The sequence below is a fragment of the Pristiophorus japonicus genome, chromosome 5 (assembly GCF_044704955.1).
Source record: "Pristiophorus japonicus isolate sPriJap1 chromosome 5, sPriJap1.hap1, whole genome shotgun sequence".
Lineage (NCBI taxonomy): Eukaryota > Metazoa > Chordata > Chondrichthyes > Pristiophoridae > Pristiophorus > Pristiophorus japonicus.
The window spans coordinates 168,999,080-169,575,795 of NC_091981.1; the positions used below are offsets into that span (position 1 = coordinate 168,999,080).

At 46.7% G+C, this 576,716-nt stretch overlaps 2 protein-coding genes across 4 annotated transcripts in view; one reads left to right on the forward strand and one right to left on the reverse strand.

The window, feature by feature from the left end:
* Positions 1-22,479: 22,479 nt before the first annotated feature.
* On the reverse strand, positions 22,480-339,859 carry hepacam2 (HEPACAM family member 2). The gene is made up of 9 exons (XM_070880003.1): positions 339,781-339,859; positions 332,008-332,358; positions 322,284-322,568; positions 110,129-110,425; positions 80,198-80,323; positions 61,232-61,256; positions 49,072-49,109; positions 31,580-31,656; positions 22,480-22,581 (listed from the first exon to the last, which is right to left on the reverse strand). Exons 1-9 carry the CDS (start codon positions 339,857-339,859, stop codon positions 22,480-22,482), a joined length of 1,380 nt encoding a protein of 459 aa, XP_070736104.1.
* Positions 339,860-499,128: 159,269 nt separating this feature from the next.
* The window catches only part of elp2 (elongator acetyltransferase complex subunit 2), a 197,779-nt gene continuing 120,191 nt past the window's right edge, over positions 499,129-576,716 (forward strand). For 2 of the 3 annotated variants that reach the window (XM_070881084.1, XM_070881085.1), the window contains exons 1-9: positions 499,129-499,275; positions 512,716-512,794; positions 514,902-514,972; positions 528,082-528,238; positions 552,663-552,740; positions 560,412-560,476; positions 560,626-560,692; positions 560,957-561,100; positions 564,173-564,268. In XM_070881084.1, the coding sequence (XP_070737185.1) occupies positions 499,141-499,275; positions 512,716-512,794; positions 514,902-514,972; positions 528,082-528,238; positions 552,663-552,740; positions 560,412-560,476; positions 560,626-560,692; positions 560,957-561,100; positions 564,173-564,268 (892 nt within the window). In that variant the 5' untranslated portion in view covers positions 499,129-499,140. Of the gene's footprint in view, positions 499,276-512,715; positions 512,795-514,901; positions 514,973-528,081; positions 528,239-552,662; positions 552,741-560,411; positions 560,477-560,625; positions 560,693-560,956; positions 561,101-564,172; positions 564,269-576,716 lie in introns of those variants that run through there. The other variant, XM_070881086.1, reaches the window with a different exon arrangement.

Here is a 576,716-nt window from a genome sequence, read left to right on the forward strand (position 1 = left end):
AAACAGGGTCATTTACATCAATACATCGCGCCCTCGCATTCCTGACATGGTCGTCATATTGTGACTGGTGCCTGCTCTCGACAATTTCTTTCATGGTGGGGTGTATAAGGGATAACCGGGTTTTGAGCGTCCTTTTCATTAGCAGCTCTGCGGGTGGAACCTCTGTGAGTGAGTGTGGTCGGGATCTGTAGGCCAACAGGAGGCGTGATAAGCGGCAATATAGGGAAACCCTTGGATTCTGAGCATCCCCTGTTTGATTATCTGCACTGCTTGTTCTGCCTGGCCATTTGAGGCCGGCTTGAACGGTGCCGTTCTGACATGGTTAATTCCATTGCCTGCCATGAAGTCCTGGAATTCAGTGCTTGTGAAGCACGGGCCATTGTCGCTGACCAAGATGTCCGGTAGACCGTGGGCGGCGAACATTCCCCGTAGATTTTCTACCATGGCAGAGGATGTGCTTCATTTTAAAATGTCACATTCGATCCATTTGGAGTAGGCGTCTACTACAACCAAAAACATTTTTCCCATGAAAGGACCTGCATAGTCCACATAGATGCGTGACCAAGGCTTGGCGGGCCATGGCCAGGGGCTAAGGGGGGCTTCCCTGGTCGCATTGTCCAGCTGGACACACGTGTTGCACCTGCGAACACGAAGTTCCAGATCTGCATCTATCTCTGGCCACCAAACGTGTGACCTGGCAATTGCCTTCATCGTGACAATGCCCGAGTGCTCATTGTGGAGTTCTCTGATTAATACCTCTCTGCCCATCTTGGGCATGACTACGCGGTTTCCCCACAGTAGGCAATCAGCCTGAATTGAGAGCTCATCCCTGCGCCTGTGACATGGTTTAAATTCCTCAGGGCATGCCCTATACATGGCTGCCCAGTCCCCATTCAGGACACATTTCTTGAATAGAGACAATAGCGGGTCTCTATTTGTCCAGACTTTAATCTGACGGGCTGTCACCGGTAAGCCTTCGCTTCCGAAAGCTTCAACAGCCATGACCATCTCAGCAGCATGCTCGGTAGCCCCCTCAGTGGTGGCTAGTGGGAGCCTGCTGAGTGCATCGGCGCAGTTTCCGGTGCCCGGTCTGTGCCGAATTGTGTAGTCATAGGCGGCTAACATGAGTGCCCACCTCTGTATGTGGGCAAGATGCGTTTGCAGTTATGGCCTTGTTGTCGGCCAAAAGGGACGTTAAGGGTTTGTGATCTGTCTCCAGCTCAAATTTCCTGCCAAACAGGTACTGGTGCATTTTCTTTACCGCACATACACATGCGAGCGCCTCCTTTTAGAAAATAGGTAGAAACATAGAAAATAGGTGCAGGAGTAGGCCATTCGGCCCTTCTAGCCTGCACCGCCATTCAATGAGTTCATGGCTGAACATTCAACTTCAGTACCCCATTCCTGCTTTCTACCATCCCGTAGCCCCTTTCTGCCTGGGACAGACTTCTGGAGGCATAAGCTACCTGCTGTAACTGACCCTTGGCATTGACATGCTGCAACACACACCCGAAACCATAGGACGATGCATCGCACGTTAACACAAGTTTCTTACAAGGGTCATATAGCGTTAACAGATTGTTGGAACATAACAAATTGCGTACTCTATTAAAAGCCCTTTCCTGGCTGTCCCCCCAGACCCATTCGCGATCTTTGCGGAGGAGCACGTGTAGCGGTTCTAGCAGCGTGCTCAATTTGGGAAGAAAGTTACCAAAATAGTTCAGGAGCCCCAGGAATGAACGCAGCTCCATCGTGTTACGGGGTCTGGGTGCTCTCTGGATTGCTTCCGTCTTGGACGCAGTAGGGCTGATCCCGTCTGCTGCTCCCCTCATCCCCAGGAATTCTACCTCTGGAGCTAGGAAGACGCACTTCGCCTTTTTCAGTCGCAGCCCTACCTGGTCCAGTCTGCGTAGCACCTCCTCCAAGTTGTGGAGGTGTTCTTCAGTATCGTAACCCGTGATGAGGATGTCGTCCTGAAAAACCACCGTCCCTGGAATCGACTTGAGGAGGCTTTCCATATTTCGTTGGAAGATCGCGCCGGCCGAGCAAATCCCGAACGGACATCTGTTGTACTCAAACAACCCCTTGTGTGTCGTGTGTCGTGATGGTGGTCAGCTTCTTCGACTCACTCGCCAGCTCCTGGGTCATGTCAGCTGAGGTCAGGTCCAATTGTGAAAAAAGTTTTCCACCGGATAGCGTCGCAAAGAGGTCCACCGCTCTCGGTAGCGGGTACTGGTCTTGGAGTGACACCCGATTGATGGTGGCCTTGTAATCGCCACATATCCTGACCGACCCATCCGCCTTGAGCACCGGCACAATCGGGCTCGCCCAGTCACTGAATTCGACTGGCGAGACGATGGCTTCCCTCAGCAGGCAGTCCAATTCGCCTTCTATCTTTTCCCGCATCACATACAGCACCGCTCTGGCCTTGTGGTGTACTGGCCTGGCGTCCGGGTTTATGTAAATCATTACCTTGGCCCCCATGATAGTGCCAATACCGGGTTGTATATGAGTCAAATTTGTCCAGGATCTGTGAGCATGATACTCGCTCCACAGAGGAAATTGCATTGACATCGCCCCATTTCCAGTTCATGACAGCAAGCCAACTCCTCCCCAGTAGTGCGGGACCATCCCCCAGGACAACCCCAGAGTGGCACCCTGTTCTCCGAATCTTTGTGGGTCACGACTACCGTGGCGCTGCCTAGCACCGGAATGATCTCCTTTGTGTATGTCCATAGCTGTGCGTCAATCGGCGATAATTTTGGCCTCCTGCCTTGGACGCCCACAACTTTTTGAAATGTTTGATACCCATCAGGGACTGGCTGGCCCCCGTGTCTAGCTCCATTGATACTGGGATGCCATTGAGGAGCACTTTCATCATTATCAGTGGCGTCCTGGTGTATGAACTATATATGTGCTCCACATGAACTCGCTGAACTTCAGCTTCCAGCGACTTCCCCCAGTGTTCATTTCTGCAATTTCTGCAGGTATTTTGCTCATCTCTGCAAACTCCGGCTGAGTGTGTGCCTCCACGCCTCCAACATGAGCTGTTGTTGGAAACAAAAGGTCCCTTGCCAGTCGATCGTCCCTGACTGCCCCTGTCCTTGAGTGTGCCATTAACAGGTGTTGATGGCCCCATTACTGATCGCATTGTCCCTTGCAATGACGTGAATCGCCGTTCAGCTTGCCATTGTCTCTGTCGAACTCCCCCTCTGGGTTCAACTACATGTTGGGGCATGCCCGATTGCCCTTGTCTGCCTGGAGAACTGTGTACTGCTTTAACAATGTTGAATCTCTGTCCCAACCATTCCTTAACACAGTACTTCTTGTCTGTTCTGCTCGTGGCCATGCTCGTGTGGTTTAAATCCCAGTTTCTCGTTGCCATTGATACGTCCTTACTATACAGTATAAATGCACACGAGCCCCATGCTTGAGAGGTCAGTCTGTGACCTGTCCTTTATTCCACAGCACTCAAGTGATGGAAGTGGGTGGAGCTTCCCCTTTTATATCTGAAGGTCCAGGTTAGGAGTGTCTCCCACAAGTTCACCACCTAGTGGTCATTGCTCTCACAGTGTACAACTTAGGTCAGATTATACATGGGTTACAATGCTGGTTGAATACATGACATCAATGACCCTCAGTTGACCCTCAATGCCCCACAAACATCCCCGAAAAATGCGATAAATCTCTCTTGGAATGCAACTGGTCTTTCCGCAATTTCAATGAAGAATGACGGGATCCATCCCTTCTCCACAATCTAGTGCTCCTGGAGCGTGGCAACGGATGGAATTTAAGCAACCTCAGGAAGGATTTCCCTGGGCTGCGTGACCATTCCTGGAGCAAGATCGAGACACCATTGAATCATCAGGCTCCAAGTCTCCACTTTAATAAAACCCTATCGCCAAGTTTCTCCGCAATAATCAGCAGCCTGTCCTCAAACGCTACATTGCACAACACCCGCTCCCTGATACATCTGCAGGAGGCAAAAGGCGTAGGGCAGTTCATTGCTCAGGACTTCATCCCTGGCACTAGGTGCTTTTAATTAAACATCACGCTGCTGTGGATAGCTTCTAATCGTCGTCCACTTTCCAGTGACCTCATTATACTGCATGAGCACTGTTGGCCCGTGTCAATTTGAGCAAAAAAATTTATTAATTTTGCCTACATGTTGGTGGATCCCTTGAAATCTTCTCGTGGACCCCAAGGGAGCCGCGGACCTCCCGGTTGAGAATCCTTGCTCTAGGTCATCTGTGGCACAGAGGCAGGTACGATAGGCTCACTATCATGTTACAAGCTCACTGTCACAACTGTCCCAGATGACATGGAGGAAGTAAAAGTAGTTGAGTCTGTGGTGTCCTTACACCTTACTCGAGAATCACTTGAGGCATGTACTGCAAACAAGGTCACTACGTGATCTGAACCTTTATTCTCAGGACCAAGAAGTTCTGACCCTGTGTGGGACCTCCCTTTATATATCTGGATGACCAGGTGGGGAGGGTCTCTCGCAAGTTTACCTCCTGTGGTCAAGGTGTGCATTTCTCAGGTGTATACAGTGTAGTGTTGTTGCATAAAGGTTACAGTTATGTGAAGGTTACAAACATGACATCACCTTCCCCCAACGTCTTTGGGTCAAAGATTGAGTCTTTTAGACGGTCGACGCTCTCTCGTGGAGCGCCGCATTTGGGGCTCTGGTGGTTGGGCCTTGGCATGTGTCTCTGTCGCCTGAGGTAACTCCAGCCTGTCTGGGCTGGCCGCAGGGACTGTGCATGCTGTTGAATGTCATTGTTGCTCGTTCACTGGCAGTGGTGTGGGTAACAGCTCATGATCTTCCTCAGGTTCCTCCGTGTCCATGCTGAACCTTTTCTTTACTTGGTCCAGATGTTTGCGGCATATCTCTCCATTGTTAAGTCTGACCACTATGACCCTATTCCCCTCTTTGCCTATTACAGTACTCTCAAGCCACTTGGGTCCCAAGGCATGATTGAGAACGAATACAGGGTCATCGATTTCTATGCATCTCCCCACTGAGTTGCGATCATGGCACTCAATTTGGGACTGGCGCTTGCCCTCAACAATGTCTGACAGGGCTGGATGAATGAGGGACAGCCGCGTTTTAAATGTACGTTTCATGAGTAGCTCCGCGGGTGGGACTCCTGTGAGCGAATGCGGGCGGGACCTATAGGTCAGCAGGAGGCGCGATAGGCGGTACTGAAGGGAGGGTCCTTGAATCCGGAGCATGCCCTGTTTTATGATTTGGACCGCACGTTCCGCCTGGCCATTGGAAGCCGGCTTGAACGGTGCTGTCCTGACGCGTTTGATACCATTACCCGACATAAACTCCTGGAATTCATGGCTAGTGAAACACGGGCCATTGTCACTAATCAGGATGTCCGGCAAGCCGTGGGTCGCAAAGACCGTACGCAGACTCTCCACAGTGGTGGATGTTGTGCACAAATTCAGGATGATGCACTCGATTCATTTCGAGCATGCATCGACAACAATCAGGAACATTTTTCCCATGAACGGGCCCGCGTAGTCTACGTGAATACGTGACCATGGCTTGGTGGGCCAGGGCTACGGGCTGAGTGGGGCCTCCCTGGGGGCATTACCCAGCTGGGCACACGTTGTGCATCTGCGAACACAGTGTTCCAGGTCTGAGTCAATTCTCGGCCACCATACATGTGACCGGGCAATGGCCTTCATTAGCACGATGCCTGGGTGCTCGCTGTGGAGTTCCCTGATGAATGCTTCCCTTCCTTTCTGGGGCATGACTATCCGGCTGCCCCATAGCAGGCAGTTGGCTTGGATGGAGAGCTCGTCCATCCGTCTGTGAAATGGTCTGACCTCCTCGGGGCATGCTCCGTGTGCGGGCGCCCAATCCTCAGTCAGGACACATTTCTTTATCAGGGATAGGAGGGGATCTCTGTTGGTCCAGATTTTGATCTGGCGGGCTGTGATGGAAGAGCCTGCGGTGTCGAAAGCCTCAACGGCCATGACCATCTCCGCGCTTTGTTCCGACGCCCCCTCGGTGGTCGCCAGTTGGAGCCTGCTGAGCGCATCAGCGCAATTTTCAGTGCCTGGCCGGTGCCGTATGGTGTAGTCATACACAGCCAACGTGAGGGCCCACTGCTGTATGCGAGCTGACACATTGACATTGACAGCCTTGCTGTCGGACAAAGGTATGTTAACGGCTTGTGATCCGTTTCTAACTCGAACCTTCTGCCGAAAAAGTACTGGTGCATCTTTTTCACCCCATAGACACATGTGAGTGCTTCCTTTTCAACCATTCCATATCCCCATTCTGCCTGGGAGAGCGACCTGGAGGCATAAGCCACAGGTTGGGGTTGGCCCTCATCATTACTCTGCTGCAACACACACCAAATCCCATAGGATGATGCATCACACGTTAAAACCAGTTTCTTACAGGGGTTGTACAAGGTCAACAGCTTGTTAGAACAAAGCAGGTTCCGCGCCCGATTGAAAGCCCATTCTTGATAGTCCCCCCAAAACCATTCGCAACCCTTATGCAGGAGCATGTGTAGCGGCTCCAACAATGTGCTTAAGTTTGGCAGAAAGTTCCCGAAGTAGTTCAAGCGTCCCAGGAATGACCACAACTCCGATGTGTTGCCGGGCCTGGGCGCATGACGGATTGCCTCCGTTTTGGATTCGGTAGGCCGGATCCCGTCTGCAGCAACCCTCCTGTCCAAAAACTCGACCTCTGGGGCCAAAAACACACACTTGGACTTCTTTAGTCGCAAGCCTACCCGGGGTCCAGTCGGCGTAGCACCTCCTCCAGGTTGTGGAGGTGTTCTTCGGTGTCTCGACCCATGCTTAGGATGTCATCTTGGAATACGATTGTTCCAGGAATGGATTTAAGCAAGCTTTCCATGTTCCTCTGGAAGATAGCGGCCGCTGAACAAATGCCAAACGGACACCTGTTGTAAACAAATAGCCCCTTGTGCGTAATGATGGTGGTCAGAAGCTTGGATTCTTCAGCCAATTCCTGAGTCATGTAGGCTGAAGTGAGGTCCAACTTCGTGAACAGCTTGCCGCCTGCCAGCGTGGCAAAAAGATCCTCCGCTCTCGGAAGCGGGTATTGGTCCTGTAGTGACACTCGGTTGATGGTGGCCTTGTAGTCGCCACAAATCCTGACCGAGCCATCCGCTTTAAGGACAGGAACGATGGGACTTGCCCAGTCACTGAATTCAACGGGCGAAATTATGCCCTCTCTTAGCAGCCTGTCGAACTCTCTCACGCATCACATACGGCACGGCTCTGGCTTTGTGGTGCACTGGTCTGGCGTCCGGGGTGATGTGTATCACTACTTTGGTGCTCTTAAAAGTCCCGACACCTGGTTGAAAAAGTGACTCGAATTTCTGTAGGACCTGTGAGCATGAACTTAGTTCCACAGATGAAATGGCATGCACATCCCCCCCATTTCCAGTTCATCTCGGCTAACCAGCTCCTCCCCAAGAGCGCGGGACCATTACCCGGGACAATCCAGAGTGGCAGCCAGTTCTCCGATCCGTTGTGTGTGACCACCAAGTTTGCACTGCCTCGCACTGGTTGCATGTATACAGTTCTGATTATCAGTTACACACTTTACATAATCCGTTACACCTTTAGTCTCTAACTTACAATTCTTGTTACATTGCTTAAATGTGTGGAACTGTCCCTTTTAATTGTAGTGGTTTGCAGGCCTCTTTTAAGAGAGCCTTGCTTGCTTTATCCTAATCCGCTTCTCCGTTTGGTGCCACATGTTGCTCCATCAGCGCTGAACCTCGTGGTCTGGCTGCAGCCATCTTTGTCTTCAGCGCATCACCTCATGGTTCGGGCACCATCTTTTCTTCGTCCACGATGTCGACTGCAGTGATCCTCTTCTCCCTGGGTTCTGCTTCCGTAGTTGGGAAGTCGCTGCTGGATCCGATTTTCTCTCTCCTGAGTCCTGCCACTGGAGCCTGGAAGGTGTGTTTGGGTTGTCTCAGCTGGATCATCTCCTAGCAGTCATGCTGAGTGGTCTGTGTCTCGGGTGCCGTGCTGGTCTGCTCTCTGGTGCCGGGTCCACCCTCAGGTGAGGGCTTGCTTTTCCTCTGAGCGCAGAGGGCTTCGATCGCTGGAGGGGTGAAATCTTCCCATTTCCAATGGATCTTCTCCATCCACCTTCTGCTGAGCAGCGTTGGTCCATCACCTGCAACAATCCACAGAGGTAACTTGCGCACCGCACCATCATGGAGTACCTTTACATTCACACTACCAATGACTAGGATGATTTCATTGGTGTAAGTGCGCAGCTTTGCCTGAACCGGGGCCAACTCGGGTCGTTCAGCCGGATTGTCCCATAGCCTCTCAAAGGCTCCTTGATTCATCACTGACTGGCTCGCCCCCGTGTCCACTTCCATGAAGACTGGACTTCCCTCTATCTCAACTTCCATCTTCAGCGGGGAGCACTCGGTGGTGCAGGTAAACATGTTGTGTCCCTTCCCGTGGAATTGGGCTGCCTCTCTGTCTAACAATTCATAATCCATGCTGGATTCATGGCCATCTGCGGACTCCTCATCGACACAGTGAGTTCTATTTCTCTTACACATTCGCTGGAGGTGGCCCTTTGTGCTGCAGCCTTTGCAAACATTGGGCCCAAGTTTCCACATGATTTGCGCCTGATTTTTAGGAGCAACTGATGGAGAACGGACTATCTTAGAAATCGCAATTCTCCACATTTTTCTTTCTGCAGTTCTAGTCAGGCAGAACAGTTCTACTTTGGAACAGAATTTTTTCTTCAAAAGGGGGCGTGTCCGGCCACTGACGCCTGATTTGAAAGTTTCCACAGTGAAAACGTACTCCAAACTAAAGTAGAATGGAGCAAGTGAAGATTTTTGTAGAACTGAAAAAACCTGTTCTACACATTAAAAAATCAGGCGCAGGTTACAAATTAGGCGTCCAGAACGAGGTGGGGGGGGGTGGGGGGGGGGAAGGGAAGTCATTAAATTCTATAATAAATCCTTATTTATACTTATACAAATAGTATACAAATAAATCCAACCTGAATAAACATTTATAAGCAAAGAAAAGATTAAATAAACCATCTTCCTACCTGTGTGAAAGTGCTTCAGGCAGGCCTTTCGGGACCGAAGGCTGAACGGGCAGGCGCGAGATTTCGGGCAGGGCCCGTCCCCAGCACCAGATTTACAGGTAGGTGGCGTTGGGTTGGGTTGGGTTGGGTCGGGTCGGGGAGGTTCGGGTCGGGTCTGGTCGGGTCGGGGAGGTTCGGTTCGGGTCGGGTCGGATCGGGGTGGGGGGGAGGGAGAGAGGTGGGGGAGGGAGAGAGAAAGGGAGAGGAGGGGAGAGGGGGGAGAGGGGGGAGGTCAGGTTGGATCCAGTCCGGGAGCGGGAGTCGGGTCGGGTCCAGTGGGGGGGGGGTCGGGTCGGGGGGGCGGGAGCGCGGGTCGGGTTGGGTCCAGTCGGGGGGGGGGGGCGGGGAGCGGGAACAGGAGCGCGGGTCGGGTCGGGTCAAGTCGGGGAGGCGGGGAGCGGGAACAGGAGCGCGAGTCGGGTTGGGTCGGGTCGGGTCAGTCGGGGGTGGGGGGGGGGGCGCGGGTGTCGGGTCTGGTCCGGAGGCAGGTGGATGCGGGGAGCGGGTGTCGGGTCTGGTCTGGTCCGGAGGCAGGGCGGGGGGGGGAGCGGGTGTCGGGTCTTGTCCGGAGGCGGGGGGGGGGGCGGGGAGCGAGTGTTGGGTCTGGTCTGGTCCGGAGGCGGGGGGGGGAGCGGGTGTCGGGTCTTGTCCGGAGGCGGGGGGGGGGCGGGGAGCGAGTGTTGGGTCTGGTCGGGGGGGGGGCGGGAGCAGGAGCTGGCCGTGGGAGGAGCCTTATTCACGCAGCCCCAGTGAGGCCATTTGGCCAGGGCTAGGGGCTGTGTGCTTCGGGCCCCTCCCACACAGCTCGGGGCCTGGAGCTACTGCACTTGCGTGCCGACTGTAGCGCGCATGTGCAGAGGTCCCGGCACTGTTTTCAGCGCAGGGACCTGGCTCCGCCCCCTAACAGCTCGTGCTGGCTGCGCCGAGGGCCAGAGGACCTGCAAGTAGGTGGAGAATACCGAGGATTTTTTTAGGCGCACTTTGTGGCGCGAAAAACGGGCGTCCAGGTCGGGACTGCGCCGTTCTAGGCGCGTGTGGAAACTTGGGCCCATAGTCTTTAAAATGGCACTGGTGAGCCCTGTGATTCCCTCTGCAATGCCAGTATGGTGCTACTTGATTAGCCCCCCTTCGGCGGACTCTGAGTTAAGGGACTCAGGGGCCTGTTCTCTCTTCCCTGAGAGGATTCGCACTCTACAGTCCAGCTCCTGAACGGCGCCACTCTCTGCACAGTACCTGCCGGGTTTGGGTCCTGAGGGTGAGACATCTGCCTAGAGTCGCAGGTCGAGGTCATGAATGGTCTTCTGCAGTGTGACTGTGGTATCCGCTGACAGTAGCTTGTGAAGAAGGCCCTCATGGCCAATTCCAATGACAAAAATGTCCCACAGCACTTCGTTGAGGTGGGTGCCAAAATCGCACGGTGCCGCCAGCCGCCTGAGGTCTGCAGCGTACTTCGCGACTTCCTGGCCTTCGGGTGGGTATAGAACCAGTGTCTGGCTGTGAGGATGCTCTCCTTGGACTTGAGTTGCTCCTGAATCAGGGTTACGAGCTCCTTGTATGACTTGATCGTTGTCTTTGCTGGTGCCAGCAAGTCCCTGACAAGGCCATAGACGTTGGGCCCACAACTGGTTAGCAGGATATCACGGCGCTTATCAGCCAGTGAGGCCGGGTCGTCTCCTGCCAGGTCATTTGCTGTGAAAAAATGTTCTAGCCTCTCCACAAAGGCATCCCAATCATCACCATCGGCGAACTGCTGCAACGTATCAAGGGTAGCCATTTCCACGTGAAAGTTCGTAATCTCGTCGCCAGTTGTTGTGTCCTTAGATGCTTTAACAATGACTCCATGAGGCAATGTGTTGTACTTGAACTGTAGTGACCTTCGTCCTTTATTAGTTAACTCCAGAGTGAGGATCACACCTGGTGGCCTACTTTTTTGCTTTTTATACTAGGCCAGGCACATCTGTACAGGTAAGCTACAAGTCTCTCACTGCTATACCTTCTGGTGGCACACATTGATATAGTTCCAACAGTGGCCATGTAAGATACATGACACTTTTGCCAATCACCTTAAATCTGTGTCCTGTGGTTCTTGACCCTTCTGCCAATGGGAACAGTTTCTCTCTATCTATCCTGTACAGACCCCTCATTATTCCTTCAAAGGATACAGTTCTTTGCACTGCATCGATTGATTGAATATTTCTCTTTTCTCTTGGTGACCAAAATTGGACACAATACTAAAGGTATTGTCTGACCACAGCACTGGACAATTTCAGCACAAACATCTTCTGACTTATAAGAGCTGCCCACCATTTCCTGAAATGCACTCCTTGCAAGTGCCATTTTCTGTTAGAAGCAGCAGATCATGGAATCACCCCCATATTGATTTAACAATATTGTTTATTCATTCTATTCACTTTGTTGATTTTTGTTCCAGTCACATGACATATTAAGTATCCAGGCTATTACCATCTCAAAATCTCTTTCAATCTCACCTTTAAGTAGTTCTGTAACTATTCATTGAATATTGTATGTTGCCCATTTTTTCTTCTAATATGCAGTACATTACACTTATATACACCCGTATTAAATTTCTTCTGCCATAGTTTTGCCAATTGACAGATTTTATCTAACTCTTTCTGTAGGTCTCTGACAGATTCCTATGACTCAGATTCTCTCCTCTCTTTTCCAAACTCTGCAGTTTGGTTTCATCTGCAAACTTAACCAATTTGAATTGAGTTGTGACGTAAATAAGAAACAGTGGTGCTCCCAACACTAATCATGTGGGCATTGTATTCAGCACTTCCCTCCACCTCCACCCACCATGAAATCAATCCTCCCACTCAACAAATATTCCTGGTGTCTTTTCCTTCAGAAAGATGCGTATTTATTTCTTATCTATGACTCAAATTAATCAGTTTGTAACTTCACTGTTCATTGGAAGTTCAGCCAGTTTCACTCCTAATAAAATGATCACAAACCACTACTGGGAATTTTTGATTTTTTATATCATGTACTTTCAGGAAAAAATAGTATTAAAACTGTCAGTGATAATATTATAGTATAAGTACTGAGTATAATTAGACCCTTCATATATAAGTCACATGCTTAATTGTTAAGTACCACCAATCAGTCAGAATAATGTCTGTTCAATCTTACCCACTGAGTGCATAAGTACTATTTATTTTCAGCTTCCCAAATAGGCACTTATTTTCCACATAAAATTTACAAAAATGACTTTATCTAAACTCTTAGTATTAAACATTATAAAACTGAATGAGAGATTTTCAGAGAATTAATCAAGATGTTTTTGTTTCACAAACATTTCCCGCTAAAAAACACAGGGTAGAGAGACCAAAAGCGCCCTCACATGTTTTTATGAGTCCTTAAGACAGACTTAAAGATAGATTTATGTATTACTGTTGCCCCCAAAGGGATTAAAGCAACTTGTAATAACTTTTCTTCAGCTAGAATAATAAATGATTAGTTAGAAATGAAAAAAAAACTAACATTTGACCATTCATAGCTGCGACAGTGAAATTCTGACAAGAATCGTACAGAGACTTAGACATATTTGGTCATACCTGAATTTCTAGAATGTTAGAAGAATTTCCCGAAATTGAACAGGTATTTGTTTTGGAAGTATCTAAAATATTTCAAGCTATTTTTCAATTATGTACCTTTAATGCTTTGAAGTTTAAAATCCTCTGTTGGATAATGTGCACACCTTTACATACTTTTCCTGATTCAGATAAATGCACATGTCACACCAAACAATACAAAAAACATATATGTTGTGATTAAGTATTCGGTTTACACATCAATATCTTTGGTAGTCTGGAATAAAATACATTGTACCAATTCAGAATAGAGATTTTGAATTTGGTTTTTTGTGTTTATCAAAGTGAGGGCTATCAGTGCTGGGGAATGGAACACGTTTCTACTTTATTGTCAGTATTGAGGTCAAGTCTATTATAATCATATGCAAGATAAAATTCTGTCAACAATGTGCCTCAACCGCAATAGCAGAGGACCATCTCTACAGTACTAATGATATTTTCAGTTGCTAAACTAGCTATGTTTATGGTTTCTCTGAGTTAGATTATCAATTTAATGCCAATAACTGTTAAATAATCCAGAGTTTGCACTGTGATATTGTAGCAACTAGGAACAACATTGAAACTCTCCAAACTAATTGAGGTTAGGATCCTTATTGTTAACAAAGAGGGGAGACTTTCATCCCTCCAATCTGGGCTGGATTCAGATTTAGATTGGTCTTTTTTAATTTCTTTCTATATAAATGTATACTGCATATCATACAATTAAAAATCTCATTGAAAATGTAAACCAATGCCTACACAGATTGACAAAGGAAGTTTAAGAGTAAACACAATCAATGGGTAATGCTTAAAAATGAAATGTAGTCATCAAACATATTCTCAGTTATATATTACATTTTCTGCTGAACCTTGAAAGTTAAATGCAATACATTGATAGAACTTTATAGATAAATAAATGTTTACAAACTGCATCAATATTTTTTTCTTTCTTGGGAACAAATCCTTCTTTTTGATTCACCAAAATGCTGGACTGTAAAAAGTTCTGTTTTTTGGTGTCTGACCTTGGCTGTCAGAACAGTTTGTTGTCAAAACACACACTCATTGCGTAACTGTCTCAATTTTCTTGCATGTGACAAAATACAGCATCCAACTGGTAAAAAAGAGAAAATGTAAGTTTACTGCACTTTGAAATACGTGTGTTCACAACAGTTTGCCTGTATTATTTACAATATACACAGAACACATTTAGCTTGTACTTGTGAATACTTAAGAAAGTATAAATGGTATGATCTGATCATAAGCACACTCTGAACAATCAGACTACAATGTGTGATTTCTGTCATTTTTGGGTCTATTGATACATTGAATTGGCAATACACCTACCTTTGTAAAAGAGGAATAATATCACTTGCAGCACCAGGTTACTTTACCAGTGAGTTCAGATTAATGGTGTTCATTTCTTTTATTACAATAGAAGATTGACAAGTTAGTTAAAATTATTGTAATCAGAGGTCCTGTCCTGTGATCCAATATATATAGGCACAGATAAGCTGTGCTTTATTTAAAATGGCAGAGATTTGTACTTTTAGGCTGGTGTTGAGCCATCCCATAATACTCTGCTATGAATTATTATGTGGAAATTGTGATTTTGCCAGGTTATTTGAGATTGACGTCTAATTGCTTAATATTGGTAGAGTAAAACCTTGTGTCGCACCGTAAAATATTTATCATTAAACATGATCAGGAAACTTTCACTTCAAAGAATGAAAGTCTGCCACCACAGCAAAAAAAAAACAATTTGAAATGAAAGTCTACTACATCTTTATTAAGCAAACATTTTGAATCCACAGTGAACGCCGAGTCTTAGTGCCTACCATGAACAACTCTATTCTATATGTGTAGCAATTTTCTTGATCATTATTGGTTAAAATTCAATCTTCCTCATTGGTTAAGTCTCTGTTTTTTATTTCTAATTCGTTATTATTTACTTTTGATATTCACCGATTATAATTTTCCTCCTCAAAATAACTCCCAATCACATTGTAGCCCCACAACAATTCCCGATCTACAGCACCAGATATCCCTAAAAGCAACATTTATGACATGATAGGCACATAAAAATTTGATAATTTACATTCTAATTGATTATCTTTTACCTTGGTTATTCACCAATAATATTGCACAAAACTTTTCCCTCCTATTGCAAATTCCTCTCCCAATAGTATTTTATCAATACAGTTCACTTTCCAATTGGGTTACAACAAAAAAGTCATGTCTGACTGTATTGTAACAGAAATGTTTTCGGAGATACCAAAACCATGACAGTTCCTCACCTCCCCTACTATACAACCTTAAAATTAAAATTTAATAAAACAAAAAATTCAACAATTACCAAAAACATCACAAACTTACCTGTAAAAGTAACTATACAGGTTGAACATCCGAAATCCGGAGTTCCAAAATTCGGAATGTTCTGGAATCTGTACACCGGGCCGATCCATGGTGGTGCCGTCTGGAAACCGGAAAATGTTACGAAATCTGGACATCCCCGCCTTGGTGGCCCGACTTTGCCCCAGCCCTTGGCAACCTGACCTCGCCCCGGCCCGACCTCGCCCCGGTCCTCGGCGGCCCGATTACACCTCCCCCCCCTTATCTCGGTGGCCTGATTTCGCCCCAGCCCTCGGCAGCCCCACCTTGCCCCGGTCCTCGATGACCCGACCTCGCCCACTTACCTCGGCGGACCGACCTCGCCCCGGTCCGACCTCGCCCCGGCTCTCGGCGGCCCAAGTTCACCCTTTACCTCGGCTGCCCGACCCTGCCCGACCCCACCTACCTCGGCCCAGGCAAAGACGTTCTGAAATCTGGAAATACCCAGAAGCCGGAACGGCCTCGGTCCCAAGGTTCCCGGATTTCGGACGTCATACTGTATTATCTTCCAATTGCTCCAATAAATGTCTCAATACAGCCCAATGTGCCCTGCTGGGGCCCATGAACATCTCCAAAATTGTATGCATGCTCCTCTTCTTCTTCTTCTGAGGCAGTCCCTCGGAGTCGAGGATGACTTGCTTCCACATTAATATGAGTTCTCAGGTGAATGATGAGTCCAATGCAGGACCTACATGCTCTGCCACAGGTGGGCAGACGGTGGTTGATGGGACGGGTGGGTGGGGTGCTTGGGTTGTCGTGCACTCCTTCCACTGTTTGCACTTAGCTTCCGTGTGCTCCCAGCGAAGAGACTCGAGGTGTTTGGCGTCTTCCCGGTCTTGGGCCAGGGATTCCCAGGTGATGATGCGGATGTTGCTCTTTTTCAAGGAGGCTGTGAGGATGTCCTTGATGCATTTCCTCTGCTCACCTGGGGCTCGCTTGCCGTGTAGAGCGCTTGTTTTGGGAGTCTAGCATCGGGCATGCGGACGATGTGGTCTGTCCATCGTAGCTGATTGAGCGAAGTCAATGCTTCGATGCTGGGAATGTTGGCCTGAGCGAGAACACTGACATCGGTGCGCTTATCCTGCCAATTGATTTGCAAGATTTTGCAGGAAACTAGTACTTCTCTCCGGTGCTTTGAGGTGCCTGCTGTACATAGTATATGTCTCTGAAGCATATAGGAAGGTGGGTATCACTACTGCTCTGTAGACCATGAGCTTGGTGCCGGGTTTGAGGTCCTGGTCTTCAAACACCTCCTTCCTCAGGCAACCGAGAGCTGCTCTCCTTCATGGCCCAGCCCATTAATCTGAGCTCTGATTAGAGCTACATGTGAGAAAGCACATGCACAATGAGTCATTATTGTTTCCTCTCTTGACCACCAGACATTATGAGCGTTAACAGCAGCTTCCATAACTTCAGAAATACTGATGTTCTGCAATAGTAAACTTCCTAAGTGCTGCATTTGCACATTCTAAAACCTGCCTGCAAATCCTGGATGGGAACATAGAAAATAGGTGCAGGAGTAGGCCATTCAGCCCTTCGAACCTGCACCACCATTCAATATGATCATGGCTGATCATTTATTTCAGTACCCCATTCCTGCTTTCTCTACATACCCCTTGATCCCTTTAGCCGTGAGGGCCACATCTAATTCCCTTTTGAATATATCTAACGAACTGGCCCCAACAACTTTCTGTGGTAGAGAATTACACAGGTTCACAATTCGCTGAGTGAAGAAGTTTCTCCTCATCTCGGTCATAAATGGCTTATCCCTTATCCTTAGACTGTGACCCCTGGTTCTGGACTTCCCCAACATCGGGAACATTCTTCCTGCAGATAATCTGAACAATCCTGTCAGAATTTTATATCTTTCTATGAGATCCCCTCTCATTCTTCTAAATTCCATTGAATACAAGCCTAGTCGATCCAGTCTTTCTTCATATGTCAGTCCTGTCTTCCCGGGAATCAGTCTGGTGAACCTTTGCTGCACTCCCTTAATAGCAAGAATGTCCTTCCTCAGATTAGGAGACCAAAACTGTACACAATATTCAAGGTGTGGCCTTACCAAGGCCCTGTTCAACTGTAGTAAGACCTCCCTGCTCCTATAGTCGAATCCTCTCGCTATGAAGGCCAACATGCCATTTGCCTTCTTCACTGCCTGATGCACCTGTATACCAACCTTCAATGACTGATGTACCATGACACCCAGGTCTTGTTGCACCTCCCCTTTACCAATCTGTCACCATTCAGATAATAATCAGCCCTCCTGTTTTTACCACTAAAATGGATAACTTCACATTTATCCACATTATACTGCATCTGCCATGTATTTGCCCACTCACCTAACCTGTACAAGTAACCCTGCAGCCTCTTAGCATCCTCCTCACAGCTCACACTGCCACCCAACTTAGTGTCATCTGCAAACTTGGAGATATTACATTCAATTCCTTCGTCTACATCATTAATGGATATTGTAAATAACTGAATCTTGCGGTATCCCACTAGTCATTGCCTGCCATCTGAAAAGGACCCGTTTATTCCTACTCTCTGCTTCCTGTCTGCCAACCAGTTCTCTATCCACATCAGTACATTACCCCAATACCATGTGCTTTAATTTTGCACACTAATCTCTTATGTGGGACTTTGTGAAAAGCCTTTTGAAAGTCTAAATACACCTCATCCACTGGCTCCCACTTGTTCACTTTACTAGTTACATCCTCAAAAAATTCTAGAAGATTTGTCAAGCATGATTTCCCTTTCATAAATCCATGCTGACTTGGACCGATCCTGTCACTGCTTTCCAAATGCGCTGCTATTACATCTTTAATAATTGATTCCAACATTTTCACCACCACCGATGTCAGGCTGACCAGTTTATAATTCCCTGTTTTCTCCCTCTCTCCTTTTTTAAAAAGTGGGGTTACAAAAGTGGGGTAGCTACCCTCCAGTCCATAGGAACTGATCCAGTGTCGATAGAATGTTGGAAAATGACCACCAATGCATCCACTATTTCTAGGGCTGCTTCCTTAAGTACTCTGGGATGCAGACTATCAGGCCCTGGGGATTTATTGGCCTTCAATCCCATCAATTTCCCTCACACAATTTTCTGACTAATAAGGATTTCCTTTAGTTCCTCCTTCTCATGGGACCCTCGTTCCCCTAGTATTTTCGAGAGGTTAGTTGTGTCTTCCTTAGTGAAGACAGAACCAAAATATTTGTTCAATTGGTCTGCCATTTCTTTGTTCCCCATTATGATTTCACCTGATTCTGACTGTAAGGGACCTATATTTGTCTTCAATAATCTTTTTCTCTTCACGTATCTGTAGAAGCTTTTGCAGTCAGCTTTTATGTTTCCTGCAAGCTTACTCTCATATTCTATTTTCCCCCTCCTAATTAAACCTTTTGTCCTCCTCTGTTGAATTCTATATTTCTCCCAGTCCTCAGATTTGCTGCTTTTTTTGGCCAATTTATATGCCTCTTCCTTGGATTTAACACTATCCCTAATTTCCCTTGTTAGCCACGGTTGAGCCACCCTCCCCATTTTATTTTTACTCCAGACAAGGATGTACAATTGTTGAAGTTCATCCATGTGATCTTTAAATGTCTGCCATTGCCTATCCACCGTCAACTCTTTAAGTATCATTCGCCAGTCTATCCTCGCCAATTCACGTCTCATACCATCGAAGTTACCTTTTTTTAAGTTCAGGACCCTAGTCTCGGAATTAACTTTGTCACTCTCCATCTTAATGAAGAATTCCAGCATATTATGGTCACTCTTCCCCAAGGGGCCTCGCACAACCAGATTGCTAATTAATCCTCTCTCATTACACAACACCCAGTCGAGGATGGCCAGCTCTCTAGTTCGTTCCTCAACATATTGGTCTAGAAAACCATCCCTTATATGCTCCAGGAAATCCTCCTCCACCGTATTGCCACCAGTTTGGTTAGCCTAATCTATATGTAGATTAAAGGCATCCATGATAACTGCTGTACCTTTATTGAATGCATCCCTAATTTCCTGTTTGCTGCCATCCCCAACCTCACTACCACTGTTAAGTGGTCTGTACATAACTCCCACTAGCGCTTTCTGCCCTTTGGTGTTCCGCAGCTCCACCCATACCGATTCCACCTCATCCACGCTAATGTCCTTCCTTAATATTGCGTTAATCTCCTCTTTAACCAGCAACGCGACCCCACCTCCTTTTCCTTTCTGTCTATCTTTCCTGAATATTGAATACCGTTGGATGTTGAGTTCCCAGCCTTGGTCATCCTGGAGGCATGTCTCCGAAATCCCAATGACATCATATCCGTTTACCGCTATCTGCGCAGTTAATTCATCTATCTTATTACGTATGCTCCTCGCATTGAGACACAGAGCCTTCAGGCTTGTTTTTTAAAACTCTTTATCCTTTTAGAATGTGGCCCTTTTTGATCTTTGTTTTTGATTTTTCTGCCCTCCACTTTTACTTTTCTCCTTTCTACCTTTTGCTTCTGACCTCATTTTACTTCCCTCTGTCTCCCTGCATAGATTCCCATCCCCCTGTCCTATTAGTTTAAATCCACAGCACTAGCAAATATTCCCCCTCCCCCCATCCTGCCCAGGTGCAGACCGTCCGGTTTGTACTGGTCCCACCTCCCCCAGAACCGGTTCCAATGTCCCAGGAATTTGAATCCCTCCCTCTTGCACCATTCCTCAAGCCTTGTATTTGTCTTAGCTATCCTGCTATTTCTACTCTGACTAGCACGTAGCACTGGTACCAATCCTGAGATTACTACCTTTGAGGTCCTACTCTTTAATTTAACTCCTAGCTCCCTAAATTCAGCTTGTAGGACCTCATCGCACTTTTTACCTATGTTGTTGGTACCTATATGCACCACGACAACTGGCTGTTTGCCCTCCCCCTCCAGAATGCCCTGCAGCTGCTCCGAGACATCCTTGACCCTTGCACCAGGGAAGCAACATACCATCCTGGAGTCTCATTTGTGGCCGCAGAAATGCCTATCTATTCCCCTTACAATAAAGTCCCCGACCACTATAACTCTCCCACTCTTTTTCCTGCCCTCCTGCGCAGCAGATCCACCCATGGTGCCATGAACTTGGCTGCTGCTGCCTTCCCCTGATGAGCCATCTCCCCCAACAATATCCAAAGTGGTATATCTGTTTTGGAGGGAGATGACCGCAGTGGACCTCTGCACTACCTTCCTACTACTGCTCTTCCTGATGGTCACCCATTCCCTATCTGCCTGTGTAATCTTTATCTGCGGTGTGACCAACTCACGAAACGTGCTATCCACGACATCCTCAACATCACGGAACAGTTGCATCAGTGTTATTTAAAAGGATCCTCAACTTCGATCTTATCGAAACCTATAAGATAATGAGGGGGCTCGACATGGTGGATGCAAGAGAGGATATTTCTACTCATTGAGAAAACTTAAACGAGGGGACATAGGGGCCGAAATTCATCAACTCACTGCCCGTTGCCGCCGACATTGCTCTTGCAGATCTGCCCAGTGCCACTTTGGAGGTGGCCTGGAGCAGGCGGGAGGGCAGAGCCGCCAGGAACCACTCGCTGATGTCAGTGGATGACTGAGTGGCACAACTGACTTCCTGCCCGCTGAGCTCCCAGATTGATGCGGACGGGAGCTGGCGCCAGAACGGGGGTGAACCGCTGCGAGGAGGCTGGTCTGTCCCTGACAGTAAGTATGAAGAACCTGAAAAAAGATTAGTGAACATTTTATATATTTTGTTCCACGGCGACATATCTGGATGGGATCCCCTGAAGGTCTTCCAATAGTTTTTTATTTTTTACTGATCATTTTTTTTTCAGCTGTTCGACCCTCTGTGGGCTGAGAATGAGACCTCCCACCTGCTGCTGCCCAGATTGGTGGCGTACGTCGCCCATTTGCCGCCAGCCGACCTTCAAGGGACTTGGGCGATGAATATCCCGCCCAAAGTTGGCGGCCATCAGCGGCACTTTGGGCGGCACTTGAGCAGGCGGAGGCCTTGATCAAAATCGGCCCCATAGTCTCAAAATAAGGGGCCGCCTATTTAAAACTGAGATGAGGAGGATTTTCTTCTCTCAGAGGGTTGTAAATCTATGGAATTGTCTGCCCCAGAGAGCTGTGGAGGCTGGCCCATTGAATATATAAAGGCTTCCACTGAATGTGAAGCTGGTTTGCAACACCTGGTAACACATCATGCAGGTCTTTGGCCAGTTTCCTGTCATTGTCATGATGCCTTTAACCTGTGTCCATCTTCAATCCCCCCTTTCCTCCACCCAGACCATGGGTTCTTAGGTTGGCTGCTGGGGGGGCCAAGGGATATTCCCATATGGCTCATGACATTGAACCTGAACACACATGAAGAGGAGCATGACAATCAGAACCATGCCTCAGCCAGAGCTCTGATTGAGCAAACTATCGGCATTCTGAAACAAAGGTTCCACTGCTTCAATAGGTTGGTAAGCATCCTGCAATCTAGAGCCTTAGAGCCTAAAGGTTCACTGTAACTTGCTGCATGCTTCAAAACTCTGCCCTGTAAAGCGGGCAACTCTTAGTGCCCACTAGCAGGAAGCTATAGAGGTGCAGGAGCAGGAAGAGCTGCAGATCACATCACTACGCACAGTCTATAAACCAAAGAAATCCAAAGAAATGTTACTCAAGGGTTCAGTGCAAAATGGTGTTTTAAAATGCCATGAAAATATTTCAAAACTAAAGGTGCTATCCTTGGCTACTACACTGGAGGTGGAAGAGTGATGATCATGTACTGAGTGCACGTGAGATGCCCATGAAGGGTGACCTCAAGGAGCTCTCACCTGAATTCTTGTCCCCTCCAATGAGTGAGCTACCAATAACCAGCATGTGTAATGCTGACAGCTTACTCATCATATGGAAATGAGGCACAAAACGAATATGGTTCATACCTCTTGCCCACATCATCAGGTGAGTACCGGGGAAGCCCTGCCCATTTCGCACCCATTGTGGGTGTAGGTTGAAAATCTCCCCATAGTCAAAAGCTCCAGCTACACTGTTTAAGTCAATGTGACTTAACCTCAGCCCCAGGAGAACATCTTACTGTAGTAATGGGATATTTCCACATTTCTTGCCAACCATTCTCGCTAAAAGCGACTACTAATTTAGAACCAATTTTTGTTTCACTCCAGCCGCTTTGTGCTATTTTCTCACAATAGGAACTGAGCTGTGTGGCCCAAATGAAACTCGACAGACATCGGAAATAAAAGACTTTCATCTCAACAATATAACTGAGCATGCATCCAGTCTCTGCTATACATTTTTTTAAAAAGGAACTGCAATATAACATAATTAGCAAATTCAAAATCAAAATACCTGTTGTGATAGATCATGGCATCAGGATGTTTTTGGTGAATGGCAAATGACCTCATAAACTGTGGTGCAAACATCTGGTACTCGAATAATATCATATACTGTACTTAATTTATCCGGTGGAACCTGGAATATATTAAACATGCAAAATATATTTTTTAAATCGGCTTAAAATTAATTCCCATTCACTAAAGAAAAACGTTATATCAAATCACACTTGATTTGGAATGGCCGCAGTATTTTAACATAATGAAAAAAGACATCTTCCATGTTATGCACTCTATATGATAAATCCAACATAGTGGAATGCATAAGATACACATCCAACAACAATAAGAGGCATTTAATGAGTTTTTAAGTACATCTATGAAAAAGGGTTTGTATTATAAAAGTGGCCCCATAAACTATTAAGCATAATAGTACTGAAAGTATTTAGGACCTGTCAATAAACCATAGCAACAGTGTATAGCCGACTGTATCAACCACCACTGTAACTTACTGCTATGCCTCTGCCAAACTAAGTAACCACATCATTAAAATAATTTAAAACATTAAAATAAATGTGTGTATTGAGCTGAGGGATTGCAGCAGTGCTGAATTGGAACCCTTTGCTACTTTGATGACCCAGTGCCAACATTGGGTGTTCCCAAGTCTAGGGCAGCCTAAAGCTCTATCCACTCTTTCTCAACAATAGGTTTTATTGTCAAACTGAAAAGAGCATTCCTCCAGTAGTAGTGCGACATTTTTGATCACGAACTAGTCAATCTCTGATGGCAGCACACAGGGGTCCAAACCAAGTGTAGTCTTCAGCTAAAGCAGGGTTAGAGGCTGGAGGATGACGAACCAGGATGCACAGATGTAATTCAGTCACCATTTTAAAGTTGTACATTTAGTCCTTATATTCAGACAATGGGTTGGAATTTGTGGTGGGTAATAATGTGAACGTACAGCGCTCGTTGTTATGACCCCTTTGAAAGTGACCGCAACTTCAGGATGTAGCGCATGCGCATCCTAATGCGGAAATCCTGAAGTTGTGGACAGTCATTCACTGCTCTGACACCAGCTGTGCTCCGCCAGCACCCCACCCCCCCCACACACACTATAGCCGGCAATCAGTGTAATCAGGGAAATCAGGGAAACTGATGAAAACTTCGGCCTTACCACAGGAATATCGCCACTAAATACCCCATTAAAGGTTAGACCCTTTGAATTAGGTGTGTGGGGTTTTAACAGTGTATTGACTGCTAAACAAAGGTTGTGGCCCTAAAAAACTAATTTTAATTTTGTGGAGTGTCCAATTTATCCATTTTAATAAAAATTAACATTTTTTAAAAACTTTAAAGAAATATATATTTTTTAAGTTTGTTCATCTTTATTTCAGGTTCAGCATGTGAGAGCCCCAATCTTTGTTTTGCTCTTGCTAACATTTTTTTTAAAATTATAACCAAAGGAGCTTTTTACTTCCTGGTTCCCAGTCTGTGAGAATTCTGCATTGTGATTAGCTGCTGAGACAGCTTGTTGACGTCACAGCAGCTCGCGTTAGGGATTTCCCATTAACTTATACTGAGTTCAACTGCACGTCAGAAAAGCTGAATTTGTCACCACAGAGATCGCGAGATCTTTATGGGAAGCTTACTTCGGGGCCAGTGGCGAACATCTATGCTTCGCTTTGAATGCAAATTATGGGCCAATACTTTGATTTGAGTTTACATTATAATTTATAATTAAATAGTAAAATCTAGAGCAATTTGGGAAGCAGATAGGGAGGGCTGATTGGAAGAGAGGAGTTTCTCTGCATTACAGGCCGAGGAGATGAGAAACACACAACTGAAGCAGTACAGTGTCAACATGAGTAATTACAGTATAACAAGTTCATGTAGATAGTTTCCATTAGAAAAGTGGAGATGGGAATTTTTAACAGAAAATCTGACAGGAAGTATATACAGATGTAATATTTTTAATATGCCACCAATTGATTTCCTGTATCATGGCACATGGGGAATCAAGACCAATTGTAACTTCATGTGAAGCAGGGTCAGGGGATAATTGGACCAGGATGTACAGATGTAATTCATTCCCCATTTTAAAGTCACACATTATTTTTATATTTCTTTACATAAATTTATATGTCCACATTTATGATGGAAACCAATTCTATAGACCTGCTGCAATTAAAAGCTCGTTCCCGGGCGATGCCTGCACTGGGAGAGATATAATTACAGTGTGAGAAGTTTACATAGGCAGTTTCTATTTTAAGCATGAATACAGAAACTTTTAATGGAAAAATGTTGACAGGAAGTCTCTGTAGGTGCCATATATTTAATATAAATATACTTTATATATAAGTAGATATCTTTTGTAAAACAGGACTTTGAATGGAATAGAAATTCAACTTCAAAATGGTTGTTTTGTGCTAATGCCGAAGTTGAAAAGAAGTATGTAGGAATTCATCTGGTCAACTATATTAATAAATAGGCAGAAATTAAACAAACCATTTACCAGGGAAATTACAAATGTGGTACAATGTGTTAGTGCACCAATATGTTGCATAATATATCGGCAGGATATGAATGAGGCACAGAAAATCAGAGGATGAATCAACTCAGCCCAACCTGGCACTCCTCCAGGTGCTACATAGTGACATTGCCAGAAGTCAAAGAATAGGTCACTTTCCTGCCTTCTTGCACTCAAGGAATACTGTCTGGCATAAGGATACATAATGGAGATGATTTTCTTTCACATTATGCCCTTGTCAACATCTATTTCTGGGGTATAACAAAAAGAAAAAAGAGTAAAGATCCATAAGGCACGTCAGTTCTCTGTCCCCTTTGGGCTTTACATATATTTTCATTTTCTGTGTCATTTTCTTGGATTTCTGCCTGGTGGAAGTTAGTTCAGTGGCAATTGGCTTTAAAGACTGCAGGCAGCCCCTTCGGATGGAGACTGTGAAAAGGGGCTGCCAGAAGCCTCCAACTAGATCTTATACTAGGTAAGTTCAGATCTTCAGATCCAGCAAAAGGGAACAACAGGACTGAAGCACATCTAGTTATTATTTTTGACCAGCAACCAGAAGTCCCCAAAGCCAGCAGACACCTGCAGCATCATCCAGGTGTCACCACCCCCGATATGGGTACCCTGAAATCCCTTGGGGTGTTTCGATGCCGGGGTGAAGGCTGAGCCATGCAAATTATCCCAAGTCAGAAAGTCACCTGAGTTCAGCTGCACCTCCAGATATGTGCAGTACAGAAACAACCATCTGACTAACATTGGGGCAGGGGAAGGGGAGGGGGAGGGGGAGGAAATTCAGCCCCAGTATGTACAAACTTTTAATCAATTGTTATTTCAAACGTTTCCAACATTAACAGTGACTACACTCCAAAAGTACTTCATTGGCTGTAAAGCGCTTTGAGATGTCCCGTAGTCATGAAAGGCGCTATATAAATGCAAGTCTTTCTTTCTTTCTTTCTTTCTTTCTTATACATTGTCAAAGTTCAAGTGATGTAGCATAATTTAACTCTTACCCAAGGGAATAAAGAAATATTCTGGACAGTGACTGATGCTTCAGTTTCTTCTCAGATCTGCATTGTCCAATTTAGCTACTTTGGAAAAATGAGTTATGTCGCCATTTCTCAGGTCAAACACTTGGAGAATTTGTTTTCCCCTGAGGGCAAGTTGCAATAAAAATCCATAAAAGCTATTATAGTTTTTTTCATTACATGTGCTCCTCTGTAATTTTATCACTCCATCAAAGTACATATAAAATGGTATCTGGATTTATGGTTCCTAAATCACAAGATTAGCATTGCTACATCATTCAATTAGATATTGTTACAATCTTTCGGGACAGTAATATTGCTTATTAATACACCAGAAGATTTGTTAAACATGAGTTGAGTATAGTCTGCTGAGAGCTGCTCATATATAGAGTATAAAAGCCCCACCTAGAAGTAATGCCGCCCAGAGCATCCTCTGCCATGTTTAAATGGGGAGTGGGGGGGCATTGGGCGTGTAGCCAATAATTCTGTTCCATTTTACCTCACTTCCATCCTGGTCATGACTCAAATTAAAACTGTCACTCATAAATGGCAGCATGAGTACACAGTGATTTCCCTGAGATAGATGTCACCCAATCACAGTCCTTCCCTTTTGTTCTTTCCTCCCCTCCCCCTTACCCTGCCCCTGCACTTGCTTAAAAACTGGTACATCTCTAACTTTTTCCAGTTCTGATGAAAGGTCAGCGACATGAAACTTAAACTCTGCTTCTCTTTCCACAGATGCTGCCTGACTGCTGAGTATTTCCAGTTTTTTCTCTTTTCATGTCATATTGAAGAGGCCTTTTTGTTTGCTGGAACAGAAGGTTGATGTTGCTTTGGCTGTGTAATGATTTTAGACGTTTGTCGCTCTGGAGGTTCTGTCAATACTTTTTCAGTCATATTTAGTTAGCTCTGCCGAAAGCACAGTTTGAACTGGGGGTTTGGATTTTGTTCAATGGGAATCCCTATATTCTTATGCTTTGAAGAGGATGATGATGATATGGAAAAGCTAGTTTGGAGGCAATTCGAGGCTGAACAAAGATATTTGTTTTCTGCATTGCCTCGGACAGTTGTACCTCCTCATGGAGGCAAAGACGAATTATGTCAGCTGCTGCTTGAAGATTTACGGCCAACTTTAACCAGAAGAAGAGAAATGTCTGTACCAGTCACAGTTAGCACTGTCTTGAACTTGTTTGAAACTGGATCCTTCCAGGCAATATCTGGTGATCTTTGTCAGAAAGCAGCTTACCAGTGTATAACAAAGGTCATTGATGCTCTCTTCAGACACACCACTCGAGTTAATTTTGTTATCAATGGAAAGAGAGAGAGAGATACAGAGATAGATATCAAATTCTACCGGCTGGCAGGTTGCCCACAGTTTCAAGGAGCAATTGATGGAATGGATGTTACACTAAAAGCCCGAAATGAAAATCTTCTCAATTTTCTCGAAAAGGAAAGAATTTCAATCAATTAAAGTGAAGAGTGTGTGTGGTAACAATCACTTTATCCTGCATGTGAATGCCAGGATAAAGCCAGGAAGCTGTCATGATGCTTCCAACAGTGGCAATCACCATACCAGCCCTGATAACTCAAACCTATGCATCAGCATTGTTAATTGCTGATCAGGGTTATAGAAACATAGAAACATAGAAAATAGGTGCAGGATTAGGCCATTCGGCCCTTCGAGCCTGCACCGCCATTCAATAAGATCATGGCTGATCATTCCCTCAGTACCCCTTTCCTGCTTTCTCTCCATACCCCTTGATCCTCTTAGCCGTAAGGGCCATATCTAACTCCCTCTTGAATATATCCAATGAACTGGCATCAACAACTCTCTGTGGCAGGGAATTCTATAGGTTAACAACTCTCTGAGTGAAGAAGTTTCTCCTCATCTCAGTCCTAAATGGCCTACCCCTTATCCTAAGACTATGTCCCCTGGTTCTGGACTTTCCCAACATCGGGAACATTCTTCCCACATCTAACCTGTCCAGCCCCGTCAGAATCTTATACGTTTCTATGAGATCCCCTTTCATCCTTCTAAACTCCAATGAATAAAGGACCAGTTGATTCAGTCTCTCCTCATATGACAGTCCAGCCATCCCTGGAATCAGTCTAGTGAACCTTCGCTGCACTCCCTCAATAGCAAGAACGTCCTTCCTCAGATTAGGAGACCAAAACTGAACACAATATTTCAGGTGAGGCCTCACCAAGGCCCTGTACAATTGGAGTAAGACCTCCCTGCTCCAATACTCAAATCCCCCAGCTATGAAGGCCAACATACCATTTGCCTTCTTCACCGCCTGCTGTAACTGCATGCCAACTTTGAATGACTGATGAACCATGACACCCAGGTCTCGTTGCACCTCCCTTTTTCCTAATCTGCCGCCATTCAGATAATATTCTGCCTTTGTGTTTTTGCCCCCAAAATGGATAACCTCACATTTATCCACATTATACTGCATCTGCCATGCATTTGCCCACTCACCTAACCTGTCTAAGTCACCCTGCAGCCTCTTAGCGTCCGCCTCACAGCTCACACCGCCACCCAGTTTAGTGTCATCCACAAACTTTGAAATATTACACTCAATTCCTTCATCTAAATCATTAATATATATTGTAAAGAGCTGGGGTCCCAGCACTGAGCCCTGCAGCACTCCACTAGTCACTGCCTGCCATTCTGAAAAGGACCCGTTTATCCCGACTCTCTGCTTCCTGTCTGCCAACCAGTTCTCTATCCACATCAGTACATTACCCCCAATACCATGTGCTTTCATTTTGCACACCAATCTCTTGTGCGGGACCTTGTCAAAAGCCTTTTGAAAGTCCAAATATACCACATCCACTGGTTCTCCCTTGTCCACTCTGCTAGTTACAGCCTCAAAAAATTCCAGAAGATTCGTCAAGCATGATTTCCCTTTCATAAATCCATGCTGACTTGATCCGATCCTGTCATTGCTTTCCAAATGCGCTGCTATTTCATCCTTCATGATTGATTCCAACATTTTCCCCACTACTGATGTCAGGCTAACCGGTGTATAATTACCCGTTTTCTCTCTCCTTCCTTTTTTAAAAAGTGGTGTTACATTAGCTACCCTCCAGTCCATAGGAACTGATCCAGAGTCGATAGACTGTTGGAAAATGATCACCAATGCATCCACTATTTCTAGGGGCACTTCCTTAAGTACTCTGGGATGCAGACTATCAAGTCCCAGGGATTAATCGGCCTTCAATCCCATCAATTCCCCTAACACAATATCCCGCCTAATAAGGATATCGTTCACTTCCTCCTTCTCACTAGACCCTCTGTCCCCTAGTACATTCCGTAGGTTATTTGTGTCTTTGTTCAATTGGTCTGCCATTTCTTTGTTCCCCATTATAAATTCACCTGAATCCGACTGCAAGGGACCTACGTTTGTCTTCACCAATCTTTTTATCTTCACATATTTATAGAAGCTTTTGCAGTCAGTTTTTATGTTCCCTGCAAGCTTCCTGTCATACTCTAATTTCCCCCTCTTAATTAAACCCTTAGTCTTCCTCTGTTGAATTCTAAATTTCTCCCAGTCCTCAGGATTGTTGCTTTTTTCTAGCTAAATTATATGCCTCTTCCTTGGATTTAACACTATCCTTAATTTCCCTTGTTAGCCATGATTGAGCCACCTTCCCTGTTTTATTTTTAGAAACATAGAAACATAGAAAATAGGTGCAGGAGTAGGCCATTCAGCCCTTCTAGCCTGCACCGCCATTCAATGAGTTCATGGCTGGACATGCAACTTCAGTACCCCATTCCTGCTTTCTCGCCATACCCCTTGATCCCCCTAGTAGTAAGGACTTCATCTAACTCCTTTTTGAATATATTTAGTGAACTGGCCTCAACAACTTTCTGTGGTAGAGAATTCCACAGGTTCACCACTCTCTGGGTGAAGAAGTTTCTCCTCATCTCGGTCCTAAATGGCTTACCCCTTATCCTTAGACTGTGACCAGACAGGGATGTACAATTGCTGAAGTTTATCCATGTGATCTTTAAATGTTTGCCATTTCCTAACCTTTAAGTATCCTTTGCCAGTCTATTCTAGCCAATTCATGCCTCATACCGTCGAAGTTACCTTTCCTTAAGTTCAGGACTCTAGTTTCCGAATTAACTGTGTCACTCTCCATCTTAATAAAGAATTCCACCATATTATGGTCACCCTTTCCCAAGGGGCCTCGCACAACAAGTTTGCTAATTAGTTCCTTCTCATTACACATCTCCTGTACTCATGGCATATGACTCTGGTAAGGCTTCTGGAGACAGAGGAGGAGAACAAATATAACGAGGTCCACGAGGCTAGAAGAAATGTGGCAGAGCAGACTTGAGACATTCTTAAATATTGTTTTAGATGTCTGTATAAATCTGGTGGAGTCCTGTAATGCAGCCCAGCAAGGGTCTGCAGAATTACAGTAACTTGCTGCATCCTACATAATATCATTCTGAATAAATAGTTGCAGCTTCCGGAAGCTGAAGAAGATGATGAAGAAGACATTAAGGAAGGACCTCCATCCAAGCAGTGTTAAAAGGGTGCATTGGAGGAAGAGGATGTAGAACTGGGGAGTCATCAGCTAGAGAAAGGAGGAGGCAACTTATAGCCCAGTGCTTTCAAAGAACAAATGCTGACACATCAAATAAAAGTAGATTCACATCAGCCTGTTCTTCCACTTGCCTCACTCTCAGAAAGTTCTTCAAAAACATCTGTCTACTTCCTTGTGTCATCTGTGGCTGAGTTGATGGTGCTCTTGCCTCTGAGTCAGAAGGTTGTGGGTTCAAGTTAACCTCCAGAAACTTGAACACCGATCTAGGCTGACACTCCAGTGCAGTACTGTTGGAGGTGCTGTCCTTCAGATGAGATGTTAAACCGAGGCTCCATCTGCCCTCTCAGGTGAATATAAAAGATCTCATGGCACCATTCTGAAGAAGAGCAGGGAAGTTATCCCCGGTGTTCTGGCCAATATTTATCCCTCAACCAACATCACTAAAATGGATTATCTGGTCATTGTCACATTGCTGTTTGTGGGACCTTGCTGTGTGCAAATTGGCTGCCGTGTTTCCTACATTGCATCAGTGACTACACTTCAAAAATACTTAATGGATTGCAAAGTGCTTTGGGATGTTCTGCAGACATGAAAAACGTTATATGAATGCAAGTCCAACTCCAAAAAGTTGCAAACATTCATAGAAATGAACTCTGAAGTCTATGTGGTCTAACCATGTTTACTTTCCAGAAGAACATTCACCAAAAGATAGCAACAAATCTATATATCCTAATTATAATGAATTCTTACTACCATGCCTAACCTTTGTGACAGCTACTTTAACTGCTCTGGCTCCTAATGTACTACTTCTACAAGGTGCTCCCGAGTGAGATGAGGTTGAGTGGTGGGAGACCTGTGATGATTTCAGAAGCAAATTTCAGTTGCACAATCTCTACATTTACATTTGGATTATTCAGCAAAATGAAAGCAAATTGTTAAAGAACTGCATGTAGGAGATTTTGTTAAGCATCAAACAAATGTTATGTTTGTATAACCAGTCTTGCTCAGCTGACTGATACACCTACCTGTTGAAAGTCTGCTGGCTCTGGCATGGCAACAAATTCATATATTCCATAATCATCCATAGGAGGCTCTTGTTCCTCTGAAAACAAACAAAAAATGATTGACATGTATGGGAAAGTCTGAATTATTGAATTATTGAAAAATAGCCCAAAATTTGCAAATATGGGATATGCATGCATGACAGTGAATTTTTTTGACCGAACATTATTCTTTTTAAGGTACAGTATAATGTTTTGAAAACATGAAAATCAAAGATTTGTGGGATAATGTTAAACTTATTGCATGCAACAGTGAATTTCTGTCGGCATTCCTCATCGGTAATTGGTGGCTGGATCTTAGATGAAGTTATGTTTAATCTGACCTGTCCTCTTAAGGCAACTGTTAAAATATTTTTTGTGGGAAAATGGTCAAAATAGCCAAATACAGGTAACTATAGCTGCTTGTAAATTCCTGTGATGTCTTACAGACTAATTGTACCTGCTTGTAAATTTCTGGCTCCGGTTTAGAAGAAACATTGAGATTATGGTGTATTGACTTAAATCTTGTTTTAAGATTGTTTTGCACAGCATGACACTTTGAAGTGCGATATCTGAAGTGTGATGAACGCAACACTTCCATCTATACTAGAGGACATCGATACTAGTGGGTGATTTGGAGGATCTTGTGTTTATAATATCAGAGTTATTACAGTACACAGATGACACTTGTGTCTCCGCAACTGCAAGCCATCGTCAACACCTTCACCAAAGCGTATAAGAGATGGGCCTTACACCTATAAGACAAAGGTCCTCTACCAAGCTGACCCTGCCACACAGCACTGCCCCCCCCCCACCACCCCCGATTATCAAAATCCACGATGAGGCCTTGGATAATGTGGATCCTTTTCCATACCTCAGGAGCCTACTGTCAACAAGGGCAGATGTTGTTGACGAAGTCCAACACTGCCTTCAGTGTGCCAGTGCAGCCTTTGGTCACCTGAGGAAGAGAATGTTTGAAGACCAGGATCTCAAACCCGGCACCAAGCTCATGGGCTACAGAGCAGTAGTGATACCTGCCTTCCTATATGGTTCAGAGGCATGGACTATGTACAGCAGGTGCCTCAAAGCACTGGAGAAGTACGACCAATGCTGCTTCCACAAGATCCTGCAAATCCATTGGACCGATAGGCGCAACAATGTCAATGTTTTCGCTCAGGCCAACATCCCCAGCATCGAAACATTGACCACACTTGATCAGCTCCATTGGATGGGCTACGTTACCCGCATGCCCAATACGAGACTCCCAAAACAAACGTCTAACTGGAGCTTCGACATGGCAAGTGAGCCCCAGGTGGGCAGAGGAAATGCTTCAAGGACACCCTCAAAGCCTTGAAAAAGTGCAACAACCCCAGACACCTGGATATCCCTGGCTCAAGACCACTCAAAGTAGAGGAAAAGCATCTGGGAAGGTGCTGAAAACCTTGAGTCTCTTTGACCGGAACAAGCTGAAGCCAAGCATAAACAGTGGAAGGAACGTGCAGAAACCAAGCACTCCATCCACCCATTTCTTCAACCACCACCTGCCCCATGTGTGATAGAAACTGTAGGTCCCGCATCGGACTCATCAGTCATCTGAGAACTCACTTTTAGTGTGGAAGCAAGTCATCCTCGACTCTGAGAGACTGTCTAAGAGAGAGAGAGTTATGCCATGTAACAAAATATTATCGATTCATAGTGACTGAACAGGCTAAATTTTGCTAGGCTTCAATGGTGCTGCAGGGGTTGCTGGACGAGAGAACATTGGACATCAAGGTTCACATGTCCAGTGAATACATTTGCAGTTTTTTGGAGGACACATTTCTGACTTCACAACTACATTTGGACCACCACTACTGATCCACCAAAGGCTGCATGTGGGGAGCGGGAGAAGGAAACAGGGATGGGGAGTGGGGATAGGGGGAAGACACGAGAGGGAAAAAACAGGGAAGACAAGAGGGAAGAGGGAAAGGGAAAGAGAGTGGGAGGAGAGGTGACAGGGAAAGAAGAGGGGAGGGGGAGTGCTGGGTAAGGTAAATTCAGATCAGTGGAGTAGGGGGTTTGCACATGAAGTATCCAGCCATTGGGGAAGGGCCAGTGGGAGGATGCCGTGGATTGGATGGGGAGGAGATGTTGCTGTAACAATGCAACACTCCCTCTGTACTGCACTGTCGTGTCAACCTAGATTATGTTTTCAAGTTTTGGAATGAGACTTGACCCCACAACTTTCTAACTCAGGCAAGAATGCTACAACTGAGCCAAGGTTCCAAAGTGGTGGACTCTAAACAAAGCATGTTACTGTGAAAGGATGCTGAAATTACACCAGTGCTATTCTTGCGCTGGGGACCTCCCTAATGTGTCTATATGTCTCTTGGAAAACTGTAATCTCTTTAAGATTCTCCAAGCTTGTTAGAGCAGCGATAATTCCTTGATTCGGTGCTGACAGTACCCCATTGGCACAAGTGAAGAGGTTTCAGACACAGAAGTGGAATCAAAGATGCCTTAGGAATCCATTAAACTGCACAACCACATGGTGCTGGCTGTAGGTTCTGTGCAGGCCGGTCACCAGCTTTTCTACGGGACATTTCACACATGCGCAAAATTTTGAATCGGGCGGTGCAGTGCGTTAAAGGGACTGTGCACCCTCCAAAAATTAGGGAGAACATTGCTTAGGAACAATTAAATTTCCTAAGAAGCCAAGAGTAGCCTAAGGAATTGGGGGTACCTCTTTAAGCTCTTGGCTGAGCATAAAGTGGAGTCAATGAAGATGATCAGGGCAAGTGTGGTCAATGAAGGAAAGATATCTGTGCCATGTTATGATTTGTCATAAACTACTGCCAAAGAAAATACATGCTTTAAACGGTGACTGGCTGTGTTTTCATTGGAGATTCATTCTGCCAAATTTAGAATTCTGAAGCAAATTTTAATAAAAGAGATGCTACTACTATATCTAACCAAAACAATAAACTCTGGAGCTATTATAAAACATGAGAGATCAAGAGGGCTAATAGGTGTGGGGGCATGTGGAATATTTTATCTGAAGCTGGGAAAAAAATAAACCAAATGTAAAGCCCAGGCTTGCCTCATATAGGCCGTGAGAAAGGGCAGGATATTACAAGCCTCTTAAAAAGGATGTTTTGTGATTTATTTTCCAAGAACATGGACTATGTTGGCTCACTCTGGTGGTCTGGACACTGTGGGATGAAAAAGAAAGTTGATTGCAAAGAAAATAAAGGTTGACAGGTGCAGCGTGTGAACACATTGAAGTGGGGAACAGAATTCCCTCAAGAATTTGCTTAAGTCTAATTTACATACAGTATAGGGTGGAGATGACTATATTGTGTTGGTGGCTGTGAACTGTTACCATCAACTTGTTTTACTGGTTTGCCCTCTTGTTCAGTTGTGGGATTAAATTACTGTGATCAGAATGTGATTACTTACTTGTGAAATGAGAGAAGAGATTAAACTGGAACCAGCAGGAATACATTTTATTTTCATAAATGTTGTCAACGGTTTTATTAAGCGAGATATAATTCTCACGAAGTTTTGGCTTGCAAGAAAATAGTACTCTATCCATTCTAAAGCATTTACTGTCATTTAGGTAATAGTTTTTTAGCACAGAACTTTTCATCCAGAAGCACCCTCAGGAAGATCACAGTTTCTGCTTTGGGTGCAATCTGGCACAAACTGCACTCAAAAGTGTGCTAAATTTTGGAATTGAATATTTTGCTCATATTTCTACTCAAACTCATTTGCCTGTTGCCGAATGTAAAATCTTCCATGAACCAGCGCAATTGGGCTGCATTCTAGAACATGATTATTTTTGTGTTAAAAAGTATTCCTTGATATATTTAAGAATGGTAACCTGGTGCAGTTTGATTAATACAACTGAAAATGGGTTTAGCACAAAAAAAATAAACATTTTAAGCAGACTGTCCAGTCCACCACCTGTGAGTAACCAGATTTTAAATAATTGAAAATGACCTTGAAGAACTATACAGAACCATTTAGTTGTTACATTGGTGTACAGTAGTCAGTTTCTCGTAAATTAAATATTTTTTAAATAATGGTGTCTATTGGTGTCCTTATGCCTAAAACAATGTTAAGAGCCTTAATTTTAAGGAGCATAAATGAACGCAATTATTGGAAACTTGGAATGGTGGACATGCCCAGTTTTGTGAGCGGGGCCAGCATCTAGTGCAATGGTTTTAAACCAGTGCAAAAGATCTGGAAAACTCGATTTGCACTGAATGTAATTTGCACTTCAAATTCCTCAATCTTTTTCGCTGGCTCAAGTCCTACCTGACTCAACATAATCGCTCTGTGCCAAAACTCCATGGTCCAGTCTATAACCACTGACCATAGGTCTGCCAGAGAAGTCAGGAATTGGCTGCTTCCCAGTGTTTTTGGCCATTTCTGCCAGTTTCCGCAGCCGGTCCTCTGTCCACTCCAAACAAGATCACCTTGTGATAGAAGGCAGAGAGGAGGGTGGCCGAGGGAGGAGTCTCCCAATCTGAAAGCTTCCTCATCCCCAGCATTGCAGTACAACAGTATCTAGTCTGCCCAACAAAAGGAGACATTTCTGGATGCTGCCAGGTCCTGGTCTGAACCCCCAAAGAATGTTTTACTATGGGGAATGTTTTCAGCCTGGCTATAAAGGGGAGTACTGGGCAGTCCTGTGGCATGTTTTTAGAATGAGACCTGGCAGCTTTCCACCCTGGACACCCTCTGCTGCATCTTGCAGTCTTCTTTGTCCGGCAGACACCAGGATTATTTAATCGTGAGAATTTCCCCTGACTGTTGAAAGTCTGGTGGAGTCAGCAGGCTCCTGGTGAACCAAAAATTAAAGCCCCACAGATTTTCAGCTCCTATATCTCCAAAAGCTTCTCCTTCCATGGCCAGAAGGTCATGTTTGGTGTGCCCAAGAGCTCCAGTTTTGGCCCTGTCGTTTTTATGATCGACATGATACCACTTGGCATTGTCATCTGCAAGCTGACAGGGCCCGAACCCAAATTCTTTCATTTCTGCTCAGTCTCTACTTCCCCTCTCTGAGATGGTCATCTGCATGAGAAGCACTATATAATTTTAAGCTGTTGCTATTTTCTTAGATGAACTTTATTCACTGAAGAGAATATTAGAATTATGTTGTACATATGTTATAGAAATTGAATAATATCAAAACATTTTGAAGTCAGTGTGAGAATGGTACTGGACAAGTTAAAGGAACTGAACACAAGTAAATCCTTTGGATCTGATGACATTGATCTAAAAAAATGACTTGCATTTTTATAGCACTTTTCATGAACACCGGACGTTCCAAAGCAGTTTACAGTAAATGAAATACTTTTTGCATTGTAGTCACTATTGCCATGTTGGAAACGGGGCAGCCAATTTGTGCACAGCAAACTCCCACAAAGAGCAATGTGATAATGATTAGATAACCTTTTTTAGTATGTTGATTGAGGGATAAATATTGGCCAGAAAATAGTGCAATATTCCATCCTCCTGAGAGCGCAGACAGGGCCTCAGTTTAACATCTCATCTGAAAGACAGCACCTCTGACAGTGCAGCAGTCCCTCAGTACTGCACTGGAGTGTCAGCCGAGCTTTTTGTGCTCAAGTCTTTCGGGTGGGACTTGAACCTCCAACTTTCTGACTCAAAGTGCTACCAACTGAGCCACAGCTGACACTTTATCGAGTAGTAGATTTGTGGAGCACTAACTAGCCACATGAGAGAATCACTGAACTCCAGTGAGATAGGGTTGAAAGCTGGAACTGATCAGTGGGGAACTGATGAAACTGTTTCCTGACTGATTTTCTGCTCCCACCCATCTGCTAAAATCAGGCAGATTGGAAGCATAAATTCCTAATCATTGGATTTGGGAACAATAACGATAGCAGTCCCATTTAATATGGGAGAAATATTTTTAACCACAGGAGATCAAAGTCAAGTGATTGAAGACCAGTATATCAGCTAGGGTTCCCAATTCTCCTGATTGTTCAGAGTCTCCCAGAATGAAAGATTAACCTCACTGGCACTGCTGCGAGCAACCTGGTAAAAAATTATAGGGAAGTAGAGTTTGCATTTTGGCATTTGGACTATCTTTCCAGAATGTTTTGTCACTGCATGTGGTCTCCCTGCATGGGGTACTGCTCCATACTTGTCTATGTGAAATGAGCAAGTGGGCCACCGTCACTTTCAGTGGTTTTCCAACATCAACTTGCATTTATATAGCACCTTTTGCATATAAAAGCATCCCAAGCCTCAGAGGGAAAATCCAAAAAAAATTTATGCCAAGCGAGAGGAGGAGACATTAGGATAGGTTATCAAAAACTTGGTTAAAGAGGTAGTTTTTAAGGAGCGTCTTAAAAGAGGAGAGAGAGGTGGGGAGGTTTAGGAGTGAATTCCAGAGCTTTGACCTAGACAACTGAATGCACGGCAACCAATGGTGGAGCAAAGAAAATCGGCGATACGCATGAGGTCAAAATTGGAGGAGAGCAGAGATCTCAAAGGGTTGTAAGGATGGAGGAGATTACAGAGATAGGGAGGGGCGAGGCCATGGAGGGATTTGAAACCTGGATGAGAATTTTAAAATCAAGTCATTGCTGGTCCGGGAGCCAATGGATGTCAGTTATTATTTAAATGGAGCAAGATTGCAAAGTGCTGCAGTACAGCGGCACCTGCGGGTACTTGTGCATGAAACACAAAAGGTTAGTATGCAGGTACAGCAAGTGATCAGGAAGGCCAATGATATCTTGGCTTTTATTGCAAAGGGGATGGATTATAAAAGCAGGGAAGTCTTGCTACAGCTATACAGGGTATTGGTGAGGCCACACCTGGAATACTGCATGCAGTTTTGAACATAAGAACATAAGAACATAAGAATTAGGAACAGGAGTAGGCCATCTAGCCCCTCGAGCCTGCTCCGCCATTCAACAAGATCATGGCTGATCTGGCCGTGGTCTCAGCTCCACTTCCCCGCCCACTCCCCATAACCCTTAATTCCCTTATTGGTTAAAAATCTATCTATCTGTGATTTGAATACATTCAATGAGCTAGCCTCAATTGCTTCCTTGGGCAGAGAATTCCACAGATTCACAACCCTCTGGGAGAAGAAATTCCTTCTCAACTCGGTTTTAAATTGGCTCCCCTGTATTTTGAGGCTGTGCCCCCTAGTTCTAGTCTCCCCGACCAGTGGAAACAACCTCTCTGCCTCTATCTTGTCTATCCCTTTCATTATTTTAAGTGTTTCTATAAGATCACCCCTCATCCTTCTGAACTCCAACGAGTAAAGACCCAGTCCACTCAATCTATCATCATAAGGTAACCCCCTCATCTCCGGAATCAGCCTAGTGAATCGTCTCTGTACCCCCTCCAAAGCTAGTATATTCTTTCTTAAGTAAGGTGACCAAAACTGCACGCAGTACTCCAGGTGCAGCCTCACCAGTACCCTGTACAGTTGCAGCAGGACCTCCCTGCTTTTGTACTCCATCCCTCTCGCAATGAAGGCCAACATTCCATTCGCCTTCCTGAATACCTGCTGCACCTGCAAACTAACTTTTTGGGATTCATGCACAAGGACCCTCAGGTCCCTCTGCAGCACAGCATGTTGTAATTTCTCCCCATTCAAATAATATTCCCTTTTACTGTGTTTTTTTTCCAAGGTGGATGACCTCACATTTTCCGAAATTGTATTCCATCTGCCAAACCTTAGCCCATTCACTTAACCTATCTAAATCTCTTTGCAGCCTCTCTGTGTGCTCTACACAACCCGCTTTCCCACTAATCTTTGTGTCATCTGCAAATTTTGTTACACTACATTCTGTCCCCTCTTCCAGGTCATCTCTGTATATTGTAAACAGTTGTGGTCCCAGCACCGATCCCTGTGGCACACCATTAACCACCGATTGCCAACCTGAAAAGTACCCATTTATCCCGACTCTCTGCTTTCTGTTAGTTAGCCAATTCTCTATCCATGATTTCCATATTTACAAAAGGATATACTTACTTTGGAGGCAGTTCAGAGAAGGTTCACTAGGTTGATTCCAGAGATGAGGTGGTTGACTTATGAGGAAAGGTTGAGTAGGTTGGGCCTCTACTCAATGGAATTCAGAAGAATAAGAATTGAAACGTATAAGATTATGAGAGGGCTTAACAAGGTGGATGCAGAGATGTTGTTTTCACTGAGAGGGGAGACTGGAACTAGAGGGCATGATCTTAGAATAAGGGGCCGCCCATTTAAAGCTGAGATGAGGAGAAATTTCTTCTCTCAGAGTGTTGTGAATCTGTGGAACTCGCTGCCTCAGAGAGCTGTGGAAGCTGGGACACTGAATAAATTTAAGACAGAAATAGACAGTTTCTTAAATGATAAGAGGATAAGGGGTTATGGGGAGCGGGCGGGGAAGTGGAGCTGAGTCCATGATTGGATCAACCATGATCGTATTAAATGGCAGAGCAGGCTTGAGAGGCCGTATGGCCTACTCCTGCTCTTATTTCTTATGTTCTTATGAGCACAGGGGTAATGGATGAATGAGACTTGGTGCTAGTTAGGATATGAGCAGCAGAGTTTTGGATGAGCTCAAGTTTATGGAGGGTGCAAGGTGGGAGGCCAGTCAGGAGAGCATTGGAATAGTCGAGTCTAGACGTATCAAAAGCATGGATGAGTATTTCAGTAGCAGATGAGCTGAGGTAGGGGTGGAGATGGGGCGATGTTATGGAGGTGGAAGTAGGCAGTCTTGGTGTTGAGAGGATATGTGGTCAGAAGCTCATCTCAGGGTCAAATAGAATGCCAAGGTTACAGAAAATTTGGTTCAGCCTTAGACAGTGGCCAGGGAGAGGGAAAGAGTCAGTGGGTAGGGAAAGGAGATTGTGACAGGGACCAAAGACAATGGCTTCAGTCTTCGCAATATTTAATTGGAGGCAATTTCTGCTCATCTAGTACTGATGTCGGATAAGCAGCGTGACAAATCAGAGGCAGTGGGGGTGTTGAGATAGGTGGTGGTGATGTAGAGTTGGTTGTCATCAGTGACATGTGGAAACTGTGCTGTGCTTTCGGATGACGGCGCCAAGCGGCAACATGTAGATGAGAAATAGGAAGGGGGCAAGGATAGTTCCTTGAGGGACTCCAGAGGTAACGTTGCGGGAGTGGGAAGAGGAGCCATTTCAGGGGAAAAAACAAGTAAGAAGAAATAAATTGCATTTTCTGATCTGCTCTGAATGGAATAAAGTAATACATCGGAGAACATTTCAAACAAGCTCCAATCAACAGAAATGATCAGTTTCAGAAATGTTCAAAGTAATCAATTCTTCAAACTACTTCTATTTATAACACCAAAAATAATGCACTTTCAGTCCAATTCACAAGGAATTTCAGTGGTTTCTAGACAAAGATTAATGCATATATATGATTATCTAGTTGCAGCATTACTTTAATTGATGCCAGAACCACAATTCAGCTTTAATTGTATAAAACCACAATAGTAATTAGGCATTAATAATGTCTTCAAAAGAAAATAATTTACTTGCTTTAATATTTAAGTGTAAAACTGAAACCAGGCCTTTGAGACTGTTTTTCATTCAAACACTAATCATTTGAGTCATTACATAACAGCAGAAATGCAGTCACTGCTGGAGTGATGACATGAGTATTGTTGCTTTCTCACCTCTCAGGCTGCAGTGTGGTTGCTTCAGTCTAATACTAGAAAGTATTGTAACAAAGGGTTACCTTATTGCCATTACAAGGAGAAAAACAGTTCAATCCTATAAATTATTTGCACTGTAAGTGGCAGATAAATCGAGTCAAGGAACATAGGAAAAAAACAATAAAATAATAAAGAGCTAGAAACAGACACGCTGATATAAATATGACAAATCGGAGACTGAATTACCTAAGAAAGTGTCTCTGTTAACACTGGAAGGCAGAGGGAGTAAACAATTGGAGTCATGGAGAGCCCAAAAATAAAGAGAGTGAGAGTGTGTGCATAACAGATTGGTATATATTTACCTGGAGTGAACATGCAACTAGTTTGGATTGGAAATTAGAACAGAAAGTATAAGAGGGAAATTGGAAAGTTGAAGAATAAGAAGAAGGTGAAATGAATTTCAGTGAAAACAATGGATGAGCCGGAGTATGTCTTCTTGGAGATAGGAGGTTAGATTCGTGACAATGGCCCGTATTTTACGGTCAGCGGTGAAGGAACGGCGCTCACCATTCACCTCGCTGACAGCTGTCCATAAATTTTTGCAAGCTTTAGAGCGGAGATTTGCTCAAATCCAGCATCTGATTCAGTGCAGCACCCTCTACAGAGGATCTGTGGCATCTATGAGCACATCAAGTAACAGCGAAGCTCTTCAACCAATCAGATTGAAGAGTCCTCACTGAACCAGAATCTAAACCAGGAAGTATAAAGCAGAAAATATAAATTAGATTTAAATCATGTACACAAAGCAAAATAAAGATTGGGTAAGGCTGCTGGAATTAAGAGAGAGAAAGAGATAAAAGAGACAGACAGAAAACATTTAAAAAAATGTATTTTAAATTTTATTTATTTTTAAAATCTCCAATACTAATTAACTTCTGAAGGAATGGGACTCCACACTTGTAAAATTACAATTCTATACCTTCAAAGATTTGTGTACACACACTCCCAGATCTCTCAGTTCCTGCACCCACTTTAAAATTGTACTATTTAGTTTATAGCACCTCTCTTCAATCTTCCGACGATACTGCATCATTCCACAATTCTCTGCGTTAAACTGCATCTGTCATGTGTCTGCATATTTCCTCCTGAAGTCTGTATTTATCCTCTTCACTGTTTATATGCATAATTATTCAAAGATGAAGAAGGGATTTGAAGGAATACATTAATTACAAAGTACACTCCAATATATCTAATTAAATATAAAACAGTAAGGTATATCTGACCTGGTGTACCCAATACCCAGCTGGTGCTAATTTTTTGCAGCTCTGGATTTTTCAGAGAGAGGCTCCCTTTAAAGTGTTAATTTCCACTTTATTGAATGGCACTCTTGGTAGGAGATATAGTACTTGGTTTGAAAACATGGTAGTTGTGAGATGCTATTTTATACTCAAAACATACCCCCAGGATTTCCTTTTCCTTCAATATTCATCACCATATTTACCAGAGAGATTGATGTTTTTAGTTAACTGATGTTAAACAATTTTGTGGTCAGCGGTGAAGGAACGGTGCTCACCGTTTGCTATGCTTACAGCTGTCCACATAGTTTTTGCGGGCAACGTGTTGTCATCAGGTGTCTGATCCAGTGCAACGCTCTCTACAGGGGATCTGTTCTTGTTTGGCAGGTCAAGCAACAGTGTGGCTCTTCAACCAATCAGATTGGAGAAGCCTCACTGAGCCATGTAGAGTCTAATCCAGGAAGTATAAATTTAAACATTTAAATTATTGTAAAATCATGTACAGTAAGTAAAATAGATTGGGAAAGAAAGATGGGATTAAGAGAGAGAGATAAAAGAGACAGAAAGAAAAAGTTAAAAAAATTGTAATGTTTTATTAAAAAAAATCTCCAACAATAATTACATTCTGAAGGAATGAGATTCCACACTTGTAAAATTAAACTTTTAGTGCCAGAGAGGTCGGTTGGCAGGAATTAAGATTTAACAATGTTCCCTTTAAGCTGAGCAGCCAAGCAGCTCTTTGGACCTCCCGCACGGCCGCTTGCTGGCTTTTCAATGGGAAAAACCACGCATGTGTTGTATTTTGAATGGGCTGCGTAGCCCCTTAAAGGGGCTGCACACCCCAAAAGATTCACAGGAACATTGGTTAACACAGCATTAAAAATTCACTTACACCTGAATGCGCCAACCCTAACTTTTTCTGGCATGTTTAGTGGGTAGCTAGTGGGTAAGTACAGCAACTTCACGCCTTTACATTGATTTTAATGTTGAGTGTATTGGCGAGGTACCAGTTCAGCGAAGCTTGTGGAGGAGATGGACAAATTGAACAGCAACTTCTGGATTTCCACGTTTAACTGCGCATGTGCGGACTCTAGAAGTTGCTGTCCGATTTACTCCATAATAACAGCGAATGTTGTTAGCTTCACTTTTATTATTACCGCTAAATCTGGGCCATTATGTTGTTACTTTTGCACTGGACTATGCAGGGTGGCAGTAATGCCACTAAAAGTATGCTCAGCAATTTGAATGCAATTTGCCATTCAATTGGACAGTAAAATTGCTAACTTGTCAAATATTTGCCAATAATTTTAATTACAATTATCAAGTCCCTCACATTACTATGAATTGAAAATATTTTGATCTTCCTAACTTCTCTCTCTTAGATTTTTTTAATTGATAGCACAATCTACAGCATACATTTAGAATGCAGACATCATTTACAAAGTTGTTCCATTCAACAGATCGGAAGAAAAAAATTCTGATTCATTGTTCAGTTCAATTTGAAATTCAACAATATAAAAAACTGAGAGAAATAACTTATTTTTAAAATAGTATAAACAAGATGAGAAGATACCTGAAGTGCTTTCTACTGTAGTTAATCTAGAAATATAGAGGTTTATAGCACAGAAGAAGGACATTCAGTTCATTGTGTCTCTGGTAGCTCTTTGCTAAAATGAATCCCACTGTCCTGTTCTCTCCTCACATCTTTATTGGTTTCTGTCTTCCAAATGATTATCTACTCTTCCCTTAAAATATTTAATGGTCTCTGTCACAACTATTCCTTGTGGCAAAGCAGCTCATGCTCTAACTGTTACTTGCATAAAATTATTTTCCAAACCTGTCTCCTCAATCTCTAAATGATAGACCTCTGGAGAGGTGTGATTGGCAGAGAGCGGGTAGGGAAAATCAAATCCAGCGGTATGCTGCTCCTGATAAAATGCCTAGAACATGACTTTGTCATCACCAACACCTTATTCTATAAGAGGGACAAGTATAAAGCATCATGGCAACACCCTCGCTCCAAGCACTGGCACCTGCTCGACTATGTCATCGTCCAAGCGAGGGACCGCAAGGACGTACGCATCACCCGTGCCATGACATGAGCCGATGACTGATTGATGGACCATCGCCTAATCCGCTCCATCATTAACATCAATATAGCCTCAAAGCAGCAACGGCAACAGAAACAATGCCGCAGGAAAATCAACGCTGGGGCACTCAAAGACCCAGTTAAGAAAGCCCTATACAGCTAACGCCTCACTACCAACCTGGCAACTCTCGATGACCCCCGAGACACAGAGTGCCCACAGCGCCTGGCCTGCCATCAAGGCCTCCATAACCAGTGCCTGCGAAGAGACGCTCGGTCACTCAACCAGGAAACACCAAGATTGGTTTGACGAAAACGACCAGGAGATCCAGGAGCCAATAAGCCACAAGCACAAGGCATTTCTGAACTTAAAGCAGCAGCTTCGGAGCAGCAAAACAGCTCTACAGGCGGCTGAAGGCTGAGGTCTAACAAAAACCCATGACCTAAAGAATAGATGGTGGGTGGAGAAAACACAGGAGTTCCAGCAGCTGGCCAACAACCACCAATGGCCCAAGCACCCAAGGCCCTACCCCACTGCTGGCCAAGAATGGAGAGGCATTCATTAAGGACACTGAGGCAGTCAGAGCCCGCTGGATAGAACACTTCAAAGATCTCCTCAACCTTCGACATGAGTGTCCTCGACTCTATCCCGCAGCATGCTACCCACCATCATCTCAGCAAAACCCCAGCCCTGCATAAGGTAGAAAAGGTCATCCGTCAGCTCAAGAACAACAAGCCATCAGGAGCAGATGGAATCCCCACTTAGGTACTAAAGTATGGCGGAGAAGCACTATTGGCATGGATGCATGACCTCATCTCTTTTATCTGGAAGGAGGAGAGCATGCCAGGAGATCTCAGAGATGTCGTAATAATGACCATCTTCAAAAAAGGGGACAAGCCTTGATATGTCCTTACTATATAGTATAAATGCACACGAGGCCCATAATTGAGAGAAGGTCACTCTGTGACCAGTTACCTTTATTACCAAGACCTCAAGTGATGAAGGTGGATGGAGCTCCATTAATACTGGGATGCCATTGAGGAGCACTTTCATCATTATCGGTGGCGTCCTGGTGTATGAACTGTAAATGTGCTCCACATGAACTCGCTGAACTTCAGCTTCCAGCGATTTCCCCCAGTATTCATTTGGCCTCGTAGGGCTTACATCGGGCCCGTCCTCCTCGTACATCAACCTGGCTGCAGGCTTCCTGCACATACGCGCTAAGTGACCGCTGACGTTGCAGTTTCTGCAGGTATATTGCTGATACCTGCAAGCTCTGGCTGGGAGTTTGCCTCCACACCTCCAGCATGAGCTGGAGGCCCCGTTGTTGGAAACAAAAGGTCCATTACCAGTTGATCGTCTCTGATTGTCTCTTTAACTCTACTTAAGCGCACCATTAACAGGTGTTGATGGCCCCATTACCGGCCGCATTGTCCATTGCGATGGCATGAATCGCCGTTCAGCTAGCCATTGTCTCTGTTGAATTCCCCCTTTGGGTTCGACTGCATGCTGGGGCATGTCCAATTGCCCTTGTCTGCCTAGAAAACTGTGTGCCGCATTAACAATGTTGATTTCCTGGTCGTTTGCTGCATTTGAGCCAAGATTTTTGTCATACATCATTCTGGTCTCTTCCTCCCCTGAGATAAATGTCTGGGCTATCAGAGCTGTCGCTTCCAAGGTCAAGTCTTTGGTCTCAATCAGTTTCCTGAAAACCCCAGCGTGCCCGATGCCCTCAATAAAAAAGTCTCGCAGCATCTCCGCTCTGCATGCATCTGGGAACTTACATAGACTCGCCAGTCGCCGGAGATCTGCCACGAAGTTTGGAACGCTTTGCCCTTCTCGCCGCCGGTGCGTGTAAAACCAGTGTCTCGCCACGTGCATGATGATCGCCGGTTTAAGGTGTTACTTGATCAACTTACTGAGCTCTTCGAACGTCTTGTCCGCCGGCTTCTCTGGCGCGAGAAGGTCCTTCATCAGGGAGTACGTTCTGGATCTACAAACCGTCAAGAGATGAGCCCTGCGTTTGTCGGCCGAATCCTGTCCCAACCATTCCTTGGTGGCAAAACTTTGTTGTAGTCTCTCAATAAAGTCGTCCCAATCATCACCAACATAGTACCTCTCTTCTGTGCTGCTCGTGGCCATGCTCGCGTGGTTTAAATCCCAGTTTCTCTTCGCCAATGATATGTCCTTACTATACAGTATAAATGCACACGAGGCCCATATTGGGAGAAGGTCACTCTGTGACCAATTACCTTTATTATCAAGACCCCTCAAGTGATGAAGGTGGGTGGAGCTTCCCCTTTTATACCTGAAAATCCAGGTTAGGAGTGTCTCCTACAAGTTCACCCCCTTGTGGTCAATATTCTCAAGGTGTACAACTTAGGTCAGCTTATATATGGGTTACAATGATAGTTGAATACATGACAAGTCTGACTGCGGCAACTACAGAGGAATCTCCCTGCTGTTTGCCACTGGGAAAATCATCGCAAGAATCCTCCTCAACTGTCTTCTCCCTGTGTCTGAAGAGCTCCTCCCAGAGTCACAATGTGGATTCCGTCCACTAAGGTTACAACAGACATAGAAACATAGAAAATAGGTGCAGGAGTAGGCCATTCGGCCCTTCTAGCCTGCACCGCCATTCAATGAGTTCATGGCTGAACATGATCTTCATCGCGTGGCAACTACAAGAGAAATGCAGGGAACAGCACCAATTCTTGTACCTAGCCTTCTTTGACCTCACAAAGGCCTTTGACACTCAACCGTGAGGGACTATGCAGCGTCCTCCTCCGTTTCGGTTGCCCACAAAAGTTTGTCACCATCCTCCGCCTGCTCCCCGATGACATGCAAGCCGTGATCCTGACCAACGGATCCACCACAGACCCAATCCACATCTGGACCGGGGTCAAGCAGAGCTGCGTCATCGCACCAATGCTCTTTTCGAACTTCCTTGCTGCAATGCTCAATCTCACTCTCAACAAGCTCCCCGCTGGAGTGAAACTAAACTATAGAACCAATGGGAACCTGATCAATCTACATCGCCTCCAGTCTAGATCCAAGGTCGTCCCATCCTCTGTCATCGAACTACAGTACACGGACGGCGCTTGCGTCTGTGCACACTCAGAGGCCGAACTCCAAGCCATCACCGAGGTGTACGAAAGCATGGGCCTTACACTAAACAACGGTAAGACAAAGTTCCTCCATCAACCTGACCCTGCCACACAGCACTGCCCCCTAGTCATCAAAATCCACGGCTCGGCCTTGGACAATGTGGACCATTTTCCATACCTCAGGAGTCTACTATCAGCAAGGGCAGACATCGATGATGAGGTCCACCACCGCCGCCAGTGTGCCAGCACAGCCTTCGGTTGCCTGAGGAAGAGTGTTTGAAGACCAGGACCTCAAATCTGGCACCAAGCTTATGGTCTACAGGGCAGAAGTGATACCCACCCTCCTATGTGGCTCAGAGATGTGGACTATATACAGCAGACACCTCAAAACGCTGGAGAAGTACCACCAATGCTGCCTCCGCAAGATCCTGCAAATCCACTGGGAGGATAAATGCACCAACGTCAGTGTTCTCGCTCAGGCCAACATCCCCAGCATCGAAGCACTGATCACACTTGATCAGCTCCATTGGGCGGGCCACATCATCAGTATGTCCGACACGAGACTCCCTAAGCAAGTGATCTACTCGGAACTCCTACACGGCAAGCGAACCTCAGGTGGACAGAGGAAATGCTTCAAGGACACCCTCAAAGCCTCCTTGATAAAGTGTAACATCCCCACCGGCACCTGGGAATCCCTGGCCCAAGACCACCCAAAGTGGAGGAAGAGCATCCGGGAGGATGCTGATCACCTCGAGTCTCGTCGCGGAGAGCGTGCAGAAACCAAGCGCAGACAGCGGAAGCGGAAGGAGCGTGCTGCAAACCAGGGTCCCCACCCACCCGTTCCTTCAACCACTGTCTGCCCCACCTGTTACAGAGACTGTAATTCCCGCATTGGACTGTACAGCCACCTGAGAACTCACTTTTAGAGGGACTGCCTATGATGATGATACGATGATGATAGTTCTAATTGATGACCCTTCATTACTAACTCTGCAATCAGAAGATAAGGTCTTTCCCTAGTCAATTCTTCAAAATTAAAAAAAACACTATTAAACCTTTTATTTTCCTGCTCTGCTCTCGTAAAATTAGTCCCAGTATCTCAAGACTCTTCTCGCTGTCACAATCTTGTCCTTTGCTGTATGTTTCACTGTTTAGTGATGGGATGGTGATAACCAAGTTTGCCAAAAAGATTATTTGCAGTCCCCAAAAGTATAGTAATATAATCAGGTGCATGTTTGATATTAGATAATCGACTGTTAGATTTGTATGCACAAAAATAAGATGTTCTGAGTTGCTTTCATTTACATAATCATATCCAAATTTTAAATTCCACATTATTTTGAGTATTACCTGACACTTGGTGTGCTTGGATATAATCTGTTGGTGACCTACAACATATTAAAAACAAGTTTAGTACAGTGAATTAAGATTGGAATTGATTACATACTTTTACCAGGAGCTTTACCCGGCTAGCTGGTCAACATCTATTAACTCTTGCACAGCAGTCTCCCCATGAGCAATCTAATTATGTTGAATATATTTCTGATTAATTCTGGTTTTCTGTTGCTTTAGAAAAAACTTTTATGTTGACAATGACTGCTGATAATATAAATAAAAGAACCAATATGGAGGAGTCATCCTTGGCCAAAAGCAACATAAAAGAGCAGAGAACTCTTCAATTGGTACAGATACCTATGTACTTATTAATACTGCTAATTTTCATTTGTTACTGTGTTTGAGAGAGGTGCTGGATTGTCATCGGCTGTATGTCATCGGCATACCTCTAGAAGCTGACTTAGCATCTGCATTTGATATTAGCATAATGCATGTCGACAAGGAAGGAGAGGTGGCCAAAGATTGACCCTTGGGGGATTCCCAAGGTGACAGTGTCGTGGTAGCAGGAAAAGCTATTGTGAAAGAAGCTTGGGCTGTGATCAGATAGGGAATACTGGAACCAAAGATGGGCAGTCCATTCAAGCTGATCAACAGAGGAGAGGCATGGTTGACCATAATAAAGACTGCAGAAAGATTGAGTACGACCACGATATCATAGAAACATAGAAACATAGAAAATAGGTGCAGGAGCAGGCCATTCAGCCCTTCTAGCCTGCACCGCCATTCAATGAGTTCATGGCTGAACATGCAACTTCAGTACCCCCTTCCTGCTTTCACGCCATACCAATTGATCCCCCGAGTAGTAAGGACTTCATCTAACTCCCTTTTGAATATATTTAGTGAATTGGCCTCAACTACTTTCTGTGGTAGAGAATTCCACAGATTCACCACTCTCTGGGTGAAGAAGTTTCTCCTTATCTCGGTCCTAAATGGCTTACCCCTTATCCTTAGACTGTGACCTCTGGTTCTGGACTTCCCCAACATTGGGAACATTCTTCCTGCATCCAACCTGTCCAAACCCGTCAGAATTTTAAACGTTTCTATGAGGTCCCCTCTCACTCTTCTGAACTCCAGTGAATACAAGCCCAGTTGATCCAGTCTTTCTTGATAGGTCAGTCCCACCATCCCGGGAATCAGTCTGGTGAATCTTCGCTGCACTCCCTCAATAGCAAGAATGTCCTTCCTCAAATTAGGAGACCAAAACTGTACACAATACTCCAGGTGTGGCCTCACCAAGGCCCTGTACATCTGTAGCAACACCTCCCTGCCCCTGTACTCAAATCCCCTCGCTATGAAGGCCAACATGCCATTTGCTTTCTTAACCGCCTGCTGTACCTGCATGCCAACCTTCAATGACTGATGTACCATGACACCCAGGTCTCATTGCACCTTCCCTTTTCCTAATCTGTCACCATTCAGATAATAGTCTGTCTCTCTGTTTTTACCACCAAAGTGGATAACCTCACATTTATCCACATTATACTTCATCTGCCACGCATTTGCCCACTCACCTAACCTATCCAAGTCACTCTGCAGCCTCATAGCATCCTCCTCGCAGCTCACACTGCCACCCAACTTAGTGTCATCCGCAAATTTGGAGATACTACATTTAATCCCCTCGTCTAAATCATTAATGTACAATGTAAACAACTGGGGCCCCAGCACAGAACCCTGCGGTACCCCACTAGTCACTGCCTGCCATTCCGAAAAGTACCCATTTACTCCTACTCTTTGCTTCCTGTCTGACAACCAGTTCTCAATCCACGTCAGCACACTACCCCCAATCCCATGTGCTTTAACTTTGCACATTAATCTCCTGTGTGGGACCTTGTCGAAAGCCTTCTGAAAGTCCAAATATACCACATCAACTGGTACTCCTTTGTCCACTTTATTGGAAACATCCTCAAAAAATTCCAGAAGATTTGTCAAGCATGATCTCCCTTTCACAAATCCATGCTGACTTGGACCTATCATGTCACCATTTTCCAAATGCGCTGCTATGACATCCTTAATAATTGATTCCATCATTTTACCCACTACTGAGGTCAGGCTGACCGGTCTATAATTCCCTGCTTTCTCTCTCCCTCCTTTTTTAAAAAGTGGGGTTACATTGGCTACCCTCCACTCGATAGGAACTGATCCAGAGTCAATGGAATGTTGGAAAATGACTGTCAATGCATCCGCTATTTCCAAGGCCACCTCCTTAAGTACTCTGGGATGCAGTCCATCTGGCCCTGGGGATTTATCGGCCTTCAATCCTATCAATTTCCCCAACACAATTTCCCGACTAATAAAGATTTCCCTCAGTTCCTCCTCCTTACTAGACCCTCTGACCACTTTTATAGCCGGAAGGTTGTTTGTGTCCTCCTTAGTGAATACTGAACCAAAGTACTTGTTCAATTGGTCTGCCATTTCTTTGTTCCCCGTTATGACTTCCCCTGATTCTGACTGCAGGGGACTTACGTTTGTCTTTACTAACCTTTTTCTCTTTACATACCTATAGAAACTTTTGCAATCCGCCTTAATGTTCCCTGCAAGCTTCTTCTCGTACTCCATTTTCCCTGCCCTAATCAAACCCTTTGTCCTCCTCTGCTGAGTTCTAAATTTCTCCCAGTCCCCAGGTTCGCTGCTATTTCTGGCCAATTTGTATGCCATTTCCTTGGCTTTAATACTATCCCTGATTTCCCTAGATAGCCACGGTTGAGCCACCTTCCCTTTTTTATTTTTACGCCAGACAGGAATGTACAATTGTTGTAATTCATCCATGCGGTCTCTAAATGTCTGCCATTGCCCATCCACAGTCAACCCCTTAAGTATCATTAGCCAATCTATCTTAGCCAATTCATGCCTCATACCTTCAAAGTTACCCTTCTTTAAGTTCTGGACCATGGTCTCTGAATGAACTGTTTCATTCTCCATCCTAATGCAGAATTCCACCATATTATGGTCACTCTTCCCCAAGGGGCCTCGCACAATGAGATTGCTAATTAATCCTCTCTCATTACACAACACCCAGTCTAAGATGGCCTCCCCCCTAGTTGGTTCCTCGACATATTGGTCTAGAAAACCATCCCTTATGCACTCCAGGAAATCCTCCTCCATCGTATTGCTTCCAGTTTGGCTGGCCCAATCTATGTGCATATTAAAGTCACCCATTATAACTGCTGTACCTTTATTGCATGCACTCCTAATTTCCTGTTTGATGCCCTCCCCAACATCACTACTACTGTTAGGAGGTCTGTACACAACTCCCACTAACGATTTTTGCCCTTTAGTGTTCTGCAGCTCTACCCATATAGATTCCACATCATCCAAGCTAATGTCTTTCCTAACTATTGCATTAATCTCCTCTTTAACCAGCAATGCTACACCACCTCCTTTTCCTTTTATTCTATCCTTCCTGAATGTTGAATACCCCTGGATGTTGAGTTCCCAGCCCTGATCATCCTGGAGCCACGTCTCCGTAATCCCAATCACATCATATTTGTTAACATCTATTTGCACAGTTAATTCATCCACCTTATTGCGGATACTCCTTGCATTAAGACACAAAGCCTTCAGGCTTGCTTTTTTAACACCCTTTGTCCTTTTAGAATTTTGCTGTACAGTGGCCCTTTTTGTTCTTTGCCTTGGGTTTCTCTGCCCTCCACTTTTCCTCATCTCCTTTCTGTCTTTTGCTTTTGCCTCATTTTTGTCTCCCTCTGTCTCCCTGCATAGGTTCCCAACCCCCTGCAATATTAGTTTAACTCCTCCCCAACAGCACTAGCAAACACTCCCCCTAGGACATTGGTTCCGGTCCTGCCCAGGTGCAGACTGTCCGGTTTGTACTGGTCCCACCTCCCCCAGAACCGGTTCCAATGCCCCAAGAATTTGAATCCCTCCCTGCTGCACCACTGCTCAAGCCATGTATTCATCTGTGCTATCCTGCGATTCCTACTCTGACTAGCACGTGGCACTGGTAGCAATCCCGAGATTACTACTTTTGAGGTCCTACTTTTTAATTTAGCTCCTAGCTCCTTAAATTCTTTTCGTAGGACCTCATCCCTTTTTTTACCTATGTCGTTGGTACCAATGTGCACCACGACAACTGGCTGTTCTCCCTCCCATTTCAGAATGTCCTGCACCCGCTCCGAGACATCCTTGACCCTTGCACCAGGGAGGCAACATACCATCCTGGAGTCTCGGTTGCGTCCGCAGAAACGCCTATCTATTCCCCTCACCATCGAATCCCCTATCACTATCGCTCTCCCACTCTTTTTCCTGCCCTCCTGTGCAGCAGAGCCACCTACGGTGCCATGAACTTGGCTGCTGCTGCCCTCCCCTGATGAGTCATCCTCCCCAACAGTACCCAAAGCGGTGTATCTGTTTTGCAGGGGGATGACCACAGGGGACCCCTGCACTATCTTTCTTGCACTGCTCTTCCTGCTGGTCTTCCATTCCCTATCTGGCTGTGGACCCTTCTCCTGCGGTAAGACCAACTCACTACACGTGATACTCACGTCATTCTCAGCATCGTGGATGCTCCAGAGTGAATCCACCCTCAGCTCCAATTCCGCAACGCGGACCGTCAAGAGCTCGAGGCGGATACACTTCCCACACACGCAGCGCCCAGGGACACCGGAAGTGTCCCCGAGTTCCCACATGGTACAGGAGGAGCATATCACATGTTTTGCTTAGAGGTGTTTCAATGCTGTGGGAGAGATAGAAACTAAACTGATGGAATTTAAACAGGGAATTGTGGGAGTGATGGGCATTCAACTGGGAGGTGACAACATGTTCAACAACTTTGGAGAGGAAAGAAAGTTGGAGATGTTGGTAGTTAATGAGGAATCAAGGGTGGTTTCTTCGGGTGGGGGAGTGGGAAGTTGATGATGGCAGTTTTGAAAGGGAGGGAGACAGTGACTGATGAGAGGGAACCTCTTACAATGTTAGCCAGCATGTGGCCAGGAAAGTGAGTGAGTGATCAGGAGTTTAGTGGAAATGGGATCGAGGGAGCAGGACATGAGTTTCATGGATAGGATGAGCGTGGAGAGATGGAAGGGAGATAGGAGAAAAACAGAGAAACATAGAAAATAGGTGCAGGAGTAGGCCATTCGGACCTTCGAGCCTACACCACCATTCAATAAGATCATAGCTGAGCATTCACCTCAGTACCACTTTCCTGCTTTCTCTCCATATCCCTTGATCCCTTTAGCCATAAGGGCCATATCTAACTCCCTCTTGAACATATCCAATGAACTGGCATCAACAACTCTCTGCGGTAGAGAATTCCACAGGTTAACAACTCTCTGAGTGAAGAAGTTTCTCCTCATCTCAGTATTAAATGGCTTACCCCTTATCCTTAGACTGTGTCCCCTGGTTCTGAACATCCCCAAATCATGAACATTCAGCCTGCATCTAACCTGTCCAGTCCCGTCAGAATTTTATACGTTTCTATGAGATCCCCTCTCATCCTTCTAAACTCCAATGAATACAGGCCCAGTCAATCCAGTCTCTCCTCATATGTCAGTCCTGCCATCCCGGGAATCAGTGTGGTGAACCTTCGCTGCACTCCCTCAATAGCAAGAACGTCCTTCCTTAGATTAGGAGACCAAAACTGAACACAATATTCAAGGTGAGGCCTCACCAATTCCCTGTAGAACTGCAGTAAGACCTCCCTGCTCCTATACTCAAATCCCCTTGCTATGAAGGCCAACATACCATTTGCCTTCTTCACCGCCTGCTGTACCTGCATGCCAACTTTCAATGACTGATGTACCATGACACCCAGGTCTTGTTGCACCTCCCCTTTTCCTAATCTGCCACCATTCAGATAATACTCTGCCTTCGTGTTTTTGCCACCAAAGTGGATAACCTCACATTTATCCACATTATACTGCATCTGCCATGCATTTGCCCACTCACCGAACCTGTGCAATTCACCCTGCAGCCTCTTAACATCCTCCTCACAACTCACACCGCCACCCAGCTTAGTGTCATCTGCAAACTTGGAGAAATTACACTCAATTCCTTCATCTAAATCATTGATATATATTGTAAATAGCTAGGGTCCCAGCACTGAGCCCTGCGGCACCCCACTAGTCACTGCCTGCCATTCTGAAAAGGACCCGATTATCCCGACTCTCTGCTTCCTGTCTGCCAACCAGTTCTCTATCCATGTCAGTACATTACCCCCAATACCATGTGCTTTAATTTTGCACACTGATCTCTTGTGTGGGACCTTGTCAAAAGCCTTTTAAAAGTCCAAATACACCACATCCACTGGTTCTCCCTTGTCCACTTTACTAGTTACATCCTCAAAAAATTCTAGAAGATTTGTCAAGCATGATTTCCCTTTCATAAATCCATTCTGACTGGGACCGATCCTGTCACTGCTTTCCAAATGTGCTGCTATTTCATCTTTAATAATTGATTCCAACATTTTCCCCACTACAGATGTCAGGCTAACCGGTCTATAATTACCCGTTTTCTCGCTCCCTCCTTTTTTAAAAAGTGGTTTTACATTAGCTACCCTCCAGTCCATAGGAACTGATCCAGAGTCAATAGACTGTTGGAAAATGATCACCAATGCATCCACTATTTCTAGGGTCACCTCCTTAAGTACTCTGGGATGCAGACTATCAGGCCCTGGGGATTTATCGGCCTTCAATCCCCTCAATTTTCTGAAAACAATTTCCCGACTAATAAGGATTTCCTTCAGTACCTCCTTCTCACTAGACTTTCGGTCCCCAATATTTCTGGAAGGTTATTTGTGTCTTCCTTCGTGAAGACAAAACCAAAGTATTTGTTCAACTGGTCGGCCATTTCGTTGTTCCCCATTATAAATTCACCTGATTCTGACTGCAAGGCATCTATGTTTGTCTTCACTAATCTTTTTCTCTTCACATATCTATAGAAACTTTTGCAGTCAGTTTTTATGTTCCCGGCAAGCTTCCTCTCATACTCTATTTCCTCCCTCCTAATTAAACTGTTTGTCCTCCTCTGCTGAATTCTAAATTTCTCCCAGTCCTCAGGTTTACTGCTTTTTCTGGCCAATTTATATGCCTCTTCCTTGGATTTAACACTATCCTTAATTTCCCTTGTTAGCCACGGTTGAGCCACCTTCCCTGTTCTATTTTTACTCCAGACAGGGATGTACAATTGTTGAAGTTCATCCATGCGATCTTTAAATGTTTGCCATTGCCTATCCACTGTCAACCCTTTAAGTATCATTCGTCAATCTATCCTAGCCAATTTACATCTCATACCATCGAAGTTACCTTTCCTTAAGTTCAGGACCCTAGTCCCTGAATAAATAATTCTACCATATTATGGTCACTCTTCCCCAAGGGGCCTCGCACAACAAGATTGCTAATTAGTTCTTTCTCATTACACATCATCCAGTCTAGGATGGCCAGCCCTCTAGTTGGATCCTCAACATATTGGTCTAGAAACCATCCATAATACACTCCAGTAGAAAGACTGGAGGTCAAGGTTGGAGTATATGAGGAACTGGGGATTGGCTTAGCTTAGGGCTTTAAGGGTAAGGATGAAGCAGCAGAGGAGGCCAAAATATGGTCTTGATCTTTGTAATGAAGAAATGCTGTAGCTCCTTGTACTTGCCATTAGAGGTGAGAGGGCAGGGGAGGGGAGTTGAAGCGGGTGATTGGTAGTAGAGGAAAGGAGCCTGAGGTTATCTTTGCCCTTGAGGAAAGTTCTAGAATAGTAGATAGTTTTGACAATGGAGAGGGAAGCTAAATGAGAGTTATTCAATGGATGGTTAAGCGATCTGTGTGACATATTTGCTTTACTTTATGCCCCTGTGATTGACGGAGAGCAGATAGGGGCCATACCTGGGGAACTAGAGGGATGGAAGACAGTGAAGTTTTCCTGGGGTTGAAAGCATTGAAAGTAGAGATGAGGAGGGTGGTTGAAGAGGTAACATGGGCAAATTGAAGACAAAAGGTTAGGCAGTTGGGAATTAGTAAGTACAGTTTTCAGAAAATTAGGGGATTAATTTTCCATGGGCAAATGCTGAAGGAAATGGGGTTGAAGGAAAGTGTGTGTGTGTGTGGGCTGGGCGGGGGGGAGGCGGGGGCGTTAGGTGAGGGGGCAGGTTGCTGTAGGTGGTGAGCAATCAAGGAGTTGGCTATGAATATGGTCAATAGACTTTATATTGAGGAAGCGGTTTAGACAGGACAGGAGCATGGTGAATTCAGAGGAAAGAGGGCAAGGGAATTTATGGTGAAGATTGAAATCACCAATGTTAGGAGTCACTCATTACAGAGATAAAGGGAAGAAAGAAGGGAGGATACCTCATGGAGGAACTTAGGGCTGGATTTTCGGCTCATTTACACCTTGGTTAACACGCTGGCAGGGCAATAAATGCTGTTTAAGTGAAAGATTCGGCTATTGGTTTGTACCGTCGCAAAAACTTACCACCCGCCCTCTGTTTTTAGCGTGATGATGACGTCAATCATCGTGCATCGCTGCACTAGCGACCCGGATGGAACATTTGGCCTTAATACCTCATTTAATGCCCGCCCGAGGAAATGCCTGAAAAAAACAGGCAGTCCCAGGGTGCGTCAGGTGGTATTGGCAGCATTTTTAAATGGAGGGATGAGGATCTTACATCGCAGGTCATATTGACTGTAATGCTTGCACATATAATGCTGTGTGAAGCTCCAACTTGCAAACTTTACTTTTATCTGCCATTACAGTGCCCTTGCAACTTCAGTGAGAGAATTTAATAGGGGCATTACTAATTCGCCAGCATATCATGCTCTGTGCTATTGCTAGGCAGTGTCAAGCTAGAGGAACGACTCTTGGCCATGTTGGCCCACGGATGATGAGAAGCCGAAGACGTCTGGGGAGGAGGGCTTACCCCCTACGGGTTTACAGGCACCAACACTCAGACCTCCAGCTCTCTGAGGAGCAGTATGTGAGAAGGCTGCATTTCCAAAAGGATGTGCTGTCAAAGATGTGCCCTCTCCTGCAGGCAGACCCATGCCTGCATCGCTCTGGAGGCAGCCTTCAATACTCCCCTCAACAGGTTTCCGAACTCATTGTGGTATACTGCATGTTGCACAGCTTGGCTAGGCATTGCCAGTGGGGATTGCATGCCCACCTCAAAGAGGAGCCTGGCGAGGCCCCCATTGGATAGCCGCACCATCCACTGGGGATGCAGCATGGAGATGCTGCCGGACCAACACTCGCACGTCGCCAGCTCGTAATGGACCAGCTCTCCTAGATGGAGGAAACTGAGGGATGGAGCGACTATTGGACACGCTATGTGCCCCCATAAAGGCACAACTCCGGTGAACGTTGGAATGATGCACAAGACATCAATGGCAAATGATGAGTCATAAATTTTACTGCAACAACCCCCACCAAAATAAAACCATACAATATACAATGTTATGTTGCAGGGTACTAAACAACAATGAAACTTCTTTACTGCCGCAAGTTTTGGCTCGGGCGCACAAAGTCCGTTGTGTAATTCCTGACTTAACGCCAACGCTCCTCCAACTAACATTTTTGCTGAAACTTGCTGTTGGAAACACAAACTATTTTCAGATGCTAACTTTAACGTCCCACCGTGAATAACGCCCCGAAATCCAATAAGCCCAAAATCCGGTCCTTAGAATGTACTGAGGTGGAGTTATAGATTGAGGTTTTTGAAGGAAAGGCGAGACAAATGCAAGAATGTGAGGAGAGGCCAAGATAAAAGTGCCACACAATTGTTTTGGAGCAGTTTGGGTTGGAACAATACTGAGTAACCAAATGGGACAGTTTCAGTGAAAGGGCAAAGTATCACCACCCATGAGCCACGTTTTAGTCAATGCCAGAATGTTGATACAATCATCAACAAAAGGTCACAGGCGGCAAGGGCTTTGTTTGCAACTTCCATACATTTTGGAGAGAAATGTGGTGATTGTGGATTCCCTGGCAGAGGTTGGCTGGGAGGGGTAAAGTGGGGGTGGATAGTAGGTTGGGTGAGTGGAACTGAAAGATGTTTATTGAGGTTAGCCCCAGTGGGCTAGAAGGTTGGTAGGGGAGGGGACAATTAGGTTGCTGCTTATAGCGAGTAAGTGGCAATTACCACAATGAGCTTATAGAAACATAGAAACATAGAAAATAGGTGCAGGAGTAGGCCATTCGGCCCTTCGAGCCTGCACCGCCATTCAATGAGTTCACGGCTGAAATTGTAACTTCAGTACCCCATTCTTGCATTCTCGCCATACCCCTTGATCCCCCTAGTAGTAAGGACTACATCTAACTCCTTTTTGAATATATTTAGTGAATTGGCCTCAACAACTTTCTGTGGTAGAGAATTCCACAGGTTCACCACTCTCTGGGTGAAGAAGTTTCTCCTCATCTCGGTCTTAAATGGCTTACCCCTTATCCTTAGACTGTGACCCTTGGTTCTGGACTTCCCCAACATTGGGAACATTCTTCCTGCATCGAACCTGTCTAAATCCGTCAGAATTTTAAACATTTCGATGAGATCCCCTCTCATTCTTCTGAGAATACAAGCCCAGTTGATCCAGTCTTTCTTGATATGTCAGTCCCGCCATCCCGGGAATCAGTCTGGTGAACCTTCGCTGCACTCCCTCAATAGCAAGAATGTCCTTCCTCAAGTTAGGAGACCAAAACTGTACACATTACTCCAGGTGTGGCCTCACCAAGGCCCTGTACAACTGTCGTAACACCTCCCTGCCCCTGTACTCAAATCCCCTCGCTATGAAGGCCAACATGCCATTTGCTTTCTTAACCGCCTGCTGTACCTGCATGCCAATCTTCAATGACTGATGTACCATGACACCCAGGTCTCGTTGCACCTCCCCTTTTCCTAATCTGTCACCATTCAGATTATAGTCTGTCTCTCTGTTTTTACCACCAAAGTGGATAACCTCACATTTATCCACATTATACTTCATCTGTCATGCATTAGCCCACTCAGCTAACCTATCCAAGTCACTCTGCAGCCTCATAGCATCCTCCTCGCAGCTCACACTGCCACCCAACTTAGTGTCATGTGCAAATTTGGAGATACTACATTTAATCCCCTCGTCTAAATCATTAATGTGTAATGTAAAGAGCTGGGGCCCCAGCACAGAACCTTGCGGTACCCCCACTAGTCACTGCCTGCCATTCTGAAAAGTACCCATTTACTCCTACTCTTTGCTTCCTGTCTGACAACCAGTTCTCAATCCACGTCAGCACACTACCCCCAATCCCATGTGCTTTAACTTTGCACATCAACTGGTTCTCCCTTGTCCACTCTACTGGAAACATCCTCAAAAAATTCCAGAAGATTTGTCAAGCATGAGTTCCCTTTCACAAATCCATGCTGACTTGGACCTATCATGTCACCTCTTTCCAAATGCACTGCTATGACATCCTTAATAATTGATTCCATCATTTTACCCACTACCGATGTCAGGCGGTTAAGAAAGCAAATGGCATGTTGGTCTTCATAGCGAGGGGATTTGACAAAGGTTGTTGAGGAAGGCAGAGCGGGAAGCTATGGGTGGGGTGAAGACTGGGACAGCAGAAGGAGAGAAGGGAAATGGCATAGTAATGGATGGAGAAGATAGGGATATGGAATAAAAACAGAAAACGCTGGAAATCTCAGTGGGTCAGGCAGCATCTGTGGAGAGAAACAGAGTCAACGTTTCAGGTCCGTGACTCTTCGACAGAACTGGAAAAGTTCGAAATGTAACAGATTATTTCAGATTCCAGCATCTGCAGTATTTTGCTTTTGTATTAGAGGATAGGGAAAGTTTGATATTGGTGAAGGGGGAAGATGAAAAGTGAGAATAATGCAAAGTTGAAGGAGAGCTGAAGAAGAAAATAGTATTGAGGCCTCTGGCTCACAGTGGCAAGCAAAGTGAGTATGCAAAAAGGACTCAAAAGCATATTAAAATTAGTTGGTATGTTACAGCAGGAGCATTGAAAGGAGAATGACAATATGCGATGGGATATTTTTAGCAAATCTTCTCTATACATCAAAACAACTGGGGGAAAAAATCACTGACTCAGCTTGAAATTCCAAGTTTTCAGTTTTGAAGTATCAAGTGCAAAAGTATCATGTTAAAAGATTAGATAACAAAAACTTGTCAGATAGTTTTACCTGTGGCACAGCTCCTCCTTAATAACTGTAAGGAAAAAAAGCACACATTTAGATATTTTTAATCAATCCATACTACAAATATAAATACACTGAAAACCAAACATTCACACACAACAAATGCCAGATATGTACTGGAATTTGCAGTGAAGGAAGCTAATGGCAATAAAGCTGTGCTAGCACCAGTATTTGTGGCAATGGTAACAAGTCAATGCTGGCACTGACATGCAGGATAGCTGTTACAACACAGTATTCGCTCTGGTGCACTGAATAATTATTACAAGCTAAGTATAAGTAAGTAATGATAACACGCTTGTGAAACACTGCAATTGGAGATACTGGTAACCATCAGTATTGGAGCGACAGGAGCAATTCTCGATCAGCCCAAGACAATTGACTATCACAGGCAATAGTTCCCTCCTGACACTACTGTTGGAGAGTATTGTTAACAGTCCATCAGAGCAGCTGTGGTGTACTGGCAATAGATCCATACTGATAATGCTTTTAGAGAGTCCTGTTGATAGTCTTTCACTAGCACTGCTGCTGTGAAATACTGACAACAGGCCCAAAACTCAAACCACTTGAACTGTAACATTGAGAATTATGAACATAGAACCTAAAAACCAGGGACAAGTGGTTAGAAACAAGAATGTCTTATTTTAGGGTGTCTGTGCCATGAATATTGAAATATTGTAGTATTTTCACTTTTTGCACTATTGTTAGCCATTCTTATGCTGTCACTTGGTTAGGTTAGATTCTGAGAGACAAATGCTTGTAAGCTATTCCTGCAGTGTGGCTTGAAGTCTTCCTGGAGGAAAACACGTACCTACTGCTCTAACCACCTGCTGAACCTCAGCCTCCAAAGACACCGCTCCTTGGTAAGGTCGAGATACATTCCGCAGGGCGATAAATCCAGGACAGGGTAACAGCAGGTAGGTACCCTCCTCCACCTGTGATGTCTCATCTCTCTGGCACCCAGAAAAAGAGAAATCCTTCCCAGAAACCAGATATAAAGGAAATCTGAAATAGGACATCCATTCTGAAGACGGGGCAGTGGACTCTTAACCTACTCCAGTTCCTGCACCATAATATGGAAAGCAGTATAGCCTTAGGTCTGCCAAAAACTTCACAAAAGAACTGCTAAACTCCAATTGCATAGATCTTGCTGACTGTGCCTTAAAATGCTGTGTCATTCAGAAGCAGATTTTGCTACCTCAATGCTCACTTTGGACAGAGGCAGCCTACGCTTCTCCTGCAATTAAAAGATCGAGCGGATCACTGATTTCAGGGAATTGTGATGTCATTTGTCCCCTATTTGTCGACTATCAGCAAAGGCTGACATCGATGATGAGGTCCAACACCGCCTCCAGTGTGCCAGCGTAGCCTTCAGTCGCCTGAGGAAGAAAATGTTTGAAGACCAGGACCTCAAATCTGGCACCAAGCTCATGGTCTACAGCGCAGTAGTGATACCTGTCCTCCAATATGGCTCAGTGACATGGACTATATACAGCAGACACTTCAAAGCGCTGGAGAGGTACCACCAGCGCTGCCTCCGCAAGATCCTGCAAATCCGCTGGGAAGATAGACGCACCAACGTCAGTGTTCTCGTTTAGGCCAACGACCCCAGCATCGAAGCACTGACCACACTCAACCAGCTCCGTTGGGTGGGCCACATCGTCCGCATGCCCGACACGAGACTCCCAAAGCAAACACTCTACTTGGAACTCCTACACGGCAAGTGAGCCTCAGGTGGGCAGAGGAAACACTTCAAGGACACCCTCAAAGCCTCCTTGATAAAGTGTAACATTCCCACTGGCACCTGGGAATTCCTGGCCCAAGATAGCCCAAAGTGGAGGAAGAGCATCTGGGAGGGCGCTGAGCACCTCGAGTCTCGTCACCGAGAGCATGCAGAAACCAAGCGCAGACGGCAGAAGGAGCGTGCGGCAAACCAGACTCCCCACCCACCCTTTCCTTCAACCACTGTCTGCCCAACCTGTTACAGAGACTGTAATTCCCGCATTGGACTGTACAGCCACCTGAGAACTCACTTTTAGAGTGGAAACAAGTCTTCCTTGATTCCGAGGGGCTGCCTATGATGATGATTTAAATTTCACTCTAATAAGATTGCCTTGTTGAGCAGTTGTGTAATATGCCAGAAGTGAAGCGCATAGGCAGCATGGGGGCAGCACAATTTTATCTCTGCTTTTCACTCCAAAAGTAAAGATACAGTAAGTAAGCATAGGAAAATTAGCCTCCTGACGTCTTGTATCCAAGAACAAAGGTATTGTGTCTGTAAGCACTCTAGTAATGATTCCATGAGGTAAGGTATTGCACTTAAAGTGTTGTGACCTTAGTCCATTTATAGCAGCTCCTGAGTGAGGGTACAGTAAGATGAGCTCCCTTTTATACCTGGTTACCTGCGGTGTGCAGATGACCTCTAGGTCTCCACCAGTTGCACCCTCTGGTGGAACAGGCATATTGTATACAGTGTGAAGATACATTCAATGGTCTTTTGTAACTCTACATTGAGTGTACAGGGTATATACATATATTATACATACACAACATCACTCCCCCCTAAATCTTGTGCCACTGGCCTTTGCACTATGTGCTCTGGCCCTCGTCTCGAGTGCCCAAAGCCCTTGCACTTTGTCTGTCCTTGGGACTGGTTCTCTCCCTGTGGACCCCCAAGTCCTTATTGCCACGACATTGGGATATGGTGAGCAGTGGACGGTTGGAGGTTGCAGTGGGGTTTGAGTGGGTTCTGGGTGTGATCCATGTGTGTCCATGGCTACATACATCCATTTCCCCCCCTCCCCCCCCCCCATACATAGACCATGTGTGTGGCTCGACATCTGCATTTACATACATGTACAGAGAATGGAAAAAAGAATTAGGATTGGTTACATCACTGTTTGGGTTTTGCAGAAGTGGAACGAGTACATATGACAGGTAAGGTACATACATGGTATTACAGTCTTGCCCCTGGGGTGTAGGTGCAGGTGGGTGAGGACGCTAGTTCCAGAGTAACTGGACTGTGTTCAGGTTGTGTGATGGCGGCGCTGTGTCCCTGCCAGCTGGGTGGGCTCGGATCGCTCACCTGGCTGGGTCTCGGGGCCTTTGCCTCGTGGTGGGCAGAGCCACGTGAATGTGTGGCCTCCCTGCCCTCCTTTGAGGGCTGCAGGATCTCCCTGCTGCCCTTCAGTGGTAGTGGGAGCCTGGTCATCCCAGGTCCTGTTGGGAGGGCTAGCCTCTTGCTCCCGGTACTGGCCCTGGTGGCCAGAGATATAGGGCCGATCTGGGGCAGGGTGCCAGTAGTGGTGCCTGTGCCATCCGCTGATCGCTGGCCCTGCAGTGGGTATGCTCCCACTGTGTGTGGCCACACCCCCTGGGGCATCCCATTGGTCCTGGAGGTGCAGGCTACATGATCGGGTAGCCTGCTGGACCTGGGTGCTTCAAACGGGAGATTGCCTTTGGTTTTTTCGGCGTGCATCTTGAACCCGACATCACACATTATTCCATCATTTACATTCATGATACATTGCTCTGATCGCACTCAGGTACTAATTCACATTTGTCAATTACATCTTTTCCCTCAATTACATCTTTTCCCTGTATATTACCGACATCGCTGTACAATATTACATTTAGATACTTGTATTCATCAATTACATCTTTTCCACGTATCCTACCGGCATCGTTGTTCAACGGTACACTCAGATACTTGCATTTGTTAATTACATCTCTTACATTAGTATCACCGGCATCGCTGTACAAAAAGTGGAACTGTTCCTTTAATTGTTCTGGGTTGCCGGTTACCTTTCAGTGGGCCTTGCAATCTTTACCCCAATCTGGTTCGCTGCTCGGCATCACATGTTGCTCCCTCAACACTACCCCTCATGGTCTGGTCACGGCCATCTTGATTTCAGGCGCTTCACCTTGTGGTGTGGGCGCCATCTTTTCTCTCTCCACGAGGTAGGCTGCGGTGATCCTTCTCTCCCCAGGTTCTGCCACTGAAGCCGGGAATTTACCTTCTGTGCCGATCTTCTTCCTTCGGAGTCCTGCTACTGGAGCCCAGAAGGTGAGGTCTGGTCGTTTGGGTTGGATCATCTCGCCGATGGGTAGTGTGGTCTGTGTCATCGCCGCGCAGTCGAGTTGGACGGTAGGATCTTCAGGTGCTGTGATGGATCCAAATTTGGGGCCGCATAAGACATCGATCGCCGGGGCCTGGAGGCTTTCCCAGCTCCAATAGATTTGGATTTGTTTCATCCATCTTCTTCCTAGCAGCGTTGGACCTTCACCAGCAATGATCCACAAAGGTAGCTTGTGCATTGCGCTGCCATGGGACACCTGAACATCTACGCTGCCAACGATTGGGATGGTATCGTTTGTGTAGGTGAGCAGCTTCGCCTGATTGGTAGCATTTTGGGTTCTTCGATAGGATTGTCCTAGAGTTTTTCAAAGGCCGCCTGGTTCATCAGTGATTGGCTCGCCCCTGCGTTGATCTCCATCGAGATTGGAACACCGTTGATTTCGACTTCTATTTTCAACGGGGAACTCTCGGTGGAGCAGGTAAACACTCCATATACCTCTCTCTTCCTGGGGCTGAGCTGTCTCCTGGACTCTCTTCGTCTTCATCAATGCTGGAGCCCGGGGTGATCGGCCAACTCTTTAACGACTTGGTGAGTAAAATTTCTTTTATACATTCGCTGGAGATGGCCTTTAGTGTTACAGTCTTTGTAAGTATAGTCTCGGTCTCGGCACTGGTGGGCCCTGTGATTTCCTCCACAGCGCCAGCATGGGGTTGGCCAGTTAGCCCCCTGCGACGGACTCAGGTTTGTGGGGCTCAGGGTCGCAATACTGTCTCTGAAAGGCGCCATTTGGTTCACTGTACTTGCCGGGTTAGAATCCTGGGGTTGAGTCATCAACCTTCTGGAATCGCAGGCCGAGGCTTGGCTCACGTTAATTGCCTTCTGCAGAGTGACCATGGTGTCTGCAGAAAGCAGCCTGTGGGGGAGGCCCTCATGGCCGATTCCAATAACAAAGATGTCCCTCAGTGCTTCGGTGAGGTGGTCGCCAAAATCACACGGTGCAGCCAATCGTCTCAGGTCTGCGGCATATTTTGCGATTTCTTGGCCTTCTTGCCGCCGGTGTGTGTAGAACCGGCGTCTGGCTGTGAGGATGCTCTCATTAGGCTTGAGCTGTTCCTATATCAATGTTATGAGCTCCGCGAATGTTTTGGTTGGGGCTAGCAAGTCCCTGACAAGGCCATGAATGGTGGGCCCACAACTGCTGAGCAGGATAGCTCGGCGCTTATCAGCCAGCGAGGTCGATATGTTTCCAGCCAGGTTGTTTGCGATGAAGTAGTGTTCTAACCTTTCCACAAAGGCATCCCAATCTTCCCCATCAGTGAATTGTTGAAAGTTGCCAAAGTTAGCCATTTTTCACGTGGAAATTCGTAATCTCGTCGGCAATTATTGTGTCTGTAAGGACTCTAGTAATGACTCCACAAGGTAAGGTATTGCACTTGAACTGTTGTGACCTTAGTCCATTTATTGCAGCTCCTGAATGAGGTTACAGTAAGGTGAGCGCTCTTTTATCCTTGGTTACCTGCAGTGTGCACGTGACCTCTAGTTCTTGAGTGGTACAGGCATATTGTACACAGTGTGAAGATACATTCAATGGTCTTATGTAACTGTACATTGAGTGTACAGGATATATACATACACAACAAAAGGGAAATCGTTCCTCCAAATTAATATTTAAATGGAGCGGTCAGCAGAAAATGCAGCAGGGTGCAAAATGGACACAGTTCCAATGGGACAGGACTTCCACCCATTTCTTGGTTTCTGGCCATCCATATGGCTGACTTGGAGCTAAGTCTAAGCTTTATTCTAAGACTTTAGCTGCTTTTGTGTTGCTCTAGATGGATACTTTCACTGCAGATCCCAATGTAAACTTGTCGGATTCACTCAGGCAAACTGCTGCAAAGACCTGGTAAAAAAGCAATTCTTCCCGGTGACCATTGTCTATCTTTCAGGGTATGAACATATTTCTCTGACATTCTCAAACAGTTTATTTGCTTTCCTTGGGATTTTCAAACCATTCCTCTTGTGGAATTTTCTATCCGCCAACTGCTCATTTCAAGAGGTTGTTCCTAACTGCTCCATGAGTGACCAGGCTTGCTCCTTTTTATATACCAGCAAAGAATTACCAGAAAGTCATGAATTATGAAAAATTGTCACTAAAACTTAAAAGGAATTGTCAGCCAAATACAATCTGAACCAATCACAAAGTCTGTAAGAATAATTTGTTACACTTCTTTACAAGCCTGTTAGTAAGGACACTAACATAGTAAAGGTTGTATCATTCAATCAGGACAACTTGGTTACAAAGTTTTGGCTTAACTGGCTATTAAATTCCTTAAGGATAATGACTGAGTGAAACAGTCGTTAAATCAGAATTTAGACAAAACTATTAGACATGGGGCTAGAACTTCCACTTTTTTTGCATGCTTAACACCCGCTTAACACCCATTTTACCGCTGAAATGAAATATTGCCCATTTTGGCACAAAATGGAAATTGACAGACATTTTGAGGAAACTTATCGCCGAGCGTTACTTTCACCATGGGCTTAACGCTAGGAAAAAATATTACCACCCGCCCACTTTCTTGGGGCGGTATCAGCAGAATGGGCGGAATCAATGCCCATAATATCGCCCAGCGTTAATTCCCGCACTGATTTAACGCCGAGATTCAATAATACAGCCTGCCCACTTTATTTTGTCATAAAGAGCATATTTAACGAAACTAGCAGCCATGAGATCGCCCAGCGTCAATTTCACCACCTCGCACACACATATTGCCCACAATATCGCTCTCCCAAAAAAACACCCCAAAAAAGTGGAACTAACCGGAACTAATCACAGCATTATGGACGCCATGTTCTAGATCACATGTCGCATCCTTTAAAAGGCTGCTGTGCTTCAACCTCGGGGGAATTTGGATGTACTCTGCAGGTCGTTGCAGTTGCTGTGAACATCTCTACAAACATCTTGACCGATTGGAATTGAATAGGTGACTTCGTCGGGACAGTCCTTGTTTGTGACCAATCGGTGGAAAACAGAGAGCTACTGCAATGGGGCCTTTCCTTTCTCACCCTCTCTTGGTGACCAATTATATGCTGCAGACTCGAGATCGCCAAAGATACGCTCTACTGCATTATGTGCCCAATGTAAGACATGACAGACTGATGAGGTGGACCAGACATTACCCCCCTGCAAGTACAAGGAGAAGCATTCTTACCTCGACTTTCCCGACACCACCTGCCTTCGGAGACTGCGCTTCCACAAAGAGGTTATCACTGGCATATGCCAGCTGATAAGGGCAGATCTGCAGCCTGCCAGCACCATCAGTACCGCACTGTCCATCGAGGTCAAAGTCACCACGGCACTGTCGTTCTACGCTCGGGTTCTTTTCAGGCCATAGCTGGAGACATTTGCAGACTTTCTCAGCATGCCACACATCGCTGCATTAGACAGGTCACTGAAGCCCTGTACGCACGCAGGAGGGACTTGATCAGCTTCCCTATGACCAGGGAGGCACAGAGTGAGAGGGCTCGAGGATTCTCCAGAAATGCAAACTTCCCCAAGATGCAGGGAGCAACAGACTGAACGCACATCGCAATGCGGGCACCTTTTCAGGATGCAGAGGTTTTCATGAACTGCAAGGGATTCCATTCCCTGACTGTCCAACTGGTTGTCGACCACCAGCAAATTTTACTGGTAGTGAATGCTCAATTTCCGGGCAGCATTCATGATGCTCACATCCTGCATGAGAGCACTGTATCTGACTTGTTTAACAATGAGCCATAAGGTCAATGCTGGATGCTTGGTGACAAAGGATATGGCCTCTCCACCTGGCTGATGACCCCGCTGTGTGAAACCCACACCGAAACCGAGAGGCGATACAACGAGAGCCACAGAGCAACTCGCCATATCATGGAGAAAACCATTGGAGTGCTGAAGCAGCGCTTTAGATGTCTGGATCACTCAGGAGGTGAGCTCCAATACCACCCTGAGCAGGTAGCTCAATTCGTGATGGTGTGCTCCATGCTGTACAACTTGGCTGTCAGGAGGGGACAAGAACTGCCTGATGAGTCTGACAGTCCACCTCACCAGAGAGAGGAATAGGAGGATGAGGAGGCGGACGCTGACAACGGCCCAGACAATCAGGCTAATGCTGAAGCCATGCCCCCGCCCCCCTGTAGACCAGATGAAAGGGCTCATGGTGACATGATAGCTGCAAGAGCCTTACGTCAGGAGCTCATCAATGATCGTTTTGCTTGAAAGAATGCTGGTGTTATTTACAAGGCTGAAACACTGCTGGGTGTGCAGGTGATACATCAATGGTGGACATCACCGACTGCTGGATGGAGCACCGCCTAATCCAATCCATCATCGAAATCAACATAGCTCCAAAGCAGAGGGGGCAGCAGTGCGGCAAAAAAGTCAATGCCGGAGCACTTAAGGACCCATCTAAGAGAGCCCTATACAGGCAGCGCATCACAGCTAACCTGGCGTGCCTTGATGACCCCAAGGCGCAGAATGCCCACAGCGCTTGGTCTGCCCTCCAGGCCTCCACAACCAGTGCCTACAAAGAGATACTCAGTTACTCAACCAGGAAACACTAGGACTGGTTTGAGAAGAATGATCAGGAGATCCAAGAGCTAAAAGATTGCAAGCGCACGGCATTTTTGAGCCTTAAACAACAACCCAATGCGGGAGCAGCAAAGCAGCATTACAGACGCCTCGAGGCTGAGGTCCAACAAAAAACCCGGGACCTAAAGAACAGGTGTGGATGGAGAAAACACAGGAGATACAGCAGCTGGCTGACAACCATGATGTGCGAGGATTCTTCATCGCAGTCAAGGCCACCTATGGGCCAAACACCCAAGGCCCCATCCCACTGCTGGCCAAGAACGGGAAATGCTCATCAAGGACACCGAAGCAGTCAGGCCCTGCTGGAAGGAGCACTTCGAAGATCTCCTCAATCGAGTCTCCATCCCGCAGCACGCTACCCGCCACCACCTCAGTGAGACCCCAACACTGCACGAGGTAGAAAAAGTCATAAGACAGCTTAAAAACAACAAGGCCACGGGTGCGGATGAAATCCCTGCTGAGGGGTTGAAGTCTGGCAGAGAGGCACTGCTGGCGCGAAAACACGACCTCATCTCTCTCATCTCGAGGGAGGAGAGCATGCCGGGGGATCTCAGAGATGCAGTAATTGTGACCATCTTCAAAAAAGGGAACAAGTCCGACTGCGGCAACGACAGAGGAATCTCCCTGCTATCAGTCACTGGGAAAGTCGTCGCTAGAGTCCTCTTCAATCGTCTTCTTCCCATGGCTGAGGAGCTCCTCCTGGAAGTCGCAGTGCGGATTTCGTCCCCTCCGGGGCACAACGTACATGATTTTTGCAGCGCGACAGCTACAGGAAAAATGCAGGGAGCAGCGCCAGCCCTTATGTTGGCCTTCATAGCGAGGGGATTTGAGTACAGGGGCAGGGAGGTGTTGCTACAGTTGTACAGGACCTTGGTGAGGCCACACCTGGAGTATTGTGTACAGTTTTGGTCTCCTAACTTGAGGAAGGACATTCTTGCTATTGAGGGAGTGCAGCGAAGGTTCACCAGACTGATTCCCGACTGACTGACATATCAAGAAAGATTGGATTATCTGGGCTTGTATTCACTGGAGTTCAGAAGAATGAGAGGGGATCTCATAGAAACGTTTAAAATTCTGACGGGTTTAGACAGGTTAGATGCAGGAAGAATGTTCCCAATGTTGGGGAAGTCCAGAACCAGGGGTCACAGTCTAAGGATAAGGGGTAAGCCATTTAGGACCGAGATGAGGAGAAACTTCTTCACCCAGAGAGTGGTGAACCTGTGGAATTCTCTACCACAGAAAGTTGTTGAGGCCAATTCATTAAATATATTCAAAAAGGAGTTAGATGTAGTCCTTACTACTAGGGGGATCAAGGGGTATGGCGAGAAAGCAGGAATGGGGTACTGAAGTTGCATGTTCAGCCATGAACGTATTGAGTGGCGGTGCAGGCTAGAAGGGCCGAATGGCCTACTCCTGCACCTAGTTTCTATGTTTCTATGTTTATACATGGCCTTCTTCGACTTTAAAAAGGCCTTTGACACTGTCAACTGCGAGGGTCTATGGAGCATCCTCCTCCGTTTCGGATGCCGCCAAAAGTTCGTCACCATCCTCCGCTCTGTGTAGCACTGGAAAATTCCCGCGGTTAGCGCCCCAGTCCCGCTCCCGAGAGGAAGTGGAGCGTGCGACATTGCGCTCTACTTTCCCTTGGGAACGGTAACCCCAATTTCTCTGCCAGGGCGGGACTTCTGTGCCAGGTGCAGGAAGTCCCACCTTGCAGCGGTTACCGGCCACAGTACCGAATTTCAGACCCATAGTGTTAAGTGCCATGTTAGTGATGCTGACTTCCAACACGTGGGTTCTGCACAGCTAGCAGTAAACCTGAATAAAAATCTTGGATCTGGTAAGGCTGACTGTGAGACAAGCTGTTAAAAAATGAACCTGGCAAGTTTACCTTGGATTGCTGCTAGCTGTGTGAGACCTGCATTTTTGGAACCAGTGGCACTGGCATGGGTCTCACCCAATATAAAAGCAGATTTCGGGCACGGCTTGTGGGGGTGGTGGCACTGGCTGCCTCCCTCTCTTCCATGGCTTTGTCCGTGCCCAGGTGTCCCTGGGGAAGGAGGATGCGGTGTTCGCGGTATGCTTGAGACCTTCTGCGACCAGTGGGCACCGCAGGGACTGGATACAGGAAATAATATTATTTAATTCAGTAAGTTTCCTTTGTCTTTTGTATAATTTGTGTGTTTATTGTTGTGTCCCTCTAAGAAGGTGGCACTTTTGATGGATTTCTTTTGTTTAGGTAGATGAGAATGGGACAACCCAGTGTTTCTAAAGGGTTTTTTTTTAAAAAGGAAAGCAGCTTTAGGAACAGTAATGTTAAGCTGGGGTGGCTGTGGTGCAGTGGGTAGCACTCTTGCTTCTAAATCAGAAGGTTGTGTGTTCAAGTCCCACTCCAGAGACTTGGGCACAAAAATCTAGGCTGACACTCCAGTGCAATGCTGAGGGAGTGCTGCACTGTTGGAGGTGATGTCGATTGGATGAGGCATTAAACCAAGACCCATCTGTCTCTCTCAGGTGTATGTAAAAGATCACATGGCACTATTTTGAAAGAGAGCAGAGGTGATCTACCTGACACCAGCTAATATTTATTCTTCAACCAACACTAAAAAAACAGATGATCTGGTCATTATCACATTGTTGTTTATGGAAGCTTGCTTTGTGCAAATTGGCTGCCGCGTTTCCTGCATTACAGCAGTGACTACACTTCAAAAGTACTTCATTGGCTGTAAAGTGCTTTGGGACATCATGATGTTGTGAAAGGTGCTATATAAATGTAAGTCTTTCTTATTTATTTTAAGTTTTGGGAGCGCCACTCTGAAGTTGCAGTCGTGAAATAGATTTGAAATTCAGCTGTATATAAGAACATTACAATTAAAACAAAACAGTGAGGAGTGAAAGGATTAATATCTGGCAGTATGTTATAATTCTGATTCATTATATGATTCAAGGAATGTGAACACTTCACTTACAAGAGGTTTTGATGGTTGAATCACTGCTTTTTGATTTGATTATTTCTTCCTAATTTACTCACTGCTTTCATGGTTGGTGCTACATACACTGACATGCCGAAGTACAGATAATTGCTTAGCTTTCACACTACAGGGCTGTGTTCTAAGAGTCCGTAGACTGGAAATTGCTGCTGCTACATTACTCAGGGATTTATTGGCTGACTAAAAGTTCCTGGATGAATTTACTTTTGCTCATTAACCCCTGGTATTATTAGTTTCAGTACAACATCAACAACAATAACTTGCATTTATATAGCGCCTTTAACATAGTAAAACATCCCAAAGTACTTATCGGATTAATAGGACTAAATCATGCCCTAGGATATTTCCATAGCAGACTGGAGCAACAGAAGTCATAAGAAGGATTAGTGTTTGCAGATGCAGAACTGCATTAAGGAAATATTTAAATCTCTGCACTTGTGCAAGAGACAGCAGATTAACTCAGAGAAATTGCTAGAAAATGTAGGCAGTCAGGGTTTTTGAGAGCCCATTTAACATGCTGGAATCTTAAAGAGTCTTCACAAGTGTTATGTATGCAACACCTTGTAACCAGCCTTCTACCGCCACCAGAGGGCACATCTGTTGGAGTCCCAAGGGATCTAAGCATCTCTTGGGTGCACTGCCTATAAGCAGGCCTCCCATGCTGTGCCAACACTCTGGAGTCAGAATAACGAGACTAAGGTCACACTTACTCAAGTCTACAGTACTCAGTCACATTGCTTTATTTGAGACATAACAACAAGGATTTCTTGTGAGCCAACGTAGCTGCATGATGCATGCTCATTTAATGTCAGAGAGGTTACAGAGATAAGATCGGGTGGGACTTGGAGGGATGAGAATTTTAAATTTGAGGTATTGGGAGACCAGGCGCTAATGTAGGCCAGCAAGAACAGGGGTGATGAATGAGCAGGACACGTTGTGAGATAGGATATGGGCAGCATACTTTTGAGTGAGTGAAAGTTTTCAGTGGATCGGCCAGGAGAGCATTGGAAACGTTGCGTTTGGAGGTCACAAAAATATAGATGAGGATTTCAATGGGAGAGGGACTAAGACTAAAGCAGAGGTGCTGGTGTTATGGAAATGAAAGTAAGTGGTCTTTGTGATGGAGAGGTTATGAAATTGGAAGCTTAGTTTGGAGTTGAATCGGAGGTCACGGTTTCAAACACTGGTGTTGCCTGAGACAGTGGTTGGGGAGGGGGTTGGAGTCCGTGGCATGGGTACAAAGTTTGTGGAGGGGCCAAAAACAATGGCTTCAGTCTGCCCAATGTTTAACTTGAAGAAATTATGACTTATTAAAAACTGGATGTTGGGCAAGTAGTCTGACAGCATAGAAGTAGTGCAAGGGTTGACAAAGGAGATGGCGAGGTAAAGTTGGATGTCAACAGTGTACGAGAGCTGTTTGAAAAATAGCCTTGACAAGAATGATACTCATGTGAGCTATTGCATTTTGGATAAGGGCCTGGATGGCTACCTGAATGCTTATAATCTTGTAAAGCCAACAGTCCAATTGAATTAATCAGCCCTGTCATACTGCTGTTACTGATAATGGGAAAGGAAATGAAGATTTTTTTTACTTGTGAATAAAGCATTAGTCCACTCTTTGATGCAGCTATGGACAGCAGACTGGCTAATATTGTTGATGTTCCCTGCTCAGGTCTAGAAGGAGCTGAAGGCATACATATTGAAAGCCACAGTCATCTTGACAGCCACTCGCAGGTGCCACCCCTTTGTGTGAGATTGTCTGAAGGTCTTCCTGAAGCAAATGGCACAGCTCTGTAAATGCCTCCCTGCTATACCTCAGCCTCTGGAGTCATTGCTTTTCAGTCATTGCCAGGTTCCGTACCTAGGCCCGCAAATTTAATGAGTGTTGTAGCGATGATTCTAAATGACAAAACTCAGGCACCATCTAACATCTCTGCTCCTGTTTATCCCTTTCCAATAAATCAAGTGCCAGTTGAGCACTCAAAGCAATCCCCATTGCAATGAACTTTCTGTCAGCAGAATCTCAATGAAACAACAATTCCCTTCAGAATCCTGACAGGCAAAAACCTCACACAGCTGCAATGCCTAGTTCATACGTGTGATGCATGAGACTGAAATTTGCTGTAATTCTCCCTCAATGATAATTATGTGTGGAAACAAGTCTAATGCTGCCTTAAGTACAGAAGTACACAACATCATAATTTAAGATTTACACCAGCAGCAGTTTCTGTGTGCTCATCTAAGATAACTGCAATTGCTTCACCATACCAATTCACCTTGCTATAGACAACACAGATAAAAGTTCTGTACTAACATTGATACTTGGGAGTACTATTTACAATCTTTCACTAGCAAAGGTGTTAGGGATTACTGGTAACATCTTATATTGGTAGTGGTTTTGTATTCAGTTTAAAGTCTAATATCAGAGTAATTGAACTGTGCTGGAACACCGAGAATGTGTATTTATTGAGGTTTACAAGTGAAAGATTGTAAATAGTACTCCCAAGTATCAATGTTAGTACAGAACTTTTATCTGTGTTGTCTATAGCAAGATGAATTGGTATGGTGAAGCAATTGCAGTTATCTTAGATGAGCACACAGAAACTGCTGCTGGTGTAAATCTTAAATGATGATGTTGTGTACTTCTGTACTTCAGGCTTGATTAGTCTCTGCCATCACTGTTAGTTTAGCTAGATTGGTAATACTCTTGCCTCTAAAACAGAAGGCTGTGGGTTCTAGCCTTTACTCCTAGACTTGCGCACAAAATCTAGGTTGACACTGCAGCTGGCACAGTACTGAAGCAGTTTTGTATTGTTGGAAGTGTTGCCTTTTGGATCTGATGTTAAACCAAGGCACCATTCAGGTGGACATTAAGGGGCCAAAATTGTCCCCTTTTTAAGGCCCGTTACCACCTCTAAGAGGATGGATACCGCCCCGCTCCTGATGCAAACCCGCCTCTACACTGCTTCAAACAGCATCCCAAAGCACTGGGAGACGGTGACAAAGTTAAAGATCTGAATTTCTCGCCTCTTCCCTCCCACTCCCACCGGGCGGTCATAATTCGAACAATTCGAATTATCCACCCCAAAGGGGGTGGAGGGCAATTTCCAGCCCTAAGGATCATATTGTATTATTGGAAAAAGAGTAGGAACTATTCTTCCCTGGCTAAGATTCTTCCCTCAACCAACATCAAAAAACAGATCAACTGATTATTTATCTTGTTTGCTGTTTGGGCACTTTGTTATGTGTAAATTGAATGCTGCCTTTGTATACAAAATAGTGACTACAACTCAAAAAAGGAATTCATTGGATGTGAACTATTTTGAGACATCCCAACAGCATGATAAAGTGCTTTATAATATAAAAACTATTTGGGGTAGAAATTGGACCCTCTTGCATAAATGGGTGTAAGGAGGGCTAACTTCAGTGACCGACGTCCTGCATCCAAAGGATACCCAAAATATTTTTCAGACAACCCTGGTGACCACCCAAAACACCCCTTGTGTATGTGCATGGCCCCAAAATGGCCCTAAAGCAATTTCACACCCCCTTTACTTTGTAATAAAATACTTAGCCTACTGGTCATGCTTCATTAACTGCAAATTATCCAAAAAACTCCAACACTCGAATTCTATCCCAAACTACATACCATCCCATCACCGTGATCTGGCCGACGTTCCTTGGCTACCAGCCCCAATGTATCAAATAAAAAATGATTTATTCTCATCCATCAGTCCCTCCACAGCCCAGTCGCTCTCTATATCTGCGACCTCCTCCAACCCTACATGTCAACTCCTGCTCTTCCAACTCCAGTTTCTTTTGCATCATTTCCCTTGCTCCACCTTTGGTTCTATATCAGGTCAACACTCTGAAATTCTAACACTAAATTGCTCCACCATTTTTACTCCTCTGCCACCTTCAAAATCCTTCTCCAAATGACCTATTTGCCCGTGCCTTCAATCATCTCCCCTAATATTTGTCCCATCACTGTCCAGTGGTAATCTCTGTAAAGTGCTTTGGAACATTTTATTTCATTAAAGGTGCTATAACAATGAAAGTTATTGTTATGGTAACAGAATTATACTTGACTAATCACAATCTGTGGACCAAAGATGATCTGGGGGAATAATAATATTCCTGAAGCTTAGTGCCAGGAACTGCCAAATTGCTTTGGAACAGTTTTCTTGAAGCTGGGCAATAGTATTCTGTTTGAGGCACCCATACCTTCAGTGTTCCAGAATGCAATTGTAGTTTTTATCTACAAGAAGGGGGATCCTAGTGAGACAAAAAAGTAACAAGGCATTTTGTAGATACCTGTAGCTCTTAAGGCAGTTGTGTGGATTGTCACATATTTGATATAATGGAGCCACAAAAAAACAAGCTAGATTTCTTTCTTGTGAAGAATGCATCGAGCAGATTGGTTCTTTTTCAGAGATCATGGAATGCCATTACATTTTATGATGACTTGTGCTTCTCACATGCTGCTTGGGAAATGAGCGAGGGCTCAAAGCTACACATGCCAGTTGTCTATACGTCTTGTGGCGAGGTAAGTTGTCACTTTGGGGTCTAGATGGCTTCATGATAAAATGTCTGATGATAGAGATTGGAATAAAGTCGATTCTCTGTGGTAGACTGGATAATCCTGAACTAGGTAAATTCACAATAGTTCAGAGTCATAAAATTTGAGAGTGCATCGTCACACAGCCCAGCAAAGGACATACACCATAACCAACAAACGATGATTCCAGTAGTTGGAGGTGATGCGATTAGCAAACATTTGCCTTACTGTAACCACCAAGGTAGTCACCAAACCCTAAATATATGAACGCTAATGATGACTGGCCAACAAGTTTGGCTATGTCACTGACAGCTTGGAATCTTGCCACTCAATTTCAAATAACCCTGCAAGCCAATTTCTTAATGGGTAGGGTAGTCCTAGTTTACCAGTATTCTGTGCAGTTTTTTTTAGGTTAACTCCAACAGTATCTCTAAGCATTTTTGAGGGTCCCTAAATCTTGATCTTTGCAAATCTTTACCTAAGTTCTTCAGGATAAAGTAAGTGAGGATTGTCTTTATGTAATAGTTTGTGCACTCTACATCAGTGATACTGAAACAGTACTTGTGTGAAATTCTCAGTAGTTTGGTTTGGTTACTTCAGCATGGTGATGGGTTTCTGAGCATATCAGACACTTGGTTGAACAAAACAAAGAAAAATGCAAAATAGAAACACAAAAGCTCCATGGACCTCAGAAGGAGGAACAGCGACGCAATACAATATTACTTCGTCAATGAAAGATCAGCACTTAATCTGTATTCCACAGACAGGAAAATACTATGTCAGCACTGTTCAAGACAATAGGCAGGCTAATCAACTGTATAAACTCAAAGTATTCAGTGTAACTACTATAAAATATAATTTCTGCTCACAACTTAGATGGACTGGCCAATTGCCAAACAAGAAAGTTATGGTAGCATGGTGGTTATGTTACTCTATTGGTAATCTATAGGCTTGGACTAATGATCCGAAGACATGGGTCTGGATCTTATGGGGCTTATGATGGCATGTGCATAGTGTACGCCATTGTAAATGCCCCACAAGTTCTCTATTTCCACATGCGATGCGCATACACTAAAACCCGGAACTTGTGATCTGTCAAGTTTCTGCTTGACAGATTGTACGTATCCACTGGATATTGACTTTTGCTGCCACAGGGTTGGGCTATTTGCCCAACTACTGCCCAGCGAATACCCACCAAACCCTTATGCCTCGTAAAAGCAGGCATAAGGCCTTCTTTTACCAGCATAATGGTTTAAATAAGTGTTAAAATAAAATTTTTAAATGATTTAAACATTCACTTACATTTAAAATTAGATAAGGCCAATTTTGTCCCGGTTAAAAATGTTTAATTAAATGGTAGTTTACTTAATTTTGAACCTGTGATTATTTATTTTTATTTCAGTGTTGTGAAATTGTCTTTTTTTTTTAGGTGATTTCTATTATGCTTATGGAAATTCTGTGCATAAATGGAATCCCCATAAGCATAATAAGAACCCCCTTTGTCATTGGTTGGCCTGGCTCACATGGTCCTAGGGACGCTTACCAACCACTTGCACTCCTGGGATACGTGGGCCTTTATGCAGGTATACGCCTGCAGGCCCAGGACTGCAAGAGTCCGAAGCTCCGGAGGCAGCAGGTAAGTATGTACCTTTCTTGCAGTTCGGAATCGTACGCGGACAGCAAGCCTCCAACCACAATTTCCAGGCCAGCTGGTTAATTTAAATTTAATTAAATAAATCTCGAATAAAAAAACTAGTATCAGTAATGGCGACCATGAAACTACTGGATTGTTGTAAAAACCCATCTGGTTCACTGATGTCCTTTCGGGAAGGAAACATGCCGCCCTTACTTGGTCTGGCCTATATGTGACTCCAGACCCACAGAAATGTGGTTGGCTCTTAACTGCCCTTTGAATTGGCCAAGCAAGCCTTCTCAAGGGCAGTTAGGGATGGGCAATAAATGCTGACCTTGCCAGTGATGCCAACACCCCATGAATGATTTAAAAAAAAATGACAACCATCCTTACAAATGGAAATAACAACATATTGTACAGAAAACCTTTGAACATCTGGTTGGAATGCCCACTTTATTTTTATTGAGTTTACAATTTACAAGAAAATGTCTCCCCTCCTGTCTTGAAGCCACTGCCTCGTGCCAGAGTGCTGTCCACAGTGCACCAGCTGTCCTTCAGTACCTCATCCAATTTCCCCTTCTTTATATTTGAGTCGAGACAATTAGTATCAGCAAGCCATTTGACTGTGGAGTGCATCATAGCCAAGTCTGATCGTGCTCTGACCCAACATACACTTTCCAGCAAGAATCATTGAAACCTGGTTGATTTGTTTTTTCTCCTACTTGACCCCAAGGTACTAAGGTTAATTGCAATGCCCAACCACCATTCTAGGTGAGATCAGCGAAGGTATCACGGACACAGGCTTCTTCTTGGCCGGTATACCTCAGTACCACACCAGGCAATGCATTTACCCACTAAACCAGCTCTCAAAGTAAAAATGTTTTACATCTTTTTTTAAGTAGAGGAAACGCATTGCAAAACTTTAGCGAATATTGCTAAGTAAATGAGACAATAACAACTATGGTAATTTGCAAAATTATTTGCATTGTTTGCAGGTCTCAAGTGGGTGGCAAAGTTCAGAACAAATCCCACAAAACAAAATTTGATTTTAGTTGATAGCAACGTACCTTTTCGAGGAAAGTATCTTCTCAGAAGGAAGTAAAGAAGCATACAGACAATTAGAGTCAACGATAGTCCAACAATGATTGACAATGAGTGAAGAGAACTTCCTTTTTGTTTCTGTCTTTCTTGACCTATTGAGGGAAGTTGATCATACAATCAGAAGACATTCAGCAAAATATACTATTGCCATTGCAGTGCACAGTAATTACAGACAGGGTTCAGTGGAAATGAATAACTGTATTGGTGCAATTGACTGGGAAGGATGGTAGAGAGTGAGGCAGAGAGAACATTTTTTTCATCCAAGCTGGATTCATATCGATAAAGTCGTTGTTTGCTTTAGAGTTGTGGCAAATGTTAGATGTAAATTCAGAAATGGCTGAGAACTGCTATTTTCTGGCCACAATAAGTTTTATTTTCTTTCTTTTGTTAATCTTAGTGAAAAAGTAGGTGCAAGTATAAGGCCATGTTCCCAATTTACACTCACATCTACTTTTATTTTTCTAAAATTAACTTATGGAGGAAAGCATAATCCAATAGGCTGAAACTTCTCTTTTAATAACAAATAGGAAGATGCCTCTTTCGATATAATTAATAAAATCCCATAAAATTGCATTTTCAAAAATTGCATGTTCCCACAATCTGATTAGCAGATCAGTAATTGCAAAGAAATCCCGACGTGCCTCCATTTTCTTTAAAATGGGAATTTCCCCCATGTATTTATCCACAACTCCAGTCTTTTTTAATAAACTCTCATGAGACATTAATAAAGATGAGTATTTTTACATAGTTATATGAATTTGGAGATTTAGCAGATAGAGCTGGAGTATATTCATCAATTTCAACACAGGTGCTATGGGCGGAATGGCCTTGTTTGGTGGTTCTATAATTCTTTGCAATTAATTAGTTAACAAAACAGTAGCAGTTGAAGCTGTGATGCCTGTACTTCAGCTGTGTGTATGATGTGACAGAACTGGAAATTTCCTATTTAATGGCAAATGATTATTGCACAGTTCTGATTCTAGTTGTCTTCAGCCAAACAGTCAATTGCTGTGTCCCAATTTTCCCTGGCTGAAAACTGTATTGTCATTGAGCCAATCGGTTACTGGACTGACCCAGGATTCACTGCAGAAGTCAGTATAGGTAATATCTACCCAAAATACAGTTTGACAATTAGCAAACCTACTTAAATTATTTGCGTTCGGACTTTACAATAAATAGTAATGTTGCTAAAGATTAGGGAGCTGAAAATCATGGGGCCATTTATCCTGCAGTACCACCGGTGGGACAGTGGTGAAGGGGCAGGTGAAATGAAGGGCCCATTCCACCCAGCCAGAAATTTCATCAAACTGAAAACAAAATGTAAATCTAGTGTAAACAGGTGTCGCCCTAAACTTTGACCCTCAAAATTGAAACGTGTCACATTTAATCCATCTAATCAACAATAATGTGAATGTTCAATGCCTTTCGCAATAAATAAACTATACTGAGTAAATCTCTATTGGACGCTAACCATTTTTATTCGTACCTTATGATTATAACAGTAAATATCCCAAGACAGTTTTAATGAGTTGTGGGTAAACAGTTAAGATTCACGGCAGTCACTGTTGTTTGCACATTATCTTCCTCTGGATTCAATAATATTGTACCATTTAATACATCAGAGAGAGGGTTTTAACTGCAATCTAAGGTGTTTAGATACAAAAAAATGACATAAATTTTGGCAGACATGTGCTTATTCCATTACCATGTCAAGTGATACTAAATTTGAAAACCAATTGGACAGTAACAATTAGATCTATTTTATTTTCATTTACCTAACAGTCACAATTATCATTTTGTACAGAATGTTTTGGTTCAATTTTAAGCTGTGTGGCTGCAGCATTATTGAGTAAAGCAGATATCACCATGGTGATCTTGTCTGCACTGATTACAGTGAAACATTACCAACAATGAGCACCTGCTGTCTCTATTTACTTTTACAATACACCTGTCCTGCAATACGAAACCTTAATGAAAGCATAATGTAAAAGTATGAAAATAGTAGGCCATTCATCGGTGTCAGTCAGTTTATATATTACAACTTTGTTGAAAACTGGAACAATAAGAGAACCCAATGAGTCTTTAATATTGTTTCTGACAATTATTTCACAAACACATTTTCAGTTGAGGACTTTGATCAAACTGAAATAACAACCAGCCAGTGAATCCAGTGAATCTGCTAAAAGAATTCAAAATAAGGTCATTTTCATTGTCATAACCAGTAGATGCACAATTTGGAATGCTCCTCGGTTACCAGGAAATAAACCATATCTCAATGTTTCCTATTTTTTATTTTGCCTACAATATATATAAGAAGCTCCTCCAATGGCTGAATGAGTTTGCACAATGAGTGACTGAGTCATAAAATGAATGAAAATTTCAGGTCTAAGCCCTCATCTTAGCCAGAGTGATGGTAGGGATGTTATATTTAACCTTAGACCCTGGATGAAAGAGGAGAAAATCTCTCAGGTGAGCACTATTCAATGGCCACTATTGGAAGCTTTTGGGTGAGGACAAGATCAGGCACAGCTGTGATATAGTTGTTAACATCTTGGTATGAATCATGTGCTATCATAACACTTCATTAACTATGTTACAATACAGAATATACAACTCCATCCCCATAGTGTCATACTTAGACTGCCAGCACTCAATATGCATCCAGCCAGATTTTCTGCACTAGTAAGTTCAAGATTTCACATTTCCCTGCTGTTCCCCTGTATCATTTTATATTGACCCTTTTGAAATATTTATCCAGTTTATTTTTAGATAATATTACAGTTTCTGCTTCAATTGCTATTTGTGATATAGCATGACCTGTATGAAAAAATTATTTCAACTTCTTCCTTTGTTCTTCTGGCGACAATTATCTTTCTGATTAGCCAAATAGCAGCAAGAACCTTTCATTATTTACCCTTTCAAAACCTTTCATAATGTTTAAAGCCTCTCAATCTTGGTATAATTCTAGTTAATATTAAGTGTACTCTATCCATAACCAATATTCTTTCTATAATTGGGTGCCTAGAAATCCACGCAGTCATCAACTACAGCCTAACTAATATCTTGTACAAATTCAACATAATTTCCTTCCTTTTCCATTCAATACCCAATGTATAAAACTCAGAATCCATTTGTCTTTTTATGGTTTTCTACCTACCTACCACCTTTAAAGATGTATGTATCCTCTGTTCCTGCACTCTTGTTAAGAATCTTGATTAAAGTATACTTCATTCCAATGTTCTTTTTCTCAAAATGCACAATTTAATATTTCTCTGCACTGAACTGAATCTTTCACCGATTTTCCCACTCCATTAGTCTTTTTATGTCCTCCTGCACCCTTTCTCAAAACTTGCAATACTTCCTAATTTGGTGCCATCAGCAAATTTAATGTCATTCCTCTTTTCCCTATACTCAAATAATTTATATAAATGGAAAATAAGAGGTCCCAGCATAGACTCCTGGGGTACATCACAACCTTCATCCCTCCTATCCTTATCAAATATCCTCTGACGATCCACTTATACAACATTCACCACATTTCCTTTATCTGTACACTTTTGACTTCCTAAAAAAAGGTAGATTGGCAAAGCATAATATGCCTTTTAGAAACTAATTTTTACTGTCCCTGTGTAGCCTATGCCTGAGTGTTTGCTAATTTTAACCTGTATTATGGATTAGTTTACCCACATCCAAAGTAAGAAAACTGGCCTATAATTTTCCGGCTTATCCTTTTTCCTTTTCTGAAGGTACTAGTGCCATCTTTGAATCTTTTAGCACTATACCTGTTTCTAAAGAATTTTGGAAAATTATGTTGATTACCTCTGCTATTTCCTCCTCATCCTTCTTCAATGTTCTGGAATGAATACCATCTGGACTTGCTCAATTTTTGGTCACATTAATTTTTTTTACCAAGATATCCACTTGAATATTTATCTCAAGCAGTGGCTCTTCGACATCCTCCTCAGTTACCCCTACAGTTCTACTTTCACCATATTCTATAAATACTGAAAATACTTATGAAGGATCTCCACAATTTGCTACTCTCAAGGACAAAATTACCCCTTCATCCTCATGGGATTATTCCATTCTTTGATTAATCCTATGTGCTTAGAAAAACCTTCTATTTCCCTGTGTGGACTGCCAGTCTTTAATACTCCCTCTTAGCCTTACTAGTTGCTTTTTGCTTCCCTTTTATAGCTTTTATATACTGTATTATTCCCTCATATTTAAATGTGCATCTTTTTAAACTCATTTTTCCTCTAACTTCCCGATATAGCCACAGACCCCAACACACATCTTTATTATTCGTCAGAATATATTTAATTAGTACTTTATCCATCTTGTGTTTAATTATTTCCACTGCTGCTTCATCCACCGTACAAATGTGCCCACATTGCAGGAAAGATGTGATTGCACAAGAGAGGATACAGAGGAGATTTACGAGGATGTTGCCAGGACTGGAGAATTTTAGCTATGAGGAAAGATTGGATAGGCTGGGGTCGTTTTCTTTGGAACAGAGGAGGCTGAGGGGAGACTTAATTGAAATATATAAGATTATGAGGGTCCTAGATAGAGTGACCTATTTCCCTTAGCAGAGAGCTCAATAACCAGGGGGCGTAAATTTAAAGTAATTGGTAGCAGGATTAGAGGGGGGCTGAGGAGAACTTTTTTCACCCAAAGGGTGGTAGGGGTCTGGAACTCTCTGCCTCAAAGGGTGCTGGAGACAGAAACCGTCATCACATTTAAATCTATTTGAATATGCACTTGAAGTGCCGTAACCTACAGGGATATGGGCCAAGAGTTGGATAGTATGATTAGACTGGATAGCACTTTTATGGCCGGCACAGACATGATAGTCCAAATGGCCTCCTTCTGTACCATAAATTTTTATGATTCTATGATTCTATGATTGTTTGAGCTGCTAATTTTTCCAATCAATTAACTGCGCTATGTAACTTTTCACCCCTTGAAAATGATCTAAGGCCTAGAAATTCTGTATCGCCCCATTTAGGGGCGGTAACATCCAGAAGGTGTGAAGCTTTGCGCCGGTGTAGAAGTCCCACCCCGCTTGATAAATTTGGGTTCCTGCCCCCGGAAGCAAGTTCCTTCCTGGGGCGTTAACGGGGCGGACACCTCAGCAGCGCTGCGCACTGGGCCGTGTAGCGCTGCCGCATCCGAGGGGCTCTTCCCTCAATTAAAGGGAAGGGCCCACGCTGCATACTTTGCCAAAGAAGAGGGTACCTACCTGGACCACTCAAGCAGAGTGCCAGGCTGAGCGATCACGACCCCGACCTTGCGAAGAAACCGCATCCGGAGTGGCAACGAAAAGGTGAGATTTTTTTCAGCAGTCGGCCAACTCCCCTTTAATTTTCACCCCGGTAGTGGCCGGCCAACCAATACACATCCCCTGAAGCTGTCGCTGTTATTGCTAGGCGCAGTTTCAGGGGGTGAAACCCAATTTAGGGGCCGGGATGCAATGTAGCACGCCAATTATGTCACAATCTCCGGATGCAGGAGATCGTGGAGCAACGCTGTAGCACCGCCACTAAACTCCCACGCAATATGGTGGGAGTCGTTACAGTGCTGCCGGTCGCAAACATATTTGCGTTTCATTGTTTGCGACCGGGTGCGGCGCTGTAACGACTCCCACCATATGGCGTGGGAGTTTAGTGCCGATGCTACAGCATTGCGCCACGATCTCCTGCTTCCGGAGATTGTGATGTAATTGGCGTGAGGCTAACAGGGGGCGCAAAGTAGCCCAATTTCTCCCCCTTAATATCCAATACACCTTTATCATTAACTCCTTGTTTGATTTGACAATTTGCTGTATGAACCTAATTAGGTTATGGTCACGATTTTCCAAATGTTCTTCTACTTCTAGTTTGTTTACTTCTCCTGCTTCATTACATTTAAAGATACCAGGGGTTATGTTTGAGGTTCAAGTCAAACTAAAATTGAAGAAGGCGGCACATGGGCCCTATAGGTATGATAAAAAATAAGAGAGAATTTAAAAAAACAAGGATAGAGGTTAAAAGAGGGATAAGGGAACCAAGGAGGGTGTGTGAGGTGAGAATCCCCCAAAATATTAAAAATAATGAATTATTCTACAAATATATCAGAAAAATGGGAATTGATAAATGTGAGCTAGTGGAGGATAAATGGGAAATGGTTGGAATACCTAACAAGTACTTATCTCCAGTATTTACAAAATAGAAAAGATACTGGAGAATATTGGAGGGGAGGTAAATACTAAACTGATTAAGAGCAACACTCATTCATCTCTCTGTGTTTCAATTGATCCAGGAATTTCAGAGGATGGCTGCCAGGGAACAAGAAATAATCCCCTCCACACCTGGCTGCTGACACCCCACTACCACACTATGCCTGAGTGAATAGATACAATGGGAGCCATGGGATCACTAGGAACCTCACTGCCATATTGAAGCAAATGTTCAGGTACCTTGCTAGTACTGGGCATTCCCTACAATATGGTCCAGACAAAGTGGCCTGCATTATTGTAGTTAATTGCATTCTGCGCAACATGGCAGTGCAAAGAGAATTGGAGTTGGAGGAGGCACAACAACAAGATGAAGCATCATCAGGCAAGGAAGAACCACAAGAAGGAGGATCATCAGAATGCACTGCGACTGGTTACCAGTGAGCAATTGATAGAGGAATGCTTTTGGTGACCTCCTCAATCCTCTTACTTGAAAAGTCACAAAAAAACTCTTAACATCGACAATCCTTTTTACCCCTTTACTAGTTCCTTGATTCTGCATTTAAGAGCATTGAAACCTTTCAGCCAACTTCAATGTCAATAACTTTCTGACAATGCAGACTAAGAAGCTGTAATGAGAAGAAATTATGAACTAAATTTTAAGCCCTACCGCCTGCGGAAATGGGACGTTTACAGCTCGGAAGTGATGGGCAATGCTCTCCTGGGGTCGGCTGAACAAAGACACAAATAACCTTCCAAATGTACTAGGGGACAGAGGAGGAGGAAGTGAACGATATCCTTATTAGGCGGGGAATTGTGTTACGGAAATTGATGGGATTGAAGGCCGATAAATCCCCGGGGCTTGACAGTCTGCATCCCAGAGTACTTAAGAAAGTGGCCCTAGAAATAGTGGATGCATTGGTGATCATTTTCCAACAGACTATCGACTCGGGATCAGATCCTATGGACTGGAGGGTAGCTAATGTAACACCACTTTTTAAAAAGTGTGGGAGAGAGAAAGCGGGTAATTATAGTCTGGTTAGCCTGACATCAGTGGTGGGGTAAATGTTGGAATCAATTATTAAGGATGAAATAACAGCGCATTTGGAAAGCAGTGACAGGATTGGTCAAAGTCAGCATGGATTTATGAAGGGGAAATCATGCTTGACAAATCTTCTGGAATTTTTTGAGGATGTAACTAATAGAGTGGACAAGGGAGAACCAGTGGATGTGGTGTATTTGGACTTTCAAAAGGCTTTTGACAAGGTCCCACACAAGAGATTGGTATGCAAAATCAAAGCACATGGTATTGGGGGTAATATACTGACGTGATAGAGAACTGGTTGGCAGACAGGAAGCAGAGAGTTGAGATAAACGGGTCCTTTTCAGAATGGCAGGCACTGACTAGTGGGGTGCCGCAGGGTTCAGTGCTGGGACCCCAGCTCTTTACAATATACATCAATGATTTGGATGAAGGAATTGAGTGTAATATCTCCAGGTTTGCAGATGACACTAAACTGGGTGGCGGTGTGAGCTGTGAGGAGGATGTTAAGAGGCTGCAGGGTGACTTGGACAGATTAGGTGAGTGGGCAAATGCATGGCAGATGCAGTATAATGTGGATAAATGTGAGGTTATCCACTTTGGTGGCAAAAACACGAAGGCAGAGTATTATCTGAATGGTGGCAGATTAGGAAAGGGGGAGGTGCAACGAGACTTGGTTGTCATGGTTCATCAGTCATTGAAAGTTGGCATACAGGTACAGCAGGCGGTAAAGAAGGCAAATGGTATGTTGGCCTTTATAGCTAGGGATTTTGAGTATAGGAGCAGGGAGGGCATACTGCAGTTGTACAGGGCCTTGGTGAGGCCTCACCTGGAATATTGTGTTCAGGTTTGGTCTCCTAATCTGAGGAAGGACGTTCTTGCTATTGAGGGAGTGCAGCAAAGGTTTACCAGACTGATTCCCGGGATGGCGGGACTGACATATGAGGAGAGACTGGATCAACTGGGCCTTTATACATTGGAGTTTAGAAGGATGAGAGGGGATCTCATAGAAACATCTAAGATTCTGATGGGATGGGACAGGTTAGATGCGGGCACATTGTCCCCGATGTTGGGGAAGTCCAGAATCAGGGGACACAGTCTTAGGATAAGAGGTAGGCCATTTAGGACTGAGATGAGGAGATACTTCTTCACTCAGAGAGTTGTTAACCTGTGGAATTCCCTGCTGTTGCTGCCAGTTCATTGGATATATTCAAGAGGGAGTTAGATATGGCCCTTACGGCTAAGGGGATCAAGGGGTATGGAGAGAAAGCAGGAAAGGGGTACTGACGGAATTGCCATGATCTTATCGAATGGTGGTGCAGGCTCGAAGGGCCGAATGGCCTACTCCTGCACCTATTTTCTATGTTTCTAAGAGCAGGAGTACGAGGAGGAGGAGGAGAAGGATGAAAAGGAGGACGTGGAAGAGGAGGATGCAGAAGAGGAGAATGATAAAGGAATGCTGCATCCTAGACAGCCCCTTTCTGCCTGGGCTGTGCGTAAAGAACTAATTCAAATATGATACTCGTAAACTCAACCGCAATTCCCCAGTCTCTAACAGTCCCACACTCTTTACACTCTCTTTGTCACTGACCATCACGTCATCCTGTTGCCACAATGCAAAAATAAAAGCCAACATAATATAAACATTCCAAACAAAATTTACAAATGAAATCGTGCATTATTGCATACAAAATTTAAATTAGTCATCCCTGTGTGTTCCCTTAGTGCCTATCTTCTGTATGGCTTTGAATGTCTTAGTGCTCCTACGCAATGCTATCCCAGTGGCTGCAGCATGGCTGGTGGAAGGTTGCTGACTTTTAGTGGGGGAGACTGCAGGTGGCCTTGGAGAAAGATCTCATGCATCTCTGGGCCCAAAAGATCCGGCTTCAGACTGCACCATCTCAGCATAGGTGGCAGCGGTCTAGGCTAGCTGGCTGACAGACATAGAAACATAGAAATATAGAAAATAGATGCAGGAGTAGGCCATTCGGCCCTTCGAGCCTGCACCACCATTCAATGTGATCATGGCTGATCATGCAACTTCAGTACCCCACTCTTGCCTTCTTTCCATACCCCTGATCCCTTTAGCCGTAAGGGCCACATCTAACTCCATTTTGAATATATCCAATGAACTGGCCTCAACAACTTTCTGTGGTAGAGAATTCCACAGGTTCACAATTTCCTGAGTGAAAGTTTCTCCTTGTCTTTGTCCTAAATGGCTTACCCCTTATCCTTAGACTGTGACCCCTGGTTCTAGACTTCCCCAACATCGGGAACATTCTTCCTGCATCTAACCTGTCCAATCCTGTCAGAATTTTATATGCTTCTATGAGATCCCCTCTCACTCTTCTAAATTCCAGTGAATATAAGCCTAGTCGATCCAGTCTTCCTTCATATGCCAGTCCCGCTATCCCAGGAATCAGTCTGGTGAATCTTCGCTGCACATCCTCAAGAGCAAGAATGTCCTTCCTCAGATTAGGAGAGCAAAACTGCACACAATAATCAAGGTGTGGTCACACCAAGGCCCTGTACAACTGCAGTAAGACCTCCCTGCTCCGATACTCAAACCCTCTCGCTATGAAGGCCAACATGCCATTTGCTTTCTTAACTGCCTGGTGTACCTGCATGCCTAGTTTCAATGACTGATGTACCATAACACCCAGGTCTCGTTGCTCCTCCCATTTTACTAATCTGTCACCATTCAGATAATAATCTGCCTTCCTGTTTTTGCCACCAAAGTGGATAACCTCACATCTATCCACATTATATTGCATCTGCCATGCATTTGCCCACTCACCTAACCTGTCCAAGTCACCCTGCAGCCTCTTAGCATCCTCTTCACAGCTCACATTGCCACCCAGCTTAGTGTCATCTGCAAACTTGGAGATATTACATTCAATTCCTTCGTCTAAATCATTAATGTATATTGTAAATAGCTGGGGTCCCAGCACTGAACCTTGCGGTACCCCACTAGTCACTGCCTGCCATTCTGAAAAGGACCCGTTTATTCCTACTCTTTGCTTTCTGTCTGCCAACCAGTTCTCTATCCATGTCAAACTTTACCCCCAATACCATGTGCCTTAATTTTGCACCCTAATCTCTTGCGTGGGAGCTTGTCAAAAGCCTTTTGAAAGTCCAAATACACCACATCCACTGGTTCTCCCTTATCCACACTACTAGTTACATCCTCAAAAAATTCTAGAAGATTTGTCAAGCATGATTTCCCTTTCATAAATCCATTCTGACTTGGACAGATCCTGTCACTGCTTTCCAAATGCGCTGCTTTTACATCTTTAATAATTGCTTCCAGCATTTTCCTCACTACCGATGTCAGGCTAACCGGTCTATAATTCCCTGTTTTCTCTCCCTTCCTTTTTAAAAAGTGGGGTTGCATTAGCTCCCCTCCAATCCATAGGAACTGATCCAGAGTCCATGGAATGTTGGAAAATGACCACCAATGCATCCACTATTTCCAGGGCCACTTCCTTAAGTACTCTGGGATGCAGACTACCAGGCCCTGGGGATTGATCGGCCTTCAATCCCATCAATTTCCCTAAAACCATTTGCTGACTAATAAGGATTTCCCTCAGTCCCCTCAGTTCCTCCTTCTTGCTAGATCCTTGGTCTGCTAGTATTTTCAGGAGGTTATTTGTGTCTTCCTTAGTGAAGACAGAACCAAAGTATTTGTTCAATTGGTCTGCCATTTTCTTGTTCCCCATTATGAATTCCCCTGATTCTGACTGCAAGGGACCTACATTAGTCTTCACTAAACTTTTTCTCTTCACATATCTATAGAAACTTTTGCAGTCAGTTTTTATGTTCCCTGCAAGCTTACTCTCATACTCTATTTTCCCCCTCCTAATTAAACCCTTAGTCCTCCTCTGCTGAATTCTAAATTTCTCCCAGTCCTTAGGTTTGCTGTTTTTTCTGGCCAATTTATATGCCTCTTCCTTGGATTTAACACAGCAAGGGCACTGGTGGAGTGGCAGGGGTGGGAGAATGAATGCTGTCATCCTGAGAGAGGACAGCAGGCTCGCACTTCATGGAGCCACTGCCAATCCCCTGGGAGGGCACCTCGGCAATCCTAGTAATGTGTTGGAGGACAAATTGCTGGACAGCAATGGCACCCTTTCAAGCCCCTTTGAACACTGGTATCCACAAACATAATGGCATCATTCTGAGCTTCCACTGCAGCACTCAGGGGGAGAAATTCGATAGCGCCCGTTTGGGGTGTTAACTTTTAAAAGTTTGAAAAATGAGCACCAGGCACTAGTGGTTTCAAACTTTAAAAAATTCAGCAGTTGTGCTTCAGGAAGGAAGTGGAGTGCTAAATCAGGCACCCCACTTCCTTCCTGGAGTGTAATCGGTAGCAGGCGGTGCGGTGAGTGGAGCAGCGCTGCTCACTGGGCCGTGCAGCACTGCTGCGTTGAAAGTCACCTTCCCTCCAACAGCAGCCGCGATCCCGCCCAATCAGCTCGGCACTCAAGGCAGAGGGTCAGGCTGATTGATCACAGGCAGGAACCCGCGTAAAACCTGCAAGAGAGAAGGTAAGCTTCTTTTTACTCACCTCCGCCACCTTGTCTTTAACCATCTCCCCGAAGTGCCCGGCCTCCCGATGGACGCCTCCTGCAGCTGCCGGTGTTTTCGCCCGGCGCTGCTGCAGGGGGCGGAATACAATTTCGGATCTGAGGCGCTGCTGGGGCGATGCACACGGTGATGACATTATGTTCTCCAGGCAAAGGATATCAGGACACAACGACGTAGCGCCGCTGTAGGACTCCCGCCGAATATAGCGGGAGTTGCTGATCTCGCCACGCCCGGTCACAAAACCATTTGCGACTGTTATCGCCCCCCCCCCAGATGTACTAATGGGAGGTGCAAAGGAGCCCAATTTCGCCCCCTCAGACTTTTGGCGGAAGCTGTTTGTGCTGCAATGGAAGCTGAGATGTCAGCCATCAGACGCTGCATCATGTTTGGGTCCACAAGTGTGTTGATGAAGTTGGCCATCAGTTCCATGCTAGAAAAGATGGCCTGCAAGCTCTGCATAAAGCCCTGTGCCAAGTTGGTGCCAGACTCCTCCATGCTCCTTGACATTGACCACAGGCTTTCCAATGTGACAAGCATTTTGTTGTGTATGCCCATCAGCCTTCTTCTGTTGCCTGGCCCAATGAAATCCTTAGCTGAATCTTCTGCAGAAGAACTCATGTGCACCTCGCCCTCCAGCGAGCTGGCACCTGCACTATCCTTTCCCCCTGCCCTGGCTGTCGCGCACTTGTGCCTGGTGTCTCACCATGTGCAGATCTTGCCTCTATGGTATTCTCTAATATATGCGCAGTGTCCGTATCTGAGCTGGTGGCTGCAAGTGTGATGGTGTGTCGTTATCATCACTCTCGTCCTGGTCTTACTCCACTGCCTGGCCAGATTGCAGGTTATTGGGTATATGAAAGGAAAAATCACAACGGTAAGGTTGTGGTGAGTGGAGGGGGGATAGTAAGAGGTGCATGCTTACACCATCTGCAGTTTGTAAGTCAGAAGAGATTGTGGAATGAGGGGGAAGGGGGATTCGGTGTGAGAATACCATAATCTTCAATGGATTCAGCCCCGCTGCTGGCCACTAACTCAGCCATGGCCTGGCCGATAATGGCCAGCACCGTTTCCTCCATGGGGTTACATATTGTAAGCACGCCTCTCAGCCTCTGGTTGATTCCTGCTGCCTCCGGTTGTGCACCACCTTGTCCTGCAAGAGAGAGGGAAGTGTGTCAGTGCATGTGGTGCAATATGTTTGGGTGATGTGGCTGTCATCGTTGCATAGCTGGCATTGTGTGCAAACTGTGAGATGTGGGTGTGAGGATTACAGCACTGGTAAGTGTGTGAGGGTGACGTTAAGCACGTGATTGTTAGGTATGAGTCCTGATTGATAGAGATTGTTCGTAGATGAGTGATGGCAGTGTGATGATTTGAGCAGTGGCTGAGGTTACACTCCAAAAGTACTTCTTTGGCTGTAAAGCACTTTGAGATGTCCGGTGGTCAAGAAAGGCGCCATATAAAATATGGACGCGCTTATTTGTACTGCAAAAATGGCCAGCAGGCTTCACCCCTTATTTCTGATTGGTCCCCTTGGAGGATAAGCCACACCCTGAAGTTTCACTGGAATGTGTCACTGGATCCACCCATCCCAAGGTCTCACTGACTTTGCAATTTGTAACTCGATCCACTTTGACTTTCTGAAGTGACAGAGGACAGAGCTCTCCAACTGACAGCAAGAGGCAGCCAAAGTCCCGTACCCCAGTCCAAGTACATCCATCCCCCAACCAAAGTGCCTTACCCCAATCCAAGTGCATGTCTCCCCCAGATAAAGTGCCTTACCCAAGCACGTGCATCCTCCCCCCCCCGCACCCCCCCCGCCCCACCCCCGCCCATAGATGGAGCATTGTGTACGGATTGTTAACACATTTATTGGGTATGAAGTGAATAGTGACAGTGTCGTGACTTCTGGATATCATCCACTCCAACGATGTCCCTTAAAGGGGTTTGGAAGAACGTGATCCGTGTTTCCTGAGTTCCCTCTCTCCCCTCCGACTCTCCGCCTCCTCCCCACTCCTCCGTGTCTCTCTCTCCCCACCAGCCTCTCTCTCTCTCTTCCCAGCCCCTCTCTTACCCCCCCAGCCTCTCTCACTCTCCCCCCAGCCTCACTCCACCCAGTCTCTCTCTCTCCACCCAGTCTCTCTCTCTCCACCCAGCCTCTCTCACTCTCCAGCCCCAAGGCCCTCCAACTTGTGGCCCAAAGGCCCTCCTCTCTTGGCCCAAGGCCGACCGGGGGGTGGTTGGGGGGCGGAGCGCGGGGGGTGGGGTGGTAGGGAGAGTCAAAGCCTCAGGTCCTGCTTCTGGCACCACATGGAGGGAATGATTTGGACGGGGGGGGGGGGGGTGCGGTGAGCTTGACAGGGGGCGGGGCTTGATGCATGTCTGTCAAACAAAGTGCAGTACAAATAGTTAGTCCCATAAAATATAAGGCTGGTAAATTGTGTAGTGCCCTGTTTGCGGGTGCTAACATCCATGAGGCTACTCTTCCTGTGCCAGGCGCGGAAGTCCCGTCCCGCTCGTGAACTAGGGGTTACCACCCCCAACAGAAAGGGGAGTGCAAAAAAAGCACTCCACTTCCTCTTCTGGGGTGCTCAGGGGGCAGAAGCAGAGGGAGCGGGGCGCAGTGCTATGAACTCAGACATGTAGCGCTGCCGCATAGAAGGGGCCCTCCCCTTCATTAAAGAGGAAGGCCAAGCTGCAGACTCTGTGTGGCCCTACCTGGACCACCTGGGAGCAGGGTGCCATGTCATCAGCCCGGCACTGAAGCGGAGTGCTGGACTGCCAGATCTCGGCACGGACTCCGCATTCAAGGAGGCAACGGGCTGCAACAAGTCGGACGATGTTTTATTTACGTGCATACCACATCTCCTTTAACTAGCACTGCACGAGTGGCTGGCTGCCTTTTACGCGCCCCCTGAAGCTGTTGCTGTCATCGCCCGTTGCAGCTTTAGGAGGCGATACCGAAATTTTCCTCTGGGGCGAAAACGGGTCGCTGTGTATGGTGATGACGTCATCATCGCCAGCACAGTGTAGCGGGGCGCTACTGGTTACCACCGCCGTTAATCTCCCGTGGAATTTAGCGGGAGTCGTTAGCGCCGCCGTGCCCTGGCGAAAAGTCGCTTGTGCCCTGTTACCCCGCCCCCCGCAGGGGCTCTAATGGGAGATGCATGTGATCCAAATTTCTCCCCCTAACTCTTTCTTTCTTTCTGGTGATGCAGTTGGTAGGATATGTCATTTGAAGATGCATTCACTGACCTTGACCACTTGTGTGCAGTAAATAAACTTTTTGCGGCCCTGCATCCAGGTCCTTGGAGCTACACTCCTGGCATTTACCTTCATGGCTATGTGCTCCAACTTCCTTTTCACCATGTGCCTGGAGGGCCTCCAGGGTGTATATCCTCCTTTTCACCTCCTCCACCAAGATTTCCAGTGCAGCATTGGAAAACCTGGTTGCCCGCTCTCTCCCATGTTCAGCCATTCTTTTCTCTTTCCCAGGTCAGATTCAGCTCATATAGGACTACCAGTACCTGCTTCTGCTGCAATCCACCTCCCATTTAAGAGGTGCAGCCTAGCTTTAAGAGGTGCAGCCTAGCTTTAAACAGTGCAGGCTAGCTTTCAGTAATGCGAGCAAGTTATGATTTTGGATCCTGGCTGATACGTGCGCTAGCTCCACACAGAAAACATGATAATGAACAGACAGCACAAAGCTGCCATGCTGCTTGCATTACGTCCAACGGGTACGGGGTAATTGCGCATCACGATCACGGGTCAGTTTTCAGGGGCTATCAAATATAGGCCCCATGTATTTTCAAAAGGCTTTAGATAAGGTATTGCATAGTAGACTCATCATTACTATAGTCAGAACACGTGGAGTCAGGGGACAAGTAACAGAATGGAAAGCAAGCTGGTTGCAAAACAGAAAACAGAGAGTCGGGGTTACAGGTAATTGCGCAGACTGGCAGAAGGTGGGAAGTGGTGTTCCATAAGGATCAGTGTTGTGTTAACAAAGCCATAAAATGTTTGTATAAAGCACTGAGTTTCATTTCTAGAGGAATAGAATTCAAAAGCAGAGAATTTATGTTAAACTTATATCGAACCTTGGGTCATCATCACCATAGGCAGTCCCTCGGAATCGAGGAAGACTTGCTTCCACTCCTGAAGTGAGTTCTTAGGTGGCTGAACAGTCCAATATGAGAGCAACAGACTTTGTCACAGGTGGGACAGATAGTCGTTGGTGGAAGGGGTGGGTGGGACTGATTTGCCACACGCTCTTTCCGATGCCTGCGCTTGATTTCTGCGTGCTCTTGACATTGAGACTCGAGGTCCTCAATGCCCTCCTGGATGCACTTTCTCCACTTAGGGCAGTCTTTGGCCAGGGACTCCCAGGTGTCAGTGGGGATGTCGCACTTTATCAGGGAGGCTTTAAGGGTGTCCTTGTAGCGTTTCTGCTACCCACCTTTGGCTCGTTTGCCGTGAAGGAGCTCCAAGTAGAGCACTTGCTTTGAGAATCTCGTATCTGGCATGCAAACTATGTGGCCTGCCTAGCGGAGCTGATCGAGTGTGGTCAGTGCTTCAATGCTGGGGATGTTAGCCTGGATGAGGACGCTGATGTTGGTGCGCCTGTCCTCCCAGGGGATTTGTAGGATCTTGCGGAGACATCGTTGATGATATTTCTCCAGTGACTTGAGGTGTCTACTGTACATGGTCCATGTCTCTGATCCATACAGGAGGGAGGGTATTACTACAGACCATAGACCATGAGCTTGGTGGCAGTTTTGAGGGGCTAGTCTTCAAACACTCTTGGGTAGACCACACTTAAGAGTACTCGGCACAGTTCTGGTCTCCATATTACAAAAAGGATGTAGAAGCACTGGGGAAGTGCAAAATAGATTTACAAGGATCATACCAGAACAGAGGGTGTACAACTATCAGAAAAGACTGAACAAGCTGGGGCACTTTTCTCTTGAAAAGAGGCTGTGTGGTGACCTAAAAGAGATCTTTAAAATTATGAAGGGGTTCAATAACTTTTATTAATATAGCGCCTTTAACGTAGTAAAACATTCCAAGGTGTTTCACAGCAGCGTTATAAGACAAAACAAATAAATTTGACACCCAGCCATATAAGAAGAAATTACAGCAGATGACCAAAAGCTTGGTCAAAGAGGTAGGTTTTAAGGAGCGTCTTAAAGGAGGAAAGAGAGGTCGAGAGGCAGAGAGGTTTTGGGAGTGTGCTCCAGAACTTAGGACCTAGAGAGCTGAAGGCATGGTTGAGCAGTTATAATCAGGGATGCTCTATGTTATGTCTGCAAATCTCACCAATGTGTAAGATTTGCCACCAGGGGGCGCACCTGTGGGAGTCCTAAGGGTCACCTGTGCACCCTGGGCAAGCAGGTATAAAAGGCAATCCACCACGCTGCTTCCTCACTTTGGAGTTACATTAAAGAGACCAACGTCACAACGGTTTGAGCTTACAACACAGTCTTGTGGAGTTATTCTGAACATAATAATTGGCGACGAGTTACAGATCACGAACTTTCACGTGGTAATGGCTGCCGTTGGTTTTCTTGAGAGATTTGTTGAGGGTGATGATTGGGAAGCCTTTGTTGAGGTCTCAACCAGTACTTCGTGGCCAACGAGCTGGACATGGCAGAGACGGCGGTCAAGCGCAGGGCCATTCTCCTCACCGTATGTGGGTCTTCGATATATGGCCTCGTCAAAAATCTTCTGGCACTGGTCAAACCAATGGACAAGACTTACACAGAGCCGTGCATACTGATTCGGGAACACCTCAAGCCGAAGGAGAGCATCTTAATGGCCAGGTATCGCTTTTACAAGTACCATCGCTCCGAGGGCCAGAACGTGGCGAGCTTTGTTGCTGACCTAAGATGCCTTGCGGGACAGTGCGAATTTGCCGGATCTTTGGGGGAAATGTTGCAGGACTTTTTCATGCTTGGAATCGGCCACGAGGTCAATCTTTGCAAACTGCTGTCTGCCGAATCCCTAGATTTGAGCAAGGTCATCACGATAGCCTTCATATCCACGAGCGACAACACAAAACAGATATCTTCACAGCATCGAAGCTCACCGGCAAGTACTGTGCATAAAATAATGTCTTCAGAAAGCAGAACTGTACATGGCAGGGCCTGCACGACCACAGAGGCCAGGCCTAGGGTGACTCAGAGAATGTTGTGGGGTGTGAATGCATATCCATTAACACCATTGTTGGCACAGCGGGGGCAGTCATAGAGCCCATCAATGTTGATTCAAGCACTATGTGTGCAAGGGCTGTGGAACAATGGGGCACCTCCAGTGAATGTGCAAATGATCTCTGACCCACCACATGGCAAAGTCAGCAGAGGACGACCGATCCAGCGCAGATCACGCTGAACGAGCAGGAGAGGCAACTCAACCTGAGGATGAAGAGGAAGTGTATGGGGTACACACGTTCACCACCAAAAACCCTCCGATTATGTTAAAAATTAAACTTAACGGCATTCCAGTCTCCATGGAATTGGACACGGGGGCGAGTCAATCAATCATGAGCCAGAAGGTTTTTGAGAAACTGTGGGGCAACAAGGCACAAAGGCCAAAACTGAGCCCGATTCACTCAACGCTGTGCACTTACACCAAAGAACTCATACCTGTTATTGGCAGTGCGGCAGTGAAAGTATCATACGACGGAATGGTGCATGATTTCCCACTATAGATTTTACCAGGCGATGGCCCAATGCTGTTCGGCAGAAGCTGGTTAGGAAAGATCCGATGGAAATGGGACGACATCAAAACACTGCCTTCGGTGGATGACTCCTCGTGCGCCCAGGTGCTAAACAAATTCCTGGTGTTTTTTGAGCCAGGCATCGGCAACTTCACAGGCGCCAAGGTGCAGATCCATCTTCTTCCTGGGGCACGGCCCATTTATCACAAGGCCCGAGCAGTCCCATATATGACGCGAGAGAAAGTCGAGATCGAGCTGGACAGACTTCAACGAGAGGGAATCATATCGCCAGTCGAGTTCAACGAGTGTGCCAGTCCAATCGTGCTGGTGCTAAAGGGCGATGGGACGGTCAGAATCTGTGGGCACTACAAGGAAACGATCAACCGAGTCTTGTTACAGGACCAGTACCCACTACCTAAAGCGGAGGACCTATTCGCAACGCTAGCAGGGGGAAAGTGATTCACCAAGCTAGATCTAACCTCTGCTTACATGACACAGGAGCTGGCTGAACCATCAAAGAAACTGACGTGCATCAACAGGCACAAAGGACTGTTCATGTACCACAGATGCTCGGCTGCGGCTATCTTCCAGAGGAACATGGAGAGTCTCCTGAAATCGGTTCCATGCACCATGGTGTTCCAAGACGACATTTTGATCACTGGTCGTGACACCATCGAACACTTGCACAACCTGGAAGAGGTTCTCAAGTGACTGGACAGAGTGGGACTCAGGCTGAAATGCTTCAAGTATGTTTTCCTGACGCCAGAGGTCGAATTTCTGGGGAGAAAGATTGCAGTGGATGGCATCAGACCCACGGACTCCAAGATGGAGGCCATCAAGAATGCACCCAGACCACAGAATGTGACGGAGCTGCCTTCGTTCCTGGAACTCCTCAACTATTTTGGTAACTTTCTACCAGGGTAGAGCACTTTGCTGGAACCCTTGCATTTATTGCTACGCAAGGGTGGTGAGTGGGTTTGGAGTAAATCTCAAGAGACAGCCTTTAATAAGGCCAGAAACCTTGCTATGTTCTAACAAGTTACTTGTATTGTATGACCCATGTAAACGTTTAGTACTAGCTTGTGATGTGTCACTGTACGGGGTCGTTTGTGTGTTACAGCAAGCAAATGTGTCAGGCAAACTGCAACTGGTTGCATATGCATCCAGAAGTTTATCCAAAGCTGAAAGAGGCTACAGTATGGTTGAGAAAGAAGCATTAGCATGTGTATACGGGGTTAAGAAAATGCACCAATACCTATTTGGTCTTCGGTTCGAGCTCGAAGCCGACCACAAACCGCTTACTTCGCTGCTCTCAAAAAGCAAAGGTATCAACACCAATGCTTCATCCCACATCCAAAGATGGGCACTAACATTGTCTGCATATGATTATGTAATCCGTCACAGACCAGGCACTGAGAACTGCGCTGACACACTCAGTCGGCTACCATTGCCCACCACTGGGGTAGAAATGGCGCAACCTGCAGACTTGCTTCTTGTAATGGATGCTTTTGAGAGCGAGGGGTCACCAGTCATGGCTCGCCAGATCAGGACCTGGTCTAGGCAAGACCTGTGCTATCACTAGTAAAAAGCTGCATCCTTAATGGAAACTGGTCGGCGATTCCTGGGGAAATACAAAATGAAATTAAGCTGTTCCACTCACGTAAGGATGAATTATCCATCCAATCAGAATGTCCCCTATGGGGGAATTGCGTGGTTTTGCCAAAGAAAGGCAGGGAAACATTTATATGCGACCTACACAGTACCTACCCAGGCATAGTCATGATGAAGGCTATCGCCAGGTCGCATGTTTAGTGGCCCGGCATTGACTTCGAATTGGAGTCATGCGTACACCAATGTAACACTTGCTCACAGTTGAGCAACACACCCTGGGAGGCCCCACTGAACCTGTGGTCATGGTCCTGCAAACCAGGGTCCAAGTAGATTTTGCTGGCCCTTTTCAAGGAAAGACATTTCTGGAAGCAGTGGACGCCTACTCTAGGTAGATTGAATGTATAATAATGTCATCATGAACGTCCACTGCCACCCTTGAAAGCCTCCGGGCCATGTTCGCCACCCATGGTTTGCCCGACGTCCTTGTTAGTGACAATGGACCGTGTTTCACCAGCTCAGAATTCAACGAGTTCATGACCTGCATTGGCATTAAGCATGTCAGGTCTGCCCCATTTAAGCCCGCATCCAATGGTCAAGCGGAACGGGCAGTCCAAACCATCAAGCAGAGCTTGAAACGCGTAACGGATGGCTCTCTGCAGACCTGGTTATCTCGGGTCCTGCTCAGCAAACGGACGCGCCCCCACTCGCTCAGCGGGGTTCCCCCTGCAGAATTGTTAATGAAGAGAACACTCAAAACCAGGCTCTCCTTAGTCCACCCGGATCTCAATGATCACGTAGAAACCCGGCGTCACCGGCATAACTTGTACGGCGATCGAGCGGCTGTATCACGTGACATTGAGGTTAATGATCCTGTGTTTGTTTCAATTACGGTCATGGTTCCAAATGGATTGCTGGCACTGCTTTAGCCAAGGAGGGGAATAGAGTGTTTGTTATTAAACTGTCGAATGGGCAAATGTGCAGAAAGCACTTGGATCAGACCAAACAGCGATTCGCTGACAACCAAGAACAGTTTGAAGAAGACTTTACCATCTATCATCCACCAACACACACCCAACCAGCAATCGACCTCGCTGTCAATTATAAGGATGAACCCACCGTGTCCAACACTCCGATCAGACCAGCCGCGCTGCCGTGCAGCACTGAGCTGACCAACTCACCCATGCCAGGACTTCAACTCAGGCGATCAACCCGGGAACGCAGAGCGCCAGATCGCCTCAACCTGTAAATAACTTGTACATATGGGGGAGAGTGATGTTATGTATGCAAACCTCACCAATGTGTAAGATTTGTCACCAGGGGGCACACCTGTTGGAGACCTAAGGGTCACCTGTGCACCTTGGGCAAGCAGGAATAAAAGGCAATCCACCAGGCTGCTTCCTCACTTTGGAGTTACATTAAAGAGACCAAGGTCACAATGGTTTGAGCTTACAACACAGTCTTTGGAGTTATTCTGAACATAATACTCAAGAGGGCAAAATTTGAGGAGCGCAGACATCGCACTGGGTTGTGAGGCTGAAAGAGATTACAGAGATAGGGAGGGGTGAGGCCATGGAGGGATTTGTAAACAAGGATGAGAATTTTGAAATCGAGGCATTGCTTAACCGGGAACCAACGTAGGTCAGCGAGCACAGGGGTGATGGGTGATCGGGACTTGGTACTAGGTAGGACGCGAGCTGCCGAGTTTTGGATGAACTCAAGTTTACATAGGGCAGAATGTGGGAGGCCAGCCTAGTCTTGACTTGAAGTAGTCAAGTCTAGAGGTAACAAAGGCATGGATGAGGATTTCAGCAGCTGATGAGCTGAGGCAGGGGCGGAGGCGGGCAATGTTATGGAGGTGGAAATAAGCTGTTTTAATTATGCCACGGATATGTGGCCGGAAACTCATTTCAGGTTCAAATATGACGCCTAGGTGCGAAGAGTCTGGTTTAGCCTCAGGTAGATGTGGGGGAGTCAGTGGTTAGGGAATGCAATTCGTGGTGGGGACCAATGACAATGGCTTCAGTCTTCCCAATTGGAGAACATTTCTGCTCATAATACTCAAGCTCATAATACTCATCAGTCTGACAATTTAGAGACCATCAAGGGGTCAAGAGAAGTGGTGGCGAGGTCGGGCTGGGTGTCGTCAGTGTACATATAGAAACTGACGCCGTGTTTTCAGATGATGTCGCCAAGGGACAGCATATAGATGAGAAATAGGAGGGGGCCAAGAATAGATCCTTGGGGAAACTAGAGGTAACGATGTGGGATTGGGAAGAGAAGCCACTGCAGGAGATTTTCTGGCAACGAGTAGATAGATAGGAATGGAACCAGGCGAGTGCAGTCCCACCCAGCTGGACAATGATGGAGAGGCGTTGGAGGAGGATGAAGTGGTCAACCATGTCAAAGGCTGCAGACAGGTCCAGGAAGATGAGGAGGGATAGTTTACCCTTGTTACAGTCACAAAGGATTTAATTTGTGACTTTGATGAGAGCCGTTTCGGTACTGTGGCAGGGGCGAAAACCAGATTGAAGGGAATCAAAGATCAAGTTCCAGGAAAGATGGTCACAAATTTGGGAGGCAACAACACGTCAAGTAATTTGGAGAGGAAAGGGAGGTTGGAGATGGGGCAGTAGCTATTAAGCACAGTGGGGTCAAGGGTTAGTTTTTTGAGGAGAGGGGTGATGATGGCAGATTTGAAGGAGCGGGGACAGTGACCGAGGAGAGAGAACCGTTAACAATGTCGGCTAACATGGAAGCCAGAAAAGGAAGTTGGGTGGTCAGCAGTTTAGTGGGAATAGGGTCAAGGCAGCAGCAAGTACGTTTCATGGACAAGATGAGCTTGGAGAGATCAAGAGGGGAGATCAGAGAGAAACTAGGGAAAGAAGCGAGTTTAGAACTAGGGCAAGGGGGAACCTCAGAGGAACTTTGCCCCTGTGGGCTAGGGGAAGGAAGGGAACTGGAAGAGGCAGATGATTGAATGGTCTCAATCTTTGAGACAAAGAAGTCCATGAGCTCCTCACACTTGTTGTTGGAGGGGAGTGGTGACAGGGGCGAGGGGTTTAAAAAGAAAGTTAGCAGTAGAGAGTAGTAGCCGGGGGTTATCTTTGCATTTCAGAATGATTCTGGAATAGTGAGCAGTTTGGCAGACAGGAGTAGGAACCGATAATGCTTTATGTGGTCCAACCAGATCTGGCGGTGAATGGCTAAACCAGTTGTCCGCCACATCCGTTCAAGTCTGCGCCTCTTGGACTTGAGGGAGCGAAGATGAGGGCTGTACCAGGGCGAACGGCCAGGGTGAGAGAGAGAAATGGTTTTAATACAGACTAGGGCATCAAAGGTGGTGGTGAGGGTGTGGCTGAGCAGATCGGTGGCTGCAGAAATGTCATGGTGAAAGGAGGGACAAAGCTTGGACAGTTTGGAGTTGATAAGTGCAGTTGTAAGAGAGTTGGGAGAGAGTTTTTTCCAGGGGCGAATGCAGAAGGAAATAGGGTTGGGTGGGGGAAGGAGGATGTAGGTGGAGAGCGATACAAGGAAATGGTCAGAGATGACCTTATCTGTAATTAACACGGTAGGAATAGCGAGGCCACGAGAGATTGCAAGGGGGTGGCCGTGAATATGAGTTGAGGAATTCACATGGAGGGAGAGATTAAGGGCTCAATTTTCCTCAAGCCGGTTTTCTGGCACATTGCCAGAGTTACGCTGAGTTTTCTAGGCCAGAAATGCGCCAGAAATATTTTGCCAAACTTTCCCCGATGTATAATTCAAATTTGGCACCGCGCAGTGTGTCCAGTCACCTCGGGGGTGGAGCCTGCTGTCTGCACCAAAAAACAATACCGCACCATCTGCACATGCGCGGAAACAAAATTACGCTTTTGACGTCGTTCCAATGGACGCGCATGCTCAGTACAGCTCGGATTTGGAAAACGGCCATTTTTCAAGAGCTAGTTGTGTGTGTGTGAGAAGGAGTGCTGTGTGAGAGCATTGGAAAAATTGCAGCTGCAACAATACAAGATGCAACGTGGACCAAGGACCAAGAATTTCTTGTTAGAAGAAGTGGAGGCACTAGTTACTGTGATTGAGAACAGATGGCAGGAGCTGGATACCAGCATAAAAGTTCCACCAAAAGAAATGAAGAAATGCTGGAACCAAGTTGCAGAAGATTACTGTGCAATGGTGACCACCACGAGATCTGGAAGCCAGTGTAAAAAGAAATGGCAGGACCTTGGCCAAGTAGTTAGTGTAAGTAATATTTTCATTTATTCAGTGCAATTGTAAATGTGACCAGCTATATATGTCCCACCCAGCAGAAAGACACCCTCTCTAAAAAGTTGCATTTTCATCTTTGCAGAGGAAAGTGCCACATAACAAAAGGGAAAGAATTCGAACAGGAGGCGGCCCGGCAAATCTGCACCCACTGACACCCTTGGAAGAGAGGGTTGCTGCTTTGATGGGCCCTGCCTGGAGAAAAACAATCAGTACTGCACAAGCTGGGCCCACACTCGAGGGAGAGGGTAAGTCCTGCAAATTCATTGTGGTCCTCTAAATCAACCTGCTGCCTGGCCTGCGATGTGTGAGCATACTCATGCCACCCATCCTGCCCCCTCCTCTGCTGCTAACCATTTATCTGTTCTGTTATATTTTGCAGAACTGGAGGCCAACCCTGACGATGCAGAAGAAGACTCAGACGAGGATGAGCCTGAACAGGAGAACATCTTACAATCCAACCTTCCAGACCAAGAACATGGGGGGAGGGGGAGTGGACTGAGCTGGATGAAGCTCCCACTGTTGTACTGAATATTGAAGACGTGCCGCTCATGGAGGTGCCAGCCCCTTCTGTGACTAGTGGTTTGAGTGTTGGTGGGACATTCCATGGTTTCACACCTTCCGAGGTTGCGGGTCCCAGTAGTGGGGTACAGTGAGACACACCCAGGGTGAGGAGGGGAAGGAGAGCTCGACCACGCTCTCCTGAGATGCAGGATGTAACAGATGTGGTTCAGATGATGTCATTGAGTGCATCAGTGGGGTGAGTGATGAGGTAACAGGACTGTTGGGAGAAGCAACAACAGTCGCTGGGACCGTTGGGAAACCAGCAATCCTTGAGAAGCCCACAGCCCTGTCATGGATCACTTGGGCGGTCATGGGGAATTTGATGAAGTCATTCCTCCACGCATACAGTGCAGCCGTGACCTGGCGAATGGAGATATGTGTTACTTGCTGAGAGATGGCACACACATCCCAGTTGTAGCTTGAAACGATCCGGAGGCATAGAATGAAAGTGCAGCTGTAACCTTCACTTCAACTGACAAAGCAGTCGTCCTGACGCTTCTCGGCTGCAGGTCTGGTTTCACCAACTCACAGATTTCACTGACAAATTCTTTGCTGAAACACAGCCTTCTAACACCGTCTGCATCACTCAGGTGCAGGTACGAACGCCTGTCTCGTATACCCGAGGTGGGTAAGGCCTCCTGCCAAGCATCCTACAGGCTCTAATGTTCCTGATGTGATGAGCTCTAATCAATTGTCTCCTATGTCGCACCATGATGCAGAAGGCTCGCACGTGGTATGGCATTGTCAGTATTGCCCCCATTCTTAAAGTTAAACTTTCAAAGAAGCTCAAAACGGCAGGAGAGCAGGCAGCGCAGGATCGCAGTTCTCTCTCTCCTTAAGGTCAGTATGGATGGACCACACACAAAGATCTTGTGACCTCTCCTCTCTCTCCTCCCTTGAGTTTTGTGACCTCTCACTCCCACCCTCTCCCCGGGCTACAAGCCCTGCTATCTCTCCCCCTCCCCGGGCTACAAGCCGTAAGATCGGCTATAGAAACATAGAAACATATAAAATAGGTGCAGGAGTAGGACATTTGGCCCTTCGAGCCTGCACCATCATTCAATATGATCATGGCTGATCATGCAACTTTAGTACCCCATTCCTGCTTTCTCTCCATCCCCCTTGATCCCTTTAGCCGTAAGGGCTCCCTTCTGAATATCTCTAATGTACTGGCCTCAACAACTCACTGTGGTAGAGAATTCCACAGATTCACAATTCTCTGAGTGAAGAAGTTTCTCCTCATCTTGGTCCGAATTGGCTTACCCTTTATCCTTAGACTGTGATCCCTGGTTCTGGACTTCCCCAACATCAGGAACATTCTTCCTGCATCTAACCTGTCCAATCCCATCAGAATTTTATATGTTTCTATGAGATCCCCTCTCATTCTTCTATATTCCATTGAATATAAGCCTAGTCAATCAAATCTTTCTTCATATGTCAGTCCTGCCATCCCAGGAATCAGTCTCGTGAACCTTCGCTGCACTCCCTCAATAGCAAGAATGTCCTTCCTCAGATTAGGAGACCAAAACTGTACACAATATTCAAGGTGTGGCCTCATCAAGGCCCTGTACAACTGCAGTAAGACCTCCCTGCTCCTATACTCAAATCCTCTCGCTATGAAGGCCAACATGCCATTTGCCTTCTTCACCGCCTGCTGTACCTGCTTGCCAACTTTCAATGACTGATGTACCATGACACCCAGGTCTCGTTACAGCTCCCATTTTCCTAATCTGTCACCATTCAGATAATATTCTGCCTTCCTGTTTTTGTCACCAAAGTGGATAACCTCACATTTATCTACATTATACTGCATCTGCCATGCATTTGCCCACTCACCTAACCTGTCCAAGTCACCCTGCAGCCTCTTAGCATCCTCCTCACAGCTCACACTGCCACCCAGCTTAGTGTCATCTGCAAACTTGGAGATATTACATTCAATTCCTTTGTCTAAATCATTAATGTATATTGTAAATAGCTGGGGTCCCAGCACTGAGCCCTGCGATACCCAACTAGTCACTGCCTGCCATTCTGAAAAGGACCCATTTATTCCTACTCTTTGCTTCCTGTCTGCCAACCAGTTCTCTATCCATGTCAGTACATTACCCCCCAATACCATGTGCTTTAATTTTGCACACTAATCTCTTGTGTGGGACCTTGTCAAAAGCCTTTTGAAAGTCCAAATACACCACATCCACTGGTTCTCTCTCCATCCCCAGGCTACAAGCCGTAAGATCGGCTATCTCTCTCCCTCTCCCTCCCTGAGCTACAAGCTGTAAGATCGGCTATCTCGCTCCTTCTCCGGGTTACAAGCCGTAAAATCGGCTATCTCTCTCCCTCTCCCTCCCTGAGCTACAAGCCGTAAGATCGGCTATCTCTCTCCCTCTCCCTCCCTGAGCTACAAGCCGTAAGATCGGCTACCTCGCTCCTTCTCCGGATTACAAGCCGTAAGATCGGCTGTCTCTCTCCCTCTCCCTCCCTGAGCTACAAGCCGTAAGATCGGTTACCTCGCTCCTTCTCCGGGCTACAAGCCGTAAGATCGGCTATCTCTCTCCCTCTCCCTCCCTGAGCTACAAGCCGTAAGATCGGCTATCTCTCTCCCTCCACGGGCTACAAGCCGTAAGATCGTCTATCTCTCTCCCTCTCGCTCCCTGAGCTACAAGCCGTAAGATCGGCTATCTCTCTCCCTCCACGGGCTACAAGCCGTAAGATCGTCTCTCTCTCTCTCCCTCCCCGGGCTACAAGCCGTAAGATCGGTTATCTCTCCCTCCTCTCCTCTCTTGCCCCCCATCCGCCCCCCCGCCCCCCACGGCTTGTTTTGTAGCCGAACCCCGAGCCGTTGTGTCCAGGTGTGAGGCAGATTCTGCCGGCCAAACCTACAACTCTCCAGGCCTTCTTCAAGATGTTTGGTGGTGGCGTGTGAGTGAGTTAAAACATAAGAAAACTTGTGAAATCCAACCAATTTACACTTCTATGTTGACAAGTAAAAAAAAGTTGAACTTTATTATTGATTTTGACAGTGTTCTTGACTCCCTCCAAAATCTTCGATTTAAAAACAATAGCGTCTTTTCAGCGCAGATTTGTGAATGTGCGCTGGTTTCTTAACTCACCAGAAGGTTTTTTGGGAGCGGCCAGATACACCAACATAATGGAGAAAAATGTTGGCCAAACTGCGAACAATTGAAAAAACGGGCGCAGACATGAGGGAACACCCACCCCCCGTGAGGTGAAAAAAAACTGGCCTAGAAAAATTGTAACTAAGTCCGTTACGCGGCGCAGAGCGCAGGGAGAAAGTTTGAAAAGAAAATGTCAAAAATGTAACTCAATACACCAAAAAAAGCAGCCTACTCCAAAAAAATGGCGCAAATCACTGGGGAATATTGAGCCCTATGGGAGGACAGGAGAGTAGTGAACTCAGAGGAGAGAGAGCATGATGAATTGAGATGGAGTTTGAAATCACCGAGGATGAGAAGTCACTCAGTGCAGAGGCTGAGGGGGGAAAACAGTGAAGATATCTCCGTGGTAACATTTTTATCATACTTGAGTGGGCGGTAGAGAACGAGAATTTTAAATGAGAGGTGAGAGTGGTGGAATAAGGCGAGATGTTCAAAGCAGGAGAAAGTGCTGGAGGAGTAGGGGGCAGACCAAGGTGTGATTTGATGATGAGAGCCACACCGCCACCACGGTGGTCTGGGCGGGGCAAGTGATGGTAGGTAAAGCCAGGCGGGGAGGTTTTGTTTAAAGGTAAGGTGTCATCACCCCTCAGCCAAATTTCCGCCAGTGCCATGATGTTAAAGCAATCATCCATGATAAGCTGATGGATGGCAAGGGCCTTGTTCACAAGTGAACGGACATTCTGCAAGGAGATCTGAAGGGAATCGGTGATAGCTGATCCACTGCCAGCATACACAGGGTCAGCACTTGGAGGGGTGAGTTGAACGGGGAGGAGATTGGCAAGGTTAGCTCCCCGCGGGCAAGCTGGGCGGCAAGGTCAGTGAGAGAGCAGGATGGGACGAAGTAGGGAAGATATTTCTACTTGCAGGGGACTCCAAAACTAGGAGCCATAAATATAAGATAGACACTAATAAATCCAATAAGAAATTCAAGAGAAACGTCTTTACACAGAGGAGTGGAATGTGGAACTCACTACCACATGGAATGGTTGAGGTGATTAGCATAGGTGCATTTAAATGGAAGCTAGATAAGTACATGAGGGAGAAAGGAGTTGAAGGATACATTGGTAGAGTGAATGGGAGGAGGATGGTGTGAAGCATAACACCGGCATTGACCAGTTAGGCTGAATGATCTGTTTCTGTGGTGTAAAATGTTACATAATTCTCTGTAAAGTCCATATTCCTGTAAAGTAAATACAGGAGGCTTGCTGGACAAGTTTAAGAATCCTAGATGTAACAGTAATGCAATTCACACATAACATAGAAACGACATCTTAATATGGTGCAATACAAATTAATAATCAGAAACATGGTGCTCGGTCCACAGTTGTTCAATGTAGCTACTATTTCAACAAATAAGTTGACTCACTCAATAAGGGAGGGCTATTTCCTGTTTGTACCTGGGCTGTGAGGTCACGGTCCCTTGCCACACAATCAGTTCACTTATTTGCCAATAGTCTTGAGTTAACATTCCATAAGGCAACGTTACAATGATTCTCAGTCGATGCCTCATTCACATAATGGAATAAATCCATTGTGTGTTTGAAAATGATCACTTATTCAATGTACGATCAACAATATAATCAATTTAATCCACTTCAAGCTTCATTTACATCCAATTAATCTGCCATTCAAGTGATGACTATATAAATCGGTTTCAAAAACAATCATTATCACATTATCTGTAAAAACCTGCTTTTAATGAGTTGATATCAACAAGCTCATACATACCAGTAGCAGAGAGTATGAGTGTGAATTGAGTTTCATCCCGTTTGCCAGTAATATTGTTGTAGACGCAACACATGTAGTCGGCTTTCTCAGGAACAGTTTCGGACTTGATATTTAACACCGGCCCCCACTGGATGGGTGTTGTCTTGTTGTTGGCTTTTTGGAACCATGAATAGACATTTGGTGGGTTGGAATTTGCTGAACATTTAAACCAGACTGGCTCTCCTTGTCCAACAGCAAACACCCCTTCACTAACTTTGAATCGAGGTTCAGACTTCACCGTCAAATCATAGGGACCATCTGAAAAAGTTTAAGTGAAGGAATGATTACTGGAACAATAAGAAATCTTAAATCATCGTGTGAAATGCTTGAGATGTTTGGACTATGTAATAAGACTCTGGGGTAAATTATAATTTTCAGGGCATGGGTGGTAATCTGGTGGAGCAGATTGCCTGGCTGTTACAGAACCCATCCACTCTTCATTCCATTGAAATCACTGGAATGAAATTCGGGGGGGAGTTCTATAATGGGCAGGCGATCTGCAGTCCCAGATTGCCACCTATGACATGAAGCTGAAAATGGCCACTATATAAATGTAAGTATATTCATTTTATTTGTATTTTAATTCCAGCAACTAAGGGCTTGACTCAGTATCACATGTGAGTGTCAATTCACACTTCATCCCATTTGTTAGGAATGCCGCTGGAGCTGTGCAACCCATGGTCTTGTGCGGATCCAGTCCCTGTAACCAATCGCCGCTGGCAGCGTTGGTCAGCCTGGGCTCTCAGCCTACCGCACTCTGTTTCTGCACGGCTGGTCTGTCTGAATCTTCCCCATTATTGGTGAAGTCAGGGGTGGTGCTCCAAATCAAACCTTTCACGGGGTGCCCGGAAGGCAAATGCCATCCCTGCCATTTGTTTCAGGACAGTAGAAATAATTTACACTGATCACACTTTTATTTTCTTGTGCATTCATGAACTTGAAGATATCAGGAAGTTCACTATGCGTAAAGTGTCTGAAAAAATAGAGGTTTTTTGCTTTAAATAGATTGGTTAAATTTTGCTGGTGATTGAGAATAAAATGTTCATATTTTTATTACTTAGTATCAGCATAAACCGTGTACTTTAAGCCAACACTTTGCTGCAACATCCATGCTTATGACCTCTCTGTCAGGGTTCAATTTTTCCCAGTGATTTGCGTCATTTTTTTGGAGCAGGCTGCTTTTTTTGGCCTAAGTTAAAAAAACAATTTGCCCAATCAATTGGCACCAGTTTGTTACGATTTTTTTAGGTAAGTTCTTTTTTAGCCAAAGGGGGCATAACCTGCCACCCGCGCCAATTCTGGCCATTTAGACAAGTTTGGCCAGCTGAGAGTTACTCCAGTTCTTCTTCAGCCAGCATATGTGACCTCTGCAGAAAAACCTTCTGGAGTGTTAAAGAAATTGGCGCAGGTAAGTGCAGCAGATGCCCGGACAGCAGTAACAGGAAAGGTAAGTGAGAGGGGGAGAGAGCGGAGGAGGGAAAAGAGAAGGGGGGGGAGAGAGAGAGGGTGAGTGGGGGAGAGAGAGGGGAGGGTGGGGGAGGAGAGAGAGGGTGGGAAGCCTTTCGGGTGTAGTTAGGTGCAGGGATCGGGAGGCCGGAGGCCATTTGGCCTGGAATATGGGCGGGGGAGCGGTCCGGCAAGGCACTCGGGGCTCAGGGCGGGCGGGGAAGCTGGACTGGTACCGGCAAGGAGCTCGGGGCTCGCGGTAGGCTAGGGAAGCAGACCAGCAAGCCCTTTGGCCTGGGATAGGGGCGGGGACTGGCACCGACATCGGCGGGGGGGGGGGGGGGGCGGGGTGTGGGGGGGACTTTAATAATTGAAGGTATGTTGCTGCAGCATATTTTAATGTGTTTTTAAATTGACGCAATGTGTTTTACTGTGTTGTGAGCTAGCTATATGTTTCACTTTGCAGCCTCAGCTCGCATTGTGTCACTGGTTGCCGTGGCAACCTGATCTTTTTGGCGCAGATCAAGGCTCCACCCCCAAAACTAAAGGACAGGTTAGGCTGCACCAAAATGAAGAAATCCAACGAGGAAACTTAGAACATTTTTATTTGGCGTACTTGGGCCCCCAAAAAACGGGCGCAACTCTTCAAGTACGCCAAAAAAAAGCTTTGAGGAAAATTGAGCCCTGTATGAGGCTTTTAATTATTGTCAAATTATGGACAGCTTACTGCTATGGGATCACACCATCAGCAACTCCTTGAGCGCTGGCCTGGAATTACTGGTAGCACTCTCACCTTTAAGTTTGTATGGTTGTAGGTTCAAGCTCCATTCCAGAGATTTGATCATATAATCCAGGTTGACATTTCAATGCAGTGTTGAAGGAATCTTACAAAGGTGTTAACTGCTAGATGAGACATGAAAATGAGGCCCTGTCTGCCCTCTCAGGTGGACGTAATAGATTCCATGACATTATACCTCGACCAAAACAGACTCCAAATCTCATTATTGATCTCATTGCTGTTTGTGGAACATTAATGTTTGCAAATTGGCTGCTGTATTTTCCTACATTATAACAGTGACTACTTCAAAAGCACTTAATTGGTTGTGATGCACTTTGGAACATCCTGAGGTTATAAAAGGTACCATATCCTTTGGTGAATGACCACAAACTTTCCCACATTGAACTTCATCTGCCATAGTTTTGCCCACTCACTTAATCTAATTAATATGGTGAAAAGCTAAGGCCCCTGTGCAGAACCCTGGGAAACACCTCTTATTAAACCCCGCCATGCAGAAAACAAACACTTTGGCTAATCGCACCTGTTTCAACTATCTAGGGTTAGTCCTCTACGCCTGCCCTTATTCCATTCCCTTTTACGTTTTTCTTTTTCAAGTATTTATCCACTTTCTTTTTAAAAGCTATTATGGATTCTGTTTTCAGCACTGTTTCTTGTAAGGCATTCCACATTCTAAATTTTAAGTGCACTAAAATATATATTTCTAATGTTCCTCTGCATAGCAACCAGAATAATTCTACTCCCTCCTATCACAGTGTAAATAATGTAAACAGGTTGAGTACGTACTGCTTGTGACACTGCACCTTACTTGAGAATGACTGCACAATATCAGAAAATGTAAAAATAAAAATCATTGTATACAGTGAAACATCATGACTGAGACTGATGTCCCACTGTGGACTATTTTCCTTCATGAAACTAACCCAACTTCAACTTCTATCCCCAGTGATATGTAACTGCTACTTCATTACCTGAGCTCACCGTTCCCTGACTGGTGTACTCTTTCAGAGGTCACTCCTTTACACAAAAGACTATTTTCGGCACACAATGCGCATGGGCTGAAAACCGGCTTTTCGATCTGTCAACTTCTGGTTTGACAGATCCAACACATCTCAGCAGCAAGAACATTCGCATTGGTGAGATTGCGCTATTTGTCCATCTCTTGCCCAGCGAATGTCCTTAAAGCTCTTGCGTCTGGTAAAAGCAGGCGCATAGCATACTTTTACCAGCATAAGAGTTGTAAAATGTATAAAAAACATATAAAATAAAAATTAAAAACACATTTTTATGTGAAAAATCCTGCCCACTAAGGTAAGTTTATTTTAAACTCTAATTACAAAACTTTTTAAAAAAAAAATATTTTTTCTAACACATTTATTAACTTTAATTTAAATTAATGTTAAATATGTGGGGTGTTTTTTTTGTAAATTTGTGTTTAGGTGTTTGGGGGGGGTTCTCATTCATAATAATCCTACTTACGGAGTTCCCATTATTATGAATGAGAAAATACTTTACCTTGATTGGGTGTCCAGGCCCACGTGACTCCAGCTCCAGCTCTATGTCCGTTCAAACGTGCACATGCTCCGATGCGCATGCAGAAGTCACCTAAAACTGCAATCGCTGATGGGCGCCCGAGCTAAAGCTAAGTGCACATCTTTTCTCTTCTTTTCAGGTGACGCTGCCGGAAAGCCCAGAACCGGGATTTCAGGGCCAACATTTGTTGTGAATTTAATATTTTAGTGCTGTATGAGTTCAAATGATAGAATTTGAACCCTTAAAGTGATACCAGAATCAATCGAAATCAGCTGAACACTTTAGCAAGATCGACAGAGAATTATGAATGAAAGCCATGTTGTTCCAACTATCATTTTAAGAAACCGGGAAACAAACTTTTCCTATAAGAATGAGGGTCAAAGAAGCAAAATATATTCTTCCGGGGCTCACATTAATTTGCCATTGGTCTAATTTTGACCAGACTATATGATTATTCAAATTTTTATGAATTTATTGACTGAAGAGTCCAAACTATGGAGCAAAATGGGGAGTAAGGGTATAATTGTTAAATTTAAGACTATTTTTAAGCTGGCTCCTTTGAATGATATGGCATTTATTGGGCTCAGTGAGTTGCTAATTCTTTTTGCATGTGGCAACTGCCATTTTAAAAATGTAATCTGGATGGCAGTGAGGTACAAAAGGAAACATATATTTTCTTTTGTATGCAAAGATAAAAAAGACATCTTTCGTGAAATTTATCCTGATAGGTTAATAAAGGATGTTTTGTTTAACCTTACACACAAAGGAAATTGTAGCCCATAATATGTCAAAGCTCACCACATCATTAGTTCCTAATTTCAACTGCTGTCATTGAGAAGTATTTCCTCACAAGGAAGGAGAAAAAAATTGGAGTGCAAGACACTTCTGGCATAATTTTCCGAGTTTGTGCTGTCAGTGGGGGTCCTTGTCCTCTGGTTGCAAATATCAAGAAATCACTGGTATGCTGCCAATAAATTTCCATCCATAGGGACAGAAAATCACAATGCCACTGTGTCAGTGGTTGAAACAGTTAACACGAGGCACTTAACGGGAGGCTTGATGTATACATGAGGGAGAAGGGAATGGAAGATTATGGGGGCAGGGTGCAAAGAGATAATCAGAGTGGGAGGAGGCTCATGTGGAGTACAAACCTTAGCTTCAGCCGAATGGCTGTACCTTCTATATAATTATGTGATTTCCCGATAAGCAAGTGTGGTAAGCAAGTGCAGTGCAAGAAGTTTAATGACCTCACATGAATAGCCAAGGTCAGTGAATTCATATTCAAATGCCATATCCCACAAACTGCATCACTAGCTTCACAGACTGCTCAATTCACCACACCCCATTACTCACCTGTCAACAATCTCTATCTATCACGACTCATAGCTCATATTCATATGCTCCATCTCCCCCTCACACATGTACCACTGCTGCAAGCCCACATCCAAATCTCACAGCTTGCACACACTGTTAGCTATTCAACCATGAAAGGCACATCAAACACATTGCACCACATTCAATGAGAGACTTCCCTTTCTTTTTCATAAGAACATAAGAAATAGGAGCAGGAGTAGGTCATTTGGCCCCTCGAGCCTGCTCCGCCATTCAATAAGATCATGGATGATCTGATCCTAGTCTCAACTCCCCGCCCATTCCCTGCAATCCTTGACTCCCTTGTCTATCTCCAGCTTAAATATATTCAATGACCCAGCCTCCACAGCTCTCTGAGGTTGAGAATTCCAAAAATTCCTCCTCATTTTCATTTTAAATGGGCAACACCTAATTCTGAAACTATTCCCCCTCGTCCTCGATTCCCCCACGAGGGAAAACATCCTCTCTGCATCTACCCCCTGTCAAGCCCCCTCAGAATCTTATATGTTTCAATAAGATCACCTCTAAATCTTCTAAACTCCAATGAGTATAGGACCGACCTGCTTAACCTTTCTTCATATGACAACCCGTTCATCTCAGGAATCAACCTTGTGAACCTTCTCTGAACTGCCTCCAGTGCAAGTACATCCTTCCTTAAATACGGAGACTAAAACTGTACGCAGTACTCCAGGTGTGGTCTTACCAACGCCCTGTACAGTTGCAGCAGGACTTCCCTATTTTTATACTCCATCCCCCTTGCAATAAAGGCCAACATTCCACTTGCCTTCCTAATTACTTGCTGTATCTGCCTGCTAACTTTTTGTGTTTCATGTATAAGGATCCCCAGATCCCTCTGTACCACTGCATTTTTAATCTCTCCCCATTTAAATAATAATTTGCTTTTTTATTTTTCCTACCAAAGTGGATAACCTCACATTTTCCCACATTATACTCCATCTGCCAAATGTTTGCCCACTCACTTAGCCTGTCTATATCCCTTTGCAGATTTTTTGCGTCCTCCTCACAATTTGCTTTTCCCACCCATCTTTGTACCATCAGCAAACCTGGCTACATTATACTCGGCCCCTTCATCCATGTTATTAATATAAATTGTAAATATTTGAGGCCCCAGCTCCGATCCCTGCAGCACTCAACTAGTCACTGTTTGCCAACCGGAAAATGGCCCATTTATCACGAATCTCTGTTTTCTGTTAGTTAGCCAATCTTCTATCCATGAAGTATATTACTTCCAACCCCGTGAACTTTTATCTTGTGCAGTAAATTTTTATGTGGCACCTTATCGAATGCCTTCTGGAAATCCAAATACACCACATCCACCCTGCTCGTTACATCCTCAAAGAACTCCAGCAAATTTGTCAAACGTGATTTCCCTTTCATAAAACCATGCTGACTCTGTTTGATTGAATTATGTTTTTCCAAATGTCCTGCTACTGATTCCTTAATAATGGACTGCAGCATTTTCCGAACGGCAGATGTTAGGCTAACTGGTCTATAGTTTCCTGCTTTTTGTCTGCCTCCGTTTTGCCTTTCTCCTTCCAGATAGCCAAGAACTGCATCCTGGCCATACATTGGTGGAGAAGCAGAAAGAGAGTGATCATGAAGACACACTGTCACTCGATGTCACACTCGCAGCCACCAGCTGAAATACTGACACTCTGCATACTTTAGAGGACAGATTAGCCGTGGGATCTGCACCTGATGAGGCACCAGACATGGTTGGCCTGCAGCCAGGGCAGGGGACAAGAGTAGCGCAGGTGCCAGCTCCTCAGAGGGCAAGTTGACACATGAGTTCTGCTGCAGAGGACTCAGATGATGACTTCGATGGGGCGGCCTACAGAAGAAAGCTGATGGGTATGCACAATGAAATGTTTGGTGCATTGGCAGGCCTGTCAGAAACCCTGAGTGCAATGTGAAGGAGCATGGAAGAGTCCAGCACCAACCTTGTACAGGGCTTTGCGCAGAGCTTTGAGCCCATGATTTCCAGCATGGAAGTGATGGCCCACTGCATTAGCACACTTGTAGACCGAAGCATGACGTAGGATCTGATGGCCAATGTCTCAGCTTCCATTGTGGCATAAGCAAAAGACACCCAACATCTGAGTGTTTCAGTGGAAGCTCAGACTTCTGTCATACAAGCTCTGACTGCTCTCATGCAGGCTCAGCTTGCTGCAATGCAAGCTCAAGTCTACTGCCATCATGGCTGCATTTATCAGTCTTGAAAGGGGCTTACAAGGTGTCACAGCAGTCCAGCAATCTCTCCTCCAACAGATTACTAGAATTGCTGAGGTGCGGCCCCAGGAGTGGCAGTGACTCCACAGAACAGAAACCTGCTGACCTCTATCAGAATGACAGCAATTGTCCTCCCACCACTGTCACTCCACCAGTGACCTTGATGTTGCCTGTCAGCCACACAGCCCAGACAGCTGGCGTCCATGCCGAGCCATCTATAGTCAGCAGCCTTCCATCAGCCATGCTACAGCCACTGGGATAGCACTGCGTAGGAGCACGAGAACAGACAACAGCACATGGAAGACAGGCACTAAGGGAATGCACAAGTGTGATTAGTTGACTTTTTAATGTCATATTGGATGGATTGATGTATAAAGTTGGAATGGGATTTTTGTTTTGTGGTGGATTTCATTTCAGCATTGTGGCCAAGATGACATTGTGATGGTCCATATCAGAGGCATGGTAAGGTGTGGGACTATTGCTGAATGTGGAATTGGGATTGTGTCACTGGAACTGTAGTCGATCAATCGATCATGGATAGCCTAGGCAGGAAGGGGCTGTATGGGTTGCCTCCTCCCTTCTGCTTCCTCCTCCTCCTTTTCCACTTCCTCCTCAGCCTCTTCCTCCTCCTCAGCTGGTCACCGTATACCTGTTGGCAAGCACTGTGCCCTCATGATTGCAAGGTTGTGGAGCTTGCAGCAGACCATGACGAATTTTGATGTGCTCTGATGAGTAATGCAGGGCTCCACCAGACAGCAGAACAGTTGCTTCAGAAACACAATGGCCAGCTCTATGATGTTTTGTGTGGCAGCATGGTGTAAAAAGTGAATTTGGCAGTTGGAGCCCACACCTAACGCCTGGTGGTAAAATCAGCACTCAGGCGGTGACACCGCCTCAAAAACAGCGGTACCGAATTTCGACCCCTAGTTATTTAGGTCACAACTCCATCTTGGCAACTAAACATCATAACAGTGCTTCAAACCATGAGCAATGCCAATGAGCAATGCCAATGATGATCAACTAGTCTTAGGCTAAAATATTTACATGATTGATACATTATTTGGTGTATTCTTGAGACAACTATAATTCTGCCTTTAAAATCATAAACAATTTTTTGTGGAAGAATGAGTCTGGTCACAGGAAATTTTAATTTCTGGGCAGGAAAGTGACTTGAGTGCGTGGCCAAGCCATTGGGGAGTCACAGCGGGAAGCCCGGTCGATTTTATCGTCCGGACCATCATTTACCTTACTCCTTTGGACTAAGTTGCAATATACATAACATACCACCTGTTCTCAGACGCTGAGACTGATGACAAACAACAGCCAGTGTACACAGTGATAACATTTTACTGCTGATGGCTTTATTTTGATTACTTTGTCACGACACTGCAGGCTTCTGTCGCTAAGCAGCTGGTAAGTAGAAATAATAGACGATCTTTCATCACAGTTTATACCCAGGAGCAACAGGATATTGTCTGTGGGTAGATTATAAATCCTTTAACATTACAGTTTTTTATTTTAATTAGTTTGGAACATAGGAAAGTACAGGAGCAGAAAAGACTCCGCAAACCATCTGGCTGCTCCCAAAAAATAATACCCTCAAATATTTATCCGATTCTCTCTTAAATGTTTCCATCTAATTGGCTTCACTGTCTCCTTGGGCAGTCAGTTCCTCATGTTTGCTATCATCTACAGAAAAGACGAGAGTTTGTCAATTCAAACATATTATTATGATTCAATTTGTCCATTCCCTTTAGGAATTTTGAATGCATGTAATATCTTCCTATAATAGGCCTATATTCCCTAGAGTTTAGAAGAATCAGAGGTGATCTCATTGAAAGATATAGGGGTCGGAATTCGGGATGGACGATTTTGAGGCGGTGACACCGGCTGAGTACAGATTTTAAAGGCAGGCGACATTTGCCACCTGGAACTGCGACATTCAGTTTTGCCGCCTGAAAAGTGGATTGCAGCATTAAATCATAGCGTTGCACACTAGTCTGGAGGCCGTAAACAGCTTTAACTGGGCCGACAACTGATTTGCCACTTTTGACTAATGCATTTGGAGCTGCACCACAGACATACTGGCGCCTCCTGCATTCAATTGAGGCAGTGATTGGCGCCTCAATGCCTTGTGGTTATATTCGGTTTTGTCATGTATGTATTTTTGGGATCACTAGCCACTAGATGGCGTTACTGTTGGAGGCCATTTGGCTGCACACACGTATACAAGGCCAGCCATTTTGTATATTAGTCACTTTTGGGCCTTAATAAAGCAGAGCCAAGGTCATAGCTCTTGAAGTTAAACAGTACTCAGTCTAACAGTTATTGCATACACAACATTTGGCGACGAGGCAACAAGAACCTTTGCATGCAAAAATGAGCACAATTAGATTGTTGGAGCAATTTGTGGAAGGAGAAGATTGGGAAGACTTTGTGAGCTGTTTGAGCCAGTTCTTCGTGGCCAACAAAATGGAGGAGGTCGGCGACGCAGATTGGCGCCGGGTGGTGTTCCTCACGTTATGCGGTCCAAAAATTTATGGTCTGATAAAGAATCTACTCCTGCCTGTGAGTCCAACAGAGAAGACGTATGAAGAATTGTGTACACTGGTACAGGACCACCTTAAGCCAGATGAAGGCATCATCATCTCGAGATACAGATTTTACACGCACGTTCGCTCAGAGGGCCAGAATGCGGCAGAATTCGTTGCCGACCTGAGACGTCTAGCGGGACCGTGTAAGTTCGGGGCTGTGTTGGCAGACATACTGTGGGACTTCTTTGTAATCGTAACCATGAGGTGATCCTGAGTAAACTACCTGCGGTGGAGACGTTGGACCTGAACAGGGCCATCACGATCGCTCAGTCATGCATGACAACGGATAGAAGTCTAAAGCAGATATCAGTGAAAAATCGAAACTTGGCAAGTACTGTAAATATGATTGATTCGGTGTTCAGCAGAGTGGCACATGGCAGGGTCTACCCGACTGCGTACGCGAAACCTGTGGCTGCCCAAATCCGTCAGCAGGAATGTATCCAATTTCTCCGTGTTGGCGTTGTAGGGGAAATCACCGGCACCAGCAGTATCAATTTAAGCAATATAGTTGCAAAGGCTGTCTAAGAGTAGTGCATCTTCAGCGCAAGTGTCCACAGGTGAGCAAGCGTGCTGCGACACACCACGTCAGGATGATGGTCAGACTAGCGCGGATCTGGATACACAATCCGAGATACCAGAGAAGGAAGTGTATGGACTGTACTCATTCCTAACTAAGAGCAAACTGATAATGATCAACGTGAAATTTAATGGCGTGCTAGTATCGATGGAACTGGACACGGGGACGAGTCAATCGATAATGAGCCAGAGGGCATTCGACAAGCTGTGGGATACTAAGGATGTGAGGTCCAGGCTGAGTCCAGTCAATACCAAGTTGTGCACGTACACCAAAGAACTAATAACGGTGATTGGCAGTGCCACAATTAAAGTGTCGTATGACAGTGCGGTTCACGAGTTACCGCTATGGATTGCCCCAGGCAATGGCCCAACGCTGTTCGGCAGCAACTGGCTTGAAAAAATCAGATGCGATTGGAATGACATCAAGGCAGTGTCATCGGAGAAAGATACATGTGCCCAAGTACTGAGCAAGTTTCCCTCGCTGTGCGAACCAGGCATCGGCAACTTCACGAGAGCCAAGATGCAGATCCACGTGGACTCGGATGCAAGACCCGTCCATCATAAAGCTCGGGCAGTTCAGTATATAATGAGGGAAATGGTCGAAATCAAACTGGACAGACTCCAGCATGAAGGGATCATGTGCCCGGTTAAATTTAATGAATGGGCCAGCCCCATTGTTCCTGTGCTGAAAAGTGATGGCACAGTCAGAATCTGTGGAGACTATAAGCTATGATCAACAGGGTTTCAAAACAGGATCAGTAGCCGTTACCAAAAGCTGATGATTTGTTTGCAACACTAGCCGGGGGAAGTCGTTCACCAAACTGGACTTGACGTCGGCCGACATGACTCAGGAGCTGGTCAAGACGTCGAAAAGACTTACGTGCATTAACATACATAAAGGACTGTTTATTTATCACAGGTACCCTTTTGGAATTCGCTCGGCTGCAGCAATATTTCAGAGGAACATGGAGAGTCTACTGAAGTCTGTTCCCAGAACCATTGTGTTCCAAGATGACATCCTGATCACAGGTCGTGACTCCGAGGGATATCTGAACAACCTGGAAAAGATTCTACATTGTCCGGACAAAGTGGGACTCAGACTGAAATGCTCGAAGTGCGTCTTCATGGCACCAGAGGTCGAATTCCTGGGGAGGAAAATTGCTGCTGACGGCATCAGGCCCACGGACGCAAAAACCAAGGCCATCAATAGTGCACTCAAGCTGCAGAATGTGATGGAGCTGCATTAGTTCCTGGCTCTACTCAACTACTTCGGTGACTTCCTATCTAAATTGAGCACCTTATTAGAACTAGTGCACATGCTGCTAAGAAAAGGCGACAACTGGGTGTGGGGTGCGTCTCAAGACAGAGCTTTTGAGAAAGCCACTAATCTGTTTTGCTTCAAAAAGTTTGTCTAAAGCGGAAAGAGCCGACAGCATGGTAGAGAAAGAAGCACTAGCCTGTGAGTATACGGTTAAAAAGATGCATCAATACCTGTTTGGTCTTCGGTTTGAACTGGAGACAGATCACAAGCCGCTCATTTCACTGTTCTCTGAAAACAAAGGTATTAATACCAATGCTTCATCCCACATCCAGAGGTGGGCACTGACATTATCCGCTAATGATTATGTCATTCGCCATAGACCTGGCACCGAGAATTGTGCCGATGCATTGAGCCGTCTGCCGTTGCCCACATCGGAGGTGGAAATGCCACAACCGGCGGACTTATTGTTAGTTATGGATGCCTTTGAGAGTGAAGGAACCCCAGTCATGACTCAGCAAGTTAAGACCGGGACCAGCCAGGACCCGATTTTATCAGTGGTGAAGAGTTGCAACCTCAAAGGTGATTGGTCTGCCATACCCAAGCAAATGTGCGAGGAGGCTAAACCTTACATTCGTCGCAAAGATGAACTGTCTATTCAGTCGGATTGTATACTGTGGGGCAATCGTGTTGTTATGCCCAAGAAAGGGAGAGAGAAATTTGTACGTGAGCTACATAGTACACATCCCGGCATTGTAATGATGAAAGCCATCGCCAGGTCTCATGTATGTTGACCGGGAATTGACTCTGAGCTGGAATCATGTGTGCATCAGTGCAACACTTGCATGCAGCTCAGCAAAGCACCAGCGGAATCGCCGCTGAGTCTGTGATCGTGGCCATCCAAACCATGGTCCAGGATCCACAGACTTTGTAGGTCCCTTTCTGGGGAAGATGTTTTTAGTTGTAGTGAATGCGTATTCAAAGTGGATAGAGTGAGTAATCACGTCATCCAGCACACCCACAGCTACCATTGAGAATCTGTGTCGTGTTCACAACACATGGCCTGCCTGACATCGTTGTTAGCGACAACATATCGTGCTTCACCAGTCAGGAGTTTCAAGAATTCATGAAACTCAATGCTATCAAACATGTAAGGTCAGCACCGTTCAAACCTGCATCCAATGGGCAAGCAGAACGTGCTGTCCAAATCATAAAACAGAGTATGAGGTGAGTAACCCAAGGGTCACTGCAGACCCGCCTGTCATGCATACTGCTTAGTTACAGGACAAGACCACACATGCTTACCGGGGTCTCGCCTGCCGAACTAATATGAAGAGAGGTCTTAAGACCAAGCTATCTCTTGTACACCCTGACTTGAATAATTATGTGGAATATAGAAGACAAAGTCAGCAAGGGTATCACGATCGCGCAGCTGTGTCATGCGATATTTCTGTAAATGATCCTGCATATATTCTGAATTATGGTCAGAGTCCCAAATGGATCGCTGGTACTGTCATGGCCAAGGAGGGCAACAAAGTATTTATTGTCAAGCTAAAAATGGGCAAACATGCAGGAAACATACGGATCAGACAAAGCTGCGGCACACAGACGAACCGGAACAGTCAGAGAAAGAGACAATCGACGACCAACCAACCTACCCCCAGTCATCAGAGGACTCAGTGGTCATCAGTGAATCAGGACTTTCAATCACTGACATGTTCAATGAAAATGTTCTTTCAATCTCTGACATGGCCATTGCCACTCCCACCAGGTCAGCCACCCAGCCACCAGTCACAACAGACTCTGAACACTCATCCAAGGCTGGAGTTGAACTGAGACGGTCAACCTGGGAGCATAAAATACTGGACCGTCACAATTTGTAAAAGACTGTGTTAATATCTCAGAGTGGGGTATTGTCAAAGAATGTACTTTTGGGATCACTAGCCACTAGATGGCGTCACTGTTGGAGGCCATTGGACTGCGTATAAAATGCCAGCCATTTTGTATATTAGTCATTTTTGGGCCTTAATAAAGCAGAGCCAAGGTCATACCTCTTGGAGTTAAACAGTATTCAGTCTAACAGTTATTGCATGCACAACAGGTTCCTACACACTCAGTGAGACGGTGAAGATGGCAGATGCAGCAGCAGCATGCCAGCACGATCACCGCTTCTCAGATGCCGCCATCGATGCATTCCTTCAGGCCCTAGAGAAGAGTTGGGAACGACTGAGGACAGAGGCTGGGAGGAAGTCACAGCCATAGGTCTTTTGACACCTATGGCGGGAAGTGACTGAAGAGTGTCAGTGAGTGACACGGTGCACAGGACAGCCACTCAATGCTGCAAGAAGTGGAACGACATGACGTGGCTGCTAAGGGTGAATATCTTTAATATTAACCTGACCATGCCATGCTGTCAACTCAATGCGCAATCTGTCCTCAATGTGAATATGTTGGGCCCCATGCTCCACGTGGGTGAGGCGAGATGCAACATTCGCATTTGCAGCTTCACCCACTCCAAGGGCCTGCAAGCTTTGGTAACTTTCCTCATCTGTTCTTCATACCCACCCCTCATCTTGTAACCTCCTCACTCTTCATATGCGTGTGGAAGACCGTAGCCTCACCGTGACTGTTAGGTCCTGGTCCCCTCATTCAGCTGATGCCAAGGTGTATAGGATGGCCATTCGGCTCGTCTAGTGTAATTCAGTGGAATCAATGTGCAATGAGTCACTAACAAACAGTCCTTCCAGCCGCAGCAGTGTTAGGCTCTGTCACCACCTCCTTGCCGAACCGGAGCCATCTTATGCATTGTTCCTCGGACATGTCAAGGTAACAGTAATGCGCACTGTAAATCCTCCATGTGTATGGCCTCCTGCCCCAATGTCTGGGGCCTCTCCTCTAGTGTGAACCCACATTCGCCATAAGCTGTCTCTGTAGCCGATGCCGTTGAAATCTTTGCCGCAGGACGATGTGATGTGCCATCACTGCCCCCACTGAGTTACAGAGGTAACAACAAGATACGAGTTGCCTATGTCAATGACCTGAAGCCCACAAATGTTTGGGAAATCCTAGTAGTCAAGCTGAGTAGTCAGCAGACACAGCCGCCAACACCTACACACTATGCGAGGACCAAACGCTGCACTGACCACGACCTCTGTGGCTCGGCTGCAACTCCGTTTAAATGCCGCCCAGAATCCTTACCCCGTCTTGTGAATGGCAACTTTTTGTGGTGTGTTTGTCACCAGCCGGTAAATGAGGCAGCAAAAGTGAATTTGGTGGGACTAGCGCCAACGGGGCATTGCATGCAAACTGACGTCATGATTTCCATGGTGGTAGTTGACGGGGCAGCAATTCTTTATGCCCTTGAAAAACCAGAACCAAATTTTGCACCAGGCGCTAACGCCGCCAAATGCCGATGTGAAGCAGGCGCTGCCCAGTCAACGCCGAACGCCGGTGTTATCAGCTGGTGTTAGCAACCAAATTTCAGCCCCATAAAATTCTTCAGGGGCTTGACAGGGTAGATGCTGGGAGGTGTTTCCCCTGGCTGGGGAGTCGAGAACTCGTGGTCACAATCTCAGAATAAGGGGTCGGCCATTTAGGACTGAGATGAGGGGAACTTTCTTCACTCAATGGGTCGTGAATCTTTGGAGTTCTCTACCCCAGAGCGCTTTGGATGCTTAGTCGTTGAGTATATTCATATCAGAGATCTATAGATTTTTGGATACTAAGGGAATCAAGGGAGATGGGGATAATGTGGGAAAGTGTGTTGAGGCAGAAGATGAGCCATGATCTTATTGAATGGCAGAGCAGGCTCGAAGAACTGTATGGCTGACTCCTGCTCCTATTTCTAATGTTTTTGTTCACTCCCCTAAGCCTTCTTTCTCCAGAGTAAACAATCCCAGCCTCTGTAACATCTCCTCAAAACCGGAAGGTGGAAAAATTTGTGGCCGCTACGAGAATTGCCGGAACAGCAGCTCAGGTTAACGGCTACTGAAAATGGACAAAGCGCTACCAGAAAAACATTCGCGCTGGGGGTAAAGAATTTTAGCCCAGCGTTAACTTACCATGTAATGCCTTCCTGGTGGTGTTAGTGCAGACCTGGATGTCGAAGTTCCTGCCTTGAAGTGGCATTCAAGTTTCTAACAGCCTCTGGAAGCAAGGCTGTGGAGTTCGCAACGAATTATGGTTAACTAAAAGGGTATGAATTAAAGTGGCAATGCGTTTAGAACTAATAAAAATTAAAATGAAGTGAAAAAATGCAGTTTTTAGCCCTTACTGCCTTTTAAACAATATTTAACATTAAAAGTTCTAAATGGGAGTCTTCAGCACTTAAGCTCCTGTCTGCAAAAGACAGGCTAAGTGAGTGGGCAAAAATTTGGCAGATGGAGTATAATGTTGGAAAGTGTGAGGTCATGCACTTTGGCAGAAAAAAATCAAAAAGCAAGTTATTATTTAAATGGAGAAAGATTGCAAAGTGACGCAGTACAGAGGGACCTGGGGATACTTGTGCATGAAACACAAAAGGATAGTATGCAGGTACAGCAAGTGATCAGGAAGGCCAATGGAATCTTGGCCTTTATTGCAAAGGGGATGGAGTATAAAAGCAGGGAAGTCTTGCTACAGTTATACAGGGTATTGGTGAGGCCACACCTGGAATACTGTGTGCAGTTTTGGTTTCCATATTTACGAAAGGATGCTAAAAAAATCCACCCTTTTTTCACCATTTTTTGACAGTAACAGGAGGTGTAAAGCCTTTGAATTATTAGTTCAGATGCCTTAAAGTAGATTGTCAATTTGGTTGTCCTTTTCTGCATTCTCTGTGTGTGGATATCCTTGCTGTAGTGTAGCATCCAGAATTAGGCACAGTATTCCAAGTTGGGCTGTACAGTGCATGTTACAGTATTATCTCCTGAATATAGTGTTGTATCCCTCTGGCTACACATCCCAAGATCCATTTGGCGTTCCTTACTGCTGTCACATAATGCGCTGTTGTTTTCAGTGAACTATCCACCAAAACTCTTCTGTACTGTAGCCTAGAACCATTTGGTTTATATTATCAGCATTTATTTCCAATCCCTTGCATTTGGTCATGCCATTTATCAGTCATCAACCAACCTTTCCAGCCGATCCAGATCCCTTTGTATTCAGTTTTCCTTTTCCTATTATACACATAAACTGTAAACAGTAAAGCTCCCAGCACCTATCCCTGTGACCCTCCAGTAGTCACATCGACGCAGCTCCATTCACAATCACCCATTTCTTTCTCTGGTTTAGTTAACTTTCACCCACCTCAGAAGTTTGTAGATTAATCGCGTGTATTGCATGGATTTTAAAAAACTGTTAAAATCTAATGGGTTGAAATTCAGTGACGCCATTTTTGAGGTGGTGTCACCGTCTGAATGGAGATTTTAACGCCAGGCGGCAGTTGCCGCCTCCAACCACGAAATTCACTTTTACCGCCTGAAAAGGGGATTGCAGCGTTAAATCAGGCATTGCACTCTAGTCTGGAGGCAGTAAGTGGCGGTAATTGGGGGGGGGTAAGTGAGGTGGCAACATCCAGGCGGCAATCATCATTTGTAACTGCACCACAGACATAGTGCCACAACCTGGATTCAATTGAGGCGGTGATCGGCCGTGGCACCACTTCGTGCGTATCTACCCTTCCTACGCACTCACTCACAGGGTGAAGATGGCAGATGCAGCAGCAGCTCGCCAGCGTGCTCACCGCTTCTCCGACACTGCTCTCGATGCTTTGCTTGATGCCCTGGAGAATCGTCGAGAATTACTGAGCACGGAGGCTGGAAGGAGGCCACAGGCCCAAACCTTTCGAAGGCTGTGGCGGGAAGTCGCTGAAATAGTGTCAGTGAGTGACACGGTGTCCAGGACAACGAGTCAATGTCGCAAGAAGTGGAACAACATGACTCGGGTGTTGAAGGTGAGTATCTTTAAAATTAACCTGAGCATGACATGCTCTGTGCAGTCTCTCCTCAATGTGAATGTGTCTGACCCCATACTCTACGTGGTTGAGGCCAGATGCAACGCTCGCAGGGGTCTGCAAGCGCCGTTAACCTTCCTACTCGGTTGTGGAGACCCACCCCTCATCTTGGTACCTCCTCAGTCTTCATATGTGTCTGGAAGTTGCTATCCTCACAGAAACTGTTAGGTCCTGGCCCCCCTCATTCAAGCTTTGCCACATTCTCGCAGCTAATGGAAGTTACATCGACGTTTACAGAGTCTCATACACTAACATGTTCTGAACAATGTGAGGCTCTTTGGACAGACAGATAGAAGGGCACTAACTCTGACGTTCTCTTTAATCTTACAGGCCAAGCTCGCACAGATCCGAACAGACCAGATGCAGACCTGAGGAGGGGACTCTGAGGTGCAACCCCCGAGTTCTGTTGAGGAATGTGTCTCGGCCCTGATGGATGCATAAGATGGTGCGGTGGCAGTGGGTCAGGCCGAGACCTCTGGGGACAATGACGGTACGTTGAGTTCCTTTGCAGCCTCTCGCAGGCCACTTAGCCCTGAAACCACAATCCGTCACCACTTTCCATGAGACTGGCATTTACAAATGCCTTTCCCAGTCCTGGCCCCCTCCCCTGCAGGTAACCACTCTTCTCTGGCTTTGTGCTTTCAGACGGCTAGGGGCCTTCATGTCAGCCTTCGACTGCGGGTGATGGTGCAGAGGAGGAGGAGGCAGAGGACACCTCTCTGAATGTCACGGAGGATCCAGCAGCCTCGCAGAATGTAGCCAGCAGCTGTTTGTTGGAAGGTGTAGTGGGGAATAAGGAGGTGGGTGAAGCTCCAGGACTCAGTGGCCTGCAGTAACGCCACGGGGGAGGGGAGATCAGGGGCCAGCTCCCCGGAGGGTGAGTACACACCTGAGTGATGTTCAGCAGCACTCGGATGATGAGCCCGAATTAGAGGATGTCGCAAAACAATCATTGCGGATGCAGAGCGATCTGCTGGGTGCATGGTCAAGGGTGCCCGAGAGTATCGATGCACTCTCTGTGAGGATGGAGGAGTCCACCTCAACTGTTGCACAGGCCTCCCAGCAGCCCGTCGAGCCCATCTTTGATAGATCTCAAAGGATGTTGGAAATTTCAAGTGACCATGGGGTCCCATACATGGTGGCACGTGCTATGGCTGATGCGGCAGTAGCCTTTGAGCACTAGGCCGACGCTATAGTTAGCCTGAAGACTGTCAGGTCGTCAGTGTGTGGTGGCATCAACCAGCTCTGTGGTGTGCTGCAGACGCAGTCTATGCTCATGCAGAGCCAACTTGATGCCACGCAGGCACTGACCGCTGCCATCGTGTCTGGGGCCTCTTCAGTTCAACAGGGCCCTAACGTTGCCGAAGAACGGCAAAAATCTGTGCTCACCCAGATTGCTCCAGATGCTGAAGCTCTGCCCCAGGGGAGTAGCCGTGTGTCGGGCCTGATGGAATGTGATGTCCTCTTTCAGGACGACATCATTCTGCCCTTGCTCGTGCCGCTCTCTGCAACCCACACCACAGAGTGCTGCCATCCATGCTGAGGTGATGCAGTCCACAGCCGGCCCTTCCAAGGCCCGAGCTGGTGCGGAACGTCCTGCTAGGCCATCAGCTGTGGCAGCGGCGCCAACAGAGCGACCTTCTACCAGCCTTGCTGCAGGCACTGAGACCCCATTAAGGAGGAGCAGTAGGCGTGGGAGGGGGAGAAGGGAAGGGGTGGGAAAGCACTGAGAAAGAGCTGGTAAAGATGTGTGTGTTAGTGGCCAGAGATGGTGACCTTGCTTGAATATGGATGTGGGTGATAATGTTTCAAGGGGTTTGATTTCAATTATTCTTTGCTATGGATGATGGTGTCCTTTAGTGCTTCTTTACAGCACACTATGGTTTTTTGTTGTAAATAAAAAATCTTGAAATATGTCACAATCTTGTCTTGCCATTTGTATACCCCAAGGCGTGGAGGGTGGGGCGTGATGTCTTCAGCAGATCGGCAGGTGAATAGGCTGGCCATTCTGCATATCTTGCATTATTCAATGGAATCGATGCGCGATGGCCTCTGATGAGCAGCCCTTGCAGCTGCAATAATGTCATGCTGCCTCCTCCTTGGTGGAAGCTCCTTATCTTCCTCCTCATCATCGTCATCCTCCTGAGGTAGATCATCCATCCCTGCCGGTAATGCCTGGCCCCTCATGATGGCCAGCTTGTGCAGCATGCAGCACACAATGGTGAAGATGGACAGTCCATCAGGTGAGTACTGAAACGCCCCTCTAGAGCGTTCATGGCAGCGGAAACGCAGCTTCAGAACCTTGATAGTTTGCTCTCCAATATTCCTGGTTGCCATATGGCTGGTGTAGCACTGCTCGGCAGGGGTGGTGGGATTGCGGAGGGGTGTCATTTGCCAGGTGGCGAGACCATATCCTTTGTCGCCGATGAGCCAGCCACGGCCTTCATGCGGTGGCTGGAACAGTCGTGGCACACTGCTCTCCCGCTGGATGAAGGCATCGTGGCAGCTGCCAGGATAGCGTGCATTAACAGCGAGGATCATCTGCCTATGATCGCAGACCAGCTGAACGTTGAAGGAGTGGTAGCCCTTTCGATTCTGAAACAACTCTCCATTGTGAGGCAGGGCCTGCAATGCCACATGCATACAATCAATGGCCCCCTGAACCAGGGGCAAGTCCGCTATCCTGGCGAAGCCATGGAAGCGCTCATCCTGGCTCTGCCTGGACATGCTGAACTTTATGTAGCCAATTTGTCAGCTGTAGAGAGCGTTGGTCACCTGGCGAATGCAGCAATGTACTGCAAACTGCGAGATGTTGCATATATCGCCTACAGGGGACAGGAAGGAGCCGATAGCATAGACGTTGAGGGCAACTGTGTCTTTCACTGCCACTAACAGCGAGGTCCTGGTGCCGATGTCAGCTGTGAGGTCTCTCTGCAGGAGATGGCAGAGCTTGGTTCTTATGCAGTGCTCCTCAGACATATCAAGGTAAGAATAATGTGCATGGTAAACCCTCCGTCTGTATGGTCTGCTGCCCCGAGGTCTGGGGCCTCTCCTCTGGCATGCACCCACATTGGCTTGAAGCTGTCTCTGTAGCCATTGCCTTTCATGCCTTCGCCGCAGGACGACGTGGTGTGCCATCACTGCCCCCATTAAGTTACGGAAGGTAGCCGCGATATGCTAGTCGCCAATGTATCCGACCTGAAACCCACCAATGTTTGCGAGATGCTAGTTGTGAAGCTGAGTAGTCGCGGCACGCCAACACCTACGCACTCTGTGAGGAGAGAACGCAGCACTGACCACAATCTCTGTGGCCCGGCTGCAACTCCCTTTAAATACCGCCCCAGAATCTTTATCTCGACTTGTGAACACCAACTTTTTGTGGCGTGTTCCCCGCCAGCCGGTAAGTGAGGTGGCAAAAGGGAATTTGGCAAGACCGGCGCCAAGGAGGCGTTGCACACAAACTGACGTCAGGATTTCCATGGCGGTAGTCGTTGGGACGGAAAATCTTTACGTCCTTGAAAAAGGACAACCGAATTTCCCACTCAGGCGGTATCAACTGGCGGTAGCAATCGAATTTCGACCCCTAACTATATCACATCCACAGAACTTCCATTGTCAACTTTTTTACGCAGCGCGTGGTTAAGATCTGGAATGCACTGCCTGAAATGATGGTGGAGGCAGACGCAATTTTAGATTTCAAAAGGGAGTTGGATAAGTATCTGAAGGAAAAAATGTGCAGGGCTACGAGGCAAAGGCAGGGGAGTGGGACTAGCTAAGAGTCGGCATGGACTCGACGGGCCGAATGGCCTTCTTCCGTTCACTTGCCATTCTATGATTCTATGATTCTTACAAGGTCTGTCATTTTTTGAAGAAATATTTCAATGACTTTAACACAGAAAAGTCTGCATTGAATTTTCCACCAATTCAAAGAGAATGACATTGTAGCATGGACAATGTTTAATCCAGTAAGAAGGTTACTGAAAATAAGGGTGATTCTTAACGCACACAACTCTGCACCAAGCAATTTATTGATACAAATACAGCTTGTGTATTTTAGGCGACAAGGTATACTTACAGGAACAGCTGTAAAACTTTTGGGAGAGAAAGAGGTGTGGGGGGCCTGACCCATCCACCTCCATGGCACGAACCTGGTATTGCAGTACTTCCAGGAACGGTGCAGTGGCTCTCGGCCTTTTGGCTAAGAGCATTGGCGCAGAGTGATCCTTGATGTGTGCAAGGTGACCTCTGGCGTTTGTGCTTTGACAAAGAATTGAAAAGATTGGCTACGGAAAAAAAAAAGAGTACTTTTATGTATGTGAAATTTTAAAAATCTCCCACAATATTAACTCTCAGAATTTATTGTCACAGCACTTATCTAGTATTTATCCTCTATCTACCGTGTACATACTGTCATGTATGTATGTTTGGTTTCATTAGCCACCAGGTGGCGCCACTGCCGGAGGTCATTGGGCTGTACGCGCATGTGTGCGGCCCAGGTATAAAAGGCACGCCATCTTGTAATGTAATCACTTTGGGCCCTAATAAAGTAGTCAGGTTTATACCTGTTTGGAGTTTACAGTATTCAGTCTACTGAGTTATTGCATACACAACATTTGGCGACGAGGTAGCAAGTACCTTCAAAAATTAGCACAATTAGAATTCTGGAACGATTCATGGAGGGAGAAGATTGGGCAGACTTTGTAGCCTGCTTGAACCAGTACTTCGTGGCCAACAAAATGGAGAAAGAGGCAGACGCAGTTCGGTGCCGGGCGGTCCACCTCATGGTTTGTGGTCCGAAAATCTATGGACTCAAAGAATCTCTTCTCACCCTTAAGGACTATGAAACATTGTGTGCTGTGGTACGTGACCATCTCAAACCAGATGAAGGCATCATCATCTCAAGATATCGATTCTATACGCACGTTCGTTCTGAGGCCAGGATGTATCGGAATTCGTTGCCGAGCTAAGACATCTAGCTGGATCATATAAGTTTGAAACTGCGTTGGCAGACATGCTGCGGGACTGCTTTGCAATCGGCATCAACCACGAGGTGATCCTGCGTAAGCTACTGGCGGCGGAGACGCTGGATTTGAGCAAGGCCATCACGATTGCCCAATCATGTATAACAACGGACAAAAACTTAAAGCAGATATCATTGAAAAATTGGAACTCAGCAAGTACGTAAACAAGATAGTATCGTCGTTTGGCAGAGCTGCATATGGCAGGGCCTACCCGACTGCGTACGCGAAACCTGTGGTTGCTCAAAGTCCGCCAACGGAAATGAATCTGATATTACCGTGTTGGCATTGTGGGGGAAATCATTGGCATCATCAGTGTCGGTTTAAACAGTATATTTGTAAAGGCTGTTTGAAAGTGGGGCATCTCAAGCGCATGTGTCCGCAACTGAGCAAGCGTGCTGCGACACACCGCGTGGAGGATGATGACCAGTCTAGTGCGGATCCGGATATGCAATTCGAGATACCAGAGGAGGAAGTGTATGGACTGTATTCGTTCCGAACAAAGAGCCAACCAATAATGATTAATGCAAAAGTTAATGGTGTGCCGGTATCGATGTAATTGGACACAGGTGCGAGTCAATCAATAATGAGCCAGAGGACATTCGACAGGTGTGGGATACTAAGGCTGTGAAGCCTAAGCTGAGTCCAGTCAATGCCAAAGTTGCGTACATACACTAAAGAACTCATAACAGTGATTGGCAGTGCAGTAATCAAGGTGTCGTATGATGGTGCGGTTCACGATTTACCGTTATGGATTGTTCCAGTTAATGGTCCAATGCTGTTCGGCAGAAACTGGCTAGAAAAAATCAAATGGAACTGGGATGAGATCAAAGTGTTGTCGTTGGAGGAGGATGCTCCATGTGTTCAAGTGCTGAGCAAGTTCCCCTCACTGTTTGAACCAGGCATCGGCAATTTCACGGGAGCCAAGGTACAGATCCACGTGGACTCGGATGCAAGACCCGTCCATCATAAAGCTCGACAGTTCCGTACATGGTGAGGGAGAAGGTCGAAATCAAACTGGACAGACTCCAGCATGAAGGGATCATATCACCGGTCGAATTTAACGAATGGGCCAGCCCCATTGTTCCTGTGTTGAAAAGTGATGGCACTGTCAGGATTTGTGGAGACTACAAGGTTACAATCAACCAAGTTTCAAAACTGGATCAATACCTGTTACTGAAGGTTGATGACCTGTTTGCAATGCTAGCCGGGGGGGAAGTCGTTCACAAAACTGGATCTGATGTTGGCCTACATGACACAGGAGCTAGTCGACATGTCGAAAAAACTTACAGGCATCAACACTCATAAAGGACTGTTTATCTACAACAGGTTTTGGAATTCGCTCGGCTGCAGCCATATTTCAGAGGAAGTCCATCCCCAGAACCGCCGTGTTCCAAGATGGCATACTGTTCACAGGTCGTGACTCCGCCGAACATTTGAACAACTTGGAAGAGGTTCTACATTGTCTGGACAAAGTGGGACTCAGCCTGAAACGCTCGAAGTGCGCCTTCATGGCACCGGAAGTCGAATTCCTGGGGAAGAAAATTGCTGCTGATGGCCTACAGCCTCGAAAACTAAGGCCATCAAGAATGCACCCAAGCCTCAGAATGTGACGGAGCTGCATTCGTTCCTTGGTCTACTCAACTACTTCGGGAATTTCTTACCTGAATTGAGCACCTTATTAGAGCCACTGCACATGTTGCTAAGAAAAGACGACAACTGGGTTTGAGGTGCATCTCAAGATAGAGCTTTTGAGAAAGCTACTAATCTGCTTTGCTCGAACAAGCTGGTGGTATATTATGATCCATTTAAGCGTCTAGTATTGGCCTGTGATGCTTGTCATATGGAGTTGGTTGTGTGCTCCAACAAGCTAATGAGTCGGGCAAATTACAACCTGTTGCATATGCTTCAAAAAGTTTGTCAAAGGCGGAAAGAGCCTACAGTATGGAAGAGAAAGAAGCACTAGCCTGTGTGAATGGGGTTAAAAAGATGCATCAGTACCCTGTTTGGTCTTCGGTTTGAACTGGAAACAGATCATAAGCCACTCATTTAATTGTTTTCAGAAAAGAAAGGTATCAATACCAATGTATCGTCCCACATCCAGAGGTGGGCGCTGACATTATCTGCCTATGATTATGTCATTTGCCATAGACCTGGCACTGAGAATTGTGCCGATGCATTGAGCCATCTGCCGTTGCCCACACCGGAGGTGGAAACGCCACAACCAGCAGACCTACTGTTAGTCATGGATGCTTTTGAAAGTGAAGGAATCCCTGTCACGGCCCAACAACTTCAGACCTGGATCAGCCAGGACATGATATTATCGGTTGTGAAACATTGTAGCCTTAGTGGTGATTGGTCTGCCATTCCCAAGCAAATGTGTGAGGAGACAAAACCTTACATCCATCGCAAAGACGAACTATCCATTCAATCAATCAGATAGTATTCTGTCAGGTAATCGTGTTGTTATGCCCAAAAAAGGCAGAGAGAAATTTGTGCATGATCTACATAGCACGCATCCCGGTATTGTCATGATGAAAGCCATTGCCAGGTCTCATGTATGGTGGCCTGGAATTGACTCTGATCTGGAATCATGTGTGCATCAGTGCAACATTTGCATGCAGCTAAATAAAGCACAAGCGGAATCGCTGCTGAGTCTGTGGTCATGGCCATCTAAACCATGGTCCAGGATCCACATCGACTTTGCAGGTGTTCTTAGTTGTGGTGGATGCTTATTCCAAGTGGATAAAGTGTACAATCATGTCATCCAGCACATCTACAGCTACCATTGAGAGCCTTCATGTCATGTTTGCTATGCATGATCTGCCTGACATCATTGTAAGCGACAACGGATCTTGCTTCACCAGTATGGATTTTTAAGAGTTCATGAAACTCAATGGTATCAAACATGTGAGGTCAGCACCATTCAAACCCGCATCGAAGCTTACCGGGGTCTCCCCTGCTTAACTATTGATGAAAAGAGGTCTCAAGACCAGACTCTCTCTTGTCCACTCTGACTTGAATAATCGTGTCGAATACAGATGTCGCGCTACTATATCATGCAACATTTCTATCAATGATTCTGTGTATGTACTGAATTATGGTCAAATGGATCACCGGTACTGTTACAGCCAAGGAGGGTAACAGAGTGTTTATCGTTAAGCTCAAGAATGGGCAGACATGCAGGAAACATGTTGATCAGATAAAGCTTCGGCACACGGATGAACCGGAACAGTCTGAGGAAGATACAATCAGTGACCAACCAACCTACCCTCAGACATCATAGGACTCCGCTGTCATCAATGAATCTGGAATTTCAATCCCTGACATGGTCATTGCCACTCCCATCAGATCGGCTACCCAGCCCCCGTCATAACAGACTCAGAATGCTCACCCAAGGCTGGAGTTGAACTGAGACGTTCAACTCGGGAGCAGAAAGTCCCGGACCGTCTCAATTTGTAAAAAGTCCGTTACTAATATCTTAAAGGGAGATATTGTCATGTATGTATGCTTGGATTTACTAGCCACCAGGTGGTGCCACTGTCAGAGGTCATTGGGCTGTGCGCACGTGTGTGCAGCTCAGGTATAAAAGGCCAGCCATCTTGTAATGTAATCACTTTGGGCCCTAATAAAGTACAGCCAGGTTTGTACCTGTTCGGAGTTTACGGTATTCAGTCTATTGAGTTATTGCATACACAACACATACCCAAAAGATTTTCTTTGTATTGCTCTCGGTGCTGTCACCCAATCTACCTTTTTACTGTCTTATCACTACTAACTCAGATTGATTTATTACAGGACCCCAAGTTTGATGAGAGTTCTGCAGTAGAGTCCAGTAATTATCTTTCAAATAATTCCCATTTTCTCTGTGCAAATAAAAGAAAAGTTATACTTTATTGTTTGTGGCGCATAGCTGATTACAGAGGAGATTGCTGTAAAACTGCACAAAGAGATATCCCAAACACTGAGCATGTCTAATCCCATAGCTGAGTGGTTTCTGATGTTTACTGCAATCTTCTGCAGCCAAAATGCAACAGTGGTTCATATATCTTTATATATAAATATTATACACCTTGATCAAAATTTTAAAGCTGTTTCAAAATCACTCCCCAAGAATACACTGCCTTAAGAATAAAAAGAGACTGTCACACACCATAGTTTCTGATTAATATATTTAGGGTGTACTTTCATTCTGATAAAATTGTTTCTCACTTTATATGTGCAAAGTATTTTATTTCCCCCTTAATTTATTGACAATGTATGCTTCAACGCCTTTATATCAAAACAATAGATGGGAGTTTATGTATGATTTCAGATATCAGCTTAATCTGAGTGGAATCAAATTAAATAACACTAAAGATCACAGAATTTTAAGCATCAGTGAGTTGTACCCATAGCCACTTTACACTGGAGTATCCGTGATCTTTATTGCTCGTTCAAAAGTTCATTTGCCCGGAGCAGTCCCCGCCCACAAATCTGGCTACATCCCCAGGTGGGAATGGTGAGTTTCTAACAACTGCGCCCGTTCAGGGGTATTCATCACATTGACACCCAAGGTCACATCATTAGTCACCTGATTTGCAGTGACCATTAGTCAATTGATGTCAAATTATTTTTCAATAATTCTCAACACAGTAGCGTAGTGGTTATGTTACTGGACTAGTAATACAGAGGCCTGAACTAATGATCTGGAGACTCGAGTTCAAATCCCACCATGGAATAGGAAGCTAGTATCAGTAATGGTGATGGTAAAACTACCGGATTGTTGTAAAAACCCATCTGGTTCAATAATGTCCTTTAGGAAAGGAAATCTGTCCTTACCTGGTATGGCCTATATGTGATTCCAGACCCACAGCAATGTGGTTGACTCTTAACTACACCTCTGAAATGGCCTTGCAAACCACTCAGTTGTGTCAAACTGCTAGGAAAAACAATAGGAACAAAACCAGATGACCACCTGGCATCAACCTAGGCACCGGATTCGGACATGGCAAAGGCACACCTCGCCAACTCTGCAAAGTCCTTCTCACTAAGATCTGGGGATGTGCAAAATTGGGAGAGTTGTCCCACAGATTAGTCAAGCAATAGCCTGACATAGTCGCATTCATAGAATCATATCTTTCAATCAATGTCCCAGAGCTCCTCCATCACCATCACCATCCCTAAGTACGGTTCAGACCCACCAGAGGTAGCGGCACAGTGGTGTACATTGGGAGGGAATGGCCCTGGGAGTTGTCAGCATTGACTCAGGACCCCATGAAGTCTCATAGCATTAGATCAAACATGGGCAAGGAAACCTCCTGCTGATCACCACCGACCATCCTCCTTCAGCTGATGAATCAGTACTCCTCCATAATAAACACCACTTGGAAAAAGCACTGAGGGTAACGAGGACACAGAATGTTCTCTGGGGGGCGGACTTCAATATCTATCACCAAGAGTGGGCTCAGTTGCACCACTACTGACTGAGCTGGCCTAGCCCTGAAGGACATAGCTGCCTGACTAGGCCTACGGCAGAGGGTGAAAGAACCAACACGAGAGAAAAACCAACTTGACCTCGTCCATGACAGTATTTGGTTAACAGAAACCGAGCAGTCCATGTGAAGACATAATCCTGTCTTTACACTGAGGAAACCCTCTATCATGTTGTGTGGCACTACCACCATGTTAAATGGTAAGGATTCAGAACAAATCTAGCAGCTCAAAACAGGGCATCTATGAAGTGCTATGAGCCATCAGCAGCAACAGCATTGTATACCACCACAATCTGTAACCTTATGGCCTGGCATATCTCTCACTCTACCATTACCATCAAGCCAGGTGAACAACCCTGGTTCAATGAGGAATGTAGAAAAGCATGCCAGGGACAGCACCAGGTGTACCTAAAAATGAGGTGGCAATCTGGCGAAGCTACAACACAGGACGACATGTGTTATGTATTTAACTCCTTGCAACCTGTATTACGCTACCACCAGAGGGCCTACCTGTTGGAGTCCCAAGGGATTCCAGCATCCCTTGGGAGCATGGTATATAAGCAGGCCACCCACGAGGTACCTGCATTATTAAAGGAGCTAAGGTCACACTTGCTCATTGTATACAGTACTCAGTTTCATCCTTTATTATAACTGTACCAATTGGTGACGAGGCAACGAATAACCGTGCAAAAATGCAAAGAACAGTCGGTATCCTGGAGAAGTTCTCAGTAGGGGATGATTGGGAGGCCTTCGTGGAGAGACTCAACCAATACTTCATGGCCAACGAGCTGGAAGGGGACGATAATGCTACCAAACGAAGGGCGATCCTCCTAACTGTCTGTGGGGCAACAACCTATTGTCTCATGAAGAACCTCCTAACTCCGGCAAAACCAACAGAGAAATCCTATGAAGAATTATGTACGCTGGTCCTAAGGAAAGCGTTTTGATGGCGAGACATCGGTTCTACATGTGTCAACGATCGGAGGGCCAGGAAGTGGCAAGCTATGTCGCCGAACTAAGGCGCCTCGCAGGACATTGTGAGTTTGAGGAATTCCTAGAACAAATGCTTAGAGATTATTTTGTACTGGGCATTGGCCATGAGACAATTCTTCGCAAACTGCTGACTGTAGAAACTCCGAATCTAAGTAAAGCCATAACGATAGCCCAGGCATTTATGTCCACCAGCGACAACACCAAGCAGATTTCGCAAAGTAAAGAAGTTTCGGCCAGTACTGTGCATAAAGTAACGTCATTTTCGAGCAGAAATATACATGGCAGAGCGTACATGCCAGCTGCTGCTGCACGACCTCAGATGACCCAGAGCCCGCCATCAATTGTTAATGCAAGGCATTAACCCTGTTGGCGTTGTGGAGGTGATCATCGGCTCCATCAATGTCACTTCAAGCACTATACGTGCAACGGTTGCAGAACAATGGGACACCTCCAGCGAATGTGCAGGCAAGCTGCAAACCCTGCAAACCACCACGTTGCAGAGGAAGATCAATCCACTGTGGATCAGGCTGAATTGGAGACTTGTACCGAGGAGGCAGAAGTGTACGGGGTACATACATTCACAACGAAATGTCCACCAATAATATTGAAAGTTGAACTGAACGGTATTCCAGTATCTATAGAACTGGACACGGGTGCAAGTCAGTCCATAATGAGTAAAAAGGCCTTCGACAGGCTGTGGGGCAAAAAGGCACACAGGCCCAAGCTCAGCCCCCTTCACACCAAACTAAGGACTTACACCAAGGAACTAATCCCTGTAATTGGCAGTGCAGAAGTCAAAGTCTCCTATGACGGAGCAGTACACAAATTTCCGCTGTGGATTGTGCCAGGGGATGGCCCCACGTTGTTTGGCAGAAGCTGGCTGGGAAAAATTCACTGGAACTGGGACGACATCCGAGCACTCTCGTCCATCGACAATGCCTCATGTGCCCAGGTTGTGAGCAAGTACCCATCGTTGTTCGAGCCAGGCATTGGAAGCTTCTCGCGGGCGAAAGTGCAGATCCATTTGGTTTCCGGTTCGCGACTCATCCACACAAGGCATGGGCAGTACCGCACATGATGCGTGAGAAAGTGGAAATTGAGCTGGTCAGGCTGCAGCGAGAAGGCATCATCGCGCCGGTGGAATTCAATGAGTGGGTCAGTCCGATGCCCCGGTACTTAAAGAGGACGGCACAGTTAGAATTTGTGGGGATTATAAAGTAACGATTAACCGTTTTTCACTATAGGACCAGTACCCGCTACCCAAGGCAGACGACCTATTGGCGACCCTGGCTGGAGGGAAGACATTCACCAAGCTGGACCTGCCCTCGGCCTACATGATGCAGGAGCTGGAGGAGTCTTCGAAAGTCACCTGCATCAACACGCACAAAGGTCTGTTCATCTATAACTGGCGCCCGTTCGGGATTTGGTCGGCCGCGGCAATCTTCCAACGGAACATGGAGAGCCTGCTAAAGTTAGTTTCTCACACCATGGTTTTCCAGGACGACATACTGGTTACAGGTTGGGACACCATCGAGCACTTGAAGAATCTGGAAGAGGTTTTAGTCGGTTGGATCGCGTGGGGCTCAGGTTGAAACGCTTAAAGTGTGCTTTCCTGATGCAGGAGGTCGAGTTCTTGGGAAGGAGAATCGCGGCAGACGGCATCAGACCCACCGACGGAGGCCATCAAGAGCGTGCCGAGATCACTGAATATGACGGAGCTGCGGTCGTTCCTGGGACTCCTTAACTATTTTGGTAATTTCCTACCTGGGTTAAGCACCTTGCCAGAACTCCGACATGCGCTACTGCACAAGGGAGACGACTGGGTATGGGGGAATTCACAACAGGCTGCCTTTAAGCAAGTCAGAAATCTCTTGTGTTCAAACAAACTGCTTGTCCTGTACAACACTTGTAAACGATTAGTGCTAGCTTGCGATGCGTCATCATACGGGGTCGGGTGTGTGTTACAACAGGCTAATGAATCGGGGATTTTGCAATCGATCTCTTATGCGTCCAGGAGTTTGTCCAAGGCCAAAAGGGCCTACAGCATGATTGAAAAAAGAGGCTCTGGTGAGCGTTTATGGGGTAAAAAAAATGCACCAGTACTTATTTGTCCTCAAGTTTGAGCTTGAAACTGACCACAAGCCGTTAATATCACTGTTCTCTGAGAGCAAAGGGATTAACACCAATGCCTCTGCCCACATCCAAAGATGGGCGCTCATGCTGTCGGCATACAACTATGTAATCCGCCACAGACCGGGCACAGAGAACTGCGCAGATGCTCTCAATCGGCTGCCATTGCCCACCACCGGGGTGGAAATGGCACAGCCAGCGGACTTGCTCATGGTCATGGAGGCATTCGAGAATGAAAAGTCTCCCGTTACGGCCCGCCAGATCAGGACCTGGACCAGCCAGGATCCTTTACTGTCCTTGGTAAAAAACTGTGTCCTCCATGAGAGCTGGTCCAGTGTCCCAGCGGAGATGCAGGAGGCGCTTAAGCCGTTCCACAGGCGCAAAGACGAGTTGTCCCTGCAGGCGGACTGTTTGGTGTGGAGCAATCGCGTGGTCTTGCCCAAGAAAGGCGGAGATACGTTTATATGTGAACTGTACAGCACCCACCCAGGCATTGTAATGATGAAAGCCATAGCCGGATCCAATGTATGGTGGCCTGGCATCAACTCAGATTGAGAGTCATGCGTGCTCCAGTGCAACACTTGCTCTCAGCTGAGCAATGCACCCAGAGAGGCACCGCTAAGTTGTGGTCGTGGCCCTCCAAACCGTGGTCGAGGATCCACGTGGACTATGCGGGCCCATTTTTAGGCAAAATGTTTTTGGTTGTCGTGGATGCTTACTCAAAATGGATTGAATGCACGATAATGTCTGTAAGCATGTCCACAGCCAATATTGAAAGCCTACTAGCCATGTTTGCCATGCACGTCCTGCCCGATGTCCTAGTCAGCGACAATAGGCCGTGCTTCACCAGTGCTGAATTCAAGAGATTCATGACCTGCAATGGGATCAAACACATCACATCTTCCCCGTTTAAGCCCGCATCCAACGGCCAGGCAGAACGGACAGGCGCTTGAAACGTGTGTCAGAAGGTTCCCTGCAGACCCGCTGTCCTGAGTGCTGCTCAACTACTGCACCAGACCCCACTCACTCACCGGGGTTCCCCTAGCTGAGCTGCTCATAAAAAGGGCACTAAAAACAAGGCTCTCTCTTGTCCACCCTGATCTCCATGATCACATGGAGAGCAAGCGGCATCAACAAAGTATGTACCATGGCCGCGCAAATTTGTCACGCGATATTGAGATCAATGATCCTGTGTTTGTGCTCAATTATGGACATGGTCCCAAATGGCTCGCTGGCACGGTCACAGCCAAAGAGGGGAGTAGGGTGCTTCAGGTCAAATTGGCCAATGGACAAACGTACTGAAAACATTTGGACCAAATCAAATTGCAGTTCACCAACAGCTACCAACAACCCGAAGAAGACACCACCAACTTTGACCCTCCAATACACACACAAGTGGCAACTGACATCATGGTTGACCACGAAGCCGAACTCACCATCCCCAGCAGCCCGGCAAGGCCGGCTGCCCAACAGCCCAGTGAAGAACTAACCAACTCACCCACACCTACATTTGTACTGAGACGATCGACAAGGGAGTGAAAAGCCCTAGATCATCTCACCTTGTAAACAAGTGTACTGTTGACTTCACGGGGGAGTGATGTTATGTATTTACCCCTTTGTAACCTGTATTACACTACCACCAGAGGGCCTACCTGTTGGAGTCCCAAGGGATCCCAGCATCCCAGCATCCCTTGGGAGCACGGTATATAGGTAGACCACCCACGAGGTACCTGCACTCTGGAGTCTTATTAAAGGAGCTAAGGTCACACTTGCTCATTGTACACAGTACTCAGTTTCATCCTTTATTATAACTGTACCAACATGAATGCCAAACAGCGGAGGCCGCATGCTAGACAGAGCTAAGCGATCCCACAACCAACGGATCAGATCAAAGCTTTGCAGTCCTGCCATATCCAATCGTGAATGGTGGTGGATAATTAAACAACTAACAGGAGGAGGAGGTTCCAGGAACATCTCCACCCTCAATAATGACAAATGAGTGCAAAAGACAAGGCTGAAGCATTTGCAATCATCTTCAGCCAGAAGTGCCAAGTAGATGATCCATCTCGGCCTCATCCTGAGGTCCCCACCATCACATGAGGCCAGTATTGAGCCAATTCGATTCACTCCACATAATATCAGGAAACGGCTGAGCGCACTAGATACAGCAAAGGCTATGGGCCCCAATAACATCCCAGCTGTAAAGCTAAAGTCTTGTGCTCCAGAACTCATGAGGCCTCTAGCCAAGCTGTTCTAGTACAGCTACAATACTGGCACCTACCTGACAAACCAGTGGAAAAGTTGTCCGGGTATGTACTGTTCACAAAAAGTAGGACAAATCCAATCCGGCCAATTACCGCTTCACCAGCCTACTCGCAATCATCAGCAAAGTGATAGAAGGTGTAGTCAGCAGTGCTATTAAGTAGTACTTACGCACCAATAACCTGCTCACTAGTGCTCAATTTGAGTTCCACCAGGACCACTCTGCTCCAGATCTCATTACAGCCTTGGTCCAAACATGAACAAAAAAGCTGAATTCTGGAGGCCATGACTCAGCTCCTGACTCCTCAAAGCCTTTCCACCACCTATAAGGCAGAATTCAGGAGTGCGATGGAATATTTTCCACTTGCCTGGATGAGTGTAGCTCCAACAACACTCAAGAAGTTCAACACCATCCAGGACAAAGCAGCCCATTTGATTGGCACCCCTTCCACCATCTTAAACATTCATTCCCTTCACCACTGGGGCAACTTCACTGCAGTGTGTACCATCTACAAGATGCACTGCAGCAACTCCCCAAGGCTTCTTCGACAACACCTCTCAAACCCCCGACCTCTACCACCTAGAAGGACAAAGGTAACAGGCGCAAGGGAACTCCACTACCTCCACATTCCACTCCAAGTCACAAACCATCCTGACTTGGAAATATATTGCTTTTCCTCCATCATTGCTGGGTCAAAATCATGGAACTCCCTCCTTAACAGTACTGTGGAAGTACCTTCATCTCACGGACTGCAGAGGTTCAAGAAGGTGGCTCACCACCACCTTCTCACGGGCAATCAGGGAAGGGCAATAAATGCTGGCCTTGCCAGAAACACCCACATCCCATGAATGATTTTTTTTTGAAGTGTCAGAGCTGCCTCTGTGACCTCACACATCCATTGCTTTCCATTACAGCCATCTCCCCTGTGTGCTTCACTTAGTCATGTACACACAGCTAACTTTCCTAAAAAGAAGCAGTGTAAATAATACTTCATTTATATTATGCAGAATAATGGATAGTGAATAATAAATTGCAGATGTACATTGGTTTTTGTTCTCTGCTGCTTCACCTCAACTCTGGTATTCTTCCAAGTCACCTGAAATTGTTCATTCTCTATATCTAAGTACAATTTTTACAGTTTCAAAGCTTCATTTGATCACCAAAAAAAGAGTGCCAGCGCATTTTGTTTGTCAGGTATTAGCAGTTTCCATCTGGGATTAAAGATGTATTTAATTACAAATAATATTAATTCTATCAACTGAGGCCATAAAATCCTAGCAACACCAGTGTCGCTCTCTCTTTCCCTTGACCAATTATAAGAGCTAGAAGTGATATTGCAAGATGGAGATCTCCATGGATCGTAGACCTGTTACACTGTCTTCTAAGTTCGGGATATTCAAACATCTTAAAAATTTAATTTAAATTGGTAAATACTTCAAACTGGAAAGGAGAATCCTCCTCCAATTCCTCTCCTCCATTGTCCAACTGGGTGGAACTGCCCACACCTGTTTTCGACAATTACCTATCCGGTTATAGCCAGAGAATCACCTGGATTCTCTTCGTGCCCCCACACCGTTAACTCTCGAGTCCCCCGAGGATCGATCCATGGCTCCTTTTTTTTCTCATCTACATGCTAATCCTTGGCGATATTCTCCGAAAACTCAACACCATGCTCCACATGTATGCTGATGACAGTGAACTCTATCTCGCCACCACCTCTCTCGACCCCTTCACTGCCTCTGTGTTATCATCCAGTACTGGATGAGCAGAAATTTCCTCCAACTAAACATTTGGAAGACAAAGCAATTGGGCTGGATTTTAGGCTTTCCCGATTTCGGGGTGCTAATCGCGCGGGGTGGTAAAGATACTGCCTGAAAATAGTTTGTGCCCTCGACTAGAAAATTCGGCAAAAAATTAGGATCCATGATCGTGGTCGTTAAATCAGGTGTTACACAATGGATTCTGTGCACCTGAGCCGAAATTTGCAGCGGTAAAAGAGGAGCCATTTTGCGCATGCGCAGTATGGTTTTTTTTCCCGGCGCAAATGCTATTTCAAGGTGCGGCAGCTTCCTGCACAAATGCGCATATGATCCACCCGACTTCTGCCACTTCTGCAGAGATGGAACAGCAGGAGGGCAGGCAGCACACCAGCCGATTTTTAAATGAGGCTGCTGAGGCCTTAGTCCACGCAATGGAGAGGAGGTGGTCCTCACTCCATCTGGCTGGGGGAGCGAGACCGCTGCCAGCTGTATTTAAACAAATTTGGTGAAAAATTGCCCAGGAGGTATCTGCGGCAGACATAGTTCCCAGAACTGGGAGACAATGCTGCAAAATGTTCAGCAAACTTACCAGGGTCGTCAGGGTGAGTACCATTCACATTTATTTATGGCTGCTATTCTTCCAACATGAATGTCAGATACTTCGTGAAGTCTTTCATGTATATGGCCATCCTCAAAGTCTTGCAGCCTGTGGGGTGGGTTTCACAGTGCATCAGAAAGCTGAAGGATTACTTCTCCAGACATTGCCTCTTAATGAAGGATGCACATACATGCAAGTTCCCTAGTGTCATGTATCTTACATTATTATATATAACTGTATCCTAACAAGCTATACATGACTGTAATAAGATATGACCTGTAACCACCAGCATACCTTACCACCAGGGGTGCACTTGCCTGAGACAGGTATATCACCCTCCCCCAAAGTTTTATTGTCTTTATAGGTTCAGTCTCTCAGGTGGTCCACGCTCTCGCGTGGAGCGTTTGAGTTGTGGTTCAGTTGTTTGCCTTGGTGTCTGTTTTTCTTTGGGTGTGGTTGCTGGTATCTCGCCTGGGCTGTCTGTTTCAATTGGTGTGATTGTTGTTGACTCGCCTGGGCTGTCTGTTGGGATTGCCCTTTCCTCAGGTTGTTCCCTCTGTCTGTCCACCAGGTGTGGTGTGAGTTCCACATTGTAGTCTGCCTCTGGTTCCGCAGTGTTGTTTTTGCAACAAAATTTGCAGATGACACTAAGATTAGTGGGAAAACGGGTTGTGTAGAGGACTCAGAGAGGCTACAAGGAGATTTGGATAGGTTAAGCGAATGGGCTAAGGTTTGGCAGATGGAATACAATGTCGGAAAGTGTGAGGTCATCCACCTTGGGGAAAAAAACAGTAAAAGGGAATATTATTTGAATGGGGAGAAATTACAACATGCTGTGGTGCAGAGGGACCTGGGGGTCCTTGTGCATGAAACTCTTTTTGGAGTTCACCTGCAAAAACATAAAACATTAAACCGTGCCACCCGACCTGGGTGACACACCAGACATTTATAAGGCCCTTTTTTCCTTTTTTTTTTTGTGTTTTTCATTTTTTTGGGGGTTTTTTTTTGGGCGCTAAAATCACATTTTTCCAGTGCCCCCTATAAAAGGGAAGGGGACACGAAAAGCACCGGCAATTAAAACAAATTAAACTTTAAAACGTAAAATCAAATTAAAATTTGGTTGCCGGGCGTGATGATGCACTCCAGTCCCTCCGGTGCCCACCTCTCGCGGAAGGCCGCGAGCGTACCGGTGGACACCGCGTGCTCCATCTCCAAGGACACCCTGGACCGGATGTAAGAGCGGAAGAGAGGCAGGCAGTCAGGTTGAACGACCCCCTCGACCGCCCGCTGCCTGGACCGGCTGATGGCACCCTTGGCCATGCCCAGGAGCAGTCCTACAAGGAGGCCTTCGGACCTACCCGCTCCCCTCCGCACAGGGTGCCCAAAGATCAGGAGAGTGGGCCTGAAGTGCAGCCAGAATTTCAGGAGCAGCCCCTTCAAATAATAAAACAGGGGCTGCAACCTTGTGCATTCCATAAAAACATGGAACACGGACTCTTCCAGACCGCAGAAATTGCAGGCGGCCTGGGAGTCCGTGAACCGGCTTAAAAATTTATTGCACGGCACTGCTCCGTGCACCACCCTCCAGGCCAAGTCCCCGATGAATAGTGGGAGGACCCCTGCATAGAGTGCCCTCCATCGGGGACCCCCGCCTCCTCCGGACGGCAAGATGGTACGCCATGGCGTGTCCGGACGGCCGGCGAGGATGGCAAAGTTGAGAGTGTGCAGGAGCAGCCCGTACAGGAAACCCCTCCGCGCGGAACTGAAAGGCACGGAGGGGATTTCCCCGAGGCGGCTCAAGTTGTGAGGCGCCGGCCCCCGAGGGAGGTTCCGGGGTTTGGCGCCGATGAGGAATCCCGTTCTTTGTGCATGAATCCCAAAAGGTTAGTTTGCAGGTGCAGCAGGTAATCAGGAAGGCAAATGGAATGTTGGCCTTCATTGCAAAAGGGATGGAGTACAAAAGCAGGGAGGTCCTGCTGCAACTGTATAGGGTATTGGTGAGGCCGCACCTGGAGTACTGCGTGCAGTTTTGGTCACCTTACTTAAGGAAGGATATACTAGCTTTGGAAGGGGTACAGAGACGATTCACTAGGCTGATTCGAGAAATGAGGGGGTTACCTTATGATGATAGATAGAGTAGACTGGTTCTTTACTCCTTGGAGTTCAGAAGGATGAGGGGTGATCTTATAGAAACATTTAAAATCATGAAAGGGATAGACAAGATAGAGGCAGAGAGGTTGTTTCCATTGGTGGGGGAGACTAGAACTAGGGGGGACAGCCTCAAAATACGGAGGAGCCAATTTAAAACCGAGTTGAGAAAGAATTTCTTCTCCCAGAGGGTTGTGAATCTGTGGAATTCTCTGCCCAAGGAAGCAGTTGAGGCTGGCTCATTGAATGTTTTCAAATCAAAGATAGATAGATTTTTAAGCAATAAGGGAATTAAGGGTTACGGGGAGAGGGCGGGTAAGTGGAGCTGAGTCCACGACCAGATCAGCCATGATCTTATTGAATGGCGGAGCAGGCTCGAGGGGCTAGATGGCCTACTCCTGTTCCTAATTCTTATGTTCTTATGTTCTTATGTAAATCTGCTTTTGACTTGGTCTACATGCCTCCGGCAGGTTTTGCCATTGTCCATTTGTACTACCAGTAGCCTTTTTCCTTCCTTGCCCGTTACTGTCCCTGCAAGCCATTTGAGACCCCTGCCATAGTTTAGTACAAACATTTTGTCCCCTATCTCATTCCGTCTCCCCCTAGAATTTCTGTCATGGTACTCAGTCAGCTTACTGCGCTTTGCCTCAATGATTTTGTGCATGTCTGGGAGGATTAATGAGAGCCTTGTTTTTAAAGTCCTTTTCATCAACAGTTGCGCGGGGGGGATCCCAGTCAATGAGTGCGGACGAGATCTGTATGCCAGCAGCAGTCGCGACAGGCGACCCTGCAGCATGGGACCTTGGATTTTAAGCATGCCTTGTTTAATGATTTGCACTGCTCTCTCCGCCTGGCCGTTGGAGGCCGGCTTGAATGATGACGTCTTGACGTGATTTAAGCCGTGGTCAATTATAAAGTCTTGGAATTCTGCGCTGGTGAAGCACGGACCATTGTCACTGACCAATATGTCAGGGATTCTGTGCGTTGCAAACATGGTTGCGAGACTCTCCACAGTGGTGGAGATTGTGCTCGAGTTTAAAATGGTGCATTCAATCCACTTTGAAAATGCATCTACAACTACGAGGAACATTTTGCCCATGAATGGGCCCGCATAGTCTACGTGCACCCGCGACCACGGTTTGGTAGGCCAGGGCCTCAGTGGAGCTTCCCTGGGGGCATTGCTGAGTTGGGCACAAATGGTGCACCTTCGGATGCAGAGCTCCAGGTCCGCGTCAATATCAGGCCACCAGACGTGGTATCTGGCTATGGCCTTCATGAGAACGATCCCTGGGTGCTCGCGGTGGAGTTCCCGGACAAATGCCTCTCTGCCTCGCAGAGGCATGACTACTTGGCTGCCCCACATCAGGCAGTCTGCTTGTAGTGATAGCTCATGCATGCGCCTGTGAAAGGGTTTTAATTCCTCGGGGCAGCCATCGCAAGCCTCTGCCCAGTCACCGGTTAGGACACATCTTTTTACAAAAGATAACGTGGGGTCGCTGGCCATCCAGGCTCTGATTTGGCGAGCCGTCATGGGCGAATCTATGGACTCAAAGGCATTGATTGCCATGACTATCTCACAGTCCTGTTCGTCAGACCCTTCCATGGTCGCCAGGGGTAGCCTGCTGAGCGCTTCGGCACAGTTGTCTGTGCCTGGTCTGTGCCTTATGGTATAGTCGTAGGACGCCAGCATGAGTGCCCACCATTGAATTCGTGCCGAGGCGTTGGCGTTTATTGCCTTGCTCTCGGATAGGAGGGACGTGAGGGGCTTGTGGTCGGTTTCTAACGCGAACTTGGCTCCGAAAAGGTATTGGTGCATCTTTTTGACACCATACACGCACGCGAGCGCCTCCTTCTCTACCATTCCGTACCCGCGCTCCGCCCGCGAAAGTGACCTGGAGGCATAAGCTATGGGTTGTAATTTGCCCGGACTATTGACATGTTGCAAAACGCACCCGACCCCATACGCTGACGCATCGCATGTGAGAACGCGCAGTTCTGAGACATTCCGGGACCTGGGTGCCAGGCAAATTGCTTCATGACTGGGACGATGGGACTTGCCCAGTCGCTAAATTCCACAGGTGATATAATGCCTTCCCGCAGAAGCCTGTCTAGTTCGTGTTCAATCTTTTCCCTCATCATATAGGGTACAGCTCTGGCCTTGTGATGGACCGGTCTAGCATCCTGTGTGATGTAGATTTTGACTTTGGCCCCTTTGAAAGTGCCCACACCTGGCTGAAAGAGATGTTCAAATCGCTTTATAACTGTTGAGCAGGAGGTCCGTTCCTCTAATGACATGGCATGGACATCATCCCATTTCCAGTTTAGTTTTGCCTGCCAGCTTCTCCCCAGCAGTGCTGGGGGGTCACCGGGGACAATCCGCAGGGGAAGTCGGTTCACTGTCCCTTTGTGTGTGACAGAGAGCATGGTGCTGCCGAGGACTGGTACGATTTCTTTCGTATAGGTCCTTAGTGTGGTGTCGACCCTTGAGTTTTGGTCTGTCTCTTTTATGCGGCCACAGTTGTTCAAATTGTTGAGCGCCCTCCCGTTGAGTAGGACCCTCATCATTATAGGAGGCGTCCTGTTGTAGGAGCAGCGGCCATTGATCGTGTTGACCCGCTGTACACCGGTGTCCCGGGTACTGTCCCCACCATCTTCTGGTCTGCTTTCCGACCCATCCAATTCGTATACCAGCCGAGCTGCCGTTTTTTTGCACATGCGGGCCAAATGCCCTGTGTATTCAGAATTTCTGCAAATAGCCTGCTGAAATCGACATCCCTTTGACGAGTGCCCACCCCCACACCTCCAGCACAGACCTGTTCCATTGTTCAAAGTGTTCCCAAATAATGAGCTGCGTCTGGCTGATCTCTCTTGAGCTTCTCTCAGTTTGTAGTTGATTGCTCGCATTGTGGGTTGATGAGGTATGAACGGCCGTTCCTATGGCCCTTGATGGCTTCTGTTCTCCCGGTTTTGTCTGTGTGTGGGGGTAGCAGCTTGTTTAGTGCTGTGAACTTCTTGTTCCAATATTTCATTAGTTGTCGTACTTGCATTGTAAATCAACCTCGTTTCTTCTTCCACGACAAAAAATGTCTGTGCAACCAGTGCTGCTGCCTCTCAGGTCAGGTTCTTGGTCTCTATGAGCTTTCAGAATATGCCTGCGTGGCCTATTCCTTCAATGAAAAAGTTTCTCAGCATTTCTCTCCTCAGTTCATCGGAGAACTCACATAAACTAGCCAACCTCTGAATTTCCGCCACGAAGTCGGGTATGCTCTGGCCCACACAGCGTCTGTAGTTGTAGAACTTGTGTCTGGCCATGTGTAGGCTGCTCGCTGGCTTCAGGTAGTCTCTTACCAGTGTGCTCAATTCTTCAAACGACTTGCTTGCTGGTTTCTCAGGTGCCAACAGATCCTTCATTAAAGCGTATGTTTTCGAGCCACAGCTGGTCAAGAGATGGACTTTTCTCTTGTCTGCCTTATCGTCGCCTAACCAGTCTTTGGTTAAAAAGCTTTGCTGGAGCCTTTCAATAAAGTCCTCCCAATTGTCTCCCGCATTGTACTTTTCATCTGATCCTTTGTTCGCCATTCTGTGGATTCTGTAATCCCGTAACCCGTCGCCACTGTAAAGTCCTATCCCCTCAGTACAGATTCACACGAGGCATGTAGTGAAGTCAAGGTCACTCTGGACCTGCACCTTTATTTCACAGCTCTGGAATGCTGCACTTGCCTGAGACCTGCCCTTATATACCTGTCTCTTGCAAGTGCACCCCTGGTGGTAAGGTATGCTGGTGGTTACAGGTCATATCTTATTACAGTCATGTATAGCATGTTAGGATACAGTTATATATAATAATGTAAGATACATGACACCGAGCGCGAGAACGTCCACTTTTTTTGCACGCTTAACGGTCACTTAACGCCCATTTTACTGCTGAAATGACGTATAGCGCCCATATATCGCCCATTCTGACACAAAATGGAAAGTGACGGGCTTTTTTAGGAGACTTATCACCGAGCGTTATTTTCCCCATGGGCTTAATGCCGAGAAAAAATATCACCGCCTGCCCACTCCGCAGAATGGGCGAATTCATCCCATAATATCATAGAACTCATAGAAAATAGGTGCAAGAGTAGGCCATTGGGCCCTTTGAGCCTGCACCACCATTCAATAAGATCATGGCTGATCATTCGCCTCAGTATCCCTTTCCTTTAGCCGTAAGGGCCATATCGAACTCCCTCTTGAATATATCCAATGAACTGGCTATCCTCTGGTAAGCCTTTGGGGTGGGCTTCCCACGCCCTCCCTGTGTCAAATCACCCCAGCGGTACTCGACCTCCTGCTGGAGGGAGGCATTTGCTTTGTCTAAGAACCTCCTGGCTCTTTGGCGGCCTCCAATGTGCTCCTCTCCCACCTCACTGCTCTCCCCAGCGTCAGTGTCCACAGCGTGCTATGATGCCTCCTCCTCTCCCTCCATTAGAGGGCAAATTGGTCAAATATGTAGCTGGTAACAGTTACTTTTTGTTTGCCTACTTGCTGTGAAGTTCTAAAGTCTCCCTCCTTCCTCCCAAAGCAGCCACACCACATCCAGCCATGCCTTCAGTCCCTCTGAGCTCCCTCTCTCTCTGTCTCCTCTTCTGCGCATGATCCCGACTCTCTGCTTCCTGTCTGCCAACCAGTTCTCTATCCACGTCACTATATTACCCCCAATACCATGTGCTTTGATTTTGCACACCAATCTCTTGTGTGGGACCTTGTCAAAAGCCTTTTGAAAGTCTAAATACACCACATCCCTTGTCCACTCTACTAGTTACATCCTCAAAAAGTTCCAGAAGATGTGTCAAGCATGGTTTCCCCTTCATAAATCAATGCTGACTTGGACCGATCCTGTCACTGCTTTGCAAATGCGCTGCTATTTCGTCCTTAATAATTGATTCCAACATTTTCCCCACCAGTGATGTCACGCTAACCGATCTATAATTACCTGCTTTCTCTCTCCCTCCCTCTTTCAAAAGTGGTGTTATATTAGCTACCCTCCATCAATAGGAACTGATCCAGAGTCGATAGACTGTTGGAAAATGATCACCAATGCACCCACTATTTCTAGGGCCACTTCCTTAAGTACTCTGGGATGCAGACTATCAGGCCCCGGGGATTTATCGGCCTTCAATCCCATCAATTTCCCTAACACAATTTCCCGCCTAATAAGGATATCCTTCAGTTCCTCCTTCTCACTAGACACTCGGTACCCTAGTACTTTCAGAAGTTTATTTTTATCTTCCTTTGTGAAGACAGAACCAAAGTATTTGTTCAATTGGTCTGCCATTTCTTTGTTCCCCATTATCAATTCACCTGAATCCGATTGCAAGGGACCTACCTTTGTCTTCACTAATCTTTTTCTCTTCGCATATCTATAGAAGCTTTTGCAGTCAGTTTTTATGTTCCCGGCAAGCTTCTTCTCGTACTCTTTTTTCCCCCTCTGAATTAAACCCTTTGTCCTCCTCTGCTGAATTCTAAATTTCTCCCAGTCCTCAGGTTTGTTGCTTTTTCTGGCCAATTTATATGCCTCTTCCTTGGATTTAACACTATCCTTAATTTCCCTTGTTAGCCACGGTTGAGCCACCTTCCCCGTTTTATTTTTACTCCAGACAGGGATGTACAATTGCTGAAGTTCATCCATGTGATCTTTAAATGTTTGCCACTGCCTATCCACTGTCAACGCTTTAAGTATCATTTGCCAGTCTATTCTAGCCAATTCACACCTCATACCATCAAAGTTACCTTTCCTTAAGTTCAGGACCCTAGTTTCTGAATTAACTGTTTCACTCTCCATCATAATAAGGAATTATACCATGTTATGGTCACTCTTCCTCAAGGGGCCTCGCACAACAAGACTTCTAGTTAGTCCTTTCTCATTACACATCACCCAGTCTAGGATGGCCAGCACCCTAGTTGGTTCCTCGACATATTGGTCTGGAAAACCATCCCTAATACACTCCAGGAAATCCTGCTGCACCGCATTGCTACAAGTTTGGTTAGCCCAATCAATATGTAGATTAAAATCACCCATGATATCTGCTGTACCTTTATTGCATGCATCCCTAAATTCTTGTTTGATGCTGTCCCCAACCTTACTACTACTGTTTGGTGGTCTGTATGCAATTCCCCTTTGCGTTTTCTGCCCCTTGGTATTCCGTAGCTCCACCCATACCAATTTCACATCATGCAAGCTAATGTCCTTTCTTACTATTGCATTAATTTCCTCTTTAACCAGCAATGCCACCCCGCCTCCTTTTCCTTTCTGTCTATCCTTCCTAAATGTTGAATACCCCTGGATGTTGAGTTCCCAGCCTTGGCCACCCTGGAGCCATGTCTCCGTGATGCCAATTACATCATATCCGTTAACTGCTATCTGCGCAGTTACTCGTCCACCTTATTCTGAATACTCCTCGCATTGAGGCACAGAGCCTTCAGGCTTGTCTTTCTAACACACTTTGCCCCTTTAGAATTATGGTGTAATGTGGCTCTTTTTGCCTTAGGTCTCTCTGTCCTCCACTTTTACTTTTCTTCTTTCTATCTTTTGTTTCTGCCCCCATTCTACTTCCCTCTGTCTCCCTGCATAGGTTCCCATCCCCCTGCCATATTTGTTTAACTCCTCTCCAACAACACTAGCAAACACTCCCCCTAGGACATTGGTTCCAGTCCTGCCCAGGTGCAGACCGTCCGGTTTGTACTGGTCCCACCTCCCCCAGAACCGGTTCCAATGTCCCAGGAATTTGAATCCCTCCCTTCTGCACCACTCCTCAAACCACGTATTCATCTGAACTATCCTACAATTCGTACTCTGACTCGCATGTGGCACTGGTAGTAATCCTGAGATTACTACTTTTGAGGTCCTACTTTTTAATTTAGCTCCTAGCTCCCTAAATCCGTCTCGCAGGACCTCATCCCATTTTTTACCTGTATCATTGGTACCTATATGCACCACGACAATTGGCTGTTCCCCCTCCCTTTTCAGAATATCCTGCAGCCGTTCCGAGACATCCTTGACCCTTGCACCACTGAGGCAACATTCCATCCTGGAGTCTCGGTTGCGGCTGGAGAAACATCTATCTATTCCCCTTACAATTGAATCCTCTATCACGATAGCTCTCCCACTCTTTTTCCTGCCACCCATGGTGCCATGGACTTGGCTGCTGCTGCCCTCCCCTGGTGAGTCATCCCCATCAACAGTACCCAAAGCGGTGTATCTGTTTTGCAGGGGGATGACCACAGGGGACCCCTGCACTACCTTCCTTGCACAACTCTTCCTGTTGGTTATCCATCCCCTATTTGGCTGTGTACCCTTTACCTGCAGTAAGACCAACTCACTAAACGTGCTATTCACATCATTCTCAGCATCGTGAATGCTCCAGCGTGAATCCACCCGCAGCTCCAGGGCCGCAACGCGGTCCATCAAGAGCTGCAGGCGGATACACCTCCTGCACACATACTCATCAGGGACACCAGAAGCGGCCCTGACTTCCCACGTAGTACAGGGGGAGCATAACACATGTCCGAGCTGTCCTGCCATGACTTAATCCTTAGATGAACTTAAATTGGCAACAACAATGCTGAAGGTTGCTTACTGATATAGAAAAGAAAAGAAAAACTACTTACCAATCACCAGCCAATCACTTACCCCCTTGGCTGTGACATCACCTTTCGATTTCTTTCCACTTCTTTTTTGCCTTGTCTCCCTGCTGCATTGGCTGACCTCTCCGACTCACCACGCTGGGCCTTTTTATAGGCCTCCCCACGCTGTCTCATCGACAGAGGCAGGTGACCTCCAGCAGTGACACTGGAGTTCCAAAGTGTGTGCCATTGATCACGTTGCTGCATCGATCGAATCGCAGGCACAAGCTACACTGCAACTTGGTGATGTGATGCGGTCGATGACTGGTGCCATCCTCTCTGTGCTCCCCACTGTCCAACGAGGAATTGACGGTGCTAAAGCAAACCAGTAAGTTGTGGAGACACATCATGCTCCGGGTGTTGAGGCCCAGCCCCGTCGGAGTCTCAGTGGCTCCCAGGAAATGGAAGGTGCTGCCCTTCCTCAGGATAACAGCATTCTTGCCCCGACCACTGACTCTCCAACCATGCACCATACACAATTGACACCCCAGCCACCGGTGACTGCTTCCGCCGATGATGAGGCACAGCAGTCTGCAGCCGGGCCTTCCAGGCCAAGAGCTGGCCCAGGATGTCGTCATACGCCGTTTACATTGTCTGCACCCCCCTAACACAGCAGCCCTCAAGCAACCTTGCAGTAGGCACTGAGGCCTCATTGAGGAGGAGCAGCAGGCGTAGGAAGGGAATGAACGGAAGTGCGGGGGAAAGCTCAGGGCAAGTCCCATTAAGTGGTGGCACAACCTTGTGTAGATGCATTGGTATATAATGATGACACCTGTAAATAGTTTATTATGTTCAGAAAAACTCCACAAGATTGTGTTGTAAGCTCAAACCATTGTGACCTTAGTCTCTTTAATGTAACTCCAAAGGGAGGAAGCAGCCTGGTGGATTGCCTTTTATACCTGCTTGCCCAGGATGCGCAGGTGACCCTTAAGTCTCCCGCAGGTGTGCCCCGTGGTGGCAAGTCTTACACATTGGTGAGGTTTACATACATAACATCATGCCCCCCCCCCCGCAAAGTCTTATGTACAAGTTATTTGCGGGTTGAGGTGATCTGGCGGTCTGCGTTCCCGGGTCGATCGCCTGAGTTGAAGTCTTGGCATGGGTGAGTTGGTCGGCTCATTGCTGCACAGCAGCGCGGCTGGTCTGATTGGACTGTCGGGCATGGTGGGTTCATCCTTGTGATTGACAGCGATGTCGATTGCTGATTGGGTCTGTGTTGGTGGATCATAGATGGTAAAGTCTTCTTCAAACTGTTCTTGGTTGTCAGTGAATCGCAGTTTGGTCTGATCCAAGTGCTTTCTGCACGTTTGCCCATTCAGTAGTTTAACAACAAACACTCTATTCCCCTCCTTGGCTAAAACAATGCCAGCATTCCATTTAGGACCATGACCGTAATTAAGAACAGACACAGGATCATTAACCTCAATGTCACGCGATACAGCCGTGCGATCGTGATACACGTTATGCCGGTGCTGCCGGGTTTCTACGTGACTATTGAGATCCGGATGGACTAAGGAGAGCCTGGTTTTGAGTGCTCTCTTCATTAACAATTCTGCAGGGGAAACCCCGGTGAGCGAGTGGGGGCGCGTCCGGTAGCTGGGCAAGACCCGAGATAACCAAGTCTGCAAGGAGCCGTCCGTTACGCGTTTCAAGCTCTGCTTGATGGTTTGGACTGCCCGTTCCGTTTGACCATTGGATACGGGCTTAAATGGGGCAGATCTGACATGCTAATACCATTGCAGGTCATGAACTCGTTGAATTCCGAGCTGGTGAAACACGGTCCATTGTCCTGAACAAGGACGTCGGGCAAACCATGACTGGCGAACATGGCCCTGAGGCTTTCAATGGTGGCAGTGGACGTACATGATGACATTATTATACATTCAATCCATTTAGAGTAAGCGTCCACAGTTAGTAGAAACATCTTTCATAGAAAAGGGACAGCAAAATCTACATGGACCCTGGACCATGGTTTGGAGGGCCATGACAGTGGAGCCTCCCTGGGTGCGTTGCTCAACTGTGAGCAAGTATTGCATTGGTTGACAGTGAGGTCGATTGCTGGTTGGATGACATTGAGGTGAATGCAATAGTAAGAAAGGACATTAGCTTGGATGATGTGGAATCGGTACGGATGGAGCTACGGAATACCAAAGGGCAGAAAACGCTAGTGGGAGTTGTGTACAGACCACCAAACAGTAGTAGTAAGGTTGGGGACAGCATCAAACAAGAAATTAGGGATGCATGCAATAAAGGTACAGCAGGTACCATGGATGACTTTAATCTACATATTGATTGGGCTAACCAAATTAGTAGCAATGCGGTGGAGGAGGATTTCCTGAAATGTATTTGGGATGGTTTTCCAGACCAATATGTCGAGGAACCAACTAGGGAGCTGGCCATCCGAGATTGGGTGATGTGCAATGAAAACGTCTAATTAGCAATCTTGTTGTGCGAGGCCCCTTGGGGAAGAATGACCATAACATGGTCGAATTCTTTATTAAGATGGAGAGTGACACAGTTAATTCAGAAACTAGGGTCCTGAACTTAAGGACAGGTAACTTCGATGGTTTGAGGCGTGAATTGGCTCGAATAGACTGGCAAATGATACTTAAAGCATTGACGGTAGATAGGCAATGGCAAACATTTAAAGATCACATGGATGAACTTCAGCAATTGTACATCCCTGTCTGGAGTAAAAATAAAATGGGGAAGGTGGCACAACCGTGGCTAACAAGGGAAATTGAGGATAGTGTTAAATCCAAGGAAGAGGCATATAAATTGGCCAGACAAAGCAACAAACCTGAGGACTGGGAAAAATTTAGAATTCAGCAGAGGAGGACAAAGGGTTTAATTAAGAGAGGGAAAATAGGGTATGAGAAGAAGCTTGCCGGGAGCATAAAAACTGACTGCAAAAGCTTCTATAGATATGTGAAGAGAAAAAGATTAGTGAAGACAAACGTAGGTCTCTTACAATCAGATTCAGGTGAATTTATAATGGGGAACAAAGAAACGGCAAACCAATTGAACAAATACTTTGGTTCTGTCTTCACGGAGGAAGATAAAAATAAAATTCTGAAAGTACTAGGGGACCGAGTGTCTAGTGAGAAGGAGGAACTGAAGGATATCCTTATTAGGCGGGAAATTGTGTGGGATTGAAGGCCGATAAATCCCCGGGGCCTGATAGTCTGCATCCCAGAGTACTTAAGGAATTGGCCCTAGAAATAGTGGGTGCATTGGTGATCATTTTCCAACAGTCTATCGACTCTGGATCAGTTCCTATGGACTGGAGGGTAGCTAATGTAACACCACTTTTTAAAAAGGGAGGGAAAGAGAAAGCGGGTAATTATAGTCCGGTTAGCCTGACATCGGTAGTGGGGAAAATGTTGGAATCAATTATTAAGGATGAAATAGCAACGCATTTGGAAAGCAGTGACAGGATCGATCCAAGTCAGCATGGATTTATGAAGGGGAAATCAAGCTTGACAAATCTTCTGGAATTTTTTGAGGATGTAACTAGTAGAGTGGACAAGGGAGAACCAGTGGATGTGGTGTATTTAGACTTTCAAAAGGCTTTTGACAAAGTCCCACACAAGAGATTGGTGTGCAAAATCAAAGCACATGGTATTGGGGGTAATATAGTGACGTGGATAGAGAACTGATTGGCAGACAGGAAGCAGAGAGTCGGGATAAACGGGTCCTTTTCAAAATGGCAGGGCTCAGTGCTGGGACCCCAGCTCTTTACAATATACATCAATGATTTGGATGAAGGAATTGAGTGTAATATCTCCAAGTTTGCAGATGAAACTAAACTGGATGGCAGTGTGAGCTGTGAGGGGGACGATAGGAGGCTGCACGGTGACTTGGACAGGTTAGGTGAGTGGGCAAATGGAAGGCAGATGTAGTATAATGTGGATAAATGTGAGGTTACCCACTTTGGGGGCAAAAACGCGAAGATAGAATATTATCTGAATGATGGCAGATTAGGAAAAGTGGAGGTGCAACGAGACCTGGGTGTCATGGTTCATCAGTCATTGAAAGTTGGCATGCAGGTATAGCAGGCGGTGAAGAAGGCAAATGGTATGTTGGCCTTCATAGCTAAGGGATTTGAGTATAGGAGCAGGGAGGTTTTACTGCAGTTGTACAGGGCCTAGTTGAGGCCTCACCTGGAATATTGTGTTCAGTTTTGGTCTCCTAATCGGAGGTAGGACATTGCTATTGAGGGAGTGCAGCGAAGGTTCACCAGACTGATTCCCGGGATGGCAGGACTGACATATGAGGAGAGACTGGATCAACTGGGCCTTTATACATTGGAGTTTAGAAGGATGAGAGGGGCTCTCATAGGAACATATAAGATTCTGACGGGACGGGACAGGTTCGATGCGGGTAGAATGTTCCCCATGTTGGGGAAGTCCACAACCAGGGGACACAGTCTTAGGATAAGGGATAGGCCATTTAGGACTGAGATGAGGAGAAACTTCTTCACTCAGAGAGTTGGTAACCTGTGGAATTCCCTGCCACAGAGAGTTGTTGATGCTAGCTCATTGGATATATTCAAGAGGGAGTTAGATATGGCCCTTACGGCTAAGGGGATCAAGCGGTATGGAGAGAAGGCAGGAAAGGGGTACTGAGAGAATGATCAGCCATGATCTTATTGAATGGTACTGTGAAGGTCACATATAAACGTTTTCCTGCCTTTTTTTGGCAAAACCGTAGGAGACAATCCAATTGGATGGACAATTCATCTTTCCGCCGATGGACTGGCTTAATTTCATCTTGCCTTTCCTCGGGAATCGCCTACTAGCTTCCATTATGAATGCAGCTTTTTACTAATGATAGCACAGGGTCTTGGCTAGTCAAGGTCCTATCTGGTGAGCCGTGACAGGTGACCCCTCGCTCTCAAGAGCATCCATTACCAGAAGCAAGTCTGCGGGTTGCGTAATTTCCACTCCGGTGGTGGGCAATGGTAGCTGACTGAGGGCGTCAGCTCAGTTCTCAGTGCCTGGTCTGTGGTGGATTACATAGTCTTACGCAGACAATGTTAGTGCCCATCTTTAGATGTGGGATGAAGCATTGGTATTGATACCTTTGCCTTCTGAGACCAATGAAGTCAGCGGTTTGTGGTCGGATTTGAGCTCGAACCGGAGACCAAATAGGTTTTGGTGCATTTTCTTGACCCCGTATACACATGCTAATGTTTCTTTCTCAACCATACTGTAGGCTCTTTCAGCCTTGGATAAACTTCTGGACGCATATGCAACCGGTTGCAGTTTGCCTGACACATTGGCTTGCTGTAACACACAACCAACCCCGTACGACGACGCATCACAAACTAGTACTAAACGTTTACATGGGTCATACAATACAAGTAACTTGTTAGAGCATCGCAGGTTTTTGGCCTTATTAAAGGCTGTCTCTTGAGATTTACCCCAAACACGCTCGTCATCCTTGCGTAGCAATAAATGCATGGGTTCCAGCAAAGTACTCAACCCTGGTAGAAAGTTACCAAAATAGTTGAGGAGTCCCAGGAACGAACGCAGCTCCGTCACATTCTGTGGTCTGGGTGCATTCTTGATGGCCTCCATCTTGGAGTCCATGGGTCTGATGCCATCTGCCGCAATCTTTCTCCTCAGAAATTCGACCTCTGGCGCCAGGAAAACACACTTGGAGCGTTTCAGCCTGAGTCCCACTCTCTCCAGTCGCTTAAGAACCTCTTCCAGGTTGTGGAAGTGTTTGGTGGTGTTGCGACCGGTGATCAAGATGTCGTCTTGGAACACCAAGGTGCATGGAAGCGATTTCAGCAGACTCTCCATGTTCCTCTGGAAGATAGCCGCAGCCGAGCGAATCCCAAAGGGGCATCTGTGGTATATGAACAGTCCTTTGTGCGTGTTGATGCACGTCAATTTCTTTGACGGTTCAGCCAGCTCCTGTGTCATGTAAGCAGAGGTTAGATCTAGCTTGGTGAACGACTTTCCCCCTGCTAGCGTTGCGAATAGGTCCTCTGGTCCTGTAACAAGACGTGGTTGATCATTTCCTTGTAGTCCCTGCAGATTCTGACCGTCCCATTGCTCTTTAGCATCGGCACGATTGGACTGGCCCACTCGTTGAACTCAACTGGCGATATGATTCCCTCTCGTTGAAGTTTGTCCAGCTCGATCTCGACTTTCTCTCGCATCATATATGGGACTGCTCGGGCCTTGTGATGAATGGGCCGTGCCCCAGGAAGAAGATGGATCTGCACCTTGGTGCCTGTGATGTTGCCGATGCCTGGCTCAAAAAACGCCGGGAATTTGTTTAGCACTTGGGCGCACGAGGCGTCATCCACTGAAGACAATGTTTTGATGTCGTCCCAGTTCCATCGGATCTTTCCTAACCAGCTTATGCCGAACAGCTTTGGGCCATCGCCTGGTACAATCCACAATGGTAAATCATGCACCATACGATACTTTCACTGCCACACTGCCGATAACAGGTGCGAGTTCTTTGGTGTAAGTGCGCAGTGTTGTGTGAATCGGGCTCAGTTTTGGCCTCTGTGCCTTGTTGCCCCACAGTTTCTCAAAAGCCTTCTGGCTCATGATTCATTGACTCGCCCCCGTGTCCAATTCCATGGAAACTGGAATACCGTTAAGTTTAACTTTTAACATTATCGGAGGGCTTTTGGTGATGAACGTGTGTACCCGATACACTTCCTCTGCATCCTCAGGTTGAGTTGCTTCTCCTGCTCATTCAGCGTGATCCGCAATGGATCGGTCGTCCTCTGCTGCTGTGGTGAGTTAGTGGTCGTTTGCACATTTGCTGGAGCTGCCCCATTGTTGCACAGCCCTTGCACACATAGTGCTTGAATCGACATTGATGGGCTCTATGACTGCTCCCGCAGCGCCAACATGGTGTTAATGGATACGCATTCACACCCCACAGCGGCCTCTGAGTCACCCTAGGCCTGGCCTCTGCGGCCGTGTAGGCCTTGTTATGTATAGTTCTGCCTGCTGAAGGCATTATTTTATGCACAGTACTTGCCGGTGAGCTTTGATGCTGTGAAGATATCTGTTCCATGTTGTCGCTCGTGGATATGAAAGCCTGGCCTTGCTCAGATCTAGGGGTTCGGCAGACAGCAGTTTGAAAAGAATGACCTCGTGGCCGATTTCAAGCACGAAAAAGTCCTGCAACATTTCCCCCAAAGATCCAGCAAATTTGCACTGTCGCGCAAGGCGTCTTAGGTCGGCGACAAAGCTCGCCACGTTCTGGCCCTCGGAGCAATGGTGCAAAAGCGATACCTGGCCATTAGGATGATCTCCTTCGGCTTGAGGTGTTCCTGAACCAGTATGCACAGCTCTGTGTAAGTCTTGTCTATTGGTTTGACTGGTGCCAGAAGATTTTTGAAGAGGCCATATATCGAAGACCCACATACGGCGAGGAGAATTGCCCTGCGCTTGACCGCCGTCTCCACCGTGTGCACAGGTGACCCTTAGGTCTCCCACCCTGGTGGCAAGTCTTGCACATTGGTGAGGTTTGCATATATAACGTAGTTGTTCTTGATAAATGAACTTGTTGTTCACTGACTTGCTGCAGAGCGCTGTTTATTGTTTGGTTTTGTTTTGTTGGTTGATTGTATCATTTGGTGTTGTTGGGGGGGTGTTGTTTATTACTAGTTCTTATAAAAATGTTACTTTGACCCTTTGCCATTTGTGTCGTGTGTCCCATTCCAAAATTCACTGTAGAAGAGCCTTTATGGTGGCATAGAGTCACAAGTCTTAGCTGCATCCCCAGCTTCCCCATTCAAGCAAACCGGTCCATTATCAGCTGGCGACATGCGGCTCTTGCTCCAGCAACATCTCCACGCTGCCTCCCCCATGGATGTGGTGGCTCTGCAATTGGTACCTCACCAGGCTCCTCTTCATTGTCCTCCTTCTCCTGAGGTGGGCCTGCCACCCCCACTGGCAATACCTGGCCCCTCATGATGGCCAAGTTGTGCAGCACGCAGCACACCACAATGAATTCGGAGACCTGTTGAGGGGAGTATTGAAGGCTGCCTCCAAAGCAATCCAGGCATCGGAAGCACTGTTTGAGCACGCCAATTGTCTGTTCGATGATGTTGCGGGTGGCTGCAAGGCTGTCATTATATCGCTGCTCGGCTTCTGTGGTGGGGTTGTGGAGTGAGTCATGAGCCAGTTGGCCAGGCCGTATCCTTTGTCCCCGATCAGCCAGCTGTGCCCTTCCCTTTGTCGCTGAAACATTCATGAGACACTGCTCTAACACAAGATGAAAGCATCATGTGCGCTCCCTGGATAGCGGGCATTCACTGCCAGGATGCGCTGTGTGGGGTCGCACACCAGCTACACGTTTAGAGAGTGGTATCCCTTTCGGCTTCTGAATACCTCTGCATTGTGTAACGTTGCTTGCAAGACCACATGTGTGCAGTCAATGGCTCCTTGAAACCTCGGGAAGCCTGCAATTCTGCCAAACCCTAAAGCCTTCTCATTCTGGCTGTCCCTGCTCATAGGGAACTTTATGAAATCCATTCTGTGGACATACAGAACTTTGTTACGTGCCAAATGCAGCGATGTGCAGCATGTTGAGAGATTCCCAAAGCAAGCGTTCTACTCGGAACTCCTTCACGGCAAACGAGCCCAAGGTAGGCAGAGGAAATATTTCAAGGACATCCTCAAAGCCTCCTTGATAAAATGCAACATCCCCACCAACACCTGGGAGTCCCTGGCCAAAGACTGGCCTAAGAGGAGGAAGTGCATCCGGGAGGGCGCTGAGCACCTCGAGTCTCATCACCGAGAGCATGCAGAAACCAAGCGCAGGTAGCAAAAGGAGCGTGCGGCAAACCAGTCCCATCCACCCTTTCCCTCAACGATTGTCTGTCCCACCGGTGATCGAGACTGTAATTCTCGTATGGGACTGTTCAGTCACCTAAGAACTCATTTTTAGACTGGAAGCAAGTCTTCCTCGATTCCGAGGGATTGCCAATGATGGGGTGAGAAATGCTCCATATACCCCTTGCTGCTGCCTGGAAAGAGCCAGAGGCATAGAAGGCCATCAGCCCAGTGATCTTCACTGCGATGGGCAGCGCAGTCCCGTTCACACTGGAAGGCTGTAATCTTCCTTTAGGAGATGGCATATCTCTGTCAGCACTTCCTTTCGGGATGATAATCTTCTCGCTCACTGGGCCTCAGAGAGCTGGAGGTATGAGCGATGGTCCCTGTAAACCCGTGGGGGATAAGGCCTCCCCCCCAGACATCCTCGAGATCTCCTCATCCGTGGGCTCATATGGCCAAGAGCCCTCCTTCTAGCTTGAAGCCGCCTGCCAATAGCAACCAGCTTAATACGCTGGCAAACTAGTAATGCCCCCATTCAAATCTCTCACTGATCTTGTATGGAAACTGTAATGGCACCTAAAGTGCTGTTTACAAGTCGGAGCTTGATGCAGTGTGCTGTTCGCATCCGTAGCAGTCAATGTCAACTGCGATGTCTAATCATCCACCCTCCCTTTAAATACACTGCCAATACCACCTGCCACACCCTGGGGGATCGCCGATTTTTTCAGATGTTTCCTGGGGTGGGTGTTAAATGAGGTGTAAGGGTCGAATTTTCTATCCAGGGTGTTAGCGCAGCATTGCACAATGATTGAAGTCACGATCTCCGTCAAAATGGAGGCGGGGCGGTAAGTTTTTGCCGAATTTACTGGCTGGGCGCTAAAACCTGGACGCCCGGCATTACGCCCCAAAACAGCACTTACCGCCCCTCCGGGGCGCAAACAGAACTGCAAAAGAGTCGAAAATCCTGCCCATTGTCTTCGGTCCCCGCCATAAACTCCGTTCCTTATCCATTGATTCCATCCCCTTCCCTGACCACTGTTTCAGGCTGAACCAAACTGTCCTCGGCATCCTATTTAACCCTGAGTTGAGCTCCGACCCTATATCTTTTCCATTACCAAGACTGCCTACTTCCATCTCCTGTCTCCACACATGCCTCAATCTCTCCTGGCCGGCCTCCCACCTTCCACCCTCCATAATTTTAAGCACATCCAAAACTCTGCTGCACATATCCTAACTTGCACCAAGACCTGTCCACCCTGTGCTCGTTGACCTACATTGGCTCCCAATCTGCAATGCCTCGATTTTAAAATTCTCATCCTTTTTTACAAATCTCTCCATGGCCTCACCCCTCCCTTTCTCTATACCTTCTTCCAGCCGTCCAACTCTCCGAGAATTCCGCGTTCCCCCAACTTTGGCCTCTTATCCATGCCCCACTTCCTTTCCCTTACCATTGGCAACCGTGCCTTCGGTTGTCTTGGCCCTAAGCCCTCTAATTCCCTCTCTAAACCTTTCTGCCTCTCCACCTCTCTTGTGCAAAGACACTCCTTAAAACCTACCTCTTTGAACAAGTCTTTGATCACCTGTCCTAATGTCTCCTTTTTTGGCTCGATGTCAGTTTTTTCTGATAACATTCCTGTGAAGCATCTTGGGTTGTTTTCTTACATGAAAGGCACCATATAAATGTAAGTTGTTGTTATTGTTGTGCTTATAAATCATGATAGATTAGATCTTTGTGTATGATGGATAGACTTGATATCATACAGAATTTTGTAAATGCTTTGCTACTCTGCTAATTTCTTTTAGAGTGAAGCTCTCTGGGTTCTTTTTGTTTTCAAATTACACACATCATTTTTACAACAGGACAGCTGCAGAAAATAACTTCCCATAAATGTTTGATGCTGCATATTTTATTGGGATTAAAAATATCAACAGAAGCATACACCACTAATTTTCTGCTGGTATATGCTGAGTTTTAAAGCAGGCATGCTAGTGCAGGAATCCAAGTGTTAATAATCTAAGTATAGTTGTTGGAGGCAAGTATGTCACTTTATTGGCTTCAATCAGAGGTGCAGTATTCACATACTGTCACCCTCTCACCTTTGCTACAATACTGCTTTTAATCTAATGCTACTTTGTTAGTCAAAACACATCTCATTCAAATTCTGTGAGTATTGAAAAATATGGAACAGTATATGTATTGTGGAAACCGCTCAGCAAAGCACAGGGTGCTTTGTAAAGATCTAGCATTAGTGCTTTAGGGCTAGAAATTGAATAAATTATCATCACCTGTTAGTGCTTGCGAGGGGAGATACCGGAACGGTACAGGGTTAGCGCCCGGGCGTAGCGACTTTAGCACCACTCGCGAACTTGATTATACTTTTACCGGCGGCGCTAATACTTAGTGCCAGGCAGTGTAGTGCCAATGAGACCATGACATCAATTAGTGTGCAACGTCCTGGTAGCGCCACGGTAGCAAACTTCACTTACTTCGCCGGACTTACCGCCTGGTGCTAATCATGCCACAGAAAGCTGGCATTCTGACCTCTGAAGCAGCTCCAGGGGCATTATTCCATGACATATACATGATTTCCAATGCTTTTTAAACCTTCACCCAAACTTGAATAGCGTTCCAAGGTTAGCGCCCCGATATCACCTGAAAGCACTCCACTCCACTCTTAGGGCACTAAAAATGAATATTGCGATAGCCGGCGCTAAATATTGCCCAGCGCTAAACTTATTGCCCAGTCGATGTTAGAGCCTCCAAACCGGCTATAATTAATTTTTCCCCTTATTGTTTTTATCCCAATTCTCTCCATTTTTGTCCATTCCTCTTCTGCTAACTTTAAAAAAAATCAGAATAAAATGCAGTGGCAATATAGAAAGTACTAATAAACAGCACACCTTGCATGTGCGTGCACATGTACTGCTGTCATTCACTTACCAATCCCCACAATGATGCAAATAGCCAGTTAGATACACATTACCAGTACTATACTGACATTCTCAATTTAAGGGAGGTACAATATGTGGCACTGTAGTATGGAGGAAGTAAGGTCAAAAATTCCAGTGGTCTAAGAGGTAGGAACTGCAGAAAGTGTTCGCTGCCAGACAACAGGGCACAGTCCATACACAGAGAGAGGTTTGGACATGAGCAGAGGAATCTCCTCAGCATCTTTTTCTTTTGTGGCAAAAAATGATGAGTATTGATGTAAAAAAAAACAGAAACCAAGGAGATTTAAATGAGGAAAGCGAAAAAGAACAAAAGAAAACTAAAAGAAAACATAACAGAAAATAAGAAGTAAAGCGAGAGACGGCAAAGAAATCTGAATGACTGCTAGGGACACTAATCCAGTTAACAGCAAATTCATTGAATATTTTTGATTTGATTACAGGTTTGCTATCATTTAAGTTATTGTCACTTTTTGGCCAATTTTTCAACAACTTGCATTTATATAGCGCATTTTGCATATAAAAGCATCTCAGACAAAAATGTATGCCAAGCTAGAGGAGAAGATATAAGGAGAGATGACCAAAAGCTTGGCCAAAGAGATGAGTTTTAAGGAAGGTCTCAAAGGAAGAGAAAAAAACTGGAGAGGCAGACAGGTTTGGGGAGGGAATTGCAAAGCATGGGACCAAGGCAGCTGAAGGCACGATACCCAATGGAGGGGTGAAGGGAATGAGGTAAGCGCAATAGGCCAAAATATACCGAGAGAATCGCAGGAGGAGGTTCCAGAGATAGGGAGGGGCAAGACCATGAAGGGATTTAAACATGAGAATAACATTTTAAATTGGAAGAATTGGGGGACCAAGAGCCAATATAGATCAGCAAGGAGAAGAGTGATGGGTGAGCTGCGGGTTAGGATATGGGTAGCACAGTTTTGGATGATCTGAAGTTTATGGAGAGTGCAAAATGGGAAGCTGGCCAGGAGAGTATTGGGATAGTTGAGTCTGGAAATGACAAAGACCTGGATGAAAGTTTCAGCAGCATTTGGGCTGGGGCAGGGATGGAGGTGGCAATTTTACGGAGATGGAAGTAGATGGTCTTTGTGATGGAAAGAATATGGGATCGGAAGCTCAGCAGTGGTCAAATAGGACACTGAGGTTGTGAACAATATAGTTCAACCTCGACAGTGACTATGGAGAGAGTGAGAATTGGTGGCAGGGTTTGTGCCTGGGAGTGAAGATTATGGCTTTGGTCTTCCCAATAACTGGAGTAAATTATAGTTCATCCAAGACTATCAGACAATCATCAGACAGCACAGATGCAGTTGGGGGTCAAGAGAGGTGGTGGTGAAGTAAAGCAGGATGCTCAATATATATGTAGAAGCTGACCCCATGCTTTTGGATGATGTCACCAAGGGGCAGAATGTAGATGAGGGAGAGGAGGGGCCAAGGATAGATCCTTGGGATTCCAGAGGTAATGGAGCAGGAATAGGGAGAAAAGCTACTGCTGGAGATGCTTTGGTTACGGTTATAGAAGTAAGTGTTCAATCGAGTGAGGATAAATCCTTGGAAGATTTTTCAGTTCACAGCATAGAAGGAGGAAGAAGAAGCCACTACTAAAGATGCTCTTTCTACGATCAGATAGGTAATATTAGAACCAAGTGACTGGTCAATGGAGGAGGATGGTTTGATCGATTGTGTTGAAGGCTTCAGAAAAGTCAAGTAATATGCAGAGGGATAATGCACTGTAGTCATATTCACAAAAAATATAATTTACGACTTTGGTCGGGCTTTTTTTGGTGCTGTGGGAGGAATGGAAACCCTATTAGCAGGAGAGATGGACACAGATCTATTAGGAAGCAACATGTTAAAAGACCATAGAGATAGAAAGACTTGCATTTATAGAGTGCCTTTCACAACCTCAGGATGTCCCAAAGAGCTTTACAGCCAATGAAGTAGTTTTGAAGGGTAATTACTGTTGTAATGTAGGAAACATGCAGACAAATTGCATACAGCAAGGTCCCACAAACATCAATGTGATAAAAACCAGCTAATATGTTTTAGCAGCGTTGGTTGAGGGATAAATATTGACCAAGACATCGGGGAGAACTCCCCTACTCTTCATGGAGAGAAAAGGAAGGTTGGAGATAGGATGATAGTGAGTGAGGACAGATGGACCAAGGGCAGGTTTTTTGAGGAGTGTCATGATGGCATTTTTAAATGGAGGAGGACAGTGACTAAAGAGAGGGAACCATTTAAAATGTCAGTTACTATGTGGGTCAGAAGTTTAGTACGAATGAAGTTGGAGAAGCAGAATGCCGATTTTTTTTTACTGAGGGGAACGGTTGATGTTTTGGCAACACAGGATTCCTCAGGCAATGGCAAAACACATTTGTTCAAAATCCAGAGCAAGTAGATGTGAATATGCATTTTATCCATTTCACTGTGTTAATCTTACTGTGATGGCTTCATCTTTGATTCATAGTGTTCACCAAATATAATATGTACATAGAGGAAACAGCCTTGGCACAATATACAACAAAACAAGAGAAAAATCTCATCAACCCTGCCAAAATGTCGTCTCTTGTCCCTCATAACTAGTCAATGAGGGACAAGATGGCCCATTACTTTGTTTTTTATGGCGAAGCCAATACCATGAGGCGACATTCTGCTTCTGGTTTGCCTTTCCAGAAGAAAGTCACCATCATGTTCTTTGAGTTGGTCTTCCACTGCCTGCCAGGTCTCACTTAGGCTGCCGATGTCAATGTCGAAGCACCCAAGTTCCCGGGCAACATCATCAACATTTCCCCAAAACAGCGTAGGCAACAGAAACAATGCCACAGGAAAATCAACGCCGGTGCACTCAAAGATCCTGCTAAGAAAGCCCTATTCAGCCAGCGCCTCACTTCAAACCTGACGACTCCCAGTGACCCAGAAACGCAGAGTGCCTACAGAGCCTGGTCAACATTCAAGGCTTCCATAATCAGCATCTCTCGAACAGGAAACACCAAGACTGGTTCGACGAGAACGACCAGGAGATCTAGGAGCTAATATGCCACAAGCGCAGAGCATTCTTGGACTGGAAGCAACAACACAACTCGAGGGCAACAAAGCAGCTCTACAGATGTCTGAAGGCCGAGGTCCAACAGAAAACCCGCGACCTAAAGAACAGATGGTGGGTGAAGAAAGCTCAAGAAATCCAGCAGCAAGCCGACAACCACGACGTGCGAGGATTCTTCAGCGCAATCAAGCTGAGCTACGGCCCAAGCACTCAAGGCCCTACCCCACTACCGGCCAAGAATGGAGAGTAGCTCATCAAGGACAGAGAGGCAGTCAATGCCCGCTGGAAGGAGCACTTAGAGGACCTCCTCATCTGAGATTGGTTCGAGGAGAACGACCAGGACCTCCTCATCTGTACTATGTGGGAAGTCAGGGACGCTCCAAGACGACTACATGTGTGAGAATTGCATCCGCCTGCAGCTCCTGACGGACCGCATTGCGGCACTGGAGCTGCAGGTGGATTCACTCTGGAGCATCCACGATGCTGAGACTGAAGTGAATAGCACGTTTAGTGAGTTGGTCTTACCGCAGGGAAAGGGTACTCAGCCAGATAGGGAATGGATGACCAACAGGAAGAGCAGTGCAAGGAAGGTAGTGCAGGGGTCCCCTACGGTCAACCCCCTGCAAAACAGATACACTTCTTTGGGTACTGTTGAGGAGGATGACTCATGAGGGGAGGGCAGCAGCAGCCAAGTTCATGGCACCATGAGTGGATCTGTTGCACAGGAGGGTAGCAAAAAGAGTGGGAGAGCTATACTGATCGGGGATTCAATTGTAAAGGGAATAGATAGACGTTTCTGCGGCCGCAACCAAGACTCCAGGATGATACCGAGACTCCAGGATGGTATATTGCCTCCCTGGTGCAAGGATCAAGGATGTCTCGGAGCGGGTGCAGGGCATTCTGAAAAGGGAGGGTGAACAACCCGTTGTCATGGTGCATATAGGTACCAACGATATAGGTAAAAAATGGGATGAGGTTCTACAAGACAAATTTAGGGAGCTAGGAGCTAAATTAAAAAGTAGGATCTCAAAAGTAGTAATCTCAGGATTGCTACCAGTGCCACGTACTAGTCAGAGTAGGAATCGCAGGATAACTCAGATGAATACGTGGCTTGAGGAGTGGTGCAGAAGGGAGGGATTCAAATTCCTGGGACATTGGAACCGGTTCTGTGGGAGGTGGGACCAGTACAAACCGGATGGTTTGCACCTGGGCAGGACCGGAACCAATATCCTTGGGGGAGTGTTTGCTCGTGCTGTTGGGGAGGAGTTAAACTAAAATGGGAGGTGGATGGGAACCTATGCAGGGAGACAGAGGGAAATAGAATGGGGGTAGAAACAAAAGATAGAAAGAAGAAAAGTAAAAGTGGAAGGCAGAGAAACCTAAGGCAAAAAGCAAAAAGGGCCACATTACAGCAAAATTCTAAAGTGGCAAAGTGTGTTAGAAAGACAAGCCTGAAGTTTCTGTGCCTCAATGCGAGGAGCATTCGGAATAAGATGGATGAATTGACTGCACAGATAGCAGTGAATGAGTATGATGTAATTGGCATCACTGAGACATGGCTCCAGGGTGGCCAAGGCTGGAAACTCAACATCCAGGGGTATTCAACATTTAGGAAGGATAGACAGAAAGGAAAAGGAGGCGGGGTGGCATTGCTGGTTAAAGAGGAAATTAATGCAAGAGTAAGAAAGGACATTAGTTTGGATGATGTGGAATTGGTATGGGTGTAGCTACGGAATACCAAGGGGCAGAAAAGGCGCGTGGGAGTTGTGTACAGACCACCGAACAGTAGTAGAAGTTTGGGGACAGCATCAAACAAGAAATTTGGGATGCGTGCAATAAAGGTACAGCAGTTATCATGGGTGACTTTAATCTACATATTGATTGAGCTAACCAAACTGGTAGCAATGCGGTGGAGGAGGATGTCCTGGAGTGTATTAGGGATGGTTTTCTGGACCAACATGTCGAGGAACCAACGAGAGGGCTGGCCATCCTAGACTGGGTGATGTGTACTGAGAAAGGACGAATTAACAATCTTGTTGTGCGAGGCCCCTTGGGGAAGAGTGACCATAACATGGTAGAATTCTTTATTAAGATGGAGAGTGACACAGTTAATTCCGAAACTAGGGTCCTGAACTTAAGGAAAAGGTAACTTTGATGGTTTGAGGCGTGAATTGGCTAGAATAGACTGGCAAATTATACTTAAAGGGTTGATGGTGGATAGGCAATGGCAAACATTTAAAGATCACATGGATGAACTTCAGCAATTGTACATCCCTGTCTGGAATAAAAATAAAAAGGGGAAGGTGGCTCAACCGTGGCTAACAAGGGAAATTAAGGATAGTATTAAATCCAAGGAAGAGGCATATAAATTGGCCAGAAAAAGCAACAAACCTGAGGACTGGGAGAAATTTAGAATTCAGTAGAGGAGGACAAAGTGGGGGGAAATAGAGTACGAGAAGAAGCTTGCCGGGATCATAAAAACTGACTGCAAAAGCTTCCATAGATATGTGAAGAGAAAAAGATTTGTGAAGACAACGTAGGTCCCTTGAAGTCAGATTCAGGTGAATTTATAATGGGGAACAAAGAAATGGCAGACCAATTGAACAGATACTTTGGTTCTGTCTTCACAAAGGAAGACACAGATAACCTTCCGGAAGTACTAGGGGACCGAGGAGGAGGAGGAACTGAACGATATCCTTATAGAAACATAGAAACATAGAAAATAGGTGCAGGAGTAGGCCATTCGGCCCTTCTAGCCTGCACCGCCATTCAATGAGTTCATGGCTGAACATGCAACTTCACTACCCCATTCCTGCTTTCTCGCCATACCCCTTGATCCCCCTAGTAGTAAGGACTTCATCTGACTCCTTTTTGAATATATTTAGTGAATTGGCCTCAACAACTTTCTGTGGGAGAGAATTCCACAGGTTCACCACTCTCTGGGTGAAGAAATTCCTCCTCATCTCAGTCCTAAATGGCTTCCCCCTTATCCTTAGACTGTGTCCCCTGGTTCTGGACTTCCCCAACAATGGGAACATTCTTCTTGCATCTAACCTGTCTAAACCCATCAGAATTTTAAACGTTTCTATGAGGTCCCCTCTCATTCTTCTGAACTCCAGTGAATACAAGCCCAGTTGATCCAGTCTTTCTTGATAGGTCAGTCCCGCCATCCCGGGAATCAGTCTGGTGAACCTTCGCTGCACTCCCTCAATAGCAAGAATGTCCTTCCTCAGGTTAGGAGACCAAAACTGTACACAATACTCCAGGTGTGGCCTCACCAAGGCCCTGTACAGCTGTAGCAACACCTCCCTGCCCCTGTACTCAAATCCCCTCGCTATGAAGACCAACATGCCATTTGCTTTCTTAACCGCCTGCTGTACCTGCATGCTAACCTTCAATGACTGATGAAACATGACACCCAGGTCTCGTTGCACCTCCCCTTTTCCTAATCTGTCACCATTCAGATAATAGTCTGTCTCTCTGTTTTTACCACTAAAGTGGATAACCTCACATTTATCCACATTATACTTCACCTGCCATGCATTTGCCCACTCACCTAACCTATCCAAGTCGCTCTGCAGCCTCATAGCATCCTCCTCGCAGCTCACACTGCCACCCAACTTAGTGTCATCCGCAAATTTAATCCCCTCGTCTAAATCATTAATGTACAGTGTAAACAGCTGGGGCCCCAGCACAGAACCTTGCGGTACCCCACTAGTCACTGCCTGCCATTCTGAAAAGTCCCCATTTACTCCTACTCTTTGCTTCCTGTCTGACAACCAGTTCTCAATCCATGTCAGCACACTACCCCCAATCCCATGTGCTTTAACTTTGCACATTAATCTATTTTGTGGGACCTTGTCGAAAGCCTTCTGAAAGTCCAAATACACCACATCAACTGGTTCTCCCTTGTCCACTCTACTGGAAAAATCCTCAAAAAATTCCAGAAGATTTCTCAAGCTTGATTTCCCTTTCACAAATCCACGCTGACTTGGACCTATCATGTCACCTCTTTCCAAATGCACTGCTAGGACATCCTTAATAATTGATTCCATTATTTTACCCACTACCGATGTCAGGCTGACCGGTCTATAATACCATTTTCTCTCTCCCTCCTTTTTTAAAAAGTGGGGTTACATTGGCTACCCTCCACTCGATAGGAACTGATCCAGAGTCAATGGAATGTTGGAAAATGACTGTCAATGCATTCGCTATTTCTAAGACCACCTCCTTACGTACTCTGGGATGCAGTCCATCAGGCCCTGGGGATTTATCGGCCTTCAATCCCATCAATTTCCCCAACACAATTTCCCGACTAATAAGGATTTCCCTCAGTTCTTCCTCCTTACTAGACCCTCTGACCCCTTTTATATCCGGAAGGTTGTTGTGTCCTCCTGAGTGAATACCGAACCAAAGTACTTGTTCAATTGGTCCGCCATTTCTTTGTTCCCCGTTATGACTTCCTCTGATTCTGACTGCAGGGGACCTACGTTTGTCTTTACTAATCTTTTTCTCTTTACATATCTATAGAAACTTTTGCAATCTGTCTTAATGTTCCCTGCAAGTTTCTTCTCATACTCCATTTTCCCTGCCCTAATCAAACCCTTTGTCCTCCTCTGCTGAGTTCTAAATTTCTCCCAGTCCCCGGGTTCGCTGCTATTTCTGGCTAATTTGTATGCCACTTCCTTGGCTTTAATACTATCCCTGATTTCCCTTGATAGCCACGGTTGAGCCACCTTCCCTTTTTTATTTTTATGCCAGACAGGAATGTACAATTGTTGCAGTTCATCCATGCGGTCTCTAAATGTCTGCCATTGCCCATCCACAGTCAACCCCTTAAATATCATTTGCCAATCTATCCTAGCCAATTCATGCCTCATACCTTCAAAGTTACCCTTCTTTAAGTTCTGGACCATGGTCTCTGAATTAACTGTTTCATTCTCCATCCTAATGCAGAATTCCACCATATTATGGTCACTCTTCCCCAAGGGGCCTCGCACAACGAGATTGCTAATTAATCTTCTCTTATTACACAACACCCAGTCTAAGATGGCCTCCCCCTAGTTGGTTTCTCGACATATTGGTCTAGAAAACCATCCCTTATGCACTCCAGGAAATCCTCCTCCACCGTATTGCTTCCTGTTTGGTTAGCCCAATCTATGTGCATATTAAAGTCACCCATTATAACTGCTGCACCTTTATTGCATGCACCCCTAATTTCCTGTTTGATGCCGTCCCCAACATCACTACTACTGTTTGGAGGTCTGTACACAACTCCCACTAACGTTTTTTGCCCTTTGGTGTTCTGCAGCTCTACCCATATAGATTCCACATCATCCAAGCTAATGTCCTTCCTAACTATTGCATTAATCGCCTCCTTAACCAGCAATGCTACCCCACCTCCTTTTCCTTTTATTCTATCCTTCCTGAATGTTGAATACCCTTGGATGTTGAGTTCCCAGCCCTGATCATCCTGGAGCCACGTCTCTGTAATCCCAATCATATCATATTTGTTAACATCTATTTGCACAGTTAATTCATCCACCTTATTACGGATACTCCTTGCATTAAGACACAAAGCCTTCAGGCTTGTTTTTTTTAACATCCTTTGTCCTTTTAGAATTTTGCTGTACAATGGCCCTTTTTGTTCTTTGCCTTGGGTTTCTCTTCCCTCCACTTTTCCTCATCTCCTTTCTGTCTTTTGCTTTTGTCTCCTTTTTGTTTCCCTCTGTCTCCCTGCATTGGTTCCCATCCTCCTGCCATATTAGTTTAACTCCTCCCCAACAGCACTAGCAAACACTCCCCCTAGGACATTGGTTCCGGTCCTGCCCAGGTGCAGACCGTCCGGTTTGTACTGGTCCCACCTCCCACAGAACCGGTTCCAATGTCCCAGGAATTTGAATCCCTCCCTGCTGCACCACTGCTCAAGCCACGTATTCATTTGTGCTATCCTCCGATTCCTACTCTGACTAGCACGTGGCACTGGTAGCAATCCTGAGATTACTACTTTTGAGGTCCTACTTTTTAATTTAGCTCCTAGCTCCTTAAATTCGTTTCGTAGGACCTCATCCCTTTTTTTTTACCTATGTTGTTGGTACCAATGTACACCACGACAACTGGCTGTTCTCCCTCCCTTTTTAGAATGTCCTGCACCCGCTCCGAGACATCCTTGACCCTTGCACCAGGGAGGCAACATACCATCCTGGAGTCTCGGTTGCGGCCGCAGAAACGCCTATCTCTTCCCCTTACAATTGAATCCCTATCACTATCGCTCTCCCACTCTTTTTCCTGCCCTCCTGTGCAACAGAGCCAGCCACGGTGCCATGAACTTGGCTGCTGCTGCCCTCCCCTCATGAGTCATCCCCCCCAACAGTACCCAAAGCAGTGTATCTGTTTTGCAGGGGGATGACCACAGGGGACCCCTGCACTACCTTCCTTGCACTGCTCTTCCTGCTGGTCTTCCATTCCCTATCTGGCTGTGGACCCTTTACCTGCGTTACGACCAACTCGCTACACGTGCTACTCACGTCATTCTCAGCATCGTGGATGCTCCAGAGTGAATCCACCCTCAGCTCCAACTCCGCAACGCGGTCCGTCAGGCGGGAAATTGTGTAAGGGAAATTGATGGGATTAAAGGCCGATAAATCCCCGGGGCCTGATAGTCTGCATCCCACAGTTCTTAAGGAAGTGGCCACAGAAATAGTGGATGCATTGGTGATCATTTTCCAACAGTCTATCAACTCTGGATCAGTTTCTATGGATTGGAGGGTAGCTAATGTAACACCACTTTTTAAAAAGGGAGGGAGAGGGACAGCGTGACATCAGTAGTGGGGAAAATGTTGGAATCAATTAGTAAGGATGAAATAGCAGCGCATTTGGAAAGCAGTGAGCATGGATTTATGAAGGGGAAATCATGCTTGACAAATCTTCTGGAATTTTTTAAGGATGCAACTAATAGAGTGGACAAGGGAGAACCAGTGGATGTGGTGTATTTGGACTTTCAAAAGGCTTTTGACAAGGTCCCACACAAGAGATTGGTGTGCAAAATCAAAGCACATGGTATTGGGGGTAATATACTGGCGTGGATCGAGAACTGGTTGGCAGACAGGAAGCAGAGAGTCGGGATAAACAGGTCCTTTTTAGAATGGCAGACAGTGACTAGTGGAGTGCCGCAGGGCTCAGTGCTGGGACCCCAGCTCTTTACAATATACATCAATGATTTGGATGAAGGAATTCAGTGTAATATCTCCAAGTTTGCAGATGACACTCAACTGGGTGGCTGTGTGAGCTGTGAGGGGGACGCTAGGAGGCTGCTGGGTGACTTGGATAGGTTAGGTGAGTGGGCAAATGCATGGCAGATGCAGTATAATGTGGAAAAATGTGAGGTCATACACGTTGGGGGCAAAAACACGAAGATAGAATATTATCTGAATGGCGGCAGATTAGGAAAAGGCGAGGTGCAACAAGACTTGGTTGTCATGGTTCATCAGTCATTGAAAGTTGGCATACAGGTACAGCAGGCGGTGAAGAAGGCAAATGGTATGTTGGTCTTCACAGCTAGGGGATTTGAGTATAGGAGCAGGGAAGCCTTACTGCAGTTAAACAAAGCCTTGGTGAGGCCTCACCTGGAGTATTGTGTTCAGTTTTGGTCTCCTAATCTGAGGAAGGACATTCTTGCTATTGAGGGAGTGCAGCGAAGGTTCACCAGACTGATTTCCGGAATGGCAGGACTGACATATGAGGAGAGACTGGATCAACTGGTCCTTTATACATTGGAGTTTAGAAGGGTGAGAGGGGATCTCATAGAAACATATAAAATTCTGACGGGACGGGACAGGTTAGATGCCGGTAGTATGTTCCCGATGTTGGGGAAGTCCAGAACCAGGGGACATTGTCTAAGGATAAGGGGTAAGCCATTTAGGACTGAGATGAGGAGAAACTTCTTCACTCAGAGAGTTGTTAACCTGTGGAATTCCCTGCCGCAGAGAGTTGTTGATGCCAGTTCATTGGATATATGCAAGAGGGAGTTAGATATGGCCCTTACGGCTTAGGGGATCAAGGGGTATGGAGGGAAAGCAGGAAAGGAGTACTGAGGGAATGATCAGCCATGATCTTGTTGAATGGTGGTGCAGGCTCGAAGGGCCGAATGGCCTACTCCTGCACCTATTTTCAATGTTTCTACGTTTCTATTCTGACTTCGATGTGAGTATCCTCGACTCCATCCCACAGCATGCCGCCCATTACCATCTCAGCACAACCCCCGTCCGGCACAAGGTTGAAAAGGCCTTCCGACAACTGAAGAACAATCAGGAGCAGATGGAATCCCCACCGAAGCACTAAAACATGGTGCTGAAGCACTACTGGCACGGATCCATGACCTCATCTCTCTTATCTGGAAGGAGGAGATCATGCCAGGAGTTCTCAGATGCTGTAATCGTGACCATCTTCAAGAAAGGTGATTAAGAGGAATCTCCCTGCTGTCAACCACCAGGAAAGTCATCGCAATAATCCTCCTGAATCGGCTTCTTCCTGTGACCGAAGAACTCCTCCCAGAGTCTCAATGCGGATTCCGCCCACTAAGGGGCACAATAGGCATGATAAGAACAGAAGAACATAAGAACATAAGAAATAGGAGCAGGAGTAGGCCATAAGGCCCCTCGAGCCTGCTCCGCCATTCAATAAGATCATCGCTGATCTGATCATGGACTTAGCTCCTCTTTTCCGCCTGCTCCCCATAACCCCTCAGCCCCCCATCGCTCAAGAAACTGTTTATTTCGGTCTTAAATCTATTTAATGTCCCAGCTTCCACAGCTCTCTCAGGCAGCAAATTCCACAGATTCACAATCCTCTGAGAGAAGAAATTTCTCCTCATCTCAGTTCAAATGGGCGGCACCTTATTCTAAGATCATGCTCTCTAGTTCTAGTCTCCCCCACCAATGGAAACTACCTCTCTGCATCCACCTTGTCAAGCCCCCTCATAATCTTATACATTTCTATAAGATCACCTCTCATTCTTCTGAATTCCAATGAGTAGAGGCCCAACCTATTCAACCTTTCCTCATAAGTCAATCCCCTCACCCCTGGGATCAACCTAGTGAACCTTCCCTGAACTGCCTCCAAAGCAAGTATATCCTTTCGTAAATATGGATACCAAAACTGCATGCAGTATTCCAGATGTGGCCTCACCAATACCCTGTACAGCTGTAACAAGACTTCCCTGCTTTTATACTCCATCCCATTTGCAATAAAGGCCAAGATTCCATTGGCCTTCCTGATCACTTGCTGTACCTGCATACTATCCTTTTGTGTTTTATGCACAAGTACCCCCAGGTCCCACTGCACTGCAGCACTTTGCAATCTTTCTCCATTTAAATAATAACTTGCTCTTTGATTTTTTTCTGCCAAAGTGCATGACCTCACACTTTCCAACATTATACTCCATCTGCCAAATTTTTGCCCAAACTCACTTAGCCTGTCTATGTCCTTTTGCAGATTTTTTGTATTCACCTCACACATTGCTTTTCCTCCCATCTTTGTCTCGTCAGCAAACTTGGTTACATTACACACAGTCCCTTCTTCCAAGTCATTAATATAGATTGTAAATAGTTGGAGTCCCAGCACTGATCCCTGCGGCACCCCACTAGTTACTGGTTGCCAACCAGAGAATGAACCATTTATCCTGACTCTCTGTTTTCTGTTTGTCAGCCAATCTTCTATCCATGCTAATATATATTCCCCCAACCCCATGAACTTTTATCTTGTGCAATAACCTTTTGTGTGGCACCTTGTCAAATGCCTTCTGGAAATCCAAATACACCACATCCACTGGTTCCCCTTTATCCACCCTGTTCATTACATCCTTGCTTTTCCAAATGTTCTGTTACTGCTTCTTTACTAATGGACTCCAAAATTTTCCCAACCACAGATGTTAGGCTAACTGGTCTATAGTTTCCTGCTTTTTGTCTGCCTCCTTTTTTGAATAGGGGCATTACATTTGCAGTTTTCCAATCTGCTGAGACCTCCCCAGAATCCAGGGAATTTTGGTAAATTACAACCAATGCATTCACAATCCCTGCCGCTACTTCTCTTAAGACCCAAGGTTGCATGCCATCAGGTCCAGGGGATTTATCTGCCTTTAGTCCCATTATCTTACTGAGTACCACCTCCTTAGTGATTGAGATTGTGTTAAGTTCCTCCCTCGCTATAGCCCCTTGACAATCCACTTCACCGCGTGGCAGCTTCAAGAGAAATGCAGGGAACAGCACCAACCCTTGTACATGGCCTTCTTCGACCTCACAAAAGCCTTCGACACTGTCAACCGTCAGGGATTATGGAGCGTCCTCCTCAGATTCGGCTGCCCTGAAAAGTTTGTCACCATTCTACGCCTGCTCTATGATGACATGCAAGCCGTGATCCTGACCAATGGATCCCCCACAACCCATTCCTCGTTCGGACCGGAGTCAAGCAAGGCTGTGTCATTGCATCAACGCTCTTCTCGATTTTCCTTGCTGCAATACTCCATCTAACCCTCAGCAAGATCCCCACTGGAGTGGAGTTAAATTACAGGACAAACGGGAATCTTTTCAACCTCTGCCGCCTCCAGGCCAGATCCAAAGTCATCCCATCCTCCATCATCGAACAGTACGCGGACGACCCGTCAGTGCACACTCAGAGGCCGAACTCCAAGCCATTGTCAACACCTTCACCGAGGCATACAGCAGCATCGGCCTTACACTAAACATCCATAAGACAAAGGTCCTGTACCAACTTGCCCCTCATCACACAGCACTGCCCCCCGGTTATCAATATCAACGACGAGGCCTTGGACAACGTGGACCATTTTCCATATCTCAGGAGCCTACTGTCAACAAGGGCAGACATTGACGATGAGGCCTTCAGTGTGCCAGTGCAGCTTTCAGTTGCCTGAGGAAGAGAGCGTTTGAAGACCAGGTCCTCAAACCCGGCACCAAGCTCATGGTCTACAGAGCAGTGTTGATACCCACCCTCCTATATGGCTCAGAGACATAGTCTATCTACAGCAGGCACCTCAAAACACTGGAGAAGTACCACCAATGCTGCCTCTGCAAAATCCTGCAAATCCATTGGCAGGATAGGTGCACCAACATCAGTGTCCTTGCTCAGGCCAATATCCCCAGCATCGAAGCAATGACCACGTTCGATCAGCTCTGCTGGACGGGCCACATTGCCTGCATGCTTGACATGAGACTCCCAAAACATGTGCTCTACTTGGAGCTCTGACACGGCAAACAAGCCCCAGGTGGGCAGAGGAAACGCTTCAAGGACACCCTCAAAGCCTCCTTGAAAAAATGTAACATCCCCATCGACACCTGTGAATCCCTGGCCCAAGACCCCCCCCAAAGTGGAGGAAAAGCATCCGGGAAGGCGCTGAACAACTCGAGTCTCTTCGCCGAGAGCAAGCTGAAGCCAAGCGTCGACAGCGGACGGAGCACGTGGCAACCCAGGCTCCCCACCCACCTGTTCCTTTAACCACTGTCTGCCCCACCTGTGACAGAGACTGTAGGTCCCGCATTGGACTCTTCAGTCACATGAGAACTCATTTGTAGTGTGGAAGCAAGTCATCCTCGACTCCGAGGGACTGCTTATGATGATGATGATTTAATTCATTCTTGATTGTTATCTTTTAAAGCATTAAAACTGGGTGCAATTTTAGAATAAAAGTAATTTCTGCTTCAAGTAAGATCAGCTCTCCACCAGAGACAAACCCACCTTAAAATATGAGATTTGCTTGGAAAGGGCGGGGGTAATTGTGGGGGGAACTAGAGAGAGACAGGGTGCATGGTTAGGGTAAGAGGGGGGCTGGGAGAAGGTTTGGCTTGGTGGTCAAAGAAAGGTGGGAATGTAGTAGAGGCAGCTGAATGACAGTCCGTATTTTGATGATGAAAAAATCCATAAGCTCCTCGCACTTGTTGTTAGAGGTGAGGGTGGAGGGGGCAGGAGGAGACGTTTAAAGAGGTGATGTTTAAGGAGGCAGTTAATCTTGGAGAAAAGGATTGTGCAGAAATTACAACACAGAAACAAGCCATTCAGCCCAATCAGTCTGTGTTTGTGTTCATCCTCCAAATGGGCAGTAATCCGAATTACATGTGCCTGCCTTATTCCCATATCCCTTTATTCTTCCTAGATCCTTTGGTTTCCTTTGCCCTTCTGGATGATCCTGGAGTAGTGGATAGTTTAGAGGAAATGTAGCCCAGTTGAGCCAGATCTGTTGAACAATAGCTAAGCTAGTTGTGCTCCAGATGCACTCGTGATTGTGCCCAGGTGCAAGATTATGCAACTGGCATGAGTTCCAAGTTAACCTGAGATCTCTCTGGGTGCGCCCACAAAAGTAACATTGAAATGGATGGAAGCAGGTGTAAGTTTATATCAGAGCCAGTGAGGAGCAGAAACCTGCTGGAAATAGGTTCTGTTCCAATTTCCTGCTTCTTTGCCCCCAGTACGCTGGATTTACGTTCCATGGAAAAGCAGAACTTCTAGGTTATTATATTCTTTGCAAGAGTACACAATACCTCTTCAGTGAAAAAATACAAAACTAACCTTTATAGGTAAAAAGAAATGTACATGCAGCATTGTCCCCACCACCAGTACTCTTTGCAATTTCATAAAAATTGTGATAATTATGGATAACGACTAAGTAACAGAAAATACATGAAAAAAATAAAGTTTAATGGAGTTAATGATACTAGGACCCAAAATAATGTGCAATGCTCTTATATCATAATACCATGGCCTAGAAATTGGGCTCCTTAGCGCCTCCTGTTATCGCTTCCGGGGGCGACTTACCGACTGGCGAGATAAATGATTCCTGCCAACTTCGGTGGGAGGTTTGCGGCTGGTGTAGGATGTTGCGCCCCGATCTCCTTCAATCGTGACGTCATTGCCGTATGTATCACCCCGGACCTGAACTTCGGATCCGCCCCTGCAGCAGCGCTGGACAAAAACACCGGCAGTTGCAGGAGGCATTGATCGGGAGGCCAGGCGTTTCAGGGGCAAAAGTTAAAGGGAAGGTGACCGAGGTAAGTACCATATTTCAAAAATGCTGCTTTTCAATTTTTTAGATTCCTCTTCGGCTGCGATCAATCAGCCCAGCACTCTCCTGGAGTACATGGGCCTGATCGAGCCGGATTGTGGCTGCCATCGGGGACCAGCTCCCTTGTCCCAATGCAGAGTCTGCAGTGATGACCCTTCCCTTTAATGTAGGTAAGGAGCCTCTGAACGGCCTATTGTGCAGTGCTGCACCACTACTGCCCCGCCTGTTGCCTCTTGCATTCCAGGAAGGAAGTGGATTGCTTGATTTCGCGCTCCACTTCCTGTCTTGTGCCCAAACACCAAATTTTTTGAAAGCTGAAAAACATTAGCGCCTGCCGCCTTCCCAAATTTCTCCCGCTATGTCTCTTCCTTTACAACAGCAGTGTCAGCTCACTCAGTTGGTCTCAAATTTGCATCATAAGTCTACAGGATCAAGCCCCACTCCAGAAACCTTGTTTAACATCGTAAATGGTGTTTCCACCACATTTCCAGTGAAGTATGGCAGTGCAGCAGCAAAACTTTAGGGTCACCATCTTTCAGATGGTAGATTCGACCAAGGCATTTATATGGTCCAGAGGGGTAAATATTGGACCTGAGGCCTAAAACGAATGTAATGAGGTCCAATTTCCGAGACCAATATCCTGCACCCCAAAAATGTCTGAAAAACACCCGACTTGATATAGAGCTTGCTGGATAATAATCAGGAATGGAAATTCCTGAATGATTTCCCTCTCCCAATTCCCAGACACTGTCGAACCACTATTGCTGTTCCAGCTGAGATTAGTTGGATCAGTGCAAGTTGGGTTTCAAATGTGGGATCTTCCTGATCTGTTTGGCTTCGCTGCTCACTGCCTTAACCAGTTGTACAGTGTAATGTTATTTGTATCATGGACACAGCTTACTTTGAGTATGAATTTATCTTCCAAGAAAACACTGTACTCCATGTAAACAATAAGCAGAATATGACGGGAAAATAGTGAACTATTTTGTGCACTGGTTGAATCAGCTGAAGAAGCGAGTAAGCTGTTGGGACAATTCAATGATACTGCAATCCATCATGAAATTGGCATGGGGAGCTGACCTCTCCAGATTCAACAAGGCCAGCTCAATATAACCATTTGCTTGTACCTCATGTACGTTTTCCACAAGTGTAGGAGTGCAATGGAGTGCAAGAAGGGGGGAATCATGAGAGCAGCAGCTCTTAGACATCTGCTTTATTTTAACGTCACCAGCTGTTTTTGCCAGATTGAAGAGCAGATTTGGAATTAAAGCAGGGGCAGAATGATGATAGTTCAGATGCTGTCTTGGAAGAGGTGCAACAGAGGAGGACAGAAATGTTTGGGGATGAGGAAAAACCACAGCGAGAGACAAAACAGACTGGTGATGAGCCTACCATTTTCAAAATACTAATTCAGCATGAGGAGATAGTCTTTGAAATTATAGGAATCAAGGCAATAGAGGTGGGAGACGGGAAGAGCATGTTGGTGCGATGGATACCTCACAAGGCAAAAGTCCTCTTTCATGTATTTTCTTGATCCCCCCACTTCTAACTCACTTGCTAGCACACAGGCACATCTGACCAGCATCAACATAGCATTGATGTACTGCCATTGGGACTGTGTGCTCAAACATTTCATGCAGGCATCATGTTAACTAACACCTGTCCCTTTTCTCTTTGTGCAGGAGCCTCCCAAGGTGATATCCCTGCCACCAAAATGAAGCAAGAAGCTGGGCCACTTCATGAGCGATGTCATACACTCTAAAACAAGAAAGACAGCATTTCAGATAGAGAGGGTCAGGAAAGGATCTAGCAAAGCACAACAGGAGACCACTGTCAGTCCTACAGAATGTCTTGGCCTTAGACTGTGAGTGTACTGAAGAAATGCAGTTAGATGACAGCAAGCTATCATGTTCTTTTACTGTGACATGGGCTCAGATTTTCATGAGTGGTAGTGTTGCGATTGGAATGCTCGAAGGAATGCTTTCTCCCCGTCCACTCGACCAATCAACATAATGTAGACTTGTGAGAATTTCCTGGGATCAGCTTCATTATCATTTCCAGGTGGATTCCAACTATATTCTCACTTGCACCAGAAAGCCCATCTGGGGTAGGGTGGGAGATGGCTTCTGCAGGCCTCAGGTACCTACCACATTGGAATGAGGCCATTTGCCTGTGTGGCAATAGATGGGAGAGGGCCCGGTTTAAGGTAACATTTAACATTCATAGGCAAGGGTAGTGAATCGATCGCACCGTGATCAGTTGCACTCTTTGGGGGTAATTTTCACTATGGATAATAGTGTAACACAGGAAATATCCAATTAGCCATCCATTATACACCACGCCCAATTTTCCTATCCATTGTCATCAGTTTTACAGTTTTACAAAATTGCCCATAGTTACAGTTACCCCTTTGAGGGAGGATTTCCAATGTAATGGGCACTTAGCAACTACGGACAACAAATAACATGCTGGCATAATTAGTGGGGCTATGACAATAATGACAAAAATGTGACATGTGACATCTCTCTGTCTTGTCTGCCTACTTGGAATATGCCATCCCCTATTTTGGCTGGCTTATTCAACATTCACTGTCACTTCTGGTGGAATAGGCCAGAAGTAATCGTGCCCAGTAAAGTCAATGGAATAGACCCTGGCTGATTTTGCACCACGTTCTGTCTGACATTTGTCTGTAACAATGAGAAAGATACAGGCTGCCGGTTCAGAAAGGGTATTATACTTTTTGGCTTCTATCAAGGTTTTATTTTTGTAACTGTGACAGGGAATCATGCTCCGACTCGTGACAAGGTATCGTGTTCCTACTCGTGACAGGGTATCGTGTTCCAACTCGTGACAGGGTATCGTGTTCGTTCTGGCAGGGTATCGTGTTCCTACTCATGACAGGGTATCGTGTTCCTACTGGCAGGGTATTGTGTTCCTACTCGTGACAAGGTATCGTGTTCCTACTCGTGACAGGGTATCGTGTTCCTACTTGTGACAGGGTATCGTGTTCCTACTCGTGACAGAGTATTGTGTTCCTACTTATGACAAGGCATCATGTTCCTACCCGTGACAGGGTATCGTGTTCCTACCTGTGACAGGGTATCATGTTCCTACCCGTGACAGGGTATCGTATTCCTACCCATGACAGGGTATCGTGTTCCTACTTATGACAAGGCATCATGTTCCTACCCGTGACAGGGTAGCGTGTTTCTACTTATGACAAGGCATCATGTTCCTACTCATGACAGGGTATCGTGTTCCTACCTATGCAAGGGTATAGTGTTCCTACTCGTGCCAGGGTATCGTGTTCCTACTCGTGACAGGGTGTTGTCTTTCGACTCGTGACAGGGTATCGTGTTTCTACTCGTGACAGGTTATCGTGTTCCTACCTGTGACAGGGTATCGTGTTCCTACCCATGGCAGGTTATCGTATTCCTACCCATGACAGGGTATCGTGTTCCTACTTATGACAAGGCATCATGTTCCTACCCGTGACAGGGTAGCGTGTTTCTACTAACGACAAGGCATCATGTTCCTACTCGTGCCAGTGTATCGTGTTCCTACCTATGCCAGGGTATCATGTTCCTACTCGTGCCAGGGTATCGTGTTTCGACTCGTGCCAGGGTATCGTGTTCCTACCTGTGACAGGGTATCATGTTCCTACTTATGACAAGGCATCATGTTCCTACCTGTGACAGGGTAGCGTGTTCCTACTTGTGACAAAGTATTGTGTTCCTACTCGTGACAGGGTATCGTCTTCATACTCGTGACAGGGTTCCGTGTTCCTACTCGTGACAGGGTTTCGTGTTCCTACTTGTGACAGGGAATCGTGTTCCTACCTGTGACAGGGTATCATGTTCCTATCTGTGACAGGGTATCATGTACCTACCCGTGACAGGGTATCGTGTTCCTACCTGTGACAGGGTATCATGTTCCTATCTGTGACAGGGTATCATGTTCCTACTCGTGACAGGGTATCGTGTTCCTACCTGTGACAGGGTATCATGTTTCTATCTGTGACAGGGTATCGTGTTCCTACCCGTGACAGGGTATCATGTTCCTACTCGTGACAGGGTATCGTGTTCCTACTCGTGCCAGGGTATCGTGTTCCTACTCGTGACGGTATCGTGTTTCTACTCGTGACAGGGTATCGTGTTCCTACTCATGACAGGGTATCGTGTTCCTACTCGTGACAGGGTATCATGTTCCTACCTGTGACAGGGTATCATGTTCCTACCTGTGACAGGGTATCGTGTTCCTACTCGTGACAGGGTATCGTGTTCCGACTCGTGACAAGGTATCGTGTTCCTACTCGTGACAGGGTATCGTGTTCCTACTTATGACAGGATATTGTGTTCCTACCTGTGACAGGGTATCGTGTTCCTACCAGTGACAGGGTATCATGTTCCTACTCGTGACAGGGTATCGTGTTCCTACTCGTGACAGGGTATCGTGTTCCTACTCGTGACAGGGTATCGTGTTCCGACTCGTGACAGGGTATCGTGTTTCTACTCGTGACAGGGTATCGTGTTCCTACTCGTGACAGGGTATCGTGTTCCTACTCGTGACAGGGTATCGTGTTCCTACTCGTGACAGGGTATCGTGTTCCTACTCGTGACAGGGTATCATGTTCCTAACTGTGACAGGGTATCGTGCTCCGACTCGTGACAGGGTATCGTGTTCCTACTCGTGACAGGGTATCGTGTTCCTACTCGTGACAGGGTATCGGGTTCCTACTCGTGACAGGGTATCGTGTTCCTACTCGTGACAGGGTATCGTGTTCCTACTCGTGACAGGGTATCATGTTCCTAACTGTGACAGGGTTTCGTGCTCCGACTCGTGACAGGGTATCGTGTTCCTACTCGTGACAGGGTATCGTGTTCCTACTCGTGACAGGGTATCGTGTTACTACTCGTGACAGGGTATCGTGTTCCTACTCGTGACAGGGTACCATGTTCCTACTCGTGACAGGGTATCGTGTTCCTACTCGTGACAGGGTATCGTGTTCCTACCTGTGACAGGGTATCGTGTTCCTACCTGTGACAGGGTATCGTGTTCCTACCAGTGACAGGGTATCATGTTCCTACTCGTGACAGGGTATCGTGTTCCTACTCGTGACAGGGTACCGTGTTCCTACTCGTGACAGGGTACCGCGTTCCAACTCGTGACAGGGTACCATGTTCCTACTCGTGACAGGGTATCATGTTCCTATCTGTGACAGGGTATCGTGTTCCAACCCGTGACAGGGTATCGTGTTCCTATCTGTGACAGGGTATCGTGTTCCTACCCGTGACAGGGTATCGTGTTACTACTCGTGACAGGGTATCGTGTTCCTACTCGTGACAGGGTACCGCGTTCCAACTCGTGACAGGGTACCATGTTCCTACTCGTGACAGGGTATCGTGTTCCTACCTGTGACAGGGTATCGTGTTCCTATCTGTGACAGGGTATCGCCTTCCTACCTGTGACAGGGTATCGTGTTCCTACACGTGGCAGGGTATCGTGTTCCTACACGTGCCAGGGTATCGTGTTCCTACTCGTGACTGGGTATCGTGTTCCTACTCGTGACAGGGTATCGTGTTCCTACCTGTGACATGCTATCGTGTTCCTACTCGTGACAGGGTCTCGTGTTCCTACTCGTGACAGGGTATCGTGTTTCTACTCGTGACAGGGTATCGTGTTCCTACTCGTGACAGGGTAACGTGTTTCAACTCGTGACAGGGTATCGTGTTTCTACTCGTGACAGGGTGTCATCTTCCTACTCCTGACAGGGTATCGTGCTCCTACTCGTGAAAGGGTATCGTGTTCCTACCTGTGACAGGGTATAATGTTCCCACCTGTGACAGGGTATCGTGTTCCTACCCGTGACAGGGTATCGTGTTCCTACCTGTGACAGGGTATCGTGTTCCTACTCGTGACAGGGTATCGTGTTCCTACCTGTGACAGGGTATCATGTTCCTACTTATGACAAGGCATCATGTTCCTACCTGTGACAGGGTAGCGTGTTCCTACTTGTGACAAAGTATTGTGTTCCGACTCGTGACAGGGTATCGTGTTCCTACTCATGACAGGGTATCATGTTCCTACTCGTGACAGGGTTCCGTGTTCCTACTCGTGACAGGGTTTCGTGTTCCTACTCGTGACAGGGTATCGTGTTCCTACTCGTGACAGGGTATTGTCTTTCGACTCGTGACAGGGAATCGTGTTTCTACTCGTGACAGGTTATCGTGTTCCTACCTGTGACAGGATATCGTGTTCCTACCCATGACAGGTTATCGTATTCCTACCCATGACAGGGTATCGTGTTCCTACTTATGACAAGGCATCATGTTCCTACCCGTGACAGGGTAGCGTGTTTCTACTTACAACAAGGCATCATGTTCCTACTCGTGCCAGTGTATCGTGTTCCTACCTATGCCAGGGTATCATGTTCCTACTCGTGCCAGGGTATCGTGTTTCGACTCGTGCCAGGGTATCGTGTTCCTACCTGTGACAGGGTATCATGTTCCTACTTATGACAAGGCATCATGTTCCTACCTGTGACAGGGTAGCGTGTTCCTACTTGTGACAAAGTATTGTGTTCCTACTCGTGACAGGGTATCGTTTTCATACTCGTGACAGGGTTCCGTGTTCCTACTCGTGACAGGGTTTCGTGTTCCTACTCGTGACAGGCTATCGTGTTCCTACCTGTGACAGGGTATCATGTTCCTATCTGTGACAGGGTATCATGTAACTACCCGTGACAGGTTATCGTGTTCCTACCTGTGACATGGTATCATGTTCCTATCTGTGACAGGGTATCATGTTCCTACTCGTGACAGGGTATCGTGTTCCTACCTGTGACAGGGTATCATGTTTCTATCTGTGACAGGGTATCGTGTTCCTACCCGTGACAGGGTATCGTGTTCCTACTCGTGACAGGGTATCGTGTTCCTACTCGTGCCAGGGTATCGTGTTCCTACTCGTGACGGTATCGTGTTTCTACTCGTGACAGGGTATCGTGTTTCTACTCATGACAGGGTATCGTGTTCCTACTCGTGACAGGGTATCATGTTCCTACCTGTGACAGGGTATCATGTTCCTACCTGTGACAGGGTATCGTGTTCCTACTCGTGACAGGGTATCGTGTTCCTACTCGTGACAAGGTATCGTGTTCCTACTCGTGACAGGGTATCGTGTTCCTACTTATGACAGGATATTGTGTTCCTACCTGTGACAGGGTATCGTGTTCGTACCTGTGACAGGGTATCATGTTCCTACTCGTGACAGGGTATCGTGTTCCTACTCGTGACAGGGTATCGTGTTCCTACTCGTGACAGGGTATCGTGTTCCTACTCGTGACAGGTTATCGTGTTCCTACTTATGACAAGGCATCATGTTCCTACTCGTGCCAGGGTATCGTGTTCCTACCCGTGACAGGGTATCGTGTTCCTACTCGTGACAGGGTATCGTGTTCCTACTCGTGACAGGGTATCATGTTCCTACTTATGAAAAGGCATCATGGTCCTACCCGTGACAGGGTAGCGTGATCCTACTTATGACAAGCTATCGTGTTCCTACTCGTGACAAGGTATTGTGTTCCTACCTGTGACAGGGTATCATGTTCCTATCTGTGACAGGGTATCGTGTTCCTACTCGTGACAGGGTATCGTGTTTCTACTCGTGACAGGGTATCGTGTTCCTACCTGTGACAGGATATCGTGTTCCTACCTGTGACAGGTTATCATGTTCTTATCTGTGACAGGGTATCGTGTTCCTACTCGTGACAGGGTATCGTGTTCCTACTCGTGACATAGTATCGTGTTTCTAATCATGACCGGGTATCGTGTTCCTACCTGTGACAGGGTATCGTGTTCCTACTCGCGACAGGGTATCGTGTTCCTACCTGTGACAGGGTATCGTGTTCCTACCTGTGACAGGGTATCGTGTTCCTACTTGTGACAGGGTATCGTGTTCCTACTCGTGACAGGGTATCGTGTTCCTACCTGTGACAGGGTATCGTGTTCCTACTCGTGACAGGGTATCGTGTTCCTACATGTGACAGGGTATCGTGTTCCTACCTGTGACAGGGTATCGTGCTCCTACTCGTGACAGGGTATCATGTTTCTACTCGTGACCGGGTATCGTGTTCCTACCTGTGACAGGGTATCATGTTCCTACCTGTGACAGGGTATCATGTTCCTATCTGTGACACGGTATCGTGTTCCTACCTGTGACAGGGTATCGTGTTCCTACCTGTGACAGGGTATCGTGTTCCTACTTGTGACAGGGTATCGTGTTCCTACTCGTGACAGGGTATCGTGTTTCTACCTGTGACAGGTTATCGTGTTCCTACCTGTGACAGGGTATCGTGTTCCTACTCGTGACAGGGTATCGTGTTCCTACTCGTGACAGGGTATCGTGTTCCTACTCGTGACAGGGTATCATGTTTCTACTCGTGACAGGGTATCGTGTTCCTGCTCGTGACAGGGTATCGAGTTCCTGCTCGTGCCAGGGTATCGTGTTCCTACTCGTGCCAGGGTATCGTGTTCCTACTCGTGACAGGGTATCGTGTTCCTACTCGTGACAGGGTATCGTGTTTCTACTCGTGACAGGGTATTGTGTTCCTACCTGTAACAGGGTATCATGTTCCTATCTGTGACAGGGTATCATGTTCCTACCCGTGACAGGGTATCGTATTCCTACTCGTGATAGGGTATCGTGTTCCTACTCGTGACAGGATTCCTACCTGTGACAGGGTATTGTATTCCTACTCGTGACAGGGTATCGTGTTCCTACCTGTGACAAGGTATCGTGTTCCTACCTGTGACAAGGTATCGTGTTCCTACTCGTGACAGGGTATCGTGTTCCTACTCGTGACAGGATATCGTGTTTCTACTCGTGACAGGGTATCGTGTTCCTACTCGTGACAGTATATCGTGTTCATACTCGTGACAGGGTATCGTGTTTCTACTCGTGACAGGGTATCGTGTTCCTACTCGTGACAAGGTATCGTGTTCCTACTCGTGACAGGGTATCGTGTTCCTACTTGTGACAGGATATTGTGTTCCTACTCGTGACAGGGTATCGTGTTCCTACTCGTGACAGGGTATCGTGTTCCTACTCGTGACAGGGTATCGTGTTCCTACCTGTGACAATGTATCGTGTTCCTACCTGTGACAAGGTATCATATTCCTACCTGTGACAGGTTATCGTGTTCCTACTCGTGACAGGGTATCGTGTTTCTACTCGTGACAGGGTATCGTGTTCCTACTCGTGGCAGGGTATCGTGTTCCTGCTGGCAGGTTAGCGTGTTCCTACTCATGTAAAGGTATCGTGTTCCTACTCGTGACAGGGTATCGTGTTCCTTCTTATGACAGGATATTGTGTGCCTACCTGTGACAGGGTATCGTGTTCCTACCTGTGACAGGGTATCGTGCTCCTACTCGTGACAGGGTATCGTGTTCCTACTCGTGACAGGGTATCGTGTTCCGACTCGTGACTGGGTATCGTGTTCCTACTCGTGACAGGGTATCGTGTTCCTACTCGTGACAGGGTATCATGTTCCTACCTGTGACAGGGTATCATGTTCCTACCTGTGACAGGGTATCGTGTTCCTACTCGTGACAGGATATCGTGTTCCTACTTGTGACAAGGTATCGTGTTCCTACTTGTGACAGGGTATCATGATCCTACTTCTGACAGGATATTGTGTTCCTACCTGTGACAGGGTATCGTGTTCCTACTCGTGACAGGGTATCATGTTCCTACTCGTGAAAGTGTATCGTGTTCCTACTCGGTACAGGGTATCGTGTTCCTACGCGTGACAAGTATCGTGTTTCTACTCGTGACAGGGTATCATGTTCCTACTCGTGAAAGTGTATCGTGTTCCTACTCCGTACAGGGTATCGTGTTCCTACGCGTGACAAGTATCGTGTTTCTACTCGTGACAGGTTATCGTGTTCCTACTCGTGACAGGGTATCGTGTTCCTACCTGTGACAGGGTCTCATGTTCCTTTCTGTGACAGGGTATTGTGTTCCTACCTGTGACAGGGTATCGTGTTCCTACCTGTGACAGGGTATCGTGTTCCTTCTCGTGACAGGTTATCGTGTTCCTACTCGTGCCAGGATATCGTGTTCCTACTCGTGACAGGTTATCGTGTTCCTACTCATGACAGGGTATCGTGTTTCTACTCGTGACAGGGTATCGTGTTCCTACTCGTGACAGGGTAGCGTGTTCCTACTCGTGAATGGGTATCGTGTTCCTACTCGTGACAGGGTATCATGTTCCTACTCGTGACAGGGTTCCTACCTGTGACAGGGTATCGTGTTCCTACTCGTGACAGGGTATCGTGTTCCGACCCGTGAGAGGGTATCGTGTTCCTACTCGTGACGGGGTATCGTGTTCCTACCTCTGACAGGGTATCATGTTTCTATCTGTGACAGGGTATTGTGTTCCTACCCATGACAAGATATCGTGTTCCTACCTGTGACAAGGTATCGTGTTCCTACTCGTGACAGGTTATCGTGTTCCAACTCGTGACAGGGTATCGTGTTTCTACTCGTGACAGGTTATCGTGTTCCTACTCGTGACAGGGTATTGTGTTCCTACTCGTGACAGGGTATCGTGTTCATACTCGTGACAGGGTATCGTGTTTCTACTCGTGACAGGGTATCGTGTTTCTACTCGTGACAGGGTATCGTGTTCCTACTCGCGACAGGGTACCGCGTTCCTACTCGTGACGGAGTACCGTGTTCCTACTTGTGACAGGGTATCATGTTCCTATCTGTGACAGGGTATTGTGTTCCTACCCGTGACAGGGTATCGTGTTCCTATCCGTGACAGGGCATCATGTTCCTACCCGTGACAGGATAGCGTGTTCCTACTTATGACAAGGTATCGTGATCCTACTCGTGACAGGTTATCATGTTCCTACTCGTGACAGGGTATCGTGTTTCTACTCGTGACAGGGTATCGTGTTCCTACTCGTGACAGGGTAGCGCGTTCCTACTCGTGAATGGGTATCGTGTTCCTACTCGTGACAGGGTATCGTGTTCCCACTCGTGACAGGGTTCCTACCTGTGACAGGATATCGTGTTCCTACCCGTGACAGGGTATCGTGTTCCTACCTGTGACATGGTATCATGTTTCTACCTGTGACAGGGTATCGTGTTCCTACTCGTGCCAGGGTATCGTGTTCCTACTCGTGACAGGGTATCGTGTTTCTACTCGTGACAGGTTATCGTGTTCCTACTCGTGACAGGGTATCGTGTTCCTACTCGTGATAGGGTATCATGATCCTACCTGTGACAGGGTATCATGTTCCTAGCTGTGACAGGGTATCGTGTTCCTACTCGTGACAGGGTATCGTGTTCCTACTTGTGACAAGGTATCGTGTTCCTACTCGTGACAGGGTATCGTGTTCCAACTCTTGACAGGGTATCGTGTTCCTACTCGTGACAGGGTACCGTGTTCCTACCTGTGACAATGTATCGTGTTCCTACCTGTGACAAGGTATCGTGTTCCTACTCGTGACAGGGTATCGTGTTCCTAATCGTGACAGGTTATCGTGTTCCTACTCGTGACAGGGTATCGTGTTTCTACTCGTGACAGGGTATCGTGTTTCTACTCGTGACAAGGTATCGTGTTCCTACTCGTGACAGCGTACCGCGTTCCTACTCGTGACAGAGTACCGTGTTCCTACTCGTGACAGAGTATCGTGTTCCTACTCATGACCGGGTATCATGTTCCTACCTGTGACCAGATATCATGTTACTATCTGTGACAGGGTATCGTGTTCCTACCCGTGACAGGGTATCGTGTTCCTATCTGTGACAGGTTATCGTGTTCCTACTCGTGCCAGGGTATCGTGTTCCTACTCTTGACAGGCTATCCTGTTCCTATTCGTGACAGGGTATCGTGTTCCTACCTGTGACAGGGTCTCATGTTCCTATCTGTGACAGGGTATCGTGTTCCTACCTGTGACCGGGTATCGTATTCCTACTCATGACAGGACATCGTGTTCCTACCTGTGACAGGGTATCGTGTTCCTACCTGTGACAGGGTATCGTGTTCCTACCTGTGACAGGGTATCATGTTCCTCCTCGTGACAGGGTATCGTGTTCCTACTCGTGACAGGGTATCGTGTTCCTACCCGTGACAGGGTATCGTGTTCCTACCTGTGACATGGTATCATGTTTCTATCTGTGACAGGGTATTGTGTTCCTACCCGTGACAGGGTATCATGTTCCTACTCGTGACAGGGTATCGTGTTCCTACTCATGCCAGGATATCATGTTCCTACTCGTGACAGGGTATCGTGTTTCTACTCGTGACAGGTTGTCGTGTTCCTACTCGTGACAGGTTATCGTGTTCCTACTCGTGATAGGATATCATGTTCCTACCTGTGACAGGGTATCATGTTCCTACCTGTGACAGGGTATCGTGTTCCTAGTCGTGACAGGGTATTGTGTTCCTACTCGTGACAGGGTATCGTGTTCCTACCTGTGACAATGTATCGTGTTCCTACCTGTGACAAGGTATCATGTTCCTACCTGTGACAGGGTATCGTGTTCCTACTCGTGACAGGTTATCGTGTTCCTACTCGTGACAGGGTATCGTGTTTCTACTCGTGACAGGGTGTTGTGTTCCTACCTGTGACAGGGTCACATGTTCCTTTCTGTGACAGGGTATTGTGTTCCTACCTGTGACAGGGTATCGTGTTCCTACCTGTGACAGGGTATCATGTTCTTATCTGTGACAGGGTATCATGTTCCTACTCGTGACACGGTATCGTGTTCCTACTCGTGACAGGGTATCGTGTTCCTACTTATGACAGGATATTGTGTTCCTACCTGTGACAGGGTATCGTGTTCCTACCTGTGACAGGGTATCGTGCTCCTACTCGTGACAGGGTATCGTGTTCCTACTCGTGACAGGGTATCATGTTCCTACTCGTGACAGGGTATCGTGTTCCTACTCGTGACAGGGTATCGTGTTCCTACTCGTGACAGGGATTGTGTTCCTACTCGTGACAGGATATCGTGTTTGTACTCGTGACAGGGTATCGTGTTTCTACTCGTGACAGGGTATCGTGTTCCTACTCGTGACAGGGTACCGCGTTCCTACTCGTGCCAGGGTATCGTGTTCCTACCTGTGACAGGGTATCGTGTTCCTACTCGTGACAGGGATCGTGTTCCTACTCGTGACAGGGTATCGTGTTTATACTCGTGACAGGGTATCGTGTTTCTACTCGTGACAGGGTATCGTGTTCCTACTCGTGACAGGGTACCGCGTTCCTACTCGTGCCAGGGTATCGTGTTCCTACCTATGACAGGGTATCGTGTTCCTGCTCGTGACAGGATATCGTGTTCCTACCTGTGACAGGGTATCGTGTTCCTACCTGTGACAGGGTATCGTGTTCCTACTCGTGACAGGGTATCGTGTTCCCACTTGTGATAGGGTATCGTGTTCCTACTCGTGACAGAGTATCATGTTTCTACTCGTGACAGGTTATCGTGTTCCTGCTCGTGACAGGGTATCGTGTTCCTACTCGTGACAGGGTATCGTGTTTCTACTCGTGACAGGGTATCGTGTTTCTACTTGTGACAGGGTATCGTGTTCCTACTCGTGACAGGTTATCGTTTTCCTACCTGTGACAGGGTATCATGTTCCTATCTGTGACAGGGTATCATGTTCCTACTCGTGACAGGGTATCGTGTTCCTACTCGTGACAGGGTATCGTGTTCCTACTCGTGACAGAGTATCGTGTTCCTACTCGTGACAGGGTATCGTGTTCCTGCTGGCAGGGTATCGTGTTCCTACTCATGACAAGGTATCGTGTTCCTACTCGTGACAGGGTATCGTGTTCCTACTTATGACAGGATATTGTGTTCCTACCTGTGACAGGGTATCGTGTTCCTACCTGTGACAGGTTATCGTGCTCCTACTCGTGACAGGGTATCGTGTTCCTACTCGTGACAGGGTATCATGTTCCTACTCGTGACAGGGTATCGTGTTCCTACTCGTGACAGGGTATCGTGTTCCTACTCGTGACAGGGATCGTGTTCCTACTCGTGACAGGGTATCGTGTTTCTACTCGTGACAGGGTATCGTGTTCCTACTCGTGACAGGGTACCGCGTTCGTACTCGTGCCAGGGTATCGTGTTTCTACTCGTGACAGGGTATCATGTTTCTACTCGTGACAGGGTATCATGTTCCTGCTCATGACAGGGTATTGTGCTCCGACTCGTGACAGGGTATCATGTTTCTTCCTTTGACAGGGTATCGTGTTTCTACTCGTGACAGGGTATCGTGTTCCTACTCGTGACAGGGTATCGTGTTCCTACCTGTGACAGGGTATCGTGTTCCTATCTGTGACAGGGTATCATGTTCCTACCCGTGACAGGTTATCCTGTTCCTATCTGTGACAGGGTATCGTGTTCCTACCCGTGACAGGGTATCATGTTCCTACCTGTGACAGGGTATCATGTTCGTATCTGTGACAGGGTATCGTGTTCCTACTCGTGACATTGTATCGTGTTCCTACCTGTGACAGGGTATCGTGTTCCTACCTGTGACAGGGTATCATGTTCCTACTCGTGACAGGGTATTGTGTTCCTACTCGTGACAAGGTATCGTGTTCCTACCTGTGACAGGGTATCGTGTTCCTACCTGTGACAGGGTATCATGTTTCTACTCATGGCAGGGTATCGTGTTCCTACTCGTGACAGGGTATAGTGTTTCTACTCGTGACAGATTATCGTGTTTCTACTTGTGACAGGGTATCGTGTTCCTACTCGTGACAGGATATCGTTTTCCTACCTGTGACAGGGTATCATGTTCTTATCTGTGACAGCGTATCATGTTCCTACTCGTGACAGGGTATCGTGTTCCTACTCGTGACAGGGTATCGTGTTCCGACTCGTGACAGAGTATTGTGTTCCTGCTGGCAGGGTGTCGTGTTCCTACTCAAGACAAGGTATCGTGTTCCTACTCGTGACAGGGTATCGTGTTCCTACTTATGACAGGATATTGTGTTCCTACCTGTGACAGGGTATCGTGTTCCTACCTGTGACAGGGTATTGTGCTCCTACTCGTGACAGGGTATCGTGTTCCTACTCGAGACAGGGTATCATGTTCCTACTCGTGACAGGGTATCGTGTTCCTACTCGTGACAGTGTATCGTGTTCCTACTCGTGACAGGGATCATGTTCCTACTCGTGACAGGGTATCGTGTTTCTACTCGTGACAGGGTATCGTGTTCCTACTCGTGACAGGGTACCGCGTTCCTACTCGTGCCAGGGTATCGTGTTCCTACCTGTGACAGGGTATCATGTTCCTACCTGTGACAGGGTATCGTGTTCCTATTCGTGACAGGATATCGTGTTCCTACCTGTGACAGGGTATCGTGTTCCTACCTGTGACAGGGTATCGTGTTCCTACCTGTGACAGGGTATTGTGCTCCTACTCGTGACAGGGTATCGTGTTCCTACTCGTGACAGGATATCGTGTTCCTACTCGTGACAGGGTATCGTGATCCTACTCGTGACAGGATATCGTGTTCCTACTCGTGACAGGTTATCGTGTTCCAACTCGTGACAGGGTATCGTGTTTCTACTCGTGACAGGTTATCGTGTTCCTACTCGTGACAGGGTATTGTGTTCCTACTCGTGACAGGGTATCGTGTTCATACTCGTGACAGGGTATCGTGTTTCTACTCGTGACAGGGTATCGTGTTTCTACTCGTGACAGGGTATCGTGTTCCTACTCGCGACAGGGTACCGCGTTCCTACTCGTGACGGAGTACCGTGTTCCTACTTGTGACAGGGTATCATGTTCCTATCTGTGACAGGGTATCGTGTTCCTACCCGTGACAGGGTATCGTGTTCCTATCCGTGACAGGGCATCATGTTCCTACCCGTGACAGGATAGCGTGTTCCTACTTATGACAAGGTATCGTGATCCTACTCGTGACAGGTTATCATGTTCCTACTCGTGACAGGGTATCGTGTTTCTACTCGTGACAGGGTATCGTGTTCCTACTCGTGACAGGGTAGCGCGTTCCTACTCGTGAATGGGTATCGTGTTCCTACTCGTGACAGGGTATCGTGTTCCCACTCGTGACAGGGTTCCTACCTGTGACAGGATATCGTGTTCCTACCCGTGACAGGGTATCGTGTTCCTTCCTGTGACATGGTATCATGTTTCTACCTGTGACAGGGTATCGTGTTCCTACTCGTGCCAGGGTATCGTGTTCCTACTCGTGACAGGGTATCGTGTTTCTACTCGTGACAGGTTATCGTGTTCCTACTCGTGACAGGGTATCGTGTTCCTACTCGTGATAGGGTATCATGATCCTACCTGTGACAGGGTATCATGTTCCTAGCTGTGACAGGGTATCGTGTTCCTACTCGTGACAGGGTATCGTGTTCCTACTTGTGACAAGGTATCGTGTTCCTACTCGTGACAGGGTATCGTGTTCCAACTCTTGACAGGGTATCGTGTTCCTACTCGTGACAGGGTACCGTGTTCCTACCTGTGACAATGTATCGTGTTCCTACCTGTGACAAGGTATCGTGTTCCTACTCGTGACAGGGTATCGTGTTCCTAATCGTGACAGGTTATCGTGTTCCTACTCGTGACAGGGTATCGTGTTTCTACTCGTGACAGGGTATCGTGTTTCTACTCGTGACAAGGTATCGTGTTCCTACTCGTGACAGCGTACCGCGTTCCTACTCGTGACAGAGTACCGTGTTCCTACTCGTGACAGAGTATCGTGTTCCTACTCATGACCGGGTATCATGTTCCTACCTGTGACCAGGTATCATGTTACTATCTGTGACAGGGTATCGTGTTCCTACCCGTGACAGGGTATCGTGTTCCTACCTGTGACAGGGTATCGTGTTCCTACTCGTGACAGGGTATCGTGTTCCCACTTGTGATAGGGTATCGTGTTCCTACTCGTGACAGAGTATCATGTTTCTACTCGTGACAGGTTATCGTGTTCCTGCTCGTGACAGGGTATCGTGTTCCTACTCGTGACAGGGTATCGTGTTTCTACTCGTGACAGGGTATCGTGTTTCTACTTGTGACAGGGTATCGTGTTCCTACTCGTGACAGGTTATCGTTTTCCTACCTGTGACAGGGTATCATGTTCCTATCTGTGACAGGGTATCATGTTCCTACTCGTGACAGGGTATCGTGTTCCTACTCGTGACAGGGTATCGTGTTCCTACTCGTGACAGAGTATCGTGTTCCTACTCGTGACAGGGTATCGTGTTCCTGCTGGCAGGGTATCGTGTTCCTACTCATGACAAGGTATCGTGTTCCTACTCGTGACAGGGTATCGTGTTCCTACTTATGACAGGATATTGTGTTCCTACCTGTGACAGGGTATCGTGTTCCTACCTGTGACAGGTTATCGTGCTCCTACTCGTGACAGGGTATCGTGTTCCTACTCGTGACAGGGTATCATGTTCCTACTCGTGACAGGGTATCGTGTTCCTACTCGTGACAGGGTATCGTGTTCCTACTCGTGACAGGGATCGTGTTCCTACTCGTGACAGGGTATCGTGTTTCTACTCGTGACAGGGTATCGTGTTCCTACTCGTGACAGGGTACCGCGTTCGTACTCGTGCCAGGGTATCGTGTTTCTACTCGTGACAGGGTATCATGTTTCTACTCGTGACAGGGTATCATGTTCCTGCTCATGACAGGGTATTGTGCTCCGACTCGTGACAGGGTATCATGTTTCTTCCTTTGACAGGGTATCGTGTTTCTACTCGTGACAGGGTATCGTGTTCCTACTCGTGACAGGGTATCGTGTTCCTACCTGTGACAGGGTATCGTGTTCCTATCTGTGACAGGGTATCATGTTCCTACCCGTGACAGGTTATCCTGTTCCTATCTGTGACAGGGTATCGTGTTCCTACCCGTGACAGGGTATCATGTTCCTACCTGTGACAGGGTATCATGTTCGTATCTGTGACAGGGTATCGTGTTCCTACTCGTGACATTGTATCGTGTTCCTACCTGTGACAGGGTATCGTGTTCCTACCTGTGACAGGGTATCATGTTCCTACTCGTGACAGGGTATTGTGTTCCTACTCGTGACAAGGTATCGTGTTCCTACCTGTGACAGGGTATCGTGTTCCTACCTGTGACAGGGTATCATGTTTCTACTCATGGCAGGGTATCGTGTTCCTACTCGTGACAGGGTATAGTGTTTCTACTCGTGACAGATTATCGTGTTTCTACTTGTGACAGGGTATCGTGTTCCTACTCGTGACAGGATATCGTTTTCCTACCTGTGACAGGGTATCATGTTCTTATCTGTGACAGCGTATCATGTTCCTACTCGTGACAGGGTATCGTGTTCCTACTCGTGACAGGGTATCGTGTTCCGACTCGTGACAGAGTATTGTGTTCCTGCTGGCAGGGTGTCGTGTTCCTACTCAAGACAAGGTATCGTGTTCCTACTCGTGACAGGGTATCGTGTTCCTACTTATGACAGGATATTGTGTTCCTACCTGTGACAGGGTATCGTGTTCCTACCTGTGACAGGGTATTGTGCTCCTACTCGTGACAGGGTATCGTGTTCCTACTCGAGACAGGGTATCATGTTCCTACTCGTGACAGGGTATCGTGTTCCTACTCGTGACAGTGTATCGTGTTCCTACTCGTGACAGGGATCATGTTCCTACTCGTGACAGGGTATCGTGTTTCTACTCGTGACAGGGTATCGTGTTCCTACTCGTGACAGGGTACCGCGTTCCTACTCGTGCCAGGGTATCGTGTTCCTACCTGTGACAGGGTATCATGTTCCTACCTGTGACAGGGTATCGTGTTCCTATTCGTGACAGGATATCGTGTTCCTACCTGTGACAGGGTATCGTGTTCCTACCTGTGACAGGGTATCGTGTTCCTACCTGTGACAGGGTATTGTGCTCCTACTCGTGACAGGGTATCGTGTTCCTACTCGTGACAGGATATCGTGTTCCTACTCGTGACAGGGTATCGTGATCCTACTCGTGACAGGATATCGTGTTCCTACTCGTGACAGGTTATCGTGTTCCAACTCGTGACAGGGTATCGTGTTTCTACTCGTGACAGGTTATCGTGTTCCTACTCGTGACAGGGTATTGTGTTCCTACTCGTGACAGGGTATCGTGTTCATACTCGTGACAGGGTATCGTGTTTCTACTCGTGACAGGGTATCGTGTTTCTACTCGTGACAGGGTATCGTGTTCCTACTCGCGACAGGGTACCGCGTTCCTACTCGTGACGGAGTACCGTGTTCCTACTTGTGACAGGGTATCATGTTCCTATCTGTGACAGGGTATCGTGTTCCTACCCGTGACAGGGTATCGTGTTCCTATCCGTGACAGGGCATCATGTTCCTACCCGTGACAGGATAGCGTGTTCCTACTTATGACAAGGTATCGTGATCCTACTCGTGACAGGTTATCATGTTCCTACTCGTGACAGGGTATCGTGTTTCTACTCGTGACAGGGTATCGTGTTCCTACTCGTGACAGGGTAGCGCGTTCCTACTCGTGAATGGGTATCGTGTTCCTACTCGTGACAGGGTATCGTGTTCCCACTCGTGACAGGGTTCCTACCTGTGACAGGATATCGTGTTCCTACCCGTGACAGGGTATCGTGTTCCTTCCTGTGACATGGTATCATGTTTCTACCTGTGACAGGGTATCGTGTTCCTACTCGTGCCAGGGTATCGTGTTCCTACTCGTGACAGGGTATCGTGTTTCTACTCGTGACAGGTTATCGTGTTCCTACTCGTGACAGGGTATCGTGTTCCTACTCGTGATAGGGTATCATGATCCTACCTGTGACAGGGTATCATGTTCATAGCTGTGACAGGGTATCGTGTTCCTACTCGTGACAGGGTATCGTGTTCCTACTTGTGACAAGGTATCGTGTTCCTACTCGTGACAGGGTATCGTGTTCCAACTCTTGACAGGGTATCGTGTTCCTACTCGTGACAGGGTACCGTGTTCCTACCTGTGACAATGTATCGTGTTCCTACCTGTGACAAGGTATCGTGTTCCTACTCGTGACAGGGTATCGTGTTCCTAATCGTGACAGGTTATCGTGTTCCTACTCGTGACAGGGTATCGTGTTTCTACTCGTGACAGGGTATCGTGTTTCTACTCGTGACAAGGTATCGTGTTCCTACTCGTGACAGCGTACCGCGTTCCTACTCGTGACAGAGTACCGTGTTCCTACTCGTGACAGAGTATCGTGTTCCTACTCATGACCGGGTATCATGTTCCTACCTGTGACCAGGTATCATGTTACTATCTGTGACAGGGTATCGTGTTCCTACCCGTGACAGGGTATCGTGTTCCTATCTGTGACAGGTTATCGTGTTCCTACTCGTGCCAGGGTATCGTGTTCCTACTCTTGACAGGCTATCCTGTTCCTATTCGTGACAGGGTATCGTGTTCCTACCTGTGACAGGGTCTCATGTTCCTATCTGTGACAGGGTATCGTGTTCCTACCTGTGACCGGGTATCGTATTCCTACTCATGACAGGACATCGTGTTCCTACCTGTGACAGGGTATCGTGTTCCTACCTGTGACAGGGTATCGTGTTCCTACCTGTGACAGGGTATCATGTTCCTCCTCGTGACAGGGTATCGTGTTCCTACTCGTGACAGGGTATCGTGTTCCTACCCGTGACAGGGTATCGTGTTCCTACCTGTGACATGGTATCATGTTTCTATCTGTGACAGGGTATTGTGTTCCTACCCGTGACAGGGTATCATGTTCCTACTCGTGACAGGGTATCGTGTTCCTACTCATGCCAGGATATCATGTTCCTACTCGTGACAGGGTATCGTGTTTCTACTCGTGACAGGTTGTCGTGTTCCTACTCGTGACAGGTTATCGTGTTCCTACTCGTGATAGGATATCATGTTCCTACCTGTGACAGGGTATCATGTTCCTACCTGTGACAGGGTATCGTGTTCCTAGTCGTGACAGGGTATTGTGTTCCTACTCGTGACAGGGTATCGTGTTCCTACCTGTGACAATGTATCGTGTTCCTACCTGTGACAAGGTATCATGTTCCTACCTGTGACAGGGTATCGTGTTCCTACTCGTGACAGGTTATCGTGTTCCTACTCGTGACAGGGTATCGTGTTTCTACTCGTGACAGGGTGTTGTGTTCCTACCTGTGACAGGGTCACATGTTCCTTTCTGTGACAGGGTATTGTGTTCCTACCTGTGACAGGGTATCGTGTTCCTACCTGTGACAGGGTATCATGTTCTTATCTGTGACAGGGTATCATGTTCCTACTCGTGACACGGTATCGTGTTCCTACTCGTGACAGGGTATCGTGTTCCTACTTATGACAGGATATTGTGTTCCTACCTGTGACAGGGTATCGTGTTCCTACCTGTGACAGGGTATCGTGCTCCTACTCGTGACAGGGTATCGTGTTCCTACTCGTGACAGGGTATCATGTTCCTACTCGTGACAGGGTATCGTGTTCCTACTCGTGACAGGGTATCGTGTTCCTACTCGTGACAGGGATTGTGTTCCTACTCGTGACAGGATATCGTGTTTGTACTCGTGACAGGGTATCGTGTTTCTACTCGTGACAGGGTATCGTGTTCCTACTCGTGACAGGGTACCGCGTTCCTACTCGTGCCAGGGTATCGTGTTCCTACCTGTGACAGGGTATCGTGTTCCTACTCGTGACAGGGATCGTGTTCCTACTCGTGACAGGGTATCGTGTTTATACTCGTGACAGGGTATCGTGTTTCTACTCGTGACAGGGTATCGTGTTCCTACTCGTGACAGGGTACCGCGTTCCTACTCGTGCCAGGGTATCGTGTTCCTACCTATGACAGGGTATCGTGTTCCTGCTCGTGACAGGATATCGTGTTCCTACCTGTGACAGGGTATCGTGTTCCTACCTGTGACAGGGTATCGTGTTCCTACTCGTGACAGGGTATCGTGTTCCCACTTGTGATAGGGTATCGTGTTCCTACTCGTGACAGAGTATCATGTTTCTACTCGTGACAGGTTATCGTGTTCCTGCTCGTGACAGGGTATCGTGTTCCTACTCGTGACAGGGTATCGTGTTTCTACTCGTGACAGGGTATCGTGTTTCTACTTGTGACAGGGTATCGTGTTCCTACTCGTGACAGGTTATCGTTTTCCTACCTGTGACAGGGTATCATGTTCCTATCTGTGACAGGGTATCATGTTCCTACTCGTGACAGGGTATCGTGTTCCTACTCGTGACAGGGTATCGTGTTCCTACTCGTGACAGAGTATCGTGTTCCTACTCGTGACAGGGTATCGTGTTCCTGCTGGCAGGGTATCGTGTTCCTACTCATGACAAGGTATCGTGTTCCTACTCGTGACAGGGTATCGTGTTCCTACTTATGACAGGATATTGTGTTCCTACCTGTGACAGGGTATCGTGTTCCTACCTGTGACAGGTTATCGTGCTCCTACTCGTGACAGGGTATCGTGTTCCTACTCGTGACAGGGTATCATGTTCCTACTCGTGACAGGGTATCGTGTTCCTACTCGTGACAGGGTATCGTGTTCCTACTCGTGACAGGGATCGTGTTCCTACTCGTGACAGGGTATCGTGTTTCTACTCGTGACAGGGTATCGTGTTCCTACTCGTGACAGGGTACCGCGTTCGTACTCGTGCCAGGGTATCGTGTTTCTACTCGTGACAGGGTATCATGTTTCTACTCGTGACAGGGTATCATGTTCCTGCTCATGACAGGGTATTGTGCTCCGACTCGTGACAGGGTATCATGTTTCTTCCTTTGACAGGGTATCGTGTTTCTACTCGTGACAGGGTATCGTGTTCCTACTCGTGACAGGGTATCGTGTTCCTACCTGTGACAGGGTATCGTGTTCCTATCTGTGACAGGGTATCATGTTCCTACCCGTGACAGGTTATCCTGTTCCTATCTGTGACAGGGTATCGTGTTCCTACCCGTGACAGGGTATCATGTTCCTACCTGTGACAGGGTATCATGTTCGTATCTGTGACAGGGTATCGTGTTCCTACTCGTGACATTGTATCGTGTTCCTACCTGTGACAGGGTATCGTGTTCCTACCTGTGACAGGGTATCATGTTCCTACTCGTGACAGGGTATTGTGTTCCTACTCGTGACAAGGTATCGTGTTCCTACCTGTGACAGGGTATCGTGTTCCTACCTGTGACAGGGTATCATGTTTCTACTCATGGCAGGGTATCGTGTTCCTACTCGTGACAGGGTATAGTGTTTCTACTCGTGACAGATTATCGTGTTTCTACTTGTGACAGGGTATCGTGTTCCTACTCGTGACAGGATATCGTTTTCCTACCTGTGACAGGGTATCATGTTCTTATCTGTGACAGCGTATCATGTTCCTACTCGTGACAGGGTATCGTGTTCCTACTCGTGACAGGGTATCGTGTTCCGACTCGTGACAGAGTATTGTGTTCCTGCTGGCAGGGTGTCGTGTTCCTACTCAAGACAAGGTATCGTGTTCCTACTCGTGACAGGGTATCGTGTTCCTACTTATGACAGGATATTGTGTTCCTACCTGTGACAGGGTATCGTGTTCCTACCTGTGACAGGGTATTGTGCTCCTACTCGTGACAGGGTATCGTGTTCCTACTCGAGACAGGGTATCATGTTCCTACTCGTGACAGGGTATCGTGTTCCTACTCGTGACAGTGTATCGTGTTCCTACTCGTGACAGGGATCATGTTCCTACTCGTGACAGGGTATCGTGTTTCTACTCGTGACAGGGTATCGTGTTCCTACTCGTGACAGGGTACCGCGTTCCTACTCGTGCCAGGGTATCGTGTTCCTACCTGTGACAGGGTATCATGTTCCTACCTGTGACAGGGTATCGTGTTCCTATTCGTGACAGGATATCGTGTTCCTACCTGTGACAGGGTATCGTGTTCCTACCTGTGACAGGGTATCGTGTTCCTACCTGTGACAGGGTATTGTGCTCCTACTCGTGACAGGGTATCGTGTTCCTACTCGTGACAGGATATCGTGTTCCTACTCGTGACAGGGTATCGTGATCCTACTCGTGACAGGATATCGTGTTCCTACTCGTGACAGGTTATCGTGTTCCAACTCGTGACAGGGTATCGTGTTTCTACTCGTGACAGGTTATCGTGTTCCTACTCGTGACAGGGTATTGTGTTCCTACTCGTGACAGGGTATCGTGTTCATACTCGTGACAGGGTATCGTGTTTCTACTCGTGACAGGGTATCGTGTTTCTACTCGTGACAGGGTATCGTGTTCCTACTCGCGACAGGGTACCGCGTTCCTACTCGTGACGGAGTACCGTGTTCCTACTTGTGACAGGGTATCATGTTCCTATCTGTGACAGGGTATCGTGTTCCTACCCGTGACAGGGTATCGTGTTCCTATCCGTGACAGGGCATCATGTTCCTACCCGTGACAGGATAGCGTGTTCCTACTTATGACAAGGTATCGTGATCCTACTCGTGACAGGTTATCATGTTCCTACTCGTGACAGGGTATCGTGTTTCTACTCGTGACAGGGTATCGTGTTCCTACTCGTGACAGGGTAGCGCGTTCCTACTCGTGAATGGGTATCGTGTTCCTACTCGTGACAGGGTATCGTGTTCCCACTCGTGACAGGGTTCCTACCTGTGACAGGATATCGTGTTCCTACCCGTGACAGGGTATCGTGTTCCTTCCTGTGACATGGTATCATGTTTCTACCTGTGACAGGGTATCGTGTTCCTACTCGTGCCAGGGTATCGTGTTCCTACTCGTGACAGGGTATCGTGTTTCTACTCGTGACAGGTTATCGTGTTCCTACTCGTGACAGGGTATCGTGTTCCTACTCGTGATAGGGTATCATGATCCTACCTGTGACAGGGTATCATGTTCCTAGCTGTGACAGGGTATCGTGTTCCTACTCGTGACAGGGTATCGTGTTCCTACTTGTGACAAGGTATCGTGTTCCTACTCGTGACAGGGTATCGTGTTCCAACTCTTGACAGGGTATCGTGTTCCTACTCGTGACAGGGTACCGTGTTCCTACCTGTGACAATGTATCGTGTTCCTACCTGTGACAAGGTATCGTGTTCCTACTCGTGACAGGGTATCGTGTTCCTAATCGTGACAGGTTATCGTGTTCCTACTCGTGACAGGGTATCGTGTTTCTACTCGTGACAGGGTATCGTGTTTCTACTCGTGACAAGGTATCGTGTTCCTACTCGTGACAGCGTACCGCGTTCCTACTCGTGACAGAGTACCGTGTTCCTACTCGTGACAGAGTATCGTGTTCCTACTCATGACCGGGTATCATGTTCCTACCTGTGACCAGGTATCATGTTACTATCTGTGACAGGGTATCGTGTTCCTACCCGTGACAGGGTATCGTGTTCCTACCTGTGACAGGGTATCGTGTTCCTACTCGTGACAGGGTATCGTGTTCCCACTTGTGATAGGGTATCGTGTTCCTACTCGTGACAGAGTATCATGTTTCTACTCGTGACAGGTTATCGTGTTCCTGCTCGTGACAGGGTATCGTGTTCCTACTCGTGACAGGGTATCGTGTTTCTACTCGTGACAGGGTATCGTGTTTCTACTTGTGACAGGGTATCGTGTTCCTACTCGTGACAGGTTATCGTTTTCCTACCTGTGACAGGGTATCATGTTCCTATCTGTGACAGGGTATCATGTTCCTACTCGTGACAGGGTATCGTGTTCCTACTCGTGACAGGGTATCGTGTTCCTACTCGTGACAGAGTATCGTGTTCCTACTCGTGACAGGGTATCGTGTTCCTGCTGGCAGGGTATCGTGTTCCTACTCATGACAAGGTATCGTGTTCCTACTCGTGACAGGGTATCGTGTTCCTACTTATGACAGGATATTGTGTTCCTACCTGTGACAGGGTATCGTGTTCCTACCTGTGACAGGTTATCGTGCTCCTACTCGTGACAGGGTATCGTGTTCCTACTCGTGACAGGGTATCATGTTCCTACTCGTGACAGGGTATCGTGTTCCTACTCGTGACAGGGTATCGTGTTCCTACTCGTGACAGGGATCGTGTTCCTACTCGTGACAGGGTATCGTGTTTCTACTCGTGACAGGGTATCGTGTTCCTACTCGTGACAGGGTACCGCGTTCGTACTCGTGCCAGGGTATCGTGTTTCTACTCGTGACAGGGTATCATGTTTCTACTCGTGACAGGGTATCATGTTCCTGCTCATGACAGGGTATTGTGCTCCGACTCGTGACAGGGTATCATGTTTCTTCCTTTGACAGGGTATCGTGTTTCTACTCGTGACAGGGTATCGTGTTCCTACTCGTGACAGGGTATCGTGTTCCTACCTGTGACAGGGTATCGTGTTCCTATCTGTGACAGGGTATCATGTTCCTACCCGTGACAGGTTATCCTGTTCCTATCTGTGACAGGGTATCGTGTTCCTACCCGTGACAGGGTATCATGTTCCTACCTGTGACAGGGTATCATGTTCGTATCTGTGACAGGGTATCGTGTTCCTACTCGTGACATTGTATCGTGTTCCTACCTGTGACAGGGTATCGTGTTCCTACCTGTGACAGGGTATCATGTTCCTACTCGTGACAGGGTATTGTGTTCCTACTCGTGACAAGGTATCGTGTTCCTACCTGTGACAGGGTATCGTGTTCCTACCTGTGACAGGGTATCATGTTTCTACTCATGGCAGGGTATCGTGTTCCTACTCGTGACAGGGTATAGTGTTTCTACTCGTGACAGATTATCGTGTTTCTACTTGTGACAGGGTATCGTGTTCCTACTCGTGACAGGATATCGTTTTCCTACCTGTGACAGGGTATCATGTTCTTATCTGTGACAGCGTATCATGTTCCTACTCGTGACAGGGTATCGTGTTCCTACTCGTGACAGGGTATCGTGTTCCGACTCGTGACAGAGTATTGTGTTCCTGCTGGCAGGGTGTCGTGTTCCTACTCAAGACAAGGTATCGTGTTCCTACTCGTGACAGGGTATCGTGTTCCTACTTATGACAGGATATTGTGTTCCTACCTGTGACAGGGTATCGTGTTCCTACCTGTGACAGGGTATTGTGCTCCTACTCGTGACAGGGTATCGTGTTCCTACTCGAGACAGGGTATCATGTTCCTACTCGTGACAGGGTATCGTGTTCCTACTCGTGACAGTGTATCGTGTTCCTACTCGTGACAGGGATCATGTTCCTACTCGTGACAGGGTATCGTGTTTCTACTCGTGACAGGGTATCGTGTTCCTACTCGTGACAGGGTACCGCGTTCCTACTCGTGCCAGGGTATCGTGTTCCTACCTGTGACAGGGTATCATGTTCCTACCTGTGACAGGGTATCGTGTTCCTATTCGTGACAGGATATCGTGTTCCTACCTGTGACAGGGTATCGTGTTCCTACCTGTGACAGGGTATCGTGTTCCTACCTGTGACAGGGTATTGTGCTCCTACTCGTGACAGGGTATCGTGTTCCTACTCGTGACAGGATATCGTGTTCCTACTCGTGACAGGGTATCGTGATCCTACTCGTGACAGGATATCGTGTTCCTACTCGTGACAGGTTATCGTGTTCCAACTCGTGACAGGGTATCGTGTTTCTACTCGTGACAGGTTATCGTGTTCCTACTCGTGACAGGGTATTGTGTTCCTACTCGTGACAGGGTATCGTGTTCATACTCGTGACAGGGTATCGTGTTTCTACTCGTGACAGGGTATCGTGTTTCTACTCGTGACAGGGTATCGTGTTCCTACTCGCGACAGGGTACCGCGTTCCTACTCGTGACGGAGTACCGTGTTCCTACTTGTGACAGGGTATCATGTTCCTATCTGTGACAGGGTATCGTGTTCCTACCCGTGACAGGGTATCGTGTTCCTATCCGTGACAGGGCATCATGTTCCTACCCGTGACAGGATAGCGTGTTCCTACTTATGACAAGGTATCGTGATCCTACTCGTGACAGGTTATCATGTTCCTACTCGTGACAGGGTATCGTGTTTCTACTCGTGACAGGGTATCGTGTTCCTACTCGTGACAGGGTAGCGCGTTCCTACTCGTGAATGGGTATCGTGTTCCTACTCGTGACAGGGTATCGTGTTCCCACTCGTGACAGGGTTCCTACCTGTGACAGGATATCGTGTTCCTACCCGTGACAGGGTATCGTGTTCCTTCCTGTGACATGGTATCATGTTTCTACCTGTGACAGGGTATCGTGTTCCTACTCGTGCCAGGGTATCGTGTTCCTACTCGTGACAGGGTATCGTGTTTCTACTCGTGACAGGTTATCGTGTTCCTACTCGTGACAGGGTATCGTGTTCCTACTCGTGATAGGGTATCATGATCCTACCTGTGACAGGGTATCATGTTCCTAGCTGTGACAGGGTATCGTGTTCCTACTCGTGACAGGGTATCGTGTTCCTACTTGTGACAAGGTATCGTGTTCCTACTCGTGACAGGGTATCGTGTTCCAACTCTTGACAGGGTATCGTGTTCCTACTCGTGACAGGGTACCGTGTTCCTACCTGTGACAATGTATCGTGTTCCTACCTGTGACAAGGTATCGTGTTCCTACTCGTGACAGGGTATCGTGTTCCTAATCGTGACAGGTTATCGTGTTCCTACTCGTGACAGGGTATCGTGTTTCTACTCGTGACAGGGTATCGTGTTTCTACTCGTGACAAGGTATCGTGTTCCTACTCGTGACAGCGTACCGCGTTCCTACTCGTGACAGAGTACCGTGTTCCTACTCGTGACAGAGTATCGTGTTCCTACTCATGACCGGGTATCATGTTCCTACCTGTGACCAGGTATCATGTTACTATCTGTGACAGGGTATCGTGTTCCTACCCGTGACAGGGTATCGTGTTCCTATCTGTGACAGGTTATCGTGTTCCTACTCGTGCCAGGGTATCGTGTTCCTACTCTTGACAGGCTATCCTGTTCCTATTCGTGACAGGGTATCGTGTTCCTACCTGTGACAGGGTCTCATGTTCCTATCTGTGACAGGGTATCGTGTTCCTACCTGTGACCGGGTATCGTATTCCTACTCATGACAGGACATCGTGTTCCTACCTGTGACAGGGTATCGTGTTCCTACCTGTGACAGGGTATCGTGTTCCTACCTGTGACAGGGTATCATGTTCCTCCTCGTGACAGGGTATCGTGTTCCTACTCGTGACAGGGTATCGTGTTCCTACCCGTGACAGGGTATCGTGTTCCTACCTGTGACATGGTATCATGTTTCTATCTGTGACAGGGTATTGTGTTCCTACCCGTGACAGGGTATCATGTTCCTACTCGTGACAGGGTATCGTGTTCCTACTCATGCCAGGATATCATGTTCCTACTCGTGACAGGGTATCGTGTTTCTACTCGTGACAGGTTGTCGTGTTCCTACTCGTGACAGGTTATCGTGTTCCTACTCGTGATAGGATATCATGTTCCTACCTGTGACAGGGTATCATGTTCCTACCTGTGACAGGGTATCGTGTTCCTAGTCGTGACAGGGTATTGTGTTCCTACTCGTGACAGGGTATCGTGTTCCTACCTGTGACAATGTATCGTGTTCCTACCTGTGACAAGGTATCATGTTCCTACCTGTGACAGGGTATCGTGTTCCTACTCGTGACAGGTTATCGTGTTCCTACTCGTGACAGGGTATCGTGTTTCTACTCGTGACAGGGTGTTGTGTTCCTACCTGTGACAGGGTCACATGTTCCTTTCTGTGACAGGGTATTGTGTTCCTACCTGTGACAGGGTATCGTGTTCCTACCTGTGACAGGGTATCATGTTCTTATCTGTGACAGGGTATCATGTTCCTACTCGTGACACGGTATCGTGTTCCTACTCGTGACAGGGTATCGTGTTCCTACTTATGACAGGATATTGTGTTCCTACCTGTGACAGGGTATCGTGTTCCTACCTGTGACAGGGTATCGTGCTCCTACTCGTGACAGGGTATCGTGTTCCTACTCGTGACAGGGTATCATGTTCCTACTCGTGACAGGGTATCGTGTTCCTACTCGTGACAGGGTATCGTGTTCCTACTCGTGACAGGGATTGTGTTCCTACTCGTGACAGGATATCGTGTTTGTACTCGTGACAGGGTATCGTGTTTCTACTCGTGACAGGGTATCGTGTTCCTACTCGTGACAGGGTACCGCGTTCCTACTCGTGCCAGGGTATCGTGTTCCTACCTGTGACAGGGTATCGTGTTCCTACTCGTGACAGGGATCGTGTTCCTACTCGTGACAGGGTATCGTGTTTATACTCGTGACAGGGTATCGTGTTTCTACTCGTGACAGGGTATCGTGTTCCTACTCGTGACAGGGTACCGCGTTCCTACTCGTGCCAGGGTATCGTGTTCCTACCTATGACAGGGTATCGTGTTCCTGCTCGTGACAGGATATCGTGTTCCTACCTGTGACAGGGTATCGTGTTCCTACCTGTGACAGGGTATCGTGTTCCTACTCGTGACAGGGTATCGTGTTCCCACTTGTGATAGGGTATCGTGTTCCTACTCGTGACAGAGTATCATGTTTCTACTCGTGACAGGTTATCGTGTTCCTGCTCGTGACAGGGTATCGTGTTCCTACTCGTGACAGGGTATCGTGTTTCTACTCGTGACAGGGTATCGTGTTTCTACTTGTGACAGGGTATCGTGTTCCTACTCGTGACAGGTTATCGTTTTCCTACCTGTGACAGGGTATCATGTTCCTATCTGTGACAGGGTATCATGTTCCTACTCGTGACAGGGTATCGTGTTCCTACTCGTGACAGGGTATCGTGTTCCTACTCGTGACAGAGTATCGTGTTCCTACTCGTGACAGGGTATCGTGTTCCTGCTGGCAGGGTATCGTGTTCCTACTCATGACAAGGTATCGTGTTCCTACTCGTGACAGGGTATCGTGTTCCTACTTATGACAGGATATTGTGTTCCTACCTGTGACAGGGTATCGTGTTCCTACCTGTGACAGGTTATCGTGCTCCTACTCGTGACAGGGTATCGTGTTCCTACTCGTGACAGGGTATCATGTTCCTACTCGTGACAGGGTATCGTGTTCCTACTCGTGACAGGGTATCGTGTTCCTACTCGTGACAGGGATCGTGTTCCTACTCGTGACAGGGTATCGTGTTTCTACTCGTGACAGGGTATCGTGTTCCTACTCGTGACAGGGTACCGCGTTCGTACTCATGCCAGGGTATCGTGTTTCTACTCGTGACAGGGTATCATGTTTCTACTCGTGACAGGGTATCATGTTCCTGCTCATGACAGGGTATTGTGCTCCGACTCGTGACAGGGTATCATGTTTCTTCCTTTGACAGGGTATCGTGTTTCTACTCGTGACAGGGTATCGTGTTCCTACTCGTGACAGGGTATCGTGTTCCTACCTGTGACAGGGTATCGTGTTCCTATCTGTGACAGGGTATCATGTTCCTACCCGTGACAGGTTATCCTGTTCCTATCTGTGACAGGGTATCGTGTTCCTACCCGTGACAGGGTATCATGTTCCTACCTGTGACAGGGTATCATGTTCGTATCTGTGACAGGGTATCGTGTTCCTACTCGTGACATTGTATCGTGTTCCTACCTGTGACAGGGTATCGTGTTCCTACCTGTGACAGGGTATCATGTTCCTACTCGTGACAGGGTATTGTGTTCCTACTCGTGACAAGGTATCGTGTTCCTACCTGTGACAGGGTATCGTGTTCCTACCTGTGACAGGGTATCATGTTTCTACTCATGGCAGGGTATCGTGTTCCTACTCGTGACAGGGTATAGTGTTTCTACTCGTGACAGATTATCGTGTTTCTACTTGTGACAGGGTATCGTGTTCCTACTCGTGACAGGATATCGTTTTCCTACCTGTGACAGGGTATCATGTTCTTATCTGTGACAGCGTATCATGTTCCTACTCGTGACAGGGTATCGTGTTCCTACTCGTGACAGGGTATCGTGTTCCGACTCGTGACAGAGTATTGTGTTCCTGCTGGCAGGGTGTCGTGTTCCTACTCAAGACAAGGTATCGTGTTCCTACTCGTGACAGGGTATCGTGTTCCTACTTATGACAGGATATTGTGTTCCTACCTGTGACAGGGTATCGTGTTCCTACCTGTGACAGGGTATTGTGCTCCTACTCGTGACAGGGTATCGTGTTCCTACTCGAGACAGGGTATCATGTTCCTACTCGTGACAGGGTATCGTGTTCCTACTCGTGACAGTGTATCGTGTTCCTACTCGTGACAGGGATCATGTTCCTACTCGTGACAGGGTATCGTGTTTCTACTCGTGACAGGGTATCGTGTTCCTACTCGTGACAGGGTACCGCGTTCCTACTCGTGCCAGGGTATCGTGTTCCTACCTGTGACAGGGTATCATGTTCCTACCTGTGACAGGGTATCGTGTTCCTATTCGTGACAGGATATCGTGTTCCTACCTGTGACAGGGTATCGTGTTCCTACCTGTGACAGGGTATCGTGTTCCTACTCGTGACAAGGTATCGTGTTCCTACTTGTGATAGGGTATCGTGTTCCTACTCGTGACAGAGTATCAGGTATCTTCTCGTGTCAGGGTATCGTGTTCCTACTCGTGACAGGGTATCGTGTTTCTACTCGTGTCAGGGTATCGTGTTCCTACTCGTGACAGGGTATCGTTTTCCTACCTGTGACAGGGTATCATGTTCTTATCTGTGACAGGGTATCATGTTCCTACTCGTGACAGGGTATCGTGTTCCTACTCGTGACAGGGTATCATGTTCCGACTCGTGACAGGGTATCGTGTTCCAACTTATGACAGGATATTGTGTTCCTACCTGTGACAGGATATCATGTTCCTACCTGTGACAGGGTATCGTGCTCCTACTCGTGACAGGGTATCGTGTTCCTACTCGTGACAGGGTATCGTGTTCCTACTCGTGACAGGGATCGTGTTCCTACTCGTGACAGGGTATCGTGTTTGTACTCGTGACAGGGTATCGTGTTTCTACTCGTGACAGGGTATCGTGTTCCTACTCGTGACAGGGTACCGCGTTCCTACTCGTGCCAGGGTATCGTGTTCCTACTTGTGATCGGGTATCGTGTTCCTACTCGTGACAGGGTATCGTGTTCCTACTTGTGATCGGGTATCGTGTTCCTATTCGTGACAGAGTATCATGTTTCTACTCGTGACAGGGTATCGTGTTCCTGCTCGTGACAGGGTATTGTGTTCCTACTCGTGACAGGGTATCGTGTTTCTACTCGTGACAGGGTATCGTGTTTCTACTTGTGACAGGGTATTGTGTTCCTACCTGTGACAGGGTATCATGTTCCTATCTGTGACAGGGTATCGTGTTCCTACTCATGACAGGGTATCGTGTTCCTACTCATGACAGGGTATTGTGTTCCTACTCGTGACAGGGTATCATGTTCCTACTCGTGACAGGGTATCGTGTTCCTACTCGTGACAGGGTATCGTGTTCCTACTCGTGACAGGGTATTGTGTTCCTGCTGGCTGGGTGTCGTGTTCCTACTCGTGACAATGTTTCGTGTTCCTACTCGTGACAGGGTATCGTGTTCCTACTTATGACAGTATATTATGTTCCTACCTGTGACAGGGTATCGTGTTCCTACCTGTGACAGGTTATCGTGCTCCTACTCGTGACAGGGTATCGTGTTCCTACTCGAGACAGGGTATCATGTTCCTACTCGTGACAGGGTATCGTGTTCCTACTCGTGACAGGGTATCGTGTTCCTACTCGTGACAGGAATCGTGTTCCTACTCGTGACAGGGTATCGTGTTTGTATTCGTGACAGGGTCTCGTGTTTCTACTCGTGACAGGGTATCGTGTTCCTACTCGTGACAGGATACCGCGTTCCTACTCATGCCAGGGTATCGTGTTCCTACCTGTGACAGGGTCTCAAGTTCCTACCTGTGACAGGGTCTCATGTTCCTATCTGTGACAGGGTATCGTGTTCCTACCTGTGACAGGGTATCGTGTTCCTACCTGTGACAGGGTATCGTGTTCCTACCTGTGACAGGGTATCGTGTTCCTACTCGTGACAGGATATCGTGTTCCTACCTGTGACAGGATATCGTGTTCCTACTCGTGACAGGGATCATGTTCCTACTCGTGACAGGGATCATGTTCCTACTCGTGACAGGGTATCGTGTTCCTACTTGTGACAGGGTATCGTGTTCCTACTCGTGACAGGAATCGTGTTCCTACTCGTGACAGGGTATCGTGTTTGTATTCGTGACAGGGTCTCGTGTTTCTACTCGTGACAGGGTATCGTGTTCCTACTCGTGACAGGATACCGCGTTCATACTCATGCCAGGGTATCGTGTTCCTACCTGTGACAGGGTCTCATGTTCCTACCTGTGACAGGGTCTCATGTTCCTATCTGTGACAGGGTATCGTGTTCCTACCTGTGACAGGGTATCGTGTTCCTACCTGTGACAGGGTATCGTGTTCCTACCTGTGACAGGGTATCGTGTTCCTACTCGTGACAGGATATCGTGTTCCTACCTGTGACAGGGTATCGTGTTCCTACTCGTGACAGGATATCGTGTTCCTACCTGTGACAGGATATCGTGTTCCTACTCGTGACAGGGTATCGTGTTCCTACTTGTGATAGGGTATCGTGTTCCTACTCGTGACAGAGTATCATGTTTCTACTCGTGACAGGGTATCGTGTTCCTGCTCGTGACAGGGTATCGTGTTTCTACTCGTGACAGGGTATCGTGTTTCTACTTCTGACAGGGTATCGTGTTCCTACACGTGACAGGGTATCGTGTTCCTACCTGTGACAGGGTATCATGTTCCTATCTGTGACAGGGTATCATGTTCCTACCCGTGACAGGGTATCGTGTTCCGATCTGTGACAGGGTATCGTGTTCCTACCTGTGACAGGGTATCATGTTCCTATCTGTGACAGGGTATCGTGTTCCTACCTGTGACAGGGTATCGTGTTCCTACCTGTGACATTGTATCGTGTTCCTACCTGTGACAGAGTATCGTGTTCCTACTCGTGACAGTATATCGTGTTCCTACTCGTGACAGGATATCGTGTTCCTACTCGTGACAGGTTATCATGTTTCTACTCGTGACAGGGTATCATGTTCCTGCTCGTGACAGGGTATTGTGTTCCTACTCGTGACAGGGTATCATGTTTCTTCCTTTGACAGGGTATCGTGTTTCTACTCGTGACAGGGTATCGTGTTCCTACTCGTGACTGGGTATCGTGTTCCTACCTGTGACAGGGTATCATTTTCCTATCTGTGACAGGGTATCATGTTCCTACCCGTGACAGGTTATCCTGTTCCTATCTGTGACAGGGTATCGTGTTCCTACCCGTGACAGGGTATCATGTTCCTACCTGTGACAGGGTATCATGTTCCTATCTGTGACAGGGTATCGTGTTCCTACTCGTGACAGGGTATCGTATTCCTACCTGTGACAGGGTATCATGTTCCTACCTGTGACAGGGTATCGTGTTCCTACTCGTGACAGGGTATTGTGTTCCTACTCGTGAAAAGGTATCATGTTCCTACTCGTGACAGGGTATCGTGTTCCTACTCGTGACAGGGTATCGTGTTCCTACTCGTGACAGGGTATCGTGTTTCTACTCGTGACAGGGTATCGTGTTCCTACTCGTGACAGGGTATCGTATTTCTACCTGTGACAGGGTATCATGTTCCTACCTGTGACAGGGTATTGTGTTCCTACCTGTGACAGGGTATCGTGTTCCTACCTGTGACAGGGTATCGTGTTCCTACTCGTGACAGGGTATCGTGTTCCTACTCGTGCCAGGGTATCGTGTTCCTACTCGTGACAGGTTATCCTGTTCCTACTCGTTACAGGGTATCGTGTTTCTACTCGTGACAGAGTATCGTGTTCCTACTCGTGACAGGGTATCGTGTTCCTACCTGTGACAGGGTATCGTGTTCCTACCTGTGACAGGGTATCGTGTTCCTACTCGTGACAGGGTATCGTGTTACTACTCGTGACAGGGTATCGTGTTCCTACTCGTGACAGGGTATCATGTTTCCACTCGTGACAGGGTATCGTGTTTGTACTCGTGACAGGGTATCGTGTTTCTACTCGTGACAGGGTATCGTGTTCCTACTCGTGACAGGTTACCGCGTTCCTACTCGTGCCAGGGTATCGTGTTCCTACTCGTGACAGAGTATCATGTTCCTACTTATGACAAGGCATCATGTGCCTACCCGTGACAGGGTAGCGTGTTCCTACTTATGACAAGGTATCGTGTTCCTACTCGTGACAAGGTATCGTGTTCCTACCAGTGACAGGGTATCATGTTCCTATCTGTGACAGGGTATCGTGTTCCTACTTGTGACAGGGTATCGTGTTCCTACCTGTGACAGGGTATCGTGTTCCTGCTCGTGACAAGGTATCGTGTTTCTACTCGTGACCGGGTATCGTGTTCCTACTCGTGACAAGGTATCGTGTTCCTACTTGTGATAGGGTATCGTGTTCCTACTCGTGACAGAGTATCATGTTTCTACTCATGGCAGGGTATCGTGTTCCTACTCGTGACAGGGTATAGTGTTTCTACTCGTGACAGGGTATCGTGTTTCTACTTGTGACAGGGTATCGTGTTCCTACTCGTGACAGGGTATCGTTTTCCTACCTGTGACAGGGTATCATGTTCTTATCTGTGACAGGGTATCATGTTCCTACTCGTGACAGGGTATCGTGTTCCTACTCGTGACAGGGTATCGTGTTCCGACTCGTGACAGAGTATTGTGTTCCTGCTGGCAGGGTATCGTGTTCCTACTCATGACAAGGTATCGTGTTCCTACTCGTGACAGGGTATCGTGTTCCTACTTATGACAGGATATTGTGTTCCTACCTGCGACAGGGTATCGTGTTTCTACCTGTGACAGGGTATTGTGCTCCTACTCGTGACAGGGTATCGTGTTCCTACTCGTGACAGGGTATCATGTTCCTACTCGTGACAGGATATCGTGTTCCTACTCGTGACAGTGTATCGTGTTCCTACTCGTGACAGGGATCGTGTTCCTACTCGTGACAGGGTATCGTGTTTGTTCTCGTGACAGGGTATCGTGTTTCTACTCGTGACAGGGTATCGTGTTCCTACTCGTGACAGGATACCGCGTTCCTACTCGTGCCAGGGTATCGTGTTCCTACCTGTGACAGGGTATCGTGTTCCTACCTGTGACAGGGTATCGTGTTCCTACTCGTGACAGGATATCGTGTTCCTCCCTGTGACAGGGTATCGTGTTCCTAGCTGTGACAGGGTATCGTGTTCCTACTCGTGACAAGGTATCGTGTTCCTACTCGTGACAGGGTATCGTGTTCCTACTCGTGACAGGGTATCGTGTTCCTACTCGTGACAGGGTATCGTGTTTCTACTCGTGACAGGGTATCGTGTTCCTACTCGTGACAGGGTACCGTGTTCCTACCTGTGACAGGGTCTCATGTTCCTATCTGTGACAGGGTATTGTGTTCCTACCTGTGACAGGGTATCGTGTTCCTACCTGTGACAGGGTATCGTGTTCCTACTCGTGACAGGGTATCGTGTTCCTACTCGTGCCAGGGTATCGTGTTCCTACTCGTGACAGGTTATCGTGTTCCTACTCGCTACAGGGTATCGTGTTTCTACTCATGACAGGGTATCGTGTTCCTACTCGTGACAGGGTAGCGTGTTCCTACTCGTGAATGGGTATCGTGTTCCTACACGTGACAGGGTATCGTGTTCCTACTCGTGACAGGGTTCCTACCTGTGACAGGGTATCGTGTTCCTACTCGTGACAGGGTATCGTGTTCCTACCTGTGACAGGGTATCGTGTTCCTACCTGTGACAGGGTATCGTGTTCCTACTCGTGACAGGGTATTGTGTTCCTACTTGTGACAAGGTATCGTGTTCCTACTCGTGACAGGGTATCGTGTTCCTACTTATGAAAGGATATTGTGTTCCTACATGTGACAGGGTATCGTGTTCCTACTCGTGACAGGGTTCCTACCTGTGACAGGGTATCGTGTTCCTACCTGTGACAGGGTATCGTGTTCCTACCCGTGACAGGGTATCGTGTTCCTACCTGTGACAGGGTATCGTGTTCCTACTCGTGACAGGGTATCGTGTTCCTACTCCTGACAGGGTATCGTGTTCCTACCCGTGACAGGGTATCGTGTTCCTACCTGTGACAGGGTATCGTGTTCCTACCTGTGACAGGATGTCATGTTCCTATCTGTGACAGGGTATTGTGTTCCTACCTGTGACAGGGTATCGTGTTCCTACTCGTGACAGGGTATTGTGTTCCTACTCGTGACAGGGTATCGTGTTCCGACTCCTGACAGGGTATCATGTTTCTACTCGTGACAGGGTATCATGTTTCTGCTCGTGACAGGGTATTGTGTTCCTACTCGTGACAGGGTATCATGTTTCTTCCTTTGACAGGGTATCGTGTTTCTACTCGTGACAGGGTATCGTGTTCCTACTCGTGACAGGGTATCGTCTTCCTACCTGTGACAGGGTATCATGTTCCTATCTGTGACAGGGTATCATGTTCCTACCCGTGACAGGTTATCCTGTTCCTATCTGTGACAGGGTATCATGTTCCTACCTGTGACAGGGTATCATGTTCCTACTCGTGACAGGGTATCGTGTTCCTACTCGTGACAGGGTATCGTGTTCCTACCTGTGAGAGGGTATCATGTTCCTATCTGTGACAGGGTATCGTGTTCCTACTCGTGACAGGGTACCGCGTTCCTACTCGTGCCAGGGTATCATGTTTCTACTCGTGACAGGGTATCGTGTTCCTGCTCGTGACTGGGTATTGTGTTCCTACTCGTGACAGGGTACCGTGTTCCTACCTGTGACAGGGTCTCATGTTCCTATCTGTGACAGGGTATTGTGTTCCTACCTGTGACAGGGTATCGTGTTCCTACCTGTGACAGGGTATCGTGTTCCTACTCGTGACAGGGTATCGTGTTCCTACTCGTGCCAGGGTATCGTGTTCCTACTCGTGACAGGTTATCGTGTTCCTACTCGCTACAGGGTATCGTGTTTCTACTCATGACAGGGTATCGTGTTCCTACTCGTGACAGGGTAGCGTGTTCCTACTCGTGAATGGGTATCGTGTTCCTACACGTGACAGGGTATCGTGTTCCTACTCGTGACAGGGTTCCTACCTGTGACAGGGTATCGTGTTCCTACTCGTGACAGGGTATCGTGTTCCTACCTGTGACAGGGTATCGTGTTCCTACCTGTGACAGGGTATCGTGTTCCTACTCGTGACAGGGTATTGTGTTCCTACTTTTGACAAGGTATCGTGTTCCTACTCGTGACAGGGTATCGTGTTCCTACTTATGAAAGGATATTGTGTTCCTACATGTGACAGGGTATCGTGTTCCTACTCGTGACAGGGTTCCTACCTGTGACAGGGTATCGTGTTCCTACCTGTGACAGGGTATCGTGTTCCTACCCGTGACAGGGTATCGTGTTCCTACCTGTGACAGGGTATCGTGTTCCTACTCGTGACAGGGTATCGTGTTCCTACTCTTGACAGGGTATCGTGTTCCTACCCGTGACAGGGTATCGTGTTCCTACCTGTGACAGGGTATCGTGTTCCTACCTGTGACAGGATGTCATGTTCCTATCTGTGACAGGGTATTGTGTTCCTACCTGTGACAGGGTATCGTGTTCCTACTCGTGACAGGGTATTGTGTTCCTACTCGTGACAGGGTATCGTGTTCCGACTCCTGACAGGGTATCATGTTTCTACTCGTGACAGGGTATCATGTTTCTGCTCGTGACAGGGTATTGTGTTCCTACTCGTGACAGGGTATCATGTTTCTTCCTTTGACAGGGTATCGTGTTTCTACTCGTGACAGGGTATCGTGTTCCTACTCGTGACAGGGTATCGTGTTCCTACCTGTGACAGGGTATCATGTTCCTATCTGTGACAGGGTATCATGTTCCTACCCGTGACAGGTTATCCTGTTCCTATCTGTGACAGGGGATCATGTTCCTACCTGTGACAGGGTATCATGTTCCTACTCGTGACAGGGTATCGTGTTCCTACTCGTGACAGGGTATCGTGTTCCTACCTGTGAGAGGGTATCATGTTCCTATCTGTGACAGGGTATCGTGTTCCTACTCGTGACAGGGTACCGCGTTCCTACTCGTGCCAGGGTATCATGTTTCTACTCGTGACAGGGTATCGTGTTCCTGCTCGTGACAGGGTATTGTGTTCCTACTCGTGACAGGGTATCGTGTTTCTAATCGTGACAGGGTATCGTGTTTCTACTTGTGACAGGGTATCGTGTTCCTACTCGTGACAGGGTATCGTGTTCCTACCTGTGACAGGTATCATGTTCCTATCTGTGACAGGGTATCATGTTCCTACCAGTGACAATGTATCGTGTTCCTATCTGTGACAGGGTATCGTGTTCCTACCAGTGACAGGGTATCATGTTCCTACCTGTGACAGGGTATCATGTTCCTATCTGTGACAGGGTATCGTGTTCCTACTCGTGACAGGGTATCGTGTTTCTACCTGTGACAGGGTATCGTGTTCCTACCTGTGACAGCGTATCGTGTTCCTACTCGTGACAGGGTATCGTGTTCCTACTCGTGACAGGGTATCGTGTTCCTACTCATGACAGGTTATCGTGTTTCTACTCGTGACAGCGTATCGTGTTCCTACTCGTGACAGGGTATCGTGTTCCTACTCGTGACAGGATATCGTGTTTCTACTCGCGACAGGGTATCGTGTTCCTACTCGTGACAGGGTATCGTGTTCCTACCTGTGACAGGATCTCATGTTCCTATCTGTGACAGGGTATTGTGTTCCTACCTGTGACAGGGTATCGTGTTCCTACTCCTGACAGGGTATCGTATTCCTACTCGTGACAGGATATCGTGTTCCTACTCGTGACAGGGTATCATGCTTCTCGTGACAGGGTATCATGTTCCTGCTCGTGACAGGGTATTGTGTTCCTACTCGTGACAGGGTATCATGTTTCTTCCTTTGACAGGGTATCGTGTTTCTACTCATGACAGGGTATCGTGTTCCTACTCGTGACAGGGTATCGTGTTCCTACCTGTGACAGGGTATCATGTTCCTACCCGTGACAGGTTATCCTGTTCGTATCTGTGACAGGGTATCGTGTTCCTACCTGTGACAGGGTATCATGTTCCTACTCGTGACAGGGTATCGTGTTCCTACTCGTGACAGGGTATCGTGTTCCTACCTGTGACAGGGTCTCATGTTCCTATCTGTGACAGGGTATTGTGTTCCTACCTGTGACAGGGTATCGTGTTCCTACCTGTGACAGGGTATCGTGTTCCTACTCGTGACAGGGTATCGTGTTCCTACTCGTGCCAGGGTATCGTGTTCCTACTCGTGACAGGTTATCGTGTTCCTACTCGCTACAGGGTATCGTGTTTCTACTCATGACAGGGTATCGTGTTCCTACTCGTGACAGGGTAGCGTGTTCCTACTCGTGAATGGGTATCGTGTTCCTACACGTGACAGGGTATCGTGTTCCTACTTGTGACAGGGTTCCTACCTGTGACAGGGTATCGTGTTCCTACTCGTGACAGGGTATCGTGTTCCTACCTGTGACAGGGTATCGTGTTCCTACCTGTGACAGGGTATCGTGTTCCTACTCGTGACAGGGTATTGTGTTCCTACTTGTGACAAGGTATCGTGTTCCTACTCGTGACAGGGTATCGTGTTCCTACTTATGAAAGGATATTGTGTTCCTACATGTGACAGGGTATCGTGTTCCTACTCGTGACAGGGTTCCTACCTGTGACAGGGTATCGTGTTCCTACCTGTGACAGGGTATCGTGTTCCTACCCGTGACAGGGTATCGTGTTCCTACCTGTGACAGGGTATCGTGTTCCTACTCGTGACAGGGTATCGTGTTCCTACTCTTGACAGGGTATCGTGTTCCTACCCGTGACAGGGTATCGTGTTCCTACCTGTGACAGGGTATCGTGTTCCTACCTGTGACAGGATGTCATGTTCCTATCTGTGACAGGGTATTGCGTTCCTACCTGTGACAGGGTATCGTGTTCCTACTCGTGACAGGGTATTGTGTTCCTACTCGTGACAGGGTATCGTGTTCCGACTCCTGACAGGGTATCATGTTTCTACTCGTGACAGGGTATCATGTTTCTGCTCGTGACAGGGTATTGTGTTCCTACTCGTGACAGGGTATCATGTTTCTTCCTTTGACAGGGTATCGTGTTTCTACTCGTGACAGGGTATCGTGTTCCTACTCGTGACAGGGTATCGTGTTCCTACCTGTGACAGGGTATCATGTTCCTATCTGTGACAGGGTATCATGTTCCTACCCGTGACAGGTTATCCTGTTCCTATCTGTGACAGGGTATCATGTTCCTACCTGTGACAGGGTATCATGTTCCTACTCGTGACAGGGTATCGTGTTCCTACTCGTGACAGGGTATCGTGTTCCTACCTGTGAGAGGGTATCATGTTCCTATCTGTGACAGGGTATCGTGTTCCTACTCGTGACAGGGTACCGCGTTCCTACTCGTGCCAGGGTATCATGTTTCTACTCGTGACAGGGTATCGTGTTCCTGCTCGTGACAGGGTATTGTGTTCCTACTCGTGACAGGGTATCGTGTTTCTAATCGTGACAGGGTATCGTGTTTCTACTTGTGACAGGGTATCGTGTTCCTACTCGTGACAGGGTATCGTGTTCCTACCTGTGACAGGTATCATGTTCCTATCTGTGACAGGGTATCATGTTCCTACCAGTGACAATGTATCGTGTTCCTATCTGTGACAGGGTATCGTGTTCCTACCAGTGACAGGGTATCATGTTCCTACCTGTGACAGGGTATCATGTTCCTATCTGTGACAGGGTATCGTGTTCCTACTCGTGACAGGGTATCGTGTTTCTACCTGTGACAGGGTATCGTGTTCCTACCTGTGACAGCGTATCGTGTTCCTACTCGTGACAGGGTATCGTGTTCCTACTCGTGACAGGGTATCGTGTTCCTACTCATGACAGGTTATCGTGTTTCTACTCGTGACAGCGTATCGTGTTCCTACTCGTGACAGGGTATCGTGTTCCTACTCGTGACAGGATATCGTGTTTCTACTCGCGACAGGGTATCGTGTTCCTACTCGTGACAGGGTATCGTGTTCCTACCTGTGACAGGATCTCATGTTCCTAACTGTGACAGGATATTGTGTTCCTACCTGTGACAGGGTATCGTGTTCCTACTCGTGACAGGGTATCGTATTCCTACTCGTGACAGGATATCGTGTTCCTACTCGTGACAGGGTATCATGCTTCTCGTGACAGGGTATCATGTTCCTGCTCGTGACAGGGTATTGTGTTCCTACTCGTGACAGGGTATCATGTTTCTTCCTTTGACAGGGTATCGTGTTTCTACTCATGACAGGGTATCGTGTTCCTACTCGTGACAGGGTATCGTGTTCCTACCTGTGACAGGGTATCATGTTCCTACCCGTGACAGGTTATCCTGTTCGTATCTGTGACAGGGTATCGTGTTCCTACCTGTGACAGGGTATCATGTTCCTACTCGTGACAGGGTATCGTGTTCTTACTCGTGACAGGGTATCGTGTTCCTACCTGTGACAGGGTATCATGTTCCTATCTGTGACAGGGTATCGTGTTCCTACTCGTGACATTGTATCGTGTTCCTACCTGTGACAGGGTATCGTGTTCCTACTTGTGACAGGGTATCATGTTCCTACTCGTGACAGGGTATTGTGTTCCTACTCGTGACAAGGTATCGTGTTCCTACTCGTGACAACGTATCGTGTTCCTACTCGTGACAGGGTATCATGCTTCTACTCGTGACAGGGTATCATGTTCCTGCTCGTGACAGGGTATTGTGTTCCGACTCGTGACAGGGTATCATGTTTCTTCCTTTGACGGGGAATCGTGTTTCTACTCATGACAGGGTATCGTGTTCATACTCGTGACAGGGTATCGTGTTCCTACCTGTGACAGGGTATCATGTTCCTACCCGTGACAGTTTATCCTGTTCCTATCTGTGACAGGGTATCGTGTTCCTACCTGTGACAGGGTATCATGTTCCTACTCGTGACAGGGTATCTTGTTCCTACTCGTGACAGGGTATCGTGTTCCTACCTGTGACAGGGTATCATGTTCCTATCTGTGACAGGGTATCGTGTTCCTACTCGTGACATTGTATCGTGTTCCAACCTGTGACAGGGTATCGTGTTCCTACTTGTGACAGGGTATCATGTTCCTACTCGTGACAGGGTATTGTGTTCCTACTCGTGACAAGGTATCGTGTTCCTACTCGTGACAGGGTATCGTGTTTGTACTCGTGACAGGGTATTGTGTTTCTACTCGTGACAGGGTATCGTGTTCCTACTCGTGACAGGGTACCGCGTTCCTACTCGTGCCAGGGTATCGTGTTCCTACTCGTGACAGGGTATCATGTTCCTACTTATGACAAGGCATCATGTGCCTACCCGTGACAGGGTAGCGTGTTCCTACTTATGACAAGGTATCGTGTTCCTACTCGTGACAAGGTATCGTGTTCCTACCAGTGACAGGGTATCATGTTCCTATCTGTGACAGGGTATCGTGTTCCTACTTGTGACAGGGTATCGTGTTCCTACCTGTGACAGGGTATCGTGTTCCTGCTCGTGACAGGGTATCGTGTTTCTACTCGTGACCGGGTATAGTGTTCCTACCTGTGACAGGGTATCGTGTTCCTACCTGTGACAGGGTTTCGTGTTCCTACTCGTGACAGGGTATCGTGTTACTACCTGTGACAGGGTATCGTGTTCCTACCTGTGACAGGGTCTCATGTTCCTATCTGTGACAGGGTATCGTGTTCCTACCTGTGACAGGGTATCGTGTTCCTACCTGTGACAGGGTATCGTGTTCCTACTCGTGACAGGATATCGTGTTCCTACCTGTGACAGGGTATCGTGTTCCTACCTGTGACAGGGTATCGTGTTCCTACTCGTGACAAGGTATCGTGTTCCTACTCGTGACAAGGTATCGTGTTCCTACTCATGACAGGTTATCGTGTTTCTACTCGTGACAGCGTATCGTGTTCCTACTCGTGACAGGGTATCGTGTTCCTACTCGTGACAGGGTATCGTGTTTCTACTCGTGACAGGGTATCGTGTTCCTACCCGTGACAGGTTATCCTGTTCCTATCTGTGACAGGGTATCGTGTTCCTACCTGTGACAGGGTATCATGTTCCTACTCGTGACAGGGTATCTTGTTCCTACTCGTGACAGGGTATCGTGTTCCTACCTGTGACAGGGTATCATGTTCCTATCTGTGACAGGGTATCGTGTTCCTACTCGTGACATTGTATCGTGTTCCAACCTGTGACAGGGTATCGTGTTCCTACTTGTGACAGGGTATCATGTTCCTACTCGTGACAGGGTATTGTGTTCCTACTCATGACAAGGTATCGTGTTCCTACTCGTGACAGGGTATCGTGTTTGTACTCGTGACAGGGTATTGTGTTTCTACTCGTGACAGGGTATCGTGTTCCTACTCGTGACAGGGTACCGCGTTCCTACTCGTGCCAGGGTATCGTGTTCCTACTCGTGACAGGGTATCATGTTCCTACTTATGACAAGGCATCATGTGCCTACCCGTGACAGGGTAGCGTGTTCCTACTTATGACAAGGTATCGTGTTCCTACTCGTGACAAGGTATCGTGTTCCTACCAGTGACAGGGTATCATGTTCCTATCTGTGACAGGGTATCGTGTTCCTACTTGTGACAGGGTATCGTGTTCCTACCTGTGACAGGGTATCGTGTTCCTGCTCGTGACAGGGTATCGTGTTTCTACTCGTGACCGGGTATAGTGTTCCTACCTGTGACAGGGTTTCGTGTTCCTACTCGTGACAGGGTATCGTGTTACTACCTGTGACAGGGTATCGTGTTCCTACCTGTGACAGGGTCTCATGTTCCTATCTGTGACAGGGTATCGTGTTCCTACCTGTGACAGGGTATCGTGTTCCTACTCGTGACAGGGTATCGTGTTTCTACTCGTGACAGGGTATCGTGTTCCTACTCGTGACAGGGTATCGTGTTCCTACCTGTGACAGGATCTCATGTTCCTATCTGTGACAGGGTATTGTGTTCCTACCTGTGACAGGGTATCGTGTTCCTACTCGTGACAGGGTATCGTGTTCCTACTCGTGACAGGGTATCGTGTTCCTACTCGTGACAGGGTATCATGCTTCTACTCGTGACAGGGTATCATGTTCCTGCTCGTGACAGGGTATTGTGTTCCTACTCGTGACAGGGTATCATGTTTCTTCCTTTGACAGGGTATCGTGTTTCTACTCATGACAGGGTATCGTGTCCCTACCTGTGACAGGGTATCATGTTCCTACCCGTGACAGGTTATCCTGTTCCTATCTGTGACAGGGTATCGTGTTCCTACCTGTGACAGGGTATCATGTTCCTACTCGTGACAGGGTATCTTTTTCCTACTCGTGACAGGGTATCGTGTTCCTACTCGTGACAGGGTATCGTGTTCCGACTCGTGACAGGGTACCGCATTCCTACTCGTGCCAGGGTATCGTGTTCCTACTCGTGACAGGGTATCATGTTCCTACTTATGACAAGGCATCATGTGCCTACCCGTGACAGGGTAGCGTGTTCCTACTTATGACAAGGTATCGTGTTCCTACTCGTGACAAGGTATCGTGTTCCTACCAGTGACAGGGTATCATGTTCCTATCTGTGACAGGGTATCGTGTTCCTACTTGTGACAGGGTATCGTGTTCCTACCTGTGACAGGGTATCGTGTTCCTGCTCGTGACAGGGTATCGTGTTTCTACTCGTGACCGGGTATCGTGTTCCTACTTGTGACAGGGTATCGTGTTTCTACCTGTGACAGGGTTTCGTGTTCCTACTCGTGACAGGGTATCGTGTTACTACCTGTGACAGGGTATCGTGTTCCTACCTGTGACAGGGTCTCATGTTCCTATCTGTGACAGGGTATCGTGTTCCTACCTGTGACAGGGTATCGTGTTCCTACCTGTGACAGGGTATCGTGTTCCTACTCGTGACAAGGTATCGTGTTCCTACTCGTGACAGGGTATCGTGTTCCTACTCGTGACAGGATATCGTGTTCCTACTCGTGACAGGGTATCGTGTTCCTACTCGTGACAGGGTATCATGTTTCTACTCGTGACAGGGTATCGTGTTCCTGCTCGTGACAGGATATTGTGTTCCTACTCGTGACAGGGTATCGTGTTTCTAATCGTGACAGGGTATCGTGTTTCTACTTGTGACAGGGTATCGTGTTCCTACTCGTGACAGGGTATCGTGTTCCGACCTGTGACAGGTTATCATGTTCCTATCTGTGACAGGGTATCATGTTCCTACCAGTGACAATGTATCGTGTTCCTATCTGTGACAGGGTATCGTGTTCCTACCTGTGACAGGGTATCATGTTCCTATCTGTGACAGGGTATCGTGTTCCTACTCGTGACAGGGTATCGTGTTTCTACCTGTGACAGGGTATCATGTTCCTATCTGTGACAGGGTATCGTGTTTCTACTCGTGACAGGGTATCGTGTTCCTACCTGTGACAGGTTATCATGTTCCTATCTGTGACAGGGTATCATGTTCCTACCAGTGACAATGTATCGTGTTCCTATCTGTGACAGGGTATCATGTTCCTACCTGTGACAGGGTATCATGTTCCTATCTGTGACAGGGTATCGTGTTCCTACTCGTGACAGGGTATCGTGTTCCTACCTGTGACAGGGTATCGTGTTCCTACCTGTGACAGGGTTTCGTGTTCCTACTCGTGACAGGGTATCGTGTTACTACCTGTGACAGGGTATCGTGTTCCTACCTGTGACAGGGTCTCATGTTCCTATCTGTGACAGGGTATCGTGTTCCTACCTGTGACAGGGTATCGTGTTCCTACCTGTGACAGGGTATCGTGTTCCTACTCGTGACAGGGTATCGTGTTTCTACTCGTGACAGGGTATCTTGTTCCTACTCGTGACAGGGTATCGTGTTCCTACCTGTGACAGGATCTCATGTTCCTATCTGTGACAGGGTATTGTGTTCCTACCTGTGACAGGGTATCGTGTTCCTACTCGTGACAGGGTATCGTGTTACTACTCGTGACAGGGTATCGTGTTCCTACTCGTGACAGGGTATCATGCTTCTACTCGTGACAGGGTATCATGTTCCTGCTCGTGACAGGGTATTGTGTTCCTACTCGTGACAGGGTATCATGTTTCTTCCTTTGACAGGGTATCGTGTTTCTAATCATGACAGGGTATCGTGTTCCTACTCGTGACAGGGTATCGTGTCCCTACCTGTGACAGGGTATCATGTTCCTACCCGTGACAGGTTATCCTGTTCCTATCTGTGACAGGGTATCGTGTTCCTACCTGTGACAGGGTATCATGTTCCTATCTGTGACAGGGTATCGTGTTCCTACTCGTGACATTGTATCGTGTTCCTACCTGTGACAGGGTATCGTGTTCCTACTTGTGACAGGGTATCATGTTCCTGCTCGTGACAGGGTATAGTGTTCCTACTCGTGACAAGGTATCGTGTTCCTACTCGTGACAGGGTATCGTGTTTGTACTCGTGACAGGGTATCGTGTTTCTACTCGTGACAGGGTATCGTGTTCCGACTCGTGACAGGGTACCGCGTTCCTACTCGTGCCAGGGTATCGTGTTCCTACTCGTGACAGGGTATCATGTTCCTACTTATGACAAGGCATCATGTGCCTACCCGTGACAGGGTAGCGTGTTCCTACTTATGACAAGGTATCGTGTTCCTACTCGTGACAAGGTATCGTGTTCCTACCAGTGACAGGGTATCATGTTCCTATCTGTGACAGGGTATCGTGTTCCTACTTGTGACAGGGTATCGTGTTCCTACCTGTGACAGGGTATCGTGTTCCTGCTCGTGACAGGGTATCGTGTTTCTACTCGTGACCGGGTATCGTGTTCCTACCTGTGACAGGGTATCGTGTTCCTACCTGTGACAGGGTTTCGTGTTCCTACTCGTGACAGGGTATCGTGTTACTACCTGTGACAGGGTATCGTGTTCCTACCTGTGACAGGGTCACATGTTCCTATCTGTGACAGGGTATCGTGTTCCTACCTGTGACAGGGTATCGTGTTCCTACCTGTGACAGGGTATCGTGTTCCTACTCGTGACAGGATATCGTGTTCCTACCTGTGACAGGGTATCGTGTTCCTACCTGTGACAGGGTATCGTGTTCCTACTCGTGACAAGGTATCGTGTTCCTACTCGTGACAGGGTATCGTGTTCCTACTCGTGACAGGATATCGTGTTCCTACTCGTGACAGGGTATCGTGTTCCTACTCGTGACAGGGTATCATGTTTCTACTCGTGACAGGGTATCGTGTTCCTGCTCGTGACAGGGTATTGTGTTCCTACTCGTGACAGGGTATCGTGTTTCTAATCGTGACAGGGTATCGTGTTTCTACTTGTGACAGGGTATCGTGTTCCTACTCGTGACAGGGTATCGTGTTCCGACCTGTGACAGGTTATCATGTTCCTATCTGTGACAGGGTATCATGTTCCTACCAGTGACAATGTATCGTGTTCCTATCTGTGACAGGGTATCATGTTCCTATCTGTGACAGGGTATCGTGTTCCTAATCGTGACAGGGTATCGTGTTTCTACCTGTGACAGGGTATCATGTTCCTTTCTGTGACAGGGTATCGTGTTTCTACTCATGACAGGGTATCGTTTTCCTACCTGTGACAGGTTATCATGTTCCTATCTGTGACAGGGTATCATGTTCCTACCAGTGACAATGTATCGTGTTCCTATCTGTGACAGGGTATCATGTTCCTATCTGTGACAGGGTATCGTGTTCCTAATCGTGACAGGGTATCGTGTTTCTACCTGTGACAGGGTATCATGTTCCTTTCTGTGACAGGGTATCGTGTTTCTACTCATGACAGGGTATCGTTTTCCTACCTGTGACAGGTTATCATGTTCCTATCTGTGACAGGGTATCATGTTCCTACCAGTGACAATATATCGTGTTCCTATCTGTGACAGGGTATCATGTTCCTACCTGTGACAGGGTATCATGTTCCTATCTGTGACAGGGTATCGTGTTCCTACTCGTGACAGGGTATCGTGTTCCTACCTGTGACAGGGTATCGTGTTCCTACTCGTGACAGGGTATCGTGTTCCTACTCGTGACAAGGTATCGTGTTCCTACTCGTGACAGGTTATCGTGTTTCTACTCGTGACAGCGTATCGTGTTCCTACTCGTGACAGGGTATCGTGTTCCTACCTGTGACAGGATCTCATGTTCCTATCTGTGACAGGGTATTGTGTTCCTACCTGTGACAGGTATCGTGTTCCTACTCGTGACAGGGTATCGTGTTCCTACTCGTGACAGGGTATCGTGTTCCTACTCCTGACAGGGTATCATGTTTCTACTCGTGACAGGGTATTGTGTTCCTACTCGTGACAGGGTATCATGTTTCTTCCTTTGACAGGGTATCGTGTTTCTACTCGTGACAGGGTATCGTGTTCCTACTCGTGACAGGATATCGTGTTCCTACCTGTGACAGGGTATCATGTTCCTATCTGTGACAGGGTATCATGTTCCTACCCGTGACAGGTTATCCTGTTCCTACTCGTGACAGGGTATCGTGTTCCTACTCGTGACAGGGTATCGTGTTCCTACTCGTGACAGGGTATCATGCTTCTACTCGTGACAGGGTATCATGTTCCTGCTCGTGACAGGGTATTGTGTTCCTACTCGTGACAGGGTATCATGTTTCTTCCTTTGACAGGGTATCGTGTTTCTACTCATGACAGGGTATCGTGTTCCTACTCGTGACAGGGTATCGTGTTCCTACTCATGACAGGTTATCGTGTTTCTACTCGTGACAGCGTATCGTGTTCCTACTCGTGACAGGGTATCGTGTTCCTACTCGTGACAGGGTATCGTGTTTCTACTCGTGACAGGGTATCGTGTTCCTACCTGTGACAGGGTCACATGTTCCTATCTGTGACAGGGTATCGTGTTCCTACCTGTGACAGGGTATCGTGTTCCTACCTGTGACAGGGTATCGTGTTCCTACTCGTGACAGGATATCGTGTTCCTACCTGTGACAGGGTATCGTGTTCCTACCTGTGACAGGGTATCGTGTTCCTACTCGTGACAAGGTATCGTGTTCCTACTCGTGACAGGGTATCGTGTTCCTACTCGTGACAGGATATCGTGTTCCTACTCGTGACAGGGTATCGTGTTCCTACTCGTGACAGGGTATCATGTTTCTACTCGTGACAGGGTATCGTGTTCCTGCTCGTGACAGGGTATTGTGTTCCTACTCGTGACAGGGTATCGTGTTTCTAATCGTGACAGGGTATCGTGTTTCTACTTGTGACAGGGTATCGTGTTCCTACTCGTGACAGGGTATCGTGTTCCGACCTGTGACAGGTTATCATGTTCCTATCTGTGACAGGGTATCATGTTCCTACCAGTGACAATGTATCGTGTTCCTATCTGTGACAGGGTATCATGTTCCTATCTGTGACAGGGTATCGTGTTCCTACTCGTGACAGGGTATCGTGTTTCTACCTGTGACAGGGTATCATGTTCCTTTCTGTGACAGGGTATCGTGTTTCTACTCATGACAGGGTATCGTTTTCCTACCTGTGACAGGTTATCATGTTCCTATCTGTGACAGGGTATCATGTTCCTACCAGTGACAATATATCGTGTTCCTATCTGTGACAGGGTATCATGTTCCTACCTGTGACAGGGTATCATGTTCCTATCTGTGACAGGGTATCGTGTTCCTACTCGTGACAGGGTATCGTGTTCCTACCTGTGACAGGGTATCGTGTTCCTACTCGTGACAGGGTATCGTGTTCCTACTCGTGACAAGGTATCGTGTTCCTACTCGTGACAGGTTATCGTGTTTCTACTCGTGACAGCGTATCGTGTTCCTACTCGTGACAGGGTATCGTGTTCCTACCTGTGACAGGATCTCATGTTCCTATCTGTGACAGGGTATTGTGTTCCTACCTGTGACAGGTATCGTGTTCCTACTCGTGACAGGGTATCGTGTTCCTACTCGTGACAGGGTATCGTGTTCCTACTCCTGACAGGGTATCATGTTTCTACTCGTGACAGGGTATCATGTTTCTGCTCGTGACAGGGTATTGTGTTCCTACTCGTGACAGGGTATCATGTTTCTTCCTTTGACAGGGTATCGTGTTTCTACTCGTGACAGGGTATCGTGTTCCTACTCGTGACAGGATATCGTGTTCCTACCTGTGACAGGGTATCATGTTCCTATCTGTGACAGGGTATCATGTTCCTACCCGTGACAGGTTATCCTGTTCCTATCTGTGACAGGGTATCGTGTTCCTACCTGTGACAGGGTATCATGTTCCTACTCGTGACAGGGTATCGGGTTCCTACTCGTGACAGGGTATCGTGTTCCTACCTGTGACAGGGTATCATGTTCCTATCTGTGACAGGGTATCGTGTTCCTACTCGTGACAGGGTACCGCGTTCCTACTCGTGCCAGGGTATCATGTTTCTACTCGTGACAGGGTATCGTGTTCCTGCTCGTGACAGGGTATTGTGTTCCTACTCGTGACAGGGTATTGTGTTTCTAATCGTGACAGGGTATCGTGTTTCTACTTGTGACAGGGTATCGTGTTCCTACTCGTGACAGGGTATCGTGTTCCTACCTGTGACAGGATATCATGTTCCTATCTGTGACAGGGTATCATGTTCCTACCAGTGACAATGTATCGTGTTCCTATCTGTGACAGGGTATCGTGTTCCTACCAGTGACAGGGTATCATGTTCCTACCTGTGACAGGGTATCATGTTCCTATCTGTGACAGGGTATCGTGTTCCTACTCGTGACAGGGTATTCTGTTTCTACCTGTGACAGGGTATCATGTTCCTATCTGTGACAGCGTATCGTGTTCCTACTCGTGACAGGGTATCGTGTTCCTACTCGTGACAAGGTATCGTGTTCCTACTCATGACAGGTTATCGTGTTGCTACTCGTGACAGCGTATCGTGTTCCTACTCGTGACAGGGTATCGTGTTCCTACTCGTGACAGGGTATCGTGTTTCTACTCGTGACAGGGTATCGTGTTCCTACTCGTGACAGGGTATCGTGTTCCTACCTGTGACAGGATCTCATGTTCCTATCTGTGACAGGGTATTGTGTTCCTACCTGTGACAGGGTATCGTGTTCCTACTCGTGACAGGGTATCGTGTTCCTACTCGTGACAGGTTATCGTGTTCCTACTCGTGACAGGGTATCATGCTTCTACTCGTGACAGGGTATCATGTTCCTGCTCGTGACAGGGTATTGTGTTCCTACTCGTGACAGGGTATCATGTTTCTTCCTTTGACAGGGTATCGTGTTTCTACTCATGACAGGGTATCATGCTTCTACTCGTGACAGGGTATCATGTTCCTGCTCGTGACAGGGTATTGTGTTCCTACTCGTGACAGGGTATCATGTTTCTTCCTTTGACAGGGTATCGTGTTTCTACTCATGACAGGGTATCGTGTTCCTACTCGTGACAGGGTATCGTGTTCCTACCTGTGACAGGGTATCATGTTCCTACCCGTGACAGGTTATCCTGTTCCTATCTGTGACAGAGTATCGTGTTCCTACCTGTGACAGGGTATCATGTTCCTACTCGTGACAGGGTATCTTGTTCCTACTCGTGACAGGGTATCGTGTTCCTACCTGTGACAGGGTATCATGTTCCTATCTGTGACAGGGTATCGTGTTCCTACTCGTGACATTGTATCGTGTTCCTACCTGTGACAGGGTATCGTGTTCCTACTTGTGACAGGGTATCATGTTCCTACTCGTGACAGGGTATTGTGTTCCTACTCGTGACAAGGTATCGTGTTCCTACTCGTGACAGGGTATCGTGTTTGTACTCGTGACAGGGTATCGTGTTTCTACTCGTGACAGGGTATCGTGTTCCTACTCGTGACAGGGTACCGCGTTCCTACTCGTGACAGGGTATAATGTTCCTACTTATGACAAGGCATCATGTGCCTACCCGTGACAGGGTAGCGTGTTCCTACTTATGACAAGGTATCGTGTTCCTACTCGTGACAAGGTATCGTGTTCCTACCAGTGACAGGGTATCATGTTCCTATCTGTGACAGGGTATCGTGTTCCTACTTGTGACAGGGTATCGTGTTCCTACCTGTGACAGGGTATCGTGTTCCTGCTCGTGACAGGGTATCGCGTTTCTACTCGTGACCGGGTATCGTGTTCCTACCTGTGACAGGGTATCGTGTTCCTACCTGTGACAGGGTTTCGTGTTCCTACTCGTGACAGGGTATCGTGTTACTACCTGTGACAGGGTATCGTGTTCCTACCTGTGACAGGGTCTCATGTTCCTATCTGTGACAGGGTATCGTGTTCCTACCTGTGACAGGGTATCGTGTTCCTACTCGTGACAGAATATCGTGTTCCTACCTGTGACAGGGTATCGTGTTCCTACCTGTGACAGGGTATCGTGTTCCTACTCGTGACAAGGTATCGTGTTCCTACTCGTGACAAGGTATCGTGTTCCTACTCATGACAGGTTATCGTGTTTCTACTCGTGACAGCGTATCGTGTTCCTACTCGTGACAGGGTATCGTGTTCCTACTCGTGACAGGGTATCGTGTTTCTACTCGTGACAGGGTATCGTGTTCCTACTCGTGACAGGGTATCGTGTTCCTACCTGTGACAGGATCTCATGTTCCTATCTGTGACAGGGTATTGTGTTCCTACCTGTGACAGGGTATCGTGTTCCTACTCGTGACAGGGTATCGTGTTCCTACTCGTGACAGGGTATCGTGTTCATACTCGTGACAGGGTATCATGCTTCTACTCGTGACAGGGTATCATGTTCCTGCTCGTGACAGGGTATTGTGTTCCTACTCGTGACAGGGTATCATGTTTCTTCCTTTGACAGGGTATCGTGTTTCTACTCATGACAGGGTATCGTGTTCCTACTCGTGACAGGGTATCGTGTTCCTACCTGTGACAGGGTATCATGTTCCTACCCGTGACAGGTTATCCTGTTCCTATCTGTGACAGGGTATCGTGTTCCTACCTGTGACAGGGTATCATGTTCCTACTCGTGACAGGGTATCTTGTTCCTACTCGTGACAGGGTATCGTGTTCCTACCTGTGACAGGGTATCATGTTCCTATCTGTGACAGGGTATCGTGTTCCTACTCGTGACATTGTATCGTGTTCCTACCTGTGACAGGGTATCGTGTTCCTACTTGTGACAGGGTATCATGTTCCTACTCGTGACAGGGTATTGTGTTCCTACTCGTGACAAGGTATCATGTTCCTACTCGTGACAGGGTATCGTCTTTGTACTCGTGACAGGGTATCGTGTTTCTACTCGTGACAGGGTATCGTGTTCCTACTCGTGACAGGGTACCGCGTTCCTACTCGTGCCAGGGTATCGTGTTCCTACTCGTGACAGGGTATCATGTTCCTACTTATGACAAGGCATCATGTGCCTACCCGTGACAGGGTAGCGTGTTCCTACTTATGACAAGGTATCGTGTTCCTACTCGTGACAAGGTATCGTGTTCCTACCAGTGACAGGGTATCATGTTCCTATCTGTGACAGGGTATCGTGTTCCTACTTGTGACAGGGTATCGTGTTCCTACCTGTGACAGGGTATCGTGTTCCTGCTCGTGACAGGGTATCGTGTTTCTACTCGTGACCGGGTATCGTGTTCCTACCTGTGACAGGGTATCGTGTTCCTACCTGTGACAGGGTTTCGTGTTCCTACTCGTGACAGGGTATCGTGTTACTACCTGTGACAGGGTATCGTGTTCCTACCTGTGACAGGGTCTCATGTTCCTATCTGTGACAGGGTATCGTGTTCCTACCTGTGACAGGGTATCGTGTTCCTACCTGTGACAGGGTATCGTGTTCCTACTCGTGACAGGATATCGTGATCCTACCTGTGACAGGGTATCGTATTCCTACCTGTGACAGGGTATCGTGTTCCTACTCGTGACAAGGTATCGTGTTCCTACTCGTGACAGGGTATCGTGTTCCTACTCGTGACAGGATATCGTGTTCCTACTCGTGACAGGGTATCGTGTTCCTACTCGTGACAGGGTATCATGTTTCTACTCGTGACAGGGTATCGTGTTCCTACTCGTGACAGGGTATTGTGTTCCTACTCGTGACAGGGTATCGTGTTTCTAATCGTGACAGGGTATCGTGTTTCTACTTGTGACAGGGTATCGTGTTCCTACTCGTGACAGGGTATCGTGTTCCGACCTGTGACAGGTTATCATGTTCCTATCTGTGACAGGGTATCATGTTCCTACCAGTGACAATGTATCGTGTTCCTATCTGTGACAGGGTATCGTGTTCCTACCTGTGACAGGTTATAATGTTCCTATCTGTGACAGGGTATCGTGTTCCTACTCGTGACAGGGTATCGTGTTTCTACCTGTGACAGGATATCATGTTCCTATCTGTGACAGGGTATCGTGTTCCTACTCGTGACAGGGTATCGTGTTCCTACCTGTGTCAGGTTATCATGTTCCTATCTGTGACAGGGTATCATGTTCCTACCAGTGACAATGTATCGTGTTCCTATCTGTGACAGGGTATCATGTTCCTACCTGTGACAGGGTATCATGTTCCTACCTGTGACAGGGTATCATGTTCCTATCTGTGACAGGGTATCGTGTTCCTACTCGTGACAGGGTATCGTGTTTCTACCTGTGACAGGGTATCATGTTCCTATCTGTGACAGGGTATCGTGTTCCTACCCGTGACAGGGTATCGTGTTCCTACCTGTGACATCGTATCGTGTTCCTACTCGTGACAGGGTATCGTGTTCCTACTCGTGACAAGGTATCATGTTCCTGCTCATGACAGGTTATCGTGTTTCTACTCGTGACAGCGTATCGTGTTCCTACTCGTGATAGGGTATCGTGTTCCTACTCGTGACAGGGTATCGTGTTTCTACTCGTGACAGGGTATCGTGTTCCTACTCGTGACAGGGTATCGTGTTCCTACCTGTGACAGGATCTCATGTTCCTATCTGTGACAGGGTATTGTGTTCCTACCTGTGACAGGGTATCGTGTTCCTACTCGTGACAGGGTATCGTGTTCCGACTCGTGACAGGGTATCGTGTTCCTACTCGTGACAGGGTATCATGCTTCTACTCGTGACAGGTTATCATGTTCCTGCTCGTGACAGGGTATTGTGTTCCTACTCGTGAAAGGGTATCATGTTTCTTCCTTTGACAGGGTATCGTGTTTCTACTCATGACAGGGTATCGTGTTCCTACTCGTGACAGGGTATCGTGTTCCTACCTGTGACAGGGTATCATGTTCCTGCCCGTGACAGGTTATCCTGTTCCTATCTGTGACAGGGTATCGTGTTCCTACCTGTGACAGGGTATCATGTTCCTACTCGTGACAGGGTATCGTGTTCCTACTCGTGACAGGGTATCGTGTTCCTACCTGTGACAGGGTATCATGTTCCTATCTGTGACAGGGTATCGTGTTCCTACTCGTGACATTGTATCGTGTTCCTACCTGTGACAGGATATCGTGTTCCTACTTGTGACAGGGTATCATGTTCCTACTCGTGACAGGGTATTGTGTTCCTACTCGTGACAAGGTATCGTGTTCCTACTCGTGACAGGGTATCGTGTTTGTACTCGTGACAGGGTATCGTGTTTCTACTCGTGACAGGGTATCGTGTTCCTACTCGTGACATGGTACCGCGTTCCTACTCGTGCCAGGGTATCGTGTTCCTACTCGTGACAGGGTATCATGTTCCTACTTATGACAAGGCATCATGTGCCTACCCGTGACAGGGTAGCGTGTTCCTACTTATGACAAGGTATCGTGTTCCTACTCGTGACAAGGTATCTTGTTCCTACCAGTGACAGGGTATCATGTTCCTATCTGTGACAGGGTATCGTGTTCCTACTTGTGACAAGGTATCGTGTTCCTACCTGTGACAGGGTATCGTGTTCCTGCTCGTGACAGGGTATCGTGTTCCTACCTGTGACAGGGTATTGTGTTCCTACCTGTGACAGGGTTTCGTGTTCCTACTCGTGACAGGGTATCGTGTTCCTACCTGTGACAGGGTATCGTGTTCCTACCTGTGACAGGGTCTCATGTTCCTATTTGTGACAGGGTATCGTGTTCCTACCTGTGACAGGGTATCGTGTTCCTACCTGTGACAGGGTATCATGTTCCTACTCGTGACAGGATATCGTGTTCCTACCTGTGACAGGGTATCGTGTTCCTACCTGTGACAGGGTATCGTGTTCCTACTCGTGACAGGGTATCGTGTTCCTACTCGTGACAGGGTATCGTGTTCCTACACGTGACAGGGTATTGTGTTACTGCTGGCAGGGTATCGTGTTCCTACTCATGACAAGGTATCATGTTCCTACTCGTGACAGGGTATCGTGTTCCTACTTATGACAGGATATTGTGTTCCTACCTGTGACCGGGTATCGTGTTCCTACCTGTGACAGGGTATCGTGCTCCTACTCGTGACAGGGTATCGTGTTCCTACTCGTGACAGGGTATCGTGTTCCTACTCGTGACAGGGTATCGTGTTCCTACTCGTGACAGGGATCGTGTTCCTACTCGTGACAGGGTACCGCATTCCTACTTGTGCCAGGGTATCGTGTTCCTACTCGTGACAGGGTATCATGTTCCTACTTATGACAAGGCATCCTGTGCCTACCCGTGACAGGGTAGCGTGTTCCTACTTATGACAAGGTATCGTGTTCCTACGCGTGACAAGGTATCGTGTTCCTACCAGTGACAGGGTATCATGTTCCTATCTGTGACAGGGTATCATGTTCCTATCTGTGACAGGGTATCATGTTCCTATCTGTGACAGGGTATCATGTTCCTATCTGTGACAGGGTATCGTGTTCCTACTTGTGACAGGGTATCGTGTTCCTACCTGTGACAGGGTTTCGTGTTCCTATCTGTGACAGGGTATCGTGTTCCTACTTGTGACAGGGTATCGTGTTCCTACCTGTGACAGGGTATTGTGTTCCTGCTCGTGACAGGGTATCGTGTTTCTACTTGTGACCGGGTATCGTGTTCCTACCTGTGACAGGGTATCGTGTTCCTACCTGTGGCAGGGTTTCGTGTTCCTACTCGTGACAGATATCGTGTTCCTACCTGTGACAGGATATCGTGTTCCTACCTGTGACAGGGTCTCATGTTCCTACCTGTGACAGGGTATCGTGTTCCTTCTCGTGACAGGATATCGTGTTTCTACTTGTGATAGGGTATCGTGTTCCTACTCGTGACAGGGTATTGTGTCCCTACTCGTAACAGGGTATCGTGTTTCTACTCGTGACAGGATATCGTGTTTCTACTTGTGACAGGGTATCGTGTTCCTACTCGTGACAGGTTATCGTGTTCCTACCTGTGACAGGGTATCATGTTCCTACCCGTGACAGGATATCGTGTTCCTATCTGTGACAGGGTATCGTGTTCCTACTCATGACAGGGTATCGTGTTTCTACCTGTGAAAGGGTATCATGTGCCTATCTGTGACAGGGTATCGTGTTCCTACCTGTGACAGGGTATCGTGTTCCTACCTGTGACAGGGTATCGTGTTCCTACTCGTGACAGGGTATCGTGTTCCTGCTCGTGACAAGGTATCGTATTCCTACTCGTGACAGGGTATCGTGTTTCTACTCGTGACAGCCTATCGTGTTCCTACTCGTGACAGGGTATCGTGTTCCTACTCGTGACAGGGTATCGTGTTTCTACTCGTGACAGGGTATCGTGTTCCTACTCGTGACAGGGTATCGTGTTCCTACCTGTGACAGGGTCTCATGTTCCTATCTGTGACAGGGTATTGTCCTTCCAACCTGTGACAGGGTATCGTGTTCCTACTCGTGACAGTATATCGTGTTCCTAGTCGTGACAGGGTATCGTGTTCCTACTCGTGACAGGGTATCATGTTTCTACTCATTACAGGGTATCATGTTCCTGCTCGTGACAGGGTATTGTGTTCCTACTCGTGACAGGGTATCATGATTCTTCCTTTGACAGGGTATCGTGTTTCTACTCGTGACAGGGTATCGTGTTCCTACTCGTGACAGGGTATCGTGTTCCTACCTGTGACAGGGTATCATGTTCCTATCTGTGACAGGGTATCATGTTCCTACCCGTGACAGGTTATCCTGTTCCTATCTGTGACAGGGTATCATGTTCCTACCCGTGACAGGGTATCATGTTCCTACCTGTGACAGGGTATCATGTTCCTATCTGTGACAGGGTATCGTGTTCCTACTCGTGACAGGGTATCGTATTCCTACCTGTGACAGGGTATCGTGTTCCTACCTGTGAAAGGGTATCGTGTTCCTACTCGTGACAGGGTATTGTGTTCCTACTCGTGACAAGGTATCGTGTTCCTACTCGTGACAGGGTATCGTGTTCCTACTCGTGACAGGGTATCGTGTTCCTACTCGTGATAGGGTATCGTGTTTCTACTCGTGACAGGGTATCGTGTTCCTACTCGTGACAGGGTATCGTCTTCCTACCTGTGACAGGGTCTCATGTTCCTATCTGTGACAGGGTATTGTGTTCCTACCTGTGACAGGGTATCGTGTTCCTACCTGTGACAGGGTATCGTGTTCCTACTCGTGACAGGGTATCGTGTTCCTACTCGTGCCAGGGTATCGTGTTCCTACTCGTGACAGGTTATCGTGTTCCTACTCGTTACAGGGTATCGTGTTTCTACTCATGACAGGGTATCGTGTTCCTACTCGTGACAGGGTAGCGTGTTCCTACTCGTGAATGGGTATCGTGTTCCTAAACGTGACAGGGTATCGTGTTCCTACTCGTGACAGGGTTCCTACCTGTGACAGGGTATCGTGTTCCTACTCGTGACAGGGTATCGTGTTCCTACCCGTGACAGGGTATCGTGTTCCTACCTGTGACAGGGTATCGTGTTCCTACCTGTGACAGGGTTTCGTGTTCCTACTCGTGAAAGGGTATCGTGTTCCTACTTGTGACAAGGTATCGTGTTCCTACTCGTGACAGGGTATCGTGTTCCTACTTATGAAAGGATATTGTGTTCCTACATGTGACAGGGTATCGTGTTCCTACTCGTGACAGGGATCGTGTTCCTACTCGTGACAGGGTATCGTGTTTGTACTCGTGACAGGGTATCATGTTTCTACTCGTGACAGGGTATCGTGTTCCTACTCGTGACAGGGTACCGCATTCCTACTTGTGCCAGGGTATCGTGTTCCAACTCGTGACAGGGTATCATGTTCCAACTTATGACAAGGCATCCTGTGCCTACCCGTGACAGGGTAGCGTGTTCCTACTTATGACAAGGTATCGTGTTCCTACGCGTGACAAGGTATCGTGTTCCTACCAGTGACAGGGTATCATGTTCCTATCTGTGACAGGGTATCGTGTTCCTACTTGTGACAGGGTATCGTGTTCCTACCTGTGACAGGGTTTCGTGTTCCTATCTGTGACAGGGTATCGTGGTCCTACTTGTGACAGGGTATCGTGTTCCTACCTGTGACAGGGTATTGTGTTCCTGCTCGTGACAGGGTATCGTGTTTCTACTTGTGACCGGGTATCGTGTTCCTACCTGTGACAGGGTATCATGTTCCTATCTGTGACAGGGTATCGTGTTCCTACCTGTGACAGGGTATCGTGTTCCTACCTGTGACAGCGTATCGTGTTCCTACTCGTGACAGGGTATCGTGTTCCTACTCGTGACAAGGTATCGTGTTCCTACTCATGACATGTTATTGTGTTTCTACTCGTGACAGCGTATCGTGTTCCTACTCGTGACAGGGTATCGTGTTCCTACCTGTGACAGGATCTCATGTTCCTATCTGTGACAGGGTATTGTGTTCCTACCTGTGACAGGGTATCGTGTTCCTACTCGTGACAGGGTATCGTATTCCTACTCGTGACAGGGTATCGTGTTCCTACTCGTGACAGGGTATCATGCTTCTACTCGTGACAGGGTATCATGTTCCTGCTCGTGACAGGGTATTGTGTTCCTACTCGTGACAGGGTATCATGTTTCTTCCTTTGACAGGGTATCGTGTTTCTACTCATGACAGGGTATCGTGTTCCTACTCGTGACAGGGTATCGTGTTCCTACCTGTGACAGGGTATCATGTTCCTACCCGTGACAGGTTATCCTGTTCCTATCTGTGACAGGGTATCGTATTCCTACCTGTGACAGGGTATCATGTTCCTACTCGTGACAGGGTATCGTGTTCCTACTCGTGACAGGGTATCGTGTTCCTACCTGTGACAGGGTATCATGTTCCTATCTGTGACAGGGTATCGTGTTCCTACTCGTGACATTGTATCGTGTTCCTACCTGTGACAGGGTATCGTGTTCCTACTTGTGACAGGGTATCATGTTCCTACTCGTGACAGGGTATTGTGTTCCTACTCGTGACAAGGTATCGTGTTCCTACTCGTGACAGGGTATCGTGTTTGTACTCGTGACAGGGTATCGTGTTCCTACTCGTGACAGGGTATCGTGTTCCTACTCGTGACAGGGTATCGTGTTCCTACCCGTGACAGGGTATCGTGTTCCTACCTGTGACAGGGTATCGTGTACCTACCTGTGACAGGGTATCGTGTTCCTACTCGTGACAGGGTATCGTGTTCCTACTTGTGACAAGGTATCGTGTTCCTACACGTGACAGGGTATCGTGTTCCTACTTATGAAAGGATATTGTGTTCCTACATGTGACAGGGTATCATGTTCCTACTCGTGACAGGGATCGTGTTCCTACTCGTGACAGGGTATCGTGTTTGTACTCGTGACAGGGTATCATGTTTCTACTCGTGACTGGGTATCGTGTTCCTACTCGTGACAGGTTATCATGTTCCTACTTATGACAAGGCATCCTGTGCCTACCCGTGACAGGGTAGCGTGTTCCTACTTATGACAAGGTATCGTGTTCCTACGCGTGACAAGGTATCGTGTTCCTACCAGTGACAGGGTATCATGTTCCTATCTGTGACAGGGTATCGTGTTCCTACTTGTGACAGGGTATCGTGTTCCTACCTGTGACAGGGTTTCGTGTTCCTATCTGTGACAGGGTATCGTGTTCCTACTTGTGACAGGGTATCGTGTTCCTACCTGTGACAGGGTATTGTGTTCCTGCTCGTGACAGGGTATCGTGTTTCTACTTGTGACCGGGTATCGTGTTCCTACCTGTGACAGGGTATCATGTTCCTATCTGTGACAGGGTATCGTGTTCCTACCTGTGACAGGGTATCGTGTTCCTACCTGTGACAGCGTATCGTGTTCCTACTCGTGACAGGGTATCGTGTTCCTACTCGTGACAAGGTATCGTGTTCCTACTCATGACAGGTTATCGTGTTTCTACTCGTGACAGCGTATCGTGTTCCTACTCGTGACAGGGTATCGTGTTCCTACTCGTGACAGGGTATCGTGTTTCTACTCGTGACAGGGTATCGTGTTCCTACTCGTGACAGGGTATCGTGTTCCTACCTGTGACAGGATCTCATGTTCCTATCTGTGACAGGGTATTGTGTTCCTACCTGTGACAGGGTATCGTGTTCCTACTCGTGACAGGGTATCGTATTCCTACTCGTGACAGGGTATCGTGTTCCTACTCGTGACAGGGTATTGTGTTCCTACTCGTGACAGGGTATCATGTTTCTTCCTTTGACAGGGTATCGTGTTTCTACTCATGACAGGGTATCGTGTTCCTACTCGTGACAGGGTATCGTGTTCCTACCTGTGACAGGGTATCATGTTCCTACCCGTGACAGGTTATCCTGTTCCTATCTGTGACAGGGTATCGTGTTCCTACCTGTGACAGGGTATCATGTTCCTACTCGTGACAGGGTATCGTGTTCCTACTCGTGACAGGGTATCGTGTTCCTACCTGTGACAGGGTATCATGTTCCTACTCGTGACAGGATATTGTGTTCCTACTCGTGACAAGGTATCGTGTTCCTACTCGTGACAGGGTATCGTGTTCCTACCCGTGACAGGGTATCGTGTTCCTACCTGTGACAGGGTATCGTGTTCCTACCTGTGACAGGGTATCGTGTTCCTACTCGTGACAGGGTATCGTGTTCCTACTTGTGACAAGGTATCGTGTTCCTACTCGTGACAGGGTATCGTGTTCCTACTTATGAAAGGATATTGTGTTCCTACATGTGACAGGGTATCGTGTTCCTACTCGTGACAGGGATCGTGTTCCTACTCGTGACAGGGTATCGTGTTTGTACTCGTGACAGGGTATCATGTTTCTACTCGTGACAGGGTATCGTGTTCCTACTCGTGACAGGGTACCGCATTCCTACTTGTGCCAGGGTATCGTGTTCCTACTCGTGACAGTGTATCATGTTCCTACTTATGACAAGGCATCCTGTGCCTACCCGTGACAGGGTAGCGTGTTCCTACTTATGACAAGGTATCGTGTTCCTACGCGTGACAAGGTATCGTGTTCCTACCAGTGACAGGGTATCATGTTCCTATCTGTGACAGGGTATCGTGTTCCTACTTGTGACAGGGTATCGTGTTCCTACCTGTGACAGGGTTTCGTGTTCCTATCTGTGACAGGGTATCGTGTTCCTACTTGTGACAGGGTATCGTGTTCCTACCTGTGACAGGGTATTGTGTTCCTGCTCGTGACAGGGTATCGTGTTTCTACTTGTGACCGGGTATCGTGTTCCTACCTGTGACAGGGTATCATGTTCCTATCTGTGACAGGGTATCGTGTTCCTACCTGTGACAGGGTATCGTGTTCCTACCTGTGACAGGGTATTGTGTTCCTGCTCGTGACAGGGTATCGTGTTTCTACTTGTGACCGGGTATCGTGTTCCTACCTGTGACAGGGTATCATGTTCCTATCTGTGACAGCGTATCGTGTTCCTACTCGTGACAGGGTATCGTGTTCCTACTCGTGACAAGGTATCGTGTTCCTACTCATGACAGGTTATCGTGTTTCTACTCGTGACAGCGTATCGTGTTCCTACTCGTGACAGGGTATCGTGTTCCTAATCGTGACAGGGTATCGTGTTTCTACTCGTGACAGGGTATCGTGTTCCTACTCGTGACAGGGTATCGTGTTCCTACCTGTGACAGGATCTCATGTTCCTATCTGTGACAGGGTATTGTGTTCCTACCTGTGACAGGGTATCGTGTTCCTACTCGTGACAGGGTATTGTATTCCTACTCGTGACAGGGTATCGTGTTCCTACTCGTGACAGGGTATCATGCTTCTACTCGTGACAGGGTATCATGTTCCTGCTCGTGACAGGGTATTGTGTTCCTACTCGTGACAGGGTATCATGTTTCTTCCTTTGACAGGGTATCGTGTTTCTACTCATGACAGGGTATCGTGTTCCTACTCGTGACAGGGTATCATGTTCCTACCTGTGACAGGGTATCATGTTCCTACCCGTGACAGGTTATCCTGTTCCTATCTGTGACAGGGTATCGTGTTCCTACCTGTGACAGGGTATCATGTTCCTACTCGTGACAGGGTATCGTGTTCCTACTCGTGACAGGGTATCGTGTTCCTATCTGTGACAGGGTATCATGTTCCTATCTGTGACAGGGTATCGTGTTCCTACTCGTGACATTGTATCGTGTTCCTACCTGTGACAGGGTATCGTGTTCCTACTTGTGACAGGGTATCATGTTCCTACTCGTGACAGCGTATTGTGTTCCTACTCGTGACAAGGTATCGTGTTCCTACTCATGACAGGGTATCGTGTTTGTACTCGTGACAGGGTATCGTGTTCCTACTCGTGACAGGGTATCGTGTTCCTACTCGTGACAGGGTATCGTGTTCCTACCCGTGACAGGGTATCGTGTTCCTACCTGTGACAGGGTATCGTGTTCCTACCTGTGACAGGGTATCGTGTTCCTACTCGTGACAGGGTATCGTGTTCCTACTTGTGACAAGGTATCGTGTTCCTACTCGTGACAGGGTATCGTGTTCCTACTTATGAAAGGATATTGTGTTCCTACATGTGACAGGGTATCGTGTTCCTACTCGTGACAGGGATCGTGTTCCTACTCGTGACAGGGTATCGTGTTTGTACTCGTGACAGGGTATCATGTTTCTACTCGTGACAGGGTATCGTGTTCCTACTCGTGACAGGGTACCGCATTCCTACTTGTGCCAGGGTATCGTGTTCCTACTCGTGACAGGGTATCATGTTCCTACTTATGACAAGGCATCCTGTGCCTACCCGTGACAGGGTAGCGTGTTCCTACTTATGACAAGGTATCGTGTTCCTACGCGTGACAAGGTATCGTGTTCCTACCAGTGACAGGGTATCATGTTCCTATCTGTGACAGGGTATCGTGTTCCTACTTGTGACAGGGTATCGTGTTCCTACCTGTGACAGGGTTTCGTGTTCCTATCTGTGACAGGGTATCGTGTTCCTACTTGTGACAGGGTATCGTGTTCCTACCTGTGACAGGATATTGTGTTCCTGCTCGTGACAGGGTATCGTGTTTCTACTTGTGACCTGGTATCGTGTTCCTACCTGTGACAGGGTATCATGTTTTTATCTGTGACAGGGTATCGTGTTCCTACCTGTGACAGGGTATCGTGTTCCTACCTGTGACAGCGTATCGTGTTCCTACTCGTGACAGGGTATCGTGTTCCTACTCGTGACAAGGTATCGTGTTCCTATTCATGACAGGTTATCGTGTTTCTACTCGTGACAGCGTATCGTGTTCCTACTCGTGACAGGGTATCGTGTTCCTACTCGTGACAGGGTATCGTGTTTCTACTCGTGACAGGGTATCGTGTTCCTACTCGTGACAGGGTATCGTGTTCCTACCTGTGACAGGATCTCATGTTCCTATCTGTGACAGGGTATTGTGTTCCTACCTGTGACAGGGTATCGTGTTCCTACTCGTGACAGGGTATCGTATTCCTACTCGTGACAGGGTATCGTGTTCCTACTCGTGACAGGGTATCATGCTTCTACTCGTGACAGGGTATCATGTTCCTGCTCGTGACAGGGTATTGTGTTCCTACTCGTGACAGGGTATCATGTTTCTTCCTTTGACAGGGTATCGTGTTTCTACTCATGACAGGGTATCGTGTTCCTACTCGTGACAGGGTATCGTGTTCCTACCTGTGACAGGGTATCATGTTCCTACCCGTGACAGGTTATCCTGTTCCTATCTGTGACAGGGTATCGTATTCCTACCTGTGACAGGGTATCATGTTCCTACTCGTGACAGGGTATCGTGTTCCTACTCGTGACAGGGTATCGTGTTCCTACCTGTGACAGGGTATCATGTTCCTATCTGTGACAGGGTATCGTGTTCCTACTCGTGACATTGTATCGTGTTCCTACCTGTGACAGGGTATCGTGTTCCTACTTGTGACAGGGTATCATGTTCCTACTCGTGACAGGGTATTGTGTTCCTACTCGTGACAAGGTATCGTGTTCCTACTCGTGACAGGGTATCGTGTTTGTACTCGTGACAGGGTATCGTGTTTATACTCGTGACAGGGTATCGTGTTCCTACTCGTGACAGGGTACCGCGTTCCTACTCGTGCCAGGGTATCGTGTTCCTACTCGTGACAGGGTATCATGTTCCTACTTATGACAAGGCATCATGTGCCTACCCGTGACAGGGTAGCGTGTTCCTACTTATGACAAGGTATCGTGTTCCTACTCGTGACAAGGTATCGTGTTCCTACCAGTGACAGGGTATCATGTTCCTATCTGTGACAGGGTATCGTGCTCCTACTTGTGACAGGGTATCGTGTTCCTACCTGTGACAGGGTATCGTGTTCCTACCTGTGACAGGGTTTCGTGTTCCTACTCGTGACAGGGTATCGTGTTCCTACCTGTGACAGGGTATTGTGTTCCTACCTGTGACAGGGTATCGTGTTCCTGCTCGTGACAGGGTGTCGTGTTCCTACCTGTGACAGGGTATCGTGTTCCTACCTGTGACAGGGTTTCGTGTTCCTACTCGTGACAGGGTATCGTGTTCCTACCTGTGACAGGGTATCGTGTTCCTACCTGTGACAGGGTCTCATGTTCCTATCTGTGACAGGGTATCGTGTTCCTACCTGTGACAGGGTATCGTGTTCCTACCTGTGACAGGGTCTCATGTTCCTATCTGTGACAGGGTATCGTGTTCCTACCTGTGACAGGGTATCGTGTTCCTACCTGTGACAGGGTATCGTGTTCCTACTCGTGACAGGGTATCGTGTTCCTACTCGTGACAGGGTATCGTGTTCCTACTCGTGACAGGGTATTGTGTTCCTGCTGGCAGGGTATCGTGTTCCTACTCATGACAAGGTATCATGTTCCTACTCGTGACAGGGTATCGTGTTCCTACTTATGACAGGATATTGTGTTCCTACCTGTGACAGGGTATCGTGTTCCTACCTGTGACAGGGTATCGTGCTCCTACTCGTGACAGGGTATCGTGTTCCTACTCGTGACAGGGTATCGTGTTCCTACTCGTGACAGGGTATCGTGTTCCTACTCGTGACAGGGATCGTGTTCCTGCTCGTGACAGGGTATCGTGTTTGTACTCGTGACAGGGTATCATTTTTCTACTCGTGACAGGGTATCGTGTTCCTACTCGTGACAGGGTACCGCATTCCTACTTGTGCCAGGGTATCGTGTTCCTACTCGTGACAGGGTATCATGTTCCTACTTATGACAAGGCATCCTGTGCCTACCCGTGACAGGGTAGCGTGTTCCTACTTATGACAAGGTATCGTGTTCCTACGCGTGACAAGGTATCGTGTTCCTACCAGTGACAGAGTATCATGTTCCTATCTTGACAGGGTATCGTGTTCCTACTTGTGACAGGGTATCGTGTTCCTACCTGTGACAGGGTTTCGTGTTTCTATCTGTGACAGGGTATCGTGTTCCTACTTGTGACAGGGTATCGTGTTCCTACCTGTGACAGGGTATTGTGTTCCTGCTCGTGACAGGGTATCGTGTTTCTACTTGTGACCGGGTATCGTGTTCCTACCTGTGACAGGGTATCGTGTTCCTACCTGTGACAGGGTTTCGTGTTCCTACTCGTGACAGATATCGTGTTCCTACCTGTGACAGGGTATCGTGTTCCTACCTGTGACAGGGTCTCATGTTCCTATCTGTGACAGGGTATCTTGTTCCTACCTGTGACAGGGTATCGTGTTCCTACTCATGACAGGATATCGTGTTCCTACCTGTGACAGGTTATCGTGTTCCTACCTGTGACAGGGTATCATGTTCCTACCCGTGACAGGATATCGTGTTCCTATCTGTGACAGGGTATCGTGTTCCTACTCGTGACAGGGTATCATGTTCCTACCTGTGACAGGGTAACATGTTCCTATCTGTGACAGGGTATCGTGTTCCTACTCGTGACAGGGTATCGTGTTCCTACCTGTGACAGGGTATCATGTTCCTATCTGTGACAGGGTATCGTGTTCCTACCTGTGACAGGGTATCGTGTTCCTACCTGTGACAGGGTATCGTGTTCCTACTCGTGACAGGGTATCGTGTTCCTACCTGTGACAGGGTTTCGTGTTCCTATCTGTGACAGGGTATCGTGTTCCTACTTGTGACAGGGTATCGTGTTCCTACCTGTGACAGGGTATTGTGTTCCTGCTCGTGACAGGGTATCGTGTTTCTACTTGTGACCGGGTATCGTGTTCCTACCTGTGACAGGGTATCATGTTCCTATCTGTGACAGGGTATCGTGTTCCTACCTGTGACAGGGTATCGTGTTCCTACCTGTGACAGTGTATCGTGTTCCTACTCGTGACAGGGTATCGTGTTCCTACTCGTGACAAGGTATCGTGTTCCTACTCATGACAGGTTATCGTGTTTCTACTCGTGACAGCGTATCGTGTTCCTACTCGTGACAGGGTATCGTGTTCCTACTCGTGACAGGGTATCGTGTTTCTACTCGTGACAGGGTATCGTGTTCCTACTCGTGACAGGGTATCGTGTTCCTACCTGTGACAGGATCTCATGTTCCTATCTGTGACAGGGTATTGTGTTCCTACCTGTGACAGGGTATCGTGTTCCTACCTGTGACAGTGTATCGTGTTCCTACTCGTGACAGGGTATCGTGTTCCTACTCGTGACAAGGTATCGTGTTCCTACTCATGACAGGTTATCGTGTTTCTACTCGTGACAGCGTATCGTGTTCCTACTCGTGACAGGGTATCGTGTTCCTACTCGTGACAGGGTATCGTATTCCTACCTGTGACAGGGTATCATGTTCCTACTCGTGACAGGGTATCGTGTTCCTACTCGTGACAGGGTATCGTGTTCCTACTCGTGACAGGGTATCGTATTCCTACTCGTGACAGGGTATCGTGTTCCTACTCGTGACAGGGTATCATGCTTCTACTCGTGACAGGGTATCATGTTCCTGCTCGTGACAGGGTATTGTGTTCCTACTCGTGACAGGGTATCATGTTTCTTCCTTTGACAGGGTATCGTGTTTCTACTCATGACAGGGTATCGTGTTCCTCCTCGTGACAGGGTATCGTGTTCCTACCTGTGACAGGGTATCATGTTCCTACCCGTGACAGGTTATCCTGTTCCTATCTGTGACAGGGTATCGTGTTCCTACCTGTGACAGGGTATCATGTTCCTACTCGTGACAGGGTATCGTGTTCCTACTCGTGACAGGGTATCGTGTTCCTACCTGTGACAGGGTATCATGTTCCTATCTGTGACAGGGTATCGTGTTCCTACTCGTGACATTGTATCGTGTTCCTACCTGTGACAGGGTATCGTGTTCCTACTTGTGACAGGTTATCATGTTCCTACTCGTGACAGGGTATTGTGTTCCTACTCGTGACAAGGTATCGTGTTCCTACTCGTGACAGGGTATCGTGTTTGTACTCGTGACAGGGTATCGTGTTCCTACTCGTGACAGGGTATCGTGTTCCTACTCGTGACAGGGTATCGTGTTCCTACCCGTGACAGGGTATCGTGTTCCTACCTGTGACAGGGTATCGTGTTCCTACTCGTGACAGGGTATCGTGTTCCTACTTGTGACAAGGTATCGTGTTCCTACTCATGACAGGGTATCGTGTTCCTACTTATGAAAGGATATTGTGTTCCTACATGTGACAGGGTATCGTGTTCCTACTCGTGACAGGGATCGTGTTCCTACTCGTGACAGGGTATCGTGTTTGTACTCGTGACAGGGTATCATGTTTCTACTCGTGACAGGGTATCGTGTTCCTACTCGTGACAGGGTACCGCATTCCTACTTGTGCCAGGGTATCGTGTTGCTACTCGTGACAGGGTATCATGTTCCTACTTATGACAAGGCATCCTGTGCCTACCCGTGACAGGGTAGCGTGTTCCTACTTATGACAAGGTATCGTGTTCCTACGCGTGACAAGGTATCATGTTCCTACCAGTGACAGGGTATCATGTTCCTATCTGTGACAGGGTATCGTGTTCCTACTTGTGACAGGGTATCGTGTTCCTACCTGTGACAGGGTTTCGTGTTCCTATCTGTGACAGGGTATCGTGTTCCTACTTGTGACAGGGTATCGTGTTCCTACCTGTGACAGGGTATTGTGTTCCTGCTCGTGACAGGGTATCGTGTTTCTACTTGTGACCGGGTATCGTGTTCCTACCTGTGACAGGGTATCATGTTCCTATCTGTGACAGGGTATCGTGTTCCTACCTGTGACAGGGTATCGTGTTCCTACCTGTGACAGCGTATCGTGTTCCTACTCGTGACAGGGTATCGTGTTCCTACTCGTGACAAGGTATCGTGTTCCTACTCATGACAGGTTATCGTGTTTCTACTCGTGACAGCGTATCGTGTTCGTACTCGTGACAGGGTATCGTGTTCCTAATCGTGACAGGGTATCGTGTTTCTACTCGTGACAGGGTATCGTGTTCCTACTCGTGACAGGGTATCGTGTTCCTACCTGTGACAGGATCTCATGTTCCTATCTGTGACAGGGTATTGTGTTCCTACCTGTGACAGGGTATCGTGTTCCTACTCGTGACAGGGTATCGTATTCCTACTCGTGACAGGGTATCGTGTTCCTACTCGTGACAGGGTATCATGCTTCTACTCGTGACAGGGTATCATGTTCCTGCTCGTGACAGGGTATTGTGTTCCTACTCGTGACAGGGTATCATGTTTCTTCCTTTGACAGGGTATCGTGTTTCTACTCATGACAGGGTATCGTGTTCCTACTCGTGACAGGGTATCGTGTTCCTACCTGTGACAGGGTATCATGTTCCTACCCGTGACAGGTTATCCTGTTCCTATCTGTGACAGGGTATCGTGTTCCTACCTGTGACAGGGTATCATGTTCCTACTCGTGACAGGGTATCGTGTTCCTACTCGTGACAGGGTATCGTGTTCCTACCTGTGACAGGGTATCATGTTCCTATCTGTGACAGGGTATCGTGTTCCTACTCGTGACATTGTATCGTGTTCCTACCTGTGACAGGGTATCGTGTTCCTACTTGTGACAGGGTATCATGTTCCTACTCGTGACAGGGTATTGTGTTCCTACTCGTGACAAGGTATCGTGTTCCTACTCGTGACAGGGTATCGTGTTTGTACTCGTGACAGGGTATCGTGTTCCTACTCGTGACAGGGTATCGTGTTCCTACCCGTGACAGGGTATCGTGTTCCTACCCGTGACAGGGTATCGTGTTCCTACCTGTGACAGGGTATCGTGTTCCTACCTGTGACAGGGTATCGTGTTCCTACTCGTGACAGGGTATCGTGTTCCTACTTGTGACAAGGTATCGTGTTCCTACTCGTGACAGGGTATCGTGTTCCTACTTATGAAAGGATATTGTGTTCCTACATGTGACAGGGTATCGTGTTCCTACTCGTGACAGGGATCGTGTTCCTACTCGTGACAGGGTATCATGTTTGTACTCGTGACAGGGTATCATGTTTCTACTCGTGACAGGGTATCGTGTTCCTACTCGTGACAGGGTACCGCATTCCTACTTGTGCCAGGGTATCGTGTTCCTACTCGTGACAGGGTATCATGTTCCTACTTATGACAAGGCATCCTGTGCCTACCCGTGACAGGGTAGCGTGTTCCTACTTATGACAAGGTATCGTGTTCCTACGCGTGACAAGGTATCGTGTTCCTACCAGTGACAGGGTATCATGTTCCTATCTGTGACAGGGTATCGTGTTCCTACTTGTGACAGGGTATCGTGTTCCTACCTGTGACAGGGTTTCGTGTTCCTATCTGTGACAGGGTATCGTGTTCCTACTTGTGACAGGGTATCGTGTTCCTACCTGTGACAGGGTATTGTGTTCCTGCTCGTGACAGGGTATCGTGTTTCTACTTGTGACCTGGTATCGTGTTCCTACCTGTGACAGGGTATCATGTTCCTATCTGTGACAGGGTATCGTTTTCCTACCTGTGACAGGGTATCGTGTTCCTTCTCGTGACAGCGTATCGTGTTCCTACTCGTGACAGGGTATCGTGTTCCTACTCGTGACAAGGTATCGTGTTCCTACTCATGACAGGTTATCGTGTTTCTACTCGTGACAGCGTATCGTGTTCCTACTCGTGACAGGGTATCGTGTTCCTACTCGTGACAGGGTATCGTGTTTCTACTCGTGACAGGGTATCGTGTTCCTACTCGTGACAGGGTATCGTGTTCCTACCTGTGACAGGATCTCATGTTCCTATCTGTGACAGGGTATTGTGTTCCTACCTGTGACAGGGTATCGTGTTCCTACTCGTGACAGGGTATCGTATTCCTACTCGTGACAGGGTATCGTGTTCCTACTCGTGACAGGGTATCATGCTTCTACTCGTGACAGGGTATCATGTTCCTGCTCGTGACAGGGTATTGTGTTCCTACTCGTGACAGGGTATCATGTTTCTTCCTTTGACAGGGTATCGTGTTTCTACTCATGACAGGGTATCGTGTTCCTACTCGTGACAGGGTATCGTGTTACTACCTGTGACAGGGTATCATGTTCCTACCCGTGACAGGTTATCCTGTTCCTATCTGTGACAGGGTATCGTATTCCTACCTGTGACAGGGTATCATGTTCCTACTCGTGACAGGGTATCGTGTTCCTACTCGTGACAGGGTATCGTGTTCCTACCTGTGACAGGGTATCATGTTCCTATCTGTGACAGGGTATCGTGTTCCTACTCGTGACATTGTATCGTGTTCCTACCTGTGACAGGGTATCGTGTTCCTACTTGTGACAGGGTATCATGTTCCTACTCGTGACAGGGTATTGTGTTCCTACTCGTGACAAGGTATCGTGTTCCTACTCGTGACAGGGTATCGTGTTTGTACTCGTGACAGGGTATCGTGTTTCTACTCGTGACAGGGTATCGTGTTCCTACTCGTGACAGGGTACCGCGTTCCTACTCGTGCCAGGGTATCGTGTTCCTACTCGTGACAGGGTATCATGTTCCTACTTATGACAAGGCATCATGTGCCTACCCGTGACAGGGTAGCGTGTTCCTACTTATGACAAGGTATCGTGTTCCTACTCGTGACAAGGTATCGTGTTCCTACCAGTGACAGGGTATCGTGTTCCTATCTGTGACAGGGTTTCGTGTTCCTACTTGTGACAGGGTATCGTGTTCCTACCAGTGACAGGGTATCATGTTCCTATCTGTGACAGGGTATCGTGCTCCTACTTGTGACAGGGTATCGTGTTCCTACCTGTGACAGGGTATCGTGTTCCTACCTGTGACAGGGTTTCGTGTTCCTACTCGTGACAGGGTATCGTGTTCCTACCTGTGACAGGGTATCGTGTTCCTACCTGTGACAGGGTATCGTGTTCCTGCTCGTGACAGGGTGTCGTGTTCCTACCTGTGACAGGGTATCGTGTTCCTACCTGTGACAGGGTTTCGTGTTCCTACTCGTGACAGGGTATCGTGTTCCTACCTGTGACAGGGTATCGTTTTCCTACCTGTGACAGGGTCTCATGTTCCTATCTGTGACAGGGTATCGTGTTCCTACCTGTGACAGGGTATCGTGTTCCTACCTGTGACAGGGTCTCATGTTCCTATCTGTGACAGGGTATCGTGTTCCTACCTGTGACAGGGTATCGTGTTCCTACCTGTGACAGGGTATCGTGTTCCTACTCGTGACAGGGTATCGTGTTCCTACTCGTGACAGGGTATCGTGTTCCTACTCGTGACAGGGTATTGTGTTCCTGCTGGCAGGGCATCGTGTTCCTACTCATGACAAGATATCATGTTCCTACTCGTGACAGGGTATCGTGTTCCTACTTATGACAGGATATTGTGTTCCTACCTGTGACAGGGTATCGTGTTCCTACCTGTGACAGGGTATCGTGCTCCTACTCGTGACAGGGTATCGTGTTCCTACTCGTGACAGGGATCGTGTTCCTACTCGTGACAGGGTATCGTGTTTGTACTCGTGACAGGGTATCATGTTTCTACTCGTGACAGGGTATCGTGTTCCTACTCGTGACAGGGTACCGCATTCCTACTTGTGCCAGGGTATCGTGTTCCTACTCGTGACAGGGTATCATGTTCCTACTTATGACAAGGCATCCTGTGCCTACCCGTGACAGGGTAGCGTGTTCCTACTTATGACAAGGTATCGTGTTCCTACGCGTGACAAGGTATCGTGTTCCTACCAGTGACAGGGTATCATGTTCCTATCTGTGACAGGGTATCGTGTTCCTACTTGTGACAGGGTATCGTGTTCCTACCTGTGACAGGGTTTCGTGTTCCTATCTGTGACAGGGTATCGTGTTCCTACTTGTGACAGGGTATCGTGTTCCTACCTGTGACAGGGTATTGTGTTCCTGCTCGTGACAGGGTATCGTGTTTCTACTTGTGACCTGGTATCGTGTTCCTACCTGTGACAGGGTATCATGTTCCTATCTGTGACAGGGTATCGTGTTCCTACCTGTGACAGGGTATCGTGTTCCTACCTGTGACAGCGTATCGTGTTCCTACTCGTGACAGGGTATCGTGTTCCTACTCGTGACAAGGTATCGTGTTCCTACTCATGACAGGTTATCGTGTTTCTACTCGTGACAGCGTATCGTGTTCCTACTCGTGACAGGGTATCGTGTTCCTACTCGTGACAGGGTATCGTGTTTCTACTCGTGACAGGGTATCGTGTTCCTACTCGTGACAGGGTATCGTGTTCCTACCTGTGACAGGATCTCATGTTCCTATCTGTGACAGGGTATTGTGTTCCTACCTGTGACAGGGTATCGTGTTCCTACTCGTGACAGGGTATCGTATTCCTACTCGTGACAGGGTATCGTGTTCCTACTCGTGACAGGGTATCATGCTTCTACTCGTGACAGGGTATCATGTTCCTGCTCGTGACAGGGTATTGTGTTCCTACTCGTGACAGGGTATCATGTTTCTTCCTTTGACAGGGTATCGTGTTTCTACTCATGACAGGGTATCGTGTTCCTACTCGTGACAGGGTATCGTGTTCCTACCTGTGACAGGGTATCATGTTCCTACCCGTGACAGGTTATCCTGTTCCTATCTGTGACAGGGTATCGTATTCCTACCTGTGACAGGGTATCATGTTCCTACTCGTGACAGGGTATCGTGTTCCTACTCGTGACAGGGTATCGTGTTCCTACCTGTGACAGGGTATCATGTTCCTATCTGTGACAGGGTATCGTGTTCCTACTCGTGACATTGTATCGTGTTCCTACCTGTGACAGGGTATCGTGTTCCTACTTGTGACAGGGTATCATGTTCCTACTCGTGACAGGGTATTGTGTTCCTACTCGTGACAAGGTATCGTGTTCCTACTCGTGACAGGGTATCGTGTTTGTACTCGTGACAGGGTATCGTGTTTCTACTCGTGACAGGGTATCGTGTTCCTACTCGTGACAGGGTACCGCGTTCCTACTCGTGCCAGGGTATCGTGTTCCTACTCGTGACAGGGTATCATGTTCCTACTTATGACAAGGCATCATGTGCCTACCCGTGACAGGGTAGCGTGTTCCTACTTATGACAAGGTATCGTGTTCCTACTCGTGACAAGGTATCGTGTTCCTACCAGTGACAGGGTATCATGTTCCTATCTGTGACAGGGTATCGTGCTCCTACTTGTGACAGGGTATCGTGTTCCTACTCGTGACAGGGTATCATGTTCCTACTTATGACAAGGCATCCTGTGCCTACCCGTGACAGGGTAGCGTGTTCCTACTTATGACAAGGTATCGTGTTCCTACGCGTGACAAGGTATCGTGTTCCTACCAGTGACAGGGTATCGTGTTCCTACCTGTGACAGGGTATCGTGTTCCTACTTGTGACAGGGTATCGTGTTCCTACCTGTGACAGGGTTTCGTGTTCCTATCTGTGACAGGGTATCGTGTTCCTACTTGTGACAGGGTATCGTGTTCCTACCTGTGACAGGGTATTGTGTTCCTGCTCGTGACAGGGTATCGTGTTTCTACTTGTGACCTGGTATCGTGTTCCTACCTGTGACAGGGTATCATGTTCCTATCTGTGACAGGGTATCGTGTTCCTACCTGTGACAGGGTATCGTGTTCCTACCTGTGACAGCGTATCGTGTTCCTACTCGTGACAGGGTATCGTGTTCCTACTCGTGACAAGGTATCGTGTTCCTACTCATGACAGGTTATCGTGTTTCTACTCGTGACAGCGTATCGTGTTCCTACTCGTGACAGGGTATCGTGTTCCTACTCGTGACAGGGTATCGTGTTTCTACTCGTGACAGGGTATCGTGTTCCTACTCGTGACAGGGTATCGTGTTCCTACCTGTGACAGGATCTCATGTTCCTATCTGTGACAGGGTATTGTGTTCCTACCTGTGACAGGGTATCGTGTTCCTACTCGTGACAGGGTATCGTATTCCTACTCGTGACAGGGTATCGTGTTCCTACTCGTGACAGGGTATCATGCTTCTACTCGTGACAGGGTATCATGTTCCTGCTCGTGACAGGGTATTGTGTTCCTACTCGTGACAGGGTATCATGTTTCTTCCTTTGACAGGGTATCGTGTTTCTACTCATGACAGGGTATCGTGTTCCTACTCGTGACAGGGTATCGTGTTCCTACCTGTGACAGGGTATCATGTTCCTACCCGTGACAGGTTATCCTGTTCCTATCTGTGACAGGGTATCGTATTCCTACCTGTGACAGGGTATCATGTTCCTACTCGTGACAGGGTATCGTGTTCCTACTCGTGACAGGGTATCGTGTTCCTACCTGTGACAGGGTATCATGTTCCTATCTGTGACAGGGTATCGTGTTCCTACTCGTGACATTGTATCGTGTTCCTACCTGTGACAGGGTATCGTGTTCCTACTTGTGACAGGGTATCATGTTCCTACTCGTGACAGGGTATTGTGTTCCTACTCGTGACAAGGTATCGTGTTCCTACTCGTGACAGGGTATCGTGTTTGTACTCGTGACAGGGTATCGTGTTTCTACTCGTGACAGGGTATCGTGTTCCTACTCGTGACAGGGTACCGCGTTCCTACTCGTGCCAGGGTATCGTGTTCCTACTCGTGACAGGGTATCATGTTCCTACTTATGACAAGGCATCATGTGCCTACCCGTGACAGGGTAGCGTGTTCCTACTTATGACAAGGTATCGTGTTCCTACTCGTGACAAGGTATCGTGTTCCTACCAGTGACAGGGTATCATGTTCCTATCTGTGACAGGGTATCGTGCTCCTACTTGTGACAGGGTATCGTGTTCCTACCTGTGACAGGGTATCGTGTTCCTACCTGTGACAGGGTTTCGTGTTCCTACTCGTGACAGGGTATCGTGTTCCTACCTGTGACAGGGTATCGTGTTCCTACCTGTGACAGGGTATCGTGTTCCTGCTCGTGACAGGGTGTCGTGTTCCTACCTGTGACAGGGTATCGTGTTCCTACCTGTGACAGGGTTTCGTGTTCCTACTCGTGACAGGGTATCGTGTTCCTACCTGTGACAGGGTATCGTGTTCCTACCTGTGACAGGGTCTCATGTTCCTATCTGTGACAGGGTATCGTGTTCCTACCTGTGACAGGGTATCGTGTTCCTACCTGTGACAGGGTCTCATGTTCCTATCTGTGACAGGGTATCGTGTTCCTACCTGTGACAGGGTATCGTGTTCCTACCTGTGACAGGGTATCGTGTTCCTACTCGTGACAGGGTATCGTGTTCCTACTCGTGACAGGGTATCGTGTTCCTACTCGTGACAGGGTATTGTGTTCCTGCTGGCAGGGTATCGTGTTCCTACTCATGACAAGGTATCATGTTCCTACTCGTGACAGGGTATCGTGTTCCTACTTATGACAGGATATTGTGTTCCTACCTGTGACAGGGTATCGTGTTCCTACCTGTGACAGGGTATCGTGCTCCTACTCGTGACAGGGTATCGTGTTCCTACTCGTGACAGGTTATCGTGTTCCTACTCGTGACAGGGTATCGTGTTCCTACTCGTGACAGGGATCGTGTTCCTACTCGTGACAGGGTATCGTGTTTGTACTCGTGACAGGGTATCATTTTTCTACTCGTGACAGGGTATCGTGTTCCTACTCGTGACAGGGTACCGCATTCCTACTTGTGCCAGGGTATCGTGTTCCTACTCGTGACAGGGTATCATGTTCCTACTTATGACAAGGCATCCTGTGCCTACCCGTGACAGGGTAGCGTGTTCCTACTTATGACAAGGTATCGTGTTCCTACGCGTGACAAGGTATCGTGTTCCTACCAGTGACAGGGTATCATGTTCCTATCTGTGACAGGGTATCGTGTTCCTACTTGTGACAGGGTATCGTGTTCCTACCTGTGACAGGGTTTCGTGTTCCTATCTGTGACAGGGTATCGTGTTCCTACTTGTGACAGGGTATCGTGTTCCTACCTGTGACAGGGTATTGTGTTCCTGCTCGTGACAGGGTATCGTGTTTCTACTTGTGACCGGGTATCGTGTTCCTACCTGTGACAGGGTATCGTGTTCCTACCTGTGACAGGGTTTCGAGTTCCGACTCGTGACAGATATCGTGTTCCTACCTGTGACAGGGTGTCGTGTTCCTATCTGTGACAGGGTATTGTGTTCCTGCTCGTGACAGGGTATCGTGTTTCTACTTGTGACCGGGTATCGTGTTACTACCTGTGACAGGGTATCGTGTTCCTACCTGTGACAGGGTATTGTGTTCCTGCTCGTGACAGGGTATCGTGTTTCTACTTGTGACCGGGTATCGTGTTACTACCTGTGACAGGGTATCGAGTTCCTACCTGTGACAGGGTCTCATGTTCCTATCTGTGACAGGGTATCGTGTTCCTACCTGTGACAGGGTATCGTGTTCCTACTTGTGATAGGGTATCGTGTTCCTACTCGTGACAGGGTATTGTGTCCCTACTCGTAACAGGGTATCGTGTTTCTATTCGTGACAGGATATCGTGTTTCTACTTGTGACAGGGTATCGTGTTCCTACTCGTGACAGGTTATCGTGTTCCTACCTGTGACAGGGTATCATGTTCCTACCCGTGACAGGATATCGTGTTCCTATCTGTGACAGGGTATCGTGTTCCTACTCGTGACAGGGTATCATGTTCCTACCTGTGACAGGGTAACATGTTCCTATCTGTGACAGGGTATCGTGTTCCTACTCGTGACAGGGTATCGTGTTCCTACCTGTGACAGGGTATCATGTTCCTATCTGTGACAGGGTATCGTGTTCCTACCTGTGACAGGGTATCGTGTTCCTACCTGTGACAGGGTATCGTGTTCCTACTCGTGACAGGGTATCGTGTTCCTACTCGTGACAAGGTATCGTATTCCTACTCGTGACAGGGTATCGTGTTTCTACTCGTGACAGCGTATCGTGTTCCTACTCGTGACAGGGTATCGTGTTCCTACTCGTGACAGGGTATCGTGTTTCTACTCGTGACAGGGTATCATGTTCCTACTCGTGACAGGGTATCGTGTTCCTACCTGTGACAGGGTATCATGTTCCTACTCGTGACAGGGTATCGTGTTCCTACCTGTGACAGCGTATCGTGTTCCTACCTGTGACAGGGTATCGTGTTCCTACCTGTGACAGGGTCTCATGTTCCTATCTGTGACAGGGTATTGTCCTTCCAACCTGTGACAGGGCATCGTGTTCCTACTCGTGACAGTATATCGTGTTCCTACTCGTGACAGGGTATCGTGTTCCTACTCGTGACAGGGTATCATGTTTCTACTCATTACAGGGTATCATGTTCCTGCTCGTGACAGGGTATTGTGTTCCTACTCGTGACAGGGTATCATGATTCTTCCTTTGACAGGGTATCGTGTTTCTACTCGTGACAGGGTATCGTGTTCCTACTCGTGACAGGGTATCGTGTTCCTACCTGTGACAGGGTATCATGTTCCTATCTGTGACAGGGTATCATGTTCCTACCCGTGACAGGTTATCCTGTTCCTATCTGTGACAGGGTATCGTGTTCTTACCCGTGACAGGGTATCATGTTCCTACCTGTGACAGGCTATCATGTTCCTATCTGTGACAGGGTATCGTGTTCCTACTCGTGACAGGGTATCGTATTCCTACCTGTGACAGGGTATCGTGTTCCTACCTGTGAAAGGGTATCGTGTTCCTACTCGTGACAGGGTATTGTGTTCCTACTCGGGACAAGGTATCGTGTTCCTACTCGTGACAGGGTATCGTGTTCCTACTCGTGACAGGGTATCGTGTTCCTACTCGTGATAGGGTATCGTGTTTCTACTCGTGACAGGGTATCGTGTTCCTACTCGTGACAGGGTATCGTGTTCCTACCTGTGACAGGGTCTCATGTTCCTATCTGTGACAGGGTATTGTGTTCCTACCTGTGACAGGGTATCGTGATCCTACCTGTGACAGGGTATCGTGTTCCTACTCGTGACAGGGTATCGTGTTCCTACTCGTGCCAGGGTATCGTGTTCCTACTCGTGACAGGTTATCGTGTTCCTACTCGTTACAGGGTATCGTGTTTCTACTCATGACAGGGTATCGTGTTCCTACTCGTGACAGGGTAGCGTGTTCCTACTCGTGAATGGGTATCGTGTTCCTACACGTGACAGGGTATCGTGTTCCTACTCGTGACAGGGTTCCTACCTGTGACAGGGTATCGTGTTCCTACTCGTGACAGGGTATCGTGTTCCTACCCGTGACAGGGTATCGTGTTCCTACCTGTGACAGGGTATCGTGTTCCTACCTGTGACAGGGTATCGTGTTCCTACTCGTGCCAGGGTATCGTGTTCCTACTTGTGACAAGGTATCGTGTTCCTACTCGTGACAGGTTATCGTGTTCCTACTTATGAAAGGATATTGTGTTCCTACATGTGACAGGGTATCGTGTTCCTACTCGTGACAGGGTATCGTGTTCCTACCTGTGACAGGGTATCATGTTCCTACTCGTGACATTGTATCGTGTTCCTACCTGTGACAGGGTATCATGTTCCTATCTGTGACAGGGTATCGTGTTCCTACTCGTGACATTATATCGTGTTCCTACCTGTGACAGGGTATCGTGTTCCTACTCGTGACAGGGTATTGTGTTCCTACTCGTGACAAGGTATCGTGTTCCCACTCGTGACAGGGTATCGTGTTTGTACTCGTGACAGGGTATCGTGTTTCTACTCGTGACAGGGTATCGTGTTCCTACTCGTGACAGGGTACCGCGTTCCTACTCGTGCCAGGGTATCGTGTTCCTACTCGTGACAGGGTATCATGTTCCTACTTATGACAAGGCATCATGTGCCTACCCGTGACAGGGTAGCGTGTTCCTACTTATGACAAGGTATCGTGTTCCTACTCGTGACAAGGTATCGTGTTCCTACCAGTGACAGGGTATCATGTTCCTATCTGTGACAGGGTATCGTGTTCCTACTTGTGACAGGGTATCGTGTTCCTACCTGTGACAGGGTATCGTGTTCCTGTTCGTGACAGGGTATCGTGTTCCTACCTGTGACAGGGTATCGTGTTCCTACCTGTGACAGGGTTTCGTGTTCCTACTCGTGACAGGGTATCGTGTTCCTACCTGTGACAGGGTATCGTGTTCCTACATGTGACAGGGTCTCATGTTCCTATCTGTGACAGGGTATCGTGTTCCTACCTGTGACAGGGTATCATGTTCCTACCCGTGACAGGTTATCCTGTTCCTATCTGTGACAGGGTATCGTGTTCCTACCCGTGACAGGGTATCATGTTCCTACCTGTGACAGGGTATCATGTTCCTATCTGTGACAGGGTATCGTGTTCCTACTCGTGACAGGGTATCGTATTCCTACCTGTGACAGGGTATCGTGTTCCTACCTGTGAAAGGGTATCGTGTTCCTACTCGTGACAGGGTATTGTGTTCCTACTCGGGACAAGGTATCGTGTTCCTACTCGTGACAGGGTATCGTGTTCCTACTCGTGACAGGGTATCGTGTTCCTACTCGTGATAGGGTATCGTGTTTCTACTCGTGACAGGGTATCGTGTTCCTACTCGTGACAGGGTATCGTGTTCCTACCTGTGACAGGGTCTCATGTTCCTATCTGTGACAGGGTATTGTGTTCCTACCTGTGACAGGGTATCGTGTTCCTACCTGTGACAGGGTATCGTGTTCCTACTCGTGACAGGGTATCGTGTTCCTACTCGTGCCAGGGTATCGTGTTCCTACTCGTGACAGGTTATCGTGTTCCTACTCGTTACAGGGTATCGTGTTTCTACTCATGACAGGGTATCGTGTTCTTACTCGTGACAGGGTAGCGTGATCCTACTCGTGAATGGGTATCGTGTTCCTACACGTGACAGGGTATCGTGTTCCTACTCGTGACAGGGTTCCTACCTGTGACAGGGTATCGTGTTCCTACTCGTGACAGGGTATCGTGTTCCTACCCGTGACAGGGTATCGTGTTCCTACCTGTGACAGGGTATCGTGTTCCTACCTGTGACAGGGTATCGTGTTCCTACTCGTGCCAGGGTATCGTGTTCCTACTTGTGACAAGGTGTCGTGTTCCTACTCGTGACAGGGTATCGTGTTCCTACTTATGAAAGGATATTGTGTTCCTACATGTGACAGGGTATCGTGTTCCTACTCGTGACAGGGTATCGTGTTCCTACCTGTGACAGGGTATCATGTTCCTACTCGTGACATTGTATCGTGTTCCTACCTGTGACAGGGTATCATGTTCCTATCTGTGACAGGGTATCGTGTTCCTACTCGTGACATTGTATCGTGTTCCTACCTGTGACAGGGTATCGTGTTCCTACTTGTGACAGGGTATCATGTTCCTACTCGTGACAGGGTATTGTGTTCCTACTCGTGACAAGGTATCGTGTTCCTACCTGTGACAGGGTAACATGTTCCTATCTGTGACAGGGTATCGTGTTCCTACTCGTGACAGGGTATCGTGTTTGTACTTGTGACAGGGTATCGTGTTTCTACTCGTGACAGGGTATCGTGTTCCTACTCGTGACAGGGTACCGCGTTCCTACTCGTGCCAGGGTATCGTGTTCCTACTCGTGACAGGGTATCATGTTCCTACTTATGACAAGGCATCATGTGCCTACCCGTGACTGGGTAGCGTGTTCCTACTCATGACAAGGTATCGTGTTCCTACTCGTGACAAGGTATCGTGTTCCTACCAGTGACAGGGTATCATGTTCCTATCTGTGACAGGGTATCGTGTTCCTACTTGTGACAGGGTATCGTGTTCCTACCTGTGACAGCGTATCGTGTTCCTATCTGTGACAGGGTATCGTGTTCCTACCTGTGACAGGGTTTCGTGTTCCTACTCGTGACAGATATCGTGTTCCTACCTGTGACAGGGTATCGTGTTCCTACCTGTGACAGGGTCTCATGTTCCTATCTGTGACAGGGTATCTTGTTCCTACCTGTGACAGGGTATCGTGTTCCTACTCATGACAGGATATCGTGTTCCTACCTGTGACAGGTTATCGTGTTCCTACCTGTGACAGGGTATCATGTTCCTACCCGTGACAGGATATCGTGTTCCTATCTGTGACAGGGTATCGTGTTCCTACTCGTGACAGGGTATCATGTTCCTACCTGTGACAGGGTAACATGTTCCTATCTGTGACAGGGTATCGTGTTCCTACTCGTGACAGGGTATCGTGTTCCTACCTGTGACAGGGTATCATGTTCCTATCTGTGACAGGGTATCGTGTTCCTACCTGTGACAGGGTATCGTGTTCCTACCTGTGACAGGGTATCGTGTTCCTACTCGTGACAGGGTATCGTGTTCCTACCTGTGACAGGGTTTCGTGTTCCTATCTGTGACAGGGTATCGTGTTCCTACTTGTGACAGGGTATCGTGTTCCTACCTGTGACAGGGTATTGTGTTCCTGCTCGTGACAGGGTATCGTGTTTCTACTTGTGACCGGGTATCGTGTTCCTACCTGTGACAGGGTATCATGTTCCTATCTGTGACAGGGTATCGTGTTCCTACCTGTGACAGGGTATCGTGTTCCTACCTGTGACAGTGTATCGTGTTCCTACTCGTGACAGGGTATCGTGTTCCTACTCGTGACAAGGTATCGTGTTCCTACTCATGACAGGTTATCGTGTTTCTACTCGTGACAGCGTATCGTGTTCCTACTCGTGACAGGGTATCGTGTTCCTACTCGTGACAGGGTATCGTGTTTCTACTCGTGACAGGGTATCGTGTTCCTACTCGTGACAGGGTATCGTGTTCCTACCTGTGACAGGATCTCATGTTCCTATCTGTGACAGGGTATTGTGTTCCTACCTGTGACAGGGTATCGTGTTCCTACCTGTGACAGTGTATCGTGTTCCTACTCGTGACAGGGTATCGTGTTCCTACTCGTGACAAGGTATCGTGTTCCTACTCATGACAGGTTATCGTGTTTCTACTCGTGACAGCGTATCGTGTTCCTACTCGTGACAGGGTATCGTGTTCCTACTCGTGACAGGGTATCGTATTCCTACCTGTGACAGGGTATCATGTTCCTACTCGTGACAGGGTATCGTGTTCCTACTCGTGACAGGGTATCGTGTTCCTACTCGTGACAGGGTATCGTATTCCTACTCGTGACAGGGTATCGTGTTCCTACTCGTGACAGGGTATCATGCTTCTACTCGTGACAGGGTATCATGTTCCTGCTCGTGACAGGGTATTGTGTTCCTACTCGTGACAGGGTATCATGTTTCTTCCTTTGACAGGGTATCGTGTTTCTACTCATGACAGGGTATCGTGTTCCTCCTCGTGACAGGGTATCGTGTTCCTACCTGTGACAGGGTATCATGTTCCTACCCGTGACAGGTTATCCTGTTCCTATCTGTGACAGGGTATCGTGTTCCTACCTGTGACAGGGTATCATGTTCCTACTCGTGACAGGGTATCGTGTTCCTACTCGTGACAGGGTATCGTGTTCCTACCTGTGACAGGGTATCATGTTCCTATCTGTGACAGGGTATCGTGTTCCTACTCGTGACATTGTATCGTGTTCCTACCTGTGACAGGGTATCGTGTTCCTACTTGTGACAGGTTATCATGTTCCTACTCGTGACAGGGTATTGTGTTCCTACTCGTGACAAGGTATCGTGTTCCTACTCGTGACAGGGTATCGTGTTTGTACTCGTGACAGGGTATCGTGTTCCTACTCGTGACAGGGTATCGTGTTCCTACTCGTGACAGGGTATCGTGTTCCTACCCGTGACAGGGTATCGTGTTCCTACCTGTGACAGGGTATCGTGTTCCTACTCGTGACAGGGTATCGTGTTCCTACTTGTGACAAGGTATCGTGTTCCTACTCATGACAGGGTATCGTGTTCCTACTTATGAAAGGATATTGTGTTCCTACATGTGACAGGGTATCGTGTTCCTACTCGTGACAGGGATCGTGTTCCTACTCGTGACAGGGTATCGTGTTTGTACTCGTGACAGGGTATCATGTTTCTACTCGTGACAGGGTATCGTGTTCCTACTCGTGACAGGGTACCGCATTCCTACTTGTGCCAGGGTATCGTGTTGCTACTCGTGACAGGGTATCATGTTCCTACTTATGACAAGGCATCCTGTGCCTACCCGTGACAGGGTAGCGTGTTCCTACTTATGACAAGGTATCGTGTTCCTACGCGTGACAAGGTATCATGTTCCTACCAGTGACAGGGTATCATGTTCCTATCTGTGACAGGGTATCGTGTTCCTACTTGTGACAGGGTATCGTGTTCCTACCTGTGACAGGGTTTCGTGTTCCTATCTGTGACAGGGTATCGTGTTCCTACTTGTGACAGGGTATCGTGTTCCTACCTGTGACAGGGTATTGTGTTCCTGCTCGTGACAGGGTATCGTGTTTCTACTTGTGACCGGGTATCGTGTTCCTACCTGTGACAGGGTATCATGTTCCTATCTGTGACAGGGTATCGTGTTCCTACCTGTGACAGGGTATCGTGTTCCTACCTGTGACAGCGTATCGTGTTCCTACTCGTGACAGGGTATCGTGTTCCTACTCGTGACAAGGTATCGTGTTCCTACTCATGACAGGTTATCGTGTTTCTACTCGTGACAGCGTATCGTGTTCGTACTCGTGACAGGGTATCGTGTTCCTAATCGTGACAGGGTATCGTGTTTCTACTCGTGACAGGGTATCGTGTTCCTACTCGTGACAGGGTATCGTGTTCCTACCTGTGACAGGATCTCATGTTCCTATCTGTGACAGGGTATTGTGTTCCTACCTGTGACAGGGTATCGTGTTCCTACTCGTGACAGGGTATCGTATTCCTACTCGTGACAGGGTATCGTGTTCCTACTCGTGACAGGGTATCATGCTTCTACTCGTGACAGGGTATCATGTTCCTGCTCGTGACAGGGTATTGTGTTCCTACTCGTGACAGGGTATCATGTTTCTTCCTTTGACAGGGTATCGTGTTTCTACTCATGACAGGGTATCGTGTTCCTACTCGTGACAGGGTATCGTGTTCCTACCTGTGACAGGGTATCATGTTCCTACCCGTGACAGGTTATCCTGTTCCTATCTGTGACAGGGTATCGTGTTCCTACCTGTGACAGGGTATCATGTTCCTACTCGTGACAGGGTATCGTGTTCCTACTCGTGACAGGGTATCGTGTTCCTACCTGTGACAGGGTATCATGTTCCTATCTGTGACAGGGTATCGTGTTCCTACTCGTGACATTGTATCGTGTTCCTACCTGTGACAGGGTATCGTGTTCCTACTTGTGACAGGGTATCATGTTCCTACTCGTGACAGGGTATTGTGTTCCTACTCGTGACAAGGTATCGTGTTCCTACTCGTGACAGGGTATCGTGTTTGTACTCGTGACAGGGTATCGTGTTCCTACTCGTGACAGGGTATCGTGTTCCTACCCGTGACAGGGTATCGTGTTCCTACCCGTGACAGGGTATCGTGTTCCTACCTGTGACAGGGTATCGTGTTCCTACCTGTGACAGGGTATCGTGTTCCTACTCGTGACAGGGTATCGTGTTCCTACTTGTGACAAGGTATCGTGTTCCTACTCGTGACAGGGTATCGTGTTCCTACTTATGAAAGGATATTGTGTTCCTACATGTGACAGGGTATCGGGTTCCTACTCGTGACAGGGATCGTGTTCCTACTCGTGACAGGGTATCATGTTTGTACTCGTGACAGGGTATCATGTTTCTACTCGTGACAGGGTATCGTGTTCCTACTCGTGACAGGGTACCGCATTCCTACTTGTGCCAGGGTATCGTGTTCCTACTCGTGACAGGGTATCATGTTCCTACTTATGACAAGGCATCCTGTGCCTACCCGTGACAGGGTAGCGTGTTCCTACTTATGACAAGGTATCGTGTTCCTACGCGTGACAAGGTATCGTGTTCCTACCAGTGACAGGGTATCATGTTCCTATCTGTGACAGGGTATCGTGTTCCTACTTGTGACAGGGTATCGTGTTCCTACCTGTGACAGGGTTTCGTGTTCCTATCTGTGACAGGGTATCGTGTTCCTACTTGTGACAGGGTATCGTGTTCCTACCTGTGACAGGGTATTGTGTTCCTGCTCGTGACAGGGTATCGTGTTTCTACTTGTGACCTGGTATCGTGTTCCTACCTGTGACAGGGTATCATGTTCCTATCTGTGACAGGGTATCGTTTTCCTACCTGTGACAGGGTATCGTGTTCCTTCTCGTGACAGCGTATCGTGTTCCTACTCGTGACAGGGTATCGTGTTCCTACTCGTGACAAGGTATCGTGTTCCTACTCATGACAGGTTATCGTGTTTCTACTCGTGACAGCGTATCGTGTTCCTACTCGTGACAGGGTATCGTGTTCCTACTCGTGACAGGGTATCGTGTTTCTACTCGTGACAGGGTATCGTGTTCCTACTCGTGACAGGGTATCGTGTTCCTACCTGTGACAGGATCTCATGTTCCTATCTGTGACAGGGTATTGTGTTCCTACCTGTGACAGGGTATCGTGTTCCTACTCGTGACAGGGTATCGTATTCCTACTCGTGACAGGGTATCGTGTTCCTACTCGTGACAGGGTATCATGCTTCTACTCGTGACAGGGTATCATGTTCCTGCTCGTGACAGGGTATTGTGTTCCTACTCGTGACAGGGTATCATGTTTCTTCCTTTGACAGGGTATCGTGTTTCTACTCATGACAGGGTATCGTGTTCCTACTCGTGACAGGGTATCGTGTTACTACCTGTGACAGGGTATCATGTTCCTACCCGTGACAGGTTATCCTGTTCCTATCTGTGACAGGGTATCGTATTCCTACCTGTGACAGGGTATCATGTTCCTACTCGTGACAGGGTATCGTGTTCCTACTCGTGACAGGGTATCGTGTTCCTACCTGTGACAGGGTATCATGTTCCTATCTGTGACAGGGTATCGTGTTCCTACTCGTGACATTGTATCGTGTTCCTACCTGTGACAGGGTATCGTGTTCCTACTTGTGACAGGGTATCATGTTCCTACTCGTGACAGGGTATTGTGTTCCTACTCGTGACAAGGTATCGTGTTCCTACTCGTGACAGGGTATCGTGTTTGTACTCGTGACAGGGTATCGTGTTTCTACTCGTGACAGGGTATCGTGTTCCTACTCGTGACAGGGTACCGCGTTCCTACTCGTGCCAGGGTATCGTGTTCCTACTCGTGACAGGGTATCATGTTCCTACTTATGACAAGGCATCATGTGCCTACCCGTGACAGGGTAGCGTGTTCCTACTTATGACAAGGTATCGTGTTCCTACTCGTGACAAGGTATCGTGTTCCTACCAGTGACAGGGTATCGTGTTCCTATCTGTGACAGGGTTTCGTGTTCCTACTTGTGACAGGGTATCGTGTTCCTACCAGTGACAGGGTATCATGTTCCTATCTGTGACAGGGTATCGTGCTCCTACTTGTGACAGGGTATCGTGTTCCTACCTGTGACAGGGTATCGTGTTCCTACCTGTGACAGGGTTTCGTGTTCCTACTCGTGACAGGGTATCGTGTTCCTACCTGTGACAGGGTATCGTGTTCCTACCTGTGACAGGGTATCGTGTTCCTGCTCGTGACAGGGTGTCGTGTTCCTACCTGTGACAGGGTATCGTGTTCCTACCTGTGACAGGGTTTCGTGTTCCTACTCGTGACAGGGTATCGTGTTCCTACCTGTGACAGGGTATCGTTTTCCTACCTGTGACAGGGTCTCATGTTCCTATCTGTGACAGGGTATCGTGTTCCTACCTGTGACAGGGTATCGTGTTCCTACCTGTGACAGGGTCTCATGTTCCTATCTGTGACAGGGTATCGTGTTCCTACCTGTGACAGGGTATCGTGTTCCTACCTGTGACAGGGTATCGTGTTCCTACTCGTGACAGGGTATCGTGTTCCTACTCGTGACAGGGTATCGTGTTCCTACTCGTGACAGGGTATTGTGTTCCTGCTGGCAGGGCATCGTGTTCCTACTCATGACAAGATATCATGTTCCTACTCGTGACAGGGTATCGTGTTCCTACTTATGACAGGATATTGTGTTCCTACCTGTGACAGGGTATCGTGTTCCTACCTGTGACAGGGTATCGTGCTCCTACTCGTGACAGGGTATCGTGTTCCTACTCGTGACAGGGATCGTGTTCCTACTCGTGACAGGGTATCGTGTTTGTACTCGTGACAGGGTATCATGTTTCTACTCGTGACAGGGTATCGTGTTCCTACTCGTGACAGGGTACCGCATTCCTACTTGTGCCAGGGTATCGTGTTCCTACTCGTGACAGGGTATCATGTTCCTACTTATGACAAGGCATCCTGTGCCTACCCGTGACAGGGTAGCGTGTTCCTACTTATGACAAGGTATCGTGTTCCTACGCGTGACAAGGTATCGTGTTCCTACCAGTGACAGGGTATCATGTTCCTATCTGTGACAGGGTATCGTGTTCCTACTTGTGACAGGGTATCGTGTTCCTACCTGTGACAGGGTTTCGTGTTCCTATCTGTGACAGGGTATCGTGTTCCTACTTGTGACAGGGTATCGTGTTCCTACCTGTGACAGGGTATTGTGTTCCTGCTCGTGACAGGGTATCGTGTTTCTACTTGTGACCTGGTATCGTGTTCCTACCTGTGACAGGGTATCATGTTCCTATCTGTGACAGGGTATCGTGTTCCTACCTGTGACAGGGTATCGTGTTCCTACCTGTGACAGCGTATCGTGTTCCTACTCGTGACAGGGTATCGTGTTCCTACTCGTGACAAGGTATCGTGTTCCTACTCATGACAGGTTATCGTGTTTCTACTCGTGACAGCGTATCGTGTTCCTACTCGTGACAGGGTATCGTGTTCCTACTCGTGACAGGGTATCGTGTTTCTACTCGTGACAGGGTATCGTGTTCCTACTCGTGACAGGGTATCGTGTTCCTACCTGTGACAGGATCTCATGTTCCTATCTGTGACAGGGTATTGTGTTCCTACCTGTGACAGGGTATCGTGTTCCTACTCGTGACAGGGTATCGTATTCCTACTCGTGACAGGGTATCGTGTTCCTACTCGTGACAGGGTATCATGCTTCTACTCGTGACAGGGTATCATGTTCCTGCTCGTGACAGGGTATTGTGTTCCTACTCGTGACAGGGTATCATGTTTCTTCCTTTGACAGGGTATCGTGTTTCTACTCATGACAGGGTATCGTGTTCCTACTCGTGACAGGGTATCGTGTTCCTACCTGTGACAGGGTATCATGTTCCTATCCGTGACAGGTTATCCTGTTCCTATCTGTGACAGGGTATCGTATTCCTACCTGTGACAGGGTATCATGTTCCTACTCGTGACAGGGTATCGTGTTCCTACTCGTGACAGGGTATCGTGTTCCTACCTGTGACAGGGTATCATGTTCCTATCTGTGACAGGGTATCGTGTTCCTACTCGTGACATTGTATCGTGTTCCTACCTGTGACAGGGTATCGTGTTCCTACTTGTGACAGGGTATCATGTTCCTACTCGTGACAGGGTATTGTGTTCCTACTCGTGACAAGGTATCGTGTTCCTACTCGTGACAGGGTATCGTGTTTGTACTCGTGACAGGGTATCGTGTTTCTACTCGTGACAGGGTATCGTGTTCCTACTCGTGACAGGGTACCGCGTTCCTACTCGTGCCAGGGTATCGTGTTCCTACTCGTGACAGGGTATCATGTTCCTACTTATGACAAGGCATCATGTGCCTACCCGTGACAGGGTAGCGTGTTCCTACTTATGACAAGGTATCGTGTTCCTACTCGTGACAAGGTATCGTGTTCCTACCAGTGACAGGGTATCATGTTCCTATCTGTGACAGGGTATCGTGCTCCTACTTGTGACAGGGTATCGTGTTCCTACTCGTGACAGGGTATCATGTTCCTACTTATGACAAGGCATCCTGTGCCTACCCGTGACAGGGTAGCGTGTTCCTACTTATGACAAGGTATCGTGTTCCTACGCGTGACAAGGTATCGTGTTCCTACCAGTGACAGGGTATCGTGTTCCTACCTGTGACAGGGTATCGTGTTCCTACTTGTGACAGGGTATCGTGTTCCTACCTGTGACAGGGTTTCGTGTTCCTATCTGTGACAGGGTATCGTGTTCCTACTTGTGACAGGGTATCGTGTTCCTACCTGTGACAGGGTATTGTGTTCCTGCTCGTGACAGGGTATCGTGTTTCTACTTGTGACCTGGTATCGTGTTCCTACCTGTGACAGGGTATCATGTTCCTATCTGTGACAGGGTATCGTGTTCCTACCTGTGACAGGGTATCGTGTTCCTACCTGTGACAGCGTATCGTGTTCCTACTCGTGACAGGGTATCGTGTTCCTACTCGTGACAAGGTATCGTGTTCCTACTCATGACAGGTTATCGTGTTTCTACTCGTGACAGCGTATCGTGTTCCTACTCGTGACAGGGTATCGTGTTCCTACTCGTGACAGGGTATCGTGTTTCTACTCGTGACAGGGTATCGTGTTCCTACTCGTGACAGGGTATCGTGTTCCTACCTGTGACAGGATCTCATGTTCCTATCTGTGACAGGGTATTGTGTTCCTACCTGTGACAGGGTATCGTGTTCCTACTCGTGACAGGGTATCGTATTCCTACTCGTGACAGGGTATCGTGTTCCTACTCGTGACAGGGTATCATGCTTCTACTCGTGACAGGGTATCATGTTCCTGCTCGTGACAGGGTATTGTGTTCCTACTCGTGACAGGGTATCATGTTTCTTCCTTTGACAGGGTATCGTGTTTCTACTCATGACAGGGTATCGTGTTCCTACTCGTGACAGGGTATCGTGTTCCTACCTGTGACAGGGTATCATGTTCCTACCCGTGACAGGTTATCCTGTTCCTATCTGTGACAGGGTATCGTATTCCTACCTGTGACAGGGTATCATGTTCCTACTCGTGACAGGGTATCGTGTTCCTACTCGTGACAGGGTATCGTGTTCCTACCTGTGACAGGGTATCATGTTCCTATCTGTGACAGGGTATCGTGTTCCTACTCGTGACATTGTATCGTGTTCCTACCTGTGACAGGGTATCGTGTTCCTACTTGTGACAGGGTATCATGTTCCTACTCGTGACAGGGTATTGTGTTCCTACTCGTGACAAGGTATCGTGTTCCTACTCGTGACAGGGTATCGTGTTTGTACTCGTGACAGGGTATCGTGTTTCTACTCGTGACAGGGTATCGTGTTCCTACTCGTGACAGGGTACCGCGTTCCTACTCGTGCCAGGGTATCGTGTTCCTACTCGTGACAGGGTATCATGTTCCTACTTATGACAAGGCATCATGTGCCTACCCGTGACAGGGTAGCGTGTTCCTACTTATGACAAGGTATCGTGTTCCTACTCGTGACAAGGTATCGTGTTCCTACCAGTGACAGGGTATCATGTTCCTATCTGTGACAGGGTATCGTGCTCCTACTTGTGACAGGGTATCGTGTTCCTACCTGTGACAGGGTATCGTGTTCCTACCTGTGACAGGGTTTCGTGTTCCTACTCGTGACAGGGTATCGTGTTCCTACCTGTGACAGGGTATCGTGTTCCTACCTGTGACAGGGTATCGTGTTCCTGCTCGTGACAGGGTGTCGTGTTCCTACCTGTGACAGGGTATCGTGTTCCTACCTGTGACAGGGTTTCGTGTTCCTACTCGTGACAGGGTATCGTGTTCCTACCTGTGACAGGGTATCGTGTTCCTACCTGTGACAGGGTCTCATGTTCCTATCTGTGACAGGGTATCGTGTTCCTACCTGTGACAGGGTATCGTGTTCCTACCTGTGACAGGGTCTCATGTTCCTATCTGTGACAGGGTATCGTGTTCCTACCTGTGACAGGGTATCGTGTTCCTACCTGTGACAGGGTATCGTGTTCCTACTCGTGACAGGGTATCGTGTTCCTACTCGTGACAGGGTATCGTGTTCCTACTCGTGACAGGGTATTGTGTTCCTGCTGGCAGGGTATCGTGTTCCTACTCATGACAAGGTATCATGTTCCTACTCGTGACAGGGTATCGTGTTCCTACTTATGACAGGATATTGTGTTCCTACCTGTGACAGGGTATCGTGTTCCTACCTGTGACAGGGTATCGTGCTCCTACTCGTGACAGGGTATCGTGTTCCTACTCGTGACAGGGTATCGTGTTCCTACTCGTGACAGGGTATCGTGTTCCTACTCGTGACAGGGATCGTGTTCCTACTCGTGACAGGGTATCGTGTTTGTACTCGTGACAGGGTATCATTTTTCTACTCGTGACAGGGTATCGTGTTCCTACTCGTGACAGGGTACCGCATTCCTACTTGTGCCAGGGTATCGTGTTCCTACTCGTGACAGGGTATCATGTTCCTACTTATGACAAGGCATCCTGTGCCTACCCGTGACAGGGTAGCGTGTTCCTACTTATGACAAGGTATCGTGTTCCTACGCGTGACAAGGTATCGTGTTCCTACCAGTGACAGGGTATCATGTTCCTATCTGTGACAGGGTATCGTGTTCCTACTTGTGACAGGGTATCGTGTTCCTACCTGTGACAGGGTTTCGTGTTCCTATCTGTGACAGGGTATCGTGTTCCTACTTGTGACAGGGTATCGTGTTCCTACCTGTGACAGGGTATTGTGTTCCTGCTCGTGACAGGGTATCGTGTTTCTACTTGTGACCGGGTATCGTGTTCCTACCTGTGACAGGATATCGTGTTCCTACCTGTGACAGGGTTTCGAGTTCCGACTCGTGACAGATATCGTGTTCCTACCTGTGACAGGGTGTCGTGTTCCTATCTGTGACAGGGTATTGTGTTCCTGCTCGTGACAGGGTATCGTGTTTCTACTTGTGACCGGGTATCGTGTTACTACCTGTGACAGGGTATCGTGTTCCTACCTGTGACAGGGTATTGTGTTCCTGCTCGTGACAGGGTATCGTGTTTCTACTTGTGACCGGGTATCGTGTTACTACCTGTGACAGGGTATCGAGTTCCTACCTGTGACAGGGTCTCATGTTCCTATCTGTGACAGGGTATCGTGTTCCTACCTGTGACAGGGTATCGTGTTCCTACTTGTGATAGGGTATCGTGTTCCTACTCGTGACAGGGTATTGTGTCCCTACTCGTAACAGGGTATCGTGTTTCTATTCGTGACAGGATATCGTGTTTCTACTTGTGACAGGGTATCGTGTTCCTACTCGTGACAGGTTATCGTGTTCCTACCTGTGACAGGGTATCATGTTCCTACCCGTGACAGGATATCGTGTTCCTATCTGTGACAGGGTATCGTGTTCCTACTCGTGACAGGGTATCATGTTCCTACCTGTGACAGGGTAACATGTTCCTATCTGTGACAGGGTATCGTGTTCCTACTCGTGACAGGGTATCGTGTTCCTACCTGTGACAGGGTATCATGTTCCTATCTGTGACAGGGTATCGTGTTCCTACCTGTGACAGGGTATCGTGTTCCTACCTGTGACAGGGTATCGTGTTCCTACTCGTGACAGGGTATCGTGTTCCTACTCGTGACAAGGTATCGTATTCCTACTCGTGACAGGGTATCGTGTTTCTACTCGTGACAGCGTATCGTGTTCCTACTCGTGACAGGGTATCGTGTTCCTACTCGTGACAGGGTATCGTGTTTCTACTCGTGACAGGGTATCATGTTCCTACTCGTGACAGGGTATCGTGTTCCTACCTGTGACAGGGTATCATGTTCCTACTCGTGACAGGGTATCGTGTTCCTACCTGTGACAGCGTATCGTGTTCCTACCTGTGACAGGGTATCGTGTTCCTACCTGTGACAGGGTCTCATGTTCCTATCTGTGACAGGGTATTGTCCTTCCAACCTGTGACAGGGCATCGTGTTCCTACTCGTGACAGTATATCGTGTTCCTACTCGTGACAGGGTATCGTGTTCCTACTCGTGACAGGGTATCATGTTTCTACTCATTACAGGGTATCATGTTCCTGCTCGTGACAGGGTATTGTGTTCCTACTCGTGACAGGGTATCATGATTCTTCCTTTGACAGGGTATCGTGTTTCTACTCGTGACAGGGTATCGTGTTCCTACTCGTGACAGGGTATCGTGTTCCTACCTGTGACAGGGTATCATGTTCCTATCTGTGACAGGGTATCATGTTCCTACCCGTGACAGGTTATCCTGTTCCTATCTGTGACAGGGTATCGTGTTCCTACCCGTGACAGGGTATCATGTTCCTACCTGTGACAGGCTATCATGTTCCTATCTGTGACAGGGTATCGTGTTCCTACTCGTGACAGGGTATCGTATTCCTACCTGTGACAGGGTATCGTGTTCCTACCTGTGAAAGGGTATCGTGTTCCTACTCGTGACAGGGTATTGTGTTCCTACTCGGGACAAGGTATCGTGTTCCTACTCGTGACAGGGTATCGTGTTCCTACTCGTGACAGGGTATCGTGTTCCTACTCGTGATAGGGTATCGTGTTTCTACTCGTGACAGGGTATCGTGTTCCTACTCGTGACAGGGTATCGTGTTCCTACCTGTGACAGGGTCTCATGTTCCTATCTGTGACAGGGTATTGTGTTCCTACCTGTGACAGGGTATCGTGATCCTACCTGTGACAGGGTATCGTGTTCCTACTCGTGACAGGGTATCGTGTTCCTACTCGTGCCAGGGTATCGTGTTCCTACTCGTGACAGGTTATCGTGTTCCTACTCGTTACAGGGTATCGTGTTTCTACTCATGACAGGGTATCGTGTTCCTACTCGTGACAGGGTAGCGTGTTCCTACTCGTGAATGGGTATCGTGTTCCTACACGTGACAGGGTATCGTGTTCCTACTCGTGACAGGGTTCCTACCTGTGACAGGGTATCGTGTTCCTACTCGTGACAGGGTATCGTGTTCCTACCCGTGACAGGGTATCGTGTTCCTACCTGTGACAGGGTATCGTGTTCCTACCTGTGACAGGGTATCGTGTTCCTACTCGTGACAGGGTATCGTGTTCCTACTTGTGACAAGGTATCGTGTTCCTACTCGTGACAGGTTATCGTGTTCCTACTTATGAAAGGATATTGTGTTCCTACATGTGACAGGGTATCGTGTTCCTACTCGTGACAGGGTATCGTGTTCCTACCTGTGACAGGGTATCATGTTCCTACTCGTGACATTGTATCGTGTTCCTACCTGTGACAGGGTATCATGTTCCTATCTGTGACAGGGTATCGTGTTCCTACTCGTGACATTATATCGTGTTCCTACCTGTGACAGGGTATCGTGTTCCTACTTGTGACAGGGTATCATGTTCCTACTCGTGACAGGGTATTGTGTTCCTACTCGTGACAAGGTATCGTGTTCCCACTCGTGACAGGGTATCGTGTTTGTACTCGTGACAGGGTATCGTGTTTCTACTCGTGACAGGGTATCGTGTTCCTACTCGTGACAGGGTACCGCGTTCCTACTCGTGCCAGGGTATCGTGTTCCTACTCGTGACAGGGTATCATGTTCCTACTTATGACAAGGCATCATGTGCCTACCCGTGACAGGGTAGCGTGTTCCTACTTATGACAAGGTATCGTGTTCCTACTCGTGACAAGGTATCGTGTTCCTACCAGTGACAGGGTATCATGTTCCTATCTGTGACAGGGTATCGTGTTCCTACTTGTGACAGGGTATCGTGTTCCTACCTGTGACAGGGTATCGTGTTCCTGTTCGTGACAGGGTATCGTGTTCCTACCTGTGACAGGGTATCGTGTTCCTACCTGTGACAGGGTTTCGTGTTCCTACTCGTGACAGGGTATCGTGTTCCTACCTGTGACAGGGTATCGTGTTCCTACATGTGACAGGGTCTCATGTTCCTATCTGTGACAGGGTATCGTGTTCCTACCTGTGACAGGGTATCATGTTCCTACCCGTGACAGGTTATCCTGTTCCTATCTGTGACAGGGTATCGTGTTCCTACCCGTGACAGGGTATCATGTTCCTACCTGTGACAGGGTATCATGTTCCTATCTGTGACAGGGTATCGTGTTCCTACTCGTGACAGGGTATCGTATTCCTACCTGTGACAGGGTATCGTGTTCCTACCTGTGAAAGGGTATCGTGTTCCTACTCGTGACAGGGTATTGTGTTCCTACTCGGGACAAGGTATCGTGTTCCTACTCGTGACAGGGTATCGTGTTCCTACTCGTGACAGGGTATCGTGTTCCTACTCGTGATAGGGTATCGTGTTTCTACTCGTGACAGGGTATCGTGTTCCTACTCGTGACAGGGTATCGTGTTCCTACCTGTGACAGGGTCTCATGTTCCTATCTGTGACAGGGTATTGTGTTCCTACCTGTGACAGGGTATCGTGTTCCTACCTGTGACAGGGTATCGTGTTCCTACTCGTGACAGGGTATCGTGTTCCTACTCGTGCCAGGGTATCGTGTTCCTACTCGTGACAGGTTATCGTGTTCCTACTCGTTACAGGGTATCGTGTTTCTACTCATGACAGGGTATCGTGTTCTTACTCGTGACAGGGTAGCGTGATCCTACTCGTGAATGGGTATCGTGTTCCTACACGTGACAGGGTATCGTGTTCCTACTCGTGACAGGGTTCCTACCTGTGACAGGGTATCGTGTTCCTACTCGTGACAGGGTATCGTGTTCCTACCCGTGACAGGGTATCGTGTTCCTACCTGTGACAGGGTATCGTGTTCCTACCTGTGACAGGGTATCGTGTTCCTACTCGTGCCAGGGTATCGTGTTCCTACTTGTGACAAGGTGTCGTGTTCCTACTCGTGACAGGGTATCGTGTTCCTACTTATGAAAGGATATTGTGTTCCTACATGTGACAGGGTATCGTGTTCCTACTCGTGACAGGGTATCGTGTTCCTACCTGTGACAGGGTATCATGTTCCTACTCGTGACATTGTATCGTGTTCCTACCTGTGACAGGGTATCATGTTCCTATCTGTGACAGGGTATCGTGTTCCTACTCGTGACATTGTATCGTGTTCCTACCTGTGACAGGGTATCGTGTTCCTACTTGTGACAGGGTATCATGTTCCTACTCGTGACAGGGTATTGTGTTCCTACTCGTGACAAGGTATCGTGTTCCTACCTGTGACAGGGTAACATGTTCCTATCTGTGACAGGGTATCGTGTTCCTACTCGTGACAGGGTATCGTGTTTGTACTTGTGACAGGGTATCGTGTTTCTACTCGTGACAGGGTATCGTGTTCCTACTCGTGACAGGGTACCGCGTTCCTACTCGTGCCAGGGTATCGTGTTCCTACTCGTGACAGGGTATCATGTTCCTACTTATGACAAGGCATCATGTGCCTACCCGTGACTGGGTAGCGTGTTCCTACTCATGACAAGGTATCGTGTTCCTACTCGTGACAAGGTATCGTGTTCCTACCAGTGACAGGGTATCATGTTCCTATCTGTGACAGGGTATCGTGTTCCTACTTGTGACAGGGTATCGTGTTCCTACCTGTGACAGGATATCGTGTTCCTGCTCGTGACAGGGTATCGTGTTCCTCCCTGTGACAGGGTATCGTGTTCCTACCTGTGACAGGGTTTCGTGTTCCTACTCGTGACAGGGTATCGTGTTCCTACCTGTGACAGGGTATCGTGTTCCTACCTGTGACAGGGTCTCATGTTCCTATCTGTGACAGGATATCGTGTTCCTACCTGTGACAGGGTATCGTGTTCCTACCTGTGACAGGGTATCATGTTCCTACTCGTGACAGGATATCGTGTTCCTACCTGTGACAGGGTATCGTGTTCCTACCTGTGACAGGGTATCGTGTTCCTACTCGTGACAGGGTATCGTGTTCCTACTCGTGACAGGGTATCGTGTTCCTACTCATGACAGGGTATTGTGTTCCTGCTGGCAGGATATCGTGTTCCTACTCATGACAAGGTATCATGTTCCTACTCGTGACAGGGTATCGTGTTCCTACTTATGACAGGATATTGTGTTCCTACCTGTGACAGGGTATCGTGTTCCTACCTGTGACAGGGTATCGTGCTCCTACTCGTGACAGGGTATCGTGTTCCTACTCGTGACAGGGTATCGTGTTCCTACTCGTGACAGGGTATCGTGTTCCTACTCGTGACAGGGATCGTGTTCCTACTCGTGACAGGGTATCGTGTTTGTACTCGTGACAGGGTATCATGTTTCTACTCGTGACACCGTATCGTGTTCCTACTCGTGACAGGGTACCGCATTCCTACTTGTGCCAGGGTATCGTGTTCCTACTCGTGACAGGGTATCATCTTCCTACTTATGACAAGGCATCCTGTGCCTACCCGTGACAGGGTAGCGTGTTCCTACTTATGACAAGGTATCGTGTTCCTACCAGTGACAGGGTATCATGTTCCTACCTGTGACAGGGTTTCGTGTTCCTATCTGTGACAGGGTATCGTGTTCCTACTTGTGACAGGGTATCGTGTTCCTACCTGTGACAGGGTATTTTGTTCCTGCTCGTGACAGGGTATCGTGTTTCTACTTGTGACCGGGTATCGTGTTCCTACCTGTGACAGGGTATCGTGTTCCTACCTGTGACAGGGTTTCGTGTTCCTACTCGTGACAGATATCGTGTTCCTACCTGTGACAGGGTATCGTGTTCCTACCTGTGACAGGGTCTCATGTTCCTATCTGTGACAGGGTATCGTGTTCCTACCTGTGACAGGGTATCGTGTTCCTACCTGTGACAGGGTATCGTGTTCCTACCTGTGACAGGGTATCGTTTTCCTACTCGTGACAGGATATCGTGTTCCTACTTGTGATAGGGTATCGTGTTCCTACTCGTGACAGGGTATTGTGTCCCTTCTCGTAACAGGGTATCGTGTTCCTACTCGTGACAGGGTATCATGTTCCTATCTGTGACAGGGTATCGTGTTCCTACCTGTGACAGGGTATCGTTTTCCTACTCGTGACAGGATATCGTGTTCCTACTTGTGATAGGGTATCGTGTTCCTACTCGTGACAGGGTATCATGTTCCTACCTGTGACAGGGTATCGTGTTCCTACTCGTGACAGGGTATCATGTTCCTATCTGTGACAGGGTATCATGTTCCTATCTGTGACAGGGTATCGTGTTCCTACCTGTGACAGGGTATCGTGTTCCTACTCGTGACAGGGTATCGTGTTCCTACTCGTGACAAGGTATCGTATTCCTACTCGTGACAGGGTATCGTGTTTCTACTCGTGACAGCGTATCGTGTTCCTACTCGTGACAGGGTATCGTGTTCCTACCTGTGACAGGGTCTCATGTTCCTATTTGTGACAGGGTATCGTGTTCCTACCTGTGACAGGGTATCGTGTTCCTACCTGTGACAGGGTATCGTGTTCCTACTCGTGACAGGATATCGTGTTCCTACCTGTGACAGGGTATCGTGTTCCTACCTGTGACAGGGTATCGTGTTCCTACTCGTGACAGGGTATCGTGTTCCTACTCGTGACAGGGTATCGTGTTCCTACTCGTGACAGGGTATTGTGTTCCTGCTGGCAGGGTATCGTGTTCCTACTCATGACAAGGTATCATGTTCCTACTTGTGACAGGGTATCGTGTTCCTACTTATGACAGGATATTGTGTTCCTACCTGTGACAGGGTATTGTGTTCCTACCTGTGACAGGGTATCGTGCTCCTACTCGTGACAGGGTATCGTGTTCCTACTCGTGACAGGGTATCGTGTTCCTACTCGTGACAGGGTATCGTGTTCCTACTCGTGACAGGGATCGTGTTCCTACTCGTGACAGGGTATCGTGTTTGTACTCGTGACAGGGTATCATGTTTCTACTCGTGACAGGGTATCGTGTTCCTACTCGTGACAGGGTACCGCATTCCTACTTGTGCCAGGGTATCGTGTTCCTACTCGTGACAGGGTATCATGTTCCTACTTATGACAAGGCATCCTGTGCCTACCCGTGACAGGGTAGCGTGTTCCTACTTATGACAAGGTATCGTGTTCCTACGCGTGACAAGGTATCGTGTTCCTACCAGTGACAGGGTATCATGTTCCTATCTGTGACAGGGTATCGTGTTCCTACTTGTGACAGGGTATCGTGTTCCTACCTGTGACAGGGTTTCGTGTTCCTATCTGTGACAGGGTATCGTGTTCCTACTTGTGACAGGGTATCGTGTTCCTACCTGTGACAGGGTATTGTGTTCCTGCTCGTGACAGGGTATCGTGTTTCTACTTGTGACCGGGTATCGTGTTCCTACCTGTGACAGGGTATCGTGTTCCTACCTGTGACAGGGTTTCGTGTTCCTACTCGTGACAGATATCGTGTTCCTACCTGTGACAGGGTATCGTGTTCCTACCTGTGACAGGGTCTCATGTTCCTATCTGTGACAGGGTATCGTGTTCCTACCTGTGACAGGGTATCGTGTTCCTACTCATGACAGGATATCGTGTTCCTACCTGTGACAGGGTATCGTGTTCCTACCTGTGACAGGGTATCGTGTTCCTATCTGTGACAGGATATCGTGTTCCTACCTGTGACTGGGTATCGTGTTCCTACCTGTGACAGGGTATCGTGTTCCTACCTGTGACAGGGTATCGTTTTCCTACTCGTGACAGGATATCGTGTTCCTACTTGTGATAGGGTATCGTGTTCCTACTCGTGACAGGGTATTGTGTCCCTACTCGTAACAGGGTATCGTGTTTCTACTCGTGACAGGATATCGTGTTTCTACTTGTGACAGGGTATCATGTTCCGACTCGTGACAGGGTATCATGTTCCTATCTGTGACAGGGTATCGTGTTCCTACTCGTGACAGGGTATCATGTTCCTACCTGTGACAGGGTAACATGTTCCTATCTGTGACAGGGTATCGTGTTCCTACTCGTGACAGGGTATCGTGTTCCTACCTGTGACAGGGTATCATGTTCCTATCTGTGACAGGGTATCGTGTTCCTACCTGTGACAGGGTATCGTGTTCCTACTCGTGACAGGGTATCGTGTTCCTACTCGTGACAAGGTATCGTATTCCTACTCGTGACAGGGTATCGTGTTCCTACTCGTGACAGGGTATCGTGTTTCTACTCGTGACAGGGTATCGTGTTCCTACTCGTGACAGGGTATCGTGTTCCTACCTGTGACAGGGTCTCATGTTCCTATCTGTGACAGGGTATTGTGTTTCTACTTGTGACAGGGTATCATGTTCCTACTCGTGACAGGGTATCATGTTCCTACCTGTGACAGGGTAACATGTTCCTATCTGTGACAGGGTATCGTGTTCCTACTCGTGACAGGGTATCGTGTTCCTACCTGTGACAGGGTATCATGTTCCTATCTGTGACAGGGTATCGTGTTCCTATCTGTGACAGGGTATTGTCCTTCCAACCTGTGACAGGGTATCGTGTTCCTACTCGTGACAGTATATCGTGTTCCGACTCGTGACAGGGTATCGTGTTCCTACTCGTGACAGGGTATCATGTTTCTACTCATTACAGGGTATCATGTTCCTGCTCGTGACAGGGTATTGTGTTCCTACTCGTGACAGGGTATCATGATTCTTCCTTTGACAGGGTATCGTGTTTCTACTCGTGACAGGGTATCGTGTTCCTACTCGTGACAGGGTATCGTGTTCCTACCTGTGACAGGGTATCATGTTCCTATCTGTGACAGGGTATCATGTTCCTACCCGTGACAGGTTATCCTGTTCCTATCTGTGACAGGGTATCGTGTTCCTACTCGTGACAGGGTATCATGTTCCTACCTGTGACAGGGTATCATGTTCCTATCTGTGACAGGGTATCGTGTTCCTACTCGTGACAGGGTATCGTATTCCTACCTGTGACAGGGTATCGTGTTCCTACTCGTGACAGGGTATCATGTTCCTATCTGTGACAGGGTATCGTGTTCCTACTCGTGACAGGGTATCGTATTCCTACCTGTGACAGGGTATCTTGTTCCTATCTGTGACAGGGTATCGTGTTCCTCCTCGTGACAGGGTATCGTATTCCTACCTGTGAAAGGGTATCGTGTTCCTACTCGTGACAGGGTATTGTGTTCCTACTCGGGACAAGGTATCGTGTTCCTACTCGTGACAGGGTATCGTGTTCCTACTCGTGACAGGGTATCGTGTTCCTACTCGTGATAGGGTATCGTGTTTCTACTCGTGACAGGGTATCGTGTTCCGACTCGTGACAGGGTATCGTGTTCCTACCTGTGACAGGGTCTCATGTTCCTATCTGTGACAGGGTATTGTGTTCCTACCTGTGACAGGGTATCGTGTTCCTACCTGTGACAGGGTATCGTGTTCCTACTCGTTACAAGGCATCGTGTTTCTACTCATGACAGGGTATCGTGTTCCTACTCGTGACAGGGTAGCGTGTTCCTACTCGTGAATGGGTATCGTGTTCCTACACGTGACAGGGTATCGTGTTTCTACTCGTGACAGGGTTCCTACCTGTGACAGGGTATCGTGTTCCTACCTGTGACAGGGTATCGTTTTCCTACTCGTGACAGGATATCGTGTTCCTACTTGTGATAGGGTATCGTGTTCCTACTCGTGACAGGGTATTGTGTCCCTACTCGTAACAGGGTATCGTGTTTCTACTCATGACAGGATATCGTGTTTCTACTTGTGACAGGGTATCATGTTCCTACTCGTGACAGGGTATCATGTTCCTATCTGTGACAGGGTATCGTGTTCCTACTCGTGACAGGGTATCATGTTTCTACCTGTGACAGGGTAACATGTTCCTATCTGTGACAGGGTATCGTGTTCCTACTCGTGACAGGGTATCGTGTTCCTACCTGTGACAGGGTATCATGTTCCTACCTGTGACAGGGTATCGTGTTCCTACCTGTGACAGGGTATCGTGTTCCTACTCGTGACAGGGTATCGTGTTCCTGCTCGTGACAAGGTATCGTATTCCTACTCGTGACAGGGTATCGTGTTTCTACTCGTGACAGCGTATCGTGTTCCTACTCGTGACAGGGTATCGTGTTCCTACTCGTGACAGGGTATCGTGTTTCTACTCGTGACAGGGTATCGTGTTCCTACTCGTGACAGGGTATCGTGTTCCTACCTGTGACAGGGTCTCATGTTCCTGTCTGTGACAGGGTATTGTCCTTCCAACCTGTGACAGGGTATCGTGTTCCTACTCGTGACAGTATATCGTGTTCCTACTCGTGACAGGGTATCGTGTTCCTACTCGTGACAGGGTATCATGTTTCTACTCATTACAGGGTATCATGTTCCTGCTCGTGACAGGGTATTGTGTTCCTACTCGTGACAGGGTATCATGATTCTTCCTTTGACAGGGTATCGTGTTTCTACTCGTGACAGGGTATCGTGTTCCTACTCGTGACAGGGTATCGTGTTCCTACCTGTGACAGGGTATCATGTTTCTATCTGTGACAGGATATCATGTTCCTACCCGTGACAGGTTATCCTGTTCCTATCTGTGACAGGGTATCATGTTCCTACCCGTGACAGGGTATCATGTTCCTACCTGTGACAGGGTATCATGTTCCTATCTGTGACAGGGTATCGTGTTCCTACTCGTGACAGGGTATCGTATTCCTACCTGTGACAGGGTATCGTGTTCCTACTCGTGACAGGGTATCATGTTCCTATCTGTGACAGGGTATCGTGTTCCTACTCGTGACAGGGTATCGTATTCCTACCTGTGACAGGGTATCATGTTCCTATCTGTGACAGGGTATCGTGTTCCTACTCGTGACAGGGTATCGTATTCCTACCTGTGAAAGGGTATCGTGTTCCTACTCGTGACACGGTATTGTGTTCCTACTCGGGACAAGGTATCGTGTTCCTACTCGTGACAGGGTATCGTGTTCCTACTCGTGACAGGGTATCGTGTTCCTACTCGTGATAGGGTATCGTGTTTCTACTCGTGACAGGGTATCGTGTTCCTACTCGTGACAGGGTATCGTGTTCCTACCTGTGACAGGGTCTCATGTTCCTATCTGTGACAGGGTATTGTGTTCCTACCTGTGACAGGGTATCGTGTTCCTACCTGTGACAGGGTATCGTGTTCCTACTCGTGACAGGGTATTGTGTTCCTACTCGTGCCAGGGTATCGTGTTCCTACTCGTGACAGGTTATCGTGTTCCTACTCGTTACAGGGTATCGTGTTTCTACTCATGACAGGGTATCGTGTTCCTACTCGTGACAGGGTAGCATGTTCCTACTCGTGAATGGGTATCGTGTTCCTACACGTGACAGGGTATCGTGTTTCTACTCGTGACAGGGTTCCTACCTGTGACAGGGTATCGTGTTCCTACTCGTGACAGGGTATCGTGTTCCTACCCGTGACAGGGTATCGTGTTCCTACCTGTGACAGGGTATCGTGTTCCTATCTGTGACAGGGTATCGTGTTCCTATTTGTGACAGGGTATCGTGTTCCTACCTGTGACAGGGTTTCGTGTTCCTATCTGTGACAGGGTATCGTGTTCCTACTTGTGACAGGGTATCGTGTTCCTACCTGTGACAGGGTATTGTGTTCCTGCTCGTGACAGGGTATCGTGTTTCTACTTGTGACCGGGTATCGTGTTCCTACCTGTGACAGGGTATCGTGTTCCTACCTGTGACAGGGTTTCGTGTTCCTACTCGTGACAGATATCGTGTTCCTACCTGTGACAGGGTATCGTGTTCCTACCTGTGACAGGGTCTCATGTTCCTATCTGTGACAGGGTATCGTGTTCCTACCTGTGACAGGGTATCGTGTTCCTACTCATGACAGGATATCGTGTTCCTACCTGTGACAGGGTATCGTGTTCCTACCTGTGACAGGGTATCGTGTTCCTACCTGTGACAGGGTCTCATGTTCCTATCTGTGACAGGGTATCGTGTTCCTACCTGTGACAGGGTATCGTGTTCCTACTCATGACAGGATATCGTGTTCCTACCTGTGACAGGGTATCGTGTTCCTACCTGTGACAGGGTATCATGTTCCTACTCGTGACAGGTTATCATGTTCCTATCTGTGACAGGGTATCGTGTTCCTACTCGTGACAGGGTATCATGTTCCTACCTGTGACAGGGTAACATGTTCCTATCTGTGACAGGGTATCGTGTTCCTACTCGTGACAGGGTATCGTGTTCCTACCTGTGACAGGGTATCATGTTCCTATCTGTGACAGGGTATCGTGTTCCTACCTGTGACAGGGTATCGTGTTCCTACCTGTGACAGGGTATCGTGTTCCTACTCGTGACAGGGTATCGTGTTCCTACTCGTGACAGCGTATCGTGTTCCTACTCGTGACAGGGTATCGTGTTTCTACTCGTGACAGCGTATCGTGTTCCTACTCGTGACAGGGTATCGTGTTCCTACTCGTGACAGGGTATCGTGTTTCTACTCGTGACAGGGTATCGTGTTCCTACTCGTGACAGGGTATCGTGTTCCTACCTGTGACAGGGTCTCATGTTCCTATCTGTGACAGGGTATTGTCCTTCCAACCTGTGACAGGATATCGTGTTCCTACTCGTGACAGTATATCGTGTTCCTACTCGTGACAGGGTATCGTGTTCCTACTCGTGACAGGGTATCATGTTTCTACTCATTACAGGGTATCATGTTCCTGCTCGTGACAGGGTATTGTGTTCCTACTCGTGACAGGGTATCATGATTCTTCCTTTGACAGGGTATCGTGTTTCTACTCGTGACAGGGTATCGTGTTCCTACTCGTGACAGGGTATCGTGTTCCTACCTGTGACAGGTTATCCTGTTCCTATCTGTGACAGGGTATCGTGTTCCTACCCGTGACAGGGTATCATGTTCCTACCTGTGACAGGGTATCATGTTCCTATCTGTGACAGGGTATCATGTTCCTACCCGTGACAGGTTATCCTGTTCCTATCTGTGACAGGGTATCGTGTTCCTACCCGTGACAGGGTATCATGTTCCTACCTGTGACAGGGTATCATGTTCCTATCTGTGACAGGGTATCGTGTTCCTACTCGTGACAGGGTATCATGTTCCTATCTGTGACAGAGTATCGTGTTCCTACTCGTGACAGGGTATCGTATTCCTACCTGTGACAGGGTATCATGTTCCTATCTGTGACAGGGTATCGTGTTCCTACTCGTGACAGGGTATCGTATTCCTACCTGTGAAAGGGTATCGTGTTCCTACTCGTGACAGGGTATTGTGTTCCTGCTCGGGACAAGGTATCGTGTTCCTACTCGTGACAGGGTATCGTGTTCCTACTCGTGACAGGGTATCGTGTTCCTACTCGTGATAGGGTATCGTGTTTCTACTCGTGACAGGGTATCGTGTTCCTACTCGTGACAGGGTATCGTGTTCCTACCTGTGACAGGGTCTCATGTTCCTACCCGTGACAGGGTATCATGTTCCTACCTGTGACAGTGTATCATGTTCCTATCTGTGACAGGGTATCGTGTTCCTACTCGTGACAGGGTATCGTATTCCTACCTGTGACAGGGTATCGTGTTCCTACTCGTGACAGGGTATCATGTTCCTATCTGTGACAGGGTATCGTGTTCCTACTCGTGACAGGGTATCGTATTCCTACCTGTGACAGGGTATCATGTTCCTATCTGTGACAGGGTATCGTGTTCCTACTCGTGACAGGGTATCGTATTCCTACCTGTGAAAGTGTATCGTGTTCCTACTCGTGACAGGGTATTGTGTTCCTACTCGGGACAAGGTATCGTGTTCCTACTCGTGACAGGGTATCGTGTTCCTACTCGTGACAGGGTATCGTGTTCCTACTCGTGATAGGGTATCGTGTTTCTACTCGTGACAGGGTATCGTGTTCCTACTCGTGACAGGGTATCGTGTTCCTACCTGTGACAGGGTCTCATGTTCCTATCTGTGACAGGGTATTGTGTTCCTACCTGTGACAGGGTATCGTGTTCCTACCTGTGACAGGGTATCGTGTTCCTACTCGTGACAGGGTATCGTGTTCCTACTCGTGCCAGGGTATCGTGTTCCTACTCGTGACAGGTTATCGTGTTCCTACTCGTTACAGGGTATCGTGTTTCTACTCATGACAGGGTATCGTGTTCCTACTCGTGACAGGGTAGCGTGTTCCTACTCGTGAATGGGTATCGTGTTCCTACACGTGACAGGGTATCGTGTTTCTGCTCGTGACAGGGTTCCTACCTGTGACAGGGTATCGTGTTCCTACTCGTGACAGGGTATCGTGTTCCTACCCGTGACAGGGTATCGTGTTCCTACCTGTGACAGGGTATCGTGTTCCTACCTGTGACAGGGTATCGTGTTCCTACTCGTGACAGGGTATCGTGTTCCTACTTGTGACAAGGTATCGTGTTCCTACTCGTGACAGGGTATCGTGTTCCTACTTATGAAAGGATATTGTGTTCCTACATGTGACAGGGTATCGTGTTCCTACTCATGACAGGGATCGTGTTCCTACTCGTGACAGGTTATCGTGTTTGTACTCGTGACAGGGTATCATGTTTCTACTCGTGACAGGGTATCGTGTTCCTACTCGTGACAGGGTACCGCATTCCTACTTGTGCCAGGGTATCGTGTTCCTACTCGTGACAGGGTATCATGTTCCTACTTATGACAAGGCATCCTGTGCCTACCCGTGACAGGGTATCGTGTTCCTGCTTATGACAAGGTATCGTGTTCCTACGCGTGACAAGGTATCGTGTTCCTACCAGTGACAGGGTATCATGTTCCTATCTGTGACAGGGTATCGTGTTCCTACCTGTGACAGGGTATCGTGTTCCTACTCATGACAGGATATCGTGTTCCTACCTGTGACAGGGTATCGTTTTCCTACCTGTGACAGGGTATCGTGTTCCTTCTCGTGACAGGATATCGTGTACCTACTTGTGATAGGGTATCGTGTTCCTACTCGTGACAGGGTATTGTGTCCCTACTCGTAACAGGGTATCGTGTTTCTACTCGTGACAGGATATCGTGTTTCTACTTGTGACAGGGTATCGTGTTCCTACACGTGACAGGTTATCGTGTTCCGACCTGTGACAGGGTATCATGTTCCTACCCGTGACAGGATATCATGTTCCTACCTGTGACAGGGTAACATGTTCCTATCTGTGACAGGGTATCGTGTTCCTACTCGTGACAGGGTATCGTGTTCCTACCTGTGACAGGGTATCATGTTCCTATCTGTGACAGGGTATCGTGTTCCTACCTGTGACAGGGTATCGTGTTCCTACCTGTGACAGGGTATCGTGTTCCTACTCGTGACAAGGTATCGTATTCCTACTCGTGACAGGGTATCGTGTTTCTACTCGTGACAGCGTATCGTGTTCCTACTCGTGACAGGGTATCGTGTTCCTACTCGTGACAGGGTATCGTGTTTCTACTCGTGACAGGGTATCGTGTTCCTACTCGTGACAGGGTATCGTGTTCCTACCTGTGACAGGGTCTCATGTTCCTATCTGTGACAGGGTATTGTCCTTCCAACCTGTGACAGGGTATCGTGTTCCTACTCGTGACAGTATATCGTGTTCCTACTCGTGACAGGGTATCGTGTTCCTACTCGTGACAGGGTATCGTGTTCCTACTCGTGACAGGTTATCATGTTTCTACTCATTACAGGGTATCATGTTCCTGCTCGTGACAGGGTATTGTGTTCCTACTCGTGACAGGGTATCATGATTCTTCCTTTGACAGGGTATCGTGTTTCTACTCGTGAAAGGGTATCGTGTTCCTACTCGTGACAGGGTATCGTGTTCCTACCTGTGACAGGGTATCATGTTCCTATCTGTGACAGGGTATCATGTTCCTACCCGTGACAGGTTATCCTGTTCCTATCTGTGACAGGGTATCGTGTTCCTACCCATGACAGGGTATCATGTTCCTACCTGTGACAGGGTATCATGTTCCTATCTGTGACAGGGTATCGTGTTCCTACTCGTGACAGGTTATCGTGTTCCTACTCGTGACATGGTATCGTGTTCCTACTCGTGACAGGGTATTGTGTTCCTGCTCGTGTCAGGGTATCGTGTTCCTACCTGTGACAAGGTATCGTGTTCCTACCTGTGACAAGGTATCGTGTTCCTACCTGTGACAGGGTATTGTGTTCCTACTCGTGACAGGGTTTCGTGTTCTTACTCGTGACAGGGTATCGTGTTCCTACTCGTGACAGGGTATCGCGTTCCTACTCGTGACAGGGTATCATGTTCCTACTCGTGACAGTATATCGTGTTCATACTCGTGACAGGGTATCGTGTTTCTACTCGTGACAGGGTATCGTGTTTCTACTCGTGACAGGGTATCGTGTTCCTACTCGTGACAGGGTATCATGTTCCTACTCGTGACAGTATATCGTGTTCATACTCATGACAGGGTTTTGTGTTTCTACTCGTGACAGAGTATCGTGTTTCTACTCGTGACAGGGTATCGTGTTCCTACTCGTGACAGGGTACCGCGTTCCTACTCGTGACAGGGTACCATGTTCCTACTTGTGACAGGGTATCGTGTTCCTACTCGTGACAGGGTATCGTGTTCCTACCTGTGACAGGGTATCGTGTTCCTACTCGAGACAGGGTATCGTGTTCCTACTCGTGACAGGGATCGTGTTCCTACTCGTGACAGGGTATCGTGTTTGTACTCGTGACAGGGTATCGTGTTTCTACTCGTGACAGGGTATCGTGTTCCTACTCGTGACAGGGTACCGCGTTCCTACTCGTGCCAGGGTATCGTGTTCCTACTCGTGACAGGGTATCATGTTCCTACTTATGACAAGGCATCATGTGCCCACCCGTGACAGGGTAGCGTGTTCCTACTTATGACAAGGTATCGTGTTCCTACTCGTGACAAGGTATCGTGTTCCTACCAGTGACAGTGTATCATGTTCCTACCTGTGACAGGGTATCGTGTTCCTACTTGTGACAGGGTATCGTGTTCCTACCTGTGACAGGGCATCGTGTTCCTGCTCGTGACAGGGTATCGTGTTTCTATTCGTGACCGGGTATCGTGTTCCTACCTGTGACAGGATATCGTGTTCCGACCTGTGACAGGGTTTCGTGTTCCGACCTGTGACAGGGTCTCATGTTCCTATCTGTGACAGGGTATCGTGTTCCTACTCGTGACAAGGTATCGTGTTCCTACCAGTGACAGGGTATCATGTTCCTACCTGTGACAGGGTATCGTGTTCCTACCTGTGACACGGTATCGTGTTCCTACCTGTGACAGGGTATCGTGTTCCTACTCGTTACAGGGTATCGTGTTCCTACTTGTGATCGGGTATCGTGTTCCTACTCGTGACAGAGTATCATGTTTCTACTCGTGACAGGGTATCGTGTTCCTGCTCGTGACAGGGTATTGTGTTCCTACTCCTGACAGGGTATCGTTTTTCTAATCGTGCCAGGGTATCGTGTTTCTACTTGTGACAGGGTATCGTGTTCCTACTCGTGACATGGTATCGTGTTTCTACCTGTGACAGTGTATCATGTTCCTATCTGTGACAGGGTATCGTGTTCCTACCTGTGACAGGGTATCGTGTTCCTACCTGTGACAGGGTATCGTGTTCCTACTCGTGACAGGGTATCGTGTTCCTACTCGTGATAAGGTATCGTGTTCCTACTCGTGACAGGTTATCGTGTTTCTACTCGTGACAGCGTATCGTGTTCCTACTCGTGACAGGGTATCGTGTTCCTACCTGTGACAGGATCTCATGTTCCTATCTGTGACAGGGTATTGTGTTCCTACCTGTGACAGGGTATCGTGTTCCTACTCGTGACAGGGTATCGTGTTCCTACTCGTGACAGGGTATCGTGTTCCTACTCCTGACAGGGTATCATGTTTCTACTCGTGACAGGGTATCATGTTTCTGCTCGTGACAGGGTATTGTGTTCCTACTCGTGACAGGGTATCATGTTTCTTCCTTTGACAGGGTATCGTGTTTCTACTCGTGACAGGGTATCGTGTTCCTACTCGTGACAGGGTATCATGTTCCTACCTGTGACAGGGTATCATGTTCCTATCTGTGACAGGGTATCATGTTCCTACCCGTGACAGGTTATCCTGTTCCTATCTGTGACAGGGTATCGTGTTCCTACCTGTGACAGGGTATCATGTTCCTACTCGTGACAGGGTATCGTGTTCCTACTCGTGACAGGGTATCGTGTTCCTACCTGTGACAGGGTATCATGTTCCTATCTGTGACAGGGTATCGTGTTCCTACTCGTGACAGGGTACCGCGTTCCTACTCGTGCCAGGGTATCATGTTTCTACTCGTGACAGGGTATCGTGTTCCTGCTCGTGACAGGGTATTTTGTTCCTACTCGTGACAGGGTATCGTGTTTCTAATCGTGACAGGGTATCGTGTTCCTACTTGTGACAGTGTATCGTGTTCCTTCTCGTGACAGGGTATCGTGTTCCTACCTGTGACAGGATATCATGTTCCTATCTGTGACAGGGTATCATGTTCCTACCAGTGACAATGTATCGTGTTCCTATCTGTGACAGGGTATCGTGTTCCTACCAGTGACAGGGTATCATGTTCCTACCTGTGACAGGGTATCATGTTCCTATCTGTGACAGGGTATCGTGTTCCTACTCGTGACAGGGTATTGTGTTTCTACCTGTGACAGGGTATCATGTTCCGATCTGTGACAGGGTATCGTGTTCCTACCTGTGACAGGGTATCGTGTTCCTACCTGTGACAGCATATCGTGTTCCTACTCGTGACAGGGTATCGTGTTCCTACTCGTGACAAGGTATCGTGTTCCTGCTCATGACAGGTTATCGTGTTTCTACTCGTGACAGCGTATCGTGTTCCTACTCGTGACAGGGTATCGTGTTCCTACTCGTGACAGGGTATCGTGTTTCTACTCGTGACAGGGTATCGTGTTCCTACTCGTGACAGGGTATCGTGTTCCTACCTGTGACAGGATCTCATGTTCCTATCTGTGACAGGGTATTGTGTTCCTACCTGTGACAGGGTATCGTGTTCCTACTCGTGACAGGGTATCGTGTTCCTACTCGTGACAGGGTATCGTGTTCCTACTCGTGACAGGGTATCATGCTTCTACTCGTGACAGGGTATCATGTTCCTGCTCGTGACAGGGTATTGTGTTCCTACTCGTGACAGGGTATCATGTTTCTTCCTTTGACAGGGTATCGTGTTTCTACTCATGACAGGGTATCGTGTTCCTACTCGTGACAGGGTATCGTGTTCCTACCTGTGACAGGGTATCATGTTCCTACCCGTGACAGGTTATCCTGTTCCTATCTGTGACAGGGTATCGTGTTCCTACCTGTGACAGGGTATCGTGTTCCTACTCGTGACAGGGTATCGTGTTCCTACCTGTGGCAGGGTATCATGTTCCTACCCGTGACAGGTTATCCTGTTCCTATCTGTGACAGGGTATCGTGTTCCTACCTGTGACAGGGTATCGTGTTCCTACTCGTGACAGGGTATCGTGTTCCTACCTGTGACAGGATCTCATGTTCCTATCTGTGACAGGGTATTGTGTTCCTACCTGTGACAGGGTATCGTGTTCCTACTCGTGACAGGGTATCGTGTTCCTACTCGTGACAGGGTATCGTGTTCCTTCTCGTGACAGGGTATCATGCTTCTACTCGTGACAGGGTATCATGTTCCTGCTCGTGACAGGGTATTGTGTTCCTACTCGTGACAGGGTATCATGTTTCTTCCTTTGACAGGATATCGTGTTTCTACTCATGACAGGGTATCGTGTTCCTACTCGTGACAGGGTATCGTGTCCCTACCTGTGACAGGGTATCATGTTCCTACCCGTGACAGGTTATCCTGTTCCTATCTGTGACAGGGTATCGTGTTCCTACCTGTGACAGGGTATCATGTTCCTACTCGTGACAGGGTATCTTGTTCCTACTCGTGACAGGGTATCGTGTTCCTACCTGTGACAGGGTATCATGTTCCTACTCGTGACAGGGTATTGTGTTCCTACTCGTGACATTGTATCGTGTTCCTAACTGTGACAGGGTATCGTGTTCCTACTTGTGACAGGGTATCATGTTCCTACTCGTGACAGGGTATTGTGTTCCTACTCGTGACAAGGTATCGTGTTCCTACTCGTGACAGGGTATCGTGTTTGTACTTGTGACAGGGTATCGTGTTTCTACTCGTGACAGGGTATCGTGTTCCTACTCGTGACAGGGTACCGCGTTCCTACATGTGCCAGGGTATCGTGTTCCTACTCGTGACAGGGTATCATGTTCCTACTTATGACAAGGCATCATGTGCCTACCCGTGACAGGGTAGCGTGTTCCTACTTATGACAAGGTATCGTGTTCCTACTCGTGACAAGGTATCGTGTTCCTACCAGTGACAGGGTATCATGTTCCTATCTGTGACAGGGTATCGTGTTCCTACTTGTGACAGGGTATCGTGTTCCTACCTGTGACAGGGTATCGTGTTCCTGCTCGTGACAGGGTATCGTGTTTCTACTCGTGACCGGGTATCGTGTTCCTACCTGTGACAGGGTATCGTGTTCCTACCTGTGACAGGGTTTCGTGTTCCTACTCGTGACAGGGTATCGTGTTACTACCTGTGACAGGGTATCGTGTTCCTACCTGTGACAGGGTCTCATGTTCCTATCTGTGACAGGGTATCGTGTTCCTACCTGTGACAGGGTATCGTGTTCCTACCTGTGACAGGGTATCGTGTTCCTACTAGTGACAGGATATCGTGTTCCTACCTGTGACAGGGTATCGTGTTCCTACCTGTGACAGGGTATCGTGTTCCTACTCGTGACAAGGTATCGTGTTCCTACTCGTGACAGGGTATCGTGTCCCTACCTGTGACAGGGTATCATGTTCCTACCCGTGACAGGTTATCCTGTTCCTATCTGTGACAGGGTATCGTGTTCCTACCTGTGACAGGGTATCATGTTCCTACTCGTGACAGGGTATCTTGTTCCTACTCGTGACAGGGTATCGTGTTCCTACCTGTGACAGGGTATCATGTTCCTATCTGTAACAGGGTATCGTGTTCCTACTCGTGACATTGTATCGTGTTCCTACCTGTGACAGGGTATCGTGTTCCTACTTGTGACAGGGTATCATGTTCCTACTCGTGACAGGGTATTGTGTTCCTACTCGTGACAAGGTATCGTGTTCCTACTCGTGACAGGGTATCGTGTTTGTACTTGTGACAGGGTATCGTGTTTCTACTCGTGACAGGGTATCGTGTTCCTACTCGTGACAGGGTACCGCGTTCCTACATGTGCCAGGGTATCGTGTTCCTACTCGTGACAGGGTATCATGTTCCTACTTATGACAAGGCATCATGTGCCTACCCGTGACAGGGTAGCGTGTTCCTACTTATGACAAGGTATCGTGTTCCTACTCGTGACAAGGTATCGTGTTCCTACCAGTGACAGGGTATCATGTTCCTATCTGTGACAGGGTATCGTGTTCCTACTTGTGACAGGGTATCGTGTTCCTACCTGTGACAGGGTATCGTGTTCCTGCTCGTGACAGGGTATCGTGTTTCTACTCGTGACCGGGTATCGTGTTCCTACCTGTGACAGGGTATCGTGTTCCTACCTGTGACAGGGTTTCGTGTTCCTACTCGTGACAGGGTATCGTGTTACTACCTGTGACAGGGTATCGTGTTCCTACCTGTGACAGGGTCTCATGTTCCTATCTGTGACAGGGTATCGTGTTCCTACCTGTGACAGGGTATCGTGTTCCTACCTGTGACAGGGTATCGTGTTCCTACTAGTGACAGGATATCGTGTTCCTACCTGTGACAGGGTATCGTGTTCCTACCTGTGACAGGGTATCGTGTTCCTACTCGTGACAAGGTATCGTGTTCCTACTCGTGACAGGGTATCGTGTTCCTACTCGTGACAGGATATCGTGTTCCTACTCGTGACAGGGTATCGTGTTCCTACTCGTGACAGGATATCGTGTTCCTACTCGTGACAGGGTATCTTGTTCCTACTCGTGACAGGGTATCGTGTTCCTACCTGTGACAGGGTATCATGTTCCTATCTGTGACAGGGTATCGTGTTCCTACTCGTGACATTGTATCGTGTTCCTACCTGTGACAGGGTATCGTGTTCCTACTTGTGACAGGGTATCATGTTCCTACTCGTGACAGGGTATTGTGTTCCTACTAGTGACAAGGTATCGTGTTCCTACTCGTGACAGGGTATCGTGTTTGTACTTGTGACAGGGTATCGTGTTTCTACTCGTGACAGGGTATCGTGTTCCTACTCGTGACAGGGTACCGCGTTCCGACTCGTGCCAGGGTATCGTGTTCCTACTCGTGACAGGGTATCATGTTCCTACTTATGACAAGGCATCATGTGCCTACCCGTGACAGGGTAGCGTGTTCCTACTTATGACAAGGTATCGTGTTCCTACTCGTGACAAGGTATCGTGTTCCTACCAGTGACAGGGTATCATGTTCCTATCTGTGACAGGGTATCGTGTTCCTACTTGTGACAGGGTATCGTGTTCCTACCTGTGACAGGGTATCGTGTTCCTGCTCGTGACAGGGTATCGTGTTTCTACTCGTGACCGGGTATCGTGTTCCTACCTGTGACAGGGTATCGTGTTCCTACCTGTGACAGGGTTTCGTGTTCCTACTCGTGACAGGGTATCGTGTTACTACCTGTGACAGGGTATCGTGTTCCTACCTGTGACAGGGTCTCATGTTCCTATCTGTGACAGGGTATCGTGTTCCTACCTGTGACAGGGTATCGTGTTCCTACCTGTGACAGGGTATCGTGTTCCTACTCGTGACAGGATATCGTGTTCCTACCTGTGACAAGGTATCGTGTTCCTACTCGTGACAAGGTATCGTGTTCCTACTCATGACAGGTTATCGTGTTTCTACTCGTGACAGCGTATCGTGTTCCTACTCGTGACAGGGTATCGTGTTCCTACTCGTGACAGGGTATCGTGTTTCTACTCGTGACAGGGTATCGTGTTCCTACTCGTGACAGGGTATCGTGTTCCTACCTGTGACAGGATCTCATGTTCCTATCTGTGACAGGGTATTGTGTTCCTACCTGTGACAGGGTATCGTGTTCCTACTTGTGACAGGCTATCGTGTTCCTACTCGTGACAGGGTATCGTGTTCCTTCTCGTGACAGGGTATCATGCTTCTACTCGTGACAGGGTATCATGTTCCTGCTCGTGACAGGGTATTGTGTTCCTACTCGTGACAGGGTATCATGTTTCTTCCTTTGACAGGGTATCGTGTTTCTACTCATGACAGGGTATCGTGTTCCTACTCGTGACAGGGTATCGTGTCCCTACCTGTGACAGGGTATCATGTTCCTACCCGTGACAGGTTATCCTGTTCCTATCTGTGACAGGGTATCGTGTTCCTACCTGTGACAGGGTATCATGATCCTACTCGTGACAGGGTATCTTGTTCCTACTCGTGACAGGGTATCGTGTTCCTACCTGTGACAGGGTATCATGTTCCTATCTGTGACAGGGTATCGTGTTCCTACTCGTGACATTGTATCGTGTTCCTACCTGTGACAGGGTATCGTGTTCCTACTTGTGACAGGGTATCATGTTCCTACTCGTGACAGGGTATTGTGTTCCTACTCGTGACAAGGTATCGTGTTCCTACTCGTGACAGGGTATCGTGTTTGTACTTGTGACAGGGTATCGTGTTTCTACTCGTGACAGGGTATCGTGTTCCTACTCGTGACAGGGTACCGCGTTCCTACTCGTGCCAGGGTATCGTGTTCCTACTCGTGACAGGGTATCATGTTCCTACTTATGACAAGGCATCATGTGCCTACCCGTGACAGGGTAGCGTGTTCCTACTTATGACAAGGTATCGTGTTCCTACTCGTGACAAGGTATCGTGTTCCTACCAGTGACAGGGTATCATGTTCCTATCTGTGACAGGGTATCGTGTTCCTACTTGTGACAGGGTATCGTGTTCCTACCTGTGACAGGGTATCGTGTTCCTGCTCGTAACAGGGTATCGTGTTTCTACTCGTGACCGGGTATCGTGTTCCTACCTGTGACAGGGTATCGTGTTCCTACCTGTGACAGGGTTTCGTGTTCCTACTCGTGACAGGGTATCGTGTTACTACCTGTGACAGGGTATCGTGTTCCTACCTGTGACAGGGTCTCATGTTCCTATCTGTGACAGGGTATCGTGTTCCTACCTGTGACAGGGTATCGTGTTCCTACCTGTGACAGGGTATCGTGTTCCTACTCGTGACAGGATATCGTGTTCCTACCTGTGACAGGGTATCGTGTTCCTACCTGTGACAGGGTATCGTGTTCCTACTCGTGACAAGGTATCGTGTTCCTACTCGTGACAGGGTATCGTGTTCCTACTCGTGACAGGATATCGTGTTCCTACTCGTGACAGGGTATCGTGATCCTACTCGTGACAGGATATCGTGTTCCTACTCGTGACAGGGTATCTTGTTCCTACTCGTGACAGGGTATCGTGTTCCTACCTGTGACAGGGTATCATGTTCCTATCTGTGACAGGGTATCGTGTTCCTACTCGTGACATTGTATCGTGTTCCTACCTGTGACAGGGTATCGTGTTCCTACTTGTGACAGGGTATCATGTTCCTACTCGTGACAGGGTATTGTGTTCCTACTCGTGACAAGGTATCGTGTTCCTACTCGTGACAGGGTATCGTGTTTGTACTTGTGACAGGGTATCGTGTTTCTACTCGTGACAGGGTATCGTGTTCCTACTCGTGACAGGGTATTGTGTTCCTACTCGTGACAGGGTATCATGTTTCTTCCTTTGACAGGGTATCGTGTTTCTACTCATGACAGGGTATCGTGTTCCTACTCGTGACAGGGTATCGTGTCCCTACCTGTGACAGGGTATCATGTTCCTACCCGTGACAGGTTATCCTGTTCCTATCTGTGACAGGGTATCGTGTTCCTACCTGTGACAGGGTATCATGTTCCTACTCGTGACAGGGTATCTTGTTCCTACTCGTGACAGCGTATCGTGTTCCTACCTGTGACAGGGTATCATGTTCCTATCTGTGACAGGGTATCGTGTTCCTACTCGTGACATTGTATCGTGTTCCTACCTGTGACAGGGTATCGTGTTCCTACTTGTGACAGGGTATGATGTTCCTACTCGTGACAGGGTATTGTGTTCCTACTCGTGACAAGGTATCGTGTTCCTACTCGTGACAGGGTATCGTGTTTGTACTTGTGACAGGGTATCGTGTTTCTACTCGTGACAGGGTATCGTGTTCCTACTCGTGACAGGGTACCGCGTTCCTACTCGTGCCAGGGTATCGTGTTCCTACTCGTGACAGGGTATCATGTTCCTACTTATGACAAGGCATCATGTGCCTACCCGTGACAGGGTAGCGTGTTCCTACTTATGACAAGGTATCGTGTTCCTACTCGTGACAAGGTATCGTGTTCCTACCAGTGACAGGGTATCATGTTCCTATCTGTGACAGGGTATCGTGTTCCTACTTGTGACAGGGTATCGTGTTCCTACCTGTGACAGGGTATCATGTTCCTGCTCGTGACAGGGTATCGTGTTTCTACTCGTGACCGGGTATCGTGTTCCTACCTGTGACAGGGTATCGTGTTCCTACCTGTGACAGGGTTTCGTGTTCCTACTCGTGACAGGGTATCGTGTTACTACCTGTGACAGGGTATTGTGTTCCTACCTGTGACAGGGTCTCATGTTCCTATCTGTGACAGGGTATCGTGTTCCTACCTGTGACAGGGTATCGTGTTCCTACCTGTGACAGGGTATCGTGTTCCTACTCGTGACAGGATATCGTGTTCCTACCTGTGACAGGGTATCGTGTTCCTACCTGTGACAGGGTATCGTGTTCCTACTCGTGACAAGGTATCGTGTTCCTACTCGTGACAGGGTATCGTGTTCCTACTCGTGACAGGATATCATGTTCCTACTCGTGACAGGGTATCGTGTTCCTACTCGTGACAGGGTATCATGTTTCTACTCGTGACAGGGTATCGTGTTCCTGCTCGTGACAGGGTATTGTGTTCCTACTCATGACAGGGTATCGTGTTTCTAATCGTGACAGGATATCGTGTTCCTACTCGTGACAGGGTATCGTGTTCCTACTCGTGACAGGGTATCATGTTTCTACTCGTGACAGGGTATCGTGTTCCTACTCGTGACAGGGTTTCGTGTTCTTACTCGTGACAGGGTATCGTGTTCCTACTCGTGACAGGGTATCGCGTTCCTACTCGTGACAGGGTATCATGTTCCTACTCGTGACAGTATATCGTGTTCATACTCGTGACAAGTTATCGTGTTTCTACTCGTGACAGGGTATCGTGTTTCTACTCGTGACAGGGTATCGTGTTCCTACTCGTGACAGGGTACCGCGTTCCTACTCGTGACAGGGTACCATGTTCCTACTTGTGACAGGGTATCGTGTTCCTACTCGTGACAGGGTATCGTGTTCCTACCTGTGACAGGGTATCGTGTTCCTACCTGTGACAGGGTATCGTGTTCCTACTTGTGACAGGGTATTGTGTTCCTACTCGTGACAAGGTATCGTGTTCCTACTCGTGACAGGGTATCGTGTTTGTACTTGTGACAGGGTATCGTGTTTCTACTCGTGACAGGGTATCGTGTTCCTACTCGTGACAGGGTACCGCGTTCCTACATGTGCCAGGGTATCGTGTTCCTACTCGTGACAGGGTATCATGTTCCTACTTATGACAAGGCATCATGTGCCTACCCGTGACAGGGTAGCGTGTTCCTACTTATGACAAGGTATCGTGTTCCTACTCGTGACAAGGTATCGTGTTCCTACCAGTGACAGGGTATCATGTTCCTATCTGTGACAGGGTATCGTGTTCCTACTTGTGACAGGGTATCGTGTTCCTACCTGTGACAGGGTATCGTGTTCCTGCTCGTGACAGGGTATCGTGTTTCTACTCGTGACCGGGTATCGTGTTCCTACCTGTGACAGGGTATCGTGTTCCTACCTGTGACAGGGTTTCGTGTTCCTACTCGTGACAGGGTATCGTGTTACTACCTGTGACAGGGTATCGTGTTCCTACCTGTGACAGGGTCTCATGTTCCTATCTGTGACAGGGTATCGTGTTCCTACCTGTGACAGGGTATCGTGTTCCTACCTGTGACAGGGTATCGTGTTCCTACTAGTGACAGGATATCGTGTTCCTACCTGTGACAGGGTATCGTGTTCCTACCTGTGACAGGGTATCGTGTTCCTACTCGTGACAAGGTATCGTGTTCCTACTCGTGACAGGGTATCGTGTCCCTACCTGTGACAGGGTATCATGTTCCTACCCGTGACAGGTTATCCTGTTCCTATCTGTGACAGGGTATCGTGTTCCTACCTGTGACAGGGTATCATGTTCCTACTCGTGACAGGGTATCTTGTTCCTACTCGTGACAGGGTATCGTGTTCCTACCTGTGACAGGGTATCATGTTCCTATCTGTAACAGGGTATCGTGTTCCTACTCGTGACATTGTATCGTGTTCCTACCTGTGACAGGGTATCGTGTTCCTACTTGTGACAGGGTATCATGTTCCTACTCGTGACAGGGTATTGTGTTCCTACTCGTGACAAGGTATCGTGTTCCTACTCGTGACAGGGTATCGTGTTTGTACTTGTGACAGGGTATCGTGTTTCTACTCGTGACAGGGTATCGTGTTCCTACTCGTGACAGGGTACCGCGTTCCTACATGTGCCAGGGTATCGTGTTCCTACTCGTGACAGGGTATCATGTTCCTACTTATGACAAGGCATCATGTGCCTACCCGTGACAGGGTAGCGTGTTCCTACTTATGACAAGGTATCGTGTTCCTACTCGTGACAAGGTATCGTGTTCCTACCAGTGACAGGGTATCATGTTCCTATCTGTGACAGGGTATCGTGTTCCTACTTGTGACAGGGTATCGTGTTCCTACCTGTGACAGGGTATCGTGTTCCTGCTCGTGACAGGGTATCGTGTTTCTACTCGTGACCGGGTATCGTGTTCCTACCTGTGACAGGGTATCGTGTTCCTACCTGTGACAGGGTTTCGTGTTCCTACTCGTGACAGGGTATCGTGTTACTACCTGTGACAGGGTATCGTGTTCCTACCTGTGACAGGGTCTCATGTTCCTATCTGTGACAGGGTATCGTGTTCCTACCTGTGACAGGGTATCGTGTTCCTACCTGTGACAGGGTATCGTGTTCCTACTAGTGACAGGATATCGTGTTCCTACCTGTGACAGGGTATCGTGTTCCTACCTGTGACAGGGTATCGTGTTCCTACTCGTGACAAGGTATCGTGTTCCTACTCGTGACAGGGTATCGTGTTCCTACTCGTGACAGGATATCGTGTTCCTACTCGTGACAGGGTATCGTGTTCCTACTCGTGACAGGATATCGTGTTCCTACTCGTGACAGGGTATCTTGTTCCTACTCGTGACAGGGTATCGTGTTCCTACCTGTGACAGGGTATCATGTTCCTATCTGTGACAGGGTATCGTGTTCCTACTCGTGACATTGTATCGTGTTCCTACCTGTGACAGGGTATCGTGTTCCTACTTGTGACAGGGTATCATGTTCCTACTCGTGACAGGGTATTGTGTTCCTACTAGTGACAAGGTATCGTGTTCCTACTCGTGACAGGGTATCGTGTTTGTACTTGTGACAGGGTATCGTGTTTCTACTCGTGACAGGGTATCGTGTTCCTACTCGTGACAGGGTACCGCGTTCCGACTCGTGCCAGGGTATCGTGTTCCTACTCGTGACAGGGTATCATGTTCCTACTTATGACAAGGCATCATGTGCCTACCCGTGACAGGGTAGCGTGTTCCTACTTATGACAAGGTATCGTGTTCCTACTCGTGACAAGGTATCGTGTTCCTACCAGTGACAGGGTATCATGTTCCTATCTGTGACAGGGTATCGTGTTCCTACTTGTGACAGGGTATCGTGTTCCTACCTGTGACAGGGTATCGTGTTCCTGCTCGTGACAGGGTATCGTGTTTCTACTCGTGACCGGGTATCGTGTTCCTACCTGTGACAGGGTATCGTGTTCCTACCTGTGACAGGGTTTCGTGTTCCTACTCGTGACAGGGTATCGTGTTACTACCTGTGACAGGGTATCGTGTTCCTACCTGTGACAGGGTCTCATGTTCCTATCTGTGACAGGGTATCGTGTTCCTACCTGTGACAGGGTATCGTGTTCCTACCTGTGACAGGGTATCGTGTTCCTACTCGTGACAGGATATCGTGTTCCTACCTGTGACAAGGTATCGTGTTCCTACTCGTGACAAGGTATCGTGTTCCTACTCATGACAGGTTATCGTGTTTCTACTCGTGACAGCGTATCGTGTTCCTACTCGTGACAGGGTATCGTGTTCCTACTCGTGACAGGGTATCGTGTTTCTACTCGTGACAGGGTATCGTGTTCCTACTCGTGACAGGGTATCGTGTTCCTACCTGTGACAGGATCTCATGTTCCTATCTGTGACAGGGTATTGTGTTCCTACCTGTGACAGGGTATCGTGTTCCTACTTGTGACAGGCTATCGTGTTCCTACTCGTGACAGGGTATCGTGTTCCTTCTCGTGACAGGGTATCATGCTTCTACTCGTGACAGGGTATCATGTTCCTGCTCGTGACAGGGTATTGTGTTCCTACTCGTGACAGGGTATCATGTTTCTTCCTTTGACAGGGTATCGTGTTTCTACTCATGACAGGGTATCGTGTTCCTACTCGTGACAGGGTATCGTGTCCCTACCTGTGACAGGGTATCATGTTCCTACCTGTGACAGGGTATCATGTTCCTATCTGTGACAGGGTATCGTGTTCCTACTCGTGACATTGTATCGTGTTCCTACCTGTGACAGGGTATCGTGTTCCTACTTGTGACAGGGTATCATGTTCCTACTCGTGACAGGGTATTGTGTTCCTACTCGTGACAAGGTATCGTGTTCCTACTCGTGACAGGGTATCGTGTTTGTACTTGTGACAGGGTATCGTGTTTCTACTCGTGACAGGGTATCGTGTTCCTACTCGTGACAGGGTACCGCGTTCCTACTCGTGCCAGGGTATCGTGTTCCTACTCGTGACAGGGTATCATGTTCCTACTTATGACAAGGCATCATGTGCCTACCCGTGACAGGGTAGCGTGTTCCTACTTATGACAAGGTATCGTGTTCCTACTCGTGACAAGGTATCGTGTTCCTACCAGTGACAGGGTATCATGTTCCTATCTGTGACAGGGTATCGTGTTCCTACTTGTGACAGGGTATCGTGTTCCTACCTGTGACAGGGTATCGTGTTCCTGCTCGTGACAGGGTATCGTGTTTCTACTCGTGACCGGGTATCGTGTTCCTACCTGTGACAGGGTATCGTGTTCCTACCTGTGACAGGGTTTCGTGTTCCTACTCGTGACAGGGTATCGTGTTACTACCTGTGACAGGGTATCGTGTTCCTACCTGTGACAGGGTCTCATGTTCCTATCTGTGACAGGGTATCGTGTTCCTACCTGTGACAGGGTATCGTGTTCCTACCTGTGACAGGGTATCGTGTTCCTACTCGTGACAGGATATCGTGTTCCTACCTGTGACAGGGTATCGTGTTCCTACCTGTGACAGGGTATCGTGTTCCTACTCGTGACAAGGTATCGTGTTCCTACTCGTGACAGGGTATCGTGTTCCTACTCGTGACAGGATATCGTGTTCCTACTCGTGACAGGGTATCGTGATCCTACTCGTGACAGGATATCGTGTTCCTACTCGTGACAGGGTATCTTGTTCCTACTCGTGACAGGGTATCGTGTTCCTACCTGTGACAGGGTATCATGTTCCTATCTGTGACAGGGTATCGTGTTCCTACTCGTGACATTGTATCGTGTTCCTACCTGTGACAGGGTATCGTGTTCCTACTTGTGACAGGGTATCATGTTCCTACTCGTGACAGGGTATTGTGTTCCTACTCGTGACAAGGTATCGTGTTCCTACTCGTGACAGGGTATCGTGTTTGTACTTGTGACAGGGTATCGTGTTTCTACTCGTGACAGGGTATCGTGTTCCTACTCGTGACAGGGTATTGTGTTCCTACTCGTGACAGGGTATCATGTTTCTTCCTTTGACAGGGTATCGTGTTTCTACTCATGACAGGGTATCGTGTTCCTACTCGTGACAGGGTATCGTGTCCCTACCTGTGACAGGGTATCATGTTCCTACCCGTGACAGGTTATCCTGTTCCTATCTGTGACAGGGTATCGTGTTCCTACCTGTGACAGGGTATCATGTTCCTACTCGTGACAGGGTATCTTGTTCCTACTCGTGACACCGTATCGTGTTCCTACCTGTGACAGGGTATCATGTTCCTATCTGTGACAGGGTATCGTGTTCCTACTCGTGACATTGTATCGTGTTCCTACCTGTGACAGGGTATCGTGTTCCTACTTGTGACAGGGTATGATGTTCCTACTCGTGACAGGGTATTGTGTTCCTACTCGTGACAAGGTATCGTGTTCCTACTCGTGACAGGGTATCGTGTTTGTACTTGTGACAGGGTATCGTGTTTCTACTCGTGACAGGGTATCGTGTTCCTACTCGTGACAGGGTACCGCGTTCCTACTCGTGCCAGGGTATCGTGTTCCTACTCGTGACAGGGTATCATGTTCCTACTTATGACAAGGCATCATGTGCCTACCCGTGACAGGGTAGCGTGTTCCTACTTATGACAAGGTATCGTGTTCCTACTCGTGACAAGGTATCGTGTTCCTACCAGTGACAGGGTATCATGTTCCTATCTGTGACAGGGTATCGTGTTCCTACTTGTGACAGGGTATCGTGTTCCTACCTGTGACAGGGTATCATGTTCCTGCTCGTGACAGGGTATCGTGTTTCTACTCGTGACCGGGTATCGTGTTCCTACCTGTGACAGGGTATCGTGTTCCTACCTGTGACAGGGTTTCGTGTTCCTACTCGTGACAGGGTATCGTGTTACTACCTGTGACAGGGTATTGTGTTCCTACCTGTGACAGGGTCTCATGTTCCTATCTGTGACAGGGTATCGTGTTCCTACCTGTGACAGGGTATCGTGTTCCTACCTGTGACAGGGTATCGTGTTCCTACTCGTGACAGGATATCGTGTTCCTACCTGTGACAGGGTATCGTGTCCCTACCTGTGACAGGGTATCGTGTTCCTACTCGTGACAAGGTATCGTGTTCCTACTCGTGACAGGGTATCGTGTTCCTACTCGTGACAGGATATCATGTTCCTACTCGTGACAGGGTATCGTGTTCCTACTCGTGACAGGGTATCATGTTTCTACTCGTGACAGGGTATCGTGTTCCTGCTCGTGACAGGGTATTGTGTTCCTACTCATGACAGGGTATCGTGTTTCTAATCGTGACAGGATATCGTGTTCCTACTCGTGACAGGGTATCGTGTTCCTACTCGTGACAGGGTATCATGTTTCTACTCGTGACAGGGTATCGTGTTCCTACTCGTGACAGGGTTTCGTGTTCTTACTCGTGACAGGGTATCGTGTTCCTACTCGTGACAGGGTATCGCGTTCCTACTCGTGACAGGGTATCATGTTCCTACTCGTGACAGTATATCGTGTTCATACTCGTGACAAGTTATCGTGTTTCTACTCGTGACAGGGTATCGTGTTTCTACTCGTGACAGGGTATCGTGTTCCTACTCGTGACAGGGTACCGCGTTCCTACTCGTGACAGGGTACCATGTTCCTACTTGTGACAGGGTATCGTGTTCCTACTCGTGACAGGGTATCGTGTTCCTACCTGTGACAGGGTATCGTGTTCCTACCTGTGACAGGGTATCGTGTTCCTACTTGTGACAGGGTATCGTGTTCCTACTCGTGACAGGGTATCGTGTTTCTACCTGTGACAGGGTATCGTGTTCCTACCTGTGACAGGGTATCGTGTTCCTACTCGTGACAGGGTATCGTGTTCCTATCTGTGACAGGGTATCATGTTCCTACTCGTGACAGTATATCGTGTTCATACTCGTGACAGGGTTTTGTGTTTCTACTCGTGACAGAGTATCGTGTTTCTACTCGTGACAGGGTATCGTGTTCCTACTCGTGACAGGGTACCGCGTTCCTACTCGTGACAGGGTACCATGTTCCTCCTTGTGACAGGGTATCGTGTTCCTACTCGTGACAGGGTATCGTGTTCCTACCTGTGACAGGGTATCGTGTTCCTACCTGTGACAGGGTATCGTGTTCCTACTTGTGACAGGGTATCGTGTTCCTACTCGTGACAGGGTATCGTGTTTCTACCTGTGACAGGGTATCGTGTTCCTACCTGTGACAGGGTATCGTGTTCCTACTAGTGACAGGGTATCGTGTTCCTATCTGTGACAGGGTATCGTGTTCCTACCTGTGACAGGGTATCGTGTTCCTACTCGTGACAGGGTATCGTGTTCCTACTCGTGACAGGGTATCATGTTCCTACTCGTGACAGGGTATCATGTTTCTACTCGTGACAGGGTATCGTGTTCCTGCTCGTGACAGGGTATCGTGTTCCTACTCGTGCCAGGGTATCGTGTTCCTACTCGTGCCAGGGTATCGTGTTCCTACTCGTGACCGGGTATCGTGTTCCTACTCGTGACAGGTTATCGTGTTCCTACTCGTTACAGGGTATCGTGTTTCTACTCATGACAGGGTATCGTGTTCCTACTCGTGACAGGGTAGCGTGTTCCTACTCGTGAATGGGTATCGTGTTCCTACACGTGACAGCGTATCGTGTTCCTACTCGTGACAGGGTTCCTACCTGTGACAGGGTATCGTGTTCCTACTCGTGACAGGGTATCGTGTTCCTACCCGTGACAGGATATCGTGTTCCTACCTGTGACAGGGTATCGTGTTCCTACCTGTGACAGGGTATCGTGTTCCTACTCGTGACAGGGTATCGTATTCCTACTTGTGACAAGGTATCGTGTTCCTACCCGTGACAGGATATCGTGTTATTACTTATGAAAGGATATTGTGTTCCTACATGTGACAGGGTATCATGTTCTTACTCGTGACAGGGTATCATGTTCCTACCCGTGACAGGGTATCGTGTTCCTGCTCATGACAGTGTATCATGTTCCTACTCGTGACAGGGTATCCTGTTCCTACTCGTGACAGGGTATCGTGTTCCTACTCGTGACAGGGTATTGTGTTCCTGCTCGTGTCAGGGTATCGTGTTCCAACCTGTGACAAGGTATCGTGTTCCTACCTGTGACAAGGTATCGTGTTCCTACCTGTGACAGGGTATCGTGTTCCTACTCGTGACAGGGTATCGTGTTCTTACTCGTGACAGGGTATCGTGTTTCTACTCGTGACAGGGTATCGTGTTCCTACTCGTGACAGGGTATCATGTTCCTACTCGTGACAGTATATCGTGTTCATACTCGTGACAGGGTATCGTGTTTCTACTCGTGACAGGGTATCGTGTTTCTACTCGTGACAGGGTATCGTGTTCCTACTCGTGACAGGGTATCATGTTCCTACTCGTGACAGTATATCGTGTTCATACTCGTGACAGGGTTTTGTGTTTCTACTCATGACAGAGTATCGTGTTTCTACTCGTGACAGGGTATCGTGTTCCTACTCGTGACAGGGTACCGCGTTCCTACTCGTGACAGGGTACCATGTTCCTACTTGTGACAGGGTATCGTGTTCCTACTCGTGACAGGGTATCCTGTTCCTACCTGTGACAGGGTATCGTTTTCCTACCTGTGACAGGATATCGTGTTCCTACTTGTGACAGGGTATCGTGTTCCTACTCGTGACAGGGTATCGTGTTTCTACCTGTGACAGGGTATCGTGTTCCTACTTGTGACAGGGTATCGTGTTCCTACTCGTGACAGGGTATCGTGTTCCTACCTGTGACAGGGTATCGTGTTCCTACTCGTGACAGGGTATCGTGTTCCTACTCGTGACAGGGTATCGTGTTCCTACTCGTGACAGGGTCTCATGTTTCTACTCGTGACAGGGTATCGTGTTCCTGCTCGTGACAGGGTATCGTGTTCCTGCTCGTGCCAGGGTATCGTGTTCCTACTCGTGCCAGGGTATCGTGTTCCTACTCGTGACCGGGTATCGTGTTCCTACTCGTGACAGGGTATCGTGTTTCTACTCGTGACAGGGTATTGTGTTTCTACTCGTGATAGGGTATCGTGTTCCTACTCGTGACAGAGTATCGTGTTCCTACCTGTGACAGGGTATCGTGTTCCTACCTGTGACAGGGTATCATGTTCCTATCTGTGACAGGGTATCATGTTCCTACCCGTGACAGGGTATCGTATTCCTACTCGTGATAGGGTATCGTGTTCCTACTCGTGACAGGGTTCCTACCTGTGACAGGGTATCGTGTTCCTACCCGTGACAGGTTATCGTGTTCCTACCTGTGACAGGGTATCGTGTTCCTACCTGTGACAGGGTATCGTGTTCCTACTCGTGACAGGGTATCGTGTTCCTACTTGTGACAAGGTATCATGTTCCTACTCGTGACAGGGTATCGTGTTCCTACTTATGACAGGATATTGTGTTCCTACATGTGACAGGGTATCGTGTTCTTACTCGTGACAGGGTATCATGTTCCTACCTGTGACAGGGTATCGTGTTCCTACCTGTGACAAGGTATCGTGTTCCTACCTGTGACAGGGTATCGTGTTTCTACTCGTGACAGGGTGTCATGTTCCTACTCGTGACAGTATATCGTGTTCATACTCGTGACACAGGGTATCGTGTTTCTACTCGTGACAGAGTATCGTGTTTCTACTCGTGACAGGGTATCATGTTCCTACTCGTGACAGGGTACCGCGTTCCTACTCGTGACAGGGTACCGTGTTCCTACTCGTGACAGGGTATCGTGTTCCTACTCGTGACAGGGTATCGTGTTCCTACTCGTGACAGGGTATCGTGTTCCTACCTGTGACAGGGTATCATGTTCCTATCTGTGACTTGGTATCGTGTTCCTATCTGTGATAGTGTATCGTGTTCCTACCTGTGACAGGGTATCGTGTTCCTACCTGTGACAGGGTGTCGTGTTCCTACTCATGACAGGGTATCGTGTTCCTACTCGTGCCAGGGTATCGTGTTCCTACTCGTGACAGGGTATCGTGTTCCTACTCGTGACAGGGTATCATGTTCCTACCTGTGACAGGGTATCGTGTTCCTACCTGTGACAGGGTATCGTGTACCTACTCGTGACAGGGTATCGTGTTCCTACTCGTGACAGGGTATCATGTTCCTACTCGTGATAGGGTTTCGTGTTCCTACTCGTGACAAGGTATCGTGTTCCTACTTATGACAGGATATTGTGTTCCTACCTGTGACACGGTATCTTGTTCCTACCTATGACAGGTTATCGTGCTCCTACTCGTGACAGGGTATCGTGTTCCTACTCGTGACAGGGTATCATGTTCCTACTCGTGACAGGGTATCGTGTTTCTACTCGTGACAGGGTATCGTGTTTCTACTCGTGACAGGGTATCGTGTTCCTACTCGTGACAGGGTACCGCGTTCCTACTCGTGACAGGGTACCATGTTCCTACTTGTGACAGGGTATCGTGTTCCTACTCGTGACAGGGTATCGTGTTCCTACCTGTGACAGGGTATCGTGTTCCTACCTGTGACAGGGTATCGTGTTCCTACTTGTGACAGGGTATCGTGTTCCTACTCGTGACAGGGTATCGTGTTTCTACCTGTGACAGGGTATCGTGTTCCTACCTGTGACAGGGTATCGTGTTCCTACTCGTGACAGGGTATCGTGTTCCTATCTGTGACAGGGTATCATGTTCCTACTCGTGACAGTATATCGTGTTCATACTCGTGACAGGGTTTTGTGTTTCTACTCGTGACAGAGTATCGTGTTTCTACTCGTGACAGGGTATCGTGTTCCTACTCGTGACAGGGTACCGCGTTCCTACTCGTGACAGGGTACCATGTTCCTCCTTGTGACAGGGTATCGTGTTCCTACTTGTGACAGGGTATCGTGTTCCTACTCGTGACAGGGTATCGTGTTTCTACCTGTGACAGGGTATCGTGTTCCTACCTGTGACAGGGTATCGTGTTCCTACTAGTGACAGGGTATCGTGTTCCTATCTGTGACAGGGTATCGTGTTCCTACCTGTGACAGGGTATCGTGTTCCTACTCGTGACAGGGTATCGTGTTCCTACTCGTGACAGGGTATCATGTTCCTACTCGTGACAGGGTATCATGTTTCTACTCGTGACAGGGTATCGTGTTCCTGCTCGTGACAGGGTATCGTGTTCCTACTCGTGCCAGGGTATCGTGTTCCTACTCGTGCCAGGGTATCGTGTTCCTACTCGTGACCGGGTATCGTGTTCCTACTCGTGACAGGTTATCGTGTTCCTACTCGTTACAGGGTATCGTGTTTCTACTCATGACAGGGTATCGTGTTCCTACTCGTGACAGGGTAGCGTGTTCCTACTCGTGAATGGGTATCGTGTTCCTACACGTGACAGCGTATCGTGTTCCTACTCGTGACAGGGTTCCTACCTGTGACAGGGTATCGTGTTCCTACTCGTGACAGGGTATCGTGTTCCTACCCGTGACAGGATATCGTGTTCCTACCTGTGACAGGGTATCGTGTTCCTACCTGTGACAGGGTATCGTGTTCCTACTCGTGACAGGGTATCGTATTCCTACTTGTGACAAGGTATCGTGTTCCTACCCGTGACAGGATATCGTGTTATTACTTATGAAAGGATATTGTGTTCCTACATGTGACAGGGTATCATGTTCTTACTCGTGACAGGGTATCATGTTCCTACCCGTGACAGGGTATCGTGTTCCTGCTCGTGACAGTGTATCATGTTCCTACTCGTGACAGGGTATCCTGTTCCTACTCGTGACAGGGTATCGTGTTCCTACTCGTGACAGGGTATTGTGTTCCTGCTCGTGTCAGGGTATCGTGTTCCTACCTGTGACAAGGTATCGTGTTCCTACCTGTGACAAGGTATCGTGTTCCTACCTGTGACAGGGTATCGTGTTCCTACTCGTGACAGGGTATCGTGTTCTTACTCGTGACAGGGTATCGTGTTTCTACTCGTGACAGGGTATCGTGTTCCTACTCGTGACAGGGTATCATGTTCCTACTCGTGACAGTATATCGTGTTCATACTCGTGACAGGGTATCGTGTTTCTACTCGTGACAGGGTATCGTGTTTCTACTCGTGACAGGGTATCGTGTTCCTACTCGTGACAGGGTATCATGTTCCTACTCGTGACAGTATATCGTGTTCATACTCGTGACAGGGTTTTGTGTTTCTACTCATGACAGAGTATCGTGTTTCTACTCGTGACAGGGTATCGTGTTCCTACTCGTGACAGGGTACCGCGTTCCTACTCGTGACAGGGTACCATGTTCCTACTTGTGACAGGGTATCGTGTTCCTACTCGTGACAGGGTATCCTGTTCCTACCTGTGACAGGGTATCGTTTTCCTACCTGTGACAGGATATCGTGTTCCTACTTGTGACAGGGTATCGTGTTCCTACTCGTGACAGGGTATCGTGTTTCTACCTGTGACAGGGTATCGTGTTCCTACTTGTGACAGGGTATCGTGTTCCTACTCGTGACAGGGTATCGTGTTCCTACCTGTGACAGGGTATCGTGTTCCTACTCGTGACAGGGTATCGTGTTCCTACTCGTGACAGGGTATCGTGTTCCTACTCGTGACAGGGTCTCATGTTTCTACTCGTGACAGGGTATCGTGTTCCTGCTCGTGACAGGGTATCGTGTTCCTGCTCGTGCCAGGGTATCGTGTTCCTACTCGTGCCAGGGTATCGTGTTCCTACTCGTGACCGGGTATCGTGTTCCTACTCGTGACAGGGTATCGTGTTTCTACTCGTGACAGGGTATTGTGTTTCTACTCGTGATAGGGTATCGTGTTCCTACTCGTGACAGAGTATCGTGTTCCTACCTGTGACAGGGTATCGTGTTCCTACCTGTGACAGGGTATCATGTTCCTATCTGTGACAGGGTATCATGTTCCTACCCGTGACAGGGTATCGTATTCCTACTCGTGATAGGGTATCGTGTTCCTACTCGTGACAGGGTTCCTACCTGTGACAGGGTATCGTGTTCCTACCCGTGACAGGTTATCGTGTTCCTACCTGTGACAGGGTATCGTGTTCCTACCTGTGACAGGGTATCGTGTTCCTACTCGTGACAGGGTATCGTGTTCCTACTTGTGACAAGGTATCATGTTCCTACTCGTGACAGGGTATCGTGTTCCTACTTATGACAGGATATTGTGTTCCTACATGTGACAGGGTATCGTGTTCTTACTCGTGACAGGGTATCATGTTCCTACCTGTGACAGGGTATCGTGTTCCTACCTGTGACAAGGTATCGTGTTCCTACCTGTGACAGGGTATCGTGTTTCTACTCGTGACAGGGTGTCATGTTCCTACTCGTGACAGTATATCGTGTTCATACTCGTGACACAGGGTATCGTGTTTCTACTCGTGACAGAGTATCGTGTTTCTACTCGTGACAGGGTATCATGTTCCTACTCGTGACAGGGTACCGCGTTCCTACTCGTGACAGGGTACCGTGTTCCTACTCGTGACAGGGTATCGTGTTCCTACTCGTGACAGGGTATCGTGTTCCTACTCGTGACAGGGTATCGTGTTCCTACCTGTGACAGGGTATCATGTTCCTATCTGTGACTTGGTATCGTGTTCCTATCTGTGATAGTGTATCGTGTTCCTACCTGTGACAGGGTATCGTGTTCCTACCTGTGACAGGGTATCGTGTTCCTACTCATGACAGGGTATCGTGTTCCTACTCGTGCCAGGGTATCGTGTTCCTACTCGTGACAGGGTATCGTGTTCCTACTCGTGACAGGGTATCATGTTCCTACCTGTGACAGGGTATCGTGTTCCTACCTGTGACAGGGTATCGTGTACCTACTCGTGACAGGGTATCGTGTTCCTACTCGTGACAGGGTATCATGTTCCTACTCGTGATAGGGTTTCGTGTTCCTACTCGTGACAAGGTATCGTGTTCCTACTTATGACAGGATATTGTGTTCCTACCTGTGACAGGGTATCTTGTTCCTACCTATGACAGGTTATCGTGCTCCTACTCGTGACAGGGTATCGTGTTCCTACTCGTGACAGGGTATCATGTTCCTACTCGTGACAGGGTATCGTGTTCCTACTCGTGACAGGGTATCGTGTTTCTATTCGTGACAGGGTATCGTGTCTCTACTCGTGACAGGGTATCGTCTTCCTACCCGTGACAGGGTATCGTGTTCCTATCTGTGACAGGGTCTCATGTTACTATCTGTGACAGGGTATCGTGTTCCTACCTGTGACAGGGTATCGTGTTCCTACCTGTGACAGGGTATCGTGTTCCTACTCGTGACAGGATATCGTGTTCCTACTCGTGCCAGGGTATCGTGTTCCTACTCGTGACAGGGTATCGTGTTCCTACTCGTGACAGGTTATCGTGTTCCTACTTATGACAAGGCATCATGTTCCTACTTGTGCCAGGGTATCGTGTTCCTACCCGTGACAGGGTATCGTGTTCCTACTCGTGACAGGGTATCGTGTTGCTACTCGTGACAGGGTATCATGTTCCTACTTATGAAAAGGCATCATGGTCCTACCCGTGACAGGGTAGCGTGTTCCTACTTATGACAAGCTATCGTGTTCCTACTCGTGACAAGGTATTGTGTTCCTACCTGTGACAGGGTATCATGTTCCTATCTGTGACAGGGTATCGTGTTCCTACTCGTGACAGGGTATCATGTTCCTACCTGTGACAGGGTATCGTGTTCCTACTCGTGACAGGGTATCATGTTCCTATCTGTGACAGGGTATCGTGTTCCTACTCGTGACAGGGTATCGTGTTTCTACTCGTGACAGGGTATCGTGTTCCTACTCGTGACAGGGTATCATGTTCCTATCTGTGACAGGGTATTGTGTTCCTACCTGTGACAGGGTATCGTGTTCCTACTCGTGACAGGATATCGTGTTCCTACCGGTGACAGGGTATCGTGTTCCTACCTGTGACAGGGTATCATGTTCCTACCTGTGACAGGGTATTGTGTTCCTACCTGTGACAGAGTATCGTGTTCCTACTTGTGACAGGGTATCGTGTTCCTACCGGTGACAGGGTATCGTGTTCCTACCTGTGACAGGGTATCGTGTTCCTACCTGTGACAGGGTATCGTGTTCCTACTCGTGACAGGGTATCGTGTTCCTACTCGTGCCGGGGTATCGTGTTCCTGCTCGTGCCAGGGTATCGTGTTCCTACTCGTGCCAGGGTATCGTGTTCCTACTCGTGCCAGGGTATCGTGTTCCTACTCGTGACAGGGTATTGTGTTCCTACTCGTGACAGGGTATCGTGTTTCTACTCGTGACAGGGTATTGTGTTTCTACTCATGATAGGGTATCGTGTTCCTACTCGTGACAGAGTATCGTGTTCCTACCTGTGACAGGGTATCATGTTCCTATCTGTGACAGGGTGTCATGTTCCTACCCGTGACAGGGTATCGTGTTCCTATCTGTGACAGGGTATCGTGTTCCTACCCGTGACAGGGTATTGTGTTCCTACTGGCAGGTTATCGTGTTTCTACTCGTAACAGGTTATCGTGTTCCTACTCGTGACAGGTTATTGTGTTCCTACTCGTGACAGGGTATCGTGTTCCTACTTATGACAAGGCATCATGTTCCTACTCATGCCAGGGTATCGTGTTCCTACCCGTGACAGGGTATCATGTTCCTACTCGTGACAGGGTATCGTGTTCCTACCTGTGACAGGGTATCATGTTCTTACTTGTGACAAGGCATCATGTTCCTACCCGTGACAGGGTAGCGTGTTACTACTTATGACAAGGTATCGTGTTCTTACTCCTGACAATGTATCGTGTTCCTACCTGTGACAGGGTATCGTGTTCCTACTCGTGACAGGATATTGTGTTCCTACCTGTGACAGGGTATCGTGTTCCTACCTGTGACAGGGTATCGTGTTCCTACTCGTGACAGGGTATCGTGTTCCTACCTGTGACAGGGTATCGTGTTCCTACTCGTGACAAGGTATCGTGTTCCTACTTGTGACAGGGTATCACGTTGTACTGCCGACCAGGTATTGAGCTCCTGCTTATGGCTGAGTAATAGGTACCTGCTTGTGACAAAGTATCATAACACTAATCATGCCAGGGCACTATGTTCCTGATCATGTCAGGATATTCTGCTCCTGCTTATGGCAAAATATAATATTTCTAAGTGTGGCAGCATATCATATTCCAGCTGATGTCAAGGTATTGTGTTGCTGTTCATGACAGGGTATTCTGCTCGTTCTCCTTGCAAGGCATATTATTATTAATTGTGAAATAGAACCATTTTATTTGTCCTGCAATCTTGGGCTCCCATTGCTTTGAATATAAAATTACTCTTAATAAGTTTCAACAGTGCTACTCTATATTTAAAGCATGCAACAGACCCCACACAATGAACTGTTCCTGAATATCAATATTTAACATATGACTTACAGTAAATATTCGGTGCAATCGGTTCACTTTCATTCATACTGATTGGGTTCTTTGCCACACAGGTGTAATTACTCAGGTCATCTTTTAAAACAGGAGAAATGAACAGCATCTTTTTGTCTGAGGAAAAGATGTGACGAGAACTTGCCAGTAAAGGCTTTCCATCTTTCAGCCACTGATAAATGACCTTAGTGCCTTTATTCACAGTACAGGTGAGTGTTGCATTGTCGACATACTCCACTGCTCCCCAAGCTGGATCACTGCGCACCACTGGTTTAGAGACAGGAACTGTAAAACAAAAAGATATTTCACAGTCAAAGTGTCACAGCGGATCACCTGAATAATACAAGCAATACTAATCGGACTTTGTGTATTAATCATATATTTTTAATGCAGTCTCAGAACGAATTATGGAGTAGATTTTATGGATTCGTGCTGAGTGCAGAGCTCTGCATGGTAGGAGAACAGTTTGGGCCTGTAGGTCTGCCCACCTTCCATGGTTTTTATTCCATTAAGATTAATTACAAAAATTAAAATGTTAAAAAGTAAATAAGGTGTTCTGCGCATGGCGATGACATTATCGCCATGTGCACTGCCGCCCGAGATAAAAACTTCAGGGCGTGGAGCAAAGCCGTTTCCGTCACCGCCATCCCAGGGGCATTTCCGGGCGGGTTGCTTCTGCCGCTTGCCCCCAGGCGAAAAGCCCTTATCGTCCTATTAGTGCCTCCCTGAGGTACCGATGGTCTTTTCAGAAAGGGGCAATTTCCATCCCTCAGTTTCTCAAAGTGTTTCTAAACCTTTATATACATTTTATCATATCCCAATATGAGTCAGCAATGTCAGGTGAGCAGGTGAGGAAGTTGAGCATAACTCCACAATATCTATCTCACCTTATACTTCCATTACTCAACCTGGTCATTTGCTTTCCAGAGATAACATGACATAACTATTTCTATCTATACAGATTCCTATAATCTTCAATTCAATTTCCAAGCAGGTATTTGTCTCATTCTTTTTGAAGCAGTTAATCAACAATGCATTAACTTTTTTTTTCAACTTAACCCCATTATTTGAACTTTGTCTTTTGTCTTCTTAGCCCCAACTTGAATCAAATTCCTGCACCAGCAAAATAGAATTCTCGGCCTGAGTACTAACCTGCTCCTACCTGCTCCTGTCCAACTATCTGTGCATTGCCCAGTCTGTAACTCTGTCTATTAAAGAAAGAATTGACTTGAAAAGTCGTATCAGTATATATGTTACAAAATTAAAGCCGGGTGTCATTTGTCGCATATTTAAAATAAACAATAAGGTTTAGATAAAATAGAAATAGTTCTGTAATAGCAGTGGAATCAACAGCAGGTGCTGAAGTGAGGTCATAACAGCAACAGTTCATGCACATGTATCTCATTGCTGATTTGACTGTGTGCAAGCTGCTTTGGCACATGAAAGGACATTTTGGAAGACTTGCAGACCATACAAATGCCTGGAATTTCAGAAGAAAAGAGAGACACAGATAGCATATGTGTGAGGAAAGAAAAAGTGAGATACATGATCGACAAAAGCAAACAAAATGAGGGCGCGAGTGAGAGCAAGGCAGACATAGAGAGTGTGAGTATTGGAGTTGGAGTGGATGAGACACAGAAAAAGTGAGACAGAGGGTCAGGAAAAAACAAGTGAAGAAACAATAGACCAGATTTTGAAAATCTAGCAAAAGTAGGATTTAGGTGGGCCATGGTACAGGATTGACGAATTTGAAAAGGCTACTGGCCAATGAAAAGATTGTCTGGACAGCTTGGCTTGTAGGATACTTAGCTAAGGAATGGAAAATGTCCCATAGCAATGACTCACAGTAAAAAACAAATTGGTGGCGGAAAAGTGGACTGAATTTTCCAACGATACAGTAGAGACGTGTAGAAAGCACTGCTCTTTTTGGTGCTGAAGGTCCTGTCACGGGGGGGGGGGGCGGTTCACCAAAGGGAGAGGTGCCCCTCCAGTTAAAGCACAAGTGAAAGCTGCATGGAGAAACGTCACTAACCAAGCCAATGTATTCACCCGGGCCACTTGTGCCTGGCTGCAAATGAAGAAGAAGTTGGCTGGAATCAGGAGGAAGGTCAACGTAAATATACGCCTCATTTCCTGTGACCCTGTCAAGCATGGGACTTCTGTAGCCTCTGAGAGATATCATTCAAAGGTTTAGAAACATAGAAAGTAGGTGCAGGAGTAGGCCATTCATCCCTTCGAGCCCACACCACCATTCAATATGATCATGGCTGATCATGCAACTTCAGTACCCCATTCCTGCTTTCTCTCCATACCCCTTGATCCTTTCGCCATAAGGGCCACATCTAACTCTTTTTCAATATATCTGACGAACTGGCCTCAACAACTTTCTGTGGTAGAGAATTCCACAGGTTCACAATTCTCTGAGTGAAGAAGTTTCTTCTCATCTCAGTCCTAAATGGCTTACCCCTTATCCTTAGACTGTGACCCCTGGTTCTGGACTTCCCCAACATCGAGAACATTTTTCCTGCATCTAACCTGTCCAATCCCGTCAGAATTTTATATGTTTCTATGAGATCCCCTCTCATTCTTCTAAATTCCAGTGAATATAAGCCTAGTCGATCCAGTCTTTCTTCATATGTCAGTCCTGCCATCCTGGGAATCAGTCTGGTGAACCTTCGCTGCACTCCCTCAATAGCAAGAATGTCCATCCTCAGATTAGGAGCCTAAAACTGTACACAATATTCAAGGTGTGGTCTCACCAAGGCCCTTTACAACTGCAGTATGACTTCCCTGCTCCTATACTCAAATTCTCTCACTATGAAGGCCAATATGCCATTTGCCTTCTTCACCGCCTGCTGTACCTGCATGCCAACTTTCAATGACTGATGTACCATGACACTCAGGTCTCGTTGCACCTCCCCTTTTCCTAATCTGTCACCATTCAGATAATATTCTGCTTTCCTGTTTTTACCACCAAAGTGGATAACCTCACATTTATCCACATTATACTGCATCTGCCATGCATTTGCCCACTCACCGAACCTGTCCAAGTCACCCTGCAGCCTCTTAGCATCCTTCTCACAGCTCACACTGCCACCCAGCTTAGTGTCATCTGTAAACTTGGAGATATTACATTCAATTCCTTTGTCTAAATCATTAATGTATATTGTAAATAGCTGGGGTCCCAGCACTGAACCTTGCGGTACTCCACTAGTCACTGCCTGCCATTCTGAAAAGGGCTGTTTATTCCCACTCTTTGCTTCCTGTCTGCCAACCAATTCTCTATCCACATCAATACATTACCCCCAATACCATGTGCTTTAATTTTGCACACTAACCTCTTGTGTGGGGCCTTGTCAAAAGCTTTTTGAAATTCCAAATACACCACATCCACTGGTTCTCCCTTGTCTACTCTACTAGTTACATCCTCAAAAAATTCTAGAAAATTTGTCAAGCATGATTTCCCTTTCATAAATCCATTCTGACTTGGACAGATCCTGTCACTGCTTTCCAAATGCGCTGCTATTACATCTTTAATAATTGATATCAACATTTTCCCCACTACCAATGTCAGGCTAACTGGTCTATAATTCCCTGTTTTCTCTCTCCCTTCTTTATTAAAAAGTGCATTTTCATTAGCTACCCTCGAATCCATAGGAACCGATAGAATGTTGGAAAATGACCACCAATTCATTCACTATTTCTAGGGCCATTTCCTTAAGTACTCTGGGATGCAGACTATCAGGGCCTGGGGATTTATCGGCCTTCAATCCCATCAATTTCCCTAACACCATTTCCTGACTATTAAGGATTTCTTTCTGTTCCTCCTTCTCGCTAGATCCGCCGTCCCCTAGTATTTCCAGAAGGATATTTGTGTCTTCCTTAGTGAAGACAGAACCAAAGTATTTGTTCAATTGGTCTGCCATTTTTTTCTTCCCCATTGTAAATTCACCTGATTCTGACTGCAAGGGACCTACATTTGTCTTCACTAATCTTTTTCTCTTCACATATCTATCGAAGCTTTTGCAGTCGGTTTTTATGTTCCCTGCAAGCTTATTCTCATACTCTATTTTCTGCCTCCTAATTAACCCCTTTGCTGAATTCTAAATTTCTCCCAGTCCTCAGGTTTGCTGCTTTTTCTGGCCAATTTATATGCCTGTGCCTTGGATTTAACACTACCCTAATTTCCCTTGTTTGCCACGGTTGAGCCACCTTCCCTGTTTTATTTTTTACGCCAGACAGGGATGTACAATTGTTGATGTTCATCCATGTGATCTTTAAATGTCTGCCATTGCGTATCCACCGTCAACCCTTTAAGTATCATTCGCCAGTCTATTCTAGCCAATTCACATTTCATACCATCGCAGTTACCTTTCTTTAAGTTCAAGACCCTAGTCTCTGAATTAACTGTGTCACTCTCCATCTTAATAAAGAATTCTACCATATTATGGTCATTCTTCCCCAAGGGGCCTCCCACAACCAGATTGCTAATTAATCCTCTCTCATTACACAACACCCAGTCTAGCATGGCCAGCTCTCTAGTTGGTTCCTCGACATATTAGTCTAGAAAACCATCCCTTATGCACTTCAGGAAATCTTCCTCCACTGTATTGCTACCAGTTTGGTTAGCCCAATATATATGTAGATTAAAGTCACCCATGATAACTGCTGCACCCTATTGCACGCATACCTAATTTCCTGTTTGATACCATCCCCAACCTCACTACTACTGTTTGGTGGTCTGTATACAACTCCCATTAGCGTTTTCTGCCGTTTGGTGTTCCGCAGCTCTACTCATACAGATTCCACATCATCCAAGCTAATGTCCTTCCTTACTATTGCGTTAATCTCCTCTTTAACCAGCAACGCTACTCCACCTCCTTTTCCTTTCTGTCTCTCCTTCCTGAATATTGAATACCCCTGGATGTTGAGTTCCCAGCCTTGGTCACCCTGGAGCCATGTCTCCATAATTCCAATTACATCATATCCGTTAACAGCTATCTGCGCAGTTAATTCATCCACCTTATTACGAATGCTCCTCGCATTGAGACAGAGCCTTCAGGCTTGTTTTTTTAACACTCTTTGTCCTTTTAGAATTATGTTATAATGTGGCCCTTTTTGATTTTTGCTTTTGATTTCCCTGCCCTCCACTTTTCCTTATCTCCTTTCTACTTTTTGCTTCTGCCCCCATTTTACGTCCCTCTGTCTCCCTGCATAGATTCCCATCCCCCTGCCATATTAGTTTAAACCCTCCCCAACAGCACGAGCAAACACTCCCCCTAGGACATCAGTTCTGGTCCTGCCCAAGTGCAGACCGTCCGGTTTGTACTGGTCCCACCTCCCCCAGAACCGGTTCCAACGTCCCAGGAATTTGAATCCCTCCCTCTTGCACCATTCCTCAAGCCACACAATAATTGTACACTGTAATTGCTCTTTTGCACTCACTGATTTATTGAGCAAAGCTGGACGGCACGCTTTCCTTGCTGGTGGATGCAGTAGCTTTGGAATAGCAAACAGATGGGGAGTAATTTTCACCATCACTACCTGGGTGGTTATCTAATGGCAAACTGCTGGAGTGGTTCACCAAGCCTCACTTGCGAAATGGAAGCAGCGAATGCTAGTCTCTCTGACATGTCTAGGGATGTGCGGAAGGACTTATAAACACAACTGACAGAGAAGTGTCTGTCCAAACTGTCTCCGGTATCATTGCACCTGCATTTTTTATCCAATCCTCAACTAAATCATTCAACTCGATCAGAACCCCAAAGGTATACCCACCCAATTTGTATGGTAGATTTAAATGTCAGCAGTATCCAAGAATATTGAATCAAATTAATGGTAGGGGAAAGAAAATATTTTAAATTATGGATTACACAGGAAAACCAACTGATGCACAGAGTAAATTATAATTGAAAGCACACAAACACTTTTATCACCAATTCCCACTGCGATCTCCCTTCAAGAAGCTGACTTGAGCAAGCCAGGACTCAGGACTCTCGATGCATCCATTTTACATGGGTGAAGTGTGCACTGTGGGAAAAATCTCATTTGAAGTTGCAAAATTTGGTACATGACCCGATTTGAATAACTATGTTAATTTAATGAGGCTTGCACATGCCTGTAGCATTGCTTTATTTTGTCCTCCTAAATTAAGCACTGCAAAATGATTGTGCATCAAGCACATAAAATCCAGGTCTGATTTTATGACCAATGCACATGCAGCACGACATTCAGCCTGTGGCACACAGTCTTGCAAAATTAGCCCTTGTGAGAAAGCATGAGAGACAGTTTGAAAAAAAAGTGTTAATGGGCAAAGGATATAGGCACTATGGAGCTTCACTCATCAGGATTGTTCATTATAATGCAAGGGGCTAGAAATTGCGTAGCGCCCCGTTCGGGGAGATAACCTTTGCGAAAGCACAAAAGTATCGCCGAGCGGTACACATTTGATTCTGCTGGAAACTTCCACTTTAGCGCTCTAAGAGGAAAATGGAGCAATAAATCAAGCACTACCACTTCTCTAGAGCACTAAAGAGAGTGAGAGGTGCGATTGCGGCAGAGCACAGCACAATGTTCCGTGCAGTGCTGTCGGTTTTACAGGCTTTTTCCCCCCCTTAAAGGGAAGAGCCAATGCTGTGGTTATTGAAGCCTGAGTCTGTGTATGATCATCAATGGTACCTTTGATATGTGCATAGCAACTCCCAGCACTCTAAGAGATTGCAGGGCTGAGCAATCGCAGGTTTCAAAGAAATCAAAATGCAACACACTGGGGACAGAATTAAATTTTGGCCTGCACTGTCTTTAAATAGCACTCCCCAAGCTGCAGCTGCCAATGTTGAAGCACCGCGATGCTGCAGGGGCAGAAGCAAATTTTACATCCAACACAATAACGGAGAGCTGTGGACCGGGTGACATCATGATCCCCGGGGCACAAGAGATCGAGGCGGTAAGTTTTAGCGCCAGCACAAACGCGCCAGAAAAGTTTGCGAGTGTCAGTGATTTTGCCGTGCCCGGCCAGGGAAGATGGCTCAACTGTGGCTAACAAGGAAAATTAAGGATAGTGTTAGATCCAAGGAAGAGGCATATAAATTGGCTAGAAAAAGCAGCAAACCTGTGGACTGGGAGAAATTTAGAATTCAACAGAGGAGGACAAAGGGTTTAATTAGGAGGGGGGAAATAGAGTACGAGAGGAAGCTTGCCGGGAGCATAAAAACTGACTGCAAAGGTTTCTATAGATATGTGAAGAGAAAAAGATTAGTCAAGACAAATGTAGGTCCCTTGCAGTCGGACTCAGGTGAATTAATAATGGGGAACAAAGAAATGGCAGACCAATTGAACAAATACTTTTGTTCTGTCTTCACGAAGAAAGACACAAATGACCTTCCGGATGTACTAGTGGACCGAGGGTCCAGTGAGAAGGAAGAACTGAAGGATATCCTTATTAGGCAGGAAATTGTGTTGGGGAAATTGATGGGATTGAAGGCCGACAAATCCCCGGGGTCTGATTGTCTGCATCCCAGAGTACTTAAGGAGGTGGCCCTAGAAATAGTGAATGCATTGATGATCATTATCCAACAGTCTATCAACTCTGGATCAGTTCCTATGGACTGGAGGATAGCTAATGTAACACCACTTTTAAGAAAAGAGGGAAAATGTTGGAATCAATTATTAAGGATGAAATAGCAGCGCATTTGGAAAGCAGTGACAGGATTGGTCCAAGTCAGCATGGATTTGTGAAAGGGAAATCATGCTTTACAAATCTTCTGGAATTTTTTGAGGATGTAACTAGTAGATTGGATAAGGGAGAACCAGTGGATGTGGTGTATTTGGACTTTCAAAAGGCCTTTGACAAGATCCCACATAAGAGATTGCTGTGCAAAATAAAAGCACATGGTATTGAGGGTAATGTGCTGGTGTGGATAGAGAATTGGTTGGCAGACAGGAAGCACAGAGTCGGGATAAACGGGTCCTTTTTGGAATGGGAGGCAGTGACTAGTGGAGTGCCGCAGGGCTCAGTGCTAGGACCCCAGCTCTTTACAATATTCATTAATGATTTGGATGCAGGAATTGAGTGTAATATCTCCAAGTTTGCAGATGAAATTAAACTGGGTGGCGATGTGAGCTGTGAGGACCATGCTAAGAGGCTGCAGGGTGATTTGGACAGGTTAGCTGAGTGGGCAAATGCATGGCAGATGCAGTATAATGTGGATAAATGTGAGCTTATCCACTTTGGCGGCAAAAACACAAAGGCAGAATATTATTGGAATGGTGGCAGATTAGGAAAAGGGGAGGTGCAACAAGACCTGGGTGTCATGGTTCATCAGTCATTGAAAGTTGGCATGCAGGTACAGCAGGTGGTGAAGAAGGCAAATGGCATGTTGGCCTTCATAGCTAGGGGATTTGAGTATAGGAGCAGGGAGGTCTTACTGCAGTTGTACAGGGCCTTGGTGAGGCCTCACCTGGAATATTGTGTTCAGTTTTGGTCTCCTAATCTGAGGAAGGACGTTCTTGCTATTGAGGGAGTGCAGCGAAGGTTCACCAGACTGATTCCAGGGATGGCTGGACTGACATATGAGGAGAAACTGGATCAACTGGGCCTTTATACATTGGAGTTTAGAAGGATGAGAGGGGATCTCATAGAAACGTATAAGATTCTGACGGGACGGGACAGGTTAGATGCGGGTAGAATGTTCCCCATGTTGGGGAAGTCCAGAACCAGGGGACACAGTCTTAGGATAAGGGGTAGGCCATTTAGGACTGAGACGAGGAGAAAATTCTTCACTCAGAGAGTTGTTAACCTGGGGAATTCCATGCCGCAGAGAGTTGTTGATGCCAGTTCATTGGATATATTCAAGAGGGAGTTAGATATGGTCCTTACGGCTAAAGGGATCAAGGGGTATGGAGAGAAAGCGGGAAAGGGGTACTGAGGTGAATGATCAGCCATGATCACATTGAATGGTGGTGCAGGCTCGAATGGCCGAATGGCCTACTCCTGCACTTATTTTCTATGTTTCTATGGTAAACCCTTAGTGCCCCGTTACAGCCCCCTGGAGGTGCAAATGGGAGGTGCAAAATTGGCAATTTCTTCCCCAAGGAATTTATTGTGGAGTGATTCTGACATGATTTGTCTGATATATTCAATGTTCATCGTAACTGGGGAAGCTACATTTGTCCAGTATTCCAAATTTGTACAGTATAAGATGTTTGCAGGCAGTCAAAGGGATTGAACCAGAAAAAAGTCACTTTGAAACATTCCCGAAGTAGCTGCACTTATTGTGAGGATTGCTCTGTGGAATTCCCTCTCACAACTGATTATTGAGTGTGGAATAGGTACTGTAATAATATTCCTTCTGTGTCAACTTGACTCTGAATCTCGTTCTGAAGAAAGCTACTCTGAGACCTGCCACAGATTAAGATGATACTTTGGGAGACCTAAGCTTACCTGTGAAATCGTCAGTCTATCAATAGACAATTATTTTGGGAGGTGCAGCTCCTTCTAGGATACAGTTAGTGTAAGTAAAGAAATTCCAGGACAAGGCAATAGCCCTGCTTGGACATACTGATGAAACACAAGTTACTTCGAGGGCAATTATATTAAATCACTGCTAGATGGATAGAAAATCACAGGAAGCATGTGCTCACCTTCCTGATCTGCGCTTCCTGCGGGCAAGACTCTGAACCAATAAATAAATGCTGGGTAAATGGAGTTTGAAAGCCTACTCACTGTTGACTTGAACTGTTAGTTGTCGACTAGCTGATGCCACCTTCACTCCAGAGACAGTCACTTTTATGGTATATTCACCATCGTCACGTAATTCCACTGGGTTAATCAACAGTGAGGCACTGGGAGGGGATAAGAAAAACCTGTGCCCATGTTCCATGTCAGGAGTCAAGGTGTTGTTTATAGCAGTCACCAGAAGCATGGAGCCTGAAAATTGGCTTTGGAAAGTCCAGGTTATCTGAATGTTCTGATCTTTAGTTCCAGTGGTGTAGTTTGCGGGGAGCAGTAAAGGTTGTCCGACAGTGCCCAGGATCAATTCGGTTGGCACTGCAACTGTAACAGCTCCACAAGTGCCTAGAGGGAAAGTCAAAAAACTGAAAATCCATACAAATCTTCAATACCAGTACACCAACCACAAGAGATTCATCTTTTAGAAACTGAAAATAATAATTTTTTACATTCTATTTATTTGGTTTAAACTTGAAAAATTTGTTATAAGCTAAGTTTTAAACTGAAATTTTAAAAACCAGTAATACAATGGGAAGTTCAGATGACCTTACTATCTGCAAAAGAAAACCTAAAATGCTTTATAATGTTATTATAACCCCTTGGGATGTAACCAATTAATTTTGTGGGCCTCTTCTGCCCCAACATCTGTTTGTTGCTAGGTTGCACTGGTGGGTCTGGCACAGGGTGGGACTGCCACATATTTTAGCTAAAATGCCATCGGGGTCCTAATTACATCATAGGACCTTGATTTTAATATATTTATGAGGCCCTTGTCTGCCCGCCTATGGCAGGCACCTCAGTTGCCTCCAAAAAGTGCATAGTTAATATACAATAAAATTGGGGCTAAGATTCTTAATATATTGTAGAAAGACAGAAATGGTGATGAAAATTCAGTTCTTTGTCAAGATGGACTGAAGAATTGATTGGTTTGGTTCTCAGGAAACTAATGTCATTGATTAATTTTGAAATAACTGCAGCTGGCAAATGAAAAGAGCAACACCATTATTTTACTTGTTGGAAACTAATTTTTAAAAATCACTTGAATTTTCAGTGCTCGAGCCCAGCAGTGCTAGAGAAAGTGGATCAGCCAAATGGAAGAGACTGTCATTTCTATTTTTCCAAATTTCTTTTTTCTCCCCTCCCGAACAATTTGACTAACAATGGGGCATGTTACAACAGGGGCCAGCAACCCTCCAGAGCTCACTCGAGTTGCCAGTTTTGATGTGTGAGCCGAAACAATGAATGCCAGCAGGCTGTTTGTATGTGGATGTCATGACACTTGAGCTCTGACCTTATCCATTGTCCACAAACAAGCACTTTTGCAGCAGGAGTCACTGGATAGTGATCAGGAGAAGGAATCTGGGCTGGTTCTTGGCACGCAATGCGCATGCGCCAAAAACCAGCACTTGCGAACTGTCAAAATGTCTCAAACATATTTTTAAAAATTCAACTTCTTTTATTTGTCTAAAACAGTTAATTAAATTCAATTTCAATTAATTTTAAATATGTGAATTGTTTTTCTAAATTATTTATGGGGGTATCCCCATTCACAGAAATTGTGATATCCATACAGAGATTACCATTACTGTGAATGGGTATACGGCATTTTCATTGGTTGGTCCAGCCCAAGCTGCACATATGCTTCTGGAGTACATGGGCCCCTACGCTGGACTGCAAATAGAGGCCTTGGAGCGCATGTCTGCGTTCCTCCAGGACCACCAGGTACTTACGGAAAAATAATTTTGGTCGGAGGCATCCACCCGCAGGAAGCCTCCGACTGCAATTTCTGGGCTTATAGTTTGTCATTGGTATTTTTTTCCCCTTTTGCCTCCTTCGTCATTCAGGTATTGAGGGAGGTTTTACACTTACTCAATTTAGACCCTTACATTAGCTGCATAAGTGAATGACTCATTGCATCTGCTTGGTAATTAAGCTTCAACTTTTGAGTATATTTCTTGCCAATTATTCCCCCTTCCTTCTCTCCTGAAGACATTGACTCCTTGCTGGGTTATGGTAACACTGGTGCTGGGTGCCATCTGGTACCTCAACCAACTTCATATATCAGTCTTGACAGTAAGTGTCAGAATTACATTTGGCTGCAAGAGAGATGACAGCCAAACCTGATTCACATGCACCCACAGGAGGGTGGGAGCCCCGAGGCGGCAGTGGCCCACGTTATTGTATACTCCCTTTATCTATATTCTCTTTCTCCGAACCAATTCCCTAACTTTGTCAATAGGTTGCTTCCAATTCCATGTGCTTCCATGTTCTGACATTTAAATTACAGTCACATTAAACATTCTACCTAAGACAAGTGCTGTGACCCCAAAAAATTGGCCAGGGTCAGGGATCCACCATTATCATGGCATAACTCCTGTCATGATCAAGATGTGTGGGGATTCCACAAGAACAGAAGATTCTGGTTTATGGGGTATATATTCTGTTGGGCTTCATCAGATCATCTGCCATAACTTTGGAGGAAGATTTGCAAAAACCCTACTGAAATGGTGTAAATGATGTTTCCATGGATGTTCTGTTAAATTACAGTGGACAATCAGGAGTAACCCATGAAAACTCAACCCCATGTTTCCAGATACATTCTCGAATGTCCTTGTTTCTGACTTTCCACTCCTCACTGGCCCCTCTCAGGCTACACACCTTCTGTGTTTGAAAGGGTAACGGTAGACAGTTTGTCCCCAGGCCACTGTCAATGGTGCCATTTCCTGACACCAAGTGGCATCAGGATACAGCTCAATGAAGATATTCCATTCTATTTTCCCTTCCCCTCTATGTGAGGAAATGACTGCGACCCCATGGTGTCTCTTGTGTCTGAAATTGGAAACTTCCAAAGTGGAAGATCTGACTTGCATGACACCACCTTTATGGTACTGAATGTTGATATAGTATTCGATCATACTGTGCTACCATAGCACAAAGACATATGCCTTTTGTAATGAAAACAACAAGAAGTTGTTTTTATAGAGTTAATTTAACACAGAAAATCTTCCCAAGGCACTTGACAAAAGCAGCATCATACAAAAATGGATACCGAGCTAAAGGAATACATATTGGAGGGGTGGGGCGGGGAGAGCATGGCTAAAAGCTAGGTCAATGAGATGGGTTATAAGGATGGTCTTAAAGGAGGAGAGGGAGGTGGAGGTGGAAAGATTTGCAGTGGTGCGGTCGAGAGAGCTAGTGAAGAGGTAGAGCTGAGTGTCATCAGTGTTTTGAACATTTAGTTGGTGTGGTAATGTAATGGCTGTTTTATTCAGTTTATTCTGGAACATTTCTTGTTGGATATATTAATCAGTATTAAAGAAAGAAAGGCATGCATTTATATAAGCATTTCTCAAACTCAGGATATCTCAAAGTGCTTTACAACCAATGAAATACTTCTGAAGTGTAGTTACTGTTGTTCAGAGAAGGCCCTGGAGTTTTATTAATGGTATGTTTGTTTCAATTGGGTTTCCTTCAGCGTTCCATTAACTACATTCAAGTACAATATATATCAGTCAGCATACATGTGAAAGCTGATCCCAAAACACAAAAGTCTCGGTGTGGTGGATTAAGTGATGTGGCAGAAGCAATAATTAAAATATAATGGGTATGAGTAAGATAATATGGCTTGTTATGAAAATGTTTTACTGCTTGTTTAGGAATATTTCCAAAGTAAATAAAGTTGAAATGTTTGTTGGCTTGTCATTTTAATATAAAAATGCAAATGAATTGACTGAGATTGTACGAAGCACGGATCAACGTTTACGTGCATTGGATTTCCTGACACTGCCATCATTTATAATTTTCCTCTCTCTAATCATGTTAAAAGGTCACGGTACCGATGTGTGTTGTGTGACTTGCTGGCACTGCTATCATGAGCAGCAGGCAGTAGTGAAACACCAAGTCCTGTCCTGCTGAGGCTGTTATTATTCCCATCAGTTCCTCTGGAGCTGATGTCATGAACAGTAGATGGGTTTACTGTAGCTTCTATAAGGCCATATCCCTGTTGCTTGTCTTACCATCAAAAAAATGGGAATATCAAATGTAATTTATAGTTTGAACAGTACTGTCAGTGCCAGCCTGTCGTCTAATTGACTGACCTAACTTTCTCCAAGTCCCATTGGTACAGCTCTACCTCCAGAGCTCAATGTACATTTGCATAATCAATTTTTTATTACTGGCAAATAAAAGGTAAAAACACTGATGGGGTTAGGGCTGCCTTTGGCTTTTCATGGCAGGAAAATTGAAGCCAATGTGCTTGTGGCGAGAAATGCTGACTAATCCTTTATTGATATATAAATTGGACAGGTTGATGGGTAAATAAACTGACTGAAACTAAAGAAAGAGACTGAGAGAAGGATGTTAAGAGGGAGAGATAAACAATGGGAGAGGTGAGGAATATCTTTCCTATTACATTTTTCCAATTGAAGAAAATGTTCAGAAAATTACCAATGTTTTAAATATGCTTATTTATTTCCCATTTGTAATTTAATATATAATAGCTTGCTCAGAAATAACTTAGATTTTCAAACCACTATAAAATATTAATATTTCATATAAGAACATAAGAACATAAGAAATAGGAGCAGGAGTAGGCCATACGGCCCCTCGAGCCTGCTCCGCCATTTAATACGATCATGGCTAATCTGATCATGGACTTGAGTCCACTTCCCTGCCCGCACCCCATAACCCTTTAATCCCTTATCGGTTAAGAAAATGTCTATCTCTGTCTTAAATTTATTTAATGTCCCGGCTTTCACAGCTCTCTGAGGCAGCAAATTCCACAGAGTTACAACTCTCTGAGAGAAGAAATTTCTCCTCATCTCAGTTATAAATGGGCGGCCCCTTATTCTAAGATTATGCCCCTAGTTCTAGTCTCTCCTATCAGTGGAAACATCCTCTCTGCATCTACCTTGTCAAGCCTCCTCATAATCTTATACATTTCGATAAGATCACCTCTCATTCTTCTGAATTCCAATGAGTAGAGGCCCAATCCTAAACCTTTCCTCATAAATCAGCCCCCTCATCCCCGGAATCAACCTAGTGAACCTTCTCTGAACTGCCTCCAAAGCAAGTATATCCTTTCATAAATATGGAAACCAAATATGGTATGCAGTATTTCAGGTGTGACCTTATCAATACGCTGAATAACTACAGCAAGACTTCCCTGCTTTTATACTCCATCCCCTTTTCAATAAAGACTAAGATTCCATTGGCCTTCCTGATCTCTTGTTGTACCTGCATTCTAACCTTTTGTGTTTCATGCACAAGTACCCCCAGGTCCTGCTGTACTGCAGCATTTTGCAATTTTTCTCCATTTAAATAATAACTTGCTCTTTGATTTTTTTTTCTGCCAAAGTGCATGACCTCACACTTTCCAACATTATACTCCATCTGACAATTTTTGCCCACTCACTTAGCTTGTCTATGTCCTTTTGCAGATTTTTTGTGTCCTCCTCACACATTGCTTTTCCTCCCATCTTTGTATAATTAGCAAACTTGGCTACGTTACACTCAGTCCTTTCTTCCAAGTCGTTAATATAGATTGTAACTAGTTGGGGTCCCAGCACTGATCCCTGCAGAACCCCACTAGTTACTGATTGCCAACCCGAGAATGAACCATTTATCCCGACTCTCTGTTTTCTGTTAGTTAGCCAATCATCTATGCATGCTAATATATTATCCCAACCCCGTAAACTTTTATCTTGTGCAGTAACCTTTTATGTGGCACCTTGTCAAATGCCTTCTGGAAATCCAAATACAACACATCCACTTGTTCCCCTTTATCCACCCAGTTCGTTACATCCTCAAAGAATTCCAGCAAATTTGTCAAACATGACTTCCCCTTCATAAATCCATGCTGACTCTGCCTGACCGAATTTTGCTTTTCCAAATGTCCTGCTACTGCTTCTTTAATAATGGACTCCAACATTTGCCCAACCACAGATGTTAGGCTAATTGGTCTATAGTTTCTTGCTTTTTGTCTGCCTCCTTTTTTGAATAGGGGTGTTACATTTGCCCTCCCCAGAATCCAGGGAATTTTGGTAAATTATAACCAATGCATCCACTATCCCTGCCGTTACTTCTCTTAAGACCCTAGGATGCAAGCCATCAGCTCCAGAGGATTTATCCACCTTTAGTCCCATTATCTTACTGAGTACCACTTCCTTAGTGATTGTGATTGTGTTAAGTTCCTGCCCCCCCTATAGCCCCTTGGCTATCCACTATCAAAAATCAGTTGCCACCACTTGTCTTTTAGGGCTCCAAACCTAGTGCTTCTTCAACTATCGGAAGCTTTCAAAACCCAAGTTTGGCATCCTCTAATGACTACTTCCTCATTTACCTTGTCTTCTCTTTCACTCTTTCTGACCTTGGTGCTCCCCTGCATTATAGGCCTTGGCCATTCTCCTTAGTTTGTCAAGAACAAAAGAAATGAATAAATCTCACCGATCGCCCATTTAATCACTGGACTTTAAAGGTACTGAAGCAGTACTTTGGAATATCCAGTCATCCTTGAATTTTCACGATGAGGCAGAACCAGGCAAGGATCACACTTAATAATCCTGCACTCATGCTGTGCTTTTATTTAAACACAATTGCCACTTTAAAACACAGCTATAATAATTGGGGTTGACAGATTTTCCTATTAACTATTCTTACATTCTATTTTCTACAATGCAGAATTTAGTTACATCCTTAATTCATCTGGTATTCAATTGTAGCATGTGGTTACATGAACATTAAAAATGTAAACATGAAATATATTATGCTGGTAATAAAGATCAAGTAAATTTATGTAATAAAAAGTATTTGGAATGTGTAATATTTATATAGCAGACTGCAGCTGCTATAGCTGTGTGGGTGTAAACAGATATCATCTGCTCTGCCCCTTTTCTTTTTATTTATTTCTGAAAATATTTATTTTTTTCATTAAGATGAATTCTGCTAAAAGGTAGAGGAGTGGAGATGTACAGATCACCTCCTGTGAAATAAGTTCCACTTCCATGGCTTAAGCAGCTCACAGTGTCGGGAAATTCACATTTTGCAATGTTTGAACATCACTTTTCTTTCGCGCGCTACTTGTCTTACTGTGTGACTAAAGAACCAGTTACAGACTCCGGAAAAATACAGTCCCAATGAGTGATTCCTATCGCCAATGTCTGTCCAAGATGCAATTTCCACACAAAGATCTGATCGTCTTGACTAACTTTGAGCCAGAACATGTTAAAGATCTTTAGTCTGTAGTGAAAGATTTATCGAAAATAGATCTGAAAGGATTGAAGGAACTTCTCATTTAAAAGCTGCAGGTAAGACAAACTAGATCCACCCGGGGCAACCAAATAACCAATGGTTTACAGCTCCTGCTCTGTTAATTAAAACTAAATAGGGCGCAGTCTACGATAGATGCTGCTCCTACCCTCCGGGTTATATCATTCTGCCGGGCCAGCGGGGCTGTCACTCAATTGAAGCAGAAATATTCTACCGATTTGACTCAGCCGCCCATGAATGTGGCCTGTTGCGGTCTCGGTGCCAGGAAATCCCGGCCATTCTTGTTGCTGTTCCTATTTACTGGTCTCGTGCACTGAAACTCCTCAGTTCCGTCTACCCAACAAGACAATTTTGCTATCAATATTTAAACGTTCCAGCTACACCGTCTGTGACTGGCAAGTTTTGCTGGATCCTGCCTTTAAACGAGAATCCCAGCACCTGAACTGTCGCTTGGTTTTTATAAGTTCAAAACTTTTTTGTTGATCAAAGTTTTTTTCCTACCTATTGCCAAGATGCATATCTCGCACAGCAGAAGATGAGTTTTGCTGCCGAAGGGATCCATGAAGGCATCGTGTCCCATAGAGAGTCTGGGTGGCTTTTGTATTATGTGTGTCTGTCCGGGTGCAACTGGTACCAGCTTCGTTTGACAGTGAAATGAGTTAACGCTTTGGCTCCGGGTTCCCAGCACACATGCAAAGAGAGAGAGAGAGAGAGATAACACACATAAACATACACTGCACCTACCCATCAGTTTAATATCTCCTCCCACCTGCACAGCACTGACACATACAGGAGAAACACGAACACTGGAAAACCATATTTCATAGTAAATCAGCAGCATCATGTACTGGAGCATGGATGACAACAGTATTGATAATTGATAAACAATATTGATAAACAGTAGTAGAATTATTGTGTTCTGCGTATTTAAAGCAGGGTCCATATTTGAATCCACTACCCTGGGTGTAATGGAAACAGTACTGAACTAGGTCGCTTGTGTTAGTGCAGCTTGACATTTGTGTCCTTTGCCTATGAAAGGATTTGAACAGTTATTGAATTGAAGCGTTCATACATCCTCTTTCTGTGAAATTTCTGGTGAAGTGTAAAAGTGAACTAAACCAAAGGGGAACAATTAATACAATCCTGATGATAGCTTTGGGAACTTTTTGCTCTGATAATGAACTATAATCAATGAAAGACAGAAAAATGGGTTCTTAAAGCACATACAATATACTTTGTATATTATCTTTACAATGAAAAGTATTTATTTCATCTATTGTCAGAAAAACATTCTCAACACTAATAACTGAGGTAGATCAGTTTTAGCAGAACTAACATCTATACAGCTTAGGTTACATTGAACTGCAAACAGATCTATTCTGTACAGCAATTTTTCACAGATTTAACAGAACAAACAAGATTCTATTTCCAGTATTTTACAACCTTTTTAACTACTGAGAAATCATTAGCTGTCACTTTCTGAAACTGAATTAATAGATTTGAACTCAGTTTTTGCTTTGTGTTGATCTAGTATTTTCTTTCGGGTGCTGATCGACTTGCAATGCACTTCCAGCATTTTATAATTTTATTTCAAATTTCTAGCAGTCTATTTGTCTTCTTTCTCAGGATTCTGCTTCCATTCCCTCTAAATACAGATCTGCCTGTACTGACTGTATTTCTGGCTTTATTACAAAACTATAGTGGTAAATTTATAAATTTGCATCCTGGTCCTTCTTTGTGCTACTTGTTGGGAGCACATATCAGGAATTCAGGCAAATGCCTGGCACAATCTTTGACTCATTAACTTTCTGCTCTGTTCCAGAAACATCAATTTGTAAAATTACCTCAGATATAGTGTTGATGTCCGTTTATAACATTCTAGATTGTACCATGAAGTTAAACATATAATATTCTTGCCCAATGTGGTTATTGATTCAAACTTATTATAGAAACGTAGAAACATAGAAATTTACAACGCAGAAGGAGGCCATTTCGGCCCATTGTGTCCGTGCCGGATGACAAAGAGCCGCACAGCCCTTGGTTAACAGCCCTAAAGGTTACATATAAACTTATGAACAATGACGGAAAGGCAAAGAGCACCCAGCCCAACCAGTCCGCCTCACACAACTGCGACACCCCTTATACTGAAACATTCTACACTCCACCCCAACCGGAGCCAGGTGATCTCCTGGGAGAGGCAAAAACCAGATAAAAACCCAGGCCAATTTAGGGAGAAAAAAATCTGGAAAATTCCTCTCCAACCCATCCAGGTGATCGAAACTAGCCCAGGAGATCACCCTGGCCATATCCTATTCCCTGCAGTACTTACCATTATATCTGCGCCGGCCAACAAAAGGGCAACCAGTCTAATCCCAATTACCAGCTCTAGGTCCGTAACCCTGCAGTATACTGCACTTTAAGTGCCCATCCAACCATCTCTTAAAAGTGGTGAGGGTTTCTGCATCCACCACTCTTCCAGGCAGCGAGTTCCAGATCCCCACAACCCTCTGCGTAAAGAAGCCCCCCCTCAAATACCCTCTAAATCTTCCACCAACCACCTTAAATCTATGCCTCCTCATAATAGACCCCTCCACCAATGGAAATAGATCCTTACTATCCATTATGTCCAGGCCCCTCAATATTTTGCACAACTCAATGAGGTCTCTCAATCTCCTCTGTTCCAATGAGAACAAACCCAACCTATCCAATCTGTCCTCATAACTAAGATTCTCCATTCCAGGCAGCATCCTAGTAAATCTTCTCTGTACCCTCTCTAGTGCAATCACGTCCTTCCTATAATACGGCGACCAGAACTGCACGCAGTACTCCAGCTGTGTCCTAACCAAAGTATAATACAATTTAAGCATAACCTCCCTGCTCTTATATTCTATGCCTCGGCCAATAAAGGCAAGCATTCCGTATGCCTTCTTAACCACCTTATCCACCTGGCCTGCTACTTTTAGGGAATCTGTGGACCAATGGTGGAGCTTTGGAGGCGTGGCCTATTCACTTGGAGCTCTGTTGCTGTGAGAGAAGAAGCTTGCTGCTGTTGCTCTTGCCTGGAAAGCCTGGACTGAGCCCTGTGAAACAGCCCAGGAAGAGGAGGAGGGGGCTTTCTACAATTCCAATTCATCCAGAGGGAGAGGAGGAGAGCAGAAAATTCAACAACCTTTAATACTGCTGCAGAGAGTTGGAGAGAGGGGGAAAAAAGAACAACTATCCAGTGTGGAAGGAGGGAGAAACTTCATCAACCAAAGGTGGGTGTGTTTTGGTGCATTCCCCTAAAGACTTTGTTGTATTGGTGGGGGGAGGAAAGAAGACTTGCTGGAGGGCCGGAACATCGCGGGGGGTGTGTGTGTGTGGAAGTGTGTGTGGGGGTCTTGCTTACAGCTAGGCCCCACACACCACTGAAGCACCCCTCCCCCATTGCCTAGCCTGGGATAGCTGGAGCTACCTGGCTGAAGAACTATTAATCACCTATTTAACATCGTTGGGAGTGTGTGCCTGGGTGGCTCCAGCTGTCCCAGGTGAAGACATCTTCTCCCCCCACCCGAAGACCATCTACAAAGACTGTGTTTGTTTTGCCATCATCTGGGGAGTGCACCCCAAGAAAAACACCCACCTATCGCTGTGAGGGGAGACCTGCCCTCACAGCTTCCCTCTTTCCCACCCCCCTCTCTCTTTCTCTCTCTCTCTGTCTCTCCCCTCTCTCTCTGAGAGCCCCTTTCCTCCTAATTGAAAAACCAATTAAGACAACTGAGCAGAGGGAGCAAGGCCCCTCCCCAATTGTCAACTAGGGGAGAGGTGTGCCTCTTTTAGAGCTCCCTCTGTTCAAACACCAACGAGGCCATTTAAGACCATTAAGGCCTGTGACTTTGGGGTGGGTGTGGCCCTTAAAGGGACCCCGTGATGGCGACCCCATCCACACCGGTGGCAGGGCCAGCAAAGACGTACGTGCAGGCGGCGTCCACATCCACGGCGCCTCCTGCTGCCCTGCCACCTTTCAGACTAATAACAAAGAAACACGGGGTCAAGAGCTACACTCACCCCACAATGAGCATTAAGGAGTGCGTGCGGGCGATGGCTGGGGTAGACGGCCCCTCGGCCATTGTCGCAGCCTCCAAGATGTCTGGGAAGGCGGTGTTCTTCCTGGGGTCGGAGCAGGCGGTGTCCCTGGCCCTTGAAAAGGGGCTCACGGTGGGCGGGACATTCCTGCCGGTGGATCCTCTCGAGGCCACCGCGCAGAGGGTCATCCTTTCAAATGTCCCGCCATTGTTCCCGCTGAGCTCCTCCTCCCTCACCTACACCAACTGGGGGAGGTAAGGTCAGGGATCAACCCCATACCGCTCGGCCTCAGGGAGAACAACGTGCGCCACGTGTTCTCCTTCCGCCGCCAGCTCTTTGTCCGGCTGGCGCGGGAGGAGACGACAGAGGGTAATTTCAATGTGGTGCACGAGGGGACTGCCTACCGCGTCCTCTGGATGTCGGACGGCATGCGGTGCCATGCCTGTAGGGAGGTGGGGCACGTTCGCAAGAACTGCCCCGCCTCCAAGGCCGCCAAACCACCGAGGGCGGCCAAGGTTGGCGCCGCCGCCACCCCTCCCCCTAGTTGCGTCCGCGTGCCAGGAGCCGTAGGTGCGCGGCCATCGTCGGGGGCCTTTGTTTTCACGGCCTCCGGCGGGGGGGAGGGAGAGCGTCCGATCGGAAGGAAGGCGCGGAGGAAGGCGAAACATCTCGAGGCGGGTCCCCTCAGTGCGCCAGACAATTTGATCACTGCGTTCAGCCCAACCCTGTCACCTGCGAGTGCGGGGTGCCCTGAGCCCATGCCCGAGCCCTTGACCAATATCACAGATGGGCTCGGGCGCGGGCAAGATAAGAAAAAGGGGGGAGTGGAGCGGGAGGCCTCAGCAGACATGGAGGTCTCCCTGCCTCCGCGCCCCCCCAGGAACAAAAGGAGGCGCCGCTCCAATGAGGCGGAGGGGGAACAACATCCCTCCGCGGAGGAGTCGGTGCCCGCCGCGTGTCCCGCGTCCCCCACCAGCGCCCCCAAACTGCGCCGTAGGCGAGAGGAGTCTGTCCCCGGAGAGGGTGAGACAGTCGAGGCTGCCCAGCCTCTGCCTCCCGGGGATGGCGTGAGGGGTGTGGGGCCAGCGGAGGAATGCGTAGCCGCCGGATCGAGCGTCCCGGGGACTGAGGCGGGCGGGGCCGAAAAGGCCGATCCTGAGCCCGCCCAGCTATTAACCAACTTCCCCCGGGAGTCGCTCGACCCAGAAGAAACAAAAAATGTTAACAATTTTAATGATTCTGTACACGCTGGGCCGGGGGGTGGCGGCGGGGAGGGGGAAGAACAACAACCCTCGCCCCCTACTTTGGAGCTGGGGTACTTGGAGGACCTGGAACATTTCTTTGACCAGGTCTCTCCGCGTTCCCCGGCTCCTGGGGCGGAGGAGGAACCCCTTCCGCTGTTACTTCCTGACCCAGCACCGCTTTTAAAAGAACCCAGTGGGGACTCCTCTGCCGACGATCCTGGGGGTGGGATCGGGGCAGAGCCAGGGTCGGATGGAGCGGCCGGGCCGTTTGCCGTACCTCGTGCGGTCGACGGGCCGGCTGCTGGCGGCGACCGACCGGAGCGGGACGGGGACTCGGTGGGGGACGAGGGAGAAGATCTCAAGTCCATCGCCAGTGAGACGGTGGATCTCCTCGTGCCCGCCGCTGAGTCCCCCCTCATTCCTGCAAAGGAACTCCGGGACTTTTTGGTCCAGAGCCAGGGTCGCCGCAACCGAGCCCATCTGGCCCTGGAAAGATGGTCCGAGCCGGGGCTGCTCGTCGCGTCCGTCCGCGCCGCCGCTAAAACCATGGCCGCGGGCGGGCCCTTATCAAAGGCGCAAGGCCTTGAGCTGCGCCGGCTCAAAAGGTTCCTCGCTGGGCTGCTGAAGGAGTGGAGGTCAACAAACGACTCCACTCCCCCCCCCACAATAGGTTAGGTAGAGGTTGCACTATGCTTTTGTCATGAAGATAACCATAGCCAGCCTCAACATCAACGGTGGCAGAGAGGCACGCCGTAGATTTAACAATTTTTTGCTCCTGCGGCAGGGGAAATATGCGGTGTGCTTCCTGCAAGAAACCCACACCGTTCCGGGAGACGAAGCCACGTGGCTCCTGGAATGGCAAGGAGAGGTCCGCATGAGCCACCTCACTACCACTTCTTGTGGGGTGGCTATCTTGTTGGCCCCGCATTTTCAGCCGGAGATCTTGGGGGTCGAGGAGCCCGTGCCAGGCCGCTTGCTGCACGTCAAGGTTCGCCTGGGGGACGTGCCACTCCATCTCGTGAACGTGTACGCCCCTCAGCCCGGCCCACAGCAAACGCGCTTCTTCGAAGAAGTGTCCGCTCTTCTTGGCTCCGTCGACGTCAGCGACTGCATTGTCCTCGGGGGAGATTTTAACTGCACCCTCGAGGCGAGGGACCGCTCCGGTGCCCCGCAGAGCATGACGGTGATGGAGAAGTTGAGGGACCTGGTCGGGTCCTTCGACTTGGTGGACGTCTGGCGAAATTTCCATCCCGGCTCCAGCGCCTTTACTTGGGTGAGGCCTGGAGTAGGATGGTCCAGAGTCGACCGCCTTTACATGTCTCGGGCGTACGTTTCCTGCGTCCCGGCGGCCTCCATGCGACCGGTGCCGTGTTCGGACCACCACCTGGTGTGGACAGAGCTCGCTTCGCTCCGCGCAAGGACGGGGTCCGCGTACTGGCATTTTAACAACCAGCTGCTGGAGGACGTGCGGTTCCAGGACTCGTTCCGTCGTTTCTGGGCCGACTGGAGAAGGAAGCAGGGGGGCTTCCCCTCCTTGAGGCTATGGTGGGACGTGGGCAAGGCTCACGTCCGCGTCTTCTGTCAAGAGTGCGCGAGGGGGTCGACCAAGAGACGGGCGGCCAGGGTCGGGCGCCTAGAAAAAGAGGTGCTCGACCTGGAGTCCCGTCTCAGTCAAGTCGTCGAGGACCCGGCCCTGCGGATGGTGTACGAAGCGAAGAAGGCCGCGCTGAAGGACCTGCAGCTCGTCGGATCCCGAGGCGCGTTCGTGAGGTCGCGGATCCAGTTCCTGCGGGATCTGGACCGCGGCTCCCCCTTCTTCTACTCGCTGGAAAAAAGACAGAGTGTCCGTAAGCAGCTCTTGACGCTGCTGGCCGACGACGGCTCTCTCGTCTCGGATCCGGAGGGCGTCAACAACAGGGCCCGTGAATATTACGGAGCTCTGTTCTCTCCGGAGCCGTCCAGCGAGGAAGAGCGTAGAGTTTTGTGGGAGGACCTGCCGAGGGTTGGCCCGGAGGGCGCCGAAAATCTGGAAGCTCCGCTAAGCCTGGCGGAGCTGACCAGTGCCCTCGACCGGCTCTTGAGGGGAAAAGCCCAGTGGCTGGACGGGCTGATCGTGGAGTTCCACAGGGCGTTCTGGGACGTCCTGGGGGGGCGACTATGCGCGGGTCCTGGGGGAAAGTCTGGCAACCGGGGAGATGTCCCTCTCTTGGCGCAGGGCAGTCATCGTCCTGCTGCCTAAGAAGGGCGATCTCCGTCTCCTTAAGAACTGGCGCCTGGTCTCCCTCCTCAGCACGGACTACAAAATCTTCGCCAGGGCGATGTCTGCTCGCCTTGGTGCCGTGCTGGACCACATGATCCACCCCGACCAGTCCTACATGGTCCTGGGCCAGACAATCCACGATAACATCCATCTGGTCCGGGACCTCATCCATCATTCCCAGGAGGCTGGTCTGTCGATCGCCTTCCTATCTCTCGACCAAGAGAAGGCGTTCGACAGGGTGGATCACGACTATCTGTTCGGAACTCTGCGCGCTTTCGGGTTCAGGACGCATTTCGTCGCCCGGATCCGACTTTTGTACGCCGCCGCGGAGTGTCTGATAAAGGTTAACGGTTCCTTGATGGCGCCCCGTCGCTTTGGGAGAGGGGTGCGCCAGGGATGCCCCATGTCCGGCCAGTTATATGCCATCTGCGTGGAGCCTTTCCTGCGCCTCCTGTGGACAAGGTTGACGGGACTGGCTCTGCAAGGGCCGGGCGTGGAGCTCGTCCTCTCGGCTTACGCCGATGACGTGCTCCTCGCGGTAGAGGATCCCGCTGACCTGCGGAGGATGCGTGAGTGCCAGGAGATTTACTCGGCCGCATCCTCCGCCAGGATCAACTGGGAGAAATGTTCCGGACTCCTGGTGGGTCAGTGGCGGGTGGACTCCCTGCTGGAGGAGCTCAGGCCTTTTGCCTGGAGCACGACCCATCTCCTCTATCTGGGAGTCTACCTTAGCCCCGACGAGGAAGCCTGGCCGGCGAACTGGCAAGAGCTGGAGGCCAAGGTCGCCGCTCGCCTAGGGCGCTGGACAGGACTGCTCCGAGTGCTGTCCTACAGGGGTCGAGCGCTAGTCATAAACCAGCTGGTGGCCGCCATGTTGTGGTACCGGCTGGTCACTTTGACCCCTCCCCCTGCGTTTGTCACCAAGATACAGAAGAAGCTGGTGGACTTCTTCTGGAACAACAGTAAGCACTGGGTCTCTGCCACGGTCTTGAGTCTCCCGCTTGTGGAGGGCGGTCAGTCGTTGGTGTGCGTCAGCACCCAGCTCACGACTTTCCGTCTTCAGACCCTGCAGAGATACCTTTACGTCGAGCCCCCTCCCAGGTGGCGTGCTCTGGCGACGTATTTCTTCCGCCAGCAGCACAGCCTCAACTACGACACGCAGCTCCTGTTTCTGAGCTTGGGGGGCGCCAGGACCGCCTTCCAGGAGCTGCCTGTCTTTTACAAGGAACTCACCAGGGTCTGGAACAAAGTCTCCACCAAGCGCAGCTCTCCACCGGCTGGAGTGGCGGCTGTCCTGCAGGAGCCGCTGCTCAGGAATCCGTACCCCCACGACCGAGGTTTTAGGTGGCGGTTGGACGAGAGGGCTGTGGCTGGTGAGGTGACCAGGGTCAGGGACCTGCTCGATGGCAGAGGAGCGGGCTGGATGGCGCCAGACACGCTGGCGTGGCGCCTAAATTCCGCCAATGTCTGCCGCGCGGCCGATGCCATCGAGTCGCTAAAAACAGCTCTGGGCCCCGACTCCATTAGGTGCATCGAGGAGGCTCAAGCACGTGGGGAGATCCCGTCCGAACTGACCCCCGTCCGGACGGAATTCCTCATCGGCGCCAAACCCCGGAACCTCCCTCGGGAGCCGGCGCCTCACAACTTGAGCCGCCTCGAGGAAATCCCCTCCGTGCCTTTCAGTTCCGTGCGGAGGGGTTTCCTGTACAGGCTGCTCCTGCACACTCTCAACTTTGCCATCCTCGTCTGCCATCCGCACACGCCATGGCGTACCATCTTGCCGTCCGGAGGAGGCGGGGGTCCCCGATGGAGGGCACTCTACGTGGGAGTCCTCCCAGTATTTATCGGGGACTTGGCCTGGAGGGTGGTGCACGGAGCAGTGCCATGCAATAAATTTTTAAGCCGGTTCACGGGCTCCCAGGCCGCCTGCAATTTCTGCGGTCTGGAAGAGTCTGTGTTCCATGATTTTATTGAATGCACGAGGTTGCAGCCCCTGTTTTATTATTTAAAGGGGCTGCTCCTGAAATTCTGGCTGCACTTCAGTCCCACTCTCCTGATCTTTGGGCACCCTGTGCGGAGGGAAGCGGGTAGGTCCGAGGGCCTCCTCGTAGGACTGCTCCTGGGCACGGCCAAGGGTGCCATCAGCCGGTCCAGGCAGCGGGCGGTCGAGGGGGTCGTTCAACCTGACTGCCTGCCTCTCTTCTGCGCGTACATCCGAGCCAGGGTGTCCTTGGAGATGGAGCACGCGGTGTCCACCGGTACGCTCGCGGCCTTCCTCGAGAGGTGGGCACTGGAGGGACAGGAGTGCATCATCACGCCCGGCAACCAAATTTTAATTTGATTTTATGTTTTAAAGTTTAATTTGTTTTAATTGCCAGTGTTTTTAGTGTCCCCCTCCCCTTTTATAGGGGCCACTTGGAGAAAAAAAAATAATATGATTTTAGTGCCCCAAAAATTTTTTTAAAAACACACAAAAAAACCACAAAAAAAGGGCCTTGTAAATGTTTGGTGTGCCCCCCAGATCGGGGGGACATGATTTAAGGATTAATGTTTTAGTTTCCTCCCAAAAGAGTTCTGTGGACAAGCACACCAAGGTCCCTTTGTTCATCTACACTATTAAGTGGCTATTGCTTAATGTGTATACCCTTTCCTTATTAGCCCTCCCAAAGTGCATCACCTCACACGTCTCTGAATTAAATTCCCTTTGCCACTGCTCTGCCCACCCAACCAGTAGATTGATATCCTCCTGCATGACTTTTCGCTTTATTATCAACCACACAGCCAATTTTAGTGTCGCCTGCAAACTTCTTAATCATACTCTCTATATTCAAATCTAAATCGTTGATATATACCACAAAAAGCAAGGGATATTATAGCACATAATAGTCCAAAAAATAAAAAATGTTGTCTGAGAACTCTGTGTCACATGAATTCAGCCCCCATAGTCAAGATAAGTTTAATCATTTCCTTGCATGAGAAAGTGTGTGAGTATCTGTTCCTGTCCATTTCATTAACACTACAAGTAGCATTCGTGCTGTTCATAGTAATGCTCATAGCATCCCATCCTCTTAAAGAAAAATAATTTAACTGAAAGTGGAGCATTGCGGTGCATATCATTGCAGCATTCTATTTCAAAGTGTTGGAATTCATCATTTGCATTAATGCTAATCAATGTGCGGCTGTACAAATAGCAGGCATCAAGTAACATCAATGACCAATTACACTGCGGAATATGACAATCATGCAATAGTTTGCAGATTCAGTGCTTGACTGAAGGAATCTAAAAAGAAGGAATGCTCTCTTTGGAGTGGTGGTGACCTTCTTACCCATTAGCACCTGAAAGTAGCAGGCTAGTCCCCATAAGGTGTCCACGTGTGGAGTCGGTTTGAACAGCATTACAAATACTTAAAATTTTCAGAGGAGGGGTAGAAAAATAACAACTTGCCATTAAATACCACGAGAAAGGTTGCAGCAAAACTCTAACTCTTAATTTATTCCACAACAGAGGACAGATTATACACAAAAATAATCTGGCTCACATTTTCTAGCTCAGGATGGGTGTCTCCTTCACTATGAGCAGGGACCACAATTTCAGCTGCAAATACCTGGTTCCTGCCTGTGGTATATTCTATTATACAGGTCACAGCAGTAGGTGGCCATTCAGGCAAATAGGTCTTGCACCCACTCGTGGATAAATCGACCCAAACTGTTGAATATGTTAGCAAAACACATGGGGCTAGAAATTCGGCAGGCTTGCACCCATTTTGCGCCATGACGAAGCGGAAAATGTCTTTTTTTTTGGCGCTAAATGAATCGTACAAAATTTAGCGCCCGGGCAGAAAATTCGGCAGTGGTTTTGCGACAGCACTAAAAATGATTTTAGCCGTTTTTATGATGTCAATCAGGATGCAATGCTGCGCTATTGCCGGGGGCGGAAAATTCGCCGATATCACCATTTTTACCGCCCGCCCAAAAACACGCCCGAAAAAATCAAGTCTTACCAGGTCAGATCCAGGGAGCACTAGGCACTAATGCTGCCATCTTGAAAAACGGAGCAGAAGTTCACTGCATAAAAGGATTTGGAGGGAAGGCTGCGTTTTACACAGTGAGCTTTATGTGAGTTCATAGTCCATTTTTAAAGGTATTTAAGGACATTTAAAAGAATGGAGGCTATAATATCTCTGACAATTTTCCTGGCTGCTTTTTCTATGTAGCATTGAGCTGGATGAAGGCTTATTCAAGAGCATTTTGAGCGTAATCAAAGAGCTCGCAGACATATGGGGAGGAGGCCTTATCTGCAATGAGTTTACAAGGAACAGCATTCATACCTGCAGCTCTCTGAGGCACAGTGAGTTCGAAGGCTGCACTTCCAAAAAGAGGTGGTCACAGAGATATGCCAGCTCATAAAGGTAGACCTACATCCTACTAGAGGCAACAGGACTGCACTGCCCGTCGAGATGAAGGTGACTGTGGCACTTGCCTTCTATGCCTCTGGCTCCTTTCAGGCATCAGCAGGAGACACACACTCCATCTCGCAGTACGCTACATATTGCTGCATTCGCCAGGTGACTACTGCATTGTCCACATGCAGGATGGACTTTATAAAGTTCCCAATGACCAAGGAGGTATAGAATGAGAGGGCTATAGATTTTGCATGAAAAGCTGGCTTCCCCAAGGTTCAGACTGCCTTTGACTGTACGCACATTGCCCTGCGAGCACCTTTAGAGAATCCAGAGGTTTACCAAAACCGAATTAGCTCAGATGGGAGGGGTTTACCTGCACCCCTCCTATTAAAATCCCCCTATCTACTTTGCACAGCTACGATGATGGCCTTGTTCACCTCATATCTGAACTTTTTGGCTCTCAGCCTGCTGAAGTCACCTTGCATCATGGCTGCTTGCTCTGTGAAAAATAGCTGATTCAACCCTGGATGTACTGCGCATGCGTGGGCACACCCTGACAGCTGACCAGAATCGCGGGAAGAAGAAAAAAATCGGGGGATAAAATGCAAAAAAATTTCCCAATGTGCAGAAGGTCCATTTTTTTTTCAATCGCAAATTTCGGCTCCAGCGCACAAATTCACTCATGCAAGGCCGGATTTACCGCTATCGCTATCGCTGGTCACCGTTTGATTAATTTTGCGACATCCAGCGACAGTGGTAACCCGGCGGTAAAAGAAAAAATTCCGCCGCGATTATTGTCCAAAAACGGGCGAAATCGCTAAAACCAAAATTTCTAGCACATTGGATTTAATCGTGAAAATCGGTGTCAGCTGAAATAGGAGTCATGGGAATCTGAATTGTTAAATAAGATTAAAAACTAAAACAGACATATTGGCCTGGAAGCAAAAGACAAACGAGAGAAAGTGGTCATGGATGATTAAAGAGAATCATGGATGAGAAGGAGGTCTAGCGGATAGTGACTACAGCATAAAGTTATCATTTCATACGAACATACAAAATTGATGGGCAGGGAATGATCAGCTGGTCGATCAAGCCTGCCCCACACACCATGATGACTGGAGCATCATGACTAGACTCTTCTCCCTCCCTCCTCGTAGCTCTCCAAAGCCACACTATCACTTACAATGTGGGGAGACCAAAACTGGGCACAGTACTCCAGCTGCAATCTAATCAGTGACGAAATAGTGACAAAATAGTGTTCTTTATTTTATACTGAATGGTTCTATTAATACAACCCAATACTCTGTTAGCTTTAGCTACAACGTCTTTATATTTATCATGAACCTTAAATTATCTGTGCACAACACCTAGATCTTTTTCTCTCTCAACCTATTTCAGTAATGTTCCATGCAAATGATACATGTATCCTGTGTTGGCTCTACCAACATGTATGACACTACATTTATCTAAGTTAAATGCCATTTGTCATTGTGTGAGCCACTGCCCAAACACATCTAACTCTTTTTGCATGATTGCATTCCTCTACTGTCTTAACACTTGCACAATTTTTTGGAGTCATCTGCAAACTAACTGACCATACTCTCAACAACGCTGTCCAGGTCATTAATAAAGACAATGAACTATAGCAGGCCTAGGACTGTTCCCTGGGGGACATCACGAGTCACATGTCTCCGGGCACATCTGTTAACTACAACATGTTGGCTGCAGGATTGGTGTCAATTCCTAATTCAGCGTATCACATTACTAGTGATACTACAATATTCTATTTTGTGAAGTAACTTAGTGTGAGGTACCTTATCAAAGACTTTCTGAAAGTTTAGCGACACAACATCTACCGGATTTCCCACATCCAATATTCTAGTGGCTTCCTCAAAGAACTGCATCAAATTTGTATAACATGATCTATTTTTCCGGAAGCCGTGTTGCGTATTTCTTGCCCAGTAATCATTTGGGCATCTCTTTTGATTGCTTCGAGCATCTTCCCCAAAATGGATGTCAGACTTGATACGTCCTTACTACACAGTATAAATGCACACGAGGCCCATGCTTGAGAGAAGGTCAGTCTGTGACCTGTCCTTTATTCCTTAGCACTCAAGTCCTGAAGGTGGGTGGAGCTTCCCCTTTTATACCTGAAGGTCCAGGTTAGGAGTGTCTCCCACCTAGTGGTCAGTGTTCTCACGGTGTACAACTTAGGTCAGTTTATACATGGGTTACAATGCTGGTTGAATACATGACATCACCTCCCCTCCCAAAGTCTTATTGGGATCACAGGTTGAGTCTCTCTGGTGGTTTACGCTCCCTTGTAGAGCGCCTGAGTTGGGGCTCTGGTTGTTGGGCGCTGGCCTGAGTGTCTGCTGTTTGCAGTGCCTCAGGCCTGTCCGGACTGCCCACAGTGACTGGGCTCTCCTCCCTTTGGTTCTGGTGTTCGGTCACCTGTGGTGGAGTGAACTCTATATCGTGTTCTTCCTCTGCTTCTTCTATGGGGTTGCTGAACCTCCTTTTTGTTTGATCCACATGTTTGCGGCAGATTTGTCCATTGGTAAGTTTAACTACCAGAATCCTATTTCCCTCTTTGGCAACCACAGTGCCTGTGAGCCATTTGGGCCCTGCAGCGTAGTTGAGGACAAAAACAGGATCATTTACATCAATACATCGCGCCCTCGCATTCCTGTCATGGTAGTGATATTATGACTGGTGCCTGCTCTCGACAATTTCTTTCATGGTGGGGTGTATAAGGGATAATCGGGTTTTGAGCGTCCTTTTCATTAGTAGCTCTGCGGGTGGAACCCCTGTGAGTGAGTGTGGTCGGGATCTATAGGCCAACAGGAGGCGTGATAAGCGGGTTTGTAGGGAACCCCCTTGGAATCTGAGCATCCCCTGTTTGATTATCTGCACTGCTCGTTCTGCCTGGCCGTTTGAGGCCGGCTTGAACGGTGCCGTTCTAACATGGTTAATTCCATTGCCTGCCATGAAGTCCTGGAATTCAGTGCTTGTGAAGCACGGGCCATTGTCGCTGACCAAGATGTCCGGTAGACCGTGGGCGGCGAACATTGCCCGTAGGCTTTCTACCGTGGCAGAGGATGTGCTTGAATTTAAAATGTCACACTCGATCCATTTGGAGTAGGCGTCTACTACAACCAAAAACATTTTCCCCATGAAAGGACCTGCGTAGTCCACATGGATGCATGACCAAGGCTTGGCGGGCCATGGCCAGGGGCTAAGGGGGGCTTCCCTGGGCGCATGGCCCAGCTGGGCACACGTGTTGCACCTGCGAACACAAAGTTCCAGATCTGCGTCTAGCCCTGGCCACCAAATGTGTGACCTGGCAATTGCCTTCATCGTGACAATGCCCGGGTGCCCATTGTGGAGTTCTCTGATGAACACCTCTCTGCCCATCTGGGGCATGACTACGCGGTTTCCCCACAGTAGGCAATCGACCTGAATCGAGAGTTCATCCTTGCGCCTGTGAAATGGTTTAAATTTCTCAGGGCATGCCCTGTACGTGGCTGCCCAGTCCCCATTAAAGTGCCAATGCCGGGTTGAAATAATGAGTCAAATTTGTCCAGGACCTGTGAGCATGATACTCGCTCCACAGAGGAAATTGCATTGACATCGCCCCATTTCCAGTTCATGACAGCAAGCCAACTCCTCCCCAGTAGTGCGGGACCGTCCCCTGGGACAATCCAGAGTGGCAACCTGTTCTCCAAATCTTTGTGGGTCACGACTACCGTGGCGCTGCCTAGCACTGGAATGATCTGCTTTGTGTAAGTCCGTAGCTGTGCGTCAATCGGCGATAATTTTGGCCTCCTGGCCTTGGATGCCCACAACTTTTCGAACTGTTTGATACCCATCAGGGACTGGCTGGCACCCGTGTCTAACTCCATTGATACTGGGATGCCATTGAGGAGCACTTTCATCATTATCGGTGGCGTCCTGGTGTATGAACTGTATACGTGCTCCACATGAACTCGCTGAACTTCAGCTTCCAGCGATTTCCCCCAGTGTCCATTTCTGCAATTTCTGCAGGTATTTTGCTCATCTCTGCAAACTCCGGCTGAATGTATGCCTCCACGCCTCCAGCATGAGTTGCGGTTTGAAACAAAAGGTCCCTTGCCAGTCGATCGTCCCTGACTGTCCTTGAGTGCACCATTAACAGGTGTTGATGGCCCCATTACTGGCCGCATTGTCCCTTGCAATGGTGTGAATCGCTGTTCAGCTTGCCATTGTCTCTGTTGAACTCCCCCTCTGGGTTCGACTACATGTTGGGGCATGCCTGACTGCCCTTGTCTGCCTGGAGAACTGTGTGCTGCTTTAACAATGTTGAATCTCTGTCCCAACCATTCCTTAACACAGTACCTCTCGTCTGTTCTGCTAGTGGCCATGCTCGCATCCCATCCTCGTCACCATTGATACGTCCTTACTACACAGTATAAATGCACACGAGGCCCATGCTTGAGAGGTCAGTCTGTGACCTGTCCTTTATTCCTTAGCACTCAAGTGATGAAGGTGGGTGGAGCTTCCCCTTTTATACCTGAAGGTCCAGGTTAGGAGTGTCTCCCACCTAGTGGTCAGTGTTCTCACGGTGTACAACTTAGGTCAGTTTATACATGGGTTACAATGCTGGTTGAATACATGACATCACTAATAGGCCTTTAGTTCCCTGGCTCTGGCTCTGATTTGTCCCCTTTATTTGAATGCAGTAACTACAAGAGCTACATGAGCATTCACAACCATCTTCAGCCAGAAGTGCCGAGTAGACGATCCAGATCGACCTCTTCCTGAGGTCCCCACCATCACAAAACCAATCTTCAGTCAATTCAATTCACACATGTCATATCAAGAAACAGCTGAGCGCACTAAATACAGCAAAGACTATGGGCCCGAAAACATCCCGGCTGTCTTGCTGAAGACTTGTGTTTCACAACTGGCTGTGCCTCTAGCCAAGCTATTCCAGTACAGCTGCAACACTGGCATCTATCCGATAATGTGGAAAATTTCCCAGGTATGTCCTGTCCACAAAAAGCAGGACAAATCCAATCAGGCCAATTAGCACCCCACCAGTCAACTCTCAATCATCAGCAAAGTATTGGAAGGTATCGTCAACAGTGCTATCAAGCGGCACTTACTCACGAATAACCTGCTCACTGATGCCCAGTTTGGGTTCCGCCAGGACCACTTGGCTCCAGACTTCATTACAGCCTTGGTCTAAACATTGACAAAAGAGCTGAATTCCAGAGGTGAGGTGAGAGTGACTGCCCTTGAGAGCAAGGCAGTATTTGACCGAGTGTGGCATCAAGGAGCCCTAGTAAAACTGAAGTCAATGGGAATCAGGGGAACACTCTCCACTGGCTGGAATTATACCTAACACAAAGGAAGATGGTTGTGGTTGTTGGAGGCCAATCATCTCAAACCCAGGACATCGTTGTAGGAGTTCCTCAGGGCAGTGTCCTAGGCCCAACCCTCTTCAGCTGCTTCATCAATGACCTTCCCTCCATCATAAGATCAGCAGTGATGATGTTCCTTGATGATTGCACAGTGTTCAGTTCCATTCGCAACTCCTCAGATAATGAAGCAGTCCGTGTCCACCTGCAGCAATACCCGGACAACATTCAGGCTTGGGTTGATAAGTGACAAATAATATTTGCGCCACATAAGTGCCAGGCAATGACCATCTCCAACAAGCAAGAATCTAATCACCGTCCCTTGACATTCAACAGCATTACCATTGTCGAATCCCGCACCATCAACATCCTGGGGATCATCATTGACCAGAAACTTAACTGGACCGGCCACATAAATAGTGTGGCTATACGACCAGGTCAGAGGCTGGGTATTTTGCGGCAAGTGATTCATCTCCTGACTCCCTAAAGCTTTTGCACCATCTACAAGTTGATGGAATACTCTCCATTTGCCTGGATGAGTGCAGCTTTAACAACACTCAAGATGCTTGACACTATCCAGGAGAAAGCAGCCCACTTAATTGGCACCCCATATACCATGTTAAATATTTACTCTCTCCACCACCGGCGCTCTGTGGCTAATGTGTGTACCATCTACAAGATGCACTGCACCTCCTTGAAAACCTGTTACCTCTACCACCTAGAAGAACAAGGGCAGCAGGTGCATGGGAACACCATCACCAGCAAGTTCCCCCCCCACAAGTCACATACCATCCTGACTTGGAATAATATCACTGTTCCTTCATCATCGCTGGGTCAAAATCCTGGAACTTCCTCCCTGACAGCACTGTGCGAGTAACTTCACCATTTGGACTGCAGCAGTTCAAGAAGGTGGCTCACCACCACCTCCTTCTCAAGGGCAATTAGGGACGGGCAATAAATGCTGGCCTTGCCAGCGATGCCCACATCCCATGAAGAACTAAAAATGAAACCTAACTTCCAGTCCAAGGGAACTATATCTGATCATATTGAAGATACAGGGAAGGGGCTCACAGAGCCCCTGTCCCATCTCTTTAATCTCCCTTTTTTCGGCATTATCCGGACCAGGAGCCCTATCAATTTTGAGCTTTCCGAATCTATCCAACATGACAGTACTATTTATTTTAATATTAATAATGTTATTCAATACAGAGCACACCCCATTTGGAATAAGAATCATCTGCAGGAGTATAGACTGATGTGCAATAGTCATTCAGCAGCTCTGATATTACCTCAGAATCAGTTTGAATATGCCCTACAGTATCCTTCAGTGGTCCTATATGATCCTTAATGGTCTTCTGACTCCTGACATAGCTGAAAAAGCTTTTGCTATTACTGTCACAATTGCACACCATCTTCTTTTCCAGAGATCTCTTGGCTACCCTTACAGCTGTTTATGTCTCCTTCAATTGCATGTGATGCTTATCCCGGTTCACCTGTGAATTAAATTCCATAAGTGTGTAGAATGTCTTCTGTTTCAATCTGATTTGCCTTGAATATTCCTGGTTAATGATAATGGTTTTGTATAGCCATGTGCCCTTCTTTTAACCATTGGGACATACATGGCCTCATTTCTATTTGAGTCATTCTCTTTCTATTTGAAGAGAAAGATAGAGAAGGCAGAAATATTGACCACATATAGGCAGCCAGCAATGGTGTGTGAAATGTGATTTTATTTCTATTTCGGTTAACAGACCTACCAGCTTCACTCATTAGGAAAGTGAATCACTCATTTTGATTTAAAAATAAAATCTATTTTGTTGCAGGCCACTCTGGAAAATAAAGAATAAAATGTTTAAATGAGATCACACTCTGCAACTTTTGATCAGCATAAATTTAATTCCGAACATTTCTCTGCTGTTAACAGCACTGTAGTTAAAAAGCTATGTTCATTTGTGGTGCACATGCAGATGAGTCAGGTGGATTGAAAGGCTTTTTCATATTCGTAATTTTTTTAATGTTCACATATCTAAAAATTAAGTACTGTTGTCAGCCATCACATTGCTTCTATTTATTTCTTAAAAGCAGTAAAGCAAATCAGTTAGCACACAGGCATTACAGTTAATGTTAATGTTTTTGTCATTTTTAGCCAGCCTTCCTCTGATTCTCAGGTAATATGTGGTTTCTTGAAGCTCAGGTGCGCTACAAAATTCACAACTTAGTAGCCAGTCAGAAAGCAGCTGTGAGTATTGTTCAACGAGCTAAAAGCATACTTCACCAGGATAAATAGTCTGTTTCTAGCAACATGTCCTATTGCTGCATAATATTAAATATTTCTATCAAATCACCCATTATCTCCTCTCTTTTCATGAAAACAGCCTCAATTTTTCTAGTGAACCTGTGCTGTACCCCCTCTATTGTCTAAACATCCTTCCTATAGCATAGAGCTATACTATTCCATCATCTTCTCTATATCCACTTGCAGCTTCCTATGGTTCTCTTAATTATTTATTATGCCTTCTAGTTTGGTATCACCTGTAAATTTGGATATCACTCCATCGGGCCTTACATCGACATCATTGATGTACATTGGTGAAGAGAATTGGTCCTAGAACAGAACGCTATGGTACACAACTACCCACTACCAACCATTCTGAGAAACTGCCCTTAATGCCCACATTTTGCTTTCTCCCTTCAACCAGTTTTTAATCCAATTTGCTATCCTCCCCCTAATTCCATACCTCTTCATTTTCGCCAATCGTCTCTGTGTGATACATTGTCAAAAGCTTTCTAAAAGTACACTGCAACCACTGCATTTACCCCATCCACCATAGCTCTCACCTCCTCAAAGAACTCCATCAGGTTTGCCAAGTACAAGCCGATCCCTGATCATTTTGTCATGTATTTTTATATTACCTATAGTAAACATGCCTTTTCAAGATCATTAGTGTGCACATTTGACACCAGATTTGAGTAGGTAGTATTTAGTATTGTTGTTTAGTAAAATGTAGGGGCCCCAAACTGAACCTTTGCTCAGGACTGCAGCAAAGCAAACACTGCTCTGGCAAGCAATGCTGCTATAAGCTACAAGTCTCATTACAGCAATCAGGATTATTATCAGAACATTATGCAGGAAAGGGACATGCAGATAGAAACAGTCACTTGCCTTCTTATGATCATGGTGGTGCAAACTGGGTTTACCATACTTTTAGATTCTACTAATCACTTCTGCACTGTGGCAAAACTGGAGTTGATTGTAGTCTGTAGCTGCTCAGTGACAGTCCACCATTTTTATCACCAGGAAAACTGATCTTTTGTCAATTGGGAGGCTGAGTATGTCATCAAATTGTTGGATATATTTGCAAAAACAAATGTGGTAATTATAGTCATGCTGCAGGTAGTTGCATTATGCAGTAGTCCTTATGGCCTCAAATTTTCCATACCTCTTTTTCTGGTGCCCTCACTCGAGCTGCGCCGCTTATGCCCGCCTCCAAACGCGGCGAAAAAAGACCGCTGTACTTTGGTAATCCCCAGCCTCTCCTCCATTGTGGCACAGCATGGCCCAATGAATTTGGGGCGGAGTCAGATCCCGGCGCTGAAAACAGTGCCGGGACCTCTGCACATGCGCACTGGAGTCTGCACGCATGTGCAGTAGCTCCTGGCAGGCCATTTCTGAAAATGCGCGCTGCAGGCTGTGTGGGAGGGGCCTGAAGCACGCGGTCCATAGCCCTGGCCGAATGGGCTCCCTCATCAGCGGCCTGCTGCGTTCCCTAAGGTAGGACTTCTATTTTTTATTTGTTATTTACTGATTGATTTTGGTGCTTTAGGTGCAGGGTTCCTTCTATTTTTTTAGTTGCTATTTATTGATTGCTTATTACTTTGGTCTTGGTGCTTTAGGGGAAGGGTTCCTTCTATTTTATTTGTTAATTAATTGCTTATTACTTTTTGTGCTTTGTTTGGTGCTTGGCGGTGCTTTAAATGTAGTTACTTGCGCCGATTCCTTAACTGTAAGTAAGGTCTTTCTGTGCGGACAAAAGTGAACACATATGCTGCCCTAGGTACAACTTTTTTCTGGCCAAATTGGCATAAATGGTGTAAGTGGCTGGGAACGCTCCCTTTTGAAAAAAAAAAACGACCTAACAAAAAACCTAACTAACTCACTTACACTGGCGCAAATTAAATGGCCATATTTGCAACTAAAAAGATACATCAGAAAAATCAAGTTATACCAAAAAAAATTGTGAAACTCATGGGGAAATTTGGGCCCATTGGGCTCAAAATTGGCCAGGAGTTGCTCTGGTTTTTTTGGAGCAACTTGATTTTTCTGGAGTATCTTAAAAATCACCTTTTTGCACATTCAATTTGCGCCACTGTAAGTGAGTTAGTTAGGATTTTTTAGTTTAGTTTTTTTTTAAGGGGGCATTACCAGCCAGCCACCTACACCCGCTTTGGCCATTTAAGCCACGTTGGACAGCTTATAGTTACTCCAAACTAACTTAGGCCAGCGTATGTGGCCACTTGTGGCCGCACAGAAAACCCTTGCGGGGAGTTAAGAAATCAGCGCAGGTTGGTACATCAGAGATGGGGGCTGGAAGGGAAGCGGAGAGGACTTTTCAAAGTATTAAACAAAGCACAAGTAGTAAGCATTCAAGAAAACATAAAAACATTCAAGAAGAAATAAAAAATAAAACTAAGTCCGACCTTCATATCCAAACTTGGCCCGAGAAGTCAGCGGGCCGGCCGTGCAACAGGAGTAAGTAAATCATACCCTACCTTCATCTGCAGCCCGGGAACAGCAACGCAGCAAGTCCAGTCCCAGTCCCAGAGTGCCCTATCTCAGCACCAGCTCCAAGCCCTTCCCAAAGAATCGTCTCTGTCTGACCCAACTCCTGTTCTTACTCAGCTTATCTAAAGCTAGCTTTAGGATGTCTTGCCTGGCACTTTTTGTTTAAAGAAGTGAGGAATGTTGACAAAGTCTTCATTTGAAACACTTTTGTGGCATTGTTTGTCATACCTGACTCGACCTTCTGTTATGAAGAAAGCACCCGGCTTCACAACCCTCACACTTGTAAACATCGGGATCAGCCTCAGTGCATTCCACAGTGGGCTACTGCACATGCGCGTACACTCCAATGCGCATGTAGAGAGCTGCCAGCACAGTTTCTCAGGCAGGGCCCTAGCTCTGTTCCCCAATCAATTGGCCATGCAGCGCCAAGCCCCGGGAGAGGCAACACAGCGGCCAGAATCGGTGGACATTTTTTTTGAGCACTTTTCAGCCCACAAAGTCGGCGCATCTCTGGTGAGTGCACCGAAAAAAGGGGTGGGCCAATTTTGAGCCCATTAAGGCCAATTGTACTTCCTTACACAATGAAACTTTGAGTGCTGAACGGCAACTACCAAGAAGAAGATTAGCATGCTTGTATTTATAAACAGGTTTTAATTTATTTGCTATGTCATACCAAACAAAATTATTAACATAAATTGTGTAGAACATCAAATGATAGCAAAATAAACAGGTAAAGTTGTGGAAATTCTTCTGGGACCAATTCTCTTCCCAATGTACATCAATGAAGTCAGCATGGATTTATAAAAGGGAAATCATGCTTGATGAATCTTCTGGAATTTTTTGAGGATGTAACTAGCAGAGTGGACAAGGGAGAACCAGTGGATGTGGTGTATTTGGACTTTCAAAAGGCTTTTGACAAGGTCCCGCACAAGAGATTGGTGTGCAAAATCAAAGCGCATGGTATTGGGGGTAATGTACTGACGTGGATAGAGAACTGGTTAGTAGACAGGAAGCAGAGGGTCGGGATAAACGGGTCCTTTTCAGAATGGCAGGCAGTGACTAGTGGAGTGCCGCAGGGCTCAGTGCTGGGACCCCAGCTCTTTACAATATACAGTAACGATTTAGATGAAGGAATTGAGTGTAATATCTCCATGTTTGCGGATGACACTAAACTGGGTGGCGGTGTGAGCTGTGAGGAGGATGCTAAGAGGCTGCAGGGTGACTTGGACAGGTTAGGTGAGTGGGCAAATGCATGGCAGATGCAGTATAATGTGGATAAATGTGAGGTTATCCATTTTGGGGGCAAAAACACAAAAGCAGAATATTATCTGGATGGCGGCAGATTAGGAAAAGGGGAGGTGCAACGAGACCTGCGTGTCATGGTTCATCAGTCACTGAAAGTGGGCATGCAGGTACAGCAGGTGGTGAAGAAGGCAAATGGTATGTTGGCCTTCATAGCTAGCGGATTTATGTAGAGGAGCAGGGAGGTCTTACTGCAGTTGTACAGGGCCTTAATGAGGCCTCACCTGGAATATTGTGCACAGTTTTGGTCTCCTAATCTGAGGAAGGACATTCTTGCTATTGAGGGAGTGCAGCGAAGGTTCACTAGACTGATTCCGGGGATGGCTGGATTGTCATATGAGGAGAGACTGGATCAACTGGGCCTTTATTCACTGGAGTTTAGAAGGATAAGAGGGGATCTCATAGAAACGTATAAGATTCTGACGGGACTGGACAGGTTAGATGCAGGAAGAATGTTCTCGATGTTGGGGAAGTCCAGAAGCAGGGGACATAGTCTTAGGATAAGGGGTAGGCCATTTAGGACTGAGATGAGGAGAAACTTCTTCACTCAGAGAGTTGTTAACCTATGGAATTCCCTGCCGCAGAGAGTTGTTGATGCCAGTTCATTGGATATATTCAAGAGGCAGTTAGATATGGCCCTGACGGCTAAGGGGATCAAGGGATATGGAGAGACAGCAGGAAAGGGGTACTGAGGGAATGATCAGCCATGATCTTATTGAATGGTGGTGCAGGCTCGAAGGGCCGAATGGCCTACTCCTGCACCTATTTTCTATGTTTCTATGTTTCTATATAATGACAGATGGAGTGATATCCAAAATAGGAGACATCGGGCCCAAATTTGCTGAAACCCAAGTTCCGCCCATTTTCCGGTACTGCCCAGTACCGCTGGGACCAAGTGGGCGGGAATTTCATCCCACTTTTCTCGGCGATAACGGGAACGGAATGCAGTGGGCCGGAGCGGTGTGTGGCGGAGGAGGCCTATCGACTCTGGAATCTTTGGCTTCCAAGTTGTGCGCACACGCGAGCGGCTGTCAAGCTCCGCCCTCCCCAAGAGGCACCGACGAGAGGCCAGATACTGCCGGCCTGAGTTCACTGTGGGGCGGAGGAGGGTGGGGGGAAATCGCGGGGCAGGGGGGGAGATTTCACTGTGGGTGGGGGGGGGGGAGAGATCGCTGGGAGTGGTGGGGGGAAGAGATCGCTGGGGGGGGTCGGGGGGTGAGATCACTGTCGGGGTTGAAACAGACTGGGAGGTGAGATCGACTGCAGGGAGGGAGAGACTGGGATGTGAGAGACTGGGGGGAGGTGGTAAGCGACTGGGGGGAGGAGAGACTGGGGGGAGGAGAGACTGCGGGGGGGGAGGAGAGACTGGTGGGTGAGAGAGACTGGGGGGGAGGAGAAACCTGGGGGAGGAGAGACTGAGGGTGAGAGAGACTAAGGGGGAGGAGCGACTGGGGGGAGGAGAGTCTAGGGGGAGGAGAGACTGGGGGGATGGAGAGACTGGGGGGATGGAGAGACTTGGGGGGGAGAGATAGGGGGAGGGGGGTAGACCGGGGTGGGGGGGAGGGCCGGAGAGACTGGGGGGTGAGAGAGACTGAGGGGGGAGAGACTCGGGCGTGAGTGAGACTAATGTGAATGAGACTAGTGAGTGAGAGAGACTAAAGGAGTAAATAAGGCTTTATTATTGCCGAACACTAGAAAATACTACAATCCATTTAAAATTACATCAAACTGTGGAGAACTATAAAGATCGGTGTAATATCAAACAAACCTCTCAGATCTGTGTCCATACCGCCCACTTAAGATCCACTTAAGATCCAGTAAGACCTGCTTTTTCGGAACGGTATTAAGGTCCGATGTTAAATGGATCTTACTGATGAAACTTCCATTTTGGGCGCTATTTGGGCTGTAATATATGGATGGACAGTATCGAATACCGCCTGGCGGTAATGACTGTGGAATTTACTGCCGAGCGGTATCTGGGCCGTAAATGTGTTTTTTTCGACAACATTTTTATTTCTGGGCGGTAATTGGGCAGTGGTGGGCGGTAAGTTGTTGAATTTTGGGCCCATAATAAATCATTCTAAGATCCAAAGGAAGCTGCAAGTAGAAATTATGATGAACCTGTATAAAACACTGGTTTGACCTCAACGAGAATATTATGTCCAATTCTGGGCACCACACATTAGGAAGGATGTGAAGGCCTTAGAGAGGGTGCAGAAAAGACTTACGAGAATGATTCCAGGAATGAGGGACTTCAGTTACGTGGATAGACTGGAGAAGCTGGTGTTGTTCTCCTCCGAGCAGAGAAGATTGAGAGGAAATTTGATAGAGATTTTCAAAATCATGAGTGGTCCGGACAGAGTAAATGGAGGGAAATTGGCAAAAGAGTAGAGAACCAGAGGACACAGATTTAAGGCAAAAGAACCAAAGGCGACATGAGAAAAAACATTTTTACACAGCGAGTGGTTAGGATCTGGAATGTACTGCCTAAAGGGTGGTGGAGGTGGACTCAATCACGGCTTTCAAAAGGGAGTTGGATAGGTACCCAAAATATATTTTTTTGCAGGGCTACAGGGAAAGGGCGGGGAATGGGACTAGCAGAGGTGCTCTTGTAGAGAGCCAGCACAGGCTCAACGAGCCAAATGGCCTTCTTCCTTGCTGTAACCATTCTATGATCTATGATTCTATGATCTATGAAGTCTATTAATTAACATTTATGTCAAACACATTTGATTTTTGTTGCCATTCCATTTTGTAATATTGATGGTAGAATCAAAGCAGCCACCAAGAGGCACTCTAAGCACAGAAGTTTGAATTTAAACACAAGAAGGTGCAGTTATACTGTGAAATGGTTTCTGCTTTGCAGCAACACAATAGTGACTGTCGATCCAACCTGACTCCAGAGTGGAGTGGTGTGAGACCCTCTTACACCACTTGGGTTTGATACTGCATGTAGTATCATTCCAGTGCAGTATAAAGCGTGGCTCAGGGATAGTGGAGCTTTACACACGCACATGCCTGCAGAGCTGTCTCTGGGCCAGAAGAATTTGACTTGGAGCCTGACAGTATAAACAAGGCTAACTATAACTATAACGACTGCACTCAGTTTGGTGATGAATGAACCACCATCTTGAATTCAGGTACAAAGTTGGAAATATATAAATGCAATGCAAGTCAATTGTTTTCTAAATTACTTTTCACTTAGTTGAAAAGGCTGTTGCTCAAAAGGAAACAGTATATTTTTTACAAAGGTAAACTTTTCTTCTTTTCCCCTCTCAATGCTCACCTGTGCAAAGCAATGAACTCCAAAGCTGATATTGCCCGATAATTGGCTACAAGGAGATGATTGGAAGTAGTCTAAGGGCTGGATTTTCGTCAGTTTTTCAATTATTTACCACCCATTTATCACCGAAAATACCACCGGTGGTAAATTCATGGCAGATTACCACCGAAATATCGCCGATTTCAAAATTTAGCACTGAAATATCATTGGTGTTAAATTCATCAGTGATTTACCACCGTTGGTAAAAAATACCAACGATCTTATTTTTTTGCCGTTTTTATGACGTCATGAAGTGTGCAACATCGAAATACCACCGAAAATTACCACCAGAGGTAAATTCATCAATACCACAATTTTTTCCACTGGCCTAAATTACCACCGAGAAAAGTGCAGTCTTATTTGATCTTATCTGATTAAATCCAGTGCTACGGACGCCATTTTAAAAAACGGAGCTGCAGTCCATTCCACATGAGAGAAGGCTGAGTTTTACATGAACATCTTTATGTGAGTTCAGCATTAGATTTTAAGGCTTTTAGTGGATTATTTAAGAAAATTGGAGGACAGTTGAGGACATTTGGAGAACATTTTGAGAACATTTCTGGATATTTGAGGACATCAGCAGCTCATAAATCAACATTTTACTTGAACAGTGAGAGTTACGTTTCACCATTACCGCCCACTCTATCGTTGAGGGTTACCCTTCATTTTCTAAAAGTTAGACACAGTACAAGAATGATTAGGTGTAAACTTTGAAAAATGTAAAAGTCAATAAATAAATAATTTTTTAACTTCAACGATTTAAAAATGTTTGCAACAACAATATAACAACAATAACACAATAAGAACAACTATAAGAACTACAACATCAACAGCAACAACAAAAACAGCAATAAAACATCAGCACCCACCCTGCACTTCTTTTACCTGCGGCCAAGACTTCAAAACCGAAATACCACCGAAAATTACCACCAGAGGTAAATTCATCAATACCACCATTTTCACCAGCCACAAAATACCACCCATTTTACTTTGAGTGTTACATGATCAAAAATAAGAACAAAATACAGTTAGCCCTGCCACCGGTCACATTTGATGAAAATAGCGGCCTTGAGTGAAAGTGGTATTTCGGTGGTAAAAAAACCCATGATTTTTAAATAGCACCAAAATACCACCGGAAAACCAGTGGTAGGGCTAAATGATGAAAATCCAGCCTTAAGTTCTGTATGTTGTTATAACTCTGGTTTCTGCACCGATTTTGCCAACTTGTGCTAAGATTTCCCACCAATCTCATTAGCACACACCAAAACAAATAATAAAGGGCATAAACAAGCAGAAATCAGCGTAAACAATCGGGCCGAGGAAACATCGAAAAAATAGGTGCAGCAGTAAGCCATTTGGCCCTTCAAGCCTGCACTCCCATTAAATAAGATCATGGCTGATCATTCACCTCAGTACCACTTTCCTGCTTTCTCTCTATACCCCTTGATCCCTTTAGCCATAAGGGCCATATCTAACTCCCTCTTGAATATATCCAATGAACTGGCATCAACAGCTCTCTGTGGTAGGGAATTCTCCAGGTTAACAACTCTCTGAGTGAAGAAGTTTCTCCTCAACTCAGTCCTAAATGGCTTACCCCTTATCCTTAGACTATGTCCCCTGGTTCTGGACTTCCCCAACATCGGGAACATTCTTCCTGCATCTAACCTGTCCAGTCCCATCAGAATTTTATATGTTTCTATGAGATCCCCTCTTATCCTTCTAAACTCCAGTGAATACAGGCCCAGTCGATCCAGTCTCTCTTCATATGTCAGTCCTGCCATCCCGGGAATTAGTCTGGTGAACCTTCGCTGCACTCCCTCAATAGCAAGAACGTCCTTCCTCAGATTAGGAGAGCAAAACTGAACACAATATTCCAGGTGAGGCCTCATTAAGGCCCTGTACAACTGCAATAAGACCTCCCTGCTCCTATACTTAAATCCCCTAGCTATGAAGGCCAACATACCATTTGCCTTCTTCACCGTCTGCTGTACCTGCATGCCAACTTTCAATGACTGATGTACCATGACACCCAGGTCTCGTTGCACCTCCCCTTTTCCTAATCTGCCTTATTCAGATAATATTCTGCCTTTGCGTTTTTGCCATCAAACTGGATAACCTCACATTTATCCACATTATACTGCATCTGCCACGCATTTGCCCACTCACCTAACCTGCCAAGTCACCCTACAGCCTTTTAGCGTCCTCCTCACAGCTCACACCGCCACCCAGCTGAGTGTCATATGCAAACTTGGAGATATTGCACTCAATTCCTTCATCCAAATCATTAATGTATATTGTAAATAGCTGAGGTCCCAGCACTGAGCCCTGCGGCACCCCACTAGTCACTGCCTGCCATTCTGAAAAGGACCCGTTTATCCCAACTCTCTGCTTCCTGTCTGGCAACCAGTTCTCTATCCACGTCAGTATATTACCCTCAATACCATGTACTTTAATTTTGCACACCAATCTCTTGAGTGGGACCTTGTTAAAAGCCTTTTGAAAGTCCAAATACACCACATCCACTGGTTCTCCCTTGTCCACTCTACCAGTTATATCCTCAAAAAATTCGAGAAGATTTGTCAAGCAGGATTTCCCTTTCAGAAATCCATGCTGACTTGGACCGATCCTGTCACTGATTTCCAAATGTGCTGCTATTTCATCTTTAATAATTGATTCCAACATTTTCCCCACTACTGATGTCAGGCTAACCGGTTTATAATTACCCATTTTCTTTCTCCCTCCTTTCTTAAAAAGTGGTGTTCCATTAGCTACCCTCCAGTCCATAGGAACTGATCCAGAGTCGATAGACTGTTGGAAAATGATCATCAATACATCCACTATTTCTAGGGCTACTTCCTTAATACTCTGGAATGCAGACTATCAAGCCCCGGGGATTTATCGGCCTTCAATCTCATCAATTTCCCGAACACAATTTCCTGCCTAATAAGGATTTCCTTCAGTTCCTCCTTCTCACTAGACCCTCGGTACCCCAGTATTTCCAGAAGGTTATTTGTGTCTTCCTTCATGAAGACAGAACCAAAGTATTTGCTTAACTGGTCTGCCATTTCTTTGTTCCCCATTATAAATTCACCTGACTCTGACTGCAAGGGACCTATGTTTGTTTTCACTAATCTTTTTCTCTTCACATATCTATAGAAGGTTTTGGAGTCAGTTTTTATGTTCCCAGCAAGCTTCCTCTCATACTCTATTTCCCCCCTCCTAATTAAACCCTTTGTCCTCCTCTGTTGTATTACAAAATTCTCCCAGTCCTCAGGTTTGCTGCTTTTTCTGGCCAATTTATATGCCTCTTCCTTGGATTTAACACGATCCTTAATTTCCCTTGTTAGCCACGGTTGAGCCACCTTCCCCGTTTTATTTTTACTTCAGACAGGGATGTACAATTGTTGAAGTTCATCCATGTGATCTTTAAATGTTTGCCATTGCCTATCCACCGTCAACCCTTTAAGTATCACTCGCCAGTCTATTCTAGCCAATTCAAGTCGAAGTTACCTTTTCTTAAGTTCAGGACCCTAGTCTCAAAGTTAACTGCGTCACTCTCCATCTTAATAAAGAATTCTATCATATTAATGGTCACCCTTCCCTAAGAGGCCTCACACAACAAGATTGCTAATTAGTCCTTTCTCATTACACATCACCCAGTCTAGGATGGCCAGCCCTCTAGTTGGTTCCTTAACATATTGTTCTAGAAAACATCCCTAATACACTCCAGGAAATCCTCCTCCACCGCATTGCTACCAGTTTGGTTAGCCCAATCAATATGTAGATTAAAGTTGCCCACGATAACTGCTGTACTTTTATTGCACGCATCCCTAATTTCTTGTTTGATGCTGTCCCCAACCTCACTACTACTGTTTGGTGGTCTGTACACAACTCCCACAAGCATTTTCTGCCCTTTGGTATTTTGTAGCTCCACCCATACTGATTCCACATCATCCAAGCTAATGTCCTTCCTTACTATTGCATTAATTTCCTCTTTAACCAGCATTGCCACCCCATCTCCTTTTCCTTTCCATCTATCCTTCCTAAATGTTGAATATCCCTGGATGTTGAGTTCCCAGCCTTGGTCAGCCTGGAGCCATGTCTCCGTGATGTCAATTATATCATATCCGTTAATTGCTATCTGCGCAGTTAATTCATCCACCTTATTCCGTATACTCCTCGCATTGAGGCACAGAGCCTTCAGGCTTGTCTTTTTAACACATTTTGCCCCTTTAGAATTTTGCTGTAATGTGGCCCTTTTTGCTTTTTGCCTTGGGTTTCTCTGCCTTCCACTTTTACTTTTCTTCTTTCTATCTTTTGCTTCTGTCCCCATTCTACTTCCCTCTGTCTCCCTGCATAGATTCCCATCCCCCTGCCATATTAGTTTAACCCCTCTCCAACAGCACTAGTAAACACTACCCCTAGGACATTGGTTCCGGTCCTGCCCAGGTGCAGATCGTCCGGTTTGTATTGGTCCCACCTCCCCCAGAACCGGTTCCAATGTCCCAGGAATTTGAATTCCTCCCTTCTGCACCACTCCTCAAGCCACGTAATCATCTGAGCTATCCTGCGATTCCTACTCTGACTAGCACGTGGCACTGGTAGCAATGCTGAGATTACTACCTTTGAGGCCCTACTTTTTAATTTAGCTCCTAGCTCCCTAAATTCATCTTGTAGGACCTCATCCTGTTTTTTTACCTATATCGTTGGTACCTATATGCACCACGACAACTGGCTGTTCACCTTTCCTCTTCAAAATGTCCTGCACCCGCTCCGAGACATCCTTGACCCTTGCACCAGGGAAGCAACATACCATCCTGGAGTCTCGATTGTGGCCGCAAAAACGTCTATCTATTCCCCTTACAATAGAATCCCCTATTACTATAGCACTCCCACTCTTTGTCCTGCCCTCCCGTGCAGCAGAGCCACCCACGGCGCCATGACCTTGGCTGCTACTGCTCTCCCCTGATGACTCATCCCTCTCAACAGTACCCAAAGTGGTGTATCTGTTTTGCAGGGGGATGGCCGCAGGGGATCCCTGCACTACCTTCCTTCCACTGTTCTTCCTGTTGGTCACCCATCCCTATCTGGCTGTGTCCCCTTTACCTGCAGTGTGGCCAACTCACTAAACGTGCTATTCACAACATCCTCAGCATCGCGGATGCTCCAGAGTAAATCCACCCGCAGCTCCAGTGCCGCAATGCGCAGAACTTACACCACATGCATTCTTTAAGATCCTCTTTATGTATGAAAATTAAAGTTTTAAGCCATCAAATCATCATTTATGCACATTAGGCACAGCATGTGGAAACTTTACGATTTTTAATGTGACTCATTCTGATGATATAAAAATGCATTCAAAGATACAGAAAATACAGTGCTGGTCTCAATGAAAAGAACTTTAAAAATCACTTAAATGAGTTGCGATAAAACACCATAAATAGGATTTTGAGTCCTACTGCACCTAAAATGTTGGGTGTAAATTTACAGCCAGTTGAGGGCTCCCATAAATGCAGGAAATATGCAGTCTTTAGAATGTGGTACGGAGCTATGTTAATGAGCGGCAGAGCATTTTGCCAGAGGTTTTGCTGAATTGGTGCAAAAGAGCGAAGAAACTGGGGTGTAGCGTAAAAGCCAGTATAAGTTACCACCACGCGAATTTCCTGATCTTTAATGCTGAAAATTGTCATTACATTGTTGGTACATTGCGAGTTTCAAGGAAATTCCAGACCCATATATATACGATTTATATTTTTAAGCTTTACTGAGATATTTTCCTCATGTACTGTATCAAAGACCATATTCATGATCAGACCCTCACTCTGCAAACTGGATTATCACATTCATCATCATCATCATAGGCAGTCTCTCAAAATCAAGGAAGACTTGCTTCCACTTTAAAAGTGAATTCTCAAATGACTGAACAGTCCAATACAAGAATTACAGTCTCTGTCACAGGTGGGACAGACAGTCGTTGGAGGAAAGGGTGGGTGGGGAGTCTGGTTTGCCGCACTCTCTTGCTGCCTGCATTTGTTTTCTGCATGCTCTCATCACATTATGTCTTCACTATCTGATGATGTAGCAGATTGCAGAAGTTTACAGAACATAGCTACTGCTTCTTGGATTTACAAAATATTAAACAAACACAATCCTTTACAAATTCCTTCAGTAAATAGCAGACCTGCAATTCCCTCAGCAAAGATTGGACCCATCACCCAAGTGCCTAGATTCACAGCCATCTTATATGATTATGTGAACATGCAACATGTAGGTACTTTGTATAGATAACATGTTTGGTATTTGATTCTTACCACATTTTATGGGTCACAGAACAATTGTGAATGGCAGCAATGCAAGGTGCTCAGTAAAACATGGGCAAGCCTGTGCATTTGACAGAGTCCTGTCCATTCTCTTTCAGCCTTACAGGGGAGCGTTGTTATGGATTGCAAGTTAGCATTGTTAAATTATGCAATGTGTGAGCATGACAACCATGCATAGTCAATAAATTTCTTCCGCACCTGTTTCCAAGTTTGGGCCAGAGGTGAGACACCATTAAATCTCTGCAATTTCCACCAATAATGCCTCTCAGCTCCAAAAAGACACATCCTTCTCTGTAGCACTTCCTGCAGTATCACCTCTGAAACAGCACCTTGGGATGATTCTGTTCTGCCTCTGTACCTTGCTTAGATCATGTTTAAATATTGGAGCAAAGCCTATCAGAAGTGGCCAGCAACCTTTTTTGAGCTGCTGGCATTGGATATTCTGCCCTCGTCCCACACATACACCGAGCGCATCATGGACTATTGGCGCCAAAACTATATTTAAATGAATTGAATTTGTTTCATAGTGTGAGGTCATCGCAATGTGCATCAGATGTACAGTCTCAAGGTCAGTGGCTCTGTGCCAGGAACATGCCATCAACTCTGTGACTGTAAAAAGTCCAACTTCAAAGAAATGATCAAAGAGCTTGAAGGAATTAATTAGCAAGTATTCATGAGGTAAAATGAAAAACTTTTCAAACTATAATGATAAGTATGCAAGTATATCCCCAAAACAATAATAAGTATACGTTATAAAGACATTTTCCACTATTGCCTCGGGTGCTCAATGAGACTAGGATGGCAATGTGCCCAAAGAATAACGAAGCAGGAGTGGAAACAAATTTCTATCCCATTGAATTTCCAGAGAACAGTGTGCCATTGACTCCTCCCATTTAAGCACCTGTGCAAAACTCCATCTAATGAATTAATAAAGTTAATAAAGTTAAATCACAGTCCCCAATACGGGTCAACTTCGAATCATTTGAAACCAGAGTCCCTCTTGGATCTTATAAATTGGTGAGCTTAGTCAGGATGATTCTTTTATAAATTATTCGGAACAAGTAAGATCCTAGGACTGGTGTGGTTCGCACAACCTAGTCAGTAAATGAAGGAAAACCTTTGTGGGGAGCAGGTCACTGTGACCTACCAGTTGTAATAGTAACACGTTAGCAGAAATGGTGGGCTTGACAGAAGTTGAGCGTGCCAGGGATAAAGAGTTCAGAAAATTAGTGTAACTGATTCAGTATCGTTTCTGACAGGCCCAGAAGGAGACTCAGATCAGAATTTCTGTGTACAGCACGGTAAAGTAAGAGAAAGGAAACATTTAGAAAAACAAAGAATAAGAGAAACACTGTAAATTCAATGGGGTAGAAATTTGTTTCCACTCCTGCTTAGTGATTCTTCGGGCACATTTCCATCCTAATCTCATTGAGCACCCGAGGACATAGTGGAAAATGCCTTTATAATGTATACTTATTAACGTATACTTAAAATAATAGAGAGGAAAAGAATGGCAGCAGCTAGAATCTGGGAACTCAGGAAATGAAGGAAAAAAACAGGGAGAATCAAAAAAAGCTGCTGAGATGACTATCCAAAATGCGGAAAAAAGAAACGTAAAGTTGAAACCGTCACTGTCTGCCTCTGTGCCGGGAAAAATAAAACACGAGAATTGGTGAGTGAAAGCAACCTTAAAGGATGCTGGAATTTCAGTTGTGGGAAAGTGTGTGTTAAAGTGTGGAAGTTTTCCTGACTATGAATGTTTAAGAAGTTACAGCATTCCTTTTGTCTGAAAGCCTGTTGTTGAAGAAAGTGTCTGTTATGTTTGGTTTAGCTCCACCCACTTTTCTATGCGCAGAACTAAAAGCCATTTACTCCTTTGTAGTCTTGTCTTGGACGTTGGGAGTTTTAAGCATTTTCAATTAATGTCTTTCCTACAAGCTTGTGCTGTTTTAAGTTTATTAATTGATTTATGTATGCACACATGTGTAGTATTTGTGAGATACTAGTATTGTGCAATGAGAAAGAGTTAATTAATAACCTTGTACTAAAGGGGCCCTGAAGAAAGAGTGACCATAATATGACAGAATTTTATGCTAAGTTTGAAAGTGATTTAATTAAATCCAAAACTAGAGTCTTAAATCTAAACAAAGCAAACTTCGTAGGTATGAGGGATGAGTTGGCTAAGGTAGATTGGGAAATTACATTAAAGGGTATGATGGTAGACAAGTAATGGCTAGCATTTAAATAATTAATACATAACTTACAACAAATATACATTCCTTTAAGACACAAAAACCCCACAGAAAAAATGGTCCAACCGTGGCTAACAAGAGAAGTTAAATATAGTATTAGAGCAAAGGAAGAGGCTTATAATATTGCCAAAAATAGCAATAAGTATGAGGATTGGGAGAATTTTAGAATTCAGCAAAAGGTGATCAAGAAATTGATAAAGAAAGGGAAAATAGAATATGAAAGTTGTTAAGTCCTGACTCCAATGTACTGACTTATACGAGACACATGCTGAAGTCAAGGTCACTCAGGACTTGCACCTTTAATTCCAGCTCTCCAGTGCCGCACTTGCCTGAGACCTCCCTTTATATACCTCAGTGGGACAGGTATGGAGTGTCTCCTGCAAGTGCACCCCTGGTGGTAAGGTATGCTTATTGTTACAGGTCATATCCAGTTACAGTCATGTATAGCATGGTAAGATACAGTTATATACAGTAATGTGAGATACATGACAAAAGTAAACTAGCGAGAGATGTAAGAACAGACTGTAAAAGCTTCTATGTAAAAAGGAAAAGATTAGTAAATGTGGGTCCCTTACAGGCTGAGACAGGTGAAATTATAATGGGGACTAAGGAAATGGCAGAGATATTAAACAAATACTTTGTGTCTGGCTACACGGAAGAAGATGCAAAAAACCTCCCAGAAATAGTGGAGAACCAAGGGTCTAGCGAGAATGAGAAACTGAAAGAAATTAGTATTAGTAAAAAATATAGTACTTGAGAAATTAATGGGACTGAAAGCCAATAAATCTCCTGGACCTGATGGCCTACATCCTAGGGTTTTGAAAGAGGTGGCTATAGAGATAGTGGATGCATCGGTTGTCATCTTCCAAAATTCCATAGATTCTAGAACGGTTTCCGAAGATTGGAAGGTAGCAAATGTTTTAAGAAAGGAGGAAAAGAGAAAATGGGGAACTATAGACCAGTTAGCCTGGCATCAATAGTAGGGAAAATGCTAGAATGTATTATCAAAGACATGGTAATGGGGCACTTAGAAAATAATAATAGGATTGGGCAGAGTCAACACGGATTTATGAAAGGGAAATCCTGTTTGACAAATCTGTTAGTTTTTTTTGAGGTTGTAAATAGCAGAATAGATAAGGGGGAACCTGTGAATGTGGTGCTTTTGGATTGTCAGAAGGCATTTGATAAGGTGCCACACAAGAGGTTATGAAACAAAATTAAGGCTCATGGGATTTAGGGCAATATACTAGCATGAATTGAGGATTGGTTAGCAGATAGAAAACAGCAAGTAGGAATAAACGGGTTATTTTCGGGTTGGCAGACTGTAACTGGTGAGGTACCGCAAGGATCAGTGCTTCGGCCGCAGCTATTCACAATCTATATCATTGGGCCGTAAATTGCAGCCTCTTCGGGTGCGTACAACGTGTGAATGCACCCGAAGAGGCCTCGCAAATGCCGGTTTTCAAATGTCTTTTGCCGTTGTCAAATGTCTTTTGACAGATCGCCGCTTCCCCGGGAGAAGGACATTCACGCGCAAAGATTTGGGCTATGGCTATTTGCCCAACTCCTGCCCAACAAATGTCCTTCAAACTCTTACGCCTGCCGTACAGCTGTATAGCCTTCTTTGACAAGCATAAGAGTTTTAAAAGTTGGAAAATTAAATGTTATCACTAATTTTTGTGTTAAAAACCCTGTCCATTAAGGTAAGTTTATTTTCACTCATAGTAAAACATATTTTAAAAATTCAAATTTAAAAAAAATCTAAATCATTTAATTGAATTCAATTTCAATGAATTTTAAATATGTGAGGTGTTTTTTTTAATTTATTGTGTTGTGTTTCTGTGTTTTTGGGGTATTCCCATTGATAGTAATGGGAGCTTGTACAAATGTTCATTGGTGGTCCAGGCCCACATGATCCCAAGTTGCACTTACGTTCCTGGGATGTGTGAGCCGATACACTGGGCCTGCAAAGGGAGGCCTCGGACTGTAAGTATACATCCATCTGGTACTTTTGTAAAAAAAGTTTAGGTCGGAGGTATCCGACCACAGGAAGCCTCCGACCGAATTTCTTCGCCAATGATTATAATGAAGGGACCAAAATATATCCAAGTTTGCTGATGATACAAAGCTAGGTGGGAATGTAAGTTGTGAGGAGGATGTAAAGAGGCTTCAAGGGGATATAGACAGGCTAAATGAGTGGGTAAGATCATGGCAAATGGAATATAAGGTGGAGAAATGTGAAGTTATCCACTTTGGTAGGAAAAATAGAAAAGCAGAGTATTTTTTAAATGGCGAGAGATTGGGAAGTGTTGGTGTTCAGAGGGACCTGGGCTTCCTTGTACACGCATCACTGAAAGTTAACATGCAGGTACAGCAAGCAATTAAGAAAGCAAATGGTTTGTTGGCCTTTATCACAAGAGGATTTGAGTAAAAGAGTAAAGATATCTTACTGCAATTGTATAAAGTCCTGGTGAGACTGCACCTGGAGTACTGTGTACAGTTTTGATATCTTTATCTAGGAAGGATATACTTGCCACAGAGGGGGCGGAATCTTCCCAGCCCTGTGAGTGCAGATTTGGAGATGGGCCTGTTGTCAAAATGGCTGAGATTGACAGTGGGTCAGGATCCCACTCTAAAGTCGCCTCTGTGTCAGTTTCTGACCTGTCAGGACTGCATGCAGATCGCAGACCCAACAGCAAGCCGCAGGCCAGTTAATTAAGAAAGTTGACAGGTAGTTGAATGCTATTTAAGAGTATTAAAAGCAGGCACGTACAATTTTACGTCCTTTGGGAAACATGTCAGGTCAGTGGAGTCAGGTTCTCAGTGACTCTTTTACTTTGGCTAGTTGACAGCTGGAGAAGTGGTATAACAGCTACCGTTTCACAGCGGCTCACTTTACAATGTCAGAAGCAGAAGCCTTCATGATTTGGAAGAAAATTTTGACCTGTATTCAGTTTGGAAGTGTTTGCAGTGAACTCTCTGTTAACTGTCGCCTCCTTGGAACAATCTCTCTCACCATTGACAGATCGCTTCTGTCATCTCAACCATCTATTCCAGCAGCATCGGTGCCCTTGACAAAATCTCACCTTGGTCCTCAGAATCTCACCACGATCATCCCCAACACCAACACCACTACAAACACCAATTGATGCTGCACAGGACACAGCCAAGGGGGTAAGTGATTGGCTGGTGATTGGCAAGTAGTTTTTCTTTTTTCTTTTCTATATCAGTGAGTAACATTTAGCATTGTTGTTGCCAATTTAAGTGTATCTAAGGGTTAAGTCATGGCAGAAGAGCTCAGCCACGTGTTATGCTACTCCTGTACTATGTGGGAAATCAGGTACGTGTGCGGGAAGTGTATCCGCCTCCAGCTCCTGACGAACCGCGTTGTGGAACTGGAGCTGCGGGTGGATTCACTCTGGAGCATGCACGATGTTGAGAATGACGTGAATAGCATGTTTAGTGAGTTGGTCTTACCGCAGGTAAAGGGTACACAGCCAGATAGGGAATGGAAGACCAACAGGAGGAGCAGTGCAAGGAAGGTAGTGCAGGGATCCCCTGCATTCATCCCCTTGCAAAACAGATACACCACTTTGAGTACTGTTGAGGGGGATGACTCATCAGGGGGGAGCAGCAGTAGTCAAGTTCATGACACCATGGCTGGCTCTGCTGCACAGGGGGGCAGGAAAAAGAGTGGGAGAGCGATAGTGATCGAGGATTCAATTGTAAGGGGAATAGATAGGTGTTTCTGCGGCCGCAACCGAGACTCCAGGATGGTATGTTGCCTCCCTGGTGCAAGGGTCAAGGATGTCTTGGAGCGGGTGCAGGACATTCTGAAGAGGGAAGGTGAACAGCCAGTTGTCGTGGTGCATATAGTTACCAATGACATAGGTAAAAAATGGGATGAGGTCCTACGAGGCGAATTTAGGGAACTAGGAGCTAAATTAAAAAGTAGGACCTCAAAAGTAGTAATCTCAGGATTGCTACCAATGCCAAGTGCTAGTCAGAGTAGGAATCGCAGGATAGCTCAGATGAATACGTGGCTTGAGGAGTGGTGCAGAAGGGAGGGATTCAAATTCCTGGGACATTGGAACCGGTTTTGGGGGAGGTGGGACCAGTACAAACCGGACAGTCTGCACCTGGGCAGGACAGGAACCAATATCCTAGGGGGAGTGTTTGCTAGTGCTGTTGGGGAGGAGTTAAACTAATATGGCAGGGGGATGGGAACGTATGCAGGGGGACAGAGGGAAATGAAAAGGAGGCAGAAGCAAAATATAGAAAGGAGAATAGTAAAAGTGGAGGGCAGAGAAACACAAGGCAAAAAACAAAAAGGGCCACATTACAGCAAAATTCTAAAGGGTCAAAGTGTGTTAAAAAAACAAGCCTGAAGGCTCTGTGCCTCAATGCGAGGAGTATTTGGAATAAGGTGGATGAATTAACTGCGCAGATAGCAGTTAACGGATACGATGTGATTGGCATCACGGAGACATGGCTCCAGGGTGACCGAGGCTGGGAACTCAACATCCAAGGGTATTCAGCATTTAGGAAGGATAGACAGAAAGGAAAAGGAGGCGGGGTGGCGTTGCTGGTTAAAGATGAAATCAATGCAATTGTAAGGAAGGACATTAGCCTGGATGATGTGGAATCGGTATGGGTGGAGCTGCGGAATTCCAAAGGGCAGAAAACGCTAGTGGGTGTTGTGTATAGACCACCAAATAGTAGTCGTGAGGTTGGGGACAGCATCAAACAAGAAATAAGGGATGTGTACAATAAAGGTACAGCAGTAATCATGGGCGACTTTAATCTACACTTTGATTGGGCTAACCTAACTGGTAGCAATGCGGTGGAGGAGGATCTCCTGGACTGTATTAGGGATGGTTTTCGAAACCAATATATCGAGGAACCAACCAGGGAGCTGGCCACCCTAGACTGGGTATTGTGTAATGAGAAGGGACTAATTAGCAATCTTGTTGTGCGAGGCCCCTTGGGGAAAAGTGACGATAATATGGTAGAATTCCTTATTAAGATGGAGAGTGACAAAGTTAATTCGGAAACTAGGGTCCTGAACTAAGGGAAAGGCAACTTCGACGGTATGAAGTGTGAATTGGCTAGAATAGACTGGTAAACGATACTAAAAGGGTTGACGGTGGATAAGCAATAGCAAACATTTAAAGATCACATGGATGAACTTCAGCAAATGTACATCCCTGTCTGGAGTAAAAATAAAACTGGAAGCTGGCTCAACCATGGCTAACAAAGGAAATTAAGGATAGTGTTAAAGCCAAGGAAGAGGCATATAAATTGGCTAGAAAAAGCAACAAACCTGCGGACTGGGAGAAATTTAGAATTCAACAGAAGAGGACTAAGGGTTTAATTAAGAGGGGGAAAATAGAGTACGAGAGGAAGCTTGCAGGGAATATAAAAACTGACTGCAAAATCTTCGATAAATATGTGAAGACAAAAAGATTAGTAAAGACAAACGTAGGTCCCTTGCAGTTGGATTCAGGTGAAATTATATTGGGGAACAAAGAAATGGCAGACCAATTGAACCAATACTTCGGTTCTGTCTTCACGAAGGAAGATACAAATAACCTTCCGAAGGTACTAGGGGACAGTGGGTCTCGTGAGAAGGAGGAACTGAAGGATATCCTTATTAGGCAGGAAATTGTGTTCGGGAAATTGATGGGATTGAAGGCCGTTAAATCCCCGGAGCCTGATAGTCTGCATCGCAGAGTGCTCAAGGAAGTGGCCCTAGAAATAATGGATGCATTGGTGATCATTTTCCAACAGTAATTGACTTTGGATCAGTTCCCATGGACTGGAGGGTAGCTAATATAACACCACTTTTTAAAAAAGGAGGGAGAGAGAAAACGGGTAATTATAGATCGGTTAACTTGACATCAGTAGTGGGGAAAATGTTGGAATCGATGATGAAGGACGAAATAGCAGCGCATTTGGAAAGCGGTGATAGGATCGGATCAAGTCAGCATGGATTTATGAAAGGGAAATCATGCTTGATGAATCTTCTGGAATTTTTTTGAGGATCTAACTCGTAGAGTGGATAAGGGAGAACCAGTGGATGTGGTGTATTTGGACATTCAGAAGGCTTTTGACAAGGTCCCGCACAAGAGATTGGTGTGCAAAATTAAAGCACATGGTATTGGGGGTAATATGCTGACATGGATAGGGAACTGGTTGGCAGACAGGAGCAGAGAGTCGGGATAAACCGGTCCTTTTCAGAATGGCAGGCAGTGACTAGTGGGATGCCGCAGGGCTCAGTGCTGGGACCCCAGCTATTTACAATATACATTAATGATTTAGATGAAGGAATTGAGTGTAATATCTCCAAGTTTGCAGATGACACTAAACTGGGTGGTGGTGTGAGCTGTGAGGAGGATGCTAAGAGGCTGCAGGGTGACTTGGACAGGTTAGGTGAGTGGGCAAATGCATGGCAGATGCAGTATAATGTGGATAAATGTGAGGTTATCCATTTTGGGGGCAAAAACACAAAGGCAGAATGTTATCTGAATGGCGGCAGACTAGGAAAAGGGGAGGTGCAACGAGACCTGGGTGTCATGGTTCATCAGTCACTGAAAGCTGAAAGTGGGCACGCAGGTACAGCAGGTGGTGAAGAAGGCAAATGGTATGTTGGCCTTCATAGCTCGGGGATTTGAATATAGAAGCAGGGAGGTCTTACTGCAGTTGTACAGGGCCTTAGTGAGACTTCACCTGGAATATTGTGTTCAGTTTTGGTCTCCTAGTCTGATGAAGGACGTTCTTGCTATTGAGGGAGTGCAGCGAAGGTTCACCAGACTGATTCCAGGGCTGGCTGAGCTGTCATATGAGGAGAGACTGGATCAACTGGGCCTTTATTCACTGGAGTTTAGAAGGATGAGAGGGGATCTCATAGAAACATATAAGATTCTGACGGGACTGGACAGGTTAGATGCGGGAAGAATGTTCCCGATGTTGGGGAAGTCCAGAACCAGGTGACATAGTCTTAGGATAAGGGGTTGGCTATTTAGGACTGAGATGAGGAGAAACTTGTTCACTCAGAGAGTTGTTAACCTGTGGAATTCCCTGCTGCAGAGAGCTGTTGATGCCAGTTCACTGGATATATTCAAGAGGGAGTTAGATATGGCTCTTACATTGAAGGGAATCAAGGGGTATGGAGAGAAAGCAGGAAAGGGGTACTGAAGGAATGATCAGCCATGATCTTATTGAATGGCGGTGCAGGCTCGAAGGGACGAATAGCCTACTCCTGCACCTGTTTTTCTATGTTTCTATGAAGCTCACCGGCAAGTACTGTGCATAAAATAATGCCTTGAGCTGGCAGAACTGTACATGGCAGGGCCTACACGCCTGCAGAGGCCAGACAGAGGATGACTCAGAGTCCGCCGTGGGGTGTGAACGCGAATCCATTAACACCATGTTGGTGCTGCGGGGGTAATCATCGAGCCCATCAATGTCAATTGATGCACTACGTGTGCAAGGGCTGTGGAGCAATGGGGCACCTCCAGCGAATGTACATTTAGTACTAGCTTGTGATGCATCTTCGTACGGGGTCGGTGGTGTGATACAGCAAGCCAATGTGTCAGCACACTGCAACCGGTTGCATATGTGTCCAGAAACTTATCTAATGCTGAAAGTGCCGACAGTATGGTTGAGAAAGAAGCATTAGCATGCATATACGGGGTTAAGAAAATGCACCAATACCTATTTGGACTCTGGTTCAAGCTCAAAACCTACCACAAGCCGCTCATTTCGCTGTTCTCAGAAAGCAAAGGTATTAACACCAATGCTTCGTCTCGCATCCAAAGATGGGCACTAACATTATCTGCGTATGACTATGTAATCCGCCACAGACCAGGCACTGAGAACTGTGCTGATGCCCTCAGTCGGCTACCATTGCCCACCACCGGAGTGGAAATGGCGCAACCCGCAGACTTGCTTCTGGTCATGGATGCTTTTGAGAGCGAGGGATCACCCGTCATGGCTCGCCAGATCAGGACCTGGGCCAGACAGGACCCTGTGCTATCAGTAGTAAAAAGCTGCATCCTCAATGGGAGCTCGTCGGGGGTTCCCAGGGAAATGCAAGACAAAATTAAGCCGTTCCACTGACGCAAGAATGAAATGTCCATCCATTTGGACTGTCTCCTATGGGGGAATCGTGTAGTTCTGCCAAAAAAAGGCAGGGAAATGTTTATACGCGACCTTCACAGCACCAACCCAGGCATAGTCATGATAAAGGCTATCGCCAGTCGCAAGTTTGGTGGCCCAGCATTGACTCGAATTGGAGTCATGCGTACACCAATGTAACACTTGCTCACAGTTGAGCAATGCACCAAGGGAGGCCCCACTGAGTCTGTAGTCATGGCCCTCCAAACCATGGTCCAGGGTCCACGTAGATTTTGCTGGACCCTTTCTCGGAAAGATGTTCCTAGAAGCAGCGGACGCTTACTCTAAATGGATTAAATGTATAATAATGTCGGCATGTACGTCCACTGCCGCCATTGAAAGTCTCCGGCCCATATTTGCCACCCATGGTTTGCCCGACATCCTTGTTAGTGACAATGGACCATGTTTCACCAGCTCGGAATTCAACGAGTTCATGACCCGCAATGGCATCAAGCATGTCAGGTCTGCGCCGTTTAAACCTGCATCCAATGGTCAAGCGGAATGGGCAGTCCAAACCATCAAGCAGAGCTTGAAGCACGTGACGGATGGTTCCCTGTAGACCCAGTTATCTCGGATTCTGCTCAGCTACCGCATGCGACCCCACTCATTTACCAGGGTTCCCCCTGCAGAATTGCTAATGAAGAGAGCACTCAAAACCAGGCTCTCCTTAGTCCACCTGGATCTCAATGATCATGTAGAAACCCGGCGTCACCGGCATAACATGTACCACGATCGCACGGCTGTATCGTGTGACATTGAGGTCAATGACCCTGTGTATGTTCTTAATTATGGTCATGGTCCCAAATGGGTTGCTGGCACTGTGTTAGCCAAGGAGGGGAATAGAGTGTTTGTTGTCAAACTTTCGAATGGACAAACGTGCAGAAAGCACTTGGATCAGACCAAACTGCGGTTCACTGACAACCAAGAACAGTTTGAAGAGGACATTACCATCATTGATCCACCCACACACACCCAACCAGCAATCGACCTGGCGGTCAACCACGAGAATGAACCCACCATGTCCGACTGTCCGATCAGACCAACCACACCGCAGTGCAGCAATGATCCGACCAACTCACCCATACCAGGACTTCAACTCAGGTGATCAACCAGGGAACGCAGAGCCCTGGATCGCCTCAACTTGTATATAACTTGTATCTGGGGGGCATGATGTTATGTATGTAAACATTACCAATGTGTAAGACTTGCCACCAGGGGGCGTACCTGTGGGAGACCTAAGAGTCACTTGCACACCCTGGGAAAGCAGTTATAAAAGGCAGTCGACCATGCTGCCTTCTCACTCTGGAGTTGCATTAAAGAGACCAAGGTCTCAACAGTTTGAGCTTACAATATACAGTCTTGTGGAGTTATTCTGAACATAACAGGAACGTCTTTCCGACACCCCGAAGCTGGAAATGCCTGGGCCCAGGTAAGGAGAGGAGGAGGCGGTGGGGGGGAGGGGGGGGCAGCAGTCGGTGGCGGAGCGAAGGGGGGTTGGCGGCGGTGGAGCAGAGGAGGGGGCAGCGGAGCAGAGGGGTGTCAGCGGTTCCGGGTTTGGCAGCATCGACTGCGGGTCAGGAGTTGGCGGCCAGGAAAAACCTGAATTGAAGACCTGAAAAAAAGGTAAGTTAAAGTTTTTATTTTTTTATTATTTTTCAGCGAATTAGTAGGTAAGGGTTTTGTGAATGTTTTGTGAATTTTTAATTTTTCACATTTTTTGAATTTTTGGGGTTGTTTTTCCTCCTCCCTAGGCCCAACTCGCAGCGGTAATCGGTTTAAAGAAATGTCTGAATTTCGGAACATTTTCCGGATTCCGGACGACCTCACCACGGATCGGCCCAGTGTTCTAATTCCGGAACATTCTGAATTTCGGAACTCTGGATTTTGGATGCTCAACCTGAAAGGAGAACAAGGAGAGGCAATATAAACTAACGGATACAATTCTAAAGTGGGTGCATGAACAGAGAGACCTGGGGGTATATATGTGCACAATTCGTTGAAGGTAGCAGGGCAGGTTGAGAAAGCAGTTAAAAAGGCATATGGGATCCTGGGCTTCATAAATAGAGGTATAGAGTACAAAAGCAAGGAAGTTATGATGAACCTGTATAAAACACTGGTTTGGCCTCAACTGGAATATTGTGTCCATTTCTGGGCACCGCACTTTAGGAAGGATGTAAAGGCCTTAGGGAGGGTGCAGAAAAGATTTAGAAGAATAATTCCATAGATGAGGGACTTCAATTGCAAGGATAGACTTGCGAAGCTGGGGTTGCTTTCCTTCGAGTAGAGAAAGTTGAGAAGAGATTTGATAGAGATGTTCAAAATCATGAAGGGTCTGGACAAAGTAGATCAAGAGAAAATGTTCCCATTGGCAGAAGGGTGGCGGAGGCAGATTCAATTGTGGCTTTCGAAAGGGAATTGGAAAAGTACTTGAAGGATAAATGTGATGTTATGTATTGATGTGTGTATCGTCCTGGTACCTTAAATGTAATGTATGCACAATGCTACACCACAGAGGGCGCTGTGGTGGGAAACCTGGAAGTGCCTGCAACAGGCACTATAAAAGGCTGACCACCACACCTGAGAGGCACTCTGGAGCTGAACAATAAAGGACGAAGGTCACAGCAGTTAGATTTACACCAGCCCATGTGGAGTCAGTGATTTGTGTGCTACATACACCACATTGGCGACTAGGAAGCGGACGAACTCCACGCAACCATGGCTACTCTGGGCTCGCTAAAGGATTTTACCGTGGGCAATGATTGGGAGGCCTTTCCGGAAAGGCTCGAGTACTACTTCACAGCAAATGACCTGATGGAGGACACGGACGCAATGAGAGATAAGCGTAAGGCGATATTGCTCTCCAGTTGTGGAGATGAGGTTTACTGTCTCGTCAGGGATTTGCTGGCACCCGGGAGTGCCAAGAACAAGTCATACGAGGAGCTGACTGAACTCATTCGTGACCAGTTGAAACCGAAGGAGAGCATCCTCACGGCCAGTTACAAATTTTACCATCACTGCAGACCTGAGGGCCAGGATATCACCAAATATGCTGCGGACCTCAGGAGACTCGCGACGTCGTGTGATTTTGGCGCACACCTTGACGAGGTGTTGCAGGATGTTTTCGTCATGGGAATTGGCCATGAGGGCCTCCTTCACAAGCTGCTAGCCACTGAACCCACAGTCGCTCTGACAAAGGCCATCTTCATCAGCCGGGCACAAATGACCTCGACTTGCAGCACCAAGCAAATAATCCACACAGTCTCAAACCCGGCAGGCACTGTCCACAGGATAGCGCCCACCACGGACAAAACTGCAGAACGTGGCTCTGCCCGGGGCAGAGAGCACGGACCTCGGGGTCCTGGAACTCAGAGTCCGCTGAGGGGGGGCCAATCAAGCAGCACCATGCTGGTGCTGTGGAGGAAGCCATGGGGCTCACCGGTGCAGGTTTGCGGAATACACGTGCAATACCTGCCACACGAAAGGCCACCTTCAGCGTATGTATAAAAGAAATCGGACTCACCATGTGGCTGAGGAGATGGGGGATGATCCATCATCCAGCGAGGAATAGACAGAAGATGATGAGGTGTTGGGATTGTACACGTGTACCAACAATTCGCCCCCAGTGATAAGGGAAATAAAAATCAACGGAGTCCCAGTGAGTATGGAAGTGGACACGGGCTCGGGTCCGTCGTTGATGAGTCGGAGAACTTTTGATAAACTGTGGATTAACCCAGCTGCATGGCCCAAGCTGGTCCCGGTCACGGTGAAGCTGCGTACCTACACCAGGGAACTGATACCTGTTCTTGGCAGAGCGATGGTGCAGGTATCCCACGGGGACGAGATGCACGGTTTACCTTTGTGGGTCATTGCAGGTGAAGGGCCAACACTCCTTGGCTGGAGGTGGATGGGGACGGTCCGTGGGAGCTGGGAAGACTTCTTCACTCCACAGGCTGCTGCTCCCCGGGGTGCTGCCGTGGCCCGGGTCCCCAGAGAGCAGCGCCGACTGAGCTGGAGCTGCAGCCTCAATCCACCCACAGGCAAGCCCCAGGCCCGGACCTCAAGCCACAGAGATCCTGCAGCCTCAGCCCCCACAGGCAAGCAGCCCTGCAGAGAGGGGCCTAATGGGGGAGGGGTGAGCCGGCGGGGTGCGAGGGATCCAGGATGGCCGGCGGATCGGAGGGGCCCACGCAGAGGGAGAGTTGGGCGGCAGCAGCAGCTGAAGGTCGGCGGCCACGAGTCGGGAGGCGGCAGCAGCTGGAGGTTGGGGGCCACAGTGGCCGCAGGGGAGGCCACTAGGGAGGCCGCGGGGGAGGCGGCAAGTGCGGCCGCTGGAGAGGCCACGACGGCCGCAGGGGAGGTGGCTTCAGTGGCCGCTGGAGAAGCGACGGCGACGGCTGCAGGAGAGGCAGCAAGTCAGGTGACAGCGGAGGGGAGCGGAGGCTGCGACGGCAGAGGGCATCCGTAGCAGCGGAGAGCAAGATGGCGGCGGCATCGTGTCCAGAGCATCAAAGATGGCGGCACCTAAGGAGAAGCCTCGTGGAATCCTCCTGCATCAAAGATGGCACCTTCAAAAGGAAATGCACCCGGGAGTCTTAAAAGGGTCTTACCATGAGGTGGTCCCCACAAAGGACTTCTGTAAGGCAGGGCGAGTCTAAAATGAGCGATGTTAATGTGAGATGGCGAATTTATAACAAGAATTAATTTTTTTATGCTGAATGGCCATTGTATTTGTGTAAAATAATGGATTTGAAGTACAATTAATGATAAGGGCTAACAAGGAAATCAGGGATCCATTACCAGTCAATAACTAGTTAATGTACCAGATAACATGTACCATACTAACGCACTGTCTATACCTACCTGCCTTCCGTTGGACAAGTGTAATGTTATGTATTGATGTGTGTATCGTCGTCCTGCGTCCTGGTGGGGGGGGGAAGTGTGATGTTATGTATTGATGTGTGTATCGTCCTGGTACCTTAAATGTAATGTAAGCACAATGGTACACCACAGATGGCGCTGTGGTGGGAAACCTGGTAGTACCTGCAACAGGCAATATGAAAGGCTGACCACCACACCTGAGAGGCACTCTGGAGCTGAACAATAAAGGACGAAGGTCACAGCAGTTAGATTTACACCAGACCATATGGAGTCAGTGATTTGTGTGCTACATACACCACAATAAAAATGTGCAGGACTAGGGAGAAAGGCTGGAGAAGCATTCTGCGCAAAACTGTTAGGTTCCAAATTTTAAAAATAACGTTTGGGAGGATCTGTCTAGTGCTGAAGCACACCACTGTAATATATTCTTTACGATACAAGATGGCTGCAACACATCATGGGGCCAAATTTCAGCCTGCCGAAAAGTCCTCTTACCATCCGAAAGTGGCGGAGTTGAGTGGCCGCCGATTTGCAGTCCAATGGCCGCCGTCAGCGAAATTGACCTTTGGAGTTTCTGCAGCGGTGTTGATATCCGCACCGCTCCCCCCACTTCCACCGCGGTCTTGTGGATGCGGCCTTAAAGACGTCATTAGAGCATGCAGACTCTCCGCCCCGGAAGCTAAATTCATTTTAAAAAGTTGATCTGCTGCATGTCGGTGCCCCCGACAGCTTTTTGTGTCGGTGCACTGTGCCGGCTCAAGACCGTCGGCGGAGGTCAAAGGAGCGTTGCATGAATCTCCATTTTTTTCTCTAAACTTTTTCGGACTACTGAAAACTTTCTCACTCATCCTTTTCAGATCAGCATTGAATACTCGTGGCCTGGGGGCCTCAATCTGTACTCCACAGAGGCCGCATAGTGAAGGTTGAGCCTGCAGAGGCAATGGGCTCAATGCTGGCAGGGGTTCACCTCCTGCACATTGTGCACGGCAGGGAGGCACGCAAGAGAAGGTGACGCCATCAGCAACGGCTCCAGAGGCAGCGGACAACGGGGGCAGCAAACATGGATGGCCAACATAGGGAAGGGCCTGGAAATGGCGACAGACCTCAAGGCAGAGAGGTTGGCCAGGAAGGAGCTGGTGTGAGGAGGAGGATCAGGAGCGCTGACCCCCTCGCACCAGATTGTGGGCAACGAGGCAGGTGCTTGCCAGCAGCAGGCTGCAGAAGCCGAGGAGCATGAAGAGGATGAGGGAGAAGGCAATCAGCCAGCTTCCATAGGAGGGGCCCAGCATAGAGTTGGAGGAAGAAGGTCATATCGTGCAAGGGTCTACAGGCACCAGTTTTCCTCTATGGGGCTCACAGATGACCAATGTCTCCACAGGCTCCGATTCAGGAAGGACATCCTCAGAGAGCTGTGCAATCTTCTACAGCCTCAGACAAGGCTGAGCGGAAGGTCCCCCGTGGCCCATGGTGTACCCAGCTGTGAAGGTAACTCGTATGGCATCCAACTGAGACTGCATGAGAGCAGCCATAGTCTCGATGCCACCAGAGATGACAACAGTAAGACACTCCATGGCCTGTTGCCCAGAGCGCATGAGAACATTCTGAGCTTCCAGGGCCGTGGCCATCTTCTCCAAAGTAGCACTCAGACGCTCGTTCACTTGCACCTATGCTGTAATGGCAGCTGCCACATCCCTAATGAGTTGCGGCATCACAGCTGGATCTGCACGGTCAATCTGGGAGTCCACCGTCGTCTGCACACTGGCAATGATGGTCCCCATGGTATGCGCAGAGCTGTCGACAATGCGAGAGGTGGACGCTCCTGACCACTTCTGACAGGCTTTCCGATACTCTTGCCTTTGCCCCCAATATCTAGAACTGCCTGGCCTCCACCCTTCTTTCATAAGCCCCAACATTGATTGGCTCGTCTGAATTCTCTTGAGCAGAACTCGCATGCGCACTCGCCTCCCGGAGAGATGGCACCCGAGGTTCCCTTTCCCCGTCACCATGCTGCAGCCCGCTAGGCCCCGGTGCAACACCCAGTACCTATATCTAATTGATCTGACCACGTACTCCCAGTACATGAGCTGGCGCGTGTGACTGTAGGAAGCAGTGAAGTGGTGCTGTCAGCAATGTCCCCCACTTCATCCACCTCACCCATGGCGCCAACAGATAGACTGGCCAGGGTGTCATCCAGCTTGAGCTCCCAATGTCCTCCAGGGTGTCAGGGTGGCCATGGCTGTTATTGCCCTTTTGGCTGTCCTGCAGGCTTGGCCTCTCATTGTCCACATCAACCTCTCCCTGGCCTCGGCTGCCATTGCCCTCAAGGCTGTCGTCCTGCCTTGCCCTCCCACTCGCACCAGTGCTAGGACCCTCGCCTTGGCTCACACTCGGCCTCTCATCTGCAAGCATAAATGGCACAAGGGCTGCCGTGATGGGCAGGTAGGGAATTGATGCATGCAGGCTGCAAATTGCACACTTTCATAAGGAAATGCACAGTAGGCGCTGGCGCTTTCAGGGAGAGATGACATTAAAGGAAGGCTTTCACTTACCTATGCTGCCCACAGCGGGATCGGCAGTACCTGAGGCCACAGGGAAGTCAGCATGTCTGCCCACTAGCACCTGGACCCTCTCTTCCAATGGAGGGAGCAGCTGTATGTCAGCCTCGCCACCACCAGTCCTCCTTTGCTCCATTCGGTTGTGAGCAACCTTGGCCTGCAAAACAAAGAATGCTTGCTGAGTAGTGGTGTCATGAGGCATCAGAAATCAGTGCACAAGAGTGTGTCCCTGACATGTAGCTGTGACTGTGACATGTAAGGGAGCCTCCATTGTGAGAACATACACGTGTGTATATATACAAGCTTCAACAATCAAATGCTGCTTCAGTGACTATATAGAGAAAGTGGGAAATAAGAGATGGAGGAGAGACTCACAGATGGAAGATCAGCAGTTGGTGGAACAGGTACTCACTTTCAGCAGACGAATGATGTCGTTCATCCTTTTGCGGCATTGGGTGGGGGTGCGATCATGAATGGAGGTTCCTGAGACCTCCACAGCTATCTCTCTCCAGGCATTAGTGAAAACTTCCCGAGTCGGTCTGCCTGCATTGGGATACAGGACTCGCCTCCTTCCCTCCACAACCTCCATGAGTGTCTCCAGTTCTGCATCCGAAAATCTGCTGGCCCTCCTTTCTACTGCTGCATTAGCTATGGCCTCCACTCAAATGCCTTCTCTGTTCAGGGCCTAACTGCAAACCTTGACCTTTAAGAAGGCCAGGGAGCAGCTGGCTAATTAGAAGCAAATCAGCAGTCGGTGAATTTCGGGGTCCAAACGCCACTCCGCACCCAGACCGCTGCAATACCGCTGGGCGCCATTTAAAAAAAAATGCTGAATATTGATCTAATAGCCGCCACAACAGTAATGGCGGCCAAAAAGCGGTAGCTGCACCCCATTTTGGGCGGACCTGACTTTCTATCCCCATGACTTTTATAGGCTCCAAATTTCCCCAGCCGCTTAGAGTGGTGTAGTTAGATGTGGTGCGCTGACTTTGTGGGGGAAAAAACGTGCCAAAAACTTACCGGGATAATTTGGCCATTCCTGGATCCCTGCGGGCCCATGGCATGGCACTGAGAAACCTGTGGGGGGCGGAGCTTGGGCCCGGTGTGTCCTCGAGTGCCGGCAGGGGGATGCATGACCGCGCATGCACAATGCGCTTTAAAGTGTGCGGGCAAGCGCAATGGGGCAGGAACTTTGGCAATCGGCCATTTAAAGGGAGAGCGTCCTCAGTGCCGCAGCAGCATTGGCAGTGGGCCATATTAGAAGGTAAGGTGTGAATTGTGATTTTTGGGTGGCTGAGGGAGTGGAAAGGAGTGCTGCATAGATGCATGAAAGGTGAGAGTTGTGTGTTTTCAAGATCAATTGAATGTAAATCCAATACACCAATGATGCAAGAGCATGCAACAAGGACAAAGAACTTCTTGCATGAGGAGGTGGAGAAACTAGTCACTGTCATTGAGGAGAGATGGCAGGAGCTGGATATTAGTAAGAGTGGTCCCATAAAAGTTCCACCCAAAGAAATGAGGAGACACTGGAACCTAGTCACAGAAGAATTCTCCGCATGGGTGAAGATTTCGGTACCGGTGGTGGCAGCTACCCTCCCAGGGCCATCTAACATTGTTTGGAGCGCAGTCATGAATGTATCAAACGTGTGGGGAGAGACTGGTTTCTCGGTCTCGGTCTTTTGCGCAGGGGCTGGAAAATTCTTCACTACGCTACTCTTCCATGGATTCCTACGATCCTTTCTCCAGTGTCCACTCTTTTCGCACCTGAAGCAGGTACGCTTCGTATCGGAGGGGTTGCCCCCCTCCTGGTGCCATTCCCTCTTATCCTGACTAGGTCTGATTTCGTGAACCCTTCCCTTGGGTGGGTGCTCTTCCGTCCCCCTGTCGTTCCGGTAGGCTAGGGTCAGTTGCCTGACCACTCCCTGCTCGGTGGCCTGAGGATCTCTCGGGTCAAACCAGGCCTCAGCCTTTGCTTTGATCCATGGTGAACTGTTTGCCACCAGGCTTCGGAGCCAGCGGGTTCTCTCGTCCCGGGTTAGGTGATCCCGGTTGAGGTCCCCACCACAGGCGCTCTGGTACACAGGCCACAGTCTGTCTGCGAAAGCTTGTGGGGTTTCCCCTGTGAGCTGCACTGTCTTCTCCACTCGGGAGAAGGGACTCCCGTCATTACATCCCATGGCTTCCAGGATGTCCTCCTGGATGGCGGCACATGTCCTGTGCCCTCTTTTGCTCTCGGCAGAGAGGGACTGGTACAGCTTGCCATCCAGTGAGAGGAGGAGTATTTTTGCTATCTCGGCATCATCGCACCCGTTAATATCCCCTGCCTGTTTCACTCCCATAAAGTGGACCGAGGGGTCTCCTTTTGAAGTGAGCTTTCCCAGGTGACTTATCATAGCCCTAAGCTGTTGGGTAGTACAGGGAACCACAAATTGACTTTCCAGGGGCCCCAGACCCCCAGCACCGCTGGGCAGGCCAAACTTCTGTTGCCAGATCGGGCACATCGGCCCTGGTTCTGGCTCTTCCTATTCTGGCTCGCCTACCCCTCCCCCCTGCTGCCAAACCGAGCTGAACCTTGGCGCCACAGGTGGTGGTGGTCCGTTATCCCTGTCTGCCCCGCAACTCGTTCGCCCCCTCTGCTGCCGAACCGGTGTAGTCACCGGTGCCACAGATGGTGGTTAAACCCTTTCCTCCTTCTCTTCCAGGTTTACCCGGGCCATACCCGGGCTTATTAGGCATACCATGCCTTTTGCCTTGGACAGAGCAAGGATTAAAATTTTGATTTGTTGCTGGCAGAGACCATGGTCTCCTGACTCAAACCCATTAGTGCTGGCTACTTTATAAGCTGCCTGTACGTTTCTTAATTTCTCTTCCAGCTCTTTTACTTGAAGGGTAAGGTGAGTATTTTCCTCCCGCAGTTCCTTTTCGTTATTCTTAGCCTCGGTAACCTGACACTGAAAATAGTCCTGACTGTTCTTGAACCTTTCCATTAGCTGTGCCTTTCCGTGTTTTAGCTTACGGAGTTCTCCCCATAACCTTTCTCCTGCCATAGCCCTTTCATGTGATGTTTCTGCACATTCCCATAGTTCTGCCTGCAGTGACTTGATGTTCTTATCTAGGAGTTGGACCTGTCACTGTAGGCAGGCCAAGCAAATTGCCTTTTCTACTGATTCCTTATGGTCCTTACTGGCTGTCCACTGGGCCGCAGTGTCTCCTGGATGGTCAGCGCGCAACAGACCAAACATCCATTCCTTAGTGATATTCACTTTCTTATACACATCGGAGGAAATCCTCTCTTCCATCTTGGTTCTTTCCTCCAAAACAGCACTCTCTGCATCACATCCTTTATACCAAAGTCCTGCCGCGGTCGTCATTCTGTAGGGGGTGGTCTTGGTGGTCAGGTTCACCTCTGACTTTCTGAGCAGTTCGAATTGCTTCCATTCCCTGGGTTCAAGACTTTGGATTTATTTGAGGATGTGACAAAGTGCAAGAGACAACTAGTTTTGGTGCAAAGAACTTTGATTTTCTTAAGGACAAGAATGTACAATGTCAAGCTTGTAATTACTAGAATAAAGAACACTTTATCATACATTGAAAGGGGTGAAAGAAAAATAATACACCTCCCACCTCCCAATGCCTAACTCTGACTAGGTTGAACTCCAGGGCAAACAGGGATTATGCTCACCAATCCTTTTATTGTCAGCTGGCGGTGGTTCGCGATTTCGGGGTTCGCTGGAGTCTGTAGGTTCTGCTTACCGTACCCCGAACGTTGTGGATGACTTCTTACTGCATAGTCTTCAGTTGGGTGGTGTCCTCTGATGCGGTAGGGCACGTATTGGATTTATGGGGTGAGTACCCACTTTCTTCCGTCAGCAGTAGGTTTCAAAGTTTCTTTCGGTAATGTTTCACCTGTTGATAGCTGGGAACAGATTGTAGAGTGGAAACTTTCGAACCTTTGGTTTCTTCTTGAGGAGTTTTGTTCTTAGAATTTGTCGATCGTTTTTGATGTTACCACGATGTTGGCTCTGGTCAGTTGCTGCCGCGATGATGATGTCCGATGTTGCTGGGAATTGCTCTACCCTGATGATGTTCTTCCTTCTTCTTCGATAGCAGGGCAGTGTGGCCCAGGAGTGTTATCGAGGCTGGAGATGTTGGTGCTCAGAAGAGCTGCATAGGAGGCTGTGTAGCAAGCTCTCTGGATGGCTTGTTAAAGGCTGCTGTGGCAGTCTCGCTCCTTTTTCCCTCTTTCCCTTCTCCTTTCATTAAAAACACAGGGCTTCAGTTATACTTTGGGAGCCATTCTAATCTGCACGCCAAATCAGCCCCGATTCTTGTTTTAATTTTGGTGGGCTTGATATCTCTTTGTTGTATTTTGGCGGGCCCATTAATGATAACCTGTCTCAGATGTGTCGATCTTTCGAATTTGTTTCTTGATCGGGAAAATTAACTTTTTGGTCTTTGCAATGTCTGCCTAGGCCTGGGATTTCCATGCGGGCTGGATGAGCCATTATCATTATGTATGTGCTGGATGGGTTTCCTGCTCAGTGTGATGGCTGGCTGTCTCTGGGTTGATTGTTGCTATGTTAATGTCTCCCGGGTAGAAGGGTTTTCGAGTTTACACAATTCCCCAGACAATTTGTTTAGCTTCAATACCCCAGACAGCTTTAATACCCAAAACTGGTTTCCTTGAACGATACTTACCCTTTAGTTCTCAGCCCTTTCCACACGGACCCAATCTGCCTTGTAATATCCCAAATTCGATTAAAACTCGTAGTTTCTTCCACGTGCACTTTAGGATCCCAAACTTTCTGGTTGATAGTTCAAATTAAATTTCCTTTCCAACGAGTCCAAACACTGGGGTGGGGGGGGGGGGGTGTTCCCACGAATTTTGCAATTCTACTGTAACTAGTAGAGTGGACAAGGGAGGACCAGTGGATGTGGTGTATTTGGACTTTCAAAAGGCTTTTCACAAGGTCCCACACACGAGATTGGTGTGCAAAATTAAAGCACATGGTATTGGGGGGAACGTGGATAGAGAACTGGTTGGCAGACAGGAGCAGAGAGTCGGGATAAACCGGTCCTTTTCAGAATGGCAGGCAGTGACTAGTGGGATGCCGCAGGGCTCAGTGCTGGGACCCCAGCTATTTACAATATACATTAATGATTTAGATGAAGGAATTGAGTGTAATAGCTCGAGGTTTGCAGATGACACTAAGTTGGGTAGTGGTGTGAGCTGTGAGGAGCATGCTAAGAGGCTGCAGGGTGACTTGGACAGGTTAGATGAGTGGGCAAATGCATGGCAGATGCAGTATAATGTGGATAAATGTGAGGTTATCCACTTTGGTGGCAAAAACACGAAGGCAGAATATTATCTGCATGGCGGCAGATTAGGAAAAGGGGCGGTGCAATGAGACCTGGGTGTCATGGTAATCAGTCATTGAAAGTTGGTATGCAGGTACAGCAGGCGGTGAAGAAGGAAAATGGTATGTTGGCCTTCATAGCTAAGGGATTTGAGTATAGGAGCAGGGAGCTCTTACTGCACTTGTTCAGGGCCTTGGTGAGGCCTCACCTAGAATATTGTGTTCAGTTTTGATCTCCTAATCTGAGGAAGGATGTTGTTGCTATTGAGGGAGTGCAGCGAAGGTTCACCAGACTGATTCCCAGGATGGCAGGACTGACATATGAGGAGAGACTGGATCGGCCTGTATTCACTGGAGTTTAGAAGGATGAGAGGGGGTCTCATAGAAACATATAAAATTCTGACGGGATTGGACAGGTTAGATGCAGGAAGAATGTCCTCGATGTTGGGGAGGTCCAGAACCAGGGGACACAGTCTAAGGATAAGGGGTAAGCCATTTAAGACTGAGATGAGGAGAAACTTCTTCACTCAGAGTTGTGAACCTGTGGAATTCCCTACCACGGAGAGTTGTTGATGCCAGTTCCTTGGATATATTCAAGAGGGAGTTAGATATGGCCCTTACGGCTAAAGGGATCAAGGGGTATGGAGAGAAAGCAGGAAAGGGGCACTAAGGTAAATGATCAGCCATGATCTGGTTGAATGGTGGTGCAGGCTTGAAGTGCCGAATGGCCTACTCCTGCACCTATTTTCTATGTTTCTATGTTCATGGAAGTGGACACGGGAGCGAGCCAGTCAGTGATAAGCCAGGATGCCTTCGAGAGGCTATGGAATGAAAAATGACCCGAGCTGGTTCCAGGACAGGAAAAGTTGCACACCTACACCAAGGAGCTGATCCCAGTCCTTGGTAGTGCAGATGTAAGCGTAATCCATAATGGCATGGTGCACAAGTTACCTCTGTGGATTGTTGCAGGTGATGGTGCAATGCTACTCAGAAGACGGTGAATGGGAAAGATCCAGTGGAAATGGGAAGACCTCGTCACTGCAACAATCGATGTTCCCCGTGCTCAGAGGCAGAGCAAAACCTCACCTTCGCTTGGGCCAGGCACCAGAGAACAGATCAGTGCAGTACCTGAGGCACAGATTGTCGATCCCAACTGTGTGGCAATGATCCGACCGGAACGACCTAAAAGTACCTTCCCGGCTCCAGTGGCAGAATTCCTGGGTGGATGATCGAATTCACAGGCACTCTTCCAGCTTTTGTGGCAGAATCGCGGGAGAGAAGGATCAAGGTAGTCGACCTCGAGGACAGAGGCTAGATGGCCTCCCTGCTGCAATGAGGGCAGCGTGGCTGAAAAAAAAATGGCCACGGCAATATCACGAGGTGCAACGCTGAGGGACCAACACGTCGTGTCAAACAAAGGATTTGACTGGAGTAAAGCCAGCAGGTTTCTCTTAAAGGAGAACTGCAACCAACTGAACGTAAAGAGACATGGTATGCATGGCAAACAATGTAACAAACTGATTAAGATTGTGAACAAAATGTTGTTGCGAATTGCCGGTACTATTCCTAATGTAAAGCCCAAAACGTTGTTGCGAGATGTCGGGAATAAAGTGTCCCCAAAAGTAGCAAGCGAGCGACCTCAAGCGGGTGAAGGCACTGATCCTGATACCCTGCCCCAGGTCTATCCCACGCTGCAGGCACCCGATGGCACTATTCACCATGGACCTGGAAACGAAAACGGCGCCAATATGTCCAGTCAGACACCGTTGCCCACCACCTGGGTGAAGATGATGCAGCTCCCAGACCCAGTCGCTACCTCGGCCATGTCCGGGAGCAAAAGGTCAGAACCAACGAGTTCCCCAAACAGGACCTGGAACAGCCAGGTTCCCAACACCGTTCGAGAGCAGGCAGAAGATTCTGCAGCCCTCAAAGGAGGACAGGGAGGCCATACACATCTGTGGCTCTGCCCACCACTAGGCAACAGCAAAGGCCCTGAGTCCTGGCTAGTTGAGCAAACCAAGCCCACCCCGCTAGCATTTGGGCACAGCGCTGCTATCAGACGACTAGGACCCCATCCGGTTGCTCTGGAACCTGTGTCCTCGCATACCTGTACTGCCACCTCAGTACTTACCATGACTGAACCATGAATGCAATCTACCCAATCCTGGCGCACGACCGCAAAACGTAACAAACGTATGTCACTGAACCAAGGTGTCAAGATACAAACTGTAACTTCCTTTCTTTGTACTTGCACTGTGTCTGATCCTGTATGTTAATGTAATGTAATGTAATGCATGATCTCGCTGTGGGGGGGGGGCAGGGAAAATGGATGTATGTAGCCATGGACACACACATGGATCACACCCACAACCCACTGGAACCTCCACTGCATCATCGAACCATCCAAACTGGTAACCACTACCCAAATTTGTGGCAAAAGGACTTGTGGGTTAACAGGGAGAGAGCCAAGCCAAAGCACAGCCAAGGTGCAAGGGCTATTGGCACTTAAGTCTGGGGAGAGCTAAGCCAGAGCACATTGTGCAAAGGTAATCGGCACAAAGGACTTGAGGGATAGTGCAGACTATAGATATACTCTCTGTGTAGCCACTGTATAGTTGCATAAGATGGAGACTTGTTACCTGATGTACAATCAATAAGGTTTACACTGTTTATATACTATGCTGGCACCACTAGAGGGTGCAACTGGTGGAGGCCAGTGTTTCCTGCCCCTGTGGGCACCAGAGGGCACTGCGGCGGGAGACCTGAGGGTCACCTGCATGGATGTACAGGGCCAAGTATAAAAGACTGCCCACCATACTTGTGCATCACTCTGGAGTTATGAATAAAGGACCAAGGTCACTACAGTTTGAGTACAACACATTGTCTCATGGAGTCATTCAGAAGTGCATTACAGACATAATACACACCTTCCGAGGTTGCGGGTCCCAGTGGAGGTGGTGGAATGCAGGTTGGAACACTCAGGGCCCCACCGTCCCAGCTTGCGCCTCGCACTGGAGGGGTGTCGCTCAGCAGACCCACGGCGAGGGGAAGGAGAAGCCAACCAGTCTCTCCTGAGATGCCGCCTTCATCAGATGTACATCAGGTTATGTCATTAGGTGAGGAGACCAATGCCCTTACCCGATCATTCGTGGCCGCCGTCAGTGGGGTGCATGATGAGGTTGCGACACTGTCGGGAGAAATATCAGCACTGAGACGGGAACTGAGGGCGGGCATGTCAGAGGGTGTGCAAATGATGGCAGAGGCCATGAGGGAGCTAGCTGCTGCAATAAGGGCACAAAGGCCTGACAATCAAATGCCACTCCCACTGCAATCCCCATACCAGCCTCTGTTGAGACCCAAGCTTGACCCCCAGCCGCCCCCCCCTCTCCGCCCCACCACCATCACCGCCCCTATGATGAAGTGCACATTCCTCGATATGTGAGTGAGAGATGGATGCAGCCTTTCTTTGCTGTTGTTGTTGTTGAAGTGCATTGTAAACTTTCCAATAAAAGATTTTTTGCATTGAAACTGATTAATGTTCCATTATCACCACACAACATTTAGGAACAACTGTTAAAAAAAAAAAATCCCTCACCCCTACAGTCATGCGTGCCTGCGGCCCCTAGCCCTGGCCGAAGGGCTAGCCAGTGCGTTCTGAGGTCAGCAAGGCAGGACTGCTCTAGTTTCAGAAGCTGATTTATCTTTCATTCATTTTTGATGATGTCATCAAGATGTTGTGCTGAAGTTGTTTTGATGTTGTGCTGATGTTGTGAAGATGTTTCGTGCTTTAGAATCCTCTAACACACCTTAGTTCTCCTATCTATGGCTACCTACGCTGATTTATTAAATGTAGGTAAAGTTTTTCTGTGCCTACAACAGTGGCCACATACACTGGCCTAAGTTAGTTTGGAGTAACATTTAGCTGGCCAAATTTTCTTCCATGGCCAAAACAGTCGTAAGTAGCTGGCCACGCCCCCTTTTGGAGAAAAAAAATTAAACTAAAAAAAGACCTAACCGATTTACACTGGAATAAGTTAAATGGGGAAATTTGCGATTTTTAAGTAACTCCAAAAAAAGCTACTTGCGCCAAAAAAAGCGGGGCAATTCCTGGGGAAATTTGAGCCCATTGTATTTACATCAGGAGTTGCATTACCACAATAGTCCACTAGGTGGAGCAGTAATCCACAAGGTGGAGCTCTATATTACACTTCTGCCTCCTTAATGAAGAAGTAATTGCAACAAAATAATCATCATACATAACTTGCATGGTAATATGCAACAAAAGATATGGGGCTAAAGTTTCCTCTTAAACCATTCATTTACCGCCCAGAGATATAAGTTTCGTTGAAAAAACACATTTACTGCCCAGATACCGCCCAACATTAAATTCCACAGTCATTACCGCCGGGCGGTATTCAATACTATCCGCCCATATATTACCGCCCAAATACTGCCCAAAAATGGAAGTTTCATTATTAAGATCCGTTTACCACCAGACCTTAATACCGTCTTACTGGATCTTAAGTGAATCTTAAGTAGGCAGTATGGACACAAATCTGACAGGTTTGTTTGATATTACACAGATCTTTATAGTTCTCCACAGTTTGATGTATTTTTTAATGGATTGTAGTATTTTCGAGTGTTAGGCAATAATATAAATGGTCCAATAAAACCTTATTTACTCCTTTAGTCTCTCTCACTCACGAGTCTCACTCACCCCCCCAATCTCTCCCCCCGCCCAGTCTCTCTCACCCCGCCACTCTCTCTCACTCCCAAGTCTCTTCCCCCCCCCAGTCTCTTCCTGCCCCAGTCTATCTCACCCCCTACAGTGATCTCACCCCTGCCCCCACAGCGATCTCTCTCCCCAACCCCCCACAGCGATCTCACTCTCTTCGCTGCCCCCCACAGCAATCTCACTCTCCCCCGCCCCCCCCCCCCCCACCACTGCAATCTCACTCTTCCTCCTCCCTCACCTACAGCGATCTCACTCTTCCCCCTCCCTCACCCACAGCAACATTACTCTTCTCCCTCCCCCCACCCCCACAGTGATCTCAGGCCGGCCATCTCTGGCCTCTCGTTGGTGCCTCTCGGGGGAGGGGGTGCGGAGCTTGATAGCCGCGCACGTGTGCGCACAACTTGGGAGCCGAAGATTCCTGAGTTGATCGGCCTCCTCTGCCGCACACCGCCCGCTCCACTTCGCTCCCGCACTGCTTTGCCGCCGCCGACATGGAGCACCCGAAAACCATGGGAGCGCGCACCAGCGGCATTCCGGCGATTGAAAAAGACGCAACCACCGGAACACTGCTAAGGATTGGGCGGGTGCAATTTAAAGGAAAATCCAACCCATGGACTTATTTTGCCACATTTACAAATCAAACTTAACCACTTGTTTTCTGTTTCGAAGAGGATATCTTCACTCTTGAAGAGAACCATCCAAACTTGGTGTCGAACTTAGACTCATTCTAAGCTGAGCCCGAGGAGAGTTTTTCTCCACGGTCAACTCTTGATCTACATTTTGACTCTCTGCAACTTCAGACTGTTTGTCTGCCTGACTCGGAATCAGACTTAAATTCTGACTGTCTCTTGGACTTGTTTCTAGTACACCTGATGTAGGATTTGCTACTGGTACTCTACTTGTAACATAGAAACATAGGGCTAGACGTTCCACTTCACATCGCCCATCTAAGGCCCATCTAGCGCCCAAAATGAACCTCTATCGCCCATTTTGAGTAAAAAGTGGAAACTAGGCCCAAAACATCACCGGAAAAACAGGTGCCTAAGTTTCCACTTTGATCTCCGAGATGATCGCCCAAATGATTGCCCACACAAGGCCCATCCCAAGTTTCAGCACCTACCAATGCAAGGCCCAAAAGAGTGCTGAGAAATAGTTGCTTTTATTGGACCTAAGAGAAGGAAATCGGCACTACGGACACCATTTTGTACTTCAGAGGAAGGGTGGAGGATTAGTTGTGAGTTATTTAGAGTGAATTTAAAGATAATTGTACTCAGAATATTGGGACAGGGAATATAAATAGGTATTATCAAGTTACTTTTGGTAAATAGCTTTTATATATTAAAATTATTTTGTAAATAGCTTTTACATAGTGAAGTTATTTACTGATATTGTTGGAAAAGAATAAACAAATATGGATGAACCAAATATGGTAAATTTGATAACTAATGTAACTAAGAGAGAAGGCACAAAATTTGTTGAATTAAAGATATTTTTTTATTAACAGATAGAAAAAGAATTTTTAATAAACTATTTAACAACACCCTCCCTCCAGACCCCCCCAACGCCTACCCCCCTCCCGCCCCTCCCCCCGCACCAACCCACTTTTCCCTCAAATCCCCAAAACGTTAACAATGAACAAAATAAGAAAAAACAGTTGAACATTGAAACTTTTGAAAAACACCCCCCTACCCCCGACTACCTGCGGCCACGTTTCCCTCCAGGTCCTGTCCCACCCCTATCGTACCCCACCCACCCGTTTTGGTCTACACGGACCGACACAAAGACATTGTGCAGTGTGGGATGGCAAGACTTCCTGCCGTGGTGGAGGTGATGGAGTGGAAGGAGAAGCCTGAGGCTCCACTTCCGAGTCAGGAGGAACTGTGTCCTCCGTACTCGCTTGCGTGCTCGGGGTCTCGCTGCGAGCTGACACGACACACTAGGGTGCAACGTCGTTTCCAGCCAACAACGCATGCTATAGGGCATTGGTTGCAGCTGTCTGCTGCCAAATGGCCTCCAACGTCTCCCATGCGGTCTGTGCTTGCTCAGAAGACCAGTTAGAGAAGTTCATGCAGAACTCACTCCAGGTTGCTGGAAACTGGCTCCAGTTCGCGGAGAACTGGCTCCAGTTTGCGGAGAAACCCGCGAAACCCTAGATAACGTCGCGACCGATCACGACCGTCTCCCTGCACAGGGATAATAAGCTCGCCCTCTGGACCTCCATGGTAGGCAATTGCTCATCCCACTGACCGGACCTCCGTCGGGTCAGCATTTGCAACGTTACGTAACTTGGCGTCACCACCTGCACACCGCTTGGTCCCAGTGCATCATCCATCTCAATAGCCGCAGGTTGTTCCCGCAATCCCCCCCGCCCCACAAAATTTTTTTTGTCATCTTCCTCCTCCTCCTCCTCCTCCTCTTGCTCTTGCTCAACATGAGTCAGCAGTTCCTCCTCTTCCGCCTCTTCCTCCTGCGAGGTATTTGATGGCTTGGGAGTAGCAGATGTCTCCACTGACTTTATGGACACTTCACATAGAAACATAGAAAATAGGTGCAGGAGTAGGCCATTCGGCCCTTCGAGCCTGCACCACCATTCAATGAGTTCATGGCTGAACATGCAACTTCAGTACCCCATTCCTGCTTTCTCCCCATACCCCTTGATCCCCCTAGTAGTAAGGACTACATCTAACTCCTTTTTGAATATATTTAGTGAATTGGCCTCAACAACTTTCTGTGGTAGAGAATTCCACAGGTTCACCACTCTCTGGGTGAAGAAGTTTCTCTTCATCTCTGTCCTAAATGGCTTACACATATACGCCTCTCGCCGACCCCGGAACTCCTGCCTCTCCAGGAGGTGCGCGGAGAGGCGGGAGTTCCGGAGTCGGCGAGAGGCCTATAAAGGCCAGTGAGACCGGGAGTAGCGTCGAGGAGGTGCGTGGAGAGGCGGGAGTTCCGGGGTCGGCGAGAGGCCTATAAAGGCCAGTGAGACCGGGAGCAGCGTCGAGGAGGTGCGTGGAGAGGCGTACCGGTGCAGCTACAGGGAGAAGGCAAAAAAGAAGCAGAAAGAAACAGAAAGGTGACGTCACAGCCAAGGGGGTAAGTGATTGGCTGGTGATTGGTGAGTAGTTTTTCTTTTTTCTCCGATAACAATGAGTAAACTTTAGCATTGTTGTTGCCAATTTAAGTTAATCTAAGGATTAACTCATGACAGGAGAGCTCAGTCACGTGATATGCTCCTCCTGTACCATGTGGGAACTCAGGGACACTTCTGGTGTCCCTGATGACTACGTGTGCGGGAAGTGTATCCGCCTCCAGCTCCTGACGGACCACGTTGCGAAATTGGAGCTGAGGGTGGATTCACTCTGGAGCATCCACGATGCTGAGAACGGCGTGAGTAGCACGTGTAGCGAGTTGGTCTTACCGCAGGAGAAGGGTCCACAGCCAGATAGGGAATGGAAGACCAGCAGGAAGAGTAGTGCAAGGAAGGTAGTGCAGGGGTGCCCTGGGGTCATCCCCCTGCAAAACAGATACACTGCTTTGAGTACTGTTGGGGGGGATGACTCATCAGGGGAGGGCAGCAGTAGCCAAGTTCATGGCACCGTGGCTGGCTCTGTTGCACAGGAGGGCAGGAAAAAGAGTGGGAGAGCAATAGTGATAGGGGATTCAATTGTGAGGGGAACAGATAGGCGTTTCTGCGGCCGCAACCGAGACTCCAGGATAGTATGTTGCCTCCCTGGTGCAAGGGTCAAGGATGTCTCGGAGCGGGTGCAGGACATTCTAAAAAGGGAGGGAGAACAGCCAGTTGTCGTGGTGCACATTGGTACCAACGACATAGGTAAAAAAAGGGATGAGGTCCTACGAGACGAATTTAAGGAGCTAGGAGCTAAATTTAAAAGTAGGACCTCAAAAGTAGTAATCTCGGGATTGCTACCAGTGCCATGTGCTCGACAGAGTAGGAATCACAGGATAGCGCAGATGAATACGTGGCTTGAGCAGTGGTGCAGCAGGGAGGGATTCAAATTCCTGGGGCATTGGAACCGGTTCTGGGGGAGGTGGGACCAGTACAAACCGGACGGTCTGCACCTGGGCAGGACCGGAACCAATGTCCTAGGGGGAGTGTTTGCTAGTGCTGTTGGGGAGGAGTTAAACTAATATGGCAGGGGGATGGGAACCAATGCAGGGAGACGGAGGGAAACAAAAAGGAGACAAAAGCAAAAGACAGAAAGGAGAGGAGGAAAAGTGGAGGGCAGAGAAACCCAAGGCAAAGAACAAAAAGGGCCACTGTACAGCAAAATTCTAAAAGGACAAAGGGTGTTAAAAAAACAAGCCTGAAGGCTTTGTGTCTTAATGCAAGGAGTATCCGTAATAAGGTGGATGAATTAACTGTGCAAATAGATGTTAACAAATATGATGTGATCGGGATTACGGAGACGTGGCTCCAGGATGATCAGGGCTGGGAACTCAACATCCAGGGGTATTCAACATTCATGAAGGATAGAATAAAAGGAAAAGGAGGTGGGGTAGTATTGCTGGTTAAAGTGGAGATTAATGCAATAGTTAGGAAGGACATTAGCTTGGATGATGTGGAATCTATATGGGTAGAGCTGCAGAACACCAAAGGGCAAAAAACGATAGTGGGAGTTGTGTACAGACCTCCAAACAGTAGTATTGATGTTGGGGAGGGCATCAAACAGGAAATTAGGGGTGCATGCAATAAAGGTGCAGCAGTTATAATGGGTGACTTTAATATGCACATAGATTGGGTTAACCAAACTGGAAGCAATACGGTGGGGGAGGATTTCCTGGAGTGCATAAGGGATGGTTTTTTAGACCAATATGTCGAGGAACAAACTAGGGGGGAGGCCATCTTAGACTGGGTGTTGTGTAATGAGAGAGGATTAATTAGCAATCTCGTTGTGCGAGGCCCCTTGGGGAAGAGTGACCATAACATGGTGGAATTCTGCATTAGGATGGAGAATGAAACAGTTAATTCAGAGACCATGGTCCAGAACTTAAAGAGGGGTAACTTTGAAGGTATGAGGCGTGAATTGGCTAGGATAGATTGGCGAATGATACTTAAAGGGTTGACTATGGATGGGCAATGGCAGACATTTAGAGACCGCATGGATGAAATACAACAATTGTACATTCCTGTCTGGCGTAAAAATAAAAAAGGGAAGATGGCTCAACCGTGGCTATCAAGGGAAATCAGGGATAGTATTAAAGCCAAGGAAGTGGCATACAAATTGGCCAGAAATAGCAGCGAACCCGGGGACTGGGAGAAATTTAGAACTCAGCAGAGGAGGACAAAGGGTTTGATTAGGGCAGGGAAAATGGAGTACGAGAAGAAGCTTGCAGGGAACATTAAGACGGATTGCAAAAGTTTCTATAGATATGTAAAGAAAAAAAGGTTAGTAAAGACAAACGTAGGTCCCCTGCAGTCAGAATCAGGGGCAGTCATAACGGGGAACAAAGAAATGGCGGACCAATTGAACAAGTACTTTGGTTCGGTATTCACTAAGGAGGACACAAACAACCTTCTGGATATAAAAGGGGTCAGAGGGTCTAGTAAGGAGGAGGAACTGAGGGAAATCCTTATTCGTCGGGAAATTGTGTTGGGGAAATTGATGGGATTGAAGGCCGATAAATCCCCAGGGCCTGATGGACTGCATCCCAGAGGACTTAAGGAGGTGGCCTTGGAAATAGCGAATGCATTGAAAGTCATTTTCCAATATTCCATTGACTCTGGATCAGTTCCTATCGAGTGGAGGATAGCCAATTTAAAAAAGGAGGGAGAGAGAAAACAGGGAATTATAGACCGGTCAGCCTGACCTCAGTAGTGGGTAAAATGATGGAATCAATTATTAAGGATGTCATAGCAGCGCATTTGGAAAGAGGTGACATGATAGGTCCAAGTCAGCATGGATTTGTGAAAGGGAAATCATGCTTGACAAATCTTCTGGAATTTTTTGAGGATGTTTCCAGTAGAATGGACAAGGGAGAACCAGTTGATGTGGTATATTTGGACTTTCAGAAGGCTTTCGACAAGGTCCCACACAAAGATTAATGTGCAAAGTTAAAGCACATGGGATTGGGGGTAGTGTGCTGACATGGATTGAGAACTGGTTGTCAGACAGGAAGCAAAGAGTAGGAGTAAATGGGTACTTTTCAGAATGGCAGGCAGTGACTAGTGGGGTACCGCAAGGATCTGTGCTGGGGCCTCAGCTGTTTACACTGTACATTAATGATTTAGACGAGGGGATTAAATGTAGTATCTCCAAATTTGCGGATGATACTAAGTTGGGTGGCAGTGTGAGCTGCGATGAGGATGCAGAGTGACTTGGATAGGTTAGGTGAGTGGGCAAATGCATGGCAGATGAAGTATAATGTGGATAAATGTGAGGTTATCCACTTTGGTGGTAAAAACATAGAGACAGACTATTATCTGAATGGTGACAGATTAGGAAAAGGAGAGGTGCAACGAGACCTGGGTGTCATGGTACATCAGTCTTTGAAGGTTGGCATGCAGGTACAGCAGGCGGTTAAGAAAGCAAATGGCATGTTGGCCTTCATAGCGAGGGGATTTGAGTGCAGTGGCAGGGAGGTGTTGCTACAGTTGTACAGGGCCTTGGTGAGGCCACATTTGGAGTATTGTGTACAGTTTTGGTCTCCTAACTTGAGGAAGGACATTCTTGCTATTGAGGGAGTGCAGCGAAGGTTCACCAGACTGATTCCCGGGATGGTGGGACTGACATATCAAGAAAGACTGGATCAACTGGGCTTGTATTCACTGGAGTTCAGAAGAATGAGAGGGGACCTCATAGAAATGTTTAAAATTCTGACAGGTTTGGACAGGTTAGATGCAGGAAGAATGTTCCCAATGTTGGGGAAGTCCAGAACCAGGGGTCACAGTCTAAGGATAAGAGGTAAGCCATTTAGGACCGAAATGAGGAGAAACTTCTTCACCCAGAGAGTGGTGAACCTGTGTAATTCTCTACCACAGAAAGTTGTTGAGGCCAATTCACTAAATATATTCAAAAGGGAGTTAGATGAGGTCCTTACTACTAGGGGGATCAAGGGGTATGGCGATAAAGCAGGAATGGGGTACTGAAGTTGCATGTTCAGCCATGAACTCATTGAATGGCGGTGCAGGCGAGAAGGGCCGAATAGCCTGCTCCTGCACCTATTTTCTATGTTTTCTATGTTTCTATGTACCCCTTATCCTTTGACTGTGACCCCTTGTACTGGACTTCCCCAACATTGGGAACATTCTTCCTGCATCTAGCCTGTCTAAACCCGTCAGAATTTTAAACGTTTCTCTGAGGTCCCCTCTCATTCTTCTGAACTTCAGTGAATACAAGGCCAGTTGATCCAGTCTTTCTTGATATGTCAGTCCCGCCATCCCGGGAATCAGTCTGGTGAACCTTCGCTGCACTCCCTCAATAGCAAGAATGTCCTTCCTCAAGTTAGGAGACCAAAACTGTACACAATACTCCAGGTGTGGCCTCACCAAGGCCCTGTAAAACTGTAGCAACACATCCCTGCCCCTGTACTCAAATCCCCTCGCTATGAAGGCCAACATGCCATTTGCTTTCTTAACCACCTGCTGTACCTGCATGCCAACCTTCAATGACTGATGTACCATGACACCCAGGTCTCGTTGCACCTCCCCTTTTCCTAATCTGTCACCATTCAGATAATAGTCTGTCTCTCTGTTTTTACCACCAAAGTGGATAACCTCACATTTATCCACATTATACTTCATCTGCCATGCATTTGCCCACTCACCTAACCTATGCAAGTCACTCTGCAGCCTCATAGCATCCTCCTCGCAGCTCACACTGCCACCCAACTTAGTGTCATCCGCAAATTTGGAGATACTACATTTAATCCCCTCGTCTAAATCATTAATGTACAGTGTAAACAGCTGGGGCCCCAGCACAGAACCTTGCGGTACCCCACTAGTCACTGCCTGCCATTCTGAAAAGTACCCATTTACTCCTACTCTTTGCTTCCTGTCTGACAACCAGTTCTCAATCCATGTCAGCACACTACCCCCAATCCCATGTGCTTTAACTTTGCACATTAATCTCTTGTGTGGGACCTTGTCGAAAGCCTTCTGAAAGTCCAAACACACCACATCAACTGGTTCTCCCTTGTCCACTCTACTGGAAACATCCTCAAAAAATTCCAGAAGATTTGTCAAGCATGATTTCCCTTTCACAAATCCATGCTGACTTGGACCGATCGTGTCACTGTTTTCCAAATGCGCTGCTATGACATCCTTAATAATTGATTACATCATTTTACCCACTACTGATGTCAGGCTGACCGGTCTATAATTCCTTGTTTTCTCTCTCCCTCCTTTTTTAAAAAATGGGGTTACATTGGCTATCCTCCACTCCATAGGAACTGATCCAGAGTCTATGGAATGTTGGAAAATGACTGTCAATGCATCCGCTATTTCCAAGGCCTCCTCCTTAAGGACTCTGGGATGCAGTCCATCAGGCCCTGGGGATTTATCGGCCTTCAATCCCATCAATTTCCCCAACACAATTTCCTGACTAGTAAGGATTTCCTCAGTTCCTCTTTCTTACTAGACCCTCTGACCCCTTTTATAGGTTGTTTGTGTCCTCCTTAGTGAATACCGAACCAAAGTATATGTTCAATTGGTCTGCCATTGCTTTGTTTCCCGTTATGACTTCCCCTGATTCTGACTGCAGGGGACCTATGCTTGTCTTTACTAACCTTTTTCTCTTTACATATCTATAGAAACTTTTGCAGTCCGTCTTAATGTTCCCTGCAAGCTTCCTCTCGTAATCTATTTTCCCTGCTCTAATCAAACCCTTTGTCCTCCTCTGCTGAGTTCTAAATTTCTCCCAGTCCCCAGGTTTACTGCTATTTCTGGCCAATTTGTATGCCACTTCCTTGGCTTTAATACTATCCCTGATTTCCCTTGATAGCCACGGTTGAGCCATCTTCCCTTTTTTATTTTTACGCCAGACAGGGATGTACCATTGTTGTAGTTCATCCATGCGGTCTCTAAATGTCTGCCATTGCCCATCCACAGTCAATCCCTTAAGTATCATTTGCCAATCTATCCTAGCCAATTCACGCCTCATACCTTCAATGTTACCCTTCTTTAAGTTCTGGACCATGGTCTCTGAATTAACTGTTTCATTCTCCATCCAAATGTAGAATTCCACCATATTATGGTCACTCTTCCCCAAGGAGCCTCGCACAACGAGATTGCTAATTAATCCTCTCTCATTACACAACACCCAGTCTAAGATGGCCTCCCCCCTAGTTGATTCCTCAACATATTGGTCTAGAAAACCATCCCTTATGCACTCCAGGAAATCCTCCTCCACCGTATTGCTTCCAGTTTGGTTAGCCCAATCTATATGCATATTAAAGTCACCCATGATAACTGCTGCACCTTTATTGCATGCACCTCTAATTTCCTGTTTGATGCCCTCCCCAACATCACTACTAATGTTTGGAGGTCTGTACACAACTCCCACTAACGTTTTTTGCCCTTTGGTGTTCTGCAGCTCTACCCATATAGATTCCACATCATCCAAGCTAATGTCCTTCCTAACTATTGCATTAATCTCCTCTTTAACCAGCAATGCTACCCCACCTCCTTTTCCTTTTATTCTATCCTTCATGAATGTTGAATACCCCTGGATATTGATTTCCCAGCCCTGATCATCCTGGAGCCACGTCTCCGTAAACGCAATCACATCATATCCGTTAACATCTATCTGCACAGTTAATTCATCCACCTTATTACGGATACTCCTTGCATTAAGACACAAAGCCTTCAGGCTTGTTTTTTTAACACCCTTTGCCCTTTTAGATTTATGATGTAGTGTGGCCCTTTTTGTTTCTTGCCTTTGTTTAATCGGCCTTCCACTGTTGCTTTTACCTTTCTACCATCTGTTTCTGACTCCATATTACTTCGCCCTATCTCGCTGCATAGGTTCCTATCCCCCTGCCATATTAGTTTCAACACTCCCAAACTGCATTAGCAAATGTTACCCCTAGGACATCAGTTCCAGTCCTGCCCAGGTGCAGACCGTCCCTTTTGTACAGGTCCCACTTCCCCCAGAACTGGTTCCAATGTCCCAGGAATTTGAATCCCTCCCTCTTGCACCACTGCTCAAGCCACGTATTTATTCTAACTATCCTGCTCCCTCTACTCTGATTAGCATGTGGCACTGGTAGCAATCCAGAGATTACTACCTTTGAGGTCCTACTTTTTAATTTAACTGCTAGCTCACTAAATTCTGCTTGTAGGACCACTTCCCGCTTCTTACCTATATCGTTGGTACCTACATGTACCACGACAACTGGCTATTCACCCTCCCTCTCCAGAATGCTCTGGAGCCACTCCGAGACATCCTTGACCCTTGCACCAGGGAGGCAACATACTATCCTGGAGTCTCGGTTGCAGCCACAGGAACTCCTATCTATTCCCCTTACAATAGTGTCCCCTATCACTATAGCTCCCCCACGCTTTTTCCCACCCTTCTGTGCAGCAGAGACAGCCATGGTGCCATGAACTTGGCTGTTGCTGCACTCCCCTGATGAGTCATCCTCCTCAACAGTACCCAAAGCGGTATATCTGTTTTGCAGGGGGTGACCGCAGGGGACCCCTGCACTACCTTCCTTGCACTGCTCTTCCTGCTGGTCTTCCATTCCCTAGCTGGCTGTGGACCCTTCACCTGCGGTAAGACCAACTCGCTACATGTGCTACTCACGTCATTCTCAGCATCGTGGATGCTCCAGAGTGAATCCACCCTCAGCTCCAACTCCGCAACGCGGTCTGTCAGGAGCTGGAGGCGGATACACTTCCCGCTCATGTAGTCGTCAAGGACACCAGAAGTGTCCCTGAGTTCCCACATGGTACAGGAGGAGCATATCACGTGACCGAGCTCTCCTGTCATGACTTAACCCTTAGATTAACTTAAATTGGCAACAACAATGCTAAAGTTTACTCCCTGATTATAGAACAGAAAAAAGAAAAACTACTTACCAATCAACAGCCAATCACTTACCCCCTTGGCTGTGACGTCACCTTTCTGTTTCTTTCTGCTTCTTTTTTGCCCTCTCCCTGTAGCTGCAATGGCTAGCCTTTTGTAGGCCTCTCGCCGAACCCGGACTCACGTCTCTCCACGCACCTCCTGACACCTCTCGCGGCCTTTTGTAGGCCTCTCGCCGACCCCGGACTCACGTCTCTCCACGCACATCCCGACGCCTCTTGCGGCCTTTTGAATTTGGAAAGACGAATGAAATTTCTAAACAACTTATAACAATACATATTAATACATATCAGTATTTTAATAACCCAAAACATTACAATACTTATCAATACTCCATATGCATAAGGATTCACCAGAGCTAACATTACATGCGTAACTACGATATTTTTAGTATGTATTTAGTAATGTTTGACACATTGCACAGTGAACAGTTCCCATTACTCACGAGACTCAAGGGTGGGTTCGGCCACACCATGGGTCATGACCGAATGGCTTTCAGGCCCCACCACGGTGACCGCAAACTCCTCGTATTCATTGAGAACATGAACCGTAGCAGAGCCGCCGCCCATCCTCCTTTGCTCTGAACGGTTGATAGATATCTTCTTCTGTAAATGATAAGATAACATTGCATGGCATAAGCTAATGGACTTTGCAATAAACATTTAAGAGTGACAGATTTAAATGTTCGATTTAAAATTAGCATTGCATTGCATATGAATAATATTTCATAATATAAGATTCAACTTAGTGTTAGGGTGCATAAATTAATTCATAATTTAATTATTTTATACTGTAACAAAATGACATTGAAGAATCTAATTCAAATTTCCATACATCATTTAAATAATGCATATGTATGTTTTTAAATATAAATTTCAACTTACCCTGGCAGCTGTCAGCAGGCTGTTCCATCTTTTATGGCACTTGTCTGGTGTGCGCACTTCACTGGATGCCGATGTGACCACATCGGCAATCTCAGCCCATATTCTCCTATATGCATGGGGTGGAGGTTTCGCATGCCCACTCTGTGCCAAGTCCTCCCACCTTGTGATGACGATATTTATGAGGGCCTCGTTGGCCTCCTCGCGAAAGGGATTGACCCTTCCCCCTCACTTTCTCCCTCCCTTTCGATTTTTTTAAATATATTGCAGTATTTCAGAATTAAAACACTGTTAACAAAGATATAATTATACTAATAATTATTTGAAATTCAAAAAAAAATCCAAAGATCTTTCAGATTAGTTATTTTTACGTTCAAATACAAGTTTCACAATCCACCGAACACAAAAGCTTCCTTCCTCTCTCTCTCTCCCTCTCTCTCTCTCTGACCCTCCCTGTGCTTCTGAGCATGTGTGATAATCCCTGACCTCTCAAAACGCGGCAAAGAAAATCAACCTAAAAAAAATCCCACACGTGCGCAGAATCACGTTGCTAGGGAAGCTTTTTTTTCTTCTTTGACTTCTGCTTTCAATGGGCGATCATGAGAGCGTCAAAAAATCACATTGCCCATTTGACATCGCCGGGGTAAGGCCGAGTGGAAAATCACAAAATAAAATGGGCCTTGTGCCGGCGATCAGCAAGGCCGAGACGTCCCACATCGCTGGAACATGGCCCATTTTTTGGGGCCTTAGCCACCTCGTGGAAAGTCTAGCCAATAGAAACATAGAAACATAAAAAATAGGTGCAGGAGTAGGCCATTCGGCCCTTGAAGCCTGCATGCAATACGATCATGGCTGATCATGCAACTTCAGTACCCCATTCTTGCTTTCTCTCCATACCCCTTGATCCCTATAGCCATAAGGTCCACATCTAACTCCCTTTTGAATATATCTAATGAACTGGCCTCAACAACTTTCTGTGGTAGAGAATTCCACAGGTTCACAACTCTCTGAGTGAAGAGGTTTCTCCTCATCTCGGTCCTAAATGGCTTACCCCTTATCCTTAGACTGTGACCCCTGGTTCTGGACTTCCCCAACATCGGGAACATTCTTCCTGCATCTAACCTGTCCAATCCCGTCAGAATTTTATATGATTCTATGAGATCCCACTTCATTCTTCTAAATTCCAGCCAAAAGAAGCCTAGTCGATCCAGTCTTTCTTCATATGTCAGTCCTGCCATCCCGGGAATCAGTCTAGTGAACCTTCGCTGCACTTCCTCAATAGCAAGAATGTCCTTCCTCAGAACAAAACTGTACACAATATTCAAGGTGTGGCCTCACCAAACCCCTGTACACTGCAGCAAGACCTCTCTGCTCCTATACTCAAATCTTCTCGTTATGAAGGCCAACATGCCATTTGCCTTCTTCACCGCCTGCTGCACCTGCATGCCAACTTTCAATGACTGATGTACCATGACACCCAGGTCTCATTGCACCTCCCCTTTTCCTAATCTGTCACCATTCAGATAATATTCTGCCTTCGTGTTTTTGCCCCCAAAGTGGATAACTTCACATTTGTCCACATTATAATGCATCTGCCATGCATTTGCCCACTCACCTAACCTGTCCAAGTCACCCTGCAGCCTCTTATCATCCTCCTCACAGCTCACACTGCTACCCAGCTTAGTTTCATTTGCAAACTTGGAGATATTACATTCAATTCCTTTGTCCAAATCATTAATGTATATTGTAAGGAGCTGGGGTCCCAGCACTGAACCTTGCAGTACACCACTAGTCACTGCCTGCCATTCTGAAAAGGACCCGTTTATTTTTACTGTTTGCTTCCTGTCTGCCAACCAGTTCTCTATCCATGTCAATACATTACCCCCAATACCATGTACTTTAATTTTGCACACTAATCTCTTGTGTGGGACCTTGTCAAAAGCCTTTTGAAAGTCCAAATACACCACATCCACTGGTTCTCCCTTGTCCATTCTACTAGTTACATCCTCAAAAAATTCTAGAAGATTTGTCAAGCATGATTTCCCTTTCCTAAATCCATGCTGACTTGAACCGATCGTGTCACTGTTTTCCAAATGCGCTGCTATTACGTCTTTAATAATTGATTCCAACATTTTCCCCACTACCGATGTCAGGCTAACCGGGTCTATAATTCCCTGTTTTCTCTCTCCCTCCTTTTTTAAAAAGTGGGGTTACATTAGCTACCTTCCAATCCATATGAACTGATCCAGAGTCTATAGAATGTTGTAAAATGACCACCAATGCGTCCACTATTTCTAGGGCCACTTCTTCAGTACTCCTGGATGCAGACTATCAGGCCCTGGGGATTTATCGGCCTTCAATCCCATCAATTTCCCCAACACAATTTCCTGATTAATAAGGATTTCCTTCAGTTCCTCCTTCTCGCTCAACCTTCGGTCCCCTTGTATATCCGTAAGGTTATTTGTGTCTTCCTTAGTGAAGACAGAACCAAAGTATTTGTTCAATTGGTCTGCCATTTCTTTGTTCCCCATTATAAATTCACCTGATTCTGATTGCAAGGGACCTACATTTGTCTTCACTAATCGTTTTCTCTTCACATATCTATAGAAGCTTTTGCAGTCCGTTTTTATGTTCCCTGCAAGCTTATTCTCATACTCTATTTCCGCCCTCCTAATTAAACCCTTTGTCCTCCTCTGCTGAATTCTAAATTTCTCCCAGTCCTCAGGTTTGCTGCTTTTTCTGGCCAATTTATATGCCTCTTCCTTGGATTTAACACTATCCCTAATTTCCCTTGTTAGCCACGGTTGAGCCACCTTCCCCGTTTTATTTTTACGCCAGACAGTAATGTACAATTGTTGAAGTTCATCCATGTGATCTTTAAATGTTTGCCCTTTCCTATCCACCGTCAGCCCTTTAAGTATCATTCGCCAGTCTATCCTAGCCAATTCACGTCTCATAACATCAAAGTTACTTTTCTTTAAGTTCAAGACTATCTGACTCATCAGAAATAATCAAATCATTCCAACTTTCAACTCCTTCCACATCTGTAGGTAAAATATGATCAATGTGAACAAACCTAACCTTATCCATGATCAAACATCTTGCCCAAATATGTACAAGGCCCACATATCTTCACGACTCTTCTTGGAAACCACTTTAACCATTGATGATGATGGTTCTTCACTCTAAACTTCTGATTCAATTTCACACTTCTCTTATTTTACTTTTATCATGATTCTCTTTCTGTCTTAATTGTTTATCTTTCACTGACTGTGCCAAATTTGGCTTTAACAACGAGAACCTGGTTTGTAGCTGTCGTTTGAGAAACAACTCTGCTGGTGTTCTACCAGTAGTTGTATGAGGAGTCTTACGATAAGTAATCAGAAAGTTTTCCAATGTGTGGTCCAATGACTACTGCTGTTTCTTTGGATTTGTATCCAAAATTTGCTTGATGAGGGCACGTTTTACAATTTGTACTGCGCACTCTGCTGCACCAGTTGAAGCAGGGTGATATGGTGGAACTTTGGTATGTTTCACACTGTTTCTGCTCATGAACTGTGCAAATTCTTTTGAACAAAATTGCGGCCCATTATTCGACACAATTTCTTCTGGGAGGCCATATGAAGAAAATAATCTTTGCAAATTGTCTAATGTTTTACTTGTTATTTTCCATATTGGAAACACCTCTGCCCACATCGAATAGCTGTCAATCACAATGAACAATTGTTGTCCTTCCAGCTCAGCAAAATCGATATGTAACCTTTGCCACACCCTGGAAGGCCATTTCCATGGCTATAATGGTACTGATGGTGGTTTCTTGCTTACCAATTGACATGTTGTACATTGACTAATGATGTACTGTATATCTTTATCTAAACTTCGCCACCATAAGTAACTGCATGCTAAACTCTTGGTCAAGCACATTTCCAGGTGCTGATCATGAAGATATCCTAACAATTTGGACCTGAACTTATTTGGGATAACTACTCGCACCCAACATGATACAATCTTTATCCACTGATAATTCATTCCTACGTATGGATAAATATCTTTCTCTGATACCTGGTTTGGCCAGCCATTTGCTATATAATCATACACCTTTGACATAACTGGGTCATGCTTGGTTGCTCTACCAATCTCTTCAGCTGTGACTGGTAGTTCATCAATGTATGAAAAATAAAACACTTCTACCTTTCTCATCTTTTAAGTTCTTGCTCAACTTTCTCCTTGAGTGCGTATGGTACGGGACGTGGCTTGCAGTAAACTGGTCTTGCATTCTTCCGCACTCTGACACTCGCCTTGAAGTCTTGGATCAGACTGATTGTTTCGCAGAACACCTTCGGATACTGCTTGATGATGTCATCGCTCGATGCAAATCTCGCTTCAACACGAAAAATCTCATTCCAATCCAGCTTCGGTGATCCCATCCAGTTTCTACCTATCAAGGCAGGCTTGTCTCCTGCCACTACAAAGAAAGACAAGTTCTGAAACTGATCCTTGCATTTCATTGGTATGGTGATATGTCCTACAACAGGAATTTGCTCTCCTGAGTAGCCTCACAGCTCTATCTTCGATTTCTCCAGTGAAAAATCACTCAACTTGTCGAGATATAGCGATTCAGGCAACATGCTCATGGATGCACTAGTGTCGATTTCCATGGGTATCCTGGTTACTGCAACATCTACTTGGATGAAGATACTTCACGAATCGTTGTTAGATACCTTTGTGCTCCTGATGACGTACATCTCCAGAACCTCCTCGTCCTGTTGCTATCTTCAATGCTGTGCAGTCTCTGGAGATTTCTACTTCTAGCATTGAACATCGGTTTACTCTTCAGTCGGTATGCCTTTGCACGATGCCCTGTTTTCTTGCAGTAGAAGCACTCTGCCTTTACACACGGACAGCTTTGAGCGAGGTATTGTCCCAGACACCGATTGCATGACTTTAATGTTACCTTGGCCACCTGCTGAAACCTTGGGGCCCAACTGCCTTCTACTTTTCACCTGCAGGCGCTTCACCTCGGTTGCCTGATGACAAGAAATGGCACGAAATTTTCAGGAGTATTGGTTAGCCATATCCATCAACATAACTGTCTGACAAGCTAAAACAAAGAACATCTCCATGTTACTCTGTTGGTTGGCTGGATCATTCACCAACAAAGATTTCAGCTTGGGAATCCAGAAATCCTATCCTATGCCGCCAATGTGATATATTCCTTATGACATCATTAACAACACACACTAGAAGATCATGACTCTTATTGTATTTACATCAGGAGTTGCATTACCACAGTAGTCCAATAGGTGGAGCAGTAGTCCACTAAGTGGAGCTGTATATTACAATTACTAATAAAGTTTCATTAATGTTAGAGATTCCCAATCTACCGTCCCTACGACTGTTACAAGAATCTCCCAATGCTTCCAATCGCAGAACAATAATTTGCAAAATATCACCAAACACAACTATCCGTAGGCAAAATAGATGGTGCTGGGGTCACACTATCCCCCACCTGAAAACTGCCGACTTTGACCAATCACAATTTGGTGGCTCATACCTGAATAAATTCTACAATTCACACAATGAATAGATTAAACTACAACTTAACAAGATTTTAAAAATCTGATTCTTTATTCTTCATTTTGGGAAGTCCGGCAACAACAAACAAAAAACACCACTGGAACTGCACATGCATAACTACTTCTGGTTCGTTGGCAGCAGTCGCGTCCCTTTTTTTATAGTTCACCGCACAACAACTTTTATATTGCTGAATGAAATTTATATATTGGAAATTATTACATTTTAAGTTTCTTAATTTTAAGTGAATATTTTCCCACGGTGACAGAAGCACATTTATGATCTGACAAATTAACCCTTTGGGCTCTTAAGCAGAGCCACAATGCATTATCTGGTTTTCTTTTGTTTTTAAACAGGTGACCATGGTTTTCCAGACCGCATCAATGTTGATGTCATAGCAAGAGATTCACCAGTTTTAAGAATTTAAGAGTTTATCTGCAGACACAGAAATCCCAGCATGATGATGATGATTTGGACTAAAGGTATTGCCTTTCAAAGATTTGGCCTTAACCCATTCAGGGTTATGTGTTATTTTACAAGACAGAGTGCTCGAGAAGGGCAGATATGGAAGTCACCTTGTAAACTAATTGAGAGCACTTTAGTCTCTAATGTTAAAACTCTCACGTGAAACCACTATGTAAAACCACCAAGCCTATCTCTGAAATTGGAAATTATAAGATAAATTGATAGAAATAAAATTGATATGAGTTGTTATTTCATGCACTCAAGAAGGGAAAATCTAACTGAAGTTTATGAGGATAATTACATTTTCATTGAAAGAAACTGGTTGAAAGCAGTCTCAGTAGTCCTGCTGAGTATTAAAGAAAAACATTTTGGCGGGGTGGGGGGAAATAAAATTGTACATTGACAAAACCCCTCAGTCCAACAATACTGCGGTTTAGATTTGGGATCATTGTGAAATGATAAATTGGACTCAGGAACAATATAGTGGGATAATTTTGAGAAATAAAAGGTCATCTAAAATAAAGAATAAACAAACACAATGGGCTCGAAATTGAAGAACTTACTGCCCACTGCCGCCGATATTCCTCCGGTTGAACAGTCTAGTACCACTTTCGACGCGGCCTGGAGCGGGCGGGAGAGGAGAGCCATCGGGAAGGGCCCGCCAACGTCAGCGGACGGCCGAGTCGTGCAACTGACCTCCCGCCCTCCGAGCTGCGATATTGATGCGACTGGGAGTCGGCAGCAGAACAGGGGTGGACCACTGGCTGGAGGCTGGTCAATCCCCGATGGTAGGTAGAAAGATGGTGAAAAAAAGGTTAGTACACTTTTTGTAATTTTTTTCTTTACATGGACTTACCTGGATGGGGTCCCCCGAAGGTCTTCAGATGGGTTTTAAAAAAAATGTTAAGCTTTTGCTTTTCAGCTCTTCGACCCTCCGTGGTCCCAACTCCATCCTTGGCGGCACTTGGGTGGCAAGCGTCTTTGCTGCCGAGAATGGGAGCTCCCATCCAGATTGGCGGTGCAAGTCGCTCATTTGCTGCTCGCCGACCTTCGAAGGACCTCTCCAATGAAATTCTCGCTGAAAGTACCGGCAGGTTACTCGGCGGCCCTTTGGGCAACAGTTGGGTGGGCAGAGGCCTTCATCAATTTCGGGCCCTATGTGTTACTAACTTGGACTGTAAGACATGCAGAAATAACCCCTCACGCCGTCCAATGGTTTACAGAGTTCAGACCCATGGAACAAACAACACAAAACTCAATGGATCTGTGAAATAAACTTCTTCTTGCTTAAAATCAGTAAGAAATTACAAGCAAGTTCACACACAACTGTTGCATATAATACCCCCTTGATTATACTTCAGCAGAACCCAGTAATATTCCCTTACTTTAAAATCAAGCTATGATAAACAAACACCGCATACATACTAACACCAGCGAGTGATCAGCGAGTGATCGATTTGTTGATAAGACAAACAGCTTTAACTGGCAAATTACCAGGTTGCCCTCCCAACTGCACAACCCAAGTGTCTTTTAGTCGCACTTTTTATAATCCAAAATGTGGTAGCCTGCCCACTTTGTACATGTTCCAAACTAGACTGGTAGTTGTTTTTCATTCCTTCTTATCAATAATCCATTATTCATCGGTGACTTCAAGCTTGGCCACTGTCTGCAAATGGCTCGCTGGTTTATTCTCGCTCAAGGTCTGTTGTTCCCTTATCTGTGAGAAAGGCAGCTTGCTGGTTCCACAGATTTTAATTAAAAGTTCTCACAGCAGCTAGCCTCTTGGCCTCGCGAGACATGATGGGTCATAACATTTGGTCAATTTTTAAGTTTAGCCAGGTTATAGCAAATTTATACAGCAAAAAATGTTGTATTCTTACAAATCCACCCTCAAGTAGCTATGCACCCGAATTCTGGGTCACAGGCACTTGCACCTTGTAGTCGTCATCTTCTTCCTTCAGTGTCATCTATAACAGCTTGACCCACTGACGCTGCTTGCGTCTCCTTTTAACACGGCAAGTTATTATCAATAGGTACAGCACAATCACCAACTGAACAATGACCAACATGTCTGAGATAATCCTTATCCAAGGATGAACCTCAATATTCATACCGATATCCCACCAGGACGAATCATCCCCGATCTTAGTCATTTCTTTACACAAATCACGGTTATCCTGGGCCAAGGTATAATAGTGCTTTAGGGATTGTTTAATGTGTCTCATCAACTCTATTAAGTGTTCCAGCATAGGTGGAATGCCATAGCCAAACCGACTCACATACTGATGTAACTGCTCTTTTAACTCAGCTTTTACAGTGATATCTACTTGCCTATTTGAATAAATGCTCAATAAAACCTGTGCCCCAAGTTTCACTGGTTGGACTGGGGTAAAGCAATAAGTTCCTGCCGTGATTGGATATGTCAGGTTGTTACCATACTGATATTCCCGGTACAGGTTGGTGAAACAATATTCACCCTTCCCTTTATATGCAGATCGTACGGGGAAGTGCTGTCCCGCAATTACTTTCATGGTGCAATTCCATGCTCTCCCAACCCAATTAAACCTGCACACAGGGGCTGCTTGCTCTACCATGTCATAAGGGCAAATGAATGGTTCCGAGCTTCAGCACACCCAGTAAGATCTGGGGCCACCTATATGGTCTCTTCCACCCGGGGTTCACTGTAGTCTATTAAATGATCTCCCTGACCTACTCCTATGTTCTCCACATGGAACAGAGGATTTGGGATCACTTTTCCAGGCTAGATGGGATAATATAATACCATCCCTAACAGGGCGATGTTCTGTTTCTGTAGATGGATCTCATGTTTCACCAGGTAGTCCTCTATCAACCCCCTGACTTGACACATATTTGTGGTAAGTTGGTAAGTGGACATTGCCTTCAGATCTCAATCGATCACCCACAAGGGAAGCTTCCCCTCAGCAATACACTGCAGGTTTTTCCTGGCTTGTTCCACTAACCAAGATCCATACATTACACATACATCATTTTGTGTGGCCTCATTAGAGGCTTTCTCATTTTCCTCTATAATCTGATTTATCTTTTTAGCATGGGATTCTAAATATTTAACCATATCTTGCAGATGAATGGTCATAAATTGGCTCTCCTCCAATTCCTCTTGTTCCAGACCATTTAGCTCATTCAAAATTTCTTTAAATGATTCTTGACCGCCTTAATGGACTGGCCTAGGCTGGCCAAATAAGACTATTAATGAGGGAGGTTCCGGTATCAAAAATAGTTGTCACATCAGGCCTCACTGCTTCCTGTTATGATTCCCTTTAATAGATCAAGTATTATTCTTTTCAAAGGTATCATTAAGCCTATTATTTAACGGTTTTAATTCTGATTCTGCCAAGGTTGTACTGGCCCTCTCCCAAAATCCCTTGATCAATTCCCGTGTCATTTTCCCATATAACCGTGCAGTCTCTGGCTTACACCAGTTTGGCAGTCCCACCTCGGTCTGATTTAATATTACAGGCACCACCTCGTGATGCACATCATGGTACAATATCATCCGAGTTGGGATTATCACATTTGTTGGTTCCAGGGTATGCTTGGGGCAGACAACCTGAGTTATATGTTGTTTTTCCTGTGATTGGGATTAATTCACAGCGGGAGGGACTTTCGGTCAAACTTTTAATTCCACTGCATGTATAACTGCACTGCCATCACTACATCCCTTGATGATAAGCGGCAACATTGGTAATTTTACTATACCACTGATAGAGTTCCTTGTCCCTATTGTGAGCGAACAACGTACAGCTAGACACCTTCTCCATGATTTCCTGACCCGCAGCCGAACTGTCCGGGTCTGTTTTAAACTCATTGGTTATTACACTTGGGCTTATACATCCGTAAATTCCCTCCTGAGTTTCCCACCATTGGGGCCTACACAACAAGGTATATCTGTTACCTTGGGATTAGGCCGGGCTATCTACATTAGGGTCCCCCACTTGGTGATACCTTGAGTGGTCATCCATTTCAGCCTGTACAAATCACACCTTTGGCTGATTAGGATATACTATAGGATGACTTTTTGAAGGTAGGACAGCTCCCTACCTTCTTGAACTGCATAAGTGGTAACCCATATGGTACCAAGCATACGGTTTCACAATTACCCTTGATGTACTGAAGGCCTTGCCAGGACAATTGTGATCGAGCTGTTATGATGGGAATAACTAAGAATGGACTAAAGTGTCGAATAGGCAGATGTTGGACCTTCTACATAAAACAGAATCCTGATCATGGGCCAGAATAATTTCTTTATGATATTCATCTTATTGCCTGTGGGGGACAAGGGACAAAAACAGAGTGTTACTCTTGGTTTTGCATCTCATGTCCACCCACACTATACCCTCAGCCGTCCCTACTTCTATCACTCACGATATCTTAGGGATGTCTTTTTCTTTCTCTTACCAGGTCATGGGGCTGAAGAGGTCTGTAGGGCTTGTCTGTGGACAGGAGGTGGTTCCGGATTGGGGGCTAGAAAGGTTCCCACAGCTCCCATGTCCTGTCCACCCTCCCTTGAATCATGCTTGACCTGATTGGGTGGGGGCGTTCCATTAGACACCCCTTCATCATCCCACTGAAAAGAATGAGTTTGGCTCACCATGCTCATGATCATAGCTTGTTGTCTTTTTGACCTGCTAGTGGGCTGGAAAAAGCTTCATCTGATTCATATGAAACCACTTAACTTTCTAAGGTAACTGAACCGCATATACCATGGGACTCGCTTTGTCAATGATACTATATGGTTCCTTGTACAGGGGTTCAAACACTCCCACCCTCGCATAGTTTCGGACTAATAGCTGGCTTCCCACCGCCCCTTCCTGGGGCTTACTCGAGCCAGGTGTATCAGTTGTGTTGGTGTCCCTTTCCAATGGTCACCGACTTAACACAAAAGAAAACAGAGAATCCATTGTGGCTCTGTTTAAGAGCCCAAGGCTTAATTTGTCAAATCATAAAGGGACCGAAATTCATCAATATTCTGCCTACTACTGCCCGCTTGCTGCCCAAAAATGCAATTTTAATGAAAAAACATCTATATACCACTGACATACAGCCCGGCGGAAAATTCATCAGTGACATACCGCCGGGCGGTATGCACATTGCCCACCTGTGCAGACCACCGACATATCGCCCAAAAGTGCAAAATCCGTGACATATCGCCGACATACCACCGGAAATACATACCGTCTTGGAGAAGGTGCTTTTAAGTGGATCTTAAGTGGCCGGTATGTACACAGAGCTGAGAGGTTTGTTTGATGTTACACAGATCTTTATAGTTCTCCAAAGTTTGATGTATTTTTTAATGGATTACAGTATTTTCTAGTGTTAGGCAATAATATAAATGGTTTAATAAAGCCTTATTTACTCCTTTATTAATGAACGAAAATAACAATTTTATTAGTCTCTCTCATCCCCCAGTCACTCTCATTCTCTTTCGCCCCCCAGTCTCTCTCTCACCCCCCAGTCTTTTCCCCCCCACTGCGATCTTTTCCCCCCCACAGCGATCTCTTCCCTCCCACAGGGATCTCTTCCTCCCCACACAGTGATCGCTTACCCACCTCCCCCCCCACGCAGCGATCTCAGGCCAGCAGTCTCTCTGGCCTCTCGTCGATGCCTCTCGGGGGGGGCAGAGCTTGAGAGCCACACGCGTACGCACAACTCGGGAGCCAAAGATTCCCGAGTCAAAAGGCCTCCTCCACCACACACCGCCAGCTGCACTCCGTTCCCCCCGGCTTACCGCCGAGAAAAGTGGGATGAAATTCCCGCAGACTCAGCCCCAGTGGTACCGGGCGGTAAAAAATGATGCACCGCCTGGGGACCGCCGAAAAATGGGCGGACCTTGTGTTTCACCAATTTCAGACACCAAATTCCTTCTGCCCCGTGAAGAAATATCCACTTAAAATTAAGAAACTTTCATTTAATAATGTTCAATATCTTTACATTTCATTCAGCAATACAAAAGTGGTTCCTTGCTGAATTAAAAAAACAGCTTTTACCCGAAAAAGTCAACTTTTTTCGAGGTTTATAAGAAGGCAGAGCAAAACATTGTCTGATGTCATTACACTACTTCACGTAAATTTAAGAAAAGTTTCCCAACAACCAATTGCTATCTTTTTAAATTTTTTTTAGCAAAAATTGTTATCAACATCACTATTAACTTTAAACATTTGTGAACCAATTCTGTTCCAACTATAAGGTGTCTTCCCCTTTTTTCCTTCTCTGGTAAAGTCTCATGTCCATAATTTCACTGTGGCCACAACAAAAGTCTGGTTTTAATAAGTTAATTAATCTCAATAACTCCAATTTAACTCAGAACAATGGTATCAGTACAACTAAACACAATACAGATTCACATGCTTTTAAAAACCAAGTAAATTGCGTCAACTTTCTCTTTTTTTCTTCAGGCACCTTTCCAAATTGCCCTGAAAATACTAAATCCCATTCTGTACTGATTCAAAATCTTAAACTCATAGTCCGTGTCTGCAACCAAAACCTGTTGCCTCCTGCACAGTTTTTAACATTTTCCTCTGGTATATGGGAGATGTGTAATGACAGAGATCAAAGGGTGATAGAAAATGGCGAATATTCAGTTAAGAGTATTAATCCTTCCCGCTGTTCACCCTTCAGATCTGCTGCAACTGCCTCTCTCAACATTTTCAACATTCCAACATTCATTTTGCATCCCTTTAGACCATGCTTACAACTCCCTGATTTGAGCTTTTCACTTAACATCCCATTGGTTCTGAGACTGCCCAGTCCTACAGAACCTTGAAGTGATTCTAAGCATGTTTCTCCCACTGCTTTAATCGCTGACTGTTCAGTAACCAAATTATGAAGACAATGCTTTGTTATGATTCAAATTGATTTAAAACAAGACCACACATTTTTTAAATTTAAACCATATAAGACTATATAAGACAATAGGAATTTTTTTTACTACAATCCAATTAAAACAAAGTACTTTGTAAACATTCAAATTCATTTTTTTAGCAGACACCATGACAACTGTAACTTCAAGGCTGAAGCTTATCTTTTACAAAACAAACTGTCTTGTGTGCATTTAATAGCTGTGTAAAGCATAGTTAAAATAAATCTGCACCAACATCAACAAGAAATTACAAGTAAGTTCACACACAACTGTTGCATATAATACCTCCTTGATTATACTTCAGCAGAACCCAGTAATATTCCCTTACTATACAATTAAGCTATGATAAACAAACACCGCATACATACTAACACCAGCGAGTGGTCGATTCGTTGATGACTAGATATACGACTTTAACTGACAAATGACCAGGTTTCCCTCTCGACTGCACAGTCCTGAGTGTCTTTGGTCTGCATTTTTTATAATTCAAAATTTAGTAACCTGCCCATTTCATACATGTCCCAAACTAGATTAGTAGTTGTTTTTCATTCCTTCTTATCAATAATCTGTTATTCATCAGTGATTTCAAGGTTGGCCACAGTCTGCAAATGGCTCACTGGTTTGTTCTCACTCAAGGTCTGTTGTTCCCTTATCTGTGAGGAAGACAGCTTGCTGGTTCAGCAGTTTTTCATTAAAAGTTCTCATGGCAGCTAGCCTCTTGGCCTCGCAAGGCATGATGGGTCATAAAATGTGGTCAATGTTTAAGTTTGTTCAAGTTATAGCCAATTTATACAGCAAAACATGTATAGTCTTACATGACCAAATGGAAATGTTTGATCTATGTTTTAAAGATATGAGAATATTGCATTGGATAGTAAAGTTCCTCCACGGCTCACGAATAAGATAGAATTGTACTTGAGAGGAAGTGATTGAGGATGTAAGATAGAAACAGGAAAATTACATCAATAAATGGAATTTTCCTAACATTCTAATGAAAGTCAGGAAAGTGTAGGTAAGAATTGTAAATTGATAGATTTCTCACGGAGATGTCCTTGCCAATGATTTTTTTAAGGAAACTGACATTAATAGCCTTGCCACTATCCCTGACATCGGGACCATGTAGTGGGAGATGAGCAAAGATCCTAGACACTCCATGATCTTTTGACGAGATGACCTGAAAGCCCAAGAATGGTTCGTATCCAATGTCACATGTGGCATGATATTGGGATGCTTACGTGTGTGTGCAAATGAGATTTGTTACATGTGAGACAACTAGCCTATGGAAATGCATGGTGAATTTGCACTGAAGAACGGTTCTCAAACATGCTCAGTTACTTGACAGCATCACAGCAACAAATGGTTAATATGGCTCAAGAGAGTGAAACAACCTTTTAAATCATCAAGGCACTAACACATACTCCATGGAGAAACAATCTTATTAACAGTCAGGATCGAGTTCAACACACCTGTCAGATGGATTGAAATTGAAGTTGAAGTGGAGAATGACATAGAAATTGGATTGGACAATTGAGAGCTGGAGAGAAATCATAGTTAGTAAGAATTATCCACAAGATGGATACAAGTAAAGTGAGAACTAGAGAATCTTTCAAGTCCATAATTTATGATTTGTTTTGCCTGCACCATGATCTGTTACTTGAAATGTATGTGTTTGGTTAACATGCTAATAACTTAGAATTATTAATACGCCAGGGACTGTAAGATTATCATGGATTAGTTGATTTTTAGAATACTTGTTTTAATACCTTATAATCATCAGTATCATATAATCATTTATAATCATGTATAAGAATTGAATGTAGAAGTCTGCAATCATCAATTGTATGCAATAATAACCTGAATTATATATGACATGTAACTGTTTTGCTTATAATTAAAGGTCTGTGAGTAAGATGTAACCAGACAGCCTGGGGTGAGAAAAAGTATTGCTATGGTCGAATAGGGAGACTATGGGTGAAAGTTGGATATTAGCCAACACTAAGGATGAGACCTAGAGTACAGCTAACCTGTGAAGCAAGGTTGCGTGTCGCTGCCACTGTGTTGGAATGTTACGATATTTGCAGTGAATGAAAAATATAGGCCTTTCACAGTGAACAGCAAGGACCCATTTCGCTACATTGGAGACATGTTCCTTTTGTATTGTAGTAACTACCCCAGATATGACTCTTGATGGTCAAAAACAGATGATGTCAGGTTGTCATAAGATTAGAACCTGCGTAAGCCAAGGTGCTGCACATGTGACATCTTTATGATTGGATTTTGGGTTTGGGATGTAAGCTAGTGATTGGGTCAGTAAGACTCCATAGGTTTGGAACGAGAATAAGGGTATAGAAGGGGGTCTTAACAGTCACAAAATGTAGAAGATTTCAGGAATAGAAGATTTCAGAAAATATAGAAGACCCCAGGAAGAATCAAGGAGACACTGGGAGAGAGAGAGAGAGAGAGAGAGAGAGAGAGAGACTAGAGACAAGAGACATTGGTTACAGCTTACTCACAGTTACGGCTTCTACCCAGAGTATAAGGGGTAACATAAGTCCCAATTATACTCCGTAAATTGCTGCTTGAATACAGTCAAATATTAAGTCTTGCTTGTGCTGAATAAAGTTAAATCCCCAATACAGGTCAACCTCAAATCATTTGTCACCAAGGTCGCTCTGGGATCTTATAATCTGAAATTGTTACACTCAATGTTGAGTCCAGAAGAATGTAAAGTGCCTAATTGAAAGATGAGATGCTGTCCCTCAAACTTCCATTGAGCTTTATTAGAACAGTGTAGGAAGCTGAGGACAGAGAGGTCAGAGTGGGAGTGCGAAGGAGAATTAAAATGGCAAATGACTGAAAGCTCAGGGTCACGCTTGTAAAGTCCTTACACAATACCACAAATCCGCACGAGGCACATTCTATGGACAAGGTCACTCCATGACCTGAACCTTTATTCACAGGACCAAGAAATGATGACCCTGCGTGGGACCTCCCTTTATATACCTGGATGACCAGGTGAGGGAGTATCTCCCACAAGTTCACCCCCTGTGATCAAGATGTGCATCTCTTACGTATATACAGTATTGCAGTGTTGTTACATAAAGGTTACATACATGACATCACCTCCCCCTCAACATCTTTTTGGGATCATAGGTTAAGTCTCTCGGGTGATCTGCGCTCTCTCGTGGGGCTCTGGTTGTTGAGCCTTGGTATGCGTGTCTGTTACCTGTGGCGATTTTGGCCTGTCCGGGCTGACCGCAGGAACTGTGCAAGCTGCTGAATGTTCGTGTTGCTCGTTCACTGGCGGTGGTGTGAATACCATCTCATGATCTTCCTCAGGTTCCTCAGTGTCCATGCTGAACCTTTTCTTTACTTGGTCCAGATGCTTGCGGCATATCTGCCCATTGTTAAGTTTAACCACTATGATCCTATTCCCCTCTTTGTCTATGACAGTACCCACAAGCCATTTGGGTCCCAAAGCGTGATTGAGAACAAATATGGGGTCATCAATTTCTATACATCTCCCCTTTGAATTTCGGTCATGGTACTCGTTTTGGGACTGGCGCTTGCCCTCAACAATGTCGGACAGGACTGGATGAATGAGGGTCAGCTGAGTTTTGAGTGTTCATTTCATGAGTAGCTCTGCGGGCGGGATCCCGTGAGCGAGTGCGGTCGGGACCTATAGGCCAGCAGGAGGCGCGATAGGCAGGAATTGAAGGGAGGGTCCTTGTTTTATGATTTGGACCGCATGTTCCGCCTGGCCATTGGAGGCCGGCTTGAACGGTGCTGTCCTGACATGGTTAATGCCGTTACCCGACATGAACTCCCGGAATTCATAGCTTGTGAAACATGGGCCATTATCGCTAACAAGGATGTCCGGCAAGCCGTAGGTCGCAACGACCGCGTGCAGACTCTCCACGATGGTGGATATCATGCACGAATTCAAAATGATGCACTCAATCCATTTTGAGTACGCATCAACCACAATGAGAATCATTTTTCCCATGAACAGGCCCGTGTAGTCTACGTGAATCCGTGACCATGGCCTTGTGGGCCAGGGCCACGGGCTCAGCGGGGCCTCCCTGGGGGCATTGCCCAGCTGGGCACACGTCGTGCACCTGCGAACACAGTGTTCCAGGTCTGAATCAATTCCCGGCCACCACACATGTGACCGGGCAATGGCCTTCATCAGCACGATGCCTGGGTGCTCGCTGTGGAGTTCCCTGATGAATGCTTCCCTGCACCTCTGGGGCATGACTACCCGGCTGCCCCATAGTAGGCAGTCAGCTTGGATGGAGAGCTCATCCATCCGTCTGTGAAACGGTCTGACCTCCTCAGGGCATGCTCCATGTGCGGGCACCCAATCCCCAGTCAGGACACATTTCTTAATCAAGGATAGGAGAGGATCTCCGTTGGTCCAGATTTTGATCTGGCGGGCTGTGATGGGGGAGCCTGCGCTGTCAAAGACATCGACAGCCATGACCATCTCAGCGCTTTGCTCCGCTGCCCCCTCAGTGGTGGCCAGTGGAAGCCTGCTGAGCACGTCAGCGCAGTTTTTGGTGCTGTGCCGGTTCCGGATGGTGTAGTCATACGCAGCGAGCATGAGAGCCCATCGCTGTATGTGAGCTGATGCATTGGCATTGACAGCTTTGCTGTCTGACAGCAGGGATGTTAACAGCTTGTGGTTCTAATTCGAACCTCCTGCCAAAAAGGTACTGATGCATCTTATTCACCCCATAGACACATGCGAGTGCTTCCTTCTCAACCATCTCATATCCCCGTTCAGCTTGAGAGAGCGACCTGGAGGCATATGCCACAGGTTGTAGTTGGCCCTCAGTGTTACCCTGTTGTATCACGCACCCAACCCCATAGGACGATGCATCATATGTCAGAACCAATTTCTTACAGGGGTCGTACAGGGTCAACAACTCACTTGAACAAAGTAGGTTCCGCACCCGATTTAAAGCCCATTCCTGACAGTCCCCCCAAAACCAATCGCAACCCTTACGCAGGAGCACATGTAGCAGCTCCAACAATGCGCTTAAGTTCGGCAGAAAGTTCCTGAAATAGTTCAAGAGTCCCAGAAATGAACGCAACTCCGATGCGTTGCAGGGCCTGGACGCTCATCGAATCGCCTCCGTTTTGGATTCGGTCGGCCGAATCCTGTCTGCAGCAACCCTCCTGCCCAGACACTCGACCTCAGGAGTCAAAAACACACACTTAGACTTCTTGAGTCGCAGGCCTACCCGGTCTAGTCGGCGTAGCACCTCCTCCAGGTTGTGGAGGTGTTCCTCGGTGTCACGACCGGTGATGAGGATGTCGTCCTGAAATACGATTGTTCTGGGAATGGATTTGAGCAGACTTTCCATATTTCTTTGAAAAATCGCGGCCACTGATCAAATGCCAAACAGACACCTGTTGTAAACAAACAGTCCCTTGTGCGTGGTGATGGTGGTCAGTAGTTTAGATTCGTTGGCCAGTTCTTGGGTCATGTAGGCTGAAATGAGGTCCAACTTGGTGAACAGCTTGCCGCCTGCCAGAGTGGCAAAAAGTTCCTCTGTTCTTGGGAGCGGGTATTAGTCTTGTAGGGACACCCGGTTGATAGTGGCCTTGTAGTCGCCACAGATCCTGACCAAGCCATCCGCTTTTAGGACGGGAACGATGGGGCTCGCCCAGTCGCTGAATTCAACAGGTGAGATAATGCCCTCTCTCAGCAACCGGTCCAACTTGCTCTCAATTTTCTTTTGCATCACATACGGCACAGCTCTGGCTTTGTGGTGCGCTGGTCTGGCATCCGGGGTGATGCGTATCACTACTTTGGTACCTTTGAACATCCCGACGCCAGGTTGAAGTAGTGACTCAAATTGCTGTAGGACATGTGAGCATGAACTTCACTCCACAGATGACATGCCGTGCACATCCCCCCATTTCCAGTTCATCTCAGCTAACCAGCTCCTCCCCAACAGTGCGGGACCATTGCCCGGGACAATCCAGAGCGGCAGCCAGTTCAACGATCCATTGTGTGTGACCACCAACATTGCACTGCCTAGAACTGGAATGATTTCGTTGGTGTACGTCTCAATGCGTTCTAGTTTGTGCCTGCTGGCTTTGAGTGGCCACAGCTTTTCGAATTGCTGAACACTCATGAGTGACTGGCTGGCCCCCATGTCCAGCTCCATGCATACAGGGATGCCGTTTAATAGGACTTTCATCATCATCAGTAGCGTTTTGGTATATGAGCTGTGAATGTTTGCCACATGAACCCGCTGAACTTCAGCGTCCATTGATTTGCCCCAAGCGTCATCCTGCCTTGTAGACTCCTCATCTGGTTCACCGCCTCATAAATTAGCCTGGTCACAGGCTTTCTGCACATTCTGGCTAAATGGCCACTGATGTTACAATTTCTGCAGACGAACTGTTGAAACCTGCAAGTCCTGGCAGCATGTCTGCCCCCACACCTCCAGTATGAACTGAGATTCCCATTGTTGTGAACAAAAGAGCTGTTACAAGGCATTCCTCGCTGATTGTCCCTTTGACTGCTCTTGAGCACCCTGTTAGTGGGTGTCAATGGCCCCATCCCGGGCCGCATTGTCCACTGGGGGTCGTAAATGTCCGTTCAGCCTGCCCTTGTCTCTGTTGGAGACTTACTCTTGGGTCTATTGCTGCCTCGGGTGTGTCGAACTGCCCTTGCCTGCCTGCGGGGCTCTATGTCACGTTTATGATATTGACTCCCTGATCCATCGGCACGTTGGAGGCAGAATTGCGTGCGTATATTATCTTGGTTTCTCCTCCCCCGCCATAAAAGTCTGAGCCATCAACACCGCCGCTTCCAAGATCAAGTCCTTGGTCTCAATTAGCTTTCTGAAAATCCCAGCATGACCGATGCCCTCAATAAAGAAATCCCTTAGCATCTCCCCGCTGCAGGTGTCTGTGAACTTACAGAGGCTGGCCAAGCGCCGGAGGTCCGCAACGAAATCCGGTATGCTCTGTCCTTCCCGACGTCGGTGGGAGTAGAATCTGTGTCGGGCCATGTGTATACTGCTCGCCGGTTTGAGGTGCTCACCGATTAGTTTGCTGAGCTCTTCAAAGGTTTTGTCCACTGGCTTCTTGGGTGCTAGCAGGTCTTTCATGAACGCGTAAGTCTTAGGTCCACAGTGTCATGTATCTTACATAATTATAATCCTAACATGCTATACATGACTATAATAAGATATGGCCTGTAACCACCAGCATACCTTACCACCAGGGGTGTACTTGTAAGAGACAGGTATACAAGGACAGGTCTCAGGCAAGTGCAGCATTCCAGAGCTGTGAAATAAAGGTGCAGGTCCAGAGTGACCTTGACTTCACTACATGCCTCGTGTGAATCTGTACTGAGGAGACAGGACTTTACAGTGGCGACGAGTTACGGGATTACAGAATCCACAGAATGGCGAACAACGGATCAGATGAAAAGTACAATGCTGGAGACAATTGGGAGGACTTTATAGAAAGGCTCCAGCAAAGCTTTGTAACCAAAAACTGGTGAGGAGACATAGAAACATAGAAAATAGGTGCAGGAGTAGGCCATTTGGCCCTTCTAGCCTGCACCGCCATTCAATGAGTTCATGGCTGAACATTCAACTTCAGTACCCCATTCCTGCTTTCTCGCCATACCCCTTGATCCCCCGAGTAGTAAGGACCTCATCTAACTCCTTTTTGAATATATTTAGTGAATTGGCCTCAACAACTTTCTGTGGTAGAGAATTCCACAGGTTCACCACTCTCTGGGTGAAGAAGTTCCTCCGCATCTCGGTCCTAAATGGCTTACCCCTTATCCTTAGACTGTGACCTCTGGTTCTGGACTTCCCCAACATTGGGAACATTCTTCCTGCATCTAACCTGTCTAACCCCGTCAGAATTTTAAATGTTTCTATGAGGTCCCCTCTCATTCTTCTGAACTCCAGTGAATACAAGCCCAGTTGATCCAGTCTTTCTTGATAGGTCAGTCCCACCATCCCGGGAATCAGTCTGGTGAACCTTCGCTGCACTCCCTCAATAGCAAGAATGTCCTTCCTCAGGTTAGGAGACCAAAACTGTACACAATACTCCAGGTGTGGCCTCACCAATGCCCTGTACAACTGCAAAGCAGACAAGAGAAGAGCCCATCTCTTGACCAGCTGTAGCTCGAAAACATACGCTTTAATGAAGGATCTGCTGGTACCCGAGAAGCCAGCAAGCAAGTCGTTTGAAGAATTGAGCACATTGGTAAGAGACCACCTGAAGCTAGCGAGCAGCCTACACATGGCCAGACACAGGTTCTACAACTACAGACGCTGTGTGGGCCAGAGCATACCCGACTTCGTGGCGGAACTTCGGAGGTTGGCTAGTTTATGTGAGTTCTCCGATGAACTGAGGAGAGAAATGCTGAGAGACATTTTCATTGAAGGAATAGTTCACGCAGGCATATTCTGAAAGCTCATAGAAACCAAGAACCTGACCTTAGAGGTAGGGGAAGAAGAAACGAGGTTGATTTACAATGCAGGTACGACAACTAACGAAATATCGGAACAAGAAGTTCACGGCATTAACCAAGCTGCTACCCCCACACACAGACAAAACTGGGAGAACAGGCTCTCGACAGCAGGCACTGGTTTCAGAAGCCATCAAGGGCCATAGGAACGGCCGTTCACACCTCATCAACTCATAATGCGAGCAATCAATTACAAACTGAGAGAAGCTCAAGAGAGATCAGCCAGAAGCAGTCTGTGCTGGAGGTGTGGGGGTGGGCACTTGTCAAGGGGATGTCGATTTCAGCAGGCTGTTTGCAGGAACTGTGAATATACAGAGCATTTGGCCCGCATGTGCAAAAAAACGGCAGCTCGGCTGGTATACGAATCGGATGGGTCGGAAAGCGGACAAGAAGGTGGTGGGGACAGTACCCGGGACACCGATGTACAGCGGGTCAACACGATCAATGGCCGCTGTTCCTACAACAGGACGCCTCCTATAATGATGAGGGTCCTACTCAACGGGATATCTGTCAACATGGAGCTGGATGCGGGAGCGAGTCAATCTCTCATGGGCGCTCAACAATTTGAACAACTGTGGCCGCATAAAAGAGACAGACCAAAACTTACAAGGGTCGACACCAAACTAAGGACCTATACCAAAGAAATCGTACCAGTCCTCGGCAGCGCCATGCTCTCTGTCACACACAAAGGGACAGTGAACTGACTTCCCCTGTGGATTGTCCCCGGAGACTCCCCAGCAGTGCTGGGGAGAAGCTGGCTGGCAAAACGAAACTGGAAATGGGATGATGTCCATGCCATGTCATTAGAGGAACGGACCTCCTGCTCAACAGTTATAAAGCAATTTGAACATCTCTTTCAGCCAGGTGTGGGCACTTTCAAAGGGGCCAAAGTCAAAATCTACATCACACAGGATGCTAGACCGGTCCATCACAAGGCCAGAGCTGTACCCTATGTGATGAGGGAAAAGATTGAACACGAACTAGACAGGCTTCTGCGGGAAGGCATTATATCACCTGTGGAATTTAGCGACTGGGCAAGTCCCATTGTCCCAGTCATGAAGCCTGATAGATCCGTACGAATCTGTGGGGACTACAAATCTACCATAAACAGAGTCTCCCTACAGGATCAGTACCCGCTGCCCAGAGCGGAGGACTTATTTGCCACATTGGCTGGAGGTAAACTTTTCTCAGAATTAGACCTCACATCTGCGTATATGACGCAAGATTTGACCGAGGAATCCAAGCTACTCACCACCATCAACACACATCGAGGCCTTTTCATGTACAATCGATGCCCATTCGGCATCAGGTCGGCAGCTGCCATATTCAGGCGCAACGTGGAGAGTCTGCTCAAGTCCATCCCAGGACGGTTGTATTTCAAGATGATATACTTATCACGGGCAGGGACACCGACTCCCATCTACGTAATTTGGAGGAAGTATTAAAGCGGTTGGATTGGGTAGGCCGACGAGTTAAGAAATCCAAGTGCCTGTTTCTCGCACCCGAGGTTGAATTTTTGGGCAGAAGGATTGCCGCTGATGGAATCCGCCCAACAGAGTCCAAAACAGAAGCAATTCGCTTGGCACCCAGGGCCCCGGAATGTCTCAGAACTGCGCGCCTTTCTCGGGCTACTCAATTACTTTGGGAACTTTATGCAGAACTTAAGCACGCTGCTGGAGCCTCTCCACGTGTTACTCAGGAAGGAGTGCGATTGGTTTTGGGGAGACGCCCAGGAACGCGCCTTCAATAAGTCACTTCTGTGTTCCAACAGTGTTTTGACTTTCTTTGACCCAGGTAAAAAGCTAGTTCTCACATGCGATGCGTCAGCGTATGGGGTCGAGTGCGTTTTGCAACATGTCAATAGTGCAGGCAAATTACAACCCATAGCTTATGCCTCCAGGTCACTTTCGCGGGCGGAGCGTGGGTACGGAATGATAGAGAAGGAGGCGCTCGCGTGCGTGTACAGTGTCAAAAAGATGCACCAATACCTTTTCGGGGCCAAGTTCGCGTCAGAAACCGACTACAAGCCCCTCACGTCCCTCCTATCCGAGAGCAAGGCAATAAGTGCCAACGCTTCGGCGCGAATTCAACGGTGGCCACTCATGCTGGCGTCCTACCGACCATAAGGCACAGATCAGGCACAGACAACTGTGCCGACGCGCTCAGCAGGCCACCCCTGGTGACCACGGAAGGGTCTGACGAACAGGACTGTGAGATAGTCATGGCAATCAATGCCTTTGAGTCCACAGGTTCGCCCATGATGGCTCGCCAATTCAGAGCCTGGACAGCCAGCGATCCCATGTTATCCTTCGTAAAAAGATGTGTCCTAACCGATGACTGGGCAGAGGCTCGCGATGCCTGCCCCAAGGAATTAAAACCCTTTCACAGGCGCATACATGAGCTATCACTATAAGCAGACTGCCTGATGTGGGGCAGCCGAGTAGTCATGCCTCTGCGAGGCAGAGAGGCATTTGTCCGGGAGCTCCACCGCAAGCACCCGGGGATCGTTCTCATGAAGGCCATAGCCAGATCCCACGTCTGGTGGCCTGGTATTGACACGGACTTGGAGCTCTGCGTCTGAAGGTGCACTATTTGTGCCCAACTCAGCAATGCCCGCAGGGAGGCTCCCCTGAGCCCCTGGCACTGGCCTACCAAACCGTGGGCGCGGGTGCACGTAGACTATGCGGGCCCATTCATGGGCAAAATGTTCCTCGTAGTTGTAGATGCATTTTCAAAGTGGATCGAATGCACCATTTTAAACTCGAGCACAACATCCACCGCTGTGGAGAGCCTCGCAATCATGTTTGCAACGCACGGAATCCCTGACATATTGGTCAGTGACAATGGTCCGTGCTTCACCAGCGCAGAATTCCAAGACTTTATAATTGACCACGGCATAAATCACGTCAAGACGGCACCATTCAAGCTGGCCTCCAATGGCCAGGCAGAGAGAGCAGTGCAAATCATTAAACAAGGCATGCTTAAAATCCAAGGTCCCACGCTTAGGGTTGCCTGTCGCAACTGCTGCTGGCATACAGATCTCGTCTGCACTCATTGACTGGGATCCCCCCCGCGCAACTGTTGATGAAAAGGACTTTAAAAACAAGGCTCTCATTAATCCTCCCAGATATGCACAAAATCGTTGAGGCAAAGCGCCGTAAGCTGACTGAGTACCATGACAAAAATTTGAGAGGGAGATGAAATGAGATCGGGGACAAAGTGTTTGTACTAAACTATGGCAGGGGTCCCAAATGGCTTGCAGGGACAGTAACGGGCAAGGAAGGAAACAGGCTACTGGTAGTACAAATGGACAATGGCAAAACCTGCCGGAGGCATGTAGATCAAGTCAAAAGCAGATTTACCAACAACACTGCGGAACCAGAGGCAGACTACAATGTGGAACTCGCACCACACCTGGTGGGCAGACAGAGGGAACAACCTGAGGAAAGGGAAATCCCAACAGACAGCCCAGGCGAGTCAACAACAATCACACCAATCGAAACAGACAGTCCAGGCGAGATACCAGCAACCACACCCAAAGAAAAACAGACACCAAGGCAAACAACTCAGATGCTCCATGCGAGAGCGTAGACCACCTGAGAGACTGAACCTATAAAGACAATAAGACCTTGGGGGAGGGTGATGTTATTATATATAACTGTATCCTAACATGCTATACATGACTGTAATAAGATATGACCTGTAACCACCAGCATACCTTACCACCAGGGGTGCACTTGCAAGAGACAGGTATATAAGGACAGGTCTCAGGCAAGTGCAGCATTCCAGAGCTGTGAAATAAAGGTGCAGGTCCAGAGTGACCTTGACTTCACTACATGCCTCGTGTGAATCTGTACTGAGGGGACAGGACTTTACACACAGCTGGTCAGCAGATGAGTCCTTCGCTTGTCGGTCGCTGCGTATCCCAGCCAGTCTTTCGTGACAAAACTCTGCTGGAGCCTCTCAATGAAATCATCCCAGTCCTCACCAGCACAGTACCATTCATCTGTGCTGCCGGTGGCCATTCTCGTGGGTCGTTGATTCCCGTTTCTCGTCGCCAATGTAAAGTCCTTACACAATACCACAAATCCACACGAGGCACATTCTATGGATAAGGTCACTCCATGACCTGAACCTTTATTCACAGGACCAAGAAGTGATAACCCTGCATGGGTTCTCCCTTTATATACCTGGATGACCAGCTGAGGAGTGTCTCCCACAAGTTCACCCCCTGTGGTCAAGGTGTGCATTTCTTATGTACATACAGTATTGCAGTGTTATTACATATAGGTTACATACATGACAACGCTTACAAACTGAACGGAGGTGTTCAGTGAAGCAAATCTGCATTTGATCTCATCATTGTGGAAAAGATCGCATCGTGAGCATAGAAGAAAGTATACTAAATTGAAAGAAGTACAAGTAAATCGATGTTTCACCTGGGGAGTGTTTGGGACCCTGCTTGGTGGAAAGAGAGGTGAAAGGACAGGTGTTGCCTCTCCTGAATTTGCATGGGAAGGTGACATTGGAAGGGAAGCAGCTGTTGGGGATGATCGAGGAGTGGACCAGGCTATTGTGGAGGGAATTGTCACTTTGGAATGCTGAAAGCGGAGGGGTGTGGTGGTGGCATCGCGCTGGAGGTGGCAGAGGATGATCCATTGAATGCGAAGGCTGGTGGGTGGAAGATCAGGACAAGGTGCACCCTATGATGGTTCTGTGAGGGAGGGTAAGGGGTGAGAGTAGAAGTGCGGAAATAGAACAGACACGATCGACGGCCCTGTCAACCACGGTGGAGGGGAATCCTCAGTCAAGGAAAAAGAAAGATACATCAGAAGTACTGTTGTGGAAGGTGGCATTGTCAGAACAGATGGGACGGAGACGGAGAAACTGGGAGAATGGAATAGAGTCCTTCAGGAAGTGGGGTGGGTGAAAGTGTAATCAATGTAGCTGTGGGAGTGGGTGGGCTTATAGTAAATATTAGTTGACAGTCTATCCCCAGAAATGGAGATAGATATCAAGGAAGAGAAGGGAAGGGAAGAGTCGCGTCTGTTCCGAGCACATATATTTTCACAGCAAGTGTTTCTTTTTACCAACTTAGCTGTGCATCATGATTACCCTAATGCCTCTCTCTACTGTTCTTCAAACAATCCTGGTACTGCACTGAATTGATACATGAGGGTCCACAAACTTGATTGGACTCACCGACAAAGGCACCTTACTCCACGATGTCTGCACTACACACTTTGCAGGTCCCAGCCTCTGGTCCCAATCCTTCCTGCTGCACAGCTCCACTACTAGAACATGCAGGTTTTGGCTCTCTGAAGTTTGCCGCTCACTTTTTCAATCTACAATGCCATCTTTCTCACCCATTGTCCATTTATGCAGCAGCTGGTTTTCTATCCTGCCCACTATCTGAGGACTTTTCCACACCTCCCACCTCTTCCACTCCCCCCGCCACCGCCCTCCCATCCCCACCGCACAGTAGTCTCAGCCTCCACCTCAGGTATTTTCCACTCACTTCCCTGCCAGCCAAACTGTGCCAAGCTGAAGCCTAATTTCTCCCGCTTAATTATTTTCCGCTGCTTATTAGCATATCTGAGGTCTGGCAGGCTGTGTTACCCTCTATTATTTAAGTTAGCTGTCTCTGCATTTTACAGCAGAGTCAGTGCCATAACCTCAAGACAGGTGTAAGCCCTACCCTGCCTTAGTCATGGTGGCGCAATGGCCTTGAATGTATAACATGATGTGGCACTGTGCTTTGTGCATGATGCATACTGGTGTTTTACGTACCAGTTTTCTGGGTACTAGTTCTCTATATTGTTTCTCATATTCCAAACCTCAGTGATGCACTACTGGAACACTCCTGAGAGATCTCCTGAGGATTTGCTTGTGATTCCACTGGCTAACTTCCTTGATGCTTTTTAAAAATTCATTCATTGGATATGGCGTCGCTGACAAGGACAGCATTTATTGCCCATCCCTAATTGCCCTCGATTCCCCCAGGATCTATCCTCGGTCCCCTCCTATTTCTCATCTAGATGCTGCCTCTTGGCAACATCATCTGAAAACATAGTGTCAGTTTCCACATGTACGCTGGTGACATCCAGCTCTATCTCACTACCACTTCTCTCGATCCCTCCACGGTCTTGAAATTATCAGATTGCTTGTCCGACATCCAGTACTGGATGAGCAGAAATTTTCTCCAATTAAATATTGGGAAAACCTAAACCATTGTCTTCGGTCCCCGCCACAAACTCTTCCATAGCTACTGACTCCATCCCTCTCCCTAACATTTGTTTGAGGCTGACCAAGACTTGGTGTCATATTTGACACCTTGGTGTCATATTTGACCCTGAAATGAGCTTCCGACCACATATCCGCGGCATAACTAAGACTGCCCATTTCCAACTCCGTAACATCCTCCATCTCCGCCCTTGCCATAGCTCATCCACTGCTGAAACCCTCATCCAGGCCTTTGTTACCTCTAAACTTGACTATTCCAACACACTCCTGGCTGGCCTCCCACATTCTACCCTACATAAACTTGAGGTCATCTAAAACTTGGCTGCCCGTTCACCCATCACCCCTGTGCTCGCTGACCTACATTGGCTCCCAGTTAAGCAATGCCCTAATTTCAAAATTCTCATCCTTGTTTTCAAATCCCTCCATGGCCTCACTCCTCCCTATCTCTGTAACCTCTTCCAGCCCCACAACTCCCCGAGATGTCTGTGCTCCTCTAATTCTGCCCTCTTGAGCATCCCTGATTATAATCGCTCAACCATTGGTGGCCGTAACTTTTTTTTCCCAGGCCCTCAGCTCTGGAATTCCCTGCCTAACCCTCTCTGCTTCTCTACCTCTCTTTCCTCCTTTAAGATGCTCTATAAAACCTACCTCTTTGACCAAGCTTTTGTTCACCTGCCCTAATTTCTCCTTATGTGGCTCGGTGTAAAATTTTTTTGTCTTACCATATTCCTATGAAGCGCCTTGGGTCATTTTACTACGTTAAAGCGTGAAATAAATACAATTTGCTGTTGTTGAGAAAGTAGTGGTAAGCAGCCTTCTTGAACCGTTGCAGTCCGTGTGGTTAAGGTACACAAACAGTGCTGTTAGGGAGGGATTTCCAGGATTTTGATCCAGCGACGATAACTGAACAGCGATATACTTCCAAGTCAGGATAGTGTGCAACTTGGAGGGGAACTGGAAGTTCACGTGTTCCCATGTGCCTGCTGCCCTTGTCCTTCTGGTTGTTGAGGATTTCGAGGTGTTGTCGAAGCCTTGGCGAGTTGCTGCAGTGCATGTTGTCGATGGTAAACACTGTAGCCAAGGTGCACAGGTGGTGGAGCGAGTGAATGTTGAAGGCGGTGGATGGGCTGGCAATCCAGTGAGCTGCTTTGTCCTGGATGGCCTGAGTGTTGTTGGAACTGCATTCATCCAGGCAAGTGGAGAGTATTCCATTACACTCCTAACTTGTACCTTGTAGATGGTGGAAAGGCTTTGGGGAGTCAGGAGATGAGTCACTTGCTGCAGAATACCCAGCCTCTGACCTGCTCTTGTAGCCATAGAATTTATGTGGCTGGTCCAGTTAAGTTTCTGGTAAATGGTGACTTCCAAGGATTTTGATGGTGCGGGATTCGGCGATGGTAATTGTAAAGTCCTGACCCTGAAGTACAGACTTAGACGAGGCACATGCTGAAGTCAAGGTCACTCTGGACCTGCACCTTTATTTCACAGCTCTCCAATGCCACACTTGCCTGAGACCCACCTTTATATACCTGTGTGGAACAGGTATGCAGTGTATCCTGCAAGTGCACCCCTGGTGGTAAAGTATGCTTGTGGTTACAGGTCATATCTAGTTACAGTCATGTATAGCATGGTAAGATACAGTTATATACAGTAGTGTGAGATACATGACATCACCTGCCCCCAAGGTCTTATTGTCTTTATAGATTCAATCTCTCAGCTGGTCTACGCTCTCGCAGGGAGCGTCTTAGTTGTGGTTCAGTTATTTGCCTTGGTGCCTGTTTTTCTTTCAGTGTGATTGCTGGTATCTTGCCTGGGCTGTCTGTTTTGTTCAGTATGATTGCTGGTGTCTCGGCTGGGCTGTCTGTTGAGATTGCCCTTTCCTCAGGTTGTTCCCTCTGTCTGTCCACCAGGTGTGGTGTGAGTTCCACATTGTAGTCTGCCTCTGGTTCTGCAGTGTTGTTGGTGAATCTACTTTTTACTTGGTCTACATGCTTCCGGCAGGTTTGGCCATTGTCCATTTGTACAACCAGTAGTCTGTTTCCTTCCTTGCCTGTTACTGTCCCCGCAAGCCATTTGGGACCCCTGCCATAGTTCAGCACAAACACTTTGTCCCCTATCTCACTCCACCTCCCCCTCGAATTTCGGTCATGGTACTCAGTTCGCTTCCAACACTTTGCCTCAACAATTTCATGCATGTCTGGGAGGATTAGCGAGAGCCTAGTCTTTAAAAATAGTTGCGCGGGGGGATCCCCAGTCTAGGAATGCGGACGAGATCTGTATGCTAGCAGCAGTCGCGACAGGTGGCTCTGCAGCGTGGGACATTGGATTTTTAGCATGCCTTGTTTAACGATTTGCACTGCTCGCTCCGCCGAGCCATTGGAGGCCAGCTTGAACGGTGCTGTCTTAACGTGATTTATGCCGTGGTCAACGATGAAATCTTGAAATTCTGCGCTGGTAAAGCACAGGCAATTATCACTGACCAATATGTCAGGAATTCTGTGCATTGCAAACATGGTTCTGAGGCTCTCCACAGTGGTAGAGATGGTGCTTGAGTTTCAAATGGTGCACTCGATCCACTTTGAAAATGCATCGACGACTACGAGGAACATTTTGCCCATGAATGGGCCCGCATAGTCTACATGCACCCATGACCACGGTTTAGTGGGCCAGGGCCAGGGGCTTAGGGGAGCCTCCCTGGGGGCATTACTGAGTTGGGCACAAATGGTGCACCGCCGGATGCAGAGCTCCAAGTCCGCGTCAATGCCAGGCCACCAGATGTGGGATCTGGCTATGGCCTTCATAAGGACGATCCCCGGGTGCTCTGATGGAGCTCCCGGACAAACGCCTCTCTGCCTCACAAGGGCATAAAGACTCAGCTGCCCCACATCAGGCAGTCTGCCTGCAGTGATCGTTCATGCATGTGCCTATGGAAAGGGGCAGGCATCGCGAGCCTCTGCCTAGTCACCAGTTAAAACACATCTTTTGACTCAGGATAACGTGGGGTCGCTGGTCGTCCAGACTCTGATTTGGCGAGTCGTCATGGGCGAACCTGTGGATTCAAAGGCATTGATTGCCATGACTATCTCACAGTCCTGTTCGTCGGACTCTTCCGTGGTCGCCAGGGGTAGCCTGCTAAGCGCGTCGACACAGTTGTCTGTGCCTGGTCTGTGCCTTATCGTGTAGTCGTAAGACGCCAGCATGAGTGCCCACCGCTGAATGCGTGCTGAGGCGTTGGCGTTTATTGCCTTGCACTCAGAATGCAGGGGTGTGAGGGGTTTGTGGTCGGTTTCTAACGCGAACGTGGCTCCGTAAAGGTATTGGTGCACCTTTTTGACACCGTACACGCACGCGAGCGCCTCCTTCTCAACCATACCGTACTCGCGCTCCGCCCGCGAAAGTGACCTGGAGGCATAAGCAATGGGTTGTAATTTACCTGCATCATTGACATGCTGTAAAATGCACCCGACCCCGTACGCTGACGCATCACATGTAAGAACTAGCTTTTTACCTGGGTCAAAAAAGGATAAAACACTGTTGGAACATAGAAGGTTGCGTGACTTATTGAAGGCGCGTTACTGGGTGTCCCCCCAACACCAATCGCACCCCTTTCTGAGTAGCACGTGGAGAGGCTCCAGCAGCGTGCTCAAGTTCTGCATAAAGTTCCCAAAGTAATTGAGTAGCCCGAGAAAGGCGCGCAGTTCCGAGACATTCTGGGGCCTGGGTGCCAGATGAATTGCTTCGGTTTTGGATTCTGTTGGCGGCTTCCATCAGCGGCAATCCTTCTGCCCAAAAATTCAACCACGGGCGCGAGAAACAGACACTTGGATTTCTTAACTCTTAGGCCTACCCGATCCAATCGCTTTAATACTTCCTCCAAATTGCGGAGATGGGAGTGGGTGTCCCTGCCCGTGATGAGTATGTTGTCTTGAAACACAACCGTCCCCGGGATGGACTTGAGCAGACTCTCCATGTTGCGCTGGAATATAACAGCTGCTGACCTGATGCCGAATGGGAATCGATTGTACATAAAAAGGCCTCGATGTGTGTTGATGGTGGTGAGTAGCTCAGACTCTTTGGTCAGTTCTTGCGTCATATACGCAGATGTAAGATCTAGTTTCGAGAAAAGTTTTCCTCCAGCCAATGTGGCAAATAGGTCCTCCGCTCTGGGCAGCGGGTATTGGTCCTGTAGGGAGGCTCTGTTTATGGTCGACTTGTAATTCCCACAGATTCGTACGGATCCATCAGGCTTCATGACGGGGATGATGGGACTTGCCCAGTCGCTAAATTCCACGGGTGAGATAATGCCTTCTCGCAGAAGCCGGTCCAGTTCGTGTTCGATCTTTTCCCTCATCACATAAGGCACAGCTCTAGTTTTGTGATGGACCGGTCTGCCATCCTGTGTGACGTAGGTTTTAACTTTAGCCCCTTTGCAGGTGCCCACACCTGGCTGAAAGAGATGTTCAAAATGACTTAGAACTGTTGAGCAGGAGGTCCGTTCCTCTGACGACATGGCGTGAACATCATCCCATTTCCAATTTAGTTTTGCCAGCCAGCTTCTCCCCAACAGTGCTGGGAGATCTCCGGGGACAATCCACAGAGGAAGTCGGTTCACCGTCTCTTTGTGTGTGACTGATAGCATGGCGCTGCCAAGGACTGGGATGATTTCTTTGGTATAGGTCCTTAGTTTGGTGTCGATCCTTGTGAGTTTTGGTCTGTTGCTTTTGTGCGGCCACAGCTGTTCAAATTGTTGGACGCTCATGAGAGATTGACTCGCTCCTGTATCCAGTTCCATGTTGATGGGCATCCCCTTGAGTTATTATCATTATTGGAGGCGTCTTGTTGTAAGAACAGTGGCCATTGATCGTGTTGACCTGCTGTACCTCGGCGTCCCGGGCACTGTCCCCACCGTCTTCTGGTCCGCTTTCCGACCCTTCCGATTTGTATACCAGCCGAGCTGATGTTTTTCTGCACATGCGAGCCAGATGTCCTGTATAGTTGCAGTTTCTGCAAACAGCATGCTGAAATCGACACCCCCTTGTTGAGTGCCCTCCCCCACATCTCCAGCACAGACCGCTTCCATTGTTTCCGAAGGATGAGCTGCGCCTGGCTGATCTCTCTTGAGCTTCTCTCAGTCTGTAATTGATTGCTCGCATTGTGGGTTGATGAGGTGTGAACGGCCATTCATGTGGCCCTTGATGGCTTCTGGCACCACTGCCTGCTGTTGAAGGCCTGCTGTCCTGCCTTTGTCTGTGTGTGGGGGTAGTGGCTTGTTTCATGCTGTGAACCCCTTGTTCCGATGTTTCGTTGGTTGTCGTACCCGCAGTATAGATCAACCTCGTTTCTTCTTCTTCTGCCAGAATATCTGTGCGCCCAGTGCTGCTGCCTCTAGGGTCAAGTTCTTGGTCTCTATAAGCTTTCAGAATATGCCTGTGTGGCCTATTCCTTCAATAAAAAAGTCTCTCAGTACTTCTCTCCTTAGTTCACCAGAGAACTCACATAAACTAGCCAGCCTCCGAAGTTCCGCCACAAAGTCGGGTATCTCTGGCCCACATAGCGTCTGTAGTTGTAGAACCTGTGTCTGGCCATGTTTAGGCTGCTCGCTGGCTTCAGGTGGTCTCTCACCAGTGTGCTCAATTCCTCAAACGACTTGCTTGCTGGTTTCTCGGGTGCCAGCAGGTCCTTCATCAAGGCTTATGTTTTCGAGCCACAGCTGGTCAAGAGATGGGCTCTTCTCTTGTCTGCCTTATCGTCGCCCAACCAGTCTTTGGTTACAAAGCTTTGCTGGACCCATTCTATAAAGTCCTCTATGGATAAGGGGTAAGCCATTTAGGACCGCGATGAGGAGAAACCTCTGCACCCAGAGAGTGGTGAACCTGTGGAATTCTCTACCACAGAAAGTTGTTGAGGCCAATTCACTAAATATATTCAAAAAGGAGTGAGATGTAGTCCTTACTACTAGGGGGATCAAGGGGTATGGCGAGAAAGCAGGAATGGGGTACTGAAGTTGCATGTTCAGCCAAGAACTCATTGAATGGCGGTGCAGGCTCGAAGGGCCGAATGGCCTACTCCTGCGCCTATTTTCTATGCTTCTATGTTTCTATGTTTCTCCCAATTGTCTCCAGCATTGTATTTCTCATCTGAGCCGTTGATCACCATTCTGTGGATTCTGTGATCCCGTAACTCGTCGCCACTGTAAAGTCCTGACCCTGCAGTACAGACTTACACGAGGCACATGCTGAAGTCAAGGTCACTCTGGACCTGCACCTTTATTTCACAGCTCTCGAGTGCCACACTTGCCTGAGACCTGCCTTTATGTACCTGTGTGGAACAGGTATGCAGTGTCTCCTGCAAGTGCACCCCTGGTGGTAAAGTATGCTTGTGGTTACAGGTCATATCTAGTTACAATCATGTATAGCATGGTAAGATACAGTTATATACAGTAGTGTGAGATACATGACAGTAATGTCGTTGAATGTCAAGGGGAGGTGGCTAAACTCTCTATGTTGGAGATGGTCATTGCCTGGCAATTTTTTGGTGCAATTGTTACTTGCTACTTATCAACCGAAGCCTGAATGTTGTCCAGTTCTTGCAGCATGCGGGCACCGACTGCTTCATTATCTGAGGAGTTGCGAATGAAACTGAACACTGTGCAAACATTAGTGAACATCCCTACTTTCACCCTATGATGGAGGGAAGGTTATTGATGAAATGGCTGAAGATGTTTTGGCGTAGGACACTGCCCTGAGGAACTCCTGCAGTGATGTCCTAGGGCTGAAATGATCGGCCTCCAACAATTACAACCAACTTACTTTGTGCTCGGTATGACTCCAGCCAGTGGAGAGTTTTCCCCCTGACTCCCATTGACTTCAGATTTACTTGGGCTCTTTGATGTTGCATTCAATCAAATGCTGTCTTGATATCAAGGGCAGTCACTCTCACACTACCTCTAGAACTCAGCTCTTTAATCCATGTTTGAAACATAAAAACATAGAAACATAGAAATTTACAGCGCAGAAGGAGGCCATTTCGGCCCATCGTGTCTGCGCTGGCCGACAAAGAGCTGCACGGCCCTTGGTCAGCAGCCCTAAAGATTACATACAAACCCATGAACAATGACGGAAAGGCAAAGAGCACCCAGCCCAACCAGTCCACCTCACACCACTGCAACACCCCTTATACTAAAAAACATCTGCACTCCACCCCAATCAGAGCTATGTGATCTCCTGGGAGAGGCAAAAACCAGATAAAAACCCAGGCCAATTTAGGGAGAAAAAAATCTGGGAAAATTCCTCTCCGACCCATCCAGGCGATTGAAACTAGTCCAGGAGATCACCCTGTCTGTATTCTATTCCCTGCAGTACTTACCACTATCTTCGCTGACCAACAAAAGGTCACCTAGTCTAATCCCAATTACCAGCTCTAGGTCCATAACCCTGCAGGTTACGGCACTTTAAGTGCCCACCCAACCATCTCTTAAAAATGGTGAGGGTTTCTGCATCCACCACTCTTCCAGGCAGCAAGTTCCAGATCCCCACAACTCTCTACGTAAAGAAGCCCTCCCCCTCAAATCCCTTCAAAACCTTCCACCAACTAGCTTAAAACTATGCCCCCTCGTAATAGCCCCCCTCCACCAATGGAAATAGACCATTACTATCCACTATGTCCAGGCCCTTCAATATTTTTTACACCTCGTTGAGGTCCCCTCTCAACCTTCTCTGTTCCAATGAGAACAAACCCAGCCTATCCAATCTGTCCTCATAACTAAGATTCTCCATTCCAGGCAGCATCCTAGTAAATCTCTTCTGCACCCTCTCTAGTGCAATCACGTCCTTCCTATAATACGACGACCAGAACTGCATGCAATACTCCAGCTGTGGCCTAACCAAAGTATTATACAATTTAAGCATAACCTCCCTGCTCTTATACTCTATGCCTTGGCCAATAAAGGCAAGCATTCCGTATGCCTTCTTAACCACCTTATCCATCTGGCCTGCTACTTTGAAGGATCTGTGGACAAGCACTCTAAGGTTCCTTTGTTCATCTACACTATTAAGTGGCCTACCGCTTAATGTGTATACCCTTTCCTTATTAGCCCTCCCAAAGTGCATCACCTCACACTTCTCTGAATTAAACTCCATTTGCCACTGCTCTGCCCATCTGACCAGTAGATTGATATCCTCCTGCAGCCCATGACTTTACTCTTCATTATCAACCACACAACCAATTTTAGTGTTGTCTGCAAACTTCTTAATCATACTCCCTATATTCAAATCTAAATCGTTGATATATACCACAAAAAGCAAGGAACCTAGTACTGAGCCCTGCGGAACCCCTCTGGAAACATCCTTCCAGTCACAAAAACATACATCAATCATTACCCTTTGCTTCCTAACTCTAAGCCAATTTTGGATCCAACTTGCCACTTTGCCCTGTATCCCATGGGCTTTAACCTTCATGACCAGTCTACCATGCGGGACCTTATCAAAAGACTTGCTAAAATCCATATATACTACATCGTACGCACTGCCCTCATCGACCCTCTTGGCTACCTCCTCAAAAAATTCAATCAGGTTAGTTAAACACGACCTTTCCTTAACAAATCTATGCTGACTGTCCCTAATTAATGCTTGCCTATCCAAATGCAGATTTATCCTGTCTTTCTGGATTTTTTTCCAATAATTTTCCCACCACTGACGTTAGGCTGACAGGTCTGTAATTACTCAGCCTATCCCTTTTTCCCTTCTTAAACAAGGGTACTACATTAGCAGTCCTCCAATCCTCCGGCACCATGTCCATATCCAAAGAGGACTAGAAAATGATGGTCAAGGCCTCTGCTATTTTACTTCGCTCCACAACCTGGGATGCATTTTATCCAGACCTGGGGACTTATCTACTTTCAAAGCTGTTGAACCCCTTAATACTTCCTCTCTCACTATATTTATTTCATCCAGAATATCACACTCGTCCTCGATATCTGTATCTGTATTACCTCTTTCCTTTGTGAAAACAGATGCAAAATATTCGTTAAGAACCTTACCAACATCTTCCGCCTCCACATAAAGATTACCCTCATGGTCTCTAATAGATCCTACCCTTTCCTTAGTTACCCTCTTGCTCTTAATATAATAATAGAACATCTTAGGGTTTTCCTTAATTCTACTGGCCAAGAATTTCTCGTGCTCTCTCTTAGCATTCCTAATATCATTTATAATTTTGCCTCTTAACTTTTTATATTCCTCTAAAGATTCTAAAGTTTGGACCAAGGTTGTAATGAAGTCTGGAGCTGGGTGGTCCCAGCAGAACCCAAACTGAGCATTAGTGAGCAGATTATTGGTGATTAACTGCTCATGATTGAGAATAGGCTGATCGGGTGATAATTCGCTGGAATGGATTTGTCTTACTTTTTGTGGACAGGACCTACCTGGGCAATTTTCCATTTTATTGGGTAGAAACCACTGTTGTAACTGTACTGGAACAGCTTGGCAAGAGGCGCGGCTAGTTCTGTAGCACAAGTCTTCAGCACTACAGCCGGGATGTTGTCGGGGTTCACAGCCTTCACTGTATCCAATGCGTTCAGCTGTTTCTTGATTTTATGCGGAATGAATTGAATTGGCTGACGACTGGCTTCTGTGAATTTGGGGATCTCAGGAGGAGGCCGTGATGCATAACCCACTCGGCACTTCTGGCTGAAGTTGGTTGCAAACGCTTCAGCTTTGTCTTTTGCAATAATGTGCTGGGCTCCGCCATCATTGAGGATGGGAATATTCATGGAGCTTTCTCCTCTTGTTAGTTGTCCACCATCATTCACAACTGGATATGGCAGGACTGCAGAGCTTTGATCTGATCCATTGGTTGTGGGAATGCTCAGCTCTGTCATCAGCATACTGCTTCTGGTGTTTAGCATGCATGTAGTCCTGTGTTGTAGCTTCACCAGTTGGCACCTAATTTTTAGGTAAGCCTAATGCTGCTCCTGGCATGCTCTTTGTTGTGTATGTCAGAACTCAATAGATTGAATACTGTAAACTCCGATTTTTGGACCGCAAACCATGAGGAGGACCGCCCAGCGCCGAACTGCGTCTGCCTCTTTCTCCATTTTGTTGGCCACGAAGTACTGGTTCAAGCAAGCTACAAAGTCTACCCAATCTTCTCCCTCCACGAATCGCTCCAGATTCCAATTGTGCTCATTTTTGCATGCGAAGGTTCTTGTTACCTCATCGCCAAATGTTGTGTATGCAATAACTCAATAGACTGAATACTGTAAACTCTGAACAGGTACAAACCTGGCTCTACTTTATTAGGGCCCAAAGTGATTACATTACAAGATGGCTGGCCTTTTATACCTGGGCTGCACACATGTGCGCACAGCCCAATGACTTCCGACATTGGCACCACCTGGTGGCTAGTAAATCCAAGTAATATACATGACACTCCTCAGTGAACCAGGTATGGTCCCTTGGTTTGATGTTAACGGTAGAGTGAGGGATATGCTGGGCCATGAGGTTACAGATTTTGGTGGAATACAATTCTGCTGCTGCTGATGGCCCATAGCATCTCATGGATGCCCATTTTTGAGCTGCTAGATCTGTTCTGAATCCATTCCATTTAACACAATGGAGGGTGTCCTCAGTGTAAAGATGGACATCTCCCCAAGGACTGTGTGGTGGTCACTCTTACCAAAGCTGTCATGGACAGATGCATCTTTGACAGGTAGATTGGTGAGGACAAGATCAAGTAGGTTTTTCCCTCGTGTTGTTCTCTCACCACCTGCGCAGGCCCAGTCTGGCAGCTATGTCTTTCAGAACTCGGCCAGCTCAGTCAGTCGTGGTCACTCTTGGTGATGGACATTGAAATCCCCCACCCAGAGTACATTCTTTGCCATTGCTATCCTCAGTGCTTCTTCCAAGTTGTCTGAGATCCCAGAAGGACCCAAGATTCCAAATGATTCGAGGTTGACCCGTATTGCGAACAGTGATTTAACTTTATTCAGCACAAGCAAGAGTTAATACATGACAGTGTTTGAGCAGCAGTTTACAGAATATAATTGAGACTTATATTACCCCATCATACTCTGGGTAGAAACCGCAAGTGTGAGTAAGCTTTACACTTTGTCTCTCTTCTCTCTTCATTTCCCAGATGTTTCCTTGATTCTTCCTGAAATCTTCTACTGTGTCTCTGAAATCTTCTACTCCTGAAATCTTCTACAATTCCTGGCTATTAAGATCCCCTTCTTATTCCCTTACTCGCATTCAAAACCTATTGAGGGAGAAATTGGGGTAATTTGCACCTCCATTTAGTGCCTGGGCCCTAACGGGGCACAAATGAGGCGAGAACAGTGCCTACTGCTAAATTAGCAGGGGTTTTGCGGCGGCACTAACACGTAGCGCTCCGCAATGCGGCGCCCACGATGCTGATGTGATCGCCGTGCGCAGTGCCCTGTTACCGCCCCGGAAGATAAGTTGGCCCTCGCCTGCTGTTTTACTGCCTGGCGCTGACAATGACAGGTTCATCGTGTTTCAGTTGTATGTTGGTTGGAGAAGCGCTATTTAAAGGTGCTAGCAACGGGTACATTTTTAGTCAGACAATATGGTTGCTGCTCACTGGCACATAGGCAGACAAGCATTTTGACACATTTCATCGATTTACAGTTGAAGGAGTGTTCTGCCTGTTAAAGGTTCATGAATTTCATTAAGGTCTGATTGACAGTCCAACGTTTATATCGTTTCATGGGGGCCGTTTTGGCACTGAACCTTCCGATCCAACGTCACTGTCGGAGGCAACTTAGGCAGAGAGAAAGACAGCAAAATATGGCCAGAGGGAGGAGGCCCAAAAGGGCTCTCAACAGGAAAACTTACCATTCCAGGCTATTCCATTCGCAGTTCTCTTACCTCAATTTTAACTGAGGAACAGTGTGTTCAAAGGATGTGGTCACAGAGCTCTGCCACCTCTTGCAATCAGGCTTGGAGCCTCAGTCCAAGGTGAGGACGACTCTCGCAGTGGCAGTTGAGATCACCATTGCACTCAATTACTCTGCCAGCAGATCCTTCCAGTGTGCAATAGGAGTCATCTCCAACATCTCCCAGTTTGTTGTCCATTGCTGCATCCGTGTGATCACAGATGCTCTCTACAGAAGGAAGAGAAACTACATTTCCTTCCCCATGACCAGAGAGAAGCAGCTGGAGGGTGCATGTGGCTTTGCCAGGATAGTGCACTTCCCCATGATGCAAGGTGCCATTGACAGCAACCACGTCACTTTGCGGGCACTGCATAAAAATCCTGAGGTATTCCATAACCGCAAAGTCTACTACTCACTGAATGTCCAGTTGGTCTGCGACCACACACAGTGAATCCTCCCCATCATTGCCCGCCAATAATGGACTCCAGCATTTTCCCAATGAGAGATGTTAGGCTAACTGGTCTATAGTTTCCTGGTTTCTGTCTCCCTCCTTTCTTAAATACGGGCATTACATTTATGGTTTTCGAATCTGCTGGGACCTCTCCAGAATCAAGGGAATTTTGGTAGATTACAACCAATGCGTCCACTATCTCTGCAGTCACTTCTTTTAAGACCCTAGGATGCAGTCCAACAGGTCCAGGGGACTATGCCCCCGAGTTCTACATTTCCTCATGAGAGGAAACATCCTCCCTGCATCTACCCTGTCAAGCCCCCTCAGAAACTTATACGTTTCAATAAGATCATCTCTCAGTCTTCTAAACTCCAATGAGTATAGGCCCAATCTGCTCACCCTTTCTTCATATGAAAGCCCCTTCATCTCAGGAATCAACCTCATGAACCTTCTCTGGACTGCCTCCAATGCAAGTATATCCCTCCTTAAATAAGACCAATACTATACGCAGTACTCCAAGTGTGGTCTCACCAATGGTTGAAGCAGGACTCCCTTACTTTTATACTCCATCCCACTTGCAATAAAGGCCAACATGTCATTTGTACCTGCATGCTAACTTTTTGCGTTTCATGTTAGGGATGCGTGCAATAAAGGTACAGTAGTTATCATGGGCGACTTTAATCTACATATTGATTGGGCTAACTAAACTGGTAGCGATACGGTGGAGGAGGACTTCCTGGAGTGTAATAGGGATGGTTTTCTGGACCAATATGTCGAGGAACCAACTAGAGGGCTGGCCATCCTAGACTGGGTGATGTGTAATGAGAAAGGACTAATTCGCAAACTTGTTGTGTGAGGCCCCTTGGAGAAGAGTGACCATAATATGGTAGAATTCTTTATTAAGATGGAGCATGACACAGTTAATTCAGAGACTCGGGTCCTGAACTTAAGGAAAGGTAATTTCGATGGTATGAGACGTGAATTGGCTAGAATAGACTGGCAAATGATACGTAAAGGGTTGACGGTGGATAGGCAATGGCAAACATTTAAAGATCACATGGATGAACTTCAACAATTGTACATCCCTGTCTGGAGTAAAAATAAAATGGGGAAGGGGACTCAACCGTGGCTAACAAGGGAAATTAAGGATAGTGTTAAATCTAAGGAAGAGGCATATAAATTGGCCAGACAAAGCAGCAAACCTGAAGACTGGGAGAAATTTAGAATTCAGCAGAGGAGGACAAAGGGTTTAATTAGGAGGTGGAAAATAGAGTATGAGAGGAAGCTTGCCGGGAGCATAAAAACTGACTGCAAAAGATTCTATAGATATGTGAAGAGAAAAAGATTAGTCAAGGCAAACATAGGTCCCTTTGCATTCAGACTCAGGTGAATTAATAATGGGGAACAAAGAAACAGCAGACCAATTGAACAAATACTTTTGTTCCGTCTTCACGAAGGAAGACACAAATGACCTTCCAGATGTACTAGGGGACCGAGGGTCTAGTGAGAAGGAGGAACTGAAGGATATCCTTATTAGGCGGGAAATTGTGTTAGGGAAATTGATGGGATTGAAGGCTGATAAATCCCCGGGGCCTGATAGTCTACATCCCAGAGTACTTAGGGAAGTGGCCCTAGAAATAGTGGATGGATTGGTGATCATTTTCCAACAGTCTATCGAATCTGGATCAGTTCCAATGGACTGGAGGGTAGCTAATGTTACAACACTTTTTAAAAAAGGAGGGAGAGAGAAAACGGGTAATTATAGACCAGTTAGTCTGACATCAGTAGTGGGGAAAATGTTGGAATCAATTGTTAAAGATGAAATAAAAGCGCATTTGGAAAGCATTGACAGGATCGGTCCAAGTCAGCATGGATTTATGAAAGGGAAATCATGTTTGACAAATCTTCTGGAATTTTTTGAGGATGTAACTAGTAGAGTGGACAAAGGAGAACCAGTAGGTGTGGTGTATTTGGACTTTCAAAAGGCTTTTGACAAGGTTCCACACAAGAGATTGGTGTGCAAAATTAAAGCACGTGGTATTGGGGGTAATGTACTGATGTAGATAGAGAACTGGTTGGCAGACAGGAAGCAGAGAGTCGGGATAAACGGGTCCTTTTTGGAATGGGAGGCAGTGACTAGTGGGGTGCCGCAGGGCTCAGGGCTGGGACCCCAGCTATTTACAATATACATTAATGATTTGTATGAAGGAATTGAGTGTAATATCTCCAAGTTTGCAGATGACACTAAACTGGGTGGCGGTGTGAGCTGTGAGGAGGATGCTAAGAGGCTGCAGAGTGACTTGGACAGGTTAGATAAATGGGCAAATGCATGGCAGATGCAGTATAATAAGGTTATCCACTTTGGTGGTAAAAACACGAAGGCAGAATATTATCTGAATGGTGGCAGATTAGGAAAAGGGGAGGTGCAACGAGACCTGGGTGTGATGGTACATCAGTCATTGAAAGTTGGCATGCAGGTACAGCAGGCGGTGAAGAAGGCAAATGGTATGTTGGCCTTCATAGCTAGATTTGAGTATAGGAGCAGGGAAGTCTTACTGCAGTTGTACAGGGCCTTGGTGAGGCCTCACCTGGAATATTGTGTTCAGTTTTAGTCTCCTAATCTGAGGAAGGACATTCTTACTATTGAACGAGTGTAGCGAAGGTTCACCAGACTGATTCGCGGGATGGCTGGATTGACATATGAGGAGAGACTGGATTGACTGGGCCTGTATTCACTGGAGTTTAGAAGGATGAGAAGGGATCTCATAGAAACATATAAAATTCTGACGGGACTGGATAGGTTAGATGCAGGAAGAATGTTCCCGATGTTGGGGAAGTCCAGAACCAGGGGACACAGTCTAAGGATAAGGGGTAAGCCATTTAGGACTGAGATGAGGAGAAACTTCTTCACTCAGAGTTGTTAACCTGTGGAATTCCCTACCGCAGGGAGTTGTTGATGCCAGTTGATTGGATATATTCAAGAAGGAGTTAGATATGGCCCTTAAGGCTAAAGGGATCAAGGGATATGGAGAGAAAGCAGGAAAGGGGTACTGAGGGAATGATCAGCCATGATCTTATTGAATGGTGGTGCAGGATCGAAGGGCCGCATGGCCTACTCTTGCATCTATTTTCTATGTTTCTACGTACAAGGATCCCCAGATCCCTCTGCATCGCAGCATTTTGTAATCTCTCCCCATTTAAATAATAATTTGCTTTTTTATTTTTCCTATCAAAGTGGATAATCTCACATTTTCCCACATTATGCTCCATCTGCCAAATTTTTGCCCACTCACTTAGCCTATCAAAATCCCTATCCCATTAGTTTGCCTACTGCTTTTTCTCTAGTGATAGTGATTGTATTAACTTGGCCCCACAATAGCCCATTGATTATCAATTTTGGGAGGCTTTTACCATGAAGACTGATAAAAATATTTGTTCAGTCTCTGCCATTTCCCTTTTTCCCATTATTAATTCCCCAGTCTCATTCTCTAAGGGACCAATGTTTACTTAAAGCTACTTTCTTCCTTTTTATATACCTGAAGAAGCTCTTACTGTGTGTTTTTATAATTCTTGCTAGTTTACTCTCATAAACAATCTTCTCTCTCTTTAATCATTTTTTTAATTATTCTTTGCTGATTTCTAAAAATTTCCCAATTCTCTGGTCTTCCACTATTCTTCGCAACATTGTTTTCAATTTGATACCATCCTTTACTTCCTTAGTTAGCCATGGATGGGTCATCCTTCTCTTAGAATCTTCCTTTCTCACTGGAATATATCTTTGTTGAGAGTTATGAAATATCTTCTTAATTGTTTGCCACTGGTTATCTACCATCTTACCCTTTAATTTATTTCCCCAGTCCACTTTAGCAAACTCTGCCTTCATACCTTTGTAATTGCCTTTATTTACATCCAGGACACTAGTTTGAGACCCAAGTTTCTCACCCTCAAACTGAATTTGAAATTCCACCATGCTATGATCATTCTTCCGTCGAGGATCCTTTACTATGAGATCATTAATTAATCACGTCTCATTGCACATTACCTTTTCTAAAAATAGCTTGCTCCCTGGTTGTTTCCACAATGCATTGTTCTAAGAAACCATCCTGCATACACTCCATGAGCTCTTATTCAAGGCTACCTTTGCCAAATTGATTTGTCCAATCAATATGAAGGTTAAAATCACCCATGATTATTGCCATACCTTTCTTACAAGCCTCTATTATTTCTTGATTTATATTCTGTCCTATTCTGTCGGGGGCCTGTAGACGACTCCCACCAGTGACTTATTTCCCTTAATATTTCTTATCTCCATCCAAACTGATTCTACATCTTGATTTTCTGAGCCAATATCATTTCTCACTACTGCACTGATCTCATCCTTTATTAACAGAGCTACCCTGCCTCCTTTTACTTTCTGCCTATCCTCCAAAATGACAAATACCCCTGAATATTCAGTTCTTGTCTCTGTAATGGCTATCAGATCAAATCCATTTATTTCTATTTGTGCCATCAACTCATCTACCTTGTTACAAAAGCTGTGTGCATTCAGATAAAGAGCTTGCATGGCATCCAGCTTAGACTGCATGCGAGCAGTCTGAGCTTCCATGCCAGCAACCATTGTCTGCAAAACAACCCAAAGATGTTGCATTTCTTTTGCCTGTGCTAACCTAGTGTTCCTCCGCAGTGTGTCCCCTGTGGCTGCAGCATGGCTGGTGGAATGCTGCTGTGTGTCAGGGCCAGAGATTACAGATAGCCGTGCAGGACGCCCTCAACCAGCTCTAGGCCTGGAAAGCCCGGCTGTAGAATGCACCACCTCAGGCTGGGTGGTGGCAGTCTCGGCTCACTGGGTAACGGCCAGCGACAAGTGCAATGGTGGAGTGGCAGTGGTGGGCTCAGGAATGCTGTCATCCTGAGAGAGGACAGCAGGTTCCTGCTCCACTAACCCACTGCCACTGTTATATATGCAGACTATAGATATACTCTCTGTGTAGTCACTGTATAGTTGCATAAGATGGAGACTTGTTTACTTGATGTACTATCAATAAGAGTTACACTGTATATATACACATGCTGGCACCACTCGAGGGTGTAACTGGTGGAGACTGGGGTTTCCTGCCCTGGTGGCAGGGGCTGTATAAAAGGGGAGCCACCATGTGGCTGCCTCACTCTGGAGTTACGAGTAAAGGACCAAGGTCACTACAGTTTGAGTACAACACATTGCCTTGTGGAGTCATTCATAAGTACACTACAGACATAAAAGCCACTCCCCGGGGCAGCTCCTCACCATTCCCACCAATCTGCTGCAGCTGGAGTTTGGTGGGCTGCTGCGACACCGTGAGATCCCCGGTGGACTGTGGTGGACCCAGCGGCCATGGCAGCAGTCAGAGCACTCGTGGCATCCAGCTGACACTGCATGAGAGCAGTCTGAGATTTGATGCCAGCAGCCATTGACTGCATGAAGACCATGCATAGCATCAAGCTGAGACTGCGTGAGAGCAGTCTGAGCTTCCATACCACCAACCACTGTCTGCATTACAGCACTATGATGTTGAGGTGCATCTGCCTGTGCTGAAATGGAAGCTTACACAAAGCGAATGACACGCATCATGAGGTCTGGATCCCTACGGTCTTTCTGGGAGTCCACCATCGTCTGCAGACTGGAAATGATCGCTCCATGGTGTGTGCAGCTCTCTGCAATGTTGGAGACAGATTCCTCCACGCTACTTACCATTGTCGAGAGGCCCTCGGTCACCCTTGCCATTGCACTTATCATGTTGGACTGCAAGGCCATCACCCTTCTTCTGAACGCCTCCCATCGAGGTCCTCATCGGAATCCTGTGCAGCAGAACTTGTGCGCAAACTCTTCTGAAGTGAGCTGGCTCTTGAGCTACTCTTTCCCTTGACCTTGCTGCAGCCCACTAGGCCCTGGTGCATCACCCAGTACAGACCCCTCTACTAACCTAATCTCGAACGAATGTGTAGTGCCAGACTCTAAGCTGGTGCCTGCGGGTGAGAGATGCAATGTCGCGGGGCTTGGGTCCTCTTCCTCTTCTCCCTCTACATTGGGGTTAGCTCAGGTACAGGCTGGTCATCTGCTTGCTGATTATTTGAAATATAAATGGCACAAGACTCGTGTTAAAGTGAGTGCAGGGGGGCAGGAATGGAGCAAGGCAGACAGTATCAGGAGCTGGAAAGTAATATAGCCTTCTGGTGTGAGGGGGAAGGGGGATGAGAAAGGGGAGAGCATTAAAATACCGCTGTTGCTCCCAGCGGGGTCGACATCACCGACGGCCACGGCACCCACTACCTATGGGCCAATGAGCCATAGCACTCGCTCCTGAAGGTCAGACAGCTGCTGGAGCTGATGTTCACCCTTCCTGCCCTCTGCTGCTCCCTCCGATTGTGTACCATCTTGGCCTGCAAAATAAATAATTTTGTGTAAGAGTCCAGCTATGTGCCAGGGAGATATGCCTGCTGTCATTGAATAGTTGTGAATGTAGGCAAGGCATGAGATGAGGAGGTGAGTTTGAGTAGCTGCACATGTTTAGTGTGTGAATGGTGGTTTGTGCTGTGTGCACAGACAGAGGTTCAAAGGCTGGTACGTAGGAGGTGTGGAAGCATGTACTCACTTTGCCCACCCGACTGAGATCATTGAATTTCTTCCAGCACTGTGTGAGGGTTTATTGAACTACAGTGCTGGCCAACACCTCCTCTGCCACTTTCCTCCACATGGCCCTGAAGGCCTGGGGCAATGGCTTCCTTTCAGCTGCCGAGAATAGCACTTCCCATTCGTTTGACTGCCCACATGCCTCCAATGCTACATCATTAAAATGACAAGCTCTCTCCCTAACAGCTGGATTATCAGCAGCCATAAAAAAAGTTGTTGCAGTACCTATCAGGCCTATCTAGATGCAGCACTGGTGAAAATGAGCAGCTGCAGCTTGATATAACCTTCTCTTTAAGAGCTGGAATGAGCCAGTGTGAAGGATTGAAGGATGGTTGCTGAATACAAGTCACTTGAAATTGGGTAGCGCTCTGGTGTTAGCACCCCTGTAGCACCTCACTGAGGTCATTAGTGCTTGATTTACCGCACCACTTACTTCCTGGAGCATTAAGCCCCATTCGTTTCAGGGGTTGAAATTGCCCCTTGCCCCAATCGGGTCGGTAAACTTCTGGACCGGGACTTCTATCACACGGCCTGGAAATTCCGCCCCCGACGCAAAATTGGGTACCTGCACCCCTCCAAGGATGCGGAGGGCTGTCTCCAGAGCTCTGCGTCATAGAGGGGCACTCCTGGGGAGGGAGCATGGCGTTGAATACAATGCCGCGCTCAGGAACCCAGCACCGCACTCCGGAATGCAGTGCTACAATGTCCCCCCCCCTTCATTTAAAGGGCAGTGCTGCTGCACATTCTGCAAGCCCTTTGGTGGCTGCCACTGGGCCACCAGAGAAGCAATCGACCGAGCCAGCAGCCCAGCACCCATAATGGGGTGCCAGGCTGCATGATGGCGGCTTGGTCAATGCAAGGCCGCCATCATATTGTCGGTCCAAAGGAAGAGTCAGCCAACAAAAAGACATGGGGCCCGTGGTGCAAAAGGCCTCCCCTTTAAGAGGCACCCAAGCGGCCGATGTCTGTTAGCATCATCCTCGCGGCCCGTGGGAAAATTTCCCCACCAGGCGCAAAGGGGTCAGCGCAGGCCGGTAAGGGGTCAGTGCACACGGCGATGATGTCATTGCCGGGCATGGGCCAGCTCAGGGCACAAATCACGAGCGAGGCGCTACCGGTAAATTGTTCCCCCAAACCTCTGGGGTAATTTCCCGAGAGGTGCAATCACCACTCTCACCCAGGCAAAAACTTCATTGCATCCTGTTAGTGCCTCCCGGAGGACAATTAAAAGGGGCAATTTCAGTCCCCCGATTCTTTTGCGCCTGGCGCTAAATTTTCAAAATTTAAAAAGTTAACGCCCCAAATGGGCACTACCAATGGAGTCCTCCTGAACCATCATCATAGGCAGTCCCTCAAAATCGAGGAAGACTTGCTTCCACTCTAAAAGTGAGTTCTTAGGTGATTGGATAGTCCAATATGGGAACCATAGTCTCTGTCACCGTTGGGACAGACAGTCGTTGAAGGAAAGGGTGGGTAGGACTAGTTTGTCACACGCTCCTTCTGCTGCCTATGCCTCTTTTCTGCATGCTCTCGGTGATGAGACTCGAGGTGTTCAGCGCCCTCCCAGATGCACCTCCTCCACCTAGGGCGGTCTTTGGCTAGGGACTCCCAGGTGTCGGTGGGGATGTTGCATTTTATTCAGGAGGCTTTGAAAGGGGCAATTTCAGCCCTCAGATTCCTTTGCGCCTTGCACTAAATTTTCTAAATTTTAACAGTTAACATCCCAAACGGGCGCTACCAATGGAGTCCTCCTGAACCAATCACTGGCTGATACTCAAACGCAAAATCCGATCGTAAAGATGCGACGTCCATAGTACCCTGGCTTCCACAAGTTTTAATCTCATGACAGTCTTACATGATCTGTTTTTGACCAACAACACTCATATGGCAATACAAAAGGATTATGTCTCCATAGGTTGAGATACAGCCCTTGCTCTTGGCTTTTGCTTTTAATTCCAGGACAGTGGCAACTGCAGCTACCCTTGGTCCCCAGGCTAACTGTAGACTATTCTACCTCGCCCCAGGTTGTCTACTTACAGCTTACTCACAGACTTTTAAGCATAAGTATAAGAAAAATGGTTACATGTTATGTATAATTCAGGTTACCATTGCATACAGTTGATGATTACAGACTTTTATATTTCTAACATACGATTATAAATCGATTACTGATGGTTATACGATACTGATAATTATAAGATAGTAAAGCAAGTATTCTAAAAAGCAACTAATCCATGACAATCTTACAGTGATGTTCAACATGGAGGAGTACTAATTCATCAGCTGAGGGAGGGCGGTAGGTGGTAATTAGTAGGAAGATTCCATGCTCATATTTGACCTGATGCCATGAGACTTCATGGGGCCTCGAGTCAATGTTGATGACTCCCACGGCCAGTCCTTCCCAATTATATACCACTGTGTTGCCACCTCTGGTGGGTCTGTCCTTCCGGTGGGACACGACATACCCAAGGACAGTGATGGAGGAGTCTGGGACTTTGGCTGAAAGGTATGATTCTGTGAGTATGATTATGTCAGGATGTTGCTTGACTAGTCTGTGGGACATCTCTCCCAATTTTGGTACAAGGCCCCAGATGTTAGTGAGGAGGACTTTGCAGGATCGACTGGGCTGGGTGTGCCTTTGCCGTGTCCGAATCCGGTGCCGAGGTTGAAGCCCGGTGGTTGGTCTGGTTTTATTCTTATTGTTTTTCGTAGCGGTTTGATACAACTGAGTGGCTTGCTAGGTCGTTTCAGACATCAGTTAATGGCATGGCTGTATTACAGACCCAGACAGTCCTGCCTGTATATTAGGCTACTTAAGATGGCACCTGCGTGCTTTAGGGTGCTTCTTCTGCCAGTTGGCAAGTATCAGGTGCTGACATCAACTTGAGAGGCAGCCGCCTGTTCCTGTGCCTCTGCACCAATTTTGCTATTGGATTCTGAGTGTTGACAGCACCCATGAACTTACAATAATGTCTCGAAGTCCTTCACTCATGGTTGCCTGAATTCTTTCCCGAAGCACATTGCAGCCAATTGGGCTTGCCACCTGCCTGCACAATAAGTCACCAGAATCTCTGGAGACCAGCTACATCATGGCAATTGACAGTTGTATCTAAAAATGCAATTAAAATTTCTTGACCAACAGCCAATTCAATACTTTACTGGCATCTGGTATGAGACTTGCCAAATAGTAAATTATTATAATGTCCAGGCAATAGGATCACCTTCTCATACTCTCACAAGCTGTAAAAAGATATTGCACAACCAATTATTGAACAGAAATAGCACAGGGAGCAATATGAAATAGGCAATGCTGTGGAGTTAGATAAAAACTAAACGGAGTAAATGATGACTGTACAGGTTGAATAATATGTGGGTCGACAATAAATTAGAGAGTGCATAATTAGTTATTACATTTTCCAAAGTTATTTACTGTAATCAAAAACATAGCAGAAAGTCTAATGGGAGAACTGAATTAATCATAACTTCTTAGCCACATAATTGCCTTGGTAAATTGTGGAATTCTTATAGCAATTTAACAGCAAATTATACTGTTTCTAGGTTTGTGTCAATTTAATTTAGTTTAATATGAATGGCAGAAATATTCTATGGCTTGTATAATGGCAATAGAAATCTCTTATGAATCTGTTGAATAATGTGGTCACTGAAACGAAGATTTGACACAGCTTGTCCCCAGTGTCCAGCTGGTGGAGCACACTCACCTGATGGGCACGACAGGAGGCCTGGTCCATTCTGAGAGCCATCTCCCAATAGCATGATGCTCGCTGACTCCAGACTGTTGCAATATCGGGGGGCCCAGCCAGCCTCCGGGCTGGTAGAAGGTAGGTCCATGGTTAGGGGTCCGATCTCGGGGTGAGGAGGGACTCAGAGAGGTAGCAGCCCAGGATGGTTTATGGAGTGCGAAGGAGCACTCCTTCTCTGCCTGGCTATGCAAATTACAAGAAAACTTACCTGTGGGTTCCTTATCAGTTGGACAACCAGCTGAAACCATGATTTTAGGTTGTACCATCCCAAAAGTGGTGAGGACTGGCTTACCGCCGCGTTCTTGTCATCATTGCGGCCGCCCATAGCCTGCGACAAGATGGCGGCTGTCACAGTGACGACAGGAACGCGGATGTAAATCATTCCCCCACCATTTTCGATATGCAACTGCTCTATTTCCACTGGGCGGGAGGCCACAAAATCTCCCCCCCCAAATTCTCCCAATTGATTTAAAGAAAACAACCTGGTTTGAAAACACAGCTTTTGAGATTAATGACCAGAAAGCAGGTTGTGACACAGGCAAGATTAAATACTGATTGGCAAAGAATGCTGCAGAGGAGGGCAGTGGCCTGATGAAAAGATTGATGTACAGGACCAGACATTAGCGTGTCCCACACTGCTATGTAATGAGTGTGATGCCAATATAAATTACACAGTTACACCAGCAGCAAATATGAGAAGACAGCTGTTCAACCGACTTTGAAAATTAAATAGCAGATAGCACAAAATATCTTTGCAAAATATTCCTGCATTTAATGAATTTTCGCGGCAGTGTTTATTCAGGCTTATGATTGTGTGTGATTGAGATGTCGGCAAAATGTGCTTTTGTGATCTGTGTAAATCAGCAGCTGTTCTGAAGCAGCAAGCCCTACCCTGGATTAACACTGATGCACTATTGCATAGCCAGTGTTTAATATCCTTACTGCTCCATTGTGCTGATAGAAAAGACGTTATTACAGAAACAGCTTTGCCTGCTGTGATACATGGCCCTGAAATTGCAGTTGAAGGCGTACCTCCGGAGTACCACTCCGACCCATGAAACATTTCCGAAATTACCTGCAGGCTGCGGAGAGTTCGGGTCTCGGGCCTCCAGGTGAAGGCCTGCCTAAAGGCCCACTGATCCCTGATACGTCCTTACTCTACAGTATAAATGCACACGAGGCCCATGCTTGAGAGATCAGTCTGTGACCTGTCCTTTATTCCTTAGCGCTCAAGTGATGAAGGTGGGTGTAGCTTCCCCTTTTATACCTGAAGGTCCAGGTTAGGAGTGTCTCCCACCTAGTGGTCATTGTTCTCACAGTGTACAACTTAGGTCAGATTATACATGGGTTACAATGCTGGTTGAATACATGACAATCCCAATGACACAGGCGGTTCAGAAGCGTCCCTGGGATCATGTGGGCCCGGTCTTCCAATCACAAAGGAGGATTCCATTGCAGTAATTTCTGAATGGAAAACCGTAATGACGTGTAATGGAATCCCCAAATAATTAAACAATTTATACAATTCTAATAAATATAAATGATCTGATTTTCAAATACAATAAAAATTTAAGTTTTGAAAAATAATTTTAAATATTTTAAACCAATATTTGCATAAACTAATTTGAAGTGTTTGTGCATCATTTTTTATTTTTAAATGTTTAATTTAAGATTTATAATAACCCTTACACTGATGCCTGCTTTTACCCTACGTAAACTTGAGGTGATCCAAAACTTGGCAGCCCATGTCCAACTCGCACCAAGTCCCATTCACCCATCACCCCTGTGCTTGCTGACCTACATTGGTTCCCAGTTAAGCAATGCCTCGATTTCAAAATTCTCATCCTTGTTTACAAATCCCTCCATGGGCACGCCCCTCCCTATCTCTGTAATCTCCTTCAGCCTCACAACCCCTCAAATTCTGCCCTCTTGAGCATCCCTGGTCATAACTGCCGTGGCCGTGCCTTCAGCTGCCTGGGCCCTAAGCTCTGGAACTCCCTCCCTAAACCTCTCCACCTCTCTACCTCTATTTCCTCCTTTAAGGTGCTCCTTAAAACTACCTCTTTGACCAAGCTTTTGATCATCTGCCGTAATTTCTTCTTGTGTGGCTCAGTGTCAAATTTATTTTTTTGTCTTATAACACTCCTGTAAAGCGCCTAGCATTTTACTACGTTAAAGGTGCTATATAAATACAAGTTGTTGTTGTTATTGTTTACCAGTCGTAAGATTTTCGTGGGCAATTGCTGGGCAGTTGTTGAGCAAATAGCCCAACTCTGCACCAGCGAAACTGGTTTTACTTTCGTTTCATATATGTCAAGGCGTACCTTGACAGATCACAAGTTCCGAGTTTTCGTGCTTGTGCAAGCGCATGCAGAAACCTGGAAGTTGCAGGGCCTTTCAGTAGGATTACGACAGTGTACGCCGTCAAAGACACCTTAATTTCAGGGCCACTATGTTCAAACTTTATGTGAGCTTATTATTCCATGCCAAGTGTGGATATAATTGACAAATAACTCGTAGGTTCATAGTATACCACACACAGGTTTATAATTGGCACATACAAAAGGTTTGCAATATAACTATTTAGTCATTTGGCATAAGGCCACGATGAAGCAACTCTTTTGTACTTTTGGACATGATACAAAAATAAGTAGGTCATCTGATAGGCAATCCTTTTATCTTCAGAATCAATCTCTCTCTTTCCTTTCAAATCTTTCTGATTTTTCTCACTTTTATCAACATTGCTAAACAGGTCAACCAACAGTCAATGTTTCACCATCCCTGCCAGAATGCCACAAAATGTTCTTGTGGGAATGTCTGAAGTTCATGGCAATTGTGCAAAATACACAGACATTAACGCTTTGTGGGTATGTGCAGAAGTCGTACCCCACTGCTTTGGCAGAAGACTAAAAATTATTTCTGTGGACTGTTTTCATGACCTGTGTTGCCTACTGCATATTTCAAAATGTTGTATGATCCGAGTCAAACATTTTGAAGGTGAACACTATCCTATTATAAAAGAAACAGTATTGGATATATTGGGTATATATGCAGTTAAAGTTCTAAGCTTATGTTCTACTGCACTCTTAGCATAACTATTTGTTTTCACATCATAGGCAAGCCCTTTGGGTTTTCTTTCCACAGAAAAGGGAACCAAATTGTGAAATCTGATCCAAAACACTGGTGAAAATTGTGGCATCCCATGCAATAAAACAGAACATAACTTAATTGATCATGAGTGAAGCAGTCGCAATGGGCCCAAGTTTCGGGCCGCACCTAGAACGGCACAGCCCCGACCTGGACGGCCGTTTGTTGCGCCCGAAAGTGCGCCTAAGAAATATCTGCAGATTCTCCGGCTCCCTGCAGGTCCTTTGGAGCTTGGCGCGGCGAGCACGAGCTGTGGGGGGCGGAGCCAGGTCCCTGCGCTGAAATCAGTGCCAGGACCTCCGCACAGGCGTGCTACAGTGGGCGCGCATGTGCAGTAGCTCCAGGCGCCCGAAACTGTGTGGGAGGGGCCCGGAGCACGCCGCCCCTAACCCTGGCCGAATGGGCTAACTGGGGCGGTGAGGTTCAGGCTGCACCTCCCCCGTCCAGGTCCTGCTCTGACTCCAGCTTCCTTCCCTGTTCAGCTGGCTCTCTCAACCCCCCACTGCCCCCCCCCTACAGCTCCCGCTCCGACGACCACCTCCCCTCCCTCTCCCTCCCCACCCCTCCCTCCCTCCTCCTCCTCCCCTCTCCCCCTCATTGTCAGAAACACATAGTGTCTCTCTGTCTGTCAGTGTCTGACACTGACAGACAGAGAGAGAGAGACACACACAGACAGATAGATAGATAGAGAGAGAGAGAGAGAGACACTGACGGAGACAGAGAGAGACACACTGGGGGGGGCCCTGTCCCAGCACGCTGTTGGAGGGCTCCCGGTGAGTAGAAATGTTTTTATTTATTGATTTAAAAAAAAATTTATTTGTTATTAATTTTTTTTGATTGATTTATTGATGTATTTATCATTTATTATTGATGATGGCTCTTTATTTGTAAAACTGAAGTGTTTAATGTTTGTAAACTTCCCTTTCCCACCCCCGCCCCTCCCCCGCCATTCCCTACGCCTGATTTGTAACTTATGCCTGATTTTCTAAGTGTCGGCAAGGTTTTTCTGAGCGTACAAAAATCTACACTTACTCCATTCTAAGTTAGTTTGGAGTAAGTTTTCACTGTCTAAACTTTCAAAACGGGCGAAAGTGGTCGGACACGCCCCCTTTTTGAAAAAAAATCTGTTCCAAACTGAAACTGTTCTAACTGACTTGAACTGGAGCAAACTAAATGCCGAGAATTTCAATTTTTAAGATACTCCATTCTAAACCAGTTGCTCCAAAAAAACAGGAGCAACTCAGGCTGAAACTTGGCCCCTATAGTCTTACAGTTGTTTTTGAGTAGGTTATGATTCAAGTTGACAGCTTTTTTGGAGCAGGTTGTCGACTGATGTGAACTTCCTTGTTTGACACAGATGCGACTGCAAATCAAATGCAACATAATACTGACTGTAAACCTAATACTAATCAAAGCCTAACTAAGTGCCTTTCAGAATATCACTGCTTTATATTCTGAGAATGTTAGTGTACATGTGGTTTAAATAAATACAAATACAGCATCTGTATTTGACTTCATCTGACAAGTGGGAATTAGGTCAAGATGTATTGTGCTAATTGTCTTGGGGTGCAATTATTAAATTATTTTGTAATGGAAATGTAAGATAGGTCTGGGAATGCAATGCATTGGCATCTGAAAATTTTTTTGATCTGTATGTTAGAAATCTAATCTTGTCTGTATATACTCCAGGATGGTATGTTGCCTCCCTGGTGCAAGGGTCAAGGAAGTCTTGGAGCTGCTGCGGGGCATTCTGGAGGGGGAGGGTGAACAGCCAGTTGTCGTGGTGCATATAGGTACCAACAATATAGGTAAAAAACGGGAGGAGGTCCTACAAGCTGAATTTAGGGAGTGAAGAGTTAAATTAAAAATTAGGACCTCAAAAGGTAGTAATCTCAGGATTGCCACCAGTGCCATGTGATAGTCAGAGGAGGAATAGCAGGATAGTTCAGATGAATATGTGGCTTGAGGAATGGTGCAAAGGGGAGGGATCCAAATTCCTGGGACATTGGAACCAGTTCTGGGGGAGGTGGGACCAGTACAAACCAGATGGTCTGCACCTGGGCAGGACCGGAACCGATGTCCTAGGGGGAGTGTTTGCGAGTGCTGTTGGGGAGGGTTTAAATTAATATGGCAGGGGGATGGAAATCTATGCAGGGAGACAGAGGGAAGTAAACAGGGGGAAGAAGCAAAAGGTAGGAAGGAGAAAAGCAAGAGTGGAGGGCAGAGAAATCAAGGGCAAAAATCAAAAAGGGCCAGTTTACAACATAATTCTAAAAGGACAAAGAGTATTAAAAAAACAAGCCTGAAGGCTCTGAGTCTCAACGCGAGGAGCATTTGTAATAAGGTGCATGAATTAACTGCACAGATAGCTGTTAACGGAATTGGGATTATGGAGACATGGTTCCAGGGTAACCAAGGCTGGGAACTCAACATCCAGGGGTATTCAATATTCAGGAAGGATAGACAGGAAGGAAAAGGAGGTGGAGTAGTGTTACTGTTTAAAGAGGAGATTAACGCAATATAAGGAAGGACATTAGCTTGGATGTTGTGGAAACTATATGGGTAGAGCTGCAAAACACCAAAGGGCAGAAAACGTTAGTGGGAGTTGTGTACAGACCACCAAACAGTAGTAGGGAGGTTGGGAATGGCATCAAACAGGAAATTAGGGATGCGTGCAATAAGGGTACAGCAGTTATCATGGGTGACTTTAATCTACATATAGATTGGGCTAACCAAACTGGTAGCAGTACTGTGGAGGAGGATTTCCTGAAGAGTATAAGGGATGGCTTTCTAGACCAATATGTCGAGGAACCAACTAGAGAGCAGACCATCCTAGACTGGGTCTTGTGTAATGAGAGAGGATTAATTAGCAATCTGGTCGTGCGAGGCCCCTTGGAGAAGAGTGACCATAATATGGTAGAATTCTTCATTAAGATGGAGCGTGACACTGTTAATTCAGAGACTACGATCCTGAACTTAAAGAAAGGAACTTTGATGGTGTGAGACATGAATTGGCTAGGATAGACTGGCGAATGATACTCAAAGGGCTGATGGTGGATAGGCAATGGCAGACATTTAAAGATCAAATGGATGAACTACAACAATTGTACATCCCTGTCTAGTGTAAAAATAAAAAGGGGAAGGTGGCTCAACCGTGGCTAAAAATGGAAATTAGGGATAGTGTTAAATCCAAGGAAGAGGCATATAAATTGGCTAGGAAAAGCAGCAATCCTGAAGACTGGGAGAAATTTCGAATTCAGCAGAGGAGGACCAACGTTTATTTAGGAGGGGGAAAATAGAGTACGAGAGTAAGCTTGCAGGGGACATAAAAACTGACTGCAAAAGCTTCTATAGATATGTGAAGAGAAAAAGATTAATGAAGACTAATGTAGGTCCCTTGCAGTCAGAATCAGGTGAATTCATAATGGGGAACAAGGAAATGGCAGACCAATTGAACAAATACTTTGGTTCTGTCTTCACTAAGGAAGACACAAATAATACTAGGGGACCGAGGGTCAAGCGAGAAGGAGGAACTGAAGGAAATCCTTATTAATCAGGAAATTGTATTCGGGAAATTGATGGGATTAAAGGCTGATAAATCCCCAGGGCCTGATAGTCTGCATCCCAGAGTACTTAAGGAAGTGGCTCGAGAAATAGTGGATGCATTGGTGGTCATTTTCGAACATTCTATAGACTCTGGATCGGTTCCTATGGATTGGAGGGTAGCTAATGTAACCCCACTTTTTAAAAAAGGAGGGAGAGAGAAAACAGAGAATTATAGACCGGTTAGCCTGACATCGGTAGTGGAGAAAATGTTGGAATCAATTGTTAAAGATGTAATAGTAGCGCATTTGGAAAGCAGTGACAGGATAGGTCCAAGTCAGCATGGATTTATGAAAGGGAAATCATGCTTGTCAAATCTTCTGGAATTTTTTGAGGATGTGACTAGTAGAGTGGACAAGGGAGAACCAGTGGATGTGGTGTATTTGGACTTTCAAAAGGCTTTTGACAAGGTCCCACACAAGAGATTAGTGTGCAAAATTAAAGCACATGGTATTTGGGGTAATGTATTGACATGGATAGAGAACTGGGTGGCAGACAGGAAGCAAAGAGTAGGAATAAACGGGTCCTTTTTAGAATGGTAGGCAGTGACTAGTGGGGTACCGCAATGTTCAGTGCTGGGACCCCAGCTATTTACAATATATATTAATGATTTTGACGAAGTAATTGAATGTAATATCTCCAAGTTTGCAGATGACACTAAGCTAGGTTGCTGTGTGAGCTGTGAGGAGGATGCTAAGAGGCTGCAGGGTGACTTGGACAGGTTCGGTGAGTGGGCAAATGCATGGCAGATGCAGTATAATGTGGATAAATGTAAAGTTATCCACTTTGGTGACAAAAACAGGAAGGGAGAATATTATCTGAATGGTGACAGATTAGGAAAAGGGGAGGTGCTAGGAGACCTGGGTGTCATGGTACATCAGTCATTGAAAATTAGCATACAGGTACAGCAGGCAGTGAAGAAGGCAAACGGCATGTTGGCCTTCATAGTGAGAGGATTTGAGTATAGGAGCGGGAAGGTCTTACTGCAGTTGTATAGGGCCTTGGTGAGGCCACACCTTAATATTGTGTACAGTTTTGGTCTCCTAATCTGAGGAAGGACATTCTTGCTATTGAGGGAGTGCAAAGAAGGTTCACCAGACTGATTCTCGGGATGGCAGAACTGACATATGAAGAAAGACTGGATCGACTAGGCTTATATTCACTGGAATTTAGAAGAATGAGAGGGGACCTCACAGAAACATATAAAATTCTGACGGGATTGGACAGGTTAGATGCAGGAAGAATGTTCCCGATGTTGGGGAAGTCCAGAACCAGGGGTCACAGTCTAAGGATAAGGGGTAAGCCATTTCGGACCGAGATGAGGAGAAACTTCTTCACTCAGAGAATTGTGAACCTGTGGAATCTCTACCACAGAAAGTTGTTGAGGCCAGTTCGTTAGATATATTCAAAAGGGAGTTAGATGTGACCCTTACAGCTAAAGGGATCAAGAGGTATGGAGAGAAAGCAGGAATGGGGTACTGAAGTTGCCTGATCAGCCATGATCGTATTGAATGGTGGTGCAGGCTCGAAGGGCTGAATGGCCTACTCCTGCACCTATTTTCTATGTGTCATGTATCTCACACGACTGCACATAACTGTATCTTACCATGCTATACATGACTGTAACTAGAGATGACCTGTAACCACAAGCTTACCTTACCACCAGGGATGCACTTGCAGGAGACACTGGATACCTGTTCCACACAGGTATATAAGGACAGGTCTCAGGCAAGTGTGGCATTCGAGAGCTGTGTAATAAAGGTACAGGTCCTGAGTGACCTTGATTTCAGTATGTCCCTCGTGTGAATCTGTACTGCAGGGACAGGACTTTACAGTGCCGACGAGTTACGGGATTACAGAATCCACAGAATGGCGACCAACGGCTCAGATGAAAAATACAATGCTGGAGATAATTGGGAGGACTTTATAGAAAGGCTCCAGCAAAGCTTTGTAACCAAAGACTGGTTAGGCGATGATAAGGCAGACAAGAGAAGAGCCCATCTCTTGACCAGTAGTGGCTCGAAAACATACGCCTTAATGAAGGACCTGCTGGCACCCGAGAAACCAGCAAGCAAGTCGTTTGAAGAGTTGAGCACACTGGTAAGAGACCACCTGAAGCCAACGAGCAGCCTACACATGGCCAGACACAGGTTCTACAACTACAGACACTGTGTGGGCCAGAGCATATCCGACTTCGTGGCAGAACTTCGGAGGTTGGCTAGCTTATGTGAGTTCTCCGATGAACTAAGGAGAGAAGTACTGAGAGACTTTTCTATTGAAGGAATAGGCCATGCAGGCATATTCCGAAAGCTCATGGAGACCAAGAACTTGACCCTAGAGGCAGCAGCACTGGTTGCACAGACATTCTTAGCAGGAGAAGAAGAAACGAGGTTGATCTACACCGCGGGTACGACAACTAACGAAACATTGGAACAAGGGGTTCACAACATGAAACAAGCCGCGAACCCCACACACAGACAAAGGCAGGAGAGAAGGCCTTCAACAGCAGGCAGTGGCACCAGAAGCCATCAAGGGCCACATGAATGGCCGTTCACACCTCATCAACCCACAATGCGAGCAATCAACTATAAACTGAGAGAAGCTCAAGAGAGATCAGCCAGACGCAGCTCATTCCTTGGAAACAATGGAAGCGGTCTGTGCTGGAGATGTGGGGGAAGGCACTCATCAAGGGGGTGTTAATTTCAGCATGCCATTTGCAGAAACTGCAACTATACAGGACATCTGGCCCGCATGTGCAGAAAAATGGCAGCTCAGCTGGTATACGAATCGGAAGGGTCGGAAAGCGGATCAGAATACGATGGGGACAGTACCCGGGACACCGATGTACAGCGGGTCAACACGATCAATGGCCACTGCTCTTACAACAAGATGCCTCCAATAATGATGAGGGTCCTACTCAACGGGATACCCGTCAACATGGAGCTGGATACGGGAGCGAGTCAATCTCTCATGAGCGCTCAACAATTTGAACAGCTGTGGCCGCACAAAAGAGACAGACCAAAACTCACAAGGATCAACACCAAACGAAGGACCTATACCAAAGAAATTGTCCCAGTCCTTGGCAGCGCCATGCTCTCTGTCACACACAGTGAACCGACTTCCCCTGTGGATTGTCCCCAGAGATCTCCCAGCACTGCTGGGGAGAAGCTGGCTGGCAAAACTAAATTGGAAATGGGGTGATGTTCACGCCATGTTGTCAGAGGAACCCTCCTGCTCAACAGTTCGAAGTCGATTTGAACATCTCTTTCAGCCAGGTGTGGGCACCTTCAAAGGGGCTAAAGTCAAAATCTACATCACACAGGATGCTAGACCGGTCCATCACAAGGCTAGAGCTGTGCCCTATGTGATGAGGGAAAAGATTGAACATGAACTGGACAGGCTTCTGCGGGAAGGCATTATCTCACCCGTGGAATTTAGCGACTGGGCAAGTCCCATCGTCCCAGTCATGAAGCCTGATAGATCCGTACGAATCTGTGGGGACTACAAATCTACCATAAACAGAGTCTCCCTACAGGACTAATACCCGCTGCCCAGAGCGGAGGACCTATTTGCCACATTGGCTGGAGGAAAACTTTTCTCAAAACTAGATCTCACATCTGCGTACATGACGCAAGAACTGACCGAAGAGTCTAAGCTACTCACCACCATCAACACACATCGAGGCCTTTTCATGTACAATCGATGCCCATTCGGCATCAGGTCAGTAGCTGCAATATTCCAGCGTAACATGGAGAGTCTGCTCAAGTCCATCCCGGGGACGGTTGTATTTCAAGACTTATCAGGGGCAGGGACACTGACTCCCATCTCCGCAATTTGGAGGAAATACTAAAGCGGTTGGATCGGATAGGCCGAAGAGTTAAGAAATCTAAGTGCCTGTTTCTCGCGCCCGAGATTGAATTTTTGGGCAGAACGATTGCCGCTGATGGAATCCGCCCAACAGAGTCCAAAACCGAAGCAATTCGCCTGGCACCCAGGCCCCGGAATGTCTCGGAACTGCGCGCCTTTCTCGGGCTACTCAATTACTTTGGGAACTTTATGCCGAACTTAAGCACGCTCCTGGAGCCTCTCCACGTGCTACTCAGAAAGGGGTGCGATTGGTTTTGGGGGGACGCCCAGGAACGCGCCTTCAATAAGGCACGCAATCTTCTGTGTTCCAACAGTGTTTTGACTTTCTTTGATTCAGATAAAAAGCTAGTTCTTACATGTGATGCGTCAGCGTACGGGGTCAGGTGCGTTTTACAACATGTCAATGGTGCGGGTAAATTACAACCCATAGCTTATGCCTCCAGGTCACTTTCGCGGGCGGAGCGCGGGTACGGAATGGTGGAGAAGGAGGCGCTCGCGTGCATGTACGGTGTCAAAAAGATGCACCAATAGCTTTTCGGGGCCAAGTTCGCGTTAGAAACCGACCACAAGCCCCTCACGTCCCTACTATCCGGGAGCAAGGCAATAAACGCCAACCCCTCGGCACGCATTCAACGGTGGGCACTCATGCTGGCATCTTACGACTACACCATAAGGCACAGACCAGGCACAGACAACTGTGCCGACGCACTTAGCAGGCTACCCCTGGTGACCACGGAAGGGTCTCACGAACAGGACTGTGAGATAGTCATGGCAATCAATGCCTTTGAGTCCAGAGGTTCGCCCATGACGGCTCGCCAAATCAGAGCCTGGACGACCAGCGACCCCACGGTACCCTTAGTAAAAAGATGTGTCTTAACTGGTGACTGGGCAGAGGCTCGCGATGCCTGCCCCGAGGAGATCAAACCTTTCCTTAGACGCATGCATGAGCTGTCACTATAAGCAGACTGCCTGATGTGGGGCAGCCGAGTAGTTATGCCTCTGCGAGGCAGAGAGGCATTTGTCCGGGAGCTCCACCGCGAGCACCCGGGGATCGTTCTCATGAAGGACATAGCCAGATCCCACGTCTGGTGGCCTGGCATTGAGGCGGACTTGGAGCTCTGCGTCCGGCGGTGCACCACTTGTGCCCAACTCAGTAATGTCCCCAGGGAGGCCTCCCTGAGCCCCTGGCCCTAGCCCATCAAACCGTGGTCGCGGGTGCATGCGGGGGCCCATTCATGGGCAAAATGTTCCTCGTAGGTGTAGATGCATTTTCAAAGTGGATCGAATGCACCATTTTAAACTCGAGCACCACCTCCACCACTGTGGAGAGCCTTGGAACCACGTTTGCAACGCACGGAATTCCTGACATATTGGTCAGTGACAATGGTCCGTGCTTCACCAGCGCAAAATTCCAAGATTTCATAAGTGACCACGGCATAAATCACGTTAAGACGGCACTGTTCAAGCCGGCCTCCAACGGCCAGGCGGAGTGAGCAATGCAAATCATTAAACAAGGCATGCTCAAAATCCAAGATCCCATGCTGCAGGGCCACCTGTTGCGACTGCTGCTGGCATACAGATCTCGTCTGCATTCATTGACTGGAGTTCCCCCCGCGCAGATGAAACAGACCTTAAAGACAAGGCTCTCGTTAATCCTCCCAGACATGCATGAAATCGTTGAGGCAAAGCGCCGTAAGCTAACTGAGTACCATGACCGAAATTCGAGGGGGAGTTGGAATGAGATCGGCGACAAAGTGTTTGTGCTACGGCAGGGGTCCCAAATGGCTTGCAGGGACAGTAACAGGCAAGGAAGGAAACAGGCTACTGGTGGTACAAATGGACAATGGCCAAACCTGCCGGAAGCATGTAGACCAAGTCAAAAGTAGATTTACCAACAACACTGCTGAACCAGAGGCAGACTACATTGTGGAACTCACACCACACCTGGTGGACAGACAGAGGGAACAACCTGAGGAAAGGGCAATCCCAACAGACAGCCCAGGCGAGACACCAACAATCATACTGAACAAAACAGACAGCCCAGGCGAGATACCAGCAATCATACTGGAAGAAAAACAGGCACCAAGGCAAACAACTGAACCACAACTGATACGTCCTTACTATACAGTATAAATGCACACGAGGCCCATGCTTGAGAAAAGGTCAGTCTGTGACCTGTCCTTTATTCCATAGCACTCAAGTGATGGAAGTGGGTGGAGCTTCCCCTTTTATATCTGAAAGTCCAGGTTAGGAGTGTCTCCCACAAGTTCACCACCTCGTGGTCATTGTTCTCACAGTGTACAACTTAGGTCAGATTATACATGGATTACAATGACAGTTGAATACATGACAACAACTAAGACGCTCCACGCAAGAGCGTAGACCACCTGAGAGACTGAATCTATAAAGACAATAAGACCTTGGTGGAGGGTGATGTCATGTATCTCACACTACTGTACATAACTATATCTTACCATGCAATACATGACTGTAACTAGAGATAACCTGTAACCACAAGCTTACCTTACCACCAGGGGTGACTTGCAGGAGACACTGGATACCTGTTCCACACAGGTATATAAAGACAGGTCTCAGGCAAGTGTGGCATTCGAGAGCTGTGTAATAAAGGTGCAGGTCCTGAGTGACCTTGACTTCAGTATGTGCCTCGTGTGAATCTGTATTGCAGGGACAGGACTTTACACTGTGTTTCTATGTATACATGGGAGGAAAAAGGACAAATATTGATCTGATTCAGCTGATGTATTAAGACCAAATAGCAGAAATTCTGAGAGTATATCATGCATGGAATGCAATCTATCATCTATACTTGTTACCTTACAGACTCACCATCATCTGAGGATTTTAGTGTTATGTCTGAATAAACACTCAAATTAGTGTGGCAATAACTAGCTACTTTTATTTCCAGACTCTCTAGAATATTATATCAAAGATTAACAAAGTAATACAAGAGAAGATATTGGAGTATAATTACTACAATGTGCTTGCTCCCACCATGAGGCCATTAAGTGTTCAGTTAACAACATGCAAGTACTATACCTAGCATCCATACATATTTCTTTTATTAGTCTTCGGCTGAAATTTCTACGGAGGTTCTTATGATCTCCCACTGCAACTTGGAAAAAGATCGGCGGAAAACCTGGAGAAATGGTGTAAATGGCTGTTTATACCGTTTCTGTACTGATCTTACGTCAAAAATCAAAACCGTCCCTATGGAAATTCTACCCGCTTATCTTTATTGTAAACAAAATAAGGTTTTGCAGTCGATCTTTATTTTGATGCTCACTTACCTGCATCCTCTCCATAGCTCACAATAAAAGAAGTTACTGAAGGAGATGCCTGGGTTCTCCAATGGTTGCTCTATCACTAAATGAAGCACAGAATTATATTCAAATGAATGTTGAAACCAAGCTGAGAATAAGAATTCTGAAGCTCAGAACATCCTGGATGATAAGAGAGAAGTCAAAGAGTGATGAAAATAATCACACCCAGTTGGACACCATTCAGGCAGTTCTACAGGTATTATCAATTGGAAATTACATTACCTTTAAGTATATAAAGTTCCAGTCAATGAAATGTCATTTGGTGACTGCAGGGAGGTAGTTGCTATCACAACAAATCCTGACAGTGCAATTGAATCTTTTGAATTCACAGCACAATTGGTTGCACAGCAGGAGCTCTGCTTTTCTTGGCCTTCTCCCGAATTAAACATGTGACACTGAAGATTCTAAAATTACAATATCTACACTATAGGATCTAAGGTCAGAAGCAAATCTGGACAATCCGCACAATGGTGCGGTGAGGAATTCACGTCTTAGAAAATCAGAAAACATAGCCAGATAATTCATCTTCCAATCACATCTATAAAAGACTCTTAGGGCTAGATATTCAATATCGACCATTTTGAGGAGGTAACATCGACTAGTCAGTACGTTTAGCACCCGCCGACAATTAGCTCTGGTGACCACGATATTGAGTTGCAGCAGCCTAAGAGGGAAGTGGAGCGCTAAATCAGGCAGTGCACAGTTGTCTTAAGGTGCTAAAGCTGGCAAGCGGGGCGCTAGCGTGACAATACTAATCAGGGTCAGGCACTTCTAATCAAACATACTGGCACCATCTGGTTCTTCAGGGGGAGTTTTACTGACGCAGCACAGCCTCATTCTGGTCATTGCAGCCTCTGCACTGGTATTTGAACAGTGAACATGCCAGACGTGGCAGCGTGCCCACCGATTTTCAGAGGCTGCATTGGAGGCTCTTGTCGAGGCAGTGGAGAGGTGAAGGGACATGCTGTGCCCAGACACTGACAGGAGGCCACCGCCGAATGTTTTCAGCCGTTTATGGAGAGAAGTGGCAGCCCAGATGTCAGCCAGGAGCACGGTGTCCAAGGCTGCAATGCAATGTCGCAGGAAGTTGAACAACCTCAATCGGGTTGTCAGGGTCAGCACATTCTTCATCAACCTTAACATATCACCATCTCAACCTCACTGTCTCACACACTGCATAAACCCTCAAATCCCAGCTCTCACACGCCAACTGGGACCAGTTATTGAGAGTTAAATGCACATCTGATGCCTTCCATCCAGTTACAGCTATTCAACTATGGAAGGCACATATGACAAACACATAGCTGCACACTCACTCACACGCTTTCTTTGTCTCTGCAGGTCAAGCTTGCACACAACCGGAGGGAGCAGCTGTACACATGTGGAGAAGAGCCGAACTTCCAGCCACTGATGGACCTGGAGGAATGAGTGTCCACCATCATGTGTGGGGACACCACATCGGTGGAGGTGGCCATGTTCGTGGGGTCTGATGTGGGTGGTGCTCCGGGACTCAGCGGTATGCAGCAACACCATGGGAGAAGGGAAGCTCGGGGGTCATCTCTCCAGAGGGTGAGTTCACGCTTGATTGCTGCTCAACAGGACTCAGATGAGGACCTCGACGTGGATGTTGTGGCCAGACGATCAATATGGATTACAGCGAGCTTCTGGGTGCATTGGCAAGGGTGCCCGACAGCATGGATGCACTTACTGTGAGGTTTGAGCAGTCTACCTCACGCATTGCCCTAGTCTCTCATCAGACCTTCGAGCCCATCCTCGGCAGTTTGCAAAGGATGGTGGAATTGTGGAAAAACAGTGGAGACCTAGAATTGATGCCGCGAATCATGGGTGAGGTAGCAGCACATATTGCAGCACAGGCCGAAGTGACACAACGGCTTAGTGCTGCAATGGAGTCAGTGATTGCTGGCTTCCAGGCTCAGTCTGCTCTCATGCAGACTCAAATTGATGCCACACAAGGACTGATTGCTGCCATCGTCTCTGGGTTCCCAGCAGTCCAACGGGGATCTCACAGTGCCGAGGCAGGCCAGCAATCTGTGCTCGAGCAGATTGATCAGGATGCTGAGGCTGTGCCCCGGGGGAGTGACAGTGTGTCAGTGGAAATAGAAAGTGCTGTCCTCTCTCAGGATGACAGCATTCCAGCTCCTGGCACTGCCACTTCTCCATTGCACCTGCCGCTGTCCGCATCACTGAGGTGGTGCAGTCTGCAGCCGGGCCTTCCAGGCCCAGACTGGCTGAGGGCAATTTGTTAGGCCATCTGAAGTCTGTGTCATAGACAGAGCAGCCTTCCACCAGCTGCAGCCACTGGGTCCCATTAAGGAGGAGCAGTAGGGCTAGGAGGGGGCAAAAGAGAAGGGATGAGAAACATGGCACTAACGGCTAATAAGGCATTCTCCCCTCATGACCATGTTGGCACATTTGTCATTGGGAATGTTTTGACATATATTCTTGTTGTTATTTGAGGGTTTTGACGTGTGAAAGGAGAGGCTTGTTTTCTGCACGATTGTTGATGGGTGTTGTGGTTCTTTTGAGAGGGGAAGGATCTGTTATATATATTGTTGAAGCTGCTTGATGTTTGTTATGTCGGAAGGGGTTATGGATTATTTTAAATAAGTTGTGGTTGATTCTTGTGGGTGTGTGCCGGTTGAGGGCACAGAATGTTGGTGACATTAAATAATGATTTGGATCTTTCCATTCTTCTGATGTTTCTCATTTCAGCTTTGCAGGGTGGAGCATGGCACATTCTGCAGAGAGCGATGTGAGTTTACAATCTGATGGACAAATCAGTGGAACCAATGCATAATGAGGTGCTGCCGAGCTGCCCTTGCAGCGGCAACATTGCCATGATCCCTCCACCGTGGCTGCTGATCATCCTCCTCCTCTGCCTCGCCATGCTGCTCCTCCTGCTCACCCTCTCCCTCGTCCTGCTCCTGAGGTGGACCTTCAATCCCTGGTGGCAATGGCTGGACCCTCATAATGGCCACGTTGTACAGCATGCAGCAAACAATGATGAAGAATGAGACTCGATCAGGGGAGTACTGAACTGTCCATCCAGAGCGGTCAAGGCAACGGAAACGCTTCTTCAGCATCCCGATAGTCTGTTTGATGAGGTTCCTGGTGGTGGCGTGGCTGTCATTGTAACGTTGCTCAGCATGGGGTGTTGGGGTTGCACAGGGAGGTTATCAGCCAGGTGGCGAGAGGGCAACCCTTGTCTCAGAGCAGCCAGTCATGACCTTCATGTGGTGGCTGGAAGAGTTCTGGCACAGTGCTCTCTTGCAGGATGAATGCATTGTGGCTGCTGCCAGTATAGCGGGCATTCATGGCGAGGATGAGCTGCCTGTGGTCGCACACCAACTGTGTTATAGATATACTCTCTGTGTAGTCACTGTTTGGTTGCATAAGATGGAGACTTGTTTATCTGATGTACTTTCAATAAGGTTTACACTGAGTATATACTAGGCTGGCACCACTAGAGGGTGCAACTGATGGAGACCGAGGTTTCTTGCCCTGGTGGCAGGGGCTATATAAAAGGGGAGCCACCATGCGGCTGCCTCACTCTGGATTTGGAATAAAGGACCAAGGTCACTACAGTTTGAGTACAACACATTACCTCGTGGAGTCATTCATAAGTACATTACAGACATAACAAACTGTATGTTCAGAGAATGATAGCCCTTGCGGTTACGAAAAACCTTTGCATTCTGTGAAGGTGCCCGCAATGCCATGTGGGTGCAGTCAATGGTGCCCTGAACCATGGGAAAGGCCACAATCCTGACGAAGCCACATGAATGTTCCTCCTGCTTCTCCCTTGTCATGATGAAGGTGATGTAGTCTCTTCTCTTGCGGTACAGAGCATCGATGACCTGGCGAATGCAACAATGGACAGCAAATTGTGAGATGTTGCAGAGATCTCCTGCTATAGCCTGGAAGGAGCCGGTAGTGTAGAAACTCAGTGCTGATGTCGCCTTAACAGCCACTGAGAGCGAAGTCCTGGTCCACATGTGAGGCTGCAGGAGGTGGCAGAGCTCAGTCACCACCTCCTTGCTGAACCGCAGTCTTCTTAAGCAGTGCTCTATTGACAGATTAATATAGGAGATCTGTTCCTGGAAAACCCTGGGCAAGGCGGGGGGGGGGGGGGGGGGTAAGGCCTCCCGTTCCGACCTCTATGGGCCCTCCTCATTCCTCGGTCTACATTTCTCATAATCTGTCCCTGCAGCAGCCGCCGCTGGCTACTGCTCCCATGAAAATCCAAAGGCATGAGTTGCAAATGGATAGGTAAGTGATAAGGAAAAGTAATAACCAGCCGCAACAATGCAAGAGCTGCAAAATGTGGTATCACAGTAGCTACCACTCACTCCAACCTCTCAGTGACCCGGTTGCATAGGGGGGGTGTTACACACTCATTGACGTCACGATCTAAGGGGTGCTACATCGCGAGGTGCTATCTTTTACTGCCAGTGCTAAAACTCCAATGAATTTTCCGAGCGGCATTAGCTTCACTTCCAGGCGATAAATCATTACTGCCCTGTTACTGCACAGCGCTGGTGCTAACAGGTGGCACTAACCAAATGAATTTCTAGCCCTTGATATCTTACCCTTTTATATCTTTTTTGGATTGTGATTTATCACTCAAATGAGAAGCTATCTCCAAAATGAGAAAAATTCCAAATGATTCCAAGTAACCATGACTGACAGACAGATGGTGTCCTTAATTCATAGTATTAACGTTCGGCCGGGAATTTGCGGTTAGCGCGAAGCGAAGTTGTTCGCCCCGGAGTTTGTGATGTATGCATCTGTGAGTATGCTCACAGGTTTGTAGAGCTGTTGACCTCGGGAGCTGGCGCCTCACAACTTAAACCACGTCCGGGAAAATCCCTTTCAGATCTGCGCGGAGGGGTTTCCTGTACGGGCTGCCCTTGCACACTCTCCATCTTGCCATCCTCGTCTGCCGTCCGGACACGCCATGGCACACCATCTTGCCGTCTGGAGGAGGCGGGGGTCCCCAATGGAGTGCACTCTACATTTATTGGGGACTTGGCCTGGAGGGTGTTGCACGGAGCAATCCCATGCAATAAGTTTTTAAGTCGGTTCACGGGCTCCCAGGCCGCCTGCAATTTCTGCGGTCTGGAAGAGTCCGTGTTCCATGTTTTTATTGAATGCACGAGGTTGCAGCCTCTGTTCCATTATTTAAAGGGGCTGCTGCTCAATTTCTGATTACACTTCAGTCCCACACTCCTGATCTTTGGGCACCCTATGCGGAGGGGAGCGGGCAGGTCTGAGGGCCCCTCGTAGCACTGGTTCTGGGCATGGTCAAGGGGGCCGGTCCAGGCAGCGGGCGGTCGAGGGGGTCGTTCAGCCCGACTGCCTGCCTCTCTTCTGCGGTTACATCCGAGCCAAGGTGTCCCTGGAGATGGAGCACACGGTGTCCGCCGGTACACTCGCGGCCTTCCATGAGAGGTGGGCGCCAGAGGGACTGGAGTGCATCATCACCCCGGCAACCAAATTTTAATTTGATGTTTTTTGTCGAAAGTTTTATTTGTTTATTGTGCCGGTTTTAGTGTCCCCACCCCCCCTTTTAGCCAGGGGGCACTTGTATAATTTGTGTTTTTGTGCCCTTGAAAAAAAAAACAAGGGGGCACTTGTCAAGTTTTTGGAGTGTCCCTCCCCCTTTAATCAAGGGGCATTTGATTACAGATCATAACTTAACATAGTTGAAGAGCTGTTGACCTTGGGAGCTGGTACCTCACAACTTAAGCCACCTCCGGGAAATCCCTTTTAGTTCTGTGTGGAGGGGATTCCGATATGGGCTGTGTTACATATGCATACGATAGATATACTCTCTGTGTAGTCACTGTATAGTTGCATAAGATGGAGACTTGTTTACTGGAGGTACCATCAACAAGGCTCACACTGTATACACTATGTTGGCAACACCAGAGGGCGCAACTGATGGAGGCCCAGGGGTCACCTGTACACCACAGGCATAAAAGGTAGTCTACCATGTGGTATACTCACTCTGGAGTTATATTAAATGGACTAAGGTCACTACAGTTCAAGTGCAATACTTTGCCTTGTGGAGTCATTATCATAGCATCTAAAGACATAACAATTGGCGAAGAGATTACGGACTTTCACTAATGCAAGATGGCCGCCGGGGTGGCAGCTCTCTAGGGAGCTCCCCTACCGAAACAACTTTATCTTTGTCATCTCCCGCCATCCGACAACTTTTCACGCTCAACCTCCCCCCATCCCACTGTCTAAACTTCCCCTAGCCCTAATAGACGCTAATAGGACGTCCATTTTCTTAATACTTCACTTTAAACCCTAACCCGACAAATCTCACAAATTCGGGCCTACCTCAGGCGCGAACCTCCCCTACAAACATCCACTCCTTTCACCGGCGATGACGACTACCAGCGACCGAGCATCCTACAACGGCGACCTGGACCTGTACCTCTTTCTTCGTCGTCCTTAAATCCTATAATCCAGAAATTCGGGCCTACCTCGTGCGCAAATCTTCCTCCTAAACACCACACCACTTTTCGACGATGACGACGACCGGATCACCAACAATGGCGACCGTGTCCCCTACTGCAGCAGTGAACTGGACCTGGACCCCTTCCTCCTTCAGTGAACTTCTCTGGCGATCTGCTCCATCGACATCGACATCGACTCAGCTGCCCCACCCGATCTTCGACGACGCCCTGCGAGCCAGATGAGCTTCCAACCGTCGACCAGGCCCCCTCTAACGATGACCGGATCTCCTCTGGTGACAATCGGACCCCCTCCCCTTCTAGTGGCGTCAGGGCCTCCTCCATCGACGAGGACTGGGACTCTCCTCTTCATCGACGACGACTGGCCTCTCCTTTTCCCTCAATGACGGCTGGACCTCAACTCCTCAACGGCGATTGGGGCCTCTCCTCTCCAGCGACGACTGGGCCTCTCCTTCCTCATTGATGACCTGGCCTTTTCTCCCCCAGCACGTGGTGAGTACCATTGCTGTGACCACCCTGATCTCTCGCACTGAACTTCAGGGGACCGCTGACCCCCTCAATGCCTGCCCCCAACCTCTTACCATCAAGTACGCTACTCAGTGCTGAGCTTGCGGCCAACATCTTGCCGTAAGCAACTAAGCTCATATAGCAGTGCCTGGTCTCCAGTCGTCTTGGACCCCCTTGCCATTGGACCAAGACGTTGCTCAGCTAAGCCCGTGTGGTGATCGGTGTGCAATAGCCACCCGACATTAAAAGAACTCGTGCACAGGCATCTTCCACTCATTTAATATGAAGTTCGGGGCCTGGAACGTCAAGACCCTAATGGACAACTCCAACAGCGACAGGCCGGAGCGCCGCACTGCCATAGTTGCCCAGGAGCTTAGACTCTTTGACATCGACATCGCTGCCCTAAGTGAGACCCGGCGGGCAGGGGAAGGCCAGCTTAAAGAACATGGTGGATGTTATACCTTTTTCTGGAAAGGAAAACCAGAGGAAGAACGCCGCCTTCATGGAGTCGGCTTCGCCGTCAAAAATGAACTGGTCAGCTGCCTCAAAGACTTCCCCTGCGGGGTTAACGAATGCCTGATGACTCTTCGCCTTACCCTATCCCGGAAACAATGCGCCACAGTCGTCAGTGCATACGCCCCAACACTCGATGCAACGGACGAGGCTAAAGAGGGTTTCTATTCCAACCTCAAGACATCCCTGTCCTGCGTCCCCAAGGATGACAAATTGATCCTCCTAGGACAGTTTAATGCTTGGGTCAGCAAAGGCAAAGCCCTCTGGGGAGGCATAATTGGCAGAGAGAGGGTAGGGAAATCCAACTCCAATGGCACCCTACTCCTGACAAAATGTCTAGAACATGAACTCCTCATTACCAACACCCTGTTCCGCCAGAGGGACAAATACAAAACATCGTGGTAACACCCTCGCTCCAAACACTGGCACCTGCTAGACTATGTCATCGTCCGAGCCAAGGATGTGTGCATTACCCGCGTCATGACAGGAGCTGATGACTGCTGGACGGACCATCGCCTAATCCGATCCATCATCAATATTAACATAGCCCCAAAGCAGAGCGGACAGCAAAAGCAGTGTCGCAAAAGAATGAATGCCAGGGCATTTAAAGACCCAGCTAAGAGAGCCCGATACAGCCAACGCCTCACAGCCAATCTGGTGTGGCTTGATGGCCCTAAGATACTCAATGCCCACAGTGCTTGGTCTGCCCTCCAGGTCTCCATAACCAGTGTCTGTGAAAAGATACTTGGTTACTCAACCAGAAAACACCAGGACCGGTTTGATGAAAATGATAAGGAGATCCAAGAACTAATAGACCGTAAGCGCAGAGTATTTTTGAGCCCAAGCAACAACTAAACTCGGATGCTACAAAGCTGAGGTCCAACAAAAAAACCGGGACCTAAAGAACAGTTGGCACTGACGCCTGGGAGACCCTGGCTGAAGACCGCTCTAGGTGGAGAAAGTGCATCCGGGAGGGCGTTGAGCTCTTCGAATCTCAACGTTGTGAGTGTGGGGAAGGAGCATGTGGTAAATCAGTGTAACGCCCCCTTCCCCCGACAAATATCTGTCCCACCTGTGACAGGGTCTGTGGCTCTCGTGTTGGACTATTCAGCCACCAAAGAACTCACTTTAGGAGTGGAAGCATGTCTTCCTCGATTTTGAGGGACTGCCTATGATGATAGATATACTCTCTGTGTAGTCACTGTATGGTTGCATAGGATGGAGACTTGTTTACCGGAGATACCATCAACAAGGTTCACACTGTATACGCTATGCTGGCAGCACCAGAGGGTACAATTGGTGGAGGCCCAGGGATCACCTGTAGACCTGTTTGGCCAAGATCTCCCAGGCGTCAGTGGTGATGTTGCACTTCGCCAGAGAGGCTTTGAGGGTGTCCGTGTACAGTTTCCGCTGCCCACCTTTGGCTCGTTTGCCATGAAGGAGATCCGCAGATAGCAGTTGTTTAGAACATCTCGTGTCTGGCATGCGAACTAAGTGGCCTGCCCAACGAAGCTGATCTAGCGCAGTCAGTGTTTCAATGCTGGGGATTATACCCAGGTATAAAAGGAAGTCCACCGTGTGGTATATTCACTCTGGAGTTATATTAAGTGGACTAAGGTCACTCCAGTTCAAGTGCAATACTTTGCCTCATGGAGTCATTATCATAGCATCTAAACACATAACAATTGGCGACGAGATTACGGACTTTCACGTGAAAATGGCTAACTTTGGTACGTTGCAGCAGTTCGCCGATGGGAATGATTGGGATGACTTTGTGGAGAGACTCAACCATTTCTTCACAGTAAACGACCTGGCAGGCGATGATCAGGCCACGCTGGCTGATAAGCGCAGAGCTATCCTGCTCACCAGTTTGAGCCCACCATCTATGGACGTGTCAGGGACTTGGTGGCACCAGCGAAGACGATGACCAAGATGTACGAGGAGCTTGTAATGCTGATACACGAACAACTCAAGCCCAAAGAGAGCATCCTCAGAGCCACACCCACTGACGTCCCGAAGGCCAGGAAATTACGAAATATGCTGCAGACCTCAGGAGGCTGGCGGCAATGTGTGATTTCGGTGAACACCTCACTGAAGCGCTGCGGGATATCTTTGTCATCGGAATCGGACTCAAGGGCCTTCTTCACAGGCTACTATCTGTGGATACCACAGTCACACTGCAGAAGGCCATCACCATGAGCCAGGCATTCATGACCTCGATCTGTGGCTCGAGGCGGATGGCTCATCCTCAGGCAAGTACTGTACACAGAATGGCATCTTTTAGAGGCTGGACTGTAGAATGTGAATCTCCTCAGGAGAGAGAACACAGGCCACCCCCCGCCCCCGAGTCCCTTAACTGAGTCCACCGAGGGGGCTAATCGGTTAGCACCATGCTTGTGTTGCAAAGGAAATCACCGGGCTCACCAGTGCCATTTTAAGGACTATGTGTGCAAAGGGTGTAGCACAAAGGGCCACCTCCAGCAAATGTGTAAAAGAAATAGGACTCATCGTGTTGATGAAGAGTCTGCAGATGGCCATGAATCCAGCGCGGATTATGAAGAGGTGGTCAGAGAGGCAGCTCAACCCCACGATGAGGTGTACGTAATGTTTACCTGCACCACAGAATGTTCCCCGTTGAGAATGGAAGACGAGATAAACGGTGCTCCAAACTTCATGGAAGTGGACATGGGGCAAGCCAGTCAGTAATGAATCAAGAAGCCTTTGAGAAGCAATGGGACAATCAAACTGAACGACCTAAGTTGGTCCCGGTTCAGGCAAAGCTGCTCACCTATACCAATGAACTTATCCCAGTTGTTGTTGGTGCGAATGTTGAGGTACTCCATGATGGTGCGGTGCACAAGTTACCACTTGTTGCAGGTGATGGACCAATGCTACTCGGAAGAGGGTGGATGGAGAAGATCCATTGGAGCTGGGAAGATTTCATCCCTCCAGTGATCGACGTTCTCTGCGCTCAGAGACAAAGCAAGCCCCCACCTGAGGTTGGATCCGGCACCAGAGAGCAGACTAGCACAGACTGCTCAGCAGGACTGCGTGAAGATGATCCAGCTGAGACAACCCGAACGCACCTTCCAGGCTTCAGTGGCAGGACTCTGGAGGAAGAAAATCGGATCAAAAGGCGACTTCCCAGCTTCAGTGGCAGAACCAGGGGAGAAGAGGATCACAACAGCCGACATCATGGATGGAAGAAAGATGGCGCCCAAACCACGAGGTGAAGCGCTGAAGGAAAAGATGGCGCCAGCCAGACCATGAGGTGTTGCTGATGAAGCAACACGTGGTACCAAGCGAAGAGGAGAATTGGGGTAAAGATAACAAGGCTCTCTTAAAGGAGGCCAGCAACCCACCACACTTAAAGGGACAGCCCCACATTCTCACTCAATGTAATAACAACTGTGAGCTTGTAAAGCTTGCAATTGATGATCAGAGTTTTATACATGGAATAAGCAAAGAAAAGTCGGGCGATTGCAATTGGAGCTACAGTTTATCTACAATAAGCAATGAAACGTTGTGCGATGCCGGATTTCAACTGTATTCTGATTATGTCGTGGGCAAACACCCATTGGAAGCATACAGGTCCAGCGGGCTACCCGATACTGTAGCCTGCGCCCCTGGGACCAGGGTGATGCACCACGGAGTGTGGCCACAAGCAGCTAAAATAGACAAGCTGCAGAGCAAGCGATCTCAGGAGGGCAACGGCACCGGTATCGATACCCTGCCCATGATCGGCTCCACCTGATGGCACCCGATGGCACCAACCGCCAGAGCCTGAAAGAGCAAACTGCGCTAGGACGCAGCCCCCAGAACCCCATCGCCGCCAAGGCTACGCCCGGGAGCGAGGAGTCACCTATGATACTGTTAATAAAGGGTGAGTCCGAGTACTGTATGTAATGAGCAAGTGTGACCTTAACTCCTTTAATAAGATTCCAGAGTGCAGGTACCTCGTGGGTGGCCTGCTTATATACTGTGGTCCCAAGGGATGCTGGGATCCCTTGGGACTCCAACAGATGGGCCCTCTGGTGGTCAGGTGTAATGCAAGTTACAAAGGGTTAAATACATAACATCACTCCCCCATGAAGTCAACAGTACACTTATTTACAAGGTGAGATGATCTGGGGCTTTACGCTCCCTTGTCGATTGTCTCGGTACAAATGCGGGTGTGGGTGGACTGTTGGGTAGCCAGCCACGCTGGGCTGCTGGGGATGATGAGTTCAGTTTCGTGGTCAACCATGATGTCAGTTGCCATTTGTGTGTGTCAAAGTTGGCGATGTACTCTTCGGGTTGTACGTAGCTGTTGGTGAACCGCAATTTGATTTGGTCCAAATGTTTTCTGTGCTTTTGTCCATTAGTAAATTTGACCTGAAACACCCTACTCCCCTCTTTGGCTGTGACCGTGCCAGCGAGCCATTTGGGACCATGTCCATAATTGCGCACAAACACAGGATTCATTGATCTCAATATCGCGTGACAAATTTGCGCGGTCATGGGACACACTTTGTTGATGCCACTTACCCTCCACGTGATCATGGAGATCAGGGTGGACCAGAGAGAGCCTTGTTTTAGGCGCTCTTTTCATGAGCAGCTGAGCTGGGGGAACTCCGGTGAGTGAGTGGGGTCTGGTGCGGTAGCTGAGCAGCACTCGGGACAACCGGGTCTGCAGGGAGCCTTCCGACACACGTTTCAAGCTTTGCTTGATGGTCTGAACTGTTCGTTCTGCCTGGCCATTGGATGCGGGCTTGAACGGGGCAGATGTGATATGTTTGATCCCGTTCCAGGTCATGAATCCCTTAAATTCAGCACTGGTGAGGCACGGCCCATTGTCGCTGACTAGGACATCAGGCAAGCCGTGCGTGGCAAACATGGCTCGTAGGCTTTTAATGTTGGCCGTGGATGTGCTTACAGACATTATTGCACATTCAATCCATTTTGAGTAAGCGTCCATGACAAAAAACATTTTGCCTAGGAATGGGCCCACATAGTCTACATGGATCCTTAACCACGGTTTGGATGGCCACGACCACAAACTTAGTGGTGCCTCTCTGGGTGCATTGCTCAGCTGAGAGCAAGCGTTGCACTGGCGCACGCATGACTCTAAATCTGAGTCGATGCCGGACCACCACACATGAGATCTGGCTATGGCTTTCATCATTACGATGCCTGGGTGGGTGCTGTGCAGTTCACATATGAATGTGTCTCTGCCTTTCTTGGGCAAGACCACGCGATTGCCCCACAATAGACAGTCCGCCTGCAGGGACAACTCTCTTTGCGTCTGTGGAATGGCTTAATCGCCTACTGCATCGCCACTGGAGGACACAGTTTTTTTTAACCAAGGACAGTAAAGGATCCTGGCTGGCCCAGTTCCTGATCTGGTAGGCCGTAACGCGGGACTTCTCCGTGACCATGAGCAAGTCCGCTGGCCGTGTCATTTCCACTCCGGTGGTGGGCAATGGCAGCCGACTGAGAGCATCTGCGCATTTCTCTGTGCCCGGCCTGTGGCGGATTGTATAGTTGAATGCCGACAGTGCGAGCGCCCATCTTTGGATGCGGGCAGAGGCATTGGTATTAATACTTTTGCTCTCAGAGAACAGCGATATGAGTGGCTTGTGGTCAGTTTCAAGCTCAAACTTGAGGCCAAGTAAGTACTGGTGCAATTTTTCACCCTGTGAACGCACGCCAGAGCCTCTTTTTCAACCGTGCTATAGGCCCTTTCGGCCTTGGACAAACTCCTGGATGCATAAGCGACCGGTTGCAAAATCCTTGATTCGTTAGCCTGTTGTAGCACACACCCGACTCCGTCTGACGACGCATCGCAAGCTAACACTAATCATTTACATGGGTTATACAGGACAAGCAGTTTGTTGGAACACAACAGATTTCTGGCTTTCTTAAAGGCAGACACTTGTGAATTCCCCCATACCCAGTTGTCTCCCTTGCGCAGTAGCATATGAAGGGATTCTAGCAGGGTGCTTAACCCAGGTAGGAAATTACCGAAATAGTTAAGGAGTCCCAGGAACGACCACAGCTCCGTCACGTTCTGTGGTTGCGGCCCGTTCTTGATGGCCTCCGTCTTGGCGTCAGTGGGTCTGATGCTGCAATTCTCCTTCCCAAGAATTCAACGTCCTGTGCCAGGAAAACACACTTCGAGCGTTTCAACCTGAGCCCCACGTGATCCAACCGACTAAAAACCTCCTCCAGATACTTCAAGTGCTCCTTGGTGTCCCGACCTGTAACCAATATGTCGTCCTGGAAGACCACTGTACAAGGAACCAACTTTAGCAGGTTCTCCATGTTCCGCTGGAAGATCGCTGCGGCCGACCAAATCCCGAACAGGTACCAGTTTTAGATAAACAGACCTTTCTACGTGTTGATGCAGGTGAGGCCTTTCGAAGACTCCTCCTGCTCCTGCATCATGTCGGCCGAGGTCAGGTCCAGCTTGATGAATGTCTTCCCTCCAGCCAGGGTCGCAAATAGGTCAGCTGCCTTGGGTAGTGGGTACTGGCCCTGCAGCGAAAAACGGTTAATCGTTACTTTATAGTCCCACAAATTCTAACTGTGCCGTCCTCGAGTACCGGGACAATCGGACTGGCTCACTCGTTGAATTCCACCGGCGCGATGATGCCTTCATGTTGCAGCCTGTCCAGCTCAATTTCCACTTTTTCACGCATCATGTACTGTACCGCCCGAGCCTTGTGGTAGATTTGTCGCGTATCGGAAACCAAATGGATTTGCACTTTCGCCCGAGAAGCTTCCAATGCCTGGCTCGAACAACGATAAGAACTTGCTCAGAATCTGGGTACATGAGGCGTCGTCGACGGACGAAAGCACTCGGATGTCGTCCCAGTTCCAGCGGATTTTTCCCAGCCAGCTTCTGCCAAACAATGTGGGGTTATCCCCTGGCACAATCCACAGCGGGAGTTCATGTACTGCTCCATCGTAGGAGACTTTAACATCTGCACTGCCAATTACAGGGATTAGTTCCTTGGTGGAAGTACTTAGTTTGGTGTGAATGGGGCTGAGCTTGGGCCTGTGTGCCTTATTTCCCCACAGCCTGTCAAAGACCTTTTTACTCATTATGGACTGACTTGCCCCCGTGTCCAGCTCCATAGATACTGGAATGCCGTTCAGTTCAACTTTCAACATTATTGGTGGACATTTCGTAGTGAACGTGTGTGCCCCGTACACTTCTGCCTACTCAGTACGAGTCTCCAATTCAGCCTGATCCACTGTAGATTGATCTTCCTCTGCAACGTGGTGGTTTGCAGGGTTTGAAGCTCCTCTGCACATTCATTGGAGGTGCTCAACTCCTAAGTTTATTTAGTGCTGAAATCTAAAATAAAAACAGAAAATGCTGGTAACACACAGCAGACGAGTCAACATCTGTGGAAGAAAACAGACATGTTAATGTTTCAGGTATAATTCTTCATCAAAAAATCATAGAATCATAGAAGTTTACAACACGGAAGGAGGCCATTTCGGCCCATTGTGTCCATGCTGGTCAACAAGAGGCTATCCAGCCTAATCCCACTTTACAGCTCTAGGTCCGTAACCACATCCAAGCACTTTTTAAATGTGTTGAGGGTTTCTGCCTCTACCACCCTTTCAATGAGTTCCAGAACCCCACACACCGTCTGCGTGAAAACATTTCCCCTCAAATCCCCTTTGAAGCTTCTACCAATTACTTTAAATTTATGTCCCCTGGTTGTTGACCCCTCTGCTAAGGGAAATAAGCCCTTTCTATCCACTATATAGAGGCCCTTCATAATTTGTCCATTGGTAAGTTTAACTACCAGAATCCTATTTCCCTCTTTGGCAATCACAGTGCCTGCGAGCCATTTGGGCCCTGCAGTGTAGTTGAGGACAAAAACAGGGTCATTTACATCAATACATCGCGCCCTCGCATTCCTGTCATGGTAGTCATATTGTGACTGCCGCCTGCTCTCGACAATTTCTTTCATGGTGGGGTGTATAAGGGATAACCGGGTTTTGAGCGTCTTTTTCATTAGCAGTTCTGCGGGTGGAACCCCTGTGGGCGAGTGTGGTCGGGATCTGTAGGCCAACAGGAGGCGTGATAAGCGGCTTTGTAGGGAACCCCCTTGGATTCTGAGCATCCCGTTTGATTATCTGCACTGCTCGTTCTGCCTGGCCGTTTGAGACCGGCTTGAACGGTGCCGTTCTGACATGGTTAATTCCATTGCCTGCCATGAAGTCCTGGAATTCAGTGCTTGTGAAGCATGGGTCATTGTCGCTGACCAAGATGTCCGGTAGACCGTGGGCGGCGAACATTGCCCGTAGGCTTTCTACCGTGGCAGAGGATGTGCTTGAATTTAAAATGTCACACTCGGTCCATTTGGAGTAGGCGTCTACTACAACCAAAAACATTTTTCCCATGAAAGAACCTGCGTAGTCCACATGGATGCATGACCAAGGCTTGGTGGGCCATGGCCAGGGGCTAAGGGGGGCTTCCCTGGGCGCATTGCCCAGCTGGGCACACTTGTTGCACCTGTGAACACAAAAGTTCCAGATCTGCGTCTATCCCTGGCCACCAAACGTGTGACCTGGCAATTGCCTTCATTATGACAATGCCCGAGTGCCCATTGTGGAGTTCTCTGATGAACACCTCTCTGTCCATCTGGGGCATGACTACGCGGTTTCCCCACAATAGGCAATCGGCCTGAATCGAGAGTTCATCCCTGCGCAAGTGAAATGGTTTAAATTCCTCAGGGCATGCCCTGTACGTGGCTGCCCAGTCCCCATTCAGGACACATTTCTTGACTAGAGACAGTAGCGGGTCTCTATTTGTCCAGACTTTAATCTGACGGGCTGTCACGGGTGAGCCTTCGCTTCCGAAAGCTTCAACAGCCATGACCATCTCAGCAGCATGCTCGGTAGCCCCCTCAATGGTGGCTAGTGGGAGCCTGCTGAGTGCATCGGCGCAGTTTTCAGTGCCTGGTCTGTGCCGAATTGTGTAGTCATAGGCGGCTAACGTGAGTGCCCACCTCTGTATGCGGGCCGATGCGTTTGCATTTATGGCCTTGTTGTCGGCCAAAAGGGACGTTAGGGGTTTGTGATCTGTCTCCAGCTCAAATTTCCTGCCAAATAGGTACTGGTGCATTTTCTTTACCGCATATACACATGCGAGCGCCTCCTTTTCTACCATCCCGTAGCCCCTTTCTGCCTGGGACAGACTTCTGGAGGCATAAGCTACCGGCTGTAACTGACCCTTGGCATTGACATGCTGCAACACACACCCGACACCATAGGACGACGCATCGCAAGTTAACACAAGTTTCTTACATGGGTCATATAGCGTTAACAGATTGTTGGAACATAACAAATTGCGTGCTCTATTAAAAGTCCTTTCCTGGCTGTCCCCCCAGACCCATTCGCGACCTTTGCGTAGGAGCATGTGTAGTGGCTCGAGCAGCGTGCTCAATTTGGGAAGAAAGTTACCAAAATAGTTCAGGAGCCCCAGGAATGAACGCAGCTCCGTCGTATTACGGGGTCTGGGTGCTCTATGGATCGCTTCCATCTTGGACGCAGTAGGGCTGATCCCGTCTGCTGCTACCCTGATCCCCATTAATTCTACCTCTGGAGCTCGGAAGACGCACTTCACCTTTTTCAGTCGCAGCCCTACCCGGTCTAGTCTGTGTAGCACCTCCTCCAGGTTGTGGAGGTGTTCTTCAGTATTATAACCCGTGATGAGGATGTCATCCTGAAAAACCACCATCCCTGGAATCGACTTGAGGAGGCTTTCTATATTTCATTGGAAGATCGCGGCTGCCGAGCAAATCCTGAACGGACATCTGTTGTACTCAAACAACCCCTTGTGTGTCGTGATGGTGGTCAGCTTCTTCGACTCACTTGCCAGCTCCTGGGTCATGTAAGCTAAAGTCAGGTCCAATTTTGAAAAAAGTTTGCCACCGGATAGCGTCGCAAACAGGTCCTCCGCTCTCGGTAGCGGGTACTGGTCTTGGAGTGACACCCGATTGATGGTGGCCTTGTAATCATCACATATCCTGACCGACCCATCCGCCTTGAGCACCGGCACAATCGGGCTCGCCCAGTCACTGAATTCGACTGGCGAGATGATGCCTTCCCTCAGCAGGCGGTCCAATTCGCCTTCTATCTTTTCCCGCATCACATACGGCACTGCTCTGGCCTTGTGGTGTACTGGCCTGGCGCCTGAGTTTATGTGAATCACTACCTTGGCCCCTATGAAAGTGCCAATGCCGGTTTGAAATAATGAGTCAAATGTGTCCAGGATCTGTGAGCATGATACTCGCTCCACAGAGGAAATTGCATTGACATCGCCCCATTTCCAGTTCATGACAGCAAGCCAACTCCTCCCCAGTAGCGCGGGACCGTACCCCAGGACAACCCAGACTGGCAACCTGTTCTCCGAATCTTTGTGGATCACAACTACCGTGGCGCTGCCAAGCACCGGAATGATCTCCTTTGTGTATGTCCGTAGCTGTGCGTCAATCGACGATAATTTTGGCCTCGTGGCCTTGGACGCCCACAACTTTTCGAACTGTTTGATACCCATCAGGGACTGGCTGGCCCCCGTGTCTAGCTCCATTGATACTGAGATGCCATTGAGGAGCATTTTCATCATTATCGGTGGCATCCTGGTGTATGAACTGTATACGTGCTCCACATGAACTCGCTGAACTTCAGCTTCCAGCGATTTCCCCCAGCGTTCATTTCTGCAATTTCTGCAGGTATTTTGCTCATCTCTGCAGACTCCGGCTGAGTGTGTGCCTCCACGCCTCCAACATGAGCTGCTGTTGGAAACTAAAGGTCCCTTGCCAGTCGATCGTGACTGACTGCCCCTGTTATTGTCCTTGAGTGCGCCATTAGCAGGTGTTGATGGCCCCATTACTGGCAGCATTGTCCCTTGCAATGGCGTGAATCGCCGTTCAGCTTGCCATTTTCTCTGTCGAACTCCCCCTCTGGGTTCGACTACATGTTGGGGCATGCCCGATTGCCCTCGTCTGCCTGGAGAACTGTGTGTTGCTTTAACAATGTTGAATCTCTGTCCCAACAATTCCTTAACACAGTACCTCTCGTCTGTTGTGCTAGTGGCCATGCTCGCGTGGTTTAAATTCCAGATTCTCGTCGCCATTGATACGTCCTTACTATACAGTATAAATGCACACGAGGCTCATGCTTGAGAGAAGGTCAGTCTGTGACCTGTCCTTTATTCTTTAGCACTCAAGTGCAGGAAGTGGGTGGAGCTTCCCCTTTTCGATCTGAAGGTCCAGGTTAGGAGTGTCTCCCACAAGTTCACCACCTAGTGGTCATTGTTCACACAGTGTACAACTTAGGTCGGATTATACATGGGTTACATTGCTGGTTGAATACATGACAAGTGTCATCCGCAAACTTGGAGATATTACACTCTATTCTTTCATCCAAATCGTTAATGTATATTTTAAAGAGCTGGGGTCCCAGCACTGAGCCCTGCGGCACCCCACTAGTAACTGCCTGCCATTCTGAAAAAGAGCTGTTTATCCCGACTCTCTGCTTCATGTCTGCCAACCAGGTCTCTATCCATGTCAGTTCATTACCCCCAATACCATGCGCTTTGATTTTGTACACCAATCTCTTGTGCGGGACCTTATCAAAAGCCTTTTGAAAGTCCAAATACACCACATCCACTGGTTCTCCCTTGTCCACTCTACTAGTTACATCCTCAAAAGATTCCAGAAGATTCGTCAAGCATGATTTCCCTTTCATAAATCCATGCTGACTTGGTCCGATCCTGTCACTGCTTTCCAAATGCGCTGCTATTTCATCCTTAATGATTGATTCCAACATTTTCCCCACGATTGATGTCAGGCTAACCAGTTTATAATTACCCACTTTCTCTCTCCCGCCTTTTTTAAAAAGTGGCGTTACATTAGCTACCCTCCAGTCCATAGGAACTGATCCCGAATCGATAGATTGTTGGAAAATGATCACTAATGCATCCACTATTTCTAGGGCCACTTGTTTAAGTACTCTGGGATGCAGACTATCAGGATAATTGATTGCTATCTTCCTGCAGTCCGCAGCTTTCTTCTTCATTATCAACCACACAGTCGATTTTAGTATAATTTGCAAACTTCTTAATCATACCCCTTATATTCAAGTCTAGATCATTGATGTATATCACAAAAAGCAAGGGATCTAGTATGGAGCACTGCGGAACCCCACTTGAAACAACCTTTCAGTCACAAAAACACCCATCAACCATTACTTTTTGCTTCCTGCCTCCGAGCCAATTTTGAAACCAACTTGCCACTTTGCCCTGGATTCCATGGGCTTTTACTTTTGTGACCATGTGGGACCTTATCAAAAGCTTTGCTAAAATCCATATACACTACATCATACGCTCTGCCTTCATCGACTCTCCTGGTTACCTCCTCGAAAAATTCAATCAAGTTAATCAGACACGACCTTCCCTTAACAAATCCGTGCTGACTATCCTTGATTAATTTATGTCTAAGTGAAGATTTATCCTGTCCTTCAGGATTTTTTCCAATGATTTTCCCACCACTAAGGTTAGGCTGACTGGCCTGTAATTACTCGGTCTATTCCTATCTCCCTTCTTAAACAAAGGTACCACATTAGCAGTCCTCCAGTCCTCTGGCACCACACCTAAAGCCAGAGAGGATTGGAAAATGATCGTCAAAGCCTCTGCTATTTCCTCTTTTGCTTCACTTAGCAGCCTGGGATATATATCATCCGGGCCTGGGGATTTATCCACTTTCAAAACCCCTGCTGAACCCCTTAATACCTCCTCTCTCACTATGTTTATTTCATCTAATATTTCACACTTCTTTTCCTCTGCATCGCCTCTCTCTTTTGTGAAAACAGATGCAAAGTATTCATTGAGAACCACACCCACATCTTCTGCCTACACACACAGATTACCCTCATGGTTTGTAATAGGCCCTACCCTTTAGTTATCCTCTAGCTCTTACTATATTTAAAAAACATCTTTTGGCTTTCCTTGATTTTACTAGCCAAGAATTTTTCATGCTCTCTTTTTGCTTTCCTAATATCCTTTTTAATTTCACCCTTGCACTTTCTATACTATACAGAGATTCTGCAGTATTTAGCCCTCGGTATCTGTCATAAGCCTCCCTTTTTTTCTTTATCCTACCCTCTTTGTCCCAGGGGGCTCAAGATTTGTTAGTCCCACCCTTTTTCTTTAAGGACACATATTTGGCCTGAACCCTACGGATCTCCTCCTTGAATGCTTCCCACTGCTCTGACACTGATTTACTACCTTCAAGTAGCTGTTTCCAGTCCACTATGGCCAAATCACCTCTCAGCTTAGCAAAGTTGGCTTTTTCCCAATTTAGAACTTTTATTCCTGCTCTATCCTTGTCCTTTTCCATAACTACCTTAAATCTGACTGAATTATGGTCATGAGCACCTAAATGCTCTCATAGAAACATAGAAAATAGGTGCAGGAGTAGGCCATTCAGCCCTTCGAGCCTGCACTGCCATTCAATGAGTTCATGGCTGAACATGCAACCTCAGCACCCCATTCCTGCTTTCTCGCCATACCCCTTGATCCCCCTAGTAGTAAGGACTACATCTAACTCCGTTTTGAATATATTTAGTGAATTGGCCTCAACAACTTTCTGTGGTAGTTCTGTCCTACTGATACCCCTTCCATCTGCCCAGCTTCATTCCCGAACACTAAATCCAGAACCGCTCCCTCTTGTGTTGGGCTTGCTACATAGTGGCATAAAAAAGTCCTCTTGAATGCATTTTAGGAATTCCGCACCTTCTATACCCTTCACACTAATTTTGCCCCAGTTAATATTAGGATAGTTGAAATCCCCTACTATTACTGCCCTATAGTTTTTGCACTTCTCAGAAATGTGCCTACATATTTGCTCTTCTATCTCCCTCTCACTGTTTGGGGATCTATAGTACACTCCCAGCAGTGTGATTGTCCCTTTTTTGTTTTTCAGTTCAACCCATATGGCCTTGTTTGATGATCCCTCTAAGATATCATCACTCCTCCCTCTCCCTCCACCTCTGTTCACATTTTATATTTTTCAGTTCTAATGAAGGATCAACCTGAAATACTAATATGTCTGTTTTCTTCATAGAATCTGACTGACCTGTTGTGTGTTTCCAACATTTTCCACACTTAATCAGTTACCAACCCTCCCAGATTGTCCGGCGGTCTCCTGGAATGGCCTCGGTCCTGCTTGGCGGGTTACCGGAAATAAGAACGGCTGGTGGAGAAACTGCTGGGAGTCTGGGGGATGGGGAAGAGAAAGAGGTGGAGTGGTGCTGGTATGTAAGAGTGGGGAAGTGACATGTGGAGGGGACTAAGACTCAGGGCTGGGGGAGTGGCAGAGGACTGAATCAGAAAGTGAGTGGGAGATGGGAATAGTGGCTGAGAAAGAGGGTGGAAACTTGAGAATGGGGAAGAGACGAGACTAGAGACTGAGAATCAGAGCTCGGACAGGTGAGAGAGGGGGACTGTGGGTCAGGGCGATGGGGCTGGCACAGGGAATGGGGTGGGCATTGCCTGTAGAGCCATGAGTGGCAACAAGGTGGTGAGTGGGAGCAGCGCAGAGGTGCAGCCAGTAAAGGGGTGAGTGAGACCCTTTCCTTACAGTTGCAGCAAACTGCATTTACTGGCGCCAATCCGTGTCTGCACTCAGTGCGACCTCACTCACTCACTCACTCATTCATTTTGTTTTTGCACGTTTCTTCAGCACAGTCTCTGCTCTCACGTTTCTTCAGCACAGTCTCTGCTCTCACGTTCCATTCCACGTCCACGCGCACGCACGGCGCGGTCTCTGCTCTCACGTGTCACGCGTACGCGCACTGCGCGATCTCTGCTCGCGATCACGCGCACGCACGTTGCGCGGGACCGCCGGGGTGACGGGCGGAATGAAGATGGCGGCGCCCGTGGAGACGGCTCATGTTGCGCGTTGTGCGAACCGCACTCCGCACGCGTTGTCGTGGGGCAGAGGCGGACGCGTGGCGTTCGGGAGCTGCCGTTCGGTGGTGATTTACGAACCGGAGGTAAAGATTTAAAATGGGAGCCGGCCGGACGACCATTGCCGCGGATGAATGTCCCGGAGCTGGCCTTGGACGGCGCTGCGCTTCTCCGGGCTGGCTCTGCGGCACGGCGCAGCCAGCCTGACCAATTTCACACCCCAATGTGGGGCGTAGATTCTACAGGCGCTAACTGAGGTCAGTCAGAAGCGAATTACCGAGGGCAGTTTCTGGGAGTTAGAAGCTGGGAACAACTCTGCTGGAGTATCGAGATCAGAAAATAACAAGGATGACTTATTTTTTTATGCAATCTTGATACTTTGAAGTATGATGGATGTGTGCTGCATACATATAATGCTCACTTACCTTCTGCAATATTCACCCTGTCGCACTTTGTTAATTACATGTAACTTGGGTTGCCAACTTTGGTTGGGTGGATTCCTGGAGGTATCATCACATGACCTTCTTCCCTCCAACTACCCAATGGTCACCTGATGAGCATTTTCCCGGCACATAATTTTTCCATGCCAATTGGAAAGTGAAGGCTCTCCTTTACCCGATACATCCAACTGGGTAAAGGAGAGCTTTCCTCCATGATGGTGGAGCTCTGCACGTGAATGCAAAAGACAATGCTGAAATGTTTGCAACCATGTTCAGCCAGAAATGCAGAGTGGATGATCCATATCAGCCTCCTCCTGAGGTCCCCACCACCACAGGAGCCAGTTGTCAGCCAATTCGATTCACGTGATATCAAGAAATGGCTGAGCACACTGGATACAGCAAAGGCTATGGGCCCCAACAACATCCCAACTGTAGTGCTGAAGACTTAAGCTCCAGAACTAGCCATATCTCAAACCAAGCTGTAGTACAGCTGCAACACTGGCATCTACCTGCCAATATGTAAAACTGCCCAGATGTGTCCTGTTGAGAAAAAGCGAGATAAATCAATCCAGCCAATTACTGCCCCATCAGACTACTCTCAATCATCAGCAAAGTGATCGAAGGTGTAGTTGACAGTGCTTTCAAGAGGCACTTACTCACCAATAACCTGCTCGCCGATGCTCAGTTTGGGTTCTGCCAGGACCACTCGGTTCCAGACTTCATTACAGTCTTGGTCCAAACATGAACGAAAGAACTGAATTGCAGAGGGGAGTTGAGAGTGACTGCCCTTGACATCAAGGCAGCATTTGACTGAGTGTGGCATCAAGGAGCCCGAGTAAAATTTAAGTCAATGGAAATCGGAGGGGGGAAGCTCTCCACTGGCTGGAATCATACCTATGAGAAAGGAAGATGATTGTGGTTGTTGGAGACCAATCATCTCAGTCCCAGGACATTGCTGCAGGAGATGCTCAGGGCAGTGTCCTTAGCAAAACCATATTCAGCTGCTATATCAATGACTTTCCCTCCATCATAAGGTCAGAAGTGGGGATGTTTGCTAATGATTGCACAGTGTTCAGTTCCATTCGCATCCTCAGCTAATGAAGGAGACCATGCCCGCATACAGCAAGACCTGGACGATATTCAGGCTTGGCTGATGTGTGGTGCAAATGTCACTTGCCACTTAAGTGCCAGCCAATGACTATCTCCAACAAGCGAGAGTCTAACCACTGCCCCTTGACATTCAATGGCATTACCCCATTGCAGAATGACCCACCATCAATATCCTTGTTTTCAAATCCCTTCATTGCCTCACCACCCGCCTCCCCCATCTCTGTAATCCCCTCCAGCCCCACAATCCCCCCCACCGAGATATCTGCATTCCTCTCATTCTGATGTCTTGAGAATCCCTGATTATAATCGCTCAACCATTGGTTCCCGTGCCTTCTTTCTGTTGCCTCGGCCCTAAGCTCTGAAATTCCCCCCCTAAACCTCTCAAGCCTCTACCCCTCTTTCCTCTTAAAATGCTCCTTATAACCTACCTCGTTGACCAGCTGCCCTAATTTCTGCTTATGTGGCTTGGTGTTATTTTTTTGTCTTATAATACTCCTGTGAAGCACCTTGGATGTTTTACCATGTTAAAGGCGCTATATAAATACAAGTTGTTGGGGGACACCATTGACCAGACGCTTAATTGGAGCAGCCACATAAACACTGTGGATACAAGAGCAGGTCAGAGGCTGGGTATTCTGCGGCCAAAGTCTCATCTGAATCCCGAAAGCCTTTTCACCTTCTACATGGCACAAGCTAGGAGTGTGATGGAATCCTCTCCACTTGCCTGCATGTGTGCAGCTCCAACAACAATCAAGAAGCTCAACACCATCTGGGATAATTTATTGGCATCCCATTCACCACCTTAAACATTCGCTCCCTCTACCATCGGCTAACCGTGGCTACAGTGTGTACCCTCTACAAGATGCACTGCAGCAACGCGCCAAGGCTTCTTCGACAGCACCTCTCAAACTCATGACCTCTGCCACCTCGAAGGACACAGGCAGCAGGAGCATTGGAACACCATCACCTGCAAGTTCCCCTCCAATTTACACACCATCCTGACTTGGAAATACATCGTCACTGGGTCAAAATCCTGGACCTCCATCCTAACAATGGGAGTACCTTCACCGCACTAGACTGCAATGGTTTAAGAAATCAGCGTATCACCACCTTCTCAAGGGCAATTAGGGATGGGCAATAAATGCTGGCCTTGCCAGCGACGTCCACATCCCAGGAATGAATTTAAAAAAAAAACTTGACTGTTAGCTAAACAGCCTTTTCTCCCCCTCCCCATTTCTAATATTTTTATAACTAATAAATGAAAGTGTTCAAAGAAAATGGGAAAAACATTTTCTTAATGACCCAATAATTTTTCTGCAGGTTTGCTAAAAGTAGTATCTAAGAACATCACATAAGAATTAATAATAACTTTTATTTATATCACGCCTTTAACGTAGTAAAGCATCCCAAGCAACTTCACAACAATTTTACAACACGTTAGATATTGACCATTGAGGGAAAGAGAAAAAGTGTGAGAAGGAAGTGTAAAAGAGGTTAAAGGCCCGTGTCCGAAGCGGCAGCCAAAATGTACACGCAGATAGGCACAGGTGAAAAACTTAAAACAAAAAGAAATTCAAATTACATTGTAAATAATTCAATAAGGAGTATACAATTGTAAAATCAGTATAATAAAGATTAATTATAATTAAACAAAATGAAATAATATATACCATGATTATAAGTTAAATTAAAATGAGAAAATCAGCAATTGAATCAAATTAAATCGGTTATTAGCTTTCTTTAAGATTCATTCCCTGACCAGTGATTCAATTAGGAGCAGAAGTAGGTCATATGGCCCGTTGAGTCTGCTCTGCCATTCAAAGATCATGGCTAATCTTCGACCTGAACTCCACTTTCCCGCCCGATCCCCATATCCCTCGATTCCTCTCGAGTACAAAGATCTATCTTATCTCAGCCTTGAATGTACTCAACGATTGAGCATCCACAGCCCTTTCGGGTAGAGAATTCCAAAGATTCACAACCCTCTAAGTGAAGAAATTCCTTCTCATCTCAGTCTTAAATGGCTGATCCCTTATCCTAATACTATGCCCCCTAGTTCTTGACTTTTCTGCCAGGGGAAACAACAGTATCTCAGTATTTACACTGTTAATCCCCCTCAGAGTCTTATATGTTTCAATAAGATTGCCTCTCATTCTTCTGAACTCCAGAGAGTATCGGCCCAATCTGCTCAATCACTTATACAATTTTCTCAAGGATCAGTCCAAAAAACCTTTGAAGCACCACCTCTGAGGCATGGATGTTCTTTCTCAGAAAGAGACCAAACTGTGGACAGTACTCCCAAGTGTGATCTCGCCAAAGCCCTGTACAATTGTAAGACTTCCTTACACTTGTACTCCAACCCCCTTGCAATGAAGGCCAACATGCCACTTGCCTTCCAAATTGCTTGCTGTACCTGCATGCTAACTTTCTATGTTTCCTGTACGAGGGCACCTAAATCTCTGAACACCAATATTTAATAGTTTCTCACCATTTAAAAAATATCCTGTTTTTCTATTCTTCCTACCAAAGTAAGTAAGCTCACATTTCCCCAAATTCTACTCCATCTGCCACCTTATTGCCCACTCATTTAACCTGTCTATATTCCTTTGCAGGCTCTTTGTGTCATCAGCTAACTTGGATACATTGCACTCGGTCCCTTCATCTAAGTCATTAATATAGATTGTAAATAGCTGAGGCCCAAGCCCTGATCCTTGCTGCACCCTACTAGTTATTGCCTGCTTAAAACCTACCTCTGACCATTTCGGAAGGATAGGCAGGAAGGAAAAGGAGGTGGAGTAGCTCTGTTAATAAAGGATGAGATCAGTGCAGTAGTGAGAAATGATACTGACCTTGAAATTCCGGTCGGATCTTTCGGACGAACGCCTCCGACTGGAGAATTTTTACGAAATTACCTGGTGGTCCCGGAGGCGATTGCGGTGGGGAGGCCTTCTCTTCCCGCATTGCGAAGAGCGCTCTCATCCTTGTGACTGCACAACCAATCAGGTACAGTATTCCAGAGCTTTCTCATTAATAGTAATGAGAACTCCGTATCTACGAGTTCTCAGTGCTATTAATGAGAAAAAAAAACAAACACACTAAACACCACAGTAAAAAATAAAAAACACCACATAATTAAAATTAATTGAAATTAAAGTTAAGGTCAGAATTTTTTCCAGATTTAAAAAAAGTTTTTTTCATTATAGTTTTAAATAAACTTACCGTAGTGGGCAGGGTTTTTAACAATAAAATGTGTTTATAAAATGTTATTTTAAATATGTTTTTGTGTGTTTTAAAACTCTTGCACCTGTAAAAGTAGGCTATGCGCCTGCTTTTATCAGGCGCAATAGTTTTCAGGACATTTGCTGGGCAAGATATGGGTAAATACTACAATCCTGCCCTTGCAAATGTCCTCGCTTGTAAGAAAGGAACGGCAATAAGCAATGTCAATTTTAATCTGATTGGACAAATCAAATTGGCAAAGGTTGCCTTGAGGAAGAGTTCATAGTATATTTGGGATGGTTTCTTAGAGCAATACTTTGTGGAACCAACTAGGGAACAGACTATTTTAGATCTAGTAATGTGTAATGAGACTGGAATAATTAATGATCTTATAGTAAAGGATCCTCTTGGGAAGAATGATCATTGTATGGCAGAATTTCAAATTCAGTTTGAGGGTGAGAAAGCCAAGTTTCAAACTAGTGTCCTGAACTTAAATAAAGGCAGTTACAAAGTTATGAAGGCAGAGTTGGCTAAAGTTGACTGGGGAAATAGATTAAAGAGTAAGACGGTAGATGAGTAGTGGCAAACATTTAAGGAGATATTTCATAGCTCTCAGCAAAGATATATGCCAGTGAGAAAGAAAGACTAAGCGAAGGATGAACCAGGCTAACTAAGGAAGTAAAGGATTGTATCAACTTGAAAACAAAGGCATACAATGTTGCGAAGAGTCGTGGAAGGCTGGAGGGTTGGGAAATTTTTAGAAACCAGCAAAGGACGACTAAAAAAATAATAATAGAGAGAAGATAGTTTGAGAGTAAAGTAGCAAGAAATAACAAAACAGAGTAAGAGCTACAGGTATATAAAAAGGAAGTGAGTAGCTAAAGTAAACGTTGGTCCCTTAGAGGATGAGACTGGGGAATTAACAATGGGAAACGGAAATGGCAGAGACTTTGAACAAATATTTTGTATCAGTCTTCACGGTAGAAGACACTAAAAGCATCCCAATAATTGATAAGGGGCTATTGGGAGGGGGGAACTTAAAACAATCACGATCACTAGAGAAAAAGTACTAGGCAAACTAACGGGACTAAAGGTGGACAAGTCCCTTGGACCTGATGGACTGCATCGTAGGGTCTTAAAAGAAGTGCTGCAGAGATAGTGGGTGCATTGGTTGTAATCTACCAAAATTCCCTGGATTCTGGAGAGCTCCCAGCGGATTGGAAAACCGCAAATGTAATGTCAGTATTTAAGAAAGGAGGGAGTCAGAAAGCAGGATACTATAGACCTGTTCACCTAACATTTGTCATTGGGAAAATGCTGGAGTCCATTATTAAGAAAGTAGTAGCAGGACATTTAGAAAATCATAATACAGTCAAGCAGAGTCAGCATGGTTTTATGAAAGGAAAATTATGTTCGACAAATTTGCTGGAGTTCTTTGAGGATATAACGAGCAGGGTGGATAAAGGGGAACCAGTGGATGTGATGTATTTGGATTTCCAGTAGGCATTCGATAAGGTTCCACATAAAAGGTTACTGCACAAGATAAGAACTCACGGGATTGGGGGTAATATATTAGCCTGGATAGAGGATTGGCTAACTAACAGAAAACAGAGAGTCGGGATAAATGGGTCATTTTCAGGTTAGCAAACTGTAACTAGTGGGGCGCTACAGGGATCAGTGCTTGGGTCTCAACTATTAACAATCTAGATTAATGACTTGGATGAAGGGACCGAGTGTAATTTGGCCAAATTTGCTGCTGATACAAAAATAGGTGGGAAAGCAAGTTGTCAAGTCGTGAAGAATCTGCAAAGAGATATAGATAGGCTAATTAGGCAAACATTTGGCAGATGAAGTATAATGTGGGAAAATGTAAGGTTATTCACTTTGGTAGGAAAGATAAAAAAGGAAATTATTATTTACATGGAGAGAGATTGCAAAATGCTGAGATTGAGAGAGATCTGGGGGTCTTTGTACATGAAATACAAAAAGTTAGCAGGCAGGTACAGCAAGTAATTAGGAAGGCAAATGGAATGTTGGCCTTTATTGCAAGGGGGATGGAGTATAAAAGTAGGGAAGTCCTGCTACAACTGTACAGGGCTTTGGTGAGACCACACATGGAGTACTGCGTACAGTTTTGGTCTCCTTATTTAAGGAGGGATATACTTGCATTGGAGGCAGTTCAGAGAAGGTTCATGAGGTTGATTCCTGAGATGAAGGGGTTGTCTTATGAATGGTTGAGCAGGTTGGGTCTATACTCATTGGAGTTTAGAAGATTGAGAGGTGATCTTATTGAAAAGTATAAGATTCTGAGGGGGCTTGAAAGAGTAGATACAGAGAGGATGCTTCTCCTCAATGCGGAATCTTGAACTAGGGGGCATATGTCAGAATAAGGGGTCGCCCATTTAAAACGGAAATGAGGAGGAATTTCTTCTTCGAGGGTTGTGAATCTTTGGAATTCTCCAACCCAGAGAGCTGTGGAGGCTGGGTCATTGAATATATTTAAGGTGGAGATAGATTTTTGAACGATAAGGGAGTCAAGGGTTGTGGGGAGCGGGCAGGGAAGTGGAATTGAGGCCAAGATCAGATCAGCCATGATCTTATTGAATGGCGGAGCAGGCTCTAGGGGCCAAATGGCCTCCTTCTGCTCCTATTTCTTATGTTCTTATGTATCCTCTGACTCATCGCAAGCAATGTCACTGGTGATGTGCTCATATATTTAGAGAGATACAAACATATAACTTCAAAGAAAAAATAGAAAATGCTGGAAAAAGTCTGTCAATATAAGGATGTTCATGATCTTTTATGGATTTCGAGCAATTTGTTTTTAAAATTCGAACAAATGCTGTTTTTTTTCTACTTCATTCGAAGACTTGCATTTATATAGTGCCTTTCACAACCTCAGGACATCCCAAAGTGCTTTACAGACATTGATATACTTTTGAAGTGTAGTCAGTATTGTAATGTAGGGTAACGCAGCAACCAATTTGTGCTCAGCAAGGTCCCAATAACTATTACAATAACTCCCTTATACTAGCTTATCAAGCCAACCGCCCCCCAAGGATCTCCCCTGCCCAATACCTGAACTCACATCTTTCTCTAGTTTCTCTCCTGCACCCCTCATGGCCTCTATTACCTCATCTTTTTCACGAGACCCTATTCTCACCAAGCTGCTGACTACCCAACTTCCCTTCCTGGCTCCTATGTTGGCTGATATTGTTATCGGTTCCCTCTCCTAGGGTACTGCCTTCCTCACCTTCAAATCTGCTGACATCACCCTTGCATAAAACCCACCCTTGACCCTTTTGTCTTTTTAAGCTATCGCCCCCTTCTCAAATCTCTCAAGTCCTTGAACGTGCTGTTGCCTCCCAAATCTGTACCCATCTTTCCCGCATCTCCATGTTTGAACTCTTCCAGTCAGGTTTCTGCCAAAGCACTGAAACTACCCTTATCAAAATCACAAATGACATCCTATGTGACGATAAACGTCGTACAATATCCTTCCTCATCCTTCTTGACCTGTCTGCAGCCTTTGACACAGTTGACCCAACCATCATTCTTCATTGCCCAGCTGGGTGGGACTGCCCTCTCCTGATTCCTTTCCCCTCTATCTAGTCGTAGCCAGAGAATTATTTGCAATGGCTTCTTTTCCCGCTCTTGCACTGCGACCTCTGGAGTCCCCCAAGGATCTATCCTTGTCCCTGCTTCTTATCCTGGCGACATCATCCAAAACCATAACATCACTTTCACATGTATGCTGATGCCACCCAGCTCTACTTCAACCACTCCATTGTCTTTGATTGGTCACTCTGCTTATCCGACTTCCACAGAAACATAGAAAATAGGTGCAGGAGTAGGCCATTCGGCCCTTCAAGCCTGCACTGCCATTCAATGAGTTCATGGCTGAACATGCAATTTCAGTACCCCATTCCTGCTTTTTCGTCATACCCCTTGATCCCCCGAGTAGTAAGGACTACATCTAACTCCTTTTTGAATATATTTAGTGAATTGGCCTCAACAACTTTCTGTGGTAGAGAATTCCACAGGTTCACCACTCTCTGGCTGAAGAAGTTTCTCCTCATCTCGGTCCTAAATGGCTTACCCCTTATCCTTAGACTGTGACCCCTGGTTCTGGACTTCCCCAACATTGGGAACATTCTTCCTGCATCTAACCTGCCTAAACCCGTCAGAATTTTAAACATTTCTATGAGATCCCCTCTCATTCTTCTGAACTCCAGTGAATACAAGCCCAGTTGATCCAGTCTTTCTTGATATGTCAGTCCCGCCATCCCGGGGATCAGTCTGGTGAACCTTCGTTGCACTCCCTCAATAGCAAGAATGTCCTTCCTCAAGTTAGGAGACCAAAACTGTACACAATACTCCAGGTGTGGCCTCACCAAGGCCCTGTACAACTGTAGTAACACATCCCTGCCCCTGTACTCAAATCCCCTCGCTAGAAGGCCAACATGCCATTTGCTTTCTTAACCGCCTGCTGTACCTGCATGCCACCCTTCAACGACTGATGTATCATGACACCCAGGTCTCGTTGCACCTCCCCTTTTCCTAATCTGTCACCATTCAGATAATAGTCTGTCTCTCTGTTTTTACCACCAAAGTGGATAATCTCACATTTATTCACATTGTACTTCATCTGCCATGCATTTGCCCACTCACCTAACCTATTCAAGTCACTCTGCAGCCTCATAGCATCCTCCTCGCAGCTCACACTGCCACCCAACTTAGTGTCATCCGCAAATATGGAGATACTACATTTAATCCCCTCGTCTAAATCATTAATGTACAATGTAAACAGCTGGTGCCCCAGCACAGAACCTTGCGGTACCCCACTAGTCACTGCCTGCTATTCTGAAAAGTACCCATTTACTCCTACTCTTTGCTTCCTGTCTGCCAACCAGTTCTCAATCCACGTCAGCACACTACCCCCAATCCCATGTGCTTTAACTTTGCACATTAATCTTTTGTGTGAGACCTTGTCGAAAGCCTTCTGAAAGTCCAAATACACCACATCAACTGGTTCTCCCTTGTCCACTCTACTGAAAACATCTTAAAAAAATTCCAGAAGATTTGTCAAGCATGATTTCCCTTTCACAAATCCATGCTGCCTTGGACCTATCATGTCACCTCTTTCCAAATGCGCTGCTATGACAATTAATAATTGATTCCATCAGTTTACCCACTACCGATGTCAGGCTGACTGGTCTATAATTCCCTGTTTTCTCTCTCCCTCCTTTTTTAAAAAGTGGGGTTACATTGGCTACCCTTCACTCCATAGGAACTGATCCAGAGTCTATGGAATGTTGGAAAATGACTGTCAATGCATCCACTATTTCCAAGGCCACCTCCTTAAGTACTCTGGGATGCAGTCCATCAGGCCCTGGGGATTTATCGGCCTTCAATCCCATCAATTTCCCCAACACAATTTCCCGACTAATAAGGATTTCCCTCAGCTCCTCCTTCTTACTAGACCCTCTGACCCCTTTTATATCCGGAAGGTTGTTTGTGTCCTCCTTAGTGAATACCGAACCAAAGTACTTGTTCAATTGGTCTGCCATTTCTTTGTTCCCCGTTATGACTTCCCTGATTCTGACTGCAGGGGACCTACTTTCGTCTTTACTAACCTTTTTCTCATTACATATCTATAGAAACTTTTGCAGTCCGTCTTAATGTTCCCTGCACGCTTCCTCTCGTACTCTATTTTCCCTGCCCTAATCAAACCCTTTGTCCTCCTCTGCTGAGTTCTAAATTTCTCCCAGTCCCTGGGTTCGCTGCTATTTCTGGCCAATTTGTATGCCACTTCCTTGGCTTTAATACTATCCCTGATTTCCCTTGATAGCCACGGTTGAGCCCCCTTCCCTTTTTTATTTTTGTGCCAGACAGGGATGTACAATTGTTTTGTTGTAGTTCATCCATGCGGTCTCGAAATGTCTGCCATTGCCCATCCACAGTCAACCCCTTAAGTATCATTTGCCAATCTATCCCAGCCAATTCACGCCTCATACCTTCAAAGTTATCCTTCTTTAAGTTCTGGACCATGATCTCTGAATTAACTGTTTCATTCTCCATCCTAATGTAGAATTCTACCATATTATGGTCACTCTTCCCCAAGGGGCCTCGCACAACGAGATTGCTAATTAATCCTCTCTCATTACACAACACCCAGTCTAAGATGGCCTACCCCCTCGTTGGTTCCTCGACATATTGGTCTGGAAAACTATCCCTTATGCACTCCAGGAAATCCTCCTCCACCGTATTGCTTCCAGTTTGGTTAGCTCAATCTATATGCATATTAAAGTCACCCATGATAACTGCTGCACCTTTCTTGCATGCACCCCTAATTTCCTGTTTGATGCCCTCCCCAACATCACTGTTCTGTTTGGAGGTCTGTACACAACTCCCACTAACGTTTTTTGGCCTTTGGTGTTCTGCAGCTCTCCCCATATAGATTCCACATCATCCAAGCTAATGTCCTTCCTAACTATTGCATTAATCTCCTCTTTAACCAGCAATGCTACCCCACCTCCTTTTCCTTTTATTCTATCCTTCCTGAATGTTGAATACCCTTGGATGTTGAGTTCCCAGCCCTGATCATCCTGGAGCCACGTCTCTGTAATCCCAATCACATCACATCTGTTAACATCTATTTGCACAGCTAATTCATCAACCTTATTACGGATACTGCTTGCATTAAGACACAAAGCCTTCAGGCTTGTTTTTTTAACACCCTTTGTCCTTTTATAATTATAATGTAGTGTGGCTCTTTTTGTTTCTTGCCTTTGTTTCCTCGGCCTTCCACTATTGCTTTTTACCTTCCTACCATCTGTTTCTGACTCCATATTACTTCGCCCTATCTGCATAGGTTCTCATCCCCCTGCCATATTAGTTCAAACACTCCCGAACTGCATTAGCAAATGTTACCCCTGGAACATCAGTTCCAATCCTGCCCAAGTGCACACTGTCCCTTCTGTACAAGTCCCACTTCCCCCAGAACTGGTCCCAATGTCCCAGGAATTTGAATTCCTCCCTCTTCCACCACTGCTCAAGCCACGTATTTATTCTAACTATCCTGCTCCCTCTACTCTGATCCTACTTTGAGATCCAGTACTAGATGAGAAGACATTTGCTCCAACTAAATATTGGGAAGATTGAAGCCATTGTCTTCGGTCCCCACTAGCCACCGACTCCATCCCTCTCCCTGGCCACTTTGAGACTGAACCAGACTATTTGCAATCTTGGCGTCCTATTTGACCCCGAGATGAGCTTCTGACTGCATATGTGCTTCATCACCAAGACCTCCTACTTTCCCCTTTATAACATTGTTCCTCTGCCTCTGCTTCAGCTCATCTGTTGTTGAAACCCTCATCCATGTCCATGTTACCCCTAGACTTGCTCTCCCAGCCAGCCTCCCATCTTCACTCCATAAACATGAGCTTATCCAAAAGTAAACTGCCTGTATTATAACTCTGATCAAGTCTCGTTCACCCTGCCTGTATTCTAACTAGACTGAAGGAAGATATCAATGGACAGGTCAGGTGGAAAGAAAAGTGACAAATCTGGAGAAGTGTGAGGTAATGGATTTGGGGAGGGCTAACAAGGCAAGGGAATACACATTAAATGGTAGGATACTGAAAAGTGTAGAGGAACAAACAGACCTTGGAGTGCATGTCCACAGATCCCTGAAGGTAGCAGGACAGGTAGATAAAATGGTTAAGAAGGCATACAGAATACTTGCCTTTATTAGCCGAGGCATAGAAGGCAAGAGCAGGGAGCTTATGCTTGAACTGTATAAAACACTAGTTAGGCCACAGTTAGAGTACTGCGTGCAATTCTGGTCACCACATTACAGGAAAGATGTGATTGCACTTGAGAGGGTACAGAGGAGATTTATGAAGATGTTGCCAGGACTGGAGAATTTATCGATGAGGAAAGAATGGATGAGCTTGGGTTGTTTTCTTTGGAACAGAGGAGGCTGAAATGTATAATTGAGATGTGTAAGATTATGAGGGCCGAGATAGAATGGATAGGAAGTACCTATTTTCCTTAGCAGAGAAGTCAACAACCAGAGGGCATAAATTTAAAGTAGTTGGTAGAAGGATTAGAGGGGAGCTGAGGAAATCTTTTGTCTGGAGCCCACTGCCTGAATGATTGATTGAGGCAGAAACCCTCATCGCATTTTAAAAGTAAGCACTTGAAGTGCCGTAACCTACAGGGCTACGGATCGAGAGCTGGAAAGTGGGATTAGGCTGGTTGGCTCTTTTTTGGGCCGGCGCATGTGGTGGGATGAATGGCCTCCTTCTGTGATTTAAATTTCTATTTCTATGATTTCTAGTGAATGCATTCAGGACAGTTTTCTGGAACAATACATTTAGAATGGACAAGGGAACAGGCCATACTATATTTAGTGATGAGTAATGAACCAGAATTAGTTAAGAATCTGATTGTAAGGGAACATCATGTGAATAGTGACCATAGCATGATTGAATTTAATATTAGTTTTCAGAGAAGGGCAAGACACAAACCAAAGTTTTAATTTTAAATAAGGCAAACTTATGCTCACCTGCTTCTTCCAGTTTTTATCTCTGACTGATGGGAGTGCCTATATTTTCACTTGGTCTCCCTGCCTGTTGCATGACCAAGATTAGAACAGTGCACCATGTGAGCGATTGTAGCAGCAACTTTTAACGGTGTTAACTGACCGCACAACAACTTTGCTAGTTATTTCAAATATCTTTGGTCCAACAGAAAAGAAATGTGACTGAAACTTTGAATGGGCACAAAGGAAGAGTTAACTGTGTGCAGTGGGCTCATAGAGACGATTGTGGTAAGTACTGATGGATGGTGTTTTTGTAAGAGGCAAAGTGAGCATTCTGTTAAGAAAATAAATCAGAAAGCCATAACATGCAGATTTTACATCAAGGTTCATAATTTGTTATAATTTAAGTAACTGAATTTTAACCATTTGATACCCAGACATTGCCTGTATATTGTAATCATTTCTGTTTTTAATTTCCTGAAGCTTAATTTCTTTTAATATCCTGATCTCTCCCTAACATTGCCAGGGCCATCATTTTGCGATCAGACCTCCAATTGATTATACTATCTCAGCTAATGTTTATTATTTATGGAAAAAAGCATGATTTTAAGAAATTTCAGGAAAGTGCTATGGATTAGCATTCTAGTGGCACACTAAGTTAAGCCTAGTTTGTATGTAGTTAATGCATATAGCTCCGTTTTAATTGATCACATTCTGCCTCTTAAACCTTAAGAGCAAACCATGATTCTTCACGATGATCTAAGAAAATTAAATGCATTTAATGTGACATCTAAATTCTGCAGACTGGTACGGTTGTGATTTCATTTACTTTGAAAGTGTTTGACTCACTATGGTTCGCTCGGCCTCAATTCCAGAAATTCCTATGCAGTTTTCTACGTATAATCCAGTTAATAACAAATTTATATAGAATCACAGCCGAGAAACAGGTTATTCGGCCCAATGGTCTATGCCGGTGTTTACTTCCATATGAGCCTCCTCCAACCCTACATCATCATCATCATCATCATCATCATAGGCAGTCCCTCGGAGTCGAAGAAGACTTGCTTCCACTCTTAACTTGAGTTCTTAGGTGGCTGTACAGTCCAATCTGAGAACCACAGTCTCTGTCACAGGTGGGACAGGTAGTCGTTGAGGGAAGGGGTGGGCGGGACTGGTTTGCCATGCGCTCTTTCCGCTGCCTGCGCTTGATTTCTGCATGCTCTCGGCGACGAGACTTGAGGTGCTCAGTGCCCTCCCGGATGCGCTTCCTCCACTTAGGGCGGTCTTTGGCCAAGGCCTCCCAGTTTGTCAGTGGGGATGTTGCACTTTATCAGGGAGGCTTTGAGTGTGTCCTTGTAACGTTTCCGCTGCCCACTTTTGGCTCGTTTGCCATGAAGGAATTCCGAGTCGAGTGCTTGCTTTGGGAATCTCGTGTCTGGCATGCGAACTATGTGGCCTGCCCAGTGGAGCTGATCAAGTGTGGTCAGTGCTTCGATGCTGGGGATGTTGGCCTGGACAAGGACGCTAATGTCGGTGCGTCTGTTCTCCCGGAGGATTTGTAGGATCTTGCGGAGACACCGTTGGTGGTATTTCTCCATCTACTTGAGGTGTCTACTGTACATGGTCCATGTTTCTGAGCCATACAGAAGGGCAGATATTACTACAGCCCTGTAGACCATGAGTTTGGTGGCAGTTTTGAGGGCCTGGTCTTCAAACACCCTTTTCCTCAGGCGGCCGAAGGCTGCACTGGCGCACTGAAGGTGGTATTGGATCTCGTCGTCAGTGTCTGCTCTTGTTGATAGGAGGCTCCCGAGATAAGGGAAGTGGTCCAAGTTGTCCAGGGCTGCGCCATGGAACTTGATGACTGGGGCAGTGCTGTGCAGTAAGGACAGGCTGGTGGAGGACCTTTGTCGTGCTGATGTTTAGCGTAAGGCCCATGCTTTCGTATGCCTCAATAAATATGTTGACTATGTCCTGGAGTTCAGCCTCCGTATGGCTATTCGACCCAATGGTCTATGCCGGTGTTTATTTCCATATGAGCCTTCTCCAACCCTACTTCATATCACTCTATCAGCATATTGTTTGGAAACCTGTAAAGGCTAGTAGATTGTTGGAGTGCAATGTTGGGGTTCAGAATAAGCTAAATTTCTCTTTGAATCTTTCATTTCAGAAGTATTCTTGCTTAACCAAGAAATTTTCAAGCAACTTTGTATACTGCAATAATATTTTATAATGAAAATAGCCACCCCATGAAGCAATACTAAAAAGTGTTGCTGAACCTTTTGATATAACTTTGATTTGCAGAAATGGGAGAACATGTGGTTCTGTTGTTTTATTCTGCTTAGAATTTAACCTTGTATTAAGGACTAAAATCAACTATTTATTTGTGTTCTAGGTCCCGAGACAGAACTTGTGTCTGGAGGGTCTGATAACTGTCTGATTGTTTGGGAGTTGCAGAATTTTAAAGTAAGTTATTCAGATTCTAAAGCAGCCATCTTTTCTGTTCAGTTCCAATAGCAGATTTGGAAGTAACATTTTTCTCGGAAAATGTGTTTCCCTTTTATTGTAATCATCAGTGATGTAAAACTAGACAGATAAACGTCAATAGAAATTTATCATTGAAATTTTGTACAAGAAATTAGAAACAAAATGTTGAAGTTCCTCAATAACCTTCCTTTTTCTGAATTGATATATTGTAGTCTTAGTAGGGAAAGTAGTTTTGGACCACAGTTCTACTCTGTAAATAACACATTGGGCTCAAGTTTCCACATGATTTGCGCCTGATTTTTAGGAGCAACTGGTGGAGAACGGATTATCTTAGAAATCGCAATTTTCCACATTTTTTTTTTCTGCAGTTCTAGTCAGGTAGAACAGTTCCACTTTGGAACAGAATTTTTTCTTCAAAAGGGGGCGTGTCCGGCCACTGACACCTGATTTCAAAGTTTCCACAGTGAAAACGTACTCCAAACTAACTTAGAATGGAGCAAGTGAAGATTTTTGTAGAACTGAAAAAACCTGTTCTACACATTAAAAAATCAGGCGCAAGTTACAAATTAGGCGGCCATAACGAGGTTGGGGGGGTGGGAAGGGAAGTCATTAAATTCTATAATAAATCCTTATTTATACTTATACAAATATTATACAAATAAATCCAACCTGAATAAACATTTATAAGCAAAGAAAAGATTAAATAAACCATCTTCCGATCTGTGTGAAAGTGCTTCAGGCAGGCCTTTCGGGACCGAAGGCTGAACGGGCCGGCCCGAGACTTCGGGCAGGGCCCGTCCCCTGCACCAGATTTACAGGTAGGTGGCGTTGGGTCGGGTCGGGGAGGTTCGGTTCGGGTCGGGGGGAGGGAGGGAGGGAGGGAGGGAGGGAGGGAGAGAGAGAGAGGGGGGAGAGAGAGAGAGGGGGGAGAGAGAGAGAGGGGGGGAGGGAGAGGGAGGGGGGAGGTCAGGGAGGGGGGGAGGGGGAGGTCAGGTCGGATCCAGTCCAGGGGGGGGGGGGAGCGGGAGTCGGGTCGGGTCGGCTCCAGTCCAGTCGGGGGGGGGGGGCGGGGGAGCGGGAGCAGGAGCGCGGGTCGGGTTGGGTCTAGTCGGGGGGGGGCGGAGCGGGAGCGGGAATCGGGCCGGGTCCGGAGGCGGGGGGGGAGCGGGAGTCGGGTCGGGTCCAGTCCGGGGGAGGGGGGGTGGCGGGAGCGCGGGTCGGGTCTGGCAGGGGGGAGCGGGAGCGGGAATCGGGTCGGGTCCGGAGGTGGGTAGTGGGTGGAGTGGGTGTCGGGTCCGGTCCGGAGCCGGGGGAGGGAGCGGGAATCGGGTCCGGTCCGGTGGGGGGGGGGAGCGGGAATCGGGAATCGGGTCGGGTCCGGGGAGGGGGGGGGGTGGGGGGGTGTGCGGGAGCAGGTGTCGGGTTCAATCCGGAGGCGGGGGTGGGTGGGGGAGCGAGTGTCGGGTCTGGTCAGGGGGCGGGGGAGCAGGAGCTGGCCATGGGAGGAGCCTTATTCGGCCAGGGCTAGGGGCTGCGTGCTTCGGGCCCCTCCCACACAGTTTCGGGCGCCTGGAGCTACTGCACTTGCGTGCCCACTGTAGCGCGCATGTGCAGAGGTCCCGGCACTGTTTTCAGCGCAGGGACCTGGCTCCGCCCCCCCCACAGCTCGTGCTGCACTGCGCGGAGGGCCAGAGGACCTGCAGGGAGGTGGAGAATACGGAGGTTTTTTTTAGGCGCACTTTGTGGTGCGAAAAACCGGCGTCCAGGTCGGGACTGTGCCCTTCTAGGCGCGTGGGGAAACTTGGGCCCATAGTGAGCAATATAGTAGAGTAGTGTCGTGATTATGATACTGGACCGCATTTCTGCTGTCCACTCCTACCTGTCCCCCTGCAACCAGCATATCTCTAAAATGGCTTTCTCTCCAGCTCCTATATCATCATCTCCAGGGTTCCCCAAAAAGCCCTCATCGTTTTCTTTATCTACATGCTACCGCTTGGTGACATCATCCATAGACATTGGGCCAGCTTCCACATGTATGCAAATGGAATCCATTTTTACCTCTCCACCACTTTGCTCAACCTCATGACTGATTCTGTGCTGTTCGAATGCCTGTCTGAAATTGTTATGAATGAGCCGGAAATTCCTACAGATGAACACCAGGAAGATTAAAGCCACCATTTTTGGCTCCCGCAATGCACACTTGCCATCAAATCCATCCTCTTTCTCCCCCCGCCCCAACTGTTTGATCAGTCTGAAATAGATGGAACACATACTTAGGGCTAGAAATTCGCCAGGTTTGTGTCTGTTTTAGCACTATTTTTGAGTGGTTAAAGTGTGTTTTTTGGCGCTAAAAAATGTTATCACCATTTGCAAATTTCGCCAGTGGTTTACCGCTGGTGATAAGAATTATCGCCCGCCTTTTTTTCCGTTTTTATGATGTCAATTGTGCAATGCTCCGCTATCGCATTTTTGCAAAATTCGCCGATATCGTGATTTTTAGTGCTGGCGAGAAACCCCGTCCGAAAAAAATCAAGTCTTACCAGGTTGGACTCACGACGCACCCGCGCTAACAGCACCATTTTGAAAAACGGAGCTTGAGTTCGGTGCAGAAAAGGATTTGGAGGGAAGGCTGAGTTTTACAGATTGAGCTTTTTGTGAGTTTATACTTTGTTTTTAAGGACGTTTAAAAGAATGGGGCCTATGCTATCTCTGCCATTATTGCTGGCTGCTTTTTCTATGCAACATAGACCTGGAAGGAGGCTTATTTAACAGCATTATGAGCATAATCCAAGAGCTCGCAGACGTATGGGGAGGAGGCCTTACCCCCAACGAATTTACAGGGAACAGCGCTAATACCTGCAGCTGTCTGAGGTACAGTGCGTTTGAAGGCTGCGCTTCCGAAAAGAGGTGGTCACAGAGATAAGCCAGCTCATATAGGCAGACCTGGAGCCGACCAGTGGGAAGAGGACTGCACTGCTCGTCGAGGTGAAGGTGACTGTTGCACTATCCTTTCAGGCATCAGCAGGGGACATATGCTCCATCTCGCAGTATGCCACATCGCTGCTTTCGCCAGGTGACTATTGCACTGTACGCACACAGGATGGATTTCATAAAGTTCCCTATGACCAGGGAGGCATAGAATGCGAGGGCGATAGATTTTGCATGAATTGCTGGCTTCCCCAAGGTATAAGCTGCCATTGACTGTATGCACACCGCCCTGCGAGCACCTTTAGAGGATCCAGAGATTTACCGAAACCGAAAGGGATTCCACTCGCTGAACGTACAGATAGTGTGCGACCATACTCAGCGTATCATGGCAGTAAATGCCCAATTTCCAAGCAGCATCCATGATGCTTTCATTTTGCGTGAGAGCAGTGTCTCACACCTGTTTGACCGTCAGCCGCAAACCAGAGCTGGATGCTGGGGGACAAAGATTACGGACTCGCCACCTGGCTCATGACCTCCCTCCGCAGCCCTTAGACAGAAGCCGAGCAGCGCTACAATAACAGCCATATAGCCACATGCACTATCGTCAAAAAGACAATTGGAGTGCTCAAGCAGCGCTTGCGATGCCTGGACCACTCTGGAGGTTGCCTGCAATACTGCCCTCAGCAGGTCTCTTGAGTTCATTGTGGTGTGCTGCATGCTACACAACTTAGCCTTCATGAGGGGACAGCATTTGCCACTGGAGATTGCAGAACCACCTCAGGAGAGAGGAGGACGAGAAGAATGACGAGGAGCCTGTCGATGAACCCATGCCACCACCACCCCCCATCACGACAGGGGAGGCCTTGTGGAGCTTTCGCCACTGCAAAAGCCTTGCATGAGCAGCTGATAATTCAGCACTTTTGCATGAAGGCTAAATGGCACGTTTGATCGTTGACTGCCCACTCTATCCCACCATGTTGACTATTTCCACCCTTTAATCTACAAATGAGACACTGCACAAGATTGGTTACGGTGAAAAAAACAATTTCAATTTATTAAAATTTTTACATTATTGAAACTTTGTAAACTTTAATTTAGTAACTCGAATAAAATTTTTCAATGTTAAAACTTGTCAACTTTATTTAAATAACAACAGCAAAACAACAACCCCTGCACCAAACATCCTTCAGCTACAGCCACCTTTACCCCCCTAATTTTAACCCCCCTGCACCTGTCGATTGTTGCTCTTGCTCCTGCCCCTACCCACGTTGGGCCCAAGATGTTTTTTTAGCAACGTGCTAGAGAAGTAGAAGACGCCATTGGACCCCCTGGAGAAGCTGGGGCTGTGAAAGGCCAGCTTCTGAGTGGCAAACCTGTTGTTCAGCCTCACCACTCACTGGTGCTGTCAGTCTGGGTGGCATGACACTGGGGACTGGAGTGTCATGAGTCAGGACCGTCAATTGCCGCCGGGCATTGACAGCTCGATGTTCTCCCCTGTTGCAACGACAAGCTGCGAAAAATCCTCCCTTATGTCTGCAGATCGTGCTGCAATGTTTGCGGAGATCCCACCCAGGACCTCGAGGAGCTGTCGGCTGAGCTGGATGCTCTCCCCAGACAGTCCCACCAAATCAAGGTGTGCGTCTGCCTGACTTTCACCAGACCGGCTTTGCCGACTCAGCCTCCACAGAGATGACATACGGGATTCAACCCTGAGGGTTTGTTGCTGCAACCCACTTGGACCCGGGGCCTCGGATGCTGGATAACCGTGGAATGTGGTGTCCTCATCCGACGAACTGGTGGCTGCAGCTGAAGTCCTTAGTGCCTGCCTAGGCTGCCCCCCCCATAACATTACACTTTGATGGTCCTCTTGCACCTCCTCCCGTGGAGGTTCCTCAGGGTGGCTGATATCTGTGTCCTCCATCATAGCATCCGGTGAGGTGGGGGCTTCCACTTCTGGATGTGAGGCCTCGGAATCCATATCGGCAAAATAGAAAACAACAGACGACTGGTTAGCAGCAGGGGAAGGGGCAGGATGACATCAGTAGGGTCACATAGCGCAGGCTCATTTGAAGGATCATCACTACTGCATTACATGTCGACGACAGACAGTGCATAACATTGACTCAACCCAGACCGTGGATTTTGTCGGACTTGCCCTCACTCTCAAATAGGGCTCAGCAACCCCATGGGTAGTTGATCTCTGCGAGGCATCCATCAGACCTGCCATGTGACGCTCAAGCTGGGTGAATGGGAATAGTTTGGCCGGACCACCAACTGTGCGCCGCTGCTCCCGGCGGTTGTGAGACAACTTTCCCTGCAAAGATGACAATACAAATGTATATGAGATGGTGTGTAAAGGCACTGACCACCCCCCACCCCTTCTCTCTCTCTCTCTCTCGCTCTCTCTCTCTCTCTCTCTCACACACACGCACACACACACATACACACCCCCGCGCCCCCCCCCCCCCCCCCCCCCCCCGCAGGGACTATGAGATGGTGTGTAAAGACACTGATCCCCATCTATCTATCTTTCTCTCTCTCTCTCATACCTCACAACTTTCCCTGCAAAGATGACAATACAAATGGTTACCAGAGGGCCCTTCTGCTCTTGTGGCACACACACACACAGTCATCAAAGCACTTATACCATACTGTGTGCATTTAATACAGTCCTGTGTTTAATGGCCCTGGTAGTTGCATGTGATTCACGAGGAAGACATTGAAGTGCAGGAACATCTTTCAAGATGTCAAAAAGTAGTCTTTATAATGTGTGACGATCATTCATGGCAAATAAGGTGCTATACTAAGCCTACCGATATCGACATGTGTCACATTTACAATTTAAGTAATTGGAGTGCATCAATAAAAATATTACTTTGATGACCCTGCAATAGTCATTCCAACTTTTCCAACACTGTATATGCTTCCTCCTGATACAGTTGACGGAAGAAACTGCCTCAGCCACACTTTTCCACAGACGTTTTACACCGGCTGGGGGGAGTTTTGCGCGACTCTTCTTCAAAATTTCCCCCCATCTACTTTCTACAGCAATTTTAAAAAGTGGCTGCAGAGATAGTGGATGCATTGGTTGCAATCTACGAAAATTTCCTGGATTATGGGCAGGTCCCAGTGGATTGGAAAACCGCAAATGTAACGCCCCTATTTGAAAAAGGAGGCAGACAGAAAGCAAGAAACTATAGACCAGTTAGCCTTAAATCTGTCGTTGGGAAATTGCTGCAGTTCTTTGAGGATGTAATGACCAGGGTGGATAAGGGGGAACCAGTGGATATGGTATATTTGGATTTCCCAAAGGCATTCGTTAAGATGCCACATAAAAGGTTACTGCACAAGATGGAAGTTCACCAGGTTGGGGTAATATGGATAGAGGATTGGTTAACTAACAGAAAACAGAGAGTTGGGATAAATGGGTCATTTTCCAGTTGGCAACCAGTGACTAGTGGGGTGGCACAGGGATTGGTGCTGGGTCCTCAACTATTTACAATCTGTATTAGTAACATGGATGAAGGGACCAAGTGTAATGTAGCCAAGTTTGCTGATGATACAAAGATGGGTGGTGAAGCAAGTTGTGAGGAGGACACAAAAAAATCTGCAAAGGGATATAAACAGGCTAAGTGAGTGGGCAAAAGTTTGGCAGATGGAGTATAATGTGGGAAAATGTGAGGTTATCCACTTTGGCAGAAATAATAGAAAAGCAAATTATAATTTAAATGGAAAAAAATTGCAAAGTGCTGCAGTACAGAGAGACCTGGGGGTCCTTTTGCATGAAATAGAAAAAGTTTGTATGCAGGTACAGCAAGTAATCAGGAAGGCAAATGGAATGTTGGCCTTTATTACAAGGGGGATAGAGTATAAAAGCAAAGAAGTCCTGCTACAACTGTACAGGGTATTGAGGAGGCCACACCCAGAGTACTGCGTACAGTTTCAGTCTCCTTATTTAAGAAGGGATCTACTTGCGTTAAAGGCAGTTCAGAGAAGGTTCACTCGGTTGATTCCTGAGATGAAGGGATTGATTTATGAAGAAAGGTTGAGCAGGTTGGACCTGTACTCATTGGAGTTCAGAAGAATGAGAGGTGATCTTATTGAGACATATAAGGTAATGAGGGAGCTCAACAAGGTAGTTGCAGAGATGATGTTTCCATTCATGGGGGAATCTTGAACTAGGGTGCATAGTTTTAGAATAAGGGGTCACACATTTAAAACAGATGAGGAGGAATTTCTTCTCTTAGAGGGTTGTAAATCTGTGGAATTCTCTGCCCCAGAGAGCTATAGATGCTGGGTCATTGAATATATTTAAGGCGGAGATAGACAGATTTTTGAGTGATAAGGGAGTAAACATAGAAACATAGAAACATAGAAAATAGGTGCAGGAGTAGGCCATTCGGCCCTTCTAGCCTGCACCGCCATTCAGTGAGTTCATGGCTGAACATTCAACTTCAGTACCCCATTCCTGCTTTCTCGCCATACCCCTTGATCCCCCTAGTAATAAGGACCTCATCTAACTCCTTTTTGAATATATTTAGTGAATTGGCCTCAACAACTTTCTGTGGTAGAGAATTCCACAGGTTCACCACTCTCTGGGTGAAGAAGTTTCTCCGCATCTCGGTCCTAAATGGCTTACCCCTTATCCTTAGACTGTGACCTCTGGTTCTGGACTTCCCCAACATTGGGAACATTCTTCCTGCATCTAAGCTGTCTAACCCCGTCAGAATTTTAAATGTTTCTATGAGGTCCCCTCTCATTCTTCTGAACTCCAGTGAATACAAGCCCAGTTGATCCAGTCTTTCTTGATAGGTCAGTCCCGCCATCCCGGGAATCAGTCTGGTGAACCTTCGCTGCACTCCCTCAATAGCAAGAATGTCCTTCCTCAGGTTAGGAGACCAAAACTGTACACAATACTCCAGGTGTGGCCTCACCAATGCCCTGTACAACTGTAGCAACACCTCCCTGCCCCTGTACTCAAATCCCCTTGCTATGAAGGCCAACATGCCATTTGCTTTCTTAACCGCCTGCTGCACCTGCATGCCAACCTTCAATGACTGATGTACCATGACACCCAGGTCTCTTTGCACCTCCCCTTTTCCTAATCTGTCACCATTCAGATAATAGTCTGTCTCTCTGTTTTTACCACCAAAGTGGTTAACCTCACATTTATCCACATTATACTTCATCTGCCATGCATTTGCCCACTCACCTAACCTATCCAAGTCGCTCTGCAGCCTCACAGCATCCTCCTCGCAACTCACACTGCCACCCAACTTAGTGTCATCCGCAAATTTGGAGATACTACATTTAATCCCCTCATCTAAATCATTAATGTACAGTGTAAACAGCTGGGGCCCCAGCACAGAACCTTGCGGTACCCCACTAGTCACTGCCTGCCATTCTGAAAAGTACCCATTTACTCCTACTCTTTGCTTCCTGTCTGACAACCAGTTCTCAATCCATGTCAGTACACTACCCCAATCCCATGTGCTCTAACTTTGCACATCAATCTCTTGTGTGGGACCTTGTCGAACGCCTTCTGAAAGTCCAAATATACCACATCAACTGGTTCTCCCTTGTCCACTCTACTGGAAACATCCTCAAAAAATTCCAGAAGATTTGTCAAGCATGATTTCCATTTCACAAATCCATGCTGACTTGGACCTATCATGTCACCTTTTTCCAAGTGCACTGCTATGACATCCTTAATAATTGATTCCATCATTTTACCCACTACCGATGTCAGGCTGACGGGTCTATAATTCCCTGTTTTCTCTCTCCCTCCTTTTTTAAAAAGTGGGGTTACATTGGCTACCCTCCACTCTATAGGAACTGATCCAGAGTCAATAAAATGTTGGAAAATGACTGTCAATGCATCCACTATTTCCAAGGCCACCTCCTTAAGTACTCTGGGATGCAGTCCATCAGGCCCTGGGGATTTATCGGCCTTCAATCCCATCAATTTCCCCAACACAATTTCCCGGCTAATAAAGATTTCCCTCAGTTCCTCCTCCTTACTAGACCCCCCGACCCCTTTTATAACCGGAAGGTTGTTTGTGTCCTCCTTCGTGAATACCGAACCAAAGTACTTGTTCAATTGGTCCGCCATTTCTTTGTTCCCCGTTATGACTTCCCCTGATTCTGACTGCAGGGGACCTACGTTTGTCTTTACTAACCTTTTTCTCTTTACATATCGATAGAAACTTTTGCAATCCGTCTTAATGTTCCCTGCAAGCTTCTTCTCATACTCCATTTTCCCTGCCCTAATCAAACCCTTTGTCCTCCTCTGCTGAGTTCTAAATTTCTCCCAGTCCCCAGGTTCGCTGCTATTTCTGGCCAATTTGTATGTCACTTCCTTGGCTTTAATACTATCCCTGATTTCCCTTGATAGCCACGGTTGAGCCACCTTCCCTTTTTTATTTTTATGCCAGACAGGAATGTACAATTGTTGTAGTTCATCCATGCGGTCTCTAAATGTCTGCCATTGCCCATCCACAGTCAACCCCTTAAGTATCATTCGCCAATCCATCCCAGCCAATTCACGCCTCATACCTTCAAAGTTAGCCTTCTTTAAGTTCTGGACCATGGTCTCTGAATTAACTGCTTCATTCTCCATCCCAATGCAGAATTCCACCATATTATGGTCACTCTTCCCCAAGGGGCCTCGCACAACGAGATTGCTAATTAATCCTCTCTCATTACATAACACCCAATCTAAGATGGCCTCCCCCCTAGTTGGTTCCTCGACATATTGGTCTAAAAAACCATCCCTTATGCACTCCAGGAAATCCTCCTCCACCGTATTGCTTCCAGTTTGGTTAGCCCAATCTATGTGCATATTAAAGTCACCCATTATAACTGCTGCACCTTTATTGCACGCACCCCTAATTTCATGTTTGATGCCCTCCCCAACATCACTACTACTGTTTGGAGGTCTGTACACAACTCCCACTAAAGTTTTTTGCCCTTTGGTGTTCTGCAGCTCTACCCATATAAAGGGTTATGGGGAGCGGGCAGGGAAGTGGAGTTGAATGGTAGAGCAGGCTCGAGGGGCTAAATGGCCTACTCCTGCTTATATTTCTTATGTTCTTTAATGAGGGCCTCATTTGCGTCAGGAGTGATTTCCTGGCCCTCTTCTGATCAAAATGACCCTGCATTTTTAATTCCTGCTGTTTAAATCAACTCTCAAAAATGTCTGATTCTGGGTGTACTGCACGTGCACGGGCGCAACCTGACACGTGACCAGTATCACGGAAAAAAAATCGGTGAAAAAATTCATCTGGGAAAAAAAATTTGCTCATGCGCAGAAGATCTGTTTTTAAAAAAATTTGTTAGTTTCGATTTGGATGCCCAAATGTTCTTGTGCAATGCCGTTTTTTACCGCTATCGCCATCGCCACTTACACTTTGGCGAATTTTGTGACCTTATTTTAGAGCGCTATTTAGGCGATTATAAAAAAAGACGGTAACTGCGATTAACGCCAAAAAAACGGTGATAGTGCTAATTGGCGAATTTCTAGTCCTAGTGTTCTATTCAATTCAGTGCTAATCTTTAAACTCCATCTCCTATCTTGCTTCCACCTTTCCTGTCTCTGCGCCACCTTTAACCCCAGTTTCACTGAAATTCTTAGCCACATCTTTGTCACTTCGAGACTTCACCAGCCTCCTGACTCCAAATCACCCAGAACATCTGCCTTCTATCCCACACTGTCCTTACATAAGGATATAAGAACATAAGAAATAGGAGCCATACGGCCCCTCGAGCCTGCTCCGCCATTCAATATGCTCATGGCTGATCCGATCATGGTCTCAGGTCCACTTCCCTGCCCGTTCCCCATAACCCCTTATTCCCTTATCGGTTAAGAAACTCTATCTCTGTCTTAAATTTATTCAGTGACCCAGCTTCCACAGCTCTCTGAGGCAGCGAATTCCACAGATTTACAACCTCAGAGAGAAGAAATTCTTCCTCATCTCAGTTTTAAATGGACGGCCCCTTATACTAAAATTATGCCCCCTAGTTCTAGTCTCCCCTATCAGTGGAAACATCCTCTCTGAATCCACCTTGCCAAGCCCCCTTATAATCTTATATATTTAGATAAGATCACTTCTCATTCTTCTGAATTCCAATGAGTAGAGGCCCAACCTACTCGACCTTTCCTTATAAGTCAACCCCCTCATCTCTGGAATCAACCTAGTGAACTTTCTCTGAACTGCCTCCAAAGCAAGTATTCCTTTCTTAAATATGGAAACCAAAACTGCACGCAGTATTCCAGATGTGCCCTCACCAATACCCTGTACAACTGTAGCAAGACTTCCCTGCTTTTATACTCCATCCCTTTTGCAATAAAGGCCAAGATTCCATTGGCCTTCCTGATCACTTGCTGTACCTGCATACTAACCTTCTGTGTTTCATGCACCAGGAACCCCAGGTCCTGCAGTACTGCAGCACTTTGCAATTTTTCTCCATTTAAATAATAACTTGCTCCTTGATTTTTTTTCTGCCAAAGTGCATAACTCACACTTTCCAACATTATACTCCATCTGCCAAATTTTTGCCCACTCACTTAGCCTGCCTATGTCCTTTTGCAGGTTTTTTGTGCCTCCACGCATTGCTTTTCCTCCCACTTTTGTATCATCAGCAAACTTGGCCACATTACAGTCGGTCCCTTCTTCCAAGTCGTTAATATAGATTGTAAATAGTTGGGGTCCCAGCACTGATCCCTGCGGCACCCCACTAGTTACTGATTGCCAACCCGAGAATGAACCATTTATCCCGACTCTCTGTTTTCTGATAGTTAGCCAATCCTCTATCCATGCTAATATATTACCCCCAACCCCGTGAACTTTTATCTTGTGCAGTAACCATTTAGTTGTCGCCTTGTCAAATGCCTTCTGCAAGTCCAAATACACCACATCCATTGGTTCCCCTTTATCCACCCTGTCCATTACATCCTCAAAGAATTCCAGCAAATTTGTCAAACATGACTTCCCCTTTATTAATCCGTGCTGACTCTGCCTGACTGAATTATGCTTTTCCAAATGTCCTGCTACTGCTTCTTGAATAATGGACTCCCAACAATTTCCCAGCCACAGATGTTAGGCTAACTGGTTTATAGTTTTCTGCTTTTTGTCTGCCTCCTTTTTTAAATAGGGGCGTTACATTTGCAGTTTTCCATTCTGCTGGGACCTCCCCAGAATCCAGGGAATTTTGGTAAATTACAACCAATGCATCCGCTATCCCTGCTGCTTCTACTCTTAAGACCCTAGGATGCAAGCCATCAGGTCCAGGGGATTTATCCGCCTTTAGTCCCATTATCTTACTGAATACCATCTCCTATAGTCCCTTGACTATCCACTGTTGGGATATTTTAGTGTCCTCTACTGTAAAGACTGATGCAAAACATTTGTTCAGAGTTTCTGCCATCTCCATGTTCCCTATCACTAATTCCCCGGTCTCGTCCTTTAAGGGACCAACATTTACTTTAGTCACTCTTCTTTTTTACATACCTATAGAATCTCTTGCTATCTGTTTTTATATTTCGTGCTAGTTTACTTTCATAGTCTATCTTCCCTTTCTTAATCATTTTTTTAGTCATTCTTTGCTGGCTTTTCAAAGCTTCCCAATCTTTTGTCCTCCCACTAGTTTTGACACTTTGAATGCCCGTTTTTAATTGGATACCGTCCTTTATTTCTTTAGTTAGCCACAGATGGCTCTCTTTTCTTTCCTTCTCACTGGGATATATTTTTCTTGAGAGTTGTGAAATATCTTCTTAAATGTACACCACTGTTCATCAACCAACCTACACTTTAATCTATTTTCCCAGTCCACTTTAGCCAACTCTGCCCTCATACCTTTGTAGTCTCCTTTATTTAAGCTTAGTACGCTGGTTTGAGATCCAACTTTCTCGCCCTCAATCTGAAACTGAAATTCAACCATTTTGAGTTTTCAGTCCTTTTTGCCCATCACCTCTATCTTTGCTAATTTATATTGGCTCCCTGTACCCAAGTCGATCAAATTTAAAATCCTTGTCTACAGATCCCTCCAAGATCCTGCCTCATGCTTCCTCTACAGCCTTTATTAGCATTATGTTACACAATAGACAGTAATTGTTGCATGTGTTCTTTATGAATGATTAATTATTTTATTTTGCCATTCAGTTTGCGGCATCCACCCGACTAGAAGGGCATACTGGAGCTGTGTGTGCTGTAACCGCTATTTATGAAACTGTTGGCTTGGATGAACATCCAAAATTGCTGATCTCTTCAGCAGCAGCAGACTCCTCTATAAAAATTTGGACAAAACAAGGTTTTGTGGGTAAGTTATTAATTTCACTGTGTAGGTTCATGGCAAATGAAAGTAGTGAAAATATGGTGGGTGAAATATAAATGAGAAGGCAATGCAGAATTCTCATTCCACTAAATTTCCTATTATCACTATATAACCTTCAACGTTAGATGCCCTGTAACCATTGTTTTTGTTCTTTTTTACCAGGTAAAAATAGCTGTCAAGGTATATACATTTTAAAATTTAGTTTTAATCTCAACCCCATACAAGGGGAAAAATGTAAGACATATGAACCCTGATTTTCAGCTCCATTAAGCCTCATAAGTGAGTGCACCTCGGGTGTAATGGCATGTAAATATGGGTGGAAATCAGTTCTGCTCAATCAGCGTGCTTGTTGGGTGAATAGGTGGTGGAGAAATAGGCGGGTGTTTGATTATATCATGATGTCATTTTAGCATCAGTGCTATGTCCTGCCTTTTACACCACAATACTGTTGCTTTATTTTGCCCATATAATTTGTGCATTCATGGTTGGGAGGCTGCTTTTGAGTGCAAAGTTATTTAAAGGGATGGTCTGGAAGTTTAAAGAATGGTTTTGAATTTCTTTTTGGGAGGTCTGATCATTTATTTTTGATGTGGCCAGAGTGTTTGCGGCAGTGGGTTCTGGGCTATCCATTTTTGCATTAACACCTACAAATTAGGACAAGAGGCCTCCTTATGGTAAACTTTTTGGGCTAAACTTTCATTTCATTCTCGGCGGGTTTGCGGCGATTTTCTCAGCTGCACACTGTTTTTTCACCCGCCGAAAGTTTCCCACTTAGTTTTTCAATGGGATCAGCCAAATCTCAAAATGCCCGCCGGGACCAAACCACCTGCGTGCACCGTCGAGAAAATTGCCAGGGCATAAGTTTGGCCTCAACGGAAGCCCATCCAGATCGCCGAGGGAACCGCCCTGTAAAAGCTGTTTAAACAGGGCGGGAGGTGAGTACTCTGCAAGGAAAGGTAAGTTAAAGGTTCTTTATTTTTTTTAAATTGTAAAACGGCGATTAGGTGTAAAAGTGTCTTGGGAATGTTTTTTTAACTTTTTATTTCTTTTTCATGAAATTTTTTTTAAGTTTCCCCCCCCCTCCCTAGGCCTAACCCCAGCCTCAGAATAAATTTTTTTTAAAAATGTCCGTTTTACTTCGTTTCCCCTAAACCGCCGAGAATAATGGTGCAAGATCCATTTTCTCGCCGGGCGATTAGTTTTAACTTAAAAGTGGAAATTTTCGCCAGCATTACTCACAAAGCATTAGCCTTTTTTTGGGGAGGGCAATCAGGCATTGAGAGGCTCTCGGAAAAGTCTAGCCCTTTGTATTTACAATATTTCAGAGAAGACAACCGTTAAAGGCAAATTGTGTTTGAATAACTTGATTGAGTTCTTTGATGAAGTACGGAGATAGTTGATGAGGGTCATGCGGTTAATGTTGTACATAAGGACTTTCAAAAGGCGTTTGACAAAGTACCACGTAATAGACTTGTTAGCTAAATTGAAGCCCATGGGGATTAAAAGAGACAGTGGCAGCATGGATGCAAAATTGGCTAAGCGACAGAAAGCAGAGGGCAGTGGTGAACGGTTGCTTTTCAGGCTGGAGGGACGTATACAGCGGTGTTCACCAGGGGTCAATATAGGACCACTGCTCTTTTTGATATAATTAATGATCTGGACTTGGGTATACAGAGAGACCTGAGGAAGTATGTACACAAATCTTTGACGATGGCAGGACAAGTTGAGAAGACTGTTAAAAGCATGATATGGTATCCTTGGCTTTATTAATAGAGTCAAAAGCAACATTTATAAAACACTGGTTAGGCTTTAGCTGGAGTATTGTGTTCAGTTCTGGACACCACACTTTTGGAAGGATGTCATGGCCTTGGAGAGGGTGCAGAAGAAATGTATTATTATGGTACCAGTTATGTGGAAAGACTGGAGAAGCTTTTTGTTCAAAATCATGAATGGTTTTGATAAAATAAGGAGAAACTGTATCTAATGACAAAAGAACCAGAAGACACAGATTTAAGATGATTGAAAAAGAACTAGAGGTGATATGAGGAAACATTTATTTTTTTGCACAGCGAGTTGTTGTGATCTGGAATGGGCTGTCTGCAAGTGTAGAAGCAGATTTAAAAGAGAATTGGATAAATACTTGGTAGTGAAAAAATTGAATATCTCTACCAAAGAACGGCACTGGCCTGATGGGCTGAATGGCCTCCTTCTGTGCTGTATCATTCTATGATTCTGTGTCAGATTCAACCATAGGACTGCAAATACATGTCATTGCCTTCCCAATTATACCTGGGCTTGTCTGCCCCAAGATTCACCAGGCAGGCTATGAAGTAGAGTTATACTGCATGCTACAATCTTAATTGCACCTAAACTCCTGGAAGGCAGGGGACTACCAGTGGTTGTCAGGATCACTTTTTCTCTACACTTGTAAGCCTGAGGCTCATTCCAGGCTGCTGCAGGGTACATCAGTCCTTCTGCAGTGCACAGATGTTTCAATTAAATAACTTGACACCACAACTGGCAACTTCATTAGTTTCCCCATAGATAACCAGTAATGGCATGCAAGAGCACTAATTTTTACATCACAGGATTCTCAAAAGTCCATGGGTGTCACTGATTGCACCCATGTGGCTCTGAATGATTCTACACACAACCTGTGCATTTGTGAAATGTCAGGGCTTTCACTCATTCAATTGCAGTTTGTTTGTGATCACTTGTACAGGTAAATGCCACATCAGAAGCACCAGTTATTATGCCTTTACTTTAAGGCAGTTCACAGTGCCCTCATTATTTTATGCAACGTTTACTCCTAGGAGACCAATGCTGCCCTCTGCAGCTCTGGTTCCTGACAGTCACCAAATTTGCTGAGGACAGATACAATGATGTACATGCATCTATCAGACTCATCATCAAATGCAGCATAGGTATGTTAAAGCAGAGGTTCAGATGCCTAGATAGGGGAATCTGACCAAAGTCTCTTGCATCATTGTAATCTGCATGCTCAACAGTTTTGCCATCCAATGAGGCACGAATATGCATCCGGATGAAAAAAGCGATCAACTGTGGAGTACGAGGAGCCTGAACGTGCAGCTGATGGAGTTGTTAGCCAGGCTGTCATTGAGGTGACCTTCTCCTAATATCTCATCCACCTGGATAGTCCTCCTTACAACTTCACCATGTCCTCACAAATATTTCTTCATCTACAGCGTCTTTACCTCCTACTGAACTGCTAAAGATACAATATTTGTCACCAGATGATAGATTATTCAATACCATATCCAAGGTTATCCAACATCATAACAAGAACCTTCTCTGGACACAGCACAGCTTTTGTGCAATATTCTTGCCCTAAATTGATCTGTGTATATGATTATTAGTCATGTGTATCACAAGTGCTCTGTAACCAAATCGAATGCTGTTTTATGTTCTCACCCACTAACAGGCATATTTGAGGTGGGTGGCTGCTCTCTATCTGTGAGATGCTCTTGGGATTGATGAGGCCCTCAAACTCAGTCTGGCTCTGCCTGCTTGCTGGCATATTTACCATCATTGAAGGAGGGTGGCTGGAAGGTCCAAATATGCTGTTACCTTCAGAGACAGCACTATCACTTGTTCCCGTTCCATGCATGTCCCTACAACGGGGAACTGTCTGACTACCCATTGACCTGTGTGTTGGCACATCTGATAATAGCAACGAGATTGCTGAAATCCCCATCAGTGGCTCTAGTCATCTGATTACCAAGCCTCTCCAAGGATTAGAGGAGAATCTATTTTATATTGGTACCCAGGGCCACTTTGACAGTAGTTTGACCATCCATGATGATGCTGCAACTGGGTTAGGGGCCCCTGCAATGGGGGGAATCTACTGCTGATATGGGAGATGGGGGGGAATCTACTGCCACCATGGAGGCATATCCTCCATGGTGGATTGCACTGTGTCGATTAGCATCAACACAGTGCTGACGTGGGTGGTAAATCTTCCACGCTGGCCATCAACTGTTGAACATTGGATGGCATGGTCTACAACGACTGCAGTGATTTTTGATCGACAAAAATCATACTTTTAAATGCAGGACTCCTGAAATTCAAAGTTGTGACCTCATCAGTTAAATGGATGAGAGCTCACTCTCTGGACAGCAGATCCTGTTTCTTCCCTGCCATCACCTTCCCCTGCTCACTCACTGTCTACTCTATCATCTGGTGCACTTGGCTCCAGCTTACTCTCAAAATCCCCTGGGCTGGATGCCTCGGAGGTAGTGCTTCAGAGAATTAGTGAGGGATGCATTGTCCCTTGCAGTTCTGGCTTCCTTGGTCCTCCACTCAGCTTCATGTGGCACACCCAGAGAAAGATAAAATGAACAAAAGTCACAATGGTGTCTTGCTGCAAACTCTTCAGATTTAACTTAAGAATGAGCGAGATGGAATTGTACTTCACGGTATACCTTGGTGCCTGTGAGCGAACAGCAGGAGAAAAACCTGCAGGAGATTTCTAGTACAAACCATGAAAAGGGGCCTTGACTGTGACTTCTCGATCTCTTCCCTCAATGTGCTGTCTGCCAAGAATTTTCTGCGCTGCCTTGTCAAAGAGTTAAGAGGATGGAGTTTGGGATGCTTGTTGTTATGCTGGTTCTCTCCGTCTTGTTATTCACTGTCTTCTCTACTAGAAGAGGTAAGGAATTGAAATTGCCAGAAGGGCATAAAGGGCTATGCAAGTGTCAGCATAGAACCCATAGTGGGTGTGACTAAATATGCATCATGCAGCTATAGTAGCTGAAAATACTTGTTCAGGAGAAAAGCATTTAAGCACGAGAGATGAGTATTTACAGGGGAAGGTAGCCGTTAAGAGTGTACCCAGTTGCACAATGGGCCTTCATGGGAAGCATTCACAGTACTGTACAACTGTGAGGGACAGGTAACTCTCCATAGGCTATACACAACACAAAACAGAGCATTGGGCCCAACCAGTCCATTCCGGCGTTTATGCTCCACTCGAACCTCCTCCGTCTTTACTCATCTAAATCTATCAGCATAACCCTCTATTCCCTTTTCCCTCATATGCTTGTCTCACCTCCCCGTAAATGCATCTATACTATTCGCTTCAACCACTCCCTGTGGTTGTGAGTTCCACATTCTCATGACTCTTTGGGTAAAGACATTTCTTCTGAATTCTCTATTGGATTTCTTGGTAAATATTTTAAATTGATGATCTTTAGTTATGCTCTTCCCCACAGGTGGAAACATACTCTTTGTATCCATTCTAAACCTTTCATGATTTTAAAGACCTCTATTAGGTCACCCCTCAGCTTTTTTCAAGAGAAAATAGACCCAGCCAGTTCATCCTTTCCTGATATGTATACCCTCGCATTTCTGGTATCATCTTTGTAAATTTTCTCTGCACCCTCTCCAGTGCCTCTATATTCTTTTTATAATATGGCAGCCAGAACTGTACGCAGTACTCTTAAGGATTTTCGCCTTTGCTCATTTTGGGGCGGTAATGGCGGCGGGGCAGTAACGTTTGTGCCCGGCAATAGTTTGCACCTCAAACAGCAAAATTAGGTTGCTGGGCCCGAATGTGGGGCGGAGCGCTAAGGGAGTGTTGCACACCTCTCTTAGGGCGCAAGGCCAGCTGAGCATGTGAAAATCGCGAGCTAAACTGGGAGCACTCTGAGAGAGGCATGGGGAGAAAAAAAAACACGATAAACATTCCCAATACATAGCCCATGTGACCACAATATAAATCGCAAAAAAAAGAAAAAACAATTACACTTACCTGAGGTTGACATGACTTATCTCTCTGCAGCCGTTATAGGTCGGACCGCCCATATTCACAGGAGGTCCCAGCAGGGCTCGCAATGCGCGCTACGGGTCGGGCAGGACTTAAAGATCGAGCCGGTGTTGCAACCAGGGGCGTTGCACACCAGCTCGTCTCTTATGGGCTGTAATGCTCTGCGCCCCGCTGAGACCAGCCCCGAAAAGCCACGCAGGGCGCTGGAAGCTGGCCACCCACCCAGAAGAGCTCACCGCTGCAATTGCTGCCCCTCCGGGGTAAAAACAGAGGCAGACAGAACCAGAAAATCCAACCCGAGGTATGGACTAACCAAGGTTCGATACAGGGTTAGCATAACTTCGCTACTTTTCAATTCTATACCTCGAGAAATAAACCCTAGTGCTTGGTTTGCTTTTATTACGGCCTTGCTAACCTGTGTAGCAACTTTTAGTGATTTGTGTACCTGTACACCCATTGTTCCTACACCCCACCTGGACTCGCACCCTCCAAGTGATAAGTGACCTCCTTATTCTTCCTACCAAAATGTAATACCTCACATTTATCTGTGTTGAACTTAATTTGCCAATTATATGCCCATTCTACAAGTTTATTAATGTTGTTCTGTAATTTGTTGCAGTCCTCCTCAGTATTGACTATCTTTGCCCGCCCCCCCCCCCCAATTTGGTGTCATCTGCAAAGTTAGAAATTGTGTTTTTGATTTCAAAGTCTAAATCGTTAATGTAAATTGTGAACAGCAATGGTCCCAGCATTGATCCTTGTGGAACATCACTGTCCACCTTCTGCCACTGTGAGTAGCTACCTTTTACCTCTACTCTCTGCTTTCTGTCTTGAAGCCAGCTATCAATCCATTCTGCTACTTGTCCCCTGACTCCGCATTCTCTGACCTTGTTCATCAATCTATTGCGGGGTACCTTATCGAAGGCCTTTTGAAAATCTAGATAAATTACATCTACTGCATTACCATTGTCTCCTCTCTCTGTTACCTCTTTAAAAAAATTCAATGAAGTTGGTCAAGCAAGACTTTCCCTTTTGAAATCCAAGTTGACTATTCATATTATTTTTGGTTTCTTGATGTTCTATTTTCTCTTTTAGTAGGGATTTTATTATTTTTCCTACCAATTATGTTAAGTTGACTGGTCTATAATAAGGTGCCACATAAAAGGTTACTGCACAAGATAAAAGTTTACGGGGTTGGGGGTAATATATTAGCATGGATAGAGGATTGGCTAACTAACAGAAAACAGAGTCGGGATAAGTGGTTAATTCTTGGGTTGGCAATCAGTAACTAGTTGGGTGCCGCAGGGATCAGTGCTGGGACCCCAATTAGTTACAATCGATATTAATGACTTGGATGAAGGGACCGAATGTAACATAGCCAAGTTTGCTGACAATACAAAGATGGGAGGAAAAGCAATGTGTGAGGAGGGCACAAAAAATCTGCAAAAGAACATAGACAGGCTAAGTGAGTGGGCAAACATTTGGCAGTTTGAGTATAATGTTGGAAAATTGTGAGGTTATGCACTTAAGCAAAAAAAAATCAAAGAGCAAGTTATTATTTAAATGGAGAAAAATGCAAAGTGTTGCAGTACAGTGGGGCCTGGGGGTACTTGTGCATGAAACACAAAAGGTTAATATGCAGATACAGCAAGTGATCAGGAAGGCCAATGGAATCTTGGCCTTTATTGCAAAAGGGACAGAGTATAAAAGCAAGGAAGTCTTGCTACAGTTATACAGGGTATTGGTGAGGCCACACCTGGAATACTGCGTGCAATTTTGTTTTCCATATTTACGAAAGGATATACTTGCTTTGGAGGCAGTTCAGAGAAGTTTCACTGGATTGATTCTGGAAATGAGAGGGCTGACTTATGAGGAAAGGTTGAATAGGTTGGGCCTCTACTCATTGGAATTCAGAATGAGAGGTGATCTTATCGAAACGTACGAGATTATGAGGGGGCTTGATAAGGTGGATGCAGACAGGATGTTTCCACTGATAGGGGAGACTAGAACTAGGGGGCATAATCTTAGAATAAGGTGCCACCCATTTAAAACTGAGATGAGGAGAAATTTCTTCTCTGAGGGTTGTAAATCTGTGGAATTCGCTGCCTCAGAGAGCTGTGGAAGCTGGGTCATTGAATAAATTTAAGACAGAGATAGACAGTTTCTTAACCAATAAGGGAATATAGGGAGCGGGCAGGAAAGTGGACCTAAGTCCATGATCGGATCAGCCACGATTATATTAAATGGCGGAGCAGGCTCGAGGGGCCGTATGGCCTACTCCTGCTCCTATTTCTTATGTTCTTATAATTCCCTGGACATGTGTTATCCCCCTGCTTAAATATAGCTATAATATTAGCTTTCTGCCAGTCTTCTGGCACTATACCTTTTTTTAACAACTTATTAAATATGTGCAGTAATGCTTCTGCTATCTCTTCCCTAGATTTTAAAAAAATGTGTGGATGCAATCCATCCAGACTAGCAGTATTATCCGCTTTGAGTTTGATTAGTTTATTTAATGACCCAGAAATCCCGGTCGGCTGCTTCCCGCGGGCGATTGGATAAAAAGCTTTTTAAAAATGCGCATTTACCTTATCCTGCTGCACCCACGTGAGTTCCCGGTCCTGAGACTTCCTCTGACTGCACGTTGCAGCGCATGCACATCGGGACGTGCGCAGGCCTGGAGCTGGAGTCACATGGCTCTGGGCAGCCAATCAGGCATAGTATGTTCTCATTCAATAAATTGGAGTTACCATTATTATGAATGAGAAACAACCTCCAAAACACACAAAACCAATAATAAAAAATAGAAAAAATACACAACATATTTTTATTAATTTAAATTAGTTATTTATGTATTTAAAAAAATACATATTTTCCGATTTTTAAAAAAGTTTTTTAAATTATGGTTTAAAATAAACTTACCGTAGTTGGGAGGGTTTTTAACAATAAAATGTGATTTTATAATTTTATTTTAAAATGTTTTTGTGTATTTTAAAACTCTTATGCCTGTAAAAGTAAGCTATGCGCCTGCTTTTATCAGGCGCAAGAGTTTTGAGGACATTTGCTGGGCAAGATATGGGTAAGTACCGCAATCTTGCCCTTGCAAATGTCCTCGCTCTGGAGATACGGAAGATCTGTCAAGCTCCAGCTTGACAGATCGGAAAAGCCGGTTTTCAGCGCCATATGCATTGTGCGCTGAAAACCGGCTTTTGCGATGCCTTCCCGGGTCCATACACACTCAGTACGGAGCTTGGGAGGCTGGAATTTCTGCCCCAATATATGCCTTCTTTATTTTAAATGTACTTATCTCAATACTAATCTCATCATCCAATGTCATGTCCATCTGTTCTATCTCCCTGGCAAATACTGAAGCAAAATAATTGTTTAATATTTCTACCATCTCTTTAACATTACCTGTGGTATTATCCTGTCTATCCCTGAATGTGCCTATTCCCGTCCCAACCTTCCTTTTTTTTATTGATGCATCTGTAAAATATTTAACTATTTTGTTTTGTATTCCTTGATAATTTAATTTCATAGTTCCTCTTTGCATTCCTAATTGTTTTTTTTTTTACTTCTCTCCTAATCTTTTCTTATTCATGCTTATCTGGCACTCCCCTGCTGTCTATGTACTTAATATATGCCTCTTTCCTTACCCTCAGTTGTTTCCTTATGACTTTATTCATCCATGGAGTCTCATTAATGTTTAGTTTGTTCTTTCCTTTCAGAGGAATATATTATTCCTGCACTCTGTTGAACACCGTTTTAAATGTTTCCCATTACTGTTCTACATCGTTTTTTGCCAATATTGTCACCCATTTTATTTTCCCAAGTTCTGTTCTCAGCCCCTCAAAATCAGCTTTTCTCCAATTTATTACCTTGATTTTACCCATTTATGTCCTTCTCACTTATCATAAAGTGTATTATATTGTGGTCACTATTGCCTTGATGTTCCGCTACTTTTACTTCTCTTATCTGCTCTGATCTCTTATCATTTCCCATTACTAGATCCAATAGCGAATCCTCCTTTGTTGGGCTTTTTACATATTGGGTTAGAAAGGAGTCCTGTACACAGTCAGAACCCCATTCCCTTATTCCCTTTACCTACCTCTTCTGTCAATTACTATCAGGTTAGTTGAAATCCCCCGTGATGATTATTCTATGTTTTTTACTCCTTTCCCTAATTTGTCTGCATATTTCTTCCTCCACCTCCCTTCCACTATTAGGTGGTCTGTAGACTAGAAACAGAAACATAGAAAATAGGTGCAGGAGTAGGCCATTCGGCCCTTTGAGTCTGCACCACCATTCAATATGATCATGGTTGATCATGCAACTTCAGTACCCCATTCCTGCTTTCTCTCCATACCCCTTGATCCCTTTAGCCGTAAGGGTCACATCTAACTCCCTTTTGAATATATCTAACGAACTGGCCTCAACAACATTCTGTGGTAGAGAATTCCACAGGTTCACAATTCTTTAATTGAAGATGTTTCTCCTCATCTCGTTCCTAAATGGCTTACCCCTTATCCTTAGACTATAACCCCTGGTTCTGGACTTTCCCAACATCGGGAACATTCTTCCTGCATCTAACCTGTCCAATCCCGTCAGAATTTTATATATTTCTATGAGATCCCCCTCTCATTCTTCTAAATTCCAGTGAATATAAGCCGAGTCAATCTAGTCTTTCTTCATATGTCAGTCCTGCGATCCCGGGAATCAATCTGGTGAACCTTCACTGCACTCCCTCAATTGCAAGAATGTCCTTCCTCAGATTAGGAGACCAAAACTGTACACAATATTCGAGGTGTGGCCTCACCAAGACCCTGTACAACTGCAGTAAGACCTCCCTGCTCCTATACTCAAATCCTCTCGCTATGAAGGCCAACATGCCATTTGCCTTCTTCACCACCTGCTGGACCTGCATGCCAACTTTCAATGACTGATGTACCATGGCACCCAGGTCTCGTTGCACCTCTCTTTTTCCTAATCTGTCACCATTCAGATAATAATCTGCATTCCTGTTTTTACCACCAGTGGATAACCTCACATTTATCCACATTATACTGCATCTGCCATGCATTTGCCCATTCACCTAACCTGTCCAAGCCACCCTGCAGCCTCTTAGCATCCTCCTCACAGCTCACACCGCCACCCAGTTTAGTGTCATCTGCAATCTTGGATATATTACACTCAATTCCTTCATCCAAATCGTTAATGTATATTGTAAATAGCTGGGGTCCCAGCACTGAGCCCTGTGGCACCCCACTAGTCACTGCCTGCCATTCTGAAAAGGACCCGTTTATTCCTACTCTTTGCTTCCTGTCTGCCAACCAGTTCTCTATCCACGTCAATACATTACCTCCAATGCCATGTGCTTTAATTTTGCACACTAATCTCTTGTGTGGGACCTTGTCAAAAGCCTTTTGAAATTCCAAATACACCACATCCACTGGTTCTTCCTTGTCTACTCTACTAGTTACTTCCTCAAAAAATTCTAGAAGATTTGTCAGTCATGATTTCCCTTTCATAAATCCATGCTGACTTGGACCGATCCTGTCTCTGCTTTCCAAATGCGCTGCTATTACATGTTTAATAATTGATTCCAACATTTTCCCCACTACTGATGTCAGGCTAACCAGTCTAATTCCCTGTTTTCTTTCCCTACTTTTTTAAAAAGTGGGGTTACATTAGCTACCCTCCAATCCATAGGAACTGATCCAGAGTCTATAGAATATTGGAAAATGACCACCCATGCATCCACTATTTCGAGGGCCACTTCCTTAAGTACTCTGGGATGCAGACTATCAGGCCCTGCGGATTTATCGGCCTTCAATCCCATCAATTTCGCTAACACAATAAGGATTTCCTCAGTTCCCCCTTCTCGCTAGACCCTCGGTCCCCTAGTATTTTCGGGAAATTATTCGTGTCTTCCTTAGTGAAGACAGAACTAAAGTATTTGTTCAATTGGTCTGCCATTTCCTTGTTCCCTATTATGAATTCACCTGATTCTGACTGCAAGGGACCTACATTAGTCTTCACTAATCTTTTTCTCTTCACATATCTACAGAAGCTTTTGCAATCAGTTTTTATGTTCTCTGCAAGCTTGCTCTCATACTCTATTTTACCCCTCCTATTTAACCCTTAGACCTCCTCTGCTGGATTCTAAATTTCTCCCAGTCCTCAGGTTTGTTGCTTTTTCTGGCCAATTTATATGCCTCTTCCTTGGATTTAACACTATCCCTAATTTCCCTTGTTAGCCATGGTTGAGCCATCTTCCCCTTTTTAATTTTACGCCAGACAAGGATATACAATTGTTGTAGTTGATTGATCCTTTATTATCTTTCATCTCTATCCATATGAATTGTATTTTTGTCTTGCTGATCGCTGCGTCACTTTTTTCTACTGCCATTGTTATTCCTAATAAGTACAGCGACTCCACCTCCCCTTTTTCCCTCTCTATCTTTTCTAAATATACTATAGCCGCAATGTTTAATTCCCAGTCTTGATTTTTCTGCAGCTATGTCTCAGTAACCCTTACTATGTCTGGTTCCTCGCAACGTATGATTGCCCCCAGTTCCCCTGTTTTATTACGGACATGTGTGCACTGCTCTACAGACAGTTTAACTCATTTTTAATAGGATTTCCTCTCACTTTATGTTTAACCATCTTTTTAGACTTCTGTTCTATAATTCTATTTATTCACTTGCTCCCTTTATTCTTTCCTGTGCTCTCTTTTCCTGTTGTGTTTATATTGAGGCTGGTTACGTTTCTTATAGACCCCCCCCCGCCCGGCTATCTTACTAGTTTAACATTCAAAAGAGCCGGAACAAATATCCTGGCGGGGGTGGGGGGGTTAAATTAGCTTGGCAGCAGGATGGGAACCCGAGAAGCAAAGCTGAAATTGGAAAGTAAAAACTAGAACGTGAATTTGGAAGAGAGGAAACAAGGGCTAGAAAATAGACAACAATGGAGTTTGGCAGTACTAAATGGTATATACTTCATTGCAAGGAGTATAGGAAATAAGGTAGATGAGCTGAGAGCACAGATAGACACTTGAGAGTGTGATATTATAGCCATTACTGACACATGGCTGAAAGAAGGGCAGGTATGGCAGCTCAACATTCCTGGTTACAGGGTTTTCAGGCGGGATATTGAGGGGGTTAAAAAAGAAGAGGGTCGCAGTATTGATTAAAGAAACAATTACATCTGTGAGAATGGATGATATGTTAGAAGTATCATCAAATGAGGTGATATGGATTGAATTGGAGAACAAAAAAGAGGCAATCCCCATTGCTGGGGATTTATGATAGATCCTCAAACAATCCGAGGGAGATAGAAGAACAAATATATAGGCAAATTTCTGAGAAGTGCAAAAACTATAGGGCAGTAACAGTAGGGGATTTCAACTACTCTAATATTAACTGGGATAAAATTAGTGTGAAAGGTATAGAGGGTGTGGAATTCCTAAAATGCATTTAGCCGGTATGTAACAAGCTCAACAATGGAGCGGGCGATTCTGGACTTAGTTTTAGGGAATGAAGCTGAGCAGGTGGAAAGGGTATCAGTGGGAGAGCATTTTGGTACTAGTGATCAAAATTCAGTTAGATTTAGGGTAGTTACGGAAAAGGACAAAGATAGACCAGGAATAAAAGTTCTCAATTGGGGAAAAGCCAATTTTGCTAAGTTGTGATCGGATTTAGCCAAAGTGGACTGGAAACAGCTACTTGAAGGTAAATCAGTGTCGGAGTAGTGGGACGCATTCAAGGAGCAGATCCTAAGGGCTAAGAGCAAGTATGTTCTCTTAAAGAAAAAGGGTGGGGCTAACAAATCTAGAGTCCCCTGAATGTCAAGGGACATACAGGGCTGGATAAAAAAAGGAAGGCTTATGACAGATACTGAAGGCTCAATACTTCAGAAACCCTAGAGGAGTATAGAAAGTGCAGGGGTGCAATTAAAACGGAAATTAGGAAAGTAAAGAGAGAGCATGAAAAAATGTTGGCAAGTAAAATCAAGGAAACCCCAAAGATGTTCTATAAATACATTAAGAGCAAGAGGATAACTAAAGAAAGAGTAAGGCCTATTGGAGACCTTAAAGGTAATCTGTGCGTAGAGGCAGAAGACGTGGGTATGGTTCTTAATGAATACTTTGCGTCTGTTTTTACAAAAGAGAGGGGCGATGCAGACATTGCATTCAGGGAGAAGGAGTGTGAAATATTGGATGAAATAAACATTGTGAGAGAGGAAGTAGTAAGGTGCTTAGCAGCTTTGAAAGTGGGTAAATCCCTAGGACTAGATGAAATGTATCCCAGGCTGTTAAGAGAAGTAAAAGGGGAAATAGCAGAGGCTCTGACCATCATTTTCCAATCCTCTCTGGCTAATTGTGCCTTTATTTAAAAAGGGCGAAAGGGATCGACTGAGTAATTACAGGCCAGTCAGCCTAACCTCGGTGGTGGGAAAAGTATTGGAAAGAATTCTGAGGGACAGGATACATCTTCATTTAGAAAGACATGGATTAATCAAGGACAGTTAGCACGGATTTGTTGAGGGAAGGTCGTGTCTGACTGACTTAATTGAATTATTTGAGGAGTTAACAAGGAGGATCGATGAGGGTAGTGCATTTGATGTAGTGTATATGGATTTTAGCAAGGCTTTTGATAAGGTCCCACATGGCAGACTGGTCAAGAAAGTAAAAGCCCATGGGATCCAGGGCAAAGTGGCAAGTTGGATCCAAAATTGGCTTAGAGGCAGGAAGCAATGGGTAATGGCTGATGGGTGTTTTTGTGACTGGAAAGCTGTTTCAAGTGGGGTTCCGCAGGGCTCAGTACTAGGTCCCTTGGTTTTTGTGGTTATATATCAGTGATTTAGATTTGAATGTTGGGGTTATGATCAAGAAGTTTGCAGGTGATAATAAAATTGGCTGTGTGGTTGATAATGAAGAAAAAAAGCTGTAAACTGCAGGAAGATATCAATGAACTGGTCAGGTGGGCAGAACAGTAGCAAATGAAATTCGATCCTGAGAAGTGTGAGGTAATGCATTTGGAGAGGGCTAACAAGGCAAGGGAATACACATTAAATAGTGGGACATTGAGAAATGTAGAGGAACGAAGCTACCATGGACTGCATGTCCACAGATCCCTGAAGGTAGCAGGACAGATAGATAAGGTGGCTAAGAAGGCATACGAAATACTTGACTTTATTAGCCAAAGCATAGAATACAAGAACAAGGGGATTATGCTTGAACTGTATAAAACACTAGTTAGGCCACAGCTAGAGTACTGCGTGCAGTTCTGGTCACCACATTACAGGAAGGATGTGATTGCACTAGAAAGGCTACAGAAGAGATTTACGATGATGTTGCCTGGACTGGAGAACTTTAGCTATGGGGAAAGATTGGATAGGCTGGGTTTGTATTCTTTGGAGGCTGAGGGGAGACCTTATTGAGGTGTATAAAATTATGAGGGGCCAAGATAGAGTGGATAGGAAGTACCTATTTCCCTTAGCAGAGGGGTCAATAACCAGGCAGCATTAGATTTAAAATAATTGGGGGAGTTTTAGAGGAGATTTGAGGGGAAATTTCTTTAGCGAGAGTGGTGCGGGTTTGGAACTCACTGCGTGAAAGGGTGGTAGAGGCAGAAACCCTCATCACATTTTAAAAGTGCATGGATGTGCACTTGAAGTGCCGTAACCTGCAGTGTTACGGACCAAGAGCTGGAAAATGGGATTAGGCTGGATAGCTCTTTGTCGGCCAGCGTGGACATGATGGGTCGAAATGGCCTCCTTCCAGTGCAATCACATCTTTCCTGTAATGTGGTGACCAGAATTGCACACGGTACTCCAGCTACAGCCTAGCCTAACCAGTGTTTTATACAGTTCAAGCATAAAGGGCCCAAGTTTCCACACGATAAAAAACGGGCGCCCCTCCGAGATGGGCGCCCGTTTTTCGCGCCTAAAACAGCGCCGGAAAAAAAACACGCGATCCTGGAGAGCCCTGCAGCTCCTTGTCTGTTTGGTGTGGCGCCCAGGGGGGCGGAGCCTACACTCGCGCCGATTTTGTAAGTGGGAGCGGGCGGGTACCATTTAAATTAGTTTTTTTCCTGCCGGCAACGCTGCGCGTGCACGTTGGAGCGTTCGCGCACGCGCAGTGTGAAGGAAACATTGGCACTCGGCCATTTTTGTAGTTCTTTGTAGCTGTTTAATTTTTGAACATTTTTTAATAAAAGCACATTGCCATCAGCACATCAGCACTGAGGCTTCCTGCAGCCTTCTCACTGTCTCCTTCCCCCCTCCCCCCCCGCGGGAACGAACGGCCGTCTCCTCCTTCCCCCCCCCCCCACGGGAACGAATGCCTGCAGCATTCTCCCTGGCTGAAGCACTTTCACACAGGTAGGAAGATGGTTTATTTAATCTTTTCTTTGCTTATAAATGTTTATTCAGGTTGGATTTATTTGTATAATATTTGTAGAAGTATAAATAAGGATTTATTGTCGAATTTAATGACTTCCCCTCCCCCCCCCACCTCACCTCGTTCTGGACGCCTAATTTGTAACCTGCGCCTGATTTTTTAATGTGTAGAACAGGTTTTTTCAGTTCTACAAAAATCTTCACTTGCTCCATTCGAAGTTAGTTTGGAATACGTTTTCACTGTGGAAACTTTCAAATCAGGCGTCAGTGGCCGGACACGCCCCCTTTTGAAGAAAAAATTCTGTTCCAAAGTCGAACTGTTCTACCTGACTAGAACTGCAGAAGAAAAAATGTGGAGAATTGCGATTTCTAAGATAGTCCGTTCTCCACCAGTTGCTCCTAAAAATCAGGCGCAAATCATGTGGAAACTTGGGCCCAAAGTCTTTGCTCCTCTATTCCATGCCTCGACGAATAAAGGCTAGTATTCCATATGCCTTCTTAATCATCTTATCTACCCGCCTGCTACATTCAAGGATCTGTGGATCTGCACTCCCTTTGTTCCTCTGCGCTTTTAGTGTCGTACCATTTAATGTATATTCCCTTGTAGGACAGTTATAATAATATCAATATGGCTGCATCCACAAATCTCAGCATTCTGTGGCTGTAAATACTTGGGGGCTGCATTTTTAGTCGAAGACCGGGGGGTGGCTAGATTGAGGTTGGAAAACCCAAAAAAACAGGCTTACCTTGGGCCTTGCCAAATTTAATTGCAGGATCTGATGAACATTTTTTTTCTCCGTTACCCGGCCGGAGCCAGCCAGATTGAGAGGCTGGTTGGCCGTCAGGCGGGTAGGCCTTGGGCACCAGGTCGCAGATAGGGAGCGGAAAAGACTGAGGGAGGGATTGGAATCCAGGGTGTATGTCTTTAATACTCTTATGAATGACTCCACAAGGTCTAGTATTGTACTTGAGCTGGTGTGACTTTAGTCCCATTTATTGGAATTCCAGAGTGATGCACAAGCATGTGGGCAGCCTTTTATACTGTGCCCTGCACACCTATGCAGGTGACCCTCAGGTCTCCCACCGCAGTGCCCTCTGGTGGGTCTGTGGGCGAGGTGAGCTCATTTTGCTCGAGTTGGCGGAGCTCAGGGCTCTTGCCATTACTCCTAGTGTCACCTTATGTGACTATACAGTCAGTATACATGGTCTACATACATAACATCACTTCCCGCCAAGTCTTTAATGCAAATTGACTTGTACATTGACGGTGACCTGGGCTTTGCTCTTCCTGGTTGACCATTGGAGGGTCGCTTCTAGCTTGGGTGGGTTGGTAGTGAGATTTGTTGCCAGTGGAGATCCCCGTGGTTTCTGGTTGTGAGTCCATGACTACTCCATTCTCTGCCCGCCCCCCCCCTCCACCCCCACCACCACACAGAGATCATGCTAATGGCCCGTTACATGCAAATTGCATTCAAGTTCATCACATGGGGTTTACATTTACATCTTGGTACATTTGTTGGGTGGATTACAGTTGTGTTTCTTTTTCTGTGGTACATTTACACGATGAGTACAGGTATATCAGTGCAAGTACACAAGGACAGTCTAGTTCCAGCACGGCCGGATGAGATCCGGGTCGTCTGGTGGTGGCGCAGCTCCCCATGCTAGTGGGTCTGTGGGTGAGGTGAGCTCATTTTGCTCGAGTTGGCGGAGCTCAGGGCTCTTGCCGTTACTCCTAGTGTCGGGCAGGCCCAAAGACAACTGATGTGTCTGTGACCTCCCTGTCCTTTTCGTTTGCACACTGTCACTGCTGCTCCCTGGGAAACGGTCTGAGCGAGTGAGCGTTTCGTCTAAGCGGCGGTGGGGCTACTTTGTCTGTGTAGCAGTTCGCATGGGACTGCTGACTTACTTTCCTTGAAGGCACCATTGTGAGCACTCTCTAGTTTGGCATCCTGCTGGTCCAGGTCCCGTTCGGAGAAGATGTTGCGGGTGACCCTTCGCTCTTGGGCATAGCTGTGGTGGCGAGTGGGTTTGTGGGCTGCGCCTTTTGCACCCGGGTGGTGGGCGACGGTAGCCGACTACGAGCATAGGCACAGTTTACTGTTTCTGGCCTGTGGCGGTTCATGCCATCGGGTGCCTGCAATGTTAAACCGATCTGAGGCAGGGTATCGCTACCGGTGCCTCTGCTCTCCGGGGATCGTTTACTGTGCGGCTTGTCTACTTCTGTCAACTGTGGGGACACTTTAATGATACATACAGCGTTCTGGTCCCGGGGACACAGGCTACAGCATTGGATAGCCCGCTGGACCAGTATATGACCATTAGGTGTTCGCCCCTACATTAGCTGATTGCAATTTGCACCCGACATTGCTCAACAACATTTTGCTTGTTACAGCTGGACTTTCATAAAGTGTCCCCACAGCTGACCGAATGGCCTGCTCCTGCACCTATTTTCTACGTTTCTATGTTTCAGTTCCTATGGACTGGAGGGTAGCTAATGTAGCACCACTTTTTAAAAAAGGAGGGAGTGAGAAAATGGGTAATTATCGACCAGTTAACCTGACACCAGTAGTGGGGAAAATGTTGGAATCAATTATTAAAGATGAAATAGCAGCACATTTGGAAAGCAGTGACAGGATCGGTCCAAGTCAGCATGGATTTATGAAAGGGAAATCATGCTTGACAAATCTTTTAGAATTTTTTGAGGATGTAACTGGTAGAGTGGACAAGGGAGAACCAGTGGATGTGGTGTATGTGGACTTTCAAAAGGCTTTTGACAAGGTCCCACACAAGAGATCGGTGTGCAAAATTAAAGCACATGGCATTGGGTGTAAAGTACTGACGTGGATAGAGAACTGGTTGGCAGACAGGAAGCAGAGAGTCGGGATAAACAGGTCCTTTTCGGAATGGCAGGCAGTGACTAGTGGGGTGCAACGGGCTCAGTGCTGGGTCCCCAGCTATTTACAATATACATCAATGATTTAGATGAATTGAGTGTAATATCTCCAAGTTTGCAGATGACACTAAGCTGGGTGGCAGTGTGAGCTGTGAGGAGGACGCTAAGAGGCTGCAGGGTGACTTGGACAGGTTAGGTGAGTGGGCAAATGCATGGCAGATGCAGTATAATGTGGATAAATGTGAGGTTATCCACTTTGGTGGCAAAAACACGAAGGCAGACTATTATCTGAATGGCGGCAGATTAGTAAATGGGGAGGTGCAACGAGACCTGGGTGTCATGGTACATCAGTCATTGAAAGTTGGCATGCAGGTACAGCAGGCGGAGAAGAAGGCAAATGGTATGTTGGCCTTCATAGCGTGAGGATTTGAGTATAGGAGCAGGGAGGTCTTACTGCAGTTGTACAGGGCCTTGGTGAGGCCTCACGTGGAATATTGTGTTCAGTTTTGGTCTCCTAATCTGAGGAAGGACGTTTTTGCTATTGAGGGAGTACAGCGAAGGTTCACCAGACTGATTCCCAGGATGGCAGGACTGACAGATGAGGAGAGACTGGATCAACTGGGCCTGTATTCACTGGAGTTTAGAAGGATGAGAGGGGATCTCATAGAAACAGATAAAATTCTGATGGGATTGGACAGGTTAGATGCAGGAAGAATGTTCCTGATGTTGGGGAAGTCCAGAACGAGGGGACACAGTCTAATGATAAGGGGTAAGCCATTTAGGACTGAGATGAGGAGAAACTTCTTCACTCAGAGAGTTGTTAACCTATGGAATTCTCTACCGCAGAGAATTGTTGATGTCAGCTCATTGGATATATTCAAGAGGGAGTTAGATATGGCCCTTATGGCTAAAGGGATCGAGGGGTTATGGAGAGAAAGCAGGAAAGGGGTACTGAGGGAATGATCAGCCATGATCTTAGTGAATGGTGGTGCAGGCTCGAAGGGCCGAATGGCCTACTCCTGCACCTATTTTCTATGTTTTTATGTTTCTATGTTTCTATGTTGCTCTTAACAGATCTAAAATAGTCTGCCCCCTGGTTCGTTCCACAACGTATTATTCCAAGAAACCATTCCGCATGAACTCTTCCTCAAGCCTACCTTTGCCAATTTGATTTGTTCAATCAATATTAAGATTAAAATTGCCCATGATTAGTGCCATACCTTTGTTACAAGCCTCCATTTTTTCTTGATTTATACTCTGTCCTACAGTGTTGTTACTGTTTGGGGGCCTGTAGACCACTGCCACCAGTGACTTCTTTCCTTTATTACTTCTTATCTCCACCCGAACTGATTCTACATCTTGATTTTTCTGAACCAATATCATTTCTCACTATCCATATCATTTCTCATTTCTCACTGCTGCACTGATCTCATCCCTTGTTAACAGAGCTACTCCACCTCCTTTTCCTTTCTGCCTATCTTAAATGGCAACTACCCCTGAATATTCAGTTCCCAGCCTTGGTCACCTTGCAATCACGTCTCGATCATGGCAATCAGATCATACCCATTTATTTCTACTTGAGCCTTCAACTCATCTGTTTTGTTGGGAATGCTTTGTGCGTTCTGATATAGAGCTTTTAATTTTGTCTGATGTGTATACGCCCTGTCCCTTCCTGTCACACTCTGGTTATCATTACCCTTATCGGTACTCTGCACTTTTGCCTTCTCCTTTCCATTTGACTTTTTAAATTTCCGCTCACCGGATCCCTCCCCCTCCACTATTTAGTTTAAAGCCCTATCTACAGCCTTAATTATTTGATTCGCCAGGACACTGGTCCCAGCCTGGTTCAAATGAAGTCCGTCCCGACAGAATAACTCCCTTCTATCCCAGTACTGGTGTCAGTGCCCCATGAAGTGAAACCCATTCCTCCCACACCATTCTTTGAGCCACGCATTAATTTCTCTGATCCGATTTACCCTATGCAAATTTGCTTGTGACTCATTTAGTAATCCAGAGATTATTCCCTTTGTGGCGCTGCTTTTTAATTTAGTCCCTAGCTGCTCATAATCAGTCAGCAGAACCTCTTTGTTAGTCCTACCTAGGTCGTTGGTACTGGATCTTCCACTGCCCCTCTCCCCCCCACTCCAAGTTCCTCTACAGCCCAGAGGAGATGTCTTTAACCCTGGAAGGCAACACAGCCTTTGGGGCTCACAATCAGCTGCAGAGAACAATATCTATCCCCTAACTATACTGTCCCCTGCCACTACTACATTTCTTTTTACTCCCCCAACTTGAATGGCCCCCTGTACCACGGTGCTATGGTCAGTTTGCCCATCCTCCCTGCAGTCCCTGCTCTCGTCCACACAGGGAGTAAGAGCCTCGAATCTGTTAGACAAGAGCAAGGGCTGAGGCATCACTATGCCCTGGGTCCCCAGACCTGCCTCGCTCAGAGTCACACTCTCCTGTCCCTGACCACGGACCAAATTTGAATTAATTAATCTAAGGGGTGTGACTGCCTCCTGGAACACAGGTAACTCTCTCCCTCCTGATGTGTCTCAGTGTCCGCAGCTCGGACTCCAGCTCATTAACACGGAGCCAACGTTCCTCGAGCAACCAACACTGACCCAGATGTGGTCGCCGTGGACCTCATTGGTGTCCACCAGCTCCCACATGCTGATGATGATGCTACAGCAGTAATACATCTTCTCCCCTGCCATCTCGAATATATTATTTAATTAATTAAGTTTTGAAGTTACTAATTTTTAATCCCGGCTCTTAATTTAAACCAATGCCCAAGAAAAATACTGACCAACCAAGCACTTCCCTGCTTTCCTGTGATGTCACACTTTGATTTCTTTTTAATTATCCCACTCCCAAGTCGGTTGGTGCTGTTGGGCTGGCTGCTTTTATCCCTGTTGGTCTTGCGATGCTTGCAGCCTGCTGCTTTTATCCTCATTGGTCGGCTGGTCAATTGAAAGAAGTACAAGTAAATGAAAGTCTTGATTTATATGTAATATGTCAGTGCTATTGCTATGGATCAACTTCAATTCTGATGAAAGGTCATTGACCTTAAGCAATGGCCCTGAAATTGCAGTCAGTGGTGTACCTCCAGAGTACGTCTCCGACCCGCAAAACATTTCCGCACCTCCGTCCAAGCTGCGGAGAGTTCAGATCTCAAGCTTCCATGTGTACAGCGGCAGAAAGACCCACAGATCCCAGGGGCGCAGGTGGTTCGGAAGCCTTGGATCATGTGGGCCCGGTCCTCCAATGAGAAAGGAGGATTCCATTGCAGTCATTTAGCAACAGAATCCCCTACCGACACGCAATGGAATCCCCAAATAATTGAACAATTTAGTCAATTCGAAGAAATATAAATGTTCTAAATTTCAATATTATTCATAACTCCATTCGTTTCACCAAATACAATAAAAATTAAAGTTTCATTTATTTTAAGGTTTATAATAACCCTTACTCTGATGAAAGCAGACCCTATGCCTGCTTTTGCCAGTCCTTGACAAATCGCTAGTTCTGGATTTTTGTGCATGCACGAAAACCCAGAAATTGCGTGGCCTTTCAGAAGGATAGCCTCACCATTAAAGACACTGTAATTTCAAGGCCATTAACTCTGTTTCTATCTCCACAGATGCTGCTTGACCTGCTGAGCATTTCTAGCATTTTCTGTTTTTATTTCAGATTTCCAGCATCTGTTGTATTTTCCTTTTCCTTTGGAATGATGCTGGATTGGACTGTTTTGGAGTGCTGTTCATTGAAATTGAATAGTTTTCTGCTTTTTTTTGACTTTCAGCAGCCTAATCACATTCTAATTAATTATTAGTTAGCAGTAGCTGGTGGTGTCGTCTTATCTGTACAGCCAAGATTCATGAATAAAAAGTTCACAGTTGGTCTTGGTCTCTGACTACTCAAGTATTCAAGTGTGTGCAGTGAATATTTCTTTTAAAGCTTGTGCTATCTTCATTGAAATTAATTGTCTGTTCTTTTTGAAATCTCTAAATGGTCTCTAGGCAAGAGGGTAGGTTGGAAACCTTCTCCAAAGACATTGCCTTTCTAAGCTGTCTTAATAAAATGATTTGTCATAGCAACTTGGAGTAAATGTGTTTTGTAAGTTTAAAAAATAAATTATTTTTCTCCCATTCCTTCTGCGATCTCTGCTAAGCAGCTCAGCAGAGTTACTGAGATGAATACTCACTATGTGGTAATTTTGCAAATGACTTTTAGTCCCATTACTAATAACATTTTGAATGAAATCTAATTCTCATTTTGCAAAAGTCCCAAGTTTTGAATCTAGGTTTCAACTTCCAAAGTTGAAACTGTTGGAGGAACATAGGAGGCAGAAAATGGTCAGTGCAAGAATAATGCACTTTCATGAGGTATAGTGATAATATATAAAAGGTGGTTTTTAGAAGGAGCTACTCTAGGAAGCCATGTATTGCGCTGTGTTGTAGCACTTCCATTTTATTCCATCTCTGCTGAGATCCCAGAAATGAGACATGCTTCTTATTAACCCTCACATTGATGTGTACAATTCATCATCATCATCATAGGCAGTCCCTTGGAATCGAGGAAGATTTGCTTCCATTCTTAGAATGAGTCCTTAGGTGGCTGAACAGTCCAATATGAGAGCCACGGTCCCTGCCACATGTGGGACAGACAATCGTTGAGGGTAAGGGAGGGTGGGACAGGTTTGCCGCACGTTCTTTCCGCTGCCTGCGCTTGTTTTCTGAATGCACTCAGCGGTGAGACTCGAGGCGCTCAGTGCCCTCCCGGATGCACTTCCTCCACTTAGGGCGGTCTTTGGCCAGGGACTCCCAGGTGTCAGTGGGGATGTTGTACTTTATCATGCACGCCAACAGATGATTCAGAATATTGAGTTTATTGTGAGAGTTGTGAATTTATTTTTAAAAATAGATTTAACAATTCTGGCAGAGCGAAGCAGTGTGATTGTTCCCATTTGTTTTTGTAATCTTGGGAAGTTTAGAGAACTATCAGTGTATTACAACAATTCATAAATGATTAACTTGCATCATGCATTCCGTTTGGACATGTGACAATGTTCCCTTTAGCGCTCTGCAGCTCCTGCGCAGCCGGTGAGCCGGTTTTTAAAGAAGAAAACCGCCCATGTGTGGTATTTTGAATGCATCGTGCAGCCCCTTAAAGGGGCCGCGCACCCAAAACATTTTTAAAGGGAACATTGCATGGTGATTGCCATTATATGATTGTATAGCATATTATTTTATATGTTCCTCATCTTTTTTACAAGTATTTCAAGTCACAAAATGCAAGACTAAATAGCATAATTTGTTTATGGCTAGGTGAATGTATACAAACACTGTCATTCGGAAATGGTTTTATGATGGATGTCGCGTTAGCCCGATTGCCAGGCAGTGATGGTAAGTGCTGACAAATTGGAATTTTAGTAGATCTCCCATAGATTGCTGGTAGATCTCTGATGACATTACTTATGGTGAGTTGAGGATATATTTTAAAACAATATGGGTTTTATGTAAATAGTTTTTAGAAATGGCATTATGCCTTATTAAGATTTTAACTAAGCACAACAGGATTTTTAAGAGGAGAGGGCTAAGAAAAATGCAATTAAAAGGGGCTTAAAGCAAGAGCAAGTGGGAAAATAGAAGAGAATTAAGTGATTTAAGATGAGTGTGGGAAGGTGAGCAAAGTGGGACTGCTAAAAATTAGAGAGGAGTGGTGGAAAAAGTAGAACTGGATATTTAAACATAGAGATTGGGGGGCTGAAATTCAGGGACCCGGGAAGGACCGTTACCATGGGTTTTCAGTGGCCATTTGGCAGTATCAGTTGGCCGGTGCGTCGTGGCCGATTGTGCCCCCCCACGTATATTGGGGGGGGGTTTCAGCGGTGAGGACTGCCGCCAACTACTGCTCCAGTAAGGGGCTTGCGGCCATGGTGACATCATCAGGGTGTGCATCACTGCTATGTGGCCACGCCACCCATATTCAGGTATAAAAAGAGGGTGTTTTTGGACAGTGCCCCCCCTCCAGTATTTTGGGTTGGTACACTTTGCCGTTATACTCGACACCACTGGAGGAGGACAGTGGAAGATTTCCGCGATCAGCGGTATTTTTTCTACAAACTTTTGTTGTTGGTTTTGTGGATTTCTTTAACCTGCTGAGTGCTCTTTATCATTTTTGGAGTGTTTGCAGGACTTTTCGCTCTGTGATTAGTGGAGGCCTGTAGCCTCATTCTGTGCTCCAGAGGCCTGCGTGTCAGGGTGCAGCCTTCACACACAATGGGATCAGTGTTGGCAGGGGAACGTCTTGTACACCTTGTCAGACACAGGGCGGCACGCAGGAGAAGGCAGCGCCATCAGCAACGTGCAGAGAGGCAGCGGGCAAGGGAGGCAGTAGCCATGGCTGCCCAGCAGAGAGAAGGGTCTGCAGATGTGCGCAGACCTCCATGTAGGGAGGGTGGCCAGGATGGAGATGGCGTCAGGAGGAGGGTCAGATATGCTGAACTCCCCCATCACATATTGGGCCACAGCCTGCAGAGAAGGACCAGGTAGAAGGACATCATCCAGCTGCCATGGGAGGTGGCCAACACAGACCTGGGGGAAGGAGGCCTCAAAGGGTCTACAGACATCAGTTCTCCTTCCTGGAACTCAGTGATGAACAATGCTTGCGAAGGCTGAAATTTCGAACGAACCTACTGAGTATCAAAGCAGGGAAGTCTTGCTACAGTTATACAAGGTATTGGTGAGGCCACACCTGGAATACTGTGTGCAGTTTTGGTTTCCATATTTACGAAAGGATATACTTGCTTTGGAGGCAGTTCAGAGAAGGTTCACTAGGTTGATTCCGGAGATGAGGTGTTGGCTTATGAGGAAAGGTTGAGTAGGTTGAGCCTCTACTCATTGGAATTCAGAAGAATGCGAGGTGATCTTATCGAAACGTATAAGATTATGAGGGGGCTTGACAAGGTGGATACAGAGAGGATGTTTCCACTGATGGGGAAGACTAGAACTAGAGGGCATGATCTTAGAGTAAGGGACTGCCCTTTTAAAACTAAGATGAGAAATTTCTTCTCTCAGAAGGTTATAAATCTGTGGAATTCGTTGCCTCAGAGAACTGTGGAAGCTGGGACATTGAATAAATTTAAGACAGAAATAGACAATTTCTTAAACGATAAGAGGTTATGGGGAGCGGGCAGGGAAGTGGAGCTCAGTCCATGATCAGATCAGCCCTGATCTTATTGAATTGCGGAGCAGGCTCGAGGGGCCGTATGGCCTACTCCTGCTCCTATTTCTTATGTTTTTATGAGCCAGTTTGGCTGCAAAAGAAAGAATGGTTGGTGAGTACTACTGTGATGACGCATCAGAAATGAGTGCACCAGTGTTTGTCCCTGACATGCAGCTGTAAGTGTGAGATGAAAGGGAGCCTCCATTGCGAGAACAAACAAATATATGTATAGAGGCGTGAACAATGAAATGTTGCTTGAGTGACTAAACAGTGAGGATGGGAGACAAGAGAATGTTGAAGGAAAGGTTCGCAGATGCAAGGTCAGCAGTTGGTGGAAGAGGTACTCACTTTCATAAGACCGATGATATTGTCGAATTGTTTCCTGCACAGCATGGGAGTCCTCTCATGAATGGAGGTGCCCTAGACCTCCCCTGCTATCTCCCTCCATGCATTACTCAAGACCTCCCGAGTTGATCTCCCCACGTCGGGATACAGCAGTCTCGTCTGGCCTTCTACACCCTGCTTAAGGGTCTCCAGCTCGGCATTGATAAAGCGGCTTGCTCTCCTTGCTCCTCTAACACCAGCCATCCTGAACGTAAACTGCTTCCCTCCTCACGCCCTAGCTGCAAATCCTGCCCTGTAAGAAGACCAGGGAGCAGCTGGCTCATTAGATTCACATTACCAACATGCTGAATTGTTCCATGGTGATCCCGCTTCAATTAATACACCCACAATGCTGCTCGTTAGCGCAAGAACCCATTAAAAAAAAGTTTTTTGCTGAACATTGATTTTGGCACTGCCGAAAACATTTCGGCGGTGATGGCCCCAAAAAGTTGGGAGGTGCGCTAGCTTTGTTGCGGAAGTGAATTTCGGCCTCTGGGTATTTAAAAATTTGAGAGGTGAGAAAAAAGAAAATTGCTCATTTTAAAAACTAAAGGCAAAGCTGGAGGGGAAAAAAAGGGTACAATTTTTGGGGAAAAAAGTGCACGGGGACAGAGAGAGAGAGTAAAATGCGGTTTTAAAAATTGAAGAGCTGCTGTTGTGCGTATTGTTACTGTTCCTCAGACTGCAGCGAATAAAATCTTTTTTGGTCAATTACCTGTGGCTCTACCTTGACCATGCAGAATTGGGCCAGACTCTGTAGAGTGATGTGTGCTGCCCAAAAAGTTAGTTTGCAGGTGCAGCAGGTAATCAGGAAGGCGAATGGAATGTTGGCCTTCATTGCGAGAGGGATGGAGTACAAAAGCAGGGAGGTCCTGCTGCAACTATATAGGGTATTGGTGAGGCCGCACCTGGAGTACTGCGTGCAGTTTTGGTCACCTTACTTAAGGAAGGATATACTAGCTTTGGAGGGGGTACAGAGACGATTCACTCGGCTGATTCCGGAGATGAGGGGGTTACCTTATGATGATAGATTGAGTAGACTGGGTCGTTACTCGTTGGAGTTCAGAAGGATGAGGGGTGATCTTATAGAAATATTTAAAATAATGAAAGGGATAGACAAGATAGAGGCAGAGAGGTTGTTTCCACTGGTCGGGGAGACTAGAACTAGGGGGCACAGCCTCAAAATACTGGGGAGCCAATTTAAAACCGAGTTGAGAAGGAATTTCTTCTCCCAGAGGGTTGTGAATCTGTGGAATTCTCTGCCCAAGGAAGCAGTTGAGGCTAGCTCATTGAATGTATTCAAATCACAGATAGATAGATTTTTAACCAATAAGGGAATTAAGGGTTACGGGGAGAGGACGGGTAAGTGGAGCTGAGTCCACGGCCAGATCAGCCATGATCTTGTTGAATGGCGGAGCAGGCTCGAGAGGTTAGATGGCCTACTCCTGTTCCTAATTCTTATGTTCTTATGTTCTTATGTAATCACCTTCCCTGTCGTCTCTTGTGATTCTGCATTGCCACTAGGCCTCATTTGTCTTCTTCACATACAATGACACTTCAGTTCCAAAAGTGTATGAATGCTTATGATATATTATAAGTCATCTTTGCAGTTTGAGAAATGAAGTGACAGTTTACTGGTGACGATGACGGGAGGCCCAAGAGTGATGGGCAAGAGAATAGGCAGAGCCGAGTGGGAAATATCGAGCAGCAGACCTTGGCCCAACGATGGGTTGTCATGATGAAGTGGGGAAGGATGTGAGTGAGAATGAGGCGAGATATGTCGGAGACAACAGTTCTCAGTTGGACAGTAGTGGAGCAGCCAATTGATATGGGAGCAATACTCCTGCGAGTTTTGGGAGAGGCCAGGAAAAATACAGGGAAAAAATAAAAATTTAGAACAATTTTTATCTTCATCAATTGTAGGCTGGGTAAATGGAGAAATTCTTGCATAAAGGAAATAAAACAACATGTTGAGTGGGCCTGAGCGACTAACGCACTGCGCCACCTAAGTACATGAGACTTGTTTACAGCATGACAGACAAGTGGCGCCATTGTTAACGTGGGAATTTCCATTGTAAATGTTTACATAGCAATGTTGACATAAAAGTATTACTCAAATATTGCACAGGAAGAGTAATGTAGATGGGAAGTAAGGGTAGTTGGAAGACTTGCGATCATAAGTACAGTTTGGGGTATTACATAGGAACATAGGAATTAGGAACAGGAGTAGGCCATCTAGCCCCTCGAGCCTGCTCCGCCATTCAATAAGATCATGGCTGATCTGGTCGTGGACTCAGCTCCACTTACCTGCCCTCTCCCCATAACCCTTAATTCCCTTATTGCTTAAAAATCTATCTATCTTTGACTTGAATACATTCAATGAGCTAGCCTCAACTGCTTCCCTGGGCAGAGAATTCCACAGATTCACAACCCTCTGGGAGAAGAAATTCTTTCTCAACTCGGTTTTAAATTGGCTCCCCCTAGTTCTAGTCTCCCCCACCAATGGAAACAACCTCTCTGCCTCTATCTTGTCTATCCCTTTCATGATTTTAAATGTTTCTATAAGATCACCCCTCATCCTTCTGAACTCCAAGGAGTAAAGACCCAGTCTACTCAATCTATCATCATAAGGTAACCCCCTCATTTCTCGAATCAGCCTAGTGAATCGTCTCTGTACCCCTTCCAAAGCTAGTATATCCTTCCTTAAGTAAGGTGACCAAAACTGCACGCAGTACTCCAGGTGCGGCCTTACCAATACCTTATACAGTTGCAGCAACAACTCCCTGCTTTTGTACTCCATCCCTTTCGCAATGAAGGCTAACATTCCATTTGCCTTCCTGATTACCTGCTGCACCTGCAAACTAACCTTTTGGGATTCATGCACAAGGACCCCCAGGTCCCTCTGCACCACAGCATGTTGTAATTTCTCCCCATTCAAATAATATTCCCTTTTACTGTTTTTTTTTCCCAAGGTGGATGACCTCACACTTTCCGACATTGTATTCCATCTGCCAAACCTTAGCCCATTCGCTTAACCTATCCAAATCTCTCTGAGCCTCTCTGAGTCCTCTACACAACCCGCTTTCCCACTAATCTTAGTGTCATCTGCAAATATTGTTGCATTACACTCTGTCCCCTCTTCCAGGTCATCTATGTATATTGTAAACAGTTGTGGTCCCAGCACCGATCCCTGTGGCACACCACTAACCACTGATTTCCAACCGGAAAAGGACCCATTTATCCCGACTCTCTGCTTTCTGTTCGCCAGCCAATTCTCTATCCATGCAAATACATTTCCTCTGACTCCGCGTACCTTTATCTTCTGCAGTAACCTTTTGTGTGGCACCTTATCGAATGCCTTTTGGAAATCTAAATACACCACATCCATCGGTACACCTCTATCCACCATGCTCATTATATCCTCAAAGAATTCCAGTAAGTTAGTTAAACATGATTTCCCTTTCATGAATCCATGCTGCGTCTGCTTGATTGCACTATTCCTATCCAGATGTCCCGCTATTTCTTCCTTAATGATAGTTTCAAGCATTTTCCCCACTACAGATGTTAAACTAACCGGCCTATAGTTACCTGCCTTTTGCCTGACCCCTTTTTTAAACAGAGGCGTTACATTAGCTGCTCTCCAATCCGCTGGTACCTCCCCAGAGTCCAGAGAATTTTGGTAGATTATAACGAAAGCATCTGCTATAACTTCCGTCATCTCTTTTAATACCCTGGGATGCATTTCATCAGGACCAGGGGACTTGTCTACCTTCAATCCCATTAGTCTGTCCAGCACTACCTCCCTAGTGATAGTGATCATCTCAAGGACCTCCCTTCCCACATTCCTATGACCAGCAATTTTTGGCATGGTTTTTGTGTCTTCCACTGTGAAGACGGAAGCAAAATAATTGTTTAAGGTCTCAGCCATTTCCACATTTCCCATTATTAAATCCCCCTTTTCATCTTCTAAGGGACCAACATTTACTTTAGTCACTCTTTTCCGTTTTATATATCTGTAAAAGCTTTTACTATCTGTTTTTATGTTTTGCGCAAGTTTACCTTCGTAATCTATCTTCCCTTTCTTTATTGCTTTTTTAGTCATTCTTTGCTGTTGCTTAAAATCTTCCCAATCCTCTAGTTTCCCACTAACCTTGGCCACCTTATACGCATTGGTCTTTGATTTGATACTTTCCTTTATTTCCTTGGTTGTCCAAGGCTGGTTATCTCTTCTCTTGCCGCCCTTCTTTTTCACTGGAATATATTTTTGTTGCGCATTTTGAAAGAGCTTCTTAAAAGTCCTCCACTATTCCTCAATTGCGCCACCATTTAGACCTTGTTTCCAGTCTACTTTAGCCAACTCTGCCCTCATCCCACTGTAGTCCCCTTTGTTTAAGCATAGTACGCTCGTTTCTGACACAACTTCCTCATCCCCAATCTGTATTACAAAGTCAACCATATTGTGATCACTCATTCCGAGAGGATCTTTTACGAGGAGATCGTTTATTTTTCCTGTCTCATTGCACAGGACCAGATCCAAAATGGCTTGCTCCCTTGTAGGCTCTGTTACATACTGTTCTAAGAAACAATCCCGTATGTATTCTATGAATTCCTCCTCCAGGCTACCCCCTGCGATTTGATTTGACCAATCGATATGTCGGTTAAAATCCCCCATAACTACTGCCGTTCCTTTTTCACATGCCTCCATTATTCCCTTGATTATTGCCCGCCCCAACATGAAGTTATTATTTGGTGGCCTATAAACTACGCCGACCAGTGACTTTTTCCCCTTACTATCTCTAATCTCCACCCACAATGATTCAACATTTTGTTCATTGGAGCCAATATCATCCCTCACAACTGCCCTGATATAATCCCTTATTAACAGAGCTACCCCACCTCCCTTCCTGCCTATCTTTCGGAATCGTCAGATACCCCTGTATGTTTAATTCCCAGTCCTGGCCACCTTGCAACCATGTCTCTGTAATGGCCACCAAATCATACCCATTTGTAATGATTTGTGCCGTCAACTCATTTACTTTATTTCTAATTACATTCCTCTTGTCTGTTGGTTTTAGTTACTTGTGGCCTGGTAGCCACATTGCTATCCAAGAATAGGAGGACATCAAGCCCTTACTGAATAGCAGTCAGCTTGATTTGACTTGTCATTTTGTAATGGACATATTTTAAGTAGGCATATAAATTTTTTTAAATATGTAATTCCTCTCTCCACTCCTAAAGAAGGAGAATTTGTGTTTGTATATGTAAAAACATAGATGGCATTGGCTTTCTACTTAAAGTAGTACTATAACTAACAGATGAAGAGGTCAGTTAAAACTTTGTTAAAATGAATTATGCTAAATGGCTTTCTTTTGTAATATAACATTAAAGCCATAAAAAGATTATACTGCATTTTGTCATACACTGTGTAATTCTGTTCATTTCACTGTTAAATTGTCTGATTCTAGCTGTGATTCTGGCTTGTGGTGGAGATGATAGCAAAATTTATTTATTTGTCCGAGAAGATAAACAAGTAAGTTGATGTAACTTAACAAATTTGTGTGTTTATGGATGGAGTTCACTTAATAGTAAATGTCATTGCTTTGTACTGATCATGTATTGTACATTTGAATATGTTGGGATAATTGATTAATGGTATAGTGAAAACTAAGTTTGTTGCAGTTTCAGAAAATTCAGTCACTTATGGGCCATGAAGATTGGATTCGAGGAGTTGAATGGGCTGCATCTGGTAAGCAATTTTAGTGGTTGACCAACATAGTAATATGTCTTAAAGTTGCCATTTGCACAAGTTATGATTCAAACTAACTGTACGCAGTCTGCTCTTAATTTGCTTATTTCAAATTGTCCATTAATGTGATTTATTTTTGAGCTAAAAACGTCTTTTGAGTTGTTTTATTTAAAATGCTTGAATTCATGTACTTTTGGATTAACATCTCTTTATTTTCTTTAGAGTTTTTTCAAATGCACTATTTTTGTTTTGTACTCTTAATAGATGGAAACCTTTTATTAGCAAGCTGTTCACAAGACTGCTTGATACGCATATGGAAAATATTTACCAGGACAGAATCTACTTCTAAGGATTGTGATGAAGGCATTATTAAATTGAAGGAAGACATATTTCATGTTCAGAGTGATAGTAAGTATTAATAGTTGGTGCATATTTCAAAATAATGTTTATTTTTCCAAAAAAGGTTAGGTAGGTAGAATACTGCATGTAATAAGTTCTGAAGTTTCATAACCTTACCTGTACTTAAAAGAAGCTATGCTGCTTCAATATATTTTAATTTTAATTTTTTACAAAAATAAAATTCTGTATCTCATGGCCGCCTTCCCAATGTCTCCAAAACCTAATGGGAATGAAGTGGCAAAAGTTAGAGGTAGATGGACATTTTTTTGTCCTGAGATTAAGGGCCCAAGTTTCCACATGATTTGCGCCTGATTTTTAGGAGCAACTGGTGGAGAACGGACTATCTTAGAAATCGCAATTCTCCACATTTTATTTTCTGCAGTTCTAGTCAGGTAGAACAGTTCTACTTTGGAACAGAATTTTTTCTTCAAAAGGGGGCGTGTCCGGCCACTGACACCTGATTTGAAAGTTGCCACAGTGAAAACGTACTCCAAACTAACTTAGAATGGAGCAAGTGAAGATTTTTGTAGAACTGAAAAAACCTGTTCTACACATTAAAAAATCAGGCGCAGGTTACAAATTAGGCGTCCAGAACGAGGGGGGGTGGAAGGGAACTCATTAAATTCTACAATAAATCCTTATTTATACATCTACAAATATTATACAAATAAATCCAACCTGAATAAATATTTATAAGCAAAGAAAAGATTAAATAAACCATCTTCCTACCTGTGTGAAAGTGCTTCAGGCACGGAGAATGCTGCAGTCAGCCTGAGGCGCCCGTTCTTCCCGCTGGTGGTGGGGGGAGGCGGCGCCCGTTCTGCCCACGGGGGAGGGGAGAGGAGAGGAGGCGCCCGTTCTTTCCCGCGGGGGGGGGGGGGGTGGGAGGCGCCCGTTCTGCCCGCGGGGGGGGGGGGGAGAGGGGAGAGGGGAGAGGAGGCGCCCGTTCTTTCCCGCGGATGGGAGGGAGGGGAAGGAGACAGCGGTTTGCTGCCGCGGAGGGGAGGGAGACAGCGGTTTGCCGCCGCGGAGGGGAGGGAGGGGAAGGAGACAGCGGTTTGCTGCCGCGGAGGGGAAGGAGACAGCGGTTTGCCGCCGCGGAGGGGAGGGAGGGGATGGAGACAGCGGTTTGTTGCCGCGGAGGGGAGGGAGGGGAAGGAGACAGCGGTTTGCCGCCGCGGAGGGGAGGGAGGGGAAGGAAACAGTGGTTTGTTGCCGCAGAGGGGAGGGGAAGGAGACAGCGGTTTGCCGCCGCGGAGGGGAGGGAGGGGAAGGAGACAGCGGTTTGTTGCCGCGGAGGGGAGGGAGGGGAAGGAGACAGCGGTTTGTTGCCGTGGAGGGTGGGGAGGGGAAGGAGACAGTGAGAAGGCTGCAAGTGCTGATGTGCTGATGGCAATGTGCTTTTATTAAAAAAATGTTCAAAAATTAAACAGCTACAAAGAACGACAAAAATGGCCGAGTGCCAATGTTTTTTTCACACTGAGCATGCGCGAACGCTCCAACGCGCACGTGAAGCGTTGCCGGCAGGAAAAAAACTAATTTAAATAGTACCCGCCCCCTCCCACTTACAAAATCGGCGCGAGTGTAGGCTCCGCCCCCCTGGGCGCCGCGCCAACCAGACAAGGAGCTGCAAAGCGCTCGAGAATAGCGCGTTTTTTTTCTGGCGCCGTTTTAGGCGCGAAAAACGGGCGCCCAGCTCGGGGGGGCGCCCATTTCCTATCCTGTGGAAACTTGGGCCCTAAGTACTTTTAATTTTGTTTCAAATGAAGATTTTCAGCAGTTGTTACTTTTTCTTTTTAAACCAAAAAAGAAAAAGAATTAGTAATTGGAGCTGTAACAGTCTTGAGGCTTTATTTCACGGGTTGGTTGTCAGTACTGTCAGTCTAGATGACAGTAATTTTTTTTTTAAAGATTTGTTACCCGGTGTGGATTAAATTTATAATAATTCCTTCATTTGAGCCCTAGGTGTTACACTGATTTTGATCTGATGATTATTTGGTTTTCTTTCAGTAACATACTTGGCTGTTTCCGTATTACACTACAAAATACAATTCAGACTGATTGTAAATTATACTTGGACTGAACCTCGTTCTTCAAGTGCATTAGACCCACATGAAAATAAACAATGCTCCTAAATTGGCTCCTAAGTTTTGCTTAAATTGGTCAATGTATGGCTGGTGTGAAAAATGGGAATGACACATTAGTGCAATGGGGGCGGTGGGAGGGGGTGCTCTTCTGGGGCTAAGGCACATTGTTGCGACAATTAAAAGGAATTTTTATTTTGTATCTATCTGCTGTATCTGACCTAGGAATGCTTGATGCTGACACCTTGTGCCTAAAATTGAAAGTTCCACTTCCCATGATTAATACAAAATTCACAAAAAAACTTAAAATTGTCAGAAGTTTAACATTATTGAGGATAATTACAAGTTTATTGCATGTTTAATTTTGTATTTTACAGCAGCTACCTACTGTGTTTATTTACTGCAACTGATTCTGTATTATTCCTTTGGATGTATTTTAAAGTATATTTTTTCCTATTGTGGTGATAATGTACCATTTACCCAACTGTCTAAACAAAGGGCAGGGTGGAGGGGTGCATTGTACTGCAAAATAATCTTCCCATGTCACTAAACGTGTATACTTCTCTGGTCCAAAAGTCCAATAGAATTTCAGGGAGTTCAAAGGGAGTAGGCCAGACCAGTGTGGCTCATGAGTCCAGCATAATTCAATTCTTTGTAAACACATTATTGCAATCATATACATGTTTGTGTATGAACAAGTACCTTTTTAAAAAAAAAAACTATTTGCAGATGCCTCAAGGCAATAGCGGACTGTGCATGCAACAGGAGAATGTGTACGAATGGAAAAATTTCTCAAAGATACAATTAAAAAAAAATTAAATAGATATCTAACAACTCCTTATTTTTTTGACCTTTAAAAGTAAATTGTATGTGTTCTAATTCTTCTTTAAAGCAGGTTCAAGTGTGAAAACTAATAGCTAGTGAGATGAATATATCGTTGTTCCCTTCAATTAATTAACATTGCTTGATTTTACAGTAACTTTTTCTTAATTCTTAGAGGGAGTGGAGTCATATGCAGTAATGCTGGAAACAGTGTTGGCTGGTCATGAGAACTGGGTTTATGGACTACATTGGCAGCACCCCTTTCAAAAAGGTAAGATTTCATGAAGTGATTGACAGAAATCAAGCCTCAAAGTTGTGTGCAATATCCAAATAAATTATCAAATTCCTTTGTTATTTTAATGTAGACTTCAGCCAATTAGCATGTTAAGTGTGGTATTTTCCTGAAAACTTACTCCATAGTAAAGGCATGTCTAAAATGTACGCCATTACAAGGGCCACGCCATAATTTCCTGGAACCTATGCAGCGAGACAGGGCGAAGTAATATGGAGTCAGAAACAGATGGTAGAAAGGTAAAAAGCAATAGTGGAAGGCCGAGTAAACAAAGGCAAGAAACAAAAAGGGCCACACTACACCATAATTCTAAAAGGGCAAAGGGTGTTAAAAAAACAAGCCTGAAGGCTTTGTGTCTTAATGCAAGGAGTATCCGTAATAAGAAGGATGAATTAACTGTGCAAATAGATGTTAACAGATATGATGTGATTGGGATTACAGAGACGTGGCTCCAGGATGATCAGGGCTGGGAACTCAACATCCAAGGGTATTCAACATTCAGGAAGGATAGAATAAAAGGAAAAGGAGATGGGGTAGCATTGCTGGTTAAAGGGGAGATTAATGCAATAGTTAGGAAGGACATTAGCTTGGATGATGTGGAATCTATATGGGTAGAGCTGCAGAACACCAAAGGGCAAAAAACGTTAGTGGGAGTTGTGTACAGACCTCCAAACAGTAATAGTGATGTTGGGGAGGGCATCAAACAGGAAATTATGGGTGCATGCAATAAAGGTGCAGCAGTTATCATGGGTGACTTTAATATGCATATAGATTGGGCTAACCAAACTGGAAGCAATACGGTGCAGGAGGATTTCCTGGAGTGCATAAGGGATGGTTTTCTGGACCAACATGTCGAGGAATCAACTAGGGGGGAGGCCATCTTAGACTAGGTGTTGTGTAATGAGAGAGGATTAATTAGCAATCTCGTTGTGTGAGGCTCCTTGGGGAAGAGTGACCATAATATGGTGGAATTCTACATTCGGATGGAGAATGAAACAGTTAATTCAGAGACCATGGTCCAGAACTTAAAGAAGGCTAACTTTGAAGGTATGAGGTATGAATTGGCTAGGATAGATTGGCGAATGATACTTAAAGGGTTGACTGTGGATGGACAATGGCAGACATTTAGAGACCGCATGGATGAACTACAACAATTGTACATCCCTGTCTGGTGTAAAAATAAAAAAGGGAAGGTGGCTCAACCGTGGCTATCAAGGGAAATCAGGGATAGTATTAAAGCCAAGGAAGTGGCATACAAATTGGCTAGAAATAACAGCGAACCCGGGGACTGGGAGAAATTTAGAACTCAGCAGAGGAGGACAAAGGGTTTGATTAGGGCAGGGAAAATAGAATAAGAGAGGAAGCTTGCAAGGAACATTAAGACGGACTGCAAAAGCTTCTATAGATATGTAAAGAGAAAAAGGTTAGTAAAGACAAAGGTAGGTCCCCTGCAGTCAGAATCAGGGGAAGTTATAACGGGGAACAAAGAAAAGGCAGACCAATTGAACAAGTACTTTGGTTCAGTATTCACTAAGGAGGACACAAACAACCTTCCAGATATAAAAGGGGTCGGAGGGTCTAGTAAGAAGGAGGAACTGTGGGAAATCCTTATTGGTCGGGAAATTGTGTTGGGGAAATTGATGGGATTGAAGGCTGATAAATGCCCAGGGTCTGATGGTCTGCATCCCAGAGTACTTAAGGAGGTGGCCTTGGAAATAGTGGATGCATTGACAGTCATTTTCCAACATTCCATAGACTCTGGATCAGTTCCTATGGAGTGGAGGGTAGCCAATGTAACCCCACTTTTTAAAAAAGGAGGGAGAGAGAAAACGGATTTATAGACCGGTCAGCCCGACATCGGTAGTGGGTAAAATGATGAAATCAATTATTAAGGATGTCATAGCAGTGCATTTGAAAAGAGGTGACATGATAGGTCCAAGTCAGCATGGATTTGTGAAAGGAAAATCATGCTTGACAAATCTTCTGGAATTTTTTGAGGATGTTTCCAGTAGAGTGGACAAGGGAGAACCAGTTGATGTGGTATATTTGGACTTTCAGAAGGCTTTCGACAAGGTCCCACACAAGAGATTAATGTGCAAAGTTAAAGCACATGGGATTGGGGGTAGTGTGCTGACGTGGATTGAGAACTGGTTGGCAGACAGGAAGCAAAGAGTAGGAGTAAATGGGTACTTTTCAGAATGGCAGGCAGTGACTAGTGGGGTACCGCAAGGTTTTGTGCTGGGGCCCCAGCTGTTTACATTGTACATTAATGATTTAGACGAGGGGATTAAATGTAATATCTCCAAATTTGCGGATGACACTAAGTTGGGTGGCAGTGTGAGCTGCGAGGAGGCTGCAGAGTGACTTGGGTAGGTTAGGTGAGTGGGCAAATGCATGGCAGATGAAGTATAATGTGGATAAATGTGAAGTTATCCACTTTGGTGGTAAAAATAGAGAGACAGACTATTATCTGAATGGTGACAGATTAGGAAAAGGGGAGGTGCAACGAGACCTGGGTGTCATGGTACATCAGTCATTGAAGGTTGGCATGCAGGTACAGCAGGCGGTTAAGAAAGCAAATGGCATGTTGGCCTTCATAGCGAGGGGATTTGAGTACAGGGGCAGGGATGTGTTACTACAGTTGTACAGGGCCTTGGTGAGGCCACACCTGGAGTATTGTGTACAGTTTTGGTCTCCTAACTTGAGGAAGGACATTCTTGCTATTGAGGGAGTGCAGCGAAGGTTCACCAGACTGATTCCCGGTATGGCGGGACTGACATATCAAGAAAGACTGGATCAACTGGGCTTGTATTCACTGGAGTTCAGAAGAATGAGAGGGGATCTCATAGAAACGTTTAAAATTCTGACGGGTTTAGACAGGTTAGATGCAGGAAGAATGTTCCCAATGTTGGGGAAGTCCAGAACCAGGGGTCACAGCCTAAGGATAAGGGGTAAGCCATTTAGGACCGAGATGAGGTGAAACTTCTTCTCCCAGAGAGTGGTGAACCTGTGGAATTCTCTCCCACAGAAAGTTGTTGAGGCCAATTCACTAAATATATTCAAAAAGGATTTAGATGAAGTCCTTACTACTAGGGGGATCAAGGGGTATGATGATAAAGCAGGAATGGGGTACTGAAGTTGCATGTTCAGCCATGAACTCATTGAATGGCGGTGCAGGCTCGAAGGGCCGAATGGCCTACTCCTGCACCTATTTTCTATGTTTCTGCATCGCTTCGCCGTTACTCTCATCAAAACATTTGAAAGTAAATGATAATAGCTCTACCTGCCCCCCGCCCCCCCAATCTAAATAATTGATGATCACGGATTTGCTGAATTAATGCTACTTTGATCACCATTGCCAATAAGAATGTAGCAGAATGGAGCTGGTGCGCTCAGTGTCAGCCAAGCCAATTGCTCATTCATTTTGAAATAAACATTAAAAAGAGGTTCTTTTGTCGGCATTCAGATGATTAATAAAATAAATATATACAAAGGAAGAAATTAAAGTTGAGCGAAAGTTGACGGCCCTTTCATGGCCTGCCTTTTATCCACGTACTTCCTTGGAGTTGATGATTGAGCTCGGTGAAATCACCACCATATCCTCAATTAATTTGTGCTATTTTATGCAAGAATGGACAAAAGGAAGCATTTGAACAAACTTACCCATAAAATGGAAAATTATCAAGGCATTAAACCAGATCCTGCTTAAAATCAGACTGGCTAGTTTGACCCTCCCACCACATTTTTATTGTAAAGTTCTAAATATTAAAATCTCCAACTTCATTCAGTAAAACAGACCAATAATGATGAATTAAAACAGATTAAAATATGATCAGTATTCAGATATTTTTTTTTTAACCAAGCTACAGATTATCTTTTGAGCTGAAAGTTTTCAGCATTTTAAGATTTTGCAGGAAAATGTTAAGGTATAAAATAACATTTTATAAGAGTAACCTCAGGACATAATTTTCCCTGTACTGGCAATTAATGAGCAGCCCTTATTTTTGCAGACTGCTGTTCTTTTGCGCCTACCCAATTATAAACGGATTCAAATTAAATGATTATACCTTAAATGTGAGAATAAGTAACGAGAATGAATTACAAAATAAGAAACGATTAACTCTATTATGCTAATCAACTTGGTTAAAGTTATAAGAAGTTTTAAAATATTTAAATGGAAAATGTGCACGAATTATTTAGCTCTTGTACTACTTATTTTCTACTTTATAAACCGCATTGAATGGTAGTGCCGTTGTCCTGTCCAATTCCTATCCAATAATTTCTAGCCTTAACTCCAAAGAATTTCAGTTAATGCAGTGAAAAATGGATGCAGATCCAGCATAGCAGAACTCTGCCCAATTTTCTGCTTTGGTGGACCTCATCAGAAATTCCAGGATATAGGCTCCAAATTTAAATTGGAGTGACTGCGTCCAACGAGCCAGAAGCTGATGCCGAGGACCAAAAGCAGTGCAGAAACGATTGCGCATTAATCTGGAAGCCGATATCGATAATGTTGCTGCTTTTTTTCACGGTTTAGGACACGACTACTGCCAACGAACTGTAAGTACCTGCGCATGTGCAGTCTGTTTTTTTTGGTTGTTCGCTTTGGGACTCACGGGGCCTGGGGGAAAAAAATGTCGGGAACATGGAGCGGGCCTGAAGGAAAATGCCAGGAATGCGGAGCGGGTCTTCGCGTCTCACAGGTTCTGGGAAAAATTGCGGTAAAACACAGAGCAGGCCTCGGAAAAAAATGTTGGGAATATTGAGCGGACCTCGGGAAAAGATGCCGATAATATGGAGGAGGCCTGGGGAAAAAATAATGGGAATACAGAGCGGACCTAGGGAAAAAATGCCAGGAATATGGAGGAGGCCTGGGGAACAAAATGCTGGGAATATGGAGCGGGCCTGGGGAAAAAACGGCAGGAATACAGCGTGGGCCATTGGGTTTCATGGAAAAAATATGGGAACATGGAGCGGGCCTTCGCATCGCACAAATAAAATGCCGGGAACATGGAGCGGGTCTTCGGGTTCTCACGGACAAAATGCCAGGAACATGGAGTGGGCCTTCGGGTCTCACGGACTCTGTGGGGGAAACAAAGCAGTGCATCATCGATTTCAGCTTCCAGATTAATGTGCAGAATGCTTCTGTGCAGTTTCTGGTCATTGGCATCAGCTTTTGATTTGTTGGTAGCAGTCACTCCATAATACTTTTAGGCTCTCCTTAAATAAAGAGCTCATACATGAGGACTGGGGAACTGCAAATATGTGGGAAAGGAGGAAGGCATGAACTGGAACATTGTGCACCAATTTTTGTAACATTAAGTGTTTGAGAGTATTTTATGGACACTATTGATCATTTGAATGTTTATAGTTTTAAAAGCAATTGTTTACGCTTCATGAATCTACTTGAGAAGTAACTGAATTAGTGAATGAAGGTAATCCCATCAATATAAATTATTTGGACTTCTACAAGCCATTTGCTGAGCCTGAGTACCTTAATGTCTTAAGGAATCAATTGCAAATTAACTAACTTGATTAAAAACCAAAAACCTTAGTGATTGAAAGCAGAAGATTCTGACATTGTCTTCATAAGAGTCTTCATAAGATGCATTGGAAATTGTTAGAGAAGTAACCAGATTTATTCTGGGGACTTCAATTTTTTGTTATGAAGGCAGATTTGAATAATTTTAAAGGAGTTGCTACAAACTCAATCTGTTAGGCAGATGAATTCAGCATCTTCAAGCAGTCCTTAAACAGCAATCTCTAATTGATCCTTAAATGGAAATTAAATGCATCAACAATTACTCTGCCACCAATGTTGTGACACAATTCTGCTGCTTGTGGACGGTGAATGATTGACTAAGGTATTTAAGTTGCCTACATTTATTATGGTCCTGATTTGTTCTTCAAATATAATTTGTCTTCCAGTTTCCCCCTTCCCTCTGAGTCGAGATATGAATTGTTATGAATATTGGTTCGGATTTTGCTATTAGCGCTCATCGTTAATAAGGAGTAAATCAAACAGCAACTTCCAGCATCCACATGTGTGCAGATAAACGTGGAAATCAGGAAGTTACTGTCTGAGTTGCCCTGCTTCTCCTGAAGCTTGGCTACACCTGTTACTTTGCCGCGAGACTTGGCATTCAAATATATGGAAGGGTGTGAATTTGCAGTACTTGCGTAATAGATACCCACTAAACACGTCAGAAAAAGTTAGGGTTTGTCCATTCAAGTGTAAGTGAATTTTTAACGGTATGATAATCTTAATTACTGCCAAACAACATCTCTGGCACTGAAAATTAACTGACAGATGTGCAGACTCATTCCATTAGATTTTAATTATTATTAGAGACTAAAAAAAAAGCTAACTTTTTAAACCCTCTGTCTCTTTTATCTCTCTATTAATCCCATCTTTCCCTCTCTTTATTTTGCTTTCTGTATGTGATTTGGCATTGAGTTAACCATTCAATTTAGGACGGGCAGGCCCATCTGTCTGCCCCCTCTATAAGCTCCATTACCGCCTCTAAGAGGCGGGGATGGAGCGGATCGGCCTTACTGACCGGGGGCTGACCTGTCCTAAATTGCCCCCGGGTTGGGAGTGGCGGGAACAGGTTTCTGCACTGCCCCTGTTCCCGTCCCTTCGGGCATGTGCCGACCACACACTGACCGGCGGCGACCCCCTTGGCAAATTGCCTCGCGGGAGCGCAGCAACCGCCAGTCGGTGCCACTGACTGCTTTCCCCTGCGGGAAGCTGTGTGTGCCTGGGTGGCGTGTCTGCCCTGAAAGGGGAGGGCACACTGCCGGCGCCTCCATTTTATTTTAATTGTCAACTGACTCCGAGATCGGCTCGACACTGATGGCCACGGGTTCGGCCAGGCCGTCCAGCACACCCGCTTTTTGCTTTTCCTGTTCACACAGGTCCCAGATCAACTGTAAATGGAACTGTGCTGTTTTTCCTCTCTAATAACTGAAAATTCCATCGCAAAATCCCACAAACTCTGTGGGCAAGTGCAAGTGTAATGAATGGCTAGCCTACAATATCCGGGCCAGTGAATTTGCAACAAGAAAAATCCTTCTTGTATCCATCCTGTTTCGTCTGATTTTGAATTTTCATATTATTGACTGTGATTCATGTCAAGTATGTTTCTGCTGCTGCAAAATGAGCCACGTGCTGTTAATATTAGCTGAGTGGAATTTTTTCTGACTACTGCATGTAGATGTAAATATTAAGTGTACGTGGTTATACTATTGGGCTGAGGCTGGAGGCTAATGTATTCTGTTATATAGCCCTGCAATATTTTCTATTTGCTGGTTTTAGCATCATGAATGTTTTATAAATCAGGTGCATATGAGGATGCGAGTAAGCACTTCAAATTTGAATTATGAAAGCTTCTATGCCGTGTAATTTTAGCTAGATAGAACTAAATAATATTAAGTGCAGGCAGTGAAGAAAGCATGAACTGAGATTTTTTAACAATTTTAATTGAAAAAAATTATACATTTTGACTAGTGTGTGGCCAACTTCTGGAACAGTTTGCGCTAGAGACAGAGACATGAAATTTATTTACAAACCTCTAATTTTACATTTGCACTTTTAGGTTTTCAGTTGTGATAAGTATCTGGCTGTAGTTTTCCTACACTGTAGCTTGTGTGACATAGTTATGTATTTTAAAAGGGAGATTGGGCCACAGTCTTTGAGAGTTTAAATTTTTTTTTGCAATATTCGAGAAGCTGATAAGTATCTCCTTCTTTTGAGGCGGGGAGAGCAAAAATGTGAGCATGTAACCAAAGCTGGTACAGTTATAACGTCCCGAAACCCGAGGCCATTCTGGTTTTCGTGTTTTTCTGGATTTCGGAGAAGAAATCTGACGTCTTGAATCCGGAAACCCTTGGGCCGACTTTCGTGTATTTCCAGATTTCGGAGCCAAAAATCTGACGGCCCGAATCTGGAAACCCCTCATGGACCTCTCTGGTCCGGCACCTTTGGGACCTGCCCAGTGCCGGACCTGAGAATTTTCCGGACTACGGAAGGTTACGCCGACCCTAGACTTACCTGATGATGGCGCTCGGGCTCCTGAACACCAACGCCACGCTCCGGCTGCAAAACTTGGGCCTCGCTCCCTCTCCGCGCTGACCCGATCTAGGAGGGAACACCAGAGGAGCAGCCAGCCTCAGCGTCACCGGAGGAGCAGCAACCTCAAGGCCGGGCCGTGCCAGCCTGCGTATTTTTGGGATTTCTGCTTGGAGAAAGTTATGTACGGTTTAAAAGTCCGGTTTTCGGGAAATATTTCTGGAAACAACGACTCTTGCAATCTGCGCAATTGTCTCCAGACAATTATGGTTTTTAGAACTTCGGATTTCGACGCTCTACCTGTACTTCAGTGCAGAACTAAGGGAGCGCTGCACTGTTTGAGATGACATGTTAAACTGAAGCTCTGTCTGCCCTCTCGAGTGGATGTTAAAGATCCTGCAACACTATTCAGAGAAGAGCAGGCGAGTTCTCCCGGTGTCCTGGCCTACATTTATCCCTCAATCAACACTTGAAACAATGGATGTTGTCATTTATTTAATTGTTGTTTGTCGGACTTTGCTGTGTGCAAATTGGCTGTCACATTTTCTATATTACAATGGTGACTACACCTCAATAGTACTTGATTGGTTGTAAACCGCTTTGGGACATCCTGAGGCCATGAAAGGTGCTATATAAATGCAAGTTTTTCTTTCGTTTTGATATAAATGTCAACCAATTTGAAACATTGAGGTCGAAATTCAGTTTATACCGCCACCCGTTACATAGAAACATAGAAAATAGGAGCAGTAGTAGGCCATTTGGCCCTTCGAATCTGCACCGCCATTCAATATGATCATGGCTGATCCTCTATCTCAACACCAGATTCCTGTTTTTTCCCCATACCCCTTGATGCCTTTTGTTTCTAGAAATCTGTCTATCTTCCTCTTAAATATATTCAGTGACTTGGCCTCCACAGCCTTCTGTGGTAGAGAATTCCTCAGGTTCACCACCCTCTGAGTGAAAACTTTTCTCCTCATCTCAGTCCTAATTTTCCTAACCCGTATCCTGAGACTGTGACACCTTGTTCTCGACTTCCCAGCCAGGGGAAACATCTTCCCCGCATCCAGTCTATCCAACCCAGTCAGAATTTTATACGTTTCAATGAGATCCCCTCTCATTCTTCTAAACTCTGGTGAATACAGGCCTAGTCAACCCAATCTCTCCTCATACAACAGTCCTGCCATCCCAGGAATCAGTCTGGTAAACCTTCGCTGCACTCCCTCTATGGCAAGTATATCCTTTCTTAGGTAAGGAGACCAAAACTGCACACAATACTCCAGGTGCGGTCTTATCAAGGCCCTGTGTAACTGTAGTAAGACATCCTTGTTCCTGTACTCAAATCCTCTTGCAATGAAGGCCAACATACCATTTTCCTTCCTAACTGCTTGCTGCACCTGCATGTTTGCTTTCAATGACTGGTGTACAAGGACACCCAGGTCCCTCTCCAATCCATCGCCATTTAAATAATACTTTGTCCTTATGTTTTTCCTACCAAAGCGGATTACCATGCGCAGGAGGCGGCTAATGGGCAGCAAAGGTCTACCTTCGATGGTAAGCGGCGTCCACGCGCTGGCTGAAATTGAGTCGAGCCTTTGGCAGAGGCACCAAGAGGCAACGCTGAGCTGGCTAATGCCACCTGCATGGTGACGTCATCCAGCGTACAATGCCTCTTTGACACCTCTATCACCATATTTGCTTTGTACGGCTTCTGTACCGGCAGGCGGCCGTACAGCCTGAATAAAATGGTGGTGAAACAGCGGAACTCGGGTGAAATCAGCCAGAGAGCAAGCTAATTTTTTTTTCTTTATTTATTTCTTCATTTTTTCATTAGTTGTAACAGTGGGGAAGTGTGCATGTGGGTCATAGAAGTTTGATTTTTTTTTTCTTCCTTTTTCTTCCCGTTTTTCAGCTAGCATGGTGGTAGCTTCCCGATGCAAAATTCAGCAGCCTCCTGAGCTCCCGTCAGAGGATGAGTGTGCAACGCCACTTTTTAGTGCTGCTCTCTCATCTTTGGGCGTAAAAACTGAATTTGGCATTAGGAGCCTGTACCTTACGCCTGGTGTTAAAATCAGCACTCAGGTAATGACACCACCTCAAAAACGGCGGTACCGAATTTCGACCCCTATAAGCTTTGGGATACACCAGAGTAGACTGCTGCCCAAGGATTGTCCTTGGAAGTAATATAGACAGTATTTAACAAAGTAGATCTTTCGTGCGGTTTCTCTCTGGGGAGTAATTCTAGATGTCTGCCCTGCTCAAATTCTGTCCTGAGCACCTGTAAGATTTCTCAATATCTGGCATTAAATTAACAGTGAGACTGATTCTTTTAAAACAATTCAGAACAGTTTATTAAAACACACACACATGCACATTTATCGTCCGTCGTCGGCTATCCTACAGATCTTAACCTAGTTACAACTGATACAATGTTACAATAATGATTTATAAAAAGGTATATGTCACTTTCCTCTGGCTGGGTGGCTGAACACATTGCCTGCTGTTTTGGCTGGTCTTTGAGCGGGCGTTTTGCCGTGTGCTCAGGAGAGAAGGAGACAGAGCAAACTGTGGCTTGAGTTTTTATATCCCTTAAGTCCATTGTTCCTCCAAAAGCCTCAGGATCAGACCTTGGTTCCAGGGCAGTTCCTTATTGGCTCTCCTCACTCATGTGTCTGCTGGACTGGCCCAGCCATCCCTTGATTAAGTTAGTGGCTTTCCAATTAAAACAAGACACAAACACCATGCTGGAGGTCTGTGACCTTCCATGTTGAATCTTTCAAAACTGTCTTTTCGTATAGTCTGCACTTTCAACATTTATACATGCACAGAATTAATTTTATTACTGAACACTTTTATTCTTACAAACTCCCCACCTTGAGGGGGAAATATCCTTATTGATTCCTCATATGGTTTACCTCCTCAGGGCTCACATATCATAAACATTGAGAGGGTTCTGATAGCTCTGCTGTTTATGGGTTTTAAACAGAGCGAGAGAGAGAGAAAAGTGGATTGATGATTGATGATATTCGAGTATCATGTTGCAGCTCCCACTTCTCCATCTTCCCTCGGCTTCGGTCGTGACCAGTATCGTTCTGGCAATTGTGAGGATCCGTAACATGGTCTGTGGGAAACTAGATCAGTGCATTATTTACTCTTTGGCAGTTTTTAACTGATTAATGTGAAACCACTTCTTGCACTTAATGCCCTTTTTCCCCGGTAACTGAATCAAATAAACTACGGGGTTCAATCGGTCTATAATCTAATGCGGTCCTCACCACCTGGGCTCAAAGGCAGCTTCTTTTTCCTATAATTTGGAATCATTACCGAGTCTCCCACCTCATATTCAAAGGGCCGTACTTTCTTGTCAATTTGTCTTTTTGACTTCCCCAATTTGGTGGCTACAAATCGATTGATTTGATCGATGATATCTACCACTTGTTCCAGCCACTTGGAACTACATGTTTTCATTGTCAGGGGACTCATCCCTGTTAGTGTGAGCTGGCCTGGTGTTCTCATGAGCCTCCCCATCATGGCCTGATATGGGGAGAAACCTGTTGTTCTATGAGGTGTGGACCTCATTGCCATTAAGCACATTGGCAGCATGTTAACCCATTGAGTGGGGTGGTCCACGCACAATTTTTTTTAACATTAACTTGCGGGTCCTGTTCCCCCTTTCGACCCCTCCGGACGACTGGGGGTGGTGAGCAATATGTAATTTGTGTTTTATCCCCAACATTTCCTGCAGGTGGGTAAAAATTTTACTGGTAAAGTATGAACCTTGATTACTGTCCACTTGTACTAGTACTCCCCACCTACAAAACACATGATTCAATAGTGTTTTGGCTGCTGTGATTGCGGTGTTGGAGCGGCAGGGAATGCTTCGATCCATTTAGTGAATTGATCCACCACCACTAGGGCATGCTGAAAATTGCCTTGTACCTGTGGAAGTGGCCCAATGAAGTCTATCTGGAAGTGAGTCCATGGCCCTTGAGGTGGGGCTTTGAAGCAAGGCTCGGTTAGTGCATGCGGGAGGATTGTGTTGCAGGCACGGTAGGCATCGTACCACATATTGGGCCCAAGTTTCCACATGATTTGCGCCTGATTTTTAGGAGCAACTGGTGGAGAACGGACTATCTTAGAAATCGCAATTCTCCACATTTTTTTTTCTGCAGTTCTAGTCAGGTAGAACAGTTCTACTTTGGAACAGAATTTTTTCTTCAAAAGGGGGCGTGTCCGGCCACTGACGCCTGATTTGAAAGTTTCCACAGTGAAAATGTACTCCAAACTAACTTAGAATGGAGCAAGTGAAGATTTTTGTAGAACTGAAAAAACCTGTTCTACACATTAAAAAATAAGGCG

Excerpts from the sequence above, each read along its gene's own strand:
- hepacam2 (XM_070880003.1), bottom strand. The coding sequence starts at position 339,859 with ATGGGACACGATGCCTTCATGGATCCCTTCGGCAGCAAAACTCATCTT. Across the intron at positions 332,359-339,780 it reads GATATGCATCTTGGCAATAG|GCACTTGTGGAGCTGTTACA; the intron begins GTAGGAAAAAAA and ends CTTTCCCTCTAG. Across the intron at positions 110,426-322,283 it reads GATTGCACCGAATATTTACT|ATGGTCCCTATGATTTGACG; the intron begins GTAAGTCATATG and ends AAACTTTTTCAG.